Below are 576,716 nucleotides of genomic sequence, written 5' to 3' on the forward strand. Positions count from 1 at the left end.
CCTTCTCATCTTCTAAGGAACCAACATTTACTTTAGTCACTCTTTTCCGTTTTATATATCTGTAAAAGCTTTCACTATCCGTTTTTAAGTTTTGCGCAAATTTACCTTCGTAATCTATCTTTCCTTTCTTTATTGCTTTCTTAGTCATTCTTTGCTGTCGTTTAAAATTTTCCCAATCTTCTATTTTCCCACTAACCTTGGCCACCTTATACGCATTGGTTTTTAATTTGATACTATCCTTTATTTCCTTGGTTATCCACGGCTGCTTATCCCTTCTCTTACCGCCCTTCTTTTTCATTGGAATATATTTTTGTTGAGCACTATGAAAGAGCTCCTTAAAAGTCCTCCACTGTTCCTCAATTGTGCCACCGTTTAGTCTGTGTTTCCAATCTACTTTAGCCAACTCTGCCCTCATCCCACTGTAGTCCCCTTTGTTTAAGCATAGCATGCTCGTTTGAGACACTACTTCCTCACCCTCAATCTGTATTACAAATTCAACCATACTGTGATCACTCATTCCGAGAGGATCTTTTACTAGGAGATCGTTTATTATTCCTGTCTCATTACACAGGACCAGATCTAAGATAGCTTGCTCCCTTGTAGGTTCTGTAACATATTGTTCCAAGAAAGAATCCCGTATGCATTCTATGAATTCCTCCTCCAGGCTACCCCGTGCGATTTGATTTGACCAATCGATATGTAGGTTAAAATCCCCCATGATTACTGCCCTTCCTTTTTCACATGCCTCCATTATTCCCTTGATTATTGCCCTCCCCACCGTGAAGTTATTATTTGAGGGCCTATAAACTACGTCCACCAGTGACTTCTTTTTCCCCTTACTATCTCTAATCTTCACCCACAATGATTCAACATTTTGTTCATTAGAGCCAATATCGTCTCTCACAACTGCCCTGATATCATCCTTTATTAACAGAGCTACCCCACCTCCTTTCCCTTCTTGTCTATCTTTCCGAATCGTCAGATACCCCTGTATGTTTAATTCCCAGTCTTGGCCACCCTGCAACCACGTTTCTGTAATGGCCACCAAATCATACCCATTTGTAATGATTTGTGCCGTCAACTCATTTACTTTATTTCGAATGCTGCGTGCGTTTAGGTAGAGTGTTTTAATACTAGTTTTTAAACCATGATTTTTAGTTTTGACCCCTCCTGCAGCCCCTTTACATTCAGTGGCCCTTTTTGTTTTTTGACTTGGGTTTCTCTGCCCTCCACTTTTACTCATCTCCTTTCTGTCTTTTGCTTTTGTCTCCTTTTTGTTTCCCTCTGTCTCCCTGCATTGGTTCCCATCCCCCTGCCATATTAGTTTAACTCCTCCCCAACAGCACTAGCAAACACTCCCCCTAGGACATTGGTTCCGGTCCTGCCTAGGTGCAGACCGTCCGGTTTGTACTGGTCCCACCTCCCCCAGAACCAGTTCCAATGCCCCAGGAATTTGAATCCCTCCCTGCTGCACCACTGCTCAAGCCACGTATTCATCTGAGCTATCCTGCGATTCTTACTCTGACTAGCACGGGGCACTGGTAGCAATCCTGAGATTACTACTTTTGAGGTCCTACATTTTAATTTAGCTCCTAGCTCCTTAAATACGTCTCGCAGGACCTCATCCCTTTTTTTAACCTATATCGTTGGTACCAATGTGCACCACGACAACTGGCTGTTCACCCTCCCTTTTCAGAATGTCCTGCACCCGCTCCGAGACATCCTTTACCCTTGCACCAGGGAGGCAACATACCATCCTGGAGTCTTGGTTGCGGCCGCAGAAGCACCTATCTATTCCCCTTACAATCGAATCCCCTATCACTATAGCTCGCCCACTCTTTTTCCTGCCCTCCTGTGCAGCAGAGCCAGCCACGGTGCCATGAACTTGGCTGCTGCTGCTCTCCCCTGATGAGTCATCCCCCTCAACAGTACTCAAAACGGTGTATCTGTTTTGCAGGGGGATGACCGCAGGGGACCCCTGCACTACCTTCCCTTGCACTGCTCTTCCTGCTGGTCTTCCATTCCCTAGCTGGCTGTGGTAAGCTTCACCTGTGGTAAGACCAACTCACTAAACGTGCTATTCACGTATGAATAAAGGACTAAGGTCACTACAACACATTGCCTTGTGGAGTCATTACTCGAGCATCTAAGCACCACCCCATACCAAATACTGGCTGCATAGAAACAGGCTCAGTGGTTGCATAACCTGGGAAAGTGGGGCATAGTTTCTGGTTGGTGAGGTTCAGGTATGAATCGTTGATTGGCTCATTCAACAACAATGACAACTTATATTTATATAGCACCTTTAACGTAGTGAAATGTCCAAAGGCGCTTCACAGGTGTATTATGAGATTAAAAAAATTGACACCGAGCCGCATAAGTAGAAATTAGTGCAGGTGATCAAAAGCTTGGTCAAAGAGGTAGGCTTTAAGGAGGAAAGAGAGGTAGAGAGGCGGAGAGGTTTAGGCAGGGAGTTCCAGAGCTTGGGGCCCAGGCAACAGAAGACACGGCCACCAATGGTTGAGTAGTTATAATCAGGGATGCTCAAAAGAGTAGAATAAGGAGAGCGCAGACATCTGGGGGGTGGGGGGAGGGTGTGGGGCTGGAGGAGATTACAGAGCTAGGGAGGGATGAGGCCATAGAGGGATTTGAAAACAAGGATGAGAATTTTGAAATCGAGGCATTGCTTAACTGGAAGCCAATGTAGGTCAGCAAGCCCAGGGGTGATGGGTGAACAGGACTTGGTGCGAGTTAGGACACATGCAACTGAGATTTGGATCACCTGTAGTTTATGTAGAATGTAGGAGGCAAGCCAGGAGTGCGTTGGAATAGTCAAGTCAAGAGATAACAAAGGAATGGATGAGGGCTTCAGCAGCAGATGAGCTGAGGCAAGGGCGGAGGCGGGCGATGTTACGGAGGTGGGAATAGGCGGTCTTAGTTATGCAGCGGATATGTGGTCGAGCTCATTTCAGGGTCAAATATGACACCAAGGTTGCGAACAGTGTGGTTCAGCCTCAGACAGAGGTTGGGGAGAGGGATGGAGTCAGTGGCTAGGGAAAGGAGTTTGTGGCGGGGACTGAAAACAATAGCTTCAACCTTCCCAATATTCAATTGGAGCAAATTTCTGCTCGTCCAGTACTGGATGTTGGACAAGCAGTCTGACAATTTAGAGACCTGTGGAGGGGTGGAGAGAAGTGGTAGTGAGGTAGAGCTGCGTGTCATCAGCATACATGTGGAAACTGAGGCTGTGTGCCAAGACACAGAGCAAATAATTCTCACAGGTGACTGGAGGAGCATTGTGAAACCTAGACAGAATGGGAGTGCACTGCACTCAGAGGGTGACATCATATTACTACCTGGAGTTTGGAATGAGGAAGTTGGAGCTGCGAGTTTCGGGAGCATGAATGCCTCATTGACAATTACTGTGTAATTGTGAGGCTCCCCTCAGCGACCAGAAAACTCCGAGGCGAGAGGTTGGGTTGTTTGGGTCTGGGTAGAGATATCCCAGGAGAGGGGCACCTTCATGTTACTAGTGACGCGGAACTGGCTGGCTCTTAACAGACTTCAAACCTAAATATAAGTTCGGGGGAAACTCGAGAGATCGTTTGGTCACACGAGACTGCAGTCAGAGATTATGGAACAGGTAAGACGGAGATCATTTTACATTGCTTCGCTTATACAGTGCCGTCCTCAGGCACTTGTCCCTGAACCGCGGTCCCATCTTCTTTAACACAGGACTCCCGAGTTTGCAAAGTTTTAAGGAGAATATATTTAGGGTGTGACAGGAACTTTGAATCCTATTGTCCAGGGAGAGAATTGCATCCACTGGTTTCAATTTTTCTTCAAAAAGAAAGTATAACACCGTTTAACAAAATTAAATTGCAATGAAGTGTGATGATTCGTTTGAATGTTGTCATCCCAAACAGGGCCTAGGTGAAGCCCCCCTTTGGAGCAGCGACTGCGGAAGAGTTTGTAGCACTGATTATTTGGGAAGGATTCTGGCACTCAGGCAGCAAGTGCCTGAAATTGAACTGTGGAGGGTAGATTGCATGGTCCTACCAGCCCGATCACACTGGATCACCTGGACACACTGGATATAACATGAATGAGGAGGAGCACATGTTGGTGAAGGAGTTGATCCAATATTCATCATCATTGGTAGTCCCTCGGAATCGAGGAAGACTTGCTTCCACTCCTGAAGTGAGTCCCTAGGTGGCTGAACAGCCCAATACGAGAGCCACAGACTCTGTCACAGGTGGGACAGATAGTCGTTGAGGGAAGGGGTGGGTGGGACAGGTTTACCACACGCTTCTTCCGCTACCTGCACCTGACCTCTTCATGCTCCCGGCATTGAGATTCGAAGAGCTCAGCGCCCTCCCAGATGCACTTTCTCCACTTAGGGCGGTCTTTGGCCAGGGACTTCCAGGTGTCAATGGTGATGTCGCACTTTATCAGGGAGGCTTTGAAGGTGTCCCTGTAACGTTTCCGCTGCCCACCTTTGGCTCGTTTGCCGTGAAGGAGCTCCACAAAGAGTATTTGCTTAGGGAGTCTCGTGTCTGGCATGCGAACCATGTGGCCCGCCCAGCAAAGCTGATTGAGTGTGGTCAGTGCTTCAATACTGGGGATGTTGGCCTGGTCGAGGACACTGATGTTGGTGTGTCTGTCCTCCCAGGGGATTTGCAGGATCTTGCGGAGACATCATTGGTGATATATCTCCAGCGACTTGAGGTGTCTTCTGTACATCGTCCATGCCTCGGATCCATACAGGAGGGCGGGTATTACTGTAGCTCTCTAGAACATGACCTTGGTGGTAGATTTGAGGGCCTGGTCTTCAAACACTCTTTTCCTCAGGCGGCCGAAGGCTGCACTGGCGCTTATTAACAAAAGCAGACATTGATGCCGAGATTCAACCAATATTACACCACAGATGGATGGAAAATCAACTGGTTTTCCTCACCAGCTCCTCCTCACTCGGGTTCCCAGTATTCTCTGTGTCCAGACAATTCAGTAGGCTGGGTACAGGACCAGAAAAAACTACCCCATGGAATATGCTGATCGGAACGCTTAACGTTCAGCTGCAATCCCTTTGTCTGCTGTACTAATAGAGCCATTAACCACAAGACAACTCAAGCCATTTGACCTCATCCTTCCAGAATACCATCTCTCCATCTAGCTTCATAAATAAGTCCAGTGCTCTAGCCTCAACCACCCTCCTGGTAGCCCAGGGCCCAGCTGTCGACCACTTTCTGCATTCATCCATTCTAAATAAACAGATTAACACTATTAAATATTGGATAAAGGGATTTCTTAGGCCTCCATTTGTAGTCTTAATATTTGAGAAACCATACGTTGCAAAAGAACTCAGCTTGTTTTCACTGGGTACATACAGCAGGAACAGGAACAGGCCATTAAATCCTGGATGATGTGGATGTAATCAGGGTGATGCAGATTGTGAGCACAGGACTGGAGGAAATAGGTTTAAAATTAATAAGGGCCAAAATTGCGGTTGAGGGCAGTAACCTTTCCGAGGCCGGATATTCTGCGCCCGGCACAGAAGTCCCGCCCTGGAAGCGAAATTGGGCTTACCGCCCCTGACAAGAAGTGGAGCGCAATGTCACATGCTCCACTTTCTCTCAGGGTGAGCTCGGGGGAGCTACCTGGGCGAACATCGGAGTGCTACACGGCCTCTCCACGTGTACCAACGGGCCCTCTCCTTCCATTAAAGGGGAGGGACTCTGTGAGCGTTGCAAACCTTTTGATGTGCCTCCACTTGGCCACCGGGGATGCAGGTTGCCGTGGCGACAGCCCGGCACTGAAACGGAGTGCTGGGTTGGCTGCACAATCGTGGCATGGACCCCACGAAATCGGAAGAGAAAGGGCCGACTGGTAAGTCGTCGAGAAAGAAAATGGCGGCACGCACCTCCCCTTTAAGTTCCGCCCCGCGATTGGTGTGTGGCCCAGTTCGTGACCCGCGATGCTGGCGTCGACATTGCCCACGTAAGCCTCACTGCGCGCTACCCAATTTTTTGCCGTGGGGCGAAAAGGTGTCGCCTTGCACGGCGATGACGTCATCACCGGAGACGCAGCGGCCCATGGTGTGGCGCTACTGCTTTCGCCCCTCCGCTAACTCCTGCTCAATTAAACATCAAATGGAGCTTGATAAATATTTGGTTGGGAGTGGGAGGAGTGGATGCACTGATATAGCCTAGGATCAATACTCTGAGATACAATGGGCGGAACTTTCAACCGTGGTGTGGGTATAAGATGGGCGACAGTGGATCAGCACCCGTCATACACCCTGCTCGATTTTCCTTCCATTGAAGTAAAAATCAGGTGTGGTGTATAACAGGCAGCTGATCCGCTAGCTGCTGCTCAGAGTTCTGCACAATGGCTCCTGTGCTGCAGGGGAGGGAGTTGGCCTTCACTATGGAAGGTAGCTGGACCGGGTTGATGGTTAAAGATGTGAGAATGGATGAATATTCTGTTGTGTTGTTTGCTTTATTTATTGTGAATTGGGGACTATTTATACAGAAGGTTTCTCGGGGAATGGTAGCATCGTGGTTATGTTACTGGACGAGTAATTCACAGGCCTGGACTAATGTTCAAAGCTCACCACGGTAGCTGGGGAATTTAAATTTGGAATAAAAAGAAAGTTAGTATCATGAAACTACCGGATTGTGATAAAAAACCCATCTGGTTCACGAATGACCTTCAGGGAAGGAAATCTGCCGTCCTTACCCGGTTTGGGCCGATATATGACTCAAGTGTGGTTGACTCTTAACTGCCCTTTGAAGTGGCCTAGCGAGCCACTCAGTTATATTCATGAAGGCGGCTCACTGCCTCCTTCTCGAGGGCAATTAGGGATGGCACGATGTCCACAATCCATGAACGACTATAAAAAAAGGAGATGAAATGAGTGAGATAGAGTCCATGATAGGGTAGATTGTACACTGTATGTGGACGGAGTGAGTGCAATGGCTGACTGTGCTTTGCTCATTTCATAAGAACATAAGAAATAGGAGCAGGAGTAGGCCATACGGCCCCTCGAGCCTGCTCCACCATTCAATACGATCATGGCTGATCTGATCATGGACTCAACTCCACTTCCCCGCCTGCTCCCCATAACCCCTTATCCCCATATCATTTAAGAAACTGTCTATTTCTGTCTTAAATTTATTTAATGTCCCAGGTTCCACAGCTCTCTGAGGCAGCGAATTCCACAGATTCACAACCCTCTGAGAGAAGAAATTTCTCCTCATCTCAGTTTTAAATGGACGGCCCCTTATTCTAAGATCGTGCCCTCAAGTTCTAGTCTCCCCCACCAGTGGAAACATCCTCTCTGCATCCACCTTGTCAAGCCCCCTCACAATCTTATACGTTTCTATAAGATCACACCTCATTCTTCTGAATTCCAATGAGTAGAGGCCCAACCTACTCAACCTTTCCTCATAAGTCAACCCCCTCATCTCCGGAATCAACCTAGTGAACCTTCTCTGAATTGCCTCCACAGCAAGTATATCCTTTCGTAAATATGGAAACCAAACTGCACCTAGTATTCCAGGTGTGGCCTCACCAATACCCTGTACAGCTGTAACAAAACTTCCCTGCTTTTATACTCCATCCCCTTTGCAATAAAGGCCAAGATTCCATTGGCCTTCCTGATCACTTGTTGTACCTGCATACTATCCTTTTGTGTTTCATGCACAAGTACCCCCAGGTCCCGCTGTACTGCAGCACTTTGCAATCTTTCTCCATTTAAATAATAACTTGCTCTTTGATTTTTTTCTGCCAAAGTGCATGACCTCACATTTTTCAACATTATACTCCATCTGCCAAATTCTTGCCCACTCACTTAGCCTGTCTATGTCTTCCTGCAGCCTCTTTATGTCCTCTTCACACATTACTCTTCCTCCTATCTTTGTATCGTCAGCAAACTTGGCTACGTTACACTCAGTCCCCTCTTCCAAGTCATTAATGTAGATTGTAAATAGTTGGGGTCCCAGCACTGATCCCTGCAGCACCCCACTCGTTACTGATTGCCAACCAGAGAATGAACCATTTATCCCGACTCTCTGTTTTCTGTTTGTCAGCCAATCTTCTATCCATGCTAATATATTACCCCCAACCCCGTGAACTTTTATCTTGTGCAGTTCCACATACAACACACAGATGCTCATTCACATATGCACTTTGACATGATCTGTGACATGTGTTGTACAAAGGGACTGTAACCTCTTCCACTTGTGTTCAAATTGACAGAGGATAGAGACATAGCAGCTGAAAGAGCAGTCACCACTGATTCAGCAAAGGGAATGAGGAATAAACAAATGCCAGAGTGAAGAATGTAAGCAGGAACATGGGACTGAATGAGATCGCTGAAATAGGACGGGCCAAAGGTGAGATGGGCAAATCCATTTGGATCCTGCAAATCCATTGGGAGGACAGGTGCACCAATGTCAGTGTTCTCGTTCAGGGCAACATCCCAGCATCGAAGAACTGACCACACTCGACCAGCTCCGCTGGGCAGGCCATATTGTTCGCATGCCCGACATGAGACTCCCAAAGCAAGCGCTGTACTTGGAGCTTCGTCACAGCAAGCGACCCCCAGGTGGGCAGAGGAAATGTTACAGGGACACCCTCAAAGCCTCCCTGATAAAGTGCAACATCCCCACTGACACCTGGGAATCCCTGGCCAAAGACCGCCCTAAGTAGAGGAAGGGCATCTGGGAGGGCGCTGAGCACCTCGAGTCTCGTCGCCGAGAGCATGCAGAAACCAAGCGCAGACAGCGGAAGGAGCGTTTGGCAAACCTGTCCCACCCACCCTTTCCCTCAACGACTGTAATTCCTGCATTGGACTCTTCAGCCACCTGAGAACTCACTTTTAGAGCGGAAGCAAGTCATCCTCGACTCCGAGGGACTGCCTATGATGATGATGGGCATTTGAAGGTGTGAATAAGGTGTTTTGAAATTGATTCAGAGGCACAGGAGAGCTAGTGGAGTCTACGAAGAATGGTGAGAGAAGTGCGGGACTTTGAGTGGGTAAGGATATGGACGGTAGTATTCTAAATGAGTTGCAGTTTGTGGAAGGAATTAAGAGGCTGGCTGGAGAATGTTAGAGAAGTCAGACCTCGAGGTAATAAAGGCATAAATTAGAGTCTTCACGGTAATGTGGAAAGGTAGGAAAGAAGTTAACCAATTTTGCAATGATGGAAAAAGGCAATCTCGATGATAAAGCAGATATGGGGAGGGGAACTCGGGTAAAGATCAAGCAAGGGACATATGAACAATGAAGAGGAAGATACCAAGGACAATATGGGAAGATAAGGAGAAACCACTGAAGGATATGTATTGTCATTGTTGGGATAGGTATGAATGTAAGCAGAAGAAATGAGTGCCACAAAGTGAACTGCCAGGGAGAGATAATGGAGGAGGATAGAATTTATAAACCATTTCAAAAGCAGCAAAGAAGTCAAGAAAAATGATCAGTCACAGTCACAGAATGTTATTCGTGCCTTTGACGAGAGCAGTGTCTGTGCTGTGGGTGCGGCAGAGATCAGGAACGCAGTTTCAATCAGGGCGTGGTAGGAATGGGAGGTGTTAAGTCTTGAATAAAGAGTCAGACTCGATACTGCAAGCTCAAAATAAGGTGTGACCGTAGTCCTTTATTACTGATCTCAGAGTGCCTCTCTAGCCTGTGAGGCCTCCTTATATACAGGTGCCCCCAAGGGATTGTGGGATCCCTTGGGATTCCAGGGGATAAGCCCTCTGGTGGTTAGACATGGTATTTACAGGTTTACATACATAACAGGAGGCTCATCCTTGGGAAACAACATGCCGAGGAGTTTAGAGTGAAAGAGAAGATTTGTGATAAAGTGGTAATTGAAGAGGACAGAGGGTTTTACAGTCTGTTTCTTTTCAGGAAGTGATGACAACTTTGAAGAGGGGAGGGATGATATTTTGAAAGAGGCCAGAGGGTAGACAAAGGTTGATGTCAGCAGGCAAAGGACTGAGGAGAGCAGTGGTCAGGAGCAGGGAGTGAAGGGGGTACAGGAAACAGATTATGGAGTTTGTGGACCAATGATAGTTGAGAGTTGAGGGAAATGTACAGAATAAGGGTGGACGGGGGCGGCTCCAAAGAAGAAATGAGCAAGCAAGGAGTTATGAGGCTGAGAAGGCAGATGCACAATAGTGAATGGTCTGATATTGCACACTATTTAAATCCACAAATTTGGGTCGCTTCCTCTTTTCTTACTCCAGATCAATTTGGCTCTCATAACATAGTGCACTCTTATGGTTAGGTCCCAACTCCCTATTGCTTCAAGAGATCTAGGTAAGCTTTTGGTAACAGACCTGGGATAATGAAATAGAACTCCATGTCTGTTAATTGCCTTTAGCCACTGAACTTATCCAATGACTTCATTGGTTTTCTCATTTTTAATGAATGATTAGACTATTTTGCATTCAGAACCTGTGTTAAGTTTAAAACAATTGAGCAAATCTATTTAACAAAAAGACTTGCAATTATATAGCGCCTTTCATGACCACCGGATGTCCCAAAGCTCTTTACAGCCAATGAAGTACTCTTTGAAGTGTAGTCACTGTTGTAATGTAGGGAATGTGGCAGCCAATTTGCGCACAGCAAACTCCCACAAACAGCAATAACAGCATTGCTAATAACCAGATAATCTGTTTTAGATGTTGATTGTGGGATAAATATTGTCTGGGACACTAGGGATAATTCCCCGAAGGCAAAGTTTCCCCTTTTTATTGCCCCGTTAGCACCTCAGTGGGTGCAAGGCATTTTTCGCCCGGGAGAGGGGGACACTACTGCCTCCTGGGAAATTGTCATGGAGGTTTGGGAGGTGCAGCCTTGGCAGGGCCTCTCCCCATGGGCAGCATCCTGGGCCGCAGTGCAACCGCCAATGACGTCATCGGCGTGTGCGGCGAACCCTCACCGCCCCACACCGACCCGGGTCCAGAAGCTGGCGGACATCCGCTCTCGGGCGCCCCTTAAAGGGGGGGGGGGTGGGGGGGGTGCCAGCGGCCTAGCCATCGTACAGTCCGGCACTCCGTCTCCATCTCAAACTGCCCTGGTGGCCACCAAAGGGCCTGCAGAGTGCATAGCGGCCCTTCCCTTTAATCGAAGGGGTGGAGCGTTGTAGCACGTCATGGAGCATCCTAGTAAGTGCTGGATTCAGCCCCACAGTGGCGCCCCGGGACCCACCCCCAAAGGAAGCGAAGCGCCGGCCGGAGTCGGCGTCCGCTTCCTTTGTGGGGCGATAGGCCCAATTCACCGTCAGGGGTGGGCGTTCAAGGTCCCTGCCCCGGAAGGTTACCGTTCCCAATCGGGGCAAGGGGCAATATCGCATCCCCTACTCTTCTTCAACAAAGTGCTATAGGATCTTTTACATCCACCTGAGAGAGCAGACGGGGCCTCGGTTTAACGCCTCATCTGAAAGACGGCACCTCCGACAATGCGGCGATCCCTCAGCACTGCACTGGAGAGTCAGCCTAGATTTTTGTGCTCAAGTCTCTGGAATGGGACTTGAACCCACAACCTTCTGACTCAGAGGCGAGTGTGCTGCCCACTGAACCATAGCTGACACTGCGAAATGACAAAGAAGAAATGAAGTAACTGTCATAATGAAATATTTACACTAGAAAGTCTATTTAACTCCTCAAGTGGACAAAATATTAAAAAGATGGCTTCTCTTAAGAATTAAGGTGAGTCTTTGGAAAATAATTTGAAAATGTTTCTTTACTGAGATCTTCAAATTGACACCTGTTCCAACAGAATTGTTCTTTTTTATATCCCCGAAAAAAAACCTGTGACTTTGTCGATTTTGAATATCTGAGTATCTAATCAAAGTTAAAAGGCAACTATCAATCTGATACAAATAAGCCCAATCCAACAGCATTGTTTTAAATTTGAAGTGTTTCTCTCAACAGCTTGAGACAGAAAAACTTGCAACATTGGGTCATAGTTCGCTGTCAAATTAACGCTGAGGCTAATGGCACTGGCTGTTATTTTTGAGAAAATGCGACAGCTATTTTAGGTGGTGGCAGATGAGCGACTAAATGTGGAAATTCACAGGTTGCTGTCCGAGATGCGCTGCTCCACAGTTATCTTCACAAAAACGGCATCTCTGTCCAGCTCACCATTGAAATATATTGAATGGTGTGAAGTTGCTGTATTTGCATGGTAGCTACGAATCTACCACAGAAAGTTAAGTTTAATCCATTTCAATCTAAGTACTCTTTTAACAATGTGATGAGTGGGGTTAATTACTACCAAGTAACTCTGGCATTGAAAATGAACTCATCGTCATAGGCAGTCCCTCGGAATCGAGGAAGACTTGCTTCCACTCTAAAAATGAATCCTTAGGTGGCTGAACAGTCCAATACGAGAACCACAGACTCTATCACAGGTGGGACAGATAGTCGTTGAGGGAAGGAGTGGGTGGGACTGGTTTGCCGCACGCTCTTTCCGCGGTCTGCGCTTGATTTCTGTATGCTCTTGGCGTTGAGACTCGAGGTGCTCAGCATCCTCCCGGATGCACTTCCTCCACTATTACAAGTGTGGCGTCTCATTTCTTCATGTTTTAATTGTTGGAGATATAAAATGTGTAACATTTCAACATTTCTGTTTCTTTTTCTCTCTCTCTTAATCCAAACTTTCCCTCTCTTTATTTTTCTTTCTGAGCCTGATTTGGCATTGAATTCACCCATTCTAATTTACATTTTCCTTCTCAGTCCTTGCACTGTTTATTTCATAATTCTTTCAATCTGATTGGTTAAGGAGATATGCAGTTGCTTTCCCTGTTCACTCATGTTGTAGATGCCCAGTTTCCCTCGTAGTGATGTTATCAGCGACTTTCAGCAACTTGCGTCGCACAATATCATTGAAATTAAACGGGCAAGGGCAAGTCGAACTAATGACCGACACTATTTGTTGGCCTACTACAGCAAATTATGGTCCATTTTATTGAGAGAGGTTCAATAGAAGAATCTGAACTTCAGTTATGTTTTTAAAAAAAATAGCCACCAAACTAAAATCAGACAAAAGTACCTAATACTAAAATAAACATCGGGAAGCACTCAGCAGATTGGTCAGCAGCTGTGGAACGAACAGGCCAGTTAGCATTTTAGGTGTGGATCCTTCATCAGAATTCACTTTTGTAGCATAGCTGTTGTTTCAGCAGACAGTCTGCATACTGCTCGACCTGCAATGGGTTGAAAGATTGGATGTTAGGTTTGTGCTCGGGGCGGGAGTGTTGTTTACTGTGGGAATTGGCAAATCATTTGATTTTGCCAATTTGGATGTCTTGCGTGCCATCGTTGCTTTTCAGTGTTAAGACATCCTAATTAAAATTCCTCAGTTGAAACTCTCCTCATCCTCTTCCCAAGTCCTATCCAACAAAATTACCAATTCATTAAGAACTGTGCCACCCACACCTATTCCGTACCGAGTTTCACTCACCTGTCGCCTCTCTCCTTACGGACCTACATTAGATTAGCTCCCATCTCCTAATGTATTGATTTCAAAATTCTCATTTGAAATTCCTCCCCTACCCTTGCACCACTTGTCTCTGCAATCTTCTCCAACACTATTTCCCAGCTTGCATCCTCTACTCTTCCAATGCTGACCTACAGCATGCACACACCCCCACCGCACACACCTCTCACTCCATCAAAGCCTTAAACCATCTAGGCTCTGCTTTCTTGAGCTCTCCCTCAAAACTTCCTCAAAGCTTATCGCTTCAATGACATCCCCACATTGTTCGCATGCCCGAAGCATTACCCTAAGGTGAACAATAAACCCCTTATGCTGCTGACAACCTCACTGGAAATTTTACAAGATGCCTTGTATCCTCGGTCCCTCTGACTGATGGACAAATAACACTGGCAAACCTAAGGCTACAAACTATGAATCAGGTTTATTCAAAAAATAGGCTAACAGAAGCAAAAGTCAAATTAACAGCACATAGATAAATCCCAGTGATTAGTTTAACATATAAACTGTATTCAAAATTAATAAAACATCTTGAAGTTCTCAGAAGTAAACTTATCTTGGACCAGCACCCATGATGCAAAGTTAATACATGAAATCAGATATTCAGGGAGAGTGCCACTGGACCCTGAACTGATTGGAAAGCAGAAATTCGGTAAATAAACCTTGTTACAAGGCAACAATTATACCCACTCTATGCTTTGATATTTCAACTGAGACGAAGGAATATCAAAATACAAAAATATACCTTTCACCATTAAATACAGTTGTCAATCACACCGAGGATCAATGTATCAAGGTGATCTTCTGGAAATGTTTCCAGCTATGCATCTACCTCAGGACAAAATAGAACTGGGTGTTTGGCAAATAGGATGGTGCGCTTTCCCCTCACCCTAGTTTCAATGGATAATCATAAGTCATAAAGTTGGAAATTCGGCCACGCCTCATTTCGGTTGGTAAACGAGGCAGAGCAGTACTTTTAGCCCATGAAAAAGTTTGCAGTTCCCGCCCAGAAATTCATCAGAATCGGCTGAAGAGCTAAGAGATGATAAATCAGCCATTGCACACCAGAGCTGGGGCGGGGGGGGGATCATAACGAAAGTTTGGTCTGTAAATTTGGCGATCCATTGCGCATGCGCAGAACTCCAAATCAGATCCCGGGAAAAACCAAGTCTTAAAAGTGCGGCACGGTAATGCCCCATTAAAGTTTTCAAAATCATTTGTTTTCAAGCTGTACTGAAATGTTTGTGGTGCTGTGTGTAAACGTTGCACTCACTGTGACCTCGGAGACTCACACACCGTGCTGTGTGTAAACGTTGCACTCACTGTGACCTCGGAGACTCACGCACCGTGCTGTGTGTAAACGTTGCACTGTGACCTCGGAGACTCACGCACCGTGCTGTGTGTAAACGTTGCACTGTGACCTCGGAGACTCACACACCGTGCTGTGTGTAAACATTGCACTGTGACCTCGGAGACTCACACACCGTGCTGTGTGTAAACGTTGCACTCACTGTGACTGAGACTCACACACCGTGCTGTGTGTAAACATTGCACTCACTGTAACCTCGGAGACTCACGCACCGTGCTGTGTGTAAACGTTGCACTGACTGTGACTGAGACTCACGCACCGTGCTGTGTGTAAACATTGCACTGACTGTGACCTCGGAGACTCACACACCGTGCTGTGTGTAAACGTTGCACTGTGACCTCGGAGACTCACACACCGTGCTGTGTGTAAACATTGCACTGACTGTAACCTCGGAGACTCACGCACCGTGCTGTGTGTAAACGTTGCACTGACTGTAACCTCGGAGACTCACACACCGTGCTGTGTGTAAACGTTGCACTGACTGTGACAGAGACTCACACACTGTGCTGTGTGTAAACGTTGCACTGACTGTGACTGAGACTCACACACCGTGCTGTGTGTAAATGTTGCACTGACTGTGACTGAGACTCACACACCGTGCTGTGTGTAAACGTTGTACTGACTGTGACTGAGACTCACACACCGTGCTGTGTGTAAACGTTGCATTGACTGTGACTGAGACTCACGCACCGTGCTGTGTGTAAATGTTGCACTGACTGTGACTGAGGCTCACACACCGTGCTGTGTGTAAACGTTGCACTGACTGTGACTGAGACTCACACACCGTGCTGTGTGTAAACGTTGCACTGACTGTGACTGAGACTCAGGCACCGTGCTGTGTGTGTAAATGTTGCACTGACTGTGACTGAGACTCACACACCGTGCTGTGTGTGTAAGCGTTGCACTGACTGTGACTGAGACTCACGCGCCCTGCTCTGTGTGTAAACGTTGCACTGACTGTGACTCAGACTCACACACCGTGCTGTGTGTGTAAGCGTTGCACTGACTGTGACTGAGACTCACGCGCCCTGCTCTGTGTGTAAACGTTGCACTGACTGTGACTGAGACTCACGCACCGTGCTGTGTGTGTAAATGTTGCACTGACTGTGACCTCGGAGCCTCACGCACCGTGCTGTGTGTGTAAACGTTGCACTGTCTGTGACCTCCGAGGGAAGCGCTTCCTCTTCCCTTTAAGTTGCCGCCAGTTAACGACTGCAAGCTTGGACCCACTGTTTTTCCAGACGTTGTTCTTGGCGGCCGCTACATGAGGCAGCCGCACCGAATTTACTGACCGGGTTGCAAGCGTGGGCGTTGCACCAGGACTGACGTCAGGATTGCACTGATCATCAGCAGCCGGGCACTACTGTTTTTTCTCAACCCTGGCATCTGAGTTACCTTCACCCTCATCCTCCGTATCAGAGTCTGACATAGCTACTTGTAAATATGGCAGACTACTAGCTATCAGGACACGCAGCCAATGGTCACATGCTTGCCCATTCAGATCCGCTCGCCTTACTACCCCACTCATGACAACCTTGTAAGTTGGCCACAGTTGGTCAGCAAAAGCAACGGGTGGCTTGTTGGGGCCCTGCTCTACCTCCGCCATGCCTTTAAACTGATTCCCTTTACCCTCTCCCATTACTTGAGCAACTCGTGCCTTCAAACCATCATTCTCGCCCCCTGCCCTTTTACTTTCTGGGGAAGACCCCAAAAATACCAGGACTTAGGGTGTGAAGCAATAAATGTTTCTTTTCTTCATTATCCAGGTTACTCAAAACAGCTATCTCTTCTACCTCTAGGAAATGACCTTGGGGGTCTTCCCCGACTTCTATTCTCTTTATGTTAGTAGCCATCTTTCTCAAATCTTCCATATTATATGGAATTACAAATTGACAATCTAAGGGACCTAGAGCTCCCGCCTCCGCCCCTGTGCTACTGGGGTGTGCCTCCTTTGATGCATTGGGGCTGTTGGTGGTGGTCTGGCTTCCTGTGATGGGCCATTCTGTTCTATTTCTACATCACCTTCATCACTTTCTCTTGTTCCCTCTGACTGAGGGGCCATTGCACATACAATGTCCCCTTGAATCCGTAGCTTATCTTCCAACTCTTTAAACTTCCTATTGCACTCGGTATGATCCTCTTTAATCTTTCGTTGCTGTACAATCTGCTCCTGGGTGAACTGGCATGCAGCTTTTAAATCCATATTAGATCTTTCTGCTCACTCAACGTGATGTCTTTGACATTCCTCTTTCTCTGCCCACACATCACACTGCCTCTGATTCATCATCATCATCATCATAGGCAATCCCTTGGAATCGAGGAAGACTTGCTTCCACTCTAAAAATGAGTTCTTAGGTGACTGAACAGTCCAATATGTGAATTAAAGTCACTGTCACAGGTGGGACAGACAGTGGTTGAAGGAAAGGGTGGGTGGGACTGGTTTGCTGCACGCTCTTTCTGCTGTCTGCGCTTGGTTGCTCTCGGTGATGAGACTCGAGGTGCTCAGCGCCCTCCCGGATGCACTTCCTCCACTTAGGGCAGTCTTGGGTCAGGGACGCCCAGGTTCCGGTGAGGATTTTGCATTTTACCAAGGAGGCTTTGAGAGTGTCCTTGAAACGTTTCCTCTGTCCAACTTGGGTTCGCTTGCCGTGTAGCAGTTCCGAGTAGAGCGCTTGCTTTGGGAGTCTTGTGTCAGGCATCGAACAATGTGGCCCGCCCAGCGGAGCTGGTCGAGTATGATCAGTGCTTCGATGTTGGGGATGTTGGCCTAGCCGAGGATGCTAGCATTGGTGCGTCTGTCCTCCCAGAGGATTTGCAGGATCTTGCAGAGACATCGTTGGTGGTATTTCTCTCGCGATTTGAGGTGTCTACTGTACATGGTCCACATCTCTGAGCCATACAGGAGGGCAGGTATTATGACAGGCCTGTAGACCATGAGCTTGGTGGCAGATTTGAGGGCCTGATCTTCGAATACTCTCTTCCTCAGGCGGCCGAAGGCTGCGCTGGTACACTGGAGGCAGTGTTGAATCTCGTCGTCGATGTCTGCCCTTGTTGATAATAGGCTCCTGAGGTATGGAAAGTGGTCCATGTTGTCCAGGGCCGCGCCATGGATCTTGATGACTGGGGGGGAAGTGCTGTGCGGCGAGGACAGGCTGGTGGAGGAGCATTGTCTTACGGATGTTTAGTGTAAGGCCCATGCTTTCGTACGCCTCGGTGAAGCATTGACTCGAGATATTTTATTAAATCACTTCTCCTTTTTCCTTTTGAATTTTTTCTCGAGCTCCCGCTTACTTTTGTCTTCACTAACCTTTTTCTCTTCACATATCTATAGAAGCTTTTGGAGTCAGTTTTTATGTTCCCAGCAAGCTTTCTCTCGTACTCTATTTTCCCCCTCCTAATTAAACCCTTTGTCCTCCTCTGCTGAATTATAAAATTCTCCCAGTCCTCAGGTTTGCTGCTTTTTCTGCCTAATTTATACACCTGTCTGGAGTAAAAATAAAACGGGGAAGGTGGCTCAACTGTGGCTAACAAGGGAAACTAAGGATAGTGTTAAATCCAAGGAAGAGGCGTATAAATTGGCCAGAAAAAGCAGCAAACCTGATGACTAGGAGAATTTTATAATTCAGCAGAGGAGGATAAAGGGTTTAATTAGGAAGGGGAAAATAGAGTATGAGAGGAAGCTTGCTGGGAACATAAAAACTGACTGCAAAAGCTTCTATAGTTTTGTGAAGAGAAAAAGATAAGTGAAGACAAACATAGGTCCCTTGCAGTCAGATTCAGGTGAATTTATAATGGGGAACAAAATAATGGAGGACCAGTTAAACAAATACTTTGGTTCTGTCTTCACGAAGGAAGACACAAATAACCTTCCGGAAATACTAGGGGATCGAGGGTCTAGTCTGAAGGAGGAACTGAAGGAAATCCTTATTAGGCAGGAAATTGTGATAGGGAAATTGATGGGATTGAAGGCCAATAAATCCCTGGGGCCTGATAGTCTGCATCCCAGAGTACTTAAGGAAGTGGCCCTAGAAATAGTGGATGCATTGGTGATCATTTTCCAACAGTCTATTGACTCTGGATCAGTTCCTATGGACTGGAGGGTATCTAATGTAACACCACTTTTTAAGAAAGGAAGGAGAGAGAAAATGGGTAATTATAGACTGTTTAGCCTGATATCAGTAGTGGGGAAAATGTTGGAATCAATTACTAAAGATGAAATAGCAGCGCATTTGGAAAGCAGTGACAGGATCAGTCCAAGTCAGCATGGATTTATGAAAGGGAAATCATGCTTGACAAATCTTCTAGAATTTTTCGAGGATGTAACTGGTAGCATGGACAAGGGAGAACCAGTGGATGTGGTGTATTTCGACTTTTAAAAGGCTTTTGACAAGGTCCCACACAAGAGATTGGTGTGCAAAATTAAAGCACATGATATTGGGGGTAATGTACTGACGTGGATAGAGAACTGGTTGGCAGACAGGAAGCAGAGAGTCGGGATAAACAGGTCCTTTTCAGAATGGCAGGCAGTGACTACTGCTGCAGGGCTCAGTGCTGGGACCCCAGCTATTTACAATATACATTAATGATTAGATGAAGGAATTGAGTGTAATATCTCCAAGTTTGCAGATGACACTAAGCTGGATGGCTGTGTGAGCTGTGAGGAGGACGCTAAGAGGCTGCAGGGTGACTTGGACAGGTTAGATGAGTGGGCAAATGCATGGCAGATGCAGTATAATGTGGATAAATGTGAGGTTATCCACTTTGGTGGCAAAAACACAAAGGCAGAATATTAGCTGAATGGCGGCAGATTAGGAAAAGGGGAGGTGTAACGAGACCTGGGTGTCATGGTACATCACAGTCATTGAAAGTTGGCATGCAGATACAGCAGGCAGTGAAGAAGGCAAATGGTATGTTGGTCTTCATAGCTAGGGGATTTGAGTACAGGAGCAGGGAGGGAGGTCTTACTGCAGTTGTACAGGGCCTTAGTGAGGCCTCACTGGAGTATTGTGTTCAGTTTTGGTCTCCTAATCTGAGGAAGGACGTTCTTGCTATTGAGGGAGTGCAGCGAAGGTTCACCAAACTGATTCCCGGGATGGCAGGACTAACATATGAGGAGAGACTGGATTGACTGGGCCTGTATTCACTGGAGTTTAGAAGGATGAAAGGGGATCTCATAGAAACATATAAAATTCTGACGGGACTGGACAGGCTAGATGCAGGACGAATGTTCCCGATGTTGGTGAAGTCCAGAACCAGGGGACATAGTCTAAGGATAAGGGGTAAGCCATTTAGGACTGAGATGAGGAGAAACTTCTTTACTCAGAGAGTTGTTAACCTGTGGAATTCCCTGCCACAGAGAGTTGTTGATGCCAGTTCATTGGATATATTCAACAGGCAGTTAGATATGGCCCTTACGGCTAAGGGGATCAAGGGGTATGGAGAGAAAGCAGGAAAGGGGTACTGAAGAAATGATCAGCCATGATTTTATTGAATGGTGGTGCAGGCTCGAAGGGCCGAATGGCCTACTCCTGCACCTATTTTCTATGTTTGTATGTTACTTAACCTTTCTTCCTCCAGTTCTTTCAAAAGTCGATTTACCACTACTTTTTCATTAATTTCTGTTTGTAACTTATCATTTACACCTTCACAGATTTTAATTTTCCTTCAGTAGGCCAACAACCAGACAGCTTTCTTCAACCTTGGCCGACAAGTGGACCCTTGGGTCCATAAATTAGCCTCCATCACTGTCTATAATGTCCCGCATCTACTCCTCCCTGAGTGGCAATTTCTTAATCACAGACCTTGTAACTGCCTTATCCATAGTCCTTGACATTGTTTATTTGTCTTTCACAAGTCACTGTTCGGACGGCAACTGTAAGATTATCTTTTATAAGAACTACCGACCTGGGCACAAGCGTAGACGTTGCACCAGGACCGAAGTCTGGATCGCACTGATCATCAGCGGCCAGGTGCTACTGGCTTTTGCACTGTAAGACTTATCTTTTATAAGAACACGTTTTTATCCTGTAAAATTTTGTCTTGTTCTTTTCACTAAACAGTCAAGACTTATTTACGACTTGACTCTACACTTTCAGAGTTCGAACTTATGGGACAAAACAATGCAGAAACAAGATGTTTCTTCACCACCCCATCCAGAGGTTATCTTTACTTAGAATGATCAAAAGAAATACAAGTAATTTATGATAGTATTAAATGCACAATAATTTCTTAATTATTAGCTCGCATCAACCTATCCCTATTGCCTATCCCCTCAGTGATTAATAGATACTCACACCAGGCCATGGGCAATGATTGGAAACTAACTCCCTCATTCGCTTGCCAACTTGCCAGTTCTCTTGACTGCCGCAGTGGACGAGAGACTTCGCACTGTAATTATACTTAGAAAATTGACTATCAGCCTACTGTGTGCCTGTTCCAAGCTATTCAGACGATCAAAAAGGTTTATGTTCCAGTCCAATGTAACTTCTGTGAGCTCGGTTGGTTCTCTTATCAATCCGTGGGACAGTTACTTTACTTGTCTGCATTTCTTAAAGTTCAACAAAAAGGTCTCTTGGCCTGTGAAGTATACTGGATTATAAGAATTTAGTCAATTTGTAGGTTCGGCCATCTTAAAAGCAAAAAATGTTGTAGTCTTACAGCCCCCTCTGAGCCCCCAATGAATTTTTGGTTGGGGTGCTAAAAGCTGCACTCCCGGTCGGTAACCTCTTACACTCCCATTAATGCCCCCTCTGGCCGCTAACTGAGGCGTCAGGCAACCGAAAATCCAGCCCTTGATCTCTGTCTCCAATTCACAGTCTAATAACTAATATTAAACTTTACTGCACCTCTGTGGCCTTGGCAACTAATACCTGTTAAATAATCTACCGAGATAAACTCATCTATCCTTGAAGTAACTGGCGGCATGTGTGTTTCAGGTACACGCGGACTCACTGGGGCTGAACTTCCGTGTGGGATCTCCCGCTCTTCCGATGTAACTTTGGCGATCCACTAACAGTCAGTGCATAAAAACAAAGGAGACACTGACAGCTGCCAACACAGATTTGTGACTGCAGCAGCTCACACCAGTGAACCACACGCTCAGCCTCTGGCCATCTGGTTGCTGACTGAAGCATCCAAGACTGCAAAGCATAATGAGGGGAATGTGTAGCTAGAGATATGCTTATATAAAGAATTTGATTCTTTTGACACTTAGGGGTAGATTTTCAACTTGCCAGAAGGCGTTAAACTGACAATGTGGATCAAAATGAATGGAAATAAAAATCAGACGATTTCTGCAATCAAGAACCAATCTGCACCGTCACTTTAATGCCCTGGTGGCAAATTGAAAATAAGCGAGTGCCAATTTTTTCCTTACTTAGCACTGCTTTAGTTCTGTTTATTTCTATTATAGTACTAATCTCAATATAATATTACTGTAACTATGTTTTGATAATAGTATAGTATAACCAATGCAGTATCAGTAATACTCACAAGAATAGTATAGTGGGTGCTATATCAATAATACTGATAATATACTATAGTGTGTGCAGTATCAGTAATACTGACCATAATAGTATAGGACAGTGGGTGCTGTATCATTGATACTGATAGTCATAGTATAGTATAGGAGACCCCATCACGTTATGGTCTTTTCCAGCTCTGTCGCTATTGCAAGCTTTCTTATCTCTCTTGTTGCTCCTAAGCTCCAAATATGCCGTTCTACATGCTGTTGCCCCTCCTTGTGTCTTCATAGTGTTGAAATCAAGACCCATTCTACTGTCTCTAACTTTAGCTCATTCTTGCCCAGCATGACAAAACTAGAGAAATTCTTACCTCCCTCAATCTTTTACCACTAATTCCAGCAGTTCTGCTCTGTTTGCAAATTGCAGGAATGGTCCATCAGCATGGTTAGGGTGGATGGCCTGTGTCTGTAACACTACAGCAATGGTGCCTCCTCTGATCTGGTGGTAGAAGGTAAAACAACCCACATCTACTCTGCTAAGTGACCCGGCCCCTTCCTGGGCAGAAGAAAAATATTACCTAATGTTTCTTTAGCACCTAAGGGAGCCATAAGTTTTGAATGTAAAGTTAACTGATTTTCTTTGGGAATGATTACATTAATCCTAACATGTTCTGGGACCATTCCAAGGGCCTCGGTAAAACTCACACCACCTGTAGCACCTGTATTGCCTCCTTGACTGAGATAAGTTAGCTCAATATCAAACTCAGATTGGAACTGGGGTCTCTTTTAGTCTGTATGGATCAGTGAGCTTGGTGGCAGATTTGAGGGCCTAGTCTTCAAACACTCTTTTCCTCAGACTGCATTGGCGCACTGGAGGCGGTGTTGAATCTCGTCGTCGATGCCTGCTCTTGTTGATAAGAGGCTCCCGAGGTATGGGAAGTGGTCCACGGTGTCCAGGGCCGTGCCATGGATCTTGATGACTGGGGGGCAGTGCTGTGCGGCGAGGACAGGCTGGTGGAGGACCTTTGTCTTACGGATGTTTGGTTTAAGGCCCATGCTTTCGTACGCCTCAGTAAATAGGTCAACTATGTCCTGGAATTCAGCCTCTGTATTTGCGCAGACGCAGGCGTCGTCCGCGTATTGTAGCTCGACGACAGAGGTTGGGGTGGTCTTGGACCTGGCATGGAGACGCCAATGATTGAACAGCTTCCCACTGGTTCTGTAGTTTAGTTCCACTCCAGTGGGGAGCTTGTTGAGAGGGCAGACGCACCAATGTCAGCATCCTGACCAGGCCAACATCCCCAGCATTGAAGCACTGATCACACTCGATCAGCTCTGCTGGGCAGGTCACATTGTCCACATGCCAGACACGAGACTCCCAAATCCAGTGCTCTACTCGGAATTCCTTCACAGCAAACGAGCCAAAGGTGGGCAGCGGAAACATTACAAGGCTACTCTCAAAGCCTCCCTGATAAAGTGCAACATCCCCACTGACACCTGGGAGTCTCTGGCCAAAGATCACCCTAAGTCGAGAAAGTACATCCGGGAGGGCGCTGAGCACCTCGAATCTCGGCGCCGTGAGCATGCAGAAATCTAGCGCAGGCAGCGGAAAGAGCGTGCGGCAAATCTGTCCCACCCTCCCTTACCCTCAACGACTATCTGCCCCACCTGTGACAGGGACTGTGGCTCTCGTATTGGACTGTTCAGCCACCTAAGGACTCATTTTAAGAGTGCAATCAAGTCTTCCTCAATTCCAAGGGACTGCCTATGATGATGATGCTTTGCCTTGGTGAGAATTTATGACTGATGTGCTGCACTACCTATTTTAGTGTTTCTTCAATGTACTCTCTAATGGCTGGAGCTTGTGAGGTGATGTGAGCTCTGTGCCCATGAGACGCTCGAGTTTGAAGTGACACTAGACCTTTGTGAGCAGGGATCCAAGATGGCCTAGCTGCAAGCTGCATCACTTCAGCTGAGGATTCATTGTAGCCCTGGACGCTTTCTTGGAAGGAAGTTTTGGTGGAGATGTGCCGTCATCCAGAGGGAGGTATTGTCAATCTATACCTGACCTTACTACAGGGCACCGTCTCCACATTCCTACTGACCTGTGTGACAGCAAATTTAATGACAGTGAAGCCCCTATTGGTGGCTGCCTCCATGTGACAATCACTGCAGGAGTTCCTCGGGGCAGTGTCCTAGGCCCAATCACCTTCAGCTGCTTCATCAATGACCTTCCCTCCATCATAAGGTCAGAAGTGGGGATGTTCGCTGATGATTGCAGTGTTCAGTTCCATTCACAACTCCCCAGATAATGGAGCAGTCCATGCCCGCATGCAGCAAGACCTGGACAACATTCGGGCTTGGGCTGATAAGTGGTAAGTAACAGTGCAGGAGGAGGCCATTTCGGCCCATCGTGTCCACGCCGACCGACAAAGAGCCGCACGGTCCTTGGTCAGCAGCTCTGAAAGTTACATATAAACCTATGAACAATGTCGGAAAGGCAAAGAGCACCCAGCCCAACTAGTCCGCCTCACACAACTGCGATACCCCTTATACTGAAACATTCTACACTCCAGCCCAACTGGAGCCATGTGATCTCCTGGGAGAGGCAAAAAACAGATAAAAACCCAGGCCAATTTAGGGAGAAAAAATCTGGGAAAATTCCTTTCCGACCCATCCATGCGATCGAAACTAGTCCAGGAGATCACCCTGGCAATATTCTATTCCCTGCAGTACTTACCATTATATCTGCTCCGACTAACAAAAGGTCATCTAGTCTAATCCCAATTACCAGCTCTAGGTCCGTAACCCTGCAGGTTACAACACTTTTAAGTGCCCATCCAACCATCTCTTAAAAGTGGTGAGGATTTCTGCATCTACCATTCTTCCAGGCAGCGAGTTCCAGATCCCCACAACCGTCTGCATAAAGAAGCCCCCCCTCAAATCCCCTCGACCTTCCACCAACCACCTTAAAACTATGCCCCCTCATAATAGCTCCCTCCACCAATAGAAATAGACCCTTACTATCCACTATGTCCAGGCCCCTCAATATTTTGTACACCTCAATGAGGTCTCCTCTCAACCTCCTCTGTTCCAATGAGAACAAACCCAGCCTATCCAATCTGTCCTCATAACTAAGATTCTCTATTTCAGGCAGCATCCTAGTAAATCTCCTCTGCACCCTCTCTAATGCAATCACGTCCTTCCTATAATACGGCGACCAGAACTGCACACTATACTCCAGCTGTGGCCTAACCAAAGTATTATACAATTTAAGCATAACCTCCCTGCTCTTATATTCTATGCCTTGCCAATAAAGGCAAGCATTCCGTATGCTTTCTTAACCACCTTATCCACCTGGCCTGCTAATTTCAGGGATCTGTGGACAAGCACTCCAAGGTCCCTTTGTTCATCTACACTATTAAGTGGCCTACCGCTTAATGTGTATACCCTTTCCTTATTAGCCCTCCCAAAGTGCATCAGTTCACACTTCTCTGAATTAAATTCCATTTGCCACTGCTCTGCCCACCTGACCAGTAGATTGATATCCTCCTGCAGCCCATGACTTTCTTCTTCATTATCAACCACACAGCCAATTTTAGTGTTGTCTGCAAACTTCTTAATCATAATCCCTATATTCAAATCTAAATCGTCGATATATACCACAAAAAGCAAGGGACCCAGTACTGAGCCCTGCGGAACCCCACTGAAAACATCCTTCCAGTCACAAAAACATCCATCAACCATTACCCTTTGCTTCTGGAGATGAGGGGGTTGACTTATGAGGAAAGGTTGAGTAGGTTGGGCCTCTACTCATTGGAATTCTGATGAATGAGAGGTGATCTTATCGAAATGTATAAGATTATGAGGGGGCTTGACAAGGTGGATGCAGAGAGGATGTTTCCACTGATAGGGGGACTAGAGCTGGAGGGCACAATCTTAGAATAAGGGGCCGCCCATTTAAAACTGAGATGAGGAGAAATTTCTTCTCTCAAAGGGTTGTGGATCTATGGAATTCGCTGCTCAGAGAGCTGTGGAAGCTGGGACATTGAATAAATTTAAGACCGAAATAGACAGGTTCTTAAACGATAAGGGAATAAGGGGTTACGGAGAGCGGGCAGGGAAGTGGAGCTGAGTCCATGATCAGATCAGCCATGATCGTATTAAATGGCGGAGCAGGCTTGAGGGGCCGAATGGCCGACTCCTGCTCCTATTTCTTTTGTTCTTCCTACCTCCAAGCCAATTTTGGATCCAACTTGCCACTTTGCCCTGGATCCCATGGGCTTTAACATTCTTGACCAGTCTATCATGTGGGACCTTATCAAAAGCTTTGCTAAAGTCCATATATACTACATCGTACACACTACCCTCATCGACCCTCTTGGTTACCTCCTCAAAAAATTCAATCAGGTTAGTCAAACATGATCTTCCCTTAACAAATCCGTGCTGACTGTCCCTAATTAATCCCTGCCTTTCCAAATGTAGATTTATCCTGTCTTTCAGGATTTTTTCCAATAATTTTTCCACCACTGAGATTCGGTTGACTGACCTGTAATTACTCAGCCTATCCCTTACTCCCTTCTTAAAGAAGGGCACTAAATTAGCAGTCCTCCAATCCTCCGGCACCATGCCCAAATCCAAAGAGGACTGAAAAATGAAGGTCAAGGCCTCCGCTATTTCCTCTTTTACTTCAGCGTGGGATGCATTTCATCTGGGCCTGGGGACTTATCTACTTTCAAAGCTGCTAAACCCCTTAATGCTTCCTCTCACTATATTTATTTCGTCCAGAATATCACACTCCTCCTCGATAGCAGTATCTGCATTGCCCCTTTCCTTTTGTGAAAACAGATGCAAAGTATTCGTTGAGAACTTTACCAACATCTTCCACCTCCACACAAAGATTACCCTCATGGTCTCTAATAGGACCTACCCTTTCTTTAGTTACCCTTTTACTCTTAATATATTTATCGAACATCTTAGGGTTTTCCTTAATTTTACTAGCCAAGAATTTCTCGTGCTTTCTCTTAGCATTCCTAATATCCTTTTTAATTTTGCCTCTTAACTTTCTATATTCCTCTCAAGATTCTATAGTATTTCTCGCGTAGGATGAATGCATCATGGGTGCTCCCAGGGTACCTCACATCAACTGACATAATGTGATGCATGTCGTCACATACGAGCTGCACATCAATGGAGTGAAAGCCTGCCATATGCAGACATATGTTGCATGTTGAGAAATGGTGCACACATCTCCACTTGTGGCCTGGAATGATCCAGATGCATAGAATGAAAGTGCAGCTGTAACCTTCACTTCACTGACAAAGCAGTCCTCCTGATGCTTCTAGGTTGCAGGTCTGCTTTTACTCACTCACAGATCTCAATTACAACTTCTTTGCCAAAACACAGCCTTCTCACACAGTCTGCATCACGCAGGTGCAGGTATGAACGCCTGTCTTGATATACCCGAGGTGGGTAAGGCCTCCTGCCCAGCACCCTACGTGCTCTGAGGTTCCACATGCGATGACGTCAAATCAATTGTCTCCTCTGCAGCTCCATCATGCAGAAGGCTTGCACAAGGTATGGCATTGTCAGTATTGCCCCAATGCTTAAAGTTTACCTTTGCAAGAAGCTCAAAACGACAGGCAGTCAGGATAAGATCCTTTGTTCTCTCTCCCCACAGGTCTGTATGGACCACACCCAAATCTGAGCAGGCGCAGTGATCAGGACCCCCCAACCCCCGGGTTACATTTGATGCATAGTGCAGTCTTGTGATGCTTTCCGATCGCCTTCCACATCCCCCGCCCTCCCCCCCGGCTGTACATGTCGTGGAGGCGGTGTTTGGTGTGGGGGCTATGAGAGGTCTAATCAAGAATAGGAAGCTACGAGAGTATTATTTCTTGTAAACAAGCACTTGACTTGAGAGCAGTGATGTGTTGAAATCCCCTCCAGCTGTTACAGCATTTTCAAGCCTCTTCATGTTCATGGTTCCCACAGTATTTTACAAGGTAGACATGGATAAGAAAGACCCATTCCAGCTTACTGATCCAGAATAAATCTATAGTTCCCTGGTCACAGCATTTAACCGCTTCTTAAATGATTCCAGGGTATTTGATTGTACTAATACAAAAGCAAAATACTGAGGATGTTGGAATCAGGAAATAAAACAGAAAATGCTGGAAATCTCAGCGGGTCAGGCAGCATCTGTGGAGAGAGAAACAGAGTTAATGTTTCGGGTCGATGACCTTTCGTCAGAACTGGAGTGTGTTCGGAAAGAACGGACTCCTAACAAGCACTGAAATGGGGAGGGGAAGGAAGATCAAAAGGGAAGGTCTGCGATAGGGTGGAAGACAGGAGAGATTGGCGAGACAAAAGGGATGATGGCCCAAATTCAAATGGTAATGGTAGGAGTTAGACACACATTAGTCAAGATAGGGTGTGAATGGTGGGATAATGACCAGCTGTCATTGGCGACGAGGAGAAAAAAAGAAAGCAACAGGCTGTGGGGCGGGGGGGGGGGGGGGAGGGGGAGGGGCTATGTGTGCGCGGGGGGTGGGGAAGAAGGAGCCAAAGATTGGCAGCGGTTACACTCTGAAATATTTTAACTCGATGTTGAGTCCAGAAGGCTGTAAAGTGCTTAAACAAAAGATGAGGTGCTGTTCCTCGAGCTTGCGTTGAGCTTCATTGGAACAGTGTAGGAGTCCAAGGTCAGAGTGGGAGTGGAGTGGAGAATTAAAGTGGCAGGCGACCAGAGGTTCAGGGTCACACTTACGGACTGAACGGAGGTGCTCCCCAAAGTGGTCACCCAATCTACGCTTGGTCTCCCCAATGTAGAGGAGACCACATCGTGAGCAGCGAATACAGTATATTAAATTGAAAGAAGTACAAGTAAATCGCTGTTTCACCAGGAAGGTGTGTTTGGGGCCCTGGACAGTGGGAAGGGAGGGGGTAAAAAGGCAGGTGTTGCATCTCCTGCGCTTGCATGGGAAGGTGCCGTGGGAAGGGGAGTTGGTGCTGGGGGTGACTGCGGAATGGAGCAGCGTATCGCGGAGGGAGCGGTCCCTTCGGAATGCTGAGAGGGGAGGGGAGGGAAAGATGTGATTGGTGGTGGGATCACGCTGGAGGTGATGGAAATGGCGGAGGATGATCCGTTGAACATGGAGGCTGGTGGGGTGAAAGGTGAGGACAGGGGGAATCCTGTCGTGGTTCTGAGAGGGAGGGGAAGGGGTGAGAGCAAAGGTGCGGGGAATAGAACAGACACGGTATATTTGATTATACTTTCCTACTAGGAAATCCATTTCAGTGTTGAAGAACTTCCTGAAAAATCTATAATTCATCAACTTAAATCTGTTCTCCCTTGTTATACTGTTATGGTTTACAACAACAACAACAACACCTTGTATTTATATAGCACCTTTAACAAAGTGAAACGTCCCAAGGCGCTTCACAGGAATATTATAGACAAAATATTTAACACCGAGCCGCATAAGGAGAAATTGGGGCAGGTGACCAAAAGCTTGGCCAAAGAGGTAAGTTTTAAAGAGCATCTTAAAGGAGGAAAGAGAGGCGGAGAGGTTTTGGCAGGGAGTTCCAGAGCTTGGGGCCTAGGCAACAGAAGGCACGGCCACCAATAGTTTAGCGATTATAATCAGGAATGTTTAAGAGGGCAGAATTAGGGGAGCGCAGGTATCTCAGGCGGTTGTGGGGCTGGAGGAGATTACAGAGATAAAGAGGGGCGAGGCCATGGAGGGATTTGAAAACAAGGATGAGAATTTTAAAATTGAGGCATTGCTTAACTGAATGCCAATGTGGGTCACCAAGCACAAGGGTGATGGGTGAACAGGATTGGTGCGAGTTAGGACACTGGCAGCTGAGTTTTGGATGAACGTATTTTGGTTTACGTAGGGCAGAATGTGGGAGGCCAGCCAGGGGTGCATTGCAATAGTAAAGTGTAGAGGTAACAAAGGCATGGATGAGGGTTTCAGCAGCGGATGAGCTGAGGCAAGGCAGAGATGGGCGATGTTACGGAGGTGGAAATAGGCGCTCTTAATTATGCTGTGGGTATGTGGCCGGAATGTTAATTCAGGGTTAAATATGACACCAAAGTTGCGAACAGTGTGGTTCAGCCTCAGACAAAAGTTGGGGAGAGGGATGGAGTCAGTGGCTAGAGAACGGGGTTTGTGGCAGGGACCAAAAACAATGGCTTCGGTCTTCCCAATATTTATTTGGTGAAAATTTCTGCTCATCCAGAACTGGATGTTGGACAAGCAGTCTGGCAATTTAGAGACTGTGGAGAGGTTGAGAGACGTGGTAGTGTGGTAGACCTGGGTCTCATCAGCATATATGTCGAAACTGACGCTGTGTTTTTGGATAATGTCGTCAAGGGGCAACATGTAGATGAGAAATAGGAGGGGGCCAAGGATAGATCCTTGGGGGACACCAGAGGTAAAGATGCGGGGGTGGGAAGAGAAACTGTTGCAGGTGATTCTCTGGCTACGATTAGAGAGATAAGAATGGAACCAGGCGAGTGCAGTCCCACCCAGCTGTACAACGGTGGAGAGGCGTTGGAGAAGGATAGATTGGTCAGTCGTATCAAAGGCTGCAGACAGGTCAAGAAGCACAAGGAGGGATAGTTTGCTTTTGTCACAGTCACAAAGGACAGGGTCAGAAACCAGATTGGAGGGATTCAAACATGGAGTTGCGGGAAAGATGGGCACGGATTTGGGAGGCAACAAGGACTTTGGAGAGGAAAGGGCAGTTGGAGATGGGGGGTAGTTTGCAAGGACGGAGAAATCATGGGTTGTTTTTTTGCGGCGAGTGGTGATGATGGCAGATTTGAGAGAGAGGGGAACAGTACCTGAGGCGAGAGACCCTTTAACAATGTCAGCTAACATGGGAGCCAGTAAAGGAAGTTGGGTGGTCAGCAGTTTGGTGGGAATAGGGTCAAGGGAGCAGGAAGTGGGTCTCATGGGCAGGATGAGCTCAGAAAGGAAATGCAGGGAGATCGGAGGGAAACTGGAGAAAGATGAGGTCAGGGCTAGGGCAGGGGGGGATCCTTAGAGGACGTTTGGCCGGGTGTGCTAGGGGAAGGAAGGGAAATGACAGAGGCGGTTGAACGGATGGTCTCAATCTCAGAGACAAAGAAGTCCATGAGCTCCTACATTTGCTGTTGGAAGTGAGGATGGAGGAGACAGGGGAGAGGGGTTTAAGAAGACGGTTGGCAGTAGAGAATAGAATCTGGGGTTTATCTTTGCATTCCAGATTTGGCAGACGAGAGCAGGACCCGATAATGCTCTATGTGGTCCAGCCAGATCTGGTGGTGAATGGTTAAACCAGTTGTCCGCCATATCTGCTCAAGTCTGCGCCCCTTGGACTTAAGGGAGCAAAGATGAGGGCTGTACAAAGATGAGGGCTGTACTAGGGGAACAGCCAGGGTGAGAGAGAGTAATTGTTTTAATAGAGACTAGGGCATCAAAGGTGGTGGCGAGGGTGTGATTGAGCAGATCGGTAGCTGCAGAGATGTCCTGGTGAATGGAGGGCCAAAGGCTGGACAGTTGGGAGTTCATCGTGCAGTTGTAAGAGAGTTGGGAGAGAGCTTTTTCTAAGGGCGGACACAGAAGGAAGTAGGGTTGGTGGGGGCGGGGGGGAGGGGAGGGGTGAGAGGGCAGGTGGCAAGTGGAAGGGGAATGTAGTCAGAGATGTCCTTATCAGTGATTGACGTGATGGTCTAGAGATGGCAAGGTCGAGGCCAGAATTGGAAGAGTGTAGTTTGCAAGGACAGAGAATGATGGGTTGTTTTTTTGAGGGGAGGGGTGATGACGGCAGATTTGAGGGAGGTGGGGCCAGTACCCGAAGAGAGAGACCCGAGCAGTCTACACTCTTCCAATTGTGGCCTTTTCTTCATCCCCGATTTCCTTTGCCCCACCGTTGGCAGCCATGACTTCAGCTGTCTAGGTCCCAAGCTCTGGAATTCCCTTCCTGAACCTCTTTGCCTCTCTGTTCTCCTTTAATACACTCCTTAATACCTACCTCAGTCCCCATATCTCCTTATGTGGCTCGGTGTTTAATTTTGTCTGATAACACCCCGATGAAAGGCCTTGGATGGTTTATTACTGAATCTGAACCCAGGTCCCAGAGATGAAAGGGACATTGTAAAAGCTTCCACTGGGGACAGTGAGTGTAGTTTCCTCACAATGTGGGAATTAAAAAATATATTATAGTCAGTAGGATTGTTGGGTTGCACTGGTCTCTTATTGTTTAGATTAATGTGCAAAGATAATAAGGTAGGATTGTAGCTTCCACGTGCCTTTGATACACACAGTAGTCTCAACCCCAATCATGACAGACCAAATTTGATTCTTGACATTAATAAGCTTCTCCAACCTTAACATAAGAACATAAGAACATAAGAATTAGGAACAGGAGTAGGCCATCTAGCCCCCCGAGCCTGCTCCGCCATTCAATAAGATCATGGCTGATCTGGTCGTGAACTCAGCTCCACTTACCCGCCCTCTCCCCATAACCCTTAATTCCCTTATTGGTTAAAAATCTATCTATCTTTGACTTGAAAACATTCAATGAGCTAGAAATTATTGATGCTCTAGCAGACGATGCTTCTGAGTGAGAGTGAGAGCGAGGAACAGTCCCAAGCGAGTGGACCCAGTGTATTATGTGCAATTGTTAAGGAAGTGCAAACAACTAAGCTGGAACTCTTCCTATCGCTAAATGGAACTGAGAATTTGTGGATGAATGGCAGGAAACAGACCATAATCACTTGGTATTTCATGAAATGACTGAACTTTGTGTTGCACAACTTGTACAGTGCTTAAGTTTCAAACATGTTAGTTGCCTAGATATTTTATAACTTGTTTAGTATTGCTATATTTTTTGGTGCTCTGTTTCATCACAATTGCTTAATTCATACTACTGGATAATTTGAACTTTTTGTAAGCAAGAAATGGCTTTGATTTAAGAGGAATCTGTAGTTTACACAGTTCCACAAACAAGCCAGAAACAGGCTCTCCATGTTTCAGTGGGTTTAGCCACTGTTCAGGCCAGGGACCATTGAAAGGGCTGTTTCTGATATTCGATCCATCGCCATGCCAACAGAGGATGGAGGCGTGCAGAGTGTGTGGCTGCTGACAGAGATCGACCATTGGAACAATGAGAAGGAGCGTCTGGTACTGATCACTGAGTGATCCCTGCTCTTCATCAGCCTCATCTGCCGACAGGTTATTCGAATTTCACTCAATGCAGTGGATACCATTTCAATTGGAGAGTTTCTGTTTCCTCTAAAGTCTCTGAATAAGAGAGAGGGACATGGGATTTGCTTTCAATGGGACAAGCGGGATATACCATCCTTTGTTAACCGCTGGAATCCGTGGTCCACCGATATGCCGTATGCCACCTTCACTCAACACCCCATGGCAAATGCAGATGAGAAGATCGCATCCCTCTGCCAGCTGGAGAATTTTAAGACCGAATTAATCCAAGCCGTGAAGAAGGCTCACAAAGAGGCACCACTGCCAGGCCGGGCCAATGGAGTGCTGATCCTGGAGCGGCCCCTTCTCATCCAGACCTATCTCGGTCTAATGTCCTTCATTAACAATGAAGCCAAACTGGGCTATTCAATGTCGAGGGGGACAATCGGATTTTAAACCAAAGGTTTTAAGCTTTGCTGTGCAGTCGGTGGGATCTTCCTCCACCTGTATGGTATTTTACATTGCCTCTTCTGTACCTTTTCAATTCCTATTAATCCAACCTTTGGTCAGGAACTGGACAGTTTTGGGTGCATGTTATCGTGGAGTTAGAATGCAACCTTGCCTGGTATATCTATCTTGAGAGCACATTATATATACTGCAGCATGTGGTACAGTGTTGTTTTAAAGGCAAACTGCTTCAGAATTATTGCACATTATACACAAGAAAATACAGCATTGCAATCTGGAAAAAAAAATGGGCTCAATCCCTGGTCTTAACTGATCTCAGCTGGTGCAAGACTGAGAGTCATACAATTGGCCTCACTGCTGTTGGGTTAAGCAGGGCAAAAAATCAATCTGGATTCCCAGTCCCGAGTACTATCCAGTGACCCCTACTACATCATATGTATATATGAATGATGGCCAAGGACAGGATCAAGCTTGGCTTTGATGCTGAAGTAGCCTCCCAGCAGTTACCATCAAGGCTCACACATGAATAATAGGTATATGAGTAAAGCATCATGCACAATCTCATGCAGATATCAAATGTCTATGTGTTGGTTTGATTATTATTGATATTATTGAACGTCAAGGGTACTGATTATAACAACCTATAAAGTTGATCACAATGCACAATTGTTACAGACACAACACAGAAATAGTTAGTTTCAATAAATATATTTTCCAAGTAGAACTGTGAGTTGCAGTGCTTATCACAAGCCTTACTTTGACCCAATTACTCTATCCTTTATACTAACTCATGCATCACCCATTACCTTATTCATACCACTCACCAGAACCTTGCCATAACCTATACTTTAATACTTGCTACAGGGTACTAACTTAACCTTTACGCTAACCACTACTCCATTATCCTTACTCTTACATTTATCTTCACCCTAATCCTTAATCCAACCTTTAGCCCAGTACTCAATCATTACCCTTTCCTAGCCTTTGCTGTAGGAACGAATGCCAACTGGTCTGTAACCTCAGCTCACGTGAATCTCACCAGCTTAGTTCATAAACTCTGACACCATACTATTTTATATTCCTTTTTTAATGTTTTTCCCATTCTAGTATAAACAGCCGTGAAATCGCCAAAAATGAATCCCACCAATTCCATTCCTGATGTGATACAATGTGTACAAGGAGTAGTTTGTGAGCTCTGGTCACTGGTTTCCAGGAACAAAGCTACAGTCAGACACTTTACTGATCAGTGGCCAACAACATATCGTAAAATGCAACTTTTCTGTATTCTCCACTTTTCTAACAATTACTTACTGAGATTTTTAAAAACTATTATTTAGTTTACAAATACAAAACTGGCGATTCTGACAAAGTTCAAGTATCATTACTGGTAACAAAGTAACATGGGGTCTCAGTGCCACAGAATATAAGAACATAAGAACATAAGAATTAGGAACAGGAGTAGGCCATCTAGCCCCTCGAGCCTGCTCCGCCATTCAACAAGATCATGGCTGATCTGGCCGTGGACTCAGCTCCACTTACCCGCGCTCTCCCCGTAACCCTTAATTCCCTTATTGCTTAAAAATCTATCTATCTTTGACTTGAAAACATTCAATGAGCCAGCCTCAACTGCTTCCTTGGGCAGAGAATTCCACAGATTCACAACCCTCTGGGAGAAGAAATTCTTTCTCAACTCGGTTTTAAATTGGCTCCTCCGTATTTTGAGGCTGTGCCCCCTAGTTCTAGTCTCCCCCACCAATGGAAACAACCTCTCTGCCTCTATCTTGTCTATGCCTTTCATGATTTTAAATGTTTCTATAAGATCACCCCTCAGCCTTCTGATCTCCAAGGAGTAAAGACCCAGTCTACTCAATCTATCATCATAAGGTAACCCCCTCATTTCTCGAATCAGCCTAGTGAATCGTCTCTGTACCCCCTCCAAAGCTAGTATATCCTTCCTTAAGTAAGGTGACCAAAACTGCACGCAGTACTCCAGGTGCGGCCTTACCAATACCTTATACAGTTGCAGCAACACCTCCCTGCTTTTGTACTCCATCCCTTTCGCAATGAAGGCCAACATTCCATTTGCCTTCCTGATTACCTGCTGCACCTGCAAACTAACCTTTTGGGATTCATGCACAAGGACCCCCAGGTCCCTCTGCACCACAGCATGTTGTAATTTCTCCCCATTCAAATAATATTCCCTTTTACTGTTTTTTTTCCCAAGGTGGATGACCTCACACTTTCCGACATTGTATTCCATCTGCCAAACCTTAGCCCATTCGCCTAACCTATCCAAATCTCCTTGCAGCCTCTCTGAGTCCTCTACACAACCCGCTTTCCCACTAATGTTAGTGTCATCTGCAAATGTTGTTGCACTATACTCTGTCCCCTCTTCTAGGTCATCTATGTATATTGTAAACAGTTGTGCTCCCAGTACTGAACCCTGTGTCACACCACTAACCACTGATTTCCAACCGGAAAAGGACCCATTTATCCCGACTCTCTGCTTTCTGTTCGCCAGCCAATTCTCTATCCATGCTAATACATTTCCTCTGACTCCGCGTACCTTTATCTTCTGCAATAACCTTTTGTGTGGCACATTATCGAATGCCTTTTGGAAATCTAAATACACCACATCCATCGGTACACCTCTATCCACCATGCTCGTTATATCCTCAAAGAATTCCAGTAAGTTAATTAAATATGATTTCCCTTTCATGAATCCATGCTGCGTCTGCTTGATTGCACTATTCCTATCCAGATGTCCCGCTATTTCTTCCTTAGTGATAGTTTCAAGCATTTTCCCCACTACAGATGTTAAACTAACCGGCCTATAGTTACCTGCCTTTTGCCTGCTCCCTTTTTTAAACAGAGGCGTTACATTAGCTGCTCTCCAATCCGCTGGTACCTCCCCAGAGTCCAGAGAATTTTGGTAGATTATAACGAATGCATCTGCTATAACCTCTCTCACAATTTCCCCACATAACTAAAATAAATGTGAATAATTCTGCAAATCTCACAGCTTGCTCTGTCTTGCTCTGAAACCTGCATTCTCGACACAGCTCCCACATGAGCATCCCAACAAGCCCACTGGCTGTAATAACATTACAAGAAATTCTCACATCATTGTGTGGAGACTGCATTTACTGACTCCAGTCACATAACTGATTGACTCAGCGTGAATAATGGAATATTAGATTTCATTTCACTTCCCCTTGTGAATTTTATATTTTGCAAGTTCCAACATGAGACGTAGAAACCAAATGTAAGTTTTGAAATCTCAGCACAATTATAAATACATGAAGCCACATTTCATAGCTGCATTTCTGCTTCTTCATGAAGCAATTTAAGAGAAACAGTGGAATCTATCATTGATGAGATTGTGAGATTCCCTGTGCAACATGATGCAGTTTCACTGAATCAAATATCTTGAGTCAAAGCTTTACTTGATAATTCATGGGCAAATTCACCATATAGATTAGGAAGGCCTCAGGTTCCAGTTCTGGTCTGTGCTCAGTTAGGACATCGCAGGTGGTAGTGTTAAGTCCTAGTTTGGGTGGTCAGCTGCATTCGACAATAATCGAGTCAGATACCTTCAATCTTTACGTCTTTATTGAAGCAGCTTCGGACCTGTTACCAAACTGCCAGCACAGAGTCTACAGATTCCGGGGCAGGCAGACAAAAGGTCTGCCTATCCTCACAGACGCATCCCTTTTATTCTTACAAACCGAAGGAGGTATGGCCTGCTTCATCAATCACAGTGTGTTACTAGGGCTTCATGAATTGACAGCCTGTTTATCTTTAGAACACTTTATGCTTTTACGAGCGGAATAGCCCAGCTAATCACACGAAGCAAATGTGCACCTTATCAAGTCATGGCCATCAACCCTTGTTTATCAGTGATGGTCACACAAGCTACTTTGTCCACTACTTTCTCACGGGAAACCAAGTCTGTCTTTTCTTATTTTCTTATTGATTCCTAGAACCATTTTATTAACCCTTTCATGATTCTTCCACCTACATTCACAGTAGGAGCACAACAAAAACCTTTGGTAGCTTCAGTGTTAGGGAGGAGAAAAGTCAGCCAAGTCTGCCGCTTTTGACGACTGTCGGGCGATCCCTGCTAGAAAGTGCATGTACATGTTGGATGACTTGGGCACACTTGTGATGGCCCCCATGATGGATTAGCCTGCCAGCACTCACTGTCTACGCTTCCATATGAAGGATGGTAAAGTAGCAGGGTTTTACCTTCAGATAAGAAGAGAATAGGGAGGGGGAAAAAAATCACCAGTTCTGGGAGGATGATTTAGTGATTCACCGTAATAATTAGCAATAACTTCAGCTATTCCAATGCTTTCCTGGCCAGCCTTCCATCTTATACCCTCCGTAAACTCAAGCTCATCCAAAACTCTGCTACCCATATCCTAATTTGTACCAAGTCCCATTCACCCATCATCCCTGTGTTCTCTGACCTACATTGGCTCCTGGTCCAGCAACATCTCAATTTTCATCCTTGTTTTCAAATCCCTGCATGGCCTCGCCCCTCTCTAGCTCTGTAACTTTGTCCAGCCCTACAACCCTCTGAGATCTCTGCGCACCTCCAATTCTGATGTCTCGCGCATCCCCTATTTTAATCACTCCACCATTGGCGGTTGTCAGCTGCCTAGGTCCTAAATTCCCTCGCTACCTCTCTGTCTCACTTTCCTCATTTAAGATGCTCTGTAAAATCTACCTCTTTGACCAAGCTTTTGGGCATCTGTCCTAATATCTCATGGCTCAGCGGCAAATTTTGTTTAATAACGCTCCTGTGAAGCGCCTTGTGACATTTTACGATGTTAAAGCGCTATATTAATTAACAGCCACCTCGACAAGGAAAATATTACAGTGCTAGAAAGAGAGAATGTCCCTGAGGGATCAAAGTCAGAATCTATTTGATTGGAGTTGAGAAACAATAATACAGCAATATAACTACTTGGTGTATTTTATAGGCCCCCAATTCATGGGAAGGAGACAGAGGAGCAGATTGGCAAAGAAATGACTGAGATGTGCAAGAACTAGAGTAGTGATAATGGGAGACGTAAACTACCCCAATATTGAATGGGGCAGTGACTGTTTTAAGGGTAGAGAAAGGGAGGAATTTCTGAAGTGCGTTCACAAGAATTTTCTTGATCAGTATGTTTCCAGCCCAACGAGAAAGAAGGCATTGCTGGATCTAGTCCTGGGGAATGTAGCGGGTCAAGTGGAGATTGTCACAGTTGGAGAGCATCGCAGGAATAGTGATCATAGTATCGTAAGGTTTAGATTAATTATGGAGAAAGACAAGCAGCAATCTAAACTGAAGGAAGGTTCATTTCAGTGAATTAATGAGGAGCAATCTGGCCGGGGTAAATTAGAGACAAAGAATTGCAGGCAGAAATGCAATGGAGCAATGGCAGCCTTTAAAGAGGAGATGGTTCGAGTACAGAGAGAGCAACCAAAGCCAGAGCTCTCTGAATGATGAAGGCGTTGAAGAGAAGAATGAAGCAGAAAAATAGGGTGTATGACAGATGTCAGCTTGATAATACAAGGGAGAATCAGACTGAATATAAAAAGTACAGAGAAGTGAAAAAGGAATTAAGAGGGACAATCAGACAAAATGAAAATAGATTGGTGGCTAATATAAAAGGCAATCCAAAGGTCCTCTATAGGCATATTAACAGTAAAAGGATTGTCAGAGGAGTGGTGGGCCTGATTAGGGACCAAAATTGAGAACTATTAGTGTAGGCAGAAGACACGGCTGCGGTACTGAATGAGTACTTTACATCAGTGTTTACCAAAGAAAAGGACTTTACCAAAGCTATAGTAAATGAGGCCCCGCCAATGTTCCTGCCCACGCTCCAAACGGCGATCTAGGTTTTGATGACGTCACCCAGTCACCCACCTCAAAATCATCGCACACTTGGAGCAGCTCGTGCTGGAAGTTGTAGTGGTACGCCGCTCCAGCTCTTTTATAGCCCGACCTGCAGAGGTGTTCTCTCGCAGGTTGGGGGGGGGTGGGGGGGGGGGCGGCGCCACGATGTTTTCATCGTGCTAGTGCGCACACTGCGATATCTGTGCGCACTAGGTCCATGCAGCAGAGCAGGTCTCCAGTCATCCTGGTTAACCCTTGCCTCTGGATAAAGGCCTAGCTCTGTCAAGCCCGTGTGGTGGCTGATGTGCAACGGTCACCACAGGTTAAAAAAAATCCATGCACAGGCATCTTCCCCCCCCCCCCCCTCAATTGGAGTTCAGGACTGGAATATCGGGTCCTTCATTGAAACATCTGTGAAGTCATCCTCGTTCGAGGGACCGCCTATGATGATGAGTAAATGAGGAGGTTGCTGGGACACTGGATTAGATAAAGAGGAGGTACGTGAAAGGCTGACAGTAGTTAATATGGATAAATCACCCGGTCCAGAGAGGATGCACCCTAGGTTGCTGAGGGAAGTAAGGGTAGAAATTGCAAATGTGCTGGCCATAATCTTCCAATCCTTCTTAGATTCAGAGATGGTGCCAAAGGACTGGAGGATTGCAAATGGTGCACCCTTGTTCAAAAAAGGGAAGAAGGATAAACCTGGCAATTACAGGCCAGTCAGTTTAATACCGGTGGTGGGGAAGCTTTTAGAAACAACAATCTGTGAGAAAATTAACAGCCACTTGGACAAAGATGGACTAATAAAGAGCCAGCAGATTGGTTAAGGGCAAATCATGCTTGACTAACTTGATTGAGTTTTTTGATGTGGTAACAGAGAGGGCGGATGAGGGCAGTGCAGTTGATGTTGTGTATATGGACTTTCAAAAGGCGTTTGATAAAGTATAACATATTCGGCTTGTTAGCAAAATTGAAGCCCATAGGGTAAAAGGGACAATAGCAGCATGGGTACGGAATTGGCTAAGGGATAGAAAACAGAGAAACCGTTGTGGTGAATGGCTGTATTTTGGACTGGAGGGAGGTATACAGTGGCGTTCCACAAGATTCAGTACTAGGACCACTGCTGTTTTTGATATACATTAATGACTTGGATTGGAGGTACAGGGCACAGTTTTGAAAGTATAGTATACAGTTAGGAAGATAGTAATAGACTTCAAGAAAACATAGACAGGCTGGAGGACACATGGCAGATGAAATTCAACGCAGAGAAGTGTGAGGTGATACATTATGATAGGACAAATGAGGAGAGACCATACATACTAAATGGTACAATTTTAAAGGGGTGCAAGAACAAGAGACCTGGAGGGTGTTTGTGCACAAATCTTTGAAGGTGGCAGGTTAACAAAGCAGTTAATAAAGCGTATGGGATCCTGGCCTTTATAAACAGAGGCATAGAATACAAAAGCCAGGAAGTAATGCTAGACCCATATAAAACACTAGTGCACCCCTAGCTGGAGTATTGTGTCCAATTCTGGGCGCCACACTTTGGGACGAACGTGAAGGTTTTGGAGAGGGTACAGAAGAGATTTACTAGAATAGTTCTAGGGATGAGGGGCTTTAGTTACGTAGACAGATTAGAGAAGTTGGTGTTCTCTTTGGAGCAGAGTAGGCTATGAGGAGATGTGATAGAGGTACTCAAAGTCATGAAGGATTTAGATAGAGTAAATAAAGAAAACCTGTTTCCATTGGCTGAAGGGTCAATAACAAGAGGACTCAGATTTAAGTTGATTGGCAAAAGAACCAGACGCGACATGCGGGAAAACTTTTTTACATAATGAATGGTTAGGATTTGGAATGCACTGCCTGATAGGATGGTGGATACAGATTCAATAGTAGTCTTCATCCACTCACATACCCAGCTCATACCATCAGATACCTGCCTCATCCCCTCAGATACACACCCTCATGTGATGTGATAGTATCTGATGGTATCTGATGATATGAGCTGGATATCTGATGGTATGAGCTGGGTATCTGGGTATGAGCTGGGTATCTGGGTATGAGCTGGGTATCTGATGGTGTGAGCTGGGTATCTGGGTATGAGCTGGGTATCTGATGGTGTGAGCTGGGTATCTGGGTATGAGCTGGGTATCTGATGGTGTGAGCTGGGTATCTGGGTATGAGCTGGGTATCTGGGTATGAGCTGGGTATCTAGGTATGAGCTGGGTATCTGGGTATGAGCTGGGTATCTGATGGTATGAGCTGGGTATATGGGTATGAGATGGGTATCTGGGTATGAGCTGGGTATCTGATGGTATGAGCTGGGTGTCTGATGGTATGAGCTGGGTATCTGATGGTATGAGCTGGGTATATGGGTATGAGATGGGTATCTGGGTATGAGCTGGGTATCTGATGGTATGAGTGGGTATCTGGGCATGAGCTGGGTATCTGATGGTATGAACTGGGTATATGGGTATGAGCTAGGTGTCTGGGTATAAGCTGGGTATCTAGGTATGAGCTGGGTATCTGGGTATGAGCTGGGTATCTGATGGTGTGAGCTGGGTATCTGGGTATGAGCTGGGTATCTGATGGTGTGAGGGTGGGTATCTGGGTGTGAGGGTGGGTATCTGATGGTATGAGCTGGGTATCTGGGTATGAGCTGGGTATCTGATGGTATGAGATGGGCATATGGGTATGAGCTGGGTATCTGATGGTATGAGATGGGTATATGGGTATGAACTGGGTATCTGATGGTATGAGATGTGTATAAGGGTATGAGCTGGGTATCTGGGTATGAGCTGTGTATCTGAGGGGATGAGCTGGGTAAATGATGGTATGAGCTGGGTATATGGGTATGAGCTGGGTATATGGGTATGAACTGGGTATATGGGTATGAACTGGGTATATGAGGGGATGATCTGGGTAAATGATGGTATGAGCTGGGTATCTGGGTATGAGCTGGGTATATGGGTATGAGATGGGTATATGGATATGAGATGGGTATATGGATATGAGCTGGGTATATGGGTATGAGATGGGTATATGGGCATAAGCTGGGTATATGGGTATGAGATGGGTATACGGGTATGAGATGGATGTATGGGCATAAGCTGGGTATCTGGGTGTGAGCTGGGTATCTGATGGTATGAGCTGGGTGTCTGAGGGGATGAGCCTTCAATATACTTGAATACTTGAAGGAGAAAAATTTGCAGGGATATGGGAATTGAGCGGGGGAGTGGCACTAACTGGATTGCTCTTCGAAAGAGCAGACTCGATGGGCCGAATGGCTGCCTTCTGTGCTATATTATTAAGATTCTATGATATAAATACAAGTTATTATAATTTTGACTGGCAGCAAAATTGCTGACGGTAAAATGACATCAGTCAAGATATATAATAGTTTTTGTAGGAACAATGTACAGGATTAGAAGAGACCATTGTGATCTGTTTGACCAGTTCCAATGTTCGAAAACCTTAACATGTTCACCTGCACTAACCCCAGGTTTCCTTTTTTAGTTCTGGTCATTTTTCCTGTAGTCTTCCTTTAAATTCTTCCAGGCTCCCTGTGGCTTGCACCATTTCTGGCCCATTGGAGCCCAGAATGATCCTGGTCCCAGGCCTCTTTTATGGTGCTCTAAATCCGTCACCAGGACGAATGCGTGGGTGGTCTAAAGTGACTCAGCCTCCAATGATTGTTTTTTCCTTCTCTCTGAGGCAACAGCTGAAGTCACCTGACACCACTCCCTGATGCCATGGTTGAAATTGGAGACTCGGCACATGGGAAATCACACAATGAATCCTTTTCTGATCATTCTACCTAAATGCACGCAGCATTAGAAATAAAGTAAATGAGTTGACGGCACAAATCATTCCAAATGGGTATGATTTGGTGGCCATTACAGAAACATGGTTGCAAGGTAACCAAGACTGGGAATTAAATATGCAGGGGTATCTGACGATTCAGAAAGATAGACAAGAAGGGAAAGGAGGTGGGGTAGCTCTGTGAATAAAGGATGATATCAGGGCAGTTGTGAGGGACGATATTGGCTCCAATGAACAAAATGTTGAATCATTGTGGGTGGAGATTAGAGATAGTAAGGGGAAAAAGTCACTGGTCGGCGTAGTTTATAGGCCCCCAAATAATAACTTCATGGTGGGGTGGGCAATAATCAAGGGAATAATGGAGGCATGTGAAAAAGGAACGGCAGTAGTTATGGGGGATTTTAACCTACATATCGATTGGTCAAATCAAATCGCAGGGGGTAGCCTGGAGGAGGAATTCATAGAATGCATACGGGATTGTTTCTTAGAACAGTATGCAACAGAGCCTACAAGGGAGCAAGCCATTTTGGATCTGGTCCTGTGTAACGAGACAGGAAAAATAAACGATCTCCTCGTAAAAGATCCTCTTGGAATGAGTGATCACAATATGGTTGAATTTGTAATACAGATTGAGGATGAGGAAGTTGTGTCAGAAACGAGCGTACTATGCTTAAACAAAGGGGACTACAGTGGGATGAGGGCAGAGTTGGCTAAAGTAGACTGGAAACAAGGACTAAACGGTGGCACAATTGAGGAACAGTGGAGGACTTTTAAGGAGCTCTTTCATAATGCGCAAAAAAAATATATTCCAGTGAAAAAGAAGGGCGGCAAGAGAAGAGATAACCAGCCGTGGATAACCAAGGAAATAAAGGAAAGTATCAAATCAAAGACCAATGCGTATAAGGTGGCCAAGGTTAGTGGGAAACTAGATGATTGGGAAAATTTTAAGCAACAGCAAAGAATGACTAAAAAAGCAATAAAGAAAGGGAAGATAGATTATGAAGGTAAACTTGCGCAAAACATAAAAACAGATAGTAAAAGCTTTTACAGATATATAAAACGGAAAAGATTGACTAAAGTAAATGTTGGTCCCTTAGAAGATGAAAAGGGGGATTTAATAATGGGAAATGTGGAAATGGCTAAGACCTTAAACAATTATCTTGCTTCGGTCTTCACAGTGGAAGACACAAAAACCATGCCAAAAATTGCTGGTCATAACAATGTGGGAAGGGAGGACCTTGAGATGATCACTATCACTAGGGAGGTAGTGCTGGACAGACTAATGGGACTGAAGGTAGACAAGTCCCCTGGTCCTGATGAAATGCATCCCAGGGTATTAAAAGAGATGGCGGAAGTTATAGCAGATGCATTTGTTATAATCTACCAAAATTCTCTGGACTCTGGGGAGGTACCAGCGGATTGGAGAGCAGCTAATGTAACGCCTCTGTTTAAAAAAGGGGGCAGGCAAAAGGCAGGTAACTATAGGCCGGTTAGTTTAACATCTGTAATGGGGAAAATGCTTGAAACTATCACTAAGGAAGAAATAGCGGGACATCTAGATAGGAATAGTGCAATCAAGCAGACGCAGCATGGATTCATGAAAGGGAAATCATGTTTAACTAACTTACTGGAATTCTTTGAGGATATAACGAGCATGGTGGATAGAGGTGTACCGATGAATGTGGTGTATTTAGATTTCCAAAAGGCATTCGATAAGGTGCCACACAAAAGGTTACTGCAGAAGATAAAGGTACGCGGAGTCAGAGGAAATGTATTAGCATGGATAGAGAATTGGCTGGCGAACAGAAAGCAGAGAGTCGGGATAAATGGGTCCTTTTCCGGTTGGAAATCAGTGGTTAGTGGTGTGCCACAGGGATCAGTACTGGGAGCACAACTGTTTACAATATACATAGATGACCTAGAAGAGGGGACAGAGTGTAGTGCAACAACATTTGCAGATGACACTAAGATTAGTGGGAAAGCGGGTTGTGTAGAGGACTCAGAGAGGCTGCAAGGAGATTTGGATAGGTTAAGTGAAAGGGCTAAGGTTTGGCAGATGGAATACAATGTCGGAAAGTGTGAGGTCATCCACCTTGGGGGAAAAAAACAGTAAAAGGGAATATTATTTGAATGGGGAGAAATTACAACATGCTGAGGTGCAGAGGGACCTGGGGGTCCTTGTGCATGAATCCCAAAAGGTTAGTTTGCAGGTGCAGCAGGTAATCAGGAAGGCAAATGGAATGTTGGCCTTCATTGCGAAAGGGATGGAGTACAAAAGCAGGGAGGTGTTGCTGCAACTGTATAAGGTATTGGTAAGGCCGCACCTGGAGTACTGCGTGCAGTTTTGGTCACCTTACTTAAGGAAGGATATACTAGCTTTGGAAGGGGTACAGAGACGATTCACTAGGCTGATTCGAGAAATGAGGGGGTTAACTTATGATGATAGATTGAGTAGACTGGGTCGTTACTCCTTGGAGTTCAGAAGGCTGAGGGGTGATCTTATAGAAACATTTAAAATCATGAAAGGCATAGAAAAGATAGAGGCAGAGAGGTTGTTTCCATTGGTGGGGGAGACTAGAACTAGGGGCACAGCCTCAAAATACGGAGGAGCCAATTTAAAACCGAGTTGAGAAAGAATTTCTTCTCCCAGACGGTTGTGAATCTGTGGAATTCTCTGCCCAAGGAAGCAGTTGAGGCTGGCTCATTGAATGTTTTCAAGTCAAAGATAGATAGATTTTTAAGCAATAAGAGAATTAAGGGTTACGGGGAGAGGGCGGGTAAGTGGAGCTGAGTCCACGGCCAGATCAGCCATGATCTTATTGAATGGCGGAGCAGGCTCGAGGGGCTAGATGGCCTACTCCTGTTCCTAATTCTTATGTTCTTATGTTCTTATATTCTGTGGCACTGAGACCCCATGTTACTTTGTTACCAGTAATGATACTTGAACTTTGTCAGAATCGCCAGTTTTGTATTTGTAAACTAAATAATAGTTTTAAAAAATCTCAGTAAGTAATTGTTAGAAAAGTGGAGAATACAGAAAAGTTGCATTTTACGATATGTTGTTGGCCACTGATCAGTAAAGTGTCTGACTGTAGCTTTGTTCCTGGAAACCAGTGACCAGAGCTCACAAACTACTCCTTGCACATATTGTATCACATCAGGAATGGAATTGGTGGGATTCATTTTTGGCGATTTCACGGCTGTTTATACTAGAATGGGAAAAACATTAAAAAAGGAATATAAAATAGTATGGTGTCAGAGTTTATGAACTAAGCTGGTGAGATTCACGTGAGCTGAGGTTACAGACCAGTTGGCATTCGTTCCTACAGCAAAGGCTAGGAAAGGGTAATGATTGAGTACTGGGCTAAAGGTTGGATTAAGGATTAGGGTGAAGATAAATGTAAGAGTAAGGATAATGGAGTAGTGGTTAGTGTAAAGGTTAAGTTAGTACCCTGTAGCAAGTATTAAAGTATAGGTTATGGCAAGGTTCTGGTGAGTGGTATGAATAAGGTAATGGGTGATGCATGAGTTAGCATAAAGGATAGAGTAATTGGGTCAAAGTAAGGCTTGTGATAAGCACTGCAACTCACAGTTCTACTTGGAAAATATATTTATTGAAACTAACTATTTCTGTGTTGTGTCTGTAACAATTGTGCATTGTGATCAACTTTATAGGTTGTTATAATCAGTACCCTTGACGTTCAATAATATCAATAATAATCAAACCAACACATAGACATTTGATATCTGCATGAGATTGTGCATGATGCTTTACTCATGTACCTATTATTCATGTGTGAGCCTTGATGGTAACTGCTGGGAGGCTACTTCAGCATCAAAGCCAAGCTTGATCCTGTCCTTGGCCATCATTCATATATACATATGATGTAGTAGGGGTCACTGGATAGTACTCGGGACTGGGAATCCAGATTGATTTTTTGTCCTGCTTAACCCAACAGCAGTGAGGCCAATTGTGTGACTCTCAGTCTTGTGCCAGCTGAGATCAGTTAAGACCAGGGATTGAGCCCATTTTTTTTTCCAGATTGCAATGCTGTATTTTCTTGTGTATAATGTGCAATAATTCTGAAGCAGTTTGCCTTTAAAACGACACTGTACCACATGCTACAGTATATATAATGTGCTCTCAAGGTTGCATTCTACCTCCATGACAACATGCACCCAAAACTGTCCAGTTCCTGACCAAAGGTTGGATTAATAGGAATTGAAAAGGTACAGAAGAGGCAATGTAAAATACCATACAGGTGGAGGAAGATCCCACCGACTGCACAGCAAAGCTTAAACCTTTGGTTTAAAATCCGATTGTCCCCCTCGACATTGAATAGCCCAGTTTGGCTTCATTGTTAATGAAGGACATTCGACCGAGATAGGTCTGGATGAGAAGGGGCCGCTCCAGGATCAGCAATCCATTGGCCCGGCCTGGCAGTGGTGCCTCTTTGTGAGCCTTCTTCACGGCTTGGATTAATTCGGTCTTAAAATTCTCCAGCTGGCAGAGGGATGCGATCTTCTCATCTGCATTTGCCATGGGGTGTTGAGTGAAGGTGGCATACGGCATATCGGTGGACCACGGATTCCAGCGGTTAACAAAGGATGGTATATCCCGCTTGTCCCATTGAACGCAAATCCCATGTCCCTCTCTCTTATTCAGAGACTTTAGAGGAAACAGAAACTCTCCAATTGAAATGGTATCCACTGCATTGAGTGAAATTCGAATAACCTGTCGGCAGATGAGGCTGATGAAGAGCAGGGATCACTCAGTGATCAGTACCAGACGCTCCTTCTCATTGTTCCAATGGTCGATCTCTGTCAGCAGCCACACACTCTGCACGCCTCCATCCTCTGTTGGCATGGCGATGGATCGAATATCAGAAACAGCCCTTTCAATGGTCCCTGGCCTGAACAGTGGCTAAACCCACTGAAACATGGAGAGCCTGTTTCTGGCTTGTTTGTGGAACTGTGTAAACTACATACAGATTCCTCTTAAATCATTTCTTGCTTACAAAATGTTCAAATTATCCAGTAGTATGAATTAAGCAATTGTGATGAAACAGAGCACCAAAAAATATAGCAATACTAAACAAGTTATAAAATATCTAGGCAACTAACATGTTTGAAACTTAAGCACTGTACAAGTTATGCAACACAAAGTTCAGTCATTTCATGAAATACCGAACGATTATGGTCTGTTTCCTGCCATTCATCCACAAATTCTCAGTTCCATTTAGCGATAGGAAGAGTTCCAGCTTAGTTGTTTGCACTTTCTTAACAATTGCACATAATACACTGGGTCCACTGTTCCTCGCTCTCACTCTCACTCTCAATAGCAGCAGCATCGTCTGCTAGAGCATCAATCATTTCTCCGTTGGTCAGCAATCTGGATGTCACAGCTTCCTCATCAGCACGATAATGGATACAAAATGCATATCAACTCTTTGCTCAAAGAATAATTGGCAATGGATTCTGCTGTCAGCTACTCCCATGATGATTAGACCATGTGGATTGTCTGGAGAACACCCAACGAAAATGACATGCGTGGCAATCACTTTTTGTACCAAACATTTCTTACAGTACATAAATATCACCAGCATCCATGGTTGGATGATGAACCTCATGTTTGTTTTTTTTAGCTCGGTTACATTTCGATGCAAATACCTCAGGTGAGCTACACAGTTATCAAATTGAAATTAATGGGAATCAGGGGAAAAACTCTCCACTGGCTGGAGTCATACCTAGCACAATGCAAGATAGTTGTGATTGCTGAAGGCCAATCATCTCAGCCCCAAGACATCACTGCAGGAGTTCCTCAGGGCAGTGTCCTAGGCCCAACCATCTTCAGCTGCTTCATCAATGGCCTTCCCGCCATCATAAGTTCAGAAGTGGGGATGTTCGCTGATGAGTGCACAATGTTCAGTTCCATTCGCAACTCTTCAGATAATGAAGCAGTCCATGCTGCATGCAGCAAGACTTGGACAACATTCAGGCTTAGGCTGATAAGTGGCAAGTCACATTCACGCCAAACAAGTACCAGGCAATGACCACATTCAACAAGAGAAAGTTTAACTACCTCCCCTTGACATCCAATTACCATCATCAATCCCCCAATATTAACATCCTGGGGGTCACCAGTGACCAGAAACTTAATTGGACCAGCCACATAAATACTGTGGCTACAAGGTATTCTAAGGCAAGTGTCTCACCTCCTGACTTCCGAAATCCTTTTCACATCTACTAGGCACAAATCAGGAATGTGATGGAACACTCTCCACTTGCCTGGATGAGTGCAGCTCCAACAACACTCAAGAAGCTCAACACCATCCAGGGTGATTGATTGATTGACTGACACCCTATCCACCACCTTAAACATTCATTCCCTCCACCGGCGCACCGTGGCTGCAGTGTGTACCTTCTACAAGATGCACTGCATCAACTCGGCAAGGCATCTTTGACAGCACCTCCCAAACCCGCGACCTCTACCGCCTAGAAGGACAAGGGCAGCAGGTGCATTTGAACACCATCACCTGCAAGTTCCCCTCCAAGTTACGCACCATCCTGACTTTGAAATAAATTGCCATTCCTTCATTATCACAGTGTCAAAATCCTGTAACTCCCTACTGAACAGCATTGTGGGGGTATCTTCATCACACAAACTGCAGCGGTTCAAGAAGGCAGCTCACCACCACCTTCTCAAGGGCAATTAGGAATGGGCAGTGACGCCCACATCCCATTAATGAATCCAAAAAAATATCAAGGCAACTACTGTGCCTTGCGATGCTGCACTTTTGTCAGTAACACAGCCACTCCTCAAAGAGACTGAGATATCCAGGTCTTTTTGTAGATTACAGGAAGAGCAGCAACACAAGGAAAACAATGTTTTTAGAATTCCAATTCACCAGCAGCTTTCTTTTCTCCCAGTCATTCTAGCAGAGGTTTTCAATTGAGCAGTTTTTGTTCATGATTGGGTGCCGCTTGTAAGGAAGGCCATTTCTTCAGCTTTAAAAGATGTATTGGACTAGATTGCTTGGTGACTTTTGAAGTGCTTAACACATATTGCAAAACAAGGTTCATACACCTTTTCAGCAAGCTAAGGTTGGATAGCCCAGTAAGCTGCTCTGCATGCTTGAACCTGCTCAACAAAGCTGATTTGACATGAGTATTAAACTGGGGTGCACATTTTCTTCTTTTGGCTGCAAACATTCTGCTGGTAGTCAGTGGTGATGCGCTGCATGTTTTTCAGGTATTTGTAGAGGGTGAAAGGAGTACAGGTACAGTGTGGAGAATCCGGAACCTTGAGCCCAGATTCGGGTATTTCTGCATTTCGGAATGTCAGAAAGGCAGGGGGGCCCCGCGGAGGTGGTGTTCGGGCGGGCCGTCGAGGAGGCCCCGAGGTAAGGGCAGTGGCATTGAGGCCCCGGGATGAGGTGTGCAGAGCGAGCAGCGGCGAGGCGAGGTCCGAGATTGGGCAGTGGCGGGGCCCCGAGGTCGGTGGGTCCAGATTCCGGAACATTTTACAGATTCCGGATGATCCCGTCACCGAACATCCCGGAGTCCAGATTCTGGAACTCCAGATTCTCGACGCTGCACCTTTATTATATTTCAGTGCCATAACTTTTGCTAGGGAGCTTCTTCACATATTTGATGATCTTCTATTTTTTCTCAATTGTAAAGGTCTGGTACTAATGGCTAGCCATTCTGAAGCTCCTCTGAAGCCGCTGCCTATCTCCAATCAATGATGCATTACGTGCAGGTAGATAAGGGCTGCCACACCCCGGCACTTAATTTTGATTACCAGGTTGAATATGAATTAACCATCGCATTTCACTGGTGAAGCTCTGTTTGAGTTGGGAATTTAATAACATAAAAGGACAAGAAATCTGTCAGAAATAGGAGCAGGATGCTCAGACAATGAGTATATCAGGACTGAGATCGAGCTCCTTGAGCCTGCTCCACCATTCAATAAGATCTACATCAACTCGACTTTTCCGCACTATTCTCATATCCCTCGATTCCCTTACTGCCCAAAATCTATCGATCTCAGTCCTGATATACTTATTGTCTGAGCATCCACAAACCTCTGGGCAGAGAATTCCAAAGATTCCACAACCCTACAAGTGAAGAACTTTCTCTTTATCTCAGTCCTAAATGGCTGGTCCCTTATCCTGAAACTATGCTCCTTAGTTTTAGACTCTCCAGCCAGGGAAAACAGCCTCTCAGCATCTACTCGGTCAAGCACAATAATTTTTTTACGTTTCTGTGAGATCACCTAAGCTCCAGAGAATACAGGCCCATTCTACTCAATCTCTCCTCATAGGACAGCCCTCTCATCCCAGAAATCAATCTAGTGAACTTTTGTTGCACTCCCTCTAAGGCAACTACATTCTTCCTTAGGTAAGGAGAACAGAATTGTACACAATACTTCAGGTGTGGTCTCACCAAAGACCTATATAATTGCCTCAAGACTTCCTTACTCTTGTACTCCAACCCCTTTGCAATAAAGTCCAACATACCATTGGCTTTTCTAATTGCTTGTTGTACCTACATGTTAACTTTGTGATTTGTGTACAAGGATCCCCAAATCCTTCTGAATACCAACATTTGCTAGTCTCTCACCGTTTAAAAATATTCTGCTTTTCCATTATTCACACTTCCCCACATTATACTCCTCTGCCACCTTCTTGCCCAATCACTTAACCTGTCTATAACTCTTTGCAACCTCTTTACGTCCTCAGCACAGCATCATTCCCAACCTACCTTTGTATCATCAGCAAACATGGATATATTACACTCGGTCCCCTCATCTAAGTCATTGATATAAATTGTAAATAGCTAAGGCCCAAGCACTGATACTGGTGCCATTATACTAGTTTTACCCAAAAGGTCATCCCAAAAATGACCTGTTTATTCCTACTCTGTTTTCTGTCATTGACCAATCCTCAATCCATGCTAATATACTACCCCCAATCCCATGAGCCCTAATCTTGTGTAGAAACCTCTTGTGTGACCCCTTATCAAATGCCTTCTGAAAATCCAAATATACTACATCCACTGGTTACCCTTTATTTACCCTGCTAGTTACATTCCCAAAATGCATTAATAGATTTGTCAAACACGATTTCCCTTTCATAAAGCCATGTTGACTCTGCCTAATCATGTCGTGATTTTCCAACTGCCCTGTTACCATGTCCTTAATAATAGATTCTAGCATTTCCCCTATGACTGACGTCAGGCTAACTGGCCTATAGTTCCTGCTTTTGTCTCTCCCTCCTTCATTGAATAGCGGGGTTACATTTGCTACCCTCCAATCCAAGGGAACCATTCTAGAATCTAGGAAATTGTGGAAGATGAAAATCAATGCATCTGCTATTTCTGGTACTACCTCTTTTAAAACCCTAGGATGTAGGCCATCAGGTCCAGGGGATTTGTCAGCATTAATTTATCCAGTACTTCTTTACTAATATTAGTTACTTTAAATTCCTCACTCTCGTTACACCCTTGGTTCTCCACAATTTCTGGTATGTTCTTTGTGTCGTGTACTGTGAAGACAGACACAAACTATTTGTTTAATGTCTCGGCCATTTTTCTCATGTCTCTGCCGCCTATTTCCACCTCTATAACATCGCCCGTCTCCGCCCTTGCTTCAGCTCAACCGCTGCCGAAAACCTCATCCATGCCTTTGTTACCTCTAGACTTGACTATTCCAACACACTCCTGGCGGGCCTCCCACATCCTACCCTATGTAAACCAGAGGTGATCCAAAATGCGGCTGCCCGTGTCCTAACTCACACCAAGTCCTGCTCACCCCTGTGCTCGCTGACCTACATTGGCTTCCGGTTAAGCAATGCCTCGATTTCAAAATTTTCATCCTTATTTTCAAATCCATCCATGGCCTCGCCCCTCTCTATCTCTGTAATCCCCTCCAGCTGTCTGTACTTCTCTAATTCTGCCCTCCTGAGCATCGCCAATTATAATCGCTCAACCATTGCCTTCTGTTGCCTGGGCCCCAAGCTCTAGAACTCCCTTCCTAAACCTCTCTGCCTTTCTACCTCTCTTTCCTCCTTCAAGACGCTCCGTCAAACCTACCTCTATGACCAAGCTTTTGGTCACCTGCACTAATTTCTACTTATGCGGCTCGGTGTCAAATTTTTATCGCATAACACTCCGGTGAAGCGCCTTGGGATGTTTCACTATGTTAAAGGCACTATATAAACACAAGTTGTTGTTGCCTCTAAGGAACCCACATTTATTTTTGCTAATCTCTTCCTTGCAAAAGCCCTTACAATCTGTTTGTATATTTCTTGCTAGTTTACTCTCATTCTATTTTCTCCCTCTTTATCAATTTCTTGGTCATCCTTTGCTGATTTTTTAAAACCCTCCCAATCCTCAGGCTTACTGCTCTTTTTGGCAACATTGTAAGCCTCTTCATAATATAAGGTCAAACATGGCATAGAATATAAGAGCAGGGAGGTTATGCTTAAATTGTACAATACTTTGGTTAGGTCACAGCTGGAGTACTGTGTGCCATTCTGGTCGCCGTATTATAGGAAGGACATGATTGCACTAGAGAGGGTGCAGAGGAGATTTACTAGGATGCTGCCTGGAATGGAGAATCTTAGTTATGTGGACAGATTGGATAGGCTGGGTTTGTTCCCATTGGAACAGGAGGTTGAGAGGAGACCTCATTGAGGTGTACAAAATATTGAGGGGCCTGGACATAGTGGATAGTAAGGGTCTATTTCCATTGGTGGAGGGGGCTATTATGAGGGGGCATAGTTTTAAGGTGGTTGGTGGAAAGTGTAGGGGATTTGAGGGGGGGTGGGGGGGGTTTCTTTACGCAGAGGGTTGTGGGGATCTGGAACTCGCTGCCTGGAAGAATGGTAGATGCAGAAACCCTCAGCACTTTTAAGAGATGGTTGGATGGGCACTTAAAAGTGCTGTAACCTGCAGGGTTACGGACCTAGAGCTGGTAATTGGGATTAGACTAGATGACCTTTTGTTAGTCGGAGCAGATACAATGGTAAGTACTGCAGGGAATAGAATATTGCCAGGGTGACCTCCTGGACTAGTTTCGATCGCCTGGATGGGTCGGAAAGGAATTTTCCCAGATTTGTTTCTCCCTAAATTGGCCTGGGTTTTTATCTGGTTTTTGCCTTTCCCAGGAGATCACGTGGCTCCAGTTGGGGTGGAGTGTAGATGTTTTTAGTATAAAGGGTGTTGCAGTTGTGTGGGGCGGACTAGTTGGGCTGGGTGCTCTTTGCCGTTCCGTTATTGCTCTTGGGTTTATATGTAACCTTCAGGGCTGCTGACCAAGGGCCGTGCGGCTCTTTGTCGGCCGGTGCAGACACAATGGGCCGAAATGGCCTCCTTCTGCGCTGTAAATTTCTCTATTTCTATGCAATGTCAAACTATCCTTAACTTCTCTAGTTATCCATGGCTTGATCACTTTTCCAGTGGAGTTTTATTCCTCAAGGGACTACATATTCTTTAACAATTATGAATTCTTTCTTTAAATTTTTGCTATTGCTTAGCTACCTTCATATTTTTTAATCTAATTTCCTAATCTACCTCAACTCACCCCTCATACCTCCGTAGTTGGCTTTGTTTAAATATGTTTAAATTTAAGACTCTAATTTTGGATTTAACCACATCACTTTGGGGATCACTATCCCAGAGGATCCAAATTGACTAATAACTCAAATAAAGAGGTAAGAATTCAGCAAATTTTAAATGCATTTTCAATGAGATGTATTTTTTTTACATGACTTCGATTCCAATTAACAGTCAGTTTGAATAAAGCATCTTTAAATTAAGAGTAGCCTGTAGTAAGAAGCTTGCTGAATGTGATTCAAGCTACTAGCCTCAGCCTGCTTCCACTCAATAATGCCAGCCCACCCATTCAAATTAAAGACCCCAGGCCCACCTATCAAATGAAATACTGCATCCGCATTTTAAATCAAAACCCCTAGCCCCAGCTGTTCCTTAACTAGGTTCACACAACAGCACTTTCTCTATAGTGGAGATTTTCTGCAGGTGTTCATGCAGCAGATTTCATAGAAATCCATGAAATTTTCAGCACAGAAGGAGGCCATTTCGGCCCATCGTGTTCGTGCTGGTCAACAAAGAGCTATCCAGCCTAATCCCCCTTTCCAGTTCTTGGTCCGTAGCCTTGTCGGTTACGACACTTCAAGTGCATATCCAAGTACTTTTTAAAAGTGGTGAGGGTTTCTGCCTCTACCACCCTTTCAGGCAGTCAGTTCCAGACCCCCACCACCCTCTGGGTGAAAACATTTCCCCTCAAAACCTCTCTAAAACTCCTATCAATTACTTTAAATCTATGCCCCCTGGTTGTTGACCTGTCTGTTAAGGGAAATAGGTCCTTCCTATCCACTCTATCTAGGACCCCCATAATTTTATACATCTCAATAAGGTCTCCCCTCAGCCTCCTCTGTTCCAAAGAAAACAACCCCAGCCTATCAATTATTTCCTCATAGCTATAAATTCTCCAGTGCAGGCAACATCCTCGTAAATCTCCTCTGTACCCTCTCCAGTGCAATCACATCTCTCCTGTAATGTGGTGACCAGAACTGTACACAGTACTCTAGCTGCAGCCTAACTAGTGTTTTGTACAGTTCAAGCATAACCTCCTTGCTCTTGTATTCTATGTCTTGGCTAATAAAGGCAAGTATTCCGTATGCCTTCTTAACCACCTTATCTACCTGGCCTGCTACCTTCAGGGATCTGTGGACCTGCACTCCAAGGTCCCTCTGTTCCTCTACACTTCTCAGTGTCCTACCATTTAATGTGTATTCCCTTCCCTTGCCTTGTTAGCTCTCCCCTCTGTGCCACCCTAAAGTCTACAAAGACAGTTGTCCTCATTAATTACCACAAGGTAGGTTGGTGGTATAATAATAAGTACAGGCAGTTTCGCTGTAGTATCAGCAGATCTTCCTGGCTTACATTTTTCATCTTTTAAAATTTTTTTTCATGGGATGTGGGCGTCGCTGGCAAGGCCGGCATTTATTGCCCGTCCCTAATTGCCCTTGAGAAGGTGGTGGTGAGCAGCCTTCTTGAACCGCTGCAGTCCATGTGCTGAAGGTACTCCCACAGTGCTGTTAGGGAGGGAGTTCCACGATTTTGACTCAGTGACGATGAAGGAACAGTAATATACTTCCAAGTTAGGATGGTGTGTAACTTGGAGGGAACTTGCAGGCGATGGTGTTCCCTTGCACCTGCTGCCCTTGTCCTTCGAGGTGGTAGAGGTCGTGGGTTTGGGAGGTGCTGCCAAAGAAGCCTTGGCGAGTTGATGCAGTGCATCTTGTAGATGGTACACACTGCTGCCACAGTACTCCAGTGGTTTACGGAGTGAATGTTGAAGGTGGTGGGTGGGGTGCCAATCAAGCGGGCTGCTTTGTCCTGAATGCTGTTGAGCTTCTTGAGTGTTGTTGGAGCTCACTCATCCAGGCAAGTGGAGAGACTTTGAATGTCGTCCAGGACATGCTGCATGCTGGCGTGGACAGCTTCATTATATGAGGAGTTGCGAATGACACTAAACACTATACAGTCATCAGCGAGCATCCCCACTTCTGACCTTATGATGGCGGGAAGGTCGTTGATGAAGCAGCTGAAGATGGTTGGGCCTAGGACACTGCCCTGAGGAACTCCTGCAGCGATGTCCTGGGGCTGTGATGATTGACCTCCAACCACCACAACATAGTTATGTGTTGTGCTAGGTATTCTCTAGCCAGTGGAGAGTTTTCCCCCTGATTCCCATTAACTTCAGTTTTACTAGGGCTCCTTGATCCCACTTGGCCAAATGCTGCCTTGATGTCGAGGGCAGTCACTCTCACCTCACCTCTGGAATTCAGCTCTTTTGTTCATGTTTGGACCAAGGCTGTAGTGAGGTCTGGAGCCAAGTGGTTCTGGCGGAACCGAAACCGTCCATCAATTTGCTGATGATTGAGAGTGGACTGATGGGCTGGTAATTGGCTGTATTAGATTTGTCCTGCTTTTTGAGGACAGGACATACCGTGGCAATTTTCCACATTGTCGGATAGATGCCAGTGTTGTAGCTGTACTGGAACAGCTTGGCTAGAGGCATGGCTAGTTCTGGAGCACAAGTCTTCAGCACGACAGCTGGGATGTAATCGAGACCCATAGCCTTTGCTGTATCCAGTGCGCACAGACGTTTCTTGATATCATGTGGAGTGAATCGAATTGGCTGAAGACTGGCTTCTGTGATGGTGGAGACATCAGGAGGAGGCCGATATTGATTATCTAGTTGGCATTTTTGGCTGAAGATGATTGCAAACGCTTCAGCCTTGTCTTTTGCACTCACATGGTGGGCTCTGCCATCATTGAGGATGGGATATTCATGGAGTCTCCTCCACCTGTTAGTTGTTTAACAGTCCACCACTATTTACGACTGGATGTGGCAGGACTGTAGAGCTTTGATCTGATCCGTTGATTGTGGGATCACTTAGCCCTGTCTATAGAATGCTGCTTCCACTGTTTAGCATGCATGTAGTCCCGTGTTGCAGCAACCCAGGTTGGCACCTCATTTTTAGGTACATCTGGTGTTGCTCATGGCATGCTCGTCTACATTCTTGTACCACTAAATATTGTGGTTAGGAAGCTTTAAAAGTAAACCCCAACATTAATTTTAAATTAATTTGCCCCAAAATGTGCCTGTCCCTTTAAGAGCATACAACTTAGCTTTAATGTCCATTGTGAAGAGGCAGAATTAAAGCTAGATGTTACTTCCTTGTTAATGATGACATTGGCATTTTGTGCATGAATATTATTTGCTGCTGCTGGGGACAGGGGTCATTGCATTTTTCATCCAGAACTTTTAATGCAAGAGGGAGTTAATGAAGTGATGACATCATAGAACCATTGCATTACTGTTTACAAAAAATGTCAGGGTTTCTGAAAATTAGTGTTTCAGACAATAAGATTGATGAAGGGACTTTGGTTACAGGTCTGACCACTACCCAACAGCCAGTGTATGACACTCTTACATCTTTATTTACAGAATGAAATGATTTACATTTCACCCCGCAATGAAGAGGAATACCAGCTGCTTGGGGATAATGATATTCTGGTAACTCCTTTCTTTTTTTTCACACTAAAGCTCTAATTAAACAAATCATAAGAAGATAATGAATATTACTGAAGGACAGATGAGCAGGTGTCCCACTGCCACTCACTCACATTGGTGTGCACTATAGAAGAGTAAATGCCCCAGTGATGTTCAGTGATATTGCTATGTACTGTAGAAGAGTAAATGCCCCAGTGATGCTCACTTATATTGCTATATACTATAGAAGAGTAGGTGCCCCCTATTTTTTCCATTACTCTGGTCCATTGAATGCTCCCATTTAAGCACATCATTGGTTAGATGGAGAGCAACACTCCCTCCATACCACTCATAAAGCTCTTCCAAGTAAAGTAGTTATATACAGAATACAACTCACACTATACTGCCCCGTTAAACAGTCCCAAGTTAGTTACAACATAAATAAGATGCAGAGTAAAACTTTGTCTACAGAGTTCCAGCAAGTACTGTCAGGTCAGGAACAGCACGAGCCTTTAACAGTGACCTATCAAACACTATAAAACCAAGTTTAGGATAGTTTTGAGCTCCCTCTACATTGTCCAATCATGTGCTTTTGGGTTTGATGCAGAAAATAGTTCCCTTTACACTGTCCTATCAAACACTTTCAGGTCAGGTAGAAAACAGGTTCAAAGCAGAGTATAGTTTCATGTGCATTTCCTCATCAACTATTCTTTATTAGGTACAGCAGGAGTTTGAGCTCTCTCTACATTGTCACCTTAAGCACGTTTGGATGTAGTGAGTTGCAAATTAGACCTCCCTCTACTCTGCACCAGCAAACATGTCTGAGCTTGGTGCAGTATGTTTGATGGAAGATGGAGCTTGCTGTAGAAAGGGAAATAGAATCCATTTTCTGAACCATGATGTTCTTATATTTCAGGATAAAGTTGACTTTGTCTTAGTAGTGACAAAACCAGAAAATGGCATGGACAAACATGAAGTTAATAGGAAGATTTACCTGAGAAAGCTGAGAAAAAAGGGCTTCCGAATAATGGTGAGTAGGATAATAACAATGTGGATCTGAAGCATGATTATAAGGTAGAGATACCACAAAAGTTAACTGTAGAAATAACCTCTCAATATTGGAATCGCTAGTTTATTGAATAGAATTTCATATTGGTTTAATAAATACTCAGTTGAAATATTTAAGGAGAATTGGATTGATCCCAGTTTGAACAGGGAGTTGTGAGATAGATTTTTTTTTAAATAGGAGCAATTAGGTATTCAAACAGGACATGGGGGCTGTAGTGAGTGGATAGTCTTGGTCTGGAGCACATCGTTGGTTTGTTCAAGTTGGGAATCCACTGTTGGAGCTCCTCAAACATGGTGCCTCTAGCCCAGCAAAGGTTTCCAATATAATCACTGTTCACTGTATGTTGCATCACTTTGCTGCACAAAGATGAATAAGCATGCAGCAGGCTGAAGCTGTTCAAGGTGCAGCAATGGCACTGTTGGAAATAAGCTGCTCTAAAGATAATGGTAATGTTTACATAGCAACTTGCTTCTATTGCCTATCATCTTGCTTACATTAGAGACTCTATCAACTGTGGTTCTTCTAGTGTTTAATCTTCTACTATATCTAAGTGCTCCCTGTGTGGGAGGAGAAAATATGTTAGCAGACTGCTGTTGGCCAGTGAGTGCCTCAAGGAATGGAAATGATGTACCTCTGGATGTAGGGTCAACACTGGAGCCAAGTCTGACAAAACAGTATCTGTAAGTGACTTCCCGCTAAAGAAATGTGTTCAATTCTTTGAGGAGAATGGATGTGTGGCTTTCCTGAGAGGAAGCTGCCTCCTCTGTCCCTTCTTCTGACATTTTCCAGGTAGGGGCCATTGCTCAAGATGACCAGTGATCTGCATCAAGCAGACCGCTGGCTATCAGTAAGGTCTGGGAAACCTGCCATCGGAGCTCTCTCCTCGAGTGTCTCAAATCTAGCCGGTGTAGACTTCTGTTAGCTGGAGCCCAAGGTCTTCATAGCCTTCATGAAAGAAACTGCACGTTGGCTTGATCTCTCTGTCCTCCGGAGCTCCCCTGTATTACCGTTCTGACAATCGTATGTACAATACTATCGAGAGGTCAGAAATGCAAATACAGCACATTCTATGGTATCCCTTGCAGGGTGTTCACTGCTGCCCCAAACATTTGGTATTAATCAACTGCCTTCTGAATGCAGCCCCAGAATGCTCAAAATAGATGCCCAGGTACCTCATTGCCACCTCCACTTGCTCCTCGCCACATGGTCTATGCTTCACGCAATGTTCTCCTCATGCTCACCAGCTGACATTTTCTGATTGGTTTAGGCCAATTTGTGTATGCAAATTGAGTATGCAAATTTGGTGATCCTGAATGGGAATTAGAATGGAGATCTGTTACACTGCATCTATGTCCATTTTCCACCCGCCCCATTTTCTGCCGTTATTTTTGGTGGCCACAGAAAGTGTCCAAACTTTTTGGGGGGGAATACCATTGGGTGAACAGAGGGCTGAGGATGTGTCAGGTAAAAAGGTATTATGAAGGTGCCACCTGAGTATCAGAAAAGGGAGTCAATGCTGAAGAGCCAGGAATATTACTAGGCATGAAACTTCTGTTCTCAAACAACATCTGACTCACCATGAGTAATTCCTCAAAGAATGTGTGTATGTATATATATCTGCTCCAGAACACGAAAAATCAGTGGGAGGGGCCAGAAAATCTGCATACATTAAGTGTGTTTGGGCATCACACCTGTCTAAATGCAAATAAAAACCTGCCATCTTCTGGAGGGTTCCCCTGGCACCCAGAAAGAAGATTTCAAGTTTGTAAGGGGGCCAATAAAATCAATGTTAAAACAGTTTTTTTTAACCTGTCTTTTGGGATTGAGGCTGTATCCCAGGCCTGGACACTGAAGGTGGACCCCACCTGACAAGGCAGCAATATATTCTCCTCTTCTAAAGGAGTGTACCAGCCTTCAAAGGTACCCTAATATTTTCAGGAATTCCAACTGAGAGCGCTCTGACCGTAAAGGGTGAGCAGGGGGGTGTGGGGCTGATTTTCCTCGAATACTTTAGGCGCTAAAAGGCCTCCGAGGTGGCCAAGATGGGGTCTTTAGCTGCAATGCCAGTTTACCCACATTGATCACAAGATGCCATCTCGGTAAAGGAGTTGGAGCGCGTGCGTGGAACAGCCGCCTGGAGGATCATTAAGGGGCTGATTGAAAATTAAATTGCCTGCTAGCGCTCATTAACGAGACTGCATGGCATTCTGATGGGCAACTTTTCAATTCACAACCTCTCCTAACAGCGATCAGCTGAACGGCAGAAAGCAGGATTTTGAGCGCTATTTAAAGCCAAGCTCAGCTTTCAGTGTTCATTTGCTGACTGAGAGCGACTGACTACACTGAGACACATCGGCCGAAATTTCCCCCTAAAAATAATGGGCAGGTTTGCAGCATGGGGGCAGTTAACTTTCTAAAAATGGGATTCCCGAACTGATGCCGCCCACTTCTGGTTTTGACGGAGGCGGGATGGGTAGGGGTGGCCAACCAACCTGCTCTCGGGGGTGGTACCTTAATTTAAATATTGTAATGAGGCCGGCAGCCTCTTTTTGCACCTCCCATTTTGAATTTAACCCTGTGCGACTGGTTTCACACAATTCATGAAACCTCAGCGTTAAACCGATGCAGGGACTGCTGCATCCTCTTGGATCCAGGGTCCATACCTAACCTAGCCCCTGCGGTGGGAGACCACACCATGAGACCCTGCCGATCGCCTTCCCAGGTCTCCGATCTTCACCATCAGGCCTCCCCCCTCACCCCACCGATGATGCTGAGGCCAACCACAATCCTCCGGTGGCCGGCCCTGATCCTCTCTCTCAACCCCCCGCGCCCCCCTCCCTGGCTGAACCCCCCCCCACACCGTCGACCCCGTACGATCCCCGATCCCCCCTCCTGATCCTCGGCTGACCCCCCCCCCCCCCCCCCATCCCGATCCCCTGCCAATCCTCCAATCCCTGACCCCCTGCTGATCATCCGACCCACCTCCCCTCCCCCTCCAGCGACCCACGATCCCCTCCCGATTGACAACCTTGCTGATTCCCGACCTCCCCTGATCGCCGATCATGCCAGAGAATACCAGGGGCAGAGAGCTCTAAGATTCAACAAGATTGTGAGATCCCTATGGTCCAGGGAGCCACTGACTATACACATGTGGCCATTCGAGTCCCTCATTTAAAGTGGGAGGTGTTCAGGAACAGGAAGGGATTCCATTCCCTCAATGTGCAGCTTGTCTGTGACCACCACCAGCAGCTCATGGTGCAGTGAATGCCTGGAATCCAGACAGTTGCCACGATGCGTTTATAATGAGACAGTAGTCCATGTTTGAGCCCTAACGCAATGTGCATGGCTGGCTACTGGGTGACCAGGGTCACCCTCTGATGTCATGGCTTATGACTCCCCTGGGAAAACCCCAGACACCAGCTGAGCACTCATACAATGGGAGCCACTTAGCCACCGGGAATATCATTGAGCTGACCATTGGGGTCCTCCAGCAGAGGTTCCGATGCCTTGACCAGTGAGGAGGCGCCCTGCAGCACTCGGCCGAAAAGGTCTCCAGATTCGTGGTATTTGCTGCATGACCCATAATCTGGCGATCATGAGAGACCAGCCGTTACCACCTGTAATTGTGCCAGAGTGTCAAGCTCTCAGGAGCGAGGGAGGGGGGGCAGGAGGGGGAGGAGGAGAAGGAAGAGGAGGAGGAGAAGGACGAGGAAGAGGAGGAGGAAGAGGGGAGTACCAGTGGGTTCCAGAAAGACGGTCCGCATGGTAGACAGTTGAGGGACGCTCGTTGCCATCTAATTGAAGAGCGCTTTTACGAGACATGCCACACTGTCAGCCTTCGGAGCGCTGTGCCACAAGATAAATCTTCCACGACTTAGGATCCTTCAAGCAGTCCATCATCTGTATTCAATCCTTCCCCATCAAGACCACAATAAAAAAGACCACCAATTCCACCACTACCCAATTACCATTATCACTCTTTATCTAAATATTAGCAAAAACAATAGAAACACAACCAACAACACTTACAAATATTCGCCCTTGTGATTACCCTTAGTGGCTGTCTATAATTGCTCTTGCCTAATCTGGTGCTGCTGTGAAGTGCAATCGAAGTGGCAGCAGCAGGCGAGATGGGTGGCTACGGAGATTTTGAAGAGGGCAGTTCAGATGTCCTCCTGCGATGCCTTCGAGAGGCTGTGGGCCGAGATGGCCCCGCCTAAGACTACACCATCTCAGCATGGGCTTCAGCAGTCTGGGCTGCACCTGCATGAATTGCTTGTCAGTGGCAGTCTGGGCTGACAGGCAACTGCAAGGACAATGGTGGCGTGGCAGGAGAGGAAGCAGCAATGCTGGCATCCAGAGAGAGGCAAGTAGGTTCCTGCCCCATGATTCCCACGCCTCTACCTCAGGCCCTTGTTCTGGTGGGCATCGGAGACACTGTGCAAGCCCCTTACAACCGAGTTCCCCAGAGCCACCATGGCAACTGCCCGAGCTTCCATTGCAGCACAGTGCCATTCCAAGGGAGACGCAAGTACTGCAACGGAAGCTGATTGTGGGGTCCCATTGCAGCACTTTGTCGTTCCATGCAAGTTGCAATGATTACATTGGAAGCTGCAATCTCAGTCATCAGACGCTGCACGATGTCTGGCTCCACAGGTTGCTGACTGACGTTGACCAGCGTCTCTTCACTGGAGAGGACGGGTTCCAGGCTCTGTGTCAAGCCATGGACCAAGGTGGATGTGGGCTCCTCCGTCCTCCTAGCCATGACCTATTGACCTATAAGCTTTCAGGCAGGCTCTTCATTGCACCAAGCATTTAGTTTGTCACACCCATAAGCCTTCTTCAGGAGCTTGGCCCTGACAGGTTCTTATCTGACTCCCCTACAGCAGAATTAGTATGTGACCTTGTCCCTTCCATCCTGAGCCCCCAAGTGCCCAGTGCGTCCCACTGTGGCGATACCTCTTCTAAGCTAACCTCTACGTTACACAAGGTGCCTGTCTCTGAGCTGGTGCCTGCGACAGTGGTAGTTACTGACACAGTGCATTCTTCCTCGCTCTCGTCCTCCTCCTCTGTGGCGGGGGGGGGGGGGGGTTGCGTGGCTGTTGCTCATCTTGTACTCCCTCTATGGTGGGGGTGGGGGGAGCACGGGCGGGGGGGGGGAGGGGACCTGGTTCCTGCTCCTGGGAGCCTGCAATGATCGTGCTGGAGGGGTTAGGATGCAGCGCATGTGGCCACTATAGGAAGGTGTGTGTGATGAGACCATATGGAGCTTGGGAATGAGGGTAGCTTTGGAGGATTAGGGATCAGGAGTAGTTGTGCATCTGTAAGGAAGCTGGAGAGGCCACATACCTACAGGCAATATGTCCCCTGCTCTGCCTCTGGCCATAGCATCTCCCACTCCACTCCTGATCACGGCCAGCAATGCCTCCTCAAGAGGAATGATGTTATACAGGGGTGGTTGACCTCCCCCGGTCAGGTACTGCTGCTGCCTGTTGTGTGCTGTCTTGTCCTGGAAGAGAAAGACTGGTGATTGTGAATGAGAGCATTGGCAGGTATGTGTCTGTGATGCCTCACATGGTTGAAGAGCTGTGAGCAATGTCTGAGCGCCTGTGAAGGGATCAATAGTGTGGCATGTGTGAATGTAGTGTATAGTTAGATGGCAGATGCAGTATGTTGAAGCTGTGATGGTGGTGCAGTTATTGAGAAGTATGTTTGTGAGATGGGATCTTACCTTGATTACTCGTGTCAAATCATTGCATTTCTGGGGCCAGGGCTCCTGGCTGTCACCTCTCTGGCGATTTCATTCCGCGTGCGCTGCATTAGCTGCCTCTCTGGCCTCCTTCCGTCCTGTGGGTAGAGGATATCCCTCCTCCTCTGTACCCCCTGCACTAGGACCTCGAGTGTCATGTCCGAGAGCCTGGGTTCCCTCTGTCTAGATCCTTGAGCCATCCTGCCACATTGGCTTCTCTCCCAGCCTGCGCACTCCACACCTTCAGTGGCAGTGGGTGAGTGCAGGCTACATATACAGCAGCAGGAAAATTGTGCCTGATCAGTGCTTCGGGGCTAAACTTGCAGGTGTTGGTTTCAGCACCCATAGGCATGTTTAAATCATAATTATCATCAGTTAGCCTGAAAATTGCATGCTCAATCGACATATTCAAACAGACATTTCTTATTAGCACAGCATCCATTTAGTGCCTGTTGTCACCCTGTGGCCAAAATAACCCTCTATGTCTCTGACAAAGCTGAGTGGAAACTCTGAGCCTTGGATGTTGTTCTGCCTTTTTGCTGTGCACCCACCCTGAGTACGTGCCAGCTTGCCTGACCGGAGTCATTGCCAGACTCCTCACCTGCTTTCAGTGCTTTCCAACCGTCATGTTTACCAGATCCCTCAAAGTGCTTCTTAACTCACCAGCTTGCATTGGAAGCAAATAACATTATTTAATGCAAAAAAAATCAAATAATCAGAACAATACAAAACACGAACTTTGGAATTTCACCCACATCCCCCTTCCACCCCCACTACCCTACCTCCTCTGTGCCCGCCCCTGGAAAAAACTCTTTCCTGACTCTCTTACAACTGCATTTACAAACTGCCAACTGTCCAGCCTTTGGCCCTCCATTCACCAGGACATCTCTGCAGCTACCGATCTGCTCAATCACACCCTCGCCCCAGCTTTGATGCCCTAGTCCCTGTTAAAACAATTACTCTCTCACACCCTGGCCATTACCTCTGGTACAGCTCTCATCTTCGCTCCCTTGGGTCCAAGGGACGCAGACTTGAACGGACTTGCCGGACAACTGGTTTAGCCATTCACCACCAGAATGGTCCACATAAAGCATTATTGGGTCCTGCCCTCATCTGCCAAAATTGCTCACCATTGAAGAATCATTCTGGAATGTAAAGATAATCCCCGGCTTCTATTCTCCACTGCTAACTGTCTTTTTAAACCCCTCTCCCCAGTCTCCTCCCTCACTCTGACAATAAGTGTGAGGAGCTCATGGACGACTTTGTCTCTAAGATTGAGACCATCCGTTCGGCCGCCTCCGCTTCTTCCCTTCCTTCCCCTAGCCCACTGGCCAAACTTCCTCTAAGGATCCCCGTGCCCTAGCCCTGACCCCACATCTTTCTCCAGTTTCTCTCCGATCTCCCTCATGACCTTTCCGAGCTCATCCTGTCCATGGGACCCATTTCTTGCTCCCTCGACCCTATTCCCACCAACGTGCTGACCATCCAACTTCTTTTTCTGGTTCCCATGTTAGCTGACATTATTAACGATTCTCTCTCCTCAGGTACTATCCCTCCTCTCCCTCAAATCTGCCGTCATCACCCCTCTCCTCAAAAAACAATCCTTGCTCCCTACGTCCTTGCACACCACTGCACATCTCCAACCTTCCTTTCCTCTTCAAAGTCCTTGAATGTGTTGTTGTCTCCCAAATCCGTGCCCACCTTTCCACAACTCAACGTTTGTATCCCTCCAATCCAGTTTCCGTGCCTGCCACAGTACAGAAACGGCTCTCATCCAAGTCTCAAATGACATTCTTTGTGACCGTGACATAGAAACATAGAAACATAGAAAATAGGTGCAGGAGTAGGCCATTCGGCCCTTCTAGCCTGCACCGCCATTCAATGAGTTCATGGCTGAACATTCAACTTCAGTACCCCATTCCTGCTTTCTCGCCATACCCCTTGATCCCCCTAGCAGTAAGGACCTCATCTAACTCCTTTTTGAATATATTTAGTGAATTGGCCTCAACAACTTTCTGTGGTAGAGAATTCCACAGGTTCACCACTCTCTGGGTGAAGAAGTTCCTCCGCATCTCGGTCCTAAATGGCTTACCCCTTATCCTTAGACTGTGACCCCTGGTTCTGGACTTCCCCAACATTGGGAACATTCTTCCTGCATCTAACCTGTCTAACCCCGTCAGAATTTTATATGTTTCTATGAGGTCCCCTCTCATTCTTCTGAACTCCAGTGAATACAAGCCCAGTTGATCCAGTCTTTCTTGATAGGTCAGTCCCGCCATCCCGGGAATCAGTCTGGTGAACCTTCGCTGCACTCCCTCAATAGCAAGAATGTCCTTCCTCAGGTTAGGAGACCAAAACTGTACACAATACTCCAGGTGTGGCCTCACCAATGCCCTGTACAACTGTAGCAACACCTCCCTGCCCCTGTACTCAAATCCCCTTGCTATGAAGGCCAACATGCCATTTGCTTTCTTAACCGCCTGCTGCACCTGCATGCCAACCTTCAATGACTGATGTACCATGACACCCAGGTCTCTTTGCACCTCCCCTTTTCCTAATCTGTCACCATTCAGATAATAGTCTGTCTCTCTGTTTTTACCACCAAAGTGGATAACCTCACATTTATCCACATTATACTTCATCTGCCATGCATTTGCCCACTCACCTAACCTATCCAAGTCGCTCTGCAGCCTCACAGCATCCTCCTCGCAGCTCACACTGCCACCCAACTTAGTGTCATCCGCAAACTTGGAGATACTACACTCAATCCCCTCATCTAAATCATTAATGTACAGTGTAAACAGCTGGGGCCCCAGCACAGAACCCTGCGGTACCCCACTAGTCACTGCCTGCCATTCTGAAAAGTACCCATTTACTCCTACTCTTTGCTTCCTGTCTGACAACCAGTTCTCAATCCATGTCAGTACACTACCCCCAATCCCATGTGCTCTAACTTTGCACATCAATCTCTTGTGTGGGACCTTGTCGAACGCCTTCTGAAAGTCCAAATATACCACATCAACTGGTTCTCCCTTATCCACTCTACTGGAAACATCCTCAAAAAATTCCAGAAGATTTGTCAAGCATGATTTCCCTTTCACAAATCCATGCTGACTTGGACCTATCATGTCACCTCTTTCCAAATGCACTGCTATGACATCCTTAATAATTGATTCCATCATTTTACCCACTACCGATGTCAGGCTGACCGGTCTATAATTCCCTGTTTTCTCTCTCCCTCCTTTTTTAAAAAGTGGGGTTACATTGGCTACCCTCCACTCCATAGGAACTGATCCAGAGTCAATGGAATGTTGGAAAATGACTGTCAACGCATCCACTATTTCCAAGGCCACCTCCTTAAGTACTCTGGGATGCAGTCCATCAGGCCCTGGGGATTTATCGGCCTTCAATCCCATCAATTTCCCCAACACAATTTCCCGGCTAATAAGGATTTCCCTCAGTTCCTCCTCCTTACTAGACCCCCCGACCCCTTTTATAACCGGAAGGTTGTTCGTGTCCTCCTTCGTGAATACCGAACCAAAGTACTTGTTCAATTGGTCCGCCATTTCTTTGTTCCCCGTTATGACTTCCCCTGATTCTGACTGCAGGGGACCTACGTTTGTCTTTACTAACCTTTTTCTCTTTACATATCTATAGAAACTTTTGCAATCCGTCTTAATGTTCCCTGCAAGCTTCTTCTCATACTCCATTTTCCCTGCCCTAATCAAACCCTTTGTCCTCCTCTGCTGAGTTCTAAATTTCTCCCAGTCCCCAGGTTCGCTGCTATTTCTGGCCAATTTGTATGCCACTTCCTTGGCTTTAATACTATCCCTGATTTCCCTTGATAGCCACGGTTGAGCCACCTTCCCTTTTTTATTTCTATGCCAGACAGGAATGTACAATTGTTGTAGTTCATCCATGCGGTCTCTAAATGTCTGCCATTGCCCATCCACAGTCAACCCCTTAAGTATCATTCGCCAATCCATCTCAGCCAATTCACGCCTCATACCTTCAAAGTTAGCCTTCTTTAAGTTCTGGACCATGGTCTCTGAATTAACTGTTTCATTCTCCATCCTAATGCAGAATTCCACCATATTATGGTCACTCTTCCCCAAGGGGCCTCGCACAACGAGATTGCTAATTAATCCTTTCTCATTACATAACACCCAGTCTAAGATGGCCTCCCCCCTAGTTGGTTCCTCGACATATTGGTCTAAAAAACCATCCCTTATGCACTCCAGAAAATCCTCCTCCACCGTATTGCTTCCAGTTTGGTTAGCCCAATCTATGTGCATATTAAAGTCACCCATTATAACTGCTGCACCTTTATTGCACGCACCCCTAATTTCCTGTTTGATGCCCTCCCCAACATCACTACTACTGTTTGGAGGTCTGTACACAACTCCCACTAACGTTTTTTGCCCTTTGGTGTTCTGCAGCTCTACCCATATAGATTCCACATCATCCAAGCTAATGTCCTTCCTAACTATTGCCTTAATCTCCTCCTTAACCAGCAATGCTACCCCACCTCCTTTTCCTTTTATTCTATCCTTCCTGAATGTTGAATACCCCTGGATGTTGAGTTCCCAGCCCTGCTCATCCTGGAGCCACGTCTCCGTAATCCCAATCACATCATATTTGTTAACATCTATTTGCACAGTTAATTCATCCACCTTATTGCGGATACTCCTTGCATTAAGACACAAAGCCTTTAGGCTTGTTTTTTTAACACCCTCTGTCCTTTTAGAATTTTGCTGTACAATGGCCCTTTTTGTTCTTTGCCTTGGGTTTCTCTGCCCTCCACTTTTCCTCATCTCCTTTCTGTCTTTTGTTTTTGCCTCCTTTTTGTTTCCCTCTATCTCCCTGCATTGGTTCCCATCCCCCTGCCATATTAGTTTAACTCCTCCCCAACAGCACTAGCAAACACTCCCCCGAGGACATTGGTTCCGATTCTGCCCAGGTGCAGACCGTCCGGATTGTACTGGTCCCACCTCCCCCAGAACCGGTTCCAATGCCCCAGGAATTTGAATCCCTCCCTGCTGCACCATTGCTCAAGCCACGTATTCATCTGAGCTATCCTGCGATTCCTACTCTGACTAGCACGTGGCACTGGTAGCAATCCCGAGATTACTACTTTTGAGGTCCTACTTTTTAATTTAGCTCCTAGCTCCTTAAATTCATTTCGTAGGAACTCATCCCTTTTTTTACCTATGTCATTGGTACCAACGTGCACCACGACAACTGGCTGTTCTCCCTCCCTTTTTAGAATGTCCTCCACCCGCTCCGAGACATCCTTGACCCTTGCACCAGGGAGGCAACATACCATCCTGGAGTCTCGGTTGCGGCCGCAGAAACGCCTATCTATTCCCCTTACAATTGAATCCCCTATCACTATCGCTCTTCCACTCTTTTTCCTGCCCTCCTGTGCAACAGAGCCAGCCACGGTGCCATGAACTTGGCTGCTGCTGCCCTCCCCTGATGAGTCATCCCCCTCAACAGTACTCAAAGCGGTGTATCTGTTTTGCAGGGGGATGACCACAGGGGACCCCTGCACTACCTTCCTTGCACTACTCTTCCTGCTGGTCTTCCATTCCCTCGCTGGCTGTGGACCCTTCTCCTGCAGTAAGACCAACTCGCTACACGTGATACTCACGTCATTCTCAGCATCGTGGATGCTCCAGAGTGAATCCACCTTCAGCTCCAACTCCGCAACGCGGACCGTCAGTAGCCGGAGGTGGACACACTTCCCGCACATGTAGTCGTCAGGGACACTGGTGTTGTCCCCGTGTTCCCACATGGTACAGGAGGAGCATATCACGTGACCGAGCTGTCCTGCCATGACTTAACCCTTAGATACACTTAAATTGCCGACAACAATGTTAAAAGTTACTGACTAATAAAGAAAAAGAAAAACTACTCACCAATCAGCAGCCAATCACTTACCACGTTGGCTGTGACGTCACCTTTTGATTTCCTTCTACTTCTTTTTTGCCTTTTCTCCCAGCTGGAGCTGCACCGCTACGCCTCTCTGGACTCCCGCCTCTCTCGACGCTCCCCGGACTGCTGAGCCTTTTACAGGCCGCTGCCTCTCTGGACTCCCGCCTCTCTCGACGCTCCCCGGACTGCTGAGCCTTTTATAGGCCGCTGCCTCTCTGGACTCCCGCCTCTCTCGACGCTCCCCGGACTGCTGAGCCTTTTACAGGCCGCTGCCTCTCTGGACTCCCGCCTCTCTCGACGCTCCCCGGACTGCTGAGCCTTTTATAGGCCGCTGCCTCTCTGGACTCCCGCCTCTATCCCTCCTCGTCCTTCTTGACCTGCCTGCAGCCTTTGACATAGTTGACCACTCCATCCTCCTCCAACACCTCTCCACCATCGTCCAGCTGGGTGGGACTGCACTCACCTGGTTCCATTCTTATCTATCTAATCGTAGCCAGAGAATCACCTGCAACAGCTTCTCTTCCCACCCCCGCATCTTTACCTCTGGTGTCTCCCAAGGATCTTTCCTTGGCCCCCTCCTATTTCTCATTTACATGTTGCCCCTTGGCGATATCATCCAAAAACACAGCGTCAGTTTCCGCATACATGCTGATGACACCCAGCTCACCCATCACCTCTGAGCTCACTGACCTACATTGGCTCTCAGTTAAGCAACACCTCGATTTCAAAATTCTCATCCTTGTTTTCAAATCCCGCCATGGCCTCGCCCCTCCCTATTTCTGTAATCTCCTCCAGCCCCACAATGCCCAAGATGTCTGCGCTCCTTTAATTCTGCCCTCTTGAATATCCCTGATTATAATCTCTCGACCATTGGTGGCCGTGCCTTCTGTTGTCTCGGCCCCAAGCTCTGGAACTCCCTGCCTCAACCTCTCCGCCTCTCCTCCTTCAAGGGTCACCTGCGCTAATTTCTCCTTAAATGGCTCAGTGGGGTTTTTTTGTCTTACAATACTCCTGTGAAGCGCCTTGGGATGTTTCACGCTTCACTATGTTATAAATACAAGTTGTTGTTGTTTATCTGAGGTAATTTTCACAGGAACTTGATGTACGTTGCTATATGCGAGGTGCTGTTTATTTAGCAGGTTTAGTAGGTGCTATATGTGTGCTAAGCAAAATGTTGTACTTTTAAGTTTTGCAATTGTTTAATATTTATGTATTTTGTAATTAATTTCCAGTGGTTCGAACAACTGATTTTAAAATATTTGTTTCTGACAAAGAAATAAAAAAAACAGCAGAATGGCAACTTCTAGAAAGACTGTTTAGTCAAGTTGGAAGAAGGTTCTGATTAAAAGTCTTGAATGTAAATGTTGATTTAAAGCAGAACCCTTTAGTAATACTGTGACAGAGATTTTAGCAGAAATGAAAAGGTACACATTATTTTAATCCTTGCTTCATTTTTATATTTCTTGGTCTTCACTATAAAAACAAATATCCAAGCATGAAAAAAGAAAAAGACGTGCCTTAATATAGCGCCTTTCATGACTGCCGGACGTCCCAAAGCGTTTTACAGCCAATTAAGTACTTTTTGAAGTGTAGTCACTGTTGTAATGTAGGAAACGAGGCAGCCAATTTTGCACACAGCAAGTTCCTACAAACAGCAATGTGATGATGACCAGATAATCTTTTTTTTAAAGTGATTGGATAATTATTGTCCAGGTCACCAGGGATAACTCCCCTGTTCTTCTTCGAAACAGTGCCATGAGATCTTTTACATCCACCTGATAGAGCATCTCATCTGAAAGACAACAACTCCGCCAGTGTTGAACTCCCGCAGTACTGCACTGTAGTGTAGATTTTTGTGCTCAAGTGTCTGGAGTGGAACTATAAACCCACAACCTTCTGACTCAGAGGCACGAGTGCTATCCACTGAGCCAAAGCAAGATAGCCTGTCTTTCTGATATTGTAGATAAGGACTGTGTTTTAAATGAATTATGATTTGTGTTATACATTTTTACTAAACATTGAATGTTATAACCTCAAACCATAATGGAAGCACAGAGGGGACTGTAAAGCAAAACATTAATGTTTAAAGCTACATTTAGAAAAACTATTGGTTAAAGCAGGGAGCAGTAAAGTTGGTGTCCTTTAGTTTATGTAATACAGGTCAGATAATTGGAGATTATATTATCTGTGAGTTTTTGCAATTTGATATTGTAGCTGGCCATGATGTGTTGGTTTTGATCAAAGAATTTTAATCACTTTTGGCTGACTCGTTTAACTAATTGTACAAGAGAAATATAGTGAGACATGCTCCTAACACTAATTTATGACTCACCATGAGTATTGTCATGAAGATTTGCTAGTATATATATTTTTTAATCAACTTGGAGAGTTGGGTGTTCTACACATCTTTTGCCTTCAAACTCAATTGTCGTTATCCACGTGCTAAATCTTCAGTTCAACAAGGTCCCAAAATCTATCAGCAGTGGAACTGAATTGCACTCTAACCTAGTAGCTGAGGGATACAGTCTTCCAAAACCCTTAATCACAGTCATGTTTTTCCAAAGTTCATCTGATCCTTCAGAGGCATCCACAACCGCAACAGTTCACCCGATCGCTCAGAAGTTCACATTATAGTTCACCAAATCGTTCATAGACTCTACCAAGGTACATGATAATGTTCAAGCTACCTATAGGGGTCAGTGGATGATAACATCAGGGTGCAGGTGGAGAGTATGGACTCAGGCAGCAGAATTCACTGCTTAAGTAATTTATATCGTTTTTTTTTAGAACATTGATATCGGAAGTGTAAAAAATGATCCAATTTAAAAAAATCACAAAAATCAGTTTTCTTCCATCCCAGAAAAAAGAAGATGACCACAATTTGTATTTTGGAATTCAAGCCCGTGAAGAGATCTTTGCCAAATACATTCAGCACCTAAATATTTCCAAGAGAGGATATAATGATACTGGATCAGGCACGATTTCAAAAGCAACCAGGTATTGATGGTAAACGAGTATGGTATGTACTTGATAATTAACCAAGTATGCCTGATCCTCTACATGAGATTGAGTAAGTTCTGGGATTCTTCTGCTGTATGGAATTGAGAAGTGCTCTCTAGAACCACAACATGGAGCTAAGCTAACAATGATTACCCCCCCATCCATAAATATGTATTTCATTACTGATCAGATTATTTAGGGTTCATGATTGGATCAGCCATGATCGTATTAAATGGCGGAGCAGGCTCGAGGGACCGCATGGCCTCCTCCTGCTCCTATTTCTTATGTTCTTAAGAGTACCCATCCCTTCCACACATGTATGTAATATTGAATATAGATTGTGCCATCAGTAAACTTCACTGCCTTTTAGAGTCCCGATCACCTAATCTATACTGCATTTGAAATTAGATAGGAGATCTCAAAAGGTTTGCTCGCTCTATAGTGAAGAATTTTAAACTTAATTAAGTAATTGGGATCTTTGTATGACCATTTCCACCCTACATATGCAATCATCATTATGAAGTCCCATCACCCCATCTATATATGCAGTTATGTTGATCACTGGGAATCCCTTCCTATTTCTCATTCATGTATTAAGTGTAGAATGAAGGAGGCTATTGGGAACCCACCCATCATATACACACACACAAACCACGCAGCTGAGCATGAATATTGATTAAGTCATGAGGAGTCTCATACACTGCAATGGGCTGATTTTTTTAGCATTCTAAACAGATAAAATCTTGAGGTCATCATCAAGGTTTAAATAACTAAGCAGTGATTGTGTTGACAAGAAGTTAAGAAAAGACTTATGATAATTTAATGATTAGAAATGGAATAATTAATAAAATAATGAAAATGAAAGAACCCAGTAGAGACTGAGAGATAGTTAATCCATTGTGATCTTATAAACAGAAATGTCATGTATTAGCCAATTTTGCAAAAAACATGACACAAAGATTAGTGGGAAAGCGGGTTGTGTAGAGGACACAGAGAGGCTGCAAAGAGATTTAGATAGGTTAAGCGAATGGGCTAAGGTTTGGCAGATGGAATACAATGTCGGAAAATGTGAGGTCATCCATCTTGGGAAAAAAAACAGTAAAAGGGAGTATTATTTGAATGGGGAGAAATTACAACATGCTGCGGTGCAGAGGGACCTGGGGGTCCTTGTGCATGAATCCCAAAAAGTTAGTTTGCAGGTGCAGCAGGTAATCAGGAAGGCGAATGGAATGTTGGCCTTCATTGCGAGAGGGATGGAGTACAAAAGCAGGGAGGTCCTGCTGCAACTGTACAGGGTATTGGTGAGGCCACACCTGGAGTACTGCGTGCAGTTTTGGTCACCTTACTTAAGGAAGGATATACTAGCTTTGGAGGGGGTACAGAGATGATTCACTAGGCTGATTCCGGAGATGAGGGGGTTACCTTATGATGATAGATTGAGTAGACTGGGTCTTTACCCGTTGGAGTTCAGAAGGATGAGGGGTGATCTTATAGAAACATTTAAAATAATGAAAGGGATAGACAAGATAGAGGCAGAGAGGTTGTTTCCACTGGTCGGGGAGACTAGAACTAGGGGGCACAGCCTCAAAATATGGGGGAGACAATTTAAAACCAAGTTGAGAAGGAATTTCTTCTCCCAGAGGGTTGTGAATCTGTGGAATTCTCTGCCCAAGGAAGCAGTTGAGGCTAGCTCATTGAATGTATTCAAATCACAGATAGATAGATTTTTAACCAATAAGGGAATTAAAGGTTATGGGGAGCGGGCGGGTAAGTGGAGCTGAGTCCACGGCCAGATTAGCCATGATGTTTTTGAATGGCGGAGCAGGCTCGAGGGGCTAGATGGCCTACTCCTGTTCCTAATTCTTATGTTCATATGTTCTTATACTGACCCAGCCTACTGCCCAAAGCTAATATGTTAACTTTATGTTTGTTACAGAATTCGAATTATAAATTTTATTCTTTGGAAGTCAAGGTATGCAGCAGCCGATGTAAATGAAGATGGTCCATATGGTAAACAAGATACCTTTAACAATAAGCAATCTGTATGTTAAACAAATTGTCCAACTGAAAGCACAGACGTAGACAGAATAGATATATTTGTCCTTTCTAAAGTTATGGAGGCTGTTGTTAACTCTAAAATTATCCATAACATTGAAAATCATATCCTAATCCATGATTTTTAGCATGACCATTTCATTGGTGCCCTTCTGGTCTATCTTACATACTTCTGGAATTCTGTTCCTGGAAAATGTTGGTATTTCTGAAAACTTGCAAACAAATTTCATGTTGAACATCACTTGGAAGAAGCACTGAGGGTAGCAAGGCACAGAATGTACTCTGGGTGGGGGACTTCAATGTCCATCGCCAAGAGTGGCTCGGTAGCACCACTACTGACCGAGCTGGCCGAGTCCTGAAGGACAAAGCTGCCAGACTGGGCCTGCGGCCGGTGGTGAGAGAACCAACACCAGCTCGTCCTCGCCAATCTGTCCATTGCAGATGCATCTGTCCATGACAGCATTGATAGCAGTGACTTCCGCACAATCCATGTGGAAACAAAATCCCATCTTCACACTAAGGACACCCTCCATCGCGCTGTGTGGCACTACCACCGTGCTAAATGGGATAGATTCTGAACAGATCTAACAGCTCAAAACTGGGCATCCATGAGGCACTGTGGGCCATCATCAACAGCAGAATTGTATTCCACCACAATCTGTAACCTCATGGTCTGGCTTATCCCTCACTCTAACATTCATCATCATCATAGGCAGTCCCTTGGAATCGAGGAAGACTTGCTTCCACTCCTGAAGTGAGTTCTTTGGTGGCTGAACAGTCCAATACGACAGTCACAGACTCTGTCACAGGTGAGGCAGATAGTCGTTGAGGGAAGGGGTGGGTGGGACAGGTTTGCCACACGCTCTTTCCGCTGCCTGTGCTTGGTTTCTGCACGCTCTCGGCGTTGTGACTCGAGGTGCTCAGCGCCCTCCCGGATGCACTTTCTCCACTTAGGGCAGTCTTTGGCCAGGGACTCCCAGGTGTCAGTGGGCATGTCGCACTTTATCAGGGAGGCTTTGAGAGTGTCCTTGTAACATTTCCGCTGCCCACCTTTGGCTCGTTTGCCGTGAAGGTGCTCCGCGTAGAGCACTTGCTTTGGGAGTTTCGTGTCTGGTATGCGAACTATGTGGCCTGGCCAGCAGAGCTGATCGAGTGTGGTCAGTGCTTCAACGCTGGGGATGTTAGCCTGGATGAGGACACTGATGTTGGTGCGCCTGTCCTCCCATCTGATTTGTAGGATCTTGCAGAGACATTGTTGGTGATATTTCTCCAGCGATTTGAGGTGTCTACTGTACATGGTCTACTTTTTAAAAAAGGGGGGAGAGAGAAAACAGGGAATTATAGACTGGTTAGCCTGACATCGGTAGTGGGAAAAATGCTAGAATCAATTATTAAAGATGTAATAGCAGCGCATTTGGAAAGCAGTGACAGGATCGGTCCAAGTCAGCATGGATTTATGAAAGGGAAATCAGGCTTGATAAATCTTCTAGAATTTTTTGAGGATGTAACTAGTAGAGTGGACAAGGGAAAACCAGTGGATGTGATGTATTTGGACTTTCAACAGGCTTTTGACAAGGTCCCACACAAGAGATTGGTGTGCAAAATTAAAGCACATAGTATTGGGGTAATGTATTGACGTGGATAGAGAACTGGTTGGCAGACAGGAAGCAGAGAGTCGGGATAAATGGGTCCTTTTCAGAATGGCAGGCAGTGACTAGTGGGGTGCCGTAGGGCTCAGTGCTGGGACCTCAGCTATTTACAATATACATCAATGATTTAGATGAAGGAATTGAGTGTAATATCTCCAAGTTTGCAGATGACACTAAGCTGGGTGGCGGTGTGAGCTGTGAGGAGGATGCTAAGAGGCTGCAGGGTGACTTGGACAGGTTAGGTGAGTAGGCAAATGCATAGCAAATGCAGTATAATGTGGATAAATATGAGGTTATCCACTTTGGTGGCAAAAACATGAAGGCAGAATATTATCTGAATGGCGGCAGATTAGGAAAAGGGGAGGTGCAACGAGACCTGGGTGTCATGGTTCATCAGTCATTGAAAGTTGGCATACAGGTACAGCAGGCGGTGAAGGCAAGTGGCATGTTGGCCTTCATAGCTCGGGGATTTGAGTATAGGAGCAGGGAGGACTTACTGCAGTTGTACAGGGCCTTGGTGAGGTCTCACCTGGAATATTGTGTTCAGTTTTGGTCTCCTAATCTGAGGAAGGACATTCTTGCTATTGAGGGAGTGCAGCGAAGGTTCACCAGACTGATTCCCGGGATGGCAGGACTGACATATGAGGAGAGACTGGATCGACTGGGCCTGTATTCACTGGAGTTTAGAAGAATGAGAGAGGATCTCATAGAAACATATAAAATTCTGACGGGACTGGACAGGTTAGATGCAGGAAGAATGTTCCCGGATTAGGGGAAGTCCACGGGTCACAGTCTAAGAAGGATAAGGGATAAGCCATCTAGGACCGAGATGAGGAGAAACATTTTCACCCAGAGAATTGTGAACCGATGGAATTCTCTACCACAGAGAGTTGTTGAGGCCAGTTCATTGGATATATTCAGAAGGGAGTTAGATGTGCCCCTTATGGCTAAAGGGATCAGGGGTATGGAGAGAAGGCAGGAGTAGGATATTGATGTTGCATGATCAGCCATGATCATATTGAATGGTGGTGCAGGCTCGAAGGGCCGAATTGCCTGCTCCTGCACCTATTTTCTACGTTTCTATGTCTCTGAGGGCAGTTTTACTACAGCCCTGTAGACCATGAGCTTGGTGGCAGTTTTGAGGGCCTGGTCTTCAAACACTCTTTTCCTCAGGCGGCCGAAGGCTGCACTGGCGCACTGGCGCACTGGAAGCGGTGTTGGATCTCGTCGTCGATGCCTGCTCTTGTTGATAGGAGGCTCCCGAGATATGGGAAGTGGTCCACGGTGTCCAGGGCCGCGCCGTGGATCTTGATGACTACGGGGCAATGCTGTGCGGCGACACCAAGCTGGTGGAGGACCTATGTCTTACGAATGTTTAGCGTAAGTCCCATGCTGTCGTTCGCCTCAGTAAATACATTGACTATGTCCTGGAGTTCAGCCTCTGAATGTGCGCAGATGCAGGCGTCGTTCTAACATTACCATCAAGCCAGGGAACCAACCCTGGTTCAATGATGAATGTAGAAGAGCATGCCAGAAGCAGCACCAGGCGTACCTAAAAATGAGGTGCCAACCCGGGGAAGCTGCAACTCAGGACTACATGCATGCTAAGCAGCAGAAGCAGCATGCTACAGACAAACCTAAGCGATCCCACAATCAACAGATCAGATCAAAGCTCTGCAGTCCTGAATGGTGTGAATGGTGGTGGAGAATTAAACAACTAACGGGAGGAGGGGGCTCCATGAACATCCCCCAGTAAACGAGCGCAAAAGACAAGGCTGAAGCGTTTGCAACCATTTTCAGCCAGAAGTGCCGAGTGGATGATCCATATCGGCCTCCTCCTGAGGTCCCCACCATCACAGAAGCCAGTCTTCAGCCAATTCGATTCATCAAAAGCTATAGGACCAGACAAAAACCCGGCTGTCGGGCTGAAGACTTGTGCTCCAGAGCTAGCTACGCCTCTAGCTAAGCTGTTCCAGTACAGCTATTTGAAATGTGTCCAGACAGATTATAAGTACTGAACATAAGAACATAAGAACGTAAGAATTAGGAACAGGAGTAGGCCATCTAGCCCCTCGAGCCTGCTCCGCCATTCAACAAGATCATGGCTTATCTGGCCGTGGACTCAGCTCCACTTACCCTCCCGCTCACCATAACCCTTAATTCCCTTATTGGTTAAAAATCTATCTATCTGTGATTTGAATACATTCAATGAGCTAGCCTCAACTGCTTCCTTGGGCAGAGAATTCCACAGATTCACAACCCTCTGGGAGAAGAAATTCCTTCTCAACTTGGTTTTAAATTGGCTCCCCCGTATTTTGAGGCTGTGCCCCCTAGTTCTAGTCTCCCCGACCAGTGGAAACAACCTCTCTGCCTCTATCTTGTCTATCCCTTTCATTATTTTAAATGTTTCTATAAGATCACCCTCATCCTTCTGAACTCCAACGAGTAAAGACCCAGTCTACTCAATCTATCATCATAAGGTAACCCCCTCATCTCCGGAATCAGCCTAGTGAATCGTCTCTGTACCCCCTCCAAAGCTAGTATATCCTTCCTTAAGAAAGGTGACCAAAACTGCACGCAGTACTCCAGGTGCGGCCTCACCAATACCCTATACAGTTGCAGCAGGACCTCCCTACTTTTGTACTCCATCCCTCTCGCAATGAAGGCCAACATTCCATTCGCCTTCCTGTTTACCTGCTGCACCTGCAAACTAACTTTTTGGGATTCATGCACAAGGAAGTCGCTAAAAACAGCTTTGGGCCCTGACTCTGTTAGGTGCATCGAGGAGGCTCAAGCACGTGGGGAGATCCCGTCCGAACTGACCCCCGTCCGGACGGAATTCCTCATTGGCGCCAAATCCCGGAACCTCCCTCGGGGGCCGGCGCCTCACAACTTGAGCCGCCTCAGGGAAATCCCCTCCGTGCCCTTCAGTTCCGCGCGGAGGGGTTTCCTGTACGGGCTGCTCCTGCACACTCTCAACTTTGCCATCCTCGCCTGCCGTCCGGACACGCCATGGCGTACCATCCTGCCGTCCGGAGGAGGCGGGGGTCCCCGATGGAGGGCACTCTACGCAGGGGTCCTCCCACTATTCATCGGGGACTTGGCCTGGAGGGTGGTGCACGGAGCAGTGCCGTGCAATAAATTTTTAAGCCGGTTCACGGACTCCCAGGCCGCCTGCAATTTCTGCGGTCTGGAGGAGTCCGTGTTCCATGTTTTTATTGAGTGCACAAGGTTGCAGCCCCTGTTCCATTATTTGAAGGGGCTGCTCCTGAAATTCTGGCTGCACTTCAGTCCCACTCTCCTGATCTTTGGGCACCCTGTGCGGAGGGGAGCGGGTAGGTCCGAAGGCCTCCTCGTAGGACTGCTCCTGGGCACGGCCAAGGGAGCCATCAGCCGGTCCAGGCAGCGGGCGGTCGAGGGGGTCGTTCAACCTGACTGCCTGCCTCTCTTCCACTCTTATATCCGGTCCAGGGTGTCCTTGGAGATGGAGCAAGCGGTGTCCACCGGTACACTCGCGGCCTTCCGCGAGAGGTGGGCACCGGAGGGACTGGAGTGCATCATCACGCCCGGCAACCAAATTTTAATTTGATTTTACGTTTTAAAGTTTAATTTGTTTTAATTGCCGGTGCTTTTAGTGTCCCCCTCCCCTTTTATAGGGGGCACTGGAAAAAGGAAAATTTGATTTTAGTGCCCAAAAAAAAACCCAAAAAAAGGAAAAAAAGAGGGCCTTGTAAATGTCTGGTGTGTCATCCAGGGCGGGTGGCACCGATTAATGTTTTTGTCTTGCAGGTAAACTCCAAAAAGAGTTTCATGCACAAGGACCCCCAGGTCCCTCTGCACCACAGCATGTTGTAATTTCTCCCCATTCAAATAATATTCCCTTTTACTGCTTTTTTTTCCAAGGTGGATGACCTCACATTTTCCGACATTGTATTCCATCTGCCAAACCTTAGCCCATTCGCTTAACCTATCTAAATCTCTTTGCAGTCTCTCTGTGTCCTCTGCACAACCCGCTTTCCCACTAATCTTTGCGTCATCTGCAAATTTTGTTACACTACACTCCGTCCAGGTCATCTATGTATATTGTAAACAGTTGTGGTCCCAGCACCGATCCCTGTGGCACACCACTAACCACCGATTTCCAACCCGAAAAGGACCCATTTATCCCGACTCTCTGCTTTCTGTTAGCTAGCCAATTCTCTATCCATGCTAATACATTTCCTCTGACTCCGCGTACATTTATCTTCTGCAGTAACCTTTTGAGTGGCACCTTATCGAATGCCTTTTGGAAATCTAAATACACCATATCCATCGGTACACCTCTATCCACCATGCTCGTTATATCCTCAAAGAATTCCAGTAAACATGATTTCCCCTTCATGAATCCATGTTGCGTCTGCTTGATTGCACTATTCCTATCTAGATGTCCCGCTATTTCTTCCTTAATGATAGCTTCAAGCATTTTCCCCACTACAGATGTTAAACTAACCGGCCTATAGTTACCTGCCTTTTGTCCGCCCCCTTTTTAAAACAGAGGCGTTACATTAGCTGCTTTCCAATCTGCTGGTACCTCCCCAGAATCCAGAGAATTTTGGTAGATTATAACGAATGCATCTGCTATAACTTCCGCCATCTCTTTTAATACCCTGGGATGCATTTCATCAGGACCAGGGGACTTGTCTACCTTGAGTCCCATTAGCCTGTCCAGCACTACCCCACTAGTGATAGTGATTATCTCAAGGTCCTCCCTTCCCACATTCCTGTGACCAGCAATTTTTGGCATGGTTTTTGTGTCTTCCACTGTGAAGACCGAAGCAAAATAATTGTTTCAGGTCTCAGCCATTTTCACATTTCCCATTATTAAATCCCCCTTCTCATCTTCTAAGGGACCAACATTTACTTTAGTCACTCTTTTCCGTTCTATATATCTGTAAAAAGCTTTTACTATCTGTTTTTATGTTTTGCGCAAGTTTACTTTCGTAATCTATCTTTCCTTTCTTTATTGCTTTCTTAGTCATTCTTTGCTGTCATTTAAAATGTTCCCAATCTGCTAGTTTCCCACTAACCTTCGCCACCTTATACGCATTGATTTTTAATTTGATACTCTCCTTTATTTCCTTGGTTATCCACGACTGGTTATCCCTTCTCTTACCGCCCTTTTTCACTGGAATATATTTTTGTTGAGCACTATGAAAGAGCTCCTTAAAAGTCCTCCTCTGTTCCTCAATTGTGCCACTGTTTAGTCTGTGTTTCCAGTCTACTTTAGCCAACTCTGCCCTCATCCCACTGTAGTCCCCTTTGTTTAAGCATAGTACGCTCGTTTGAGACACTACTTCCTCACCCTCAATCTGTATTACAAATTCAACCATACTGTGATCACTCATTCCGAGAGGATCTTTTACTAGGAGATCATTTATTATTCCTGTCTCATTACACAGGACCAGATCTAAGATAGCTTGCTCCCTTGTAGGTTCTGTAACATACTGTTCTAAGAAACAACCCCATATGCATTCTATGAATTCCTCCTCCAGGCTACCCCGTGCGATTTGATTTGACCAATCGATATGTAGGTTAAAATCCCCCATGATTACTGCCGTTCCTTTTTCACATGCCTCTATTATTCCCTTGATTATTGTCCGCCCCACCGTGAAGTTATTATTTAGGGGCCTATAAACTACGTCCACCAGTGACTTTTTCCCCTTACTATCTCTAATCTCCACCCACAATGATTCAACATTTTGTTCATTAGAGCCAATATCGTCTCTTTCAACTGCCCTGATATCATCCTTTATTAACAGAGCTACCCCACCTCCTTTCCCTATCTTTCCGAATTGTCAGATACCCCTGTATGTTTAATTCCCAGTCTTGGCCACCCTGCAACCACGTTTCTGTAATGGCCACCAAATCATACCCATTTGTAATGATTTGTGCCGTCAACTCATTTACTTTATTTCGAATGCTGCGTGCGTTTAGGTAGAGTGTTTTAATACTAGTTTTTAAACCATGATTTTTAGTTTTGACCCCTCCTGCAGCCCCTTTATATTCATACATATTGTCCCTTCCTATCACCTTGTGGTTTACACTTACCCCAGTGCTACTCTGCTCTGTTGCCTCCTTCCTTTTGCATTCTTTCTTGGGGTCCTGTTCATTTGAGCTCTCACCCACTCTAACTAGCTCAGATGCTAACTAGCTGCTATTACAATAAATGAATGTAATAATTTGTATTCACAAAAGGAAAATCAGTGATTTTACTTTGTGTTGTACATATTTCAGTTAGGAGACTGAGCACAGGAATGATCTGATTTGTGTGGTTACAATATTATTGGCTCTTTACTGACTATTTCCGGCAATGCTGGTGAGGAATTGTGAGAAGGGCAGAGATTGATGTCACAAAATTTGCAAATCTGATTCCACACTGCTGCAAAGCAAACCTTTTCAGACCAGTCTTTTCATTTGTAAATGAGTCACTTCATGGCTTCATGGCTATCCATGGCGGGGCCCTGGCACAGCAGAGGAGCAGGAAGGTCATGGCGGACTTGCGACGAGTGATCGAGGCGGAGGAGTGATGAGGGATCGTGGCTGAGATTTGGTGGGTGATCGTGACGGAGGTTCAGCGAATGTTTGGTGCGGAGGTGCAGCGAATGTTTGTGACGGAGGAGCGGCGAGTGGTTGTGGCGGAGGTGCGGTGAATGAGGGTACGGGGCCCAGAAGAGCCGAGGGCTCAGGGGCAGCACGGGCCAGCCCACACTGCGATATGTGTACGCACTAGGTCCGTGCAGCAGGGCAGGTCTCCAGTCGTCCTGGTTAACCCTTGCCACTGGATAAAGGCCTAGCTTTGTCAAGCCCGTGTGGTGGCTGGTGTGCAATGGTCATCACACGTTAAAAAAATCTAGGCACAGGCATCTTCCACCCCCTCAATTGGAGTTCAGGACTGGAACATCGGGTCCTTCATTGAAACATCTGTGAACTCATGTGGAAGCAAGTCATCCTCGTTCGAGGGACCACCTATGATGATGACAACACTGGCATCTACCCAACAATGTGGAAAACTGCCCAGGTATGTCCTATCCACAGAAAGCAAGACAAATCCAATCCAGCCAAATACCACCCCATCAGCCCACTCTCAATCATTAGCCAAGTGATAGAAGGTGTCGTCGGCAGTGTGATCAAGCAGCACTTACTCACCAATAACCTGCTCACATGCTCAGTTTAGGTTCTGCCAGGACCACTCAGCTCCAGACCTCATTACAACCTTGGTCCAAACATGGACAAAAGAGCTGAATTCCAGAGGTGAGGTGAGAGTGACTGCCCTTGATATCAAGGTAGTATTTGACTGAGTGAGGCACCATGGAGCCCTAGTAAAATTGAAGTCAATGCGAATCAGGGGGAAAACTCTCCACTGGCTGAAGTCATACCTAGCACAAAGGAAGATGGTTGTGGTTGGAGATCAATCATCACAGCCCCAGGACATCGCTGCAGGAGTTCCTCAGGGCAGTGTCCTAGGCCCAACCATCTTCAGCTGCTTCATTAATCACCTTCCCTCCATCGTGAGGTCAGAAGTGGGGATGTTCGCTGATGATTGCACAGTGTTCAGTGCCATTTACAATTTCTCAGATAATGAAGCAGTCCATGCATGCATGCAGCAAGAGTTGGACAACATTCAGACTTGGGCTGATAAGTGGCGGGTAACATTCGCACCACACAAGTGCCAGGCAATGACTATTTCCAACAAGCGAGAGTTTAACCACCACCCCTTGACATTCAACGGCATTATCATCGCCAAATCCCCCATCATCAACATCCTGGGGGTCACCATTGACCAGAAACTTAACTGGACCAGCCACATAAATACTGTGGCTATAAGAGCAAGTCAGAGGCTGGGTATTCTGCAGCAATTGTCTCAGCTCTTGTGTCAAAGCCTTTCCACCATCTACAAGGCACAAGTCAGGAGTGTGATGGAACACTCTCCATTTGCCTGGATGAGTGCAGCTCCAACAGCACTCAAGAAGCTCAACACCATCCAGGACAAAGCAACCCACTTGATTGGCACTCCATCCACCACCTTCAACATTCACTCCCTCCACCACCGGCGCACCGTGTCTGCAGTGTGTACCATCTACAAGATGCACTGCAGCAACTTGCCAAGGCTTCTTCGACAGCAGCTTCCAAACCCACGACCTCTATCACCTAGAAGGACAAGGGCAGCAGGCGCATGGGAAGACCATCACCTGCAAGTTCTCCTCCAAGTCACACACCATTGTGACTTGGAAATATGTCGGCCGTTCCTTCATCGTCACTTGGTCAAAATCCTGGAACTCCCTCCCTAACAGCACTGTGGGAGCACCTTCACCACACGGACTGCAGCGGTTCAAGAAGGCGGCTCACCACCATCTTCTCAAGGGCAACTAGGGAGGGCAATAAATGTTGGCCTTGCCAGCAATGCCCACATCCTGTGAACGATTTAAAAAAAAAAGGTTACCACATTTTTGTTCCTAATGATCTAGTTTCTCTCAAATTGTTGTACCTGAGCTGCTGCTGGTAACTCATTCCCTGACGTATTCCTTTAACTCAGGAGTTTCTTGGGGCTCAGTTGTCTTGCTCACTCTGTTCCCTCTCCATATCAATGACTCTTCCACACTTGATCAAGGACTATTACTCTTTTGCTGGTAAATAAGATCCTCAACTTCCTTTCGGTCACATGCCCTTAGCGCAGAACCTTTGGGGCTAATTTTAACTCTCAAAAACATGTGGGTTTGGGTTGGGTGGGAAGTAAAAATGTTAAGAATTTCAAACACAACCCTAATAAGCTTTGAACCTGCCCAACGGAGGCAGTATGAGGAGTGGGTGACCATTCCGCTCTCAGAAGGCAGGTCAGTCATTGAAATCTGCACTGTGTGCCGCCACTTGAACAAGGTTTGTATCTTTAACTTCTGTCGGTTGGGTTTCTTTGGCCCCAGGAAACCTGGCAGGTAAAGGGAGGCGAGAAGGGCTGGATCCATAAGATAAGTGTCTTTACAGCACAGCTTGTGGGCCGGTAGAAGCAGGAATTCCTCCAGGCCCAATAAGCTAACCCTGTAAACTACCCCCCACCCCCACCCCCAGCCTCGCCCCCCCCCCCCCCCGCATCCACCGCGATCACTTACCCCTTCAACCACGCTCGACCCAGCCCCCACCCCCTGCCACCACTAAACCTACCTGCTCCTGGACATCTGACAGACAGCCAAGTCTGTCAATCAGGTTGGCTATCGGGCAGGGAACCTGGGGAAAAACATTCACAGACGCCCTGGAGTTAAAACTCCATGGTGTTCAGAGAAACCTGCACTTCCGGGTTTCCCACCCATAACTCCTCCGCTTCACCTGGACATCTCAATAAAATAATAATCAGTACAGAAGGCAACCAGTGAGGTAAATGTGATTTTCAACTGTCGGCAGTTATATAGGATGGGGTGGTTTGTCACTGCATTGCTATAGGTAGTGACTGTGCTGCTTCTTGACTAATAGTTTCTTTCCCCTCTTAGACAGAATTTCTCTACGCAAATTACTGCAAGATGGTACATTTAAAGCGGTCTTCCCACTTCATGAGGTAAATACTAATCTTCGTTCTTGTAGTAAAAGAAAGAACTTACATTTATAAATTGCTGTATTAAGCACAGTCATACTTTTGAAATGCAGTCATTTTTGTTTTGTAGGCAACCGCATTAGCCAATTTCCGTATAGCAAGGCCCCACAGCCAGAAATTGAGACAAATGACTAGTCAATCTGTTTTTGGTTGATGGAGGAATATTAGAGAATTCCCACTCTTCTTCAATAGCAGCATGGATAATTTACATCCACCTGAACAAAGAGATGGGGCCTTGGTTAAACAGCTCATCAAAAGACTGCACTCCCAACAATGCAGCACTCCACTCCCTCAGTACTGCACTGACGTGTCAGCCTAGAACATGTGCTGGAGTGGGATTTGAACACATGACCTCCTGATCTTGAAGCAAAAGTGCTACCAATGCCAAACTAACAATAGATGGATTACAGAGTTTCAATTAAACTGTTTAAGGAGCTCGACCAACTAACAATTAAAAAGAGTGTGACCTTAGTAACTGGATTCACAAAACATTTTACCAGGGTTTAAAGGTGGAGTCAGGCATAATGATACTATAATATTATACTGAGATTTAATCACATCCACTACTACAAATTCATTACTTTGAGTTTCATTTAATAAAGCCACACATAATCTGAATACCACATTGGAAGAGTTTGTGCTGCTGCTGATCCACTGCAGTGGGGTTCTTACGAATACCCCTTACCACTAATGAAGTTGGAATAGCCTTGTTGGAGCCAAGGAAGACATTGTCAAAATACGATGTGTCTGTCATTTTATGATGCTGGAGGGGTGAATCAATTGTACACTCGGTCTTCCAGGAAGGATCCCAGAAAGATGAAGGGTTTGACCAAGACATAGTGATAGTTGGATGATGTTAGCAGATGAACTATGATGGCAAAGCAACAGTGAATCCAAATGGCAAGCAATTGAGATCAGCAACACCCCATATGTAGCCACTATTGCTAAAGAATAAGAAAAAAGATGAAACTGGTGCAGTACAAGACATGATTGGGTCTAATGCTATTGTTGGTGCAAAGTCAAAGGATTATTACTATGCATTTAACCCATGCTATACCTGACTTGGAAGTGCTTGATGGGACAGTGTCGAGCGAACTTTACTCTGCATTTAACCTGTGCTTTACCTGATGTGGACGTGCAGAATCTTCGCACTGGGAGAACATGTGGAAACTTGTTCTATTACTAGTTCTGACATGCCTATCTTAAGCACAAAATTCATCGAACAAAACAATGTAATTGAGCCAGGCTGAAAATATGCCAGTGCATTGAAACTGGAAATAAAGATACTTAGAGGATTAGCTGAGGAAGATTGCTGGAGTAAAGGTCTTCAGCTGGCGAAGGGATTGCTGGAGTAAGGGTCTTCAGCTGGCAGAGGGATTGCTGGGGTAAGGGTCTTCAGCTGGCAGAGGGATTGCTGGTGTAAGGGTCTTCAGCTGGCGAAGGGATTGCTGGAGTAAGGGTCTTCAGCTGGCAGAGAGATTGCTGGTGTAAGGGTCTTCAGCTGGCGAAGGGATTGCTGGAGTAAGGGTCTTCAGCTGGCAGAGAGATTGCTGGGGTAAGGGTCTTCAGCTGGCGGAGGGATGCACTTACACTGGGGTAATGGACTTCGGCTGTGGGAGGCAGCACAGGTCCAGAGGAACTTCAGGGTGTGGCTTATCCCCCAAGGGGACCAATCAGCAATTGGTCTGGAGAACCAATCAGAGAAACGGCTGCATTTCAGTTAGTACAAATAGATACATCCAAAAATTTGCAGTGCTATGGGGAAAGAGCAGGAAAGTGGAACTAACTGTATAGCTCCAAAAGGCCAAATGGCCTCTTTCTGTGCTGTATGATTCTATGAAAGTTATTAGCAGTGGAAGAAACCCAAAGTAGAATTCTGCTGAGCAAGACCAACTAAGGCATGGAGCAAATGCAGTCTAAGGTACCTGAAAACATAAAAGAAGCTTACCATCTCACTTCAAAACGACTAAGCAAATTTGCACCAAATTTGTATGGACGAGGTCACCACTGTGGCCCAAGCCATGCAGTATGTTGGAAAAACCAGTTTCAGGATCAAATTTACATACACTTATCAGGTCTACACATTCCTGCAGGTCCACAAAAAGGCTCCAAATTGTGCCTTGCAAAAAAGGATGTGCTTGGACTTGGGCGCACAATATCATGGGACTGATTTTGTGGCTCCGCTGGCTGATGTGGGGTCTTGCAAACTCAAGTCCGAGATCTCTATATCTGTGATTCTCTGGTAAATTAAACCTTTATATTTGTTGTTTATTTTAATGCAGAAATGCTACTGTAGAGATCGCAAAGCCCAGAGATCAGAACACCAATGCTCGATTTGTAAGGTAACATGTTTTAGCCTGTACTGAACACATATATAAGAGTACAACTTCTAGCAGATCAATCACACCACCAGCCCCTAAATGGAGTATTAATACAAGAGCAGTATTGTTCATCTATTACAGTAAAATACATAACATTAATATTTTCCCTTTTGGTGCACTGTTCTATAACTCTAATTTTGATGTCTTGTACTAATCCTCGCCTTACGGCTTCTCTTCACTCTTTCTTACTTTCAGTACACCTTTCCTTTTTGAAAATTTGCTCCTAATCATTGAATCCCTAACAAAGAAGATGCCTTACTCTTTAGAAAGTGCAATGTAAGGACAACAGTAGTTATAGTTATGGAATCTGCTATCAATTCTCAAATTATCCATCATCTTGAAAATTCTGCTATCTGATAATCTCTAATGCTGCAAACAGTCATGCAGCTTCTTTACCAACACCCAAATTCTCCTCCCTTGGACCTACACTCTTGACTTGCTTAGCAGCCCCTTTGCTTCCATCTTTAAAGCCCTCATCCACCCACCCCACTATCTCTGATCCCTGCTATCCCCCTGCTGCCATTCTTATCTCTGCATCCTTAGCTGAGGATATACATTTGGCTTGACTGTCCCTTGTCAGAGTTAGCGAGACCAATTTAAGAAGTACTGTATCTCCCTTTCCTCAGCCAAATCTGAATATTGTAGGACCATCATGCATGATAAGGACAACCCTAAATACTTCTTCCCAGTAGCAAACCATATCTCCTATCTTTTTCTGCTCCCTTTGTCCTCACTCTAAAATCACATTTGACCTGCTCATGAACTTCTTCACCTTAAAGACTCAGATTATCTACTCAACTGCCTCAGCTTCCTTCCCCATCAACGCAGCCAACGCAGCCCCTATGTTTTCGTCTCCTATTACTCCTAAACTTGTCAACCTCAAAAGGCCCGTATCCACCAATGCATTGAATTCAAACTCCTGTTCATAAATTCTTCACTCCGCCCTATCTCTCTAAACTTCTCTCTAACCTCCTCTAGTCCTACGTGTCTGCACACAATTTCCACTCTTTCGATCTAGCAGCCTTTTCATTCCCCCTCCCTCTGCTATATGTCCAGTTCTGAACTTTTGAACTCTTGAGCCTACATTCTGAAATTCTCCCATGAACATAATTCTAAAAGGACAAAGAGTGTTAAAAAAACAAGCCTGAAGGCTTGTGTCTCAATGTGAGGAGCATTCGTAATAAGATGGATGAATTAACTGCGCAGATAGCTGTTAACGGATATGATGTAATTGAGATTACGGAGACATGGCTCCAGGGTGACCAAGGCTGGGAACTCAACATCCAAGGGTATTCAATATTCAGGAAAGATAGACTGAAAGTGTTGTGTATGGAGAAAGAGTCAGACTGAACACTATGAGCTCAAAGTAAAGTGTGACCTTAGTCTTTTATTGCAGGTCTCCAGAGTGCCTCTCCAACCTGTGAAGCCTTCTTAAATACCTGTGCTCCCAAGGGATTATGGGATCCCTTGGGACTCTGGGTAATGAGCACTCTGGTGGCTATACAGAGTAAATATAAGTCCACTTAAATATCAGAAAGGAAAAGGAGGTGGGGTAGCGTTGTTGGTTAAAGAGATTAACGCAATAGTAAGGAAGGACATTAGCGTGGATGAGGTGGAATCTGTAAGGGTAGAGCTGCGGAACACCAAAGGGCAGAAAACGTTAGTGGGAGTTGTGTACAGACCACCAAACAGTCATAGTGAGGTTGGAGATGGCATCAAACAGGAAATTAAGCATGTGTGCAATAAAGGTACAGCAGTTATCATGGGTAACTTTAATCTGCATATAGATTAGACTAAGCAAACTGGTAGCAATATGGTGGAGGAGGAATTCCTGGAGTGTATAAGGGATGGTTTTCCAGATAAATATGTTGAGGAACCAACTAGAGAGCTGGCCATCCTAGACTGGGTGTTGTGTAATGAGAGAGGATTAATTAGCAATCTTGTTGTGTGAGGTCCCTTGGGGAAGAGTGATCATAATATGGTAGAATTCTTTATTAAGATGGAGAGTGACACAGTTAATACAGAGACTAGAGTCCTGAACTTAAAGAAAGGTAACTTCGACAGTACGAGACGTGAATTGGCTAGGATAGACTGGCGAATGATACTTAAAGGGTTGACGGTGGATAGGCAATGGCAGACATGTAAAGATCACATGGATGAACTTCAACAATTGTACATCCCTGTCTGGCGTAAAAATAAAACGGGGAAGGAGGCTCAACCATGGCTTACAAGGGAAATTAGGGATAGTGTTAAATCCAAGGAAGAGGCATAAAAATTGGCCAAAAAAGCAGCAAGTCCGAGGACTGGGAGAAATTTAGAATTCAGCAGAGGCGGTCAAAGGGTTTAATTAGGAGGGGGAAAATAGAAAATGAGAGTAAGCTTGCAGGGAACATAAAAACTGACTGCAAAAGCTTCTACAGATACGTGAAGAGAAAAAGATAAGTGAAGACAAATGTAGGTCACTTAGTCAGAATCAGGTGAATTTATAATGGGGAACAAAGAAATGGCAGACCAATTGAACAAATACTTTGGTTCTGTCTTCACTAAGGAAGACACAAATAACCTTCCGGAAATACTAGGGGACCGAGGGTCTAGCGAGAAGGAGGAACTGAAGGAAATCCTTATTAGTCAGGAAATGGTGTTAGGAAAATTGATGGGATTGAATGCCGATAAATCCCCAGGGCCTGATAGTCTGCATCCCAGAGTACTTAAGGAAGTGGCCCTAGAAATAGTGGATGCATTGGTGGTCATTTTCCAACATTTTATAGACTCTGGATCAGTTCCTATGGACTGGAGGGTAGCTAATGTAACCCCACTTTTTAAAAAAGGAGGGAGAGAGAAAACAGGGAATTATAGATCGGTCAGCCTGACATCGGTGGTAGGGAAAATGTTGGAATAAATTATTAAAGATGTAATAGCAGCACATTTGGAAAGCAGTGACAGGATTGGTCCAAGTCAGCATGGATTTATGAAAGGGAAATCATGCTTGACAAATCTAGAATTTTTTGAGAATGTAATTAGTAGAGTGGACAAGGGGGAGTCAGTGGATGTGGTGTATTTAGACTTTCAAAAGGCTTTTGGCAAGGTCCCACACAAGAGATTAGTGTGCAAAATTAAAGCACATGGTATTGGTGGTAATATACTGTCATGGATAGAGAAGCGATTGGCAGGCAGGAAGCAAAGAGTAGGAATAAATGGGCCCTTTTCAGAATGGCAGGCAGTGACTAATGGGGTACCGCAAGGTTCGGTGCTGGGACCCCAGGTATTTACATTATACATTAATGATTTAGATGAAGGACTTGAGTGTAATATCTCCAAGTTTGCAGATGACACTAAGCTGGTTGACAGTGTGAGCTGTGAGGAGGATGCTAAGAGGCTGCAGGGTGACTTGGACAGGTTAGGTGAGTGGGCAAATACATGGCAGATGCAGTATAATGTAGATAAGTGTGAGGTTTTCCACTTTGGTGGCAAAAATAGGAAGGCAGAATATTATCTGAATGATGACAGATTAGTAAAAATGGAGGTGCAACGAGACCTGGGTGTCATGGTATATCAGTCATTGAAAGTTGGCATACAGGTACAGCAGGCGGTGAAGAAGGCAAATGGCATGTTGGCCTTCATAGCGGGAGGATTTGAGAAGAGGAGCAGGGAGATCTTACTACAGTTGTACAGGGCCTTGGTGAGGCCATACCTTGAATATTGTGTACAGTTTTGGTCTCCTAATCTGAGGAAGGACATTCTTGCTATTGAGAGAGTGCAGCGAAGGTTCACCAGACTGATTCCCGGGATGACAGGACTGACATATGAAGAAAGACTGGATTGACTAGGCTTATATTCAATGGAATTTAGAAGAATGTGAGGGGATCTCATAGAAACATATAAAATTCTGATGGGATTGGACAGGTTAGATGCAGGAAGAATGTTCCCAATGTTGGGGAAGTCCAGAACCAGGGGTCACAGTCTAAGGATAAGGGGTAAACCATTTAGGACCGAGATGAGGAGAAACTTCTTCACTCAGAGAGTTGTGAGCATGTGGAATTCTCTACCACAGAAAGTTGTTGAGGCCAGTTCGTTAGATATATTCAAAGGGGATATAGATGTGGCCCTTATGGCTAAAGAAATCAAGGGGTATGGAGAGAAAGCAGGAATGGGGTAGTGAAGTGCATGATCGGCCATGATCTTATTGAATGGTGGTGCAGGCTCGAAGGGCCGAATGGCCTACTCCTGCACCTATTTTCTATGTTTCTATGAACCGTCCACCTGGCTATAATTTGCCCTACTTTTAAGAGCTTCCTCAAAACTACTAGTAAGACCATGGGCTAGAACCTCCACTTTTGTGGTTATCGCCCCAAAATGGGCAAGATTTCCGGTGTGGGCATTAAAAAAGGGTTTTCAGAGCGCCGGCTTCTTTTCCATTCTCAAAGCACCTAGTTTCCACTTTTGAAAATAGGCGTTACCGCGAGCGATATAAAATGGGCGGTAGCGTTAAATTTATTTGACCTTCCTCCGTAAAGTGTGGCTGTTCTTAGCAACGGCACGGCAACACTCGATTCCCGCAATTCTGGAGGTCAAGGGTCATCATGACGTGCAGAAGAGGAGACAGGGAGCTCAAAGGGACTGAAGGCGTGTCTGGGTGTGGTGTGGCTGCTTTGGGAGGAAGGAAGGAGATTTTAGAGCTTCACAGCAAGTAGGCAAACAAAAAGTAGCTGTTACCAGCCACAAATTTGACCGAATTTGGCCTATAATGGAGAGAGAGGAGGGGGCATCACAGCACACTGTGGAGACTGACGCTGGAGAGAGCAGTGAGGTGGGAGAGGGGCACAAAAGAGCCAGGAGCTTCTCGGATGAGGCAAATGCCTCCCACCTGCAGGAGGTCGAGTTACGCTGGGATGATTTGACACAGAGAGGGCATGGGAAGCCCACCCCAAAGACATATCAGAAGATATAGATCGAGATAGCTAAGGGTGGTCTTGTCGGCGACCAACGAAGTGCGTGAGGGCAACCAATGCTGCAAACCATGGAACGACCTTGTGGGATCCGCAAGAGTAAGTATTACATTGATTTACATGTACTTATATATTTATATAATTTGATTTGTCACAGTCATGAGTGACTATCATCAGATGTGAGGTCTTTCACTTTTATTGGGAATGTTTTACTCAAAGCCTGCAGTCACGGTGTACATCTTTAGGTAAACAATGATAATTATCAGAATAATCATGATTACATCTGTTGGTTATGTGTTGTATCAGTGTCTGTGACTGTACCTAGCAATGATATCACGCATGGTCTCATGCCATGTCGTCCTGTCACCTTTTACAGAAGAAGCTATCGACGATGAGGTCCGTGCAGAGGCGAACGGGTGGGGGGCCACCAGTCCCCAGCGACATCACAGAGGTGGAGGAGCGTGTGCTCACACTCGTGGGGAAGCATCCCCGGACAGCCACGGATGCATCTGCAGACCCTGAAGTGATGCCACGTGAGTAAAGCTTACACCATTGCGTGATGTAAAGTCAATAGATGCCACACCCACTCATATCCGAACAATCATATATGATAGATGATTTCTAAATTTGTCATAGAAATAATGATGCCCTAATGACAATCATTGGAATGCAAATGTATTGATGGTCAGCAAATGTGATGTCTGTGATGATCTTGAGAGTGGTGGTGCTTTTGTCGTGCATATGCTGTGTGTGGCGCTGGACTCACCTTGTCACCCTGGCACTCCCTTCTCCTCTAATAATCTCATTTGTGTTTTGCAGCTCAGCCAGCAACGCGTCCCAAGGCAAGGCCACAGAGGCCAGAAGATGGGAGCGGGGCAGGAGTCGGCTGACGGTCCTACATCTGGTGCTGAGGAGCTCCGATTCACGCCCGTCATTCCGCTGGGTCTGTTCTCCACGGATGAGAGCGCGGACTTCGAGGAATCTGCATCGCCACGCTCCAGAAGCCATTCCACCCCAAGGCCATCTAGTGGTTCTCCGTTAATTCCCACCTCCACTCTGGAGGTACCGGCCCCAAGCACCTCGGCACGGGGTACCCCATTTGTTCCCAGGACGGCGCTGACTGCACGGAGGTCCCGTGGACATGGCAGATCTGTTCCACGAGCGCCACATGACAATGGAGAGATGGTACAGTTGTCCAGGAGGACTGTAGACATTGGTGACCAGCTCATCGAAACATTGGGGGGCATATCCCGACAGCTGGCCACCATCTCCGGCATCATGACTGAGTACATTCCGCGGATGGTGGAGTCCCTGGATGCGATAGCCAGGAACACTGCTGGCACAGGCCTTCCAGTGGTCCCCGAGTGTGGCACTCCACCCTTAGGTTCCACACCACCATTGCAAACAACAGATGAGAGCAAGGACCAAGATCCTGCTTCTGCATCAGAGAATGTTGCCCCCTCGGCAGCCCCCACTCCCATACCTATCCAACGACCGCATCTGCCTTCATCCCCCCCAATGAGGCACCGCCTGAGGAGCTCCTCAGCCAAGCGCCGTGGAGCGAGGAGGGGCAGGGGTAGAGGCAGGGAGAAGAAGGGGAGGGTGGGGGGAAGGAAAGTGAGGTACATGTCCGCAGGTGATGGCTGTGTTATATCTCTATCTGGGTGTATGCAACTTGTTGCAATGTATGGGGGCTGGGAACCACGCTCCTGCTGTCCCTTTGTATTCTGTGTTGCTGGACATGTTGACCATGTGATTTATGTCAATGGTGGAAAAAGTGGGGTGTGGGCGGGGGTTGGGTGTTATTGCCTGTGATGCTTATGATTTCAGACCAATGTTGGTATAAAATTTTTGTTATTGAACATAACCTTGTTGCGCATTGTCTCAGATAGCTGGACCATTACACAATGGTGATTCTTTAACATGAAAGGATTAAATACAACTTAACATCAATGTAAATTTTAACTGGCACCAAGGTGATGGGCACCATTGATGTCTGAGCTGCACACACACAGCAGTGTCTCAGCGTTGTCACTCACATCAACGCTTTTTCAGGCAAATCGTTCAGATATCAACTCCTCACGTAAGAGTGGGATTTAAAAAATGCCAGCCACACCGTTGGCATTCGTTCAGAACAGTTCCACCTTTTGTGGGCGAGCAATATTGTGGGCGATATGTGTGCGAGGTGGTGAAATTGGCGCTGGGCGATCTGCTGGGCGTTAGTTTCGGTAAATATGATCTTCACGACAAAAAAAAGTGGACGGGCGGTGTTATTGAATCTCGGCGTTAAATCAATGCGGAAAGTAACGTTGGACGATATTATGGGCGTTGATTTCGCCCATTCTGCTGATTCCGCCCCAAAAAAGTGGGCAGGGGAAAGTAACGCTCAGCGATAAGTTTCCTAAAAATGTGCATCAGTTTCCATTTTGTGGCTAAATGGGCGATATCTGGGCGTTATATGTCATTTCAGCGGTAAAATGGGCGTGAAGTGGGCATTAAGCATGCAAAAAAAGTGCAGGTTCTAGCCCCATATCTTCTGTCACTTCTAATTTTTCTCCTATAATTGCTCAGCACCTGTTTTCACCTTTCTGAAAATCCTTGAAATGTTTACTACATTAAAAGCGCTATATAAATGCAATTTGCTAGAAAAGCTTCTCACTTCGAGTCCCACACATTTTCTGCACAGGAAGCTAGGAGCCTGTGGAAGTTATTACCAGTCCTGCAGTGAATTTGAATCACTGATAAGCTGGTGAAACTTTTCAGGTTATATAATATTTTATCTTATTTGTTTTGACTTAATTTTCTCTTTGTATTCTCTTGTCCAACATAGAATAGGCTCTGGTAGACGTGGGTGGACAAATGCAAAACGTTCTGTGGCATTTGTCAGGGACATTGTATGACACCCTGCTGATATTTGCTGCCTCCTGCTGGCTGGCACTTCACCTCCATTTGTTGCTGACCTTCATAATATAGTCACAATTATCAGCTTACTGATATGATTGTCAATTGGAGAAGCAGGCTTTCATCTCTGATATCTCAGAGTAATGCATCCTCAGTCCCACCATTCTCTCCAACAAATGACCCAACTTTAACCTTTTCTTTTCAATGTCCTGGACTACGTTGTTGCCTCACAACTGTGCCCCCATCACTCAGTTTGAGAACCTCACAGCACTGAGACTGCATTAGCTAAAGTCACAAATAATATCCTGTGGAGGTGACTGAATTGTTATCTCTCCTCATTTTTCTCACTCTCTCCACTGCCTTTCACAATGTTGACTACTTCACTGGTACTGTTTTCTCCTGTTGCAACAAAGATTACATTGCTTCCAAGGATATCTCCATTACAAGCCAGCATGGTGACCATCAGTGTACCCTAGGCCTCCGTCCCATATTCATAATTTATATACTGTCCCTCAGCGATATAGGGTGAGCTTCCATATAAATGTCATCAATGTCCAACTTTACCTCTCTGCTTCTTCCATCCTTTCCACAATTGCTACACTCTGCAATTGTCTGTCTGACATTAGGATCTGGATAAGCCAAAGTATTTGATGTCAGCAGACCAGAACTGTTCTCTTTGACTCTCACCAACACATGCCCTGGTCTGGATTACTTGATCCTTCCATGTCAGGCTAAATTCGGAGGTGTGGAAACTTCGACTAGGCTCCCTTCTCCCTGACTTTTTACTTTTTTCTCCCTCTTGCTTGGCATCCACCGTTTTTCCCTTCACCCTGGAAAACATTTTGAAATATCTTTCCATATGAAAGAAGCACTTCAGAAATGTAAGTTGTTGGTGTAATTTACAAGATTTCAATCTATTTTGAAAGGACATTGTGGTAGTCAATGCAGCCTGGACATGCACATGGGGGTAACACCAACAAAAGGAACTGTTCAGGCTGAAGATGTCACTGATAAACCTTCCACTGACCATGCAAGGGAAACCACAAATTCTTTCAATTTTGAGACTCTGATGCTGAATGCATTGAGAACTAAATCTTTTAGGAAAGGCCCCAGTTGAGATTCTGATTTATTTTTGTTTCATTTAGGAAGGCATTTGCGACAAAGAACGAAAGTTGCGGCTTGAATGGGCTGAGTGGAGATGCTTATTGAAGAAACAACCAATCAATGATATAAGGTGATACACTAATCTGGCCTATTAGACCAGGGCTATAAAATAGTGATATACTCATTTGGTACTTGAGATTGTGGCTGTAAGGATGGTTCTTCGAGGATGAAATTGCACAACATCAGGAGGGTCTAAGCGGTTGGGTAGGTTAGGACATTGACTTTCACCTGTAAAACGTGCTGATGGGATGCAAGTCTCTGATTGTTATATTAAATAAATCTGGATAGTCTCAACTTCGTTGGCATGAGCTCACTCACAACTGCCAATAATTTGGCACTGAATTGTCTCACTGAGATAGGCCACAGGATGGCTAATGTGAGAAATGGAAAATTGTCATACTGTGGCAATAGGAGTTTGCTTAAGAGGTTGAGACTGTGGCATACAACTGGCACAGAGTACCATTTCAGACCTCAGTATGGAGAATACTTCCTTAATCTCCTGACCCATGTCATTAATGTTGCTCGAGAATTGGGGGACAGACCCAGAGCATCCAAATCGTGTCACACTGTGGTCCCCAAGTAGCCAGAAGATACACCACACATTTTTTTTGTACAATTTTTTAAAAATGTGAGCATTACGGACAAGGCCGGAATTTATTGTCTACCCCTAGCTGCCCTTGAGAAGTTGGTGGGGGGCTTTCTTCTTGAATAGCTACAATGTATATGGTGAAGGTACTCCCACGGGCTTAACAAATAACATTTGCACCATATAAGTGCAGGCATCTCCAATACGAGAGAACCTCATCATCTCCTCTTGACATTCAATGGCATTATCATCACTGGGTCCCCCACCATCACAATCCTGAGGGGTCGCCATTGACCAAACTCAAGTGGAACAGCCACATAATTGCTGTGGCTGGGTATTCTGTGCTGAGTGGCTCACCTCCTAACACCCCAAAGGCTCACCACCACCTGCAAGGAACAAGTCAGGAGCAAGATGAACTACCCTCTACTTGCCTGGATGGGTGCAGCTGTAGCAACACTCACAAAACTCAACACCATCCTAGACAAAGCAGTCTGCTTCATCAGCACCCCATCCACCAGATTAAACATTCACTCCCTCTACCACCAGCGTACTGTGGTTGCAGTTTGCACTATCTACAGGTTGCACTGCAGCAACTACCCATCATCATCATAGGCAGTCCCTCGGAATCAAGGAAGACTTGCTTCCACTCTGAAAGTAAGTTCTCAGGTGACTGTACAGTCCAATATAGGAATTATAGTCCCTGTCACAAGTGGGACAGACAGTCGTTGAAGGAAAGGGTGGGTGGGACTGGTTTGCCGCATGCTACTTCCGCTGCCTGCGCTTGTTTTCTGCATGCTCTCGGCGACGAGACTCGAGGTGCGCAGCGCCCTCCCGGATGCTCTTCTTCCACTTAGGTTGGTCTTTGACCAGGGATTCCCAGGTGTCGGTGGGGAGGTTATACTTTATCAGGGAGGCTTTGAGGGTGTCCTTGAAACATTTCCTCTGCCCATCTGGGGATCACTTGCCGTGTAGGAGTTTAGAGTAGAGCGCTTGCTTTGGGAGTCTTGTGTCAGACATGTGGACGATGTGGCCCACCTAACAGAGCTGGTCGAGTGTGGTCAGTGCTTCAATGCTGGGGATGTTGGCCTGGTCAAGAACACTGGCGTTGATGCGTTTATCCTCCCAGGGGATTTGCAGGTTCTTGCGGAGACAGTGTTGGTGGTATTTTTCCAGCGATTTGAGGTGTCTACTGCATAGAGTCCACGTCTCTGAAGCATATAGGAGGGTGGATATCACTACAGCCCTGTAGGCCATAAGCTTGGTGCCAGATTTGAAGTCCTGGTCTTCGAACACTCTCTTCCTCAGGGGACCGAAGGCTGCGCTGGCGCACTGGAGGCGGTGTTGGACCTCGTCATCGATGTCTGCCCATGTGGATAGTAGGCTCCTGAGGTATGAAAAGTGGTCCACATTGTCCAAGGCCGCACTGTGGATTTTGATGACCGGGGGACAGTGCTGTGTGATGGGGTCAGGTTGGTGGAGGTCCTTTGTCTTATGGATGTTTAGTGTAAGGCCCATGCTCTCATACACCTTGAAGAAAATGTTGATGATGGTTTGGAGTTTGAATTTGCGCAGGCGCAAGCGTCGTCCGGGTACTGTAGTTCAATGACAGAGGATGGGACGGATTTGGATCTAGCCTGAAGGTGACGAAGGTTGAACAGATTCCCAATGGTTCTATAGTTTAGTTCCACTCCAGCGGGGAGCTTGTTGAACGTGAGATGGAGCATTGCGAGGAAGATTGAGAAGGGGGTTGGCGCGATGACGCAGCCCTGCTTGACACCAGTCTGGATGTGGATTGGGTCTGTGGTGGATCCGTTGGTCAGGATCACGGCTTGCATGTCGTCGTGGAGCAGGCGGAGGATAGCGACAAACATTTGGGGGCAGCCGAAATGGAGGAGGACGCTCCATAGTACCATCGCAGTTAACAGTGTCAAAGGCCTTTGTGAGGTCAAAGAATGCCATGTACAGGGGTTGGTGCTGTTCCCTGCATTTCTCTTGCAGTTGTAGCGCGGTGAAGATCATGTCCATTGTACCCCTTAGTGGACGGAATCCGCATTGTGACTCTGGGAGGAGCTCTTCTGCCACAGGGAGAAGTCGGTTGAGGAGGATTCTAGCGATGCCTTTCCCAGTGGCCGACAATAGGGAGATTCCTCTATAGTTGCCGCAGTCGGACTTGTCACCTTTTTAAAAGGTGGTCACGATTACGGCATCTCTGAGATCTCCAGGCATGCACACCTTCTTCCAGATGAGAGATGAAGTCATGCATTCACGCCAATTGTGCCACTCCGCCATACTTTAGTGCCTCAGCAGGGATTCCATCTGTTGTTCTTGAGCTGATGGATGGCCTTTTCTACCTCATGCAGGGCTGGGGTTTTGCTGAGATGGTGGTGGGTCGCATGCTGCGGGATGGAGTCGAGGACACTCGTGTCAAAGGCAGAGTCTCGATTAAGGAGATCTTCGAAGTGCTCCTTCCAGCAGTGTCCTTGATGAGTACCTCTCCGTTCTTGGCCAGCAGTGGGGTGGGATCTTGGGTGCTTGGGCCGTAGATGGACTTAACTGTGGTGAAGAATCCTTGCACGTTATGGCTGTCGGCCAACTGCTTTATCCCTGGTGCTTTCTCCACCCACGATCTATTCTTTAGGTCGCGGGTTTTTTGTTGGACCTTGGCCTTCAGCCATCTGTAGAGCTGCTTTGCTGCTCCCGAGTTGGGTTGTTGCTTTAGGTTCAGAAATGCCCTGCGCTTGTGGTTTATTAGCTCTTGGATCTCCTGGTCATTCTCATCAAACCAGTCCTGGTGTTTCCTGGTTGAGTGACCAAGCATCTCTTCGCAGGCACTGGTTATGGAGGCCTTGAGGACAGACCAAGTGCTGTGGGCATTCTGTGTCTCGAGGTCATCGAGGGTCGCCAGGTTGGCAGTGAGGCGCTGGCTGTATAGGGCTCTCTTAGCTGGGTCTTTGAGTGCCGCGGCGTTGATTTTTTTTGCGGCATTGCTTCTGTTGCCGTCATCACTTTGGGGCTATATTAATGTTGATGACGGAATGGATTAGGCGGTGGTCCATCCAGCAGTCTTTGGCTCCCCGTCATGGTGCGGGTGATGCACTCGTCCTTGCGATCCCTCGCTCGAACGATGATGTAGTCGAACAAGTGCCAGTGCTTGGAGCAAGGGTGTTGCCACGATGTCTTGTACTTGTCCCTCTGGCGGAACAAGGTGGTGGTGATGACAAGGTCGTGTTCTTGTCATTTTGTCTACCCAAGGCTTTTTCAGCAGCACCTCCCAAACCTGTGACCTCCACCTCCTAGAAGGACAAAGGCATCAGTTGTATGGGATCACCATAACCTCCAAGTCACACACCATCCTGACTTGGAACATATATTGCCATACTTTTATTGTTGTTTGGTCAAAATCCTGGAACTCACTACCAAACAGCATTGTGTGACTACTTTAACCACATGGTCTACAGCGGTTCAAGAAGAAGGCCCATGACCACCTTCTCAAGGGCATCTAGAGGTGAATAATAAATACCAGCCTTGCTAACGTTCCCACATCCAAAGAGTGATTAAAAAAAAAATATGGGGATTGTCTCCATTTGTAGCCAATTTTCATGTTAATTTGAACAGTGGCATATTTGCTTCATGTAATGGCAATAGATTGCATCTGTAACAAGAAGCTTTCCATATATGTTCCCATACGCCATACCTGCCTGTTTCCATTTCTTTACATGAACTACCTTCGTACTTCTTCACAGGTCATTAAATTTCTTCTTGACCTCATCTGAGGTCTGTTAGATTGTGGAGGCGAGATTGACCTTGTTGCCAATTTTATTCCAGATGTGGATACCTGACCTTTGGGCACTGACACCTGTTCCCTGGAAAAATAAGTTTCCCTCCATTACAGCACCGCCTCTATAGGTTCAGGAGGAGATGTGTCCTTGAAACATGTTTTTGTTGTGCTATGTTTAAATGTAATACTCCTGGAACTGCGCGCTCTCTAGCTGGTTAATCCCAAACCAGTGAAAGATTTCTGCCATAGAAAACACAGGTAATAGTAGTGTTAATATATCTGAGAAATTTGCTAGAAACAAAATATGGAAACATATCGCTCTCCCTGTTCTTAACCAAATATTTATCCAGCTCTTTTAGTAAAAATAAAAGTTAACCCACACAGCATTAATTGCTTTTGATGGAAGCCTTTTCACAAATCTATTAATGTGTGGGCAGAAAAATAACTTTTAGGATGATGTTCATCTTGAGTGATTTGCTCTATATCTCTGTTTGCAGGGAGTATTTTGGAGAGCGGATTGCCCTGTATTTTGCCTGGCTTGGCTGGTACACCACCATGCTAATTCCTGCTGCTGGATGTGGAGTCTTGGTCTTTCTGTATGGATTATTTTACTTTGAAAGCAATCAAGTGAGGTACAGTACCGACCATGTGTTTCAATCATTGTGCAAAAGGAGTATGAATATCTCAGCTCATAACATGAGATTTTGTAAGGACGGTTTAACATCACCAACTAAACTACATCTGCTGAAATATTAGGATAATTGGCTCAAAGATTTGTAAAAGTTCAGACATTAATAGATATAATATTTGCTGTGGCATGGATGTGCTATAGCCGTGAGTGTGACATTGGGGTCGTATGAATGGTTGTTCTCAGAGGCTGAGGCAGCTAAAGCCAGAAATCATAGACAGTAAAAATGGCTGAAATCTCAAGCTACGTGCTTGACTGTACAAGCAGTTGTTGGAGAACCAGATGGACCAATGTTCTTCACTCTTGGGCAGATTGAGAAAGGCAGAACATCAATATTCAAAACATACCGCTGATTAAAATTAAACTGTCTGTGAGTAGAGAAATTGCCGGAGAACGTTGTGCTCTACGGTCAACATTACAAGATTTGTTGCAGGATATTGTACTGCATCAAATTTCTTGGCAGAAGTAAAATGATACATTTTGCATATTATTATCTAACACTTCTGTAAAACAGTATTCCCTCTGATTCAACATGAGCAACATAAGAACATAAGAAATAGGAGTAGGGGTAGGCCATACTGCCCTTCGAGCCTGCTCCGCCATTCAATAAGATCATGGCTGATCTGAAAGAAACATAGAAAATAGGTGCAGGAGTAGGCCATTCGGCCCTTCGAGCCTGCACCACCATTCAATAAGATCATGGCTGATCATTCACCTCAGTACCCCTTTCCTGCTTTCTCTCCATATTCCTTGATCCCTTTAGCCGTAAGGGCCATATCTAACTCCCTCTTGAATATATCCAATGAACTGGCATCAACAACTCTCTGCGGTAGGGAATTCCACAGGTTAACCACTCGCTGAGTGAAGAAGTTTCTCCTCATCTCAGTCCTAAATGGCTTACCCCTTATCCTTAGACTGTGTCTCCTGGTTCTGGACTTCCCCAACATCGGGAACGTTCTTCCTGCATCTAACCTGTCCAGTCCTGTCAGAATTTTATATGTTTCTATGAGATCCCCTCGCATCCTTCTAAACTCGAGTGAATACAGGCCCATTCGATCCAGTCTCTCCTCATATGTCAGTCCTGCCATCCCGGGAATCAGTCTGGTGAACCTTCGCTGCACTCCCTCAATAGCAAGGACGTCCTTCCTCAGATTAGGAGACCAAAACTGAACACAATATTCCAGGTGAGGCCTCACCAAGGCCCTGTACAACTGCGGGTAAGACCTTCCTGCTCCTATACTCAAATCCCCTAGCCATGAAGGCCAACACACCATTTGCCTTCTTCACCGCCTGCTGTACCTGCATGCCAACTTTCAATGACTGATGTACCACGACACCCAGGTATCGTTGCATCTCCTTTTTTCCTAATCTGCCGCCATTCAGATAATATTCTGCCTTCGTGTTTTTGCCACCAAAGTGGATAACTTCACATTTATCCACATTATACTGAACTCCAGTGAATACAAGCCCAGTTGATCCAGTCTTTCTTGATAGGTCAGTCCGCCATCCTGGGAATCAGTCTGGTGAACCTTTGCTGCACTCCCTCAATAGCAAGAATGTCCTTCAAGTTAGGAGACCAAAACTGTACACAATACTCCAGGTGTGGCCTCACCAAGGCCCTGTACAACTGCAGCAACACCTCCCTGCCCCTGTACTCAAATCCCCTCGCTATGAAGGCCAACATGCCATTTGCTTTCTTAACCGCCTGTTGTACCTGCATGCCAACCTTCAATGACTGATGTACCATGACACCCAGGTCTCGTTGCACCTCCCCTTTTCCTAATCTGTCACCATTCAGATAATAGTCTGTCTCTCTGTTTTTACCACCAAAGTGGATAACCTCACATTTATCCACATTATACTTCATCTGCCATGCATTTGCCCACTCACCTAACCTATCCAAGTCACTCTGCAGCCTCTAGCATCCTCCTCGCAGCTCACACTGCCACCCAACTTAGTGTCATCTGCAAATTTGGAGATACTACATTTAATCCCCTCATCTAAATCATTAATGTACAGTGTAAACAGCTGGGGCCCCAGCACAGAACCTTGCGTACCCCACTAATCACTGCCTGCCATTCTGAAAAGTACCCATTTACTCCTAATCTTTGCTTCCTGTCTGACAACCAGTTCTCAATCCATGTCAGCACACTACCCCCAATCCCATGTGCTTTAACTTTGCACATTAATCCCTTGTGTGGGACCTTGTCGAAAGTCTTCTGAAAGTCCAAATATACCACATCAACTGGTTCTCCCTTGTCCACTCTACTGGAAACATCCTCAAAAAATTCCAGAAGATTTGTCAAGCATGATTTCCCTTTCACAAATCCATGCTGACTTGGACCTATCATGTCACCTCTTTCCAAATGCGCTGCTATTACATCCTTAATAATTGATTCCATCAGTTTATCCACTACTGAGGTCAGGCTGACCGGTCTATAATTCCCTGTTTTCTCTCTCCCTCCTTTTTTAAAAAGTGGGGTTACATTGGCTACCCTCCACTCGATAGGAACTGATCCAGAATCAATGGAATGTTGGAAAATGACTGTTAATGCATCCGCTATTTCCAAGGCCACCTCCTTAAGTACTCTGGGATGCAGTCGATCAGGCCCTGGGGATTTATCAGCCTTCAATCCCATCAATTTCCCCAACACAATTTCCCGACTAATAAAGATTACCCTCAGTTCCTCCTCTTTACTAGACCCTCTGACCCCTTTTATATCCGGAAGGTTGTTTGTGTCCTCCTTAGTGAATACCGAACCAAAGTACTTGTTCAATTGGTCTGCCATTTCTTTGTTCCCCGTTATGACTTCCCCTGATTCTGACTGCAGGGGACCTACGTTTGTCTTTACTAACCTTTTTCTCTTTACATATCTATAGAAACTTTTGCAATCCGTCTTAATGTTCTCTGCAAGCTTCTTCTCATACTCCATGTTCCCTGCCCTAATCAAACCCTTTGTCCTCGTCTGCTGAGTTCTAAATTTCTCCCAGTCCCCGGGTTCGCTGCTATTTCTGGCCAATTTGTATGCCACTTCCTTGGCTTTAATACTATCCCTGATTTCCCTTGATAGCCACGGTTGAGCCACCTTCCCTTTTTTATTTTTACGCCAGACAGGAATGTACAATTGTTGTAGTTCATCCATGCGGTCTCTAAATGTCTGCCATTGCCCATCCACAGTCAACCCCTTAAGTATCATTCGCCAATCTATCCTAGCCAATTCACGCCTCATACCTTCAAAGTTACCCTTCTTTAAGTTATGGACCATGGTCTCTGAATTAACTGTTTCATTCTCCATCCTAATGCAGAATTCCACCATATTATGGTCACTCTTCCCCAAGTGGCAAAAGGTGGCAAAAACAGGAAGACAGAATATTATATGAATGGTGACAGATTAGGAAAAGGGGAGGTGCAACGAGACCTGGGTGTCATGGTACATCAGTCATTGAAGTTTCGCATGGAGGTACAGCAGGCGGTGAAGGCGGCAAATGGCATGTTGGCCTTCATAGCGAGAGGATTTGAGTATAGGAGCAGGGAGGTCTTACTGCAGTTGTACAGGGCCTTGGTGAGGCCACACCTGGAATATTGTGTTCAGTTTTGGTCTCCTATACTGAGGAAGGACATTCTTGCTATTGAGGGAGTACAGCGAAGGTTCACCAGATTGACTCCCGGGATGGCAGGACTGACATATGAGGAGAGACTGGATCAACTGGGCTTGTATCCACTGGAGTTTAAAAGAATGAGAGGGGATCTCATAGAAACATATAAAATTCTGATGGGACTGGACAGGTTCGAGGCAGGAAGAATGTTCCCAATGTTGGGGAGTTCCAGAACCAGGGGTCACAGTCTAAGAATAAGGGGTAAGCCATTTAGGACCGAGATGAGGAGAAACTTCTTCACTCAGAGAGTGGTTAAGCTGTGGAATTCTCTACTGCAGAAAGTTGTTGAGGCCAGTTCGTTAGGTATATTTAAAAGGGAGTTAGATATGGCCCTTACGGCCAAAGGGATCAAGGGGTATGAAGAGAAAGCAGGAAAGGGGTACTGAGGTTGAATGATCAGCCATGATCTTATTGAATGGCGGTGCAGGCTCGAAGGGCCGAATGACCTGCTCCTGCACATAATTCCTATGTTTCTATGTAAATACTACGTGCATTTAGACAAAGTGCCTTTAAGTTTGTTTTTTTACCTTTTTTTCCTGCTTGTTTCTCTCTCCTTCAAACTCACTTTCTTTATTTTGCTTTCTAATTCCAGCTTTACTCCCCTCCGTACTGAATCTATTTTCAGGTTCCCATCCCCCTGCCAAGCTAGTTTAAACCCTTCCCAACAGGACTAGCAAACGCCACCCCCCACCGCGAGGATATTGGTCCCTGCTCTGTTGAGGTGCAACCCGTCTGGCTTGTACAGATCCCACCTCCCCCAGAACCGGTCCCCATGCCTCAGGAAACTAAAGCCCTCCCGCCTGCACCATCTCTCCAGCCATGTATTCATCTGCTCTATCCTCCTATTTCTGTACTCACTTGCTTGTGGTACTGGGAGTAAACCGGAGATTACTACCTTTGAGGTCCTGCTTTTTAATCTCTCTCCTAGCTCCCTAAGCTCTGTATGCAGGACCTCATCCCTCTTCCTACCTATGTCATTGGCACCGATGTGGACCATGACCTCTGGCTGTTTACCCTCTCCCCCCAGAATGCCCTGCAGCCGCTTAGTGACCCTGGCACCAGAGAGGCAACATACCATTCTGCAGTCACGTCTGCGGCCGCAGAAACGTCTGCCTGCTCCCCTGACTATTGAATCCCCTACCACTATAGCTCTTCCATTCTTCTTGCTCCCCCCCCCCCCTGTGCAGCTGAGCCACCCGTGGTGCTATGGACTTGGCTCTGGCTGCACTCCCCACAGCCACCATCGCCCCCACCGATACTCAGAACAGAGTACCGGTTGGAGAGCGAGATGGACTCGGGGGACTCCTGCCCTACTTGCCTCGTCTTCCTCTTCTGTCTGGCGGTCACCCACTCCCCCTCTGCCTGCACACTCTTAAGCTGCGGGGTGACCGCCGCTTGAAACATGCTATCCATATTGCTTTCAGTCTCATGGATGCACCGCTGTGACCTCAGCTGTCGCCCAAGCTCCAAAACATGAAGCTCGAGTTGGTGCAGCTGGAGACACCTGCACACATGGTCGGCCCGGCTGCGCGAAGCATCTGAGACTTCCCACATGCCGCAGGATGTGCAATCCATGGGACTGAGCTGCCCTGCCATCCCTCTAGTCACACTTGCAACTATCGAGTAGAACTCAACTCTAAACCTTAGCAGAACACACCCAGCTGCTACTTAGCAAACAGCCGATTTAATTATCTAGGTCTCCTTAGATAATAAAGATCACATATATTTACTTGCAGTTCCTACTTACAACAATGCCAAAGGTTTCCTCCTGAAAAGAAAAAGAAAAATACTCACCAATCCACCAGCCAATCACCCGCTTGGCTGTGATGTCACACTTCGATTTTCGATTTTTAAAAAACTTTTTGTCCCTGCACCAGCTGGCTGCTCCGACTCTCGGGCCCTTTATCTGGGCCTGAAATTCCCACTCCCGCAGCTCCTCCCGACTCTCGGGCCCTTTATCTGGCCCTGGAACTCCCTAGATTCACTAGCTTTTTAATTTTATAAATGTAGTGCTAATTGCCCACTTCATTCACCTTATCTCACTCTCAATGTGTTCAGGATGTTTGTTCAATAAAATTGATTTGTTCTTAGCCAGTATAGTAATCGGGAAGCCACAATTGGCCTCAACTTCCTGGCCAAAGGAGAGAAAAATCAGCCAGAGTTCCTGTTCCTCATCAACATAGCAACCCCTAAAAGTGTGTGGACTTTGTTTGTTCCGTTTTCAAATATTGCTGCTCAGGGATGAATTAGACTGCTCTCTTCAAAATCTTTGGGTGGTCATGCTATTTATGGGATGAGCCATGAATGATGGTCCAGAAACACATGGAGCAGCAGCTTTTCTCAGAGCCTCGGGTGCAAGGAAAGAAGCTCGAGGTGGCTCGCAGCCTGGATTATGAGTACCACTGATCTAGGCTTTTAGGTGTTGCAGGAATGGAATGGGATTTTCTTGAGTCAGCAATGAGCCAGCTGCATGATCTAAGATCTGTCTGTTCTGAGCATATTTCTTGTTGAGTAATGCACGGCTTTAATTGGCTCTCTTTTCTTTCCACGAACCTCAGTAAGGAGATCTGCAATGCTTCGAGAATTATCATGTGCCCACTGTGTGATAAGCGTTGTCCATACTGGAGGCTCAATGAGACATGCACCTATGCTAAGGTACAATACATCACACAAGCAAGACAGTGGGGGACACTGTTAGGGAGACAGAAATACTCATTGGCGTTTCCAGATGGGATAATTTTCAACTTGTCGGCTGGGCAGGTCAGCCGCATATTATAGCAACCACTCGATTTTCATTTCCATTAATTTCCCATTGCCGAGCAGTAAGTTGGAAATATACCCCTGTTTTTGCTGAGGAATCCAGTACCTCATCTCTAAATGTTAGCTCGTTTCTGTGTTGTATGCCACTGGTTCATTACAGTCACATGCAAAGAGAAAATTTATGGCTAAGGATTTAAGGGGTAAGATGTTTTATGCATTCTGTGACATGTGAACAGTTCTGGTGAGCAAACCTTTTTCGTTGTATTCCTGCAGGTCACGCACCTATTTGACCATGAAGTAACAGTTCTTTTTGCTATGTTCATGGCAATCTGGGGTATGTATTCCCCTCACTTCAATGTTGGCTTTCACTTTATTTTAAAAACAAGTTTAATCCATGTTATATGTAGAAGAACTCCACAAGGCTGTGAGCTAAACTTAGTGTGACCTTAGTCTTTATTACAACTCCAGAGTGCCTGAGCAACATGGCAGCCAACCTTTTATACTGGCCCTGCACGTGGGTGTAGGTGACCATTAGGACTCCAACAGTCGCGCCTTCTGGTGGCAAGTATTACATAGTTACATACATAACAATCCAGGTATTAAATTCAAAAGGCAATCCATGACCGATAAGCGTATTATGGATGACAACACCAAAGTATGACCAAGTATAGCACCATAAGTGAATTTAATGCACATTACAGTGGTAACTGCATTGGAAATATCTGAATTATAATATAACACGATTTTCTTCCCACTTCTGAAGGCAGTGACTTCTATTGATGGTATGGTTTTACAGGCTGTGGCAGTTTAACAAAACTTACCCAAATAGCCAGCCTCTCATGTGTAAGCCTGAACAGTGAATATTAGCAGGTCATTCAGTTTTGGGGGGCATCACAGCTAAGCCTGATCCTGCCCTCATCCGACAAGAACACATGCATAGTGTCCAATAGGGATCAATGGCCAGCAATCTGGAGTGGGAACTCATGCTGATCTTTCCCTCGCTAGCCGAGGACACATTGTAGCATTCCAATTGCTGGAGAAGTATCACCAACGATGTCTCCGCAAGATCCTGCAAATCCCCTGGGAGGACAGGCGCGCCAACATCAGCGTCCTCATCCAGGCTAACATCCCCAGCACTGAAGCACTGACCACACTCGATCGGCTCCGCTGAGCAGGCCACATAGTTCGTATGCCAGACACGAGACTCCCAAAGCAAGTGCTCTACTCGGAGCTCCTTCACTGCAAACGAGCCAAAGGTGGGCAGCGGAAACGCTACAAGGACATCCTCAAAGCCTCCCTGATAAAGTGCAACATCTCCACTGACACCTGGGAGTCTCTGGCCCAAGACCGCCCTAAGTGGAGGAAGTGCTTCCGAGAGGGCGCTGAGCATCTCGAGTCAACACCGAGAGCATGCAGAAATCAAGCGCAGGCAGCAGAAAGAGCGTGTGGCAAACTAGTCCCACCCACCCCTTCCCTCAACGACTATCTGTCCCACCTGTGACAGAGTCTTGACTCTTGATTCCGAGGGACTGCCTATGAAGATGAATTGCAGTTAGCTCACTCTGTACAGACCAGGGATCACAGCTGGGGTTTTCCTGGTCTGTTTGGCTCACTGCTCCACTACTTTAGTATTGGGAAAGCTCATAATCTAGTATTCAGCCCACTTGCATATAGTTTATACTGATTTTTCTGTTTACACATAATAATGTGCCATGGTTATTAACCAATTAAACATTAATTACTTTAGTGAATATTTCTCTTTCAAAATGTAGCCACTGTATTTTTGGAGCTGTGGAAACGAGCCCGAGCGAAAGCTGTCTGCTCCTGGGATTTGTGCCACTGGGACGAGGACGAGGTAAAAACCTTAAATGATTTAATCACTAACTTTAGATTGTTGTTTTGAGAGCTGTTGAGATTACAATATTGGGCCTGATCTTGCTAGAAAAATAACGGCGTGTTAATGACATAGGCTGGTATTAATATGCAAATCGACCAGCAAATTCAGGGGATGATGAGATTTGGCATGAGTTGTGAATCTCTAGTGTTACTGATCGATTTATGCCGCTCTGGCATTTGGCTCGGACAAACAGCATCTCGACCCTAAGCATCCCCATTATTTTAAGAACTTGCTGGATTTGCACATTAATTGCCCATTAAACTCGCTATAGAAAGTTAAGTCTAGGAACAGGAGAAGGCCATTTAGCCCATCGAGCCTGTTACGCCATTCAATGAGATCGTGGCTGATCTGCAACCTAACTCCATTTACCTGCCTTTTCCTTAAATACCTTTGGTTAACAAAAGCTATTAATCTCAGATTGAGATTAACAATTGATTTAGCATCAATTGCCGTTTGCAGAAGAGAGTTCCAAATGCTTTATGTTCTCCTCACACCTTTGTGTTGTCCCACCTAGCTTTGTATCGTCAGAAAACTTAGATATATTACACTCGGTCCCTTCATCTAGGTCATTAATATAGATTGTAAATAGCTGAGGCCCCAGCATTGATTCTTGTGGCACCCCACTAGTTACAGCCTGCCAACCTGAAAAAAACCTGTTTAGCCCTACTCTCAGTTTTCTGTCCGTTAATCAATCCTCTATCCATGCTAATACATTGCCTCCAATCCCACGAGCCCTTATGTTGTGTAATAATCTTTTATGTGGCATCTTATCAAATGCCTTTTGGAAAGCCAAATATACTACGTCCACTGGTTCCCCTTTATCTACCCTGCTAGTTACATCCTCAAAAAACTCACATAAATTAGTCAAACATAATTTCCCTTTCATAAAATCATGTTGACTTTGTCTAACCATGTTATGATTTTCTAAGTGCCCTGATACCATAGAAAATAGGTGCAGGAGTAGGCCATTCGGCTATTCGAGCCTGCACCACCATTCAGTTAGATCATGGCCGATCATTCACCTCAGTATCCCTTTCCTGCTTTCTCTCCATACCCCTTGATCCCTTTCGCTGTAAGGGCCATATCTAACTCCCTCTTGAATATATCCAATGAACTGGCATCAACAACTCTCTGCGGTAGAGAATTCCACAGATTAACAATTCTCTGAATGAAGAAGTTTCTCCTCATCTCGGTCCTAAATGGCTTACCCCTTATCCTTAGATTGTGTCCCCTGGTTCTGGACTTCCCCAACATCGGGAACATTCTTCCTGCATTTAACCTGTCCAGTCCCGTCAGAATTTTATATGTTTCTATGAGATCCCCTCTCATCCTTCTAAACTCCAGTGAATACAGGCCCAGTCGATCCAGTCTCTCCTCATATGTCAGTCCTTCCATTCCGGGAATCAGTCTGGTGAACCTTTGCTGCACTTCCTCAATAGCAAGAACATCCTTCCTCAGATTAGGAGATCAAAACTGAACACAATATTCCAGGTGAGGCCTCACCAAGGCCCTGTACAACTGCAGTAAGACCTCCCTGCTCCTATACTCAAATCCCCAAGCTATGAAGGCCAACATACCATTTGCCTTCTTCACCGCCTGCTGTACCTGCATGCCAACTTTCAATGACTGATGAACCATGACACCCAGGTCTCGCTGCACCTCCACTTTTCCTAATCTGCCGCCATTCCGATAATATTCTGCCTTTGTGTTTTTGCCTCCAAAATGGATAACTTCACATTTATCCACATTATACTGCATCTGCCATACATTTGCCCACTCACCTAACCTGTCCAAGCCACCCTGCAGCCTCTTAGCGTCCTCCTCACAGCTCACACCGCCACCCAGCTTAGTGTCATCTGCAAACTTGGAGATATTACACTCAATTCCTTCATCTAAATCGTTAATGTATATTGTAAATAGCTGGGGTCCCAGAACTGAGCCCTGCGGCACTCCACTAGTCACTGCCTGCCATTCTGAAAAGGACTCGTTTATCCCGACTCTCTGCTTCCTGTCTGCCAACAAGTTCTCTATCCACGTCAGTACATTACCCCCAATACCATGTGCTTTGATTTTGCACATCAATCTCTTGTGCGGGACCTTGTCAAAAGCCTTTTGAAAGTCCAAATACACCACATCCACTGGTTCTCCCTTGTCCACACTGTTAGTTACATCCTCAAAAAATTCCAGAAGATTCGTCAAGCATGATTTCCCTTTCATAAATCCATGCTGACTTGGACCGATCCTGTCACTGCTTTCCAAATGCGCTGCTATTTCATTCTTATTGATTGATTCCAACATTTTCCCTACTACTGATGTCAGGCTAACCGATCTATAATTACCCGTTTTCTCTCTCCCTCCTTTTTTCAAAAGTGGTGTTACATTAGCTACCCTCCAGAGCTGATCCAGAGTCGATAAACTGTTGGAAAATGATCACCAATGCTTCCACTATTTCGAGGGCCACTTCCTTAAATACTCTGGGATGCAGACAATCAGGCCCCGGGGATTTATTGGCCTTCAATCCCATCAATTTCCCTAACACAATTTCCCGCCTAATAAGGATATCCTTCAGTTCCTCCTTCTCACTAGACCCACTGTCCCCTAATACATCCGGAAGGTTATTTGTGTCTTCCTTCGTGAAGACAGAACCAAAGTATTTGTTCAATTGGTCTGCCATTTCTTTGTTCCCCATTATAAATTCACCTGAATCCAACTGCAAGGGACCTATGTTTGTCTTCACTAATCTTTTTCTCTTCGCATATTTATAGAAGCTTTTGCAGTCAGTTTTTCTGTACCCTGCAAGCTTCCTCTTGTAATCTATTTTCCCCCTCTTAATTAAACCCTTAGTCCTCCTCTGTTGAATTCTAAATTTCTCCCAGTCCTCAGGTTTGTTGCTTTTTCTAGCCAATTTATATGCCTCTTCCTTGGTTTTAACACTATCCTTAATTTCCCTTGTTTGCCACGTTGAGCCACCTTCCCCGTTTTATTTTTACTCCAGACAGGGATGTACAATTGCTGAAGTTCATCCATGTGATCTTTAAATGTTTGCCATTGCTTATCCACCGTCAACCCTTTAAGTATCCTTTGCCAGTCTATTCTAGCCAATTCACGCCTCATACCGTCGAAGTTACCTTTCCTTAAGTTCAGGACCCTAGTTTCCGAATTAACTGTCACTCTCCATCTTAATAACGAATTCTACCATAATATGGTCACTCTTCCCAAAAGGGCCTCGCACAACAAGATTGCTAATTAGTCCCTTCTCATTACACATCACCCAGTCTAGGGTGGCCAGCTCTCTAGTTGGTTCCTCGACATATTGGTCTAGAAAACCATCCCTAATACACTCCAGGAAATCCTCCTCCACCGCATTGCTACCAGTTTGGTTAGCCCAATCAATATGTAGATTAAAGTCGCCCATGTTAACTGCTGTACCTTTATTGCACACATCCCTTATTTCTTGTTTGATGCTGTCCCCACTACTACCGTTTGGTGGTCTGTACACAACTCCCACTAGCGTTTTCTGCCATTTGGTATTCCGCAGCTCCACTCATACCGATTCCACATCAGGCTAATGATGAGAGGGGATCTCATAGAAACGTATAAGATTCTGATGGGACTGGACTGGTTAGATGCAGGAAGAATGTTCCCGATGTTGGGAAAGTCCAGAACCAGGGGACATAGTCTTAGGATAAGGGGTAGGCCATTTAGGACTGAGATGGGGAGAAACTTCTTCATTCAGAGAGTTGTTAACCTGTGGAATTCCCTGCCGCAGAGAGTTGTTGATGCCAGTTCATTGGATATATTCAAGCGGGAGTTAGATATGGCCCTTACGGCTAAAGAGATCAAGGGGTTTGGAGAGAAAGCAGGAAAGGGGTACTGAGGGAATGATCAGCCATGATCTTATTGAATGGCGGTGCAGGCTCTAGGGGCCGAATGGCCTACTCCTGCACCTATTTTCTATGTTTCTATTTGGTACTGTGTAATGAGACAGGATTAATAAATGATCCCATAGTAAAGGATCTTCTCGGAAAGAGTGACCACAGCATGATTGAATTTCAAATTCAGCTGGAGTGTGAAAAAGTTGGATCTCAAACCAGTGTCCCGATCTTAAATGAAGGTGATTACACAAGTATGAAGGCAGAATTGGCTACAGTGTACTGGAAAATAGATTAAAGTGTAAAACGGTTGATACAGTGGTCGCCGTTTAAGGAGATATTTCATAACTCTCAACAAAAATATATTCCAGTGAGACGGAAAGACTTTAAGAGAAGGCAAAACCATCCATGGTTACCTAAGGAAGTAAGGGATGGTATCAAATTGAAAAAAATGGCACACAAAGTTGCCAAGATTAGGCCAGAGGATTGGGAAATTTTTTTAAATCAGCAAAGGACAAGTAAAAGAATTATAGAGAGGGAAGATAGAGCATGAGAGTAAACTTGCAAGAAATATAAAAACAGATAGTAAGATCTTCTACAGGTATATAAAAAGGAAGAGATTAGCTAAAGTAAATGTTGGTCCCTTAAGAGGATGAGACTGGGGAATTAATAATGGGGAACAGGGAAATGGCGGACATTTTGAACAAATATTTTGTATCGGTCTTCACGGTAGAAGACACTAAAAACATCCCAATAATAGATATTCAAAGGGCTATAGGGAGGGAGGAAATTAAAACAATCACTATTGCAAGAAGGATGGAGTATAAAAGCAGGGAAGTCCTGCTACAGCTGTACAACATTTCCAACATTTTATAGACTCTGGATCAGTTCCTATGGATTGAAGGGTAGCTAACGTAACCCCACTTTTAAAAAAAGGTGGGAGAGAGAAAACAGGAATTATAAACTGGTTAGCCTGACATCGGTGGTGGGGAAAATGTTGGAATCAATTATTAAAGATGTAATAGCGGTGCATTTGGAAAGCAGTGACAGGATCGGTCCAAGTCAGCATGGATTTATGAAGGGAAATCATGCTTGACAAATCTCCAAGAATTTTTTGAGTAGAATGGACAAAAGAGAACCAGTGGATGTGGTGTATTTGGACTTTCAAAAGGCTTTTGACAAGGTCCCACACAAGAGATTAGTGTGCAAAATTAAAGCACATGGTATTGGGGGTAATGTATTGACGTGGATAGAGAACTGGTTGGCAGACAGGAAGCAAAGAGTAGGAATAAATGGATCCTTTTAAGAATGGCAGGCAGTGACTAGTGGGGTACCGCAAGATTCAGTGCTGGAACACCAGCTATTTACAATATACATTAATGATTTCGACGAAGGAATTGAATGTAATATCTCCAAGTTTGCAGATGGCGCTAAGCTGGGTGGCGGTGTGAGCTGTGAGGAGGATGCTCAGAGGCTGCAGGGTGAATTGGACAGGTTAGGTGAGTGGGCAAATGCATGGCAGATGCGGTATAATGTAGATAAATGTGAGGTTATCCACTTTGATGGCAAAAACAGGAAGGCAGAATATTATTTGAATGGTGACAGATTAGGAAAAGGGGAAGTGCAACGAGACCTAGGTGTCATGGTACATCAGTCATTGAAAGTTGGCATGCAGGTACAGCAGGCGGTGAAGAAGGCAAATGGCATGTTGGCCTTCATAGCGAGAGGATTTGAATATAAGAGCAGGGAGGTCTTACTGTAGTTGAACAAGGCCTTGATGAGGCAACACATTGAATATTGTGTACAGTTTTGGTCACCTAATCTGAGGAAGGACATTCTTGCTATTGAGGGAGTGCAGCGAAGGTTCATCAGACTGATTCCCGGGATGGCAGAACTGACATATGAAGAAAGATTGGATCGACTAGGCTTATATTCACTGGAATTTAGAAGAATGAGAGGAGATCTCATAGAAACATATAAAATTCTGACTGGGTTGGACAGGTTAGATACAGGAAGAATGTTCCCGATGTTGGGGAAGTCCAGAACCAGGGGATAAGGGGTAAGCCATTTAGGACCGAGATGAGGAGAAAATTCTTCTCTCAGAGAATTGTGAACCTGTGGAATTCACTACCACGGAAAGTTGTTGAGGCCAGTTCATTAGCTATATTCAAAAGGGAGCTACCGTATATACTCGCGTATCCTGCGATCTCGCGTATCCTGCGATCTCGCGTATCATGCGACCCCTACATTTTCGTCCCCAAAACATGATTTTACCAGATATCTCATGTATCATGCGAGTCACTTTTTTGAGATCGAATTCAGACCTTAACATGAAACATCGAGTGGATTCTGCTGTGAATCTTCGGTCCGGTCTCTTTCCTCCCCCCCCTCCGACCTCCGTGACTCTCTCTCTCCCCCCCCCGACCTCCGCGACTCTCTCTCCCCCCCCGACCTCCGCGACTCTCTCCCCCCCGACCTCCGCGACTCTCTCCCCCCCCGACCTCCGCGACTCTCTCTCCCCCCCCCGACCTCCGTGACTCTCTCTCTCCCCCCCCGACCTCCGCGACTCTCTCTCCCCCCCCGACCTCCGCGACTCTCTCTCCCCCCCGACCTCCGCGACTCTCTCTCCCCCCCCCGACCTCCGCGACTCTCTCTCCCCCCCCGACCTCCGCGACTCTCTCCCCCCCGACCTCCGCGACTCTCTCCCCCCCCCGACCTCCGCGACTCTCTCTCCCCCCCGACCTCCGCGACTCTCTCCCCCCCCGACCTCCGCGACTCTCTCCCCCCCCGACCTCCGCGACTCTCTCTCCCCCCCCGACCTCCGCGACTCTCTCTCCCCCCCCGACCTCCGCGACTCTCTCTCCCCCCCCCCGACCTCCGCGACTCTCTCCCCCCGACCTCCGCGACTCTCTCCCCCCCCCGACCTCCGCGACTCTCTCCCCCCGACCTCCGCGACTCTCTCTCCCCCCCGACCTCCGCGACTCTCTCTCCCCCCCCGACCTCCGTGACTCTCTCTCCCCCCCCCGACCTCCGCGACTCTCTCTCCCCCCCGACCTCCGCGACTCTCTCCCCCCGACCTCCGCGACTCTCTCCCCCGACCTCCGCGACTCTCTCCCCCCCCCCGACCTCCGCGACTCTCCCCCCCGACCTCCGCGACTCTCTCCCCCCCCCCGACCTCCGCGACTCTCTCTCCCCCCCCGACCTCTGCGACACTCTCCCCCCCCCGACCTCTGCGACACTCTCTCCCCCCGACCTCCGCGACACTCTCCCCCCCCCGACCTCCGTGACTCTCTCTCTCCCCCCCGACCTCCGCGACACTCTCTCCCCCCCGACCTCCGCGACTCTCTCTCCCCCCCCGACCTCCGCGACTCTCTCCCCCCCGACCTCCGCGACTCTCTCTCCCCCCCCGACCTCTGCGACACTCTCTCCCCCCCGACCTCCGCGACTCTCTCTCCCCCCGACCTCCGCGACACTCTCCCCCCCCCGACCTCCGCGACTCTCTCCCCCCCGACCTCCGCGACTCTCTCCCCCCCCGACCTCCGCGACTCTCTCCCCCCCCCGACCTCCGCGACTCTCTCTCCCCCCCCGACCTCCGCGACTCTCTCCCCCCCCCGACCTCCGCGACTCTCTCTCCCCCCCCCGACCTCCGCGACTCTCTCCCCCGACCTCCGCGACTCTCTCCCCCGACCTCCGCGACTCTCTCCCCCCCGACCTCCGCGACTCTCTCCCCCCCCGACCTCCGCGACTCTCTCTCCCCCCCCGACCTCCGCGACTCTCTCCCCCCGACCTCCGCGACTCTCTCTCCCCCCCGACCTCCGCGACTCTCTCTCCCCCCCCCGACCTCCGCGACTCTCTCCCCCCCCCGACCTCCGCGACTCTCTCTCCCCCCCGACCTCCGCGACTCTCTCTCCCCCCCCCGACCTCCGCGACTCTCTCCCCCCCCCGACCTCCGCGACTCTCTCCCCCGACCTCCGCGACTCTCTCCCCCCCCGACCTCCGCGACTCTCTCCCCCCCGACCTCCGCGACTCTCTCTCCCCCCCCCGACCTCCGCGACTCTCTCTCCCCCCCCCGACCTCCGCGACTCTCTCTCCCCCCGACCTCCGCGACTCTCTCTCCCCCGACCTCCGCGACTCTCTCCCCCCCGACCTCCGCGACTCTCTCCCCCCCCCGACCTCCGCGACTCTCTCCCCCGACCTCCGCGACTCTCTCTCCCCCCGACCTCCGCGACTCTCTCCCCCCCCGACCTCCGCGACTCTCTCCCCCGACCTCCGCGACTCTCTCCCCCCCGACCTCCGCGACTCTCTCCCCCCCCCGACCTCCGCGACTCTCTCCCCCGACCTCCGCGACTCTCTCTCCCCCCGACCTCCGCGACTCTCTCTCCCCCGACCTCCGCGACTCTCTCCCCCCCCCGACCTCCGCGACTCTCTCCCCCGACCTCCGCGACTCTCTCTCCCCCCCGACCTCCGCGACTCTCTCTCCCCCCCCGACCTCCGCGACTCTCTCCCCCGACCTCCGCGACTCTCTCCCCCCCGACCTCCGCGACTCTCTCCCCCGACCTCCGCGACTCTCTCCCCCCCGACCTCCGCGACACTCTCTCCCCCCGACCTCCGCGACTCTCTCCCCCCCGACCTCCGCGACACTCTCTCCCCCCCGACCTCCGCGACACTCTCTCCCCCCCGACCTCCGCGACTCTCTCTCCCCCCCCGACCTCCGCGACTCTCTCCCCCCGACCTCCGCGACTCTCTCTCCCCCCCCGACCTCCGCGACTCTCTCTCCCCCCCCCGACCTCCGCGACTCTCTCCCCCCCCGACCTCCGCGACTCTCTCTCCCCCCCCGACCTCTGCGACACTCTCTCCCCCCCCGACCTCCGCGACTCTCTCTCCCCCCCGACCTCCGCGACTCTCTCCCCCCCCGACCTCCGCGACTCTCTCTCCCCCCCGACCTCCGCGACTCTCTCTCCCCCCCGACCTCCGCGACTCTCTCTCCCCCCCCGACCTCCGCGACTCTCTCTCCCCCCCCCGACCTCCGCAACTCTCTCTCCCCCCCCCGACCTCCGCGACTCTCTCTCCCCCCCGACCTCCGCGACTCTCTCTCCCCCCCGACCTCCGCGACTCTCTCTCCCCCCCCGACCTCCGCGACTCTCTCTCCCCCCCCCGACCTCCGCGACTCTCTCTCCCCCCCGACCTCCGCGACTCTCTCTCCCCCCCCGACCTCCGCGACTCTCTCTCCCCCCGACCTCCGCGACTCTCTCCCCCCCCGACCTCCGCGACTCTCTCTCCCCCCCGACCTCCGCGACTCTCTCTCCCCCCCCGACCTCCGCGACTCTCTCTCCCCCCCCGACCTCCGCGACTCTCTCTCCCCCCGACCTCCGCGACTCTCTCTCCCCCCCCGACCTCCGCGACTCTCTCCCCCCCCGACCTCCGCGACTCTCTCTCCCCCCCCGACCTCCGCGACTCTCTCTCCCCCCCGACCTCCGCGACTCTCTGTCCCCCCCCGACCTCCGCGACTCTCTCTCCCCCCCGACCTCCGCGACTCTCTCTCCCCCCCCGACCTCCGCGACTCTCTCTCCCCCACCGACCTCCGCGACTCTCCCCCCCGACCTCCGCGACTCTCTCTCCCCCCCCGACCTCCGCGACTCTCTCTCCCCCCCCCGACCTCCGCGACTCTCTCTCTCCCCCCCGACCTCCGCGACTCTCTCTCCCCCCCCGACCTCCGCGACTCTCTCCCCCCCCGACCTCCGCGACTCTCTCCCCCCCGACCTCCGCGACTCTCTCTCCCCCCCCGACCTCCGCGACACTCTCTCCCCCTGAAGAGAAGAATTTCAGCAGGAGTCAAATGGATTTTTTTTTGCATTGGGAGGATGTAGTTAGTGGTGTGCTGCAGGAACTTGGCTTGTTTTCCACATAAACTAATGATTTGGTCATGAGTATCGAGGAACTAATATCAACCAGGGATATTCGATTTACAACCATCATGGAGAGTGAGAGGAGAAACCAAGAGAAATGTCTTTACATAGAGGATTGTTGGAGCATGCCGAGATTCAGCGTGGATACGGTCTGCTTAACAGCCTAACAGCCTAATCTTGGCCAGCACTTCACACCCGCAAATTTTGTATCTCGTGTATCATGCGACCCCCCAAATTTAGGTTACAATTTAGGTCTTCAAAAGTCGCATGATACGCGAGTATATACGGTAGATGTGGCCCTTACAGCTAAAGAAATCAAGGGGTATGGAGAAAAAGCAGGAACGGGGTACTGAAGTTGCATGATCAGCCATGATTATATTGAATGGTGGTGCCGGCTCGAAGGGCTGAATGGCCTACTCCTGCACCTATTTTCTATGTTTCTATGTTACAAGGTATTGGTGAGGCCACACCTTGAGTACTGCGTACAGTTTTGGTCTCCTTATTTAAAGAAGGATATACTTGCGTTGGAGTCAGTTCAGAGAAGGTTCACTCGGCTGATTCCAGAGATGAGGGGGTGAATTATGAAGAAAGGATGAGCAGGTTGGGCCTCTACTTATTGGAGTTTAGAAGAATGAGAGGTGATCTTATTGAAACATACAACATACTGCGGGGGCTTGACAAGGTAGATGCAGAGAGGATGTTTTCACTCGTGGGGGAATCCGGAACAAGGGGACATATTTTAAGAATAAATGAGATGAGGAAGAATTTCTTCTCTCAGAGTTGTAAATCTGTGAAATTCTCTGCCCCAGAGAGCTGCGAGGGCTCAGTCATTGAACATATTTAAGGCGGAGATAGACAGATATTTGAGCGATAAGGGAGTGAAGGGTTAAGTGGAGCGGGCAGGGAAGTGGAGTTGAGCTCAAGATAAGATCAGCCATAGAAACATAGAAAATAGGTGCAGGAGTAGGCCATTCGATCCTTTGAGCATGCACCACCATTCAATATGATCATGGCTGTTCATGCACTTCAGTACCCCATTCCTGCTTTTTCTCCATACCCCTTGATCCCTTCAGCCCTAAGGGTCACGTCTAACTTCCTTTTGAATATATCTAACAAACTGGCCTCAACAACTTTCTGTGGTAGAGAATTCCACAGGTTCACAACTCTCTGAGTGAAGAAATTTCTCCTCATCTCAGTCCTAAATGGCTTACCCTTATCCTTAGACTGTGACCCCTGGTTCTGGACATCCCCAACATCGGGAACACTCTTCCTGTATCTAACCTGTCCAATCCCGTCAGAATTTTACATGTTTCTATGAGATCCCGTCTCATTCTTCTAAATTCCAGTGAATATAAGCCTAGTCGATCCAGCCTTTCTTCATATGTCAGTCCTGCCATCCCGGGAATCAGTCTGGTGAACCTTTGCTGCATTCCCTCAATAGCAAGAATGTCCTTCCTCAGATTAGGAGACAAAAACTGTACAAAATACTCAAGGTGAGGCCTCACCAAGGCCCTGTACAACTGCAGTGAGACCTCCCTGCTCCTATACTCAAATCCTCTCGCTATGAAGGCCAACATTCCAATTTGCCTTCTTCACCGCCTGCTGTACCTGCATGCCAACTTCAATGACTAATGCACCATGACACCCAGGTCTCATTGCACCTCCCCTTTTACTAATCTGTCACCATTCAGATAATAATCTGCCTTGCTGTTTTTACCACCATAGTGGATAACCTCACATTTATCTACATTATACTGCATTTGCCATGCATTTGCCCACTCACCTAACCTGTCCAATTCACCCTGCAGCCTCTTAGCATCCTCCTCACAGTGCACACTGCCACCCAGCTTAGTGTCATCTGCAAACTTGGAGATATTAAATTCAGTTCCTTTGTCTAAATCATAAATGTATACTGTAAATAGCTGAGGTCCCAGCACTGGACCTTGCGGTACCCCACTAGTCACTGCCTACCATTGTGAAAAGGACCCGTTTATCCCTACTCTTTGCTTCCTGTCTGCCAACCAGTTCTCTATCCACGTCAGTACATTACCCCCAATACCATGTGCTTTAATTTTTCACACTAATCGCTTATGTGGGACCTTGTCAAAAGTCTTTTGAAAGTCCAAATACACCACATCCACTGGCTCCCCTTTGTCCACTCTACTAGTTACATCCTCAAAAAATTCTAGAAGATTTGCCAAGCATAATTTCCCGTTCATAAATCCATGCTGACTTGGACCGATCCTGTCACTGCTTTCCAAATGCGCTGCTATTACATCTTTACTAATTGATTCCAACATTTTCTCCACCACCGATGTCAGGCTAACCAGTCTATAATTCCCTATTTTCTCTCTCCCTCTTTTTTTAAAAAGTGGGGTTACATTAGCTATCCTCCAGTCCAAAGGAACTGATCCAGAGTCTATAGAATGTTGGAAAATGACCACCAATGCATCCACTATTTCTAGGGCCGCTGCCATAAGTACTCTGGGATGCAGACTATCTGGCCCTGGGGATTTATCGGCCTTCAATCCCACCAATTTCCCTAACACAATTTGCTGACTAATAAGGATTTCCTTTAGTTCCTCCTTCTCGCTAGACCCTCGGTCCCCCATCATTTCCAGAAGATTATTTGTGTCTTCCTTAGTGAAGACAGAAGCAAAGTATTTATTCAACTGGTCTGCCATTCCTTTGTTCCCCATTATAAATTCGCCTGATTCTGACTGTAAGGGACCCACATTTGTCATCACTAATCTTTTTCTCTTCACGTATCTGTAGAAGCTTTTGCAGTCAGTTTTTATGTTCCTTGCAAGCTTACTCTCATATTCTATTTTCCCCTTCCTAATTAAACACTTTGTCCTCCTCTGCTGAATTCTAAATTTCTCCCAGTCCTGAGTTTTGCTGTTTTTTTTGGCAACTTTATTTGCCTCTTCTTTGGATTTAACACAAACCCTAATTTCACTTGTAAGCCACGGTTGAGCCACCTTCCTTGTTTTATTTTTATGCCAGACAGGGATGTACAATTGTTGAAGTTCATCCATGTGATCTTTAAAGTCTGCCATTGCCTAGCCACCATCAACCCTTTAAGTATCATTCGCCAGTCTATCCTAGCCAATTCACGTCTCATAACGTCGAAGTTACCTTTCTTTAAGTTCAGGACACTTGTCTCTGAATTAACTGTGTCACTCTCCATCTTAATGAAGAATTCTACAATATTATGGTCACTCTTCCCCAAGGGGCCTCGCACAACAAAATTGCTAATTAATCCTCTCTCATTACCCAACACCCAGTCTAGGATGGCCAGCTCTCTAGTTGGTTCCTCGACATATTGGTCTAGAAAACTAACCCTTAAACATTCCAGGAAATCGTCCTCCACCGTATTGCTACCAGTTTGGTTAGCCCAATCTATATGTAGATTAAAGTCACCCATGATAACTGCTGTACCTTTATTGCACGCATCCCTAATTTCCTGTTTGATGCCATCCCCAACCTCCTATGACTGATCTTATTAAATGGCGGAGCAAGCTCGACGGACCAAATGGCCTACTCCTGCTCCAATTCTTATGTACTGGGTTATGAGAAAAAAACATTCTAAAATAATTTATTTTATACATCAGGAAGAACTGGCTCTCGGGCTAATATACAACCCTGACGTTCCACCTAAAGAATATCACCATTCGTATAGACGCACGACAATAATCCTGTTGCTGGCATGTGTTCTGGTAAGTAGATATGTAGAATTTGTTCCCTGTTGCACCATGTCAACCAAATGTTAACAACCCAAAACCACCCTAAGAAAAAAATGAGCAAAGAGACAGTGTACTTGAGAATGGCTGATAATGTGATCCAAGCTGTGCACCAGTGGCTCGCTATGCAGATGCTATGTAAACTGGGCACAGGTGCCAGGGACTGGGGTGGGTGCAAAGAGTAGAGGTACCTGAAGTTTCAAAAAAATGATTGGCTGCCTCTACCTCAGTTCCTGTTTTAAACAATCCCTGTGCAATTCGAGTGCTCCTCATGAGCTCCAACTGCATTATGCGACAACTCCCGAATTAAAGTATAGGGTCTCATGAACTCAGTGCACAGTTGCTTGGCCCCTTTTGGTTGTGGTGGGTGCCGTGGGTGTGTTACAGGCCTCAGGCTTCCACCCTGAGTTTTTGGGGAGCCATCATCCTATTATATGTACTGGACTGTGTGGAAAAATATAATGTGAATCTGTCAGGTGCTTCTCTCTTTGACTAATCAGGTAATCATGTGTGGATAGATATTCGTCCATCTGGAATGAAATTAAAGTGGATTCCTTAAAGAGTAGGTAATCTGCTCTGCCTAACTATTGCCGAGTGGTGAAGATGAAATTCTACCCTGTGATGCCAGTCTGTGATGCACTTTTTCATCCACTGCAATTTATAACCTTTATTCAACATGCAATGATCAAATTCACTACTGCAACATCAAAGTTACACCCAACTTTCACTGTGTAAGCAGCCCACAAACTAACCTCACACCACACCAGCTCACCTTCCTGCATTACTCCGGCTCGGACTGTCATGGCGGCCTGTGTCCTCTGTCGCTCGGGTCAAACGGCAGAGCGGCGGCCCGCTGCGCCTCCAGGGTGGCTACAGCGCTGTATGGGCTTGTGGGCCGCCCTGACGACCTGTGTGAGAACACCACCGCAGGTCGGGGCTGTAGAGCTGGAGCGCCGGCTCCTGGAACATCGTGGGCGAAGGTGCGGCGAATGCAGGTATGAGGCTCAGAAGAGCCGAGGGCCCAGGGGCAGCACGGACCTGCCCACACTACGATATGTGCGCGCACTAGGTCCGTGCAGCAGGGCAGGTCTCCAGTCGTCCTGGTTAACCCTTGCCACTGGATAAAGGCCTAGCTCTGCTGAGCCCATGTGGCGGCTGATGTGCAACGGTCACCATACGTTAAAAAAAATCCACGCACAAGCATCTTCCATCCCCTCAACTGGAGTTCAGGACTGGAACATCAGGTCCTTCATTGAAACATCTGTGAACTCATGTGGGAGCAAGTCATCCCCATTCGAGGGACCGCCTATGATGATTTGACTCCATGAACAAGATCTACTTCATACCCAGCTCAGATATTACACCATGCACAAGAGTACTTCCAGACTCAACTCTCACCCTCTCTTCCACAGCACCATGTACATGACAGTCTTGCACCCAGCTCACACTCACTCCTACACTATTATATACAATGCAAATTTCACACTCGGCTCATACTCACCTGAAAGCTGATCTGATCATGGACTCAGCTCCACTTCCTTGCCCGCTCCCCATAACCCTTTATTCCCTTATCGCTCAAAAATCTGTCTATCTCTGCCTTAAATATATTCAATGACCCAGCCTCTACCGCTCTCTGGGGCAGAGAATTCCATAGATTTACAACCTTCAGAGAGAAGAAATTTCTCCTCATCTCAGTTTTAAATGGGCGGCCCCTTATTCTGAGACTATGTCCCCTAGTTTTAGTTTCCCCATGAATGGAAATATCCTCCCTGCATCCACCTTGTCGAGCCCCCTCATTATCTTATGTTTCGATAAGATCATCTCTCATTCTTCTGAACTCGAATGAGTATAGGCCCAACCTACTCAAGCTATCTTCATAAGTCAACCCTCTCATCTCCAGAACCAACCGAGTGAACCTTCTCTGAACAGCCTCCAATGCAACTATATCCTTTCTTAAATACGGAGACCAAAACTGTACATAGTACTCCAGGTGTGGCCTCACCAATACCCTTTACAGTTGTAGCAGGACTTCTCTGCTTTTATACTTTATACCCCTTGCAATAAAGGCCAACATTCAATTTGCCTCCCTGATTACTTACTGTACCTGCATATTAACTTTCATGCACAAGGACCCCCAGGTTCCTCTGTACTGCAGCACTTGGCAATTTTTCTCCATTTAAATGATAATTTACTTTTTTTATTTTTTCTGCCAAAGTGGATAACCTCACATTTTCACAGGTTATATTCCATCTGCCAAATGTTTGCCCACTCACTTAGCCTCATTGCCTCATCTCATCGCCGAGAGCATGCAGAAATGAAGCGCAGGCAGCGGAAAGAGCGTGCGGCAACCCTGTCCTACCCACCCTTTCCCTCAACGACTGTCAAAGATAGTAATCTCCGGATTACTCCCAGTGCCACGAGCTAGTGAGTACAGAAATAAGAGGACAGAGCAGATGAATACGCGGCTGGAGAGATGGTGCAGACAGGAGGGCTTTAGTTTCCTGAGGCATTGGGACCAGTTCTGGGGGAGGTGGGACCTGTGCAAGCCAGATGGGTTGCACCTCAACAGAGCCGGGACCAATATCCTCGCAGGGGGTTTGCTAGTGCTGTTGGGCAGGATTTAAACTAGCTTGGCAGGGGGATGGGAACCGGAGAATAGATTCAGTAGGGAGGGGAGTAAAGCTGGAATTGGAAAGCAAAAATGTAGAAAGTGAATTTGAAGGAGAGAGGAAACAAGCAGGAAAAAAGGGTAAAAAAACAACATTTAAAAGCACTTTGTCTAAATGCACGTAGCATTTGTAACAAAATAGATGAGTTGACGACACAAATTGAGACAAATGGGTATTGATTTGATAGCCATTACAGAGACGCAGTTGCAAGGTGACCAGGGCTGGTAATTAAATATTCTGGGGTATTTGACAATCCAGAAGGACAGACAATAAGGAAAAGGAGGTGGGGTAGCTTTATTGATAAAGGATGGAATCACTGCAATAGTGAGAAACGAACTTGGCTCAAATGATCAGGATGTTGAAACAGTTTGGGTGGAGATAAGGAACAATAAGGGGAAAAAGGTCACTGGTGGGTGTAGTCTATAGGCTGCCGAACAGTAGCAATTCTGTTGGTCAGAGCATAAACCAGGAAATAGTGGGGGCTTGTAAAAAGGGAACAGCAATAACCATGGGTGATTTTAACCTCCATATTGATTGGACAAATCAAATTGGTCAGGGTAGCCTTGAGGAAGAGTTCATCGAGTGCATAAGGGGCAGGTTCCTTGAGCAGTATGTAACGGAACCAACCTGGGGGCAGGCCAACTTAGATCTGGTCCTGTGTAATGAGACAGGATTAATAGACAATCTCCTAGTAAAGGATCCCCTCGGAATGAGTGATCATAGCATGATTGAATATCAAATTCAGATGGAGGATGAGAAAGTTGAATCTCTAACCAGCATACTAAGCTTAAATAAAGGAGACTATGAAGGTATGAGGGCAGAGTTGGGTAAAGTGGACGTGGAAAATAGATTAAAACGTTGGCCGGTTGATGAACAGTGGTGTACATTTAAAGAGATATTTCACAACTCTCAAGAAAAATATATTCCAGTGAGGAGGAAAGGGTGTAAGAGAAAAGATAGCCATCCGTGGCTAACTAAAGAAATAAAGGACAGTATCCAATTAAAAACAAGGGCATACAATATGGCCAAAACTAGTGGGAGGACAGAAGATACGGAGGCGTTTAAAAGCCAGCAAAGAATGATTAAAAAAATGATAAGGAAAGGGAAGATAGACCATGAAAGTAAACTAGCAGGAAATATAAAAACAGATAGCAAGAGTTTCTATAGGTATATAAAAAGGAAAAGAGTGGCTAAAGTAAATGGTAGTCCCTTAGAGGATGAGACCGGGTAATTAGTAATGTTCAATTGGTCTGCCATTTCTTTGTTCCCCATTATAAATTCCCCTGATTCTGACTGCAAGGGACCTACATTAGTTTTCACATATCTATAGAAGCATTTGCAGTCAGCTTTTATTTTCCCAGCAAGCTCCCTCTCATTCTCTATTTTCCCCTTCCTAATTAAACCCTTTGTCCTCCTCTGCTGTATTACAAATTTCTCCCAGTCCTCAGGTTTGTTGCTTTTTCTGGCCAATTTATATGCCTCTTCCTTGGATTTAACACTATTCTTAATTTCCCTTGTTAGCCACGGTTGAGCCACCTTCCCCATTTTGTTTGTACTCCAGACCGGGATGTACAATTGTTAAAGTTCATCCATGTGATCTTTAAATGTTTGCCATTGCCTAGCCACCGTCAACCCTTTAAGTATCATTCGCCAGTCTATTCTAGCCAGTTCACGTCTCATATCATCGAAGTTACCTTTCCCTAAGTTCAGGACCCTAGTCTCTGAATTAACTGTTCACTCTCCATCTTAATAAAGAATTCTACCATATTTTGGTCACTCTTTCCCAAGGGGCCTCGCACAAGATTGCTAATTAGTCCTTTCTCATTACACATCATCCAGTCTGGGATGGCCAGCCCTCTAGTTGGTTCCTCGACATATTGGTCTAGAAAACTATTCCTCATACACTCCAGGAAATCCTCCTCCACCGTATTGCTACCAGTTTGGTTAGCCCAATTTATATGTAGATTAAAGTCGCCCACGATAACTGCTGTACCCTTATTGCACGCATCCCTAATTTCTTGTTTGATGCTGTCCCGAACCTCACTACTACCATTTGGTGGTCTGTACACAACTCCCACTAGCGTTTTCTTCCCTTTGGTATCTCACAGCTCTACTCATACAGATTCCACATCATCCAAGCTAATGTCCTTCCTTACTATTGCGTTAATTTCCTCTTTAACCAGCAACGCTATCCCACCTCCTTTTCCTTTCTGTCTATCCTTCCTGAATGTTGAATACCCCTGGATGTTGAGTTCTCAGCCTTGGTCACCCTGGAACCATGTCTCCGTAATGCCAATTATATCATATTTGTTAATAGCTGCCTGCGCAGTTATTCGTCTAGCTTATTACGAATACTCCTCGCATTGGGGCACAGAGCCTTCAGGCTTGTCTTTTTAACACACTTTACCCCTTTAGAATTCTGCTGTTGTGTGGCCCTTCTGATTTTTGCCTTGGGTTTCTCTGCCCTCCACTTTTACTTTTCTTCTTTCTATCTTTTGCTTTTGCCCCCATTCTACTTCCCTCTGTCTCCCTGCATAGGTTCCCATCCCCCTGCCATATTAGTTTAACCCCTCCCCAACAGCACTAGTAAACACTCCCCCAAGGACATTGGCTCCGGTCCTGTCCAGGTGCAGTCTGTCCGGTTTGTACTGGTCCCACCTCCCCCAGTACCGGTTCCAATGTCCCAGGAATTTGAATCTCTCCCTCTTGCACCATTCCTCAAGCCACGTATTCATCTTAGCTATCCTGCAATTCCTACTCTGACGAGCACGTGGCACTGGTAGCAATCCTGAGATTACTACCTTTGAGGTCCTACTTTTTAATTTAACTCTTAGCTCCCTAAATTCAGCTTGTACGACCTCATCCCGTTTTTTTTTTACCTATATCATTGGTACCTATTTGCACCACAACAACTGGCTGTTCACCCTCTCCCTTCAAAATGTCCTACAGCCGCTCCGAGACATCCTTGACCCTTGCACCAGGGAGGCAACATACCATCCTGGAGTCCCGATTGCAGCCACAGATACCTCTAGCTATTCCCCGTGCAATTGAATCTCCTACCACTATAGCTCTCCCACTTTTTCCTGCCCTCCTGTGCAGCAGAGCCACCCATGGTGCCATGAACTTGGCTGCTGCTGCCCTTCCCTGGTGAGTCATTCCCCCCCACAACAGCACCCAAGGCGGTGTATCTGTTTTGGAGGGGGATGACTGCAGGGGACCCCTGCACTACCTTCCTTCCACTACTCTTCCTGATGGTCACCCATTCCCTATTTACCTGAATAACCTTTAGCTGCAGTATGATCAACTCACTAAACGTGCTATTCATGATATCTTCTGGATCGCGGATGCTCCAGAGTGAATCCATGCGCACCTCCAGTGCTGCAATGCAGTCTGTCAGGTGCTGCAGCAGGATACACTTCCTGCACATGTAGTCTATATTAACGACTTGGAAGAAGGGACCGAGTGTAATGTAGCCAAGTTTGCTGATGATACAAAGATGGGAGGAAAAGCAATATGTGAGGACACAAAAAATCTGCAAAAGGACATAGACAGGCTAAGTGAGTGGGCAAAAATTTTGCAGATGGAGTATAATGTTGTAAAGTGTGAGATCATGCACTTTGGCAGAATAAGTCAAAGAGCAGGTTATTATTTAAATGGAGAAAGATTGCAAAGTGCTGCAGTACAGCGGGACCTGGGGTACTTGTGCATGAAACACAAAAGGTTAGTATGTAGGTACAACAAATGATCAGGAAGGCTAATGGAATCTTGGCCTTTATTGCAAAGGGGATGGAGTATAAAAGCAGGGAAGTCTTAACATAGAAACATAGAAAATAGGTGCAGGAGTAGGCCATTCGGCTTTTCTAGCCTGCACCGCCATTCAATGAGTTCATGGCTGAACATGCAACTTCAGTACCCCATTCCTGCTTTCTCACCATACCCCTTGATTCCCCTAGTAGTAAGGACTTCATCTAACTCCTTTTTGAATATATTTAGTGAATTGGCCTCAACAACTTTCTGTGGTAGAGAATTCCACAGGTTCACCAATCTCTGGGTGAAGAAATTCCTCCTCATCTCAGTCCTAAATGGCTTCCCCCTTATCCTTAGACTGTGTCCCCTGGTTCTGGACTTCCCCAACATTGGGAACATTCTTCCTGCATCTAACCTGTCTAACCCCGTCAGAATTTTAAACGTTTCTATGAGGTCCCCTCTCATTCTTCTGAACTCCAGTGAATACAAGCCCAGTTGATCCAGTCTTTCTTGATAGGTCAGTCCCGCCATCCCGGGAATCAGTCTGGTGAACCTTCGCTGCACTCCCTCAATAGCAAGAATGTCCTTACTCAGGTTAGGAGACCAAAACTGTACACAATACTCCAGGTGTGGCCTCACCAAGGCCCTGTACAATTGTAGCAACACCTCCCTGCCCGTGTACTCAAATCCCCTCGCTATGAAGGCCAACATGCCATTTGCTTTCTTAACCGCCTGCTGTACCTGCATGCCAACCTTCAATGACTGATGTACCATGACACCCAGGTCTCTTTGCACCTCCCCTTTTCCTAATCTGTCACCATTCAGATAATAGTCTGTCTCTCTGTTTTTACCACCAAAGTGGATAACCTCACATTTATCCACATTATACTTCATCAGCCATGCATTTGCCCACTCACCTAACCTATCCAAGTCGCTCTGCAGCCTCATAGCATCCCCCTCGCAGCTCACACTGCCACCCAACTTAGTGTCATCCGCAAATTTGGAGATACTACATTTAATCCCCTCGTCTAAATCATTAATGTACAGTGTAAACAGCTGGGGCCCCAGCACAGAACCTTGCGGTACCCCACTAGTCACTGCCTGCCATTCTGAAAAGTCCCCATTTACTCCTACTCTTTGCTTCCTGTCTGACAACCAGTTCTCAATCCATGTCAGCACACTACCCCCAATCCCATGTGCTTTAACTTTGCACATTAATCTCTTGTGTGGGACCTTGTCGAAAGCCTTCTGAAAGTCCAAATATACCACATCAACTGGTTCTCCCTTGTCCACTCTACTGGAAACATCCTCAAAAAATTCCAGAAGATTTGTCAAGCATGATTTCCCTTTCACAAATCCATGCTGACTTGGACCTATCATATTACCTCTTTCCAAATGCACTGCTATGACATCCTTAATAATTGATTCCATCATTTTACCCACTACCGATGTCAGGCTGACCGGTCTATAATTCCCTGTTTTCTCTCCCTCCTTTTTTAAAAAGTGGGGTTACATTGGCTACTCTCCACTCCATAGGAACTGATCCAGAGCCAATGGAATGTTGGAAAATGACTGTCAATGCATCCGCTATTTCCAAGGCCACCTCCTTAAGTAATCTGGGATGCAGTCCATCAGGCCCTGGAGATTTATTGGCCTTCAATCCCATCAATTTCCCCAACACAATTTCCCGACTAATAAGGATTTCCCTCAGTTCCTCCTCCTTACTAGACCCTCCGACCCCTTTTATATCCGGAAGGTTGTTTGTGTCCTCCTCAGTGAATACCGAACCAAAGTACTTGTTCAATTGGTCCGCCATTTCTTTGTTCCCCGTTATGACTTCCCCTGATTCTGACTGTAGGGGACCTACGTTTGTCTTTACTAACCTTTTTCTCTACATATCTATAGAAACTTTTGCAATCCGTCTTAATGTTCCCTGCAAGCTTCTTCTCGTACTCCATTTTCCCTGCCTAATCAAACCCTTTGTTCTCCTCTGCTGAGTTCTAAATTTCTCCCAGTCCCCGGGTTCGCTGCTATTTCTGGCCAATTTGTATGCCACTTCCTTGGCTTTAATGCTATCCCTGATTTCCCTTGATAGCCACGGTTGAGCCACCTTCCCTTTTTTATTTTTACGCCAGACAGGAATGTACAATTGTTGTAGTTCATCCATGCGGTCTCTAAATGTCTGCCACTGCCCATCCACAGTCAACCCCTTCAGTATCATTCGCCAATCTATCCTAGACAATTCACGCCTCATACCTTCAAAGTTACCCTTCTATAAGCTCTGGACCATGGTCTCTGAATTAACTGTTTCATTCTCCATCCTAATGCAGAATTCCACCATATTATGGTCACTCTTCCCCAAGGGGCCTCACACAACGAGATTGCTAATTAATCCTCTCTCATTACACAACACCCAGTCTAAGATGGCCTCCCCCCTAGTTGTTTCCTCGACATATTGGTCTAAAAAACCATCCCTTATGCACTCCAGGAAATCCTCCTCCACCGTATTGCTTCCAGTTTGGTTAACCCAATCTATGTGCATATTAAAGTCACCCATTATAACTGCTGCACCTTTATTGCACGCACCCCTAATTTCATGTTTGATGCCCTCCCCAACATCACTGCTACTGTTTGGAGGTCTGTACACTACTCCCACTAACGTTTTTTGCCCTTTGGTATTCTGCAGCTCTACCCATATAGATTCCACATCATCCAAGCTAATGTCCTTCCGAACTATTGCCTTAATTTGCTCCTTAACCAGCAATGCTACCCCACCTCCTTTTCCTTTTATTCTATCTTTCCTGAATGTTGAATACCCCTGGATGTTGAGTTCCCAGCCCTGATCATCCTGGAGCCACGTCTCCGTAATCCCAATCACATCATATTTGTTAACATCTATTTGCACAGTTAATTCATCCACCTTATTGCGGATACTCCTTGCATTAAGACACAAAGCCTTCAGACTTGTTTTTTTAACACCCTTTGTCCTTTTAGAATTTTGCTGTACAGTGGCCCTTTTTGTTCTTTGCCTTGGGTTTCTCTGCCCTCCACTTTTCCTCATCTCCTTTCTGTCTTTTGTTTTTGCCTCCTTTTTGTTTCCCTCTGTCTCCCTGCATTGGTTCCCATCCCCCTGCCATATTAGTTTAAATCCTCCCCAACAGCACTAGCAAACACTCCCCCTAGGACATTGGTTCCGGTACTGCCCAGGTGCAGACCGTCCGGTTTGTACTGGTCCCACCTCCCCCAGAACCGGTTCCAGTGCCCCAGGAATTTGAATCCCTCCCTGCTGCACCACTGCTCAAGCCACGTATTCATCTGCGCTATCCTGCAATTCCTACTCTGACTATCACGTGGCACTGGTAGCAATCCCGAGATTACTACTTTTGAGGTCCTACTTTTTAATTTAGCTCCTAGCTCCTTAAATTAGTTTCGTAGGACCTCATCCCTTTTTTTTACCTATGTCGTTGGTACCAATGTGCACCACGACAACTGGCTGTTCTCCCTCCCTTTTTCGAATGTCCTGCACCCGCTCCGAGACATTCTTGACCATTGCACCAGGGAGGCAACATACCATCCTGGAGTCTCGGTTGCGGCCGCAGAAACGCCTATCTATTCCCCTCACCATTGAATCCCCAATCACTATTGCTCTCCCACTCTTTTTCCTGCCCTCCTGTGCAGCAGAGCCAGCCATGGTGCCATGAACTTGGCTGCTGCTGCCCTCCCCTGATGAGTCATCCCCCTCAACAGTACCCAAAGCAGTGTATCTGTTTTGCAGGGGGATGACCACATGGGACTCCTGCACTACCTTCCTTGCACTGCTCTTCCTGTTGGTCTTCCATTCCCTATCCGGCTGTGGATCCTTTCCCTGCGGTACGACCAACTCGCTACACGTGATACTCACGTCATTCTCAGCATCGTGGATGCTCCAGAGTGAATCCACCCTCAACTCCAACTCCACAACGCGGACCATCAGGAGCTTGAGGTGGATACACTTCCTGCAGATATAGTCGTCAGGGACACTGGTGTCGTCCCTGATTTCCCACAGTTGTACAGGGTATTGGTGAGGCCACACCTGGAACACTGTATGCAGTTTTGGTTTCCATATTTACGAAAGGATATGCTTGCTTTGGAGTCAGTTCAGGGAAGATTCACAAGGTTGATTCCAGACATGAGGGGGTTGTCTTATGAGGAAAGATTGAGTAGGTTGGGCCTCTACTCATTGGAATTCAGAATAATGAGAGGTAATCTTATCAAAACGTATAAGATTATGAGGGGGCTTGACAAGGTGGATGCAGAGAGGATGTTTCCACTGATAGGGGAGACTAGAACTAGAGAGCAAAATCTTAGAATAAGGGGCCCGCCCATTTAAAACTGAGATGAGGAGAAATTTCTTCTCTCAGAGGGTTGTAAATCTGTGGAATTCGCTGCTTCAGAGAACTGTGGATGCTGGGACATTGAATTAATTTAAGACAGAATTAGACAGTTCCTTAAACGATAAGGGAATAAGGGGTTATGGGGAGCGGGCAGGAAGATGGACCTGAGTCCGTGATCGGATCAGCCATGATCGTATTGAATAGCGGAGCGGGCTCGAGGGGCCGTATAGTCTACTCCTGCTCCTATTTCCACCTGCAACAGGGACTGTGGTTCTCATATTTGACTGTTCAGCCACCTAAAGACTCATTTTAAGAGTGGAAGCAAGTCTTCCTCGAGTCTGAGGGGCTGCCTGTGATGATGATGATCTATATCCCTTTGCAGATTTTTTGTGTCCTCACAATTTGCTTTTCCACCAATCTTTGTATCATCAGCAAACTTGCCTACATTACACTCGGTCTCTTCGGACCATATGCAGTAGACACCTCAAATCACTGGAGAAATACCACCAACGATGTCTCCACAAGATCCTGCAAATCCCCTGGGAGGACAGATGCACCAACGTTAGCGTCCTCATCCCCAGCATCGAAACACTGATCACACTCGGTCAGCTCCGCTGGGCGGGCCACATTGTTCGCATGCCTGACACGAGACTCCCAAAGCAAGCGCTCTACTCGGAACTCCTACACGGCAGGCGATCCCCAGGAGGGCAGAGGAAACGGGGAAACCCTCAAAGCCTCCTTGATGAAATGCAACATTCCACCGACACTTGGGAGTCCCTGGCCAAAGACCGCCCTAAGTGGAGGAAGAGCATCCGGGAGGGTGCTGAGCACCTCGAGTCTCGTCGCAGAGAGCAAGCAGACAGCAAGCGCAAGCAGCGCAAGGAGCGTGTCAGTTCCACCCACCTTTTCCCTCAACGATTGTCTTTCTCACCTGTGACAGAGACTGTAATTCCCGAATTGGACTGTTCAGTAAGAACTCACTTTTATAGTGGAAGCAAGTCTTCCTCGATTTTGAGGGACTGTTTATGATGATGATAATATAGATTGTAAATAGTTGACATTATAGTTTTAGAGACTTGGGGATTTTGGGATGTTTTGTATCATGGGGTAAAGAGCAGAATTTGTTGTTTTGAAAGGTGTGTATAGAGCTGAATGTGATGGGAAATTGCTTTAGCATGCAGGGGTGTATCGGTTGAGGACCAAGATGGAGATAAGCCTGAACACACACATTTTCAACTCTACCTAGGATTGGTCTCTATGCATTGAGCTGCGGTGAAGATGGAGCCTCACATTTTAGCCAAGATTATTGACGAAAAAGAACTGAATTTTAATGTTACATTTTTTACTTTTTCACAGCCTTTAACAAATAATGAGTGACATCTGCACCTGAATGAACATTATGTCACCCCCCAAAAAATTGAAATAACGAAAGAGCTGTTTCAGTCACAGGAAGGTAGCAATCAGGCACTGAAACTGCAAAACCCTGTCTTGCACAGCTGATTCGGGATGGTGCCTTTAAATATTACTGCTGCAGCCTGCTTTCTGCTTGGAGGCACTAGGTCACCCTGTCCTAGTTCTGCGCTGCTCTAAAGGTAAGTGGCTAAATCCAGTGTTGTAGATCGGGCGTCCAGTGAGCGTTGCACACTCACTGACGTCACGATCTCCATCATGGTGAGCTTTCTGGCGATTGAGGTTACCGATATGGCATGCGGTGCTGGAACAGGCATCACCAGCCGTTACAGTTGTCAGCAGCATTTTAGTGCCATCTACTAGCGATAACGTAGGGCATAATGAATTTCTCCCCATTAGCTTTTTAAAAAATGTGATTTAACTGGCAGGAGTGTCTGTTGTGAGCACTGTGAAGAATTGTTAGAGGATTACCTCTCCTGGATTGGAGCAATGAAGAGTTCAAAGAAAGAAGGAGGCCGAAATTGGCCTCTTGTGCGCCTGCCATTAGTGCCTCCAGTGCAAAATGTTTTTCATCAGGGCGCAACGATAACAGCACCCCCCGCGGAATTAGCCAGGGGTTTTGCGGGGGCGATATGAGGTAGTGCCTCGCTCCTGCCGGAAACACCACGGTCAGCTGCATGCGGCGATAATTATGTTATCGCTGTGCGCAGCACCCCATTACTGCCCTAAAAAGTTAAATTTGGCCGTGCTCCCTCACTTACCATCTGCCAGTAACAAAGACAGCGTCAGCTGTCAGCTGTCGAGTTGGAATTGGGAGTCGGCTGGAATTTAAAGCGCTATTTAAAGGTGCCATCTTGAAAATTAAATTCTGTCGGCCATTAATCTTTGCAGCTTGCTAACACGTAGGCTGGTGGAAAGATTGCAGCAATTTTGACTTCAAGGACTGTTCTGCCTCCTAACTATTTCCCTGTGTCATTCAGAGCAGATTTGAAATCACAACATTTCGCTCATTCCATGGGGGCTGTGTTGGCATTCGACCTCCTGCTCTGATGTCACCATCAGAGGATACTTATGCAAAATCAAAGGCAGAGACAAAAGGCAGAGAGAAGGATATGGGGCAAGACAGGGAGCGGCACAGGGAAAAAGACAGGGCGAAACAACAACAACTTGTATTTATATAGTGCCTTTAACATAGTGAAACACCCCAAGGCACTTCAGAGGAGTATTATGAGACAAAAAATTTGACGCCGAGCCACATATGGAGAATTTAGGGCAGGTGACCAAAGATTGTTAAAAGAGGTAGGTTTTAAGGAGCGTCTTGAAGGAGGAAAGAGGTGTTGGAGAAGGATAGAGTGGTCAATGTGCCAAAGACTGCAGACAAGTCAGGAAGGATGAGGAGGGATAGTTTGCCTTTGTCACAGTCACAAAGGATGTCATTTGTGACTTTGATGAGAGCCGTTTCGGTACTGTGGCAGGTGTGGAAACTGGATTGGAGGGATTCAAACATGGAATTGTGGGAAAGATGGGCATGGATTTGGGAGGCGACGTTCAAGGACTTTAGAGAGGAAAGGAAGGTTGGAGATGGGGCAGTCATTTGCAAGGACAGATAGGTCAAGGGTTTTTTTTTTGAGGAGAGGGGTGATGACGGCAGATTTGAGGGAGAGGGGGACAGTACCTGAGGAGAGAGAACCGTTAACAATGTCAGCTAACATGGGAGCCAGAAAAGGAAGTTGGATGGTCAGCAGTTTGGTGGGAATAGGGTCAAGGGAGCAGAAAGTGGGTCTCGTGGACAGGATGAGCTCAAAGAGGCTTAAAATGATGGTTAGCGGTTAGCAGTAGAAGCTGGGGTTTATCTTTACATTCCAGAATGATTCTGGAATAGTGAGCAATTTTGGCTGAAAAATGTGGCCAGAGGGAGAAGGCCCAACATGGCTGGCAATAGAAGACCTTACCCTCCCAGGCTATTCCGGCAGCAGTTGTCCGATATCAATTTCACTATAAACAGTGAGTTCGAAGGCTGCGCTTCAGCAAGGACGTGGTCAGAGCGCTGCCATCTGCTGCAACCAGACCTCGAGCCTCAGACCAGAGTGAGGATGGCTCTCTCAGTAGCAGTCAACGTGCTCAATTTCTACACCAATGGATTCTTCCAGGGAGCGACAGGAGACAGCTCCAACATTTCCCAGTTTGGCGTCCATTGCTGCATCTGCGAGGTCACAGATGCTCTGTACAGGAGGAGGGACTACATTTCCTTCTGCATGACCAGAGAGAAGCAGCACAAGCGTGCATGAGGCTTTGGCAGGATAGCGGGTTTTCCTATAGCTCATGACTCCCCTCCTCAACCTCACCACTCCTGCCCAGCACTCATACAATGAGAGTTATGCCACCACCAGGAACATCATTGAGCAGACCAATGGCGTGCTGAAGCAACGGTTCCGTTGCCTTGATGCTCGGGAGGAGTCTTCCAGTACTCGCCTGAGCGGGTGTCCCTATTCATCATCATCTGCTACATGCTGCACAACCTCGGCATCATGAGGGCAGAGCCATTGACACCAGGCATAGCCACACCACCTAAGAAGGACAAGGAGGTGGAGCAAGAGGAAGAGGAGCAGGAGCAGCAACAACAATGACGGAGGAGGCAGCGAGCCACGAGCTCCAGTGAATTCCATCCCACTTCCTGGTTCCTCTGGTCATCCCCATTACCACATCCATTTCCCCTTCCATTCCAAAGCCACAAAACTGAAATGAGAGACAACAGCAAAGATTAAACAATCGAATCCAAATTTATATCAGAATAGCAAATGCTTACATAATGTATTTACTAATCACCCTTGTGCAGCTCCTTATATCCCCTCTTTGCTTTAATGAATCTAGTACTGCTCTGCAGTGTGTCCCCTGTGACTGCAGCATGGCTGGTGGAAGGCTGCTGTGTGTCAGGGCCAAAGACTACAGATGGCCTTGTAGGACGCCCTCGACCAGCTCTGGGCCTGGAAGGCCCGGCTGTAGGCTGCACCATCTCAGGCTGGACAGCGCAGTCTGGGCTGGCTGAGTGACCGGCAGCGATGTGCAATGGCGGAGTGGTAGTGGTGGGCTCAGGAATGCTGTCATCCTGAGAGAGGACAGCAGGTTCCTGCTCCACTGACCCACTGCCACTCCCCCGGGGCAGCACCTCGGCATCCCCCCCAATCTGTTGGAGCACAGTTTGGTGGGCTGCTGCAACACCGTGAGATCCCCGGTAGACTGTGATGGACCCAGCGGCGATGGCAGCAGTCAGAGCATGCGTGGCATCCAGCTGAGAGTGCATGAGAGCAGTCTGGGACTCGATGCCAGCACTCACTGAATGCATGACAGCACCAAGACATTGCATGGCATTAACCTGAGACTGAGGGAGAGCTTCCAGGTTGCACTTCAGTCCCACACTCCTGATCTTTGGGCACCCTGTGCGGAGGGGAGCGGGCAAGTCAGAAGGCTTCCTCGTAGGACTGCTCCTGGGCATGGCCAAGGTGGCCATCAGGCGATCCAGGCAGCGGGCGGTCGAGGGGGTCATTCAGCCCGACTACCTGCCTCTCTTCCGCGGTTACATTCGAGCCAGGATGTCCCTGGAGATGGAGCATGCGGTGTTCACCGGTACGCTCGCGGCCTTCCGCGAGAGGTGGGCGCTGGAGGGACTGGAGTCCATCATCACCCCCGGCAACCAAATTTTAATTTGATCATTTAAGCTTAAAGTTTAATTTGTTTAATTTGCCGGTTTTAGTGCCCCCCTCCTTTTAGCCAGGGGGCACTTGTATAATTTGTGTGTTGGTGCCCTCAAAAAAAAACCAAGAAAGGGGCACTGGAAAAAATTTTATTTCGGAATGTGACCCCCTTGCAGGGGGCATTTGTTTAAAGTGCACAACTAAAATAGTTGAGAGCTGATTGCTGAATGGAACTCAGTTGACATTGGGTAAGTGGCTGTGGGCAGTGCCCCTGCAGCGCCAAGCTGAGGCCATCAGCCCCTCATTTACCACCCCCTTCACTCCTGGGGCGAAAACACCCAATTTACCACAATTTGGCAAGGCATGTCGCCGGCGCTAAATTTTCTCAAATTAAAAAATTACTGCCCCAAATGGGGCGGTACCAAATTTCACCCCAAAGATCTTTTGGGATTGGATCATGTGCATGAAAATTCATAGTCATAATTGCAGTTTGATGAGGAGGGAATTTACAATTGTCACTGCCTGAAAAGTCATAGGGTTTAGATTCTGTTTGTCCAGTGGAAGATGTGCTTTAAATTGCTGCTGTCCAATAAGGGAGTGGGCCTGGATTTTTGATATCCAGTAGTGAGTGAAGTAGGGATTTACTGTTTGATAGGATATGAACTTGAACTGAAGATTATGAATAGGAAGTAAGTTTCAAAATGCTGCATTCTAGTAGAGGGTGAGCTTGGCATTTGTTGCTATCCAATCGATAACTACCTCAGAATTGATGATGTCCAATAGATGATGAGCTCAAGAATGTTAATGTCCATTAAGGACTCAGTCTGGGATTGCAGTTATCCAACGGGTTTGATTTGGGAACTGTGGCTGTTGCAATAGTGAATAAATTTAGAATTGCTTCTGTTCAACAGTGGTTGAGCTCAGGATTGCTGATGTCCGCTAAAAAACCAGTTTGTGAATTTGACTGTCCTATTGTGGATGAATTGGGACTGAAACTGTCCCATAGTGAGTGAGCTTAGCAGTATGACTGTTTAATGATGGTACCCGAAGAGATCACAAGCATGAGTGGAGAGACTGCTTCTGTGTAAAATCTCGTGTCGCTCCTTGAGTGTCCGAGTCTGTGTTGGTAGTGTCAGTGTTGTGTTTCTCCTCTTGTGTCACCCTTATTGTACCAGTCTTCCTCAGCTATGTTAGTATTGTGCATTGGGCTAACTTTCATTTTCTGCCATTAACAGCCATTTTCCTGTTATCTTACAGATCACTGTTATTATTGGTATTGCACTTGGAATTGTGATATGTCGGGTTATTGTTGCTGTCAACTTCACAAAGTCTTCATCAGAGTTTCTGAGAGATCATGCCAGTACAGTTGCTGTAATGGTTGGTGCCGTGTTGCATTTCCTTACGATTCTCATCATGACTAAGGTAAGAATGAGACAAACTATGTTGTAATTATTATTAGAACTGGATTTTTGGTATTGTAATTTCAAGAGTTTATATTCATGTACATATTTTATGAAACCTTTGTGTATTTTGATTATACAATATATGTAGGAGGGTGGACTGATGCATTCAGGCTTCTTGCTTATTCTGAGAAAGCAATTGGTTTAAGGGATGAAGCAATGTGCTATTGGTCCTTAGGATCACTTGGATCAGGCAATGTGGGTCATGCCTATTAAAGGTTTTGTTTGGAGTTTCTGCTCTGGCTTGACCAAGAAGTAGTGGTGTTGCTTTCTCCTTCTTTGAGCTGATTTGAAAAGGCCAAGTTTGTCCAGTGAGCCTCCAACAACAAACCATAGACTATTTGCTATTTCTCCTTTTGCAGGAGGCAGTTAGGTTTGGCATATTTTTAGGGAAGTAAGGAGGCAGTGCTGTAGTTAAACGTAACCAAAATAATAATAAGAAAATTATTCAGATGTAGTCTCGCCCTTAATTTCCAGAGTTTGGTCAAGGTTCTCCCTCTGCAGCATGTATATGAAATGGGCACATTAAAGCTATTGTTGCTGAATTACAAGTTGTAGCTCACAAAGTTGAGAGGATGGAAATTCCTTTGGATGGAGGCTGACCTTGTCTCTGCAGGTGATGTCATCAAGGAGAAACAGATGAGAAAGAGGATAGATCTTTGGGAGACTTCAGAGGTGACTGAGGGGCAGGGAGAGAAGCCTTTGATGGAGATGCAGGACTGCATTCAGACAAGGATGGAGCTGTGTCAAGGTAGTTTCACGCACTGACAATGGAGAAAAGGCGATGGAGAGGGAGATTAAGAGGAATAATGCACCATGCTCACAATCACAAAGGATCTTGTTAATGACTTCAGCCAGGTCAGCCTTGGTATTGTGAGCAAGTGGCAAGCCAGACTGAAGGGATTCAAACAAGGAGTTTTGAGAAAGATGGGCACAGTTCGGAGGTGATGATACGTTCCAGGACATTAGAAAGGAAAGGGAGGTCGGGGGTGCAATGGTAATTGGAGGCATACTACTCCAAGGAGCAGCGCGAGCTGGTGCAGGAGGGCGACAGCAGCGAAGAGTGAGGTCATCAAGGTCCAGGTCGGTGATTGGAGCGTGGGCAGATACAGCAGGAGCGGCGAGGTCAGGGCGAAGGAGTGGCGAGAGACTGTAAAGGGACGTGATCAGAGCCCAGGGTAGGCGTGAGTTCAGGGCCAGGGGCCCGGGGCAGCCCACACTGCGATATGTGTGTGCGCACTAGGTCCGTGGAGCAGAGCTGGTCTCCAGTTGTCTTGGGTAATTCTTGCGACTGGACCAAGACCTAGCTCTGTCAATCTCGTGTGGTGGCTGGTGTGCAACGGCCACCACATGTTAAAAAAAATCTCCGCACAAACATCTTCCACCCTTGAGGATGTAGTTCAGGTCCTTCATTGAAACAGCTGTGAACTCATCCTTTTTTGGCGTGGAAGCAAGTCATCCTCGTTTCGAGAGACCGCCTATGATGATGGTAATTGGAGAAGGTGGATGTGTTGAGGGTCCTTTTGTGGAAAGGGTTTATGGTGGCCGATGGTGGTTTCAAAAGGGAGATGGACAGTGCCTGAGTAAAAAGAGCTATTTAAAATGTAAGCAAGCAGGGGATGACCATGGATAGTTGAGTTTATGAATTGAGTGGGAAGGGGATCAAGGGAGCAGGAATTGGGTTTCAAGGAAAAGGTTAGTTTGGAGAGGGTAGAAGAAAAACTACAGAGCACAGTGGATTAGAGTTAGAGTGGGTGAGAGAGGGTAAATGAAAGGGTCGTAGTGGCATGGATAGTCTCAGACTTGGAGTCAAAGACATCGATGGGGTCTTCCCATTTGGTGTTGAGAGGTCAGTGTGAAAGTTTGAGGTGGAGAAATGGATCAATGGGACCAATGGAAACATGGAGGTTAGTCCAGGGAACGATTGGAGGAGGGGTTTGATACAGAAGACCAATGGAGGGGCAGAATGACGCCCAAGAAACCAAGAACAGGATCCAGTCCAGCAGCAATGGAAGAATGACGTATAGCCTCGGAGACCAGCGGGCCAAAGAAGGATCAGTGGGCTTTAGCCCACCAGTCAACACATCAGCAGAATAAAGCTCAGAAGTGGTTGAACTGGCTATCACCACATGTGATAGCATCTCTCCTCTTTAAGTCTTGGTGATTTCAACCTTTGTCTAATTCCCCTTGCTCTCTTCCTCTGATCTCTTCATTTAACCTCACTCTTCACATCAACTACCCTCACACACACCCACAGCTACCCCCTTGATCATGCTATGTTATCTAATAGCCTAAATATCTATCCCGTCCACTACTGGCTTACCATGGCTGCAGTCTATCTACAGGATGCACTGCAACATCATTCACTGCCACCACTTTCTCATCTACCTTACTGCTGTCACGATCTTAAGGGATATTAGGAGGGGTTTAAATAAATAGGTTAGGAGAATTTTTTTATGCATGGAATGTTTGCACATGGAATACCCTATCAGGAACTGTATTGAAAGAAAATTTCATAATAGACTTTAAAAAGGAAATGGATAAATATTTATGAAAAAAATTTAAAAGTGTATGGATAAAAGGCTGGGCAATGGGAGTAAGTGGATACCTCTTTCAGAGACCTGTCACAGGTGAAATGGGTTGAATGGCCTCTTTCTGTTCTATAAAATTCTATGGCCCAGATTTTGATGGCAAGACTGTCAGCGTTTGCTGTCTTTACCCCTCTGAAATTGACCGTAACCTCAGGACACAGCGCATGCGCAGATAAACGTGGAAATCCTGAAGTTACGGTCAGGCAATTCCCTGCTTCGCCACAGGGTGCGCTGTGGAACTCCCCAGAGCTGGCAATCAGTGAAATCATATATAAGGACTCAAACCACCCCTTTTATAATGAAATATCGCTATTAAAAAAAACCCTAAACCTTTACACCTTGTATGAAGAATGTATAAGAGGGTTTTAATGGTGTACTAACGGCTGAACAACTGTTCTGGCCCTGAAAAACGAATTTTATATTGGTGGAATGTCAAATCTTTTCATTAATATGATTAAGAATTACAAGTTTTTAATATAATTCGTTTTTTTAAAAGTTTGTTTATCATATGTGTATGCCCAATCTTTATTTTGCTCTCATAAATTTTAAAAAGGTAAATTAGAATCAGTGCATTTTGCTTCCTGTGAGAATCCTTCAATGTGATTGGCTACTTAGCCAGCTTGATGACATCACTGTTGTTAGACACTTAGGATTCGCTTGATTTGACGCCAGATTCAAACAATGGTCGGCACAGCTGAAATTGACACCACAAAGATCACTAGATCTTTATGGAGAGCTTTCTTCGAGATCAGCAACGGTGCCATCGCTTCGCCGTTGACCACAAATTCCGGGCCTATGATTCTAAAGGCCTCCTCAAAACCCATCTCTTCAATCATGGTGTCACCTCTTCTAACTCCCACAAAGGCTAAATGTCTCTTCCTCTGTGAAACACCTTGAGATGTTTTTCTTGAATAAGTTATTGTTGAGATTATGACTGAGGCACATACATGCTGTGCCTAACCTGGAATCACTCAGTGCTAACACTTGAGGCTAGAAATTCATTATAACCCACAAACGTGTGGTGGCAATGCAAAAGTTGGAGAAATAGCGGCATGTGCTAATGCTTTAGACTGCACGCAAAATTCGTGCTCACTGCTCAAAGAAATGATTGGAGTCCCAATTCAAGACTTGAAGCCCAAGCTCATTGGCGTTACACTCAAAGGGTGGACCAATATATGGTACAGTATAATCAGGTTTACCACAGGTTTTTTTCAATATTTAAAGGGGAGGTTCATTGATACTGTAGAACCTCATTCTCAGTATTACTGGCTGTGCAGCTGCCTCAGCGAGCAGGAGCAGCAGGACATGGAGGAGGAGCTGGAGGACTGAAGCAGCTGTACTCATGGCCGATCCATGCCCCAGGGAAAGAGCCCGCAGATTCTGCGATCAAGCATTGGAGGCGTTGGTGTTCGCTGTGGAGAGATGGAGGGTGGTGCTCTACCCGGCAAGTGGCAGGAGGCCCTCGCCGCAAGTCTTCCGCACTACGTGGAGGGAGGTAGTGCAACACGTCTCGGCAGCACTGTGGTCCCCAGGACCCACACACAGCGCAGGTAGAAACTTAACGACCTCACTCGGGTGGTCAGGGTGAGTGAATACTTCAACAAATGCTATATACCACCATCTGAACCACTGTCTTCACACACTACCTGAAGCAGCACACCCCCAACACTCATCCACCAACAATCTCTACCTACAAACACTCACACCCACAAACCTTGCACACAATGACAGCCATTCAACTATGGCAGATACATCATCCAACGGATGTGAGTGTTTGTAGGTAGAGATTGTTGGTGGATGAGTGTTGGGGGTGTGCTGCTTTAGGTAGTGTGTGAAGACAATGGTTCAGATGGTGGTATATAGCATTTGTTGAAGTATTCACGTGCTGCGCTACCTCCCTCCACGTAGTGAAGAGATGGGTTTTGAGGAGGCCTTTAGAATCATAGGCCCGGAATTTGCGGTCAACGGCGAAGCGATGGCACCGTTGGTCCACACTCACTCACACACTTTCCTTTCACTTGTGAGCCACCTTGCCATACAACAGGAGGGAGCAGGACTGCACAGGCGGGGGACAAGCCGACATCCAACTACTGTCTGCACTGGAGAATAGAGTGCTGTAGATTATTGGGCACCATGGCTACTGGCGACGGTGACCCCTTTGGGGACATCCCTATTTCTTCTTCTCACACTTCTCCCTCACTCCACAAGCGTTTCGCACTTTCCAACTAATCATGCTGTACACATACATTTCTCCCTTCCTGCCCCCCTTCCCTCACCTTAACCTGACCCTTGTGCCTTTATGCTTCCAGATAATGATCAAGCACCTGAGCAGCCTGTCCCCGAGGGCACGGAGCGAGCGAGGTGGGAGAAGAGGAGGATGAAGAACACACCGCGTCACTGCACCACTCATCCGCAGGCACCAGCTCAGATACGGGCACTACGCATTCTTTAGAGGCTAGTATAGTAGTGGGATTTGCACAGCGTGAGGCACCGGGGATGAGTGGGCTGCAGCAAAGCCAGGGGGAAAAAGGTAGCTCAGAGGCCAGCTCCCTGGAGGGCAAGTTCGCTCGTGAGTTCTGCTGCGCAGGACTCAGATGAGGACCTCGATGGGGAGGCGTTTAGAAGAAGGTTCATGGGCATGCACACTGAAATGATTGGTACAATGGCAAGGGTGCCCGAGAGCCTCTCGGCAATGGTAAGGTGTGTGAAGGAGTCCGCCTCCAACAGAGCACAAGGCGCTGCTCACACCATGGAGCCCATCATTTCCAGTCTGCAAAGGATGGTAGACGCCCAGAGACCGTGGTGACTCAGACCTGATGCCATGTGTGATGGGCGATCTGGCAGCTTCCATTGCAGCACAAGCGGAAGCGATGCAACATACTAGTTCTTTAATGCAGTCTATGCTTGGTGGCATCCAATCTCAGACTGTTCTCATGCAGTCTCAGCTTGATGCCACGCAAGCTGCTGTCATCATGATTGGGACTTCCACTGTTCGACCAAGGCTTTCACGGTGTCGCAGCAGGCCAGCAATCTGTGCTCAAAAAAATTGCAAGGGATGCTGAGATGCTGCCCCGGGGGAGTGGCAGTGGGACAGTGGAGATGAAGATGAAGGTGAAGAACGAAGACATGCAGAGCCAGGGTCGCAGGATGCCCAACTGTAAAGTGAGGATGGAATGTCTGGAGGAGATGAAAGGAATTATGGCATTCCTGCTCCCACCACTGCCACTCCGCCATTGCCATTGTCGCTGCCCGTCACCCAGACAGCCGCTGCCCATGCTGAGGTGGTGCCGTCTACAGCCGGGCCTTCCAGGCCCAGAGCTGGCTGAGGGCGTCCTAAGGTCATCTGAAGTCTCCCGCACGGACACTCAGAAGCCTTCAAGCAGTCCTGCTGCAACCACTGGGCCAACAGTTTGTAGGAGCACTAGAGTAGGCAAAGGCACAGTAATGAGAGGCACTAAGAGATTGCACAAGGGTGAATAGTTCATATTTTTGTGGTATATGTGTTCACTGACTTTTGATAAATTTATTAATTCAGTTTGAATTCTTTTGTGGTATGTCACATTTCAGCTTTGTGCTGTGATATGGCCTGCAACAGGAATGGAATGATGGGGATGTGATGAGCAACAGGGATCTGGGATTTAATTCATTCGAATCGCAGTCGGATGAGGCAATTATGGACGGCCTTCTGGAAGGCCAATAGAGTGGCTGCCTCCTCTCTCGTCCCTGTTCCTCTTCCTCATCTTCTGCTTCTTCCTTGTCCCCCTACTCTATATTTTTCTCCTCCTGAGGTGATCCCACAATCCCTGGTGGCAAGCGCTGGGCCCTCATTTTGGCCAAGTTGAGGAGCATACAGCAGACCACCACGAAATAGGCCACCTGCTCAGCCGAGTACTGGAGGGCTGCTCCCAAGCGGTCAAGACAGCGGAACCATTGCTTCAGCAGGCCGAAGGTCTGTTTGATGATGTTCCTGGTGATGGCATGGCTCTCATTATATGAGTGCTGAGTGAGAGTGTTGGGGTTGCGGAGGGGAGTCATGAGCCAGGTGGAAAGCGGATTGCTCTTGTCTTCGACCAGCCAGCTTTGAGCTTGACGTGGTGGCTGGAAGAGCGTTGGCACACTGGTCTGACGCAGGATCAAGGCATTGTGGCTGCTGCCAGGATAGCGAGCCTTGACATTGAGGATTCGCTGTCTGTGGTCACACACCAACTGCACATAAAGTGATTGGTAGCCTTTGTGGTTACAGAAGATCTCAGGATTGTTATGCGGTGCCCACAAAGCCACGTGGGTGCAGTCAATGGCGCCCTGCACCTTGGGGAATCCCGCTATCCTAGCAAAGCCACATGCACACTCGCCCTGCTTCTCTCTGGCGATGATGAAGGAAATGTAGTCCCTTCTCCTACAGTAGAGAGCCTCTGGGTCCTCCCGGATGCAACGATGGACGGCGAACTGTGAGATATTAGCTACGTCTCCTGCTGCAGTCTGGAAGGATCCACCGGCAAAGAACTTGAGGGCAACAGTGATCTGGACTGCCACAGAGAGAGCCGTGGTCGCCCTGATCTGAGGTTGCGGGTCTGGTTGCAGGAGGTGGCAGAGGTCTGTGACCACCACCTTGGTGAAGCAGAGCCTTCTAATACACTGCTCCTCACTTAATTGGAGGTAGGAGAAGTGCTCTTGGAATACTCCCAGTGGGAAAGGCCTCCTGTTGGGAGCCCTGATGGCCCTCCTCCCCCCTTTGGCCACATGTTCTAGTCTTTCTCGCTGCCTCTGCTCCCTTTGCCGTAAATCATGGAGGGCGAAGTCAGCTACCAGTACAGTTCCCATTAATGTAACCAAGTATAACAGTTTGATTTTTTAAAAGAATAAATGTAGCTACTTTTTAATTCCCACAACACCCCTGATACAAAATAACCTTGCAATTACTGAATGAAACTGTTGCACTGTGTGAAACTGACAAGAAAGCACTGAGACTCCATTAACCTGACAGCTGTGACTCAATACTGATGATCCCTTTAAATTAAATGCCTGGAGCTGGCTTCCTGGTACTTCACACCGCTCTTCTTGTCGCTGTTTGCTCCAGGCGCCAAGGTGGGTGGCGACAATCAATTTCGCAGACCAGATGGTCAGTGAGCGTTGCACACTCACTGACATCACGATATCACCTGGCGTTGAGGCCCCCGACGATAAATGTTACCGGCGCCGCTGCGGGGATGGGCGGGAATTGCCGTGTGGTGCTGGGTTTGCCTCGCCCTGCCGATAGTGCTCTAGCACCTCATCAAGGCCATCTGCTGGTGCTAACAGGAAGTGCTAAGGTACCGAATTTTTCCCTTTGGTCGCTGAGATAGGAAGTGTTCCATTTACACAAAAAGTAATTTAAAAAAATCACACTGGCAAATTGAGTGGGTAAACTCACACACTATCACCATCACCAACAGAATGCTGCACCACTTAATCAAACCAACTGCTACTCTGGCTGCAAATGTATAATTTTAGATCTTATAGTGGGACCAGCAGAGACACTTGCATTTACCCAGGAATATGAATAAAAATAATTGTTTACATTTTTGTGTTCCAGATTAATCGCTCTGTTGCAAAGATGTTATGTGATTTAGGTATGTAATTTTGTAACTCTGTAATGAAATTGTTTGAACTCTGTACAAGTTCATACTTGCTAATCTACACCTAGCATGAGCTAACACTGAAATAAATCTGGCAGTCCCCAAACATAATAACAGCTTGAATACAGCCTCAATATATGCCTATGATACGTGAAGAGGAATTGCACTGAAAATACAATGGGATCTGACCTTATTATAATCATTCTTTGTCACCTCCAGACTCTATGAAGACTCTTCACTGTCCTCCCGCCCTCCATAAACTGTAACTTGTCCAAAACTGTACCGCACTTATTCTGCTCAGTAGTAAGTTTGCTCATTCATCATCAATGTCTTCGCTGACTTACATGGGCATCCTGTCACCCAATTTAATAATTAAATATCCATGTTCTCTTTTGTTGATGAAGGATCACATCCAAAAGTTCTTCTTTTAGACATCATGCCATGTATTTCACACAGTTTCTATTTTTAACATCTGAATGTAATCTAGAAATTACTATTGGTAGTTATGATGGACAAATGCTTAATGCATTCATATGACATTCCTCTATTATTTTAATGAAAAATGTACCCATTTGAAATTAACAAGTTGATGTGTCCATTAATAAAGTATAGTACAAAAGCTTTTGAAATATAACTCTTCTGCATGTGCAAACAGGCCAGAATCATACATCATAATATTAGTAAAATCCTAACTGTAGGAATCTTGCTGTAATATATTTTAATTAAGGTAACATCATTACCACTCCAACTCCATTCTTTATTTTATTTCCAAATCCTGACAATCCTATAAGTGCAGTGACAGAAGTGCTTAAATAAAGTCAGTTAGTGTTTTCACACCACAGAACAATTTCCTTAGCACAACTGGTTGCAAATAATCTTGAAGAAAATGAGCCATAAGACAACAGCCTGAGATGCCCCAGAAAGTTCCTTTGAGGAAAATGAAAAGTTTCAATAATGACACTTTAGCAGTTTATTCGTTATTCTTCAGGGACAAACACTAAATAGGGAAGTTTGTAACTGTGATTCTTAGAAATCATCATCTTAAAACGTTTGTGCAACTAACGATGAAAGAAAGCAACATCTGACTGACTGGTTCTGACAGCTGATAATCTTCTCTTCCACCTGAGGGGAAAAAGCTGATTTTGTTCTGGTGAAACACAAGCAAGCTGACATTTGGTTTAAAACACTGACTCATGTTCCCGATGATGGGGAAGTCCAGAACTAGGGGACACAGTCTTAGGATAAGGGGTAGGCCATTTAGGACTGAGATGAGGAGAAACTTCTTCATTCAGAGAGTTGTTAACCTGTGGAATTCCCGACCGCAGAAAGTTGTTGATGCCACTTCATTCGATATACTCAAGAGGGAATTAGATACGGCCTTTGCGGCTAAAGGGATCAAGGAGTATGGAGAGAAAGCAGGAAAGGGGTACTGAGGGAATGATCAGCCATGACCTTATTGAATGGTGGTACAGGCTCAAAGGGCCGAATGGCCTGCTCCTGCACTTATTTTCTATGTTTCTATGAAAGCTTCAAATGCAAATAATACATATTGGACCAATATGTGATAATATGTGATCTCGGGGATTGACTGAATCATGGGCAGTACTGTATGTTGTGACTTAATCACCTTCTGGTGTTTTACAGAAAGGCCACGCACCTTATTGGCTCGTGAAAACAACTTCACTGTAAAAATGTTCACGTTCCAGTTCTTCACAATGTTCTCATCCATCATTTATATCGCATTTTTTCTCGGAAGGTGAGTATAGTATTTTTGTGGGTAGATATACACCCTGGTAAAGTGTGTAATTTTAAAAGTCCATGTAAACTATTACTCCAATTGCACTGTCAGAGGTATTCTCCCTGGAATCTGCCAAGTTTTGCATTGTGCAATGATAATCACAGAATCATAGAAATTTACTGCACAGAAGGAGGCCATTCAGCCCATCGTGTCTGTGCCAGCCGACAAAGAGCTATCCGCCTAATCACGATCACCCATCCCCCCTGTGCTTTCTGATCTACATTGGCTCCCAGTTAAACAACGCCTCAATTTCAAAATTCTCATCCTTGTTTACAAATCACTGCATGGCCTTGCCCCTCCCTATCTCTGTAATCTTTTTCAGCCTCACAACCCCACAAGATGTCTCCCCTCCTCAAATTCTGCCCTCTTGAACATCCCTCATTATAACTGCTCAACCATCGGTGGCCGTGTCTTCAGCTGTTTGGGCCCAAAGTTCTGGAACTCCCTCCCTGAAACTCTCCGCCTCCCTATCCTCCTTAGGACGCTCCTTAAAACCTACCTCTTTAAACAAGCTTTTGGTCATCTGTCTTAATTTCTTCTTTTGTGGTTCCTTGTCAAATGTATCTGTTTTATCTTGTAACACTATAGTGAAGCGCCTCGGGACATTTTACTATGTTAAATGCGCTATATAAATAAAATTATATTATTATCCCACTTTCCAGCTCTTGGTCCATTTCCAAGTACTTTTTAAATGCTATGACGGTTTCTGCCTCTACCATCCTTTAAGGCAATTAATTCGAGACCCTCCATCACCCTCTGGGTGAAAAATTGTCTACTCAAATCCCCTCTAAACCTCCTACTATTGTGTTCCTAACACAGATGAGGCTGCACACAGGGAGGTTAAAGTGACAGTGACTTCAGTCTTTAATAAGACACTCCAGAGTGAGGAACAGGCCTTAGGGGCCGACTTATATACAGTGCTCCCAAGGGATGCTGGGATCCCTTGGGACTTCAGGGGATGAGCTCCCTTGTGGCGGAACATGGGAGTGCATGCTTTACAGATACACATCACTCCGCGCCCCCCCCCCCCCCCCACCCCCCAAAAGTCAAAGTGAAAACTATTTACAAGGTGAGGCGGTCTGGAGCCTTTCTTTCCCTGGTGGACCGCCTCGATACAAATGTCTGTTCTGGTGTGTTGGCTGTGCCCTCGCTGGGCTGGCGTATTGTTGGCCCTGCAGGGCTGCTAGGTGAGCCTGGCCTTGCTGGGCTGTTGAGCGTGATGGGTTCGATTTCATGGTCCGGCGTGACGTCGTTGATCCTTTGGGTGTGTGTTGTGGGCTTGAAAAAGGTGGTGTCTGCTGTGGGTTGTTCAGGGCAGTCTGTGAACCGCAGCCTCGTTTGGTCTAGGTGCTTTCTGCAAATTTGTCCATTGTCTATTTTGACTACAAACACCCTATTCCCTTCTTTAGCTATCACCGTACCCGCGATCCACTTGGGACCATGTCCATAGTTTAGCACAAACACAGGGTCATTCAGATCAATTTCCCGTGACACAGTGGCACGACCATCGTTTACATTTTGTTGCTGCCGCCTGCTCTCTACCTGATCATGCAGGTTGGAGTCAACCAGCGAGAGTCTGGTTTTAAGTGTCCTTTTCATGAGTAGCTCAGCTGGGGGCACCCCTGTGAGCGAGTGGGGTCTCGTGCGGTGGCTGAGCAGTACTCGGGACAGGTGGGTTTGGAGTGAGCCTTCTGTGACTCGTTTAAGGCTCTGCTTGATGGTTTGTACTGCCCGCTCTGCCTGCCCATTGGAAGCTGGTTTAAACGGGGTCGAGGTGACATGTTTGATCCCATTGCAGGTCCTGAATTCTTTAAATTCGGCACTGGTGAAACATGGCCCATTGTCACTGACAAGTATGTCAGGCAGGCCGTGGGTGGCAAACATGGCCCTCAGGCTTTCAATGGTGGCGGTGGCAGTGCTTCCTGACATTATTTCACATTCAATCCATTTTGAAATAGAATCCACCACCACCAGGAACATTTTAACATTTTACCGAGAAACGGGCCCACATAGTCCACATGGATCCTTGACCATGGTCTGGAGGGCCAGGACCACAAACTTAGTGGTGCCTCTCTGGGCGCGTTGCTCAACTGAGCACATACGCTGTATTGCCGTACACAAGACTCTTAAGTCAGAGTCGATACCCAGCCGCCACACGTGGGATCTGGCTATCGCTTTCATCAATATTATACTGGAGTGTGTGCTGTGGAGATCCGAGATGAACGTCTCCCTGCCCTTTTTGGGTAGCACTACGCGGTTACCCCACAACAGGCAGTCTGCCTGAATGGACAGCTCGTCCTTTCGCCGCTGGAACAGCTTGATTACCTCTTGCATTTCAACTGGGATGCTGGCCCAGCTCCCATGCAGTGCACAGTTTTTTTACTAGGGACAGCAGAGGATCTTGGCTGGTCCAAGTCCTAATCTGGCAGGCCGTGACGGGTGATTCAAACGCTTCCATGACCATCAACAAGTCTGCGGGCTGCGCCACCATCAACAAGTTTGCAGGCTGCACCATTTCCATCCCCGTGGGCAATGGTAGCCGACTGAGAGCATCCGCACGGTTCTCGGTGCCTGGCCTGTGGCGGATGGTATAGTTATACGCTGATAGCGCGAGTGCCCACCTTTGTATGCGGGCTGAGGCATTAGTATTTATCCCCTTGTTTTCAGCGAACAGGGATGTGAGGGGCTTGTGATCAGTTTCCAGCTCAAAATTTGAGGCCAAACGGGTACTGATGCATTTTCTTTACTCCGAACACACACGCTAATGCCTCTTTCTCAATCATGCTGTAGGCCCTCTCGGCCTTAGACAAGCTTCTGGAAGAATAGGCGACAGGTTGCAATTTCCCCGCAATGTTAGCTTGTTGTAATACACACCCGACCCCGTACGACGACACTTCACATGCTAGCACAAGTCTTTTACACGGGTTATACAATACAAGCAGCTTGTAGGAGCATAAAATGTTTCTGGCTTTCTCAAAAGCAATTACTTGTTTTTTTCCCCATACCCTGTTCTCACCTTTGCACAATAACACATGTACAGACTAAGAGGGTGCTTAACCCCGGGAGGAAGTTACCAAAATAGTTGAGTCCCAGGAACGACCGCAGCTCCGTGACGTTCTGTGGCTTGGACCCGTTCCTGTTAGCCTCTGTCTTGATGTCTATGGGCCGAATGCCGTCCGCCGTGATCTTTCTCCCCCAAAACTCCTCTTCTGTTGCCATGAAGATACATTTCGACCTCTTCAGCTGCAGCCCTATGCGATCCAGTCGCTGGAGGACCTCCTCCAGGTTTTGTAGGTGCTCGGCGGTGTCCCGACCCGTGACCAATATGTCATCCTGAAAGACCACCATGTGTGGTACCGACTTGAGTAGGCTCTCCATGTTTCTCGGGAAGATCGCTGCAGCCAACCGAATTCCAAATGGGCATCTGTTGTAGATGAACAGTCCCTTGTGCTTGTTGATGCAGGTGAGGCCCTTCGAAGACTTCTCCAGCTCCTGCGTCATGTAGGTCGAAGTCAGGTCGAGCTTGGTGAATGTCTTGCCTCCTGCCAGCATCGCAAATAGGTCGTCTGCCTTAGGTAGCGGGTATTGGTCCTGTCGCGAGAAACGATTAATAGTTACTTTATAATCGCCGCAAATCCTGACCATGCCATCACTTTTGAGTACTGAAACAATCGGGCTGGCCCACTCGCTGAATTCCACTGGGGAAATGATACCCTCGCGTTGCAGCCTGTCCAGCTCGATTTCCACTCTCTCCCTCATCATGTGAGGTATCGCTCGTGCCTTGTGGTGAATGGGTCGTGCCTCTGGGAGCAAGTGGATCTTCACCTTCACCCTGGAAAAGTTTCCAATGCCTGGTTCAAAAAGGGAAGGAAATTTGTTAAGAACCTGGGTACATGAGGCCTCATCGGCATGTGATAGTGCTCGGATGTCATCCCAGTTCCAGCGGAATTTGCCCAGCCAGCTCCTTCCGAGCAGTGTGGGGCCATCGCCCGGGACAATCCAGAGTGGCAGTTCATGCACCGTGCCCTCGTAGGTGACCTTGACCATGGCGCTGCCCAGGACAGTAATGAGCTCTTTGGTGTACGTTCTCAGTTTTGTGTGGATGGGGCTCAGGGCTGGTCTGAATGCCTTGTTGCACCACAGTCTCTCAAACATCTTTTTACTTATGATGGATTGGCTAGCGCCAGTGTCCAATTCCATGGCTATGGGTAAGCCATTCAATTTTACGTTTAGCATTATAGGTGGACATTTCGTCGAAAATGTGCACCCAGTGTACTTCAGCATCTGCCTCCTCTCTCTGAGGCTCGAAATTGCTTTGATCCACCATGGACCGATCTTCCTCTGCCACGTGGTGGTTAGCAGGTTTTGCAGAGCTTGCAGCTTGTTGGAGGTGCCCCATTGTTCCACAGCTCTTGCAAACATACCCTTTGAAGCGGCGTGAATAGGCTGAATGGAAGCCTCCACAACGCCAACAAGGTGTGAATTGCCTTGCATTCATCCTTTGTTGCTGACTCTGAGTCATCTGGGTTACCTGAGGCCTGCTGGCAGTTGCAGACTCGTGATTTCTGCCCTGTACATTTCTGCTTGCAAACACAGTTCCAGTTAATTTATGAACATTGCTAGCACTTGTGTGCTGAGAGATTTGTTTGGTATTATCACTGGTGGACATAAACGCCTGTGCTATTACAATGGCCTTACTGAGGGTCGGTGTCTTTACAGTCAAAGGTTTTCGTAGGATGGTCTCGTGGCCAATGCCCAGTACAAAAAAGTCTCTGAGCATTTGCTCCAGGTAGCCATCAAACTCACATTGTCCTGTAAGTCGCCATAGCTCTGCGATGTAGCTCACCACTTCCTGACCTTCAGATCGCTGGCACGTGTAGAACCGATACCTCACCATGAGCATGCTCTCCCTCGGGTTAAGATGCTCCCGAACCAGTGTACACAGCTCCTCATACGACCTATCTGTGGGTTTCACCGGGGCCAGAAGATTCTTCATGAGGCTGTAGGTCAGTGCCCCACAGACTGTGAGGAGGACCGCTCTCCTTTTTGCAGCGCTTCCTTCTCCATCCAGCTCGTTGGCTACAAAGTACTGGTCTTGCCGTTCGACATAGGCTTCCCAGTCCTCACCCTCCGAGAACTTCTCCAGGATGCCCACAGTTTGCTGCATCTTTGCGCTGGATTCGTATTCTCGTCGCCAGTTATTGTGTTCCTAACACAGATGAGACTGCACACAGGGAGTTTAAAGTAACAGTGACCTCAGTCTTTAATAAGACACTCGAGTGAGGAACAGGCCTTAGGGGCCGGCTTATATACATTGCTCCCAAGGGATGCTGGGATCCCTTGGGACTTCAGAGGATGAGCTCCCTGGTGGCGGAACATGGGAGTGCATGCTTTACAGATACACAACACCTACAACTTACTTTTAATCTATGCCCCCCTGTTTATTGACCATTCTGCTAAGGGGAATAGGTCCTTCCTATCCAATCTATCTAAGCCCCACATAATTTTATCTATCTCAATTGGGTCTCCCCTCAGCCAAAGAAAACAACAACGAGCTTATATAATCTTTCCTCATAACTAAAATTCACCAGTCCTGCCAACATCCTCGTAAATCCCCTTTGTACCCTCTCTAGTGCAATCATATCCTGCCTGTTATGTGACCAGAACTGCATACAGTACTTTAGCTGTGGCCTAACCAGTGATTAATACAGTTCAAGCATAACCTCCCTGCTCTTACATTCTATGCCTCGGCTAATAAAAGCCAGTATCCCATATACCTTCTTTACCAACTTATCTACCTGTGCTACTACCTTCAGGGATCTGTGGACAAGCATTCCAAGGTCTACACTTCTCAGTGTCGTACCATTTACTGCATGTTGCCTTGTCTTGTTGGCCCTTCCAAATGCATTGTTCCATACTTCTCCAGATTGAATTTCATTTGGCACTGTTCTGCCCACCTGACCAGTCCATTGATATCTTCCTGCAGTTTACTGCTTTCTTCTTCATTATCAACCACACTGCCAATTTTTGTATCATCTGCAAACTTCTTAATCATACCCCCTACGTTTAAGTCCAAATCATTGATTATATACCACAAAAAACAAGGAACCTAGTACTGGGCCCTGCAGGACCCCACTGAAAACAACTTTCCAGTCACACAAACACCATTACCATTACCCTTTGCTTCCTGCCTCTGAGACATTATACTGTTTACATTATACATTAATGATTTAGACGAAGGGATTAAATGTAGTATCTCCAAATTTGCGGATGACACTAAGTTGGGTGGCAGTGTGAGCTGCGAGGAGGATGCTATGAGGCTACAGAGTGACTTGGATAGGTTAGGTGAGTGGGCAAATGCGTGGCAGATGAAGTATAATGTGGATAAATGTGAGGTTATCCACTTTGGTGGTAAAAACAGAGAGACAGACTATTATCTGAATGGTGACAGATTAGGAAAAGGGAAGGTGCAACGAGACCTGGGTGTCATGGTACATCAGTCATTGAAGGTTGGCATGCAGGTACAGCAGGCGGTTAAGAAAGCAAATGGCATGTTGGCCTTCATAACGAGGGGATTTGAGTACAGGGGCAGGGAGGTGTTGCTACAGTTGTACAGGGCTTTGGTGAGGCCACACCTGGAGTATTGTGTACAGTTTTGGTCTCCTAACTTGAGGAAGGACATACTTGCTGTTGAGGGAGTGCAGCGAAGATTCACCAGACTGATTCCCGGGATGGTGGGACTGACCTATCAAGAAAGACTGAATCAACTGGGCTTGTATTCACTGGAGTTCAGAAGAGTGAGAGGGGACCTCATAGAAACGTTTAAAATTCTGACGGGTTTGGACAGGTTGGATGCAGGAAGAATGTTCCCAATGTTGGGGAAGTCCAGAAGCAGGGGTCACAGTCTAAGGATAAGGGGTAAGCCATTTAGGACCGAGATAAGGAGAAACTTCTTCACCCAGAGAGTGGTGAACCTGTGGAATTCTCTACCACAGGAAGTAGTTGAGGCCAATTCACTAAATATATTCAAAAGGGAGTTAGATGAAGTCCTTAGTACTCGGGGGATCAAGGGGTATGGCGTGAAAGCAGGAAGTGGGTACTGAAGTTTCATGTTCAGCCATGAACTCGTTGAATGGCGGTGCAGGCTAGAAGGGCTGAATGGCCTGCTCCTGCACCTATTTTCTATGTTTCTATGTTTCTATGAGACAATTTTGGATCCAACTTCCCAGTTTCCCTTGAATCCTATTGGCTTTTACTTTTATGACCAGTTTGGGAGCTTATCAAAAGCCTTGCTAAAATCCATGCCGACTACATCAAATGCACTACCCTCATCGACCCTCCTTGTTACCTCCTCAGAAAATTCAATCAAGTTAGTTAGGCACGATCTTCCCTTAACAACTCCATGCTGAGGGTTGTGGGGATCTGGATCTCGCTGCCTGGAAGAGTGGTGGATGCAGAAACCCTCACCGCTTTTAAGAGATGGTTGGATGGGCACTTAAAGTGCAGTAACCTGCAGGGTTATTATCTGAATGGCGGCAGATTAGGAAAAGGAGAGGTGCAACGAGACCTGGGTGTCATGGTACATCAGTCATTGAAAGTTGGCATGCTGGTACAGCAGGCGGTGAAGAAGGCAAATGGCATGTTGGCCTTCATAGCTAGGGGATTTGAGTATAGGAGCAGGGAAGTCTTACTGCAGTTGTACAGGGCCTTAGTGAGGCCTCACGTGGAATATTGTGTTCAGTTTTGGTCTCCTAATCTGAGGAAGGACGTTCTTGCTATTGAGGGAGTGCAGCGAAGGTTCACCAGACTGATTCCCGGAATGGCAGGACTGACATATGAGGAGAGACTGGATCGACTGGGCCTGTATTCACTGGAGTTTAGAAGGATGAGAGGGGATCTCATAGAAACATATAAAATTCTGACGGGACTGGACAGGTTAGATGCAGGAAGAATGTTCCCGATGCTGGGGAAGTCCAGAACCAGGGGACATAGTCTAAGGATAAGGGGTAAGCCTTTTATGACTGAGATGAAACTTCTTCACTCAGAGAGTTGTTAACCTGTGGAATTCCCTACTGCAGAGAGTTGTTGATGCCAGTTCATTGGATATATTCAAGAAGGAGTTAGATATGGCCCTTACGGCTAAAGGGATCAAGGGGTATGGAGAGAAAGCAGGAAAGGGGTACTGAGGTGAATGATCAGCCATGATCTTATTGAATGGTGGTGCAGGCTCGAAGGGGCGAATGGCCTACTCCTGCACCTATTTTCTATGTTTCTGTGTTACGGACCTAGAGCTGGTAATTGGGATTAGACTGGATGACCTTTTGTTGGACGGCACAGATATAATGGTAAGTACTGCAGGGAATAGAATACGGTCAGGGTGATCTCCTGGACTAGTTTTGATTTTCTGGATGGGTCGGAGAGGAATTTTCCCAGATTTTTTTCTCCCTAAATTGGCCTGGGTTTTTATCTGGTTTTTGCCTCTCCCAGGAGATCACATGGCTCCAGTTGAGGTGGAGTGTAGAATGTTTCAGTGTAAGGCGCGTCGCAGTTGTGTGAGGCGGACTGGTTGGGCTGGGTGCTCTTTGCTTTTCCGTCATTGTCCATAGGTTTATATGTAATCTTTAGGGCTGCTGACCAAGGGTTGTGTGGCTCTTTGTCGGGTGGCGCGGACACGATGGGCCGAAATAGCTTCCTTCTGCGCTGTAAATTTCTATGTTGCTATGTTTCTGACTGTTCTTGATTAATCCGTGTCTTTCTAAATGAAGATTTATCATGTCCCTCAGAATTTTTTCCAATAATTTTCCCAACATCGAGGCTAGGCTGACTGGCCTTTAATTACTTGGTCTATCCCTTTCTCCCTTTTTAAACAATAGTATAACATTAGCAATCCTACAGTCCTCCGGTACCACACCTGTAGCCAGGGAGGATTGGAAAATGTTGGTCAGAGCCTCTGCTATTTGCTCTGTTGCTTCCCTGGGGATTTATTCACTTTCAAAGATGCTAAACCCCTTAATATTTCCTCTCTCAATGTGTATTTCATCTAATATTTCACACTCCTCCTCCCTGATTGCAATGTCTGCATCGTCCCTCTCTTTTGTGAAAACAAACGTAAAGTATTCATTAAGAACATTACCCTCTTCCTCCGCCTCCAGTTTACCTTTATGGTCACTAATAGGCCCTACTCTTTCTTTAGTTATCCTCTTGCTCTTAATAACATAGTAAGATGTTATAAAACATCTTTGGGTTTTCCTTGATTTTACTTGACAATATTTTTTCATGCCCTCTCTTTGCTTTCCTAATTTCATTTCTAATGTTACCCCTGCACTTTGTATACTCCTCTAGGCTTTCTGCAGTATTGAGCCCTCGGTATCTGTCACAAGAATCCCTTTTTTCTTTAACCTAGCCAGTATGTCTCTTGACATCCAGGGGGCTCTAGATTCGTTAGCCCCACCCTTTTTCTTTAAGGGAGCATACTTGCTCTGAACCCTCACTATCTCCTCCTTGAATGCCTCCCACTGCTCTGATGCTGATTTACCTTCAAGTAGCTGGATCCAGTCACTTTGGTAAATCACATCTCAGCTGAGTAAAATTGGCTTTACCCCAATTGAGAACTTTTATTCCTGGCCTATCTTTGTCCTTTTCCATAACTACCCTAAATCTAACTGAATTATGATCACTAGCACCAAAATGCTCTCCCACTGATACCCCTTCCACCTGCCCAGCTTCATTCTCTAAAACTAAGTCCAGAACCGCCCCCTTCCTTGTTGGGCTTGCTATGTACTGGCTAAAAAAGTTCTCCTGAATGCATTTTAAGAAATCTGCTCTCTCTATACAGGTACACATCCGAAATCCAGAATCTTCGGAATCGAGTTTGTTTCGTTTTTTGTTTTTTTTCCAGATTTCAGACAAGAAAAGCAATAGTCTGAAATCCGGAATCCTCAACTGAATCCGTGCCAGATTTTGGGTTTTTCCAGATTTCGGACCTCGCTGCCCACACTGGTGCTCAGGGCTATCCAGAGCTGAAGGGAAGGATTCCCAACCCCAGTGATGGCTCAAGCCCTCCAGGTAGGGTCAGTGAGCCCGGTGGCTGGTCATCGATGAGCGGGTCCCTGGGTGAATGCAGACTGTTGGCGGGGTGCCACACGTAGGGTGGCTGAGGTGCTGAATTTCCATCACTCGCTCATCTCCTCTATACCCTACATTCATGCCACTCCTCGCTGATTCTCACCACCCGCAGTGCTGAGTTTTTTTGTTTCCTCGTCCCTCGCTGCCTGACGTCGCCATCTTGGCTGCCTCAAAATGTCCAGTTTTCGGAAAATAATTCTGCATTCTGGACTACTCCACCTTGGCCGCCTTAAAATGTCCAGTTTTCAGAGAATAATTCCGGATTCTGGACTACTCCATTCACGATGCTTAAAATGTCCAGTTTTCAGAGAATAATTCCGGATTCTGGACTACTCCATTCACGATGCTTAAAATGTCCAGTTTTCAGAGAATAATTCCGGAGTCTGGACTACTCCATTCACGATGCTTAAAATGTCCGGTTTTCGGAGTTCTGGATTCGGGACGTTGTACCTGTATAATATACAGTATGGTGAGTGTGTCAGCTGTAAGTCATTGGGTAGCACTCTCGCCTCTGAGTCAGAAGATTGTGGGTTCAAGTCCCACTCCAAAGACTTGACCACAAAAATCCAGGCTGACACTCCAGTGCAGTACTGAGGGATTGCTGCATTGTCAGAGGTGCCGTCTTTCAGATGAGCCGTTAAACCGAGACTCCATCTGCTCTCCCAGTTGGATGTAAAAGATCCTATGGCACTATTTAGAAGAAAAGCAGTGAGTTCTCCCTGGTGTCCTGGCCAATATTTATCCCTCATACAACATTACAAAAAAAAGATTATCGGATCGTTATTGCATTGCTGTTTGTGGAGCTTGCTGTGCACAAAGTGGCTGCCGCGTTTCCTACATTACAACAGTGACTTCAAAAGTAGTTCATTGGCTGGGATTGTGAAAGGCGCTATATAAATGTAAGTCTTTGGGCTGGATTTTCGTCTCGCTTACGCCTCCAGAGGGGGCAGTAAAGGGTGTTTCTAGGTGTTATGGTGGGCGCTTAGCTGTTACTGCCCGGCCGGCAAATTTGGCTCATAGTATGCGGCGGTGCAAAACCTTACTGCCCCATCCTCTAGTTTCACTGAGATCATGACATCAATTGTCGTGCAATGCTGCGCTAGCGCCTCGAATACAAAATTAGGCCCCAACACCTCACTAAACATCCACCCCAGGAAACGTCTGAAAAACCAGGCATTGCCAGGGTGCAGCAGCAGGATTAGTGGCGTTATTAAATGGAGGGTTGAGGATCCTACATCAAAGGTCACATTGACTGCAACGGTTGCGCACAACACACTGCGTGAAGCTCTGACTTGAAAGTATCAGTTTTATCTGCCATTACAGTGTTCTTACAGCATCAGTGAGAGAACTTAATGGGGGCATTACTAGTTCTCCAGCGTATCATGCTGCATGCAGGTGGCGTCAAGCTAGAAGAAGCTCTCTTGGCCGAAGACGTCTGGGGAGAAGGGCTTACCCCCCCCCCCCCCCACGGGTTTTCAGGCACCGACGCTCATACTGTGAGCTCTCTGAGCAGCAGTGTGGTGAGAAGGCTGCGCATGCGAAAGGAAGTGCTGGCAGAGATATGCCATCTCTTACAAGAAGACCGATGTCTCGGACCGCTCTGGAGGCAGTCTTCAATACTCCCATCAACAGGTATCCGAATTAATTGTGGTGTGCTGCATGTTGCACAGTTTGGCCATCATGAGGGGCCAGGCATTGCCCGTGGGGATTGCCTGGCGAGGCCCCATTGGATAGTCACACTATCCACAGGGGAGGCAGCATGGATATACTGCCGGACCAAGAGTCACACGTCGCCAGCTCAAAATGGACGGGTTCTCCTAAATGGAGGAAACTGAGAGATGGAGCTGATACTGGACACGCTATGTGCCCCCATAAAGGCACATCTCTGGTGAATGTGGGAATGACACACAAGACACCAATGGCAAAGGATCAAACAGACATTTTACTGCAACAAAGTAGCAAAAATTCCCCCCACCAAAAGACAACCATACAATAGACAATGTTATGTTGCAGGGCACTGAACAACAATTAAATCAAAGAAACTAGTTACAAGAGTAATCAACAAAAATCGGGGCACCTGCACAACCTTGTCCTGCACATTATTCTGACTTATTTAACGCCGTGATTTTTGGCTGGGGTGCAAAAACTTCCTTGTGTAATGCCTGATTTTGCGCTCCCGATCATGGAACCTCATATTTTGCCGAATTTTGCATATGAGGGCGCAAACTTTTTCCAGGCCCACCGCCATTACCGCCTCGAAATCTCAAAAAACAAAAATGCAGCCCATTTATTTTTTCTAAACTTCTTTTGAATCGGATTGCTTCCCTTTTCCTCTCGTGGAGGTACTGTCTCTTGCTGGGCCACTGTAGCAGTAGATGCCCTCAGGTAGACAATAAGTGCCAGCAGTTAGTTTCACTATGGAGGGCAACGCAGCTGAGCTTGGTCTTGCCCTCACCCAACGCTGACACATGATTCCAGCAAGGTTCACTGGATCACAAGCAACAATCCTAGTTGGTTTTCTCTTTCCTGACGCAGAATAATCCAAATATAGCGCCATAACCGCTCTACCTATGAGATCAGACACATTGGAGGGCATTTATTGACTAATCCATTTATAAGCTAGTGAACATACACTGATTATGTCGTTGCTTGATTAGTCATAGTTCACAGGATCACAAAATAATTATAGATGTCGAAGGCCATTTGGCCCCCATTAATTTATCCACCCAGACAGATCCTAATATTCCTCTAGTGTAGCAATTGTTTCTTAAATGATTTCAGGACTTTTGCCTCTACTACTCTATCTGTAAGTTAATTTCACACGTTGAACTAAGTCTGCAGTAATAAAATACAATAGGTATTTTTAGCATAGTTGTGCACTGTCGACTATAAGATAGTATATTGAATCGCAAGTGAATGTATCGAACTGTGATTACTGTAAGTATACAAAGATAATGTGGTGTGTCTGGTATGTATAATAATGGTTTACTGTATATTAATTATACAAATACTGTGACTTTAAGTGAGTATGTAGCACAAGTTCACTGTTTACAATAGTAGAGGTACATGTGTTTAATACAAAGAAACCCTGGTGAGATATTTATACCCACACATTATTCGAGAACATCTGTTGGGATAAATGAGCATACCTACTGCAACTGTATAGAGTGTGCAGTGGTCATGCACAGTATGGTGAAGGTGTGGGAGTGCATTATACAGTGAGTGAGCAGTGGAAATGTACTAAGGAGTGTGCATGAGTACCATACATGACGACTCTCCACAACAACAACTTGTACTTATACAGCGCCTTTAACGTAGTAAAACATTCTAAGGTGCTTCACAGGAGTGTTATAAGACAAACGAGAGGGAGAGAGGTTTAGGGAGGGAGTTCCAGAGCTTAGGGCCTAGGCAGCAGAAGGCATGGCCATCGATGGTTGAGCAGTTATAATCAGGGATTCTCAAAAGGGCAGAATTTGAGGAGTGCAGAAATTTCGGGCGGGAGGGTGGGTAGCATTGTGAGGCTGAAAGAGATTACAGAGATAGGGAGGGGCGAGGCCATGGAGGGATTTGTAAACAAGAATGAGAGTTTTAAAATCGAGGCACAGCTTAGCCAGGAGCCAATGTAGGTCAGTGAGCACAGGGGTGATGGGTGAGCGGGAATTGGTGCGAGTTAGGACACGGGCAGCCGCGTTTTGGATGAGCTCAAGTTTACATAGGGTAAAATGTGGGAGGCCAGCCAGGAGTGCATTGGAGTAGTCAAGTCTAGAGGTGACAAAGGAATGGATGAGGGTTTCAGCAGCAAATGAGCTGAGGCAGGGGTGGAGATGGGCACTGTTACTGAGGTGGAAATAGGCGGTTTTAGTTATGCCGCGAATATGTGGCTGGAAGCTCATTTCAGGGTCAAATATGACACCTAGGTTGTGAACAGTCTGGTTCAGCCTCAGACAGATGCAAGAAAGAGGAATGGAATCAGTGGCTAGGGACCAAAGACAATGGTCTCGGTCTTCCCAATATTTAATTGGATAACATTTCAGCTCATCCAGTAATGGATGTCGGACAAGCAGTCTTACAATTTAGAGACCATGGAGGGGTTGAGAGAAGTGGTGGTGAGGTAGAGCTGGGTGTTATCAGCGTACATGTGGAAACTGAGGCTGTGTTTTCCGATGATGTCACTGCAGTAACTGATTTGTTTCTCTGCTAGGATTAATGGGCACCCAAATAATTACGTGAGATTAGCGAGTCAGTGGCGACTGGAGGAGGTGAGTAGCAATTCGCTGCTTTTCAATTTTTTCACACAAAGTTAAGACACCATGTGACATATAGTAACAATGACTTCTTCTGGGACAGAACACACCGTATCAATAAATCCCCCCACCCCCCCCCGACACACAAATCAATAAATCCCCCGACACACATATCAATAAATCCTCCGACACACAAATCAATAAATCCCCACCCCCCCCGACACACAAATCAATAAATCCTCCAACACACAAATCAATAAATCCCCCCCCGACACACAAATCAATAAATCCCCCCCCCCGACACACAAATCAATAAATCCCACCCCCGACACACAAATCGATAAATCCCCCGACACACAAATCAATAAAACCTCCAACACAAATCAATAAATCCTCCCCGACACACAAATCAATAAATCCTCCCCCCGACACACAAATCAATAAATCCCCCGACACACAAATCAATAAATCCCCCCCCCGACACACAAATCAATAAATCCCCCCGACACACAAATCAATAAATCCCCCGACACACAAATCAATAAATCCCCCCCCCCGACACACAAATCAATAAATCCCCCCGACACACAAATCAATAAATCCCCCCGACACGCAAATCAATAAATCCCCCCGACACACAAATCAATAAATCCCCCCCGACACACAAATCAATAAATCCCCGACACACAAATCAATAAATCCCCCCCCCGACACACAAATCAATAAATCCCCCCCCCACCCGACACACAAATCAATAAATCCCCCCCCCGACACACAAATCAATAAATCCCCCGACACACAAATCAATAAATCCCCCCAACACACAAATCAATAAATCCCCCCGACACACAAATCAATAAATCCCCCCCGACACACAAATCAATAAATCCCCCCAACACACAAATCAATAAATCCCCCCGACACACAAATCAATAAATCAATAAATCCCCTCGACACACAAATCAATAAATCCCCCCGACACACAAATCAATAAATCACCCCCCCGACACACAAATCAATAAATCACCCCCCCGACACACAAATCAATAAATCCACCCCCCCGACACACAAATCAATAAATCCCCCTCCGACACACAAATCAATAAATCCCCCCCCCCCCGACACACAACTCCCTGCTGGGACAGACTGGACTTTTTCTTATCACCTGATTTTTCAACTGTATTGCAGCAGGCAGGAATGGGAAATAGAGCAGGGATCTGTTATGTTGGATTCTCACCCAGTTTTTCACTTGCTTAATTTTCCACCGTTATTTCCAGGTGTTTCCCTGGAATGGAGAGGTATATTTCATTGAGATGGTTGTGTCATCCATCCCATTTATCTTTGTTACCAACTTTGAAAGGACAGTTCTCTTCAAAATACAATTGTGTGAGCTACCCTGTCAGAAGCTAAGACTGCCTTTGGACTCTGCTCCAGATCAGAGGTCACATGCTCAAGGGTGCATTGCAGAGCTGCAAAGCCATCCACCGTGGTGCTGTTAGAGGCAGGTAGTGAATTCTTCCAACCTTCCTCTGCTGCACATTGTTGGAAACCATTCCTAGTGCCTATGGATGTGTTAGCTGCTCTGTAAATACCCTTCTTTTAAAAGCATAACAACGGAGTTCTGGTTCCCTAGGTTGTTCAGCATAGGGGGCAACCTCTCCTCACTCTCCAGAGAGAAATGTCTTCCTCCTTATGTTGCATCACCAGCTTCTCCTGCACACTTTGGCTCCGTGTCATCCTCTGCCCTCCCTTCTGGCTTACTATCTAATTTTGTAAAATATATTTGTTGTCAGGATGTGAGTGACGCTGGCAGGGCTGTATTTATTGCCCATCCCTAGTTGCCCTGAGAAGATGATAGTGGGCCTCATCCTTGAACTGCTGCAGTCCTTGTGGTAATGGTGCTAATGGTCCTTCTCAGTGGCTGGAAGGTTCTGTAGGTGCTAAACCTGATGAGCTCCTGCAGTGCATACAGTAGATAGTACATACTGTAGCTACAGTGTGCAGCTGGTGGAAAGGATGAACATTGAGTCCAGTGGCAGAGCACCAATGAAGTGGATTGCTTTATCAATGATGAATCCTTGAGTACTGTTGCAACTGTGCCCACGCTGGAAAGTAGTAAATATTCCCGACGAGCCTGTTGATGGAGAGAGATTTAGGTGTCAGGAGGTAAACCACCTGCAGAGCACTCAGTCTCTGTTCTGCTCTTGGAGCCACATGTTATTCAATTCCTGCTGTAGACTAGAATAGACTGCTTTATTATTGGAGGAGTTGTAATAGCAGCTGCTAATTAGCAAACAGCCCACTCCTGACCTTATGATAGATGGAAAGTCATTTATAGAACAGCTGAAAATGTTTGGGCCAACAAAATCCTGGGGCTGTGATGACTGGCCCCCAACACACAACCATCTTCCTATGTCAGGTATGACTCCAGCCATTGTAGAGTTTTCCGACTGATCCCCAATTCAAAGACTTAGCACTTTAAGCTGTTGCAGGCATTGAAATATTGCAACAGCATACCATTTGCTGTTCTCAAGCAAGCAAACTTCCAATTAGAGGTGTTGGCAACAACCAGAATAGTAAAATTAAGCTGATCACAGAAGCTTTGGCAGATTGAAGCCCCATTTTTGATGGTAATAATGCTGAAGAGGAAAATGGAATGCTGTTGGTACACACAGTATCCATAAACCCCTGCTTAGAGAAAAATGTGCACATAATAGTTCCTCATTGCCTTTGCAAACAACCTCATGAAGTTATTTTTCTTTCTAGTGCCATCCAAATGGCTGCATGACAGACCTCTTCATCCAAATGACTGTCATTATGATACTGAAACAAATACTGAGCAGCTGTGTGCAGTACGCTGTCCCGTAAGTTAGCTTTCACTAGAAGTAAATCTATTTGTAATGTATGGACCACAGTATGTTATATACAGGATAGCAATTGCACTGGAACCAGATCGTTTATGTCCTGACAGGATATGATACTGGGCACCCAATTGTACAGTATCCTAAAATTCTGTGCCATTGGGCATCCTGCCCTACAGTATATTATATTGTGACATTCTACATCATTAGGTGCCAGTTATGTAATACTTGTATTTATATAGTACTTTATCATGTTGTTTCAGTAGGTTAGTTACTTTTAAGTGCAAGATTATATAGGCACAAAGCTTATATTCTGATACCATGTGCCATTGATCGTCTAGTCATATAATAATTACACTGGGTTCCATTGAGACTTAGTTATATAATAGGTTAGATTCTGACACTCTGTTCCAGTGGCGGCTTAGCTGTACAAACATTTGCCCTTTCCTCCAGTTCCCCACACATCGAGGTTGATTTCGATTCATGCTGTTGGCAGAAGTGATGAAAAAGTTGACGTGTTCTCCCATCCACACAACTCTTGTACAACTAACAGCAGCCAATTATAATTTTTTGTTAGTGAAAGCCTGACACCACACTGGTTGTCTGCTCTTGGAGGCAATGGCAACCTATTATAATAGGATGAAAATGAGAAAATTATAGATTGAAGTTGTAAATCATCGAAAGAACTGCGGACTTTTGATACGTCATACTACAAGAAATGTTAAATGTTGCTATCATTCCTGAATGAAAACAATGAGAATGATGTTTGAATGTGGAATAATGGAGACTTTGACTTTTCTTTATTTGTAATTAGATTTTAACAACTTTATGCAAAACCCATCACATCCAAAAATCAGTGGGTAGCAAATGTTAATCTTCTTTACAATTTACAAAATTGTGATACAAATGTTATGCTCATCAAGGCGAGGACTATGGGGAAATAAAGACATTCCCATTTCGGGCACTGAGTGTCAAGGTTAAGCACTCCCAGGTTAGCACAACAGGGGTTAGATGCAGAGCAAAGACATCTCTAGACTTCCAATCCATATATCTAAACTCTAAGCAGCACACCTGCCACTTATGGTCTCTCTGAATGAGATTGTCAATTCAGTGAAATTGTTTTGAATCATGGGCGGTTATTTGCTCTGGACCCATCTTCACTAAGAATAAAGTAGATTCTGACACCGATTCATTTCACATAGGACCGTGTCAAAAATACCAATTGCACTTGCTCAGAAATCAAACCTTGATGTTAAATGTGACTGACTAATTTTAATTATTAATGCTTTATAGATCCCTGAAATATAAATGGAAAAATTATCGCAAAAAGTTCCCAAAGGATGATGTGGAGGATGCGATGAAAAATCATTGGATCAAAAACTACAACCTGAACAGTGTTGACTCCTTTAGGTTATTCAATGAGTTTTTAGAAATGGGTACGTTTCCTGATATACATACACACATTCCCTTATAATCTCCCACTCACCCCATGTGCTTTAATGAGATCTCTCCCCAAATTGTAATCAGGAACTCAGGCATTCACTCACTCAGAGGATTTACCCCAAATAGATTTATTTTTTACCTATTTCTTAATACTACGGGCCGAAATGGCCCCTTTGCGCAGTGCCAGTTAGTGCGCCAGCCGGTGATAACGGTGTGCTAATGAGTTAAGTGTGCTGGCGCGCCGGCCACATCAACCTACACGGACTTGCCCACCTCTTCGCAGATGGTGCTGTGGCTTTGCGATTCGCTCCGGCGTCGCTTGCGACACTCCTCTGCGCACAGCGATGATGAGGTCATCACCGTGCGCATCGCCTCGTGACCACCCTGGAAGCTTAAATTGCCCCGCGCCCCTCCAAATAACGCTTGCCGATGCCAACGGCAGCTTTTGCTGTCGGTTTGAAGTCGTCAGGCTACAGCGCCAACGAGATTTTAAGGTGCGCTGGTCAAGGCAATTTTTTGTCGGCCAAATTTTCAGACACTTTGAAAGTATTTTGTTGTTTGGTTTTGCAAAGGCCAGCATTGATTGCTGACGCTCAGTTTCCTTTGGCTTCCATTGCTTCCCCTGCTTCAGTCAACTCCATTTGCATAGCACAACATTCTGTGCAAATCATAGGCTCAGTGTTGGCAGTGAACCGCCTCCTGCATCTTCACCATTGGAGGATGATTCGGAGAAGACAATGGTGCCGTGATTTAGCCAGGCTGCAGCATCGGAAGAGGGAAAGAGAAAGGTTGCAACTAGGATAGGCACCTACACGGTGAGAGGCCCATGCAGAGGACCATGGAGAGGCCCAAGCTTTGAGGATCAGAGAGAGGGACAGGAAGAGAGACAGACAGAGACTGATAGAAAGGTGCAGGGAGAGGCTAAGGGAGCAAGAGCAGCAGGCAGAGGCACAGCAGCAGGCGGTCCCTCGGAGTCCAGGATGACTTGCTTCCGGACTAAAAATGAGTTCTCGGGTGACTGAGGAGTCCAATGCGGAACCCTACAGTCTCGGTCACAGGTGGGGCAGATGGTGGTTGAAGGAACGAGTGGGTTGCCGTGCGCTCCTTCCGCTGTCTACGCTTGGCTTCAGCTTGCTCCCGGCGAAGAGACACGAGGAGTTCGCTGCCTTCCCGGATGCTTTCCCTCTACTTTGGGCGGTCTTTGGCCAGGGATTCCCAAGTGTCAGTGGGGATGTTGCACTTTTTCAAGGAGGCTTTGAGGGTGTCATTTGAAGGGTTTCCTCTGCCCACCCGGGGCGCGTCGAAGCTCCGCGTACAGCACTTGCTTTGGGAGTCTCGTATCGGGCATGCGGACGATGTAGCCCCTCCAACGGAGCTGATCGAGTGTGGTCATTGCTTCGACGCTGGGGATGTTGGCCTGAGCGAGAACACTGACCTTCGTGCGCCTATCCTGCCAATGGATTTACAGGATCTTGCAGAGGCAGAGTTGGTGGTACTTCTCCAGTGCTTTGAGGTGTACATAGTCCATGTCTCTGAAGCATATAGGAGGGCGGGTATCACTACTGCTCTGTAGACCATGAGTCTGGTGCTGGGTTTGAGGTCCTGGTCTTCGAACACTCACTTCCTCAGGCGACGAAGGCTGCACTGGCACACTGAAGACAGAGTTGGACTTCATTATCGACATCTGCCCTTGTTGACAGTAGGCTCCCGAGGTATTTAAAATGGTCCACATTGTCCAAGGCCTCGTCATGGATTTTGATAATCGGGAGGCAGTGCTGTGAGGCAGAGGCAGGTTGGTAGAGGACCTTTGTCTTACGGATGTTTAGTGTAAGGCCCATACTCTCGTATGCTTCAGTGAAGGTGTTGACGATGGCTTGGAGTTCGGCCTCCGAGTGTGCGCAGACGCAGGCGTCATCTGCGTGCTGTAATCTAATGACAGAGGATGGGACAACCCTGGATCCGGCCTGGAGGCGACGGAGGTTGAACAGTTTCCCGTTTATTCTGTAGATTAACTCCACTCCAGCAGGGAGCTTACTGAGGGTGAGATACAGCATTGCAGCAACGAAGATCGAGAAGAGCGTTGGTGCGACGACACAGCTTTGCTTGACCCTGGTCCGAACGTGAATTGGGTCTATGGTGGATCCATTGGTCAGGATTACGGCATGTATGTCATCGTGGAGCAGGCGAAGGATGGTGATAAACTTTTGAGGGCAGCCATAATCTCTCACGGGTGATGGTGTCGAAGGCCTTTGTGAGGTCAAAGAAGGCCATGTACAGGGGTTGATGATGTTCCCTGCATTTCTCTTGGATTTGCCACGCGGTGAAGATCTTGTCCATTGTGCCCCTTAGTGGGCGGAATCTGCATTGCGACTCTGGAAGACTCTGCGACTCTTCAGCCACAGGGAGAAGGCGAGTGAGGAGGATTGTTGCGATGACTTTCCCTGTGGCAGATAGCAGGAAAACTCCTCTGTAATTACTGCAATCGGACTTGTCGCCTTTCTTGAAGGTAGTCACGATTATGGCATCTCTGAGATCTCCTGGCATGCTCTCCTCCTTCCAGATAAGAGAAATGAGATCATGTATTAGTGGCAATAATGCTTCTCCGCCATGTTTTAGTGCTTTGGTGGGGATTCCATCTGCTCCTGAGGCCTTGTTGTTCATCAGTTGTCGGATGGCCTTTTCTACCTCATGCTGGGCTGGGGTTGTGCTGAGATGGTGACGGGTAGCATGCTGCGGGATGGAGCTGAGGACACTCACGTCGAAGACAGAGTCTCGGTTAAGGATATTATGTCCGAACACAGATGAGACTGCACACAGGGAGGTTAAAGTAACAGTGACCTCAGTCTTTAATAAGATACTCCAGAGTGAGGAACACGCCTTAGGAACCGGCTTATATAAAGTGCTCCTAAGGATGCTGGGATCCCTTAGGACTCTGGGGATGCGCTCCCTGGTGGCGGAACATGGGAGTGCATGCTTTACAGATACACAACATCACTCCCCCTAAAAATCAAAGTGAAAACTATTTACAAGGTGAGGCGGTCGGGAGCCTTTCTTTCCCTGGTGGACCGCCTCGGTACAAATGTCTGTTCTGGTGTGTTGGCTGTGCCCTCGCTGGGCTGGCGTATTGTTGGCCCTGCAGGGCTGCTGGGTGAGCCTGGCCTTGCTGGGTTGTTGGGCGTGATGGGTTCGATTTCCTGGTCTGGGGTGGTGTCGTTGATCCTTTGGGTGTGTGTTGTGGGCTTGAAAAAGGTGGTGTTTGCTGTGGGTTGTTCAGGGCAGTCTGTGAACCGCAGCCTCGTTTGGTCCAGGTGCTTTCTGCAAATTTGTCCATTGTCTAGTTTGACTACAAACACCCTACTCCCTTCTTTAGCTATCACTGTGGCCGCGATCCACTTGGGACCATGTCCATAGTTTAGCGCATACACAGGGTCATTCAGATCAATTTCCCGTGACACAGTGGCGCGACCATCGTTTACATTTTGTTGCCGCTGCCTGCTCTCTACCTGATCATGCAGGTTGGGTGAACCAGCGAGAGTCTGGTTTTAAGTGTCCTTTTTCATGAGTAGCTCAGCCGGGGGCAACCCTGTGAGCGAGTGGGGTCTCATGCGGTAGCTGAGCAGTGCTCGGGACGGGCGGGTTTGGAGTGAGCTTTCTGTGACTCGTTTGAGGATCTGTTTGATTGTTTGTACTGCCCGCTCTGCCTGCCCATTGGAGGCTGGTTTAAACGGGGCCGAGGTGACATGTTTGATCCCATTGCGGGTCATGAATTCTTTAAATTCGGCACTGGTGAAACATGGCCCGTTGTCGCTGACCAGTATGTCAGGCAGGCCGTGGGTGGCAAACATGGCCCTCAGGCTTTCAATGGTGGCGGTGGCGGTGCTTCCCGACATTATTTCACATTCAATCCATTTTGAAAAAGCATCCACTACCACCAGGACCATTTTACCGAGAAACGGGCCTGCATAGTCGACATGGATCCTCGACCATGGTCTGGAGGGCCAGGACCATAAACTTAGTGGTGCCTCTCTGGGCGCGTTGCTCAACTGAGCACATATGCTGCATTGTCGTACCCAGGACTCTAAGTCAGAGTCAATACGGGGCCACCACACGTGAGATCTGGCTATCGCTTTCATCATTACTGTACCTGGGTGTGTGCTGTGGAGATCCGAGATGAACGTCTCCCTGCCCTTTTTTGGTAGCACTACGCGGTTACCCCACAACAGGCAATCTGCCTGAATGGACAGCTCGTACTTTCGCCGCCAGAAGGGCTTGATTGGCTCTTGCATTTCAACGGGGATGCTGGCCCAGGTCCCATGCAGTACACAGTTTTTTTTAACTAGGGACAGCAGATGATCTTGGCTGGTCCAAGTCCTAATCTGGCGGGCCGTGACAGGTGATTTATCATTTTCAAACGCTTCCATGACCATCAACAAGTCTGCGGGCTGCGCCACCATCAACAAGTTTGCAGGCTGCGCCATTTCCACCCCTGTGGTGGGCAATGGTAGCCGACTGAGAGCATCCGCACAGTTCTCGGTGCCTGGCCTGTGGCGGATAGTTATATGCTGATAGCGCGAAAGCCCACCTTTGTATGCGGGCTGAGGCATTAGCATTTATCCCCTTACTTTCAATGAACAGGGATGTGAGGGGCTTGTGATCGGTTTCCAACTCAAATTTGAGGCCAAACAGGTACTGATGCATTTTCTTTACCCCAAACACACACGCTAATGTCTCTTTCTCAATCATGCTCTAGGTGCTCTCGGCCTTAGACAAGCTCCTGGAATAATAGGCGACAGGTTGCAACTTCCCCGCAACGTTAGCTTGTTATAATACACATACGATGATGCGTCACATGCTAGCACAAGTGTTTTACACGGGCTATACAATACAAGCCGTTTGTTGGAGCATAAAATGTTTTGGCTTTCTCAAAAGCAATTACTTGTTTTTTTCCCCATACCCAGTTCTCACCTCTGCGCAATAACACATGAAGGGGCTCTAAAAGGGTGCTTAACCCCGGTAGGAAGTTACCAAAATCGTTGAGTCCCAGGAACGACCGCAGCTCCGTGACGTTCTGTTGCCTGGGCGCATTCCTGATACCCTCTGTCTGTGGGCTGAATGCCGTCCGCCGCGATCTTTCTCCCCAAAAACTCCACTTCTGTTGCCATGAAGATGCATTTCGACCTCTTCAGCCGCAGCCCTACGCGATCCAGTCGCTAGAGGACCTCCTCCAGATTTTGTAGGTGCTCGGCGGTGTCCCGACCTGTGACCAATATGTCGTCCTGAAGGACCACCGTGTGTGGTACCGACTTGAGTAGGCTCTCCATGTTTCTCTGGAAGATCGCTGCAGCCGACCGAATTCCAAACGGGCATCTCTTGTAGATGAACAGTCCCTTGTGCATGTTGATGCAGGTGAGGCTCTTCGAAGACTCCTCCAGCTCCTGCGTCATGTAGGCCGAAGTCAGGTCGAGCTTGGTGAACGTCTTGCCTCCTGCCAGCGTCGCAAATAGGTCGTCTGCCTTAGGTAGCGGGTATTGGTCCTGTAGCGAGAAACGGTTAATAGTTACTTTATAATTGCTGCAAATCCTGACTGTGCCATCACTTTTGAGTACTGGAACAATCGGGCTGGCCCACTCGCTGAATTCCACTGGAAAGATGATGCCCTCGTGTTGCAGCCTGTCCAGCTTGATTTCCACTCTCTCCCTCATCATGTGAGGTACCGCTCGCGCCTTGTGGTGAATGGGTCGTGCCTCTGGGTCCAAGTGGATCCACACCTTTGCCCCGGAAAAATTTCCAATGCCTGGCTCAAAAAGGGAAGGAAATTTGTTAAGAACCTGGGTACATGAGGCCTCATTGACATGTGATAGCGCTCGGATGTCATCCCAGTTCCAGCGGATTTTGCCCAGCCAGCTTCTTCCAAGCAGTGTGGGGCCATCGCCCGGGACAATCCAGAGCAGCAGTTTATGCACCGTGCCCACGTAGGTGACCTTGACCATGGCGCTGCCCAGGACAGTGATAAGCTCTTTGGTGTACATTCTCAGTTTCGTGTGGATGGGGCTCAGGGCTGGTCTGAATGCCTTGTTGCATCACATTCTCTCAAACATCTTTTTACTCATGATGGATTGGCTAGCACCAGTGTCCAGTTCCATGGCTACGGGTAAGCCATTCAATTTTACGTTTAGCATTATAGGTGGACATTTCGTCGGACCTCAGCATCTGCCTCCTCTCTCTGAGGCTCGAAATTGCTTTGATCCACCATGGACCGACCTTCCTCTGCCACATGGTGGTTAGCAGGTTTTGCAGAGCTTGCAGCTTGTTGGAGGTGCCCCATTGTTCCACAGCTCTTGCAAACATACCCTTTGAAGCGGCATGAATAGGCTGAATGGAAGCCTCCACACGCTAACAAAGTGTGAATTGCCTTGCATTCATCCTTTGTTGAGGTCTCTGAGTCATCTGGGTCACCTGAGGCCTACTGGCAGTTGCAAACTCCTGGGTTCTGCCCTGTACATTTCTGCTCGCAAACACAGTTCCAGTTAATTTATGAACATTGTGAGCACTTGTGTGCTGAGAGATTTGTTTGGTGTCATCATTGGTGGAAATAAACGCCTGTGCTATCGCAATGGCCTTACTGAGGGTCGGTGTCTCTGCAGTAAAAAGTTTTCGTAGGATGGTCTCGTGGCCAATGCCCAGTTAAAAAAAAGTCTCTGAGCATTTGCTCCAGGTAGCCATCAAACTCACATTGTCCTGCAAGTCGCCTTAGCTCGGCGACGTAGCTCGCCACTTACTGACGTTCAGATCGCTGGCACGTGTAGAACCGATACCTCGCCATCAGCACGCTCTCCTCGGGTTAAGGTGCTCCCGAACCAGTGTACACAGCTCCTCATACGACTTATCTGTGGATTTCACCGGAGCCAGAAGATTCTTCATGAGGCTGTAAGTCGGTGTCCCGCAGACTGTGAGGAGGACCGCTCTCCTTTTTGCAGCGCTTCCTTCTCCGTCCAGCTCGTTGGCTGCAAAGTACTGGTCTAGCCATTCAACATAGGCTTCCCAGTCCTCACCCTCCGAGAACTTCTCCAGGATGCCCACAGTTTGCTGCATCTTTGCGTTGGATTCGTATTCTCGTTGCCAGTTATTGTGTTCCTAACACAGATGAGGCTGCACACAGGGAGGTTAAAGTAACAGTGACCTCAGTCTTTAATAAGACACTCCAGCATGAGGAACAGGCCTTAGGGGCTGGCTTATATACAGTGCTCCCAAGGGATGCTGGGATCCCTTGGGACTTCAGGGGATGAGCTCCCTTGTGGCAGAACATGGGAGTGCATGCTTTACAGATACACAGCAGTTCCGATGCTGCTCCTGGTGTTTCCCATCAGGCCGGGTTGGGAGGATACACAGGGAGAGCAACAGCAGGACCAACACCAGGAGGTCCATGAGGATGTGGGCAGAGAACAATGATTACACAGATGTGCGAACAGAAGACCATTCGCACCCAGGGTTTTACGAAATGAGTTTTCCTACGTCCACTTCTCTTAGGAGCAGTGTGTCTGAAGGCTGCGATCTATAAAAGACGTGGTGACAGAGCTGTGCTATCTTCTGCAGCAAGACCTTGAGCCTCAAACAATGATGAGAATGGCTCTCTCAGTGGCAGTGAAAGTTACCATCGCCCTCAAATTTTATGCGAATGGATCTTTCCAGGGAGCCACAACAGACATCTCCAACATCTCTCAGTATATCACCCAGTGCTCCATTCGTGACGTCACAGATGCTCTGTACAGAAGGAGGATGGCGTATATCTCATTCCTCTTGAAGAGACAGAAGCAGCTGGAGCAGTCAACTGGCATTGTCACGAAGGTGCGCTTCCCCATGGCGCAGGGTGCCACAGACTGCACACACGTCGCTTTGAGGGCTCCACACCGCAATCCTGAGACCTTTCGAAACCGAAAAGGATACCACTCACTCTAATTCCAGTTGATTTGCGACCACAGATGCGCAATATTGGCCGTTAATGCCTGCTATCCTGGCAGCAGCCATGATGCCTTCATCTTGCGCCAGACCAGTGTGCCAGCTCTGTTCCAGTCAACCAACTCGTGGTTGGTTCCTCGGGTACAAGGGCTACCCGCTATGCACCTGGCTCATGACTCCCCTCCGCAACCCCACCTCTCCTGCCCAGCACTCTTACAATGACAGTCATGCTGCCATCAGGTACATCATTAAGTAGACCATTGGAGTGTTGAAGCAACGGTGCCACTGCCTTGACTGCTCCGGAGGAGTCCTGCAGTATTTGCCTGACTGGGTGTCCCTCTTCGTCATCTGCTGCATGCTGCACAACCTGGCAATCATGAGGGCACAGCCATTGCCCATTGCACCACAGGAGGAGGAGGAGCAGCAGGACGAGGAGGAGGTGCAGGAGAAGGCACAGCCGCAGGGAGAATGCGCCGACAACATTCTGAGACTGCAAGGGAGGTCCGAGACCGTCTTATAAGATCTCGGTTCCAAGAAGGTCCTCGCCACTTACCGCTTCCATTGTGCCGCCCCATAAACACAACGAGCCCATCCTGCCATACCACATGCCCAGCAATGAAATGAGATACAAGACTAAATAGTAAAGATGATAATCAACATTTATGTTTTAAAAAGTGCAACATCATCATAACATATATCATTCACTCATGCACCTCCTTATATCCCCTTTTACGTAAATCTACTCGACTACCATGCCACAGTGTCTCCCCTGTGGCTACAGCATGGCTGGTGGAAGGCTGCTGTGTTTCTGGGCCAGAGACTACAGATAGCCTTCGAGAACACCCTCAACCAGCTTTGGACCTGGAAGGCCCGGCTGCAAACTGTAACACCTCAGGCTGCCGGCGGCAGTCTGGGCTGGCTGGGTGAGAGCTATGGATAGTTGCAATGACGGAGTGGCAGTGGTGGGATCAGAAATGCTATTGTCCTGAGAGAAGACAGCAGGTTCCTGCTCCACTGACCCATTGCCACTCCCCGGGGACAGCACCTCAGCCACCGCACCAATCTGATGGAGCACATATTGCTGGACTGCTACGGCACCATGAGATCCCCGGTGGATTGTGATGGACCCAGCGGCGATGGCAGCAGTCAGGGCTTGCATGGCATCATGCTGAGAGAGCATGAGAGCAGTCTGAGCATCCATGCGAGCAACCAGTGACTCTATTACAGCAGAAAGACATTGGGTTACTTCCGCTTGTCCCCCAATAGAAGCTGACACATTGCCCGTGAGACACCTCATGAGGCCTGGATCTGCACAGTCCATCTGGGAGTCCACTGGCAATGATGGGCTCCATGGTGTGCGCAGAACTGTCTACAATGTGGGATTCCTCCAACCTCCTTACTACTTGCGACAAGCTCTCGGGCACCCTTGCCATTGCCCTACCATGTCGGAGTGCAAGGCCATCAACCTTTGTTCAAACGCTTCCCCAACAAGGTCCTCATCCGAGTCCTGTACAGCAGAACTCGTGTGCTCGCCCTCTGGGTGATGGCTTCAGAGCTTGCCTTACCCCTTGACTCTGCTGTAGCCCGCTAGGTCCCAGTGCATCACCCAGTGCAGATCCCTCTCTTAAGCTCGACTGCATACTCGCAGTATCTGAGATCTGAGCTGGTGCATGCGAGTGTGAGAAGCAGTGACACGATGCTTGCTCCTCCTCCTCCACCCTCCCCCATTTCTTCTTCCTGCAGACTGGGTTGGTGGGGGGGGGGCGGGGGGCGGTCAATAACAGGCTGGGCTACATCCGGGGCATTGTCTGAAAGCACAAATGGCATAAGAGTGGCGTTCAGATGTTGCGGAACTGGAGCTGAAAGCGGATTCACTCTGGAGCATCCACGATGCTGAGAATGACGTGAATAGTACGTTTAGTGAGTTGGTCTTACCGCAGGTAAAGGGTCCACAGCCAGATAAGGAATGGAAGACCAACAGGAAGAGCAGTGCAAGGAAGGTAGTGCAGGGATCCCCTGCGGTCATCCCCCTGCAAAACAGATACACCGCTTTGGGTACTGTTGAGGGGGATGACTCATCAAGGGAGAGCAGCAGCAGCCAGGTTCATGGCACCGTGGAGGGCTCTGCTGCACAGGAGGGCAGGAAAAAGAGTGGGAGAGCAATAGTGATAGGGGATTCGATTGCAAGGGGAATAGATAGGCGTTTCTGCGGCTGCAACCGAGACTCCAGGATGGTATTTTGCCTCCCTGGTGCAAGGGTCAAGGATGTCTCGGAGTGGGTGCAGGACATTCTGAAAAGGGAGGGTGAACAGCCAGTTGTCGTGGTGCATATAGGTAAAAAACGGGATGAGGTCCTACGAGACAAATTTAAGGAGCTAGGAATTAAATTAAAAAGTAGGACCTCAAAAGTAGTAATCTCGGGTTTGCTGCCAGTGCCACGTGCTAGTCAGAGTAGGAATCGCAGAATAGCTCAGATGAATACGTGGCTTGAGCAGTGGTGCAGAGAGGAGGGATTCAAATTCCTGGGACATTGGAACCGGTTCTGGGGTAGGTGGGACCAGTACAAACCGGACGGTCTGCACCTGGGCAGGACCAGAACCAATGTCCGAGGGGAATTGTTTGCCAGTGCTATTTGGGAGGAGTTAAACTAATATGGCAGGGAGATGGGAACCTATGCAGGGAGACAGAGGAGAATAAAATAGAGACAGAAGCAAAAGATAGAAAGGAGAATAGTAAAAGTGGAGGGCAGAGAAACCCAAGGCAAAAAAACAAAAAGAGCCACTTTACAGCAGAATTCTAAAGGGTCAAAGTGTGTTAAAAAGACAAGCCTGAAGGCTCTGTGCCTCAATGCAAGGAATATTCGGAATAGGGTGGACGAATTAACGGCACAGATAGCAGTTAACGGGTATGATGTGGTTGGCATCACGGAGACATGACTCCAGAATGACCAAGGCTGGGAACTCAACATCCAAGAGTATTCAGCATTTAGGAAGGATAGACAGAAAGGAAAAGGAGGCGGGGTGGCGTTGTTGGTTAAAGAGGAAATTAATGCAATTGTAAGGAAGGACATTAGCTTGGATGATGTGGAATCGGTATGGCTGGAGCTACGGAATACCAAAGGGCAGAAAACGTTAGTGGGAGTTGTGTACAGGCCACCAAATAGTAATAGTGAGGTTCGGGACAGCATCAAACAAGAAATAAGGGATGTGTGCAATAAAGGTACAGCATTAATCATGGGTGACTTTAATCTACATATTGATTGGGCTAACCTAACTGGTAGCAATGCGGTGGAGGAGGATTTCCTGGAGTGTATTAGGGATGGAGTTCTAGACCAATATGTCGAGGAACCAACCAGAGAGCTGGCCATCCTAGACTAGGTGATGTGTATGAGAAGGGGCTAATTAGCAATCTTGTTGTGTGAGGCCCCTTGGGGAAGAGTGACCATAATATGGTAGAATTCCTTATTAAGATGGAGAGTGACAAAGTTAATTCAGAAACTATGGTCCTGAACTTAAGGAAAGGTAATTTTGATGGTATGAGGCGCAAATTGGCGAGATTAGACTGGCAAATGATACTTAAAGGGTTGACGGTGGATAGGCAATGGCAAACCTTTAAAAATCATATGGACGAACTTCAATAATTGTACATCCCTGTCTGGAGTAAAAATAAAACAGGGAAGGTGGCTCAACCATGGCTAACAAGGGAAATTAAGGATAGTGTTAAATCCAAGGAAGAGGCATACAAATTAGCCAGAAAAAGTAGCAAGCCGGAGGACTGGGAGAAATTTAGAATCCAGCAGAGGAGGACAAAGGGTTTAATGAAGAGGGGGAAAATAGAGTATGAGAGGAAGCTTGCTGGAAACATAAAAAATGACTGCAAAAGCTTCTATAGATATGTCAAGAGAAAAAGATTAGTGAAGACAAACGTTGGTCCCTTGCAGTCGGATTCGGGTGAATTTATAATGGGGAACAAAGAAATGGCAGACCAATTGAACAAGTACTTTGGTTCTGTCTTCAGAAAGGAAGACACAAATAACCTTCCCGATATACTAGGGGTCCGAAGGTCTAGTGAGAAAGAAAAACTGAAGGAAATCCTTGTTAGGCGGGAAATTGTGTTCGGGAAATTGACGGGATTGAAGGCCGATAAATCCCCAGGGCCTGATAGTCTACATTCCAGAGTACTTAAGGAAGTGGCCCTAGAAATAGTGGATGCATTGGTGATAATTTTCCAACAGTCTATCGACTCTGGATCAGTTCCTATGGACTGGAGAGTTACTAATGTAACACCACTTTTTTTTTTAAAAAGGAGGGACAGAGAAAACGCGTAATTATAGACCAGTTAGCCTGACATCAGTAGTGGAGAAAATGTTGGAATCAATCATTAAGGATGAAATAGCAGCACATTTGGAAAGCAGTGATAGAATTGGTCCAAGTCAGCATGGATTTATGAAGGGGAAATCATGCTTGACAAATCTGGAATTTTTTGAGGATGTAACTAGTAGAGTGGATAGGGGAGAACCAGTGGATATGGTGTATTTGGACTTTCAAAAGGCGTTTGACAAGGTCTCACACAAGAGATTGTTGTGCAAAATCAAAGCACATGGTATTGGGGGTAATGTGGATAGAGAACTGGTTGGCAGACAGGAAGCAGAGAGTCGGGATTAACGGGTCCTTTTCAGAATGGCAGGCAGTGACTAGTGGAGTGCCGCAGGGCTCAGTGCTGGGACCCCAGCTCTTTACAATATATATTAATGATTTGGATGATGGAATTGAGTGTAATATCTCCAAGTTTGCAGATGACACTAAACTGGGTGGCGGTGTGAGTTGTGAGGAGGATGCTAAGAGGCTGCAGGGTGATTTGGACAGGTTAGGCGAGTGGGCAAATACATGGCAGATGCAGTATAATGTGGATAAATGTGAGGTTATCCACTTTGGGGCAAAAACAAGAAGGCAGAATATTATCAGAATGGCAGCAGATTAGGAAAAGGGGAGGTGCAGCGAGACCTGGGTGTCATGGTACATCAGTCATTGAAGGTTGGCATGCAGGTACAGCAGGCGGTGAAGAAGGCAAATGGTATGTTGGCCTTCATAGCAAGGGGATTTGAGTATAGGAGCAGGGAAGTCTTACTGCAGTTGTACAGGGCCTTGGTGAGGCCCCACCTGGAATATTGTGTTCAGTTTTGGTCTCCTAATCTGAGGAAGGACATTCTTGCTATTGAGGGAGTGCAGCGAAGGTTCACCAGACTGATTCCCGGGATGGCAGGACTGACTTACGAGGAGAGACTGGATCGACTGGGCCTGTATTCACTGGAGTTTAGAAGGATGAGAGGGGATCTCATAGAAACATATAAAATTCTGACGGGACTAGACAGGTTAGATGCAAGAAGAATGTTCCCGATGTTGGGGAAGTTCAGGACCAGGGGACATAGTCTTAGGATAAGGGGTAAGCCATTTAGGACTGAGATGAGGAGAAACTTTTTCACTCAGAGAGTTGTTAACCTATGGAATTCCCTACCGCAGAGAGTTGTTGATGCCAGTTCATTGGATATATTCAAAAGGGACTTAGATATGGCCCTTGCGGCTAAAGGGATCAAGGGGTATGGAGAGAAAGCAGGAACGGGGTACTGAAGGAATGATCAGCCATGATCTTACTGAATGGTGGTGCAGGCTCGAAAGGCCGGATGGCCTACTCCTGCACCTATTTTCTATGTTTCTATGTAAGGAAGGGGGGCAGGCATACAGGAAGAAAGGTGGTCAGAATGTGGAACAGCTAAATGATAAGGCCTTCTGCTTAAAGTGGAAGATGATATGAGAGGAAGGGTTTCACTTACCAATGTTGGGCCCAGGGGGCTTGGCGGTCTTCACTGCCACAGGGTTGGCCACCTGCGGACCCATAGGTGAAGTGCTCACCCCTCCAGTTCTGTGAACTGGCACAGTTCAGGCTCCCCACTCCTGTTTGCAGTTGCTGCAACCTGTTATGTGTCATCTTGGTCTGCAAAAGAAAGGAAGCTTGGTGAGTCACAGTGTATTATGTATGTGGAAAAAATGCATGGGCAGCTGAAGCATCTGTGATTCTAAGCAAAGCATTAAATGAGGCAATATATGTGAGTAGGCACACATCCGGAGTTAAATGCTGGTTTGCTAAGTCTGCACAGAGGCTGCCTTCTAAGAGTTGTGGGACAGACAGAGGATCACAGGTTCATAGGTAAGGGTTGGGGGAACATGTACTCACTTTCATCACACGAGGTCGAAGAACTTTTTGCGACACTGTGTGGGTGTGCAGTCAAGGACGGAGGTGCCCGACACCTCAGTAGCCATCTCTGCCCAAATAGCTCTCACAAGCTGTGGAGCGGACCTCCCAGCTGCAGGGAAAAGGATGCGCCTCCTGTCTTCGACTGTGTCATAGAAACATAGAAAATAGGTGTAGGAGTAGGCCATTCGGCCCTTCGAGCCTGCACCACCGTTCAATGAGTTCATGGCTGAGCATGCAACTTCAGTACCCCATTCCTGCTTTCTCGCCATACCCCTTGATCCCCCTAGTAGTAAGGACTACATCTAACTCCTTTTTGAATATATTTAGTGAATTGGCCTCAACAACTTGCTGTGGTAGAGAACTCTGGGTGAAGAAGTTTCTCTTATCTCGGTCCTAAATGGCTTATCCCTTATCCTTAGACTGTGACCCCTGGTTCTGGACTTCCCCAACATTGGGAACATTCTTCCTGTATCTAACCTGTCTAAACCCGTCAGAATTTTAAACGTTTTTATGAGATCCCCTCTCATTCTTCTGAACTCCAGTGAATACAAGCCCAGTTGATCCAGTCTTTCTTGATATGTCAGTCCCGCCATCCCGGGAATCAGTCTGGTGAACCTTCGCTGCACTCCCTCAATAGCAAGAATGTCCTTCCTCAAGTTAGGAGACCAAAACTGTACACAATACTCCAGGTGTGGCCTCACCAAGGCCCTGTACAACTGTAGTAACACCTCCCTGCCCCTGTACTCAAATCCCCTCGCTATGAAGGCCAACATGCCATTTGCTTTCTTAACCGCCTGCTGTACCTGCATGCCAACCTTCAATGACTGATGTACCATGACACCCACGTCTCGTTGCACCTTCCCTTTTCCTAATGTGTCACCATTCAGATAATAGTCTGTCTCTCTGTTTTTACCACCAAAGTGGATAAGTGGATAACCTCACATTTATCCACATTATACTTCATCTGCCATTCATTTGCCCACTCACCTAACCTGTCCAAGTCACTCTGCAGCCTCATAGCATCCTCCTCGCAGCTCACACTGCCACCCAACTTAGTGTCATCCGCAAATTTGGAGATACTACATTTAATCCCCTCGTCTAAATCATTAATGTACAGTGTAAACAGCTGGGGCCCCAGCACAGAACCTTGCGGTATCTGCAATTCAGCTTCTGAGAACTGCGTCGCCCTTGTACTGTCTCTCCCAGATGCCAGGATGGCCCTCAGCAAGCAGCTACTGAACTGTGAGGAACAAGAGAATCAGCAGAACAAACCAGCACGGCATTCCCTTTGACCAGGTGACTCGTTATGAGTGAATCAAACTCACCTGAAGTTGGCTGTTCATTTCCACCACCACCCCTGCATCGCCCTCCAGCATCACATGGAGGCCATTTAGTGCTCTGACAGCGTAGCTCTCAGATTTCATGAACAAAGTGCCGAAATTACAAACTTCATCCCGCCCATCTCGGCCGGCGTTAACTTTTCAGGTTATTCGAATTATGCGCTCTATACCCCACACGAGGCAATTTCAGCCCCTATGTATGAATTGGTTTTACCAATATTCACAAGAAACATGGGTGTGAAAATTGTGAACATACACAAACACATTTTACCGTTCCTGTTTTTTCTGTAAGTAGAATATATGGATATAGTTTTACTTAAATGGCAGATGTTATGGAGAGGAAGGAACAGAGCAAGTTACAATTGAGAATAGGTTTTGGATTAGATCCTGAAAAGACTGGCTTTTGCTGAGTATAGTTCCACAGGAGTTGGCTGACTTTGGTATCTCTTCCAAATGGCCATGTAAAATAAAGGCAGCAGTGAAAAAGACAAAATCAAATGTTGGGGTGTACGAGGAGATCCACAGAATAATATTGAAAGGAGTGACGCTGATGCTCCATAGAGCATGAGAGAGCACCATTGTGTACAACATTGGCCACCATATACTTAACAAAAGATGTAGAAGCAGTGGAATGGATTGAGAGAAGCCAAGAAGATAATTCCAGGTTTTAGATTACTGAGCTTTGAAGGGAAGTGGAGGAATCTGAATCTATTCACATTCAAGAAAAGACAGTAAAAGCATGATGCAAGTTTTTAAAGAAACAGGAAACTGCTATATGTGCAAAACCAGAATAGAAGAATCAGAGGACATGATTCTGAATTAGAAAGGCCACAAGTTAAACACAGCACACTGACACTTGGTGCACCAGAGGCTGACTGTTGAAGGATTCAAGAGGGGATTGATTCAATTCCTGTGTAGCAGAGAGCTATGGGTTTACATCGAAACATAGAAAATAGGTGCAGGAGTAGGCCATTCAGCCCTTCGAGCCTGCACCACCATTCAATAAGATCATGGCTGATCAATAAGATCAATTAGAGCCAGTGAAGGAAGCTGGGGCTTCAGTTCACTATCTAATAATTCCTTGGTAAAGAGAGGATGTTAACTAGCACCAGGATTAAGCTCGACTGTGATGACTTTCTTGCAGATTAGTCTATTAAGTTCAATGTTTGAGTTGATGAATGGAGAATGGATCCTTGAGTGAGATATTGAAGGGTTTCTAGTGCCCATGAACACTATTTCTGGCCTGTGGAACCCTATCCCGGTCAGTGGAACCCCTCGGTGTGGAGAACTCTATCCCCGTCAGTGGAACCCTATCCCGGTGTGGAGAACTCTATCCCAGTGTGGAGAACTCTATCCCGGTCAGTGGAACCCTATTCCGGTGTGGAGACTCTATCCAGGTTGGTGGAACTCTATCCCGGTCAGTGGAGCTCTATCCCGGTCGGTGGAACCCTACCCGAGTGTGGAGAACCCTATCCCAGTGTGGAGAACTCTATCCCAGTCGGTGGAACCCTATCCCAGTGTGTGGAACTCTCTACTGCTCTGTAAACTGCAATATAAAGTATCAACTGAAAGTCCAAGCCACTGGGGTCAATGTTCCTTCATCCAGTGCAGGCATTTATTTGAGTAGTTGTTATGGCTATGTTATCAGTATCTTTTCCTTTTCAGCAATTCAGTATGGTTTCACCACAATATTCGTTGCAGCCTTCCCGCTGGCTCCACTACTGGCACTTGTGAATAATCTATTTGAAATTCGACTCGATGCCAGAAAGATGCTTGTGCTTCAGAGACGGCCAATACCACGAAAAGCAAAAGATATTGGTAAGGCTTCAACCAACAATTTTTATTTTGCTGTGTGGGATTGAGGGAAGTATATTCATGTGTATGCGGGATAAGGTGCAGCATATACAATCCAAAGAGAAGAGTTTGAGATGAAAAGCATTAGTACGCAATGTGCTTTATAATGATGCATTTTACCTGTCTTGGGGGTCAGGTGCCCTATTTAATTTTTTCCCCCCTCAATAGCCCCAAACCTCTATCAGTTTAGTGGCGGATCTAAGGTGGGCATGATGGAAAATTGAAGAAGGAGCAGTTCCTCTGACTCCTAGCACATAATTTACATAGGTACTTCTGGGATGTTCTGTCAGAAGTCAAAGCGGACGTGGAATATGCCTGCTCAAATATAGTCCAGCCTGTTCAATATTAGCATCCATAATAGTGATATCATATGTCGCACATTACTGCCAAGGCAACACTGGGTGCAAGTAAAAACAGAAAACGCTGGAAATACTCAGCAGGTCAGGCAGCCTCTGTGGAGAGAGAAACAGCTAACGTTTCAGGTCGATTACCTTCTGTTTCTCTCTCCACAGATGCTGCCTGACCTGAGTATTTCCAGCATTTTCTGTTTTTATTTCAGATTTCAAGCATCTGCAGTATTTTGCTTTTGTACTGGATGCACGTATGTTTGTAAGGGCAGTTGCAAATCTCTTTAAAGTTTAAATCCCTCCCTCCAGAAGTGGAATTGATTGCAGATTCTGCAAATTTGAAATTTTGGCCATAGATTTAATTTATTGCTGTCATTGAGAGTTCCTTGACCTCATAGCTTGGCTGCTCAATGTTAAGTAGGTCTTACTGGCACATTTGTAGTCAGAGACCGAGTGTGGCATGCAACGTGATTCAATTTGGTACAGTGTTGGATGCTGTTCTAAAAAGTATGGTGAGATTGAAGTTAGGGCTTAGAGAGTGAGATGGAATATAAAGTTTTGTAAAAATATCAATAAAGATTTCATCTTTCATGGAGCTTTTTTAAAAAAAATGTTTGGTCTGTTCCTCAACACAGACTATATAAAGCAAGGCATTCAAACTATTATTTTCAGATATGTTATCTCTATTTTATTCACCATTGATTAGTTGAGGGAGGTTCTTGATGTTATGATCTGCCATACATCTTTTGCCCCATGGTCCAGATACAAGTTCCCTAACCTCGTGTTCTGGGGTGGAGTTCCCTGGCAGAATGGTCAGGATCCAGTTGTCTAGCCTGTGGTCCAGGTTCAATTATTTCATTACATGATCACCTCACCTAACCTGACAACAACGTCTGACCTCACTATGTGTGTGTGATACAATTAAACCCATCATAAACAATCAGAATGGGATGCGGTTGCTCAACAGAAGCGTGGAACTTGGAAGCATAGGCCAGTCACAAAGAAACCTTCAAGAAGAGGGAAGAGGAGAAATTGTACATAAAACCTCAGGGCACTGAGTTTGTGAAAGCAAGACAATGACTGCGTGTCTGCGTTCCAGGTATATGGGTACGGCTGCTGGAGGCACTTGGCGTTCTGGCTGTCATTGGTAATGGGTTGGTGATCTCGATCACCTCAGATTTTATCCCTCGACTGGTTTACAAGTATGGATATGGGCCATGTGCAGGAGGACGCAGTTCAAACGATGAGTGAGTACGAAACATGAATTATAGAAACTTTGTGCTGTACTTTATGATCTATTTGCCAATCATTTGTCAAGGCATAGAAATAGAGAGCATATTTATATAGCTGTGTTGTATAGGGCTGAAAGTATAGTGTCATAAAATCATCCAAAACATGGGCCAGCACTAGGATTCAAATCCAATTTCTGATTGCCCAGACATGGGGAATTAGATACTTGTTGATACTAAAAGTGCATTCTCCCCTCCCCGAGACCTTATTGAAAACCAATTCCTCTGACATGTAGTCACTCTTCCCACTGAAATGAATACAGACAGTGGGAATTGACAGAGTAGATGCTGAGAAGTAGTTGTCCCTGGCTGGAGTGTCTAGAACACGGGGCACAGTCCCAGGATAATGGGTAGAACATTTAAGACCAAGATGAGGAGGAATTTCTTCTCTCAGAGAATTGTGAATCCTTGAAATTCTCTGCCCCAGAGGGCTATGGATGCTGAGTCTTTGAGTATATTCAAGACTGAGATCGATAGATTTTGGACTCTAGGGGAATCAAGGGATATGGAGATCAGGTGGGAAAGTGGAGTTGAGATCGATGATCAGCCATGATCGTATTAAATGGCGGAGCAGGCTTGAGGGCCGTCTGGCCTACTCCTGCTCCTATTTCTTATGTTCTTATGAAATCCGAGATGCACAGTGGTTTCGACTGCAAGGATTGAGTTGCCTGAGCAGTACATCCTTAGCTCTCCATGAAACATGGATGCATCATTTTGGATACATACATCAAATAAATTGATGTGGGATTGCGGTTCAGATTTTTGGAGGGAAATGATCTAGGTGAATATATATTGTACTGATGCACAACTTTCCTTCAAATCCTAGCTGTACTGTTGACTTATAATTATTTATCTTTCAGCTGTTTGACTGGGTACGTTAATAGCAGCCTCTCTGTGTTCTACGTGACAGACTATGGGAGTAGAATGCTTCTGAAGGACAATGGGTCAGAGTCACTGGGATTCCAAGTAACCTATTGCAGGTATAATATTGTCAGGCCTTTTTATCCCTATGTATACTAATATCCATTAGGTTTCGTGTCCTCTTTTTACTAATCTCTTTCCTTATCTTCTGAAACTCGACTCATGCTGAGGTATCGTTTCATGACCCCAGACACCCTCCAGGTACCTTGTTCATGTGGGCATCTTGCATGCGTAAGCATAAGCAAAGTGTTGCAATCTATTAGACTGCAGAGTGCACACAGCTATGTCTCATCCTGTCCTCACTCAATATTCACACATTTGCTCTTTGCAGCATGAGTAAATGCATAAATGATCAAGAACAAGAACCTTTGCTGAGCTCAATTAATTCAGCAGGGATCGAACCGGATACCTTCCTGGTCTGTGTGGCTTGGTTTCACAGTAGACAGTGCCTTTTAAAGCTGAACCATCAGATTTAGTTTACTCTTCAATCTGTGAGTATCCTGTAGGATGAGAGAATGTAGGTTGGGTAAATTCATAGATGATACGAAAGTAGGGATGGGGAAGCCAAGAAATTTACAAAGACGTAGACAAAATTTCTAAATGGGCTGAAAAGGCAGAAAAAAATAATTATGGATAAATGAAAGTGTAATTACACATGAGAACAAACACTTCAGGGCTGAACTTGCCGCCCGCTGCCGCCAAGTTTTCTGGGCGGTCTCCCCTCTGAGCGAGTTTGGGGGAGGGAAGACCGCTGGGGACCACCCGTTGACGTGCAACTCACAGAAGTGTCCTCCCGCCCGCCGAGCTGACAGCTTGGTGCAGGCGGGAGTCCAGTGCAGCAGGGGGAAGGACCACAGTGTGGAGGCAGGTCTAACCTCAACGGTAAGTAAGAAGACCTGCAGAAAAAGGTTAGTAAACTTCTTTTCTTTTATTTTTGCAGTGCTTCAGGTGGATGGGGGTCCCCTGAAAGCTTTGCAGTATTCTTTTTGAAAATTAAAAATTTTACATGTTCCCCTTCCCCCGGCTCGACTCAATCCTCGGCGGTACTTTGCCGAGGATGGCATTTGGCGCCGAGATTGGGAGCTCCCGCCCAGATTGATGGCGTAAGTCGTTTTTTTGCCACCGGGCAATCTTTCCTGGACTTTTCCACAAAACTCCCGCCCAAAGTACCATCAGGTATCTCAGCAACCCTTTGGGCGGAACTTAGTTTCCACCAAGTTCGGGGCCGTAAGTTTTAATACATAAGTACTAAATTGTGTTGAATTTGCTACAAACAGGCAAAAAAGAGGTTTGAGAATGACAGTAAAGTTTATTCATTGTGGAGCAGCAATCAACTCAGCTAGCAACTCCTGAGCTATATTATTAAATCAATAGAGTACAAGTCTGAAGCCATCATACTGAAACTGTATAGTGCTTTGGTAAACATTGCATCTTGAGTACTGCATTCAAGTTTGGTCACTGAGACAAAAGAGAAACATCTCAGGGGGGAAATTGCCCTTCAGAAAAAGGCCCGTTGCCACCTCTAGGACTTTTGTTCTTTGAATGCAAATGATGTTGGTCCTCCCTAGTTGACCTGAGAAGATAGTGGTGAGCTGCCTTCTTGCATGGCTGCAGTCTTTGTGGTGATGGTGCAGCCACAGTAGTTTAGGCAGGAAATTCTTGGAAACTGACCCAGTGACGATGAAGGAATGGGACACATGTCTAAGCTAGGATGGTATGTGACTTGGTGAATAATTTGAAGGTAATGTTGTTCACACATTATTGCAGCTCGACCTTCTTGGTGGCAGATATCACGTGGCAGGGAGATGCCATCAAAGTAAGCCTGATGATTTGCTGCACTGGAAATGTGAATATTATATATTGTAGACAGGTCCTTTAGGTGTACTCCAGCCATAACTTTGGAGAAAGTATGCTGGATACGCCAGGTCCCTACCTAGCGTCTTGCTATCTACAATGGTCTGTTGGGGGTTAGAATTTTCCCCCAGCTTTGACATGGCCATCAATGTAGGAGAGGTCGGGGCTGGGGACTCTCTACAATATCAGCCGTCAAAGAACCCAGAATTGGGTTGGCACAGGTATCCCAACTGAGGGCCCAGCCACAGGATGCAGCTTTAACCCCTGAAGATCTCTCAGATTTCAGTGAGCTTTTCATTCCATTTACAGAGCGGGTCGACAGGTAGCAGAGGTCAATGGCAGGTGCGATCTCAAGTGTAATTGCCAGGATTCCTGGCCTGTTGGGTCATAATGTTTCTCAGGAATTTATTTGATACTTCTGACTGCTTCGGCTCACAGGTTTTGAGTTTGCTTATACTGTGTCTCCTCCTCAGGTATCGCGATTACAGAAGTGCTGGTGACTATGAATATTCAATCCAGTTCTGGCACATTTTTGCTGCTCGTTTGGCCTTTCTTGTTGTATTTGAGGTAAATATGCTAGCGCTTCTCTGTACAGTTACACGGTGATAAATTCTGGCTCTCCCCTGGTCATATTGCAGAGGTACTGGTCATAATCTTCCAATCCTTCATAGATACAGGGGTGGTGACAGAGGACTGGAGAACTGCAAATGTTGCACCCTTGTTCAAAAAAGGGTGTAAGGATAAACCTAGCAACTACAGGCCAGTCAGTTTAACCTCGTAGTGGGGAAGCTTTTCGAAACAATAATCTGGGACAAAAGTAATAGTCACTTGGACAAGAGTGGATTAATTAAGGAAAGCCAGCACAGATTTGCTAAAGACAATTCGTGCTTAATTAACTTGACTGATGTTTTTGATGAGGTAACAGAGAGGGTTGATGAGGGCAATGCGATTGATGTGGTGCACATGGACTTCCAAAAGGCATTTGATGAAGTTGTAGAATATGGAATAGAAGGGACAGTGGCAGCATGGATACTAAATTGGCTTAAGTGACAGGGAACAGAGAATAGTGGTGAACGGTTGTTTTTCGGACTGAAGGAAGGTATACAGTGGTGTTCCCCAGGGTTCGGTACAGGGACCACTGCTTTTCTTGATATATATTAATGACTTGGATGTGGGTGTACAGGGAACAATTTCAAAATTTGCAGATGGCACAAAACTTGGAAGTATAGTGAACAGCGAGGAGAATGGTGATAGCCTTCAAAAGGACATAGACAGGCTAGTGGAATGGGCGGACACGTGGCAGATGAAATTTAACGCAGAAAAATGCGAAATATTACATTTTGGTAGGAAGAACAAAGAGAGACAATATAAACTAAAGGGTACAATTCTAAAGATGGTGGATGAAGAGAGAGACCCTGGGGATGTTACGCACATAATAAAGGATACAATTGAATACTGTATGCAATGAGTAAGTGTAACCTTAGCTCCTTTAATGAGAGCTAAAGTGCAAGTACCACGTGGGTGGCCTGCTTATATACAGTGCTCCCAAGGGATGCTGGGATTCCTTGGGACTCCAACAGGTAGGCCCTCTGGTGGTGGTGTGATACAGGTTGCTAAGGGTTACATACATCACTCCCTCCCAAAATCAATAGTACACTTATTTACAGGGTGAGACGATCTGGGGCTTTTCGCTCCCTTGTCGATCGTCTCGGTACCGAGCCGCAACCGAGACTCCAGGATGGTATGTTGCCTCCCTGGTGCAAGGGTCAAGGATGTCTCGGAGCGGGTGCAGGACATTCTGAAAAGGGAGAGTGGACAGCCAGTTGTCGTGGTGCATATAGGTACCAACGATATAGGTAAAAAAAAAGGGATGAGGTCCTACGAGACGAATTTAAGGAGCTAGGAGCTAAATTAAAAAGTAGGACCTCAAAAGTAGTAATCTCGGGATTGCTACCAGTGCCACGTGCTAGTCAGAGTAGGAATCGCAGGATAGCTCAGATGAATACGTGGCTTGAGCAGTGGTGAGGCAGGGAGGGATTCAAATTCCTGGGGCATTGGAACCGGTTCTGGGGGAGGTGGGACCAGTACAAACTGGACGGTCTGCACCTAGGGGGAGTGTTTGCTAGTGCTGTTGGGGAGGAGTTAAACTAATATGGCAGGGGGATGGGAACCAATGCAGGGAGACAGAGGGAAACAAAATGGAGACAGAAGCAAATGACAGAAAGGAGATGAGTAAAAGTGGAGGGCAGAGAAACCCAAGGCAAAAAACAGCAAAATTCTAAAGGGTCAAAGTGTAATAAAAAGGCAAGCCTGAAAGCTCGGTGCCTCAATGCAAGGAGTATTCGGAACCCTGGAGAGGGCTCTGAGCTAGTTAGAGTGGGTGAGAGCTCAAATGAACAGGACCCCAAGAAAGAATGCAAAAGGCAGGAGGCAACAGAGCAGGGTAGCACTGGAGTCAGTGTAAACCGCAAGGTGATAGGAAGGGACAATATGTATGAATATAAAGGGGCTGCAGGAGGGGTCAAAACTAAAAATCATGGTTTAAAAACTAGTATTAAAACACTCTACCTAAACGAACGCAGCATTCGAAATAAAGTAAATGAGTTGACGGCACAAATCATTACAAATGGGTATGATTTGGTGGCCATTACAGAAACGTGGTTGCAGGGTGGCCAAGACTGGGAATTAAACATACAGGGGTATCTGACAATTCGGAAGGATAGACAAGAAGGGAAAGGAGGTGGGGTAGCTTTGTTAATAAAGGATGATATCAGGGCAGTTGTGAGAGATGATATTGGCTCTAATGAACAAAATGTTGAATCATTGTGGGTGGAGATTAGAGATAGTAAGGGGAAAAAAGTCACTGGTGGGCGTAGTTTATAGGCCCCCAAATAATAACTTCACGGTGGGGCGGACAATAATCAAGGGAATAATGGAGGCATGTGAAAAAGGAACGGCAGTAATCATGGGGGATTTTAACCTACATATCGATTGGCCAAATCAAATCGCACGGGGTAGCCTGGAGCAGGAATTCATAGAATGCATACGGGATTGTTTCTTAGAACAGTATGTTACAGAACCTACAAGGGAGCAAGCTATCTTAGATCTGGTCCTGTGTAATGAGTCAGGAATAATAAACGATCTCCAAGTAAAAGATCCTCTCGGAATGAGTGATCACAGTATGATTGAATTTGTAATACAGATTGAGGGTGAGGAAGTAGTGTCTCAAACGAGCGTACTATGCTCGTTTAAAGGGGACTACAGTGGGATGAGGGCAGAGTTGGCTAAAGTAGACTGGGAACACAGACTAAACGGTGGCACAATTGAGGAACAGTGGAGGACTTTTAAGGAGCTCTTTCATAGTGCTCAACAAAAATATATTCCAGTGAAAAAGGAGGGTGGCAAAAGAAGGGATAACCAGCCATGGATAACCAAGGAAATAAAGGAGAGTATCAAATTAAAAACCAATGCGTATAAGGTGGCCAAAGTTAGTGGGAAACTAGAAGATTGGGAAAATTTTAAATGACAGCAAAGAATGACTAAGAAAGCAATAAAGAAAGGAAAGATAGATTAAGAAAGTAAACTTGCGCAAAACTTAAAAACAGATAGTAAAAGCTTTTACCGATATATAAAACGGAAGAGAGTGACTAAAGTAAATGTTGGTCCCTTAGAAGATGAGAAGGGGGATTTAATAATGGGAAATGTGGAAATGGCTGAGACCTTAAACAATTATTTTGCTTCGGTCTTCACAGTGGAAGACACAAAAACCATGCCAAAAATTGCTGGTCATGGGAATGTGGGAAGGGAGGACCTTGAGATAATCACTATCACTAGGGGGGTAGTGCTGGACAGGCTAATGGGACTCAAGGTAGACAAGTCCCCTGATCCTGATGAAATGCATCCCAGGTTATTAAAAGAGGTGGCGGAAGTTATAGCAGATGCATTCGTTATAATCTACCAAAATTCTCTGGACTCTGGGGAGGTACCAGCGGGTTGGAAAGCAGCTAATGTAACACCTCTGTTTAAAAAAGGGGGCAGACAAAAGGCAGGTAACTATAGACCGGTTAGTTTAACATCTGTAGTGGGGAAACTGCTTGAAGCTATCATTAAGGAAGAAATAGCAGGACATCTAGATAGGAATAATGCAATCAAGCAGAAGTAACATGGATTCATGAAGGGGAAATCATGTTTAACTAATTTACTGGAATTCTTTGAAGATATAACGAGCATGGTGGATAGAGATGTACCGATGGATGTGGTGTATTTAGATTTCCAAAAGGGGGGCTAGATAGCCTACTCCTGTTCTTAATTCTTATGTTCTTATGTTCTTATGGTACAAATGCGGGTGTGGATGAGTTGGTTGGTTCTTCGCTGGGCAGCTGGCCTTGCCGGGCTGCTGGGGATGGTGAGTTCGGCTTTATGGTCAACTGTGATGTCGGTTGCCACTTTGTGTGTGTGTGTGTGTGTGTGTGTGTGTTGGAGGGTCAAAATTGGTGGTGTCCTCTTCGGGTTGCTCGTGGCTGTCTGTGAACCGCAATTTGGCTTGCTCCAAATGCTTTCTACACATTAGTCCATTGGCCAATTTGACTTGAAACACCCTACTCCCTTCTTTGGCTATGACCATGCCAGCAAGCCATTTGGGACCATGTCCATAGTTGAGTACAAACACAGGGTCATTGACTTCAATATCGCGTGACAAGTAAGTGCGATCATGGTACATGCTTTGTTGATGCCGCCTGCCCTCAACGCGATCATGGAGATCGGAGTGGACAATACAGAGCCTTGTTTAGAGCGCCCTTTTCGGCTGGGGGAACCCTGGTGAGTGAGTGGGGTCTGGTGCGGTAGCTGAGCAGGATTCGGGACAGACGGGTCTGCAGGGAGCCTTCCGACACGCATTTCAAGCTTTGCTTGATGGTTTGAACTGCCCGTTCTGCCTGGCCGTTGGATGCAGGCTTGAACAGGGCAGATGTGACGTGCTTGATCCCATTGCGGGTCACAAATTCACCACTGGTGAAACACGGCCCATTGTGGCTGACCAGGACATCCGGCAGGCCATGTGTGGCAAACATGGCTCGTAGGCTTTTGATGGTGGCGGTGGACGTGCTTACAGACATTATCACACATTCAATCAATTTTGAAGAAGCATTCACAACAACCAAGAACATTTTGCCTAGAAATGGGCCCGCAAAGTCAATGTCGATCCTAGACCACGGTTTGGAGGGCCACGACCACAAACTTAGCAGTGCCTCTCTGGGTGCATTGCTCAATTGAGAGCAAGTGTTGCACTGGCGCACACATGACTCTAAATCTGAGTTGATGCTGGGCCACCACACATGGGATATGGCTATGGCTTTCATCATTACTATGCCTGGATGGGTACTGTGCAGGTCGCGTATGAACGTTTCTCTGCCTTTCTTGGGCAAGACCACGTGATTACCCCACAAAAAACAGTCCGCCTGTAAGGATATTTCGTCTTTGCACCTCTGGAACGGCCTGATCTCTTCTTGCATCTCTGCTGGGACGCTGAACCAGCTCCCATGGAGGACAGTTTTTTTTAACCAGGGATAGTAAAGGATCCTGGTTGGTCCAGGTCCTGATCTGGTGGACCGTAACGGGTGACTTTTCATTTTCGAATGCATCCATCACCAAGAGCAAGTCTGCAGGCTGTGCCATTTCCACCCCGGTGGTGGGCAATGGTAGCCGACTGAGAGAATCAGCGCAGTTCTCTATACCTGGTCTGTGGCGAATTACATAGTCATATGCTGACAGTGTGAGCATCATCTTTGGATGCGGGCAGAGGCATTGGTGTTAATCCCTTTGCTCTCTGAGAATAGCTTTGAGCGGCTTATGGTCAGTTTCTAGCTCAAACTTGAGACCAACCAGATACTGGTACATATTTTTCATCCCGTAAACGCACGCCAGAGCTTCTTTTTCAATCGTGCTGTAAGCCCTTTCGGCGTTGGACAGACTCCTGGATGCTTAGGCGACCGATTGCAATGTTCCTGATTCGTTAGCCTGTTGTAATACATACCCAACCCCATATGACGACGCATCGCAAGCTAGCACTAATCGTTTACACGGGTTATACAGAACAAGCAGTTTGTTTGACAAAAGCAGCCTCTTGTGAATTCCCTCATACCCAGCCATCTCCCTTGTGCAGTAGCACATGTAGGGGTTCTAGCAAGGTGCTTAACCTGGGTAGGAAATTACCGAACTAGTTGAGGAGTCCCAGGAACGACCGCAGCTCTATCACGTTCTGTGGTCTCGGTGTGTTCTTGATGGCCTCCGTCTTGACGTCGGTGGGTCTGATGCCGTCTGCCGCAATTCTTCTTCCTAAGAACTCGACCTCTGGCGCCAGGAAATCACACTTCGAGCGTTTCAACCTGAGTCCTACGTGATCTAGCCGACTTAGAACCTCTTCCAGATTTTTCAAGTGTTCAATGGTGTCCTGACCTGTGACCAGTATGTCATCCTGGAAAACCACGGTGCGTGGAACCGATTTTAGCTGGCTCTCCATGTTCCGTTGGAAAATTGCCACGGCCAAACGAATCCCAAACGGGCAGCTGTTATAGATGAACAGACCTTTGTGCGTGTTGATGCAGGTGAGGCCTTTCGAAGATTCCTCCAGCTCCTGCGTCATGTAGGCCGAGGTCAGGTCCAACTTGGTGAATGTTTTTCCTCCAGCCAAGGTCACAAATAGATCGTCTGCCTTGGGTAGCGGGTACTGGCTCTGTAGCGAAAAACGGTTAATCGTTACTTTATAGTCCTCACAAATTCTGACCGTGCCGTCACCTTTGAGATCCGGGACAATCAGACTGGCCCACTTGTTGAACTCCACCGGCACGATGATGCCTTCTCGCTGCAACCTGTCCAGCTCAATTTCCACTTTCTCTCGCATCATATACCGTGCCTTGTGGTGGATGGGTCGTGTACCGGGAACCAAGTGGATCTGCACCTTTGCCCCCGAGAAACTTCCACTGCCTGGCTCAAACAATGATGGGAACCTGCTCAGAACCTGGGCATGAGGCGTCGCCAACGGACGAAAGCGGTCGGATATCATCCCAGTTCCAGCGGATTTTTCCCAGCCAGCTTCTGCCGAACAGTGTGGGGCCATCCCCTGGCATGATCCAAAGTGGGAGTTCGTGCACTGCTCCATCAAAGGAGACTTTTACTTCTGCGCTGCCAATTACAGGGATCAGCTCTTGGGTGTAAGTTCTTAGCTTGGTGTGAATGGGTACAGTACTAGCTGAAACCTCTTTATGCTGACAAATTTGTTTAGTGTTATCGCTGGTGGTCATAAATGCCTGGGCTATCGTTATGGCTTTGCTCAGATTCGGTGTTTCAACAGTCAATAGTTTGCGAAGGATAACCTCATGGCCAATGCTAAGCACAAAAAAGTCTCTTAGCATTGGTCAAGGAATCCATCGAATTCGCAATGTCTTGCAAGGCGCCTTGGTTTGGCGACATAGCTCGCCACTTCCTGGCCTTCCGACCGTTGACACGTGTAGAACCGATACCTCGCCATCAAAACACTTTCCTTCAGATTTAGGTGCTCCCGAACCAGCGTACACAATTCTTCGTAGAATTTGGTTGTTGGTTTTACCGGAGCTAGAAGATTCTTCATGAGGCCATAGGTTGTTGCTCCACAGACGGTAAGGAAGATCGCCCTTCGTTTGGCAGCGTTCTCGTCCCCTTCCAGCTCGTTGGCCACGAAGTGTTGGTCGAATCACTCCACGAAGGCCTCCCAATCGTCCCCTTTTGAGAATTTCTCCAGGATACCAACATTCTTTGCATTTTCGTGTGGTTGTTCGTTTCCTAGTTGCCAATTGTTACGCTCATAATAAAGGATACAACTGAGTACTGTATGCAATGAGTAAGTGTGACCTTAGCTACTTTAGTTAAACTCCAGAGTGCTGGTACAGTGTGGGAGGCCTGCTGATATACAGTGCTTCCAAGGGATGCTGGGTTCCCTTGGGACTCCAACAGGTAGGCCCTCTGGTGGTGGAGTGATACAGGTTGCCAAGGGTTACATACATTATTGTGTATGGAGAAAGAGTCAGACTGAACACTGTGAGCTCAAAGTAAAGTATGACCTTAGTCTTTTATTGCAGGTCTCCAGAGTGCCTCTCCAACCTGTGAAGCCTTCTTAAATACCTGTGCTCCCAAGGGATTATGGGATCCCTTAGTACTCCAGGGAATGAGCCCTCTGGTGGCTGTACAGAGTAAATATAAGTCCACATACATAACAGAGGGTATATTTATACAAATCGTTGAAGGTGACAGGGCAGGTTGAGAAAGCGGTTAAAAAAGCATACAGGATCTTGGGCTTCAGAAATAGAGGCATAGGAGCTGAAATTGCTCCTTCCCTTAAGTCCTGTTACCGCCGGAAATTGGCGGCCACACTGCAGAGTGGAATGGCTGCTCATTTTGTGTGTAATAACCGCCATTTTGAAAATTCCGCTCCTGCGGTATCCCGACGGAGACCCGCTCCCTCCCTCCCTCTCCACCGCCCCCCCCACCCCCCCCCCTCTCTGCTGCTGCCGATCCATCCCAAGTGCGTTATCAGCGCGTGCACTGCTAATGTTCCCCCCACAATGACGAAATTCTGCCGAAAAAATCTTGCCCTCGCCGAGCGGTGCCAAAGCTGCACTTTTTCTGCCGGTGCAGTGAGGCTGCAGTCCTTGTAAAATGGTGGAGCAGCTCCCATTAAAGGGGAGGACCTACTGCCGGTGCCGCCACGTTTTATTTTTTGTCGGCCGACTGCCATGTCGGGCCGATAATTATGCCCCCGGGTTCAGCCGTGCCGCTAACAGGCAGCCTGGCACCCCCTCTTGGGTGGCAGGCCCTGCCCCAGTGGACCAAACTTAAACCATTGCACAGGCTCTCCCCTTTAAGGAGTGACATGGTGTCGTGGCGCCGGGATGATGACTGACAGCGGCAGCCACTCTGCCCCTCAAGATTCAGAACTTCTGTTTACCGCCCCACTATGACCGACTTCTGGTCCGCCGGGAAAAAAGCCAAAGAGTGGAATTTTATTCAAGAGGACACCGCATCCATCGCCGGTACAATCAACAGAAACAGAGTAGGTGCGCCCCGTTTCCAGCTGGTGGGCAATTGCGACCCCATAGAATACAAAAGCAAGGAAGTTCTGATGAACCATTATAAAACACTGGTTCGACCTCAACTGGAGTATTGTGACAATTCTGGGCACGTACTTTAGGAAGGATGTGAAGATCTTAGAGAGTGTGCAGAAAAGATTTACAAGAATGGTTCCAGGGATGAGAAATTTCATTTACGTGGATGGACTGGGGAAGCTGGGGTTGTTCTCCTTGGAGCAGAGAAGGTTGAGAGGAGATATGATAGAGGTGTTCAAAATGATGAGGGTCTAGACAGAGTAGCGAGAAACTGTTCCCATTAGTGGAAGGTGATTGGCACAAGAACCAAAGGAGACACGAGGAAAAACTTTTTTTTTTAACCAGCGAGTGGTTAGGATCTGGAATGCACTGCCCGAGAGGGTTGTGGAGGTAGACACAATCATGGCTTTCAAAAGGGAATTGGATAAGTAAGTATCTGAAGGAAAAAAATTTCAGGGCTACGAGGAAAGGGCGGGGGAATGCGACTAAACTGAAATACTCTTGCAGAGAGTCGGCACGGGCTTGATGGGCCGAATTGTCTCCTCCTGTGCTGTAACCATTATGATTCTATATGGTGCTTATTACACAGTAATACTATTGATTTCCATGAACTAAATATAATTTGAGGGATTAAATATTATCGGATATTATAGAATTAATCTTATTGAAGTGAGGTAGTTTGCTGGAGAAGCATAATAAGAATGTTGAATCAAACAACTGTTTTCATTTCTATTTCAGAACGTTGTTGTTTGCATCAAATACCTTACAGCTTGGTTTGTCCCTGATGTGCCAGTGTCAGTGGAAAATGAAAATCTACGGAATACATATGAACGCCTACGGAAGGAATTGGGGTAAGTTTGTGCTACACTGATACTAAATGGAGCCCAAATCCATAGATATCCCACAAGAGTCATCTGTTTAACTTCCAGGGAGCATGTAATTAAAACTGTGTGAACATGTCTCCATGTGATACTGCACCAGTGCTGGTGCAGTGTAAACACGACCATATCATCATCATAGGCAGTCCCTCGGAATTGAGGAAGACTTGCTTCCACTCTTAGCATGAGTTCTTAGGTGGCTGTACAGTCCAATACGATAACCACAGTCTCTGTCACAGGTGGGACAGATAGTGGTTGAAGGAAAGGGTGTGGGGGGGAGGGAGTGGGAGAGTCCGATTTGCCGCATGCTCCTTCCGCTGCCTGCGCTTGATTTCTGCATGCTCTCGGCGACGAATCTCGAGGTGCTCAGCGCCCTCCCGGATGCACTTCCTCCACTTAGGGCAGTCTTTGGCCAGGGACTCCCAGGTGTTAGTGGGGATGTCGCACTTTATCATGACCTAAACACAACCTAAGTTGACACTGATGCTGGTGCATTGTAAACATGGCAGAGGGTAATGGCAGTGTTTGTGCAGTGCAAGTATGGCTGAGGGCTAATACCAGAGTACAATGCGCTAGCGCTAATAAAATTAGATGTACTGTAACACTGTTCAAAAGTAATGGCCTCTAAAAGCCCTAAACAGACAAGATTGTTGATGCTGCTTCCTCGTAGTAATGTATCTACAAGCCACATTACTTATGCCAGCACCGACTACACAGTCTTAATTCCACTCAGCAGTAACCACTTTACATAATGTAATAAAAATAAAATATCCCTGCACTGGTCAATTTCAAAGTTCCTGAACCACTGCAGCCGCATTTGCGCATTTATACTTAATTAGCACTTAATAAGGGGATGATTCAAATAACTGCACATTAAAACAGTACTGCAGGGCAAGCAACAGTGGATGGTAAATGATGGTGACCGAAAAGTTGCTTGAACTGCCAGAAATTACGAGATTGCTTAATACCTTTAAGTTACGCCTTTGTAATTGACGCCTCCGGTACTGGTAAAAGGTGGAGGAAGTGCATCCAGGAGGGTGCTGAGCTCGAGTCTCATCATTGAGAGCATGCAGAAATCAAGCGCAGGCTGCGGAAAGAGCGTGCGGCAAACTAGTCCCACTCACCCCTTTCCTCAACGACTATCTGTCCCACCTGTGACAGAGACTGAGGTTCTCGTATTGGACTGTTCAGCCACCTAAGGACTCATATTAAGAGTGGAAGCAAGTCTTCCTCGATTCTGAGGGACTGCCTATGATGATGATGACTGGTAAATGGTTAGTGCTATTTGCTCGATATAGGCAGCTGTCCGGGGACAGGATAAGTGGTGGGGACTGTACTGGTGTAACAATGACCCGAAGTGATGCTGGTCAGTGTAACCACATTCCTGGTATGATGCTCGTATGCTGTGTAACTATGGACCTGTTGGAACGCTAGTGTACAATTGGTTTAAAATTCATATTGCAGGAAAAGGTTTAAGATTCATCTGAAAAAACACTTAGACTGTCTAAAGCTTTTGAAGTTATTGAGAATAATTCTCTTTCAGGCTGCCATCAAGAGAAATCCAAGATTATTCAATCAATGATGCGTGGAGAAATCGATCGACAGTTGTGTGAAAGTTTTGAAAATAAGTCTGCCAGTGAGAATTTAATGTGTTTTGGCTGACTGAGAACCGTGTTGATAATACGTTGATTTTTATATTGTTTGAAGAAAAGAAAATCATAGTTTATACTGAATCTTGCCACTGAAGGATGTCCTATTTAGTCATGAATCTAAACTGCAGCTAAAAGAACAACAGGTTTTCTGTTCAGTTTCACGTAAATCAAACTGATCATTGTTCATATTTCTTCATGGTCAGGTTTACTGACTAATTACTGAGTCCCCAAACTCTGACTTGTAACAACATCTCAGAAGACTGATATGCTTCAACTTCTAATTAAACTCAGCAGATCAAGAGTACCCAACAGCTACAATCCTGGACGGTCTGTCAGTCTCAACCTGGAAAATCTTAGATTTGGCACATCTGAGTCTCCAATTTGAAACCTAAGTTTGTAATTAAAAATACAAGATTATCTAATCTCACCTACCAACTATAGAAAAACTGAAGAAATGATCCAATGAAAATGTGCCATTGGGGAGAATCCTGTAACTACAAGCCCCACTGCTTGGACTAATCTATTGAGATATAAATCCCTGGAATTAATGGGGACTGATGTCAAGTAAAAAAACAAATTGTTCCTTTTTTTTCATTTAACATCCTCTCACAACATAGAAGTGAATCCCACTTTGGTTCTAGGAAAGTGCGTACAAAAATGACATCATGACGTCCGAGATGGGCAGTGTGTACATGACCTTCCCCATCCATGTCCTAAAAATCCCAGTATCTGTACAATAATTACCAGTTGTTTATTCTTAAGCAAAAGGTTGGGTTCCCTTCTCCCCAATGGCACATTTTCAGTTGGATCATTTCTTCAGTTTTTCTATAGTTGGTAGGTGAGATTAGATAATCTTGTATTTTTAATTACAATATTTAAACTTAGGTTTCAAATGAGAAAGGTCCAGTAAGGCTCTTCCTACTTGTATTCCAACTGTGTTTTAATTGCCATTATTTTATTTTTCTACCTTGCTTGGCAGATTATTCGAAATGTTTAATACTTTTGGAGTAAATAGTTTTTTTGCAATAGCATAGGAAATCTTTTAGTATGACGATAATGAAAAGAATATTCATTTTTACTTTGGTCAAGTTTTCATCTGATGTCCAAAAATGCTCTAAAGAGCTAGCAAGATTTTATTTTATAAAACCAGGTAAAGATGGTTAAAGACTTATTAAAAACCAATAAACTGATTAAGTGGGTCTTTACTATGAAATGAAATGTTTAGAAACATAAGTTATTATTCCAGATGACAGCCATTGCACAAGGTGATATTTCACATACCTTGATCATAGACTTATCTGAGCATTGCTCAGCTTGGAATACTGCAGCATATCTGATAATCCCATAATATGAACTTTGATGTCACAGGTGAATTATAGCCTTTTGAGAAACTTAGAGGAGGGGATGAATGCATGTGAGTACTGAGGCTGTGAAAGTTCTTCCAGGCCTAGAAGGAGGTACTTCTCTCATCTTATGCAATGGCTGAACTTCAGATACCTTGAGGAGTGATCCGCTGCTGGGATGTATGGTCAAGCAGGAAAACATAATGGTAATAATGGGATTCTAGTAATAGAAGATTATAGTTTTATTTCTACATAATATGTGCGGAACATTGTTTTCAAATCTTGTGTTGCACTAAATTAATTTGTGTTGATAAACAAAGTATAAAATTCCATGTAATTGAATAAATGATTACAATTTGTTTCCTTATTTCCTCAACTGGTGTAAGTGTATTGTATTTTCACGGCTCTGCTTTTTTTGTCATACTTTGGTGACATATGAACTTCTATGGAGAAGTGCCTCTTTCTAGTTGCAGCTGTGCGCTCCTTGAATGAAATGAGGATGGATGCTCGGCTTTGCAAAAATGATCATAGGTGCCACCGCAGAGGAGACATGAGGCACAGCAATTGTGTAGATAACAGGACCTGATGTACCAGCTTCAGTGACAGGATTGTTCATGGATGCAATCACTCCATATTTTCTGATGTGTTGCCTTCTGTAATGATTTGGGTCTTCCCTGCAGTGCCTGAACTGGATTTTTTTTAAACTTACAATATTTTTGTAATATTAAAATCAGCATTTTGTCTCAACAAAAAACCAACAGGGATGAATCCAAAATGGTTACCATAGTAATTTGTGATGTTGACTGTATATGATGATGATTCTTCTGTTTACCAATCTTGAGCATGTCATGTTATTGTGGTGAAATTGGTTCCTTTGTGATACCTAGGTGGCTAGGAGATGAGGGAGAAATTTCTTCACTCAAAGGGTTGTGAATCTTTGAAATGCTCTACCCCAGAGAGCTATGATGCTCAGTTGTTGAGTATATTCAAGACAGAGGTCGATCATTTTTGGGGAATTAAGGGATATGGGGATAGTATGGGATAGTGTGGGAAGGTGGAGTTGAGGTAGAAGATCAGCCATGATCTTATTGAATGGCGGAGCAGGCTTGAAGGGCCAAAAGGCCCACTCCAGCTCCTATTTCTTATGTTCTTATACATTGCATTATTCCATTCAACCAGCAGGGGGCTCCCATATCATTTTAATCAGGGTGGAAAATTTGACTTGACAGCTCAATGAGCTGAACTCCAATATCACAAAAGCTTGAAAATCTTTACACTTTCTGTCACTTGAGTAGCACGGTGTGGAGTGGTCTTGGACCTGTGGCTGACGCGAGAGATAACCACAACATTTTCCTCTCGGCACCTGTGCCACTCGTAGAGGCCTGGGAAATAGCTGTTCAGAACTGAACTGAGCTTTGATTAGCTATGAGGTCCCTGAAAGTGTGCATTATGGTTGCTTCAAATCTTTTGTCAAACAAGGTTAAGCCTACCTCAATTGCTGCTTGGATCTGGTATCCCTAAGCAGCCAATACATCAGTGGGAGCTTAAAAAATGATCCCAATGCATCAATAGTCTGCATCAAAGAGATTATCATTGTCCCTGCCACTTGCTCAGTGGAAATCTACTGCTCAGACAGCTTTTGTTCTGTGACCTCTCTCAAGCTTACGTTGCCCGAGTAAGCTTTTCGAATGAATTGTACAACAGATTCAGGGCATCTTTCAATGAGTTGGTGAAAGATTCAGCAACTGCCTTTCATCATTTACTGCATCAACCTCCATTCAGCTTAACTGCAGAGAAGCAGTAGGGCAACCTGGCGCTTTTAGTGAAACTCTGCGCTTCTTATCACACCTCATTATTTGCGTTGTTTCCTCAGTACTTGGTAGTCACTCGCCTGCAATTCCTGTACTACTTCAGCTCACCAGGAGGCCTGTGCTTGCCCTGCGTACTTGGGATGATGTTAAATAAAAAGTCCAGTTGCAACTTCTGCAGCTTGAGGGGCTTGCCTCCCCTGACTCTATGGAGAAAGCACATGTGATTTCATTCAGTACTTCAGCATTGACATGTATCTTACTACAATTACTAGATAGGCTTGCACTCTTAAGTCCTGCACATATTTTAAAAATTAATATTTTTGGGCTCTCATTTTTGTTGTGAAATTTTAGCTTTTAGGCTCTTAAACCGTATTCTCCATCTCCAATGAGTTGCTGTGAGTTGTTCTCCAGCTCACAGCATGTCTACAGTCCCGTATGTTTAAAATGTGTATTTTTAAATTTTAACTTTTTGGTCCTAGCCCATTCAGCTCTGCTTCTGATGATGCCTGCTCCAATGCCACACTTTGGCCCAATATCTCCGGCTGTGTTACTATGTCTGACCTGTGTTGCATCCGTCTTGGCCAAAGTTCTTGGTTTCAAGCATTCAAATTTTTCTGAAATGTATTGGGGGTGAAATTGCCCCTTTTTATAGCCCCGTTATTTGTCTGGGGGGGGGGGTCGCTAATGGAGCGCAAGACAGTTTTCACTCGGGGGAGGGGGTCGCTATCGCCTCCTGGGAAATTGCCCGGGAGTTTGCGGAGGCGCCGCCGCGTCCCGGGCTGCCGCGCAACGGGCAATGATGTCATCACCTTGCGCGACGACCCCTCTTCGCACCGACCCCTTAACTCCACGCGGGGGAAATTGCCGTGCGACTCGCGAGGCTGTGGCGTGAATGGATGTCAACGCCAGCTGCCGACATCTGCTCTGAGGGTGGCACTTAAAGGGGAGGGCGCCAGCGCCCCAGGTCGCCATCTTTTTCTGTTGGCCAACTCTCAGGCCAGCTTGACAATGGCAGCCCTAGTGTGGTCCGGGCCGCCATTGTGGTGTCCGCCACTCCATCCACTTCCTTTGGGGGGGACAGTAAACCCAATTCAGCAGCAAGGCGGGTCTTCCGCGCCGGGCGCTAAAAGTCCTGGCCCCGGAAAGTTATTGCCCCCAATCGGGTGCGGGGCAATTTCGTCCTCATTATATTTTAACTTTTGCTAATCATTTAGATTTGTTTTGTCTGACTATTTTTTTTCTTCATCCATCAGTTCAGCTGCCCTCCTGTAGTCTGATACTGAATTCAGATGGTTCTGGTTCATACCGCTGCTGTTTCTTCCCCCCTCTCTCCGTCTCCTAAAGTTGTGGACAGGGAAATGTCCATGGATGTTATTTATATGGACTTTCAGAAGGTATTCGACAAAATCCCTCAAATGAGACTATTAGCTAAAGTTGAAGCTCATGGAATTGAAGGCAAATTATTTATCTTGTTAGAATATTGGCTGAGCGGCAGGAGGCAGAGAGTAGGGATAATGTGTAGGTACTCTTAATTGGCAGGTTGTGATTAATGGTCAAGGATCTGTGTTGGGGCCTTAACTAATCACTGTATTAACAACTTAGATAGATAGATATATATTCAAGTTTGCTGATGACACAAAGATGGGCGGCATTGTAAGCAGTGTAAATGGAAGCATAACTTTTAAAAAAAAATTAATAAGTTAAGGTAAAACTGCCAAATGGATTTCAATGGAGGCAAATGTGAGGTCATCTACTTAGGAGCTAAAAAGGATAGATCAGAGTACTTTCTAAATGGTGAAAAGCTAAAAACAGTGGAGGTCCAAATGCCAGAATTTTCTTTACCTGGGCGGGCAGGGCGTGAGTGGTCTGCGCGTCGGGTCGTGACCCCGTTATTCCTCCAATCCCGCTGCTGAGTTCGACTTTGCTCTAATAGGGCCTATTAAACCGGCCCCGTGTATTACCCAGCCCTATTAAATGGTACGGGTCTGATGACATCATTGATGACGCATTTTCAGCCGGGATATTTAAAGGAGCCATCACTCTGCCTTCCCAACCCTGCTCCTGCACATCCTTACACCAACATACCATGCATGTCCACCCATCCCTCTCTATCTACATTATCATATCCCCATCTTACTAGCCACCCCTCACACTCATTCTAATGCAATCATACCAACAACACACAAGGAGACCGCTTGGCATTGCTACCCTAATTCATCGTAGTCTCCCTCTAAAGATGTAACCCATCCATTCCTTACACTCATTCTATCATTCTCACTCAACCTTCTCTTCTTTCCCTCCTTGCAGAAGAGAATGCACAATAAGAGGGATAGACCTGGAGGTTGCCTTCCATATTTGCCACCCTCACATGCTCAGTAGAGGCTGTGCTGGAAGTATCGGGAGTGGCTGAGCAGCTGGAGGTGGAAGACAGAGAGAGGGGGACATCTCAGCAACCTGGTGACAGAATTACATATCATACATCTACATGGCATACATCAGTCACTCATATAGGGACTGATGTCAGCAGCCTTTGAATAGTCATCATGTGCATAATGGTATCTGTACTCATTCTTCATATGGCAAATCTAACTCATCTCTTTCCTCTCCCACAGATCCATCAAGAGCAACCCCACACTCCACAAGGAATACGACTCCTCAGAGGAGCATGCAGTCTCTAAGGACGCAGAATCACCAGATATAAGTGCACCCAGCACCAGCGCAGAGACTCACTGGGACCCAGGCGAGCTAAGAGTAGTGTTGTCACCAGGTCCGTCACAAGTGAGCAAGTGCAGATGATGGAGACAGGGACAGCAGTGGAGACTCCTCGCCAGAGGGCGCATGATGTTCCCAGCTCTGCTCAGCTGCATGCAGACGCTGAGCCTCGGGCCGAGGCCATCCAGAAAGAGGACGATCCTGGAGGTGCAGGAAGAAGTGCAGGGGGATCTGACAGGTTTTGCGACTGCGATGTCTGCAAATGTTCAGAGAATGGAGGAGTCCTTTCCCAATATGAGCACCACCATGTCGCAGGCGATGACAACTGTATGCTCTTCCATGGATAGGATGGCACCTGCATGGAGCAGCTAATGCGCCACTCACAGGAGCACATGGTCCCTGTGGAGCATAGATGGCAGAGGCTTGTTGACCTCCTGTCTAGGGGAGGGATATCAGCCTAGATGTGGGTCCTCATGGCCCCACTGCTGTGCAGCAAGATGCTCTCCAGCAACTTGCTGGCAGGGAAGTGCGGGTGGCCCATGAGAGGGATGATGGTGAGAGGGGACATGGAAGTGTGGGTTGCTCGCAAAACATTTACACTTCTTCCCTTGCCATCCCCTCAGAGCACAAGATGGCTCCTCAGATCGCGATGGCTGAATCTGTAACTGCACAATCGCTGGTGGAGCAGACTTTGGCAGGGCCCTCACAGGCTCCAAAACCCAGAGGACGTTCGCCAGGAGTGTCTAAGCAGTCGAACCAAGGAAGTGGATAGGCTGCCTCTACCTCTGCTGAAGCCACAGGGGTAGCATCTCGTAGAACTACGCAGAAGTGAAAGGTGACACACAAGTAGATTCACAAGGGTAGCCGCTTGGGCGTTTTATTCAATGTTAATGTCAAGTTTCTGTGAATGTATTGTCAACCATAAAAAATCTTTATTTTCAACATTTTCCCATCGTGGACAAATTTGTGTGCATCTTTGGAAGTACCTTAGTGAGTTGGAGTAAATGGTGAGATCTGACGGCACCTGCAGCAATAGTAGTCGGTGTGAAAGGAATGGCTTGCTCAATGTAGGCATTTTTTATGGTGTTGCTGTGGGGTGGTGCCAAACTGGCGCAGCATGTGGCAGCCATATGTGTGTACTGCGTGAAGTTAAGTAAATCTGACCATGATGAGGCCATCTCTGGCCTGCTGGGCAGCAAAGTGCTCAGGTGCTGGTGGGATCTGGACATAGCTTCCTTCAGCTCCTGCTCCTCTTCCTCCTCTGAAGAGGCTGTGCACTCGGTGCCTTGCTCCTCATGCAGTGGTAATCCTCGCTGCTCCGCTATGTTGTGCAGGGCGCAGCAGACCATAACGATTCTGGAGACCCTGGCTGGTGATTACTGAAGGGCTCCTCCAGATCTGTCCAGGTATCTGAAGCACATTTTGAGCATGCCTATTATCTGCCCTATGACAATAGAGCAGACAATAGGCATGCTGGTGGAAATGTGGCTTTCACTGTATCTCTCCTGGGCTTCAGTATTTGGGTCCCTTCAAGGGTGTCATGAGCCACGCCTTCAGTGGATAGCCCTTGTCTCTAAGCAGCTAGCTGGAAAGTCTGTTTGGAGAAGCGAGGAGCTGAGGGAGGATGGACTGGCAAAGGAGGAATGAGTCATAAAAAAATTACGACACATAAGGAAGCCATTCAGCCCATTGTGTCTGCGACGGTCGAAAAAGAGCTATCCAGCATGATCCTGCCTTCCAGCAAAGTTCCATAGCCCTGTAGGTTACGGCTCTTTAAGTGCACATCCAAGTACTTTTTAAATGTGATGAGGGTTCCTGCCTCTACCACCCTTTCAGGCAGTGAGTTCCAGACTCCCACCACCCTCTGGATGAAGAAATGTTTCCTTATCTCCCCTCTAATCCTTCTACCAACTACTTTAAATCTATGCCCCTTGGTTATTGACCCCTCTGCTAAGGGAAATAGGTATTTCTTATCCACTCTATCTCGGCCCTTCTTTATTTTATACACCTCAATTAAATCTCCCCTCAGCCTCCTCTGTTCCAAGCAAAACAACCCCAGCCTATCCAATCTTTCCTCATAGCTAAAGTTTTTCAGACCTGGCAACATCCTCATAAATCTCTTCTGAACCCGTTCTAATGCAATCACATCCTTCCTGTAATGTGGTGACCAGAATTCCACACAGTACTCAAGCTATGGCCTAACTAATGTTGTATACAGTTCTAGCATAACTTCTCTGCTCTGGTATTCTATGCCTCGGCTAATAAAGGAAAGCATTCCGTATGCCTTTTTAGCTACCTTATCAACCTGTCCTGCTAACTAAGGATCTGTGGGCATATACTCCAAGTTCCCTCGGTATCCCCCCATTTATTGTGTATTCCCTTGCCTTCTTGCTCCTCCCCAAATGCATTACCTCACACTTTTCCGGATTGAATTCCATTTGCCATTTTTCTGCCCAACTGACCAGTTCATCAATATCTTCCTGCAGTCTGGAGCTTTCCTCCTCAGTCAACCACACGGTCAATTTTTGTATCATCCACAAATTTCTTTATCATGCCCCCTACATTTAAGTTGAAATCATTAATATATTCTACAAAAAAGTAAGGGACCAAGTACTGAGCCCTGTGGAACCCCACTGAAAACAGCCTTCCAGTCACAAAAACTCCCCCCAACCATTACCTTTTGCTTCCTGCCACTGAGCCTATTGTGGATCCAATTTGCCACTCTCCCTTGGATCCTATGGGCTTTTACATTTTTGATCAGCCTACCATGTGGGACCGTGTCAAAAGCTTTGCTAAAATCCATGTAAACTACATCAAACACACTGCCCTCATCGACCCTCCTTGTTACCTCCTCAAAGAACTCAATCAAATGAGTCAGACAAGACCTTCCCTTAACAAATCCATGCTGACTGGCCTCGATTAATCTGTGCCTTTCTAAATGAAGGTTGATACTGTGCTGATGCCCTCTGTCCTGTGCCGCATCAGGTGGTTGAGGCAAAGTTTGGTGTTGTTGTTGTTAGTGATGATGGTGTGCCTGGTGCTCATCGTGGTCCAATTCTGCAGATCAAGGTGAGACAGTATAAACGGCACCCATGCTTATGGAATAGAAGGCAGGTCAAGTAGAGATTAGAGGAGCAAGCTGTCAATGGTGTGATTGATACAACCTATGAGGTGAGACTGGATGGCGACTTTGCTGCAAACACATGCAGCCTGTAGAAGGCTAAATGTGTGCTGGAAATGCCATCAGCAACAGCTTCTGCCTAAGGAAAGTGATCAGCTGTGAAGTGGGAGCTTTTATAGTACATTTCATACTGTCATCTAATTAGCTGGATGAATGGCCACTCAACTCCCCCCTCAGGCTGACAGACGTGGTTCCTGAGCTGCATGAATCCTGTGGGCAGCCAGGGAAATTTGAGAGGTGGCTGAAAAAGGCGCTAAACTACCTGTTAATGATTTGAATTAGTTCACCCGCCTCTGCCGCACCAGCAAACACACCTGAGGGTCAAGCTCATGGGGGCTGGATGATGGCGGGTTCCCAACCCGCTGCAAGATATTTCAAATTTCCTACACGACGTGCCTCCAATCGCGCCCGCACGAATCCCAGAAATTAGACTTGCTACTGCCCATGGACTTTCTTGGGCTCTGGCACTGGCCCTGTCAGCAAACCATCCAAAAAATCTGGCGCCCTCAACAGAGCATCTAGGACCAGTGGGAACAGGGCAAGCAACAGAATCGCGAGTGAGCAACACGGAACCTGAACCAGGAAGTGTCAGTTAGAATATTGAATTCAATGACAAATAAGATACAAAAAGCAAAATAACAAGAGGGAAAGATAGAATTGAGAGAGATAAAAGAGAGACAGAAAAAGTTTTAAAAAAATAATTAATTTTTTCTTCAAATCCGCAACATTAAAATCTGAAGGAATGAGACTCCACACTTGTCAATGTTAATTTTCGATATCCAAGAAGTTATTTTTAGAGTTTAGTTCATATCCATGAGGCAAGTACAGCAACTTCATGCTAATCAATGCATTTGAATGGAGAGCCAGATGGCAAGATGCCATTTTGGGAAGCTTTTGGTGAAGCTGGACATCTCTGACAGCAGCTTCTGGATTTCAATGTTTAACTACGCACATGCGATCGCCGGAAATTGCTGTCCAATTTCCAGGTAAATAACGGTGAGTTTTTTCTACAGCAAAATCCAGGCCTTAAAATCTAGGCCTTAAAATCTGTGACAAAACTGAAGCTTATTCTTTTGGTTTCTTTATTGCCAACCACAATAAGATTTGCTCATTTTTTTTCCCTACAAGCTAGATAGAATTTCTGTTTCAGTCTGGCTAACATTCGCACTTTAGACAAGTCAGAAACATATGAAGTTCCAAAAGTTCTTGGTATGCATAGATCTATTGTTCACATTATACCCGATGGGGACACATCTAGAAGGCTATTGCGAAGGAGATGGAGTATAAAAGCAGGGAAGTCTTGCTACAGTTATACAGGGTATTGGTGAAGCCAAACCTGGAATACTGCATGCAGTTTTGGTTTCCATATTTACGAAAGGATATACTTGTTTTGGAGGCAGTTCAGAGAAGGTTCACTCGGCTGATTCCGGGGATGAGGGGGTTGACTTATGAGGAAAGGTTGAGGAGGTTGGGCCTCTATTCATTGGATTAAGAAGACTGAGAGGTGATCTTATCGAAACGTATAAGATTATGAGGGGGCTCGACAAGGTGGATGCAGGGAGGTGGGGGAGACTAGAACTAGAGGGCACGATCTTAGAATAAGGGTCCACCCATTTAAAATAGAGATGAGGAGAAATTTCTTCTCAGTGTCGAGGAAATTTTAGCTTAAATTAACTCAGGCGGAGGCTTTCAGAATCGTGCTTCGAGAGAATTTTATTTTACAAGCGAGATATCTCGGAGAGCTTGCTCAGTCCGCACCGAGGCAAAACTCCGAGTTTTACAAGCAAACCCGCTCTATCTTTATACAGTCAGAACAGGAACTTTATCTAAAACACACCACACATGAACATTAATCATACATTCTGTGAGTTCAAAGGACATTCCGGGAGGCACACTTTATCTGTCCTTGCATCGTTTCTCCCTGTCCGTATCCTGATAAGCAGGGTATCTGGAAACTCATACACATACCAGATCGTCATGTATTTACAACATTCTTTGTTTCAAGGCAGAGAAGTGTGGGTGTTTTTTCTAGCTCCACTAATTCTACAAAATCAGCAAAAAGTGAACTTAACCCTTTCCTTTAAAATAGGACATAGATCGTTTTCTTCCACAATTCCCTCCTTGTTGATCTTCTACTGGATCAACACAGTGTTTTATATTTTCCTTCTATGCGACTTAACCTTCCTTTCACGAACACACTTTTCCTTTCTACTTGGGATACCAGGCCCATTACTTGACTAATTAATTTTTTCAACTTTATCCACATTCCACAAATGATTATTAACAATATAAGCATAACCACACCTAAGATTACTATGGGGTGTATGACAAGCTTCAGTACTGCTGAAGCTTTTGGGGACCATCCGAAAAACACATCCCACCAGTAGTGTACTGTCAAAGAGGTGACTTCATCTGCGATTCTTACTAGTTGCCCCTTCTTGTAACTCATTTCGACTCTAAATTGGTGGATGTCTCTGCCTCGTTTTGACAGAGCTTCCTCAATTTGCTTGTCATTACGTATCAAATTGTGCAGTCTGGTCAAATTAATTACAGGGGGTAAGGGTTCAATCTTGTGCACAGACAGATATTTTTCTTCATTTTGCCATTGCCCAAAGGTATATGTTCTTTTTTCTTCTGGGTCATACAGGGTGTAGACTCCTCTCACGCATTTATTAATGGGGGGCCTATACAAAATTCCATCTAGATAGACAGGTTTATTTCCGGTCACACAGACCTCATTCTGTCCTATTTCCGTAATATCAGTGTAATTTGTTGGCTTTAGTTCCCATTTACATACTCCAATGGAGCGCTGTAATGAGCATGGTTCGTATATGGCAGTCTGATAAGGACATACCATTCCGAATGGCCACCTAGCACATCCCTTATGGTGATGTGTCAAATTCTTTTCATCGACCCAATCTCCTTTAAATTCTGGGTACCAAAAGTTCTGTCCAAACAACTGGGGCATTACTTGGAACTGACACCAAATTTCTTTTCTCGTCTTATTTACTATTTCCATAGTTATGTTACATCCTTTTGAATCACACAACTGGTATATCTTTCTTGGGGTTTAATGGTTACATTAAGAAGCTTATCCTTCTGATTGATTTTCAGCAACCTTTCCCATGTGTCAGCATGGAAGGATAATATTTTCCTTTCTAGCTCGGCTCTCAACAACTGTCTGATCATTTCTTTAAACATACAATGGGTGTACCTGTTTCTTCAAGTAATTCTTCTTCCTGTCTGACTTTCTTTACTGCTAAAATGATCAGAATGCCCAATGTCCACTTATAGTTTTTCCAAGAGTCCCGCCTCATCTTCCTTTTTCTGTTTACTTCTATAACACTCTTGAACTAATTCGTTACAATAACAACACGCAAGCACGATAGTAACAGTAACCCAAATAATAAAGGCCCAAACTGGCATACAAATGAGTTCTGACATTCGTCCCTGGACTTTTGGGTAACTATAGATACTTTTAAGTCCAAAATACACAATGAGTGAACACAAAATAAGAGCAGGTACAGTTCTTCAGTGAGAAGATGGCTGTTTTCTTAGTCGGGCAACCGTAGCTCGTCCTGGTTCAATGCCTTTTCTTTCGGCTGTAATTCGTCGGAGAAATAATATTTACAGCGGGTTGCATGCACCCAGTTCGGGTGCTTTTCCAACTTCAAAGCGGTTCGTGTTGTGAGAATTATCTGATACGGTCCTTTCCACCTAGGAGAAAAGGATTCTTTATTTAATATTTTTACTAACACTTGATCTCCAGGCCTGAAAGGGTGCATATTTCCTTCCGACGGGGGCACCTGTGTCTGCTTTATTTGTTCGTGCAGACTCCTCGCTATTTCACACATGGCTTGAGCATACTTTAGTGATTTTTCATCATTCCAAATTAATGCTATTTTTTCAGCCACCAGTGGTGGTTTTACGTCGGTAGGCATTGGTCGTCCCAACAAGGCTTCATGTGGTGTCAAACCAGTGTTTCGTTTTTTTTTTCTAATTGTATACAGTACCAATGGTAAGGCATCTGGCCACTTTAGTCCTGTCTCCTGACATACCTTGGTGAGGGTAGATTTTATTATCCCATTTACTCTCTCTACCATTCCCGAGGACTGTGGTTGATATGGTATATGTAACTTCCACTGGAAACCTAATGCTTCTGCAAGATTTTGCACTATTTTTCCTGTGAAGTGTGTTCCCCTGTCACTGTTGATTCCCATAGGTATCCCATATCTTGGTTCTATTTCTTTAATAGAATTTTTACTACTGTTCGGGCATCGTCTCTCCTAGTGGCGTATGCTTCTACCCACCTTGTGAACATATCTACTATGACTAATAGGTACTTAAGACCTGATACTGGAGGCATGTGGACAAAATCAATTTGCAAATTTTCAAAGGGCATACTTGGCTGGGGTAGATGATCATATTCAGCAGGTGTTTTACCTCTGTTATTTTGTTGACAAATTTGGCATGTTCTAGCAACTTTTTCAATTACTATTGTTATTCCTAATGCATACCACTGTGCATTAATAGCATGTATCATCCCTCCTTTGCCCATGTGAGCCTGACCGTGTGCTAGGCGAGACAGGGGCAAAAATAGAGACCTAGGGCAAACAGTTTGCCCATCAGGGTGACACCAAATGTTGTTTTTGAGAAAACAACCTTGGTGTTCCCAAGTCCTTCTTTCTTGTATAGTAACTTGTTGTTGGGCTGTTTTAAGTTGTTGGATGTCTAGTATCTGTGGAGGGGAGACTGCGACTGCTTGAAGGCAATCTACTTGCGCCGAAGCGGTCTGTTTGGCTGCTTCGTCAGCCCTCCTATTTCCTACTGATACCTCATCCTCACCGGTTGTGTGAGCTGCACATTTGATATTGGCTACCTTACTTGGCAACTGAATGGCGTCTAATAGATTAAGCACCAGTTGAGAGTGCTTAATATGCTTTCCACCAGAGGTGATAAAGCCTCTGTTTTTCCACAGTTGTCCAAAATCATGGACCACACCGAATGCATATCTAGAATCAGTATAGATATTAGCAGTTTGATCTTTAGCTATTATACAAGCTCTAATGAGGGCAAACAATTCAGCAGCCTGAGCCGAGGTTCCGGGAGGCAGGGCAAATGCTTCAACAGTTTCGTGGGGATTTACAATAGCATAGCCTGCCAAAAGCAAATCATCCTACGGCCTATGTGATGATCCATCCGTATAGAGAATAAGATCTGGATTGTCCATGGGCTCTGTGAGCAAATCTGGTCTTGGTAAGGTGGCTATTTCCACCATTAACAGACAATCATGCTGGTCTGGATCCTCTACTTCTTTAGTAGGAAGAAAAGTGGCTGGGTTTACTACCGGTGCGCGTCGAAAGGTGTAATTAGGGTGTGACAGCAGTAACACTTCATAACCTGTTCTTCTAGATGCTGTAAAGTGTGTGGCAGCTGAATTCAAAAGTAACAACACAGCATGGGCTGTAATGACAGTACATGGATAGTCCAAAACAATAGGTACCGACTTCTCCACCATGACCGCAGTAGCAGCTACAGCACGTAGACATGCTGGCATTCCCCTTACTACTGGAGGCAGCAAAACCGAATAATAAGCCACTGGTCTATTTCCCCCACCATGTTCTTGGGTTAGCACTGCTGTTGCAAATCCTCCTTTCTCATTCACATCTGAAAAGGTTTTCCATAATTCGGAAGTCCCAACGCCGGAGCATTAGTGATGGCTTTCTTTAACTGTTTAAATGCCTCCTCTCTCTCTGGGGTCCACTCCACCCTGGGTGGGGCATCATTCAGGGCAGCTGATCTTAGGACTGCACCCCATTCTCGATAATCAGGGATCCATTGTCTACAGTACCCAACCATCCCCAAAAATGACAAGATATCCTTCTTTGTCTTTGGTATGGTGGCACTTTGAATTGTCTGAATTATTTCTGGTCCTAGCTGCCTCTGCCCTTGAGATATGTGAAAACCCAGGTACTGGACTTGAGTCTGACAAAATTGTAACTTTTGTAACGACACTCGGTGCCTTCTTTCACATAGGTGCTGTAACAGTTTCAGGGAATCTTGCATGCACCTGTATCCGTGGCTAGAAGCCACAAGTAAATCGTCCGCATACTGCAACAGCACAGACTGGTCCGATAATGAACTGTCTTCGAGGTCTCTTTTTACTGCTGCTGCATATACTGCGGGGCTTTCGGTGTATCCTTGGGGCAACCTGGTCCATGTGTACTGCTGTTTCTTGTAGGTGAAAGCAAACAGATACTGACTCTCTTGATTTAATGGGATGGAGAAAAAGGCTGAACACAGATCTACCACAGTAAAGACAGTTGCTGTTGGTGGGATAGCAGATAGTATAATGTTGGTGTCCGGTACCACAGGGGTGATAGGGACTACTATCTTATTAATAGCTCTCAGATCTTGCACAAATCTCCACTCATTCGGCCTATTAACCTTTGGTATGGGCAATATCGGAGTGTTACACGGGCTCTGTGTCTTTTCTAGAACTCCTTGTTCCAACAATGCAGAAATGACTGGCTCTATCCCATCTTCTGCCTCTGAGGCAGTCTGTACTGCCTAATGCTTGGTAACACGGCGTTCTTTATCAATTGTACCCGATGGGGTACTGCAGAATGTACTTGCCCAACATGATTCTTATGTTTTGCCCAAAGTTCAGAAGATACTTGATTCAATGCCATTGGCAGCTTAAGGCTTGGCTGTCCAGGGGGCTGCTGTTTTTCAAAAGTGGAGGCATGACTTTTATCTTTCCACTGGAGAATCCCCCTGGTGCGGGTAATAAATTCTATCTGAACATTCTGCAATTCTATTACTGCCCAAGGTTGATAGCCTTGTTGCTGTTTTTCCTTTTTTATTTCTATAATCATCGGACCCATATCTTTGGGTTTCGCTGGCGGTTTTACAGCCAATGTCAGATGGGGTGTCGAGTTCTCTTCTCGAAACCGCTGCTGCTGTAAGGGTGTCAAATCCATGGCTACCCCCAATCCTTCTGGTACAAAATAAATGCGGGGCGTAGCTTCTACTATTTCTTCTCTATTTAAAAAGGATTGTACCAAACACTGGTAAGTTTCAGCTTTTTGTCGAGTGTACCAGGCTGTACAGTGAAGCTGAACTGCCTCAAAGCTTGTCAAAATTATATACATCAATTTTTCAGTATTAGAGTCAAATTTAGCTTTTAAGTTTTGTATAACTTCATGTATCAAGGGGGAATAGAAGTTGCCCTTCAATTGCCAACAATAGAGGGTAGCCTTTTCTTTGTTATCTTCCCTTTTCTCCCCTTCAATCCCATTAAAGAACTGATGGATTTTATTTGGAGGGAGCTCCATGAACATCCCTTCCTTTGTGCAATAAATTGTGGCTCCTAGTTTGCACAAAGTCTGTCTTCCTAATAAAGGGAGAGGTGTTGTTTTAGAGACTATCAAAGTCTCATTATTAACTTGTTGTCTTTATAGGTGAATAGTCCCTCCCTATCCATATTGGCCAGTACTGTAATTGTCTCTTTCCAACCTTTTCCTTGCCAGTCCAAAACCTTTATCTTGTATGTTCTGGCTTGTTGTGGCAACATACAATTTAACAAGGTTTGCACTGCCAAAGGCTCATTTTGATCCATAGGTATTCCTGCATGTTTGTCCCAACTATTTTTCCATCTGCCTGCAAAATCTATCATTGATTCTTCTGCTTTCTGCAAGCAGCGGGTGACTTCCCCTATATCCCCATGCTTTTTAGCCCCTTGCAGAATTGCGTTCTTTCCTCGGTTTTACAGCCAATGGGTTAATGACTCATTGCCGTCATTCAGCAAGTCATCATTAACTCTCCAGTCTCCATTTTCCCCTGGTGGGATGTGGAACATATCTTTTACTCCCTGCCAGGAAGATCCATAGGCCGCTTGCAATAATAGTTTAACATCTCCTGGGAGCGGATTGTAAATTGTACACGTTTGCTCAAGCCAGTTGTGAAATGCTACCGGTTTCTTTACCGGATTTGGGGTGGCTGAGATCATATCTCTGGCTTCTCCAGGGGACCAGGGTTTCAGAACTGCCGTAGTTCCTATCATTACCCTAGAATTTTGGTGGACGGTAGAGTCGGCTGCTTCTTTTGCCGTTTGTTGCCTTGTTTGGTGAGGACCTCTTTTCCCTGTGTCCTGGTTTGCTACCCCTCCCTCTACTGCTTCGGCTTCCCCTGATCCTGATGCTCCCGGATCTCCTCCACCGGCTTCTCCATTAGATGGCTGATCCGGAGGGGCTGCTAGTTCCCTCGGAACTTGATTTCTATGGGCAGCGATTATTTCTATAATTTCCTGCCAACTATCTTGTTTTGGGGGTTCTATGCGGGGATAGAGTCCTACTGCTGGTGCTGAGGGGATAGGAAAGTCCAGAGGACTATAAGAGGGAGGTTTTTCATTTTCCCTTTTTTCCTTTTCATCTGATTTAATCTTAGGGGGTTGGTGTCTCTTAGCAACCTCTGTCCATTTTTTAAAACAGTTTTCCGTATAGTCCCTATCCCAAGTGGGGTCTCCCCCTCCTTCCCTGGTTGTTTTTCTTCATTCCTCAATCAAAGATAACTTAAAACTTCCTCCATATGGCCAATCCCCATCAGACCAACCGTACAAATCGCTGCTAAACGTTACCGCATATCTGTCATCTCCTGTTTCCTTAATTACAGTGTCCGCTGGTGAGCCGGGCGGCACAATGAGATCTCTTACCTTTTCTCGTTGCTTTACTACCTTACGGATTCTTTTCTCGGTCTTAGGATGTACTTTCATTCTTTCACTCAAGAGGTCATCTTTCTTTCCTTTTCTAGGAGTTGGGCGCGAGCGCCCTGCTCGACTAGAGCCGTTTCCCATTCTTCCGGGTGCAACGTCTCGCGATCTTTTCTGAAATGAGTTAGGACAATCCTACAAAATATACAGTAATTTACAAAGCGCTCACCGGTGTTCTCTTTTCCGCTCAGCTCGGGGTCTCCTTTTGCCTTTTTGTTATTTTAGCTTCTTTGCGGTAGCTACCTTAAATGCTTCACCCCCCAGGGGATCTCGGCGGCTCGTCCCCCTTTTAGCTAGGACGGCCTAGGCACCTTCCCCCTTTCAGCTAGGAAGGTCCTTAAAATTCCTCTTTTCTCTTTAAAAGTTAAATTTAGTTCTTTTGGATCTCGTTTTTTAGAGATCCTGCCGACTACGTCAGAATCTGTCGAGGAAATTTTAGCTTAAATTAACTCAGGCGGAGGCTTTCAGAGTCGTGCTTCGAGAGAATTTTATTTTACAAGCGAGATATCTCGGAGAGCTTGCTCAGTCCACACCGAGGCAAAACTCCCGAGTTTTACAAGCAAACCCACTCTATCTTTATACAGTCAGAACAGGAACTTTATCTAAAACACACCACACATGAACATTAATCATACATTCTGTGAGTTCAAAGGACATTCCGGGAGGCACACTTTATCTGTCCTTGCATAGTTTCTCCCTGTCTGTATCCTGATAAGCAGGGTATCTGGAAACTCATACACATACCAGATAGTCATGTATTTACAACATTCTTTGTTTCAAGGCAGAGAAGTGTGGGTGTTTTTTCTAGCTCCACTAATTCTACAAAATCAGCAAAAAGTGAACTTAGCTTTAAAATAGGACATAGATCGTTTTCTTCCACAATCAGAGGGTTGTAAATCTGTGGAATTCGCTGCCTCAAGAGCTGTGGAAGCCGGGACATTGAATAGATTTAAGACAGAAATAGTGTTTCTTAAACGATAAGGGAATAAAGGGTTATGGGGAGCGGGCAGGGAAGTGGAGCTAAGTCCATGATTGATCAGCCATGATCGTAGTAAATGGCAGAGCAGGCTAGAGGGGCCATATGGCCTACTCCTATTCTTATTTCACATGTTTTTATGTTCTGTATAATATATTCAGTACAGACCAATGAATTAAAACATTTCATTCAATTGCAAACGTCCCCAGATGATTGACAGCTGGGTAGCTGTTTTTTTTAAACTGGAATGAGTTTTATTTACACATTTCCATCATAACTGTTTACTGCAGAGGGATGAACCTGGAGGAGTGAGTGGCACCGATACCAGGTCTGCCGCGCTTGATGGGTTTGTAGGTGATGGAAAGCTCGCCAAGATAATGGCCAATCATTTCAGGCATGATTTCAACCTGGTTTAAAGGTTTTGCCATTGTACACCCCAGCCATGCTGCCAACCACCTCGGGGAGGATGACCATGTCACGAAGGTGAGTGTTGACAACCTCTGGTTTCTCCAGCCTTTTCAGGAGGGCCTGCTGTCTGTGAGCCCTGATCACAGGCCTCCTCTGACTGGCACAATACAACTGCTCATGGGGCATATCCAGGAGCTGATCCAGAACAACACCTCTGGCTAAAGTTCCTCAAGCTTCTTTTCTTTTTCTGTTCCACTTGGTCAGCCATGTCGCCAGATGACTCTGACTGGCGATGAAGGCACGGGTTGGGCCTAGGCGGTGAGCAGAGGCAGGCTCGAGCACAAACTGACTTACCTGCAGCGGTACACGGTGGGCGAGGCCTTCATCCCCCACCGGTACTGTGGGCTTTCACAGGCGGCAACTGCACTACTTACCCTGTGGAGAAGTCACCGGAACCGAGCGCTGACCCACTCGCCTGTCCCCGCGCGCGCCGGCCCCTCCCGCGCGCGCATGCTCGAGGGGCTGCAGCAGGCCGCGCGTGCGCGCAGAAATCCCGCCATTTGTCGGAAGAGCGAACGCAGCCCGGGGACAGGACGCGAGCGGATCTGTGAGGAAAGCAAGGCCTGGCCCCGAGGGTCACACAGTGAGGGGGGGGCTCAGGGTCACACAGTGAGGGGGGAGATCAGGGTCACACAGTGAGGGGGGGAGATCAGGATCACAGTGAGGGGGGAGATCAGGGTCACACAGTGAGGGGGGAGATCAGGATCACACAGTGAGGGGGGAGATCAGGGTCACACAGTGAGGGGGGAGATCAGGGTCACACAGTGAGGGGGAGATCAGGAACACACAGTGAGGGGGGAGATCAGGGTCACACAGTGAGGGGGGGAGATCAGGGTCACACAGTGAGGGGGGGAGATCAGGGTCACACAGTGAGTGGGAGATCAATGTCACAGTGAGGGGGAGATCAGGGTCACACAGTGAGTGGGAGATCAGGGTCACAGTGAGGGGGAGATCAGGGTCACACAGTGAGGGGGGAGATCAGGGTCACACAGTGAGGGGAGGAATCAGGATCACAGTGACGGGGGGATCAGGGTCACACAGTGAGGGAGGGCTCAGGGTCACACAGTGAGGGGGGAATCAGGTGAGGGGGGAGATCAGGATCACAGTGAGGGGGGGATCAGGGTCACACAGTGAGGGGGGGGCTCAGGGTCACACAGTGAGGGGGGAATCAGGATCACAGTGAGGGGGGAGATCAGGGTCACACAGTGAGGGGGGGATCAGGGTCACACAGTGAGGGGGGAGATCAGGGTCACACAGTGAGGGGGGAATCAGGGTCACACAGTGAGGGGGGAGATCAGGGTCACACAGTGAGGGGGGAATCAGGGTCACACAGTGAGGGGGGAGATCAGGGTCACACAGTGAGGGGAGATCAGGGTCACACAGTGAGGGGGGAATCAGGGTCACACAGTAAGGGAGGCTCAGGGTCACACAGTGAGGGGGGAGATCAGGGTCACACAGTGAGGGAGGCTCAGGGTCACACAGTGAGGGGGGAGATCAGGGTCACACAGTGAGGGGAGATCAGGGTCACACAGTGAGGGGGGAATCAGGGTCACACAGTGAGGGAGGCTCAGGGTCACACAGTGAGGGGGGAGATCAGGGTCACACAGTGAGGGGAGATCAGGGTCACACAGTGAGGGGGGAATCAGGGTCACACAGTGAGGGAGGCTCAGGGTCACACAGTGAGGGGGGAGATCAGGGTCACACAGTGAGGGGAGATCAGGGTCACACAGTGAGGGGGGAATCAGGGTCACACAGTGAGAGAGGCTCAGGGTCACACAGTGAGTGAGAGATCAGGGTCACACAGTGAGGGGGGAATCAGGGTCACACAGTGAGGGAGGCTCAGGGTCACACAGTGAGTGAGAGATCAGGGTCACACAGTGAGGGGGGAGATCAGGGTCACACAGTGAGGGGGGAGATCAGGGTCACACAGTGAGTGGGAGATCAATGTCACAGTGAGGGGGAGATCAGGGTCACAGTGAGGGGGAAATCAGGGTCACACAGTGAGGGGGGAGATCAGGGTCACAGTGAGTGGGGGCTCAGGGTCACACAGTGAGGGGGGAGATCAGGGTCACACAGTGAGGGGAGATCAGGGTCACACAGTGAGGGTGGAATCAGGGTCACACAGTGAGGGAGGCTCAGGGTCACACAGTGAGGGGGGAGATCAGGGTCACACAGTGAGGGGAGATCAGGGTCACACAGTGAGGGGGGAATCAGGGTCACACAGTGAGAGAGGCTCAGGGTCACACAGTGAGTGAGAGATCAGGGTCACACAGTGAGGGGGGAATCAGGGTCACACAGTGAGGGAGGCTCAGGGTCACACAGTGAGTGAGAGATCAGGGTCACACAGTGAGGGGGGAGATCAGGGTCACACAGTGAGGGGGGAGATCAGGGTCACACAGTGAGTGGGAGATCAATGTCACAGTGAGGGGGAGATCAGGGTCACAGTGAGGGGGAAATCAGGGTCACACAGTGAGGGGGGAGATCAGGGTCACAGTGAGGGGGGGCTCAGGGTCACACAGTGAGGGGGAGATCAGGGTCACACAGTGAGGGGGAGATCAGGGTCACACAGTGAGGGGAAACAGAGCCAAGCATTGTGAGGATATTCGAGGTAGTCAGCTGAGGGGAAGCTGAAATGGCACTTGAGGGTGAGCAGACCCTAGCATCGAGGGAAGATCAGATGCTAGAAACTGAGGAAAGAGCAGGGCCCATGACTGAGGGGCCAGTAGAGCCCAGCACTAAGGAGGGACCTGAACACGGTACTGAGGAGGCACCAGATACCAGCACCCTGTCAAGCATTCAAGCAAAATTCAACTCCAGAATCAAGAAGGGAACAGTTATCATAAAAATGCATAGGTTAAACAGGATAGGAAACCTAAAGATGCAGCCAATTATGAAATGGGATAGAGAACATTACACTATGGTATATGAACTAGTTTTGTCAATTCATCACAATTTTAAAATATATTTATGTGGGTCTTTCAGTTATATTTGAAATTCAAATTGGAGCGAAAGCACTCTCAGTTGCTGAGCAGGAAAACAATGTCAACCTGTTTACCAAATCCACAGATCAAAAGATCCAGGTGTGATCGCTGTAAGGAGAAAGGCAGTGGGAAGGACAGAATGTCCAAGGGGAGGAGGTGCAAAGTGGAAAGGTTGTAGTTAGAGGTGATTTTATAATTAGGTGGATAGACAATATTGTTTGCAGTCAGGATTGAGAATCCCAAAGGTTGTGTTGCCAGGGTAAGGGACATCACAAAATGTCTGTAAAAGGAGGGGGAAGATCCAGTTGCTGTGCTCCATGTCACATACAAAGACATAGGGAAGAGGTCCTGCTATGGGAGTGTCAGGTGCTGGGAGCAAAATTGAAAAGTTGGATCTCGGGATTATTACCCGAGACACGTGCAAATTGGCAAAGGGACAAACAGATTAGGAAAGTCAATACGTGGTTAAAGGAGTGATGTGAGAAGGAGAGCTTCCATTTCATGGGATTGTGGCAGCAGTACTCGGACAGGAAGGAGGTGTACCATTGGGATGGGCTGCACCTGGGCTGGGACCAAGGTCCTTGCGGAAAGGATAACTAGGGCTCCAAATAAGACTTCAAACTAATAACATGGGGGGAGGGTACTGCTAGAAATTACAGAAACCTAACAATAAAAGAATCAAGAAAAGAGAGTAGAGGTCAAAATAAAGGAAGGAATAAGGATAACATGAATGGCCAGAGATCGGATGAAGTCATAGAGCATAAAGGGAAAAAAGCTACTAAACACAAAGAGAGAGGAATACTAAATTAAAACAATTTAAATTGTTGGTACAGCAAAACAAAATGCATGAACTGGTGGCAATAATTTGTAGAGATGATCTAGATAAAGTAAGGATAACTGAAACATGGCTACATAGAGAACAGAATTGGCAACTAAATATTGCAGATATAACACATTTCAGAAGGAAAGGAAGGAGGAGAGGTGGAGTAGTTGAACTTGTTAAAGATAATATAATGACAATAAAAAGGATGTAACTAGCAGAAAGATAGATACAGAATCCATATGGATTAAGTTAAAAGATAAGGGATCTATGACCCTAATAGGGGTATACTAGAGACCATCAAATAGTGGAAGGGAATTGGAGGAAGAAATATGTAGGCAAATTTATGATGTGAGTAGCAGGCATAGAATAGTAATCATGGGAGATTGTCCCAAGCAAACTGGCAGTAGCGAAAGGAGGAAAGGGAACTGAGTTTTTACAGTGTATACAGGACTCCTTTTTCACTCGATGTAAGAAGTCCAACAAGAATAAAAAAATCTTGCAATGGGTAATGAATCAGAACAGACAGCAGAGTAAGAGCAGGAGAGCATCTTAGTAATAGTGATCACAACATAGTAAGGTTCAAGATTAGGATCAAGAATGAAATAACTAGGACAAAGACTAAGGTAATAGATTGGAAAGGGGCAAATTATGAGAAAATGAGGGCAGAACTAAATATGATAAACTGGGAGAAAATCTTGATATACAGTAAAACAGTGGAAAATCTTTAAAAAGATAATCAGTAGAGTTCAAGAGAAATGTGTTCTACTAAAAGCCAAAAACAAGCAAACCAATTATGGGGTACCGTGGATGAATAAAGAACTAAAGGGAAAATTGAATCTACAGAAAAAGACATATAAGAAGTACTTAGATACTAAAGAAGAGGAGGACAAAAGAAAATACAAAGAGCTTAGCAGAGAAGTTTGAAAAAAGCCATCGGGAAGATAAAGAGAAATTACAAAATCAAATTATTAAGGAATATAAAAAGAAATTATAAAGTGTTCTATATACACATAAATAAAAGGAAAATTAAAGTAGGGATAAGGCCACTAAAGGATGAGTAAGATAAATGTACAGGAAATGACAAGAGAAAAGGCAGAAGCATTGACTAACTATTTTGCCCCAGTTTTTATGAAAGAAAATAACAAAATAGACACTTCACTTGAGGATGAGATTAAAATGAATGGGCTAGAATTTCCCCAAAGCCTTCCAGCTCCTGATTGCCGCCCAAAAAACCACTAAGGCTGGGAAGGTTATCACTGGCGAAAACTTCCCGAAATTGAAAAAAAATATGCCCAATGATAAACATGGGCCTTGCACCCCCAATCTGGGCAAAAAAGTGCAATTTAGGCTAGATTGGGCGGCACCTAAAGAAAATGGGCGAAAAATTAAAAATCTATAAAAATTTACCCCGAGGCTGCGGGGTGGGCCTAACACCAAACAAAGAATAAAAATAATTTTTCAAAAAATCTAACTAAAAAATCCCCAAAACATTCCCAAGACACTTTAAAATTAAATCACACAACAGATTTTGAAAATAATTAGTAAAAATCCAATCACCTACCTTTTTCTTGCAGACCTACTTACCTACCGCCCAGCTCTGCTGATCCTCGAGGGCACTTTTTTAAATACTTACTTACGGCTCACCACTCAGCCAAAAATCGCGCCAGGGCGATCTGTGGACGGTGTACGTCGGCGGTCCGCTCCCCAGTGGGACTTCGAAACCGCCGGTGTACCTCAGGTCAGGAACTTTCCGCTCACCTGATTACCGCCCACAATGGCCAATACTGTCCAGAACCAGGGGGACACAGTCTTAGGATAAGGGGTAGGTTATTTAGGACTGAGATGAGGAGAAACTTTACTCAGAGATTTATTAACCTGTGGAATTCCCTGCCGCAGAGAGTTGTTGATGCCAGTTCACTGGATATATTCAAGAGGGAGTTAGATATGGCCCTTACGGCTAAAGGGATCAAGGGGTATGAAGAGAAAGCAGGAAAGGGGTACTGAAGGAATGATCAGCCATGATCTTATTGAATGGCGGTGCAGGCTTGAAGGGCTGAATGGCCTACTCCTGCACCTATTTTCTATGTGTCTATGACCTCGGGGTGGTCACCATTGTACAGTAATCTTCTGTAAGTTGGTTCCAGCATTTCTTCATTTCTTTTGGTGAAACTTTTATTTGACCTCTGCTGGTGTCCAGCTCGTGCCATCTGGCCTCAATTACAGTAACCTCCACTTCATCCTCAGAGAAGTTCTTGGTCCTTGAGCCGCATTGAATATTGCAGCTCCGATTTTTCTACTGAGAATTAAAGTTCTCTCACACAACTGGCTCTTCAAGAATGGCCGAATGCAGTCCGGGAGCTGGAGTGGGCATGCGCGCCCATAGCAGTCACGTAAAAAACATCTTTTTTTTCTGCACATGCGCAGAAGAGGGGCATCGTTTTTCGGCGCAGACATTAGGCTCCACCCCCCAAAGCTAAACGACAGACTGCGCAATGCCAATTGAAAAAATTAGAATGGGGAAACTTGCAAGTTATTTTTTGAAGTAGTTGGGGCCAAAAGAAAATGGGTGTATCTCTTGTAATATGCCAAAAAACGGCATTGGGGAAAATTGAGCCCCATATCCCTAGAAATAAACCTAAGTGCTTTGTTAACATTTTAAATTGTTTTGCTGACCTGCAACGTTGCTTTAAATGATTTGTTGACATATATCCATAGATCCAACAGGTCTTTAATTGGTCGTAGAGTGCTTTACCACCCTTTCTCTTCTACCCCTCCCATGCCTACTGCTCCTCCTCAATGAGGTCTCAGGGCCTGCAGGAAGGCTGGTATTCGGTTGCTGACTTGATGCCGCAGCCACACATAATGGCCTAGCAGGAAGTCCCCGACCAGCTCGGGCCCTGGAAGGACCAGCTGTGGAACATATAACCTCAGCATGGGCGGCAGCACTCTGTTGTGGATGGGTTGCAGAGAGCGCAGGTGCAAGGGCAGAATGATGTTGTCCTGACATCATGTACCAACTGGCCCGAAACGAGCTACTCCTCCAGGGCAGAGCCTCATCATCTGCCGCAATCTGGGAGAGCACAGATTGCTGTCCTAGTTCAGCAAGGTTAGGTCCCTGTTGAACTGATGGGGCACTAGACAGGATGGCATCGGACAGTGCGTCCGTGAAATCAGGTTGCCTCTGCATTAAGACTGACTACGACTGCAGCACAGTACAGAGCTGATTAGTGCCACCACGCACTGACAACATTACAATCTGTAGGCCTACAATACAATCGGCCTGGTGCTCAATGGCCACTGCAAAGTCAGCTATGTGCCACCATTTCTGGGAACGCATGGTCACTGGTTGCATCCAACATCCGTTCTTGTCGACCGAGGAGGGGCTCGGTGGGCTACTGAGAGACATGAGCAATAGTTGAGGCGGACTCCTCCATCCTCACAGCCAGTGCATCGAGACTCTGTGGCACCCTTGCTAGTGCACCCAGCAGATCACTGGGTTTGTCTTGCGACAACGTCTAATTCCAGCTCATCAGGGTGCTGCTGAGCATCACTCAGGCACGCGCTCACCCTCGAGGGAACTGGCCCACGGGCTTCCCCTCCCCCGTGGCATTGCTAGAGGCCAGTGGGTCCCGGAGCATCATCCATCTCCACCTCCCCAACCATTCCTTCGTCAGCCTTCTCACACAGTGTGCATCACTCAGGTGCAGGTGTGAACGCCTGTCTCATAGAAACATAGAAATTAGGTGGAGGAGCAGGACATTCGGCCCTTCGAGCTTGCACCGCCATTCAATAAGATCATGGCTGATCATTCAACCTCAGTACCCCTTTCCTGCTTTCTCTCCATACCCCTTGATTCCTTTGGCCGTAAGGGTCATATCTAACTCCCTTTTGAATATATCTAACGAACTGGCCTCAACAACTTTCTGCGGTAGAGAATTCCACAGGTTAACCACTCTCTGAGTGAAGAAGTTTCTCCTCATCTCGGTCCTAAATGGCTTACCCCTTATTCTTAGACTGTGACCCCTGGTTCTGGAACTCCCCAGCAACGGGAACATTCTTCCTGCCTCTAAACTGTCCAATCCCGTCAGAATTTTACATGTTTCTATGAAATCCCCTCTCATTCTTCTAAACTCCAGTGGATACAAGCCCAGTTTATCCAGTCTCTCCTCATATGTCAGTCCTGCCATCCCGGGAATCAGTCTGGTGAACCTTCGCTGTACTCCCTCAATAGCAAGAACATCCTTCCTCAGATTAGGAGACCAAAACTGAACACAATATTCTAGGTGAGGCCTTACCAAGGCCCTGTACAACTGCAGTAAGACCTCCCTGCTCCTATACTCAAATCCTCTAGCCATGAAGGCCAACATGCCATTTGCCTTCTTCACTGCCTGCTGTATCTGAATGCCAACCTTCAATGACTGATATACCATGACACCCAGGTCTCGTTGCACCTCCCCTTTTCCTAATCTGTCGCCATTCAGATAATATTCTGCCTTCATGTTTTTGCCACCAAAGTGGATAACTTCACATTTATCCACATTATACTGCATCTGCCATGCATTTTCCCACTCACCTAACCTGTCCAAGTCACCCTGCAGCCTCTTAGTATCCTCCTCACAGCTCACACCACCACCCAGCTTAGTGTCATCTGCAAACTTGGAGATATTGCATTCAATACTTTCATGTAAATTTTAAAAAAGGAGGGAGAGAGAAAACAGGGAATTATAGACCGGTTAGCCTGACACCAGTAGTGGGGAAAATGTTGGAATCTATTATTAAGGATGAAATAGCAGCGCATTTGGAAAGCGGTGACAGGATCGGTCCAAGTCAGCATGGATTTATGAAAAGGAAATCATGCTTGACCAATCTTCTGGAATTTTTTGAGGATGTAGCTGGTAGAGTGGACAAGGGAGAACCAGTTGATGTGGTGTATTTGGACTTTCAGAAGGCTTTCGACAAGGTCCCACACAAGAGATTGGTGAACAAGGTCAAGGCACATGGTATTGGGGGTAATGTACTGGTGTGGATAGAGAATTGGTTGGCAGGCAGGAAGCAGAGAGTCGGGATAAACGGGTCCTTTTCGGAATGGGAGGCTGTAACTAGTGGAGTACCGCAGGGCCCAGCTCTTCACAATATACATTGATGATTTGGATGAAGGAATTGAGGCTAATATCTCCAAGTTTGCAGATGACACTAAACTGGGTGGCGGTGTGTGTTGTGAGGAGGATGCTAAGAGGCTGCAGAGTGATTTGGCAGGTTAGGAGAGTGGCCAAATGCATGGCAGATGCAGTATAATGTGGATAAATGTGAGGTTATCCACTTTGGTGGCAAAAAACACAAAGGCAGAATATTATCTGAATGGCGGAAGATTAGGAAAAGGGGAGGTGCAACGAGACCTGGGTGTCATGGTTCATCAGTCATTGAAAGTTGGCATGCAGGTACAGCAGGCGGTGAAGAAGGCAAATGGCATGTTGGCCTTCATAGCTAGGTGATTTGAGTATAGGAGCAGGGAGGTCTTACTGCAGTTGTACAGGGCCTTGGTGAGACCTCACCTGGAATATTATGTTCAGTTTTGGTCTCCTAATCTGAGGAAGGACGTTCTTGCTATTGAGGGAGTGCAGCGAAGGTTCACCAGACTGATTCCAGGGATGGCCGGACTGATATATGAGGAGAGACTGGCTCAACTGGGCCTTTATACACTGGAGTTTAGAAGGATGAGAGGGGATCTCATAGAAACGTATAAGATTCTGATGGGACTGGACAGGTTAGATGCGGGAAGAATGTTCCCGATGTTGGGGAAGTCCAGAACCAGTGGTCATAGTCTAAGGATAAGGGGTAAGCCATTTAGGACTGAGATGAGGAGAAACTTCTTCACTCAGAGAGTTGTCAACCTGTGGAATTCCCTGCCTCGGAGAGTCGTTAATGCCAGTTCATTGGATATATTCAAAAGAGAGTTAGATGTGGCCCTTACGGCTAAAGGGATCAAGGGGTATCGAGAGAAAGCGGGAAAGGGGTACTGAGGTGAATGATCAGCCATGATCATATTGAATGGTGGTGCAGGCTCGAAGGGCCGAATGGCCTATTCCTGCACCTATTTTCTATATTTCTAAATCATTGATGTATATTGTAAATAGCTGGGGTCCCAGCACCGAACCCTGCGGCACCCCACTGGTCACTGCCTGCCACTCTGAAAAGGACCTGAAATTCCGACTCTCTGCTTCCTGTCTGCCAACCAGTTTTCTATCCATGTCAATACATTACCTCCAATACCATGTGCTTTAATTTTGCACACTAATCTCTTGTGTGGGACCTTGTCAAAAGCCTTATGAAAGTCCAAATACACCACATCCACTGATTCTCCCTTATCCACTCTACTAGTTACATCCTCAAAAAATTCTGTACGATTTGTCAAAATGATTTCCCTTTCATAAATCCATGCTGACTTGGACCGATCCTGTCACTGCTTTCCAAATGCGCTGCTATTTCATCTTTAATAATTGTTTCCAACATTTTTCCCACCACCGATGTCAGGCTAACCGGTCTATAATTCCCTGTTTTCTCTCTCCCTCCTTTTTAAAAAAGTGGTGTTATATTAGCTACCCTCCAGCCATTGGAACTGATCCAGAGTCAATGGAATGTTGGAAAATGATGACTAATGCATCCACTATTTCTTAAGTTCTCTGGAATGCAACCTATCAGGCCCTGGGGATTTATCGGCCTTCAATCCCATCAATTTCCCTAACACAATTTCCTGACTAATAAGGATTTCCTTCAGTTCCTCCTTTTCGCTAGACCCTCGAACCCCTAGTATTTCCAGAAGGTTATTTGTGTCTTCCTTCGTGAAGACAGAGTCAAAGTATTTGTTCAATTGGTCTGTCATTTCTTTGTTCCCCATTATATGTTCACCTGATTCTGACTGCAAAGGACCTATGTTGGTCTTCACTAATCTTTTTCTCTTCGCATATCTATAGAAGCTTTTGCAGTCAGTTTTTATGTTCCCTGCAAGCTTCCTCTCATACTGTATTTTCTCCCTCCTAATTAGACCCTTTGTCCTCCTCTGCTGAATTCTAAATTTCTTCCAGTCCTCAGGTTTGCTGCTTTTTCTGGCCAATTTATATGCCTCTTCCTTGGATTTAACACTATCCCTAATTTCCCTTGTTAGCCACGGTTGAGCTACCTTCCCCATTTTATTTTTACTCCAGACAGGGATGTACAATTGTTGAAGTTCATCCATGTGATCTATAAATGTCTGCCATTGCCTATCCACGGCCAATCCTTTAAGTATCATTTGCCTAAGTATCAGTCTATCCTAGCCAATTCACGTCTCATACCATCGAAGTTACCTTTCCTTAAGTTCAGGACCCAAGTCTTTGAATTAACACTGTCACTCTCCATCTTAATAAAGAATTCTACCATATTATGGTCACTCTTCCCCAGGGGGCCTCGCACAACAAGATTGCTAATTAGTCAACATAGAAACACAGAAAATAGGTGCAGGAGTAAGCCATTCGGCCCTTCGAGCCTGCACCACCATTCAATAAGATCATGGCTGATCATTCACCCCTTTCCTGCTTTCTCTCCATACCCCTTGATCCCTTTAGCCGTAAGGGCCATATCTAACTCGCTCTTGAATATATCCAATGAACTGGCATCAACAACTCTCTGCGGTAGGGATTTCCACAGGTTAACAACTCTCTGAGTGAAGAAGTTTCTCCTCATCTCAGTGCTAAATGGCTTACCCCTTATCTTTAGACTATGTCCCCTGGTTCTAGACTTCCCCAACATCGGAAACATTCTTCCTGCATCTAACCTGTCCAGTCCCGTCAGAATTTTATATGTTTCTATGAGATCCCCTCTCATCCTTCTAAACTCCAGTGAATACAGGCCCAGTCGATCCAGTCTCTCCTCATATGTCAGTCTGCCATCCCGGGAATCAGTCTGGTGAACCTTCGCTGCACTCCCTCAATAGCAAGAACGTCCTTCCTCAGATTAGGAGACCAAAACTGAACACAATATTCCAGGTGAGGCCTCACTAAGGCCCTGTACAACTGCAGTAAGACCTCCCTGCTCCTATACTCAAATCCCCTAGCTATGAAGACCAACATACCATTTGCCTTCTTCACCGCCTGTTGTACCTGCATGCCAACTTTCAATGACTGATGTAGCATGACATCCAGGTCTCGTTGCACCTCCCCTTTTCCTAATCTGCCATTCAGATAATATTCTGCCTTCATGTTTTTGCCACCAAAGTGGATAACCTCACATTTATCCACATTATACTGCATCTACCACGCCTTTATGGAGACATGGCTCCAGGGTGACCAATGTTGGGAACTCAACATCCAGGGTTATTCAACATTCAGGAAGGATAGACAGAAAGGAAAAAGAGTTCTCTCTCATTACACAACACCCAGTCTAGGATGACCAGCTCTCTAGTTGGTTCCTTGACATATTGGTCTCGAAAGCCATCCCTAATACACTCCAGGAAATCCTCCTCCACCGCATTGCTACCAGCTTGGTTAGCCCAATCTATATGTAGATTAAAGTCGCCCATGACAACTGCTGTACCTTTATTGCACGCATCCCTAATTTCTTGTTTGATGCCATCCCCAATCTCACTACTACTGTTTGGTGGTCTGTACACAACTCCCACTAGCGTTTTCTGCCCTTTGGTATTCCGCAGCTCTATCCATACCGATTCCACATCATCCAAGCTAATGTCCTTTCTTACTATTGCGTTAATTTCCTCTTTAACCAGAAACGTTACCCCACCTCCTTTTCCTTTCTGTCTATCCTTCCTGAATGTTGAATAATCCTGGATGTTGAGTTCCCAGCATTAGTCACCCTGGAACTATGTCTCCGTAATCCCAATTATATCATAATCGTTAATAGCTCCCTGCACAGTTAATTCATCCACCTTATTACGAATATTTCTCGCATTGAGGCACAGAGCCTTCAGGCTTGTCTTTTTAACACTCTTTGTCCCTTTAGAATTTTGCTGTAATGTGGCCCTTTTTAATTTTTGCCTTGGGTTTCTCTGCCCTCCATTTTTACTATTCTCCTTTCTATTTTTTGCTTCTGCCCCCATTTTATTTCCCTCTGTCTCCCTGCATAGGTTCCCATCCCCCTACCACCTCGTTATACCCGATATGGGTAAGGCCTCCTGCGTGCTCTGAGGTTCGTCATGCGATGATCAATTGTCCCCTCTGCAGCACCATCATGCAGAAGGCTTGCACGAGGTATGGCATTGTCAATATTGCCCCCATAATTAAATTGTAGCTTTGCAAGAAGCTCAAAACAGCAGGACAAAGCACTCACACCTTCTTTCCTCTTTCCCCAAGGTCGACGCCCTAGTGTGGACCATACACTGATCTGCGCATGCGCAATAGGCTTGTTTAAAATGGGAATCTAGGCATTCATTAAAGAAGTCTAATGCAATTCTTTAATTTTTGATTTTTTTTCAAAGTACCACCCCACCACTGACCGAACGTTTCCTCACCGGGCTCGAGGATTGGCTGCCAGATTCGCTCCCTCGCCCGGACACACGGGCTCGGCGTCCACCACCCACTCTCTATCCCCCACCTCAGGCTTCTTTTGTACGTCCCCTCGTTAATGCCCGTTTGCGGCGGCCATTCTTAAAAATCGAATGGATGCCACTTTAGGGTCAACAGGCTGACCTTATCAAAATTCAGGTCGGGGATTTTTCGGCCTGGACCCTATCCCGCTTAAGTAGACGCACCGCCAAATTAAATGAATTAAAAAATACTTATCAGCCTTTTTCACCTCTATCCGTCGACCCCCGCCGTGCGGTGCCCCCCTGGCAGATTTTTCTGCCGGTGCACCCTCTGAAGACTGTGTGCGGCTGGCAGCTTGGAAGCTCTTAAAAGGGAGGGCCCACTGCTGTGGCGGGCTGCAATGCAAAAATGTTTGCTGGCCAACTTGCTGATCGGCCGGCAAAATACTGCCCCCAGGTTCAGCCGGGCCACCAACGGGCAGCCTGGGACCCCCTCTTGGTGCCAGGCCGTTGGCCCGGCCAAAACCCTCCTAGGTGGCCCAGTGGACAAAATTTAAAAATGCTCGAATCTCCCCTTTAACATGGTGACGCACGCACGCTGTGACATCCCCAAGTTGATTGACAGTGGTGGACGGCCCCACTGACCCATTTTCAGCCAGTCAGCCTGGCTTTGAGCCCCCATTATGACCCATTTCCTGTAGGACTTTGAAGAAAATTCAAAGTCCTGAAAATGGATCTACACACCGCACCAAGAGTTCCAGTGGTGAGTAATAGTCAAAATATCTTAGGTGCGCCAGCTTTCTGGTGCACCTGAATTTTGGCCCCCCGGTCTCCATACTATACCATACAAGGACATAGAAGCACTAGAAAGTGCAAAATAGTTTGACAAAGATGGTACCAGACCTGAGAGATTATAGTTATCAGGAAAGATTGAACAGGTTGAAGTTTTTTCTTTCGAAAAGAAATTACTTAGAGGTGACCTGATAGAGGTCTTTACATTTCTGAATAGATTGGACAAGGTAGATGTGGAGAGAATGTTACAATAAATAGAAGATAGTTACCAATAAATCCAATTTGAAAATAAGGAGAAGTTTCTTTACTCAGAGTGGTTAGAATGTAACTTGCTACCAATGGAAGTTTAAAAAAATTCATTCATGGAATGTGGGCGTCGCTGGCAAGCATTTATTGCACCTCCCTAATTTCACTTGAGAAGGTGGTGGTGAGCCGCCTTCTTGAACCGCTGCAGTCCGTGTGGTGAAGGTGCTCCCACAGTGCTGTTAGGGAGGGAGTTCCAGGATTTTGACCCAGCGACGATGAAGGAACGGCGATACCTGCTACCCTTGTCCTAGGAGTTAGAAGTCGCGGGTTTGGGAAGCGCTGTTGAAGAAGCCTTGCTGATTGATGGTACACACTGCGGCCATGATGCACTGATGGAGGGATTGAATGTTTAAAGTGGTGGATGGGGTAGCCAATCAAGTGAGCTACCTTATCAGCCATGATCATATTGAATGGTGGTGCAGGTTTGAAGGGCCGAATGGCCTGCTCCTGCACCTATTTTCTATGTTTTTATGTCATGTGGTGTATAAACATCAGCACAGATTAGTTGGGCCAAATGGCTAGTTTCTGTGCTGTATGTACTATGTAATTCAATGTGCTGTGCTGATTTAGCTGAGCTCAACTAGCGTGGCAGCAGGAGCATTACAATTGACCGCAACGTTCCTAGATTAGAAAGAAGAAAAACATCAGCCAGAATTCCTGGTCCTAGTTGCTGTCCAGTGATCCCTTTTGTAAACTATGTGCGTATTGAAATTGGATGTGAACATAGCTGTGTTCTACTGTAGTGTTAGTCATATAGTCTGCCATAACCCGGTGGAATTTTCTGTGTATTTGCTTCCAGAGACATGAATAATTGGGTCATAAAGCAAATAGCGTGCATAAAAGATCAAGGAAATTCATAACTGCGCACGTAATTATGATTCGCTCAAATTTCCTCCCTCTTTTACACCTGTCTCAATTTGTGTGCCCACATACATCTTGACTCATAATGGCTTCTCCCCCAGGCTAAAGAGTCGTACAGGCGAATTCCCTGCAATATCACACGTTCAAAACAGGTGCAAAATTAAACCCAGAATTTTCGGTGCAGCAGAAAGCAATGTCAATTTTCAGATGTTTTATTGTGATTTTTTTTGAGCCATTCTTTTTTTATTGATCCTCACTGAGACTGCAATTTATTTTTTGTTCCTTTGAATGTATTTTATAGTATCACTATAAGTCACATTAAAAATGGAAAAGCTTCCACGATTGCAGATGCATTCATGTGCTTGAATGATAGATGGCTTCAAACTAATTTTCATATTTAAAGAAGGAATCCATTGTGTGAGCTCAGCATTTCCTCTGGCCTCATTTGTTTACACTGATTTCTGCTTGTTTACTCCCATTTTTATCTTCTAATGTATGTCAGTGAGATTGGCAGAACATTTGAGCGTAAGGAGACGTGGGAAAAATGAGCGTAATTTCGAGCGTAACTTCCTGATTACACCCTCACGGGAAATTCTACGTCTCACTGTCTAGTTTCATATATGAATAGAAAATCTATGCTTTGCAAGCCATATAATGGAAGTTATAATGCAGCTTGCTTCTTTTAACCGTCTTTATTTCCAGCGCGAGGTCATGTGTCGGGTATATGAATCGGAACCGAAATTCTGCACCTAAGGTTTGCCCATTGCTGATAGCCCTGAATTTTACCTGCGGGTACAGTAACTTGAACGACTTCTCAATGACTTTTCCTTATTTAGTCCAGTACAAGGTTCCTTGAATTGAGTTTAAAGTTTTGTTTGTTTCATTAGGCTGTTACAGTAATAATATTGTCCAGGAAGGGTAGTATTGTCTGATTATTTAAACATTGATGCAGTAGGGTTTTTTCCTTCAGTAAATATTTATTTCAACATTTGTAAAAACACCCAACTTTTCAAAGAAAGTAACAATTCTTTGACATCAGATGCAGTATATAATATGGTTTAGCAATATTATGTGTGTGAGACGCCATCATCCTGGTGCCCTGTTACAAAAATGCTGACTGACTCATAGAAACGTAGAAACATAGAAATTTACAGCGCTGAAGGAGGCCATTCCGGCCCATCGTGTCCGCGCCGGCCAACAAAGAGCCAGACGGCCCTCGGTCAGCAGCCCTAAAGGTTACATATAAACCTATGAACAATGATGGAAAGGCAAAGAGCACCCAGCCCAACCAGTTCGCCCCACACAACTGCGACACCCCTTAAACTGAAACATTCTACACGCCACCCAACCAGAGCCATGTGATCTCCTGGACTATATTATGGGCATTACTATTGGCCCCAGTGTACCCAGGTCTGGAAAGGGGATTAATCAGCCACAGTTCCCACTCTTAATTGCTAACCAATGACCTCAGCTGGAAAGTATGTACCATTCGGTGAGAACAAGATCCCCATGGCCCATTAACCCTGCTTGAAATGAATACTTCTTTTCATCTTATCTCCCCATATACAACCTCAGAGGCGGTCGACTTTCATATATTAAAAACAGCGAGAGATCGTAACAATCAAATGCTATTGCGTTTGTGGGTGTTGTGGGGGTCATGTTGTGTAATACATTAAGAAGAATAAAGCGCACACCAACTGACCCATGATTTTATGTTTCCTTCACAATGTTCTCTTTCAGGAACTCCCCTTCGGTTTTTGGAGCTCTCTCCATAAACACTCCTATAGTGTCTCACTCATGTCCATTCAGTGTAGATGCTGCTAGAATCCTGAGACTACATCCATTGCCATCTAGTTTAAACTGGTCTGGCTCCACTAACAGTCTTTTGGCAGTCCCTCTCCTTTCCTGCAGCAGCCACGCCCCCCCCCCCCCCCCCCCACCCCGGGCAGATATTCTGACCCTCATCTACTCCCCTGTCCATCTCTCCACTCCTCGCTTTTCATCTCCGTCCCTCTTCCATACTCTTCATTCACCTCGTCCTCCCTTGATTCCTTTTCTCCCAATATCCTCCACTTCTCTCCATCGCCCATTCCACTCCTTCCCCATCTAACCCTTCCCCTCCTATTTGGTTCCCCTTCTTCCCCCTCCCATCTCTCCCTCATTGGTTCCACTATTTCCAACCCTCTAAATCTGCTGAACCAGAAATAATCTTTATTACCTGTGTGAGATCAACTTTAAAGAAGCAGTCAGACTAAGTAAATGGATTAGACTGTGGAGTAACACGTATTTAGCACACTCTACAAGCAGCATAGTCACAGTCACCTGCCAAATTTCTCTGGCGGGTTTGTTGAAGTGCAGCCCTCCAGATTCTTTTTACTTAAAATAGCATTGCAGTGAAAATAGCATCATCACACCGTGACTTTTGAATGTTAAGTAGGCCCCCACTTTCCTGGGGTGCACAGCACTCCTGAGCAAGTCTTTTGCTGAGTTAATATGGTGGCAGATGGGAATGCATTGAGATTGTGACGCAACTTTACCCTCCCCCGACTGCTATTTTAACTACCTGCCTGCCCTGTTCTCGTTGGGCAGGTAGGTTACAATCGGGCATTGTGAAGAAACTTTGATTTTTTTTGTGACTGCTTTGTTACAGCAAGTGAATGAACATGATTTAATTAACACCATTTCTTTATTTACAGAATGATGAAACAACATGCATAGTAATCGACAATGAGGAAGCACACCTGCTGCCTGAGGATAAAGGCTATCTGGTAACACCATTCTATTAATTAATACTATCTGATTAAATAAATTAGATGGTGGGATAATCACCACTGTTGAAGAGGAGGTGCAGCCTGCATTTGCATTAGTTTGCTCCATCAAACACTTTCAAGTCTGTTAAAATATTGGTTAGAAGAAGAATAAAAATTCCTTCATATTACTAATAAAACTATTTCAGGTCTGGTTTGGCTTGGATTAAATGGAGGATAAAACTATCTCACACTGCTCTATTGAGCAGTTACAGGTAAAAAGGAAGCTTAAGTCAAATACAGTATAAAGCTCCAATTACACTGTTCCATCAATTACTCAAAGTCAGGTACAGCATGGATTAGAGCTCTCTCTACATCATAGGTTTTCAAACTTGTCTGTATGGTGATAACCTAAAAATACTGACAAACCCCTGTCATAACTTAGAAAAGATAAAGGAGGTGAAATTGCCCCACGCCCCGTTTGGGTCGCACAATTTGAATTAAATTATATTTAGCGCCCCGCGAGATGGGACGCTAAATGTCGCTGAATTGGGGTCTCTGTCTGAAAAAAATGTGTGGGGCGGTATTGGAGGTGAATGATAGCGCAGCGTTAGCGGGGTGCGACGTGGACGTGACGCTTCGCACTGACGTGTCACAACGTCCCTCCCCTTTTAAAGGGGAGGGCCGCTATGAATTCTGCTGCTGCTTTCCTGGTGCCCACTGAGTCATCAGGGAAAGTTTTGGCTGGGCCAATTGGTGGTCCGGCTGAACCAGTGGCCGCCATTGTCAGGCCGAATGCAAAGTCGGCCGACAAAAAGAAGATGCTGGCCGCGGCGCAATGCCTTCCCCTTTAAGGGTGGCTGGGGTGCCCCAGCCATGACAGCTCTTGTTGGCATCGCCCCACACCAATTTCGCGCCCTATAGGGCAATATCCCCCGCAGGGCGCAAAGGGGTTGGTGCAGGGCGATAAGGGTCCGGTGCACACGATGATGAAATCATCTCCGCGTGCGCCCCCGCCTGAGGTGAAAAGTAAGGGGTGCAGGGCAAACCCGTTTTCACCCACGGCATTCCGGGGGCAATTCCGGGTGGGTCGCTTCTGTCTCCCGCCCCCGGGCGATAAATCATTACTGCCCCACTAATGGAGCTATAAAATGGGGCAACTTCAGCTCCAAAAAGCAATATCATTGTAGAAAATGTGTTGGTATACACCAGCAGAAATAGTGGAGATGAATTTCCTTGACATTTACACCACATTAGCAGTGCTAGAATGGCACAAACCCTTTAATGAGGAAATTCAGATGGAAGTCATTTTCATCACTTGTGTACTTTTAAAATGCTTCGCCTGAGTTTCCTTGAGCTTATTGAGTCTTCCTGCGATCTCCCTGTCGAGTCCCGGTGACCTCTTTTGTTTATGGCCATCTGTCAGCCAATGGTTCTGTCTGTAGAAGAACGGCCGATATATTTCTGTTGTGTATGTAATAACTCAATAGACTGAATACTGTAAACTAACACAGGTATAAACCTGGCTCTGCTTTTGTCAAGTATGTATGCTTGGGTTTACCAGCCACCAGGTGGTGTCACTGTCGGAGGTCATTGGGCTGTGCGCACGTGTGTGCGGCCCAGGTATAAAAGGCCAGCCAGCTTATAATGTGATCACTTCGGGCCCCAGTAAAGTAGAACCAGCTTTGTACCTGTCAGGAGTATTCAGTCTTTTGAGTTATTGCATACACCACATTTGGCAACAAGATAACAAGAACCTTTGCATGCAAAAATGAGCACATTTGGAATTCTGGAGCGATTCGTGGAGGGGGAAGATTGGGCAGACTTTGTAGCCCGCTTGAACCAGTACTTCGTGGCCAACAAAATGGAGAAAGAGGAACACGCAATTCGGCGCTGTTCGAGAGTGGGGCATCTCCAGCGCATGTGTCCGCAACTGAGCAAGCGTGCTGCGACACACCACGTGGTGGATGATGACCAGTATAGCGCGGTTCCAGACATGCAATCCGAGATACCAGAGGAGGAAGTGTATGGACTGTATTCATTATTAACAAAGAGCTAACCGATAATGATTAATGTAAAACTAAATGGTGTGCTGGTATTGATGGAATTGGACACGGGTGCGAGTCAATCAATAATGAGCTAGAGGACATTTGACAGGCTGTGGGATATTAATGCTGTGAGGCATAAGCTGAGTCCAGTCAATGCCAAGTTGCGTACATACACAAAAGAACTCATAACGGTGATTGGCAGTGCAGTAATCAAGGTGTCGTATAATGGTGCGGTTCACGACTTACCGTTATGAATTGTTCCAAGCAATGGTCCAACGCTGTTTGGTAGGAACTGGTTCGAAAAAATCAAATGGAACTGGAACGAGATCAAAGCATTGTCGTCGGAGGAGGATACTCCATGTTCCTCTCACTGTTTGAACCAGGCATCGGCAATTTCACGGGAGCCAAATTGCAGATCCACGTGGACTCGGATGCAAGACCTATCCATCATAAAGCTCGGGCAGTTCCGTACATGATGAGGGAGAAGCTCGAAATCGAACTGGACAGACTCCAGCGTGAAGGGATCATATCACCGGTCGAATTTAACGAATGGGCCAGCTCCATTGTTCCCATGTTGAAAGGTGATGGCACTGTCAGGATTTGTGGAGACTACAAGGTTACGATCAACCGAGTTTCGAAACAGGATCAATACCCGTTACTGAAGGCTGATGACCTGTTTGCAACACTAGCCAGGGGGAAGTCGTTCACAAATCAGGATCTGACATAGAAACATAGAAACAGAGAAAATAGGTGCAGGAGCAGGCCATTCAGCCCTTCTAGCCTGCACCGCCATTCAATGAGTTCATAGCTGAACATGAAACTTCAGTACCCCCTTCCTGCTTTCTCGCCATACCCCTTGATCCCCCGAGTAGTAAGGACTTCATCTAACTCCCTTTTGAATATATTTAGTGAATTGGCCTCAACTACTTTCTGTGGTAGAGAATTCCACAGGTTCACCACTCTCTGGGTGAAGAAGTTTCTCCTCATCTCGGTCCTAAATGGCTCACCCCTTATCCTTAGACTGTGACCCCTGGTTCTGGATTTCCCCAACATGGGGAACATTCTTCCTGCATCCAACCTGTCCAAACCCGTCAGAATTTTAAACGTTTCTATGAGGTCCCCTCTCGCTCTTCTGAACTCCAGTGAATACAAGCCCAGTTGATCCAGTCTTTCTTGATAGGTCAGTCCCACCATCCCGGGAATCAGTCTGGTGAATCTTCGCCGCACTTCCTCAATAGCAAGAATGTCCTTCCTCAAGTTAGGAGACCAAAACTGTACACAATACTCCAGGTGTGGCCTCACCAAGGCCCTGTACAACTGCAGCAACACCTCCCTGCCCCTGTACTCAAATCCCCTCGCTATGAAGGCCAACATGCCATTTGCTTTCTTAACCGCCTGCTGTACCTGCATGCCAACCTTCAATGACTGATGTACCATGACACCCAGGTCTTGTTGCACCTTCCCTTTTCCTAATCTGTCATCATTCAGATAATAGTCTGTCTCTCTGTTTTTACCACCAAAGTGGATAACCTCACATTTATCCACATTATACTTCATCTGCCATGCATTTGCCCACTCACCTAACCTATCCAAGTCACTCTGCAGCCTCATAGCATCCTCCTCGCAGCTCACACTGCCACCCAACTTAGTGTCATCCGCAAATTTGGAGATACTACATTTAATCCCCTCGTCTAAATCATTAATGTACAATGTAAACAGCTGGGGCCCCAGCACAGAACCTTGCGGTACCCCACTAGTCACTGCCTGCCATTCTGAAAAGTACCCATTTACTCCTACTCTTTGCTTCCTGTCTGCCAACCAGTTCTCAATCCATGTCAGCACACTACCCCCAAATCCCATGTGCTTTAACTTTGCACATTAATCTCCTGTGTGGGACCTTGTCGAAAGCCTTCTGAAAGTCCAAATATACCACATCAACTGGTTCTCCTTTGTCCACTTTACTGGAAACATCCTCAAAAAATTCCAGAAGATTTGTCAAGCATGATTTCCCTTTCACAAATCCATGCTGACTTGGACCTATCATGTCACCATTTTCCAAATGCGATGCTATGACATCCTTAATAATTGATTCCATCATTTTATCCATTACTGAGGTCAGGCTGACCGGTCTATAATTCCCTGCTTTCTCTCTCCCTCCTTTTTTAAAAAGTGGGGTTACATTGGCTACCCTCCACTCGATAGGAACTGATCCAGAGTCAATGGAATGTTGGAAAATGACTGTCAATGCATCCGCTATTTCCAAGGCCACCTCCTTAAGTACTCTGGGATGCAGTCCATCAGGCCCTGGGGATTTATCGGCCTTCAATCCCATCAATTTCCCCAACACAATTTCCCGACTAATAAAGATTTCCCTCAGTTCCTCCTCCTTACTAGACCCTCTGACCCCTTTTATATCCGGAAGGTTGTTTGTGTCCTCCTTAGTGAATACTGAACCAAAGTACTTGTTCAATTGGTCTGCCATTTCTTTGTTCCCCGTTATGACTTCCCCTGATTCTGACTGCAGGGGACCTACGTTTGTCTTTACTAACCTTTTTCTCGTTACATACCTATAGAAACTTTTGCAATCCGCCTTAATGTTCCCTGCAAGCTTCTTCTCGTACTCCATTTTCCCTGCTCTAATCAAACCCTTTGTCCTCCTCTGCTGAGTTCTAAATTTCTCCCAGTCCCCAGGTTCGCTGCTATTTCTGGCCAATTTGTATGCCACTTCCTTGGCTTTAATACTATCCCTGATTTCCCTAGATAGCCACGGTTGAGCCACCTTTCCTTTTTTATTTTTACGCCAGACAGGAATGTACAATTGTTGTAATTCATCCATGCGGTCTCGAAATGTCTGCCATTGCCCATCCACAGTCAACCCCTTAAGTATCATTCGCCAATCTATCTTAGCCAATTCACGCCTCATACCTTCAAAGTTACCCTTCTTTAAGTTCTGGACCATGGTCTCTGAATTAACTGTTTCATTCTCCATCCTAATGCAGAATTCCACCATATTATGGTCACTTTTCCCCAAGGGGCCTCGCACAATGAGATTGCTAATTAATCTTCTCTCATTACACAACACCCAGTCTAAGATGGCCTCCCCCCTAGTTGGTTCCTCGACATATTGGTCTAGAAAACCATCCCTTATGCACTCCAGGAAATCCTCCTCCACCGTATTGCTTCCAGTTTGGCTAGCCCAATCTATGTGCATATTAAAGTCACCCATTATAACTGCTGCACCTTTATTGCATGCACTCGTAATTTCCTGTTTGATGCCCTCCCCAACATCACTACTGCTGTTTGGAGGTCTGTACACAACTCGCACTAACGTTTTTTGCCCTTTGGTGTTCTGCAGCTCTACCCATATAGATTCCACATCATCCAAGCTAATGTCTTTCCTAACTATTGCATTAATCTCCTCTTTAACCAGCAATGCTACCCCAGCTCCTTTTCCTTTTATTCTATCCTTCCTGAATGTTGAATACCCCTGGATGTTGAGTTCCCAGCATTGATCATCCTGGAGCCACGTCTCCGTAATCCCAATCACATCATATTTGTTAACATCTATTTGCACAGTTAATTCATCCACCTTATTGCAGATACTCCTTGCATTAAGACACAAAGCCTTCAGGCTTGTTTTTTTAACACCCTTTGTCCTTTTAGAATTTTGCTGTACAGTGGCCCTTTTTGTTCTTTGCCTTGGGTTTCTCTGCCCTCCACTTTTCCTCATCTCCTTTCTGTCTTTTGCTTTTGCCTCCTTTTTGTTTCTCTCTGTCTCCCTGCATTGGTTCCCATCCCCCTGCAATATTAGTTTAAATCCTCCCCAACAGCACTAGCAAACACTCCCCCTCGGACATTGGTTCCGGTCCTGCCCAGGTGCAGACCGTCCGGTTTGTACTGGTCCCACCTCCCCCAGAACCGGTTCCAATGCCCCAGGAATTTGAATCCCTCCCTGCTGCACCACTGCTCAAGCCACGTATTCATCTGCGCTATCCTGCGATTCCTACTCTGACTAGCACGTGGCACTGGTAGCAATCCCGAGATTACTACTTTTGAGGTCCTACTTTTTAATTTAGCTCCTAGCTCCTTAAATTAGTTTCGTAGGACCTCATCCCTTTTTTAACCTATGTCGTTGGCACCAATGTGCACCACGACAACTGGCTGTTCTCCCTCCCATTTCAGAATGTCCTGCACCCGCTCCGGGACATCCTTGACTCTTGCACCAGGGAGGCAACATACCATCCTGGAGTCTCGGTTGCGGCCGCAGAAACGCCTATCTATTCCCCTCACCATCGAATCCCCTATCACTATCGCGCTCCCACTCTTTTTCCTGCCCTCCTTTGCAGCAGAGCCAGCCACGGTGCCATGAACTTGGCTACTGCTGCCCTCCCCTGATGAGTCATCCCCCCCAACAGTACTCAAAGCAGTGTATCTGTTTTGCAGGGGGATGACCACAGGGGACCCCTGCACTATCTTTCTTGCACTGCTCTTCCTGCTAGTCTTCCATTCCCTATCTGGCTGTGGACCCTTCTCCTGCGGTAGGACCAACTCACTACATGTGATACTCACGTCATTCTCAGCATCGTGGATGCTCGAGAGTGAATCCACCCTCAGCTCCAATTCCGCAACGCGGACCGTCAGTGGCTCGAGGCGGATACACTTCCCACACACGTAGCCCCCAGGGACACCGGAAGTGTCCCCGAGTTCCCACATGGTGCAGGAGGAGCATATCACATGACCGAGCTCTCTTGCCATGCCTTAACCCTTAGATACTCTTAAATTGGTAATCACAATGTTACAGTTCACTTACTGATATAAAAATAAAAAGAAAAGCTACTCACCAATCACCAGCCAATCACTTACCCCATTGGCTGTGACGTCACTTTTTGATTCCTTTCTACTTCTATTTTGCTTTCTCTACCGCTGGTACTCGAGCTCCCGCTGGGCCTTTTAAAGGCCGCTCCGACGCTGCTCCCACTTCTCGCCAACTGCCGCTGGTACTCGAGCTCCCGCTGGGCCTTTTAAAGGCCGCTCCGACGCTGCTCCCACCTCTCGCCAACTGCCGCTGGTACTCGAGCTCCCGCTGGGCCTTTTAAAGGCCGCTCCGACGCTGCTCCCACCTCTCGCCAACTGCCGCTGGTACTCGAGCTCCCGCTGGGCCTTTTAAAGGCCGCTCCGACGCTGCTCCCACCTCTCGCCAACTGCCGCTGGTACTCGAGCTCCCGCTGGGCCTTTTAAAGGCCGCTCCGACGCTGCTCCCACCTCTCGCCAACTGCCGCTGGTACTCGAGCTCCCGCTGGGCCTTTTAAAGGCCGCTCCGACGCTGCTCCCACCTCTCGCCAACTGCCGCTGGTACTCGAGCTCCCGCTGGGCCTTTTAAAGGCCGCTCCGACGCTGCTCCCACCTCTCGCCAACTGCCGCTGGTACTCGAGCTCCCGCTGGGCCTTTTAAAGGCCGCTCCGACGCTGCTCCCACCTCTCGCCAACATCGGCCTACATGACACAGGAGCTGGTCGAGACGTCGAAGAAACTTACGTGTATCAACACTCATAAAGGACTGTTTATCTACAACAGGTGTCCTTTCGGAATTCGCTTGGCTGCAGCCATATTTCAGAGGAACATGGAGAGTCTACTGAAGTCCGTCCCTAGAACCGTCGTGTTCCAAGATGACATACTGGTCACAGCTCGTGACTCCGCCGAACATCTGAATAACCTGGAAGAGGTTCTACATCGTCTGGACAAAGTGGGACTCAGACTGAAACGCTCAAAGTGTGTCTTCATGGCACCGGAAGTCGAATTCCTGGGGAGGAAATTGCTGCTGATGGTATCAGGCCTACGGACTTGAAAACCAAGGCCATCAAAAATGCACCCAAGCCTCAGAATGTGACGGAGCTGCGTTTGTTCCTGGGTCTACTCAACTACTTCCGTATTTTCTTACCGAGATTGAGCACCTTATTGGAACCACTGCACATGCTGCTAAGAAAAGGCGACAACTGGGTTTGGGGTGCAAGATTGAGTTTTTGAGAAAGCTACTAATCTGTTTTGCTCTAACAAGCTGCTGGTACATTATGATCCGTGTAAGCATCTAGTATTGGTCTGTGATGCTTCGTCATATGGAGTTGGTTGAGTGCTCCAATAAGCTAATGAGTCGGGCAAATTACAACCAGTTGCATATGCTTCAAAAAGTTTGTGAAAGGCAGAAAGAGCCTACAGCATGGTAGGGAAAGAAGCACTAGCCTATGTGTATGGGGTTATGATGCATCAGTACCTGTTTGGTCTTCGGTTTGAACTGGAAACAGATCACAAGACACTCATTTCATTGTTTTCGGAAAACAAAGGTGTCAATACCAATGCATCGTCCCGCATCCAGAGGTGGGCGCTGACATTATCTGCCTATGATTAATAATTCGCCATAGACCTGGCACTGAGAATTGTGCTGATGCATTGAGCCATCTGCGTTGCGCACACCGGAGATGGAAATGCCACAACCGGCAGACCTACTGTTAGTCATGGATGCTTTTGAAAGTGAAGGAACCCCTGTCACGACCCAACAAGTTAAGACCTGGGTCAGCCAGGACCCGATATTACGCAGTATCCTTAGTGGTGATTGGTCTGCCATACCCAAGCAAATGTGTGAGGAGACCAAACCTTACATCCGTTGCCAAGACGAACTACCCATTTAATCAGATTGTATACTGTGGGGTAATCGTGTTGTTGTGTCCAAGAAAGGCAGAGAGAAATTTGTGCATGATCTACATAGTACATTGTACGCATCCTGGTATTGTCATGATGAAAGCCATTGCCAGGTCTCATGTATGGTGGCCTGGAATTGACTCGGATCTGCAATCACGTGTGCATCAGTACAACACTTGCATGCAGCTTAGTAAAGCACCAGCGGAATCGCTGCTGAATCTGTGGTCGCGGCCATCTAAACCATGGTCCAGGATCCACCTCGACTTTGCAGGTCCCTTCCTGGGAAAGATGTTCTTAAGTGTGGTGGATGCTTATTCCAAGTGGATAGAATGTACAATCAAGTCATCCAACACATCCACAGCTACCATTGAGAGCCTTTGTGTCATGTTTGCTACGCGTGGTCTGCCTGACATCGTTGTAAGTGACAACGGATCTTACTTCACCAGTATGGAGTTTTAAGAGTTCATGAAACTCAATGGTATCAAACATGTGAGGTCAGCACCATTCAAATCTGCATCCAATGGACAAGCAGAGCGTGCAGTCCAAACATCAAGCAGAGTATGAAACGTGTAACTCAAGGTTCACTGCAAACTCGCTTGTAACGCATATTGCTTAGTTACAGGACAAGACCCCATACGCTTACTGGGATCTCCCCTGCTGAACTATTGATGAAGAGAGGTCTCAAGACTAGGCTCTCTCTTGTCCACCCCAACTTGAATAATCGTGTCGAATACAGACGTCAAAGTCAGCAAGGGTATCATGATCGCGCTACCGTACCACACGACATTTCTATCAATGATCCTGTGTATGTACTGAATTATGGTCAAGGTCCCAAATGGATTGCCGGTACTGTTACGGCCAAGGAGGGTAACAGAGTGTTTGTCGTTCAGTTCAAGAATAGGCAGACATGCAGGAAACATAGCGGTCAGATAAAGCTGCGGCACACGGATGAACTGGAACAGTCTGAGGAAGACACAATCAGTGACCAACCAATCTGCCCTCAGTCATCAGAGGACTCCGCTGTCATCAATGAATCTGGACTTTCAATCACTGACATGGTCAATGAATCTGGACTTTCGATCCCTGACATGGTCATTGCCACTCCCATCAGACCGGCTATCCAGCCCCCAGTCATAACAGACTCAAAACGCTTGCCCAAGGCTGGAGTTGAACTGAGACGTTCAACTCAGGAGCGGAAAGCCCCGGACCATCTCAATTTGTAAAAAGACCGTTACTAATATCTTAAAGGGGGATATTGTCATGTATGTATGCTTAGGTTTACTAGCCACCAGTTGGCACCACTGTTAGAGGTCATTGGGCTGTGTGTGAAGTAGATGCCTAGATCATCTGATCAAGGTGGAAATTAGGATTTTGTGAAATTTGAAGAGTCTGGAAAATGTAATTCCTGATTTTTGCAGTTTGAGACCTGCTCTTGATTGTGATTGCCAACTACTGGGTCAGACCACAATAAGGTTTCTGAACCACCTCCCTCCCCCCAATCCACCCCCACCCGCCCCCCCGCCCCCCCCACCACCAACCCAAACCCCCACAGTCAGAGAAACTCAGAAGCAGGTATTTCTCCTGGTACTGTCTGCCATTATTATTATGGAGGAGGAAGAGCAGCATAGATTGGAGCGAAGAAGAGTCAGGCAACATTCTGGTAGAATGCAGCCCACCAGATAATGCCCTCACAATTTTTTTTTACTGACAGCACAAGTCCTACAAGGCCTTGCTGAGAAGTTCTGCATCAGAAGAGTTCACTTCTCAGAAGCTGCAGGAGGACATCTCTGTGACTTGCTGCATGAAGATTTGAAGACTGTCCTGTTCTCTCAGTGGCTATGAAGATGACCACCGGCCTCAACTTTTATTGCTCAGGCTTCTTTAAGGCAGCCCTGGGGGATCTTTGCAACTTAAGCCGGGCAGCAGTATGGGCATCCATGCACCAGGTCACTGACACCTATTGCAACAGCAACACATTTCGTAGGCTTTGGCATCACCATGAGGCTGAAGAGGAAAAGGGCCAAACAGTTCTCTGGCGTTACTGGCTTCCCCAGCAAAGGCACCCACGTCACATTGAAGACACTCACAGAGCACCCCCTCACCTATGTGACTTGGAAGGGATTCTCCATGAATGTGCAGGCGGTTTATGACACCATTCAAAGGATTCTTTTTTTCAACGCCTGATATGTCTTCATCCTCCTTGGTGTATGGGGGCCCCAGTTTCAAAACCAATTCTGTATATTGTCTTATAAAGCTCTGCTAAATCAGGTGTAGCACAGTTTAGAGCTTCATTGAACATAAGAACATAAGAATTAGGAACAGGAGTAGGCCATCTAGCCCCCCGGGCCTGCTCCGCCATTCAACAAGATCATGGCTGATCTGGCCGTGGACTCAGCTCTACTTACCCGCCCGCTCCCCATAACCTTTAATTCCCTTATTGGTTAAAAATCTATATATCTGTGATTTGAATACATTCAATGAGTTAGCCTCAACTGCTTCCTTGGGCAGAGAATTCCACAGATTCACAACCTTCTGGGAGAAGAAATTCCTTCTCAACTCGGTTTTAAATTGGCTCCCCCGTATTTTGAGGCTGTGCCCCCTAGTTCTAGTCTCCCCGACCAGTGGAAACAACCTCTCTGCCTCTATCTTGTCTATCCCTTTCATTATTTTAAATGTTTCTATAAGATCACCCCTCATCCTGCTGAACTCCCAACGAGTAAAGACCCAGTCTACTCAATCTATCATCATAAGGTAACCCCCTCATCTCCGGTATCAGCCTAGTGAATCGTCTCTGTACCCCCTCCAAAGCTAGTATATCCTTCCTTAAGTAAGGTGACCAAAACTGCTCACAATACTCCAGGTGCGGCCTTCATGCTTTTGTACTCCATCCCTCTCGCAATGAAGGCTAACATTCCATTCACCTTCCTGATTACCTGCTGCACCTGCAAACTAACTTTTTGGGATTCATGCACAAGGACCCCCAGATCCCTCTGCACCGCAGCATGTTGTAATTTCTCCCCATTCAAATAATATTCCCTTTTACTGTTTTTTTTTCCAAGGTGGATGACCTCACATTTTCCGACATTGTATTCCATCTGGCAACCCTTAGCCCATTCGCTTAACCTATCTAAATCTCTTTGCAGCCTCTCTGTATCCTCCACACAACCTGCTTTCCCACTAATCTTTGTGTCATCTGCAAATTTTGTTACACTACACTCTGTCCCCTCTTCCAGGTCATCTATGTATATTGTAAACAGTTGTGGTCCCAGCACCGATTCCTGTGACACACCACTAACCACCGATTTCCAACCCGAAAAGGACCCATTTATCCCGACTCTCTGCTTTCTATTCGCCAGCCAATTCTCTATCCATGCTAATACATTTCCTCTGACTCCGCGAACCTTTATCTTCTGCAGTAACCTTTTGTGTGGCACCTTATCGAATGCCTTTTGGAAATCTAAATACACCACATCCATCGGTACACCTCTATCCACCATGCTCGTTATATCCTCAAAGAATTCCAGTAACTTAGTTAAACATGATTTCCTCTTCATGAATCCATGTTGCGTCTGCTTGATTGCACTATTCCTATCGAGATATCCCGCTATTTCTTCCTTAATGATAGCTTCAAGCATTTTCCCCACTACAGATGTTAAACTAACCGGCCTAAAGTTACCTGCCTTTTGTCTGCCCCCTTTTTTAAACAGAGGCGTTACATTAGCTGCTTTCCAATCCGCTGGTATCTCCCCACAGTCCAGAGAATTTTGGTAGATTATAACGAATGCATCTGCTATAACTTCCGCCATCTCTTTTAATACCCTGGGATGTATTGCATCAGGACCAGGAGACTTGTCTACCTTAAGTCCCATTAGCCTGTTAAGCACTACCCCCCTAGTGATAGTGATTATCTCAAGGTCCTCCCTTCCCACATTCCCGTGACCAGCAATTTTTGGCATGGTTTTTGTGTCTTCCACTGTGAAGACGGAAGCAAAATCCCCCTTCTCATCTTCTAAGGGACTAACATTTACTTTAGTCACTCTTTTCCATTTTATATATCGATAAAAGCTTTTACTATCTGCTTTTATGTTTTGCGCAAGTTTACTTTCGTAATCTATCTTTCCTTTCTTTATTGCTTTCTTAGACATTCTTTGCTGTCGTTTAAAATTTTCCCAATCTTCTAGTTTCCCACTAACCTTGGCCACCTTATACGCATTGGTTTTTAATTTGATACTCTCTTTTATTTCCTTGGTTATCCATGGCTGGTTATCCCTTCTCTTACCGCCCTTTTTCACTGGAATATATTTTTATTGAGCACTATGAAAGAGCTCCTTAAAAGTCCTCCACTGTTCGTCAATTGTGCCATCGTTTAGTCTATGTTCCCAGTCTACTTTAGCCAACTCTGCCCTCATCCCACTGTAGTCCCCTTTGTTTAAGCATAGGACGTTCGTTTGAGACACTACTTCCTCACCCTCAATCTGTATTACAAATTCAACCATACTGTGATCACTCATTCCGAGAGGATCTTTTACTAGGAGATCGTTTATTATTCCTGACTCATTACACAGGACCAGATCTAAGATAGCTTGCTCCCTTGTAGGTTCTGTAACATACTGTTCTCAGAAACAATCCCGTATGCATTCTATGAATTCCTCCTCCAGGCTACCCCGTGCGATTTGATTTGACCAATCGATATGTAGGTTAAAATCCCCCATGATTACTGTCGTTCCTTTTTCACATGCCTCCATTATTCTCTTGATTATTGTCCGCCCCACCATAGAAACATAGAAAATAGGTGCAGGAGCAGGCCATTCAGCCCTTCTAGCCTGCACCGCCATTCAATGAGTTCATGGCTGAACATGAAACTTCAGTACCCCCTTCCTGCTTTCTCGCCATAACCCTTGATCCCCCGAGTAGTAAGGACTTCATCTAACTCCCTTTTGAATATATTTAGTGAATTGGCCTCAACTACTTTCTGTGGTAGAGAATTCCACAGGTTCACCACTCTCTGGGTGAAGAAGTTTCTCCTCATCTCGGTCCTAAATGGCTTACCCCTTATCCTCAGACTGTGACCCCTGGTTCTGGACTTCCCCAACATTGGGAACATTCTTTCTGCATCTAACCTGTCTAAACCCGTCAGAATTTTAAACGTTTCTATGAGGTCCCCTCTCATTCTTCTGAACTCCAGTGAATACAAGCCCAGTTGATCCAATCTTTCTTGATAGGTCAGTCCCGCCATCCCGGGAATCAGTCTGGTGAACCTTCGCTGCACTCCCTCAATAGCAAGAATGTCCTTCCTCAAGTTAGGAGACTAAAACTGTACACAATACTCCAGGTGTGGCCTCACCAAGGCCCTGTACAACTGTAGCAACACCTCCCTGCCCCTGTATTCAAATCCCCTCGCTATGAAGGCCAACATGCCACTTGCTTTCTTAACCGCCTGCTGTACCTGCATGCTAACCTTCAATGACTGATGTACCATGACACCCAGGTCTCGTTGCACCTTCCCTTTTCCTAATCTGTCACCATTCAGATAATAGTCTGTCTCTGTTTTTACCACCAAAGTGGATAACCTCACATTTATCCACATTATACTTCATCTGCCATGCATTTGCCCATTCACCTAACCTATCCAAGTCACTCTGCAGCCTCATAGCATCCTCCTCGCAGCTCACACTGCCACCCAACTTAGTATCATCCGCAAATTTGGAGATACTGCATTTAATCCCCTCGTCTAAATCATTAATGTACAATGTAAACAGCTGGGGCCCCAGCACAGAACCTTGCGGCACTCCACTAGTCACTGCCTGCCATTCTGAAAAGTACCCGTTTACTCCTACTCTTTGCTTCCTGTCTGACAACCAGTTCTCAATCCACGTCAGCACACTACCCCCAATCCCATGTGCTTTAACTTTGCACATTAATCTCTTGTGTGGGACCTTGTCGAAAGCCTTCTGAAAGTCCAAATATACCACATCAACTGGTTCTCCTTTGTCCACTTTACTGGAAACATCCTCAAAAAATTCCAGAAGATTTGTCAAGCATGATTTCCCTTTCACAAATCCATGCTGACTTGGACCTATCATGTCACCATTTTCCAGATGCACTGCTATGACATCCTTAATAATTGATTCCATCATTTTACCCACTACTGAGGTCAGGCTGACCGGTCTATAATTCCCTGTTTTCTCTCTCCCTCCTTTTTTAAAAAGTGGGGTTACATTGGCTACCCTCCACTCCATAGGAACTGATCCAGAGTCAATGGAATGTTGGAAAATGACTGTCAATGCATCCGCTATTTCCAAGGCCACCTCCTTAAGTACTCTGGGATGCAGTCCATCAGGCCCTGGGGATTTATCGGCCTTCAATCCCATCAATTTCCCCAACACAATTTCCCGACTAATAAAGATTTCCCTCAGTTCCCCCTCCTTACTAGACCCTCTGACCCCTTTTATATCCGGAAGGTTGTTTGTATCCTCCTTAGTGAATACCGAACCAAAGTACTTGTTCAATTGGTCTGCCATTTCTTTGTTCGCCGTTATGACTTCCCCTGATTCTGACTGCAGGGGACCTACGTTTGTCTTCACCAACCTTTTTCTCTTTACATACCTATAGAAACTTTTGCAATCTGCCTTAATGTTCCCTGCAAGCTTCTTCTCGTACTCCATTTTCCCTGCCCTAATCAAACCCTTTGTCCTCCTCTGCTGAGTTCTAAATTTCTCCCAGTCCCCAGGTTCGCTGCTATTTCTGGCCAATTTGTATGCCACTTCCTTGGCTTTAATACTATCCCTGATTTCCCTAGATAGCCACGGTTGAGCCACCTTCCCTTTTTTATTTTTACGCCAGACAGGAATGTACAATTGTTGTAATTCATCCATGCGGTCTCTAAATGTCTGCCATTGCCCATCCACAGTCAACCCCCTAAGTATCATTCGCCAATCTATGCTAGCCAATTCACGCCTCATACCTTCAAAGTTACCCTTCTTTATGTTCTGGACCATGGTCTCTGAAATTACTGTTTCATTCTCCATCCTAATGCAGAATTCCACCATATTATGGTCACTCTTCCCCAAGGGGCCTCGCACAATGAGATTGCTAATTAATCCTCTCTCATTACACAACACCCAGTCTAAGATGGCCTCCCCCCTAGTTGGTTCCTCAACATATTGGTCTAGAAAACCATCCCTTATGCACTCCAGGAAATCCTCCTCCACCGTATTGCTTCCAGTTTGGCTAGCCCAATCTATGTGCATATTAAAGTCACCCATTATAACTGCTACACCTTTATTGCATGCACCCCTAATTTCCTGTTTGATGCCCTCCCCAACATCCCTATTACTGTTTGGAGGTCTGTACACAACTCCTACTAACGTTTTTTGCCCTTTGGTGTTCTGCAGCTCTACCCATATAGATTCCACATCATCCAAGCTAATGTCTTTCCTAACTATTGCATTAATCTCCTCTTTAACCAGCAATGCTACCCCACCTCCTTTTCCTTTTATTCTATCCTTCCTGAATGTTGAATACCCCTGAATGTTGAGTTCCCAGCCCTGATCATCCTGGAGCCATGTCTCCGTAATCCCAATCACATCATATTTGTTAACATCTATTTGCACAATTAATTCATCCACCTTATTGCGGATACTCCTTGCATTAAGACACAAAGCCTTCAGGCTTGTTTTATTAACACCCTTTGTCCTTTTAGAATTTTGCTGTACAGTGGCCCTTTTTGTTCTTTGCCTTGGGTTTCTCTGCCCTCCACTTTTCCTCATCTCCTTCCTGTCTTTTGCTTTTGTCTCCTTTTTGTTTCCCTCTGTCTCCCTGCATTGGTTCCCATCCCCCTGCCATATTAGTTTAAATCCTCCCCAACAGCACTAGCAAACACTCCCCCTAGGACATTGGTTCCGGTCCCGCCCAGGTGCAGAAGTTATTATTTGGGGGCCTATAAACTACGCCCACCAGTGACTTTTTCCCCTTACTATCTCTAATCTCCACCCACAATGATTCAGCATTTTGTTCATTAGAGCCAATATCGTCTCTCACAACTGCCCTGATATCATCCTTTATTAACAAAGCTACCCCACCTCCTTTCCCTTCTTGTCTATCTTTCCAAATTGTCAGATACCCCTGTATGTTTAATTCCCAGTCTTGGCCACTCTGCAACCACGTTTCTGTAATGGCCACCAAATCATACCCATTTGTAATGATTTGTGCCGTCAACTCATTTACTTTATTTCGAATGCTGCGTGCGTTTAGGTAAAGTGTTTTAATACTAGTTTTTAAACCATGATTTTTAGTTTTGACCCCTCCTGCAGCCCCTTTATATTCATACATATTGTCCCTTCCTATCACCTTGTGGTTTACACTGACTCCAGTGCTACTCTGCTCTGTTGCCTCCTGCCTTTTGCATTCTTTCTTGGGGTCCTGTTCATCTGAGCTGTCACCCACTCTAACTAACTCAGAGCCCTCTCCTGGGTTCCGAATACGCCTTGCATTGAGGCACCGAGCTTTCAGGCTTGTCTTTTTATTACACTTTGACCCTTTAGAATTTTGGTGTACAGTGGCCCTTTTTGTTTTTTGCTATATCAGGTACTGGAAGAGGATAGAAGCAGTCCTTCTACATTGTCCCATGAAGCAACCTTGCATCAAACACAGAAGTTAGCTGCAGAGTAAAGCTGTCACTTAACCAGGTGGTCTAAGGTCAGGTATGAATAGATTTGATTCTAAATGAATCTCTATCTGTCATATCAAACCCTTCCAGGTCATGTGGATGGAGCGTAAAGTCCCTTTTCATTGCCGCATTAAACACTCCCAGGTCAGCTATAGCATGCATTAGGCGGAAGTTAAGTCTTCCTGTAGAAAGATAAGTTTTACTGTGTTCTGCTGCTTTGTCCATTTTCTGAACCATAATGTTTGTATGTTTCAGGATAAAGTTGACTTTGTCTTAGTGACAAGAAAATTAGACATTGGCATTGGCAGAAATGATGCGAATAGGAGATTATATCTGAGAAACTTGAGAGAAAAAGGCTTCAATATAGTGGTGAGTAGAATAAAATCAAATCAGAATCTAAGCAATAATAAAAGGATACAAACCTACAAACTGAGGTTTAACCTGTTTAACACATGGAGTCACTGATTATTGAATAGATTTCCACCATAGATTATGTTATGTATTAATGCTTGGGGACACCAGACACCAGAAGATGTCGCGGTCTGAGGTCATCGGGCTGTACGCATGTGGCATGTGTGCTTGGTCACCTGTATATAAACTGTATGTCTTTGTCAGACTGGCACTCTTGGGCTGGAATAAAGATGGATCAGGTTGCACCTGAGTGAGTTTGCAATAAACAGACTCTTGAATCATTACAATTGACGACGAGGTAATTTAAGAACCTTCGCATGCACAATGAGTACTGTTGGAATCCTGGAGAGATTCATGGAGGGCGAGGATTGGGCAGATTTTGTCGACCGCCTGGATCAGTATTTTGTGGCTAACAGCATGGAGGCAGAGACCTACGCAGTTAAGTGCAGGGCAGTTCTCCTCACCGTTTGTGGTCCGAAAATTTACGGCCTCATAAAGAATCTTCTCTCGTCTGTACGTCCAGCGGAAAAAGGGTATGAGGAATTGTGTCCGTTGGTGGGTAACCATCTGAAGCCAAAGGAGGGGATCGTCATATCACACTACCGTTTCTACACGCATGTTCGTGCTGAGGACCAGGACATGTCGGGATATGTCGCGACCTGCGACATCTTGCTGAGCCGTGTAAATTCGGGAACATGCTGGAAGACATGCTGCGTGATGTCTTCGTGATAGGCATCAACCATGATGCGATCCTCAGGAAGCTGTTGGCTGCAGAGACGCTGGATTTGAGAAAGGCCATCGCGACTGCCCAGGCATGCATGACGACGGATGATAATTTGAGGCAGATATCATCGACGAGTCAGAGTTCCACGGCAAGTACTGTAAACAAGATGGCGCCATCTTCGGGCAGAGCTGTTTACGCGAAACCTGCCGCTGCTTCAGAGCCCGCCAACTGGCTCGAATCAGATTTCACCCTGTTGGCGTTGTGGGGGCAATCACCGGCCTCATCAGTGTCGGTTTAGACAATACTCATGCAATGGATGTTTGAAAGTGGGGCATCTTCACAGGATGTGTCCACAACGGAGCAAGCGTGGTGCGGCTCACCACGTGGTTGATGAGAACCAGTTCAGTGATGGCCCAGATACGCAACCCAAGGAGGAAGTGAATGGACTGTATTCGTTCCTTAGCACGAGCCAGCCAATAGTCGTTAATGTGAAGCTGAATGGCGTGCCTGTATCAATGGAGCTGGACACGGGTGCGAGCCAGTTGATCATGAACCAAAGGACATTCGACAAGATGTGGGACACTAAGGCAGCGAAACTGAAGCTGAGTCCAGTCAATGCCAGGTTGCGTACTTACACTTAGGAACTCATACTGGTGCTTGCCAGTACTGCAATCGAGGTGTCATATGACGGTGTGGTTCACGAGCTCCCATTATGGATCATCCCAGGTAATGGTCCAATGCTGTTCAGCAGGAATTGGCTCGAGAAAATCAAGCTGAACTGGAATGATGTCAAGATGTGTCCTCGGTGGATGATACTTCGTGTGCTCAAGTATTGAAAAAGTTTCCTTCTTTGTTTGAAACGGGCATTGGTAATTTTACGGGAGCCAAGTTGCAGATTCACCTGGACTCTAATGCAAGGACTGTCTATCACAAAGTTCGGTCTGTTCTGTACATTTTGAGGGAGAAAGTTGAAATTGAGCTTGACAGACTCCAGCATGAAGGGATCATATCACTGGTTGAGTTTAATGAGTGGGTTAGTCCCAGTGTTCCTGTGTTGAAGAGTGATGGTACTGTCAGGATTTGTGGAGACTACAAGGTTACGATTAACCGATTTTCGAAACAGGATCAGTATCCATTACCGAGGGATTATGACCTGTTCGCCATGCTAGCTGGTGGAAAGTCGCTCACGAAACTGGATCTGACGTTGGCCTATAAGACACAGGAACCCCTGTCACTGTTCAACAAGTTAGGATCTGGACCAGCCATGACCTTATTTTATCGGTTGTGAAACGGTGTGTACTCAGTGGTGATTGGTCTGCCATACCTATGGAGATGCGTGAGGAGACCAAACCTTACAACCGTCGCAAGGATGAGCTGTCCGTTCAGTCAGACTGTTTACTGTTGGGCAATCGTGTAATCATGCCTAAGAAAGGTAGAGAAAAATTTGTACGTGAACTTCATTGCACTCATCCTGGTATTGCCATGATGAAGCCCATTGCTAAGTCTCATGTATGGTGGCCTGAAATTGACTCTGATCTGGAATCATGCGTGCATCAGTGCAATACTTGCATGCAGCTAAGTAAAGTACCAGTGGAATCTCTGCTGAGTCTTTGGTCGTGGCCATCCAAACCATGATCAAGGATCCACATTGATTTTGCAGGCCCGTTCCGAGGAAAGATGTTTTTTGTCTTGGTGAATGCATATTCTAAATGGATAGAGTGTGTTATTATGTCATCCAGTATGTAAATATATTCAAAAGGGAGTTAGCTGAAGTCCTTACGACTAGGGGGATCAAGGGGTATGGCGAGAAAGCAGGAAGGGGGTACTGAAGTTGCATGTTCAGCCATGAACTCATTGAATGGCAGTGCAGGCTAGAAGGGCTGAATGGCCTACTCCTGCACCTATTTTCTATGTTTCTATGTCTACAGCTACCATTGAGAGCCTTTGTATCATGTTTGCTACTCATGGTTTGCCTGACATTGTTGTGAGTGACAAACTCAATGGCATCAGACATGTGAGATCAGCTCCATTCAAGCCTGCTTCTAATGGTCAAGCAGAGCATGGCGTTCAAACGATCAAGCAAAGTATGAAACATGTAACTCAGGGTTCACTGCAGAGACGGTTGTCATGTATATTGCTCAGTTACAGGTCAAGACCTCATATTCTTACTGGGGTTCCTCCTGCTGAACTACAACAGACGTCAAAGTCAGCAATGATGTCATGATCGTGTTGCCGTGTCCCGTGACATCTAAGTAACGATCCGGTTTACGTACTGAACTATGGTCAAGGTCCAAAGTAGATCGCCGGCACTGTTACTGCCAAGGAGGGTAACAGAGTGTTTATTGTCGTGCTCAAGAATAGGCAAACATGCAGGAAACGCCTTGACCAGGTTAAACTGCGGCACACAGATGAACTGAAACCGAGTGAGGAAGATGCAGTCAATGACCAACCAACCATTGTTCACTCACCAGAGGGTCTGCTGACATTACTGACTCTGAACCTTCAGTCTCTGATGTGGTCATGACCACTCCCATCAGATCGGCTACTCAGCCCTCAGTCTCAACGGACTCAGAACGCTCGCCCACAGCCAAAGTTGAACTGAGACGATCAACTCGTGAGAGGAAAGTCCCAGACCGTCTTAATTTGTAAAAAGACTCTTGTTAAGATTTTAAAAGGGGGATGTTGTTATGTATTAATGCTTGGGGGTCACCAGACACCAGAGGGCGCCGCGGTTGGAGGTCATCGTGCTGTACGCATGTGGCATGTGTGCTTGGTCACCTGTATTTAAGCTGTGTGTCTTTGTCAAGCTGGCACTCTTGGGCTGGAATAAAGATGGATCAGGTTGCACCTGAGTGAGTTTGCAGTAACTAGACTCTTGAGTCATTATAGATTACTAAAAACGGATTCACTTGAAGCACTCAGAATTCCTGACTGGTGATGACTATCTTGAACAAGAAAAAGCCCGAACCTTCAATTGTACCACCATTCCCGAATCCCCTACCATCAACATATTGGGCGTCACTGCTGACCAGAGCTTAGCCCAACCAGCAATATAAACATCACGGCTCAGAGCAGTGTAGTCTGCAATGAGTGGATCACCTTTGATCCCTGAAAGTCTTTCCACCATCTACACGGAACATGTCAGGGTGAGTGAAGCCGCAACAAAAGTCAAGATCACGATCCGACAAAGCAATCCGTTTGATCAGTGATCCTTCCACTGGACTCAAAATTCTCCTCTCCACCTCCATACACTGTAGTTGCAGCATATATTATCTACAGGATGTGTTATGTATGAAGAAAGAGCTGACTGAATACTGTGAGCTCAAAGTAAAGTGTGACCTTAGTCTTTTATTGCAGGTCTCCAGAGTGCCACTCCAACCTGTGACGCCTCCTTAAGTACCTGTGCTCCCAAGGGATTATGGGACTCCAGGGGATGAGCCCTCTGGTGGCTGTACAGAGCATATACAAGTTTACATATATAACAACTCTCCCCCCCAAAGTCAACAGTGTAACTATTTACAAGGTGAGTCGATCTGGGGCCCTTCTTGCCCTGATTGATCGTCTCGGTGTGAAAGCTGGTGTTGTTGAATCATTTGTTGGGCCCTCGCTGGGCTGCTGTGCAGCTGACCATGCTGGACTGCCTGGTGTGGTGAGTCCTGCTGGGCTGCTGTGGATGATGGGTTCTGCTTCGTGGCCAACCATGGTGTCGGTTCCCACTGGTGTGTATGTTGGGGGGTCAAAGAAGGTAGGGTCCAAAGTGGGTTGCTCAGGATAGTCCGTGAATCTGAGTTTGATTTGGTCCAAGTGTTTTCGGTGAATGAGTCCATTTGAAAGTTTGACCCGAAACACCCTGCTCCCCTCTTTGGCTACAACAGTGCTGGGAAGCCACTTTGGACCTTGTCCATGATTCAATACAAATACAGGATCATTGATTTCAATCTCACGTGACACATTTGCGCTACCATGATATTGACTTTGTCGAAGCCGCCTGCTCGCTACCTGTTCATGTAGATCAGGGTGAACTAACGAAAGCCTTGTCTTAAGTGCTCTTTTCATGAGCAGTTCAGCAGGTGGGATCCCAGTGAGCGAATGGGGTTTCGTGTGGTAGCTAAGCAAGACTCGGGATAGGCGAGTCTGCAGTGAGCCTTCCGTTACCGTCTTCAAGCCCTGCTTGATGGTTTGCACTGCTCTCTCTGCCTGACTATTGGATGCTGGTTTAAATGAGGCAGATATAACATGTTTGATCCCGTTGCGGGTCATGAATTATTTGAACTCAGCACTGGTAAAACATGGCCCGTTGTCACTCACAAGGACATCAGGTAGTCCATGCGTGGCAAACATGGCCCACAGACTTTCAGTGATGGCAGCGGACGTGCTCGTCGACTATCTCACATTCAATCCATTTGGAGAATGCATTTACAACCACAAGGAACATTTTACCCAAGAACAGTCCTGCATAGTCGACGTGTACCCTAGACCACGGTTTGGAGGGCCAAGACCATAAACTTAGTGGCGCCTCCCTGGGTGCATTGCTTAGCTGTGAGCACGTGTTGCATCTGTGAATGCAGGACTCTAAATTAGCATCAATACTGGGCTACCACATGTGGGATCTGGCTATCACTTTCATCATTATGATGTCTGGGTGGGTACTGTGGAGGTCACTGATGAAGGTGTATCTGCCCTTCTTGGGAACCACTACTCGATTGCCCCACAGAAGGCAGTCTGCCTGTATAGACATTTCACCTTTGCGCCGCTGGAACGGCTTTATCTCTTCCTGCATTTCCACTGGGGCACTGGACCAGCTGCCGTGAAGCACAGAGTTTTTGACTAGGGACAATAAGTGGTCCTGGCTCGTCCAGGTTTTAATCTGTCGGGTTGTGACGGATGATTGCTCACTTTCAAATGCTTCCATAACCATGACTAAATCTGCGGGCTGCGCCATTTCCACCCCCGTGGTGGGCAATGGCAGTCTACTGAGAGCATCTGCACAGTTTTCTGTGCCTGGCCTGTGGCGGATGGCGTAGTTGTATGCGGACAACATGAACGCCCATCTCTGGATGCGGGCCGATGCATTAGTATTTATCCCCTTACTCTCGGAAAACAGGGATATCAGTGGCTTATGGTCAGTTTCCAATTCAAATTGAAGCTCAAACAGATATTGATGCATTTTCTTTACCTTATAGACACACGCAAATGCTTCTTTTTCAATCAGGCTCTCTCAGCCTTAGACAGACTTCTGGATGCATAAGCAACTGGTTGCAATTTCCCAAAATCATTAGCTTGTTGCAATACACACCCGATGCCATATGATGACGCATCACATGCTAGTACCAAACGCTTACATGGATCATACAACACAAGCAATTTGTTTGAGTATAACAATTTTCTAGCTTTTACAAAGGCACTTTCTTGGCTTTTGCCCCATACCCATTCATCCCCTTTACGTAGTAAGACGTGCAGTGGTACTAACAGAGTGCTGAGACCCAGTAAGAAGTTACCAAAGTAGTTCAGGAGTCCTAGAAACAACCGCAGCTCCATCACGTTCTGTGGCCTCGGCGTGTTCTCGATCGCCTCCGTCTTCGAATCGGTGGGCCTGATGCCGTCTGCTGTGATCCTCCTCCCCAGGAACTCCGCTTCAGGTGCCAAGAAAACTCACTTTGAGCGTTTTAACCTGAGTCTCACGCGATTGAGTCAACTAAGAACCTCCTCCAGACTCTGCAGATGCTCCCACTGTGCGCGGGACCGACTTCAGTAAGCTTTCCATGTTTCTCTGGAATATCGCCACCGCTGATCGAATTCAAAACGGACATCTGTTATAAATGAAGAGACCTTTGTGTGTGTTGATGCAGGTTAGGCCCTTTGATGATTAGAAACATAGAAACATAGAAATTAGGTGCAGGAGCAGGCCATTCAGCCCATTGAGTCTGCACCGCCATTCAGTAAGATCATGGCTGATCATTCAACCTCAGTACGCCTTTCCTGCTTTCTCTCCATACCCTTTGAGCCCTTTGGCCGTAAGGACCATATCTAACTCCCTTTTGAATATATCTAACGAACTGGCCTCAACAACTTTCTGCGGTAGAGAATTCCACAGGTTAACCACTCTCTGAGTGAAGAAGTTCTCCTCATCTCGGTTTTAAATGGCTTACCCCTTATTCTTAGACTGTGACCCCTGGTTCTGGAACTCCCCAGCAACAGCAACATTCTTCTTGCCTCTAACCTGTCCAATCCTGTCAGAATTTTATATGTTTCTATGAGATCCCCTCTCATTCTTCTAAACTCCAGTGGATACAAGCCCAGTTGATCCAGTCTCTTCTCATATGTCAGTCTTGCCATCCCGGGAATCAGTCTGGTGAACCTTCGCTGTACTCCCTCAATAGCAAGAACATCCTTCCTCAGATTAGGAGACCAAAACTGAACACAATATTCTAAGTGTGCCCTCACCAAGGCTCTGTACAACTGCAGTAAGACCTCCCTGCTCCTATGCTCAAATCCTCTAGCTATGAAGGTCAACATGCCATTTGCCGCCTTCATCGCCTGCTGTACCTGCATGCCAACCTTCAATGACTGATGTACCATGACACCCAGGTCTCGTTGCACCTCCCCTTTTCCTAATCTGTCACCATTCAGATAATATTCTGTCTTCCTGTTTTTGCCACCAAAGTGGATAACCTCACATTTATCCACATTATACTGCATCTGCCATGCATTTGCCCATTCACCTAACCTGTCTAAGTCACCCTACAGCCTCTTAGCATCCTCCTCACAGCTCACACCGCCACCCAGCTTAGTGTCATCTGCAAACTTGGAGATATTACATTAAATTCCTTCATCTAAATCATTGATGTATACTGTAAATAGCTGGGGTCCCAGCACTGAACCCTGCGGCACCCCACTGGTCACTGCCTGCCATTCTGAAAAGGACCCGTTTATTCCTGCTTCCTGTCTGCCAACCAGTTTTTTATCCACGACAATACATTACCCCCAATACCACGTGCTTTAATTTTGCACACTAATCTCTTGTGTGGGACCTTGTTGAAAGCCTTTTGAAAGTCCAAATACACCACATCCACTGGTTCTCCCTTGTGCACTCTACTAGTTACATCCTCAAAAAATTCTAGAAGATTTGTCAAGCATGATTTCCCTTTCATAAATCCATGCTGACTTGGACCGATCCTGCCTGTCACTGCTTTCCAAATGCGCTGTCATTTCATCTTTAATAATTGATTCCAACTTTCCCCACCACCAATGTCAGGCTAACCGGTCTATAATTCCCTGTTTTCTCGCTCCCTCCTTTTTAAAAACGTGGTGTTACATTAGCTACCCTCCAGTCCATAGGAACTGATCCAGAGTCAATAGAATGTTGGAAAATGATGACCAATGCATCCACTATTTCTAGGGCCACTTCCTTAAGTATTCTGAGATTCAGCCTATCAGGCCCTGGGGATTTATCGGCCTTCAATCCCATCAATTTGCCTAACATAATTTCCTGACTAATAAGGATTTCCTTCAGTTTCTCCCTTTCGCTAGACCCTCGAACCCCTAGTATTTCCGGAAGGTTATTTGTGTCTTCCTTAGTGAAGACAGATCCAAAGTATTTGTTCAATTGGTCTGCCATTTCTTTGTTCCCCATTATAAATTCACCTGATTCTGACCTACGTTGATCTTCACTAATCTTTTTCTCTTCGCATATCTATAGAAGCTTTTGCAGTTTTTATGTTCCCTACAAGCTTCCTCTCATACTCTATTTCCCCCCTCCTAATTAAACCCTCAGTCCTCCTCTGCTGAATTCTAAATTTCTCCCAGTCCTCAGGTTTGCTGCTTTTTCTGGCCAATTTATATGCCTCTTCCTTGGATTTCACACCATCCTTAATTTCCCTTGTTAGCCATGGTTGAGCCATCTTCCCCGTTTTATTTTTACTCCAGACAGGGATGTACAGTTGCTGAAGTTCATCCATGTGATCTTTAAATGTTTGCCATTGCTTATCCACCATCAACCATTTAAGTATTGCAAAGAGGTCGTCGGCCTTTGGTAATGGGTATTGGTCCTGCAGGGAGAAACGATTGATAGTTACTTTGTAATTGCCACAGATTCTAACGGTGCCGTCTCCCTTGAGGACTGGGATGGTCGGGCTGGCCCACTCGTTGAATTCGATCGGTGAAATTATATCCTCTCTTTGCAGTCGATCTAGCTCGATTTCTAGCCTTTCTCATCATGTACGGTACTACTCTCGCCTTGTGATGAATGGGTCGTGCCCCCGGAATTAGGTGGATCTGCACTTTTTCTCCTTGGAATTTACCGATGCCTAGTTCGAATAGCGAAGGGAACTTGTTTAGGACCTGGGCACAAGAGGTGTCGTCGATGGACGAAAGCGTCGGACGTCGGCCCAGTTCCAGCGTATCTTTCCCAGCCAGCTCCTGCCGAGCAGCGTGGGACCATCACCCGGTACCACCCAGAGTGGTAGCTTGTGCACCGCTCCATCGCAGGAGACCTTCACGGTAGCGCTGCCGATTACGGGAATCAGTTCCTTTGTGTAAGTTCTTAGTTTCATGTGAATTGGAGTTAAGACTAGCCTTGAGGCTTTGCTGCACCACAATTTTTCAAAAGTCTTTCCTCATGATGGACTGGCTCGCGCCATGTCCAGCTCCATTGACGCCAGGAATCCATTTAGTTCAACATTCAGCATTATCGGTGGACACTTTGTGGTAAATGTGTGCACCCCATATACCTCTACCTCCTCGGTCTAAGGCTCTGGTTTGTCTTGATCCGCCGTGGATCTGTCCTCCTCTGCAACATGATGGTTTGCAGGATTAACAGGATTTGTAGCTTGCCTGAACACACATGGGAGGTGTCCCATTGTTCCACAGCCCTTGCAAACGTATCCTTTGAAGCGGCATGAATGGAAACCATGATCATTCCTGCAGCGCCAACAAGGTGTTAATGGCCTTGCATTCATCACCCTTGATGGTAAACTCTTGAGACATCTGCGGACGTGCAGCTGCAGGCATGTGGGGCCTGTCCTATACGTTGCGATTTGAAAACAACATCATTTTGTTTACAGTACTTGTAGGAGCACTCGTGTGCTGAGAGATTTTCTTTATATTGTCACTGGTGGCAATGAACGCCTGGGCTATCGCTATGGCCTTACTCAAGGTTGGGGTCTCGACAATCAAAAGTTTGCGAAGTATTGTTCCGTGGCCAATGCCAACTATGAAAATGTCTCTGAGCATGTGCTCTAAATATCCTTTAAATTCGCAATGTCCTGCAAGGCGTCTTAGCTCGGCGACATAACTTGCCACTTCCTGGCCTTCAGACTTTTTGTAGGTGTCGAACCAGTACCTCGCCATCAGAACGCTTTCCTTCAGGTTCAAATGCTCCCCGACCAGTGTACACAAATCATCGTACGATCTCTCTGTGGGTTTCGCTGGAGTGAGCAGGTTTTTCATGAGGCCATACGTTGGTGCCCCGCAGACGGTGAGTAGAATCGCCCTTCATTTGGCAGTGTTCGCTTCTCCTTCCAGCTCGTTGGCTACGAAGTATTGGTCGAGTTGCTCCACAAAGGTTTCCCAATCATCTCCCTCCGAGAATTTCTCCAGGATGCCCACTGTTCTCTGCATCGTTGGGTTCGTTATCTGTATCTTGTCGCCAGTTGTTATGTATGAAGAAAGAGTCTGACTGAATACTGTGAGCTCAAAGTAAAGTGTGACCTTAGTCTTTTATTGCAGGTCTCCAGAGTGCCACTCCAACCTGTGAGGCCTCCTTAAGTACCTGTGCTCCCGAGGGATTATGGGATCCCTTGGGACTCCAGGGGATGAGCCCTCTAATGGCTGTACAGAGTAAATACAAGTTTACATATATAACAGGATGCGCTGAAGCAATTCATCAATATTACTTTAACATTACCTTCTAGCCCTGTGATATCTACTATCGAAGAGGACAAGAGTAGGAATATTATGGAAACACCAAACTTCCAAGTTCTCCAAGTCACAAACCATCCAGACTGGACATATGTTGTCATTCCTTCACCAGTGGGTCAAAATCTTGGAATTTCCAACCTTACCCCATTATATGAGCACCAATGTAGTTGCAGGAACTGCTACATCATGCCTGTAGGACGTTACAGACACTTTCCTACTGCATTACAGTGCACTATGCAGTACTGGTTCATTGCAGGCAAAAAACCTTAGCTCCCAATAATATGCTCACCAGCCGGCTGAATGCATATCAGCACAATGGACAATTAGCATTATATTATTGAATCTCTAGGTTGAAAGAGGCGGTAGAGAATTGAAGTTGGATATTATGACATTAATGTGGAAGCTGACTTTGTACTGACTTTGTGCTGACGTGGATAGAGAACTGGTTGGCAGACAGGAAGCAGAGAGTCGGGATAAACGGGTCCTTTTCAGAATGGCAGGCAGTGACTGGTGGGGTGCCGCAGGGCTCAGTGCTGGGACCCCAGCTGTTTACAATATACATTAATCATTTGGATGAGGGAATTGAGTGTAATATCTCCAAGTTTGCAGATGACACTAAGCTGGGTGGCAGTGTGAGCTGTGAGGAGGACGCTAAAAGGCTGCAGAGTGACCTAGACAGGTTAGGTGAGTGGGCAAACGAGTGGCAGATGCAGTATAATGTGGATAAATGTGAGGTTATCCACTTTGGTGGCAAAAACACGAAGGCGGACTATTATTTGAATGGTGACAGATTAGGAAAAGGGGAGGTGCAACGAGACCTGGGTGTCATGGTACATCAGCCATTGAAAGTTGGCATGCAGGTACAGCAGTCGGTGAAGAAGGCAAATGGTATGTTGGCCTTCATAGCTAGGGGATTTGAGTATCGGAGCAGGGAGGTCTTACTGCAGTTGTACAGGGCCTTAGTGAGGCCTCACCTGGAATATTGTGTTCAGTTTTGGTCTCCTAATCTGAGGAAGGACGTTCTTGCTATTGAGGGAGTGCAGCGAAGGTTCACCAGACTGATTCCCGGGATGGCAGGACTGATATATGAGGAGAGACTGGATCAACTGGGCCTGTATTCACTGGAGTTTAGAAGGATGAGAGGGGATCTCATACAAACATATAAAATTCTGACGGGACTGGACAGGTTAGATGCAGGAAGAATGTTCCCGATGTTGGGGAAGTCCAGAACCAGGGGACATAGTCTAAGGATAAGGGGTAAGCCTTTTAGGACTGAGATGAGGAGAAACTTCTTCACTCAGAGAGTTGTTAACCTGTGGAATTCCCTACCGCAGAGAGTTGTTGATGCCAGTTCATTGGATATATTCAAGAGGGAGTTAGATATGGCCCTTACGGCTAAAGGGATCCAGGGGTATAGAGAGAAAGCAGGAAAGGGGTACTGAGGTGAATGATCAGCCATGATCATATTGAATGGTGGTGCAGGCTCGAAGGGAAGAATGGCCTACTCCTGCACCTATATTCTATGTTTCTAGGTACCGGCAGATGATATCATTTGAGGGGTCCCAAGGGTTGCTCTTTGAGCATGCTGGAGGTAACCATGCGGCTTAGGACGAGAAACTCTTGTAGGAGATGCTGGGTTCAATTTTCCCCAAATGCCGTTTTTTGGCGCATTACAAGAGTTATGCCTGTTTAATTGACCCCAACTACTCCAAAAAAATAGCTTGCAAGTTTCCCCGTTCTAATTTTTGAAATTGGAGCACGCAGCCTGTCCTTTAGCTTTGGGGGGTGGAGTCTAATATCTGTGCTGAAAAAACGATGGCCCTTCCCCTTCTGCGCATGCGCGAAAAAGAAAAAGACGTTTTTTACGTGACTGCTATGGGCGCATGCCCAGTACAGCTCCCGGTCTGCATTCGGCCATTTTTAAAGAATCAGTTGTGTGTGAGAACTTTAATTTTCAGTGGAAAAATCGGAGCTGCAATACAATATGCAACGCGGCTCAAGGACCAAGAATTTCTCATGTGATGAAGTGGAGGCACTGGTTACTGTAATTGAGGCCAAATGGCACGAGCTGGACACCCGCAGACGTCAAAAGTTTCACCAAAAGAAATGAAGAAACGCTGGAACCAACTTGCAGAAGATTACTGTGCAATGGTGACCACCCCGAGGTCTGGAGGCCAGTGCAAAAAGAAGTGGCAGGACCTTAGTCAAGTAGTTAGTTGTAAGTAATATTTTCATTTATTCACTGGAATTGCAATTGTAAATGTGACCATCTATATGTCTCACCAGCAGAAAGACTCCCTCTCTAAAAAGTTATATTTTCATCTTTGCAGAGGAAGGTGGCACACAACAAAAGGGAAAGAACTCAAACAGGAGGAGGCCCAGCAAATCTGCACCCACTAACACATTTGGAAGACAGGGTCGCTGCTTTGATGGGTCCTGTCTGGAGAAAAGCAACCACCACTGCGCAAGCTGGGCCCACACTCGAGGGAGAGGGTAAGTCCTGCAAATTCCACATTCTGGCTTTGCTAAAAGTCAAACACTGCACAGGCTAGCCATGTTTCGGCTCATGGAGGTGTCTCCGTCATCTACGCTTCGGTTGATGCAATGTGCTATCATTCATCGTCGTCCTTCAAATGAGCCTGCTGCCTGTGCTGTGTGAGCCTACTCATGCCACCCTGCCCCCTCCTCTGCTACTAATCATTTGTCTGTTCTGATATATTTTGCAGAACTTGAGGCCAACCCTGACAAGGCTGAAGCCAATGCAGAAGAAGATTCAGATGTGAATGAGTCTGAAGAGGAAAACATTTTCCAATCCCACCTTCCAGACCAAGAGCATGGGGGTGAGGGGGAGGGGCAGAGGGAGGATGAAACCCCCACTCTTGTACTCACTCTGGAGCAGGTGCAGGTGTCACCCATTGAGGTGCCAGCCCATTTCCTGAGTGGTACGAGTGATGGGACCTTTCATGGTTTCTCACAGTCCGAGGCTGCGAGTCCCAGTGGGGTGCAGCGAGGCACACCCAGGGCCCCCACTGTCTGAGGCTGTGGGTCCCAGTGGAGTGCAGCGAGGCACACCCAGGGCCCCACTGTCCGAGGCTGTGGGTCCCAGTGGGATTCAGCGAGGCACACCCAGGGCCCCACCGTCCGAGGCTGTGGGTCCCAGTGGGATGCAGCGAGGCACACCCAGGGCCCCACCATCCGAGGCTGTGGGTCCCAGTGGGATTCAGCGAGGCATATCCAGGGTCAGGAGGGGAAGGAGAGCTTGACAGCGTTCTTCTGAGGTGCAGGATCTAACAGATGTGGTTCAGATGATGGCAATGAGTGCGGAGAGCATTGACCTTACGCGTCCACTCCTGGACACCATCAGTGGGGTGGGTGATGAGGTATCGGGACTGTTGGGAGAAGTAACAACACTCTTACGAGAGTCCAGGCACATGAGGGAGGGAATGTTGCAGGTAGTTGGATACACTGTCAGTGAACATGAGGGAGGCAATGTTGCAGGTAGCTAATACACTGTCGGTGAACGTGAGGGAGGGAATGCAGCAGGAAGTTGAGACACTGTCAGAGCACATGAGGGAGGGAATGTGGGAGTTAGCTGCTGCAATAAGGGAACACGCCCAGACCCCGCGCCCATTGACAGAATCAACTGCCACTCCCACTTCAATCCCCAGACCAGCCTCTGAAGAGGTACAGGCACGGCATTCCACATTACTGCCTGTTCACACGCCCCAACAAGAAATGCGCATTACCCGAGATGCTCGAAAGAATAAGCTTGGGATCAACCCGAGAAACGCTGCGCCACTGCCTGCGGGCAGGGGTGAAGTCACCAAGACCAAACGCAGCAGGCGGTCTTAGAATAAGGTGGAGGAGAGATGGGTGCAGCCTTTCTTTGCTTCTGTTGTTGTTACTGTTGTTACTATTGTAACTGTTCCCACTGTAAAAGTTTTTTGTAAGTGATGTAAATTTACAAGTTTAAAAGTTTGTAAGTGGTCTTAAAGTTTGTTAGTGATCTTAACTGTAAACTTTAAAGTTTGATGCAAGAATATTTTGATTAAAGTTAAGTTAAGTACAAACAAGTGTTAAACTTTTGAATAAAATATATTTTAAATTATAACTGAATCATTTCCATTATTTCTTCCATTATTAACACAACTTTTTGAACTAAAGAAGAATAATTTCCATTATTTGTTCCATTAACACAACACAACATTACGGAACAGGTCCAAACAGTAAACGTGGTCCATTTGGAATAGTTGACGCTGAGCCTTCAGGCAGCAAAGCGTTCACGGATGAGCTGTTGGCGCAAGGCTCGAGCAATCGTTAAAGTGGCATGACGGCCCGCCCTCCTCCGCCGTCGTGCTCCGGGTTCAGGTAGTTGCATGGCTTCCTCCTCGTCATCTGCATGTTCCTCCTCATCATCAGCCTCTCTTCATCACAGGTGGATCTTCTACTACCAGCTGCTGCTGCCTCATGATGGCTAAGTTATGCAGTATGCAGCACACAACAGTGAGCTGACCGACAATCTCTGGGGAGTATTGCAAGTAGCCTCCGGAATGGTCCAGGCATCGGAAACACTGCTTCAAGATGCCAATGGTCCTCTATTATGCTGCGTGTCGCAATGTGCGACATGTTGTATTGCCGGTCGACATCCGCCCGGGTTACGCATAGGGGCGTCATGAGCCTGGTGGTGAAGCCGTACCCTTTATCCCCCAGCAGCCAGCTCTGCCCTTCTGGCTGCTGCTGAAACATAGCAGATATAGCGCTCTAGAGTAGGATGAATGCATCATGGGTGCTCCCAGGGTATCTCGCATCAACTGACATGATGCGATGCATGTCGTCACAGACGAGCTGCACATTCATGGAGTGGAAGCCTTTTCTGTTCCTGTACATCTTGGAATCCTCCAAAGGTGCTTGCAAGGCGATGTGGGCACAATCAATGCAGCCCTGTACCTTTGGGAAGCCAGCAATCCTGGAGAAGCCCACAACCCTGTCACGCATTGCCTGGGCGGTCATGGGGAACTTTAAGTAGTCATTCCTCTAGACATCTGGTGCAATCACTTGCCGAATGCAGATATGTGTTGCATGTTGAGAAATGGCGCGCACATCCCCAGTTGTGGCCTGGAATGATCCAGATTCATAAAATGAAAGTGTAGCTGTAACCTTTACTTCAACTGACAAAGCAATCCTCCTGACGCTTCTAGGTTGCAGGTCTGCTTTTATTAACTCACAACTCGGTTACAACTTCTTTGCGGAAATGCAGCTTTCTCACACAGTCTGCATCACTCAGGTGCAGGTTTGGACGCCTGCTTCGATATAGCCGATGTGGGTAAGGTCTCCTGCTCATCATCCTACGTGCTCTAAGATTCCTCATGCGATGATTTCTAATCAATCATCTCTTCCACAGCACCATCATGCAGAAGGCTTGCATGAGGTATGGCATTGTCAATATTGCCCCCATAATTAAACTGTAGCTTTGCAAGAAGCTCAGACCAGCAGGACAAAGCACTCAAACCTTCTTTCCTCTCCCAAGGTGGACGCCATAATATGGACTGTAAAGTCCTGATCCTGCAGTACAGACTTACACGAGGCACATGCTGAAGTCAAGGTCACTCTGGACCTGCACCTTTATTTCACAGCTCTCGAATGCCACACTTGCCTGAGACCTGCCTTTATATACCTGTGTAGAACAGGTATGTAGTGTCTCCTGCAAGTGCACCCCTGGTGGTAAAACTTGTGGTTACAGGTCATATCTAGTTACAGTCATGTATAGCATGGTAAGGTACAGTTATATACAGTAGTGTGAGATACATGACATGGACCACACCCTGGTCTACGCATGTGCAATAGGTTTGCTTAGAACGGGAAGCTAGGCATTCAAGGAAGACATTTGGAGCATCGAAGTCTAATGCAATTCTTTAATTTTTAATTTTTTTCAAAGTACCACCCCACCACTGACCGAAAGTTTCCTTGCCGGGCTCAAGGATTGGTCAGCAGAATCGCTCCCTCGCCTGGACATGGCGGTTCGGTGTCCACCGCTCCCCCCCCCACCCCCCCAGACTTCTTTTGAAGCCGTTCCCCTATGTCTGGGCGAGGGAGCGATTCTGCCGGCCGACGCTCCGACCCTCGAGCCCAGTGAGGAGATGTTCGGTAGTGGCGTGGTACTTTGAAAAAAATCAAAAATTAAAGAATTGTATTAGAATTTCATTTTCTCCCTTTTGACTTTGAAAAATATAAGCTTCATGATGCATATTCTTTGTCTTCTTGACTCCCTCCAAAATTTCGCTTAAAAACAATGGCGTCTTTCTCTGCCGATTTTTTAATGTGTGCTGGTTTTTCTTAAGTGCCCAGAAGGTATTTTGGGAGTGAGTGGTCAGATACGCCGTCCTAGGAAAAATGGAAATTGACCAAACTTGTTTAAATCTGAAAAATGGCGCAGACATCAGGTTACGCCCCCATGATGCAAAAAAATACTAACCTAAAAAAATCGTTACTAACTGAGTTATGCTGCTGCAGAAACTTTGGGGAAACTTGGATATTTTAATTTATGCCAAAAAAAGCGGCGCTGCCAAAAAAACAGCGCAAATAACTGGGGAAAATTGAGCCCATAGTGAGTACATTTGGCCAGATAGAAATAGTACCATTACAGATCCAAAGAGCAATTTCACCTTCCTATCCGTCCCCCACAGAAAGGATGAGCAGGGAGCTGGATTAGAGGGGCTTGAATAAGGACTGGTGAGAGAAGTGTGTATGCAGTTGGGTAGCAACTATGGGCTGGATTTTACCAACCTCGGTGGGTCAGTGGCGTGCCACGTCACTGGTAGGTCCCGGCCTCGCTGCTCCTATTTCTTATGTTCTTATGTAAAAAGAAGGCTAAAGAAGAAGACCCACCACCACCTTCTCAGGGCAACTATGAATGGGCAGTAGATTAGCTTTGCCCACATTCCACGAATAAATTTTAAACAAACACGGTGGGGGGTGGAGGGGAAGGTGAAATTGCTCTTTGGTGTTGGACCAAAGCAGGCTTTAGTGAATTGGCAGCCTATTTTACAGTCTGCCCAATTTTCTTTTCCATTGTAGCTTAAAACAGGCTGTCAATTTTCTATCACTTGTTTTGCACTATCACTGAAGACCATTTTCAGCCCCAGGAAGTGCAAGCAGGGGGGCCAGTTTCTGTCTGCAGGTGTGCATCCATTCTAATTTGGTTAGCACTTTTAGACCCATCAGAATTTTAAATGCAAATTGCATTCGATGATCTGGTCTATGCACATTTGCATAATTATTCCTAACTCCAGATGCAAACTCATATGGGTTTAGGAAAGCAAAATGTTGTGGTTAGGCTAGTTATCTGCAATTTCTCTGAGTTTCTTTAATGCCAGATAAGGGACAAATCTTCTGACTGCCTGATATCAGACAAATGATGGGCTGGGGCAGGATATGGGATGAGGATTTCCTAAGTTAGGAGTTACCACTCCTAGCCCTAGAAGGGAACCTGACAATTCAGTGTTGGCCTAATGAGGTGAGGCGTACTGGCCTCTACAAGGGTGCATGTGGGCTTCACCTGTAACATCCAGGCCAGGCAAGAATCTTTACTTCACCTTGCTCCATCCATGCTTTGAGATGCAAAGATGTCCATGGTGGCCTCCAAGGCAATCAAGGGCTTATGATTCTTGAGCTGTTCTTCAGTTTCGGGTCGGATTGGTTCCCATATATTATTGTGCCAGCTTGTGTAAGCAGATGTAGTAAGTTGCAGGAACACATTCACTGTGACACACACAGAGGAAGTTTGGGTTAATTCACTACTCAATGTTAGACAGGCAGTCAGATAGCACAGTAGAAGTCGTAGTCACTGGTTAATGTGGTCCCAGCTCAGTGACAGCATGATTGCTCTTCTTCAAGCACCATCCATAGTCTTGAGAGGTCAGCTGATTTACATGATATAGTGCCACTCCTGATGGAGAGTGCAATACACACAAGGAGCATAATGGATTAAAGATTGGGTTATCAGATGCCAGCGGCCCTTAAAACTATCCTCCTTCTGAGGGATAGAAATGCATGGCCATGAAGCAACTGGCTCCTTTCCAGTATGCAATCTTGAATATCCTGCTGCAAAGAAAGCTAGTCCCTTTTATGGATCTGAGGGATATCCTTCAATTAACAGTAGGCTGGTGGAGGCAGCATAAAGATTCAATATTGCTTCACCTGTGCACCAATCTTAGGATCAGGTGAGGGAAAGGTATGCTGGTCTCTGAAAATCTCCACAGCAAGTGTGTTCACATTGTGCTGAAATTTACAATTTCACATAACACTCTGCACTTTTGGTGAAGCATCACAGGTTAGAATGTAGAGCACGCTACCAGCTATTCATCTGAAAACACAGCGTTAGTTTCCACATGTACGCTGATGACATCCAACTCTACCTCACCACCACTTCTCTCAATCTCTCCTTGGTCGCTAAATTGTCAGATTGCTTGTCCGACATCTAGTTCTGAATGAGCAGAAATTTTCCCCAATTGAATATTGGGAAGACTGAAGCCATTGTTTTTGGTCCCCGCCACAAACTCCGTTCCCCAGCCACTAACTCCATCCCTCTTCCTAACTTCTGTCTGAGGCTGAACCACACTGTTCGTAACCAGACTGGTGGTGTCATATTTGACCCTGAAATTAGCTCTCGACCACATATCCGCAGCATAACTAAAACCGCCTATTTCCACCTCCGTAACATCGCCCGTCTCCACCCTAGCCCCAGCTCATCCACTGCTGAAACCCTCATCCATGCCTTTGATACCTCTAGAAACATAAAATAGGTGCAGGAGTAGGCCATTCGGCCCTTCAAGCCTGCACCGCCATTCAATAAGATCATGGCTGATCATTCCCTCAGTACCTCTTTCCTGCTTTCTCTCCATACCCCTTGATCCCTTTAGCCGTAAGGGCCATATCTAACTCCCTCTTGAATATATCCAATGAACTGGCATCAACAACTTTGTGGTAGGGAATTCCACAGGTTAACAACTCTGAGTGAAGAAGTTTCTCCTCATTTCAATCCTAAATGGCTCACCCCTTATCGTAAGACTGTGTCCCCTGGTTCTGGACTTCCCCAACATCGGGAACATTCTTCCTACATCTAACCTGTCCAGTTCCGTCAGAATTTTATATGTTTGTATGAGATCCCCTCTCATCCTTCTAAACTCCAATGTATAAAGGCCCAGTTGATCCAGTCTCTCCTCATATGTCAGTCCTGCCATCCCGGGAATCAATCTGGTGAACCTTCGCTGCACTCCCTCAATAGCAAGAACGTCCTTCCTCAGATTAGGAGACCAAAACTGAACACAATATTTCAGGTGAGGCCTCACCAAGGCCCTGTACAACTGCAGTAAGACCTCCCTGCTCCTATACTCAAATCCCCTAGCTATGAAGGCCAACATACCATTTGCCGCCTTCACTGCCTGCTGTACCTGTATGCCAACTTTCAATGGCTGATGAACCGTGACACCCAGGTCTCATTGCACCTCCCCTTTTCCTAATCTGCCACCATTCAGATAATATTCTGTCTTCGCGTTTTTGCCCCCAAAGTGGATAACCTCACATTTATCCACATTATACTGCATCTGCCATGCATTCACCTAACCTATCCAAGTCACCCTGCAGCCTCCTATCATCCCCCTCTCAGCTCAGTTTAGTGTCATCTGCAAACTTGGAGATATTACACTTAATTCCTTCATCCAATTCATTGATGTATATTGTAAAGAGCTGGGGTGCCAGCACTGAGTCCTGCGGCACTCCACTAGGCACTGCCTGCCATTCTGAAAAGGACCCGTTTATCCCGACGCTCTGCTTCTTGTCTGCCAACCAGTTCTCTATCCACGTGAGTATATTCCCCCCATACCATGTGCTTTGATTTTTCACACCAATCTCTTGTGTGGGACCTTGTCAAAAGCCTTTTGAAAGTCCAAATACACCACATCCACTGGTTCTCCCTTGTCCACTCTACTAGTTACAACCTCAAAAAATTCCAGAAGATTTGTCAAGCATGATTTCCCCTTCATAAATCCATGCTGACTTGGATCGATCCTGTCACTGCTTTCTAAATGTGCTGCTATTTCATCCTTAATAATTGATTCCAGCATTTTCCCCACTACTGATGTCAGGCTAACCTGTCTATAATTACCCGCTTTCTCTCTCCTTCCCTTTTTAAAAAGTGGTGTTACATTAGCTATCCTCCAGTCCATAGGAACTGACCCAGAGTCGATAGACTGTTGGAAAATGATCACCAATGCATCCACTATTTCTAGGGCTACTTTCTTAAGTACTCTGGGATGCAGACAATCAGGCCCCGAGGATTTATCGGTCTTCAATCCCATCAATTTCCCTAACACAATTTCCCGCCTAATAAGGATATCCTTCAGTTCCTCCTTCTCACTAGACCCCCGGTCCCCTAGTACTTCCGGAAGGTTATTTGTGTCTTCCTTCGTGAAGACAGAACCAAAGTATTTGTTCAATTGGTCTGCCATTTCTTTGTTCCTCATTATAAATTCACCTGAATCCGACTGCAAGGGACCTACGTTTGTCTTCACTAATCTTTTTCTCTTCTCATATCTATAGAAGCTTTTGCAGTCAGTTTTTATGTTCCCGGCATGCTTCTTCTCGTACTCTATTTCCCCCCTCTTAATTAAACCTTTTGTCCTCCTTTGCTGAATTCTAAATTTCTCCCAATCCTCAGGTTTGCTGCTTTTTCTGGCCAATTTATATGCCTCTTCGTTGGATTTAACATTATCCTTAATTTCCCTTATTAGCCACGGTTGAGCCACCTTCCCCGTTTTATTTTTACTTTTCCAACTTGACTATTCCAATGCATTCCTGGCTGGCCTCCCACATTCTACCCTAGATAAACTAGAGGTGATCCAAAACTCGGCCGCCAGTGTCCTAACTCGCACCACGTTGTAAGGGGTGGTTTTCAGGGGGTCAGCCTTCCCTTCTGACCTTATATGAGCGGTTCTGAATCGCTCCCACACCCTTGGTTCTAGACACTGGAATTATAAAGGGACTGTGACAACTTGGACAGACAATCGGTTTCAAGGTAGGAAGCAGGTATGGTTTTATTGTGTCTAAAAAGAAGTAAAAGTCACACCTTTAATAACACACACAGAATAGTAATACCAATACACACTGAGGGGTACAACACATTGAATAAAATGTCAAATTACAGCCTGTGGGGAAAAGAATACAGCTTAACCTCTAAATGGGGTAAAGAGGAGAATGCAGATACATTGACACAAGTTACCCCAGCCTCCCCCCTCCCAATTCCCCTAACTAACTAAGGTATAGCTCTGGGGGTTCAGGGGCTATGCTCACCAATCCCTTTTTGACAGTTGCCAGTGAATCGCGGTTTCGTGTTCGCTGCACTTGGCCTTCTAGGCGAGCCGTACCCCGGATGGAGGAGAGGACTTCGGACTGCGTAGTCTTCGGTTGGGGTGCGTCCATTGATGCGATAAGTTGCGTTTTGGATGTATGGGGTAAGTACCCACTTTCTTTGGTTAGGAATAGTTTTAGTTAGTCCTTTTTGGTAATTTCTCACCCGTTGGATCATTCAGAAGTAGATTGTAGAGTGGTTGTCAATTTGGTTGCTGACAACCTTCCGTTTCGTGGGCCTCGTGCTCAGTCAGTTCTTGATGAGTTCTAGTAGTTTCCTTCACTACTCCATTTCTTCACTCCCCAGCTCCGGCTGCTTGTGTCTGTGTCTGTGTTCGAGTCTGTGTCATTTCCTGGTAAAACTGGGAATAGATATACCGCAAAAAGGCTTCCTTATCTCCCACCAAATCTGGCCCAGCTGTTTGTTTCGATTTTGCAGCCCAGCTAACTGAAACTTGATTAAGTGGTTTTAATCTGGCGTTAATAGGTTTTTCGAAGTTAATGAGCTCTCGTCCATTGTGCTAGTCTGCCCTGAGCCAGATATTTCTATGCCTATTGAAAAGGTGTTGGAATATGTATGTGACATTTGGGTCCTCTGGGTGGGGTGATAATGTTTCTTCCATGGTCGATTGTTTAAATGCTAATGTTTTCTAGGGGCAAGTTTCGAGGGTAAACAGTTCCCAGACAATTTGATTAGCTCCAATGTCCAAACTGGCCCTTTAGAGATTGACCCCACCCCTTTTCTTGCAGACCCAACATTCACCTTTTAAAAATCTCAAATTCGATTAAAGTTCGTAGTTTCTTCCATGTGCACTTTAGGATTTCAAACTTTCTGGTAGATAGTTCCAAATTAAATTCCTTTTCCTGTGAGTCCAAACACTGCGGGGGGGGGTCTCCATGAATGCATTCCTTTTTATCCCCTGCAGGCCTCGTCTCCCCCTTTAAAACTCATTTGTGTCCCGAAGTTTTTCCTTCCATTTTAAAAGTCCAGAAAGGGATTCTTCTCCTCTGCAGGGGAAACGTACCAGGAATCTTTGCGAAATATTGGTAAATTCTACACTCCCCCTGTGATACCATACCACTTATGGTATCATCTTCCAGGTGAGCAAAGTTCCTGACTCCCAAGAGGTAACCTTCCCCGTAAATTAACTAAACTAATACCCAAAATATGCATTACACTTGTGCAACATCACCATAGATACACACTTTTCCCTTTACAGGTACAAACTTTTTACATTTACATCCTCCCAGCTTGGAGGGGGGGGTTCAATCACTACAATTGCATTTCAGCACAGTTACATTCCATTTCAGTTACATTATATTCACCAGCATGTCGGCAACGTAGAACCACATTACAGAAGGAAGAACATAGATTAAAATAAAACAGCATCAATTGGTTTCGTGAGGTTTGTCCATCACCCAGTAATGTCTGGATCCTGCCCTTGAGAACTGCTCTTAGGCTGGCTGACACACAAGACAAACTCAAAACAAATCACCTAAACATTACTGCAACATTAACCTTAATTCTAAACTAAACCTTAAAATGTAAAATGGTGCAGTCAGCTGCCTTAAACTAAAAATTAGAGCTATGTACAACCGCCACCAGTCTCCGGGTCGACAGGTTAATCCCTGTCAGGCCCATGCCTTGTGGGGCCTGATAGCCACCTGGATGCTAGGATTTCCCCGCAGCCGGTGAGCTGGAGACCCTTGTCTCTGGGACAGCTCGTTGCTACTGCTCCTGTGAGACCCTCACCACTGGAAGCGGCTGGCTGGGGGTCCCTACTCTGAGCGGCCTCCTGAACTTTGGCCTTCCCTGTCGGGCTGCCCTTCTCTTAGGGTAGAATCGCTGAGGCTCAGATGCCGGTGACCACGGTATCTTTGGCCGTGGTGTACGGAGGGACCATCTCAGGGCTTGGGTTACTGGGGGTGCGTCCGAATCCGAAATGATGGGTGGGACAGCCCCCCCAGTAGTGCAATTCACTGCCCCTATGGGCATGGTTTCTGAGCCTGTCCCATTCCCTGTGGGCCCTCCACCATCGGGGGCGACCAACGGAGGGTCCCTGTCCTGAGGACGGTTCACCCCTCCCGGCTGCCCTCTGTGCTTAGCTGACTCTGGGTTGTACAGCTTGCACTGGTTGATGTGGAACCACTTAGTATGGCGGGGCAGCTTTATGGCAGAGACCATCGGGCTTGCCTTGTCGACAATGCTGTATGGCCCCATATATAATGCTTCAAAAACCCCTACCCGAGCATAGTTCCTCACCATGACCTGGTTCCCATTCTCCCATTCGTGGTGTCTGCCCATGTTACTAGCAGCCTGCCAGTGAATCTGTTTGAGGTGTTCAAACAGGTGCCTGACAAACCGGTCCCGGTTCACCTCTCTGAGCTGACCTTCTGTGAGCACCGGGGCTAGGACATGGGTGGGGGGCCGCATGATCCGGCCAGTCAAGAGCTCATATGGGGAATACCCCGTGCTCTTTGACTGGCTGGCTCGGATCCCCATTAGGACCAACGGTAAAACCTCCACCCACTTTTGGGGTGAGTCCCCCGTCTCCTTCCGCAGCCTTTCTTTAATGGTGCGGTTTAAACGCTCCACAATACCCGATGACTGTGGGTTGTGGGTAACGTGCCATTTCCCCTCAATGCTGAGCACCTTAAGGGTTGCCTGCATTACCTGCCCGGTGAAATGGCTCCCCTGGTCCGACTCCACATACTGTGGGAGTCCCCACCGGGAGAACACTTCCCTCACTAGAATCTTAGCTGTCCCTAGTGCGGTGGCTGTTCGGCAGGGGAAGGCTTCAACCCATTTTGAGAACACGTCCACCAGGACTAGGCAGTATTTGTAGCCTCCCTGGGCGGTGGGTAGGGGCCCGATGTAGTCAATTTGGATTGACTGCCATGGTCCCTCTACCCTCCTGACGTAGGGACACCTTCCTTTTCTGGGGGTCAGGGTTGTTCGCAGCACACACCAGGCAGTTCGCACAGAACTCGCGGACGTCCTCCCTGAGTCCAGGCCACCACCCTGCCTGTTCCACCCGTTGCCAGGTGGTCTCAGGCCCGGGGTGTCCCGCTCCTGGACCCTCACGGGCCAGTTTTAGGAATTCCCTCTGGTGCTGCTGCGGCACGATCCATTGTCCCTCTTTAACCAGCATGCCTTCCTTAACGGTAATGGCTGCTGTACCGTACGGACCTTCTACTCTCTCTCCTCTAGCTAGCGCATTCAGGACAGCTTTCAGGACCGGGTCCTGTGCCTGAACTGTTTTTAAGTCCGGGGCCAAAGCTATCCCTCTACTCTCTGCTGCCCTGTTCTTATTCTTGACCGCTGCTATGTGGCCGCTGTCATAGGGGTCCCAGAACTTTCCCGTGCGGGCACCTTCTTTGGCCAGTTTGTCAGCCTGTTGGTTTCCCTCTGCACAGAGTTCAGTTTTTGAATGGGCCTTCACCTTATGTGTGTAGACCTTTCCCTCTTCCCCCACCATTGTCATGATTTTCTCCAGCTGGGGCTTGATTGCCAGGGGTCTCCCGTCAGCGGACGTTTAGCCGCGACGGGACCAGATAGCCAGGTACTCCGTTCGTGAATTGCAGGTGAACATACTGTCCGAGCAAATCGTGTACGGGGTAGGGAATTCCTCGGGATGGGTCACCATGTACATTACGACGGACAGTTCAGCATGCTGGGCGCTCATGGTGCTAGGGAGTTTGATTGCCAGGGCAATACCTGCCCTTGGGTCATAGACTCCGCACCCGGTGAGTCGCTCGCCAGTAGATACCGTGCTGGACCCGTCCACGTAGATGTCCCGGCCTGTAGGGTGTAACCCAGCCCGAAGGCCAATGTTCACCTCCCATACCCCTTCTATGGAGCACCTGTGGGCTTTCCCTGGGTAGACTAGGTTGGCTGCGAGCCTTGGCTCGCGGGGACCTTTTACTCTGAGGTCTATCTAGGAGAGGAGCAGGGTCCAGCGAGCAATGTGGGCACTGCTCACCATCCCGTCCTTAAACCTCCCATCTGGGAGCATCTGAGTAGGTGTGTGGTGGGTTAGGAGTGTTAGAGGAGACCCTCCCATGAATATCAAGGATCATTTCACTGCCCAATGTGTTGCTAGGAGTTGTCTCTCACAGTTGGAGTACCCCTTCTTCACATCTGTGAGGATCCTGGAGGAGTAAACCACTGGTCTCAGCTGGCCGTGCCGCTCTTGAAGCAGCACTGATCTCAAACTGTCCCCGCTGGCTGCCACCTCGAGGAAAAACTCCTTTCCTACATCTATCGCTCCTAAGGCTGGCGCGGTCTGCAAGTCCTTCTTGAGCTGATTAAACCTCGCAACCCTCATCCCAGTCCCACTCTACACCCTTGTGTAGGAGCCTGAGCAGAGGGGCTGCGGGGGCTGCATGATCCTCAATAAAATCTCTGCAGTACCCGGTGAGTCCTAGAAAGGATCTTACCCCTGTCACTGTGTTGGGGACTGGTAACTCCTGTACTGCCTCCCTTCTAGCCTTGTCTATGGCCCTTTCCCCAGCGCGCACAGTCAGCCCCAAGAATTTGACTTCCTTCTGGCCGATCTGTACCTTCTTGGGGTTTACTTTACACCCTTCTTCTTTTAGCAGCTCCAGAAGCTCGGCCAGCAGTGGGCCATGTTCCTCCCCCTGATCGGTAAACAGGAGCAGGTCATCCACATATTGCACCAATTGCTGGGGTCTGCTAAAGCCCTTTAAACAGTTCGCCTTGCATTGGTGAAAAATGCTGGGGCAGTTGTGGAAGCCCTGGGGAAGAAAATTCCATGTGTATTGTTGGCCCTTGAAGGTAAAGGCGAACTTGTACTGGTCCTCCCGTTTTAAAGGAATGGACCAGAACCCATTTGAAATATCCAGCACCGTGAAAGTGGTCGCGGATGCTGGAATACTCCCTATGAGGTCCGCTACGGCTGCTACAGTGGGTGCACAGGCAGGGATATTCTTATTTAGTACTCGATAGTCCACGGGTGGCCCTCCATGAGTTGTCCGGTTTCTTAACCGGCCACAGTGGAGAGTTCACATAGGTAGCTATCGGTCTTAACACCCCTTGCTCTACCAGTGATCCCAGTGCCGTTGTCAGGTCTGCCTCTGCCTCCCTGGGGAAGTTATATTGCTTCTGTGATCGGGTCGGGGGTCCCCTTTTATATTAATTTCCATCCCCGTTACCCTGCCACAGTCATGTTTATGGGTGGCGAATGCTGCAAGGTGTGCCCGTACATATGCCTGGTACTCCACCGGGGTGTTACTGACCAGTAATTTCAAGTCGTAACCCTCCTTTGGCTTCATGGTACACAATGTTCCCTTGGCCCCTTTTTCTGGGATCACTGCCACCTCACCTTCCTTGTCAGGCCCTATGGCTCCCCATAGACAGTGGTTCCTGAGATCCACTAGGATCTGGTGGCTAATGATAAAACCAGCTCCCAGGATCCCTTTTCTCTTCTGCTCCCATTTCATCAGGACGCACTTCCATTTGGTTTTGAGTGTCCCTAACTGAATGGTGAGCGAGATGGAAAATGAACCAGTTTGCTCATTGCCTGTGAACCCCACTAGTCTGTACGGGACCCCATTCGATAGAGGTGAGATAGCTGGGTTATCTGCATATACAAGGGTGCTGGAAGCACCGGTATCTAGCAGGTAGGTCCCTTTAACTTTCTCCACCTCCATCGTAACGCACTGTCTCTTCCAGACATCGTACTCTAGGGAACACTGGTACACAAGCTGCGCTGGCTCTAGTCATGCATCTGGGTGGGTTAGAGCAGAGGGTTTTACTGTACCGGCTACTGTACCGGTTGCGGTAGCTACTGCTCCCTGTCCGTTTATAAGTGTCTGGAGGGCGGCTACGAGTGTCTCATATGAGTCGGGTGTTCCTGCCCCGGCCTTACGAGCTGGGGCTGGAGTGGCCTTTCCCTTAGTCTCTTTCCAGGGGTTCCTACAGTCCTTCCTCCAGTGCCCACTTTTCCCACACCCAAAACACTCGCCCCCTTTGAGGGGAGGGTTCCCACCTTCATGATGCCACTTTCTCTTATCTTGGCTGGGTTTAATCTCATGGACCCTCCCTTTAGAGGAGGGCTCTTCTGTCCCTCTACCGTTCCGGTAAGCCAGGGTCAACTGTCTGACCACTGTCTCCTCGGTGGTTCTGGGATCTCTTGGATCGAACCAGACCTCGGCTTTTGCCTTTACTCCAGGTAAGCTGTTTGCCACCAGGCTGCGGAGCCTGTGAGCCAGCTCGTTAGGGTTCAGATGGGCCTGGTCAAGAACCCCACTACAGGCCCTTTCGTAGACCGGCCACAACCTGTCGGCGAAAGCCTGTGGAGTCTCCCCATAGAGCTGCACTGTTTCCTCCACTCGGGAGAAAGGACTCCCGTTGTTCATACCCATGGCCTCTAGAACCTCCTCCTTAACCGTAGCGTACGTGTTTCGTCCCTTTCTGCTGTCTGCAGAGAGGGAATGGCACAGCTTGGTGTCTAGCGAGAAGAGCAACAGCTTAGCCTGCTCCGAATCATCGCACCCGTTAATATCCCCTGTATGTTCCACTTCCAGGAAGTGTACCGAGGGATCCCCCTGTTGGGTGAGCTTACTTAGGTGGCCTATCATAGCCCTCAGTTTTTGGGTGTCGTGGGGGACTACAAAGTTGCTTTCTAGGGGTCCTGCTGCCCAATTGGCGTCAGGCGGGCCAAACTTCTGCTGACGGACCGGGTGCATTGGCCCTGGTCCTGGCCCTTCTTGTATTGGCTCGCCCGCTTCCCCTTGCTGCCAAGCCGAGTTAAAACTCGGTGCTGCCGGTGTTGGTAGTTCGCAATCCTTGCCTGCCCCGCACTCTGGCTGACACCCCTGCTGCTCCGGGCCGTTCCCGGGAGCTGCAGGCAGTGACTGAGGGGTTTCTCCTTGCTCTACCAGGTGTTCCTGGGCTATACCCAGGTTTATCAGACACACCATGCCTTTAGCCCGGGATAGAGCAAGGTTCAAGCTTTGGATCTGCTGCTGGCAGGGGCCGTGGTCTCCTGCCTCAAATTCCCTGATACTGGCTACCTTATAGGCTACCTGAATGTCTCTCACCCTCTCCCCATACTCTTTAACTTGCTTGGCGAGGCAGGAATTCTCTTCCCGCAACGCCAGTTCGCTATTCTTGGCTTCAATAATCTGACACTGTAAAAGGTCCAGTTGGGTTTTGTGCTTTTCTTTAGTGAGCTCTCTACTTTCCTTTCACTGTCCCACCTCTGTCCACAGCCTTTCCCCGACTGTGGCCCTTGCACTGGACCTCTCTTCTGCCTGCCTCAATACTTCCTTTAATTTCTCATTCTCCTCATCTAGAAGTCGGATCTGTCGCTGAAGGCAAATTAGCCAAATGGCCTTCTCTATCGACTTTTTATGGTCCTTGCTCTCGGTCCATTGAGCTGCAGCATCTTCTGGACGCTAAGCATACACTAGATCGCGTACCCACTCCTTAGCCACATTTACCCTCTTAAACACATATGAGGAAATTCCCTCTTCCATTTTGCTTCTCTTCCTGAAACCAGCCTCTCTCTTATCACGTCCCTTGCACCAGTGTTCCATCTGGGTCGCCATTATGTAAGGGGAGGTTTTCAAGGGGTTCAGCTTTCCCTTCTGACCTTATATGAGCGGTTCCGAATCGCTCCCACACTCTTGGTTCTAGACACTGGAATTATGAAGGGACTGTGACAGACTTGGACAGACAATCGGTTTCAAGGTAGGAAGCAGGTATGGCTTTATTGTGTCTAAAACGAAGTAAAAGACACACCTTTAATAATGCACACAGAATAGTAATGCCAATACACATTGAGGGGTACAACACATTGAATAAAATGTCAAATTACAGCCTGTGGGGAAAAGAATACAGCTTAAACTCTAAATGGGGTAAAGAGGAGAATGCAGATACATTTACACAAGTTACCCCAGCCTCTCCCCTCCCAATTCCCCTAACTAACTAAGTTATAGCTCTGGGGGTTCAGGGGCTATGCTCACCCATCCCTTTTTGACAGTTGCCAGTGAATTGCGGTTTCGGGGTTCACTGTTCTTGGCCTTCTAGGCGTGCCGTACTCCGGACGGAGGAGAGGACTTCGGACTGCGTAGTCTTCGGTTAGGGTGCGTCCGTTGATGCGATAAGTTGCGTTTGGATGTATGGGGTAAGTACCCACTTTCTTTGGTTAGGAATAGTTTTAGTTAGTCCTTTTTGGTAATTTCTCACCCGTTGGGTCATTCAGAAGTAGATTGTAGAGTGGTTGTCAATTTGGTTGCTGACAACCTTCCATTTCGTGGGCCTCGTGCTCAGTCAGTTCTTGATGAGTTCTAGTAGTTTCCTTCACTACTCCATTTCTTCACTTCCCAGCTCCGGCTGCTTGTGTCTGTGTCTGTGTTCGAGTCTGTGTCATTTCCTGGTAAAACTGGGAATAGATATACCCCAAAAAGGCTTCCTTATCTCCCACCAAATCTGGCCCAGCTGTTTGTTTCGATTTTGCAGCCCAGCTAACTGAAACTTGATTAAGTGGTTTTAATCTGGCGTTAATAGGCTTTTCGAAGTTGATGAGCTCTCGTCCATTGTGCTAGTCTGGCCTGAGCCAGATATTTCTATGCTTGTTGAAAAGGTGTTGGAATATGTATGTGACATTTGGGTCCTCTGGGTGGGGTGATAATGTTTCTTCCATGGTCGATTGTTTAAATGCTAATATTTTCTAGGGGCAAGTTTCGAGGGTAAACAGTTCCCAGACAATTTGATTAGCTCCAATGTCCAAACTGGCCCTTTAGAGATTGACCCCACCCCTTTTCTTGCTGACCCAACATTCACCTTTTAAAAATCCCAAATTCGATTAAAGTTCGTAGTTTCTTCCATGTGCACTTTAAGATTTCAAACTTTCTGGTAGATAGTTCCAAATTGAATTCCCTTTCCTGTGAGTCCAAACACTGGGGGGGTCTCCATGAATGCATCCCTTTTTATCCCCTGCAGGCCTCGTCTCCCCCTTTAAAACTCATTTGTGTCCCGAAGTTTTTCCTTCCATTTTAAAAGTCCAGAAAGGAATTCTTCTCCTCTGCAGGGGAAACGTACCAGGAATCTTTGCGAAATATTGGTAAATTCTACAACGTCCTGTTCACCCAGCACCCCTGTGCTCACTGACCTACATTGGCTCCCGGTTAAGCAACGCCTCGAATTCAAAATTCTCATCCTTGTTTTCAAACCCCTCCATGGCCTCGCCCCTCCCTATCTCTGTAATCTCTTCCAGCCCCAAAACCCCCCGATATATCTACGCTCCTCTAATTCTGCCCTTTTCAGCATCCCTGATTATAATCCCTCAATCATTGGTGGCTGTGCCTTCTGTTGCCAAGGCCCCAAGCTCTAAAATTCCCGACTTAAACCTCTGCGCCTCTCTACCCCTCTTTCCTCCTTCAAGATGCTCCTTAAAACCTGCCTCTTTGTCCAAGCTTTTGGTCACCAGCCCTAATTTCTCCTTAGGCGACTCGGTGTCAAATTTTTTATCTCCTAACATTCCTGTGAAGCGCCTTGGAACGTTTCACTACATTACAGGTGCTATATAATTATTGTTGTTGTTGACAAATGCACAGGCATGCTATGTTTTAGAAGGCCAGTCTGTATTGTTGCCATTACCTGCAGCCCATTGAATGTGGCAATCAGTAAATGCCGAGCACAATGTCAATGCTAGGTTCTTGCATGTTGCTGGGTCATAGACAAGCTGGCTGCAGAGCTGTGAACTTGGGTGATGCACAGCTTCTCTCATCTCATTCGAACACATATCCCATTTCTATCCTCTAGGATACACATTAAAAAGCAGCAGCCATGCAGGATTCACCTCATTATATACCTTTGACTTCTTACGAGTAGAAACCATTGGAAATTCTGACCTGGTGGCAATGGGGTGAGTGGGAAAGGATGAGATTGGAAGCTGGCCCTCAGGGCACATGTTTTTTGTTTTTAATTCTGTTCTCCATACACACTTATTCATTTACTCCCTCACACAAAGGCATATTGTGCTGTGCCGGAGCTAAACACATTAGAATAGCTGTAAGTCCTGTTCCAGCGCCTGTCTGACGGCCAGCATTTTAAAATATGTTCTTTTTTGCTTCTCTTTCTTTATTCTGCTTCTTTGTTTGTTTCCAAGAGGGGAATCATAGAATGATACAGCACAGAAGGAGGCCATTCTGCCCATCGTGCCTGTGCCAGCTCTTTGAAAGAGCGATCCAATTTCTCCCACTCCCCTGCCTTTTCCTCATAGCCCTCCAAAATTTCCCCTTTAAGCATTTATCCAATTCCATTTTGAAAATTACTATTGAATCTGTTTCCACTACTCTTTCAGGCAGCACATTTCATATCATAACAACTTAGTTGTTTTCCCTCGTGTCGTCTCTGGTTCTTTAGCCATTCATCTTAAATCTATGTACTCTGGTTACCGATCATTCGGCCACTGGAATAATTTTCTCCTTATTTACTATATCAAAACCCTTCATGATTTTGAACACCTCTATCAAGTCTTCCCTTAACCTTCTCTGCTCTAAGGAGAACAACCCCAGCTTCTCCAGTCTCTTCAAATAACTGAAGTCCCGCATCCCTGGTACCATTCTAGTATATCTCTTTACATTTTCCAAGACCTTGACATCCTTCCTAAAGTGTGGTGCCTAGAATTAGCCACCATGCTCCAGCTGGGGCCTGACCAGTGTTTTACAATGGTTTAGCCCCAATATTAACTCAGAGGCACACGGGCGGGGGGGCGGGGTGGGATATCATGTGGGAAACCCGATACCACATGGGAAACCCGGAAGAAAGTTCAATACATCTGACAGTGCCTGTTTAGCTCAGCCAGCTCATTAGTATTTTACTTACAGCTTTGTCGTCCAGTGCTCGGCAGCAGGCGTGTTGAAGACCTGTTTGATGCAATCTTAACTCCAGTACTTACAAGACCAATATGAAGATGGAATTTGGAGGAGCTTGGAGTTGGAAACAAGAGAAGACAACACGTGTAAATGGTCAAAGGCTGTGCCATGTTTAATGACGCCTCTTTGATATAATGCCGAGGTCAGTGAGGAGCTGGAGAGAGATACTCTTCTCAGCAACAGGAGGAAGAATCCTCTGCTGACACCAAGAAGGTGTGGCAGGAGGTCAGCAGCAAGAGCATGGTGCCATGTTCCTGGATTCAGTGCAGGATGTGCTTTAAAGCCTTCTCAACTTATCCTGCCACCTTCAGAAATTTGTGCATGTACACGCCCAGGTGTCTCTGTTCCTGCATCCCCTTTAAAATTGAATCATTTAGTTTATATTGCCTCTCCTCATTCTTCCTATCAAAATCAATCACTTCACACCTCTGCGTTAAGTTTCATGTGCCATGTGTCTGCCCATTTCACCAGTCTATGTACTCCTGAAGTCTGTTACTATCCTCCTCACTGTTTATTACTTTTCTGAGTTTTGCCTCATCTGCAGACTTTGAAATTATGCCCTGTATACCCAAGTCCAGGTATTAATAAATATCAAATTGCCTTAATAAATCACTGCCCAGCATTCAGTGTCATCCGCTCATGCAGTGGAAAACACCAGCACAGATACGTCCAGTCAGTTAATGCGTGTAGCAGGGAGCACTTGGTAAAGCACAAAGCATGAGTGAAGAGGAGCAAGTGGAGGCTGGAATTGGTTGAGCTACAACTGACTGGACAGAAGACCAGTCCAGTAACTCCTTCAGTTGCTGAGCCCAGAGAATCAGCCTCACAGGGCCTGCTTATAAACTCAGTGTTGTAGCTCAGCATCAGCCATTAATGTAATCATTTGAGAATGTGCCAAGCAGCTTACATGATGCATGCATGCAGTGGGTGACCACTTTGGGTCCTCTACACTAAAGTCCCCCTTATCCAAGGTCCTAAGATGAACTAGCTTCCATAGCGAATGCTCTGCTAGGCTCTAGAGATCTTGGGTCTTGTCTGGATTCCATGTTAGAGAATCAGATTCAGAGCATCCATAACGTTAAGCTTCAACAACCTTACTATTTCATTGGTTTGCTTCCATAGATATTTCTATTCAGGCTGAAGGAATGGCTAAAAGTAAGGAAATGTCAAGAGCTATATAGCTAATGGGGATAGTTATCCATATTCCATATCACCCATCTGCCCTACTCAAATGACTAGGCATGGCAAACTGCAAGCTGAGGCAGCAATCACAGCAATTTATTCAGTGTCTAATTGCAGGAACTGCTCCATCATACCTGTAGATCGTTAATGAAGTGAGCTGATGCATGGTGCACAGGCCATCAATGCTACAGGCACTTTCCTACAGCATTATGGTGCACTATGCAGTACTGGTTCATTGCAGGCAGAAGACCTTAGCTCCCAATAATATGCTCACAGTGCTCAGCACAATGGTCAATTAGCATTATATTATTGAATCCCTAGGTTGAAAGTGGTGACAGAGAAGTGAAGTTGGATATTGTGACATTAATGTGGAAGTTGACTGTGTACCGGCAGATAATATAATTTGAGGGGTACCAAGGGTTGCCCTTCGAAGTATAGTGAATACATTTGGCCAGGTAGGAATAGTACCATTACAGATGAGTGTACTGAGGAGAATGGAGCGGTTAACAGTTTCCAAAACAGCAGAAAGGATGAGCAGGAAGCTGGATTGGAGGGACTTGAATAAAAACTGGTGAGAGAAGTGGGTATGCAGTTGAGTAGCAACTACAGGCTAAATGGGGACTTTTCAGAATGGCAGGCAGTGACTAGTGGGGTACCGCAAGGTTCTGTGCTGGGGCCCCAGCTGTTTACACTGTACATTAATGATTTAGACGAGGGGATTAAATGTAGTATCTCCAAATTTGCGGATGACACTAAGTTGGGTGGCAGTGTGAGCTGCGAGGAGGATGCTATGAGGCTGCAGAGCGACTTGGATAGGTAAGGTGAGTGGGCAAATGCATGGCAGATGAAGTATAATGTGGATAAATGTGAGGTTATCCACTTTGGTGGTAAAAACAGAGAGACAGACTATTATCTGAATGGTGACAGATTAGGAAAAGGGGAGGTGCAAAGAGACCTGGGTGTCATGGTACATCTGTCATTGAAGGTTGGCATGCAGGTACAGCAGGCGGTTAAGAAAGCAAATGGCATGTTGGCCTTCATAGAGAGGGGATTTGAGTACAGGGGCAGGGAGGTGTTGCTACAATTGTACAGGGCCTTGGTGAGGCCACACCTGGAGTATTGTGTACAGTTTTGGTCTCCTAACCTGAGGAAGGACATTCTTGCTATTGAGGGAGTGCAGCGAAGGTTCACCAGACTGATTCCCGGGATGGCGGGACTGACCTATCAAGAAAGACTGGATCAACTGGGCTTGTATTCACTGGAGTTCAGAAGAATGAGAGGGGACCTCATAGAAACGTTTAAAATTCTGACGGGGTTAGACAGGTTAGATGCAGGAAGAATGTTCCCAATGTTGGGGAAGTCCAGAACCAGGGGACACAGTCTAAGGATAAGGGGGAAGCCATTTAGGACCGAGATGAGGAGGAATTTCTTCACCCAGAGAGTGGTGAACCTGTGGAATTCTCTACCACAGAAAGTTGTTGAGGCCAATTCACTAAATATATTCAAAAAGGAGTTAGATGAAGTCCTTACTACTAGGGGAATCAAGGGGTATGGTGAGAAAGCAGAAATGAGGTACTGAAGTTGCATGTTCAGCCATGAACTCATTGAATGGCGGTGCAGGCTAGAAGGGCCGAATGGCCTACTCCTGCACCTATTTTCTATGTTTCTATGTTTCTATGATTTTACCAACCTCGGCGGGTCTGTAGTCGGTGGTCGGTCCCGGCCTTGTTGCTGGCTGCAGCCAGCTGTCCAAAATGAGTTTCCCCATATTGGGTTTGTTAAGCCCACCCAGTGCGTTTGCCAGCCAATTGAAGGAAGTGGGTCTGATGAAGTCATTTGATGACCCGTCTTCAGCCAGTTTCCTTAAAGGGACCATGCGCAAATTTATTTAGACATTTGTGCTGTCAGTGTTATACAGCATTGAGGTGCTGCAAACACTGACAAGCCCTGCACAAAGGTGCAGGAGACCAACGCAGCCTGGTTGCACATTGCATTGAAAGGCACAAGCAGGGATGTCGCCAGGAGGACCAGGCTGCAGTGGCGCACACCTTTCAATGATCTCAGTAGATCACGAAACATTACTGCAAAGCCACACTCAACCGCATTCTGCTGTGCCACTCATTACAACCCCATCACTCTGCCTTCACTACCCTGCTCCCGCACATCCTCACACCAACTTACCTTGCACCTCCACCCATCCCTCTCTATCTACATTATCACTTCCCCATCTCACTAACCAACCCTCACACTCACCCTCATCCTAGTGCAATCATACCAACTAACAACACACACTTTGATGTTTTATGCAATGTTCATGTAAAGTTTCTGTTAATGTGGTGTCAAACATTGAAACCTTTATTTTGAACACTCTGCGTTCTTGGACAGATTTGTGTGCACCTTTGTTAGTTAGTTGCAGTGAATGATGAGACATAATGTTACACTCCGCAATGGTGATGACTGAAAGGAATGGCTTGGGCATTGCAGGGAGGCTTTAAGGTGTTAGTGTGGTGTGATGCCAACCTGGCGCATCATGTGGCAGCCATATGGGTGTACAGCGTCAAGTGAAGTAAATGTGGCCATGGTGAGGCCATCCCTGGCCTCCCGGGCAGTAATGTGGTCGGGTGCCGATGCCCTGTGGCCTGTGCAGCGTCAGTTGATTGCGGAGAAGGTTGGTGTTGTTGTTGGTGCTGCTGGTGTTGGGGCTGATTGCGGTGAGATTCTGAGGTCCAAGGTGAGATAGTTTCAAGGGCAGCGATGCTGATGGAATAGATGGCAGGTGCAGTAGAAATGACAGAAACAATCTGTCAATGTTGGGAGAGCTAATGAGGTCAGACAGGATGGTGTAAAGATTTGCAGAATTCAGAATCTGTAATGGAAATGCAGTTTAGAGAAACTTGTGACTAAGGGAAGGTATCTGATTCAGTTGGGAGCTTTGACTTGATATTTGAAGCTGTCAACTCATCAGTTGAAACAATGAAAAGTCACCTCCTGCTTCAGCTTCACAAACGAGGTCTAGGCACAGCAGGAAACTTGTGGGCGACCTGTCAACATCAAAAAGCTGAGAACAAAAGCATGAAATGGCTGTAAACAAGCCACTAATGATTTCAGTTGACTTCCCCGCCGCTGCATGTCAGGTCTGCTCAGTGCCGGCAGACCCGGCATTAGGAAACGGCGTGTGGCGGCGGGTTGACAACGGGGTCCCGACCCGCTGTCAAAAACATTTTTTCCCACCCGACCCGCCGCTGATCGAGCCTGCTGACCCCCATCCCCCCCCCCCCCCCCCCCCGGAAAATTCTTCCCTACATATTTGAGGTGCTTGTATAAGAAGCAGAAGTTAACCTTAAGCGGTGGCTTATAAACAGAAGAGTCGACGCTGAGCTTTTTAGGAGAGTGGTGATGATGGAGGTTTTCAGTGGATTGGTACAGTGCTTGAGAATAAGGAGGTTGATAATGCTGAGATATGTTAATGAGCTAATTTGAAACTAAAATCATAAAAATCAAGATTGTTTTCTCCCCCAGAAAAAAGAAGATGACTTCAGTTTGTTCTTTGGAATTCAAGCCCCTGACATGATGTTTGAAACATACATACAACTTTTAGATATTGCTGAGAGAACTTCTAGTCATACTGGACTGGACACAATCTCAAATTCAACCAGGTATCATTTTATCTAAGTGCAGTAGATTGAATTTGATTATATATTTGATAAGTTGCCAAAGCTATCTGTCCACCGCCCCTTGACATGGAATTGAGTATGTTTGCTCTGCCATGTTGCGTTCAATAGGCCACTGTAGATTCAAAAATGGAGTTGTCCTCACTGGAGTCCCGTCCTCCAAATGTGAATTTGAATATCGTTGCTCTCCATATGCACCACATATAAATGGTATTGAATGTAGATGATGCCATTGGGAACCTTCACTTTTTTAGGGTCTCAGTTGCTTGATGCATAAATCAACTCCAGATTTGGCAGAGAGTTTCAAATGGTTTACTCAGTCCATAATGGAAGAATTCCTGAAGAACTACTCAAATCACTGGTACTGTTGTATGAGCAATCCCAACCAACACATGTAGTTGTGTCATTTGAACATTTCTCTTCCCCATCCTTATATACAATTGAGAGATAGTCACTGGAAAATCCCTCCATTCCCTTAAGTATGAATTAAAGAACTCAGTGCACACATGCAAATTAACTAGTTGGGGATACCACCCACCACTACACTGTGAATGGGTTACATTTATACACAATTCTGATCAGTGGTGCAGAGCTGGTCGATAAGGTGATCTCTAATGCCAGAGGACCAAGTTATGGGAAAAGGCTAGAAAATCTGGACTCCTAAGCCTTGAAAGAAGGGAACGTTGTTTTGTTGTATAAGCTATTTAATGGAATAGGAACAATTAATTCTTGGTAATATTGCAAGTAAAACTATAACTGCTGGAAAAGCAGATATAGGTAAGTTTAGGAAAGACATCAGGAAGCACTTCTTCACACAAAGTGATGATCTGAGTAGTGTAGTGGGGGCAAAACCACTGGAATTGTTTAAGAGGTAATTGTATGATGTGCTGATGGTGGAGAGATTGTAGATCTCTACGCAAAGATGAGGTGGAAAAGCTGAAAGGCTTCCTTCATTTGTACTTAGTTTAATAATTGCTAACAGTGGGCCCAAGTTTTGGGCCGTGCCTAGAACTGCGCAGCCCCGACCTGGACGCCCGTTTTACGCGCCACAAAGTGCGCCTAAAAAAAACTTCCAGATTCTCCGGCTCCCTGCAGGTCGTTTGCAGCTCGGCGCGGCGCAGCACGAGCTGTAGGGGGCGGAGCCAGGTCCCTGCGCTGAAAACAGTGCCGGGACCTCTGCACATGCGCGCTACAATGGGCACGCATGTGCAGTAGCTCCAGGCGCCCAAAACTGTGTGGGAGGGGCCGAAGCCCTGGCCGAATGGCCTCACTGGGGCTGCGTGCATAAGGCTGCCTTCCACGCCCAGCTCCTGCTTCCTCCGGACCGGACCCGACCCGACTTGACTCCCGCTCCCACCCACCCCCCACCGGACCGCCCCCCCCCCCCCCCCGACCTGACCTCCGCTTCTCCCGCTCCCGACCTTCCCCCCCCTTCCCCGACCTACCTCCGCTCCCGACCGATCTCCACCCCCCCGACCGATCTCCGCCCCCCCCCCCGACCGACCGACCCCCTCCCCTCTGCCCCGACCCGCGCTCCCCCCCGATCCGCGCTCCCGACCCCCCCGGACCCCGGACCCGATGCCACCTACCTGTCAATCCGGTAAGTCTAAGCTCGAAGTCTTGGGCCTGGCCGGGCCGGGCTCGTTCAGTCTCCCTCTCCTTTCTTTCTCTCTCTCTCTCTCTCTCCCTTCTCTCTCTCTTCCCCCCTTCTCTACCCCCTTCCCCTCCCTCTCTTCTCTTCCCCCCTCCCCTCCCTCCCTCCCTTCTCTCACCCCCCCTCCCCTCCCTCCCTTCTCTCAACCCCCCTCCCCTCCCTCCCTTCCCTCACACCCCCCTTCTCACCCCCCTCCCTCCCTTCTCTCCCACCCCTCCCTTCCCCTCCCTCCCTTCTCTCCCCCCCTCCCCTCCCTCCTCCTACCTCTCCTCCCCCCCTCCCCTCCCTCCCTTGTCACCCACCTCCCCTCCCTCCCTTGTCACCCCCCTCCCCTCCCTCCCTTGTCACCCCCCTCCCCTCCCTCCCTTGTCACCCCCCTCCCCCACTCCACCACCCCTCCTCCCCACTCCTCCTCCCCCTCCCCTCCACTCCTCCAGCCCCCCTCCCCATCCTCCCCCTCCCCTCCACCCCTCGCTGTCAGAAACACAGACACTGACAGACAGAGAGTGAGAGAGACACACACAGGCAGACAGAGAGATAAAGACACTGACAGAGACATGCGGGGGGGGGGGGGGGGGGGCGTACCCAGCACGCTGTAGGAGGACTCCCGGTGCTGCAGTCAGTAAGTAGAAAATGTTTTATTTATTGATTTTTAAATTTTTTTATTTTTTATTAATTTTTTTTGATTGATTTATTGGTTGATTTATTGATGTATTTATCATTTATTATTGATGATAACTCTTTTTGTAAAATTGAAGTGTTTAATGTTTGTAAACTTCCCTTTAAACCCCGCCCCCATTCCCTATGCCTGATTTGTAACCTACACCTGATTTTCTAAAGTGTAGACAAGGTTTTTTTGAGCGTACAAAAATCTTCACTTACTCCATTCTAAGTTAGTTTGGAGTAAGCTTTCACTGCCGAAACTTTGAAAACAGGCGTAAGTGGCCGGACACGCCCCCTTTTGAAAAAAAAATTCTGTTCCAAAGTGAAACTGTTCTAACTGACTAGAACTGGAGCAAACTAAATGCCGAGAATTTGAATTTCTAAGATACTCCGTTCTACACCAGTTGCTCCAAAAAATCAGGAGCAACTGAGGCCGAAACTTGGGCCCATTAATTCTAGGATCCTGTCTCTGTTGGTAATACAGGTAGAGCTTCCGAAATTTGGAATGTTCCAAAATCCGGACAACGTGCTGATCCATGGAGGGGTCGTCTGGAATCTGGAAAATATTCCGAAATCCGGACATTTTTTTAAACAGCGATAGCGGTATTTTTTCGCCAAAAATACTGCTAATCACTCTGCTATTTTTTAAAGGCCCAGCAGTAACAATTAACGAAAAGCGCAGTCCTCGCCAACTTTAGTGTGAAGCTGATTACCGCTGCGAGTTTGGCCTAGGGAGGGGGGAAAACACCCCAAAATATTCCAAAAAAATAAAAAATCACAAAACAGTCTCAAGACCATTTTCTAGCGAATCATTGCAAAAGAATTAAAAAAAACGTTAACTTACCTTTTTTGCAGGTCTTCATACCTATCCCGCTGTCCCAATGGCAGCAACGGAGGTTTTTCCTGGCCACTACCGAACCCGGAACCCGCAGCACCCGAATCCGCTGCACCTCCCCCTCGCCGCCCCGGACCCATAGCGACTGGACCCGCCACTGATCCCCACCCACAGCACTCGGACCCGCCGCCCACCCCTTCGCTGCCCCAGACCAGGACCCGCAGCACCCGGATCCGCTGCCCCCTCCCCCTCCTCTGCTGCCCCAGACCCTCCGCTGCCCCGGTCCCACCACCAGCCCCTTTGCTGCCCCGGTCCCACCACCGTCCGGGACCCGGACCCGCAGTACCCGCAGCACCCAGGCGTTTCCGGACACGGAACGTCGGAAAGACGTTCGGAAATCCGGAAATACCCGAACCTCAGCCCAGGCGATTCTAGATTCGGGACGTCGGAAAGACGTTCCAAACTCCAGAAATACCCGAAATCCAGAATGGCCTCAGTCCCGAGGTTTCCGGATTTTGGAGGCTCTACCTGTACATAAACAGTTTTCTTGTGGAATTCAGTAAATCTCTGATGTAGATCAGCAACATGAACACAATGTTGAGCTGTGAATAGTTGCTAACACAAAGCTAGCCAAAAGCACAGTGAGCTGACTGCTCACCATTTTCTGGGGCCAGTTGGCAGAGGGATCAACAACAAGGGGACATCGATTTCAAGTAATTGGTAAGAGGTTTAGAGGAGATATGAGGGGAAATTTCTTTACCCAGAGGGTGGTGGGGTCTGGAATTCACTGCCTGAAAGGGTGGTAGAGGCAGAAAGCCCCACCACATTTAAGGGGTACTTGGATGTGCACTTGAAGTGCTGTAACCTACAGGGCTACGGACCAAGAGCTGGAAAATGGGATTAGACTGGCTAGCTGTTGTCAGCCGGCACGGACACGATGGGCCAAAATGGCTTCCTTTGCCGTAACTTTCTATGATTCTATGTGTTCATTTGCTTAATTATCCTAAGCTTTGGTGTTGCACAGAGAGCTCGTATAATGAGGGAATAGAAAATTACACTGCAGCTGATATTTAAAGGGATGCGGCCAGTTAAATGCAGCTAAAGATGCACAAAAGAGTCTGTAGGCTTGCTGGAGTAGCACAGCACCCGACCTGTTCTATGGTTGGCGCAGTGGGCATTATGCAATTGTTTAAAATCATTGGCAAAAGATCTAGAGAGGAGATGAGGTGAATTTTTTTCACTCAGAACCCGTTACCTGAAAAGGTGGTGGAAGCTGATTTCATGAATAATTTCAGAAGTTGGACAGGTACTTGAAGATGAGGAACTTACAAGGTTAGGGGCAAAACGTGGGAATGTGGGACTAAGCACGACTGCTGTTTCAAAGAGCCAGCATATGAATGATGGTCTGAATGGCCTCCGTTTGTGCTGTAAGTTTCTATGATTCTATGTATTTGGACCATAGTGGAAATATTTATAAAATAATAGACTGTTATAGCACAGCCAGCCATTCAGCCCATCGTCGTCATCATCATCATCATCATAAGCTGTCTCTCAGAATCGAGGAAGACTTGCTTCCACTCTTAAAGTGAGTCCTTATGTGACTGAACAGTCCAATACGGGAACCACAGTCCCTGTCACAGGTGGGACAGATAGTCGTTGAGGGAAGGGGTGGGTGGGACAGGTTTGCCGTACGCTCTTTCCGCTGCTTGCGCTTGATTTCTGCATGCTCTCGGCGATGAGACTCGAGGTGCTCAGCACCCTCTCGGATGCACTTCCTCCACTGGTTCCCTGAAAGATCTTCCACTTTGTCTAATTTCCCTGGTGTTTGCCCATACCTATTTCAAATATTCATCCACTTTCCTTCAAAAAGAATTATGGATTTTGCTTCCACTACTGTTTCTGGTAGGGCTTTCCATACACCGAAAACATTCTGTATTAAAAAAAATCACCTAATATTTTCTTTAATCTCCCGATCTCTGTGACCACTGGCCCAACAACCCACTAGGATCTCTGCACTCCTCCAAATCTGGCCTCTTCCGCACCTGCCTGCCACCAGTGCTTATTGGAAAGCCACAGACAGCGCAACCACAATTTTCTGATGCACATTGATGATATGTGGGGTACCTCGCCAGTGATGCAGTTTCAAAACATTTATCCCCAGATCTCCTCAATCTTCTCTGTTCCAATGAAAAGACCTTCAATTCCTTTAGTCTCATCTCATAAAGCCTGTTACCTGTATCATCTTAATACAGCTCTGCTGTACTGTTTCCATGGCCTTGGTATCCTTCCTCCCAAAACTGGACAGAGTAGGGCTGATGCCATGTTCAGGTGCATCTAGTGTGGAACTACACTCTCACAGGGAGCACGTCATTAAATTAAGGGTCCACAGCTAGTGATTTTCCATCCAACAACTTCAGTGGACTGAAAAATCATGGGATATGGGGCTGTATGAATGACACCCTTTGCTGGAAGCACCTTATTACAGAATCAGTTTTAATATTCTAACTGCTGCCTAACAAATGATTTGTATAGCTTTATCTATTTCCATTTGTCGTGTACAACCCTGGGATCCAATATGGTTTGTTTTTACAGCTCTTTCAACTTGTCCTTGCACGTTCCAAGATTTGTATATCTGAACCCCTAAGTCTCTCTGCTCTTTTGTTTCCTTAAAAGTTTTACTATTTTTGTATATTTCCTCTCCATATTCTTCCTAAATGTATCACCACATATTTCTCCACATTACTTTTCACCCCAAATGTATCTACCCAATCTACTAGCCTGCCTGACTGCTCGGTTGCTGGTACAATATAAACTCTTCACAATATACAACATTGTTCTCTATTTTTGTGTCATATGATCTTGCATCTCCTATACCCAAGTTCAAATCATTTCTATAGGTTAGACTTTCGGCACATCATCACCCATTTAGCGCCCATTTAGCACCTATATAAGCGCTGAGATCAGGCTATCGCCCATATTTGATGAAAAATGGAAACTAGCACCTGATTATCGTCCATTTATCGCTGGTGCAACTTTTGGCATACAGGAATGAGCTGCATCGCCCGGTCTGTATTTTTAAAAAATGACGTCATCCTCGTGCTAGGCCCAGAATACTGTTTATAATGGAAACTAGCTCCCAATTACCGCCCAGATTATTGCCGAGCACTACTTTTGTCATTTCGCCTGTAATTCGCCCAAATGATCGCTCGCCCAAAAAGATGCTAAGGGAAACTGCATTCACCTGACCTTAACTCGGCAGTATGGATGCCATTTTGTAACTCGGAGGATCTTTAATAAAAGGCTGCTTGAAGTGGTTGGGAGGAGAAGTAATTTGTGAGTGATTTTAAGGGCGTTTTTGAATCTTGCCAATCATCTAATCACATAGAAACATAGAAAATTGGTGCAGGAGTAGACCATTCGGCCCTTCGTGCCTGCACCGCCATTCAATGAGTTCATGGCTGAACATGCAACTTCAGTATCCCATTCCTGCTTTCTCGCCATACCCCTTGATCCCCCGAGTAGTAAGGACGACATCTAACTCCTTTTTGAATATATTTAATGAATTGGCCTCAACAACTTTCTGTGGTAGAGAATTCCACAGGTTCACCACTCTCTGGGTGAAGAAGTTTCTCCTCATCTCAGTCCTAAATGGCTTACCCCTTATCCTTAGACTGTGACCCCTGGTTCTGGACTTCCCCAACATTGGGAACATTCTTCCTGCATCTAACCTGTCTAAACCCGTCAGAATTTTAAACGTTTCTATGAGATCCCCTCTCATTCTTCTGAACTGCAGTGAATACAAGCCCAGTTGATCCAGTCTTTCTTGATATGTCAGTCCCGCCATCCCTGGAATCAGTCTGGTGAACCTTTGCTGCACTCCCTCAATAGCAAGAATGTCCTTCCTCAAGTTAGGAGACCAAAACTGTACACAATACTCCAGGTGTGGCCTCACCAAGGCCCTGTACAACTGTAGTAACACCTCCCTGCCCCTGTACTCAAATCCTCTCGCTATGAAGGCCAACATGCCATTTGCTTTCTTAACTAACTGCTGTACCTGCATGCCAACCTTGAATGACTGATGTACCATGACACCCAGGTCTCGTTGCACCTCTCCTTTTCCTAATCTGTCACCATTCAGATAATAGTCTGTCTCTGTTTTTACCAACAAAGTGGATACCCTCACATTTATCCACATTATACTTCATCTGCCATGCATTTGCCCACTCACCTAACCTATCCAAGTCACTCTGCAGCCTCATAGCATCCTCCTCGCAGCTCACACTGCCACCCAACTTAGTGTCATCCGCAAATTTGGAGATACTACATTTAATCCCCTCGTCTAAATCATTAATGTACAATGTAAACAGCTGAGGCCCCAGCACAGAACCTTGCAGTACCCCACTAGTCACTGCCTGCCATTCTGAAAAGTATCCATTTACTCCTACTCTTTGCTTCCTGTCTGCCAACCAGTTCTCAATCCATGTCAGCACACTACCCCCAATCCCATGTGCTATAACTTTGCACATTAATCTCTTGTGTGGGACCTTGTCGAAAGCCTTCTGAAAGTCCAAAATCACCACATCAACTGGTTCTCCCTTGTCCACGCTACTGGAAACATCCTCAAAAAATTCCAGAAGATTTGTCAAGCATGATTTCCCTTTCACAAATCCATGCTGACTTGGACCTATCATGTCACCTCTTTCCAAATGCGCTGCCATGACATCCTTAATAATTGATTCCATCATTTTACCCACTACCGATGTCAGGCTGACCGGTCTATAATTCCCTGTTTTCTCTCTCCCTCCTTTTTTTAAAAGTGGGGTTACATTGGCTACCCTCCACTCCATAGGACTGATCCAGAGTCGATGGAATGTTGGAAAATGACTGTCAATGCATCCGCTATTTCCAAGGTCACCTCCTTAAGTACTCTGGGATGCCCTGGGGATTTATCGGCCTTCAATCCCATCAATTTCCCCAACACAATTTCCTGACTAATAAGGATTTCCCTCAGTTCCTCCTTCTTACTAAACCCTCTGACCCCTTTTATATCCGGAAGGTTGTTTGTGTCCTCCTTAGTGAATACTGAACCAAAGTACTTGTTCAATTGGTCTGCCATTTCTTTGTTCCCCGTTATGACTTCCCCTGCTTCTGACTGCAGGGGACCTACGTTTGTCTTTACTAACCTTTTTCTCTTTACATATCTATAGAAGCTTTTGCAGTCTGTCTTAATGTTTCCTGCAAGCTTCCTCTCATAATCTATTTTCCATGCCCTAATCAAACCCTTTGTCCTCCTCTGCTGAGTTCTAAATTTCTCCCAGTCCCCGGGTTCGCTGCTATTTCTGGCCATTGTGGTTAATTTCCAGTTTATATTGTATTTGTTGAGGACAATTTAAGAAGACAGATTAGGGCATTTACTGTGATTTATAGTGATGGGACCTCTAACTTCTCAACCAGTATTTTTGACTACTCACACGCTGCAGACTAGAGATGGGAGAAGGTTCATTGAAGAGCATTATGTGCCCAATCAAAGAGGTGGCAGACTGCTGAGGAGGAGGAGACGTTACACCCAATGCATTTACAGGTATAAGCAATCATACCTGGGCTTGACTGATAACACGTGCGTTAGAAGGCTGCGATTCCGAAAGGAGGTCATCAGTGAGATATGCCAGCTAATTAAGGGAGATCTGCAGCCTACCATCGGGACCGCACTGCTCGTTGAGGTTAAGGTTACTGCGGCACTTTCCTTCTACGCATCGGGCTCCTTTCAGGCCTCAGCTGGCGACATTTACATAAGAACATAAGAAATAGGAACAGGAGTAGGCCATACAGCTCCTCGAGCCTGCTCCGCCATTCAATAAGATCATGGCTGATCTGATGATGGACTCAGCTCCCCTTTCCCGCCCGTTCCCCATAATCCCTTATCCCCTGATTGTCTGCATCCCAGAGTATTTAAGGAAGTGGCCCTAGAAATAGTAGATGCATTGGTAATCATTTTCCAACAGTCTATCGACTCTGGATCAGTTCCTATTGACTGGAGGGTAGCAAATGTAACACCACTTTTTAAAAAAGGAGGGAGAGAGAAAACGGGTAATTATAGACCGGTTAGCCTGACATCAGTAGTGGGGAAAATGTTGGAGTCAATTATTAAGGATGAAATAGCAGCGTATTTGGAGAGCAGTGACAGGATCCCAAGTCAGCATGGATTTATGAAAGGGAAATCATGCTTGTCAAATCTGGAATTTTTTGAGGATGTAACTAGTAGAGTGGACAAGGTCGAACCAGTGGATGTGGTGTATTTGTACTTTCAAAAGGCATTTGACAAGATCCCACATAAGAGATTGGTGTGCAAAATCAAAGAACATGGTATTGGGGGTAATGTACTGGCGTGGATAGAGAATTGGTTGGCAAACAGGAAGCAGAGAGTCGGGATAAACGGGTCCTTTTTGGAATGCGAGGCAGTGACTAGTGCAGTGCCACAGGGCTCAGTGCTGGGACCCCAGCTCTTTACATTATACAGTAATGATTTGGATGAAGGAATTGAGTGTAATATCTCCAAGTTTGCAGATGACACTAAACTGAGCTGTGAGGAGGATGCTAAGAGGCTGCAGGGTGATTTGGACAGGTTGGGTGAGTGGGCAAATGCATTGCAGATGCAGTATAATGTGGATAAATGTGAGGTTATCCACTTTGGTGGCAGAAACATGAGGGCAGAGTATTATCTGAATGGTGGCAGATTAGGAAAAGGGGAAGTGCAACGAGACCTGGGTGTCATGGTTCATCAGTCATTGAAAGTTGGCATGCAGGTGCAGCAGGCAGTGAAGAAGGCAAATGACATGTTGGCCTTCATAGCTAGGGGATTTGAGTATAGGAGCAGGAAGGTCTTATTGCAATTGTACAGGGTCTTGGTGAGGCCTCACCTAGAATATTGTGTTCAGTTTTGGTCTCCTAATCTGAGAAAGGATGTTCTTGCTATTGAGGGAGTGCAGCGAAGGTTCACCAGACTGATTCCAGGGATGGCTGGACTGTCATATGAGGAGAGACTGAATGAACTGGGCCTTTATACACTGGAGTTTAGAAGGATGAGAAGGGATCTCATAGAAACGTATAAGATTCTGACGGGACGGGACAGGTTAGATGCGGGAAGAATTTTCCCGATGTTGGGAGAAGTCCAGAACCAGGGGACACAGTCTTAGAATAAGGAGTAGGCCATTTAGGACTGAGATGAGGAGGAATTTCTTCACTCAGAGAGTTGTTAACCTTTGGAATTCCCTACTGCAGAGAGTCGTTGATGCCAGTCCATTGGATATATTCAAGACTGAGTTAGATATAGCCCTTACGGCTAAAGGGATCAAGGGGTATGGAGAGAAAGCGGGAAAGGGGTACTGAGGTGAATGATCAGCCATGATCATATTGAATGGTGGTGCAGGCTCGAAGGGCCGAATGGCCTACTCCTGCACCTATTTTCTATGTTTCTATGTTATCGTTTAAGAAACTGTCTATTTCTGTCTTAAATTTATTCAATGTCCTAGCTTCCACAGATTTCTGAGGCAGTGAATTCCACAAATTTACAACCCCCTGAGAGAAGAAATTTCTCCTCATCTCTGTTTTAAATGGGCGATCTCAGTATCTCAGATTTGCGGTATCTCAGCATGCAATACATTGCTGCATTCGACAGGTGACTGAAGCCCTTTACGCACGCAGGATGGATTTTTTCAACTTTCCTATTACCAGGGAGGCACAGAGTGAGAGAGCTTTGGAGTTCTCGAGAATAGCAAATTTCCCCAAGGTACAGTCTGTACGCACATCACCCTGCGAGCACCTTTACAGGTTGCAGAGGTGTTTTGGAACCAAAAGGGATTCCACTCCCTGACTGTGCAACTCGTTGTCGACCACAAGCAAATAATCATGGCAGTAAATGCACATTTTCCAGTGAGCATCCATAATGCGCACATCTTGCGTGAGAGCACTGTCTCTGACCTGTTTAAGAGTCAGCCGTAAGGTCACGGTTGGATGCTGGGGGATATAAGATATGGCCTTGCCAGCTGGCTCATGGCCCCTCTGCATAAGCCCTGAACAGGAGCTGAGATACACAACAATGAAAACCATATAGCCATACGCAATATCGTCGAAAAGACACTTGGAGTTCTGAAGCAGCGCTTCAGATGTCTGGACCACTCAGGAGGCAACCTACAATACCACCCTGAGCAGGTCGCTAAGTTCATTGTGGTGTGCTGCATGTGGTGTCCTGATAACCTAGCTATCAGTAGAGGACAACAATTGCCAGATGGGACCGCCGGTCCACCTCAGGAGAGAGGGGAGGCGGAAAAGGAGGACGAGGAGGAGAATGAAGATCTTGGGGAGGACAATCAGCCTGGCGATGAACCCATGCCCCAACGCCACTCCACACCACTGGAAAAGCCCCGTGGTAGTTACACAGCTACAAAACTGTTGCGTCAGCATCTCATAAATGAATGCTTTGCATGAAGTTACGTTGGTGACAGTTACAGTTGCGTTACTTTTCATCCTGGCCTGGCCTGGCCTGGGAATTGTTTGCAACCCTTGTATTGATGTTTTACCTTATGTTATTAAAAGACACTTCACAACAATTGCAAACTTGAATAAAATTTTTTAATAATTTAACAAGAAATTAAAAATATTTTTTAACAAATTATAACAACCCTACCCCCCCAATAGTCAACAACATTTTTTCAAGAACAATATAACGAGAACACCCTCCCACCATCCCCAACAGTCAACAATCAACAATTAAAAAAAATAATATAATAATATACCGCCCCCCCCACCCGCCACCAGCTGCCATGCTTCCCTCCTCTAACTTTACCCCCCCACCCCCGTCGTAACCCGCAGTTTCACATTTATTCCCCATGTAACGGGACCAAGACATCTTGCAGCAGAGCACCTTGAGGACTGCTAATGTGGGCGGGGAGGGGGTAAGTTGGCAGAATGACTTCAGTGGATCAAGGAGAAGACGTTTGCGAAGAAACGTCTTCCGAGTCAGAAGGAAGTTCTTCCTCCTGTCTTGCATCTGTCGTGCTGGATGGTGGTACCTCACCTTGGGTGCAGTGCCATATCCCGAAACTATTGTGTGCTGCAGCGTCGATCATTCGCCGCATTGCCGCAACCATCTGCCCCGTGCCCTCCGAGATTCTGACAGATAGTGTGGCAATGTTGCTGGTCAACCCACCAATTGCCTAGAGGAGCTCTCGACCTATGTCGACATTCACCCTCGACAGTGACACCATGTCCTCGTTGACATCTGGCCGCCGCAACGCGTGTCTACCTCGCCGACCAAACCTCCACGGGGTCTCGGCATGGGCACTGGACGACCCGGAGTGCCCTGCTGCAAGCCGCTTGACTCCCCATTTCATCCGTTGAGGATGATGTGGCTGCAGGTACCACAGATGACCCTTCAGGCTCATCATCCACCTCCTCGGTTGTATCTTGTTCTTGTTCTTCCCCCATGGTCAGCACGACCTGCAGCGGTAGGGATGATGCTCCAGGGGTCTCCCGTAGTGCCTGGGGAGCTGGAAAACATAATTGAGGTTAGTAGAAGAGAAGGGGAGACATGAGAATGCTTGCGCTGCACAGGCATATGTACGAGGAGCAACACTACTGCAATAAATGTGAATGAGAGACCTTACATATGATTAACGTGAGAGTACAACAAAGTACAGAAGTCGCATGCATAACATAACATCATTCATATATTATAATCAAATGGCATTAAATTACTTTAAATTACCACTGGTTTACCACTGGTTTACATATTACTCCCGTGGCGCAACAATGGGATCTGCACCACCACGGCTGGCACGATTATGTGTGCCTACTAAGGCTGCGGCATGCTCCTCCAGATCCGTCATAGAGTGAAAGTCAGCAGACCCTCCTCCGGTCTGCCTCCGCTCCGCCTGATTCTTAGATATCTTCCTCTGCAAATGTGACAAGAGCATGGCATAAGCTAATTGCCGAGGTACTATTATGGAAACATAACAAATATTGTAATCTGCAATTAATCACCCCACATGCTATTCATCATTAACATTAATATTATATGCTGATACGGTTTTTATCCAATGGATGCATGGTTATAACATCTACGTTCAGAGAAAATATTTAGAAAGATGATGTTTAGGAAGTAATGCTTGACACCAACCCTCTCATGTACAATCTTCAGGAAAGGCCCCATCCACGGGCCATGCCGTTCGGCGCCTGAAGGGAGGGCGGTGGTTTATTGGAATCGATGGAGGTCCCCGAGAGGGGGAGAATCAGGACCGCTGTTGAGCTGGTGAGCTCGGCAACGACAGGACCATAATGGGAGGGGACACCGTGTCCCTGGGCTGTGCTTAGAGAAAATGACCCAAAGTGTCCCAGGGTAGACAATGAGTCAGGGCAGCTCTCTCCCAGTCCAGGCTGGGTCACTGTAACTGACAGCAGCCGGAGAGACTCACACAGTCTGGTGACAAGGTGACCGGACCTCTCAATGCTCAGTCGTGCCCCATCCACCAACCTAACCAAAAAGGAGATGGTGCCCAAGTTAAAGAGTTGCTCACAGCACACAAGCAGCGATATAATTTAATAATTCTCCTTCTAAACTAAAGTGGTAGAAATGGTGAGTGTTTGTGGTCTGTCTGTTTCCAGTCATTCCTTTGGTCCCAATTTTCAATCAAAGCGTTTAAATAATAATTAACACTGTCGATTAAGTTTAAGGCATCAGCAACATTAGAGTAAAAGGGCACAGGTTCCGACTCCAATCCAAATCTAAACAGGGAAGCCACCCAAGATTACCCAATTAATTACATTCCGGCAGATTTACATTCTAATTAATGAGTCAGTGCATGATTACAATTATAAATTTAATAATTTAATACTTTTGTGGATGAAACAAGACTGTTCCAATGCTTGGAGCACTGGTCTGCCTCTAGTCTATTGTAGGCTACAGCGGCGATATCCGCCCATATTCGCTGGTATATGCGGGGGGAGGTTTCCCATGCCCACCTCGAGTTAATTGGCCCCACCGAGTCTCCACCTCATGGACTAAGGCCTTTTGCCCTGCTTCTCCCTGCAACCACCTCAACACTGTCTCGCGACTCCTCGTGCTCCATCTCCATCTTATCTGATTATCAATTCCTTCAAAAAATGACTCCACACAAACCTTCCTTCTCTCTCTCCCTCCCTTTGCCTTCTGAGCATTCGCAGATGACCCCTGACCTCCCAAAATGCGGGCAAAGTTCTTTGCCTGAAAAAAAACGCGCATGCGCAGAACGGCCATTGCTATGGACGCCAGCCTTGTATGACTGAATACATCGCTAAGACTGTCAGCCAAATTAAAAAGGCGAAACTAGCAGATTTTAAAATGGGCGATATTCCAGTGATCCTGAAAAATAAAAATAACACTAACGCCAGAAATATCGCCCATTTTGGGGTGATAGCGATCATAGTGGAAAGTTTAGTCCATATCTTTTGAGAAGAGAATCATGGGGGACACCACTGTTTATCACTCCAGTCTGGCACCCATTAATCATTGCTATAAAACACCTTTTAAAAAAGTATTTGGACAACATTCACTGCGTTTCCTTAATCAATATACTGTTATTTCCTTAAGAACGCTATCATTTTTTTTAGCCATACCTTGCCTTTAACAAATCCATGCCAACTGCCCGTAATTCGTCCATGTTTTTCTAAGTGAGTATTGATTTTTGTCCTGTATTATGGCCTTTGGAAGCTTACCTACTGCTATTAGGCAGACTGGTTTATAGTTTTCCTATTTGTCTCTTTCTCCCTTTTACTTTCAGCCCTCTAGTCCTCTGGTACAACTTCAATATCCGAGGATGTTTGAAAGATTGTGGGCAAAGCCTTTGTTATATCCTCCCTTCCTCTGTTTCCCTCAGCTTTCTAGGATGCATGCGTTCAGGGCCCAGTCCTTTTCTGTTTCTGCGTTCCACCGAGTTTTTCAGTCCTTATTGATACCTGTTCTATTGTATTGCTGTACCATCCATCTCCTTTTGTACCCTTTCATTTCCACTGTCACTCTTCTGTGAAAACCATGGCAAAGTACAGGGCTCATTTAGGGGGAGAATTTCCAATGGGATTCTCCCAACTGTTCTTCATAGCTTCTGTGGAAGAGCTGCAGAAACCCTGGAAAAGTTCACCCCCCCCTCTTAATATCTCCACTGTTCTATCATACTCTATGAGAAGATTTCCGTTTTTTCTTTATTCGACCTACTCTTTCTTTAATTATTCTTTAACTTCTATATGTCTATAAAATCCTTTAATATTCTTCTTGATGTTCCCTGACAGCCTTTCTTCATTCCCTCTTAACCGTTCAAATTCTTTTGCTTCTCCTCTATTTTCTTGTTATATTTCATTTGTATTTTGGAGGGATTTGTCATGCACCTCTTTCTCTTCAAATTCCATTTTAATTTTAATTTCTCTACTCATCCAAGGAATTCCTGCACCACTTTACTTCTTGTGCTGATATGTCGAATCGATACCATAATCATCTCCTGTTTTAACTTTTTTCCCGCTGTTTGTCACTATCTTATCTGCCAGTTGTTCTTCTTTATCTGTGCTGCTTTCCTTTTTATATTGAAGAAATTTGCTTTCTTTTTAACTGTTTCCCCGCTTCAATTTTTACATCTAACCTAATTATGTTGTCATCGGTTCCTCAGCAATCCTCTAAAATATTGCTGAATATTACATCTTTAAAATATATTTCCGTAGATCCACTCCCCAGCGCCTGTTTAATTTGGGCACTGAGTTACTGCAGCACTGTTGAGGTGGTGATACTACATTATCTGTGCCACAGGCACTTCCCCACTGCATTATGTCATGCAATACACAATGGAGATACACAGGGTTTAGTGTCTGATAATGTGGGTTGCCTACACCCAATGTGCATTAGCACTTTGGGCACAGAGCATCGTCTTATTGGGCCACAATTGAAAGAGAGAAAGGGGGTTATTTCCTCTTTAATTCACACAATCTGGTTGTGATTTTCTATACAAAAATGAATCAGTATTACAAAGTCTGAAAAACAATTAAAGACCAACTTGAGCATCTAAAGATAATATTTTAATTTTGCATTCATTCCAGAATTCGAATTATACATTTTATTCTTTGGAGGACGACTACACCAAACTGTGGTAAGGATATAGTTCATATGGTAAATGGAGAGAATTCCTATGACAAGCATGGTAATGTACACAGTAAGCAGAAATAGTTGTTTGTATGATTTACAAGACACTGCACAGAAAGCAACATGTTTATATGGTAAACTGAAGCTGCCCATATACAAAGTACCAACAGTTCACAAGGTAGACACAGAGAAATCATACTTTCTAAAGTTTAAAGTTTGTTCTAATCCCTCATGGCCAATACAGTTTTCAGCTTGACTATTCCACTGATGACCTTGCCCACAGTATGCTTATCTGGAACTTTGCATTTGAACACTTTAATGATTCATTTTTCATTGCCTTAGACATCTCCAAACCAGCTCTGACTATGGTTATATGGTTTTTCACTCAAGTTATGTTCATGGCTATCTAACTTTCTCTCAAATCAGTCTATCTGTGCTATAGTTAATAAACCATCCTTTTTCTATCAACTTGTGGATTGCCCAGAGCTCAGTTCTTTTATCTCTTCTATATTCCTTCTCCATGTCAATGATTTCCATCAGTAATCATACAACCGTATCTGTTATTTTTTGGTTGATTCTACTCTGTAATGCAAAATTTAATTCAGATCATAAGCCCATAATGTGAGCAACCTTGTGATGAATTGCATCCCAGGGTATTAAAAGAGATGGCGGAAGTTATAGCAGATGCATTCGTTATAATCTACCAAAATTCTCTGGACTCTAGGGAGGTACCATCAGATTGGAAAGCAGCTAATGTAACGCCTCTGTTTAAAAAACGGGGCAGACAAAAGGCAGGTAACTATAGGCCGGTTAGTTTAACATCTGTAGTGGGGAAAATGCTTGAAACTATCATTAAGGAAGAAATAGCAGGACATCTAGATAGGAATAGTGCAATCAAGCAGACGCAACATGGATTCATGAAGGGGAAATCAGGTTTAACTAATTTACTGGAATTCTTTGAGGATATAACGAGCATGGTGGATAGAGGTGTACCGATGGATGTGGTGTATTTAGATTTCCAAAAGGCATTCGATAAGGTGCCACACAAAAGGTTATTGCAGAAGATAAAGGTACGCGGAGTCAGGAAATGTATTAGCATGGATCGAAAATTGGCTGGCTAACAGAAAGCAGAGAGTCGGGATAAATGGGTCCTTTTCGGGTTGGAAATCTGTGGTTAGTGGTGTGCCACAGGGATCGGTGCTGGGACCACAACTGTTTACATTATACATAGATGACCTGGAAGAGGGGACAGAGTGTAGTGTAACAAAATTTGCAGATGACACAAAGATTAGTGGGAAAGCGGGTTGTGTAGAGGACACAGAGAGGCTGCAAAGAGATTTAGATAGGTTAAGCGAATGGGCTAAGGTTTGGCAGATGGAATACAATGTCAGAAAATGTGAGGTCATCCACCTTGGAAAAAAAAACAGTAAAAGGGAATATTATTTGAATGGGGAGAAATTACAACATGCTGCGGTGCAGAGGGACCTGGGGGTCCTTGTACATGAATCCCAAAAAGTTAGTTTGCAGGTGCAGCAGGTAATCAGGAAGGCGAATGGAATGTTGGCCTTCATTGTGAGAGAGATGGAGTACAAAAGCATGAAGGTCCTGCTGCAACTGTACAGGGTATTGGTGAGGCCGCACCTGGAGTATTGTGAGCAGTTTTGGTCACCTTACTTAAGGAAGGATATACCAGCTTTGGAGGGGGTACTGAGACGATTCACTAGGCTGATATCGGAGATGAGGGGGTTACCTTATGATGATAGATTGAGTAGACTGGGTCTTTACTCGTTGGAGTTCAGAAGGATGAGGGGTGATCTTAAAGAAACATTTAAAATAATGAAAGGGATAGACAAGATAGAGGCAGAGAGGTTGTTTCCACTGGTCGGGGAGGCTAGAACTAAGGGGCACAGCCTCAAAATACGGGGGAGCCAATTTAAAACCGAGTTGAGAAGGAATTTCTTCTCTCAGAGGGCTGTGAATCTGTGGAATTCTCTGCCCAAGGAAGCAGTTGAGGCTAGCTCATTGAATATATTCAAATCACAGATAGATAGATTTTTAACCAATAAGGGAATTAAGGGTTATGGGGAGCGGGTGGGTAAGTGGAGCTGAGTCCATGGCCAGATCAGCCATGATCTTGTTGAATGGCGGAGCAAGCTCGAGGGGCTAGATGGCCTACTCCTGTTCCTAATTCTTATGTTCTTATGTTCTTATGTTCAATGAAGCTCTAAACTGTGCTACACCTGATCTAGCAGAGCTTTATAAGACAATATACAGAATTGGTTTTGAAACTGGGGCCCCCATACACCAAGGAGGATGAAGACATATCAGGCGTTGAAATAAAGAATCCTTTGAATGGTGTCATAAACCGCCTGCACATTCATGGAGAATCCCTTCCTAGTCACATAGGTGAGGGGGTGCTCTGTGAGTGTCTTCAATGTGACGTGGGTGCCTTTACTGGGGAAGCCAGTAACGCCAGAGAACTGTTTGACCCTTTTCCTCTTCAGCCTCGTGGTGATGCCAAAGCCTATGAAATGTGTTGCTGTTGCAATAGGCGTTAGTGACCTGGTGCATGGATGCCCATACTGCTGCCCGGCTTAAGTTGCAAAGATCCCCCAGGGCTGCCTTAAATAAGCCTGAGCAATAAAAGTTGAGGCCGGTGGTCATCTTCATAGCCACTGAGAGAACAGGACAGTCTTCAGATCTTCATGCAGCAGGTCACAGAGATGTCCTCCTGCAGCTTCTGAGAAGTGAACTCTTCTGATGCAGAACTTCTCAGCAAGGCCTTGTAGGACCTGTGCTGTCAGTAAAAAAAAATTGTGAGGGCATTATCTGGTGGGCTGCATTCTACTAGAATGTTGCCTGACTCTTCTTCGCTCTTCCTCCTCCATAATAATAATGGCATACAGTACCAGGAGAAATACCTGCTTCTGAGTTTCTCTGACTGTGGGGGTTTGGGTTGGGGGTGGGGGGGGGGCGGGGGTTAGGGGGAGGGAGGTGGTTCAGAAACCTTATTGTGGTCTGACCCATTGGAATACAATGTCGGAAAATGTGAGGTCATCCATCTTGGAAAAAAAACAGTAAAAGGGAATATTATTTGAATGGGGAGAAATTACAACATGCTGTGGTGCAGAGGGACCTGGGGGTCCTTGTGCATGAAACTCTTTTGAGTTTACCTGCAAAACATAAAGACATTAAACGGTGCCACCCGACCTGGGTGACACTCCAGACATTTACAAGGCCCTTTTTTTCCCCCCTTTTTTGTTTTTTTTTGTGTTTTTTCTTTTTTTTTTTTGTTTTTTTTTGGGCACTAAAATCACAATTTTTCCCCAGTGCCCCCTATAAAAGGGAAGGGGACACTAAAAGCACCGGCAATTAAAACAAATTAACTTAAAACGTAAAATCAAATTAAAATTTGGTTGCCGGGCGTGATGATGCACTCCAGTCCCTCCGGTGCCCACCTCTCGCGGAAGGCCGCGAGCGTACCGGTGGACACCGCGTGCTCCATCTCCAAGGACACCCTGGACCGGATGTAAGAGCGGAAGAGAGGCAGGCAGTCAGGTTGAACGACCCCCTCGACCGCCCGCTGCCTGGACCGGCTGATGGCACCCTTGGCCGTGCCCAGGAGCAGTCCTACGAGGAGGCCTTCGGACCTACCCGCTCCCCTCCGCACAGGGTGCCCAAAGATCAGGAGAGTGGGACTGAAGTGCAGCCAGAATTTCAGGAGCAGCCCCTTCAAATAGTGGAACAGGGGCTGCAACCTCGTGCATTCAATAAAAACATGGAACACGGACTCCTCCAGACCGCAGAAATTGCAGGCGGCCTGGGAGTCCGTGAACCGGCTTAAAAATTTGTTGCACGGCACTGCTCCGTGCACCACCCTCCAGGCCAAGTCCCCGATGAATAGTGGGAGGACCCCTGCGTAGAGTGCCCTCCATCGGGGACCCCCGCCTCCTCCGGACGGCAAGATGGTACGCCATGGCGTGTCCGGACGGCCGGCGAGGATGGCAAAGTTGAGGGTCCTTGTGCATGAATCCCAAAAAGTTAGTTTGCAGGTGCAGCAGGTGATCAGGAAGGCGAATGGAATGTTGGCCTTCATTGCAAGAGGGTTGGAGTACAAAAGCAGGGAGGTCCTGTACAGGGTATTGGTGAGGCCGCACCTGGAGTACTGCGTGCAGTTTTGGTCACCTTACTTAAGGAAGGCTATACTAGTTTTGGAGGGGATACAGAGACGATTCACTAGGCTGATTACGGAGATGAGGGGGTTACCTTATGATAGATTGAGTAGACTGGGTCTTTACTCGTTGGAGTTCAGAAGGATGAGGGGTGATCTTATAGAAACATTTAAAATAATGAAAGGGATAGACAAGATAAAGGCGGAGAGGTTGTTTCCACTGGTCGGGGAGACTAGAACTAGGGGGCACAGCCTCAAAATATGGGGGAGCCAATTTAAAACCGAGTTGAGAAGGAATTTCTTCTCCCAGAAGGTTGTGAATCTGTGGAATTCTCTGCCCAAGGAAGCAGTTGAGGCTAGCTCATTGAATGTATTCAAATCACAGATAGATAGATTTTTAACCAATAAGGGAATTAAGGGTTATGGGGAGCGGGCGGGTAAGTGGAGCTGAGTCCACGGCCAGATCAGCCATGATCTTGCTGAATGGCGGAGCAGGCTCGAGGGGCTAGATGGCCTACTCCTGTTCCTAATTCTTATGTTCCTTCCTCTCATAGTGCAATCTTTCAATTATTTGAAGACGCAGTTTATTCACGTTCTTTCACACATCCAGTTAGCAGCTACCATGTTTTACCCTTGATAGTCCCAACCGGAACCTTTTCTAATTAATATTCTTTTCCCTACTATCACCACTGATCTCAAATGTTACTCCTGCATCTCTTTCATTGTTAAATGTGCCTTCAAAACCCTTTCCCTTTCATGAACATGAATTGAGTGCAAACCATTTTGCTTAATGTAGGCCATGAAGTTGGTATGAGGAACTGTGATGCCCAGATGGGTGCTGTCTGTGGTGGCTTGTCCCCAAATGAACCACGCCACCCAATGCTGCATTCTGTCCAGCTGATGCACCTTTGGAGGACAGTCATAGGCTAGCAATTCAGTTGTTTAGCAACACCATTAGCACCAGAGAGGGGTACTAAGGCTACAAAAGCAGGGAAGTTATGCTAAACCTTTATAAAGCTCTGGTTAGGACACAACTGGAGTATTGTGTCCAGTTCTGGTCACCACACTTTAGGAAGGATGTGAAGGTCTACACCTACCGCCCAAGCGCTAGCTGTCAACTCCTGCCGCGAACTTCAGTAAAGGTTTAGTGGAGGCATTGACAGTTTGCGCTGCGCTCGCAAGCGCCGCCACTCGGTGACATCACCGAGTGTGCAACACCCCCGTAGTCATGCGTTTGGAATATTTACTTTCGCCTGCGCTAACGCCTGGCACTGACACCAGCAGGAGAAAGCAGTCAGTACCGTGTCGATCCTGGGGCAGGCGATATCGTCCAGAGTGCAAGGTAAGTGATGAAATTTCAGTTTTCCAACTTCTATTTATTTGTTGCAGTAGTGGGGAGGTTTGGGTGAAGTTTATTGAAATTTTCACAAGGATTTTTTTTTCCATCTTCTGGCACCAGGATGCCAGCATCCTAACGCCAGAAAATTGAGTCGGCCTCCTGCGCTATCACTTCTCTGAGCACTCCACTCTCCTCTTGGGGCGATACAACTGAATATCGCACTTTGAGGCGATAGCCATTGCCCGGAGCTAAAGGTACCACCTTAGCGCGTCAGCGCCTTAAAGCGGGCGATACCAAATTTCCAGCCCATAGAGTCATTACGGCACAGAAGGAGGCCATTCGGCCCATCGGGTCCATATCGGCTCTCTGAGAGCAATCCAGTCAGTCCCATTCCCCCGCTCTATCCCCGGAGCCCTGAAAGTTTATTTTCCTCCAGTGCCGATCCAATTTCCTTTTGAAATCATTGATTACCTCCGCTTCCACCACCCTTGTAGGCAGCGAGTTCCAGATCATTACCACTCGCTGCGTAAAAAAGTTCTTCCTCACATCCCCCCTGTATCTCTTGCCCAAAACCTTAAATCTGTGTCCTCCTCATCCTTGTACCATCAGCTAATGGGAACAGCCATTCACTGTCTACCTTATCTAAACCTGTCATAATCTTGTACACCTCTATCAAATTTCCCCTCAACCTCCTTTGCTCCAAGGAGAACAAACCCAGCTTCTCCAACCTAACCTTGTAGCTAAAATTCCTCATCCCTGGAACCATTCTGGCATATCTCCTCTGCAACCTCCCGAGGACCTTCACATCCTTCCTAAAGTGTAGTGAACTGGACGCAATACTCCAGTTTTATAAGAGCTTTATACCAGAGCTTTATAAAGGTTCAGCATAATTTCCCTGCTTTTGTACTCAATACCTCTAAGGGAAGTATTGTCCTTTGCAAGCATAGTGGCCCAAATCTTGCTGGAGCAGGGCAACTTGTGCCATGTGCTGTTAGACTTTGCCCTGCATCCTTCAACGCGAAAATATTTTTCCCTGTAAGTTGCTGGAAGTGTGGGCTGATAAAGATATGGCAAAGGCAACTTGGATCTTGAATCTTGATGAATGACAGGACCAACAGTGTGTCTCCTTAACCAATGAGATTTAAGGATTGAGAAAGAAACAAGAACGACGGAGAAGGAGGGTGACTTGGAGTCAAATCAGATACAAAAAGAAAAATTAAGAGAGGGAAAGAAAGATTGCTGAAAGAAAAAAGTGACAAAGGAAAAGTAAGAACAAATTTAAAAATTAAAAGTTTCTTAAATCTCTAAGAAGAATTTGCAACATGCAGCAATGAGACTCAACATTTTAAGTGGTTCCCTTTCTGAGTTGCTGTAGTTGATTGACATTGCATTAACAATGATCACATTGTTAAAAGAGTAGTTATGCTGTTAAGTATGATCCCTAACTTTCTGCAGTCAGTTTAATTCGAGAGTAATGTGCAAATCTAGCAAGTTATTAAAAATATCAGGGTTGTTGAGGGCAAGCTGCCATTTGAGGAAGGCAAACGTTGGAGTGACGGAAATTGACCAGCAACTCACGGCATATTTCTTCTTCACCTGAACTTGCTGCCGATTTGTGTCTTAATAATGACATGCATCATGAACTCGCTGTTATTTTTCCCGGAAGATTTGGGCCATTGCCCAGTGCGTGATACATTGTAGGCTCCTTGATCTGTGATGGTTTGGAAGCATCTGTTAGCATGGTTTGGAAACCTACACTTCTGTAAGAAAAGCTGACACTGTTCCTGATGTCTGTAGGTCATTGTGATGAAAAATATATTTTTTATCTACATTGAATTTGTTATTGTTAAAAGCAACATGTAAGTGGTTAAAACTCAAGGTCACACATAGTACTTCTGAAAGAAAAACAATCAACTCAAAGCAGACAGGCTGCAGTGGGATTTCACAAGGTGTGCATTGCTAAGGCAACCAAAGTGGGATGCCTAAGATGTGAATTGTTAGAGTAGCTGGGGGAGGTCAAAAATGCTCCTTTTTATAGCCCCGTTAGTGCCTCCAGGGGGCGCTGGATTCAGCGCCACGCTACTGCCCCAGGAGTGCCCCTCAAAGGAAGCTGAGCGCCGGGGACAGAGCTTCGCTTCCTTTGAGGGGCGTAAGGCCCAATTCCACGTCGGGGGTGGGACGTCCGGGCCAGGCGCTAAAAGTCCCAGCCCTGGAAGATTACTGCCCGTAATCGGAGCGAGGGGCAATTTCTCCCTCTTTACTTCCAATCACATTGCTATTGTCAAATATTGGCTATGCATTCAATATAGATAAGAGAGATGTAGTCTTCTGTAGATGGCCATATTGAAGTTAAAATAAGTAAACTCTTTTAGAAAAAGAAAATGGTCAACTATCCCCACCATCTCACTGATGTTGGGTGGATATTGGCAGAAGGTCCTGAGAGAACTGGCTGTGATTTGTAGCCGGAACCTTGAGGGATTGAAGTGGTAATTGCTTGACTTTGGTTGTGGGCCAGTTTCCTTTAAGAAGTAATGAAGGAATTTTATGTGCTATCATATGATATGCAACTCAGGTTTTAGAAAGCATCCCTTAATAAGGGAGGGAACAGCAGCTGGCAATCAAATACTCACCACTTAAGCCTTCCACTGCTTCACGACATGCCTAGCTGTGAGTAAAGAAACACTTGAAAGAGAAGGAAGAGGGTGTCGTCAAAGTTATTGTATCTTTTCATGTGGGTGATAAGTTGCAGATGGTGCTTGATGCAGTGAAGACGAAGTATCTGTAACAGGGAGACATGCTTACTACAGTGCATTTTCACGTTGGTTGCTCTCGAGAGGTCAGTGAACTTTTCCTAGATCTGAGTTTTCATGCAGGGTTTGTTGTCGGTGGCAGTCACTGCCAAGTCCATCTCCTAATCACGGCTGACCAGGTCAGGAAAGGTGAGTACAGTTGTACATTCACCTACGTCCTGTTGTGCACATCGCCACCCCCCCCCACACCTCACCTCACCTCACCCCCACACCTCACCTACCTTGTCAAACCGGCCCCATCACATCACTCCTCACACCCATTTAACTTGCACGCGGACATGTCTTCCTTACCTCCTACAACCTACAGACTATTAAAACCCACTACTTGTGCTCTGTACTACAGGCATTGACCTTTCACCTGGTTTTCTCAATAATAAATGTGAGCACAGATGCCTTTCAAGGTAAGTATGATTTGTGGACTGAAGGCAGTTATATGGTCTGAGGTGTTCATCATTGCACCATTATGAAGCTGTTGCCTTTTTGCTTGTACATAACTATGTATTCTCTTGAATACAGATGGCCTTCCCGAATTACTGAGAAACAAGACATTTCAATCAGTCTTCCCACTTCACGAGGTAAATACTGATGCTTATTTTGATAAAGGGTTGCAGAGTTTTTGTGAACATCTTAAATACAGGCAACTCTCAATTATCCGTACACAGATCTAACGGAGAACCCGTTGCAACGGCACTTTTTAAAAACTGTGATAGTGTCCCGTGTACAGCTGCACCGAGATGGACATTTCGCTATTTTTCTAATCTCAGCACCGGAAAACAAGCTGATCCCAACTGCAACAGAAAGCAATGCAAAGCTCCTGTCCAAACTACTCATTTTTGCTCTTTAACGTGCTCTTACACACGACCATTAAACCCACCCCACACACAGTCCTGCGCTGACCACTTTCTGCACCGTCCGCTGTTTGCACGAAAGCGCTGACATCAGTGCGTAATTGCAGCTCTGGGTGCAATGAATGATTTATTGAATGTTCCCATTCCAGAGAGTTTAAAAATACCTGCTTCCAACACAATAGGGTGCACCGTGTCCTTGCCCGCGTTTTTACCTTTCTCTCCACATCAAATTTGGGACCCAAACATTCTCGCCAAGTACGTGCACTCGCCCTAGCGGCAAAATCGTTTTACCCGGAATAGCTCGATCCCCGAGGGACCCAGATAATCGAGAGTTGCCTGTAATTAAATTATCTAACAGCTAAAGAAATGTCCACTTTATTTTCATTGAATTTGGAAGACATTTCACCAGACTTAGAACTGGAGGCAGAAATAATAATGTGATGTCATACCGCTACTAGAAACTTTTTATTTGTAATTTCATCTTAATAAAGGCAAATGCAATCTGAATACCATATTGAAATAATGTGTATTGCTGCAGTTACATAGCTGTCCACTATACCTGTCCTATAATGGAGTTCTTACCAGTACTCCATACTGCATGCATTACTAATGAAAGATTAAGAAGACCTGTTAAAGCCAAGAAAGTTATTGTCATGAATAAGGTGCATGTGTGGAAGTTCAAGTGCCATAGATACATGTCACTCGCACTTTTAGTATTGTCATCCAATAATGATTCTCGAAAGGGGGAAGTGCTCGTTCAAGGTGGTGATTGATCAATAGGTGATATCAGTAAATCAACTGGATTGATGAAACAGCAGTGTCACTGAATATCAAGCAATTGAGATTGGCTGCAATAGCTATCGGGAAAGAATCCGAGATGGAGTCACAACGGCTAAGCAATTAAGAGGTACTGTTTTGAGCTGGGGCTAAGACACATTGATGCTCAGAGTAGAAGACGTCTTAATCTGCATCTAAGCTGTGTTGTACCTGATCTAGGAGTGTCTGATAGGTCAAATGTAGAAGAAGTTTCATCCTACAAATAATCCATGCTGTGCTTGACCTGCAAAGTGATTTATGGGAGAATATAGAGGAGCTTTACTGTGCGACTAACCTATCCTACACCTGACCTAGGATTATTGGATAGTACAGTATAGGGGAGGCTTTATTCTGCATCTGACCATGAGAATGTATGATGCTGGTACTCTGGAAACAAGTGATATATGTTAATGTCCTATACCTAGCACTCTTATCCTGAATGCAGAATTGGTGTACTAAATAGTGAGATTGTACGATAGTAATGAATATCAAGTACCACCCAGTATTAAAGCAGTATGTTAGCTGAATTTTCCAAATTCAGAATTTATATATGTATGTATATATAATAGATAGAGTATCAGACCAATCTTTGCTCCATTTCCTTATATTTATACATAGGAACGGGACTGGAAATTAGCATTGATATCAAAGGTTTATAATGTGCCCAACTGAGAAGCACCGAGGGTAACAAGGGCACAGAATGCACTCTGGGTGGACTTCAATGTCCATCACCAAGAGTGACTCGGTAGCACCATTACTGACCGAGCTGACCGAGTCTTGAAGGACATAGCTGCCAGACTGGGCCTGCGGGAGGTGGTGAGAGAACCAACACGAGGGAAAAACCTACCTGATCTCATCCTCACCACCTTACCTGTCGCAGATGCATCTGTCCATGACAGAATTGGTAGCAATGACCACCATGCAGTCCTTATGGAGATGAAATTCTGTCTTCACACTGAGGACACCCTCCATCGTGTTGTGTGGCACTACCACCGTGCTAAATGGGATAGATTCAGAACAGATGTAGCAGCTCAAAACTGGGCATCCATGAGGCGCTGTGGGCCAGCAGCAGAATTGTATTCCACCACAATCTGTAACCTCATGGCCTGGCTTATCCCTCACTCTACCATTACCATCAAGCCAGGGGACCAACTCTGGTTCAATGAGTGCAGAAGAGCATGCTAGGAACAGCACGAGGTGTACCTAAAAATGAGGTACCAACCCGGGGAAGCTACAACACAGGACTACATGCATGCTAAGCAGCAGAAGCAGCAGGCTATAAACAGAGCTAAGCGAGCCCACAATCAACGGGTCAGATCACAGCTCTGCAGTCCTGCCGCATCCAGTCGTGAATGGTGGTGGACCATTAAACAACTAATGGGAGAAGGAGCCTCCCTAAATAGCCCCATCTTCAATGATGATGGAGTCCAGCACACGAGTGAAAAAGACAAGGTTTTCAACCATTTTCAGCCAGAAGTGCCATATCGGCCTCCTCCTGAGGACCCTACCATCACAGAAGCCAGTCTTCAGCCAATTTGATTCACTCCATGTGATATCAAGAAACGGCTGAGCGCACTGGATACAGCAAAGGCTATGGGGCCTGACAACACCCCAGCTGTCATGCTGAAGACTTGTGCTCTGGAACTAGCCGCACCTCTAGCCAAGCTGTTCCAGTACAGCTACAACACTGGCATCTACCCGACAATGTGGAAAACTGCCCAGGTATCTCCTGTCCACAAAAAACAGGACAAATCCAATCCAGCCAATTACCGCCCCATCAGTCTACTCTCAATCATCAGTAAAGTGATGGGAAGTGTCGCTGACAGTGCTATCAAGCGGCACTTACTCACCAATAACCTGCTCACCGATGCTCAGTTTGGGTTCCGCTCTGCTCCAGACCTTATTACAGCCTTGGTCCAAACATGGACAAAAGAGCTGAATTCCAGAGGTGAGGCGAGACTGACATTGCTGCAGGAGTTCTTCAGGGCAGTGTCCCAGGCCCAACCAGCTTCATCAATGACCTTCCCTCTATCATAATGTCAGAAGTGGGGATGTTTGCTGATGACTTCACAGTGTTCAGTTCCATTCGCAACTCCTCAGATAATGAAGCAGTCCATGCCCGCATGCAGCAAGGCTGGACAACATTCAGGCTTGGGCTGATAAGTGGCAAGTAACATTCGCGCCACACAAGTGCCAGGCACTGACTATCTACAACAAGCAAGAGTCTAACCACTGCCCCTTGACTTTCCATTGCCGATTCTCCCACTATCAACATCCTGGGGGTCACCATTGAGCTGAAATTTAACTGGACCAGTCACATAAATACTGTCAGAGGCTGGGTATTTTGCAGCAAGTGTCTTATTTCCTGACTTTCCAAAGCCTTTACACCATCTACAAGACACAAGTCAGGAGTGTGATGGAATACTCTCCACTTGCCTGGATGAGCGCAGCTCCAACAAGACTCGAAGCTTGATGCCATCCAGGACAAAGTAGCCCACTTGATTGGCACCCCATCCACCACCTTCAACATTCACTCCCTACAACACCGGCGCACCGTGGCTGAATGTGTACCATCTACAAGATGCACTGCAGCAACTCGCCAACTTTGGCAGCAACTTCGGCAGCACCTCTGAAACCCGCAACCTCTGCCACCTAGAAGGACAAGGGCTGCAGGCGCATGGGAACACCACCACCTCCAAGTTACACACCATCCTTACTTGGAAATATATTGCTGTTCCTTCATTGTTGCTGGTTCAAAATTCTGGAACACCCTCCCTAACAGCACCTTCACCACATGGACTGCAGCAGTTCAAGAAGGCAGCTCACCACCACCTTCTCAAGCGCAATTAGGAATGTGCAATAAATGCTGGTATTGCCAGCGGCGCCCACATCCCAGAAACAATTTTTTTAAAACTTAGTTTTCTTCCAAATCATCTTACATAATGGTTCAAGTTATATTAACAGTTATGCATTGAACAAATCACAGATCGAACAACTCACAGTACAACCTTAAGTGGAATGAATTAACTTCTTGTCCGAGTCCTAAACAATGAAGTTAAACCCAGAAATGCATTAATTAATACTCATTAAAATAAGTACACTTGGGTAGATATAATTTTTAGGAACCACACAATGAGATGCATTCAAATGAATCTTTTTACTTTTTACAATTTCTCTACCAAGCACTCTTCACCTGACCTGTTTCACCCTGATTCCCCCATCTTTCCTGAGCTGTCACTATTACTATGCCTCCCTCTCTCTCTCTCTCCTTTCTTTCTCTCCACCTTGCCAATGTCTCCTTCTCTCTCTCTCTGCTTATGTGTCATTGCTACCTGATTATTTCCCTCTCCTAGAACCCGTGGCTGGTTGAAGAAAAAATTGAAATGGCCAGAGTAGTTGAAGAGGCCTATGATTGGCCAGGGAGCCCAATGGAATTGGCAGGATGGCCTGTGGAGCCCTTAAGTGCTACAAATTAGTGGGAATGATTGGGATACAAACAAGATGGCAGAAAGAGGAGTAGTCACAGTATTTATGTGGCTGGTCCAGTTAAATTTCTGGTCAATGGTGACCCCCAGGATGTTGATGGAGGGGGATTCAACAATGGTAATGCCATTGGTGGGGGTTAAAATATCTGGGTACAGAGGGGCCTTCAGGCTGATGTGCTGTGGGTTCCTGTATGTGTTAAGCTATGATTTTTGAAATAAAGGTATTACTTGTCAGGTTGTCAAAAATCTCTATTTAAATTTATTGCAATCATTACAATTTAAATCATATGTACATTCATTTTAATATATAATGGGTAGAGTGTATTATTTTTTTATTTGAACTCAATTTTCTATTCTTTGTGTATTCATGTGCAACACAAGGTACCCTGATTGAGAGATTGGTGGCTAAGCAGAAAAATCTCTAACATTTGCATGGTGAGGTTTGCTGTCTCCTGTCGGCTGAGTGTTTCGCCTACATTTCCTGCTGTTTTTTGGCTGTCCATCCAAAACTGTCAACCTGTCATAAAGAGAGACAGTTGAGTGTAATTGAATACCAAGGCTGGAGTTGGAGGCCTCAATCTCTAATACTTCATACTGACTTACCAACTGTCAGCTATTGTCAAAGGACATTAATATTTCTAACATAATTTAGCTGCACAATGGTTGTGTGCCCTAGGCATGCACATAACAGAGGAGATGACACCAGCAAAGGAAGTGTTACACTGGAAAACCTTTCAGAAATTCATGGCAAGAGATCAAAACCACTTTAAAAATAGTGCTCAATTCATTAAGGACTGAGCATTTAAGAAAGAGCAGCAGCTGAAATTCTATCTGATTTTGTTTTATTTAGGAAGGAATTTGGAAGAAAGAACACAATTTTCAAAGTAACTGGGCTAATTGGAAATCCCTTTGTGATACTCAACCAATCAATCAAATAAGGTGATGTACTGTTCAGACATTATCAGATGATGGCTGTAAAATCAAGTAATATATTCATTCTTGCTGGAATACTGAAGATGAGGCAGAGTTAAATAGCCAGGAAACAAATTCAGTGAGGTAGTGGGAGAAGTTACATGGTTCCTTGCATTCCAGCCTCAGACAGTGGCCAGGACGAGGGATGGAGTTAGTGGCTCGGGAACGGAGTATGGGGTGGAGGGAACTGAAGACAATGGCTTTGGTCTTCCCCATATTAGCACATTTTAACTGTGTGTCCCCCTGTCCCCCCGCCCCATCCAGTTTCCACCAGGTGGAAGCAGTTAAAATCTATTTCAATTCAAACCAGGAATCGGGAAGGAGGGGATTGAGGCGAGCTGCAAATCGCCTTGATCTCAGCAGTATGAGACTCTGACGATTGTAACTCCTCGGTATCATCTGCATGCCCCTGGTCTGTTGGCCGTCCAGAATTGGCAGCTGGTCAGCGAACAGAAACCGAATGTCAGGTGGCCAGGACCGGAGGCTCACATACAGAATGGCCATTTGGATCAGGTACAGGAGGGTGACTAATCTGTACAACTGTACCCCATGAAGGAGTCAATGCCTTCAGGCTGAGAGAAAATTGAAAGATTTCTTTTAAATGCTCTTAACCAGATATTCATCCAATTCTGTGGAGTCATTAAAACCATTACGCTCTCTCACCCTAGTTGTTCCCCCTGGTATGGCCCTCATTTCCGCTCCCTTAAGCCCAAGGGACACAGACTTGAACGTATATGGCGGACAACTGGTTTAACCATTCATCACCTGATCTGGCTGGACCACATAAAGCACCATCGGGTTCTGCTCTCTTCTGCCAAAACTGCTCACTATTCCAGGATCATTTTAGAATGCAAAGATAACCCCCAGCTTCTCTTCTCCACTACAAACTGTCTTCTTAAACCCCTTTCCTCTGCCTCATCCACCTTCATCTCGAACAACAAGTGCGAGGAGTTCATGGACATCTTTGTCACAAAGATTGAGACCATTTGTTCAGCTGCCTCTGCCATTTCCCTCCCTTCCATTGGGCCGGGCCAAACTTCCACTAAGATTCCCCCCTGCCCTAGCCTTTCTCTATCTCCCCTCATGCCCTCTCCAAGCTCATTATGTCCATGAGACCCACCTCCTGCTCCCTTGACCCTATTCCCATCAAACTGCTGACCACACAACTTTCCCTCCTGGCCCACTTGTTAACTGATATTATCAACGGTTCCCCCTCCCCTTCAAATCTGCCATTATCATCACTCTCCTCAAAAATCCCACCCTTGACCCCTTGGTTCTTCAAAACTTCTGCCCCATCTCCAATCTCCTGTTCCTCTCCAAAGTCCTTGAGCATATTGTCACCTCCCAAATCCGTGCCCACTTTTCCCTGAAATCGGGTTTCCACCCTGCTGCTGTACTGAAACGGCCCTAATCAAAGTCACTAATGACATCCTATGTGACTGACCACGATAAACTGTCATTCCTCGTCCTTCTTGACGGATCTGTAGCCTTTGACATGGTTGACCACACCATCCTCCTCCAAAGCGCCTCTGTCGTCCAGCTGGGTGGGACTACACTCGCCTGGTTCCATTCTTATCTATCCAGTTGTAGCCAGAGAATCAATTGCAACGGCTTCTCTTCCCGCTCCTGCACCGTTGCCTCTGGAGTTCCACCGAGGATCTATCCTTGCCCCCGTAATATTTCTCATCTACATGCTGCTCCTCGGCAACATTCTTCATAAACACAGTGTCAAGTTCCACACCTATGCTGACAATACCCATCTCTACCTCACCACCATCTCTCTCGACCCCTCCACTATCTCGGATTTGTCACACTGCTTGTCTGACATTCAAGCAGAACATGGATGAGCAGAAATTTCCTCCAAATAAATATTGGGAAGGCCGAAGCCATTGTCTTCGGTCCCTGTCATAAACTCCATTCCCTAGCCACCAACTCCATCCCTCTCCCTAGCAGCTGTCTGATGCTGAACCACACCATTCACAACCTTGATGTTATCTTTGACACCGAGATGAGCTTCCATCATTAAGGCTGCCAACTTCTACCTCCGTAACATCGCGCCACTCCACCCTTGCCTCCGCTTATCTGCTGGTTAAACCCTCATGCATGCCTTTGTTACATCTAGACTTGACTATTCTAACTCCTGGCTGAACTCCCATCTTCCATCCTCTGAGTTTAAGCTCATCCAAAACTCTGCTGCCCATATCCAAATTTGCACCGTCCCGTTCACCCATCACTCCTGTGCTCGCTGACCTACAGTGGCCATCGGTTGACCAATGCCTTGATTTTAAAACTCTCAATCTTATTTTCAAATCGCTCCATGGCCTCTCCCCTCCCTATCTCCTCCCTAGTCTCCTTCAGACCTAAAACCCTCTGAGATATCTGCACTCCTCCAATTCTGGCCTCTTGTGCATCCCCGATTTTAATCGCTCCACCATTGGTGGCCGTGCCATCAGCTGCCTAGGTCCTAAACTCTGGAAATCCACTCCGTAAACCTCCCCACCTCTCTACCTCTCCTTTAGGTTGCTCCTTGTTCAAGCTTTTGGTCATCTTTCCTTATGCGGCTCAGTATCAAATATTGTTTGATAACGCTCCTGTGCAGTGCCCTTGGAATGTTTTACTATGTTAAAGGCACTATATAAATGCAAGTTGTTGAGTCTGTTCCACATATCTGGTAATATGCAAATTAGAAAATCATGTTTAAAATGTTGTGCATCTTGAGTGACTTATATTGTTTCTCTATTTGCAGACTATATTTTGGAGAACGGCTTGCCTTGTATTATGCCTGGCTTGATTGGTACACCACAATGCTGATTCCTGCTGCCATTTGTGGATTCTTTGTCTTTCTATATGGAATAGCCACCTTTGATAGCAGCCAAGTGAGGTACTGTATTGGCTGTGTGTTTCTATCACTGTTTGAGTGGAGTATTTATGGGCTCAAATTTCCCCAGTCCCTTTTTCTGGAGCCCTCACCCAAGGTGCACCGCTTTTGTCCGACTGCAAGCGCGCCGAAAATCTTCCTCCCAATTCAGGCCGCTCCCCAGCCTCTCCTCGGTGGTGGCATAGTGTGGCCCAGTGGATTGGGGGCGGAGCCAGGTCCCGGCGCTGAAAACAGTGCCGGGACCTCTGCACATGCGCGCTAGAGTCTGTGTGCATGTGCAGTAGCTCCTGGCAGGCCGAATCTGTGAGTGCGTGCTGCAGGCTGTGTGGGAGGGGCCCAAAGCATGCCGTCCCTAGCCCTGGCCGAATGGGCTCCCTCATCGGTGGCCCGCTGTGTTCCCTAAGGTAGGACTTCTATTTTTTATTTGTTATTTGCTGATTGATTGATTGCTTATTACTTTGGTCTTGGTGCTTTAGGTGAAGGGTTCTTTCTATTTTTTATTTGTTAATTAATTGCTTATTACTTTTAGTTCTTGGAGCAAATGTACTGCTTTGTTTAGTGCTTGGTGCTTTAAATGTATTTATGCTTCTTTAATGTTGTTGTGAAGGTGTTTATTGCTTTGCAAGGTCCCCTTCCCCCCACCCCCACCCCCGCCACCCCACCCCCCTATCTCTGGCTGCCCGTGCTGATTTCTTAAGTCACCGCAAGGTTTTTCTGAACGTACAAGAGTGCCCACTTACGCTGGACTAAGTTAGTTTGGAGTAACTTTTAGCTGGCTAAACTTGCTTAAATGGCCAAAGCAGGCTTAAGTGGCTGGGAACGCCCCCTTTTGAAAAATAAACTTGAAAAAAACACCTAACTAACTCACTTACACTGACACAAATTAAATGGTCAGAATTGCAACTAAAGATACTCCAGAAAAATCAAGTTGCTCCAAAAAAAACGGAGCAACTCCTGGGGAAATTTGGGCCCAATATCACAGCCCATAACAAATAATACAAGAAATATATTTTTTTCTCAGAGAAAAGCTTTCTTTGTAAAAGCATACCCTTGCTTTATGACACTGGACAACAAGAGAAGATGGAATATTGGTGAGTCCTAGTTCTGGAAACATCCCACAACCAAATGGGCTGTGTGTGGGACTCAATACATAGAGCAGCAGTTCTGCTAAGTGTCACAGATGGACAGGGAGGCTGCAAGTGGACTGCAGGCTGTATAATGAGACCGTGGAACATGCTACCACAGGAAGTAGTTGGGGCAAATAGCATATATACATTTAAGGGTAAGCTAGATAAGTACATGAGGGAGAAAGGAACAGAAGGATATGTTGATAGGGTGAGATTAAGTAAATAGAGTGGAAGGAGGTTTGTGTGGAGCATAAACACTGGCATAGACCAGTTGTGCCGAATGGCCTGATTCTGTGCTGTAAATTCTATGTAACAAGCACCAGTGCTGTTCAATGCTGTAGGACTGACTTGAGATTTGGTCTGAGTTGGCCCTAATATCTGAGGACTCTCCGTTCTTACAGAACATTCCCTCATAAGTTCAATGCAATGCTTTAACCAGCTGTTTTTTCCTCCATGAACTTCAGTAAGGAGATCTGCAATGCTCACACAACAATCATGTGTCCGCGATGTGATCAGAGGTGCCCATTCTGGAAGCTCTCCGATATGTGCGCCTATGCAAAGGTACAGTAGAATATCTGATTGAGGCAACAGAGGATGCTTTTAGGAAAATGGCAACATTTATAATGACGTCAATGGGAGAGATAACCAGCTGTTTTTATATCCAGTCTATTTCCTGTTGCATTGAGTCAGGGTATTATAATGGTGGGTATTTGAAAACTGATTGAGGTGAGGTGCCAGAATATTGGGGCCTGATACTGCAATGCTATGTGTTTGTCGTATTGGGCACTGAGGCTTGAGGATTTTTTAACACCATAGCACAAGCCTGTTAAACACAAATGGTTATTTACTGATTGTTTTTATGGAAAAACAGCCTTTGAGAAAATTTGGGCACAGTAATCTGCTGTGGCGCTGAGGTCTTGCGCACTAAACATTTGCTGAGCTTGTTGGGACTCTAAAAATGATATAAAGATGGCCCCATAAAGCATTCACAGTTTCTGAACAGTGCTGCAGACATCCAGCACATATTTAATAAAGGTGTTCCACGGTTAGCCCAGTCAGCTTTGTTGGGCCTTCTTTGTTAAAGGGAGTCGACTTGGTAGTTGTGGCAAGTGGATTTATCTTGACCCAGCAACTTGAATGCTTATTTGCTGAATGTTTTTGCCTCTGTATTGAAACTATTCAGATCTTCTTAACCCTTTCCCATCTGGGGATGTTTGCTAATGGAATTGTAATTATGTGCAGCATAAAAATGACCTTGGAATATCCCACTGGGCAGCCATCTCAATTTGCAGGTTCTGGAGAATTATAGACTCATAGAAATTTACAGCACAGAAGGAAGCCATTCAACCCATCGTGTCTGTGCCGACCGAAAAAGAGCGATCCTGTCTAATCCCACTTTCCAGCTCTTGGTCCGTAGCCTTGCAAGTTATGGCACTTCAAGTGCATATCTAAGTACTTTTTAAATGTGATGCGGGTTTCTGCCTCAGCCACCCTTTTCAGGTAGTGCGTTCCAGACCTCTACCGCCCTCTAGAGGAAAAGAATTCTCCTCAACTCCCCTCTAATCTTTCTACCAATTTTTTAAATCTACGCCCTTTAGTTATTGACCTCTCTGCCAAGGGAAATAGCACTCCACTCTATCTAGGACCCTCATAATTTTATTCACCTACAATTAAGTCTCCCCTCAGTCTCTTCTGTTCCAAAGAAAACAACACCAGTGTTTCCTCATAACTAAAATTCTCCAGTCCAGGCAACATCCTCGTAAATCTCCTCTGTACCCTCTCTACTGTACCCACTCTAGTGCAATCACATCTTTCCTATAATGTGATGAACAGAACTGTATGCAGTACTCTAGCATAACTAATGTTTTATACAGTTCCAGCATAACCAGTCTGCTCATGTACTCTATGCCTTAGCTAATAAAGGAAAGTATCATGTCTTCCTTCTTAACCACCTTATCTACCTGTCCTGCTACCTTCAGGGATCTGTGGACATGTAGTCCAAGGTCCCTCTGTTCGTCTACATTTCTTAGTATCCCACCATTTATTGTGTGATGGGTCGAATGGCTTCCTTCTGTGCCACAAACCTGAGGACTGGGAGAAATTTAGAATTAAACAGAGGAGGACTAAGGTTTTAATTAAGAGGGGGAAAATAGAGTACGAGAGGAAGCTTGCAGGGAACATAAAAACTAACTGCAAAAGCTTCTATAAATATGTGAAGAGAAAAAGATTAGTGAAGACAAATCTTGCAGTCAGACTCAGGTGAATTTATAATGGGGAACAAAGAAATGGCAGACCAATTGAACAAATACTTTGGTTCTGCCTTCACGAAGGAAGACACAAATAACCTTCCGAATGTACTAGGGGACAGTGGGTCTAGTGAGAAGAAGGAACTGAAGGATATCCTTATTAGGCGGGAAATTGTGTTAGGGAAATTGATAGGATTGAAGGCCGATAAATCCCTGGGGCCTGATAGTCTGCATCCCAGAGTACTTAAGGAAGTGGCCCTAGAAATAGTGGATGCGTTGGTGATCATTTTCCAACAATCTATCGAATCTGGATCAGTTCCTATTGACTGGAGGGTAGCTAATGTAACACCACTTTTTAAAAAGGGAGGGAGAGTGAAAATGGGTAATTATAGACCGGTTAGCCTGACATCAGTGGTGGGGAAAATGTTGGAATCAATCATTAAGGATGAAATAGCAGCGCATTTGGAAAGTGACAGGATGGGTCCAAGTCAGCATGGATTTATGAAAGGGAAATCATGCTTGGCGAATCTTCTGGAATTTTTTGAGGATGTAACTAGCAGAGTGGACAAGGGAGAATCAATGGATGTGTTGTATTTAGCTTTCAAAAGGCTTTTGACAAGGTCCCACACAAGAGATTGGTGTTCAAAATCAAAGCGCATGGTATTGGGGGTAATGTACTGACATGGATAGAGAATTGGTTGGCAGACAGGAAGCAGAGAGTCGGGATAAACGGGTCCTTTTCAGAATGGCAGGCAGTGACTAGTTGAGTGCTGCAGAGTTCAGTGCTGGGACCCCAGCTCTTTACAATATACATTAACGATTTAGATGAAGGAACTGAGTGTAATATCTCCAAGTTTGCAGATGACACTAAACTGGGTGGCGGTGTGAGCTGTGAGGAGGACGCTAAGAGGCTGCAGGGAAACTTGGACAGGTTAGGTAAGTGGACAAATGCATGGCAGATGCAGTAGAATGTGGATAAATGTGAGGTTATCCATTTTGGGGGCAAAAACACAAAGGCAGAATATTATCGGAATGGCGGCAGATTAGGAAAAGAGGAGGTGCAACGAGACCTGGGTGTCTTGGTTCATCAGTCATTGAAAGTTGGCATGCAGGTACAGCAGGTGGTGAAGAAGGCAAATGGTATGTTGGCCTTCATAGCTAGGGGATTTGAGTATAGGAGCAGGGAGGTCTTACTGCAGTTGTACAGGGCCTTGGTGAGGCCTCAGCTGGAATATTGTGTTCAGTTTTGGTCTCCTAATCTGAGGAAGGACGTTCTTGCTATTGAGGGAGTGCAGCGAAGGTTCACCAGACTGATTACAGGGATGGCTGGGCTGTCATATGAGGAGAGACTGGATCAACTGGGCCTTTATTCACTGGAGTTTAGAAGGATGAGAGGGGATCTCATAGAAACATATAAAATTCTGACGGGATGGGACAGGTTAGATGCAGGAAGAATGCTCCCGATGTTGGGGAAATCCAGAACCAGCGGACACAGTCGAAGGATAAGGGGTAAGTCATTTAGGACTGAGATGAGGAGAAACTTCTTCACTCAGAGAGTTGTTAAGCTATGGAATTCCCTACCGCAGAGAGTTGTTGATGCCAGTTCGTTGGATATATTCAAGAGGGAGCTAGATATGGTCCTTACGGCTAAAGGGATCAAGGGATATGGAGAGAAAGCAGGAAAGGGGTACTGAGGTGAATGATCAGCCATAATCTTATTGAATGGTGGTGCAGGCTCGAAAGGCCAAATGGCCTACTCCTGCACCTATTTTCTATGTTTCTATGTTGCCTTGCGAACATTCCCCAAATGCATTACCTCACACTTCTCCGGATTGAATTCCATTTGCCACTTTATTACCCACCTGACCAGTCCATTAATATCTTCCTGCAGTCTGCAGCTTTCTTCCTCACTATCAACCACATGGTAAATTTTTGTATAGAAACATAGAATATAGGTGCAGGAGTAGGCCATTCGGCCCTTCGAGCCTGCACCACCATTCAATGAGTTCATGGCTGAACATGCAACTTCAGTACCCCATTCCTGCTTTCTCGCCATACGCCTTGATCCCCCTAGTAGTGAGGACTACATCTAACTCCTTTTTGAATATATTTAGTGAATTGGCCTCAACAACTTTCTGTGGTAGAGAATTCCACAGGTTCACCCCTCTCTGGGTGAAGAAGCTTCTCCTCATCTCGGTCTTAAATGGCTTACCCCTTATCCTTAGACTGTGACCCCTGGTTCTGGACTTCCCCAACATTGGGAACATTCTTCCTGCATCTAACCTGTCTAAACCCGTCAGAATTTTAAACGTTTCTATGAGATCCCCTCTCATTCTTCTGAACTCCAGTGAATACAAGCCCAGTTGATCCAGTCTTTCTTGATATGTCAGTCCCGCCATCCCAGGAATCAGTCTGGTGAACCTTCGCTGCACTCCCTCAATAGCAAGAATGTCCTTCCTCAAGTTAGGAGACCAAAACTGTACACAATACTCCAGGTGTGGCCTCACTAAGGCCCTGTACAACTGTAGAAACACCTCCCTGCCCCTGTACTCAAATCCCCTCGCTATGAAGGCCAACATGCCATTTGCTTTCTTAACCGCCTGCTGTACCTGCATGCCAACCTTCAATGATTGATGTACCATGACACCCAGGTCTCGTTGCACCTCCCCTTTTCCTAATCTGTCACCATTCAAATAATAGTCTGTCTCTCTGTTTTTACCACCAAGGTGGATAACCTCACATTTATCCACATTATACTTCATCTGCCATGCATTTGCCCACTCACCATCCTATCCAAGTCACTGTGCAGCCTCATAGCATCCGCCTCGCAGCTCACACTGCCACCCAACTTAGTGTCATCCGCAAATTTGGAGATACTACATTTAATCCCCTCATCTAAATCATTAATGTACAATGTAAACAGCTGGGGCCCCAGCAGAGAACCTTGCGGTACCCCACTAGTCACTGCCTGCCATTCTGAAAAGTACCCATTTACTCCTACTCTTTGCTTCCTGTCTGACAACCAGTTCTCAATCCACGTCAGCACACTACCCCCAATCCCATGTGCTTTAACTTTGCACATTAATCTCTTGTGTGGGGCCTTGTCGAAAGCCTTTTGAAAGTCCAAATACACCACATCAACTGGTTCTCCCTTGTCCACTCTACTGGAAACATCCTCAAAAAAATTCCAGAAGATTTGTCAAGCATGATTTCCCTTTCACAAATTCATGACTTGGACCTATCATGTCATCTCTTTCCAAATGCGCTGCTATGACATCCTTAATAATTGATTCCATCATTTTACCCACTACCGATGTCAGGCTGACCGGTCTATAATTCCCTGTTTTCTCTCTCCCTCCTTTTTTAAAAAGTGGGGTTACATTGGCTACTCTCCACTCCATAGGAACTGATCCAGAGTCTATGGAATGTTGGAAAATGACTGTCAATGCATCCGCTATTTCCAAGGCCACCTCCTTAAGTACTCTGGGATGCAGTCCATCAGGCCCTGGGGATTTATCAGCCTTCAATCCCATCAATTTCCCCAACACAATTTCCTGACTAATAAGGATTTCCTTCAGTTCCTCCTTCTTACTAGACCCTCTGACCCCTTTTATATCCGGAAGGTTGTTTGTGTCCTCCTTAGTGAATACCGAACCAAAGTACTTGTTCAATTGGTCTGCCATTTCTTTGTTCCCCGTTATGACTTCCCCTGATTGCAGGGGACCTACGTTTGTCTTAACTAACCTTTTTCTCTTTACATATCTATAGAACTTTTGCAGTAGGTCTTAATGTTCCCTGCAAGCTTCCTCTCGTACTCTATTTTCCCTGCCCGAATCAAACCCTTTGTCCTCCTCTGCTGAGTTCTAAATTTCTCCCAGTCCCCGGGTTCGCTGCTATTTCTGGCCAATTTGTATGCCACTTCCTTGGCTTTAATACTATCCTTGATTTCCCTTGATAGCCACGGTTGAGCCACCTTCCCTTTTTTATTTTTACGCCAGACAGGGATGTACAATTGTTGTAGTTCATCCATGCAGTCTCAATGGGCCCAAGTTTCCACACGATAAAAAACAGGCGCCCCTTCAAGCTGGGCGCCCGTTTTTCGCGCCAAAAACGGCGCCGGAAAAAAAACGCGCGATTCTGGAGCGCCCTGCAGCTCCATGTCTGCTTGGCGCGGCGCCCAGGGGGGCGGAGCCGACACTCGCGCCGATTTTGTAAGTGGGAGGGGCGGGTACCATTTAAATGAGTTTTTTTTCCTGCCGGCAACGCTGCGCGTGCGCGTTGGAGCGTTCGCGCACGCGCAGTGTGAAGGAAACATTGGCACTCGCACATTTTTGTAGTTCTTTGTAGCTGTTTAATTTTTGAACATTTTTTAATAAAAGCACATTGCCATCAGCACATCAGCACTGAGGCTTCTTGCAGCAGTGAGAAGGCTGCAGGAAGCCTCAGAAAGTTGAGGCAGCCGTTTCCCTCCTCCACACCACCCCCCCCCCCCCCCCCCGCGAGAACGAACGACTTCCTCCTCCCCCCACCGCGGAAAAGAACGGCTTCCTCCTCCCCCCCCCCCCCCCCGCGGGAACGAATGGCTGCTTCCCCCCCCCCGCGGGAACGAATGGCTGCTTCCCCCCCCCCCCCCGCGGGAACGAATGGCTGCTTCCCCCCCCCCCCTTCGCGGGAACGAATGGCTTCCTCCTCCCCCCCCCCCCGCGGGAACGAATGGCTGCTTTCCCCCCCCCCCCCCCTCCCCCCGCAGCATTCTCCCTGGCTGAAGCACTTTCACACAGGTAGGAAGATGGTTTATTTAATCTTTTCTTTGCTAATAAATTTTTATTCAGATTGGATTTATTTGTATAATATTTGTATAAATATAAATAAAGATTTATTATAGAATTTAATGACTTCCCTTCCCCCCCCCTCCCCCCCCACCTTATTCTGGACGCCTAATTTGTAACCTGCGCCTGATTTTTTAATGTGTAGACAAGGTTTTTTCAGTTCTACAAAAATCTTCACTTGCTCCATTCTAAATTAGTTTGGAGTACGTTTTCACTGTGGAAACTTTGAAATCGGGCGTCAGTGGCCGGACACGCCGCCTTTTGAAGAAAAAATTCTATTCCAAAGTGGAACTGTTCTACCTGACTAGAACTGCAGAAATAAAAATGTGGAGAATTGCGATTTCTAAGATAGTCCGTTCTCCACCAGTTGCTCCTAAAAATCAGGCGCAAATCATGTGGAAACTTGGGCCCTAAATGTCTGCCATTGCCCATCCACAGTCAACCCCTTAAGTATCATTCGCCAATCTATCCTAGCCAATTCATGCCTCATATCTTCAAAGTTACCTTTCTTTAAGTTCTGGACCATGGTCTCTGAATTAACTGTTTTATTCTCCATCCAAATGTATAATTCCACCATATTATGGTCACTCTTCCCCAAGGGGCCTCGCACAACGAGATTGCTAATTAATCCTCTTTCGTTACACAACACCCAGTCTAAGATGGCCTCCCCCAGTTGGTTCCTCGACATATTGGTCTAGAAAACCATCCCTTATGCACTCCAGGAAATCCTCCTCCACCGTATTGCTTCCAGTTTGGTTAGCCCAATCTATATGCATATTAAAGTCACCCATTATAACTGCTGCACCTTTATTTTGCATGCACCCCTAATTTCCTGTTTGATGCCCTCCCCAACATTACTACTACTGTTTGGAGGTCTGTACACAACTCCCACTAACGTTTTTTGCCCTTTGGTGTTCTGCAGCTCTACTCATATAGATTCCACATCATCCAAGCTAATGTCCTTCCTAACTATTACATTAATCTCCTCTTTAGCCAACAATGCTACCCCACCTCCTTTTCCTTTTATTCTATCCTTCCTGAATGTTGAATACCCTTGGATGTTGAGTTCCCAGCCCTGATCATCCTGGAGCCACGTCTGTAATCCCAATCACATCATATCTGTTAACATCTATTTGCACAGTTAATTCATCCACTTTATTACGGATACTCCTTGCATTAAGACACAAAGCCTTCAGGCTTTTTTTTTTAACATCCTTTGTCCTTTTAGAATTATGATGTAGTGTGGCCCTTTTTGTTTTTTGCCTTTGTTTACTCGGCCTTCCACTAATGCTTTTCATCTGCAAACTTCTTAATCTTGCCCCCTACATTGAAGTATAAATCATTGGTATACACTACAAGGGACCTAGTACTGAGCCTGATGGAACCCCACTGGAAATAGGCTTCCAGTCACAAAACTACCCATTAACTATAGAATCAGAGATTTACAGCACAGAAAGAGGCCATTTCGGCCCATCGTGTCCGTTCGGGCCAACAAGAAGCTATCCAGCCTAGTCCCACTTTCCAGCTCTAGGTCATAAGAACATAAGAATTAGGAACAGAAGTAGGCCATCTAGCCCCTCGAGCCTGCTCCGCCATTCAACAAGATCATGGCTGATCTGGTCGTTGACTCAGCTCCACTTACCCGCCCTCTCCCAGTAACCCTTAATTCCCTTATTGGTTAAAAATCTATCTATCTTTGACTTGAAAACATTCAATGAGATAGCCTCAATTGCTTCCTTGGGCAGAGAATTCCACAGATTCACAACCCTCTGGGAGAAGAAATTCTTTCTCAACTCGGTTTTAAATTGGCTCCCCCATATTTTGAGGCTGTGCCCCCTAGTTCTAGTCTCCCCTAGCAATGGAAACAACTTTTCTGCCTCTATCTTGTCTATCCCTTTCATGATTTTAAATGTTTCTATAAGATCACCCCTCATCCTTCTGAACTCCAAGGAGTAAAGACCCAGTCTACTCAATCTATCATCATAAGGCAACCCCCTCATTTCTGGAATCAGCCTAGTGAATCGTCTCTGTACCCCTTCCAAAGCTAGTATATCCTTCCTTAAGTAAGGTGACCAAAACTGCACGCAGTACTCCAGGTGCGGCCTTACCAATACCTTATACAGTTGCAGCAAGACCTCCCTGCTTTTGTACTCCATCCATTTCGCAATGAAGGCCAACATCCCATTTGCCTTCCTGATTACCTGCTGCACCTGCAAACTAACCTTTTGGGATTCATGCACAAGGACCCCCAGGTCCCTCTGCACCACAGCATGTTGTAATTTCTCCCCATTCAAATAATATTCCCTTTTACTGTTTTTTTCCCAAGGTGGATGACCTCACACTTTCCGACATTGTATTCCATCTGCCAAACCTTAGCCCATTCGCTTAACCTATCCAAATCTCCTTGCAGCCTCTCTGTATCCTCTACACAACCCGCTTTCCCACTAATTTTAGTGTCATCTGCAAATTTTGTTGCACTACACTCTGTCCCCTCTTCTAGGTCATCTATGTATATTGTAAACAGTTGTGGTCCCAGCACTGATCCCTGTGGCACACCACTAACCACTGATTTCCAACCGGAAAAGGACCCATTTATCCCGACTCTCTGCTTTCTGTTCGCCAGCCAATTCTCTATCCATGCTAATACATTTCCTCTGACTCCGCGTACCTTTATCTTTTGCAGTAACCTTTTGTGTGGCACCTTATCGAATGCCTTTTGGAAATCTAAATACACCACATCCATCGGTACACCTCTATCCACCATGCTCGTTATATCCTCAAAGAATTCCAGTAAGTTAGTTAAACATGATTTCCCTTTCATGAATTCATGCTGCATCTGCTTGATTGCACTATTCCTATCTAGATGTCCCGCTATTTCTTCCTTAATGATAGTTTCAAGCATTTTCCCCACTACAGATGTTAAACCAACCGGCCTATAGTTACCTGCCTTTTGCCTGCCCCCTTTTTTAAACAGAGGCGTTACATTAGCTGCTTTCCAATCCGCTGGTACCTCCCCAGAGTCCAGAGAATTTTGGTAGATTATAACGAATGCATCTGCTATAACTTCCGCCATCTCTTTTAATACCCTGGGATGCATTTCATCAGGACCAGGGGACTTGTCTACCTTCAGTCCCTTTAGCCTGTCCAGCACTACCCCCCTAGTGATAGTGATTGTCTCCAGGTCCTCCCTTCCCACATTCCTGTGGCCTGTAAATTGTGGCATGGTTTTTGTGTCTTCCACTGTGAAGACGGAAGCAAAATAATTGTTCAAGGTCTCAGCCATTTCCACATTTCCCATTATTAAATCCCCCTTTTCATCGTCTAAGGGACCAACATTTACTTTAGTCACTCTTTTCCGTTTTATATATCTGTAAAAGCTTTTACTATCTGTTTTTATGTTTTGCGCAAGTTTACCTTCGTAATCTATCTTCCCTTTCTTTATTGCTTTTTTAGTCATTCTTTGCTGTTGCTTAAAATTTCCCCAATCCTCTAGTTTCCCACTAACCTTGGCCACCTTATACGCATTGGTCTTTGATTTGTTACTTTCCTTTATTTCCTTGGTTATCCATGGCTGGTTATCCCTTCTCTTGCCGCCCTTCTATTTCACTGGAATATATTTTTGTTGCGCACTATGGAAGAGCTCCTTAAAAGTCCTCACTGTTCCTCAATTGTGCCACCATTTAGTCCTTGTTTCCAGTCTACTTTAGCCAACTCTGCCCTCATCCCACTGTAGTCTCCTTTGTTTAAGCATAGTACGCTCGTTTCTGACACAACTTCCTCATCCTCAATCTGTATTACAAATTCAACCATATTGTGATCACTCATTCCGAGAGGATCTTTTACGAGGAGATCGTTTATTTTTCCTGTCTCATTACACAGGACCAGATCTAAGATAGCTTGCTCCCTTGTAGGTTCTGTTACATACGGTTCTAAGAAACAATCCCGTATGCATTCTATGAATTCCTCCTCCAGGCTACCCCATGCGATTTGATTTGACCAATCGATATGTAGGTTAAAATCCCCCATGACTACTGCCGTTCCTTTTTCACATGCCTCCATTATTCCCTTGATTATTGCCCGCCCCACTGTGAAGTTATTATTCGGGGGCCTATAAACTACGCCGACCAGTGACTTTTTCCCCTTACTATCTCTAATCTCCACCCACAATGATTCAACATTTTGTTCATTGGAGCCAATATCATCCCTCACAACTGCCCTGATATCATCTTTTATTAACAGAGCTACCCCACCTCCTTTCCCTTCTTGCCTATCTTTCTGAATCGTCAGATACCCCTGTATGTTTAATTCCCAGTCTTGGCCACCTTGCAACCATGTTTCTGTAATGGCCACCAAATCATACCCATTTGGAATGATTTGTGCCGTCAACTCATTTACTTTATTTCGAATGCTGCGTGCATTTAGGTAGAGTGTTTTCATCCTAGGTTTTAAACCATGATTTTTAGTTTTGACCCCTCCTGCAGCACTTTTATATTTAGTGGCACTTTTTGTTTCTTGCTTCTGGTTTCTCTGCCCTCCACCTTTACCCATCCCCCCTCTGTCCTTTGTTCCCGTCTCCCCTTTGTTTCCCCCTGTCTCCCCGCATTGGCTCCCATCCCCCTGCCACACTAGTTTAACTCCTCACCAACAGCACTAGCATAGGTCCATAGCCCTGCCGGTTACAGCACTTCAAGTGCACATCCAAGTACTTTTTAAATATGGTGAGGGTTTCTGCCTCTACCACCCTTTCAGGCAGTGAGTTCCAGACCCCTACAACCCTCTGGGTGAAGAAATTTCCCCTCCAGTCCCCTCTCATCATATCATCATAGGCAGTCCCTTGAAGCGAGGATGACTTGCTTCCGCGGCAAAAAGGGATGAGTTCACAGGTGTTTCAATGAAGGACCTAATATTCAAGATCTAGAACTACATCATGAAGGGTGGAAGATGCCTGTGCTTGGATTTTTTTAACTTGTGGTAGTCTTTGCACACCAGTCACCACACGGGCTTGACTGAATTAGGTCTTGGTCCAGTGGCAAGGATGACCTAAGATTAACTGGAGACCAGCTCTGCTGCACAGACCGAGCGCGCACACATATCGGAGTGTGGGCTGGTCCGTGCTGCCCCTGGGCTCTCGCCTCTTTTGGGCCCCAGATTCACGCCTCTCTTGGGCCCCGGTCACTTTCCTCTACGGACTCTTGCCGCTCCTTCACCCCTCCTGCTGTGCCTGCCCGCACTGCAATCAGCGACCTGGCTTCGTAGCCATCGTCCTCCTGCAACAGCACGCGCTGCTCCCTGCAGTGATATGCCGCCGCATGCTACTTCCGCTAATGGCCCCGGCCTACTGATGGTCTTGCAGGCTGGGATTACGCCGATGTCCGGGCCGGGCCGCTGCCAGCTGCTCCCTCCAAGTCTCCTCTAAACCATCTACCAATTACTTTAAATGTATGCCCACTGGTTGTTGACCCCTCTGCTAAGGGAAATAGGCCCTTTCTATCCACTACATCTAGGCCCCCCATAATTTTATACACCTCAATGAGGTCTCATGTCAGCCTCCTCTGTTCCAAGGAAAACAAACCCAGCCTTTCCAATCTGTCATCATAGCTAAAATTCTCCCGGCAACATCCTCATATATCTCTTCTGTACCCTCTCCAGTGCAGTAACATCTTTCCTGTAATGCGGTGACCAGAATTGCACGCAGTGTTCTAGCTGTGGCCGAACTAGTGTTTTGTACAGTTCAAGCATAACCCTACAGCTCTTGTGTTCTATGCCTTGGCCAATAAAGGCAAGCATTCCGTATGCCGCCTTAACCACCTTATCTACCTGGCCTGCTACCTTCAGGGATCTGTGGACCTGCACTCCAAGGTCCCTTTGTTCCTCTACACTTTTCAGTGTCGTACCATTTAAGGTGTATTCCCTTTCCTTGTTAGCCCTCCCCAAATGCATTACCACACACTTCTCTGGATTGAATTCTATTTGCCACTGTTCTGCCCACCTGACTAGTTGATTGATATCTTCAGTCAGTCTACAGCTTTCTTCTTCATTATCAATCACACAGCCGATTTTAGTATCATCTGCAAACTTCTTAATCATACCCCCTATATTCAAATCTAGATAATTGATGTATACCACAGAAAGCAACCATTACCCTTTGCTTTTGGCCAATGAGCCAATTTTGGATCCAACTTCCCACTTTCCCTTGGATTCCATGAGCTTTTACTTTTCTCACCAGTCCCATGTGGGACCTTATCAAAAGCTTTGCTAAAATCCATGTAGATTACATTAAATGCACTACCCTCATCGACCCTTCTCGTTACCTGTTCAAAAAATTCAATTAATTTAGTCAGACATGACCTTCTCTTAACAAATCCATGCTGGCTGTTCTTGATTAATCCGTGACTTTCTAAATGATGATTAATACTGTTGCTCAGAATTTTTTCCAATAACTCTCCCACCACCGAGATTAGGTCAACAGGCCTGTAATTACTGCATCTATCCCTTTCTACCTTTTTTGAACAGCGTTACAATGTTGACAGTCCTCTGGCACCACATCTGCAGCAAGAGAAAATTGGAAAATGATGGTCAGAGCCTTGCTATTTCCTCCCTTGCTTCTCATAACCGTCTGGGATACATTTCATCAGAGGCTTGACAATTTATCTACTTTGAAGGATACTCATCATCATAGGCAGTCCCTCGAAACGAGGATGACTTGCTTCCACGCCAAAAAGAGGATGAGTTCACAGGTGTTTCAATGAAGGACCCGAACTACATCCTGAATGGTGGAAGATGCCTGTGTGTGGATTTTTTTAACGTGTGATGGCTGTTGCACACCAGCCACCACACGGGCTTGACAGAGCTAGGTCTTGCTCTTGTGGCAAGGATTACCCAAGACGACTGGAGATCAGCTCTGCTGCACAGACCTAGTGCACACATATCACAGTATGGGCTGGCCCATGCTGCTCCTGGGCCTCTGGTCCAGAACTCGTGTCTTCCCTGGGCCCCGATCACGGGACAGCGTGGCGGCGTACATTTCAAGGTACAAGGTGAGCTGGTGCAGGAGGGCAATGGCAGCGAAGAGTGATGTCATCAAGATCCAGGTCGGTGATTGGAGCGTGAGCAGATACAGCAGGAGCGGCGAGGTCGAGGCGAAGGAGTGGCAAGAGACTATAGAAGGATACTAAACCCCTTGATACTTCCACGCTCTCTGTTATCCCATCTATATTTTGCACTCCTACTCCTTATCTACAGTGTCTGCTTCATCCCCCTCTTTTGTGAAGATGAAGTGTTCATTAAGAACCATAATCATGTCTTCTGCCTCAAATTACCAATTTGGTCTCTTAAGAGTTATCCTCTTGCTCTTTAGGTATTTATAAAACATTTTTGGGTCTTCCTTGATTTTACTTGCCCTTGATTTTTTTCATATCCTCTCCTTGCTTTCCTAATTTTCTTTTTAATTTCATCCCTGCACTTTCTTTACTCCTCGAGGCGTTGTGTAGTATTGAGGTCTCAGTATCTGACAAAAACTTTCCTTGTTTTACTTATCCTACCCTTTATGCTCCTTATGCCCCTATCTAGGGGCCGCAATTGCCCCCTGACTATGAGTAGGCACACTTTAAGATTTTTCTCTGCCCCAATCCATGGGACGGATTTTGAGTGATATTCACCTCTTTGTTTTGTATTTCCTTTCAGAGCGGAGTTGAGGGGCGGAAGCGCCCTTGGATTGGGTCGTCCGCCCCAACAAGTCATCAGCGCCATCATCATCATAGGCAGTCCCTCGGAATCGAGGAAGACCTGCATCCACTCTTAAAATGAGTCCTTAGGTGGCTGAACAGTTCAATACGAGAACCACAGTCCCTGTCACAGGTGGGACAGATTGTCATTGAGGGAAAGGGTGGGTGGGACTGGTTTGCCGCATGCTTTTTCCGCTGTCTGCGCTTGATTTCTGCATGCTCTCGGCAATGAGACTCGAGGTGCTCAGCGCCCTCCTGGATGCACTTCCTCCACTTAAGGCGGTCTTTGGCCAGGAACTGTCAGTGGTGATGTTGCACTTTATCAGGGAGGCTTTGAGGGTGTCCTTGTAACATTTCCTCTGCCCACCTTTGGCTCGTTTTCCGTGAAGGAGTTCCGAGTAGAGCGCTTGCTTTGGGAGTCTCGTGTCTGGCATACAAACAATGTGGCCTGCCCAACGGAGCTGACCAAGTGTGGTCAGTGCTTCAGTGCTGGGGATGTTGGCCTGGTCGAGGATACTAATGTTGGTGTGTCTGTCCTCCCAGGGGATTTGTAGGATCTTACGGAGACATCATTGGTGGTATTTCTCCAGCGACTTGAAGTGTCCTGTACATCGTCCATGTCTCTGAGTCATACAGAAGGGCGGGTATCACTACAGCCCGGTAGACCATGAGCTTGTCAGCGCAACGTGGACGTCCGTCCCCTTTAGTTAAAGGGGAGGGCCGCTGCAAACTCTGCAAATAGTTTAGTTAGGCCCACTGGGACACAAGTTTGGGTTTTGGCCGGGCCAACAGCCCGGTACTCAGGAGGAGGTACCGGGCTGCCTGTTGGCGGCTCGGCCGAAACCATGGCCACCATTGTCGGGCCAACCTCAGAGTTGGTCGGACAATTAAAATAAAATGGAGGCGCGACAGTGCGCCCTCCCCTTTAAGGGTGGACACGCAGGAGAAACCTGTCAGTGGCACCGACCGGCGGCCACTCCACTCCCGTGGAGCAATTTCCCACGAAGCAATTTCCCACGGGGATCGGAAAGGGGGTCGTCGCTGGGCGGAAGGGGGTCAGCATGTGCCCGACGGGCGGCAGCATGGGCGGCGCGGAAACCCATTCCGCCTCTCCCGGCCCGGGGACAATTTCTGGTGGGTCGGCCCATCCGTCGATAAGGCCTATCCGCTCCAGTACCGCCTCTTAGAGCTTAAGGAGGGGGGAAATTTCGGCCCCCTAGATTTGGGAGTTCCACCCTTTTTCTTTGTGGGAACGCATTTGTTCTGAACCCTCACTATCTCCTCTTTGATTGCCTCCCACTGCTCTGACACTGATTCACTTTCAAGTAGCTGCTTTCAGTCTACTTTCCCTAATTCACATCTCAGCTTAGTAAAATTACCTTTCCCCAATTGAGAACTTGTACTCCTGGTCTATCTTTGTCCTTTTCCACAACTACGCTAAATCTAACTGAATTATGATCACTACCACCAAAATGCTCTCCCACTGATATCCCTTTCACTTGCCCAGCTTCAGTTCCTAAAACTAAGCCTTATTAACCTGCATCACTACTTTTAGTGATTTGTGTATTTGCACCCCTGGATCCCTTTGTCTTGGCTACCCCAATCACACTCTTATTATCCAAGCAGTATGTGGCCGCCTTATTCTTCCTACCCTAATGCACCACCTCACTCTTATCTATATTGAAATTCATTGGCAAATTACACGCCCATTCAGAAAACGTATTAATGTCTTTCTGTATTCTGTCACATTCTTCCTTTTTGTATTAACTACACTTCCCCCAACTTGGTATCGTCTGCAAATTTTGAAATTGTACTTCTAAATCGCTAATGAAAATTGTGAGTAACAGTGATCCCAGCACCGATCCCTGTGGAACACCACTTCCCACCTTTTGCCAGACGTGAGTAGCTACCCTTAACCCTACTCTTATGTTTTCTGTTTTGTAGCCAAGTTGCTATCCATTCTGCAACCTGCCCTCAGACTCCACAGGCTCTGACCTTAGTCATGAGTCTACAATGCGGTATCTTATCGCACACCTTTTGAAAATCTAAATATATTACATCCACTGCATTACCCTTGTCACTTCTTTCTGTTACTTCAAAGGATTCAATAAAGTTGGTCAAGCATGACCAAGGGGACCCGTGGCGTCTGTGAGCAGGCAAAGCATCAGGGAGGTGGTTCAACCAATTAAATTGAAGAATCCTCACCGAGACATGCCGACAGCAAAGCAGGAAGTAAAAAACAGGATATATAAATTACATCTAAATCATTGTACAGGAAGAAAAATAAAGTTTGGGACAAGCACATGAGATTAAGGGAGAAACAATAAACAGAAAAACAGATGAAATGAAATAAATTATTCATTTTTATTTAAAAAAAAAATCTGCACCGTAAATTTTGTTTTCTGAGAAAATGGGATTCCACACATTAAATTTTCAGGGCCGGAGAGGTTGTTCAGCTGTATTATGCTGTCAGAAACTCAGTTACTCCTGATTCTATAAGCTCGAACTTTTCGATCTGTTTTTTGGAGAGAGACGAGTGGACTATTAGCCCAAGTTCACATCATCATCATCATAGGCAGTCCCTTGGAATCGAGGAAGACTTGCTTCCACTCTTACCATGAGTTCTTAGGTGGTTGAACAGTCCAATACGAGAACCACAGTCTCTGTCACAGGTGGGACATATAGTCGTTGAGGGAAGGGGTGGGTGGGACAGGTTTGCCGCACGCTCTTTCCGCTGCCTGCGCTTGATTTCTGCATGTCTCGGCGATGAGACTCGTGCTCAGCGTCCTCCCAGATGCACTTCCTCCATTTAGGGCGATCTTTGGCCATGGACTCCCAGGTGTCAGTGGGGATGTTACACTTTATCAGGGAGGCTTTGAGGGTGTCCTTGTAACGTTTCACCATAACATTAATTTCTGTGCAGAATCCATCGCCGAAGACTGCAGCAGTGCAGCATGTGGAGGAGCAGGATATCACTGACAGCAACCTCCGTATTTCCGTGTTTAACTGCGGATGGCAGAAGGTGCTGTCAGTTTTACCCAGCAATAATAATGATGCCGACAATCACATCGTTATTAGTACAGCAAAATCTGGGCCTATATCTTTTTGATCTTTTCTTCTAATGTCATGCCCACCTTTTTCATTTCCCTGTTAAATACTGAGGCAATATAACTATTCAATACTTCTGCAATTTCAATGTTATTGTCTGCTCCTTTTAAAAAGGGAGAAAGGGATAGACTGAGTAATTACAGGCCAGTCAGCCTAACTTCAGTGGTGGGAAAATTATTGGCAAAAATCCTGAGGGACAGGATAAATCTTCATTTGGAAAGACATGGATTAGTCAAGGACAGTCAACATGGATTTGTCAAGGGAAGGTCGGGTCTGACTAACTTGATTGAATTTTTCTAGGAGGTAACCAGGAGGGTCGATGAGAGCAGTGTGTATGATGTAGTGTATATGGATTTTAGCAAAGCATTTGATAAGGTCCCACATGGCAGACTGGTCACGAAAATAATAGCCCATGGGATCCAGGGCAAAGTGGCAAGTTGGATCCAAAATTGGCTCAGGGGCAGAAAACAAAGGGTAATGGTTGATGGGTGTTTTTATGTCTGGAAGGCTGTATCCAGTGGGGTTCCGCAGGGCTCAGTGCTGGGTCCCTTGCTTTTTATGGTATATATCAATGACTTGGACTTAACTGCTGGGGGTATGATTAAGAAGTTTGCAGATAACACTAAAATAGGCTGTGTGGTTGATAATGAAGAAGAAAGCTGTGGACTGCAGGAAGATATCAATGTACTAGTCAGGCGGGTAGAACAGTGGCAAATGAAATTCAATCCAGATAAGTGTGAGGTAATACATTTGGGGAGGTCTGACAAGGCAAGGGAATACACATTAAATAGTATGGCACTGAAAAGTGAAGTAGAATAAAGGGACCTTGGAGCGTAAGTCCGCAGATCCCTGAAGGTAGCAGGCTAGGTAGTTACGGTGGTTACTAAGGCATATGGAATACTTGCCTTTATTAGTTGAGGCATGAAATAAAAGAGCAAAGCGTTTATGCTCAAACTGTATAAAACACTGGTTAGGCTGCAGCTGGAGTACTGTGCAGTTCTGGTCACCACATGACAGGAAAGATGTGATTGAACTGGAATGGGTGCAGAGGAGATTTGCAAGAATGTCGCCTGGACTGGCGAATTTGGCTTTGCGGAAAGATTGGAGCTGCTGGATCTGTTTTCTTTGAAACAGGAGGCTAAGGGGAAACCTGATTGAGGTGTTTAACATTGAGGGACCTGGATAGAGTGGATAGGAAGGATCTTTTTCTTGGCAGAGGGATCAACAATCAGGGGGCATAGATTTAAAGTAATTGGGGGCAGGTTTAGAAGAGATATGAGGGAAATGTCTTCATCCGGAGGGTGGTGGGGGTCTGGAACCCACTGCCTGAAAGGGTGGTAGAGGCAGAAACCCTCACTGCATTTAAAGATACTTGGATGTGCACTTGAAGTGCTGTAACCTACAAGGCTACGGACCAAGGACTGGAAAGTGGGATTAGGCTGGATAGCTCTTGGTCGGCCAGCACGAACACGATGGGCCAAAATGCCCTCCTTCCGTGCTGTAAATTTCTGTGAAATTTTTGGTGCTGGGGGTTCCTGCTCTTTTTATCCTTTAGAATTCTTCACACGAGTGAAGATTCCTGGCAAGGTCCTGCTGGACCAAATAGATCTGATTTGATATCATTTGATGTGTAGAAGATAAGGCTGAAGTGCTGCCACTGCAGTTGCTCAGTCGATGAAGACGTCCTGCACAATCTGTCTTCTGAGGCTCACTGCAGCGGCATATGAGGACTTGGCCTAGTTTGCATCTAAGATAACCTGGACCTTTGCTGAGTAACACCCCTATCGGTTCACATTTGGCAACGGCTGCTTGGTTAGCTCCTTCAAAGCCATGTACATGCTGTCATGGTGCCCTGCACCCTGGGAAATCTAGCTGTCCTGTAGAAGCCCCAACCTCTTTGCCTCTGTGGGGGGTGATGCCCAAGGGGAGGAATTTGGCCAGTCTTTGAAAAAAGCCATTTGTCACCTGCAGGATACATGCAGTGAACCCCCCCCCTCACCCCCCGGCTAAAGGCCTGGAATGATGTGGAGCTGTAAAAGTAAGAGCTGCTGTCTCTTTAATTGCCATGGACAGAGCAGTTGTGGCAGTGGAGTGAATCTGCAAATCTTCATCATGAAGTTGGCAGAAATGCCCAATGGCATCCATGGAGAGGCACAGCTGTCGGATGCGAGGTCCTCGTAGGACCGGTGTGGCTTGTACACACATTGGGGAGGGTCGCACCTGGTAGGCTGCTTTCTTCAGCCATGCTTCCTGATTCTCCTGACCTGGACACATTGCTGCTTCAACTTTTCCTCCATTATGATGGCATTGACTGATAACTCCACGGGGAAAGCCATTCCTTGTCCAAAGTTAATCCAGTTGTGGTTTATGGGAGTGGGGGAAGTTGGAGGTTTCAACATTTGTTTCTGGGAAGAGAGGAAAACATGTCAATAAAATTAAGTGCATTTGTCAGTATTGAAAAATGTGATGGAAGGGGTTAAAAATGTTCCTTGGAAACCTGTAATCGGTAAGTGATGTCGGTGCCCTCTTCATCTCACCAAATCCTCACACTTGTCTGAAGTGCTGGGGTAGCTGTTAGACCATTTTATTTTATGTGTAAAGTTACACCAATTGCAGGAGCGGTGTAAACCCAAGAAAGTTCCGCGAGCTTGTACAGTACGGTTATGCATATGTTCCCTGATGGGTTTTGACGGGTGTAAGATTTGAACTGTTACAAAGATCAAGAAAATTTGCACTTAGCACAACAATGGCGCCTAAGGCAATGTACTAAAACACACATTTTCTTGATCTTTGCAGTGCAATAACAGAATAAGTGCTGAAGATAATGAAGACATTTAGGACCAAAATATACTCACATTCTTGATACCATCATCTTATGACTCAGACAAGAGTGTTACCCACTGAGCCAATTGACACTATACTTACATCAGTGTACCAATTCTCGCAGTAGAGGGTTGGATGGGAGAGCAGGTTGAGGAATTCTCTAGTGTCTATGATGTTACAACGGATATGTGGTTGGCCAGCAGGAGATAATGTTGCTTTAAATTTATTGGTTCATTAAATTCAGGTACAAACAGAAAATTTACAGTTAAGGATTCAGTGAGTAAGACACATGTTGTGATGAGTGGCCTGCACTGATGACCAAAATCTTTTCATTCTTTTCCTGCAGATTACACAACTATTTGACCACGAAGTAACAATTTTCTTTGCTATGTTCATGGGAATCTGGGGTATGTACTCTTCTCAGCTCCACACTAGCTATTCATTTTATTTTTTCTGAAAAGGTAAAGCCAGGTGTTGAGTTTAAATGAGATCTATGACCAATAATCTTGTCGTCGAAGAAGACCACTCAGCTGTAATATTTAGCAGCAGGATTACATTTTATGTGGGTTACAGTCGCATTGAAAATGATGAAACATCTTGACAACAACATTCTGCAAATTCTATTTTCCCTCGCCTTAAAGGAAACCCCTGGTCAGTGTCCATTCTTCATGAATTAATGTGGATGGTAAGCGTCAGCAGGTTATTTTAACTCTCTCGTGATGTGGGCATCACTGGCACGGCTGGCATTTATTGCCCATCCCTAGTTGCCTTTCTTGAATAGCTGCAGTCCATGTGGTTAAAAGTACTCCCACCATGCTGTTCGGTAGGGACTTCCAGGATTTTTACCCAGCAACGATGAAAGAACGGTGATATATGTCCAAGTCAGGATGGTGTGTGATTTTATGGCGAATTTGGAGGTGATGATGTTGCCATGCACCTGCTGCACTTGTTCTTCTAGGTGGTGGAGGTCGTGGGTTTGGTAGGTGCTGTTGAAGAAGCTTGGTATCACTATGAGCCTGATCCAGTTCTTAACCAGCATTCACATATTCACACTTTAGTAGTGGGCAGGAGATAGAGATCGTGAGCAAAACTGCAGTTGATTTCCCTCCCCCCCCCCGCCTTTCAAGCCAAGTAGCGTTTAGGTCAACTGTAGCCACAGCTAAGACCAACTAACTCAGCACAGACTGGCATTTTTCTGGTCTGTATGGCTCGTTATCATATCACATGCCAAATCTGCCCACTTTGGGGATGGGAGTCATAACACAAATTTCAAACCACTCGTAAAAAAATTATATTTATTTGTTTGATTACACAATAATATTCTTTATTATTAAAGAATGAAACATTGGTAACTTCGGTGAATATTTCTCTCAAACTGTAGCCACTGTGTTTCTGGAGCTGTGGAAACGAACCCGAATAAAAGTCATTAACGATTGGGATTTGTTCCACTGGGATGAGGATGAGGTAATCACCTTGGCTGCTTTACCTGCTGATGGCTAAGTACAGTGACATTAAATCAGTATTTGAAAACATGCATAATATCTTGATCGTTAGCAAACCATGTGGCCCCAATACTAACTTGGAGGCATGTTGGGAGTGGAGTCTGGGGGTGGGTGAGGGGGTCAGATATCCCATGGGAAACCCCGAAGTAAACTCATCGGTCGGTGACAATCAACGTAGCCAGCTCATTATAATTTTACTTCCGGGTTTGTCGGTAATTGCGTGGCAGTGATGCGGAACCACATGACACAATCTCAACTTCAGTATTTAAAGGACCAATTAAAATTTGCGATTTGAAAGAGTTTGGAGTTAGAAGCAAGAGAAAACAAGGTGTGACAATGGATTCAGGACACTCAAAGGCTGCGCTTCACTTCAATAACACCTTCTTAATGTACTGCTGGGAGCTGAGAGAAGCTGGAGAGAGATTCGCTTCCCATCAATGGGAGGGAGAAACCTCATGCTGCAGCAGGCATATTGTGCAAGGCTCCTGGATTCAGTGCAGGAAGTGATACGTCCTTACTATACAGTATAAATGCACACGAGGCCCATGCTTGAGAGAAGGTCAGTCTGTGACCTGTCCTTTATTCCTTAGCACTCAAGTGATGAAAGTGGGTGGAGCTTCCCCTTTTATACCTGAAGGTCCAGGTTAGGAGTGTCTCCCACAAGTTCACCACCTAGTGGTCATTGTTCTCACAGTGTACAACTTAGGTCAGATTATACATGGGTTACAAGGCTGGTTGAATACATGACATCACCTCCCCCCCAAAGTCTTATTGAGTCTCTCTGGTGGTTTACACTCTCTTGTAGAGCGCCTGAGTTGGGCTCCAGTTGTTGGGCGCTGGCCTGAGTGTCTGCTGTTTGCAGTGTCTCAGGCCTATCCGGATTGCCCACAGTGACTGGGCTCTCCTCCCTTTGGTTCCGCTGTTCGGTCACCTGTGGTGGAGTGAACTCTACATCGTGTTTTTCCTCTGCTTCTTCTATGGGGTTGCTGAACCTTTTTGTTTGATCCACGTGTTTCGGCAGATTTGTCCATTGGTAAGTTTAACTACCAGAATCCTATTTCCCTCTTTGGCAATAATAGTGCCTGCGAGCCATTTGAGCCCTGCAGCGTAGTTGAGGACAAAAACAGGGTCATTTACATCAATACATCGCGCTGTCGCATTCCTGCCATGGTAGTCATATTGTGACTGGCGCCTGCTCTCGACAATTTCTTTCATGGTGGGGTGTATAAGGGATAACCGGGTTCTGAGCGTCCTTTTCTTTAGCAGCTCTGCGGGTGGAACCCCTGTGAGCGAGTGTAGTCGGGATCTATAGCCCAAAGGAAGCGTGATAAGCAGCTTTGTAGGGAACCCCCTTGGATTCTGAGCATCCCCTGTTTGATTATCTGCACTGCTCGTTCTGCCTGGCTGTTTGAGGCCGGCTTGAACGGTGCCGTTCTGACATGGTTAATTCCATTGCCTGCCATGAAGTCCTGGAATTCAGTGCTTGTGAAGCACGGGCCATTGTCGTTGACCAAGATGTCGGGTAGACCGTGGACTTTCTACTGTGGCAGAGGATGTGCTTGAATTTAAAATGTCACACTCGATCCATTTGGACTAGGCATCTACTACACCCAAAAACATTTTTCCCATGAAAGGACCTGCGTAGTCCACATGGATGTGTGACCAAGGCTTGGCGGATCATGGCCAGGGGCTAAGGGGGGTTCCCTGGGTGCATTGCCCAGCTGGGCACACGTGTTGCACCTGCGAACACAAAGTTCCAGATCTGCGTCTATCCCTGGCCACCAAACGTGTGACCTGGCAATTGCCTTCATGACAATGCCCGGGCGCTCATTGTGGAGTTCTCTGATGAACACCTCTCTGCCCTTTTAGGGCATGACTACGCGGTTTCCCCACAACAGGCAATCGGCCTGAATCGAGAGTTCATCCCTGCGCCTGTGAAATGGTTTAAATTCCTCAGGGCATGCCCCATACGTGGCTGCCCAGTCCCCATTCAGGACACATTTCTTGACTAAAGACAGTAGCGGGTCTCTATTTGTCCAGACTTTGATCTGACGGGCTGTCACGGGTGAGCCTTCGCTTTCGAAAGCTTCAACAGCCATGACCATCTGAGCAGCATGCTCGATTGCCCTCTCGGTGGTGGCTAGTGGGAGCCTGCTGAGTGCATCGGCGCAGTTTTCGGTGCCCGGTCTGTGCCGAATTGTATAGTCATATGCGGCTAACGTGAGTGCCCACCTCTGTATGCGGGCCGATGCGATTGCATTTATGGCCTTGTTGTTAGCCAAAAGGGACGTTAGGGGTTTGTGATCTGTCTCCAGCTCAAACTTCCTGCCAAACAGGTACTGGTGCATTTTCTTTACCGCATATACACAAGCGAGCGCCTCCTTTTCTACCATCCCGTAGCACCTTTCTGCCTGGGACAGACTTCTGGAGGCATAAGCTACCAGCTGTAATTGACATGCTGCAACACACACCCGACACCATAGGACGACGGATCGCACTTTAACACAAGTTTCTTACATGGTTCATATAGCATTTTAACAGATTGTTGGAACATAACAAATTGTGTGCTCTATTAAAAGCCCTTTCCTGGCTGTCCCCACAGCCCCATTCGTGACCTTTGCGTAGGAGCACGTGTAGCGGCTCTAGCAGCGTGCTCAATTTGGGAAGAAAATTCCCAAAATAGTTCAGGAGCCCCAGGAACGAACGCAGCTCCGTCGTGTTACGGGGTCTAGGTGCTCTCTGGATCGCTTCCGTCTTGGACGCAGTAGGGCTGATCCAGTCTGCTGCTACCCTCATCCACAGGAATTCTACCTCTGGAGCTAGGAAGACGCACTTTGCCTTTTTCAGTCGCAGCCCTACCCGATCCAGTCTGCGTAGCACCTCCTCCAGGTTGTGGAGGTGTTCTTCAGTATCGTAACCCGTGATGAGGATGTCGTCCTGAAAAACCACCGTCCCTGGAATCGACTTGAGGAGGCTTTCCATATTTCGTTGAAAGATCGCAGCGGCCGAGCGAATCCCAAACAGACATTTGTTGTACTCAAACAACCCCTTGTGTGTCGTGATGGTGGTCAGCTTCTTCGACTCACTTGCCAGCTCCTGGGTCATGTAGGCTGAGGTCAGGTCCAATTTTGAAAAAAGTTTTCCACCGGATAGCGTTGCAAAGAGGTCCTCCGCTCTCGGTAGCGGGTACTGGTCTTGGAGTGACACCCGATTGATGGTGGCCTTGTAATCACCACATATCCTGACCGACCCATCCGCCTTGAGCACCGGCACAATCGGGCTCGCCCAGTCACTGAATTCGACTGGCGAGATGATACCTTCCATCAGCAGACGGTCCAATTCATCTTCTATCTTTTCCCGCATCACATATAGCACCACTCTGGCCTTGTGGTGTACTGGCCCGGCGTCCGGGTTTATGTGAATCACTACCTTGGTCCCCATGAAAGTGCCAATGGGTTGAAATAGTGAGTCAAATTTTTCCAGGACCAATGAGCATGATATTCACTCCACAGAAGAAATTGCATTGACATCGCCCCATTTCCAGTTCATGACATAAGCCAACTCCTCCCCAGCAGTGCGGGACCGTCCCCCGGGACAATCCAGAGTGGCAACCTGTTCTCCGAATCTTTGTGGGTCATGACTACCGTGGCACTGCCTAGCACCGGAATGATCTCCTTTGTATATGTCCGTAGCTGTGCGTCAATCGGCAATAATTTTGGCCTCCTGGCCTTGGACACCCACAACTTGTCGAACTGTTTGATACTCATCAGGGACTGGCTGGCCCCCATGTCTAGCTACATTGATACTGGAATGCCGTGGAGGAGCACTTTCATCATTAGCGGTAGCGTCCTGGTGTATGAACTGTATATGTGCTCCACATGAACTCGCTGAACTTCAGTTTCCAGCGATTTCCCCCAGTGTCCATTTGGCCTCGTAGAGCTTACATCGGGCCCGTCCACCTCATACATCAACCTGGCTGCAGGCTTCCTGCACATACACACCAAGTGACCGCTGACGTTGCAGTTTCTGCAGATATATTGCTGATACCTGCAAGCTCTGGCTGGGTGTTTGCCTCCACACCTCCAGCATGAGCTGGAGGCCCCATTGTTGGAAACAAAAGGTCCATTACCAGTCGATCATCTCTGACTGTCTCGGTGACTGTCCTTAAGCGCACCATTGACAGGTGTTGATGGCCCCATTACTGGCCGCATTGTCCCTTGCGATGGCATGAAACGCCATTCAGCTAGTCATTGTCTCTGTTGAATTCCCCCTTTGGGTTCGACTATATGCTCGGGCATGTCTGATTGCCCCTGTCTGCCTGGAGAACTGTGTGTCGCGTTAACAATGTTGACTCCCTGTCCATTTGCTGTATTTAAACCAAGATTTTTGTCAAACATCATTCTGGTCTCTTCCACCCCTGAGATAAATGTCTGGGCCATCAAAGCCGCCGTTTCCAGGGTCAAGTCTTTGGTCTCGATCAGTTTCCTGAAAACCCCAGCGGCCTGATGCCCTCAATAAAAAAGTCTCGCAGCATCTCCGCTCTGCATGCATCTGGGAACTTACATAGGCTCGCCTGTCGCCGGAGGTCTGCCACGAAGTCTGGAATGCTTTGCCCTTCTCGCCGCCGGTGTGTGTAAAACCGGTGACTCGCCATGTGCATGCTGCTCGCCGATTTAAAGTGTTCCCCGATCAACTTACTGAGCTCTTCAAAAGTCTTGTCCACAGGCTTCTCTGGCGCTAGAAGATCCTTCATCAGGGACTACGTCCTGGATCCATAAACCGTCAGGAGATGAGTCCTGCGTTTGTCGGCCAAATCCTGTCCCAGCCATTCCTTAGCGACGAAACTTTGCTGTAGTCTATCAATAAAATCGTCCCAATCATCACCAACACAGTACCTCTCGTCTGTGCTGCTAGTGGCCATGCTCGTGTGGTTTAAATCCCAGTTTCTCGTCGCCAATAATATGTCCTTACTATACATTACAAATGCACACGAGGCCCATACTTGAGAGAAGGTCACCCTGTGACCAGCAACCTTTATTAGCCAGCACTGAAGTGCAGAAGGTGGGTGGAGCTTCCCCTTTTACATAAGAACATAAGAATTAGGAACAGGAGTAGGCCATCTAGCCCCTCGAGCCTGCTCCGCCATTCAATAAGATCATGGCTGATCTGGCCGTGGACTCAGCTCCACTTACCCGCCCTCTCCCCGTAACCCTTAATTTCCTTATTGGTTAAAAATCTATCTATCTGTGACTTGAATACATTCAATGAGCTAGCCTCAACTGCTTCCTTGGGCAGAGAATTCCACAGATTCTCAATCCTCTGGGAGAAGAAATTCCTTCTCAACTCGGTTTTAAATTGGCTCCCCCGTATTTTGAGGCTGTGTCCCCTAGTTCTAGTCTCCCCTACCAGTGGAAACAACCTCTCTGCCTCTATCCTGTCTATCCCTTTCATGATTTTAAATGTTTCTATAAGATCACCCCTCATCCTTCTGAACTCCAACGAGTAAAGACCCGGTCTACTCAATCTATCATCATAAGGTAACCCCCTCATCTCCGGAATCAGCCGAGTGAATCGTCTCTGTACTCGCTGAGAGTCCAGGTTAGGAATGTCTCCCACAAGTTCACCACCTAGTAGTCAGTGTTTTCACGGTGTACAACTTAGGTCAGTTTATACATGGGTTACAATGATAGTTGAATACATGACAGACTCGAATCCTAGAAAGTCGGATTTTGACACCGATGTTGGCCGAACAGGTGGCACACATGTCAAGAGGCTGGAGTCCTCCTCTGCAGCTCCTCGAACTCACGTGGTTCGAAGACTGGCACTTCTCCCTCCTCTCCCTCCTGGTCTTCGTGTCTCTGGATGGCGGAGGTGGATGTGGTGGTATGGGTGATTTTGCGGGGGAGGGGGTGGGTGGGGGTGGTGGAGGAAGGAGCTGGTGTGTTGGGCTGCTGACAACGTCTGGGTGGGAGGTGTTGGTGTCACATACTGCCTTTGTGTGCCAGAGATGGATGGGACGCATTGCTCGGTGCTGTCTGCAAGTGGAGGACAACATTTCAGTATATCGCTGGGGAGGTTGCTCAAGCTGACATATGATCCGTAACATTTTACATTCTTACTTCAAGGACTTCCATTGCTACATGAGCACACCATTAATGGCCGACACACAGTGTGTTAAAAAGCATTTGACTTAACATTGCATGACCTTGCATGACATGAGCGCAACGCAGACCGGAGATTAGTATAAGCTTACTATGCTCTCGCACGGGATCTGCAGCACCCTTTCTGGTGGCACGGGAGTGGTCACCCACCAATGCCAAGGTACTTTCCTCTAGGCTGATCAACTCGATGACATCCGCTGGGTCCCCTCCCGTGCCACTCGGGCTTGATGCGTTGGCTGATCTGCAGAAAATAAAGTTGTAGCCTTTACCCGTTTTGCTCCTGCAACACACACACACATACACAACTGGCACAGAACCTTTAGGAGTAGTATGGGAGTGCAACAATAAATGTTTACTCACTCTTGCTGACGCCACCACATCATTCCATCGTTTCCGACACTGGTCTCCATCCTGCACAATGTTGCCCACTGACGACACGGCCTCGCCAATCTCCCTCCAAATGCGTCTATATTGGGTGATGGAGGCTTGCCACGACCATCTTGGGTGAGGTCTTTATAATGGCGCTTCACCTCAGATACAAGTTCCTCCAGCTCCTCCTCAATAAACCAGGGAGCTCTGGGCTTCCCTCCATCAAACTTCTTGGAAACTATTGCACTCATTATAACTTTCCTCGATGAATGGCTGGTGATGATTTTGTTTTTCTCTCTCCAAATATGGCTCTGCAACTGGCTGGTGCAAGTGAGGATACAGCTTTTATCAGCAGCGCAGCTGTGTCATCAGCCCCAAGTGATGTCATCGCCCACAAGAAACTACAAAAAAACATGCAAATCTCGCGCATGCGCGGCGCACGGCCTCCGATGTTTGCCGAGTCGAGAGGCCTGCACCTACCGCCCACTGCTGCTGGCGCCCGCTGCCTGCCACTGCCACCGACAGAACCGCGGCGAAACTCCCGCCCAACTGGCCCCAGCGGCAGCGGGCGGCAAAAATTGAAGTTCCGCCCGGGGACCACCGAGAAATGGGTGAGCCTTAGCTCTGACCGAGTTCAGGTCCTGTGTTTTTGATTCCAAAGTCCCAATTTGTTTATACAAATTGTGAGCACTGATCCTTGTAGGACCCTATTTTCCACCTTCTGCCACTCTGAATAGCCACCCTTACCCATACTTTCTGTTTTCTGTCTTGAAGCCAATTGGTTATCCATTCTGCTACTTGCCCCCCCGACTCCACATGCTTTATTCATTAGTCTGTTACGTGGCACCTTATCGAATGCCTTTTGAAGATCTAGATAAATTACATCTATTGCGTTATCCCTGTCTACTCTCTCTGTTACATCTTCAAAGAATTCAGGAAGGTTGGGCAAGCAAGACTTTCCCCTTTGAAATCCATGCTGACTATTCATTATTATATTTTTGCTCTCTAGATGTTCTTCTATTTCTCCTGTAGTAGGAATTCCATTATTTTTCTGACCACCGATGTTAAGCTGACTGGTCTATAGTTCAATCTCCCTTCTTAAATATGGGTATTACATTAGTTTTCCCCAGTCCTCTGGCACTCCACCTTTTTCGAACAAATAATTAAATATGTGTAATAGTGCCTCTGCTATATCTTACCTTGATTCTTTTAAAATGCAGGGATATGTCTCTAGTAAAGCCCTGGAAGGATCCAGAGGCAAAAAAGCTGAGGGCGGGTGTCATCTTGACAGCCAGTGGTTACGCGTGGTCAGCAGGTCCGCAGGGAGCAGGTCTTCTAATAGGAGGCTGCAGATGTCTGCCACCATCTGACGCAACAACCTGAGCCTCCTGAAGCACTACTGATCCGACATATCAAGGAAACTCAGCCTCTGCCTATACACCATATGTTGCACCCCTCTGCTGCTCCCCTCTTTTCTGTCCAACTGCTGGTCTCTCAACAGCAGGCTGCTGCTGGTGCAACTCATATTGCTCCTCATCTAATGTGATTTCAAAAAGCTCCAAAGTGTTTAAAGTAAACTCTCAGTAACAGTACTGTGAACAAACCCTTTCCAACTCGTAGGTAAAAAATGCAGTTGTGAGTCCTGAGTATTTATTGCAGTATTTCCATGAATTTTATCAGCCCCCTCAGGTGTCGTTGTGTTCTCGCCTTGCTTTCAATGGCGAGTTTCAGGAAGCCCAGGCAACCCTTAGATGCGATGTTAAACTTAATACTGTGTTGAAATATCGCTCCAATTGAGTGATTATTGTTAATAGGCAACCCGCCTCTCCAGCCAAATGCGCTCGAATTATATGCGGGAGTCAGCTGGTTAGAGCCGACTTCCTGACGTGTTCGCATTTTTACCAGATTTAACCGCCCACCCAAACCCAATCCTACACGCTCCACCAGGATAAAAATTTCCCCCTTCAATTCTGAAATCTACTAATGCATGATGGCAAATGCTAAAAACTGCATATGCTCAGAATGCGTGTTATTGGAGCTGTACTCATCCATGCAAGTGAAGAGTATTCCATCACAGTCCTGACTAGTGCCTTGTAGATGGTGGCAAGGCTTTGGGGAATCAGGAGGTTAGTCACTCGCCAGAGAATACACAGCCTCTGACCTGCCCTTCTGGCCACAGTATTTATGTGGCTGGTCCATTTAAATTTCTGATCAATGGTGAGCCCCAGGATGTTGATGGTGGGAGATTCGATGATGGTAATTCCATTGAATATCAAGAGGAGGTGGTTAGATTCTCTATTGTTGGAGATGGTCATTGCCTGGCACTTGTGTGGCGTGAATGTTACTGCTTATCAGCCAAGCCTGGATGTAGTCCCGGTCTTGCTGCATGCAGGCATGGATTGCTTCATTATCTGACCATATGAAGGTCATTGATGAAGCAGCTGAAGATGGTTGGGCCTAGGACACTACCCTGAGGAACTCCTGCAGCGATGTCCTGGGGCTGTGATGATTGACCTCCAACAACCACTTTGTGCTAGGTATGAAACCAGCCAGTAGAAAATGTTTCCCTGATTCCCATTGACTTCAGTTTTTCCTTGATGCCACACTCAATCAAATGCTGCGTTGATGTCAAGGGCAGTCACTCTCACCTCACCTCTGGAATTGAGCTCTTTTGTTCATGTTTGGACCAAGGCTGTAATGAGGTCTGGAACCCAAACTGGGTATTGGTCAGCAGGTTATTGGTGAATAAGTGCCACTTGATAGCACTGTCAACGAGACATTCCATCATTTTGCTGATAATTGAGAGTAGACTGATGGAGCGGTAATTGGTCGGATTGCAATTGTCCTGCTTTTTGTGGACAAGACAGACCTAGGCAGTTTTCCATGTTGTCGGGATAGATGCCAGTGTTACAGCTGTACTGGAACAGTTTGGCTAGTGGCGTGACTAATTCTGGCACACAAGTCTTCAGCACGACAATTGGGATGTTGTAGGGCCCCGTAGCCTTTGCTGTATCCAGTGCACTCAGCCCCTTCTTGATATCACGTGGAGTGAATCAAATTGGCTGATGACTGGCTTCTGTGATGGTGGGGACCTCAGGAGGAGGCTGAGATGGATCGTCCACTTGGCACTTCTGGTTGAAGATGGTTGCAATGCTTCGTCTTGTCTTTTGCACTCACGTGCTGGGCTCCGTCATCATTGAGGATGGGGATATTCATGGAGCCTCCTCCTCCCATTAGTTGTTTAATTGTCCACCACCATTCACGACTGAATGTGGCACTTTATCTCCACAGGGACTGTACGGTGGTCACTTCTACTAATACTATCACGGCCGGATGCATATGTGACCCGTAGATTGGTGAGGATGCGGTCAAATAGGTTTTTCCCTCATGTTGGTTCTTTCACCACCTGCCGCAAGCCCAGTCTGGCAGCTATATCCTTCAGGACTTGGCCAGCTTGGTCAGTGGTGGTACTACCGAGCTACTCTTGGTGATGGAGACTGTAGTGCCCACTCAGAGTACACTCAGTACTTCTTCCAAGTGGTGCTCAATATGGGAGATTATTGTTTCATCAGCTGAAGGAGGGCGATAGGTGGTAATCAGCAGGAGGTTTCCTTGCCCATGTTTGACCTGATGCCATGAGACTCACAGGGTCTGGAGTCAATGTTGAGGACTCCCAGGGCCACTCCCTCATGGCTGTATACAACTGTGCCACCACCTCTGATGGATCTTTCCTGCAGTTCTCCCAACTTTGTCACAAGTCCCCAGATGAAAGTGAGGAGGACTTTGCAGCATCAACTGAGCTGGCCTTTCTTGTACCTGAATCTGATACAAAAGTCAAAGCCGAGTACTCCGTCCTGTTTTATTCTTATTATACTTCTTTGTAGCAGTTTGATACATCTTAGTGGCTTGCTAGGCCATTTCAGAAAGCAGTCATTTCAGAAGGCAATTAAGAGTCAACCACATTGCTGTGGGTCTGGAGTCGCATATAGGCGAGACCAGCTAAAGATGGTAGGTTTCCTAAAGGACAGAAGCGAACTAGCTGGAATTTGACGACAATCTGATCGTTTCATGGTCGCCATTACCGATACTAGCTTTTAATTCTAGATTTATTTCATTGTTTTGTTTAAACTGAATTCAAATTGACAAACTGCCATGGTGGTCTTTGAACTCAAGTCTCTGGATTACTAGTTCAGTAACATAACAACTGCATTACTGCAATCATTTAAAGACACAAAATACAATTCTTTAATTATATCATTATGAAATATATGTTGATTTTTAAATTTTGTTTTAAAGTTTATTTTGGAGATTAGAAGTTTCACTGACTGAGAAATAAATGGCAACAAAAATGTGTTTTTTTTAAAACAGTAATCTTAATGATTTGATCGGTTGATTTAACAAAGTGTGACAGTAAAATATTACCCGAGCGACTTCCCATTGTATGTGTGACTCAGATATTGTGACACAGAAGTCAGGTAAATCTGTACAGGAAGTGTGTGCCATATGCTAGACTTTCAATATATAAATAAATATGTCACAAAGTCACACCGTACCCTCAGTTATTTTGTCTCTGAAGTATCAATCAAATTGCAAGTATTCATAATGGACAATAAATCATTTTGATCACATCACAGGAATCGGTGGGGAAATTGTGTAGCGAACCATTTGGGGATGGTAACAGCTGCGAGGCAGGATTTCCTGTTACAATCCTGGAAGTCCCGCCCCATAACCTAAATTTGGGTTACCACCCCCGAGAGCAAGTGGAGCGCAAAATGTCGCACTTCACTTGCTCTGTGGGGCGTGAGCAGAGCGGAAGGGATAAGTGAAGGGCGCAGCGCTACGCGGTGGGACATGTAGGGCCCTCCCCTTCATTAAAAGGAAAGGCTAAGCTTCCGCCCTGAAATCTACTCTTTCCGAGGGGACGTTTGTATGTGTATTTATTGGATAAGTGTGTGTTCCATACCACTGTGGATTGCCGATGGGTACCTGCCTGGACCACCAGAGTGCCAGGCTGGAAGATCGCGGCACGGACCACGCGATTCAACATCCAGCAGGCCATGACCATTTTTCAAATTGCTACCTCCCCTTTATATTGCACCCTGCGAGTGGTCTGGTACACGCCCCCTGAAACTGTCGCTGGCGTCGCCTGGCGCAGCTTCAGAGGTTGCTACCGAATTTTTGCTCCAGGCTGAAAATTGGTTACTATGCACAGTGACTACTTCGTCATCGCCAGCGGAGCGAGGCCCTTCTGGTTACTGCCACCGCTAAATTCCTGCGGAATTTCGTGGGACTCGTTAGTGGCACTGCGCTCAGGTGAAGTCATTTGCGCCCCATTAGCGAGGGTGCTAACGGAAGGTGCAAGTGCCCCAAATTTCTCCCCCTTCATATCAGTTAACAATGCAGAGTTGAAGTTAATTAATTTTCAGTATTACTGGGCTAAATCCACTCTAAAATTATTTATTTTATGTATCAGGAAGAACTTGCTCTCGGGCTAATATACAACCCTGGCGTGTTACCAGTAAAATATTGCCATTCGTTCCTGCGAACAGGAATAGTCCTCTTGCTGGGATGTATTCAGGTAAGTGAACCTATAGTACGAGGGGCGAGGAATGCTAGCATATATTATATCAATCAAATGTTAACTCAATTCCTCCATCCAAAAATAGCAATCAGTTAAGTCTGTAGCTGAGGTTTCTATAAAAGATTAACATAGCCAGCCCCTTCAGTTGCATAATGTCACTTTGTGGTGCACTTCTTTCATCTGTCATCATATAACCTTTCAGAAGTGACCCTTGAGGTGTAGCATTTCTAACCCTTCTGCAATCTGAGCAATACGCATTAACTTTGTTTCCTGTCCATCAACCAACTTCCCTTCCATATTGCTATATTTCCTCTTATACCATAAGCCTATTTTTTTTAACTTACCTTTTCTGAAACAACTTATATACCTTCTAAAAAATCCATATACACCACATCCACAATATTCCCTTTATCTACCCAATTAATCACTTCAAATAAAAATTGTCAGCACAATTTGCCTTTAACAAATCTCTGCTAGCTATTCCATGCATTTCTAAATTCTCACTAATTTGATCTCAAATTATGGATTCTAAGAATGTTCTCACACATAACATTACAGATTGATCGAAAGCACCCAGTTTAATCTTATTTCTCTTCTTGAACAGAACAATGTGGCAAAACAATTAAAATTCTGTAATATAAAAACAGAAGAATGTAGGGCTGGATTTTCCGCTCTTTTGCGCCTCATTTCGCGACTGGGTGGAGCAGTAAATGCTGTTTCTGGGCGTGAAACAAGGCGTCCAGGATTTTGCGCCCGGCCGGAAGTTTCGCAAATAGTTTTCGATGCGCAAAAACTTACCACTCCGCCCTCCGTTTTGACTGTCAGTATGACGTAAATTGTCGTGCATGGCTGCACTAGCGCCCTGAATGAAACTTTCGGTCCTAATGCCTCATTTACCGATCGCCTCAGAAAAGGACAGAAAAAAACAGGCAGTCCCAGGGTGCAGCAGGTGCTATTGGCGCCATATTTAAAGGGAGGCTGGAGGATCTTGTATTGCTGTTGTCAGTGACTGCGACGATTGCGTGCAGAACGCTGCATGAGGCTCCGAGTTGCAAACGGCACTTTTATGTGCCATGATACTTTGCTTACAAGGTCAGTGAGAGATTTCAGTGGGGCACTGCTCGTTTGGCAGCAAATCATGCTGGTTGTTATTGGCAAGCGGCTTCAAGCTGGAAGAAGGGTTCTTGGCCATGTTGTGCCATGGAATCGAAGAGGTCGCATATGTTTGGGGAGGAGCCCTTACCCCCCACGGCTTTACAGGGAACATCACTCATACCTCCACATCTCTGATGCGCATTGCGTTAGAAGGCTGCACTTCCGAAAAGAAGTGCTGACAGAGATATGCCAGCTCATACAGGCAGACCTACAGCCTACCAGTGCCAACAGGACTACGCTGCCCGTCGAGGTGAAGGTGACTGTCACAATGACCTTCTATGTCTACGGCTCCTTCCAGGCAGCAGCAGGGGCCAGCAGCAGCACGCTGCACATTGCTGCATTCACCAGTTTACAAGGGCACTGTATGCACATAGAATGGACTTCATAAAGATCCCAATAAACAGGGACAGCCAGAATGAGAGGGCTCTAGGGTTTGGACAATTTGCAGGCTTCTCCAAGGTTTAAGGTGCCATTGACTGTACACACATCACCTTGCGAGCACAATCACACAATGCAGAGGTCTTCAGAAACCGAAAGGGATACCAGTCCCTAAACGTACAGCTGGTCTGCGACCACACTCAGCACATCCTCACAGTGAATGTCCGCTATCCAGGGAGCGCACATGATGTTTTTATCTTGCGTGAGAGCAGTGTCTCGCAAATGTTTCAGCAACAAAGACAAGGGCAGTGCTGGCTGATCGGGGATAAAGGATATGGCCTGGCCACCTGGCTCACAAACCCCTCCGGAACCCCGCCACAGAGGCCGAGCAGTGCTATAATGACAGCCATGAATCCACCCTCAACATCATTGAACATACAATTGGCGTGCTGAAGCAGCGCTTCCTATGCCTGGACCGCTCTGGAGGCAGCCTTCAATACTCCCCATAACAGGTCTCAGAGTCATTGTCATCTGCTGCATGCTACACAACTTAGCCATTATGAGGAGACAGGCATTGCCAGTGGGGATTGCAGGACCACCTCAGGAGGAGGAGGACAAGGAAGAGGAGCATGGCAAGGAACCCATTGCACATCAACCACAACCCCAGGGGAGGCCGCAGCAAGAGCCTTACGTCAACAGCTCATCATTTTGTTGAAGGGAGAAGGTGGGGTTACAGCATTGACTCGCTACTCTATGCCACCATGCTGGCTATTCTACACTTGATTCTGCGAATGAGACACAAGACACCAATAACAAAGGTCAAACAAACATTTTTATCAAGATGCAACATTAACAATTTCTTCCCCTTCCCCCCCAAAAAAAACAAAAACGATACAATCCTTAAATTCTATGTAAATTAACACAACACTGGTCCATACAATGAACAAAAAGTGATTTCACACAAAGCTACAGACAGTACTGGCATTGAAGTGATGCCTGCCCTTAATGGGTTTTTGATGGACATTCCCCCCCCTCCTTCCCTTCAATCCCCTCCCATGCCTGCTGCTGCTCCTGAATGAGTCCTCAGGGCGTACAGCAAGGCTACAAGAGGGCTGCTGTGTTGGAGGGGCAGACAATGAAGACAGCATCTCAGAATGGCCTGCACCAGCTCTTGGCCTGGAATGCCCGGCTTTGAACTGGGGCACCTCATCATCGGCGTCACCAGTTGCAGGTGGCTGGGGTGTCAACTGTGTATGGAGCATGTTTGGCGATTGAGTGAGGAATGACAGCTCCTCCCATTTCCGTGCAGCCACTGACACTCCGATGGGGCTGGGCCTGAGCATCCGGAGCACGATGTCTCTCCACACCTTGCTGGCCTGCTTTGGCATCGTCACTTCCCCGTTGGACAGAGGGGAATGCAGAGAGTATGTGTCATGTATTCAACTGTTATTGTAACCCATGTATAAGCTGACCTAAGTTGTACACCTTGAGAACATTGACCACAAGGGGCGAACTTGTGGGAGACACTCCGAACCTGGACTTTCAGGTATAAAAGGGGAAGCTCCACCCACCCTCATCACTTGAGATCTTGGTAATAAAGGTAACTGGTCACAGAGTGACCTTCTCTCAAGTATGAGCCTTGTCTGTATAGTAAGGACATATCATTGGCGATGAGAAACTGGGATTTAAACCACGCGAGCATGGCCACTAGCAGCACTAGAGAGGTACCGTGTTGGTGATGATTGGGATGACTTTATTCAGAGACTACAGAAATGTTTTGTCACTAAGGAATGGTTGGGACAGGATTCGGCTGACAAACACAGGGCTCATCTCCTGACGGTTTGTGGATCCAGAATGTATTCCCTGATGAAGGACCTTCTAGCGCCAGAGAAGCCAGCGGACAAGACGTTCGAAGAGCTCAGTAAGTTGATCGGGGAAAACCTAAACCGGCGAGCAGCATGCACATGGTGAGATACCGGTTTTACACGCACCAGCGGTGAGAAGGGCAAAGCGTTCCAGACTTCGTGGCAGATCTCCGGCGACTGGCAAGCCTATGTAAGTTCCCAGATGCATGCAGAGCGGAGATGTTGCGAGACATTTTTATTGAGGGCATCGGGCACGCTGGGGTTTTCAGGAAACTGATTGAGACCAAAGACTTGACCTTGGAAGCGGCGGCTCTGATAGCCCAGACATTTATCTCAGGGGAGGAAGAGACCAGAATGAAGTATGACAAAAATCTTGGCTCAAATGCGGCAAACGACCAGGGAGTCAACATTGTTAACGCGGCACACAGTTCTCTAGGCAGACAAGGGCAATCGGACATGCCCCAGCATGTAGTCGAACCCAAAGGGGAAATTCAACAGAGGCAATGGCTAGCTGAACGGCAATTCATGCCATCGCAGTGGAAAATATGGCCAGTAATGGGGCCATCAACACCTGTCAATGGTGCGCTTAAGGACAGTCACAGAGACAGTCAGAGACAATCGACTGGTAGTGGACCTTTTGTTTCCAACAACGGGGCCTCCAGCTCATGCTGGAGGCGTGGAGTCAAACACCCAGCCAGAGCTTGCAGGTATCAGCAATATACCTGCAGAAACTGCAACGTCAGCGGTCACTTGGTGCGTATGTGCAGGAAGCCTGCAGCCAGGTTGATGTACGAGGAGGACGGGCCCGATGTAAGCCCTACGAGGCCAAATGAATACTGGGGGAAATCGCTGCAAGCTGAAGTTCAGCGAGTTCATGTGGAGCACATATACAGTTCATATACCAGGACGCCACCGATAATGATGAAAGTGCTTTTCAGTGGCATCCCAGTATTAAAGGAGCTAGACACGGGGGCCAGCCAGTCCCTGATGAGTATCAAACAGTTCGAAAGGTTGTGGGTGTCCAAGGCCAGGAGGCCAAAATTATTGCCGATGGATGCATAACTACAGACATATACAAAGGAGATAATTCCAGTGCTAGGCAGCGCCACGGTAGTCGTGACCCACAAAGATTCGGAGAACAGGTTGCCACTCTGGATTGTCCCGCACTGCTGGGGAGGACTTTGGCATGAACTGGAAATGGGGCGATGTCAATGCAATTTCTTCTGTGGAGCGAGTATCATGCTCACAGATTCTGGACAAATTTGACTCATTATTTCAACCCGGCATCGGCACTTTCATGGGGGCCAAAGTAGTGATTCACATAAACCCGGATGCCAGGCCAGTATACCACAAGGCCAGAGTGGTGCCCTACGTGATGCGGGAAAAGATAGAATGCGAATTGGACTGCCTGATGAGGGAAGGCATCATCTTGCCAGTCGAATTCAGTGACTGGGCGAGCCCGATCGTGCCGGTCGGTGCTCAAGGCGGATGGGTCGGTCAGGATATGTGGCGATTACAAGGCCACCATCAATCGGGTGTCACTCCAAGACCAATACCCGCTACCGAGAGCAGAGGACCTCTTTGCGATGCTATCCGGTTGCAAACTTTTTTCAAAATTGGACCTGACCTCAGCTTACATGACCCAGGAGCTGGCGAGTGAGTCGAAGAAGCTGACCACCATCACGACACACAAGGGGTTATTTGAGTATAACAGAGGTCCGTTCGGGATTCATTCGGCCGCCGCAATCTTTCAGCGAAATATGGAAAGCCTCCAAATCGATTCCAAGGACGATGGTTTTTCAAGACGACATCCTCATCACGGGTCGCGATACTGAAGAACACCTCCACAACCTGGAGGAGGTGCTACGCAGACTGGACCGGGTAGGGCTGCGACTGAAAAAGGCGAAGTGCGTCTTCTTAGCTCCAGAGGTAGAATTCCTGGGGATGAGGGTAGCAGCAGACGGGATCAGACCTACTGCGTCCAAAACGGATGCGATCCAGAGAGCACCCAGACCCCGTAACACAATGGAGCTGCGTTCATTCCTGGTGCTCCTGAACTATTTTGGTATCTTTCTTCCCAAATTGAGCACGCTGTTAGAGCCGCTACACATGCTCCTACGCAAAGGTCGCGATTGGGCCTGGGGGGACAGCCAGGAAAGGGCTTTTGATAGAGCACGCAATTTGTTATGCTCCAACAAACTGTTAACGTTATATGAACCATGTAAGAAACGTGCGATGCGTCGTCCTGTGGGGTCGGGTGTGTGTTGCAGCATGTGAATGCCAATGGTTAGTTACAGCCAGTAGCTTATGCCTCCAGAAGTCTGTCCCAGGCAGAAAGGAGCTAGGGGATGGTAGATAAGGAAGCGCTGGCATGTATATATGCAGTAAAAAAAATGCATCAGTACCTGTTTGGCAGGAAATTTGAGCTGGAGACAGATCACAAACCCCTAACGTCTCTTTTAGCCGACAACAAGGCCATAAAAGCGAATGCATCGGCCCACATACAGAGGGGGGCACTACACAATTCGACACAGACTGGGCACTGAAAACTGCGCCGATGTACTCAGCAGGCTCCTACTAGCCACCACTGAGGGGGCAACTGAGCATGATGCTGAGATGGTCATGGCTGTTGAAGCTTTCGAAAGCAAAGACTCACCTGTGACAGCCCGTCAGATTAAAGTCTGGACAAATAAAGACTCGCTACTGTCTTTAGTCAAGAAATGTGTCCTGAATGGGGACTGGGCAGCCACGTACGGGGCATGCCCTGAGGAATTTAAGCCGTTTCATAGGCGCAAGGATGAACTCTCGATTCAGGCCGAAGCCTTCTGTGGGGAAACCGAGTAGTCATGCCCCAGATGGGCAGAGAGGTGTTTATCAGAGAACTTCACAATGAGCACCCGGGCATTGTCATGATGAAGGCAATTGCCAGGTCACATGTCTGGTGGCCGGGGATAGATGCAGACCTGGAACTTTATGTTCGCAGGTGCAACACGTGTGCTCAGCTGGGCAACGCATCCAGGGAAGCCCCCCTTAACCATTGGTCCTGGCCCGCCAAGCCATGGTCACGCATCCATGTGGACTACGCAGGTCCTTTCATGGGAAAAATGTTTTTGGTTGTAGTAGATGCCTACTCCAAATGGATTGAGTGTGCCATTTTAAATTCAAGCACATCCTCTGCCACGGTAGAAAGTCTTCGGGCAATGTTCACCGCCCATGGTCTACCGGATGTCTTGGTCAGCGACAATGGCCCATGCTTCACAAGCACTGAATTCCAGGACTTCATGGCAGGCAATGGAATCAACCATGTCAGAACGGCACCGTTTAAGCCGGCCTCAAACGGCCAGGCAGAACGAGCAGTGCAGATAATCAAACAGGGGATGCTCAGAATCCAAGGGGGTTCCCTACAAAGCCGCTTATCACGCCTTCTGTTGGCCAATAGATCCCGACCACACTCGCTCACAGGGGTCTTGGTAATAAAGGTAACTGGTCACAGAGTGACGTTCTCAAGTATGGGCCTCGTGTGCATTTATACTGTATAGTAAGGACATATCAGTATGGAAGCAGGCATGGACGGCATCACTTGGCCAAGCTGAAGCAAAGCTTGTGCCTGTGATGCGCCCGAGTTTGCGGCGTGATCAATGGCATGCGCCACACACTCTGTAACGCTACTGTCACTGTTCAAGACCACCAGCCTCTGTGTGTGGGCAATGTTGGCTGGACTCACAACTCGCAATGACAATCTGCGTCGCTGCCTCTCCAAGTCGCAGTAAGCTTACCGATGCTCGCTGGGATCCCTCCCAACGCATCCATAAGCTCACGGTGCATTATTGTGCTTTCACTGGACATCTCCACCAGGTCCAGTTGCACGTCTGCCTGTCTTTGAGCAGACCGACTTTGCCGTCACACCCTCTGGAGAGTCGGCCTGCGAGATTTCACCCCGGCACTGCGTTGCTGTACGCCACTAGGACCAGGAGCCTCCGACTCCTCAAACCTTGGAAAGTCAGCGTCATCACCAGATAAACTTGGTCCCGATGGGGCAACTGGTGGCTGCGCTGCTCCGCAGGAGCAATCTCCTCCCCTCCCTCACTGTTTCCACCATGTCCTGACAAGGAGGCCTCCCTCGAGGGATGCTGCGCCTCTGGTTGGTCATCTGGAGGTAGAAAACAAAAGAGTGGTTAGCAGCAGATGAAGGGTCAGGGCAACATGATCAAGGTGGTATTGCCATGTTCATTTGAAGGGCTGCTGCAACTCAATAATATCTCTCAATGCAGTATCTTGAGTCACGCCATCCATTTACATACCCTCACTACCTGAACGAGGCTCAGCATCGCCCTCGGCAACTGCCCGAGCAGGGACTCCAATTAGGGCTGAGCCTCTCTCCGCCACATTCGTCAATGGGATTGGTTGAGGAGGATTCCCACCTGTCCGCAGCTGCTCTCATCTATTATGGGAGTGTTGGGACTGCAGAGAGAAAAATAGGAAGGGTTCAGACAGGATTTCGCTGCTTTTGTGGCACATATGCTTACTATAGTACAGTAGGTGATAAAATGTGAATGTTATTGTTACTTCCGTTCAATCTGTTTAGATGTTGCATGTGCTTCGTCAGCATTTGGTCGCAGGTTTGAGGCATCTAACATGAGGGCTGTAAGTGATTTTTAATAAAGGCATAGCAGCAGTTGGAGTGTCGTGCGAGGGGCGATGAGAATGATTGAGTTAATGTACATGGATCATTAAAAGCGAATGGATGCTGAAGTAAGCCTTCATCTTTCTTATACATTGTGATAGCCACCCCACAGACTGTTGAGAGGGACCAATGCATGACAACTTCACATAGTGTGTGAGATTAATGTTAGACGTCATGGAGGCATACATAGATGCAAATGGTACTCACCCTGGTAAGGTCGTTGAACTTTTTGCAGCACTATGTGCCAGTCCTGGGCACAGTGTCTGCAGCAGACCCCTCCTGTGCTATCTCCCTCCACATTCTCTTAAACACAAGAGGGAGTGGTCTGTCTGCCCCAGCAAGATGGAGTGAGGCCCATCTCCTCGCCACTGTGTGGACTTGCCTCATCGCTGAAGCGCCTGGCATGCTGCCTTCCCTCCTGATCCTCCATCTCAGCAACAGTGCCTGAAGTGGGTTGGTTTTTATGCATATGTATGCAGGAAGCTGCCCTGCATTAGCATTTGCAACCGGAAAATAAAAAAAATTCAATCCGCATGTGCAAAATGTCCGTCACCTTTAACATCGAACGTTTCGGCTCAGGTGCACAAACTCAGTCGTGCAACATCTGACTTAGCGCCAACATTAAGATGACTTTTTTGTCGAAACTTCAGGACAAAGGCGCAAATTATTTTCAGATGCAAACATTTACGCCCTGCCACGATTAATGCCCCGAAATCCGAAAATCCAGCCCGTAGAGTATTGGCTATATTGTCCAGACATTGAAAGTGATAAGTCTATCAACACTTCCAGGCACTGTTTTTAAATTTTCCTTCTGCCAATTCAGTTCCATTCATTGTATACATGGAGGCTCACACTAAGTTTACAGTCATCCCTGCACTACATCATGAACATGGGTAATCTCACTCCAGTCACATTAATTCTTAAACAAACAAGGGCAGCCCACAATCACCCCTGCACTTCACCACAAACAATGGCAGCTGTCACCCAGCTCATGCACGTTCTTACATTACACCATGTACAGGGGCAATTTCACACCGATCTCATACTCACACTGCACTACACCATTTGCCAAATACTTCTGCACCTGTTTATACTCCTGCCGAAAGAAGTTCATTGATTTCACCAGAGTTGTCAAGGTAATAATATTGCTCTCTTACTCTCTGCTCGCACCTCCACCACCTCTAGGGTCACTACTCATAATATTCCCCTCCCTTGCTTCTCATTCTCCTATAATTATTGTACCACACTTCAATACACCTACTTCTCCTCAGACTCATACACTCACCATTGTTGCAAACGTCACTTCCCCACAACTCACATCTGACACACTGCATACCAGCTATTAAACCATGATGTGTACATTCTCTAACCATCTCACACTGTCACTGACTCCTTTCTTGCAGGAGAAGTTCGACTACAACTCCAGACAGCAGACTGCCAGTGAAAGAGGCAGAGCCTGCCTGCATAACCTCTCATCACTTTCATTTTAGATGCTGAAAACGTGGACAAAGCTCTGGTATTTGAAAAAAGCGGAGGCCAGCCTTCCTGATAATGCAGAGTCACTCAAGCTGACTCTCGCAAGCACCAGTTCAGATACTGGCACCATGCGTACTTGAGAGGCTTGGCTAATGTGGGGTATTCACGTGGTGAATCACTGGGCACAAGTGTGCAGGAACTGGGGCAGGGGTCAGGATGCCACAGATGCCAGCTTGCTGGTGAGCAAGATCTCATTCTTGCTCTGCTGCAGAAGACCCAGATGCAGACCTAGATCACAGGCTACTGAAGAAGGCTGAAGGGCATACATTGAGAAATGATAGGCATAATGGGCAGGTAAGAGCTGATCCTTCATGATGCCAGGACCACATATCTGGATACCCACTCAGGGCTATACTGCAAAGCTACTCTGGAACGGTTCAGCCAGCGGAAACATTGCTTGAGCATGCCACTTGTTTGTGATTAGTGCCACAAGTTGATGGGCGAGTTTAGCATGTGGCGAGTTAGGCACTGGGGCATACCAAAATCCAATAAGTGCAGGACCTTTATTTACATCTTCATCGCTTTAAATAGTTGTGGTGTGCGCTTTGGGCACTTACGGAGAAGCCCGATCCAATATTGCAGGCGGTGCACTTCTGGCACGAAATGAATGTGCTTCCTGCCCATCCTATTGCATGCGATTCATGCCCATCAGTATGCACCTGAAAATGGGCGCGGTGTGATCGCATTTCTAGATCTACCTATCACCCTGATGTTTCTGTGCTGACTGTGTTAATGATGTGTATCCCCCCCCCTCCGTATTTGTCCCTTATAAGAACATAAACATAAGAACATAAGAATTAGGAACAGGAGTAGGCCATCTAGCCCCTCGAGCCTGCTCCGCCATTCAACAAGATCATGGCTGATCTGGCCGTGGACTCAGCTCCACTTATCCGCCCGCTCCCCGTAACCCTTAATTCCCTTATTGGTTAAAAATCTATCTATCTGTGACTTGAATACATTCAATGAGCTAGCCTCAACTGCTTCCTTGGGCAGAGAATTCCACAGATTCACAACCCTCTGGGAGAAGAAATTCCTTCTCAACTCGGTTTTAAATTGGCTCTCCCGTATTTTGAGGCTGTGCCCCCTAGTTCTAGTCTCCCCGACCAGTGAAAACAACCTCTCCGCCTCTATCTTGTCTATCCCCTTCATTATTTTAAATGTTTCTATAAGATCACCCCTCATCCTTCTGAACTCCAATGAGTAAAGACCCAGTCTACTCAATCTATCATCATAAGGTAACCCCCTCATCTCCGGAATCAGCCTAGTGAATCGTCTCTGTACCCCCTCCAAAGCCAGTATATCCTTCCTTAAGTAAGGTGACCAAAACTGCATGCAGTACTCCAGGTGCGGCCTTACCAATACCCTATACAGTTGCAGCAGGACCTCCCTGCTTTTGTACTCCATCCCTCTCGCAATGAAGGCCAACATTCTATTCGCCTTCCTGATTACCTGTCTTTCATTTTGTGTATATCTACTGTACTTTAATATCCCAGCAAGTACAGGCCGTGTCAGTGGTATGTATCTCCCTGTTACTATTTTTTGCTATTTGTTGTTGTGTTAACTTTGTTAGTATTATACTTATTTACAGCATCTTTCTGTTACTATCTCTGCCTGTGCTAGCTCTGAGTGTTGTGGAGCTCCCGCTGTATCTATCCAAGTGCCCTCATCTGTGCTGGCCATGTCAGTGTTATGTATCTTTTGCTGCATCTCTCTCTTAGCATTGCTGTATCTCTGCTGTGTCCATCTCTAACTGCCTCTGTCTGTGCAAGCTGTGTCAGTATTGTGTGTCTCCCCTGTATCACTTTCTTTTACTGTCCTTGTGCTGTCTGTGTTATCTTTGTGTATCTTCCATAATAACTCTTCCACGCGATCCGTGGCCAATCTGTGACAGCTTTGAATGTAATTTTTTCTTGTTATTTTACAGATCACCATTATAATCAGTATTGCACTTGGCATTGTGGTTTTTCGAATTGTGATCACTGTCATGTTGGCAAAAGCACCAGTGGCTATTGTGCGTGAAAATGACACTTCATTCGCTTTAATAATTAGTGCTGTGTTGCACTTCTTCACAATTATAATCATGACTAAGGTAGGACTGAGGCAAGTTACTTTGCGCTACTTACTAGAACTCCATTTCTAACATCCGACATATAGATGAGAACTTGTTCAGTGCACTCAGATCACATAGATTGATTGTATTTCTCAGTTAGCACCTGAAGACTTTTGTCAGCACGGACCTATTTCTAAATTTGGATGAAATCCAAGATGAGGCACTCTCGGCACAAATTATATGAGCAACTAAAATGGAAAATGTCAATGTCTGTGCGTAATGGGGATTTTAACTTCCCAGGATTCAGTGGACCAGTAGTGATCCATTTGGTATTGATGGCAGAATGACTGAAGAATTTGTAGATTCATAAACGATTGTTACCTTACACAATATGTTATGGAAGTAACTAGAGAAAATTGTGTACTTAACCTAGTTTCTTTTTGAAGAGTTTTCGACCTCTGGAATAAGTTGCTGACATGTGCAGTGATTGCAGGTTCACAGCAAGCATTCAAAAGGTTTGACGGATTTTTGGACACTGAGGGAAACAGGAGAAATGGGGATGGGGGGGCAAGTGGAGTTGAGGTAGAAGATCAGCCATGATCTTATTGAATGGTGGAGCAGGCTCGAGGGGCCATATGGCCTACTTCTCCTATTATATTCTTAAAAGGAAGCTGGCATGGCAAATATATCTACCTAGTCATTGGGGGATGGGCTACTCGGTCTCCTGGTGCTCCATGCTTGCAGTAAAACTGTTGTGAAGGCAGATAAGATTGATCCAGCACCAGCAAAATCTTCTTAGCAGAAGTCAGAAATTGGATGTTGAAGGCAAAAAATAGTCCAAAAAACCACCCAGAAGTTAACCAGTAGCCTAAAAGGACAAACCAGGAACTTACCTTCATGGAATCGATGAGCCTTTCAAAACTTCAAATTTTAACTAATTGAATACATTAGAGTTGGCAGGGCAGGTGGTGTGTTTCTGCTGTTGCATGTGGGAGCTGGTGGACACCATTGAGGTCCACAGCGACCACATCTGCGGCAAGTGTCTGCTGCTCGAGGAACTTCGGCTCCGTGTTAATGAGCTGGAGTCCGAGCTGCAGACACTGCGACACATCAAGGAGGGGGAGAGTTACCTGGATGCTGCATTCCAGGAGGCACTCGCACCAATTAGATTCATTAACTCAAATTTGGTTCGTGGTCAGGGACAGCACGGTGTGACTACGGGCGATGCAAGTATGGAGACCCAGGAGATAGTCATGCAGCCTCAGCCCTTGCTCTTGTCCAACAGGTATGAGATTCTTGCTCCCTATGTGAACAAGAGCAAGGACTGCAGGGAGGATGAGCAAACTGACCACAGCACCGTGGCACAGGGGGCCATTCAAGTGGGGGGAGTAAAAAGAAATGTTGTCGTGGTAGGGCACAGTATCATTAGGGGGATAGATAAGGTTCTCTGCAGCTGAGAGCGTGAGTCCCGAAGGCTATGTTGCCTGCCCGGTGCCAGGGTTAAGGATATCTCCTCTAGGCTGGAGAGGAACTTGGAGTGGGAGAGGGAAAATCCAGTTGTCGTGGTCCACGTGGGTACTAACGACATAGGTAGAACAAAGAAAGAGGTTCTGCTGAGGGAGTATGAGTAGCTAGGGATTAAATTAAAAAGCAAAACCACAAGAGTAATAATCTCTGGATTACTACCTGAGCCACGAGCAAATTTGCATAGTGTAAATAGGAACAGTGAGATGAACGCATGGCTCAAAGATTGGTGTGGGAGGAATGGGTTTCCTCCCACCAGTACTGGGATAGGAGGGAGCTGTTCTGTCGGGTCAGACTTCACTTGAACCAGGCTGGGACCAGTGACCTGGTGATTCGAATAACTAAAGCTGTAGATAGGGCTTTAAGCTAAATAGTGGGGTGGGGGTGGGGGAGTGGGGGGGGGGGGGGGATCTGGTGAGCAGAAATTTAAAAAGTCAAAGAGAAAGGTGAAGGCAAAAGTGCAGGGCAGCAGTGGAGGTAATGATAACCAGAGTGGGACAAGTAGGGACAGAGGGTATACACATAAGACAAAATTAAAAGCTCTATATCTGAACACACGAAGCATTCGTAACAAGATAAATGAGCTGACGGCACAAATAGAAATAAATGAGTATGATCTGATTGCCATTACAGAGACGTGGTTGCAAGGTGACCAAGGCTGGGAACATATATTCAGGGGTATTTGCCATTTTGTAATGATAGGCAGAAAGGAAAAGGAGGTGGAGTAGCTCTGTTAATAAAGGGTGAGATCAGTGCAGTAGTGAGAAATGATATTGGCTCAGAAGATCAAGATGTAGAATCAGTTTGGGTGGAGATAAGAAATAATAAGGGAAAGAAGTCATTGGTGGGAGTGGTCTACAGGCCCTCAAATAGTAGCCACTCTGTAGCCCAGAACATAAATCAGGAAATAATGGAGGCTTGTAAGAAAGGTACAGTAATAATCATGGGCAATTTTAATCTTCATATTGATTGGACAAATCAAATTGGCAATGATAACCTTGAGGAAGAGTTCATAGAGTGTATGCGGTATGGTTTCTTGGAACAATACGTTGTGGAACCAACCAGAGAGCAAACTATTTTAGATCTGGTAATGCGTAACGAGTCTGGATCAATTAATGATCTTGTAGTGAAGGATCCTCTTGGAAAGAGTGATCATAACATGGTAAAATTTCAAATTCAGTTTGAGGGTGAGAAAGCTAGGTCTCAAACTAGTGTCCTGAACTTAAATAAAGGTAATTACAAAGGAATGAAGGCAGAGTTGGTTAAAGTGGACTGGGAAAATATATTACAGAGTAAGACTGTAGAGACACAGTGGCAAACATTTAAGGAGATATTTCATAACCCTCAGCAAAGATTTATTCCAGCTAAGAAAATGATGAACCATCCCTGGCTAACTAAGGAAGTAAAGGATGTTATCAAATTGAAAACAAAGGCATACAATGTTGTGAAGGACAATGGAAGGCCAGAGGATTGGGAAACATTTAGAAACCAACAAAAGATGACTAAAAAAATGATAAAGACAGAGAAGATAGATTATGAGCGTAAACTAGCAAGAAATATAAAAACAGACAGTAAGAGCTTCTACAGATAGATAAAAAGGAAAAGAATGGCTAAAGTAAACGTGGGTCCGTTAGAGGATGGGACGGGAGAATTAATAATGGGTAACAGGGAAATGGCAGAGACTTTGCACAAATATTTTGCATTGGATTCACGGTAGAGGACACCAAAAACATCCCAGTAATTGATAATCAAAGAACTATTGCGGGGTTGAGTGGGGGGGACTTAAAACAATCACTATCACTAGAAATAAATTACTCGGCAAACTAATGGGACTAAAAGTGGACAAGTCCCCTGGACCTAATGGCATGCATCCTAGGGTCTTAAGAGAAGCGGCTGCAGTGATAGTGGATGCATTGGAAGTAATCTACCAAAATTCCCTGAATTCTGGAGAGGTCCTAGCGGACCGGAAAACCACAAAGGTAACACCTCCTATTTAAGAAAGGAGGGAGACAGGAAGCAGGAAACTATAGACCAGTTAGCCTAACAGCTGCCATTGGGAAAATTATTGAAAAGGGGATGGTGTATAAAAGTAGGGAAATCCTGCTCCAACTGTACAGGGTATTGATGAGGCCACACCTGGAGTACTGCGTACAGTTTTGGTCTCCTTATTTAAGGAAGGATATACTTGCATTGGAGGCAGTTCAGAGAAGCTTCACGAGGTTGATTCCTGAGATGAAAGGGTTGTCATTATGAAGAAAGATTGAGCAGGTTGGGCCTATACGCCTTGGATCTTATTGAAAAATACAAGATTCTGAGTGGGTTTAACAGGGTAGATGCAGAAAGGATGTTTCCCCTCATGGAGGAATCTAGAACTGGGGGCATAATTTCAGAATAAGGGGTCGTCAATTTAAAACAGAAATGAGGAAGAATTTCTTCTCTCAGTGGGTCGTGAATCTTTGGAATTCTTTGCCCCAGAGAGCTGTGGAGGCTGGGTCATTGAATATATTTAAGGTGGAGATAGACAGATTTTTGAATGATAAGGGAGTCCAGGGTTATGGGGAGCGGGCGGAGAAGTGGAGCTGAGGCCAGGATCAGATCAACCATGATCTTATTGAATGGCGGAGCAGGCTCGAGGTGCCAAATGGCCTACCCCTGCTCTTATTTCTTATGTTCTTATAGCGCTGCTGAAGGACTTTTGCTACGAGTTGCTGAGAGAATTTATCGTGTGGCGACTCAGGTGCTTTTAAATGATTCCGCCGCCCTGGATGTTTTTGGAGGAGCCCAATACGAGCAGCGCACTTCCAGCGCGGAATGAATGCGCACAATCCACCCGCCATATTGGAAACTTAAGTGCCTGCTTTACGTTAAAATGGGCATGGCTCATTCAAATTCCTAAGCCCTGATCTCTTTCACTGACCCAGTGCCGTCAGGCCCATACCCTGCTCCTCAATTCACTGCTAACAGATACCAAGAATCCACCAATAAATCGAACTTTACATTTCATCTGCAGTTGTACCAAACTTCAGCTTCATTTCCACAGTTTTACCAAACCCCATTCTATGGGCCCAAGTTTTGGCTGTCCCGCAGAATGATGCACCTCCGAGAGGCCCGCCTATTTTGTAGAATTAACAGCGTGCCTGAAACTTATCTCGCAATTCTCAGTGTTCTGATTAGCAGTTGGCGTGGCTCAGCACAAGCAGCTGGGGGCGGAGCTACAGCCCTGTGCCGGCAACTGCGCGCATGCGCAGTAGCTCCTTGCCCTCCCAGCACACCCTGTCTCCGGGCGCCCCTATCCCTGGCCGAAGGGACGTCGCGATGTTCGCTGCCCCTTTTCCGGGCCGAGTGGCCTGCCTGCCTCACCGTACTCGCCTCGTTGCCACTGCCCTTACCTCCTCAGCGGGGGGGCCCGCCCGATCAGCAACTCTTCGGTGGTGGGGCCCACCCGAACTCCTCCCTGGTGGCAGGCTCCGCCCGACCAGCAGCTCTTTGGTAGTGGGGCCCACCCGAACTCCTCCCCGGTGGTAGGCCCCACTCCTCGGCGGCGGGGCCCGCACGACCAGCTCTTTGGCAGACTGTTGGAGGGCTCCCGGTGCTCCCGAACAGATAGGTGCTGCAGCAGGTGAGTAGAACTTTTACATTTTTTATCTATTGATTGATTTTTTAATTTTTAATTTTTTTAATTTTTTAATTTTTGTTTTTTTGATTGATTGATTTATTGGTTGATTTATTGATTTATTTATCATTTATTATTGATTATGGCTCTTTATTGGTAAAAGTGAATGCTTTGGAAAATCCCTTAACTTCCCTCTAACTTCCCTTCCCCCCCCCATCTCTGGTTACCTGTGCCTAATTCTAAAGTGTACGCAAGGTTTTTCTGAGCGTACAAAAGTCGACACTTACTCCATTCTAGTTAGTTTGGAGTAACTTTTCGCTGCCTAAACTTGCAAGACAGGTATAAGTGGCTGGTAACACCCCCTTTTGAAAAATACGGAACTAAAACGAAACTAAACTAATTCACTAGAACTGGAGGAAACTAAATGCCGAGAATTGCGATTTCTAAGATACTCCAAACTAAACTAGTTGCTCCAAAAAAATAGGAGCAACTCCAGCCGAAACTTGGGTCCATAGTGTTGGTGGATCAGAGGAATGCCTCTATGCTGTCAAAAGCCAGCCGCCCTATCCAATTTTTGCAAAATCACACAAACCTTTCCCAGTGTTGGACCATCCTCCAGTGCTACCAAACTGGCCCCAAGTGCAGATAGACAACAGTAGCATAGTGGTTATGTTACTGGAATAGTAATCCAGAGACCTGAACTATTGATCCAGAGATGGTGTTCACATCTCACCATGGCAGCTGGGGAATTTAAATTGAGTTAATTAAATAAATCTGGAATAAAAAGCTAGTATCGGATTGTTGTAAAAATCTGGTTCACTAATGAAATCTGCCGTCCTTACCTGGTCTGGCTTATATGTGACTCCAGACCCACAACAATGTGGTTGACTGCCCTCTGAAATGTCCTAGCTCAGTTGTAACAAACTCCTACGAAAAACAATAATAAGAATAAAACCAGAAGGACCACCTGGCATCGACCTCGGCAAGGGCTTCGGACATGACAATGGTTCACCCAGCTTAGTTGACCCTGCAAAGTCCTCCTCACTAACATCCGGGGACTTGTGACAACTAACAGCCTGACATAATCATACTCACAGTATCATACCTTGCAACCAATGTCCCAGATTGCTCAATCATCATCCCTGGTTATGTCCTGTCCCATCTGCAGGACAGACCTATTAGAGGGAGTGACCTGGGAGTCCTCAACATTGACTCCGGACCCCAAGAGGTCTCATGACTTCAGGTCAAGCATGGGCAAGGAAACTCCTGCTGATTAACACCTACTGCCCTCCCTCAGTTAATGCAATCAGTACTCCTCCATGTTGACCATCACTTGGAAGAAGCACTGAGAGTAGCAAAGGAACAGAATGTACTCTGGGTGGGTGACTTCAATGTCCATCACCAAGAGTGCCTCAGTCGCACCGCTACTGACTGAGCTGGCTGAGTCCTGAAGGACATTGGCCTGTGGCAAGTGATGAGAGAACCAACACAAGGGTTGTGGTTGTTGGTCGTCAGTCATTTCAGCCCCAGGACATCGTTGCACCAGTTCCTCAGGACCTAGGCCCAACCATCTTCAGCTGCTTCATCAATGACCTTCCCGCCATTATAAGGTCAGAAGTGGGGATGTTCACTGACGATTGCACAGCATTCAGGTCCATTCACCACTCATCAGATGAAGCAGTTTATGCCCGAATACAGCATTAAGGATTAAGCTGATAAGTGGCAAGTAGCATTCGTGCCACACAAATGCCGGCAATGACCATCTACAACAGGCGAGAGTCTAACCATCACCCCTTGACATTCAAAGGCATTACCATCACCGAATTCCCTACCATCAACATCCTGGGGGTCACCATTGACCAGAAACTTAACTGGGCCAGCCACATAAATACTGAGGCCACAAGAGCAGGTCAGAGGCGGGGTATTCTGCGACGAATGTCTCACCTCCTGACTCCCCAAAGCCTTTTCACCATCTACAAGGCACAAGTCAGGAGTGTGATGGAATACTCGCCACTTGCCTGGATGAGTTCAGCTCCAACAATACTCAAGAAGCTCGACACCATCCAGGTAAAAGCAGCCCGCTTGATTGGCACCCTATCCACCACCTTAAACATTCATTCCCTCCACCACTGGCGCTCCGAAGCTGCAGTGTGTAACCATCTACGAGATGCACTGCCGCACTTCCCAAACTCGCGACCTCTACCACCTAGAAGGACAAGGGCAGCATTGGAACACCACTAGCTCCAAGTTCCCCTCAAAGTCACACACCATCCTGACTTGGATGTATATCACTGTTCCTTCATTGTCGCTGGGTCAAAATCCTGGAACTCCCTCCCTAACAGCACTGTGAGAGTACCTTCACCACACGGACTGCAGCGGTTCAAGAAGGCGGCTCACCACCACCTTCTCAAGGGCAATTAGGGATGGGCAATAAATGCTGGCCTTGCCAGCGACGCCCACATCGCAGGAATGAATAAAAAAAGAAAATAATTGTGCATACAATCAGCCGCCCCATCGAAGTTCCATCTGAGTCCAATGCAGCAGAACATGTGTGTGGCCTCACCATCCGGGGAGCTGGCACCTGCGCTACCCTTTCCCCTTGCCCTGGCTGCAGGCCACTTTTGCCCGGTGTCTCGCCACGTGCGGAACCCGCTTCTAACCTATCCTCTAAAGTAGGCGGAGTGTTTGTATCTGAGCTGGTGGCTGCGAGTATGAAATTGAGTGAGGGTGCATCTTCTGCATCACTTCCTTCTTCCTCCTTCCTCTTGCACTTCCTGCTCCTCCACCACTGCCTAGCCAGGTTGCAGTTCTTGGCTCTCTGAAAATAGAAAGGCGCATAGGTAGGGTTGCGATGAGGGCAGGACAGGTGGTGGGGGGGAAACATTATCAGCAGCTTGTGAACCAGAAGAGATTATGGGATGAAAGGGAAGTGGGATGTGAGAAAGAAGATTAGGTGCGAGGATACCGTCATCTTATATTGTTTTAGTCCTGATGCTGGCCACGGGCTTAGCGATGGGCGCTCCAATTATCTCCAGCACTCTCCTCCATGGGGGTTAGGTCATGCAGTCGCGCCTGTCCCCCACTGATTAGGTCCTGCTGCCACCGGTTGTGAGCCAGCTTATCCTGCAAGAGAAAGGGAAGTGTGTCAGTGAGTTTGCTACAACATGTTTGGGTGATACACCTGTCATGGTTGAATAGCTGGCAGTGTGTACAAGTTGTGAGATGTGGGTGTGAGACTGGCAGCAGGGGTAAATGTTTCAGGGTAAGGTGAAGATATGAATGCAAGGTATGAGTCTTGTTTGATAGAGATTGTTGGTAGGTGAGTGATGGGGGTGTAGTGCATTGAGCAGTGTGTGATGCTAGTGGTGCAGATGTTGGGATATGGCTTTTGAAGATGAATTCACTGACCTTGACCCCTCATGTGAGGTCATTAAACTTCATCTTGCACTGCATCCAGGTCCTCGGGGCCACACTGCTTGCATTGACAGCGACAGCTATCTACTCCTCTTCCCTTTTCAATGTGTGTCCAGAAGGCCTCTGGCTGCCTGTGGATAGAGGGCACCTCTCCTACTGTCCACCTCCTCCACCACCAGGGACTCGAGTGCTGTAGCCAAAAATCTGGGAGCCCTCTCTCTGCCATGTTACATAGAAACATAGAAAATAGGTGCAGGAGCAGGCCATTCAGCCCTTCTAGCCTGCACCACCATTCAATGAGTTCATGGCTGAACATGAAACTTCAGTACCCCCTTCCTGCTTTCTCGCCATAACCCTTGATCCCCCGAGTAGTAAGGACTTCATCTAACTCCCTTTTGAATATATTTAGTGAATTGGCCTCAACTACTTTCTGTGGTAGAGAATTCCACAGGTTCACCACTCTCTGGGTGAAGAAGTTTCTCCTCATCTCGGTCCTAAATGGCTTACCCCTTATCCTCAGACTGTGACCCCTGGTTCTGGACTTCCCCAACATTGGGAACATTCTTCCTGCATCTAACCTATCTAAACCCGTCAGAATTTTAAACATTTCCCCTCTCATTCTTCTGAACTCCAGTGAATACAAGCCCAGTTGATCCAGTCTTTCTTGATAGGTCAGTCCCGCCATCCCGGTAATCAGTCTGGTGAATCTTCGCTGCACTCCCTCAATAGCAAGAATGTCCTTCCTCAAGTTAGGAGACCAAAACTGTACACAATACTCCAGGTGTGGCCTCACCAAGGCCCTGTACAACTGTAGCAACACCTCCCTGCCCTGTACTCAAATCCCCTCTCTATGAAGGCCAACATGCCATTTGCTTTCTTAACCGCCTGCTGTACCTGCTAGCTAACCTTCAATGACTGATGTACCATGACACCCAGGTCTCGTTGCACCTTCTCTTTTCCTAATCTGTCACCATTCAGATAATAGTCTGTCTCTCTGTTTTTACCACCAAAGTGGATAACCTCACATTTATCCACATTATACTTCATCTGCCATGCATTTGCCCACTCACCTAACCTATCCAAGTCACTCTGCAGCCTAATAGCATCCTCCTCGCAGCTCACACTGCCACCCAACTTAGTGTCATCCGCAAATTTGGAGATACTGCATTTAATCCCCTCGTCTAAATCATTAATGTACAATGTAAACAGCTGGGGCCCCAGCACAGAACCTTGCGGCACCCCACTAGTCTCTGCCTGCCATTCTGAAAAGTACCCGTTTACTCCTACTCTTTGCTTCCTGTCTGACAACCAGTTCTCAATCCACGTCAGCACACTACCCCCAATCCCATGTGCTTTAACTTTGCATATTAATCTCTTGTGTGGGACCTTGTCGAAAGCCTTCTGAAAGTCCAAATATACCACATCAACTGGTTCTCCCTTGTCCACTTTACTGGAAACATCCTCAAAAAATTCCAGAAGATTTGTCAAGCATGATTTCCCTTTCACAAATCCATGCTGACTTGACCTATCATGTCACCATTTTCCAGATGCACTGCTATGACATCCTTAATAATTGATTCCATCATTTTACCCACTACTGAGGTCAGGCTGACCGGTCTATAATTCCCTGTTTTCTTTCTCCCTCCTTTTTTAAAAAGTGGGGTTACATTGGCTACCCTCCACTCGATAGGAACTGATCCAGAGTCAATGGAATGTTGGAAAATGACTGTCAATGCATCCGCTATTTCCAAGGCCACCTCCTTAAGTACTCTGGGATGCAGTCCATCAGGCCCTGGGGATTTATCGGCCTTCAATCCCATCAATTTCCCCAACACAATTTCCCGACTAATAAAGATTTCCCTCAGTTCCCCCTTCTTACTAGACCCTCTGACCCCTTTTATCATCTTCAGTCTTCCTGTAGGCCACACATTCCTCTACAACTACTTCTAATACCTGCTACAGCCAAAATGCACCTTCCATTTAAGAGGTGCAGACTGGCTTTAAGAAGTGCAGGCTAGCTTTAATTGGTACTAGCCTCGCACAAACGTGGGCTTCTGCTGAGGTGTGCAGCCACTCAACAGCGCGTTTAGTGCTGGGCTGCACACTGCTGTCATTTAAATTAACATGCAGCATGGAGTTTGCATGCTGCCTGCATCAAAAGGAACAGGTGCAGGGTAGTTGCGCACCTTAATACATGTGCCCGTTTTCGAGCCTTATCCAATTTCTAGGCCTGTCTATTGGTTAGTATTAAGGAACAATAGATGAGCTATCATGTTACTGGGTGTATACTGTAGACCACCAAATAGTGGGAAAGCAATAGAAAAGCAAATTTGCAGGCAAATTACAGAAAAATGCAAGAACTACAGATTAGTGATAACTGGGGACTCCAATTATCCGAATATAGACGGGGATAGTAACAGTATAAAGGGCAAAGAGCGGAAGGAATTCCTGAAATGTGTACAAGAGAACTTTTTTGATCAAGTGTGTTTCTAGCGCAACAAGGAAGGAATCATTGCTGGATCTAGTTCTGGGCAATGAAGTGGGGCAAGTAGAGCATGTTTCAGTGGAGAATGGGAGAGGTACAATCAAGCATTATAATACTTAACTGAAGGAAGGCTAACTTCAGTGAGTTGAAAAAGGATCTGGCCCAGGTGGATTGGAAGCAAAAATTGGTAGATAAAAAGCAATGGGAGATCTTTCAGAGAAGAGATGGCTCGGGTGCAGAGTAGACCAGCAGTTGCGCACCTATTGTGAGGTCCTGTGCAGGTCGCTCAGCTGCTCCGCAGCTAAAAGAGATACCGCACATCAAATTTAAAGGGACTGCACACATTGGCAAGAAGAAAGTGTTAAATTAGTAAATTTGAAACGGGCCAACTCAATTTGCCTGGAGTCCTTGCATAGAAACATAGAAAATAGGTGCAGGAGTAGGCTATTCGGCCTTTCGAGCCTGCACCACCATTCAATAAGATCATGGCTGATCATTCCCTCGGTACCCCTTTCCTGCTTTCTCTCCATACCCCTTGATCCCTTTAGCCATAAGGGCCATATCTAACTTCCTCTTGAATATATCCAATGAACTGACATCAACATCTCTCTGCGGCAGGGAATTTCACAGGTTAACAACTCTGATCCACATCTCAGTCCTAAATGACCTACCCCTTATCCTAAGACTGAGTCCCCTGGTTCTGGACTTTCCCAACATCGGGAACATTCTTCTCGCATCTAACCTGTCCCGTCCCGTCAGAATCTTATATGTTTCTATGAGATCCCCTCTCATCCTTTTAAACTCCAGTGTATAAAGGCCCAGTTGATCCAGTCTCTCCTCATATGTCAGTCCAGCTATCCCTGGAATCAGTCTGGTGAACCTTCGCTGCACTCCCTCAATAGCAAGAACGTCCTACCTCAGATTAGGAGAGCAAAACTGAACACAATATTCCAGATGAGGTCTCACCAAGGCCCTGTACAACTGCAGTAAGACTTCCCTGCTCCTATACTCAAATCCCCTAGCTATGAAGGCGAACATACCATTTGCCTTCCTCACCGCCTGCTGTACCTGCATGCCAACTTTCAATGACTGATGAACCATGATATCCAGGTCTCGTTGCACCTCCCCTTTTCCTAATCTGCCGCCTTTCAGATAATATTCAGCCTTTGTGTTTTTGCCCCCAAAGTGGATAACCTCATATTTATCCACATTACACTGCATCTGCCATGCATTTGCCCACTCACCGAACCTGTCCAAGTCACCATGCAGCCTCTTAGTGTCCTCCTCACAGCTCACACCGCCACCCAGTTTAGTGTCATCTGCAAACTTGGAGATATTACACTCAATTCCTTCATCTAAATCATTAATGTATATTGTAAAGAGCTGGGGTCCAGCCCTGTGGCATTCCCCTAGTCACTGCCTGCCATTCTGAAAAGGACCCATTTATCCTGACTCTCTGCTTCCTGTCTGCCAACCAGTTTTCTATCCACGTCAGTACATTACCCCCAATACCATGTGCTTTGATTTTGCACACCAACCTCTTGTATGGGACCTTGTCAAAAGCCTTTTGAAAGTCCAAATACACCACATCCACTGGTTCTCCCTTGTCCACTCTACTATTTACATGCTCAAAAAATTCCAGAAGATTCATCAAGCATGATTTCCCTTTCCTAAATCTATGCTGACTTGGACCGATCCTGTCACTGCTTTCCAAATGCGCTGCTATTTCATCCTTAATAATTGATTCCAATATTTTCCCCACTACTGATGTCAGGCTAACCGGTCTATAATTACCTGTTTTCTCTCTCCCTTTTTTAAGAAGTGGTGTTACATTAGCTACCCTCCAGTCCATGGGAACTGATCCAGAGTCGCTAGACTGTTGGAAAATGATCACCAATGCATCCACTATTTCTAGGGCCACTTCCTTAAGTACTCTGGGATGCAGATTATCAGGCCCCGGGGATTTATCGGCCTTCAATCCCATCAATTTCCCTAACACAATTTCCCATCTAATAAGGCATCCTTCAGTTCCTCCTTCTCACTCGATCCTCGGTCCCCTAGTGCTTCCGGAAGGTTATTTGTGTCTTCCTTAGTGAAAACAGAACCAAAGTATTTGTTCAATTGGTCTGCCATTTCTTTGTTCCCCATTATAAATTCACCTGAATCCGACTGCAAGGGACCTACATTTGTCTTCACTAATCTTTTTCTCTTCACATATCTATAGAAGCTTTTGCAGTCACCGGGATCCACTCCCGTATTTAACACGCCAATGAGAACCCTAATACAAAAGCAAAATACTGCACATGCGGGAAATCTGAAATAAAAATACAAAATGCTGGAAATGCTCAGCAGGTCAGGCAACATCTGTGGAGAGAGAAACAGAGTTAACGATTCAGGTTGTTGACCCTTCGTCAGAACTGGAAAAAGTTAGAGATGTAACAGATTTTTAAGCAAGTGTTGGGGCATGGAAATGGGGGAGGGGAGGAAAGAACAAAAGGGAAGGTCTATGATAGGATGGAAGGCAAAAGAGATTAAGAGACAAAAGGAATGTTGTTGCAAGGCAAAAGGAGATGGTAATGGAACAAGAAAAGAAACAAAAGATGAATCCAGATGAGGTGTAAATGGAAATGGCAGATTCCATGGGATGGAAAAAAATAGGGGCATAGGTTATGGTCTGAAATTATTGAACTCGATGTTGAGTCCAGAAGGCTGTAAAGTGCCTAAACGAAAGGTGAGGTGCTGTTCCTCGAGCTTACGTTGAGCTTCATTGGAACAGTGTAGGAGACCGAGGACAGAGATCAGAGGTCAGAGATGGAGCGGGGAATTAAAGTGACAGGTGACCAGAAGTTCGGGGTTACGCTTACGGACTGAACAGAGGTGTTCCGCAAAGGGGTAACCCAATCTGCGTTTGATCTCCCCAATGTAGAGGAGACCACATCGTGAACAAAGAAGACAGTACACTAAATTGAAAGAAGTACAAGTAAATCGCTGTTTCACCTGGAAGGAGTATTTGGGGCCCTGGATAGTGGGCAGGGAGGAGGTGAAAGGGTAGGTGTTGCGATGAGAACCCCCCTGCCGTCGTACGCTGGAGTGGAAAGACGCAGAGGCAGGCCAGTTACGGCCTATGGGCCGTATTTTGTCTGCCACTGGAGTAGACACATTTCCATGAGGGCAAAATGAATCAACGAGATGCACAACCATTGAGTCGACTTCGACTAATGTTCAGCTCGAGCTCTGGCTCGCATACTATTTCTGTCCCGTCCAGCAGGCCCATGCGGCGTATTTTGCACAACACCACTCTTTACTGAGGAAACTCCCAGAAACAGCAAGGACCCGAAGTAACTGGATCTGCGCCAGAGTCATACCAGGAGACTGGCAGTACCCCGTGGAATTCAGACAACACCTTTCACCCAATTGCACCAATAAACAAAAATAACATTTTTGTAACTCTCAAGAATGAAATCAAACCCTGGACTAATTTTGAATTAGTCGCTAAAATTCCTTTAGAGACAAGTTAAGACTACAAGTTTAAAAACAAATTCAAGTAAGCAATCTTCCAATCGATCGGTTGTGTCAATTCCGAGTCATGCTACCAATGGCGTTATTTTATATATTTAAAGTGTTTATGTGACAGTTGGAACTGGTGCTCTCCACTCTCCCGTCCTGTGACAGTTGGAACTGGTGCTCTCCACTCTCCCGTCCTGTGACAGTTGGAACTGGTGCTCTCCACTCTCCCGTTGGTGTAGGAGGGAGGGCTTTAGTTTCCTGAACAATTCAGACCGCTTCTGGGGTAGGTGGGACCTGTACAAGTCGGACATGTTACACCTCAACAGAGACGGGACCAATGTTCTCGCGGGTGGTTTTGATAGTACGGTTGGGAGGGCTTTAAACTAGTTTGGCAGGGGGATGGGAACCCAGGAGAGGGCTCTGAGCTAGTTAGGGTGGGTGAGAGCTCAGATGAACAGAACCCCAAGAAAGAATGCAAAAGGCAGGAGGCAACAGAGCAGAGTAGCACTGGGGTAAGTATAAACCACAAGGTGATAGGAAGGGACAATATGTATGAATATAAAGGGGCTGCAAGAGGGGTCAAAACTAAAAATCATGGTTTAAAAACGAGTATTAAAACACTACCTAAACACACGCAGCATTCGAAACAAAGTAAATGAGTTGACGGCACAAATGGGTATGATTTGGTGGCCATTACAGAAACGTGGTTGCAGGGTGGCCAAGACTGGGAATTAAATATACAGGGGTATCTGACAATTCGGAAAGATAGACAAGAGGGGAAGGGAGGTGGGGTAGCTCTGTTAATGAAGGATGATATCAGGGCAGTTGTGAGAGATGATATTGGCTCTAATGAACAAAATGTTGAATCATTGTGGGTGGAGATTAGAGATAGTAAGGGGAAAAAGTCACCGGTGGGCGTAGTTTATAGGCCCCCAAATAATAACTTCACGGTGGGGCGGACAATAATCAGGGGAATAATGGAGGCATGTGAAAAAGGAACGACAGTAATCATGGCGGATTTTAACCTACATATCGATTGGTCAAATCAAATCGCACGGGGTAGCCTTGAGAAGGAATTCATAGAAAGCATACTGGATTGTTTCTTAGAACAGTATGTTACAGAACCTACAAGGGAGCAAGCTATCTTAGATCTGGTCCTGTGTAATGAGACAGGAATAATAAACGATCTCCGAGTAAAAGATCCTCTCAGAATGAGTGATCACAGTATGGTTGAATTTGTAATACAGATTGAGGGTGAGGAAGTAGTGTCTCAAACGAGCGTACTATGCTTAAACAAAGGGGACTACAGTGGGATGAGGGCAGAATTGGCTAAAGTAGACTGGGAACACAGACTAAATGGTGGCACAATTGAGGAACAGTGGAGGACTTTTAAGGAGCTCTTTCATAGTGCTCAACAAAAATATATTCCAGTGAAACAGAAGGGCGGTAAGAGAAGGGATAACCAGCCATGGATAACCAAGGAAATAAAGGAGAGTATCAAATTAAAAACCAATGCGTATAAGGTGGCCAAGGTTAGTGGGAAACTAGAAGATTGGGAAAATTTTAAATGACAGCAAAGAATGACTAAGAAAGCAATAAAGAAAGGAAAGATAGATTATGAAAGTAAACTTGCGCAAAACATAAAAACAGATAGTAAATGCTTTTATCGATATATAAAACGGAAAAGAGTGACTAAAGTAAATGTTGGTCCCTTAGAAGATGAGAAGGGGGATTTAATAATGCAAAATGTGGAAATGGCTGAGACCTTAAACAATTATTTTGCTTCGGTCTTCACAGTGGAAGACACAAAAACCATGCCAAAAATTGCTGGTCATGGGAATATGGGAAGGGAGGACCTAGAGACAATCATTATCACTAGGGGGGTAGTGCTGGACAGGCTAATGGGACTCAAGGTAGACAAGTCCCTTGGTCCTGATGAAATGCATCCCAGGGTATTAAAAGAGATGGCGGAAGTTACAGCAGATGCATTTGTTCTAATCTACCAAAATTCTCTGGACTCTGGGGAGGTACCATCGGATTGGAAAGCAGCTAATGTAATGCCTCTGTTTTAAAAAAGGGGGCAGACAAAAGGCAGGTAACTATAGGCCGGTTAGTTTAACATCTGTAGTGGGGAAAATGCTTGAAGCTATCATTAAGGAAGAAATAGCGGGACATCTAGATCGGAATAGTGCAATCAAGCAGACGCAACATGGATTCATGAAAGGGAAATCATGTGTAACTAATTTACTGGAATTCTTTGAGGATATAACAAGCATGGTGGATAGAGGTGTACCGATGGATGTGGTGTATTTAGATTTCCAAAAGGCATTCGATAAGGTGCCACACAAAAGGTTACTGCAGAAGATAAACGTTCGCGGAGTCAGAGGAAATGTATTAGCATGGATAGAAAATTGGCTGGCTAACAGAAAGCAGAGAGTCGGGATAAATGGAACCTTTTCGGGTTGGAAATCGGTGGTTATTGGTTTGCCACAGGGATCGGTGCTGGGACCACAACTGTTTACAATATACATAGATGATCTGGAAGAGGGGACAGAGTGTAGTGTAACAAAATTTGCAGATGACACAAAGATTAGTGGGAAAGCGGGTTGTGTAGAGGGCACAGAGGGGCTGCAAAGAGATTTAGATAGGTTAAGTGAATGAGCTAAGGTTTGGCAGATGGAATACAATGTCGTAAAATGTGAGGTCATCCACCTTGGAAAAAAAACAGTAAAAGGGAATATTATTTGAATGGGGAGAAATTACAACATGCTGCGGTGCAGAGGGATCTGGGGTCCTTGTGCATGAAACTCTTTTTGGAGTTCATCTGCAAAACAAAAAACATTAAACCGTGCCACCCGACCTGGGTGACACACCAGACATTTACAAGGCCCTTTTTTTTTTTTCCCCATTTTTTTTTTGGTTTTTTTTTGTGTTTTTCTTTTTTTGGGCACTAAAATCACAATTTTCCCCAGTGCCCCCTATAAAAGGGAAGGGGAACACTAAAAGCACCAGCAATTAAAACAAATTAAACTTAAAAACGTAAAATCAAATTAAAATTTGGTTGCCGGGCGTGATGATGCTCTCCAGTCCCTCCGGTGCCCACCTCTCGCGGAAGGCCGCGAGCATACCGGTGGACACCGCGTGCTCCATCTCCAAGGACACCCTGGACCGGATGTAAGAGCGGAAGAGAGGCAGATAGTCAGGTTGAACGACCACCTCGACCGCCCGCTGCCTGGACCGGCTGATGGCACCCTTGGCCGTGCCCAGGAGCAGTCCTACGAGGAGGCCTTCGGACCTACCCGCTCCCCTCCGCACAGGGTCCCCAAAGATCAGGAGAGTGGGACTGAAGTGCAGCCAGAATTTCAAGAGCAGCCCCTTCAAATAATGGAACAGGGGCTGCAACCTTGTGCACTCAATAAAAACATGGAACACGGACTCCTCCAGACCGCAGAAATTGCAGGCGCCCTGGGAGTCCGTGAACCGGCTTAAAAATTTATTGCACGGCACTGCTCCGTGCACCACCCTCCAGGCCAAGTCCCCGATGAATAGTGGGAGGACCCCTGCGTAGAGTGCCCTCCATCGGGGACCCCCGCCTCCTCCGGACGGCAAGATGGTACGCCATGGCGTGTCCGGACGGCCGGCGAGGATGGCAAAGTTGAGAGTGTGCAGGAGCAGCCCGTACAGGAAACCCCTCCGCGCGGAACTGAAAGGCACGGAGGGGATTTCCCCGAGGCGGCTCAAGTTGTGAGGTGCCGGCCCCCGAGGGAGGTTCCGGGGTTTGGCGCCGATGAGGAATTCCGTCCGGACGGGGGTCAGTTCGGACGGGATCTCCCCACGTGCTTGAGCCTCCTCGATGCACCTAACGGAGTCAGGGCCCAGAGCTGTTTTTAGCGAATCGATGGCATCGGCCGCGTGGCGGACGTTGGCAGAATTTAGGCGCCGCGCCAGCGTGTCTGGCGCCATCCAGCCCGCTCCTCCACCATCGAGCAGGTCCCTGACCCTGGTCACCTCACCAGCCACAGCCCTCTCTTCCGACCGCCACATGAAACCTCGGTCGTGGAGGTACGGATTCCCGAGCAGCGGCTCCTGCAGGACGGCCGCCACTCCAGCCGGCGGAGAGCTGCGCTTGGTGGAGACTTTGTTCCAGACCCTGATGAGTTCCTTGTAAAAGACAGGCAGCTCCCGGAGGGCGGTCCTGACAACCCCCAAGTTCACAAACAGGAGCTGCGTGTCATAATTGAGGTCGCGCTGCTGGCGGAAGAAATACGTCGCCAGAGCACACCACCTAGGAGGGGGCTCGACGTAAAGGTATCTCTGCAGGGTCTGAAGACGGAAAGTCGCGAGCTGGGCGCTTTCGCACACCAACGACTGACCGCCCTCCTCAAGCGGGAGACTCAAGACCGCAGCAGAGACCCAGTGCTTCCTGTTGTTCCAGAAGAAGTCCACCAGCTTCTTCTGTATCTTGGCGACAAACGCAGGGGGAGGGGTCAAAGTGACCAGCCGGTACCACAACATTGCGGCCACCAGCTGGTTTATGACTAGCGCTCGACCCCTGTAGGACAGCACTCGGAGCAGTCCTGTCCAGCGCCCTAGGCGAGCGGCGACCTTGGCCTCCAGCTCCTGCCAGTTCGCCGGCCAGGCTTCCTCGTCGGGGCTAAGGTAGACTCCCAGATAGAGGAGATGGGTCGTGCTCCAGGCAAAAGGCCTGAGCTCCTCCGGCAGGGAGTCCACCCGCCACTGACCCACCAGGAGTCCGGAACATTTCTCCCAGTTGATCCTGGCGGAGGACGCGGCCGAGTAAATCTCCTGGCACTCACGCATCCTCCGCAGGTCAGCGGGATCCTCTACCGCGAGGAGCACATCATCGGCGTAAGCCGAGAGGACGACCCCCACGCCCGGCCCTTGCAGAGCCAGTCCCGTCAACCTCGTCCGCAAGAGGCGCAGGAAAGGCTCCACGCAAACGGCGTATAACTGGCCGGACATGGGGCATCCCTGGCGCACCCCTCTCCTAAAGCGAAGGGGTGCCGTCAAGGACCCGTTAACCTTAATCAGACACTCCGCGGCGGCGTACAAAAGTCGGATCCGGGCGACGAAATGCGTCCCGAACCCGAAAGCGCGCAGAGTTCCGAGCAGATAGTCGTGATCCACCCTGTCGAACGCCTTCTCTTGGTCGAGGGATAGGAAGGCGACCGACAGACCAGCCTCCTGGGAACAATGGATGAGGTCCCGGACCAGATGGATGTTATCGTGGATTGTCCGGCCCGGGACCGTGTAGGACTGGTCGGGGTGGATCATGTGGTCCAGCACGGCACCAAGGCGAGCAGACATCGCCCTGGCGAAGATTTTGTAGTCCGTGCTGAGGAGGGAGACCGGGCGCCAGTTCTTAAGGAGGCGGAGATCGCCCTTCTTAGGCAGCAGGACGATGACTGCCCTGCGCCAAGAGAGGGGCATCTCCCCGGTCGCCAGACTTTCCCCCAGGACCCGCGCGTAGTCGCTCCCCAGGACGTCCCAGAACGCCCTGTGGAACTCCATGGTCAGCCCGTCCAGCCCCGGGGATTTTCCCCTCGAGAGCCGGTCGAGGGCACCGGTCAGCTCCGCCAGGCTTAGCGGAGCTTCCAGATTTTCGGCGCCCTCCGGGCTGACCTTCGGCAGGTCCTCCCACAAAACTCTACGCGCTTCCTCGCTGGACGGATCCGGAGAGAACAGAGCCCCGTAATATTCACGGGCCCTGTTGTTGACGCCCTCCGGATCCGAGACGAGAGAGCCGTCGTCGGCAGCAGCGTCAAGAGCTGCTTACGGACACTCTGCCTTTTTTCCAGCGAGTAGAAGAAGGGGGAGCCGCGGTCCAGATCCCGCAGGAACCGGATCCGCGACCTCACGAACGCGCGTCGGGACCCGACGAGCTGCAGGTCCTTCAGCGCGGCCTTCTTCGCTTCGTACACCGTCCGCAGGGCCGGGTCCTGGACGACTTGACCGAGACGGGCTTCCAGGTCGAGCACCTCTTTTTCTAGGCGCCCGACTCTGGCCGCCCGCCTCTTGGTCGACCCCCTCGCGTACTCTTGACAGAAGACGCGGACGTGTGCCTTGCCCACGTCCCACCATAGCCTCAAGGAGGGGAAGCCCCCCTGCTTCCTTCTCCAGTCGGACCAGAATCGACGGAACGAGTCCTGGAACCGCACGTCCTCCAGCAGCCGGTTGTTAAAGTGCCAGTACGCGGACCCCGTCCTCGCGCGGAGCGAAGCGAGCTCCGTCCACACCAGGTGGTGGTCCGAACACGGCACCGGCCGCATGGAGGCCGCCGGGACACAGGAAACGTACGCCCGAGACACGTAAAGGCGGTCGACTCTGGACCATCCTACTCCAGGCCTCACCCAAGTAAAGGCGCTGGAGTCGGGGTGGAGATTTCGCCAGACGTCCACCAAGTCGAAGGACCCGACCAGGTCCCTCAACTTCTCCATCGCCATCATGCACTGCGGGGCACCGGAGCGGTCCCTCGCCTCGAGGGTGCAGTTAAAATCCCCCCCGAGGACAATGCAGTCGCCGACGTCGACGGAGCCAAGAAGAGCGGACACCTCTTCAAAGAAGCGCGTTTGCGGCGGGCCGGGCTGAGGGGCGTACACGTTCATGAGATGGAGCGGCACGTCCCCCAGGCGAACCGTTACGTGCAGCAAGCGGCTTGGCACGGGCTCCTCGACTCCCAAGATCTCCGGCTGAAAATGCGGGCCCAGCAAGATGGCCACCCCACTAGAAATGACGGTGAGGTGGCTCATGCGGACCTCTCCTTGCCATTCCAGGAGCCACGTGGCTTCGTCTCCCGGAACGGTGTGGGTTTCTTGCAGGAAGCACACCGCATATTTCCCCTCCCGCAGGAGCGAAAAATTGTCAAATCTACGGCGTGCCCCTCTGCTGCCGTTGATGTTGAGGCTGGCTATGGTTATCTTCATGGCAAAAGCATAGTGCAACCTCTACCTTAACCTATTGTGGGGGAGGGAGCGGAGTCTTTTGTTGAACTCAGCTCCCTCCGCAGCCCAGCGAGGAGTCCCTCGAGCTCGCGCAGCTCAAGGTGTTGCTCCTTTGTCAAGGGCCCGCCCGCGGCCAAGGTTTTAGCGGCGGCGCGGACGGACCCCTTGATCAGCTCTGGCTCGGACCATTTTTCCAGGGCCAGTCGGGCTTGGTCGCAGCGACCCCGGCTCTGGGCCAAAAAGTCCCGGAGTTCCTTTGCAGGAATGAGGAGGGCCTCAGCGGCGGCCGCGAGCAGATCCACCGCCTCCCTGGCGGTGGTCTCTAGTTCTTCTCCCGCGTCCCCCACCGAGTCCCCGTCCTCCTCCGGGAGGTGGCCGCCAGCAGCCGGCCCATCGACCGCACAAGGTACGGCAAATGACCCGGCCGCTCCAACCGGCCCTGGCTCTGCCCCGATCCCACCCCCAGGATCGTCAGCAGAGGAGTCCCCACTGGGCTCTTTTAAAAACGGTGCTGGGTCGGGAAACGACAGCGGAAGGGGTTCCCCCTCCACCCCAGGAACCGGGGAACAAGGAGAGACCCGGCCATAGGCAATCCCCAGGCTCCCCAAGTGCTCCAGCTCCAAAGTAAGGGGCGAGGGTGGGTGTTCCTCCCCCTCCCCGCTGCCACCCCCCGGCCCAGCATTTACAGTGTCATTAAAATCCTGAATTTCATTTTCTGCTGGGTCGAGCGACTCCCGGGGGAAGTTGATTAATAGCTGGGCGGGCTCAGGTTCGGCCTTTGCGGCCCCGCCCGCCTCAGTCCCCGGGACGCCCGGCCCGGCGGCAATGCATTCCTCCGCTGGCCCCACGCCCCCCACGACAGGCAGATCTTCCACGCCATCCCCGGGAGGCAGAGGCTGGGCAGCCTCGACTGTCTCACCCTCCCCGGGGACAGATTCCTCTCGCCTACAGCGCAGCTTGGGGGCGCTGGTTGGGGATGCGGGACACGCGGCGGGCACCGACTCCTCCGCGGAGGGATGTTGTTCCCCCTCCGCCTCATCGGAGCCGCGCCTCCTTTTGTTCCTGGGGGCGCGCGGAGGCAGGGAGACCTCCATGTCTGCCGTGGCCTCCCGCTCCACCCCCCGCTTTTCCTTTTCTTGCCCGCGCCCGAGCGCCTCTGTGGTATTGGTCAAGGGCTCAGGCACGGGCTCAGGGCACCCCGCGCTCGCCGGTGACTGGGTTGGGCTGAGCGCGGTGTTCAAGCTGTCTGGCGCACCGAGGGGACCCGCCTCGGGATGTTTCGCCTTCCCCCTCGCCTTCTTTCCGATCGGACTCTCTCCCTCCCCCCCGCCAGAGGCCGTGAAAGCAAAGGCCCCCGGCGATGCCCGCGCACCCACAGCTCCCGGCACGCGGACGCTACTAGGGGGAGGGGTGGCGGCGGCGCCAGCCTTGGCCGCCCTCGGTGGTTTGGCGGCCTTGGAGGCGGGGCAGTTCTTGCGAACGTGCCCCACCTCCCTGCAGGCATGGCACCGCACGCCGTCCGACGTCCAGAAGACGCGGTAGGCAGTCCCCTCATGCACCACATTGAAGTGCCCTTCCGTCGTGTCCTCCCGCGCCAGCCGGACAAAGAGCTGGCGGCGGAAGGAGAACACGTGGCGCAGGCTGTTCTCCCTGAGGCCGAGCGGTATGGGGTTGATCCCTGACCTTACCTCCCCCAGTTGGTGTAGGTGAGGGAGGAGGAGCTCAGCGGGAACAAAGGGCGGGACGTTTGACACGATGACCCTCTGCGCGGTGGCCTCGAGAGGGTCCACCGGCAGGAACGTCCCGCCCACCGTGAGCCCCTTTTCGAGGGCCAGGGACACCGCCCGCTCCGACCCCAGGAAGAACACTGCCTTCCCAGACATCTTGGAGGCTGCGACAATGGCCGAGGGGCCGACTACCCCAGCCATCGCCCGCACGCACTCCTCGATGGTCATTGTGGGGTGAGTGTAGCTCTTGACCCGGTGTTTTTTCGTGATTAGTTGAAAAGGTGGCAGGGCAGCGGGTGGCGCAGGAGGTGCCGTGGATGTGGACACCGCCTGCGCATATGTCCTTGCTGGCCCCGCCACCGGCGTGGATGGGGTCGCCATCACGGGGTCCCTTTAAGGGCTATACCCACCCCAAAGTCACAGGCCTTAATGGTCTTAATTGGCCTCGTATATAGACTGAGCAGAGGAGCTCTTAACGAGGCACACCTCTCCCCTAGTTGGCAATTGGGGAGGGGCCTTGCTCCCTCTGCTCAGTTGTCTCAATTGTTTTTTTTTTGTAATTTGGAAGGAAGGGCTCTCAGAGAGAGAGAGGAGAAACAGAGAGTAACAGAGAAAGAGAGAGGGGGGGTGGGAAGGGGGGGGAACTGCGAGGGCAGGTCTCCCCTCGCAGCTGTGGGTGGGTGCAATCCCCAGATGGCAAAACACAAATAGTCTTTGGGGTGGTCTTCAGGTGAGGGGAGAAGATGTCTTCACCTAGGGCAGCTAGAGCCAACCAGGCACACACTCCCAACGATGTTTAATTAGGTGTTTAAAGAATCTTCAGCCTGGTAGCTCCAGCTATCCCAGGCTAGGCAATTGGGGGGGGGGGGGGTTCAATTGTGGGGGGGGCCGAGTTGTAAGCAAGGCCCCCACACACACTTCCACACACACACACCCCCGGCGATGTTCCGGCCCTCAGTGGTCATCTTTCCTCCCCCCACCGATACAACAAAGTCTTTTTGGGAAATGCACCCACACCCACCTGTCGAAATGGTAGAGTCTCCCTCCTTCCACACTGGATGTTGTTTTGGTCTTTCCCCCTCTCTCCAACTCTTTGTAGAAATGGTAAAAGTGTTCAAAGTTTTCTGCTTTTTCCTCCTCTCCCTCTGGGTGAAAGTTGGTGGTGAAGCCCCTTCCTTCCTTCTCTTCCTGGGCTGTTCTCAGGGCTCTCCAGGCAGGAGCAAAAGTTGGTAGCTGCTCTCCTCACTGCAGCTCAGCTCCAACTGTGCAGGACACGCCTCCACTCCTCCACAATTGGTCCTTGTGCATGAAACTCTTTTTGGAGTTCATCTGCAAAACAAAAAACATTAAACCGTGCCACCCGACCTGGGTGACACACCAGACATTTACAAGGCCCTTTTTTTTCCCCCCCTTTTTTTTCTTTTTTTTTTGTTTTTTTTTGGGGGCGCTAAAATCCAATTTTTTCCGGTGCCCCCTATAAAAGGGAAAGGGACACTAAAAGCACCAGCAATTAAAACAAATTAAACTTTAAAACGTAAAATCAAATAAAAATTTGGTTGCCGGGCGTGATGATGCACTCCAGTCCCTCCGGTGCCCACCTCTCGCGGAAGGCCGCGAGCGTACCGGTGGACACCGCGTGCTCCATCTCCAAGGACACCCTGGACCGGATGTAAGAGCGGAAGAGAGGCAGGCAGTCAGGTTGAACGACCCCCTCGACCGCCCGCTGCCTGGACCGGCTGATGGCACCCTTGGCCGTGCCCAGGAGCAGTCCTACGAGGAGGCCTTCGGACCTACCCGCTCCCCTCCGCACAGGGTGCCCAAAGATCAGGAGAGTGGGACTGAAGTGCAGCCAGAATTTCAGGAGCAGCCCTTTCAAATAATGGAACAGGGGCTGCAACCTTGTGCACTCAATAAAAACATGGAACACGGACTCCTCCAGACCGCAGAAATTGCAGGCGCCCTGGGAGTCCGTGAACCGGCTTAAAAACTTATTGCACGGCACTGCTCCGTGCACCACCCTCCAGGCCAAGTCCCCGATGAATAGTGGGAGGACCCCTGCGTAGAGTGCCCTCCATCGAGGACCCCCGCCTCCTCCGGACGGCAAGATGGTACGCCATGGCGTGTCCGGACGGCCGGCGAGGATGGCAAAGTTGAGAGTGTGCAGGAGCAGCCCGTACAGGAAACCCCTCCGCGCGGAACTGAAAGGCACGGAGGGGATTTCCCCGAGGCGGCTCAAGTTGTGAGGCGCCGGCCCCCGAGGGAGGTTCCAGGGTTTGGCGCCGATGAGGAATTCCGTCCGGACGGGGGTCAGTTCGGATGGGATCTCCCCACGTGCTTGAGCCTCCTCGATGCACCTAACGGAGTCAGGGCCCAGAGCTGTTTTTAGCGACTCGATGGCATCGGCCGCGTGGCGGACGTTGGCAGAATTTAGGCGCCGCGCCAGCGTGTCTGGCGCCATCCAGCCCGCTCCTCCGCCATCGAGCAGGTCCCTGACCCTGGTCACCTCACCAGCCATAGCCCTCTCTTCCGACCGCCACATAAAACCTCGGTCGTGGAGGTACGGATTCCCGAGCAGCGGCTCCTGCAGGACGGCCGCCACTCCAGCCGGCGGAGAGCTGCGCTTGGTGGAGACTTTGTTCCAGACCCTGATGAGTTCCCTGTAAAAGACAGGCAGCTCCCGGAGGGCGGTCCTGACACCCCCCAAGTTCACAAACAGGAGCTGCGTGTCATAATTGAGGTCGCGCTGCTGGCGGAAGAAATACGTCGCCAGAGCACACCACCTAGGAGGGGGCTCGACGTAAAGGTATCTCTGCAGGGTCTGAAGACGGAAAGTCGCGAGCTGGGCGCTTTCGCACACCAACGACTGACCGCCCTCCTCAAGCGGGAGACTCAAGACCGCAGCAGAGACCCAGTGCTTCCTGTTGTTCCAGAAGAAGTCCACCAGCTTCTTCTGTATCTTGGCGACAAACGCAGGGGGAGGGGTCAAAGTGACCAGCCGGTACCACAACATTGCGGCCACCAGCTGGTTTATGACTAGCGCTCGACCCCTGTAGGACAGCACTCGGAGCAGTCCTGTCCAGCGCCCTAGGCGAGCGGCGACCTTGGCCTCCAGCTCCTGCCAGTTCGCCGGCCAGGCTCCCTCGTAGGTGCTAAGGTAGACTCCCAGATAGAGGAGATGGGTCGTGCTCCAGGCAAAAGGCCTGAGCTCCTCCGGCAGGGAGTCCACCCGCCACTGACCCACCAGGAGTCCGGAACATTTCTCCCAGTTGATCCTGGCGGAGGACGCGGCCGAGTAAATCTCCTGGCACTCACGCATCCTCCGCAGGTCAGCGGGATCCTCTACCGCGAGGAGCACGTCATCGGCGTAAGCCGAGAGGACGACCTCCACGCCCGGCCCTTGCAGAGCCAGTCCCGTCAACATCGTCCGCAAGAGGCGCAGGAAAGGCTCCACGCAAACGGCGTATAACTGGCCGGACATGGGGCATCCCTGGCGCACCCCTCTTCTAAAGCGAAGGGGCGCCGTCAAGGACCCGTTAACCTTAATCAGACACTCCGCGGCGGCGTACAAAAGTCGGATCCGGGCGACGAAATGCGTCCCGAACCCGAAAGCGCGCAGAGTTCCGAGCAGATAGTCGTGATCCACCCTGTCGAACGCCTTCTCTTGGTCGAGGGATAGGAAGGCGACCGACAGACCAGCCTCCTGGGAACAATGGATGAGGTCCCGGACCAGATGGATGTTATCGTGGATTGTCCGGCCCGGGACCGTGTAGGACTGGTCGGGGTGGATCATGTGGTCCAGCACGGCACCAAGGCGAGCAGACATCGCCCTGGCGAAGATTTTGTAGTCCGTGCTGAGGAGGGAGACCGGGCGCCAGTTCTTAAGGAGGCGGAGATCGCCCTTCTTAGGCAGCAGGACGATGACTGCCCTGCGCCAAGAGAGGGGCATCTCCCCGGTCGCCAGACTTTCCCCCAGGACCCGCGCGTAGTCGCTCCCCAGGACGTCCCAGAACGCCCTGTGGAACTCCACGGTCAGCCCGTCCAGCCCCGGGGATTTTCCCCTCAAGAGCCGGTCGAGGGCACCGGTCAGCTCCGCCAGGCTTAGCGGAGCTTCCAGATTTTCGGCGCCCTCCGGGCTGACCTTCGGCAGGTCCTCCCACAAAACTCTACGCGCTTCCTCGCTGGACGGATCCGGAGAGAACAGAGCCCCGTAATATTCACAGGCCCTGTTGTTGACGCCCTCCGGATCCGAGACGAGAGAGCCGTCGTCGGCCAGCAGCGTCAAGAGCTGCTTACGGACACTCTGCCTTTTTTCCAGCGAGTAGAAGAAGGGGGAGCCGCGGTCCAGATCCCGCAGGAACCGGATCCGCGACCTCACGAACGCGCCTCGGGACCCGACGAGCTGCAGGTCCTTCAGCGCGGCCTTCTTCGCTTCATACACCGTCCGCAGGGCCGGGTCCTGGACGACTTGACCGAGACGGGCTTCCAGGTCGAGCACCTCTTTTTCTAGGCGCTCGACTCTGGCCGCCCGCCTCTTGGTCGACCCCCTCGCGTACTCTTGACAGAAGACGCGGACGTGAGCCTTGCCCACGTCCCACCATAGCCTCAAGGAGGGGAAGCCCCCCTGCTTCCTTCTCCAGTCGGACCAGAATCGACGGAACGAGTCCTTGAACCGCACGTCCTCCAGCAGCCGGTTGTTAAAGTGCCAGTACGCGGACCCCGTCCTCGCGCGGATCGAAGCGAGCTCCGCCCACACCAGGTGCTGGTCCGAACACGGCACCGGCCGCATGGAGGCCGCCGGGACGCAGGAAACGTACGCCCGAGACACGTAAAGGCGGTCGTCTCTGGACCATCCTACTCCAGGCCTCACCCAAGTAAAGGCGCTGGAGTCGGGGTGGAGATTTCGCCAGACGTCCACCAAGTCGAAGGACCCGACCAGGTCCCTCAACTTCTCCATCGCCGTCATGCACTGCGGGGCACCAGAGCGGTCCCTCGCCTCGAGGGTGCAGTTAAAATCCCCCCCGAGGACAATGCAGTCGCCGACGTCGACGGAGCCAAGAAGAGCGGACACCTCTTCAAAGAAGCGCGTCTGCTGCGGGCCGGGCTGAGGGGCGTACACGTTCACGAGATGGAGCGGCACGTCCCCCAGGCGAACCGTTACGTGCAGCAAGCGGCCTGGCACGGGCTCCTCGACCCCCAAGATCTCCGGCTGAAAATGCGGGCCCAGCAAGATGGCCACCCCACTAGAAGTGGCGGTGAGGTGGCTCATGCGGACCTCTCCTTGCCATTCCAGGAGCCACGTGGCTTCGTCTCCCGGAACGGTGTGGGTTTCTTGCAGGAAGCACACCGCATATTTCCCCTCCCGCAGGAGCGAAAAATTGTCAAATCTACGGCGTGCTCCTCTGCCGCCGTTGATGTTGAGGCTGGCTATGGTTATCTTCATGGCAAAAGCATAGTGCAACCTCTACCTAACCTATTGTGGGGGAGGAGTGGAGTCGTTTGTTGACCTCCACTCCTTCAGCAGCCCAGCGAGGAACTTTTTGAGCCGGCGCAGCTCAAGGCCTTGAGCCTTTGATAAGGGCCCGCCCGCGGCCATGGTTTTAGCGGCGGCGCGGATGGACGCGACGAGCAGCCCCGGCTCGGACCATCTTTCCAGGGCCAGACGGGCTTGGTCGCGGCGACCCCGGCACTGGACCAAAAAGTCCCGGAGTTCCTCTACGGGAATGAGGAGGGTCTCAGTGCCGGCCGCGAGCAGATCCACCGCCTCACTGGCGATGGACTCGAGATCTTCACCCGCGTCCTCCACCGAGTCCCCGTCCCCCTCCGGGAGGTCGCCGCTAGCAGCCGGCCCGTCGACCGCACAAGGTACGGCAAACGGCCCGGCCGCTCCATCTGGCCCCGGCTCTGCCCCGATCCCACCCCCAGGATCGTCGGCAGAGGAGTCCCCACTGGGCTCTTTTAAAATTGGTGCTGGGTCGGGAAGCGACAGCGGAAGGGGTTCCCCCTCCGCCCCAGGAACCGGGGAACAGGGAGAGACCCGATCAAAGTAATGTTCCAGGTCCTCCAAATCCCCCAGCTCCACAGTAGGGGGCGAGGGTTATTGTTCTTCTCCCTCCCCGCCGCCACCCCCCAGCCCAGCGTGTACAGATTCATTAAAATTGTTCATATTTTCAGTTTCCTACGAGTCGAGCAAATCCCGGGGGAAGTTGGGTATTGGCTGGGCGGGCTCAGGTTCGGCCTTTTCGGCCCCGCCCGCCTCAGTCCCCGGGATGCTCGACCCGGCGGCTACGCATTCTTCCGCCGGCCCCACGCCCCCCACGACAGGCAGATCTTCCACGCCCTCCCCAGGAGGCAGCGGCTGGGCAGCCTCGACTGCCTCACCCTCCCCGGGGACAGACTCCTCGCGCTTGCAGCGCAATTTGGGGGCGCTGGTGGGGGACGCGGGACACGCGGCGGGCACCGCCTCCTCCGCGGAGGGATGTTATTCCGCCTCATTGGGGCGGTGCCTCTTTTTGTTCCTGGGGGTGCGCGAAGGCAGGGAGACCTCCATGTCTGCCGAGGCCTCCCGCTCCGCCCCCCACTTTTCCTTTTCTTGCCCGCGCCCGGGCCCCTCTGCGGTATTGGTCAAGGGCTCAGGCAAGGGCTCAGGGCACCCCGCGCTCGCCGGTGACGGGGTTGGGCTGAGCGCGGTGGTCAAATTTTCTGGCGCACTGAGGGGATCTGCCTCTGCATGTTTTGCCTTCTTCCGCGCCTTCTTTCCGGTCGGACGCTCTCCCTCCCCCCCACCGGAGGCCGTGAAAACAAAGGCCCCCGGCGATGCCCGCGCACCTACGGCTCCCGGCACGCGGACGCAACTAGGGGGAGGGGTGGCGGCGGCGCCAGCCTTGGCCGCCTTCGGTGGTTTGGCGGCCTTGGAGGCGGGGCAGTTCTTGCGAACGTGCCCCACCTCCCTGCAGGCATGGCACTTGCACGCCGTCCGACGTCCAAAAGACGCGGTAGGCAGTCCCCTCGTGCACCACATTAAAATAACCCTCCGTCGTCTCCTCCCGCGCCAGCCGGACAAAGAGCTGGCGGCGGAAGGAGAACACGTGGCGCAGGCTGTTCTCCCGGAGGCCAAGCGGTATGGGGTTGATCCCCGACCTTACCTCCCCCAGTTGGTGTAGGTGAGGGAGGAGGAGCTCAGCGGGAACAAAGGGCGGGACGTTCGATATGATGACCCTCTGCGCGGTGGCCTCAAGAGGATCCACCGGCAGGAACGTCCCGCCCACCGTGAGCCCCTTTTCGAGGGCCATGGACACCGCCCGCTCCGACCCCAGGAAGAACACGGCCTTCCCAGACATCTTGGAGGCTGCGACAATGGCCGAGGGGCCGACTACCCCAGCCATCGCCCACACGCACTCCTCGATGCTCATTGTGGGGTGAGTGTAGCTCTTGACCCCGTGTTTCTTAGTTATTAGTTTGAATGGTGGCAGGGCAGCAGGTGGCGCAGGAGGCACCGTGGATGTGGATGCCGCCTGCGCATAAGTCCTAGCTGGCCCTGCCACCGGCGTGGATGGGGTCGCCATCACGGGGTCCCTTTAAGGGCTACACCCACCCCAAAGTCACAGGCCTTAATGGTCTTAATTGGCCTCATATCGAAAGACTGAGCAGAGGAGATCTTAACGAGGCACACCTCTCCCCTAGTTGGCAATTGGGGAGGGGCCTTGCTCCCTCTGCTCAGTTGTTTTTTTTTGTTTGTTTTTTTTAAATTAGGAGGAAGGGCTCTCAGAGAGAGAGGGGAGAGACAGAGAGAGAGAGATAGAGAAAAGGGGGTGCAGGAAAAGAGGGAGGCTGCGAGGGCAGGTCTCCCCTCACAGCGATGGGTGGGTGTTTTTCTTGGGGTGCACTCCCCAGATGGCAAAACAAAACAAAAACAGTCTTTGGGTTGGTCTTCAGGTGGGGGGAGAAGATGTCTTCACCTGGGGCAGCTAGAGCCAACCAGGCACACACTCCCAACGATGTTCTTAGGGTAATTTAAGAAATCTTCAGCCTGGTAGCTCCAGCTATCCCAGGCTAGGCAAATGTGTGGGGGGGGGCGGGGTTTCAATTGTGGGGGGGGCCTAGTTGTAAGCAAGGCCCCCACACACACTTCCACACACACACACACCCCCCGCGATGTTCCGGCCCTCAGTGGTCTTCTTTCCTCCCCCCACCGATACAACAAAGTCTTTTTGGGAAATGCACCCACACCCACCTGTCGAAATGGTAGAGTCTCCCTCCTTCCACACTGGATGTTGTTTTGGTCTTTCCCCCTCTCTCCAACTCTTTGTAGAAATGGTAAAAATGTTCAAAGTTTTCTGCTTTTTCCTCCTCTCCCTCTGGGTGAAAGTTGGTGGTGAAGCCCCTTCCTTCCTTCTCTTCCTGGGCTGTTCTCAGGGCTCTCCAGGCAGGAGCAAAAGTTGGTAGCTGCTCTCCTCACTGCAGCTCAGCTCCAACTGTGCAGGACACGCCTCCACTCCTCCACAATTGGTCCTTGTGCATGAATCCCAAAAAGTTAGTTTGCAGGTGCAGCAGGTAATCAGGAAGGCGAATGGAATGTTGGCCTTCATTGCGAGAGGGATGGAGTACAAAAGGAGGGAGGTCCTGCTGCAACTGTACAGGGTATTGGTGAGGCTGCACCTGGAGTACTGCGTGCAGTTTTGATCACCTGAAGGAAGGATATACTAGCTTTGGAGGGGGTACAGAGACGATTCACTCGGCTGATTCCGGAGATGAGGGGGTTACCTTATGATGATAGATTGAGTAGACTGGGTCTTTACTCGTTGGAGTTCAGAAGGATGAGGGGTGATCTTATAGAAACATTTAAAATAATGAAAGGGATAGACAGGATAGAGGCAGAGAGGTTGTTTCCACTGGTCGGGGAGACTAGAACTAGGGGACACAGCCTCAAAATACGGGGGAGCCAATTTAAAACCGAGTTGAGAAGGAATTTCTTCTCCCAGAGGGTTGTGAATCTGTGGAATTCTCTGCCCAGGAGCAGTTGAGGCTAGCTCATTGAATATATTCAAATCACAGACATATAGATTTTTAACCAATAAGGGAATTAAAGGTTATGGGGAGCGGGCGGATAAGTGGAGCTGAGTCCACGGCCAGATCAGCCATGATCTTGTTGAATGGCAGAGCAGGCTCGAGGGGCTAGATGGCCTACTCCTGTTCCTAATTCTTATGTTCTTATGTTATCGTGCATTTATCTGGAAAGTTTGCACAGATTTATGGAAACTAGACCCACAAACCATGAGTAACACCTTTCATGTTGCAATGATGGAGCAGAAACTTAGGTTTGAATAAGTTTGTTGATTTACAAGCTGCAGATAATGCAGTAAGTTTCTATTTCCCCATAATTGGTTCAGACATTTCCGAGTCTGGTGCTGCAGATATCCCTGTAAACCGCAGAAGGTGGTTAATATTGTTGATTTATTTTTTCAAAATTGAAAGGGGAGGTTATAGCAACGACACAATGATGCAGCAAATGATAGATTCGATTTGCCCTCCTCTGTTTTTGGTTATGACTTTCTTGCTGCCTCAGAGTCAATGACCCACTTCCTGAGGTTAGGTGGGGCGGGATAGGGGTTCGGTGTGGCGGACTTTCGGCCTTGAAGCCAGGCCTTGGTGGGCCGGATTGAATCCATTGGCAGGCCAATTACGGCCTATGGGCCGTATTTTGTCCACCACTGGCGTAGACACATTCCCATGAGGGAAAGGAAGGGCACCCAAAGATAGCATTCCCTGAATGACTAAAGAAAGAGGTTAAAATGAGATAGAAAAAGGAGGCTTATAGCAATTATAAGGTGAACCAAAATGAATGTTCAGAGGAGATCTAAAAAAGGGAATAAGAGGGGCAAAGAGGGATATAATAATAGATTAGCAGCTAACATAGAAGGGAGCCCAAAAGTCTTTTATAAATATATAAGTAGTAAAAGGGTGGTCAGGAAAGGTGGGGCCGATTAAGAATCAAAAGGAGATTTTCTTGTGGAGGCTAGGGTACTAAATGAGTACTTTGCATCTGTCTTCACCAGAGAAGAAGATTCTGCCAATGTAGCAGTATCGGAGGAAACAGTAGTGATATTGGATCAGATAAAAATAGTCAAAGAGGAGGTCCTCAAACTAGAAAAGTCACCCAGTCTGGATAGGATGCATCTGAGATTACTAAGATTAGTAAGGTTGAAATTGTGGATGCTCTAGCCTCAATCTTCCAATCCTCCTTGGACATGGGATGATGTCAGAGGACTGGAGGATTGCAAATGTTACACCACTGTTTAAAAAAGAGGGAGAGGGCTAAACCCGGCAACTACAGACCAGTCAGTTTAACGCGGTGGTGGGTAAACTTTTCGAGACAATAATCCGGGACAAAGTTAATTGGCATTTGGAAAGTGTGGGCTAATAAATGAAAGTCAGAACAGATTTCTTAAAGGCAGATCGCATTTAACTAACTTGATCGTGTTCTTTGATGAAGTAATGAAGAGGATTGATGAGAGTAGTGCGGTGTATATGGATTTTCAAAAGGCGTTTGACAAAGTACCACACAATAGACTTGTTAGCAAAATTAAAGCCCTTGGGATTAAAGGGACAGAAGACAGAGAGTAGTGGTGAACAGTTGTTTCAGAGTAGTCCACTTCTCTTTTTGATATATATTAATGACATGGAATTAAGTACAAGGCATAATTTCAAAGTTTGCAGAGGATATGAAACTCAGAAATGTAAACAATGAGGAGAATAGTAACAGACTTCATGAGGACATAGATAGATTGGTAAAATGGGCAGACACATGGTAGATGGAATTTAATGCAGAGAAGTGTGAAGTAATACATTCTGGTAGGAAGAATGAGGAGGCAATATGAACTAAATGGTACAATTTTAAAGCAGGCGTATGAACAGAGAGACCTTGGGGTGTATGTATACAAATCTTTGAAGGTGGCAAGACAAGTTGAGAAGACTGTTAAAAAAGCATATGAGATTCTTTTCATTATTAATACAGGAATAGAGTACAAAAGGAAGGAAGTTATCCTAAACCTGTATAAAGCTGGAGTATTGTGTTCAATTCTAGGCGCCACACTTCAGGAACGATGTCAAGGCCTTGGAGAGGCTGCATAAGAGATTTCTAAAATGGTACTAAGGATGAGGGAATTCAGTTATGTGGAGAAGCTGGGATTGTTCTCCTTGGAGCAGAGAAGGTTAATAGGAGATTTGATAGAGGTGTTCAAAATCATAAATGGTTTTTGATAGAGTAGAGAAGAAGAAACTGTTTCTAATGGCAGAATGGTCGGTAACCAGAAGATGCAGATTTAAGGTGATTGGCAAAGAGTTAGAGGCCACACTTTTTCCATAGTGAGTTGTAATCTGGAATGCAGTGCCTGGAGGGGTGGTGGAAGCAGATTCAATAGTAACTTTCAAAAACAATTTGGATAATTACTTGAAGGGAAAATAGAAAAAGAGCAGGGCAGTGGGATTAATTGGATAACTCTTCAAAGAGCAGGACAGGCATGATGGGCTGAATAGCCTCCTTCTGTGCTGTATCATTTTATCCGATTCTATAAGTATTGTACTATAAAAAAGTGAATTAGAAACTAATTGTTGACATTTTATGTTCTAGATCAATTATTTGGTTGCGTGGAAGCTGTGTGGGTTTGGTATGTAATTTTATAACTCTGCAAAATACTTTAAACACCATATAAATTATGGTTCCGAGAATCCCCTGCCTGGACCTCCTTGTGGCGCCCGCGAAAATATGGGGTTCCACTAGACTCCCCTGTCTTCCAGTGGCAGTCCAGGGAAACTTGCCAGAAAAAAGCAGAGACCTCGAGGTGCTGGATCACTACATATCGAAGCCTTGTAAGGGGCAAAACTGTGCCCATCTGGAGACTGGGAGGCCTCAGCTCCTGGCGTAGGATGTCCCTCCTAAACCCCAGTGCACCTCGGGGCAGCTCCCTTTGCATCATTTGCCTTATAAGGGGAAGGCAAAGGTTTTGCCCCTTACAAGGCTTTGAAATGTAGTGATCCAGCACCTCGCGGTCTCTGCTCTTTTCTGGCAAGTTTCCCTGGACTGCCACTGGAAGACAGGGGAGTCTAGTGGAACCCCACGTATTTTCGCGGCTATCGTGCATCAGCGTTTAGTTTTATAGAGGACGTAACAGTGGGAACATTTCAAAAGGCAGGACTGTTTAGTATATTATGGATGTCAGTGGCACTGGGTGGTTCAATGGGTTAGACACTGCCCTTCCTATTCTGGGTACCTGAGTTCAAGTGCTGCCAAGACTGATGGCATGGATGTCCCCTCTGTCTACTGGCTGCAAAGGTGCTATGTAGTGAACTTGGGCAGTCTTAATTCAGTTCCTAGTGGGCCTGAGCCCAAAGCACAACATTCAACACTATTAAGCAATATCACAAGAAGACTGTTGGGGGAAGGGAAAAATGTCATACTAGTGCAGTTGAGGAGGTTAGGGCTGAGCCACATTGTAAGAGGTTTGTAGTTATTATACAGAGAATGTCATAATAGGGATAGATCAGAAAATATAAATGCATTGTTGATTCCTTGCGTGTTTTTGTCTCACTTATAATCATATTTTGATGTTTTGCAGAAAGGCTGCGCACTTCGTTGGCTCGAGAAAACAGCTTTACTGTAAAAATGTTTACATTCCAGTTCTTCACCATGTTCACATCCATCACTTACATTGCGTTTTTTCTGGGAAGGTGAGCACTCCTATAAATACCCCTATTTTTACAAAATAACAAATCCTCTGATTCTTCATGAGCAATGTTGTGGGAAATCTGGTGTTATAAAAAAGATTGTTTCAGCAATTAATTGGGTGACATAATCAAAGCAGTAGGTAAGTGGGCTGTGTTTTATGATTGACGTTGTCTCCTTTCGCATTTACATGTCATCATCATAGGCAGTCCCTCGAAATCGAGGAAGACTTGCTTCCACTCTAAAAGTGAGTTCTCAGGTGACTGTACAGTCCAATACGGGAATTACAGTCTCTGTCACAGGTGGGACAGACAGTCGTTGAAAGAAAGAGTGGGTGGGGCTGGTTTGCCGCACACTCATTCCGCTGCCTGCGCTTGATTTCTGCATGCTCTCGGCGACGAGACTCGAGGTGCTCAGCGCCCTCCCGGATGTACTTCCTCCACTTAGGACGGTTTTTGGCCAGGGATTCCCAGGTGTCAGTGGGGATGTTGCATTTTATCAGGGAGGCTTTGAGGGTGTCTTTGAAACGTTTCCTCTGCCCACCTTTGGCTCGCTTGCTGTGCAGGAGTTCCAAGTAGAGCACTTGCTTTGGGAGTCTTGTATCAGGCATGCGAACAGTGTGGCCCACCCAACGGAGCTGGTCGATTGTGGTCAGTGCTTCGATGCTGGGGATGTTGGCCTGATCGAGGACGCTAACATTGGTGCGTCTGTCCTCCCAGGAGATTTGCAGGATCTTGCAGAGCCATCGTTAGTGGTATTTCTCCAGCGATTTGAGGTGTCTACTATATATGGTCACGTCTCTGAACCATACAAGAGGGCGGGTATCACTACAGCCCTGTAGACCATGAGCTTGGTGGCAGATTTGAAGGCCTGATCTTCAAACACTCTTTTCCTCAGGCGGCCGAAGGCTGCGCTGGCTCATTGGAGGTGGTGTTGAACCTCGTCCTCGATATCTGCCCTTGCTGATAATAGGCTCCCGAAGTATGGAAAATGGTCCACGTTCTCCAGTGATACATGTGTACATGTGAGTTGTACATGTGAGTGTACAGTGATAGTGCACTATGCAGTGAGTGTGCAGTGTTAGTATACTGTATAGTTACCACGCAATATAGTAATGGATTTATTTCTCTGATAGGATCAATGGGTTTCCAGGTAATTATGTGAGAATAGCAAACAAGTGGCGACTGGAAGAGGTGAGCAAACAATTCCTGATTTTTTTCATTCCCTTCACAGAAACATAAAGACACACAGCGCCGTACATTACCATTAACAATTATAAACACAGGCTAATGAATTGCTTATTGTTTACAGAATTTGTGGAAAATAACTTCCACTAGTATATTAACGGTTTTTCACCTCGTTTTTTTTTTCTATAGAAACATAGAAACATAGAAAATAGGTGCAGGAATAAGCTATTCGGTCCTTCGAGCCTGCACCACCATTCAATAAGATCATGGCTGATCATTCACCTCAGTACCCCTTTCCTGCTTTCTCTCCATACCCATTGATCCCTTTAGCCGTAAGGGCCACATCTAACTCCCTTGTGTGAATGTACTAGCCTTTTATAAAACTAACATTTAAAAGTAACTCTTTTTCCAAATCTTTTCTGTGGAAAAATGGTTAAAACATACCAAAATATGAAAAGGCATTTCATGGTTTTTGTGTTTTTTTTCCTTAAAGCTTTGGTGTGCTGGTACAGTATTTCCCACATATTTTCACTTTTTACTTTTTAGGTCCTTTTTGCATTTTGTTCGATGCATTTGTTTTTTATTTTAATTTTTAATGATACTATTGCATTTTTTGATCTTTTGGCTTTTTTTGTTTTTTTATGAAACAATTCGGAGAGCTTTAAAGTAATTAAGTGCCCTCAAGTGCTATATGGGCATTGCGTTGCGATTTCTTCTTGGCCTCCGGGAGTTGAGGATGAGAAGAAGGTGCAGTGGGATATCTATTTGCACCTGAGGCAGATGGCACCACTTACGTATGTGAGTTCCCAGACCCTGCCAGAGATTCTTGGACATATCAGAGGAGATGTGCCTTTGCCACCCATATTTCACCTATATTACTGAGAGGCCTTTCTCTTGGTTGGGATTGTGATCTGGAAGTACCATCGTGTTGTATAAGCATAAAAGTACTCGAGTTGTTGGAATTAATGGATTTGCAGAGGATATATGCCCAAACTGCAGGGCAACCTAGATGTCAGGAAGCGACTATGCATTGTGCAGCTAGATTGTGTTAAATTGACTAGAGGTGATATTTTTTAAGCTTTGAGTGTGTCAAGGCTTTAGGTTGTACATTACTTCTTGAGATATGGGTGCACAGGAACATGCAATGAAAAAACTATAAGTTTCAGTGAGAGCTTGATATGGTCGAACAGTAAATGTCGAACAGATTGACAGGCAACACTGTATACAATCTTGGACCATCTACCTGGTACATAATATTGTTGGTAGTCTTACTTGCCAGATTCCTTACAGTATGTCATCATCTTCTGCTTCTGATCTCGGGTCTTGCGGGTATTGACCTTGGTCATCACCTCCTACTAGAATGGTACACTGCTGTTCTCTGGAGTAGGTGCCATAAGTGCCAAACAGGGTTGGAGTGTACAGGGTTAAAACCGTCCCTTATGTCTCTGTAAACAATTTCATGAATGGACCAATGGCTAACATCTGTGCTCTCTTTCTTTCCAGTGTCATCCAAGTGGCTGCCTGACAGATCTCTTAATGCAGATGTCTATTGTTATGGTGTTGAAACAACTGCTAAGCACCATCATGGAGTATGGTGTTCCGTAAGTTTGCCTTCGCCAGCAGTAAATCTGTTTGTAACGTACAATCCAGAATGTGTTACATACAGGATAACACACTACACTGCAGCTGATTCAGTTATATCCTGACATGATGTACCATTAAGGACTCCGTAGATTATCTTGTGACATTCTGTTGCACCTTGGGACCAGTGAAACACAAGGTTATATTGTGATATCCTCTGCCACCAATGGTTCAGTCATTTGTAAGGTTATATTATGGTGTACCGTGCCATTGAGGGACAAGTCATACAGTAGGTTATATTTGATATGTCATACCACTGAATGTCTAGTTGTGTAGTAGATTATATTCTAGCATTCTGTCCAATTGGGGGCTCATAAGATTATATTCTGATATCCAATGCCACTGTATAACAGTCCTTGTTATATCCTTCACCACTCCATCAATCCTGCATTAAAGAACATTGAAATCATTCATTCAACTTCTATATCAATGACATAGTGGCAATGCAGACTCAGAAGCTACTATGAAACCATGCTGGAGACCAAAGTGACAAATGTGATAAAGATTAATTTCATGGCAAACATAATTATCATTAATTTATTTCTCACCCAAGTGTCAACCCATGGTGCCTTTTTGGAAAGAAGGTTCACTAAGTCTACTACTCCTGTGAGGTGCTCCCCTAGTGACGTCAACAGAGCTAGTGGAAGGTTTTGTAGCTCATGTTGGGACCCTTGATATGCACTTGGCTGTCGACTTATGAGTCCTCAAGCAGCTACTACCAGGTCATTCTGGATCGGCTGACTTACTGGCATAATGGAGAGTGTTGGTTGAGGAGGTGGTGAGGTAGCAGATTTATTGCCACCCTGAGGGAGGCCAACACGTGTATTGTTAAGGTAGGCGGCAGAGTCCATGCCAGTGGGTGGGGAGTGAGAAGAATGTATAGCATGGGGCAGGGAGAGGCAGAATGCATGGCAAGAAGAAAATAAATTGGGAGGGGAGAGAAGAAACCAAGAGTAGGTTAAATGACAGTGAAAGAGGAAGTGAATGGCAATGAAGACGAGAAGGAAGAAAATGAATGGGTGATGGAACGGGAAAGAAGCTGGGAGCATGCTTTGGGGAAGAAAGGAGAAGGTGGGTGTGGTGCTTTGGCGTGCGGGAGGATGAAGAGTTCCAATTTTAATGGAGAGGGAGTAAGGAGAGGAAACTCCAGTATGAAATTGAGGTGCCAGACATGAATTTTTAGGAGAAGGAAGCGCAGAGGACCAGTTTGAGCAGGGATGAGTGAAAGTTTAGTAGTTTAACCAGATTAGAGGAAAAGAATCCCAGTTTGAATTGACAGAGAGAGGGAGAAGATTGGCAACAGGAACTGTGAGGGTTGGAAAAGAGTGTGACTATGGAAGGGTGGAAAGTTGGATGTGGTGCTGGTCTGAACTGGAGGGAGAAGAATGCTTTTGTAAAATGGGAGAGTGACTGTTAAGATAGGTTTTGCCTAAGCATTGGACTGGTTGGTCTGTTGAAAACTAAATATCAGTTTTTCCTTTTTAAAATTAAAAATCAGTAAATTTTGAAGTATAAAAGACTTTGGGCTGATATTGAGCCCCACCCCAAACAGGGCGCATCTATCATTTTTTTAAGTGTTTCTCCGCCCTAATCCGTGGGGCGGAGTATCCGGAGAAATTCAGGACTTGGAATATTTTTTCTGGACGGAGCGGTGTTGCGGGGCGGAACTGCGGGCAGGTCGGAGCAGCCGTCGTCAGTGGGGCGGAAGTGCGGGCGGGCCAGAAAGGCCGTCGCTCCAAGTCATCAGCGCCGCACTGCACTCTGCGCCGCACTCCAGCTGCGACCTAACCAGTGTTTTATACAGTTCAAGCATAATGTCCTTGCTCTTGTATTCCATGCCTTGATTAATAAAGGCAAGTATTCCATATGTCTTCTGATCTACCTGACCTGCTACCTTCAGGGATCTATGTACCTGCACTCCAAGGTCTTTTTGTTCCTCTACACTTCACAGTATTGTACCATTTAATGTGTATTCCCTTGCCTTGTTAGACCTCCCCAAATGCATTACCTCACACTTAGTCGGATTGAATTCCATTTGCCACTGTTCTGCCCACCTGATGAGTACATTGATATCTTCCTGCAGTCTGCAGCTTTCTTCTTCATTCAGAATAACTCCACAAGACTGTATATTGTAAGCTCAAACTGTTGTGACCTTGGTCTCTTTAATGTAACTTCAGAGTGAAGAAGCAGCATGGTAGACTGCTTTTTATACCTGCTTGCCCAAGGTGTGCAGGTGACCCTTGGGTCTCCTATAGGTGCGCCCGCTGGTGGCAAGTCTTACACATTGGTAAGGTTTACATTCATAACATCATTTCCTCCAAAGTCTTGGATACAAATTATTTTCAAGTTGAGGCGATCCGGGGCTCTGCGTCCCCGGGTTGATCGCCTGAGTTGAAGTCCTAACATAGGTGAGTCGGTCGGATCATTGCTGCACTGCGGTGTGGCTGATCTGATTGGACTGTCGAGCATGGTGGGTTCATCCTCGTGGTTGACTGTGAGGTCGATTGCTGGTTGGGTGTGTGTGGGTGGATCATTGATGGTAATATCCTTTTCAAACTGTTCTTGGTTGTCAGTGAACTGCAGTTTGGTTTAATCCAAGTGCCTTCTGCACGTTTGTCCATTCAAAAGTTTGACAACAAACACTCTATTCCCCTCCTTGGCTAACACAGTGCCAGCAACCCATTTGGGACCATGACCATAATTAAGAACAAACACAGAGTCATTAACCTCAATGTCACGCATACAGCCGTGCGATAGTGGTACACGTTATGCTGGTGACGCACGGTTTATACGTGATCATTGAGATCCAGGTGGACTAAGGAGAGCCTGGTTTTGAGTGCTCTCTTCATTAGCAGTTCTGCAGGGGGAACCCCGGTAAGTGAGTGGGGTCGCGTGCGGTAGCTGAGCAGAATCCGAGATAACCGGGTCTGCAGGGAACCGTCCGTCACGCGTTTCAAACTCTGCTCGATGGTTTGGACTGCCCGTTCCGCTTGGCCATTTGATGCGGGCTTAAACGGCGCAGACCTGACATGCTTGATGCCATTGTGGATCATGAACTCGTTGAATTCTGAGCTGGTGAAACATGGTCCATTGTCACTAACAAGGACACCGAGCAAACTAGGGGTGGCAGTGGACGTACATGATGACATTATTATACATTCAATCCATTTGGAGTAAGCGTCCACTGCTACCAGGAAAGGAGCCTGTGAAATCTACGTGAACCCTGGACCACGGTTTGGAGGGCCATGACCACAGACTCAGTGGGGCCTCCTTGGTGCATTGCTCAACTGTGAGCAAGTGTTACATTGATGTACGCATGACTCCAATTCGGAGTCGATGCCAGGCCACCAAACGTGCGACCTGGCGATAGCCTTCATCATGACTATGCCTGGGTGGGTACTGTGTAGGTCGCGTATAAACATTTACCTGCCTTTTTTTGGCAAAACCACGCGATTGCCCCATAAGAGACAATCTGATTGGATGGACAATTCGCCCTTGCGTCGGTGAAACGGCATAATTTTGTTTTGCATTTCCCTGGGAACCGCCGACCAGCTCCCATTAAGGATGCAGCTTTTTACTAGTGATAGCACAGGATCCTGGCTAGTCCAGGCCCTGATCTGGCGAGCCATGACAGGTGACCTCTCGCTCTCAAAAGCATCCATTACAAGAAGCAAGTCTGCGGGTTGCGCCATTTCCACTCCGGTGGTGGGCAGTGGTAGCCGACTGAGGGCATCAGCACAGTTCTTATTGCCTGGTATGTGGCGGATTACATAGTCATATGCAGATAACATTAGTGCCCATCTTTGGATGCGGGACAAAGCATTGATGTTAATACCTTTGCTTTCTGAGAACAGCGAAATGAGCGGCTTGTGGTCGGTTTCGAGCTCGAACCGGAGTCCAAATAGGTATTGGTGCATTTTCTTAATCCCGTATATGCATGCTAATGCTTCTTTCTCAACCATACTGTCGGCTCTTTCAGTCTTAGATAAGCTTCTGGACGCATATGCAACCAGTTGCAGTTTACCTGACACATTGGCTAGCTGTAACACACAACCGACCCCGTACAAAGATGCATCACAAGCTAGTACTAAACGTTTACACGGGTCATATAATACAAGTAACTTGTTAGAACATAGCAGGTTTCTGGCCTTGTTAAAGGCTGTCTCTTGAGATTTACCCCAAACCCAGTTGTCACTCTTGTGTAGCAATAAATGCAAAGTTCCAGCAAATTGCTCAACCCGGGTAGAAAGTTACCAAAATAGTTGAGGAGTCCCAGGAACGAACGCAGCTCCGTCACATTCTGTGGTCTGATTGCATTCTTGATGGCCTCCGTCTTGGAGTCCGTGGGTCTGATGCCATCCGCCACAATCTTTCTCCCCAGAAATTCAACCTCTGGCGCCAGGAAAACACACTTGGAGCGTTTCAGCCTGAGTCCCATTCTGTCCAGTCGCTTTAGAACCTCTTCCAGATTGTGCAAGTGTTCGGTGGTGTTGCGGCCAGTGATCAAGATGTTGTCTTGAAACACCACGGTGCGCGGAACTGATTTCAGCAGACTCTCCATGTTCCTCTGGAAGATGGCCGCAGCCGAGCGAATCCCAAAGGGGCATCTGTGGTATATGAACAGTCCTCTGTGCATGTTGATGCACGCCAATTTTTTCGAAGATTCAGCCAGCTCCTGTGTCACGTAAGCAGAGGTTAGATCCAGCTCGGTGAACGACTTCCCCCCTGCTAGCGTTGCGAACAGGTCATCCGCTTTGGGTAGTGGGTACTGGTCCTATAACGAGACTCGGCTGATCGTTACCTTGTAGTTCCTGCAGATTCTGACCGTGCCATCGCTTTTCAACACCGGAACAATTGGACTCGCCCACTTGTTGAACTCGACTGGTGATATGATCCCCTCTCGTTGAAGTCTGTCCAGCTCGATCTCGACTTTCTCTCACATCATGTATGGAACTGCTCGGGCCTTGTGATGAGCGGGTCATCGGGAACTAGATGGATCTGCACTTTGGCACCTGTGAAGTTGCTGATGCCTGGCTCAAATAACGACGGGAATTTGTTTAGCACTTGGACACACGAGGCATCATCCACCGAAGACAGTGCTTTGATGTCGTCCCAGTTCCAGCGGATCTTTCCTAGCCAGCTTCTGCCGAACAGCATTGGGCCATCACCTGGTACAATCCATAATGGTAAATCATGCACAGTTCCCTCGTACGATACCTTCACTGCCGCACTGCCAATGACTGGTATGAGCTCTTTGGTGTAAGTCCACAGTTTGGTGTGGATCGGGCTTAGTTTTGGCCTTTGTGCCTTGTTGCCCCACAGTTTCTCAAAAGCCTTCTGGCTCATAATGGACTGACTCGCCCCTGTGTCCAATTCCATGGAAATTGGAATGCCGTTTAATTTGACTTTTAACATTATCGGAGGGCTTTGATGGTGAAGGTGTGCACCCCATACACTTTCTCTTCAGCCTCAGGTTGAGTTGCCTCTCTTACTCGTTCAGCGTGATCCACGCCGGATCGGTCATCTTCTGCCGACTCTGTCATGTGTTGAGTCGCAGCACGTCTGCACATTCGCTGGAAGTGCCCCATTGTTCCACAACCCTTGCACATGTAGTGCTTGAATCGACATTGATGGGCTCTATGATTGCCCCCGCAGCGCCAACATGGTGCTAATGATATTCGCATTCACGCTCCACGGCGGACTCTGAATCATCCTAGATCTGGCCTCTGCAGGCGTGTAGGCCCTGCCATGTACAGTTCTGCCTGCTGAAGGCGTTATTTTATGCACAGTACTTGCCGATGAGCTTCGATGCTGCAATGATATCTGTTTAGTGTTATCGTTCGTGGACATGAAAGCCTGGGCTATCGTGATGGCCTTGCTCAGATCTAGGGATTCGGCAGACAGTGGTTTGCGAAGCATGACCTCGTGGCCGATTCCAAGCACGAAAAAGTCCCGCAACACTTCCCCCAAAAATCCAGCAAATACGCACGGTCCCACAAGGTGTATTAGGTTGGTGACATAGCTCGCCATGTCCTGGCCCTCGGAGCGATGGTACGTATAAAAGCGATAACTGGCCATCAAGATGCTCTCTTTCGGCTTGAGGTGTTCCCGAACCAGCATGCACAACTCTGCATATGTCTTCTCGGTTGGTTTCGTCGGTGCTAGCAGATTTTTGATGAGGCTATATATTGTGGACCCACACATGGTGTGGAGAATTGCCCTGCGCTTGATCGCGCTTTCTTCCCCATCCAGCTCGTTGGCCACGACACTCAACGAATGCTTCCCAATCATCACCCTCTACAAATCTCTCAAGAATACCAACGGCAGCCATAACCACGTGAAAGTTCGTGATCTGTTACTCGTCGCCAATTGTTATGTTCAGAATAACTCCACAAAACTATATATTGTAAGCTCAAACTGTTGTGGCCTTGGCCTCATTAAAGTAACTCCAGAGTGAGGAAGCAGCATGGTAGATTGCCTTTTATACCTGCTCGCCCAGGGTGTTCAGGTGATCCTTGGGTCTCCCACAGGTGCGCCCCCTGGTGGCAAGTCTTACACATTGGTAATGTTTACATACATAACAGAAACATAGAATTTTACAGCGCAGAAGGAGGCCATTTCGGCCCATCGTGTCCATGCTGGCCGCCAAAGAGCCGCACGGCCCTTGGTCAGCAGCCCTGAAGGTTACACATAAACCTATGAACAATGACGGAAAGGCAAAGAGCACCCAGCCCAACCAGTCCACCTCGCACAACTGCGACACCCCTTATACTGAAGCATTCTACACATCACCCCAACCGGAGCCATGTGATCTCTTGGGAGAGGCGAAAACCAAATTAAAACCCAGGCCAATTTAGGGAGAAAAAATCTGGGAAAATTCCTCTTTGACCCATCCAGGCAATCGAAACTAGTCCAGGAGATCACCCTGGCCATATTCGATTCCCTGCAGTACTTACCATTATATCTGCGCCGTCCAACAAAAGGTCATCCAGTCTAATCCCAATTACCAGCTCTAGGTCCGTAACCCTGCAGGTTACTGCACTTTAAGTGCCCATCTAATCATCTCTTAAAAGTGGTGAGGGTTTCTGCATACACCACTCTTCCAGGCAGCGAGTTCCAGATCCCCACAACCCTCTGCGTAAAGAAGTCCCCCTGCAAATCCCCTCTAAACCTTCCACCAACCACCTTAAAACTATGACCCCTCATAATAGACCTCTCCACCAATCATCTACAAACTTCTTAATCATACCCCCAACATTCAAGTCCAAGTCATTGATATATACCACAAAAAGTAAGTACTGAGCCCTACGGAACCCCACTGGATACAGCCTTCTAGTCACAAAAACACCCATTAACCATTACCCTTTGCTTCCTACCTCCGAGCCAATTTTGGATCCAACCTGCCACTTTGCCCTGGATCCCATGAGCTTTTACTTTCGTGACCAGTCTGCCATGTTTAGCTTTGCGAAAATCCATACACACTACATCATAAGCATTGCCCTCATCGACCCTCCTGGTTACCTCCTCAAAAAATGCAATCAAGTTAGTCAGACATGACCTTCCATGCTAACTGTCCTTGACTAATCCATGTCTTTCCAAATTAAGATTTATCCTGTCCCTCATGATTTTTTCCAATAATTTTCCCACCACCGAAGTTAGGCTGACTGGCCTGTAATTACTCGGTCAATGCCTTTCTCCCTTTTTAAACAAAGGTACTTTTGTAATAAAGGCTAACATACCATTTGCTTTCCTAATTGCTTGCTGTTACTGCATGTCAACTTTCTGTGATTTGTATACAAGGACACCTAGGTCCCTCTGAATAACAACATATCCCAAGCCCTCACCATTTAAAAAGTATTCTGCCATACTATTTTTCCTACCAAAGTTGATAATTTCACATTTCTCCACATTATATTCCATCTGCCATGTTCTTGCCCACTCACTTAACCAGTCTATAATTCTTTGCAGCTTTTTTGCATCCTCCTCACAATTTACTTTCCCACCTAGCTTTGTATTGTCTGTAGGACTCATAGACCTATACATTCAGTTGCGCAGCTCTTGTTTTTCGGGATCTAACCAGTCTACTAAGTCCCCAGTATGGCAAGCAGGAAGCACACACACATTTCTGGATGGAAGTGCACTGCCTGGCCTATGAATAGAGGAAATTGTGCTTGCGGCAGCAGATTACACCAGCAGCATTCAAAGTAACAAATCATGCATGTAAATTAGGGTTCTGTACTTCTTGCAGGGCCTGTATTCAATTTAGGTCGTCCCAGCACTTCACTCACCACGTGTTGACCTCACACAGCACAGATTTGTCGTCCTATACTGCATGCTCCACAACTTCGTCATCATGACCAGCCCTTACCACCATTTGGGCAGCAACAAGTCCACAACGAGAAGCAAGAAGAGGAGGAGGAGAGGCAGCGACCACCAGAGCCCCTATCTGCTCAAGCTCTCGGAGAGACAAATTGATCAAGGAGCACTTCAACTAAGTCACCCTAATATTCCCCATTTACCGTAGAAAGTTGAAGGCTGCTTAGCTTCCATTTGAGAATGCCAGATGGTCTTGGAGGATGACGTTGAGCAGCTCTGAGCCTAGTGGGTCCTGCTGCAGACTGCAGTATCTTGGTGTGGGATGTAGCAGTCTGGGTTGGCTGGCTGTGGCACCAGCAAGGGCATTGGTGGAGTATCTTGCGGGAGAGCAGACATGCTGTCATCCTGAGAGAGGACAGCAGGTGCCTATCATGGAGTCAAGGTCATTTTCCTGGGGCAGCGCCTCAGCACTCCTGGGACTACTGGAAAAATAATGCTGAAATAATGTCACACCCTGGAAGGCCCTTTCAACAGTGATCTCCAAAGCCAAAATGGCAACTGTCTGGGCTTCCATGCCAGCAGTGTGAGCTGTCAATATTAGCTGGCAGAGCTGTCCTAAGATGCTCCAGCATGATAGGTTCCACTGCGGTGTTGATGGAATTAACCACTCGGTCTATGTCTCCATGCTCTTGAGTAAAGCCTTCATACAGGTTGGAGCTGGTCTCCTCCATGCTCTACGACATTTGCGCAAGTTCCCTGGCATATCCCAGTATTTGCCCATGAGCCATCTTCGGTTGCCTGTATCTGAGTCCTCTAGCAGAACTAGTAGGCGTCCTTGCCCAAAGGCGAGCTAGCACCTTTGATGTCATATCCCCATGCCCTAGCACCTGCGCAGTTGTGGTGAGTCACTACGTGCAGATATCTCATCTTACCGAGCCTCTAAAGTCAGTGTCAGTTTCTAAGCTGGTGCTTGCGAGAGTCACATCAAGTGATGGTGCATCTTCAGTAATGCTGAGCTCCTCTTCCTATACTAGATAAGTGGCGTCGACATTCTCAACAGCTAAAATTAAAGAAAGGGGCAAAGCTTAGCTTTTAGTGTGAGGGAGATCAGAGAGAAAGAAGTGGGTAATGAAAGCATCTGCATGCAGAATGTGTAGGGTGAGGGAGAGGTCAGAAGAGGCAAATAAGATTAGGTAAAAAAAACATGCAATGTCTCCTCCAGTGTCACCAGTGGCCATGGACTACAATCTGACCCTTCCCATTATGGCCAGCACACTTTATTCAAGGTGAGGTGGGAGAAGGTGTGCAGGCAGGCTCTTCCTCTCCTAGTGGCAGCCTGTTGCCTGGGGTTGTATGCAACATTCTCCTGCAAGTAAGAGGGGAATGTGTTAGTGAGAGTCTTGTGAGGCGTTTGTAGAATGTGGCTATCATGGTGGAAGAGCTGATAGTCTGCATGTGAGTTGTGGGTAAGTGTGGGTTGTAATAGTGGCGAGTGTGTGAGCATGAGGCGATGGAGGTTTAGTGAAGTGTGCTGTAATGATTGTAGGAGAGTGAATGGCAGTGTTGTGAGGACAGTCAGCGTTATCATTAATGAGGCTGTGAGTTGTGCAGCGGTGATCAGAATATATTTTAACAGTCTTCTTACTATAACAACTCTAGTTAGAGCATTGAATTTTTTTTGGCATTGCAGCCACGTTCTTGGTGCAGTGCTCTTGGCATTGACATATCCAACAATCTCTTCCTACTGTCTCCTGAGTAGTTGCCTGGACGGCTTCCTGCCTCCAGGCTAAAAAGGATGTCCCTTCTCCTCTCCACTGTCTGCACTAAAGCCTCCAGTACAGCATCGGAGAACCTTGGTAGCCACTCACTCCTTCCTTCAGCCAGTTGTTCTTGGGTATCTGCAGCCAGAATGCACCTCCTCTTTAAGGGCTGCAGGCTGCGGGCTCACATACGCCCAATATCGCTGCCACCCGCGATAAGCATGCCGCCAATGAATAGCATGGGTAGAGCAGGTGGCATGCCTGGATGATTAAAATTTTGTAGGCAGATCGAATATTGCATGTTGGCTGCCTTGACCTTAACTGGAGCAAGCAGTGTGTGCCCCACCTATTGCACGCCCATTTTTGAGTGAAATCTGTAAAGTCCTGTCCCCTCAGTACAGATTCACACGAGGCATGTAGTGAAGTCAAGGTCACTCTGGACCTGCACTTTGATTTCACAGCTCTGGAATGCTGCACTTGCTTGAGACCTGCCCTTATATATCTGTCTCTTGCAAGTGCACCCCTGGTGGTAAGGTATGCTGTGGTTACAGGTCATATATAGCATGTTAGGATACAGTTATATATAATAATGTAAGATACATGACATCACCCTCCCCCAAGGTCTTATTGTCTTTATAGGTTCAGTCTCTCAGGTGGTTTATGCTCTCGCGTGGAGCATCTGAGTTGTGGTTCAGTTGTTTGCCTTGGTGTCTGTTTTTCTTTGGGTGTGGTTGCTGGTATCTCGCCTGGGCTGTCTGTTTCGATTGGTGTGATTGTTGTTGGTAAATCTGCTTTTGACTTGGTCTACATGCCTCCGGCAGGTTTTGCCATTGTCCATTTGTACTACCAGTAGCCTATTTCCTTCCTTGCCCGTTACTGTCCCTGCAAGCCATTTGGGACCTCTGCCATAGTTTAGTACAAACACTTTGTCCCCTATCTCATTCCATCTCCCCCTCGAATTTCTGTCATGGTATTCAGTCAGCTTACGGCGCTTTGCCTCAACGATTTCGTGCATGTCTGGGAGGATTAATGAGAGCCTTGTTTTTAAAGTCCTTTTCATCAACAGTTGCGCGGGGGGCATCCCAGTCAATGAGTGCGGACGAGATCTGTATGCCAGCAGCAGTCGCGACAGGCGACCCTGCAGCGTGGGACCTTGGATTTTAAGCATGCCTTGTTTAATGATTTGCACTGCTCTCTCCGCCTGGCCGTTGGAGGCCGGCTTGAACGGTGCCGTCTTGACGTGATTTATGCCGTGGTCAATTATAAAGTCTTGGAATTCTGCGCTGGTGAAGCACGGACCATTGTCACTGACCAATATGTCAGGGATTCTATGTGTTGCAAACATGGTTGCGAGGCTCTCCACAGTGGTGGAGGTTGTGCTCGAGTTTAAAATGGTGCATTTGATCCACTTTGAAAATGCATCTACAACTACGAGGAACATTTTGCCCATGAATGCACCCGCATAGTCTACGTGCACCCGCGACCACGGTTTGGTAGGCCAGGGGCTCAGTGGAGCCTCCTTGGGGGCATTGCTGAGTTGGGCACAAATGGTGTACCTTCGGACGCAGAGCTCCAAGTCTGCGTCAATACCAGGCCACCAGACGTGGGATCTGGCTATGGCCTTCATGAGAACGATCCCCGGGTGCTTGCGGTGGAGCTCCCGGACAAATGCCTCTCTGCCTAGCTCATGCATGCACCTGTGAAAGGGTTTTAATTCCTCTGGCAGGCATCGCGAGCCTCTGCCCAGTCACCAGTTAGGACACATCTTTTTACTAAGGATAACATGGGGCCGCTGGCTGTCCAGGCTCTGATTTGGCGAGCCATCATGGGCGAACCTGTGGACTCAAAGGCATTGATTGCCATGACTATCTCACAGTCCTGTTCGTCAGACCCTTCCGTGGTCGCCAGGGGTAGCCTGCTGAGCGTGTCGGCACAGTTGTCTGTGCCTGGTCTGTGCCTTATGGTATAGTCGTAGGACGCCAGCATGAGTGCCCACCGTTGAATTCGCGCCGAGGCGTTGACGTTTATTGCCTTGCTCTCAGATAGGAGGGACGTGAGGGGCTTGTGGTCGGTTTCTAACGCGAACTTGGCCCCGAAAAGGTATTGGTGCATCTTTTTAACACCATACACGCACGCGAGCGCCTCCTTCTCTACCATTCCGTACCCGCGCTCCGCCCGCGAAAGTGACCTGGAGGCATAAGCTATGGGTTGTAATTTTCCCGCACTATTGACATGTTGCAAAACGTACCCGACCCCATACGCTGACACATCGCATGTGAGAACTAGCTTTTTACCTGGATCAAAGAAAGTCCTTGGGGAAGAGTGACCATAATATGGTGGAATTCTGCATTAGGATGGAGAATGAAACAGTTAATTCAGAGACCATGGTCCAGAACTTAAAGAAGGCTAACTTTGAAGGTATGAGGCGTGAATTGGCTGAGATGGATTGGCGAATGATACTTAAGGGGTTGACTGTGGATGGGCAATGGCAGACATTTAGAGACCGCATGGATGAACTACAACAATTGTACATTCCTGTCTGGCATAGAAATAAAAAAGGGAAGGTGGCTCAACCGTGGCTATCAAGGGAAATCAGGGATAGTATTAAAGCCAAGGAAGTGGCATACAAATTGGCCAGAAATAGCAGCGAACCTGGGGACTGGGAGAAATTTAGAACTCAGCAGAGGAGGACAAAGGGTTTGATTAGGGCAGGGAAAATGGAGTATGAGAAGAAGCTTGCAGGGAACATTAAGACGGATTGCAAAAGTTTCTATAGATATGTAAAGAGAAAAAGGTTAGTAAAGACAAATGTAGGTCCCCTGCAGTCAGAATCAGGGGAAGTCATAACGGGGAACAAAGAAATGGCGGACCAATTGAACAAGTACTTTGGTTCGGTATTCACGAAGGAGGACACGAACAACCTTCCGGTTATAAAAGGGGTCGGGGGGTCTAGTAAGGAGGAGGAACTGAGGGAAATCCTTATTAGCCGGGAAATTGTGTTGGGGAAATTGATGGGATTGAAGGCCGATAAATCCCCAGGGCCTGATGGACTGCATCCCAGAGTACTTAAGGAGGTGGCCTTGGAAATAGTGGATGCGTTGACAGTCATTTTCCAACATTCCATTGACTCTGGATCAATTCCTATGGAGTGGAGGGTAGCCAATGTAACCCCACTTTTTAAAAAAGGAGGGAGAGAGAAAACAGGGAATTATAGACCGGTCAGCCTGACATCGGTAGTGGGTAAAATGATGGAATCAATTATTAAGGATGTCATAGCAGTGCATTTGGAAAGAGGTGACATGATAGGTCCAAGTCAGCATGGATTTGTGAAAGGGAAATCATGCTTGACAAATCTTCTGGAATTTTTTGAGGATGTTTCCAGTAGAGTGGATAAGGGAGAACCAGTTGATGTGGTATATTTGGACTTTCAGAAGGCGTTCGACAAGGTCCCACACAAGAGATTGATGTGCAAAGTTAGAGCACATGGGATTGGGGGTAGTGTACTGACATGGATTGAGAACTGGTTGTCAGACAGGAAGCAAAGAGTAGGAGTAAATGGGTACTTTTCAGAATGGCAGGCAGTGACTAGTGGGGTACCGCAAGGTTCTGTGCTGGGGCCCCAGCTGTTTACACTGTACATTAATGATTTAGATGAGGGGATTAAATGTAGTATCTCCAAATTTGCGGATGACACTAAATTGGGTGGCAGTGTGAGCTGCGAGGAGGATGCTGTGAGGCTGCAGAGCGACTTGGATAGGTTAGGTGAGTGGGCAAATGCATGGCAGATGAAGTATAATGTGGATAAATGTGAGGTTATCCACTTTGGTTGTAAAAACAGAGAGACAGACTATTATCTGAATGGTGACAGATTAGGAAAAGGGGAGGTGCAAAGAGACCTGGGTGTCATGGTACATCAGTCATTGAAGGTTGGCATGCAGGTGCAGCAGGCGGTTAAGAAAGCAAATGGCATGTTGGCCTTCATAGCAAGGGGATTTGAGTACAGGGGCAGGGAGGTGTTGCTACAGTTGTACAGGGCATTGGTGAGGCCACACCTGGAGTATTGTGTACAGTTTTGGTCTCCTAACCTGAGGAAGGACATTCTTGCTATTGAGGGAGTGCAGCGAAGGTTCACCAGACTGATTCCCGGGATGGCGGGACTGACCTATCAAGAAAGACTGGATCAACTGGGCTTGTATTCACTGGAGTTCAGAAGAATGAGAGGGGACCTCATAGAAACATATAAAATTCTGACGGGGTTAGACAGGTTAGATGCAGGAAGAATGTTCCCAATGTTGGGGAAGTCCAGAACCAGGGGTCACAGTCTAAGGATAAGGGGGAAGCCATTTAGGACCGAGATGCGGAGGAACTTCTTCACCCAGAGAGTGGTGAACCTGTGGAATTCTCTACCACAGAAAGTTGTTGAGGCCAATTCACTAAATATATTCAAAAAGGAGTTAGATGAGGTCCTTACTGCTAGGGGGATCAAGGGGTATGGCGAGAAAGCAGGAATGGGGTACTGAAGTTGAATGTTCAGCCATGAACTCATTGAATGGCGGTGCAGGCTAGAAGGGCCGAATGGCCTACTCCTGCACCTATTTTCTATGTTTCTATGTTTCTATGGAACACAGAAGCGTGCTTAAGTTCTGCATAAAGTTCCCAAAGTAATTGAGTAGCCCGAGAAAGGCGCGCAGTTCTGAGACATTCCGAGGCCTGTGTGCCAGGCGAATTGCTTCTGTTTTGGACTCTGTTGGGCGGATTCCATCAGCGGCAATCCTTCTGCCCAAAAATTCAACCTCGCGTGCGAGAAACAGGCACTTGGATTTCTTGACTCGTAGGCCTAACCGATCCAACTGCTTTAGTACTTCCTCCAAATTACGGAGATGGGAGTCGGTGTTCCTGACCGTGATAAGTATGTCGTCTTGAAATACAACCGTCCCCGGGATGGACTTGAGCAGACTCTCCATGTTGTGCTGGAATATGGCAGCTGCCGACCTGATGCCGAATGGACATCGATTGTACATGAAAAGGCCTCGATGTGTGTTGATGGTGGTGAGTAGCTTGGATTCCTCAGTCAATTCTTGCATCATATACGCAGATGTGAAGTCTAATTTTGAGAAAAGTTTACCTCCAGCCAATGTGGCAAATAAGCACTCCGCTCTGGGCAGCGGGTACTGGTCCTGTAGGGAGACTTTGTTTATGGTAGATTTGTAGTCCCCACAGATTCGTACGGATCCATCAGGCTTCATGACTGGGACGATGGGACTTGCCCAGTCGCTAAATTCCACAGGTGATATAATGCCTTCCCGCAGAAGCCTGTCTAGTTCGTGTTCAATCTTTTCCCTCATCACATAGGGTACAGCTCTGGCCTTGTGATGGACCGGTCTAGCATCCTGTGTGATGTAGATTTTGACTTTGGCCCCTTTGAAAGTGCCCACACCTGGCTGAAAGAGATGTTCAAATCGCTTTATAACTGTTGAGCAGGAGGTCCGTTCCTCTAATGACATGGCATGGACATCATCCCATTTCCAGTTTAGTTTTGCCAGCCAGCTTCTCCCCAGCAGTGCTGGGGGGTCTCCGGGGACAATCCACAGGGGAAGTCGGTTCACTGTCCCTTTGTGTGTGACAGAGAGCATGGCACTGCCGAGGACTGGTACGATTTCTTTGGTATAGGTCCTTAGTCTGGTGTCGACCCTTGTGTGTTTTGGTCTGTCTCTTTTATGCGGCCACAGTTGTTCAAATTGTTGAGCGCCCATGAGAGATTGACTCACTCCCGTATCCAGCTCCATGTTGACAGATATCCCGTTGAGTAGGACCCTCATCATTATAGGAGGCGTCCTGTTGTAGGAGCAGCGGTCATTGATCGTGTTGACCCGCTGTACATCGGTGTCCCGGGTACTGTCCCCACCATCTTCTGGTCCGCTTTCCGACCCATGCGATTCGTATACCAGCCGAGCTGCCGTTTTTTTGCACATGCGGACCAAATGCCCTGTATATTCACAATTTCTGCAAACAGCCTGCTGAAATCGACATTCCCTTGCTGAGTGCCCACCCCCACACCTCCAGCACAGACCTATTCCATTGTTCAAAGTGTTCCCAAAGAATGAGCTGCGTCTGGATGATCTCTCTTGAGCTTCTCTCAGTTTGTAGTCTGCCTCTGGTTCCGCAGTGCTGAGACCTGTCCTTATATACCAGTCTCTTGTAAGTGCACCCCTGGTGGTAAGGTATGCTGGTGGTTACAGGTCATATCTTATTACAGTCATGTATAGCATGTTAGGATACAGTTATATATAATAACGTAAGATACATGACAAAATCTGATTTCTAGGCCATAGGTTTGATTTAGATGTACAACTTGTAGTTTACTTAGAATTCATACTTTGATGTTAAATATTACTAAGTCTGTGTACTTATATACTTTTAATTATTCATATTTTACAGAATCTTGAAAATTAAATGGAAGAAGCGTCAACAAAGATTCTCAAAAGACAATATAGAGGATACAACACAACACTGGATCAACAACTACAACCTAAACGATTTCGACTCCTACTCTTTGTTCAATGAGTTTTTAGAAATAGGTAAGCCTGTTACATTTAAACACATTCCCTCGTTCACTGTAACTATACATGCAACCCAGTGCTTTCCCTATTGTAGTGTAGAGCTCACTCACTTTTACAGTTATCTCCTAAAGTGTTTAAAGTAGAATTTTAATCTTTGCTTTTTTGAAAGAAAGAGGATGGTTTTATATAACACCCCTTATATCCTCTGGATGTCTCAAAGTGCTTTGCAGTCAATTAATTAATTTTTGTTATGTAAGATAATGTGGCAGCCAATTTGCGCTCAGCAAGATCGCACAAACCACAAACAGTAATGAGATAAAAGGAGAGTTAATTTGTCCTGGTAGTATTGTTTGAAGGATAAATGTTCACCAGGAGAACTCCATTGCTCTTATTCAAATAGCCCCTTGTGATCTTTTACATCGACCTGCACAAGCAGCTGGAGCCTCATTTTATTTCTCATCTAAAAGATGGCATCTCTAACAGTGCAGCACTCCCTTAATACTGCATTTAAGTATCAGTCTCGAAAATGTGCTCAAATCCTTGGTGTGGGGCTTATTACTTGATCTTCTGACTAGATGGCTACCACAGATAAGTGTTGAAACTTTGTATTTTATTGCATACTATATACTAGTTTATTAGAAAAATTGCCTTATTATTATCAGAAACATCTCCAAAATGTTTTACTTGCAATGAATTACTTTGAAGTGTAGTAGCTGTAGATATGTATGCAAATGCAGCAGCCATTTTACATGTAGCAAGATGCTGCAAACAGCAATGGGATAAAAAAAGTCAGGCAGCATTTGTGGAGAGAGAAACAGCTAATGTTTCGGGTCGATGACCTTTCATCGGCTGCTGCCTGAGCTGCTGAGTGTTTCAAGCATTTTCTGTTTTTATTTCAGATTTCCAGTATCCACAGTATTTTGCTTTTGTTTGTGCAGTTAAGCTATCTTTGGTAGCGCTAGTTGAGGGAGTAATGTTGCTCAGGCCATTGGGAGAATTCTCTGCTCTTTGAATTATGCCATGGGATCTTAACTATTATATATTAAATTCAATATGTGAGGGATGCATTTTATTATAATTCATTCTAAATATCTACAAACCTGTTACTTCTGTAACTGGCGTTTTGAAATATATTTTCAATGTTTAAGATGTTATGCTTGCCTGCCACACATAATAGCTGCTGTTTTACAGTGATTGTGTTTCATCATATGATTGTGCAATCTGGCCACTGGGCTACCACAAATTGCTCAAAATGATTTCTGAATTTTTTTTCATCTTCCATTTTTCTCAGTAACTGAAATTTCTATTATCCAAAATAAGGATTTAAACAAATGATTAAAATCAAGAAAGTACATATTTCACGAACATGATTAACTTTATCCATTTCGTATGTTCCATTGGGCTAGAAATTTATTTGATATCACTAGCGCCGGATCCTGAGCGGTATTCCGGCGGTTGTGTCTTTTGAACCGCTGGAATACCGCTGGGGTGCACGCTCCCGTGGTTTTGGGTTCTTCAATGTCGGCGATAGCGAAGCGTTGCAATAGCGGATGGGAGCAGCGGTGGCGGAGGCCTAAAACTCGGCAATCTGCTTGCAGAACCACTGCAAAAACGGGCAGTTTGGCCTCTCTGCGCATGCGCAGTCATTCTCCCACAATTGCGGAGTCAAGAGTGGCCCTGCGCATGCGCAGAGAAGACTGAGACAGCAGTGGACATTTTCATACTGCAGAGATGGGTGGATCTCAGAGAGGAGCTGTTAAACGATTGTTAGGAGTATACTAATATAACTGATATAATATAATTAATAATATAATATAACTAGTAATAATTATTATAATACATCTTAAAAAATAATACTAATAATAATAAATAATAAATAATTATTTCAATTCAAATACATAAATAAATATTAAGATCATGGAAAATCAAGCCATGGAAGTGGAGAGGGAGGTAGGTGGGAGCAGGAGGACCGTTCGTTTCTCAGAAGAAGCCCAGGAGTCATTGGTCAACGAAGTGGAGGCCCGCTGGGATCAACTAACACAGGGTGGGCGAGGGAAACCGTCACCATATCAGCATGGAATGATCAGCCATGATCTTATTGAATGGTGGTGCAGGCTCGAAGGGCCGAATGGCCTACACCTGCACCTATTTTCTATGTTTCATATGTTTATCAGTGGTTATGACGAGAGATCGCTGAGGCGTTGTCCTCCGTCGCACCTGTGATGTGGGGGCTGAACCAGTGCCGCAAATGGTGGAATTGACAGCGTTGGGTCTGCGAGAGTAAGTAATAACTTTTATCATGCACTGACTAATTATTCTTAAGTAGTGCCATGTTTTATTATGTTGTAAAGCTTGGTGACATTTTTATTACCCATCATCGATGTCATGGTGTTAGTCCTCTGTATTTTCATGTATTCATCATGCAATACTTGCGTGCTAACAGAACTTAAATGGTGCACTCATTGACAAAAAGACTGGGGACGGTTAATTGGGGATGTGTACCTATAATATGTGTATGCATGTATGTGTGTTTTCCATATTAGTAGCTGTGAAATTAGTTGACACATTTTTTGTCACCTTTGCAGAAAAAATTAGCTGGCAATAGGGCAGATCACCACAAAACGACGGTGGTCCATCGAAGACTATTCCTCTGTCGGACCTGGAGGAACATGCTGCAGCCCTGACGGGAGCGTATGATCAGCTATGTGTGTTGGTGCCGAACCAGTTGTCCCAGAGGGTAAGTCTGCATAATTCCTGGTCTGTACTGCGATCATGTGATTCAATCTTATGGCAATATAATGTAGAATGTAATGTAATGCTTGGTGCACTAAATGTTGTTAGTTGTGACATGATTTTTTGGTTGATCACACTCTATGTCACTTGGAAAGCAAACTGTTTGGGACTCAAGTTTTGTTATGCCATGTAGTTTCTGTCTACTTTGCTTATGATAGTTTCATGTTATGATTCTCGATAATATATGTTTGTTCTTGACATAAGTCTGCGCAAAGTGAATAGCTCTGATGTTACCTCTGACCCCTCCCCTCTCCTCCCCTGGCTCCAACCATTAATGCTGTGTTTTTACAGTTGCACAGGTGGAGCCGCCTGCCCCTCCCCGAGAGGAGTCATTGCAGGGAAGAGCAAATGAAGAGACGATGATGGAAGAGACGGAGGAGATGGTGCTGCAGGAGCAGGAGAAGACTCCTCAAAGCAATGTAACGGTGGTGGTGCAGGAGGAGGGAGGGGTGGCGGGACTTCAAGGGGCTTTTCTACCTGTGGCCACCGGTTCCTCGGCGGAATCCAACTTCCCTGGATTCCGGCCCGTGGAAGCAGGACAAAGCGGCCGAACTCCATGGTGAATCCGCGGCGGCTGATCCGCCGAAGTGGGAATGCTACGCGACAGGTAGATGCGAGCCTGAACATGGTGGGACTGTCCAGGATGACCAGTGACTTGAGTCGAGAGCTCCTCCAGGCCATTGCTGGGTTGTCCAGAAACATCGTGGCTTTAGCAGCCCGTCGATCGGAGGACATGACGGAGCTGATTGCCACGGTGAGGGAGAACACCCAGACTGCCAATGCCAATGCTATGAGGCAGTCGACGGTCGTGGGATATGGCACTGCACCCCAAGGTGCCATACCACCAATGGTGACAGCACCTGATCGTCGGGAGGAACTAGTTTCTTCTGACTTTGAAGATGGGTCCTCAGCACCCCCACCTTCTCCAGAACCCCCACAGATAGCGCTGCCATTGTCGCCCCCACCCCCTCCCCCCGATCTCAGCAGTCATGTTCGAGTTGTTCTGCTGCTGCACGTGTACTGGTCCCGGCATGGTCAGGGCCAGGGGTATTGACAGTGGGAGGAGGGGGTCAGGGCCAAAGGTCAGTGGGGGGATTGGGAGGAAAGGCGTTGGGAAAGGTGGCCGCAGGTAGAATTGTGGGAGGGTGCAGGGGTGGTTTGAGTGTTGTTCATGTTGTTGTTATTGTTGCTGTTTGTTGTTCATAATGGTTTTTTTTGTCAAAATTTTCATGCAGAACAATTATGTTATTTTATAACTTTGTTAAAGTTTAATTTTAATACAAATTACAAGTTTTATATGAAATTGTAAACCATTTTTGTACTGTGCCTCACTCACTTCTGGGAAGGGGAAAATACGTCCCACATGACAACTTTTAGGAAACACAACTTTAAATGTGTGATTGCCGGTGTCCTTTGTAAATGCATACCTCATCGTGGATGACCTAGACCAAACTGACTGGGGTATTATTGAGTCTTGTGAACATCACGTAACTGGCTAAGCCACTCACAATGCAACAGCTCTACAACTATTTTAGTTGTGCATTTTAATCAAGTGTCCCCTGGTTAAAGGGGGCTCATACTCCAAACACTTTCAAACAAGTGCCCCCTTGTTTTTTTTGTGTGTTTTTTTGAGGGCACTAAAAACACAAATTATACAAGTGCCCCCTGGCTAATAGGGCGAGGGGGCACAAAAACCAACAAACAAAGACAAATTAAGCTTTAAACATTAATGATCAAATTAAAATTTGGTTGCCGGGGATGATGATGCACTCCAGTTCCTCCGGCGCCCACCTCTCGCGGAAGGCCACGAGCGTACCAGTGGACACCGCGCGCTCCATCTCCAGGGACACCCTGGCTCGGACGTAACCACGGAAGAGAGGCAGGCAGTCGGGCTGAATGACCCCCTCGACCACCCACTGCCTGGACCGGCTGATGGCCCCCTTGGCCATGCCCAGGAGCAGTCCTACGAGGATGATCTTATTGAATGGTGGTGCAGGCTCGAAGGGCCGAATGGCCTACTCCTGCACCTATTTTCTATGTTTTTCTATGTTTCCATGTTTCTATCTTTTCAGCTGATCCATGCAAGCCTTACTTTTTATTCTTTTGTGAATTGAACTGAAAAACTGAAGGCTTTCCATCCCCGTATGGTACAGCTTCTTTAACTACTCCACTGCTCTTTTGCAAATCCCTCTCCTAGGATTGACTCCGAATAATTGCTTGGAAACTGTGGGACTCCTGTGGGATTATCAGCTTCTCCAGTGTTTTGGGCTCAAAATTGGCCCACCTGTTTTTTCGGCGCACTCACCAGGGATGCGCCGACTTTGTGGGCTGAAAACGGCGCTGAAAAGATGTCTCTGGATTCTGGCCACTCTGTGGCCTCTCCCATAGCTTGGCACAGCGTGGTCTGTCGATGAGGGTGCGGAGCTAGGGCCCCGCTCGAAAAACAGTGTCGGCAGCTCTCCGCATGCACACTGGAGGTTTCGCGCATGCGGTCTAGCTCCTGCCCCAGTCTCTGTGTGCTTGCTGCAGCGTGGGGCCCAATGCGTTCTGCCCCTATCCCAGGCTGAGTGGCCTCACGACGCGCGCCGGGCTAGAACTACATTCGCTGAAATAGTCAGAGAGAGTCAGTCAGAGAGAGAGTCAGTCAGAGAGAGAGTCAGTCAGAGAGAGAGCCAGTCAGAGAGAGTAGGTCAGAGAGTCAGTCAGAGAGAGAGAGAGTCAGTCAGAGAGAGAGAGAGTCAGTCAGTCAGAGAGAGAGTCAGTCAGAGAGAGGGTCAGTCGGAGAGAGAGAGAGAGTCAGTCAGAGTCAGTCAGTCAGAGAGAGTCAGTCAGAGAGAGAGTCAGAGAGAGTTTCAGTCAGAGAGTCAGAGAGAGAGAGGGAGTGTCAGTCAGAGAGAGAGTAGGTCAGAGAGTCAGTCAGAGAGAGAGTCAGTCAGAGAGAGAGTCAGTCAGAGAGTCAGAGAGAGAGTTCGAGAGAGAATCAGTCAGAGAGAGAGTCAGTCAAATACCCAGTGGAAGTAGAAGTTCCATGTCTCCTTTGGCAGGTTGGCAGTTTAGCTTAGAAGTAGTTTTCTGCTTGGATGTCGGTGGCCTGTGCTCTCCCCGTCGTCCCGCCCCTATCCCCGGCCGAGTGGCCTCCCGCACCGGCTGGCCCGCTGACTTCTCGGGCCGAGTTTTGATAGGAAGATAGGACTTAGTTTTATTTTTTATTTCTTCTTGAATGTTTTTATGCTTCTTGAATGTTGTTGTGCTTTGTTTAGTGCTTTGCAAGGTCCTCTCCGCTTCCCTTCCCACCCTATCTCTGGCCGAATGGTCACAGATGTACCTATCTGCGCTGATTTCTTAACTCTCTGTAAGGGTTTTCTGTGCGGCCACAAGTGGCCACATACACTGGTCTGTTAGTTTGGAGCAACTATTAGCTGTCCAAAAGTGGTCTAAATGGCCAAAACGGGCGTAGGTGGCTGGTAACGCTCCCTTTTAAGAAAAAAACGACACAAAAAAAAATCCTATCTAACTCACTTACACTGGCGCAAATTAAATGTGCAAAACGTGGATTTTTAAGATACTCCAGAAAAATCAAATTGCTCCAAAAAAAAAATGGAGCAACTCTTGGCCAATTTTGAGCCCTTTATTTGGCTGTTTTGGAGGCTGTTTCTTTGGCAAGCCAGAATGAGACAGTCCTCTAAGCATTTTATGGACACTTCCAATATCTGCTCCCATTCTTTCTCCATGTTTTATCCGGAGAATATTTGAATTTGAGTTCTATGTGAAATGAGCCAGCGCAGCTCAGAAGCAAAAGGTGGCTCCGGCAGATGAGAGCGAGTAAAGACTTCACGGAACGTTGGTCTGTAATGTTATGGTTTAAAGGAGCCGGTAATGGTTGACATGTGTACGAGGGGACTGGGGGCAAGGATGAGGGAGGGGAGGGGGTGGGTCTACTTTGGAGCCAGATTGTTTAAAAAAAGAATGAAGCCCAGAGCTAAGGGAATGAGGGAAGAGAGTGTAGAGCAAAGTAAAGGTTCCGAGGGATTAGAAGGGCAGGCATATGAGATTACAACATGCTTCAGCTATGCGCCTGTCCCAGACAGTTTGTATATTTTGGGGGGAAATTTTCCACAGACACTTCTCTTCACAATTGGCTGATTACATTGTGGCTTGAGTTCTGACATGTTTGGGTCAATATGATGCTTGTTATTGTAAAATTTTATTTTATTTTTATTTTATTTTATCACCAACAAGTAAATATGGCATTACGGCCTACTAATCGGCAGTTAGCTTCTACTTTTACTGATGTCTAACAGATATGGAGGTTTTATTGATTAGCAACGGTCTTCCTGGGCCACTGTAAATACCTTCAATGCTAAAACAAAATGGAGGGAGCATAATGCTGGGCCCAAGTCAGATAAGTACATAAAAAATGGGCGCTTTTGATCGAAGTGATAACAGGCAGTAGCGGGCGTTAAAAAATACTTTTTTGTGAACACTTGCGCTATGGGGTGAGGGGGAGGGGGAGGAGAATTTTGCGCGATTTCTGGGCGGCAAATGTGGGCGGGCGATTTGCAACAACGCTGGCGGTAATCGTAGGCCCAAATTACCACTGGCGACAATCGGGAGATGAAACGGGCAGTACAGGGCAGTAATTTACATTTTTGTCCAAAATGGGCGTTAAATGGGCGATCCCAGGTGAAATTCTAACCCAATATTGTGTTGTTAAGAATTTTACTTGAAGGCATCAGTCTCTTCCAAAAGCCTGGGGTGTACTTGCTGGGGTATATTTTACAACTTGCCAGCTAGTCACGATACTAGTATTGCAGAAAGCTGTCCATTTTTCATTTCCATTGATTTCAATAGAAATGAAAATGAGGTGGTTTCTATAGCAGGTAGCCAATCCGCAATGCCTGTGTTACACCGGGCGGTAAGTCGAAAATCTAACCTTTAATTTTTGTGACTCTGTGGGCTGAATTTGGATTGTGTAATCTGAACATGTGGAGTGTGCCTAATTTCCTAGGATGCTTCAGGTGCAATCAGCTGATGAAATATTTGTTTTAATTATTTATATTCTTATTCTTTCTGAGTTGTTTGCCAGATTTATTTGAAATAAAGCTACAGAGCAATTTTCAAAAACTTAATTCAGTTTTTTTTGTTAAACAGAGAGACTGTTGTGTGATGGAGTGAAAAACAGTATCTCACCTGTATTTTATTAACACTAAGGTCATTGCTAAAGGCTTACATCTGTGAGACAATGGTTCTCAATTCTAACACCTATGAGACTGAGAGCGACAGACAGACTGATATAGAGGCATATAGTGTAATTCATCAATCTAATTTGTTTTTATTGAAGTTGCATTTTAAAGCACATAAAGCTTCTTTGAGGAAAATAGATAGGAAGGGAGGCGGGAGAGGCTGACAGCTGTTGGCCCTTGTGAGATGTGATTCAGGACGTCACTAGTGGTGTGCCCCAAAGTTCAGTCCTAGGCATGTTATTGGTCACTGCCTTTGGGGCTGGAGGATGAGGGGCAGCAGCAGGGAACATAGTAGTGTTTGGAGTATGGTCAGTAAGTTTGCAAATGACACAAAAATTGTCACAAGGTCTAAGACAGTAAAGGAGTACAATCAAATGCAAAACGATTTTGACGTGCTAGGGGAGTGGGCCACACAATGGCAAATGGCATTTAACTGAGATAAATGTACTTTGGTATTTTGATCATGTATTTTGGTAGGGTCAGCACTGAATACATGTATCATTTGCAGGGGAACAATACTGCAAGAGGTAGAGAGAGAAAAAGATCACGGTGGTATTGTGCAGGGAACACTGAAGATTCATGACCAATGTAGCGAAGCTTTAGCTAAAGTTAAAAAGGTGTTGGGATGTATTAATAGAACACAATCTAGATACATTTACAGCGAAGCTAGATAAGCATATGGGAGAGAAGGGATAGAATTAGATGAGAAAGGATGAGAGGGGGCTCAAGTGGAGCATAAACACCAGCATGGATTGGTTGGACTGAATGGCCTGTTTCTGTGTTGTATATTCTATGTAATTCTATGTAACCATTCAGTATAAATCAGTCTGTCTCTATAGGTCTCTGGTCAGATTGCCCAGTTTTGGTCCTCGCACATGGCCTTGAAAAGGTCCAGAGGAGAGCAATGAGAATGATTCCTACCTCAGATAGGCTTAAGGGCCTATTTACTTAGAGCAGCTTAAACTTCGAGGTGACCTGATAGAGGTCTATAAAATAATTAAAAGGGCTGGATAATGTGTTTATTGATAGATTATTCTGGTTTAACCGATTGGGGAGGACCTGAGGACATGATTTTAAACTATATAATAGTAGGAATAGACTGGATGTTAGGCAGTTCCTCTGGAATACATTTGCTAGAATATATTGGGGCCGGAATTACCCCACTCTTTAAGTTCCATTATTAATGGGGCAGTAAGGCCTTTCTGACCGGGGGAAGGCCGATGGGCCGACCCATCAGAAATTGCCCCCGGGGCGGGGGTGGCGGAAATGGGGTTCGGGCACGCACCGATCCCTTACTATCCGGCGGTGACCCCTTTCCATCCCGCGAGGGAAATTGCCCTGTGGGAGTGGAGCCGCCACCACTCGGTGCTCCCGGCAGCTTTTTCCTTTGGGAAGCTGCCAGTCGCTGGGTGGTGCGTCCGCCTTTAAAGGGGAGGGTGCTCTGCTGCGACCCCCTCTTGGGTGCCAGACCGCTGGCTCGGCCAAAGCCCTCCCTGGTAGCCCAATGGGCGCCACTAAAGTGGCTGCAGAGCTCGCAGCGGCCCTCCCCTTTAGCTGAAGGGGAGGTACATTTCTATGCATCAGCATGACACAGCTCAACGCAGCGCTGATGACATCGCCCGCCTTCCACCCTGCTCCTGATGCATTTCCGCCCCACAGCCACCCGGACAATTTGAAAAAGTTTAAGAGACCAAAATCAGTGGGCGGAGAATACTCATTTTATTTGAATTACCCACTCTGTTTGGGGCGGAAGGCAATTTCGCCGCCATTGACTGTTGACATACTTGCCCAATAGTATCTGGGAGGGAAACGCTGCCTTCTGAGGCACAGATGTTCAGCGAAGTCCAGGCAAAACCTTAATTTCTCAACCCTGGTGATTGAGTGCTCGTGTGTAGGGAAGAGATGCCTTCTTTTAATGCCTCATTCTAAGAGCCTCTAATCTAGCCTCTTGCATGCGATCCTCCTCCTCCTCTTCATAATGTAGCAATATGAAGTACTTATCCCAAAGCTGAGTAAAAGCAGCAGCAAAAGTTGTGATGATCCTCAGTGTTTTAATGTTATGCAGACAAAAACACACAAATCTGAGAGACACACCAAACAAGCTATATTTTCCTCAGGGATACGTGATGCCGTTAGATTTATAGTGGTGTTATTTATTTGCGGCGCAAAAGGAAGGGAATGGATTGGCCACTTCCCATTGACCCATTCAAATGAGACAGCAGACACTTTTAGCATGTCTTAAAGGGCTCTAGTAGTGTTTTGGAAGGAGAATGCTGGTGCAGTTTTGGGGTAGATTTGAGGCAGTAGTCTTAAAGATCCATTTAGCTCTTTTTTTTACTGTCCCAAATTGGGTGATAATTCCCGCATCCCATCCCCCCCACCCATCCCACCTGAAAAATAGCGTATCTGACAATGTAGTACCACATTGAGATGTCAGCCGAGATTATGTATTCAAGCCACTGGAGTGAGACATGAACCCACAGTCTTCTATTTCAGAAACAAGACAAGACCACTAAGCTATGCTAACACATGCAGGAAAAGGAAGGGATGTGAAGAGTATTGTGGTAAATCCTACATGTTGATAGCAAATTGTGTATGTTCAAGACAGTGAGGGCAAGATGGCTGTAACTGGTAAATATGATAGTGCAGTGTTAAAAGGTATGGCTGCCTCCTGTTACCTTGGTTTCCCTGGAGAGATTATTAACTTCTGATATTGAGTAGCTATACAGGAGTTGCTAGAGGTGACAGTCACTGCCAAGGCCACTTCCTTTCACTGGCCCTGGATTATGCCTTTCATATGCTTCCTTCTCTATGAGACCAAGAAGGTGGGTCCTTCTTTGCCGGATTACAAACAATTGCAACTCAACACAAGGATCTTTAGGTTCATGTGTTTTGTGCCCTGAATTAGCAGCAATCTCACAGATTATGAAGTTTTCATAGTTGCTTTCTATCCTGTACTCCATGTTGCTCAGCCAGTTGCACGCAGAGTTGCTTGGATGTTTTATTCATTCAGCTTTCTTCCTGAATCTCCTCTCCTGAAGGCAGGGGTATGGCTACATGGGTGGTGGGTAGCCTCTAGTACTTGGCCAGTGGACCATTATCAGTTTGAGCCTTGGCAGTGAGTGTGGGCTTTCATTTGTAGGTGGTTGTGATGGATTTGTCAACCATCTCTTTTCCTTTTCAGCAATTCAGTACGGCTTCACCACAATATTTGTTGCAGCCTTCCCGTTGGCTCCATTACTTGCATTGGTGATTAACCTATTTGAAATTCGATTGGATGCCAAAAAGATGGTTTGGCTTCTCAAACGACCGATACCACGGAAAGCAAAAGATATTGGTAAGACTTTGACCAACGCTGTTTATTTTGTTGTGTGGTACTGAGGGAAATTTAGTTATGTGTACTCATGACAAAGTATAGTTTGATCTATATTAGTCCAAACTATAGAAGATTTTTTACTGCCTGACAAATTATTTGTGCACAATGTGATCAATAGTAGGTGTTAGCTGTGCCATGGTCCAGCTGGCACAAAGTTCTTGACACATCAGGGCAGATTTATCTCTTTAGCTTTAGGTATTTAGATATTAGCTTTAGGCACCTATTTTTTATGTTTCGATGTATTAAGCATTGCCTGGTTGGAACACATAGAAGAAAAATGGATGTGGAGGATTACGCATTCGTAATGCAGCCAGCCTTATTTTCCGTTTATTTAAATTAATAAATGGAAACTCAGACAGGGTGTATGACAGGCAATGCAGTCCTCCCTGACTGATTTTCTTCTATGCACTCCTTCCAGGCAATGTTTTACACCCAAGCACTAAAGTGGAAATGTGCCCCATATTCTTGAGTCAGGTGTGACTTCTCTAGCCTTGTGCTCTGGCAGCAGGTTCACAGGAATCATAGTCCAGGAGTGAGTGCTTTGTTGCTGTAATCTACGCAGGAATTCTCTGATCAAAGGCCAGTCTCTGGTTCAAGCGTATATTTCTGGCTTGGTCCAACTGTAAGTTCTTAGTCTAAGTGAAAACTTCCCAGTCTTCTGGTTTAGGTCTTAGGACTAGACTTTCATTAGTGTCCAGATCGCTTAAAAGTGGGCGGTATTTCTGGCGTTAGCGATTATATTTGTTTTTGTGATTGCTGGACTATCGCCCATTTTAAAACCCACTAGTTTCCACTTTTTAATTTTGGGCGTTAGCCGTAGCGATGTGAAATGGGTGTTACCAATTTATTCCATCGTGCAAGGCCGGCATCCATAGCAACGGGCTTTTCCTGCATTTTGGGAGGTTAGGGGTCACCTGCACATGTGTAGAAGAGAGAAGGAGACAGAGAGAGAGAGGTGGAAGCTGGTATTGATTGGAGAGAGGTAGAATTATTGATTTATTGAATTATTACTCCGTTTTCAATATGAATATTAAATTAGTTGAGGAAGCTCAAGTTGAAGAAGTTATGAGTGGAGAGGAAGATGTGGCCCAATTGGAAGAGGAGATTGGAGGACGGCTTGTGAAAAGCGCTTCTCTGATGGGGCCAATGCTGCCCTGGTTCAGGAGGTGGAAAGTCGTTGGGCCCAATTGACCCAGGGTGGTCGTGGGAAACCCCCCCCGCCCCCACCCCCGCCCCCGCAGATGTACCAGCGAATATGGGCTGAAATCGCGGAGGTCGTGTCTGCATCCACGCTCAACGTAACAGAGCCAAACCAGTGCCGCAAGCGCTGGAACGACCTCGTTGGTTCCGGCAGAGTAAGTATTACATTTATTTATTTAATAAGTTGTGATGATGCAATGCTTATTGTAAATGTAGATCTGCAGGATTGTAGTTAGGCTGGTAATCTTGGTGTCATGTGTTTAATCCTAACCTCAATCTTATTCAAGTTATTCTATGACGGTAGATATAACCATGCATTTAATATGAAGTGTATTAGCATATAACATTAACATTGACAATGATTAGCATGGGATGACTAATTGGGGATTGTCTGTGTGCTGTGTGTGTTGTGTTGTGTCATGTAATAGTAATAATAATAATGTGATATCTGTCAGTAATCTGATATATGTCTATCTGTAATAGTTTCTAGGCAATGATCTTATGCCATGCCATGCCCTTGACACCTTTACAGAAAAAACTGTCCAAGAATCGGGTCGAGCAGAGGCGCATTGGAGGGGGACCAGGAGATCATTCCCCTTTAACAGACTTTGAGGACAGGACGTTGGCCTTGGTGGGGCTGCACAACAAGTCGGCCAACCGTAGTGGTGCTGAACCAGTGATAGTGCTACGTGAGTAATGTATAAACCATTGGGATTTCATTTAATGCCATTTCAGTATAACATATGATTGATGTGGTGTTATTTAATGTTACGTAATTAATGATGGGATCATGAAATATCATTGTAATGCAATGCAGATTCTGTACTGTCATGATGTTAATTATATATGAGGTCTGTCAGTATTTATAGCAGTAGTGTTGCTCTTCGTGTATATGCCTGCGTAGCATAAGCATTCTCATGTGACCCTGGAATCCCCTTCTCTTCTACTGTCTCATTTATGTCTTCTAGGTCAACAAGCCTTCCAGGTTCCCCAGTCACCCCAGATTCGCCCTGCTCGGCATTATCCTTCACAGGATCCCCAGGTCCAAGTTCAAGTTGCACCTGTTGTCTCCGGAGGCAAGGAGGCAAGAGCCTCTCCTGTACTCCTGCAGGTCCTCCTTTCCATGGAGCAGAGTGAGGACATGGAGGAGGAGCCTGCAGCCCAATTATCTTGTGTCCCTGCGGCCACGTCCTCTTCGACCGAGGAGGTAACGGGGCCAAGCGCTTTACAGCAAGGCACCCCGAGTGGTTCCATGCCTGCGCCGATCCCACGGAGGTTGGTTCGGCGAGGTTGGACTGCTCTGAGACCAGTGGATCTTAGTGTGGACATGGTCAATTTGTTCAGGACGAGCGTCGATATAGGTCGAGAATTCCTCCAGGCAATGGGCGGATTATCTGACCAGGTTGCCGCTCTGTCTGCGATCATCTCCTTGAAGATGACGCGGATAGTAGTGGTGCTGGAAAGAATAGCCGAGACCATGGATGCCAGAGGACAGCTAGTGGTCCCGGAATACGGCACTGCACCCCAAGGTGCTGTACTCCATTGTTAAGAATACATGCGAGTCAGGAGGAAGCTCTTGCTTCTAACTCGGAAACATCCTCTCCATCAACAGCCCAATCAATGGACCTGCTGTCACCGCCCCCCCACACCGAAGCAGCGCTTGAGGTGCCCTGTTGCAAAGCGGCTTGGAGTTGGTAGGGGGAGGGGAAGAGGTGGGGTACAGACATGGGGTGGAAAGAAAAGGAGAGGCGTGGCTGCAGGTAAGGAGTGTGTGGATTGTTATAATTGTTCTTGTGTTTGTTAAAAAAAATTGTTGAATGTTGTGTGGTTGGATGGGTGTCTGTTATATCTTTAATTGTTTTTTAAATTATGTTGTTGCTGTTGTTATTGTAGTTGTTAATTTAAAACATTTTCACTGTTGGAGTGCGGTGGCGGAGGGGGGTTACATGGGTGTTAATAAAATTTGTTATTTATAAAATTTGTTATTTATAAATGTTTCACTGGGGTGGGGGAGGAGGGTACATGGTTTTAACTTGATGATATGTTTGTTAAAAAAAAAATTGTAGTAATAACATTAAAAAAATTATTTAACTTATCATTGTTGTGCAGTGTCTTCAAATAACAGAAAAGTTAAGCATATACAAAGTTTGCAAACACTGGCGAGGCTAGGCCAGGTAAGGCAAATATTAAACATAACATAAATCAACTGTAACTGTAACTGTCACCAATGTAACGCAAAGCGTTCATTTATGAGCTGCAGACACAACAGTCTTGCAGCTGCGTAACTACCACCAACGTGAGCTCAAGCAAAGCATTCATTTATGAGCTGTGGACACAACAGTCTTGCTGCTGCATAACTACCATGGGCCCTTTCCTGTGGTCCGGGTTGGGGTGGGGGCATGGTTTCAATGCCAGCCTGATTGTCGTCCCCGAGGTCCTTGTCCACCTCCTCTTCCGCCTCCCCTCCTGAGGTGGACCGGCAGTCACATCTGGCAATTCTTGTCCCTTCCTGATAGCTAAGTTATGCAACATGCAGCACACCACAATGAATTGAGCGACTTGCTCAGGGTGATATTGTAATTTGCCTCCTGAGTGGTCCAACATCTGAAGCGCTGCTTAAGCACTCCAATTGTCTTTTCGACAATATTGAGTATGGCAATGTGGCTTTCATTGTATCGCTTCTTGGCTTCTGTCTGCGGCTTACGCAGGGGGGTCATCAGCCAGCTGGCAAGGCCATATCCTTTATCCCCCAGCATCCAACCGTGACCTTGTGGCTGATTGTTAAACAGGTCAGAGACAATGCACATCATGGATGCTCCCTGGAAATTTTGCATTTACTGCCATGATTATTTGCATGTGGTCGACAACGAGCTGCACATTCAGGGAGTGGAATCCCTTTCGATTACAAAACATCACTGCATCCTGAAAATGTGCTCACATGGCGATGTGCGTACAGTCTATTGCTCCCTGCACCTTGGGGAAGTTTGCTATTCTTGAGAAACCCAAAGCCCTCTCAGCCTGTGCCTCCCTGGTCATAGGGAAGTTTATAAAGTCCATCCTGCTTACATGAAGGGCTTCAGTCACCTGTCGAATGCAGCAAAGTGTGCCGTGCTGAGAGATACCACAAATGTCGCCAGCTGAGGCCTGAAAGGAGTCCGATGCATCGATGGAAAGTGCCGTAGTAACCTTGACAACGGGCAGTGCCGTCCTGATAGTGCTATTAGGCTGCAGACCTCCCTTAATGAGCTGGCATATTTCGCTGATGACCTCCTTTCGGAAGCGCAGCCTCCTAAGGCACGTGTTCTCGGACAAGTCCAGGTATTGACCGCTTATTCCTGTAAGTGCGTCGGGTGTAAGGTCTCCTCCTCCTCAGCCGTCTGCCATCTCTTTGATTGGACACATAATGCCCTTCAATATACTTTATCCCATCTCTAGTCTGCAGTGTGTGAGTAGTCAACAATACTGACTGAGAAATTACAGGTCCCATTACATATTATATGTATTCAGAATTAATAAATTGTCCTTCAAAAACTCAATAAAAAATTCAGATTGACCACAATATGATTTAATGGTTGTTAAGATGTTAAACCACCTTAAAAGCACTCACAAATTAATTCAAAACTCCCATGAAGAAGCAGCCTTTTATGAAAAGTCCTCCGAATTACAAAATGGCGTCCATACCACCGGGTTACGGTCAGGTGAGTGCAGCTTTTCTCCAGCGAATTTTTGGGCGAGCGATCTTTTGGCCGATATATGGGTGAGATGCCGAAAGTAATGCTCAGCGATATTCTGGGCAGTTTATGGCCGTTAGTTTCCATTCTAAACAGTCTTCTGGGCGGTGCACGATTGATGAAGTCTGGATGCGAGTTCCAGTGATTCAGGTACATGGTCTCTAGGTTTATGATTTGATTAGTTCCATTACTGGATCACCTCATCCAACCTGTCAATACTACTTGTCTGTAATTCAGCTGAACCAATCTTATGCAGTCGGGAATTGGACATGCTTGTCCGATAGAAGACTAGACCTCATAGTTTCACATGCAGATTCAATTCAAGTCTGTGCTAAATTAGCTTATTTCAGTTGGAGTAGCATAGTTAGTGTCAGAGCCTCTTGGAGTACAAAATCAACCAGGGGCCCAACTGTTGGGAAGTGCCTTTGTGTCGATATTGGGTGTTCAGGATCAACTATGATCACCTCCATGGTCAAGTAATTTGTCAACAGTCGTAGAGTAAGTTTATGAAACCATGCCTCAAGCATAGACCCTCACCAGCCAAGCGTGCATATCTGGAATTCAGGTGTGCATTGATCTGGATGGAAAATCATTGCGGTGGATGCCTGCATTCCCAATATGCACTCACAGTGGGCATGACTGCATACTAGGAGTGTAATTCACAATATTGTTCCTTCAGTGTCTCAGCTCAAACATGAATTGCCACTTGGGCAAGGTACTGGAGGCCACGTGATATCAATGGAACTATCAGTAACTTAAAGAAAGGAGTGGAGAAGAAATAACAAAGCAAACCTGCAAAAAAGAAATACTCAAGCTCTCTGAGTTGGTACATTGTGGCAATAAGTAAATGTTAGGTGACAGATGTCTCTGTGTCTGTGCCCCAGGAATATGGCTGCAGATTCTGGAAGTAATCGGTGTTCTTGCTATTATGGGAAATGGGTTGGTGATCTCCTTCACATCAGATTTCATCCCTCAACAGGTGTACCTTTACCGATATAGTCACTGTCTGAATCAAAGCAAACCCCAAACAAAGTAAGTACATCATGTGAATTCTAAATGTACAGTACAATCTGTAGGAGTACATTCATATACTTATGCTGTAAGTGTGTATGTAAGGGAGGAGCATTGGGATAATAGAGTTGAAGAAGCATTTTGACTGCTAAAACTGTATTACCCCTCTATCTCCAACCCTTCCTTCCTTGTTAACATAAAAATTAGGAGCAGGAGTAGGCCATTTGGCCCCTCGAGCCTGCTCTGCCATTCATTGAGATCATGGCTGATCTTCGACCTCAACTCCACTTTCCTGCACTGTCCCCATAACCCTTGATTCACTTCCAAAAATCTAGCGATCCCTGACATACTCAAAGACTGAGCCTCCACAGCCCTCTGGGATAGAAAATTCCAAAGATTCACCACCCTTTGAGTGAAGAAGTTTCTCCTCATCTCAGTCCTAAATGGAAGACCCCTTATTCTGAGATTGTTTAAGCCTCAAGGAGAAGAGAATTCTTTAACCTGTAAACTGCTTGTGTATTTTGAGTTGTTTTCGCAGCCCAAGCTCCCTCTTAGACTGCATGTAGACCAGATTTCTCGTAACACAGCCGGACCAGCCCTGGCTGCATTGAGGGCAAACCAATTTGGTAAAGAAGGCACCAAACAGGTGTTAGTCCCCTTTTTTGCACATGCAACATGTCCAAATCCTTCCAATACTCCAGGATTATCTTGGAGAGTAAGGACAATTTCAGGCTCCTTTTCTCAACAGACAGCCTCCTATAACACTATTCCTCTGCTCTCCCACCTTCACTTCCAACACTGAATATGAGGAGTTCCTGGATTTTTTTGTCTCAAGATCAAGATCATCATTCAACTGCTTCAGTCATCTCCTCTCCTTCTCCTCCCCACCATGGACTCTTCTCAGCCCCACCCTACCCAATCCCGTATTTGCAATTTCTCCCCCATTTCCCTCACAGCCACCAAGTTCATTTCCTCCATGACACAATTCTCATCACACAATTACCTCTCCTTGGCCCAATGATGCTGACAATGTCTATTACAAAAGCAAAATACTGCAGATGCTGGAATCTGGAATAAAACCAGAAAATGCTGGAAATCTCAGCGGGTCAGGCAGCATCTGTGGAGAGAAAGCAGAGTTAATGTTTCGGGTCGATGACCGTTCATCAGAACCCGAAACGTTAACTCTGCTTCCTCTCCACAGATGCTGCCTCACCTGCTGAGATTTCTAGCATTTTCTGTTTTTATTACTGACTTCATCATCATCATAGGCAGTCCCTCAAAATCGAGGAAGACTTGCTTCCACTCTTAACATGAGTTCTTAGGTGGCTGTACAGTCCAATATGAGAACCACAGTCTGTCATAGGTGGGACAAACATATAAAACATAGAAAATAGGTGCAGGAGTAGGCCATTCAGCCATTCGAGCCTGCACCGCCATTCAATAAGATCATGGCTGATCATTCCCTCAGTACCCCTTTCCTGCTTTCTCTCCATACCCCTTGATCTCTTTAGCCGTAAGGGCCATATCTAACTCCCTCTTGAATATATCCAATGAACTGGCATCAACAACTCTCTGCGGCAGGGAATTCCACAGGTTAACAACTCTCTGAGTGAAGAAGTTTCTCCTCATCTCAGTCCTAAATGGTCTACCCCTTATCCTAAGACTATGTCCCCTGGTTCTGGACTTCCCCAATATCGGGAACATTCTTCCCGCAGCTAACCTGTCCAGTCCCGTCAGAATCTTATACGTTTCTATGAGATGGCCTCTCATCCTTCTAAACTCAAGTGAATAAAGGCCCAGTTGATCCAGTCTCTCCTCATATGTCAGTCCAGCCATCCCTGGAATCAGTCTGGTGAACTTTCGCTGCATTCCCTCAATAGCAAAAACGTCCTTCCTCAGATTAGGAGACCAAAACTGAACACAATATTCCAGCTAAGGCCTCACCAAGGCCCTGTGCAACTGCAGTAAAACCTCCCTGCTCCTATACTCAAATCCCCTAGCTATGAAGGCCAACATACCATTTGCCTTCTTCACCGTCTGCTGTACCTGCATGCCAACTTTCAATGACTGATGAACCATGACATCCAGGTCTCGTTGCACCTCCCCTTTTCCAAATCTGCCGACATTCAGATAATATTCTGCCTTTGTGTTTTTGCCCCCAAAATGGATAACCTCACATTTATCCACATTATACTGCATCTGCCATGCATTTGCCCACTCACTTAACCTGTTCTAGTCAGCCTGCAGCCTCTTAGCGTCCTCCTCACAGCTCACACCGCCACCCAGTTTAGTGTCATCTGCAAACTTGGAGATAATACATTCAATTCCTTCATCTAAATCGTTAATGTATATTGTAAATAGCTGGGGTCCCAGCACGGAGCCCTGCGGCACTCCATTAGTCACTGCCTGCCATTCTGAAAAGGACCTGTTTATCCCGACTCTCTGCTTCCTGTCTGCCAACCAGTTCTCTATCCACGTCAGTACATTACCCCCAATACCATGTGCTTTGATTTTGCACGCCAATCTGTTGTGCGGGATCTTATCAAAAGCCTTTTGAAAGTCCAAATACACCACATCCACTGGTTCTCCCTTGTGCACTCTGCTAGTTACATCCTCAAAAAATTCCAGAAGATTCATCAAGCATGATTTCCCTTTCATAAATCCATGCTGACTTGGACCGATCCTGTCACTGCTTTCCAAATGTGCTGCTATTTCATCCTTAATGATTGATTCCAACATTTTCCCAATACTGATGTCGTTGAGGGAAGGGGTGGGTGGGACTGGTTTGCCGCATGCTCTTTCTGCTGCCTGCGCTTGATTTCTGATCAAAGCATCTTAAGTTTCCGGGCAACTATGGCAGTGCGGCGTTCCGGCCTGTCGCTGCTGGTGTTGTCCATGAGGGTCCTGACGTTCCAGGTCCCGAACTTCATGTTAACGGAGTGAAAGATGCCTGTGCATGAGTTCTTTTAATGTGGGGTTGCACACCGGCTACCACATGGGCTTAGCTGAGCAAGGTCTTGGTCCAGTGGTAAGGGGGTCCAAGACGACTGGAGACCAGGCACTGCTGTATGAGCCTAATTGCCTACGGCGAGATGTTGGCCGCAAGCTCAGCGCTGAGTAGCGCCCTTGATGGTAGGTGATTCGGGGCTTGGTTGGGGTCAGGCATTGGGAGGGTCAGTGGCCCACTGGAGTTCTGGGTGGAAGGTCACAGCCATGATGCTCACCATTCGGAAGAGGCCAGGTCACCAGTGGGGAAGTCGAGGCCCAGTTGTCTCTGAAGGAGGGGGAAAGGTCAGCCGCCATCATGGAAGAGGAGGAGGCCCAGACGCCATCATTACTGACAATGTCCATGCTCCCTCTCCTAAGTGTGTGCCTTCACCCTCAATCTCTTTAAAATACTGAAACATGGGGGTTGATTTTAAATTTTTCATCTGCCCCCTGCTATGATGGGCGGGTGAAGGTCGGAGGGGGTTAAAAATTCTAAATCACGAAACGCTGCCTCAACCCGGCGTGTACATGCCCGCTGCCATTTTTACGGCGGCGGGTTGCATGACCTGATCGTGGAGAGGAGACACATTTCATTATAATATTTAAATCAGGCTCCCACAGTGCAGTTGGAACCTTGATTTAAATTTAGTGCTGGCCAGATGGGTTTCCCAGGGCTTCGGAAACCTGGCAGAAAAATTGAGGTGGGAGCTGCCAGATCAAGCAGGTTAGTGCTTTTTATAGAATTGCTTCTGAACAAATCTTCTGCGATCGTGGTCTCTCTGCCAACCCCCAAGCTTTGCCTCCTTCTCTCCCGATTACCAGTTTCTGGCGTCCCACCACAAATCTCTGATCTTTCCCTTCCTCCTATTGCTGTGCTCAAACCCCACTCCCTTCCTCACCATGCTCTGAACTTTCCTGATGCCGGCTGAGGCCTTGTATATCTAGCTTTCTCACCCAGCAGCTGGCCAGCATGTTAACTTGGCCAACTACTCGGCAGGAAATGAAGTAAAGAAATGATAATGAGGTGCTGCAAATAAATTCGGAAGGACCTCCATGTTCCTGTGATTTCTGGGTTCTCTCTCCAACAGCCTCCCCTCCCCCCAAAAATGCGCTCCCCGGATCCGTCCCTGCCTCACTAAATATCGAGGCCATATTGTCATCACCCAGCTCTATGTCAACTTCTATCAACACTTCCTCTTTGAAACCTTTCACTTCAGCTTCTGCCTTGCCCACAACAGAGAGACCGTCTTGGTCAAAGATACCAAGGTGAAGCTTGCGGCTGCAGTGTGCTCTCCTTCTGTATTCCTAACCTTATCTCCCAACATTCGATACGGTCAGCCTCTCCATTACCATCCACTTTGTCGTACATCTCCATAGCATTCCCCTAGCTTGTTTCCACTCCTGTCCCAACAAAACTAGAGAATACCAGTCTTGGCTTCTCCCATCCACACATGGTCACTGGGTATGTTCCAAGTCTCCATCCCTGGTGGGGGATTTGGGGTTGCGTTTTGCAATTTTACATTTTTACCCCTCCCCCCAATCCAACCTTGTTTTCTTCATCTACATGTTGCCTCTTGGCATGGGCTCAACTCTACTTCTTTAATACTATTCTTGACTTCTCATTCGCCACTGCTGACAAACTGCTTAGCTGACCCTGAATGAGCATGAATTTCATCAAGTTCAACATCAGCAACACCAGAGTTATTCTCTTTGACTCCCCTGAGTCTTGGTTTCCTATTAGATCCTGAGCTGCTCTTCAAACCTTCTTCCAAAGCCACCACCAAAATAATCTATTTCCACCTTCATAATATCACTAGCCTCTGGCCCACCACACTCCCTTTGTCGCTGAAACTCTTACCCATACTCAAGTCACCATCAAACTCAATTACTCAAGTACTGTCTTGTCAGCCTTCCAACTTTGCTCTTCACAAACACCAACTCATCCAAAACACCACTGCCCACATTCTATCCTGCACTAAGTTCCATTTCCTATTAGTCTTGTCCTTGCCAACAATCATTAGCTCCTCATCCCATAGATTTCAAAGATTTGTCCTCATCTATAGGTTTTTCCCATGACTTTGTCTTTTCTTACCTCCTTCAGCACTATATTCCATCATGTGTCCTCTGCTTTTAAGACTTTGATCCCCGCATTCCCTTCTTTCTATTCCATGTGCAGCCACAGGGCCTCTTAGCTTCACACTCTGATACTCTCCCCAACACCTCTGCCTTGCTATTGGGCAAATTTGAACTTGCTCCACCCAACATAAATTGGACAGTATCAGCCTGAAAATGGCATCAGGTCACTTACCGCCCTATTTATGCTGGTATTCCAGCTGCCACCATCTTAGACAGCGTCCTGAGAAAGGCGGACGGAGCTCCTGCCTGCTTCAGGCTGGAGGCCATTTGTAATCGGAATCCTTTTACATACATTTGAGATACAAATGGGCGGAGCATGTACCACACACACTGAACCCACTTGTACCAGGGATCGAGCGGCCGAACCAGCGGCCCTTAAGGGGATGGATTTTTCTTTTGGCGGGGACAGCAGGAGCAGCAGTGCATGCCCATCTGAGTCCCCCAAACAGGGGGGCATTTTGCTCCTTGTCTCTCCTTTAAAAGCTTTCTTAAAATCTATCTCTCTGGCTATGCCTTAAGTGATCTAACCCTTTTCCCTATACATTTTTCGCCTCTGTAAAGTGCATTGTAATATTTTCTCACATTAAAGGTACTATCAAAGTGCAAGTTGTTGTCACACAATTGAACTCCATGTGTTTCCTTTGCAGTTGTCTGACTGGGTATGTTAATAACAGCCTCTCTGTGTTCTACGTGAAGAATTTTGAGAGTGGAACTGTTCCTCTGGATGATGGGTCAAAGTTGGTGGGATTTCCAATAACCTACTGCAGGTAAGATATTAGATCCACTCTTGGCATCCACACATGGAGATTTTCCAGCAGAAGTCTCTGGATAATAATTAGAATTTCATATCCTAACAGATTTCCCCTCTTGCTATCCCAGGTCACGGAGTCCAATTGAAGCATCCTATTGTCATCCTTAGTGAATTCAACACAGAGTACAGATTGAATCTGGACCCTTGCAAGTCCATATGGTCCAGTTACACAGTAGGCAGGGCCTTTACAAACTGAGCCCATTGCGGGAAGGCTCTTTTCTTACCTATAAATTCATGAGTATCCTAACATTTAATCCTTTACTTAATTTCCCTTATCTGACACCATGGTCGCGAAATTCTGCACCTAAGCGTCGGCAGTTAAGGTCAGTTTGGAGAAAAAAATGGCGGCTGCCTCGCTTTAACCCACCTCTGGCATGGCCCATGCTGGTCGCCATCTTGGTGAGGGCGATAGCGCGAGTGGGACATGCATGTGCCAGCAGTATGCAAAATAGGCAGATCGTGACACCCGTCAGCGTGTAACACTGATTTAACACATGACTTGCCATTTTAGACGTCGCCGTTCCAATCAACAGCCTCTCCTAACCGTACATATTGAGCTGCATGAGGGACCCCTCACCAGCGCTATTTAAAGGGATACATCCAACTAGTAGGTAAGTCGATTATTTCTCTTGCACTGGCTCTTGCAGAGTTTATATCAATACTGGCTTGATGGAAGACATTTATAACGTTGTTAAAGTGTGCAGGGAGTGCTGCTGGACATTGGAAAAGCATTGGCTGCAACTGGAAGATCTCTGACTGCACCACTTGCTCCCAGTCATGGGGATTCTACTTGCAGTCCCCCTTGTGCTGCAGCAAAGACAATCTGCTCGCAAAAGGAGGAGGAGGAAGGGGAGGAGGGTTCTCAACATGAAGCCTTACCCACCTAGGGTCTTCAGGGAGCTCTTCTCCTACCTGCACCTATGCCAGGAGCAGTGTATTCTCCACTTTACCAAAGAAATGGTCACAGAACTCTGCAAGCTCTTGGAACCAGACCTGCAGCCTCAGAGCAGGGTGACGACGGCTCTGCCAGTGGCCCTCAAGGTGAACGTGGCCTTGAGATTTGTCGCCAGCAGATCCTTCCAGGCTGGAACAGGAGACATAGCAAACATCTCGCAGTTTGCCATCCATCGCTGCATCCGGGAGGTCACAGAAGCTCTGTACTCTAGGTGAAGGGACTTCATTGTTTTCTCTGTAAACAAAGAGAAGCAGGAGAAGTGCGCACATGGCTTTGCCAGGATACCGGCTTCCCCTTGGAGCAGAGTGCCATCGACAGCACAAACGTGGCTTTGCAGGCGTCACATATCAATACTGAGATGTACCGTAACCGCCAAAGGCTACCACTCTCTCAATGTGCAGATGGTTGCGACCACAACCAGCACATAATGATGGTGAATGCCCAGTATCCTGGCAGCAGTCATGATGCCTTCATCCTGTGCCAGTACAGTGTGCCAGCAATCCTCCAACCACCACGGCGAACCCGAGGGTGGCTGCTCTGGGACAAAGGCTATTCACTCTACACCCGGCTGATGACTCCCCTTAGCAACCCACCACTCATGGCCAGCAATTATATAATGACCGCCATGCTGCCACGATGAACCTCATCGAGCAGACCATCGGGCTGCTGAAGCAACAGTTCTGTTGCCTTGACTGCTCGGGAGAAGCTCTCTAGTATTCATCGAATTGGATGTCCCAATTTGTGATGGTCTTCTGCAACCTCCACAGCTTGGCCATCATGAGGGTACAGCCCTTGCCACCACGAGTTCCACGACCACCTCAGGAGGAGGAGCAAGAAGATTAGGGTGAGGAGGAGGAAGGGAGGAGACAGCTACAAATCCCCGTTCCAGACGGACTGTCCATGAGCGGATCATCAGACTCCGGTTCCCCTGAATGAAACCCCAGATCTCCGTTGCTCAACACTTCCCCACCTTACCATCCCTCTGTCACCGAACATCACAGTGTCCTCTTGGGCACAATGCAGAAATGAAAGCCACCACAAAACAAACCTTCCAGACATAATTTATAAATGATTAATTCCAGTATTACATTAACAAAGTCAACTAATCGCCCTTGTGCATTCCCTTAGTGTCTGTTTTTTGTGTTCCTTTGCCTATTCTAGTGCTCCTACGCAGTGTTACCCCAGTGGCTGCAGCTTGGCTGATGGAAGGCTGCTGACTTTCCATGGGGGAACACTGCAGATGGTGTTGCAGGATGACCTCGAGCAGCTCTGGGCTTAGAAGGCTCAGCTGTAGACTACACCACCTTGGCATAGGTGGCAGCCCTGGGCTATCTGGCTGACAGGCAGCTGCAATGGCACTGGCGAGAGGCAGTGGTGGGAGTACAAATGCTGTCATCCTGAGAGAGAACAGCAGGTTCTTTCTCCAGGGAGCAACTGTCACTTTCCCGGTGCTATATAAATGCAATCAGGTACAGAATGAAAAATATACAGAGAGAAATGAATTAAGATTAAGAGAGCGTGAGAGAAGAGATAGAAAGGAAAATTTATTACAAAAATTAAATTTAATATTTTACATTTTTTAAATCTCCAACAACAATTACAACCTGAAGGATGAGGCCCCACGCTTGCAATAGTTAATTTTCAGTTGCAGAGAGGTTGATTGGCAGTAATTAACACTTCTCACGTTAGTAAACAGGTACTTAGACTTGAAATGACAAGACCTGACATTCTGTAGTGAGTTTAGTTCATATCTACCACTCAAATACAGCAACTTCACTCCAGTCAATGCAATTCAGTGATGAGGCAGGCAGCGAAATGCCATTTTTGCGAATCTAACGGTGGAGTGGCACATCTCGCATAGCAACTTTTAGATTTCCACGTTTAATCTCGCATCTGCCCTCAACTAATGTTGCTGTACCGTTTGCGCATAAATAATAGTGAGTGCCATTAACCTCGCGTTATTTTGACAGCAAATTCTGGCTCGTTATAGCCAGCTATCTAGGGCCTGTTGCAGGGATTTTCCTCCCTCACCAAGGTAGGCTCCACAACCGAGGTCGGAATTCCACCAGGAGCCCACCAAAATTATTTATGTGATTATTTAATCAGCCGGGGAAGGCCTTTGGGGTGGGCAGAACTCCCACCCGGCTGAAGATGCACTGGAATTCTGTCATAGTGGAAAATTCTAGCCACATACTCTTGATTGGTGCAGATCCAGCAAAGGTGAGGTTCAAGAAAAATTGGGAGTGTTAATAGACTAACTTAGAATGTCAGATCAGTGTGGGACAGCAATCACCAAGTGAAGGTGTAGGTGCCTCTGCTGTGTTCCTATAGTTGTAGCCTGCCTGCCCCAAATATGAAAATGACCCCATCCATGTTATTTGAGATGGGGGGGGGGGGGTCAATGGCCTGTCAATGCCATTGTGGGAGCACCTTCACGACACGAACTGCAGCAGATCAAGAAGGCAGCTCACCACCACCTTCTCAAGGGCAATTATGGATGGTCAATAAAGGCTGGCCTTGTCAGCAGCACCCACGTCCCACGAACAAATAATAAAAATGTTGGCGGATAGAAATTCCTTCTGCCACAATTCCGGTGTTTGGGTGGGAACCCAGACATTTCAGGACCTATCTTATGTAAATTGATGCAGGCATTTGTGTTTAAAAAAAAAAGCTATCAATATAAGACCCCCAAAATTCAGACAAGAGTAACTGAATCTTTAAAGGAGGTTGTAAAGAGTGCTGCCTGTTACTACTAATCACTCTTTTGTATTTGCAACATTAATTGTCACTAGTGCTGGACCAGCGATGCTCTCCAATGTTTACTTGTTATTTCTGATTGAATCAGGCTCACAAGTGTTGAATTTATTCATGTCATCTGTCTCATCCCCAGGTATAGTGACTACAGAAACGAACATACCTCTGAGTATACTATGCAGTTCTGGCAAATTTCCGCTGCTCGTTTGGCCTTTCTTCTTTTATTTGTGGTAAATAATAGCTCTTCTCTGTACAGTACACTTAATGAGTACTAGGGTCCTGAGACCCCTCACCACTTTTAGCATTTCTGGGACCTAAAGGCAAGGCAACTCTGTTTACTCACCTGCAAATTGCAGCAGAGGCCATTACAGGTTGAACCTCTCCAGTCTGGCACCCTCGGGACCTGACCGGTGCCAGACCAGAGAATTTTCCAGACCATGGGAAGTCACACCGACCCCAGACTTAAAAATCCCACTGTCAGCAAAGTTTCCAGACAGGTTCCTGCTACATTTACTGCAATCCACAGCAGAGTCCAGTTGACACGAGATGCCGTGGAGCTATTGCACAGAGTTCTCGGTTAAAAAAAGCAAAACCAAACAACACAGAAGCATTACAGTTATAAAGGAATAAAGTGTACTGCTGATCTGAGGCTGGCTGCTCTCCCCCAGGTCGGGCTGGCCGCTGCGTCCTTGGACCGGCTGTTCCCACCCCCCGCGCCTCCCCAGTGCCCCCTCACCGGTCAGGTCGGCCCGAAATGCTGCACAACGACCCGGCTGCGTTCTGCCCAGCTTCGGCACCTCAGTCGGCCGCTGCACACCCCGCTCCCTCTCTGCGCCGACCCAGCCTCTGAGGGAGCACCGGAGGTGGCTGGGAGAGGAGGAGGAAGAGCCAGCCCCAGGACACAGTGACCTCCTGCCAGGAATGATGTCAGACCAGGGAGGTTGCCGAACCAAAGAGTCCCGGACTAGAGAGGTTCAACTTGTACTACCAATGTGCACAGTATTGTGTAAACAGTATTCCCTCCCTCCAAGCAATGGTACCGCTATCAGGAGAGGTATTGCTGCTCCATACCTGCCCTGCATAGCAAATAAAGGCCCTGGGAAGCAATTTCCACAGATTAGTAATGGAATCGTGTGGATGGATGTCATGCCCGCTCTACTGCTAACCCACCATTGGAGGAGAACTGAGCCCTAGATCTCTATATAGTTCACTTAATCCTCTATGGGACGATGTCCATTAAACAGCAACAAATATCTCTCTACAGCCCAATTCGTTTGTATCTTATTGGATTTTAATGAAGTAATTCTGATATGGTAAGGTGCTTGTTGTGCAAATATAGTAAGAGTATCAAATGAAACAACTATTTGCATTTCTGTTTCAGAATATTGTTGTTTACATCAAGTACCTTGCAGCTTGGTTTATCCCTGATGTCCCAGTTTCAGTGCGAAATGAAAATCTAAAGAAAACATACAACCAATTACAGCAGGAGCTGAAGTAAGTTTTTGCTACACTGAGCTGCTAGGGCTCTAAAAAATAGTTGTTTTTTAGGGAGCACATAACCATAACAGTGTGAACACAGCCCCTGTCTGGCTATTTGGACGGTTCAGGCAGACTTTGAGTGACACTGGTGTAAATGTTTAGTAACCTTGGCCCTTGATGTGACAGAGGCATTAATATGGTGTAACTACAACCCTGGTGTGATGCCTGTGTTGATGTAAACACAGCCTGGTATGGCACTGTGTTGGTGCAGTGGAAACACAGCCCTGGTATGGCACTGTGTTGGTGCAGTGGAAACACAGCCCTGGTATGGCACTGTGTTGGTGCAGTGGAAACACAGCCCTGGTATGGCACTGTGTTGGTGCAGTGGAAACACAGCCCTGGTATGGCACTGTGTTGGTGCAGTGGAAACACAGCCCTGGTATGGCACTGTGTTGGTGCAGTGGAAACACAGCCCTGGTATGGCACTGTGTTGGTGCAGTGGAAACACAGCCCTGGTATGGTGCCTATGTGGCTGTGGTGATACAAGATGTTACAGCCTTATGACATCTGAACTCTGATATTGTTAAACCAAAGAAAGATTTCATATAATTTCTCAAAATGCCTTGAAGCACCTCACATACTGAATCCCTTTGAAGTGCAGTGACTGTTATGTACACAAATAAAGCAGCTATTTTGCATGCGGCAAGGTCTTACAAACTGCAATGAGATGAATGATCATTTAATCTGGTTTTGGGTGGTATTAGTTGAAGGAAAATTATTGCCCAAGATACTCAGAGAACTTCATGCTGCTCTGATATGAAATAAAAATTGTGAGAGATGTATAACAGGCGGCTGATCCAATGTCGCCCGCTCTACACTATCTCCCAAAGTAAAAATTACCCCCATAGTCTTGTAGATAGGATTATTACACTAGGAAAGGAAAGTGAGGGGAAAAGCAGGAATTATCAAAGAAAAAATACTTCTATTGCTTGAACCTTTTGAAGTTACTCGAAATATTTTTTTTCCTTTAGGGATATAGCAGCGAAAACCCCAATGCCTTCAATGAGTGATGTGATGACACATCATTTAACTGTGTGAACGATATGAAAATAAAGATAATGCACCAAAGATGTCCGCTAGAGAAGGCTAACTGACAACTTGCCTGATAACACTTTTATATTACTGTACTGGATTACACACACTATGTGAAGCGAAGATGAGTTTGGAAAAAAAAAATCACAGCAGAATCTTGTCAGTGAAGGATGTACCACTCAGTCATGAAAGTGGGCTGCAGCTAAAAGAGGCAAGATCTCTTCATTCAGTTTGACACAACTCAAGCTGATCACTGTTCAAGTTTCTTCATGGTCGGGTTTAATGTATTCTTTAAATGCTAATACTAATGCAGATCTGACGTAACAGGAACCCTTCACTAGAGCACTCTGACACACATCAATGTTTAACTTAATTTAACAAATCCAAGAGTTTATGAATGCATGGTGGGTATCATCCTACGGAGCCTGTCAGACCCCAGCCTGAAAAAGTTGTGAGCATTGTCAGCTCCCAATCTGGAAAATCCCAAAGTTATTTACACTCAACTTGGAAAATCCTAGTGAGCTCAGGAGGCCCAGGTTTGGAGAAGCCTATGGAACTGTCAATCCCTGGAATTAATTGGTCCTGTAGTAAAATAAGACTAAATTCTAAGGTTCTTAAAACAAAATTAATTTTACGTGGCTTGACGCAAGTGCTCTCTCTCCCCTTGCCCCTGATTACAACAAAAATCGGAAAGGGAAAAAGGGAAGTTGAAACAACAATCTGTGGATAGCATGCGCTGCTGTTCCAATTGAGGCTGCATTTGGTTTTATCACTGTTTATTGATGCACAAATTGTGTATGTGATCTGTAATAGCACAAACATCACCCTTACACCCAAAGGAGATACCTATACCATGCGTGATATCCTTTCTTTCACATACTTCTGATTGCTTGGCTTTTGGTCATGCTACATTTCAAAAGAACTATGGAAATACTGAGTAGCCAAGTAGAATTTTATTTTAATTTATTTGTTCTTGGCATGTGGGCATCACTGGCAAGGCAGTACTTACTACAATCCAACAGCTTTTATGGTCATATTTTCCTTGTACATAATTGAGAAAATTTGTGTGACTGGAATTGTTATCAAAACTCACCCAGTCGTCGATTGCATACAGGTGGGATCAAAGTCCTTGTTAGCCTATGAAAGGTACCCAGGCTCCAAAGACAGACTGTTTCCATGCAATTCAGTATTTCTGCTGTGTTTTTTATACATTTTTTAAGTTAATTCTTCCCTGAAAGCACTGTGTCTTGTTGGTAAGTAGTTTCAGGGGTAGAAACAGCCCCTTTGGCCAAGTGATCATTCTTCGTCCGCTAGCATAGAAAGGGGATGTCTACAGAGAATTCAGTCATGGAAGGCAACACATCCCAGCCTGATCCTGCCTCACCTGTCCACATACACGTTCCAGTCACACTCACTGGGTTGCAGTCAGTAACAAGACCAGTTGTATCTCCCAACTGGATACCAAACCTGGGACCTTCTGGTTTGTCTGGCTTGGTGCTGCAATAGAGTTACCCTTGCTCATTGGGCCATGGGAGTGGGTGGGGTTTGAAGTTTTGCTGCTGAAGTGCCTGGCACAGCATTGGCATTGTACATTGAAGAAACATTGTTCATTAGTTCTGGTTCAGGAGGCAGAGAATTCGCAGGCTCCTCTGACTCTTCAATGTGCACTCTGACACATTGGTGTTTTCAATCAGGTTTATGTCATGTTGATGTCATCCAAAAGACTTGGTCTTTTTCATTTATCAGTGCCAGCAGTGTTTTTCTGCATACCTCAACAGTAAAGGCTGAGTTACCTGATCTCAGCTAGAACAGTAATTGGCTTCAGCACCCTGGTCTAGGTAGGGAACAAAAATAGCAGCCATGGCTCCTGCACCTGACAGCTATGTAGAGACCTCTTGCTGGAAAATACAAGTATATGGAATGTAGGGGAAGACAAATTGGGCTCATTTGGGAAGCCTCTTATAGTCAAATCGCTGTCAACACTTAGAGTTGGATTTTCAAGGAAATCAGGTGTGGAGGCACACTGCTTCATTCTCACCTGACCTGATCTGCCTCAGCATTTAAAGCCACCTTCTGCGTGTAAATGATGATAGGGAGACAGGGTCTAGAAACCCACCCAAATGCTTTCTACTGGTGCTGCTTCTCAGAGATTACCAGGAGAGGAGTGGGGTTAGACCCGGGGGCGGTGGCACAAAGCTGGTCAGTTTGTTGATAGTAGCCATCTCTCATCCATAAAGACCCCAAGCACACAAATCTTGATGGCATCGATCCAGTTTGGGACCTTCATTGAAATAATATCACAAGACTTTCCCAAGGGGCGCTTCTGCCTCTTTCAATGGGCTCTCCCCTCTACAGTTATCCTCACCAGCACCTCTACTTCTTCTTTGATGGTGGCGGGTTCCCTGTTTGTAACAGGCATCCCACTAGAAGCTCACCCTACATAAGTAATGACCCTCAACCTAGGAAAATGGTACAAGTAAAAGTGGTGGACAGAGCTTCCCTAACCATCTGACAGAAAGAGGAAAATCCAACCTATATTCTCTATGTTTACACAGGTAGTACGGCGAACTGGGCTAAGCCCTGGGTGGAGCGTACTGCCATTGAAGAAAATTGCATAATAAAAATATACTGGTTGAGTGTAAATAACTGTTCTTTGTCAAAACTGGACTCTATTTAAATTGAGATTTCATCCTTGATTGGACATGTTGGTAAGATTAAGTTTTTAAATATTGCTGCAGTTAGGATGTTAATTTCCTGTGCATTTCTGCTGTTCTGTGTATAATTGGCAATTGTTGTGATTCTGTCCATTTACTTGGCTTGTGATTTTAAAGCTTTGTGTGGAAACTGCAATCTCACTTCTCAACATTAAAAATTAGACTTGCATTCCAGGGTTTTACTACAATTGTTATTGTAGAATATACAAAATATGATAAGGCAGCAAGTACAACTAATGTGCGAACAATATAAATGCACGACTGCTCCATTTTTTGGTCTCGTCTATTTTGATTCTTGTATCTTAGATCACTCTCATGGCTGAATCCCAACTCCCCATACCTTCAAGTGTTAAGTATGGAAGAACTCCACAAGATTGAGTACTGTGAGCTGAAACTGATGTGACCTTAATCTCTTTAACACAACTCCAGAGTGCCTAAGCAGCATGGCAGGCAACCTTTTATACTCCCTTGCACGAGGTGTGCAGGTGACCCTTGGGCCTCCAACAGTTGTGCCCTCTGGTGGAAAGTCTTACACAGTTATAATGTTTACATACATAACATCACTGCCCCCCCCCCCAAAGTCTTTGATACAAATTATTTACAAGTTGAGACGATCCGGGGCCCTATGCTCCCTGGTTGATCGTCTGAGTTCAAACTCTGGCATGGGTGAGTTGGTCAGACCATTGCTGCATTGCGGCGCGGCTGGTCTGACAGAACTGTTGGGAATGGTGGGTTCATCCTCTTGATTGACAGCGAGATCGATTGCTGGTTGGGTGTGTGTTGGTGGATCGATGATGGTGATGTCTTCTTCAGGTTGTTCCTGGTTGTTGGTGAACCGCAGTTTGGTCTGATCCAAATGCTTTCTGCACGTTTGTCCATTCAATGGTTTGACTATAAACACTCTATTCCCCCCCTTGGCCAAGACAGTGCCAGCGACCCATTTAGGACCATGACCATAATTAAGGTCAAACACAGGGTGGTTAACAACAATTTCACACGATACAGCCGTGCGATCATGGTACATGTTTTGCCGGTGACGCTGGGTTTCCACATGATCAGGGAGAGCCTGGTTTTGAGTGCTCTCTTCATTAACAATTCTGCAGGGGGAACCCCCATGAGTGAGTGGGGGCGCGTCTGGTAGCTGAGCAGAACCAAAGATAAGCGGGTCTGCAAGGAGCCTTCCGTCACGCGTTTCAAGCTCTGCTTGATAGTTTGGACTGCCCGTTCAGCTTGACCGTTGGATGCGGGCTTAAACGGGGCAGACCTTACATGCTTGATGCCATTGCAGGTAATAAACTTGTTGAATTCTGAGCTGGTGACGTCGGCAAGCCATGGGTGGCGAACATAGCCCGGAGGCTTTCAATAGTGGCAGTGGATGTATTGGATGACATGATTACACATTCAATCCATTTAGAGTAAGCGTCCACTACAACTAAAAACATCTTTCCGAGAAAGGGGCCAGCAAAATCTACATGGATCCTGGACCACGGTTTGGAGGGCCATGACCACAGACTCAATGGAGCCTCCCTTGGTGCATTGCTCAATTGTGAGCACGTGTTGCACTGGTGTACGCATGATTCTAAGTCCGAGTCAATGCCGGGCCACCAAACATGCGACCTGGCTATAGCCTTCATCATGACTATGCCTGAGTGGGTCATGGATCAATGTTTCCCTGCCTTTTTTTGGCAAAACCACGCGATTACCCTATAAGAGACAATCCGACTGGATGGACATTTCATCTTTGCGTCGGTGAAACAGCTTAATTTCATCTTGATTTCCCTGGGAACGGCCGACCAGCTCCCATTGAGGACGCAACTTTTTACAAGTGATAGCACAGGATCCTGGCTGGTCCAGGTCCTGATCTGGCGAGCAGTGATGGGTGACCCCTCGCTCTCAAAAGCATCCATGACCAGAAGCAAGTCTGTGCCATTTCCACCCCGGGAGTGGGCAACGGTAGCCGACTGAGGGCATCAGCACAATTCTCCGTGACTGGTCTGTGGCGGATAACATAGTCATAGGCGGACAATGTTAGTGCCCATCTTTGAATGCGGGATGAAGCATTGGTGTTTATACCTATGCTTTCTGAAAACAGCAAAATGAACGGTTTGTGGTCGGTTTCAAGCTCAAAGCTAAGTCCAAATAAGTATTTGTGCATTTTCTTAATCCCATATACATATGCTAATGCCTCTTTCCCGACCATACTGTAGGCTCTTTCAGCCTTAGACAGACCTCTAGACGCATATGCAACCGGTTGAAGTTTGCCCGATACATTGGTTTGCTGTAACACACAGCCAACCCCGTACGAAGATGCATCACAAACTAGCACTAATCGTTTACATGGGTCATACAGTACAAGTAACTTATTAGAACAAAGTAGGTTTCTGGCCTTAAAGGCTGTTTCTTGAGATTTACCCCAAACCCAGTCGTCACCCTTACGTAGCAACATGTGCAACGGTTCCAGCAAAGTGCTCAACCCGGGTAGAAAGTTACCAAAATAGCTGAGGAGTCCCAGGAACAAATGCAGCTCCGTCACATTCTGTGGTCTGGGTGCATTCTTGATGGCCTCTGTCTTTGAGTCCTTGGGTCTGATGCCGTCTGCCGCAATCTTTCTCCCCAAAAATTCGACCTCTGGCACCAGGAAAACACACTTGGAGTGTTTCAGCCTGAGTCCCACTCTGTCCAGTCAACTTAGAACCTCTTTCAGGTTGTGCAGGTGTTCGGTGGTGTCACGACCGGTGATCAGGATGTTGTCTTCAAACACAACGGTGCGCGAAACTGATTTCAGCAGACTGTCCATGTTCCTCTGGAAGATGGCAGCAGCCGAGCGAATCTCAAAAGGGCACCTGTGGTATATAAACAGTCCTTTGTGCGTGTTGATGCACGTCAATCTTTTCGAAGATTCAGCCAGCTCCTGTGTCATGTAGGCGGAGGTTAGGTCCAACTTGGTGAACGACTTCCCCCCCGCTAACGTTACAAACAGGTCATCTGCCTTGGGTAGCGGGTACTGGTCTTGTAACTAGACTCGGTTGATCGTTACCTTGTAGTCTCCGCAGATTCTGACCGTGCCTTCGCTTTTCAACACCGGAACAATCGGACTGGCCCACTCGTTGAACTCAACTGGCGATATGATTCCCTCTCGTTGAAGTCTGTCCAATTCGATCTCGACTTTCTCCCTCGTCATATATGGAACTGCTCGAGCCTTGTGATGAATGGGCCTTGCATCGGGGACTAGATGGATTTGCACCTTGGCGCCTGTGAAGTTGCCGATGCCTGGTTCAAATAGTGACGGAAACTTGCTCAGCACTTGGGCGCACGAGGCATCATCCACTGAAGATAGTGCTTTGATGTCGTCCCAGTTCCATCGAATCTTTCCCAGCCAGCTTCTGCTGAATAGTGTTGGGCCATTGCCTGGTACATTCCACAGTGGTAAATCGTGCACAGCTCCATCGTATGATACCTTAACTGCCGCACTGCCAATGTCTGGTATGAGCTCTTTGGTATAGGTGCGCAGCTTTGTCTGAATTGGGCTCAGTTTGGGCCATTGTGCCTTGTTGCCCCACAGTTTCTCAAAAGTCTTCTGGCTCATAATTGACTGACTCGCCCCTGTGTCCAACTCCATTGATACCAGAATATTTGACTTTCAACATGATAGGAGGGCTCTTGGTGGTGAAGGTGTGTACCCCATACATTTCTTCCTCAGGTTGAGTTGCCTCTCTTGTTTGTTCTGCATGATCCGCGCCGGATCGATCATCCTCTGCCAACTCTGCCACGTGGTGAGTCGTAGCACACTTGCACATTCGCTGGAGGTGCCCCATTGTTTCGCAGTCTTTGCACACGTAGTGCTTGAATCAACATTGATGGGCTCGATGATTATCCCTGCAGCGCCAACATGGTGCTAATGGATTTGCATTCACGCCCAATGACGGACTCTGAGTCATCCTAGGTCTTGCAGCTGCAGATGTGTAGGCCCTGCCATATGCAGTTCTGCCTTCTAGCGACGTTATTTTATGCATAGTACTTGCCGGTGAGCTTCGATGCTGGGAAGATATCTGTCTGGTATTATCGCTCATGGATATGAATGCCTGGCCTATCGTGATGGCCTTGCTTAGGTCTAGGGATTCGGCGGACAGCAACTTGCGAAGAATGATCTCGTGTCCGATGCCAAGCACAAAAAAGTCCCGCAGCATTTCCACCCAAAATCCAGCAAATTCACAAGTTCCCGCAAGGCGTCTCAGGTCAGCGACATAACTCGCCATGTCCTGGCCCTCGGAGCGGTGGTGCGTGTAGAAGCGATACCTGGCCATTAAGATGCTCTCCTTCGGCTTGAGGTGGTTCCGAACCAGCGTACACAACTCTGTATATGTCTTCTCCACTGGTTTCTCCGGTGCTAACAGATTCTTGATGAGGCCGTATATTGTGTACCCATACAGGTGAGGAGAATCGCCTTGCGCTTGATCACTTTATTGTTCCCATCCAGCTCGTTGGCCACAAAGTACTGGTCGAGACACTCAACGAAGGCTTCCCAATCATCACCCTCTACATATCTCTCTAAAATACCAATGGCAACCATGACTGCGTGCAAGTTTGTAATCTGTTACTCGTCGCAATTGTTAAGTATGGAAGAATTTCACAAGACTGAGTACTGTGAGCTAAAACTAATGTGACCTTAGTCTCTTTAATACAACTCCAGAGTGCCTAAGCAGCATGGCAGACAACCTTTTATACTTCCTTGCACGAGGTGTGCAGGTGACCCTTGGGCCTCCAACACTTGCCTCTGGTGGCAAGTCTTATACAGTTACAATATTTACATACATATCAAGAGTGTATATCCTTGTCTTGAGGTCTAGATAAGCTTTCAATAGTGTGCTTGGGAAACCAGCAACAAATCGCTTCTCGGCCTTTTGGCTAAGATCATGCGTAACTGACCTGACAGGGGAGTAACCATGACCCCAAAGTGGTTCTCCCTGGATCAGGAAGGTGGTTCTCCTATGCTTTTTGGAAATAGGAGGTGGGTGGGGTGGATTGACCCATCCACCTCCACGGAGGTGTGTGGGGGGCCTGACCCATCCACCTCCATGGCACGAACCTGGTAGCAGTACTTCCAGGAACGGTGCAGTGGCTCTAGGCCTTTTGGCTAAGAGCATTGGCGCAGAGTGATCCTTGATGTGTGCAAGGTGACCTCTGGCGTTTGTGATTTGACAAAGAATTGGAAAGATTGGCAACGAAAAAAAAAAACCCTTTAGCTACTCAACTTATGCTTTCATAATATCATTCCTGTTTTGAAAACTGCAGAAGATTATATCAAACCTCACTTTAATTTTGAAGTATGAAGCAAATTTATTTTACTAATGTTGATCTCCCATTGCATTGCACATGGAGAATCAAGACTAAGTGCAATTATTTTTTATTCGTTCCTGGTATGTTGGCGTTGCTGGCAAGGCCAACATTTATTGCCCATGCCTAATTACTCTTGAGAAAGTAGTGGTGAGCCACCACCTTAAACCGCTGCAGTCCTTGTGGTAAAGATATTCCCACAGTGCTGTTAGGGAGGGACGACTATGAAGGAATGGCAATATATTTCCAAATCAGGATGGTGTATAACTTGGAAGGAAATTTGCAGGTGATGGTGTTCCCATGCATCTGCTGCCCTTGTCCTTCTAGGTGGTAGAGGTCGAGGGTTTGGGAAGTGCTGGCGAATAAGCTGCAGTGCATCTTGTCAATGGTACACACTGCAGCCACGGTGCACCGGTGGTGCAGGGGGTGAATGTTTAAGGTGGTGGCTGAGGTGCCAATCAAGTGGGCTGCTTTGTCCCGGATGGTGTCGAGCTTCTTGAGTGTTGGAGCTGCACTCATCCAGGCAAGTGGAGCATATTCCATTGCACTCCTGACTTGTGCCTTGTAGATGGTGGAAAGACTTTGGGGAGTCAGGAGGTGAGACACTCGCTGCAGAATAACCAGCCTCTGACCTGCTCTTGTTACCACAATATTTTTGTGGCTGGTCCAGTTAAGTTTCTGGTCAATGGTGACCCAGGATGTTGATGGTGGAGGATTTGGCAATGATAATGCTGTTAAATGTCAAGGGGCGGTGGTTAAACTCTTGTTTGCTGGAGATAGCCATTGCCTTGACACTTGTGTGGCGTAAATGTTACTTGCCGCTCATCAGTCAAGCCTGAAATGTAGTCCAGGTCTTGCTGTATGCGGGCATGAACTGCTTCATTATCTGAGGAGTTGCGAATGGAATTGAACACTGTACAATAATCAATGAACATCCCCACTTCTGACCTTATGATGGAAGGAAGGTCATTGATGAAGCAGCTGAAGATAGTTGGGCCTAGGACATTGCCCTGAGGAACTCCTGTTGCGATGTCCTAGGGCTGAGAAGATTGTTCTCCAACAACTACAACCATCTTCATTTGTGCTAGGTATGACTGCAGCCAGTGGAGAGTTTTCCCCATTGACTTCAATTTTTTTAAGGCTTCTTGATGCCACATTGTGTCAAATGCTGCCTTGATGACAAGGGCAGTTACTCTAACCTCACCTCTGGAATTTGTCCATGTTTGGGCCAAGACTGTAATGAGGTCTGGAGCCGAGTGGTCCTGGCCAAACCCAAACTGAGCATCAGTGAGCAGGTTATTGGTGAGTAAGTGCCACTTGATAGCACTGTCGACGACACCTTCCATCACTTTGCTGATGATTGAGATTAGACTGATCAGGTGATAATTGGATGGATTCGATTTGTCCTGCTTTTTGTGAACAGGACATACCTGAGCAGTTTTCCATAATGTCGGGTAGATACCAGTGTTATAGCTGTACTGGAACAGCTTGGTTAGAGGTGCGGCTAGTTCTGGAGTACAAGTCTTCAGCACAACAGCTGGGATAGCCTTTCTGTATCCAGTATGCTCAGCTGTTTCTTGATATCACATGGAGTGAATCAAATTGGCTTCTGTGATGGTGGGGACCACAGGAAGAGGCTGATATGGATCATCCACTGAGCACTTCTGGCTGAAGATGGTTGAAAATGCTTCAGCCTTGTCTTTTGCACTCGTGCTGGGTTCTACCATCATTGAGGATGGGGATATTCATGGAGCAGCCTCCTCCCATCAGTTGTATAATGGTCCACCACCATTCACGACTGGATGCTGCAGGACTACAAAGCTTTTATCTGATCCGTTGATTGTGGGATCGCTTAGCCCTGTCTATAGCATTCTACCTCTGCTGTTTAGCATGATGTAGTCCTGTGTTGCAGCTTCCCCGGGTTGGCACCTCATTTTTAATTCCTGGCATGCTATTCTGCACTCTTCATTGGACCAGGGTTGATCCCCTGGCTAATTTAGTAATGGTAGAGTGAGGGATATGCCGGGCTGTGAGATTACAAATTATGGTGGAGTATAGTTCTGCTGCTGCTGATGGTCCACAGCATCTCATAGATACCCAGTTTTGAGCTGCATGATCTGTTCTGAATCTATCCCATTTAGCACGGTGGTAGTGCCTCACATCATGATGGGGGTGTCCTCAGTTTCCAATCTAACAGGGTTAAAAGGCGCAACATAATTGGACCATGGCTGAGGTAGGATTGCGAAGATCCAGAATCGGGTAGGAGGGGGAAGGTAGAGTGGGCTAAGGCAGGATAGAGGCTGGAAGCATGGGGAGAGAGGGAGATAGAACAGGGTTAGAGGACATAGTGTATCATCATCATCATAGGCAGTCCCTCAAAATCGAGGAACACTTGCTTCCACTCTAAAAGTGAGTTCTCAGGTGGCTGTACAGTCCAATGCAGGAATTACAGTCTCTGTAACAGGTGGGGCAGACAGTGGTTGAAGGAAAGGGTGGGTGGGGAGTCTGTTTGGCCGCATGCTCCTTCCGCTGTCTGCGCTTGGTTTCTGCATGCTCTCGACGACGAGACACGAGGTGCTCAGCGCCCTCCCGGATGCTCTTCCTCCACTTTGGGCGGTCTTGGGCCAGAGATTCCCAGGTGCCGGTGAGGATGTTGCACTTTATCAAGGAGGCTTTGAAGGTCTCCTTGAAGTGTTTCCTCTTCCCACCTAGGCCTCGCTTGCCTTGTAGGAGTTCCGAGTAGAGCGCTTGCTTAGGGAGTCTCGTGTCGGGCATGCGGACGATGTGGCCTGCCCAACGAAGCTGGTTGAGTGTGGTCAGTGCTTTTTGCTGGGGATGTCGGCCTGAGCGAGAACAATGGCGTTGGTGCGTCTAACCTCTCAGTGGATTTGAAGGATCTTGTGGAGGCAGTGCTAGTGGTACTTCTCCAGCGATTTGAGATGTCTGCTGTATATGGTCCATGTCTCTGAGCCATATAGGAGGGCGGGTATCACTACTGCCCTAATGACCATAAGCTTGGTGCCAGATTTGAGGTTCTGGTCTTCAAACACTCTTTCTCAGGCGCCCGAAGGCTGCGCTGGCACACTGGAGGCAGTGTTGGACCTCGTTATCGATGTCTGCCCTTGCTGATAGTAGACTCCCAAGGTATGGAAAATGGTCCACGTTGTCTAAGATCAATCCGTGGATTTTGACAATCGGGGGACAGGGGTCAGGTTGGTGGAGGATGTTTGTCTTATGGATGTTTAGCGTAAGGCCCATGCTTTCATACGCCTCGATGAAGGTGTTGACGATGGCTTGGCTTTCGGCCTCTGAGTGTGCGCAAACTGTAGTTTGATGACAAAGGATGGTACAACCTTGGATCTAGCCTGGAGGCGATGTAGGTTGAACAAGTTCCCATTGGTTCTATAGTTTAGTTCCACTCCAGTGGGGAGCTTGTTGATAGTGAGATGGAGCATTGCAGCAAGGAAGATCGAGAGGAGCGTTGGTGCGATGACGCAGTCCTGCTTGACCCCGGTCCAGACATGGATTGGGTCTGTGGTGGATCCATTGGCCAGGATCATGGCTTGCATGTCATCGTGGAGCAGGCGGAGGATGGTGACAAACCTTTGGGGGCAGCCAAAACGTAGGAGGACGCTCCATAGTCCCTCATGGTTGACAGTGTCAACCTAAAGAATAGATGGTAGGTGGAGAAAGCACAGGAGATCTAGCAGCTGGCCGACAACCATGATGCGTGAGGATTCTTCAGCGCAGTCAAGGCCACCATGGCCCAAGCACCCAAGGCCATACCCCACTGTTGGCCAAGAACGGAGAGGCACTCATTAAGGACACCAAGGCAGTCAGGGCCCGCTGGAAGGAGCACTTCGAAGATCTCCTTAACTGAGACTCTGCCTTCAACAGGAGAGTCCTCGACACCATCCCGCAGCATGCTACCAACCACCATCTCAGCAAAACCCCAGCCCTGCGCGAGATAGAAAAGGCCATCCACCAGCTCAAGAACAACAAGGCATCAGAAGCAGATAGAATCCCCGATGAGGCACTAAAGTATGGCGGAGAAGCACTATTGGCACGAATCCATGACCTCATCTCTCTTATCTGGAAGGAGGAGAGCATGCCAGGGGATCTCAGAGATGCCGTAATCGTCACCATCTTCAAAAAAGGGGACAAGTCCGACTGCGGCAACTACAGAGGAATCTCCCTGCTGTTGGCCACTGAGAAAGTCATCGCAAGAATCCTCCTCAACCGTCTTCTCCCTGTAGCTGAAGAGCCTCAATGCGGATTCCGTCAACTAAGGGGTAGAACGGACATGATCTTCACCGTGCGACAACTACAAGAGAAATGCAAGGAACAGTACATAGCCTTCTTTGACCTCACAAAGGTGGAGTATAGCGAGAGGGCAGAGGAGGAGCGAGATGGAGACAATATAAAGTTGTCGGAGGATGTTAAGAGTGGAATTGGAAGCTACAGGAAGCAGCTGTACAATTGGAACCAATGGCATAGATACTCAAAGGCAAGGGAAGCAGAGAAATGGGGAGGGGTCAGGGAGTGAATGTGGGAGTACAATATGGGGAAGAGGAGAGCTTGGGGAGTGGCCACTAGTTGGGGAAGTAGGAAAGAGGATGGGAAATCAGGGTGAGGTTAGGGAAGGGAGAAAGGTTTGGAGATGGGGTAAATAATCAGTGGAGCAAAGGGGAAGAGGACAGGCAGAAAGCTTTGGGAGACGACAGTGAAGAATGGGGATAAATGAATTAACTCAAGTAAAATGTGAAGTTAATAAATTTAAAGAGTCCTTACATGTCAGCAACATTAATTAGCAATCTGAATTAAAGTTAATGAAAGATTGGGGCTTCACTGGGGAAAATCAATTAACCACAAGACTGTTGAGAGGCCAATTAGCAGAAATGGAGAAGATCACTCTGGTTAACCCCGGGTGGTTGCAGAATTACAGTACTGCAACACCAGTGAGCCAGACGCGTCAGTAAGTAATCAAGTGAGGGCAGCCAGCAGTGGCAGACAGAATGGACTCGTAGCCATTTAACAAACGCAAAAGAGGCACAGCAGCAGCGATACTCCCACTAAATAGAAGGGGCCAACAAGTGGAGAAGTCCTAGCAGCAAAACCCATACTAAGTTTCAATACTGGAATGGGGGGGACACAAGTTACTGATGGGAGAGACATGCAGAGGATGAGAAAGGGGTCGGGGCAGGGTGAGGGACAGGAGAGAAGGTAGATGGGAACTGAGGATGGAGTGGGGGAGAAGGGAGAGGAAAAAGGCTGGGAAATGAGGAGGAGAGGCTGGGTGAGGGGAAGAGGACAAATCTTTCCCGTTGCCTAGCGGCGGGTTTGGGGGCGGATCGGCAGTAAAAATCCTGGAAATGGCGAGTGCGCCGGGAACCTGCTGTCATCCTGCCCCCTCGGGCATTTAACTCGGGCGGCTTTGTGGGCGCGACAGGGACCCGATCGGCAGAGGCGGGCGACCTCATCGAAATCATTAACTGCTTGTTGAGAGACCCTTATGAGTGAACTTAATGCCAGCTTTTGAGTTTTACTGCAGGAGCACGGGATTCACGGAGGTCGGGTACCGCGGATGTGATGGGGACATGGACAAGTTCATTTATCGACAGCTGGGAAAAGCACATAAATACTGCAACATTACACCTCATTACTTGCCTCATGGAAAGGCTCTTGCTCACTCCATTTGTCCACGGGTTTCAATGTCAGCAGTTTGCAGGTCATTTTTGAAACTTCCGAAGCCACTCTCGCCATATTGCTACTCACTTTCATAACATTGAGGGATTGGCCCTCTGATCTACACTTTACCTGCCATCTACCTCATCAACATAGGTGGCGCTTATACTGTCTCACCTTGGCCCTCAGAATCGGACCAAGATGAACCTCATCACCAGCAGCAACTGCAACAGCAGCTTTCTCCTCAATGACCTGATGCTCAACAGGAGAGAGGGGATCACCATAGGGCTGCAGTGCGCCGGAGGCGATACCCCCAATATGGTATACAGGCAGAGGATGAGCTTCCTCAATATGACTGAGCAGCAGTGCTTCAGGAGGCTCAGGCTATTACACCAGGTCATCACAGACATTTGTAGCTTGCTGGAACAAGACCTGCTGCCTAGAGGTCCTGGTGTACAATCCTTACCAGTGGCTGTCAAAGTCACCACCGCCCTCAACTTCTTAGCCATAGGCTCTTTCCAGGTATCTGCAGCAGACATTTGCAGGATCTTGTAGTCGGCCGCCCACAGATGCATCGCCCAGGTGACTGATGCCATGTTTCACAAGTCAGCCAATTATATCAACTTTGCCACTGATGAGGCCAGTGTTACTGAATGAGCGTTTGGCTTTTCGGCTCTAGCTGACTTCCCAAAGGTGCAGGGTGTTATTGGCTACACACATGTGCCCATGAAGGCACCTCATCATTACCCAGGAGTGTTTGTGAACCACAAAGGCTTCCATTCCCTCAATGTGCAGCTCGTCTGCAACCATAAAAAAATGATTATGCATGTGTGCGCTAGATTCCCTGGCTGCTGTCATGACTCTTTTGTGCTGCGCCAGTCCACCCCTCCCTCAGCTCTTCGCATCTCCAAACAGACTTACCGGCTGGCAGCTTGGAGACGAGGGCTATTCACTGAAATTGTAGCTCATGACGCTCCTGAGGAGGCCAAGAACTGAGGCCAAGGATCATTATAATGATGGCCACATCTCCACCAGATGTGTCATAGAGCAAACAATAGGTATGCTGCAGATGCGCTTCAGATGCCTTGACAGATCTGGAGGAGCCCTTCAATACGCACCAGCCAGGGTCTCCAGAATCATTATCATTGTGGTCTGCTGCACGCTGCACAACACAGTACAGCAGCGAGGAAGTTGCTGCAATTCAGCCACATCGATGCCACATGCTGTACTAAGTCCCAAGACCATCACACCCTAACCACACCATAAAGCATCCCTACAATGACCAAACCATTCCTCTCAACCAAAGTCCCAGTGCTCGAGGGTAAGTAATGTCTCACCATTTACTCCAAGTGATAAAGCCACTTCCAAGGTTTGAGGCAAAAATGGACAAAACCCGAAAGTGATGCAAAGAAATACATTTACGTGACTCATCATAATAATTGAAACTTAGCACGAACAGTTTTTGATGCACCCATGTGCATACCCTTGTGCATCTACTTTTGTGTCATTTTTCTTTACCAAGTGCATCTACAAGGTGCAATCCCTATGGCTTCAGCAGAGGCTGCTCACTTCCTTGTTGCGACTCGTCAGACACTTTTGGTGGACGTCCTCTGAGTTACATAAGAACAAAAGAAATAGGAGCAGGAGTAGGCCATACAGTCCCTCGAGCCTGCTCTGCCATTCACTAAGATCTGATCATGGACTCAGCTCCACTTCCCTGTCCGCCCCCCATAATCCCTTATTCCCTTAACAGTTAAGAAACTGTCTATCTCTGTCGTAAATTTATTCAATGTCCCAGCTTCCACAGCTCTCTGAGGCAGCGAATTCCACAGATTTACAACCCTCTGAGAGAAGAAATCCCCCCTCATCTCAGTTTTAAATGGACGGCCCCTTATTCTAAGATTATGCCCCCTAGTTCTAGTCTCTCCGATCAGTGGAAACATCCTCTCTGCATCCACCTTGCCAAGCCCCCTCATAATCTTATGTTTTGATAAGATCACCTCTCATTCTTCTGAATTCCAGTAGGTCCAACCTACTCAACTTTTCCTCATAAGTTAACCCCCTTATCTCCGGAATCAACATAGTGAACCTTCTCTGAACTGCCTCCAAAGCAAGTATATCCTTTCGTAAATATGGAAAGCAAAACTGCACGCAGTATTCCAGGTGTGGCCTCACCAATACCCTGTATAACTGTAGCAAGACTTCCCTGCTTTTATACACCATCCCCTTTGCAATAAAGACCAAGATTCCATTGGCCTTCTTGATCACTTGCTGTACCTGCATACTAACCTTTTGTGTTTCATGCACAAGTACCTCCAGGTCCCGCTGTACTGCAGCACTTTGCAATCTTTCTCCATTTAAATAATAACCTGCTCTTTGATTTTTTTTCTGCCAAAGTGCATGACCTCACATTTTCCAACATTATACTCCATCTGCCAAATTTTTACCCGTCTGTCCTTTTGCAGATTTTGTGTGTCCTCCTCACACATTGCTTTTTCTCCCATCTTTGTATCATCAGCAAACTTGGCCACGTTATACTCAGTCCCTTCTTCCAAGTCGTTAATATAGATTGTAAATAGTTGGGGTCCCAGCACTGATCCCTGCGGCACCCCACTAGTTACTGATTGCCAACCAGAGAATGAACCATTTATCCCGACTCTCTGTTTTCTGGTAGTTAGCCAATCCTCTATCCATGCTAATATATTACCCTCAATCCCATGAACTTTTATCTTGTGCAGTAACCTTTTATGTGACACCTTGTCAAATGCCTTCTGGAAGTCCAAATACACCACATCTACGGGTTCCCCTTTATCCATCCTGTTCATTACATCCTCAAAGAATTCCAGTAAATTTGTCGAGCATGACTTCCCCTTCATAAATCCATGCTGACTCTGCCTGACCAAATTATGCTTTTCCAAATGTCCTGCTACTGCTTCTTTAATAATGGACTCCAACATTTTCCCAAGGATAGATGTTAGGCTAACTGGTCTATAATTTCCTGCTTTTTGTTTGCCTTCTTTTTTAAATAGGGGTGTTATATTTGCAGTTTTCCAATCTGCTGGGACCTCCTCAGAATCCAGGGAATTTTGGTAAATTACAACCAATGCATGCACAATCCCTGCCGCTACTTCTCTTAAGAACCTAGGATGCAAGCCATCAGGTCCAGGGGATTTATCTGCCTTTAGTCCCATTATCTTACTGAGTACCACCTCCTTAGTGATTGTGATTGTGTTAAGTTCCTCCCCCTCTATAGCCCCTTGACTATCCACTGTTGGGATATTGTTAATGTCCTCTTCCGTAAAGACTGATACAAAATATTTGTTCAGAGCCTGTGATGGCCTGTGGGGTAGAAGTGGGAGTGCTTTGAGAAGAGCCCCACTTCCATGTTCCCTTTCACCATCATCCCGATCATGGGCCACCCGCACTACATGCTAGCAAGGAGCTGGCGGGCACCTTGCTGCACAGCAGTAGGGCGATGAAAGCCCAAGTCTACATAGATCTCCTCTCAAGGTGGGATGTAAATGAGTGCCTGTCATTTGTTCACAGCTAGCATGTGCTCATGTGAGTGGTACATTTTTCTCCTCCATGCAGGTGGTCATCCTTTCCATGGATGAGCACATTGTCACCATCGCCTGCAACATGGTGGTGCTCATGTTGGAGTTGGCATCCTCCATTGTCGGAACATTTGTAGACATCGTGGCTGCAAAAGATGCCAGAGCCTCGTGCATTTGTTGCTGCCCCTCCACAATCATCCTCTTTCTCGATAGCTCTCGAGGCTCAGCCTCTGCATGCAGCTCAGCAGAGCTTGGAGCGTCCTATGTCCTCCGGCGAGGAGTCTCCAGATATGTCCCTGTCAACACCACCTGCTCTTGCTCACTAGTGAATTGTGAGACACCAGGTGACAACCCTACTCTATGGTGCAAAGGACCCACCAAGGTGTACGTATCTGCGCTGGTGCTGGCTGCGATTGAGGCTGCTGACGCTGCACCCTCAGAGGCTGGAGGTTCTTCCTCTTCCTCCTCTGGCTGGACAGTGGGAGGGACAGTTGATGGACTTGTGGGTGAGCAAAGAGATGAATTAGGAGTGTTATAAGAAATTACCATCATGCACATGATGATATTTCACTGGCTGCTGACATTGGTGAAGGTGGCAGGGTAGGTTGAGAAAGTGGTTAAAAAAACATACAGGATCCTGGGCTTCATAAATAAATAGAGGCATAGAGTACAAAAACAAGGAAGTTATGATGAACCTGTATAAAACACTGGTTCGGCCTCAACTGGAGTATTGTGTTCAATTCTGGGCACTGCATTTTAGGAAGGATGTGAAAGCCATAAAGAGGGTGCAGAAACAATTTACAAGAATGGTTCCAGGGATGAGGGACTTCAGTTACGGGGATAGACTGGAGAAGCTGGGGTTGTTCTCCTTGTAGCAGAGAAGGTTGGGAGAAGATTTGATAGTGGTGTTCAAAATCATGAGGGGTCTGGACAGAGTAGATAGAGAGAGACTGTTCTTATTGGCGGAAAGGTCAAGAACCAGAGGACATGGATTTAAGATGTTTGGCAAAAGAACCAAGGGCGACATGAGGCAAAACATTTTTAGTGGTTAGTATCTGGAATGCACTGCCTGAGAGGGTGGTGGAGGCAGACTCAATCGTGGCTTTCAAAAGGGAATTGGATAAGTACCTGAAGGAAAAAATTGCAGGTACACAAGGAAAGGGCGGGGAGTGGGACTGGCTGAAGTGCTCTTGCAGAGAGCTGGCACAGGCTCGATGGGCCGAATGGCCTCCTACTGTGCTGTAACCATTCTCTGATTCTATGATCAATCACCATATGAGTGATTGTTGTATGCCATTTGGCATTAGAAGATGTGATTCTGTCGTTGGGTTGCTGGGATGTCCCCCTCCTTCTCTCGCACGCCAGTGTCTCTCGAGCTCCCGAGATCTCTAGAGCACCGTCCTCTGCTGCTGTTAGCTGAGCGAAGACTGGAGAGCCACCTCTGGTTCTCGCCCTCTGTTGTGGGCTCTTTTCTCCTCCAAGGAGGGAAAGAAGAGAAGTTTGGGTGAGAGTGATGGAATGAGTGCGTTACATCTGTAGAGGGTGACTATGAGGGAGTGGGGTTCTAATGCCAAATGGCCTCCTTCTGTGGTGTTATTTTCTATTATTGAATTAGGATGAGGGTGAGTGTGAGGGGTGGTTAGTCAGATGGGGATGTGAATATGTACATAGAGAGAGAGAGATGGGTGTACCTTGAAGGTATGTTGGTGTGAGTAATGATGTGCAGGAGTAGGTTTGGAAATGCAGAATGATGGGAATGTGGTGACAAGCAGATCAGGATGAGGGTGTGTATGGCTTTGCAATCACCTTTCCTGTCCTCATCACATCATTGAATCTCTTCGTGCACTGGATCGAAGTCCGCCTCATGACTTCCCTGCTGCTGACCTCCTCTACTATTTAGAGCCAGGCCTTTTTGTTCTCTTGGGGAGTTCTCTTGCGTGCATCTGCTGGGAAGAGGACATCCCTGTGTGCTCTTACTGCAGCAAGGCATCTTAAAGTGGGGTGCAGCCCTCTGCCCTGTGGGTATTCTTATTTTTCATTTTGCACAATAACTCCAACACTTCCCATTTTCCTTCCACACTCCTTTACCAACCTTCAAATGAGTTGGGTGCAAGGCTGCTATAAATATAGACCCTGGCAATGAGTCATCGATGACATCATCAGATCCTCACCCTTTAATAGGGCTGGGAAATGCTAATGCCTGGTTTCTTAGGGGCCATTATGCTCAAGTCACTCTGCAGAGCGGGCTGATCAAGGCACGCGTTCCCAACCCACTACAAGGCCCACACACCCGATCTGACTTCCAAGTATAAATGGTAGTATCTAGAATTGTTGTGTATCTATAAAGCATGCACTCCCATGTTCCGCCACCAGGGAGCGCATCCCTTGAAGTCCCAAGGGATCCCAGCCGGTCCCAAAGGCCTGTTCCTCACTCTGGAATCTCTTAATAAAGACTAAGGTCACTGTTACTTTATAATCGTAGCAAATCCTGACCGTGCCATCACTTTTGAGTACTGGAACAACCGGGCTGGCCCACTCGCTGAATTCCATTGGGGAGATGATGCCCTCACATTGCAGCCTGTCCAGCTCAATTTTCACTCTCTCCCTCATCATGTGAGGTACCGCTCACGCCTTGTGGTGAATGGGTCGTGCCCCTGGGACCAAGTGGATCTGCATCTTCGCCCCGGAAAAGTTTTCAGTGCCTGGCTCAAAAAGGGAAGGAAATTTGTTAAGAACCTGAGTACATGAGGTCTCATCGACATGTGATAGCGCTCGGATGTAATCCCAGTTACAGCAGATTTTGCCCAGCCAGCTCCTTCCAAGCAGTGTGGAGCCATCGCCCGGGACAATCCAGAGTGGCAGTTCCTGCACCGTGCCCTCGTAGGTGACCTTGACCATGGCGCTGCCCAGGACAGTGATAAGCTCTTTGGTGTACATTCTCAGTTTTGTGTGGATGGTGCTCAGGGCTGGTCTGAGTGCCTTGTTGCACCACAGTCTCTCAAACATCTTTTTACTCATGATGGATTGGCTAGCGACAGTGTCCAGTTCCATGGCTACGGGTAAGCCATTCAATTTTATGTTTAGCATTATATGTGGGCATTTCGTCGAAAATGTGTGCACCCCGTGTACTTCAACATCTGCCTCCTCTCTCTGAGGCTCGAAATTGTTTTGGTCCACCATGGACCGATCTTCCTCTGCCACGTGGTGGTTAGCAGGTTTTGCAGAGCTTGCAGCTCATCTGCAAGCTCGTTGGAGGTGCCCCATTGTTCCACAGCTCTGGCAAACATACCCTTTGAAGCGGCATGAATAGGCTGAATGGAAGCCTCCACAACACCAACAAGGTGTGAGTCATCTGGGTCACCTGAGGCCTGCTGGCAGTTGCAGACTCGTGGATTCTGCTCTGTACATTTCTGCTCGCAAACACAGTTCCAGTTAATTTATGAACATTGCTAGCACTTGTGTGCTGAGAGATTTGTTTGGTGTTATCACTGGTGGACATAAATGCCTGTGCTATTGCAATGGCCTTACTGAGGATCACTGTCTCTACAGTCAAAAGTTTTCGTAGGATGGTCTACTGGACAATGCCCAGTACAAAAAAGTCTCTGAGCATCTGCTCCAGGTAGTCATCGAACTCACATTGTCCTGCATGTCGCCTTAGCTCGGCGACGTAGCTCGCCACTTCCTGACCTTCAGATCACTGGTACGTATAGAACCGATACCTCGCCATCAGCACGCTCTCCCTTGGGTTAAGATGCTCCTGAACCAGTGTACACAGCTCCTCATACGACTTATCTGTGGGTTTCACCGGAGCCAGAAGATTCTTCATGAGGCTGTAGGTTGGTGCCCCGCAGACCGTGAGGAGGACCGCTCTCCTTTTTGCAGCGCTTCCTTCTCCGTCCAGCTCATTGGCTACAAAGTACTGGTCTAACCGTTCGACATAGGCTTCCCAGTCCTCACCCTCTGAGAACTTCTACAGGATGCCCACAGTTTGCTGCATCTTTGCGTTGGATTTGTGTACTCGTTGCCAGTTATTGTGTTCCTAACACAGATGAGGCTGCAAACAGGGAGGTTAAAGTAACAGTGACCTCAGTCTTCATTAAGTTTGCCATCTACGGCCTGCCTGACATACTGGTCAGTGACAACGGGCCATGTTTCACCAGTGCCGAATTTAAAGAATTCATGACCCACAATGGGATCAAACATGTCACCTCGGCCCTGTTTAAACCAGCCTCCAATGGGCAGGCAGAGCGGGCAGTACAAACAATCAAACAGAGCCTCAAACGATCACAGAAGGCTCACTCCAAACCCGAGTACTGCTCAGCTACCGCACGAGACCCCACTCGCTCACAGGGGTGCCCCCGGCTGAGCTACTCATGAAAAGGACACTTAAAACCAGACTCTCGCTGGTTCACCCCAATCTGCATGATCAGATAGAGAGCAGGCAGCAGCAACAAAATGTAAACGATGGTCGCGCCACTGTGTCACGGGAAATTGATCTGAATGACCCTGTGTATGTGCTAAACTATGGACATGGTCCCAAGTGGATCGCGGGCACGGTGATAGCTAAAGAAGGGAGTAAGGTGTTTGTAGTCAAACTAGACAATGGACAAATTTGCAGAAAGCACCTGGACCAAATGAGGCTGTGGTTCACAGCCTGCCCTGAACAACCCACAGCAGACACCACCTTTTTAGAGCCCACAACACACACCCAAAGGATCAACGACACCACGCCGGACCAGTAAATCGAACCCATCACACCCAACAGCCCAGCAACGCCAGGCTCACCCAGCAGCCCTGCAGGGCCAACAACACGCCAGCCCAGCGAGGGCACAGCCAACACACCAGAACAGACATTTGTACCGAGGCGGTCCACCAGGGAAAGAAAGGCTCCCGACCGCCTCACCTTGTAAATAGTTTTCACTTTGACTTTGCGGGGGGAGTGATGTTGTGTATCTGTAAAGCATGCACTCCCATGTTGTGAGAGGGAAATCATGCTTGACAAATCTTCTGGAATTTTTTGAGGATGTTTCCAGTAGAGTGGACAAGGGAGAACCAGTTGATGTGGTATATTTGGACTTTCAGAAGGCTTTCGAGAAGGTCCCACACAAGAGACTAATGTGCAAAGTTAAAGCACATGGGATTGGGGGTAGTGTGCTGATGTGGATAGAGAACTGGTTGGCAGACAGGAAGCAAAGAGTAGGAGTAAATGGGTACTTTTCAGAATGACAGGCAGTGACTAGTGGGGTACCGCAAGGTTCTGTGCTGGGGCCCCAGCTGTTTACATTGTACATTAATGATTTAGACGAGGGGATTAAATGTAGTATCTCCAAATTTGCAGATGACACTAAGTTGGGTGGCAGTGTGAGCTGCAAGGAGTGACTTGGATAGGTTAGGTGAGTGGGCAAATGCATGGCAGATGAAGTATAATGTGGATAAATGTGAGGTTATCCAGTTTGGTGGTGAAAACAGAGAGACATACTGTTATCTGAATGGTGACAGATGAGGAAAAGAGGAGATGCAACGAGACCTCGGTGTCATGGTACATCAGTCATTGAAGGTTGGCATGCAGGTACAGCAGGCGGTTAAGAAAGCAAATGGCATGTTGGCCTTCATAGCGAGGGGATTTGAGTACAGGGGCAGGGAGGTGTTACTACAGTTGTACAGGGCCTCGATGAGGCTGCACCTGGAGTATTGTGTACAGTTTTGGTCTCCTAACTTGAGGAAGGACATTCTTGCTATTGAGGGAGTGCAGCGAAGGTTCACCAGACTGCATCCCGGGATGGCGGGACTGACATATCAAGAAAGACTGGATCAACTGGGCTTATATTACATAGAAACATCGAAACATAGAAAATAGGTGCAGGAGCAGGCCATTCAGTCCTTCTAGCCTGCACCGCCATTCAATGAGTTCATGGCTGAACATGAAACTTCAGTACCCCCTTCCTGCTTTCTCGTCATACCCTTTGATCCCCCGAGTAGTAAGGACTTCATCTAACTCCCTTTTGAATATATTTAGTGAATTGGCCTCGACTACTTTTTGTGGTAGAGAATTCCACAGATTCACCACTCTCTGGGTGAAGAAGTTTCTCCTCATCTCGGTCCTAAATGGCTTACCCCTTATCCTTAGACTATGACCCCTAGTTCTGGACTTCCCCAACATTGGGAATATTCTTCCTGCATCCAACCTGTCCAAACCCGTCAGAATTTTAAACGTTTCTATGAGGTCCCCTCTCACTCTTCTGAACTCCAGTGAACACAAGCCCAGTTGATCCAGTCTTTCTTGATAGGTCAGTCCCACCATCCCGGGAATCAGTCTGGTGAATCTTCGCTGCACTCCCTCAATAGCAAGAACGTCCTTCCTCAAGTTAGGAGACCAAAACTGTACACAATACTCCAGGTGTGGCCTTACCAAGGCCCTATACAACTGTAGCAACACCTCCCTGCCCCTGTACTCAAATCCCCTCGCTATGAAGGCCAACATGCCATTTGCTTTCTTAACCGCCTGCTGTACCTGCATGCCAACCTTCAATGACTGATGTACCATGACACCGAGGTCTCGTTGCATCTCCTCTTTTCCTCATCTGTCACCATTCAAATAATAGTCTGTCTCTCTGTTTTTACCACCAAAGTGGATAACCTCACATTTATCCACATTATACTTTATCTACCACGCATTTGCCCACTCACCTAACCTATCCAAGTCACTCTGCAGCCTCATAGCATCCTCCTCACAGCTCACACCGCCACCCAACTTAGTGTCATCCACAAATTTGGAGATACTACATTTAATCCCCTCGTCTAAATCATTAATGTACAATGTAAACAGCTGGGGCCCCAGCACAGAACCTTGCGGTACCCCACTAGTCACTGCCTGCCATTCTGAAAAGTACCCATTTACTCCTACTCTTTGCTTCCTGTCTGACAACCAGTTCTCAATCCACGTCAGCACACTACCCCCAATCCACTGGAGTTCAGAAGAATGAGAGGGGATCTCATAGAAACGTTTAAAATTCTGACGGGTTTAGACAAGTTAGATGCAAGAAGAATGTTCCCAATGTTGGGGAAGTCCAGAACCAGGAGTCACAGTCTAAGGATAAGGGGTAAGCCATTTAGGACCGAGATGAGGAGAAACTTCTTCACCCAGAGAGTGGTGAACCTGTGGAATTCTCTACCACAGAAAGTTGTTGAGGCCAATTCACTAAATATATTCAAAAAGGAGTTAGATGTAGTCCTTACTACTAGGGGGATCAAGGGGTATGGCGAGAAAGCAGGAATGGGGTACTGAAGTTGCATGTTCAGCCATGAATTTATTGAATGGTGATGCAGGCACGAAGGGCCGAATGGCCTACTCCTGCACCTATTTTCTATGTTTCTATGTTTCTATGTTAGCATTTGTATAAGTAGAGAAGAGTTCCGACAGGGGTTGGTCATTGGGCAGGGGAGTAAGGGGTTTCAATCTTTGCAAGTGACTTGTTTTTTTGTTGGTAGTTCCGCATTCAGTTTAAAGGTGGCTTCTTTGCAGGAGAGAGCAATTTTTCACTTACCAGTCAGGGACTCATGATTCAGCTGATCTCCGGGTGATGCGGGAAAATCTACATCCTGGGATATACCACCCATTGGCGGTTTTGTGGAAGGTTGGGTTATGCCACGAGCGACATTTACACGTGTTTGTTAACTTACCTTTTCATTCATTTTTTTATATCATACAGCTGGCTGATTTGTTTTCGGATGCGTTATGTTTCTTTGTATTTACAACTGATTTGGGTATGTTTTGATTTGAGTTTATAAATATGGGTTCATTATTTTTGCCTTAGGTGCTCCAGTTCCTTACATGCCACATAACATAATGGACACTGAACCACCTACAGGTGCACAATCTTTGGGATGTTGTGACCACGCATCATTTTAAACATACTATATATTAAACAGTAGGCAAACTTCAACCTAACAAAGCAGACAAAATGTTATAGATTGTCACTTTAGGACCCATATTCATCCTTTGTAAATAACTTTTATTAAATACACATTACAGATATGAATTTAGTTCTGGTGAAGAATGGACTGACACTTTACATTCCAGGCACCCACTGCCAGCATCAAGTACTCTCAGGTCAGGTCCAGCACAGCTAGAAGCAGAGTCAAGCTCCTACTCTTCCCAAACAATATACCTCATACACCAACTTCACAAGAGCACATCCTACTGTGTCGTATTACATTTTGTTTCATTTCCCACACCAGTCATCATGTAATCTTTCAGAGTGAGATTTCCAAGTAGTGACAAATTTATTTTACAATTTTGTGTCATAAGCTCATGCCCATTAGGAATTGAGTTAAGACTGCGTAAACTCATGTCATAGGGCCCTTTACAACCAACAGTCAAAGGAGACTTTCATCCCATCAGTCTGATGTGAATTGGTATCTAGGTCCAAGGTGAGGTGCTGGAGGCTCACCGCTATGTCTCCTATTTTCCCTCCACTACTGTTTATGTGCCAACCCCCTGCCCTCTTCCCGCCCCCCAACAGACTTGCTGTGACCTAGTTATACTGGCCCAGGTTTCCCTTTCTCATTGACCCCATGCTCCTCCCCCAGTGTTACCTGTGCTGTTTCACGGTTCATGTTCCCCCTTCAGTAGTAATATGCCATTGCTCCAAAGTTTCTATTCCATTGCTCCCCTGGCCGCCGGTCTCCCAGCATGAACCCTTTGCAAACTTGGAACTCATTTAAAATTCTGTTGCCTGTATCCTAACTCACACCATTCACACCTGTGCTCGCTGAGCTATGTTGACTCCCGGCTAGGCAATGCCTCGATTTAAAAATTCTCATCCTTGTTTTCAAATCCCTCCAGGTCCTCGTCCCACTCTATCGCTGTAACCTCTGCCAGTCCTACAACCTTCCAAAATCTCTGCGCTCCTCCAATTCTGGCCTCTTGCGTGTCCTCGATTTTCTTCATTTCACCATTGGTGGCTGTGCCTTCAACTGGCTATGCACAAATCTGTGGAATTTCCTCCCTCAATCTCTCCATGTCTCCACATCCCTCCTCCTTTAAGATGTTCCTGAAAATCTACCTCTTTGATCAAGCCTTTGGTCATTTGTCCTATTATCTCCTTATGTGGCTTGGTGTTAAATGTTCTCTGATAGTTGCTCCTGTGAAGAGCTGAGGGATGTTTTTTAATGCTAAAGGTTCTATATAAATACAAATTATTGTTGTTGATACTTCCTGTATCTCTCATTCTGTGATTGTGCGCCCTTTCCCAAATGTTACCAATATCCCTTCCTTTATACCTCATCAAGTGTTTCGATGGCTCTCCCCAACCTTACCTTGCATCTCTGCAGGCTTCCTGTGGCTCCGTCAGTGGTCTGTGCCCCTCGTTTTCCAGTTGCTTTTCCCCTGGCATTACCTGGTCCTTTCCCTAATGCTCCAATGCTCCTCACCCAGTCTTTGTGTGCCCGTCCCATTGTTCCACTGCCCGTCCCCATTGTGTACCTCTCCCCACTGTTCCTGTGCCCGTCCCCATTGTTCCTGTGAACCTCCCCCAGTGCCCGTCCCCGGCTGTGTGTCCCTCCCCACCGTGTGCCCCTCCCCACTGTGTGCCCCTCCCCACTGTGTGCCCCTCCCCATTGTTTGTGCCCCTTCCCAGTGCCCCTTCCATTCGTGTCATAGAATCTACCTGCCTTATTTGGCTGGTGTGCAATGGCCACCACACGTTAAAAACATCCACGCGTAGGCATCTTCCACGCTTGAGGATGTAGTTCGGGTCCTTCATTCGAAACACCTGTGAACTCATCCTTTTTTGGCGTGGAAGCAAGTCATTCTCATTTTGAGGGACCGCCTATGATGATGAGAATCTTACAGCACAGAAGGGGGCCATTTGGCCCAATGTGCCCTTGCCAGCTCTTTGAAAGAGCTTTCCAATTTAGTCTGACAACCCAGCTTTTCCCAATAACCTTGCAAATTAGCTCTCTTCAAGTTCATGTTCAATTGTGCTTTGAAAGTTCCTATGGAATCTCATTCCTCCACTCTGTCACGTAGTGCGTTCCAGACTGTTATGTATGTAACTATGTCATACTTGCCACCAGAGGGCTCTTGGTGGTGAAGGTATGTACTCCATACACTTCTTCCTTTTATATGGCACCTTGTCAAATGCCTTCTGGAAGTCCAAATACACCACATCCACTGGTTCCCCTTTATCCACCCTGTTCGTTACATCTTCAAAGAATTCCAGCAAATTTGTCAAACATGACTTCCCCTTCATAAATCCATGCTGACTCTGCCTGACCGAATTAGCTTTTCCAAATGTCCTGCTACTGCTTCTTTAATAATGGACTCCAACGTTTTCCCAACCACAGAGGTTAGGCTAACTGGTCTATAGTTTCCTGCTTTTTGTCTGCCTCCTTTTTTAAATAGGGGTGTTACATTTGCAGTTTTCCAATCTGATGGGACCTCCCCAGAATCCAGGGAATTTTGGTAAATTACAACCAGTGCATCCACAATCCCTGCCGCTACTTCTCTTAAGACCCTTGGATGCAAGCCATCAGGTCCAGGGGATTTATCCTCTTCTTTTGTGAAGAAAGAGACAAAGTACCTTAGTCATGCCCTCTGCCTCTACAAGAAGGCTTCCTTTTTGTCCCTAATCGGCCGCACCATTCCTTTAACTATCCTTTTAGTTTTTATGAGCTGGATTTTAGGCTGTTATGTATTTGGGGCGATAATGGTGGTGGGGCGGGAAAGTTAGCAGCCGGGAATAGTTTGCGCCTTAGGTAAGGGAAGTTGGGGCATCTGGGCCCTGCGTCAGGGGGTGCAGTGCTAAGGCAGGTGTTGTACATCTCTTGTGGCGCTAGGATGGGAATCTCCCAAGCAAGAGAGCCGGACCGGGAATGCTCCGAGAGACGTCTGGGAAGTGGGGGAGGGGGAGAAACTAATCTTCCCAAAACATTGCCCACACCAACACAACACAAATTGCTAAAAAAAATCAAAAGGAAAAACAATCACACTTACCTTCAGAGTCCATTACTCTCTCTCTCTTAGGCAATCCCTCGGAGTCGAGGATGACTTGCTTCCACGCAAGAAATGAGTTCTCAGGTAACTGATGAATCCAATGTGGGACCTACAGTCTCTGTCACAGGTGGGGCAGATGGTGGTTGGAGGGACGGGTGGGTGGGGTGCCTGGGTTGCCGTGTGCTCCTTCCGCTGTCTACGCTTGGCTTCAGCTTGCTCCTGGCGAATAGACTCGAGGTGTTCAGCACCTTCCCGGTTGCTTTTCTTCCACTTTGAGCGATCTTTGGCCAGGGATTCCCAGATGTCGGTGGGGATGTTGCACTTTATCAAGAAGGCTTTGAGGGTGTCCTTGAAGCGATCCCTCTGCCCACCTGGGGCTCACTTGCCGTGTCGGAGTTCCGAGTAGAGCGTTTGTTTTGGGAGTCTCGTGTCGGGCATGCAGACAATGTGGCTCACCCAACGGAGCTGATCAAGCATCGTCAATGCTGGGGATGTTGGCCTGATCGAGAACGCTGACGTTGGTGCATCTATCCTGCCAATGGATTTGCAGGATCTTGCAGAGACAGCGTTGGTGGTACTTCAGTACTTTGAGGTGCCTGCTGTACATAGTCCATGTCTCTGAAGCATATAGGCGGGCAAGTAGACCATGAGCTTGGTGCTGGGTTTGAGGTCCTAGTCTTCAAACACTCTCTTCCGAAGGCATCCGAAGGCTGCATTGGCACACTGTTGAACTTTGTCATCGACGTCTGCCCTTGTTGATAGTAGGCTCCCGAGGTATGGAAAATGGTCCACGTTGTCCAAGGCGTCATCGTGGATTTTGATAATCGGGGAGCAATGCTGTGTGGTGGGGACAGGTTGGTAGAGGACCTTCATCTTACAGATATTTAGTGTAAGGCCCATGCTCTCGTACGCCTCAGTGAAGGTGTTGACGATGGCTTGGAGTTCTGCCTCCAAGTGTGCGCAGACGCAGGTGTCGCCTGCATACTGTAGTTCAATGACAGAGGATGGAATGACCTTGGAGGGAGCGGAGGTTGAACAGATTCCCATTTGTCCTGTAATTTAGTTCCACTCCAGCGAGGAGCTTGCTGAGGGTGAGATGGAGCATTGCAGCAAAGAAGATTGAGAAGTGCGTTGATGCAATGACACAGCCTTGCTAACTCCGGTCCGAATATGAATTGGGTCTGTGGTGGGTCCGTTGGTCAGGATCACGGCTTGCATATCATTGTGAAGCAGGCGAAGGATGGTGACAAACTTTTGAGGGTAGACGAATTTGAGGAGGACGCTCCATAATCCCTCACGGTTGACAGTGTCGAAGGCCTTTGTGAGGTCAAAGAAGGCCATGTACAAGGGTTGGTGCTGTTCCCTGCATTTCTCTTGGATTTCTCATGCGGTGAAGATCATGTCCATTGTGCCCCTTAGTGGGCGGAATGTGCATTGCGATTCTGGGAGGAGTTCTTCAGCCACTGGGAGAAGGCGATTGAGGAGGATTCTTGCGATGACTTTCCCTGTGGCTGACAGCAGGGACACACCTCTGTAGTTATCGCAATCGGACTTGTTACCTTTCTTGAAGATGGTCACGATTACCATGTTTGAGATCCCCTGGCATGCTCTCCTTCTACCAGATGAGATCATGTATTTGCACCAATAATGCTTCTCCGCCATGTTTTAGTGCTTCGGCGGGGATTCCATCTGCTCCTGAGGCCTTGTTGTTCTTCAGTTGTCGGATGGCCTTTTCTACGTCGTGCCGGGCTGGGGTTGTGCTGAGATGGTGGCGGGTAGCATGCTGCGGGATAGAGTCGAGGACACTCACGTCGAAGACAGAGTCTCGGTTAAGGTGATCTTCGAAATGTTCCTTCCAGCGGGCACTGACTGCCTCTCTGTCCTTGATGAGTACGTCACCATCCTTGGCCAGCAGTGGGGTAGGGCTTTGGATGCTTGGGCCAAAGGTGGTCTTGACTGTGCTGAAGAATCCACACATGTCGTGGTTGTCGGCTAGTTGCTAGATCTCCTGCACTTTTTCCACGCACCATCTGTTTTTTTAGGTCGCGAGTTTTTTATTGGACCTCGGCCTTCAGACATCTGTAGAGCTGCTTTCTTGCTCTTGAGTTGTGTTGCCGTTTCCAGTTCAAGAATGCCTTGTGCTTGCAGCTTATTAGCTCCTGGATCTTCTGGTCATTCTCGTCGAACCAGTCCTGGTGTTTCCTGGTTGAGTGTCTCTTCGCAGTTGCTAATTATGGAGGCCTTGAGGGCAGACCAGGCTCTATGGGCACTCTGCTTCTCTGGGTCGCTGGGAGTCGCTAGTTTGGCAGTGAGGCGCTGGCTGAATAGAGCTTTTTGGCAAGGTCTTGGAGTGATTCAGCGTTGATTTTGCTGCAGCATTGTTTCTGCTGCTATCGCTGTTTTGGGGCTACGTTGATGGTGATGACAGAACGGATTAGGCATTTGTCCGTCCAGCAGTCATCTGCTCCTGTCATGGCGCGGGTGATGCGCACGTCCTTGTCATCCCTTGCTCAGACGATGACGTAGTATAGAAGATGCCAGTGCTTGGAGCGAGGGTGTTGCCATGAAGCCTTATAATTGTCTTTCTGACGGAACAGAGTATTGGTTATGACAAAGCCATGTTTTGAGCATTTTGTCAGGTTAAGGAGATCTTTGAAGTGCTCCTTCTGTTATGTATGCTAACCTCACCAATGTGTAAGACTTGCCACCAGGGGGCACACCTGTGGGATACCTAAGGGTCACCTGTGCATCCTGGGCAAGCAGGTATAAAAGGTAATCCACCATGCTGCCTCTTCACTTTGGAGTTACATTAAAGAGACCAAGGCCACAATGGTTTGAGCTTACAACAGTCTTGTGGAGCTATTCTGAACTTAACACCTGACTGCTTCTCTGTCCTTGATGAGTACCTCCCTGTTCTTGGCCAGCAGTGGGGTAGGGCTTTAGGGGCTTGGGCCGTAGGTGGTTATTCACCGCTTCTCTGACGGGACGGTTGGATCGCCCTGATGCCCCAGGCGGTCATTGCGGGCGAACGGGTCAGGCAGGAGCTCAAATTCGCGGCGGTGTGGCAACCAGGAGCATTACACACCAGCACAACTCTTCTGGGCTGCTCCGTGCCGCCACAAACCCCGACCCGAGGATCACTGCGGGGCGCTGGAGGCTGACCGCCGCCATTGCCGCCGCTCCAGGGCGAAAAACGGAGCGCAGAAGACCAGAAAATCCAGCGTTATATGTTTATAAAGATTTTGGTTCACTTTTATGTTATCTGCTAATCTTTTCTCATACTCTCTCTTTGCCCTTCTTGTATCCTTTTTCAATTTCCTCCTGCACTCTGTATTCTGTCTGGTTTTCTGCAGGATTCTGTACCTGACATTTTTCATAAACCTCCTTTTGCCATTTTATTTCAACCTCTACGTGAATACACCATATTGCCTCCTTGTAGGAATATGTTTGGTTTGTATCCAAAGTATCTCTGCCTTGAGAGCCTGTCATTGCTCATTCACTGTCTTACTGGCCAACCTTTGCTCCAGTCCACCTGGGCTAAATCCCTTCTCAGGTCACTGGAATTGGTTCTCTTCCTGTTGGGTATTTTCACCGTGAATTTCTATTTGTTCCTTCCCATAAGTACTTCAAACCTAATTATACTATGATCACTATTACCCAGAGTCCGAATCACTCCATTTGCCCTGCTTCATTCCGCAGAACTAAATCCAGCGCTACTTCATTCATCTTTGGGCTAGAAACATACTGGTTAGGGAAGTTCTGTACAGACTTTAGGAATTCTTCACCCTCCTTGCCCTTTACTCTGCTTCTTTCCCCAGTCTATATTAGGGTCCCAGTGCCCTCCCCATTGTTCCTGTAGCTCCACCCCATTGCCCCTCACCGCAGTGCCCCTTCCCCTCTCCCATTGCCCCTCCCTGCAGTGCCCCTCCCCCCAGTGCCACTTTCCCTTGCCCCACTGCCCCTCCCACTCCTCCCAGTGCCCCTCCCTCCAGTGTCCCCTTGCCCTTTCCCTCCCCCCAGTGCCCCTCCTCCCATACCCCTCCCCCAGCCCGGGTTGGGTGGGGCGGCGGTGGGTGCTGGGGGTTGGAGTGTTGGCTGTGGCTGCCTGCCTCGGTGAGGGTGGAGGCAGCCACAGCCAGGACTACAATCCCAGGGTGCGGAGCGTGGGCCGCAGGCACCTGCCGCAGTCGGGTACAGGAGGCTGCGGGAATGACTTGCTGACAGAGGGCTTGAGATAATGTGACCGGCATTAAACCAGCTGGCATTGGGAACATTGTAATAAATGCAGAAAGGATTAGCCACAAGTTAACCCTGGGATGTGCGGCAGGCATTCACACACTTGGATTATTAATACCTGGATACGGTGCTGTTGGGTTTGAACTGTGTGCCGTGATGTGTCTGGACGATGTATCCACCTGAGTTTAAAGCGGAGACTGAGCTGGATTGAAGGAGCACTTTGAACTGTACCCCACTCTCTGACACCTGCACAGCAGCCTGTAATACCTGGCGTGGACCAGGACCCCGGATATCGCAGTCAATGTAGCTCCATTTCCTGGTACACCTGCACCGAAACCTGTCGTCCGCCCTGTGCCACATATTGTGAGGAATGTGGGCGAGCAGGCACTTTGCCTGGGCCGGAGGGTCAGTTCTGACACTCTGTGTGCTGGTTAGCAGAGCCGCAAATGCTGAAGGAAACGGCCTGAAGACAAGGAGCACCTTAAAGCCAGGTGAGCTCGGGTCGATCGGTTATAACGCGGCCCTCCATGTCGTATCCGTGTCTGACTGTCATGTTAGTGTCGTGTGCCTCATGTATATATCTCCAGGTGAATGCAAACACAGGAAACCATGTGTAAGAAAATAAAAGCAAATGTTGGAAATATTAAACTGAAGTAGAAAGTGTGCACAGCAGGTCCATTTGAATCTCAAAAATAACTTGCATTAATCCGTCTTTCGGATGCGACGTTAAACCGAGTCCCGTCTGCTCTCAGGTGGATGTAAAAGATCCCATGGCTACTATTGCGAAGCAAAGCAGGGGGAGTTATCCCCGGTGTCTTGGCCAATATTTATCCCTCAATCAACATAACAGAAACAGATTCTCTAGTCATTGTCACAGTGCTGTCAGTGCGAGCTTGCTGTGTGTACACTACAACACTCCTGGCTGTAAAGCGCTTTGGGTCTTGAAAGGTGCTATATAAATGCAAGTCTGTCTTTTTTTTCGTAGAAAATCATCCCACGGCACTTCGCAGAGGTGTAATCAGGAAACTATGAATGACAAGCCAAAGAAATGTTAGCAGGGATGATCAAAAGCTTGGTCAAAGAGTTAGGTTTTAAGACTGGTCTAAAAGGAGGCGAGAGACACAAGTTAATAAATACCTGAATTGGCTCAATTACCTACTCTTCCGGCTCACGTCCGAATGTTTCCCCGTCCAGTTAAAGGGAGAATCTCAGTTCTTAGCCTGTGAGCACAGCTCAGAGTACGATAAAGATAAGTCTTGATGGGAGGGGGCTGGTGCAGTTTAGCAGGCACTTTTGATTTGTGAACGTATATTCTAAATGCGGATTACTGTAGGCCATTTCAAAAAGCGTTTAGGAGCTGTCAAATAATGTTTAGACTTTCGCCAAATTGGCCACCTTCTTTGTGGAGGGCTTATGCAACTAGCCGTTTCTGGTGCCTAGAGCAAACCTTCCTGTGCAGCTGGGCAGAGACAATGTTTGATGTACTGTGCCCTCAATTTCCTCCTCGCACTGAAATCCAGCATCTGAAAGCACTGTTTGTGTGTCACTGATTACACATATCACAATGATGCTAGATTTTACCTTATTACCCGATCAACATGCAGGCCTGCTGCAAGTGGCTATGGCAACAGGTTAGGGCTGGAAGCAAGGTTCTTGATTGCTCTCTCTCACTAAGTGCTGCTGGAAGTGTGTGCTCAGATGATGGGATTGGACGTGGTGGTTGTGCCCTCAATGGGTGAATATCCTGACAATACTCATTGCCTAGGCTCACACACGATGAATGGCTACACAGATGAAGTACTGGAGGGCTGCTGGTGTCTGAGGAACCACACTCCAGCAAGACTCTGCTCCTTCAAAAGTGCAGAGCAGAGAAGAAAATTGGAAAACTGAAAGCAAAGGTTTAAGACCTGGGATAGAAGATACATAGGTCTGTCCTCTCGAAGCAGTACCTGCAATGACCATGTTGGAATCATCTGTTTTTGATTGATCCTATTAAACTTAACATGAAACAAGCTTATCACAGAATCAAAAGCGAAATATTGCAGATACTGGAAAACTGAAATATAAACAGAAAGTGCTCAGCAGATCATGCAGCATTTGTGGAGAGGGAGACAGAATTAACATTTCAGGTTGGTGACCCTTCATCAGAATTTCAACATTAACTGTTTCTGTCTCCACAGCTGCTGCCTGGCCTGCTAAGTGTTTCCAGCATTTTCTGTTTTTATTACAGAATCAGTCTGATTGCAAATGTTAATGTGGTTGTTGTTCTCTTATCCAGTTATAAGCACACCTAGTCTGAGTGAATTATATCTGAAAGTATGATAAAGTAATATGCTAGTCGAGGGGCGGGCAGTGCTGATGCTGGGCAGCTTATATTTTTGTTGTGAGTGTAACCCCATTTAGGGCATTCTGTAGTTTCTGTAATTTTATTTTATTTAGATGTTCAGAATCGCTCGCAATAATATATCATAGGGTTGTCCTCAAATTGTTTATGGCCCGGTTTGGGGTTCTGTGCAAGTAGTCTGTTCTGCTGGCCCAGGGGAGATTTCCTGATGGGAAGCCCATCCTGCTGGGCAAGGATGCAGCTGTTCAGGAGCTTGCAGATAGTGGCTGGTTCTTGGAACTGTGGGAGCAGTGTCACATGCTCTCAATTCTCAGCCTACCCTCAGGCAATTCCATATTGGCCAATGCCGCATCTACCCCCATCTGTCATCTCTGGGAATCTATCTATTTTAGATTCAGAGTCTGCGTGGCATGTCATATGAGCAGTGAGCGAGGAGCTGTGTCATGTGAGGGTGACTCAGATACTGGCAGATGGAGCAGTATTTACACAACACCTGCTACTCGGTTATATTTATGCTTTCTGGCTCCAGGTAATGGAAAGGTACAAAGTGGCTGTGTACAGAACGGCAGGTCTGACCGGCTCCGATGTTAACCCTTTCACCAATAAGCTGGATGTGTGTTTTGATTTTTCTCCCTTCTCCCCAGAAGTCACTGACGGCGATATGATGGACATTTGCTTTCAGCATGGTAGAAGGACCTACGCGGAACAGTTTGCACCTGTAGACCACCACAATGTTCCGGAGTTCCACGGCCTGTGATGTGTAGTAGCCTGCTCGTCACTAACAACTTAATCCAGGGCCTCGTGTCAGGCTTAGACTAAAGAATATGCCAGCCGTGAGGCTGTTTCATCTTCCAGAGTGCTTTTTGAGAGATCCAGTGTAGGTTTGAAATACGAAGATACAAACTTCATCCCCTTAAGCATCCTAACTCTCCCATAAGTTCTGTTTTATATCTGTACATGCTTGGGAATTGGGAGCCATTCCAAATTGTGGTCATGGCAAATCATGTGGAAGATTGTGAAGGACAGAGCTATGCTAGCAGGATGGGTGGCAAATACTGTTTCACGTACATCTTGGAAGTAAGAATAAAGAAAGCAACTTATGTTAGACGGTCAGTTTTAAATGGAGTGGAGTAGCAAAGAACCTTGGTGTGCAAATATACAGGTCAGTAAAAGTGTCAGCACAAGTAGATGGAATCCTTAGCTTTGTATCTAGAGGCATAAAAAAACAAGGCAGACCGTAGTTAGACTCTGGTTGGAGTATTGTGTACAGTTTTAAGCACCGTTATAGGAAGGATATAGAAGCAATGGAAAAGTGCAGCAGCGATTCATTCTGATTTGACAAGGAATAAGGGTTATAGCTATTGAGAGATTGGAGAAGTTGGGACTTTTCCAACTAAAGCTTAAGCCGTTATAGGATCGAGATCTTCATGATTATGAAGGTTACTGGTGAGGTAAATAATGCTAGAATGTTTCCCCTGGTCTGATCAGTGGATTGTAAAGCCTTAGCATAACCTCTACAGATTTATAGTCTCCCATTCTGGCTATATAACCCAGCAATATATCAACTTTTAAAATTATTTCCCCATAATGTTGCAAGTGACGTGTCCACTATTACTCCCATGTCCTTTTCTAAATCTCCGTGTTAATTCAGTTCAATTCATTGTATCCTTATGCCACCATTTTTTTGACCCAAGTGCTGTATTTTAAACATGTAAAACTTAAGTTATCATTGAACATCCTTGTGTTCTGCTCAGGAGTACAGCAGCCAATCAGCAATCAGATATGTGTCCCTTCACTCTGACACTGTGCAGTGCCACATTTTAGCACGTTTTCTATATATTTTCACTAAAGTGCCCCTTCCTAAACTGGCAGAGCAGTACCAGAGACATCTGATCTATAATACATGCAACATTTAAGTTAGGTGTCGATTATGTGACCAGGTTACTCATTAACTATTTTAAACAGTTAAGTTACCCATTATGTTTATACAGAAGGTGAAAGATTCAACCAACTCTTTAAATTTATCACCAAATTGTGTTTAAAGTCAGACACCAAAGGCAGTCACGCTTATTTATATTACAAAGCTATGATATCGGGGCATTTATTTCAACATTAGGAAGGATTTTTGCGTACAAAAGGGGCAAGCCCGTCAGGACTTGGTGCTCACCCAAACCCCTGGGGTAGGCAATGCATCCTCATGCCCTCCCTAACTCCTGGTAACACTAACTCCCGGGGGAGGAAAAAAAACTGTGGCCAACTGCAGGAAAACTTCTGGGAAAATTTTCTCTTGACTCCAGCAAAAAGGAAAGACTTGCATTTATATAGCACCTTTCACAACCTCAAGACATTGTAAAGCACTTTAGAGCCAATGAAGTACTTTTAAAATGTAGTTGCTGTTGTAATGTAGGATCATAGTTACTCATGATGACGCATCACAAGATGGGTGATCCCGTAAAGGGTTCCAACGTGCTGTATTATCGGCATAAGAATCCTGCACACCTTTAGGGGTGCCTGTCCCCGTCCTCTTTTTCCTCCCCCCCTCTTTCCCCCCCCCCCCCCCAGCCGAGTACACCAGTGTTCTCCCCGAGGAACTTTTTTAAAGCTTTTCATGTTTTAATACATTAACAAAAACATTTTGTGGATTTTCCAGCAGACTGAGTACAGTCCAAAGCAGAAGTGTCTCTGGTATAAGTAAAATTATAACATTATCTCAACGCGTTTATAGATTGGGGCTTCATTTAAATTACTTATCAAAAAATATATATTCTTATGGTGGCGATGTTGGAGAGTGAAGGCTCTCAGTTTTCCTGCAGGTTCAGGTAGAGATGTTGGAGTTCTTGCATGGTGGCAAAGGAAGGAATTGTTTTGCCAAATACATTGAGAGTAGGAATGACTTGGGCTGGCTATGTGTCGAGCCGGGTGTCGGGCAGATGACTGGCATGTGTAGTTAGCTGCACTTAGCTATTTGGCTGTGATGTGGTTCAAGTCATTGAACTACAGTACGCAGACAACGCTTGCGTCTGCGCATACTCGGAGGCCGAACTCTAAACCATCGTCAACACCTTCACCGAGGTGTATGAGAGCATGGGCCTTACGCTAAACATCTGTAAGACAAAGGTCCTCTACCAACCTGCCCCCACTCCACACAGCACTGCCCCCCCCCCCCACCCGATTATCAAAATCCACGACGAGGCCTTGGACAACGTGGGCCATTTTCCGTATCATGGGAGTCTACTGTCAGCAAGAGCAGACATTGACAATGGGATCCAACACCGCCTTCGGTCACCTGAGGAAGAGAGTGTTTGAAGACCAGGACCTCAAATCCGACGCCAACCTTATGACAGGATAGATGCACCAACATCAGCGTTCTCGCTCAGGCCAACATCCCCAGCATTGAAGCATTGATCACTCGATCAGCTCCGTTGGGCGGACCACGTCGTCCGCATGCCCAACACGAGACTCCCAAAGCAAGTGCTCTACGTGGAGCTTCGACATGGCAAGCGAGCCCCAAGTGGGCAGAGGAAATGCTTCAAGGACACCCTCAAAGCCTCTTTGATAAAGTGCAATATCCCCACCGAAACCTGGGAGTCCCTGGCCCACGACTGCCCAAAATGGAGGAAGAGCATCCGGGAGGGCGCTGTGCACCTCGAGTCCTATCGCCGAGAGCATGCAGAAAATAAGCGCAGGCAGCGGAAGGAGCGTGCGGCAAACCAGTCCCACCCACCCTTTCCTTCAACCACTGTCTGCCCCACCTGTGACAGAGACTGTAATTCCCATATTGGACTCCTCAGTTACCTGAGAACTCACTTTTTTTTTTAAAGAGTGGAAGCAAGTCTTCCTCGACTCCGAGAGACTGCCTATGATGATGGGTTCGAGTGGTTTGTGGTAAGTGGATGGTGTGGAGCTCTGGCACTGGATGGTTGTTGTATAGATCTTGCGTGAGTAGAGCTGAACAGCTGGCATGCCTGGTGTTGCCTGGCTATCCAGTGGCTTTGGCAGGGCATGGAGCAATGTAGCTAGGGCACAGGTGTAGCTGGCTGAATTGTCTGAAGCTGTAGCAGAAGAAAAGCTGAGCTGCTGATAACAGTTTAATCAGGCAGAGCTGGTCTGGCGTTTTATGACTTTGTTCAAATTTGGTTATGGTTGAGTCATGTGTCAGGTAAATGTGATACTATTTGTAAAACCTGAGCCGCTGACATTGCTTTCCTTTTTAAAAATATATTGACAGATCTCTCGTGTGTTGATGCTGACCGCTTCTATGACTATTACCTGTGGACAGAGCAACAACTGAGTCATCACTTGTTCTGTCCTCTAGATGAGGAGTTGCTGCAGCAGATACGTTCTGCCGCAGTGTTCGCTGTCGAGTGGACCAAGGACTGTCTTCCTTTGAGTATTAACCAAAGTTCTCACATTATTAGCACCACCTACCCAAATGGGACTGCATTTCTCACATTCCATGCCCTGCACCCAATTGATGCTGGCAATTACACCTGCACGGTTAGCTTGAATGACCAGAGGCATCAATCCTTCACCATGAGGCTGCGATTGGAAGGTGAGGATATAGCATCTCAAAATGTTTAAATGGTTTATAAAACTCCTGTGTTCCATGAAGGATCAATTAACTTTTGAGTTTGGCAAAGCCTGATATGGGAGAGCATCAGTTTGAAGGGGTGGTTTGAAGTGGTGGTGCAGGAGAGCATGGGCTAGATTTTCAACAGGTTTGCACCCGGGTTTTCACCTGGGAGAATTGCATAAACTACTTTTTTTTTGCTGCTAAAAGAGTCGCACAACATTTTGGCAGTGGTTTTAGCGCCTCCCGATGTTTTCACTGTTTGGATGACACCAATCGGCGTGGAGGGTGTTATCTGAGTGCATCAGCCTGCAGGGCAGTATAGGGGAGCATCAGTTTGCAGGGGCGGTGTAGGGAGCATCAGTTTGCAGGGGCGGTATAGGGGAGCATCAGTTTGCAGGGACGGTGTAGGGGGGCATCAGTCTGCAGGGGCAGTATAGGGGGCATCAGTCTGCAGGGGCAGTATATGGAGCATCAGTCTGCAGGGGCAGTATATGGAGCATCAGTCTGCAGGGGCAGTATAGGGGAGCATCAGTTTGAAGGGGCAGTATAGGGGAGCATCAGTCTGCAGGGGCAGTATAGGGGAGCATCAGTCTGCAGGGGGCAGTATAGGGGAGCATCAGTTTGAAGGGGCAGTATAGGGGAGCATCAGTCTCCTGGGGCAGTATAGGGGAGCATCAGTTTGAAGGGGCAGTATAGGGGAGCATCAGTTTGAAGGGGCAGTATAGGGAAACATCAGTCTGCAGGGGGCAGTATAGGGGAGCATCAGTTTGAAGGGGCAGTATAGGGGGCATCAGTTTGAAGGGGCAGTATAGGGGAGCATCAGTTTGAAGGGGCAGTATAGGGGAGCATCAGTTTGAAGGGGCAGTATAGGGGAGCATCAGTTTGAAGGGGCAGTATAGGGGAGCATCAGTCTGCAGGGGCAGTATAGGGGAGCATCAGTCTGCAGGGGCAGTATAGGGGAGCATCAGTTTGAAGGGGCAGTATAGGGGAGCATCAGTTTGAAGGGGCAGTATAGGGGAGCATCAGTCTGCAGGGGGCAGTATAGGGGAGCATCAGTCTGCAGGGGGCAGTATAGGGGAGCATCAGTCTGCAGGGGGCAGTATAGGGGAGCATCAGTTTGAAGGGGCAGTATAGGGGAGCATCAGTCTGCAGGGGGCAGTATAGGGGAGCATCAGTCTGCAGGGGGCAGTATAGGGGAGCATCAGTCTGCAGGGGGCAGTATAGGGGAGCATCAGTCTGCAGGGGGCAGTATAGGGGAGCATCAGTTTGAAGGGGCAGTATAGGGGAGCATCAGTCTCCTGGGGCAGTATAGGGGAGCATCAGTTTGAAGGGGCAGTATAGGGGAGCATCAGTTTGAAGGGGCAGTATAGGGAAACATCAGTCTGCAGGGGGCGGTATAGGGGAGCATCAGTTTGAAGGGGCAGTATAGGGGGCATCAGTTTGAAGGGGCAGTATAGGGGAGCATCAGTTTGAAGGGGCAGTATAGGGGAGCATCAGTCTGCAGGGGGTAGTATAGGGGAGCATCAGTCTGCAGAGGGCAGTATAGGGGGGCATCAGTCTGCAGGGGGCAGTATAGGGGGGCATCAGTTTGAAGGGGCAGTATAGGGGAGCATCAGTTTGAAGGGGCAGTATAGGGGAGCATCAGTTTGAAGGGGGCAGTATAGGGGAGCATCAGTTTGAAGGGGGCAGTATAGGGGAGCATCAGATTGAAGGGGCAGTATAGGATTGCATCAGTTTGAAGGGGCAGTATAGGGGAGCATCAGTTTGAAGGGGCAGTATAGGGGAGCATCAGTTTGAAGGGGCAGTATAGGGGAGCATCAGTCTGCAGGGGTCAGTATAGGGGGGCATCAGTTTGAAGGGTCAGTATAGGGGAGCATCAGTCTGCAGGGGTCAGTATAGGGGAGCATCAGTCTGCAGGGGTCAGTATAGGGGGGCATCAGTTTGAAGGGGCAGTATAGGGGAGCATCAGTCTGCAGGGGTCAGTATAGGGGAGCATCAGTCTCCTGGGGCAGTATAGGGGAGCATCAGTTTGAAGGGGCAGTATAGGGGAGCATCAGTTTGAAGGGGCAGTATAGGGGAGCATCAGTCTGCAGGGGGCAGTATAGGGGAGCATCAGTTTGCAGGGGCAGTATAGGGGAGCATCAGTCTCCTGGGGCAGTATAGGGGGGCATCAGTTTGCAGGGGCAGTATAGGGGAGCATCAGTCTGCAGGGGCAGTATAGGGGGGCATCAGTTTGCAGGGGCAGTATAAGGGGGCAATATAGGGGGCAGTATAGGGGGGCATCAGTTTGCAGGGGCAGTATAGGGGAGCATCAGTCTCCTGGGGCAGTATAGGGGGGCATCAGTTTGCAGGGGCAGTATAGGGGAGCATCAGTCTGCAGGGGCAGTATAGGGGGGCATCAGTTTGCAGGGGCAGTATAAGGGGGCAATATAGGGGGGCAGTATAGGGGGGCATCAGTTTGCAGGGGCAGTATAGGGGGGCAGTATAGGGGAGCATCAGTCTGCAGGGGCAGTATCGGGGAGCATCAGTTTGCAGGGCTGAAGAGTACTCTGTATTTTCCTTAATTGAGGTGTTTTGAGAAATCGTTCTGTACAGAAACAGAAGTTGTTGCAATTTGTGTTATTTTTCTCTAAGAAAATTTTTTTAAAGTCGGATTCTTCTTCAATTGCACTAGATACTGAAATCTCTGCCCATGCTTTGCTTATATCTGAGATGGTATATTGCATGTATGTGTGTGAATAGGACAGTTGATGAAATGGCAGTCAGCATCAGGAAAATGGTGTGTGACGAGAGTGTCACTGAAACAAGGGCCAGACACACCAAAAGGGACACGGACATTTAGTAAATATGTACAGTGATACAAGGCTTGAATAGGGCTGCATTTAGATTCCCATGTAGAGAGTCTGAGTACGTACATTAGATTCAGGTTCTATTGTGGATAGTACAGAGTGTATCGTGATTTCTTTGCTCCAGCCGGAGAATTGTTTCGCTTCATGGAATTATTCAGTTAAGAGAATCAAAGGAACCTGAGGCAAAGTGATTCCCTTATGCACAAGTTTCAGTTGGTTAACTGGTCACAGCACCTCTGGCAAGGTTTGTTGGTAACAAACACTGTACTGCCAATGGATTGTTAGATTGAGGTCGAGCCATGCTGATGGGGTGCAATGTAAAGATGTTCCTTTCCTGGGATGTGGATGCTCAGCAACTAACTGCATGGGCTGTGTGGGTGTCGCAGACACATTCCAGCTCACCTGTGGTCACGTCTCCTTTCCAAGTAGCACACACATCCCGCTGATGTGTTAAAAACCACGTGAATAGTACGGCTAAAAGTCTAGATACAAGAGCAGTTGCACTAAAAATGGTGTCTCTATGTGTGAGGAAATATTAGCCAGAGTTCCTGCTCCTGATCGAATCCAGTGATTGCAACTGGAACGTGCAGATGTCCTACAAGGACAGGATTGAACTTGGCAGTGCTGTCCTCCCCATGGTGAATGACACTGGCTCCAATGTGAAGTATATCCAGTTGGATGAGGTATTGGAGGGTGTCCAGTACCTGCAAAATGACCCCTCTGCAAAGGTCAATGATTTGGGGGAAGAAAAAAGGCCCCATGAGGAGTTGAACTCTGCCCTTGCCACAGTGGGCATGTGGCCAGTACTATGGGGAGTGAGTCCATGCCAAGCCTTGTTGGCCTTACACAAGGCTAATCACTTACCTGTTCATGTGACCTTGAGCCTTGGGCCGATGGGATAGCCAACGTAGGCACTTTACAGCCTTCTGGACTCAACATCGAGTTCAACAATTTCAGAGTGAAACCTCTGGCCATCTTTGGCTCTCCCACTCTTTCCCCACCACCCCCCCCCCCCCAAGAGCCTGTTTTTTCTCCTTGTCTCCAATGGCAGATGATCAGTACTCCACTATTCACACCCTATTCAGACTAACCTTTTTCTAACTTCTGTCATTACCATTTCAATTCGGCCCATCATCCCTTTTGTCTCTCTAATCTCTCCTTCCACCCTATTACAGACCTTCCCTTTTGTTCTTTCTTCCCCTCCCCCTTTCAGTGCTTGTTAAAATCTGTTCTTTCCGAACACTCTCCAGTTCTGACGAAGGGTCATTGATCTGAAACGTTAACTCTGCTTCCTCTCCACAGATGCAGCCTGACCCGCTGAGATTTCCAGCATTTTCTGTTTTTATTCCAGATTCCAGCATCCGCAGTATTTTGCTTTTGTGTTAGCCTATTTATTGGTCCCTTTAGGGAGGGTGATGCTGCTGTGTTTACATGCACATGGTGTCTATATTACTGCACCTTTATCAGAGACACTGCAATCCACCTCACAGTTCCTGATCGGGTTCTGTGCACTGTTAAACATTAACTCTAATGTAACATCCACACTGGTTCTGGACATGTTATGTTAAACAGTCACTGATTACATCTGTGAGATTACTCGTGCTTTCACCCTTCCTTTCCTGTTGTCCACGCCCTGACTGTTTAACCATTAGACCATTAGAATACTGCATTCACCTTGAATTATCAGGTTACCGTTTCTTGCCGCTTCTCACACTTGCCTAAAGAGCTTGTTTATCTGCTTACCTTGTGCTGGTGGTCCACAGCAGTTCCGGTGATATTAAAAGCATAATAATGGATAGTGTGGAGATGTGGCCTTGTGATATTTTTATCAATGAGCAGGGAAATTAGTTGAAAATTTCTATCATTCTGCAGAATCAGTAACCTTTAATATTTTACCTCTTTCTCCCCACCGCCTGATTCTTGTGATTCACATTTCCACACTTCATTTTTCAACAAGCTATTTGACATTGGAAGGCATCGTACCCAAGCCTGATCCTGCCCTCCCCCAACCTCCACACAAGCACTCTCCAGCAGGATCACTGGTCAGCACCTGCTGGATATGAGCACGGGCAAATGGGGGGAAAGTTAAATAAATCAGAACCTATTCAGTGTGGAGAAATGTCTATTTTTGATTCTTTCTGCAGCAATGCCAGCAGCACAGTTTTTTTTGTTTGTAAAATCTGTCTGATTGTTCCTCACTTTAGGTCTCATCAGACTGCATCTCGTGACTGATGTGACAGACCATTGGGCATCTCCTGGCTGGGCTGCATCCTGGCAGCCGGAAGGGCCTTGTTCTTTCCCTACAGAAGGGATCTCCTAGATCCCCACTCTCTTGTGGAAGGGCCTTCTGAATCCCTACAATGTAGTAGTTTGTTGGTTAAATGATCTGTGTCTGTTTGTTTGTTTAGACAGGAGCTGTGACCTTCCCCCTAAGTTCCTGTCTCCTCCTGGAAATCAGACTTACCATCTTCCCATTGGGTCCTGGCTTGTGTTGAACTGCACAGTGAAGTTACTCTACGATCAGAAATTCAACTGGTGTGACCCAAGCATCCAGTGGAGTAAGGATGGACATGTGATCACCAACAGCAGTAAATTCACCCGCACCGAGGAGACCAGGTAATGTGCATCAATTTATAATCCCCATATTCTACTGGAGGGGATGGGGACAGGTAGCATGTCACTGTTGCTTGGTCTTCTATCCATCCATACTAACTGACCACCTCAAAAATACTTGGTGAGGTTCAGACTCTGCTGTTACTTTATCTTCCTAACAACCCCCACATCACTACCTCCGCGCCACCCCCACCCCATCAAATAGGTTGCCAACAAATAGTCAAGATTCGCATTTGAAAAATGTGTTACATGAGTGAGGTACAAGAGGCGACCAGCACCGGTGAGCTGTACTCTGGGATCAGCACCTGGGAGGGGGGAGGGGGGCGGGGGGGGGGAATTGATTGGGGATCACGGAATCATAGAAAAACAACTGTTCACCACTGCTTTCCGTCTCTTAGCCGTTGCCCCTTTAATTCCATGGGCTTCAATTTTCCAAACATGTCTTATTATGTGGTACTTTATCAAACACGTTTTGAAAGTCCATCTACATAACATCAACCACGTTACCTTCATCAACCCTCTCTGTTACTTCATCAAAGAATTCGATCAAGTCAGTCAAACACTATTTTCCTTTAACAAATCAGTGCTGGTTGTCATTTATTAACCCATATATTTCTAATTGATGAGACATGTCACATGTCTATATGTTTTGGTGGCTATGCAGGTGTAGTTCTAAGTGGGCTATTTGCATTGAAGTTCGGAAGTTTAGTCTGGTCACTGACGTAGGTTGTTGAGTAATTTAGAATTTGTTGGTCAGTTTCAAGCGCTCATCCTCGCGGGCAGTTGCCTGGTTTCCCCGCACCTTTCCCGTGTCAAACCTTGCACGCACTTAAGGCTGGGACGTCTAGAAGTTCTGTATTAATGCCATTGTGGGTCAGTGAACTGATATACCAGAGACATCAGTGAGATGTAGACCGAGCTGCAGGCTAAGTTAGCGGCCCTCGGGGCTGATCTTTGTGAGGGGTTACCACGAGGTAGGTTATGAAGTAAGATTGAGAGGGACCGTTCTACCTCCAAGCATGGAAGGGAAGTGTGGGTGTGAGGTGGCTGCAGTCCAGTCTGTAAATGCCCTACCTACAGGTAAGCACTGGCTGATTAAACAGATAATAACACAGAGTGTTAAATAATCATAGTTTTCTTCCACCCTCTGATTTCTCTCCTGAAGATACTGCCATCTTGCTAGGATATAGTTAGGATCTGGCAATTTTCTGGTATCTTACCCAGGATGTCATCCATCCTACAAGAGCCCAGACCCTACTAATACATTGACTTAGATGGTATTCCTCCTTGCTCCATCCTCATTGTGTTGAAATCAAGACTGATCACATCACCCCCTACTCTAATTCAATCTCTCCCAGACCTCAAAACTGAAATTCCTTACCCCTCACTCTGCCTTTCTTCTTACAATCCATGTTCTTTTAAAGACCAAGCTTGGCTTTATCTAATTGTAACTTTTTCTGTTTTCCTTATCTTCTACTCTTTTCAACCTTGATGAGGCTTGCTCTATGAGCCAAGCCCTGCATCCAGGATTCTCAATTAAAAAAAATATACAGTGAGTGTTGGCAGGTTATTCAACCATGGAGGGCACCAGTTATCCACACTTTCCAGTCAGAGTTGGTGGAGAGACTCATGAACTTCTGGCCTCCCTAGTCTAAGAGCTTCGAGGCCAATTTAGCTTCCCAACTGCTCCCCTATCCGTCATCAGCGAAATCAGTCACCGAGCGGGAATTGAGCCTGGAACCTTCTGGTCTGTATGCCTTGGGTGTTGTTGACTAGTTTACTCTTTAGCATTGCTGGAGTCCTTTTTTTGTCCTCTGATGGTCTGCGACTACAGATGCTATGGTTGCATGTGACCTTTTTTGGTGTGTTTCTGCATTTAATCAAAGACCATTTATTTTTGGAACCTTTTAGTGGGTTAATTACAGTGTGAGTGCAGACTCAGTGCTGCTTGGCTCAATATGTGCAAACTATCTAATATTACTTGTACATGCCGTAAAGCAATGTTGCTCAATACAAATCTCTGACTAGCCACAGGCATGGCTACAGTAACATCATTTTAGCTACATGCACTCATTTCAGTAGAATTCACCATGCATGCAATACAGGTACATCACGTGTATATTCACTTAACAAATATCTACCACTATTCGGTGCGAAATATTACAGTCTTGCTCTTTCACCAAAGTTTGGAATTCTGAAATGAATTTATCAGACACTGTTCATCTTTGTGCAGCTTCTAGGATTGTGTCCAGCAGTTGCGAGTGGTACAAGTATAACATCCCAAAACCGGAAACCTCTGGACCGAGGCCATTCCGGAGTTCGGAGAAGAAAGCTGATGTCCCGAATCCGGAAACCCTTGGGCTGAGTTTCGGGTATTTCTGGATTTCGGAGACAATCCGACGTCCCGAATCTGGAAACCCTTGGACCAACTTTCGGGTATTTCCGGATTTCGGAGCAATACATCCAACAGCCCGAATATGGCAACCTTGAGGCCGGACTGTGCCGGGCTGTGTATTTTTTTGGATTCCTGTTTGGAAAAAGGTATGTGCAGCTTAAAAGTCTGGTTTTCGGGAAATATTTCCGAATTCCGAACAACGACTCTTGCAATTTGCACAATGTCGGCTTTTCGGACAATTACGGTTTTTAGAACTCAGGATTTCGGACATTCTACTTGTACTTTGACTTCAAAGTGATTGCTGACTTGCCCAACAGGCGGTGCCATACCCGCCCCTGCTCACCAGGACACGGTTGGATGCTGGCCGTCCTTTGCACCTGCTCGTTATTGGTTGGTTTGCTTTCTTCTGCTGGCCTGGAGTGGATAGTCCGATTGGTCGAGCTGATCATGATGATAGCTCCCCTCTCCAACTTGTGTTTCCATGGTGCTGAACTCCAGCTTTTACACTCATGTTACACACCGTTTTAGCAGACAATTAATAATCAGTGACTAAGAAATGAATAAAAAAAACACTTGCACACTGTGCCTTTCAGCTTACCATTTTACCAACAAATGCACAAATGGGTTAAAGGACACATGCATACATCATGTGACTGAGTATTGAGATCACATGCTCAACGACGGTGCCTATTACTCATTTTTTATTTAGTAATCAAAAATGCAATTAGCCACAACTGGCTAATGTTGCTGTAAAGGGAAAGGAATGTCTAGTGGGGTCTGTTGCATTTTATATCCACAAAAATACCTGTTCAGCATCCTTGGGTTTGGCCAGTTTGTCTTGGGATCAAAGTTGCATTTGTCATTCCATTCTTTGGAGTTGTTCCAGAATGCTCCCCATCAACTACACCATAATGTGACCCGTTGGTGAGGAGGGGGCCTGACCTGATGGCAAGCTATTGACATTTGAAGAAAAAAGTCAACAAATATTTATATTCCTCTTTTTTAATATGAACTTGTAGAGTACTTTTAGTAATCAATTACATTTACACACTCTCTTCCCCCAATGAATTACATTCCTCTTTAAGAAGTAAACTAATTTGTGCTAACTCAGGCATCAGCTGTGGCTTCCTCAAGTTTACAGCCCCACCCGAGTTCAGGGAAAGTTCCCTGGCTGTGGTCTTTCTCTGGTAGTATCCAGACTTACAAGTGTTACACAGATTTGTTTGAACCCAGCAACTCCTAAACATTCAAGTTTTTAAAAGGAAATGAATTGAGTTGTGCGATAACTGAGTAGATAAATGGGTACCTAGTGTGGCATTGAGGCAAACAGATTATACACAATCTCTGGCCTGTACTGAGTTAACTGATCTCAGCCAGAGCAGCAACTAGGGTGCTACCGCTGGCCTTAATTTGCTGGGCTAGAGTAAGGAAGAATCGAACCCATTTCCTGCTCTTACTTGTTATACATTGACACCCTGCTATAAAAGTCACATCTGAATATAGGGTGAGAACAGGATTGGGCTGAGCTATGATGTCCCCTCAATTGTCCAACAGACTACTGACACTATCTAGATTCACACATGAAGAGGATGAGGTAATGATGCTGCCACTCCTGCCAATGTGTATTGAAATGTAACCTGACAAAACTCGTTGTCTTCCAGAGGAGAGAAAATTGGGAAAGAAAATTGCAGACTCCTAGTGCCACCCTGTATAGAATGAATATTTCTACTACATATGTCCCTGGAGTTGTGTACAGACCTCCAAACAGTAGTAGTGATGTTGGGGAGGGCATCAAACAGGAAATTAGGGGTGCATGCAATAAAGGTGCAGCAGTTATCATGGGTGACTTTAAGATGCATATAGATTGGGCTTACCAAACTGGAAGCAATACAGTGGAGGAGGATTTCCTGGAGTGCATAAGGGATGATTTTCTAGACCAATATGTCGAGGAACCAACTAGGGGGGAGGCCATCTTAGACTGGGTGTTGTGTAATGAGAGAGGATTAATTAGCAATGTGCAAGGTTCCTTGGGGAAGAGTGACCATAATATGGTGGAATTCTACATTAGGATGGAGAATGAAACAGTTAATTCAGAGACCATGGTCCAGAACTTAAAGAAGGGTAAATTTGAAGCTATGAGGCGTGAATTGGCTAGGATAGATTGGCGAATGATACTTAAGGGATTGACAGTGGATGGGCAATGGCAGACATTTAGAGACCGCATGGATGAAATACAGCAATTGTACATCCCTGTCTGGCATAAAAATAAAAAAGGGAAGGTGGCTCAACCGTGGCTATCAAGGGAAATCAGGGATAGTATTAAAGCCAAGGAAGTGGCATACAAATTGGCCAGAAATAGCAGCGAACCCGGGGACTGAGCGAAATTTAGAACTCAGCAGAGGAGGACAGAGGGTTTGATTAGGGCAGGGAAAATGGAGTACAAGAGGAAGCTTGCAGGGAACATTAAGACGGACTGCAAAAGTTTCTATAGATATGTAAAGAGAAAAAGGTTAGCAAAGACAAACGTAGGTCCCCTGCAGTCAGAATCAGGGGAAGTCATAACGGGGAACAAAGAAATGACAGACCAATTGAACAAGTACTTTGGTTCGGTATTCACTAAGGAGGACACAAACAACCTTCCGGATATAAAAGGGGTCAGAGGGTCTAGTAAGAAGGAGGAACTGAGGGAAATCCTTATTAGTCGGGAAATTGTGTTGGGGAAATTGATGGGATTGAAGGCAGATAAATTCCCAGGGCCTGATGGACTGCATCCCAGAGTACTTAAGGAGGTGGCCTTGGAAATAGCGGATGCATTGACAGTCATTTTCCAACATTCCATAGACTCTGGATCAGTTCCTATGGAGTGGAGGGTAGCCAATGTAACCCCACTTTTTAAAAAAGGAGGGCGAGAGAAAACAGGGAATTATAGATTGGTCAGCCTGACATCGGTAGTGGGTAAAATGATGGAATCAATTATTAAGGATGTCATAGCAGCGCATTTGGAAAGAGGTGACATGATAGGTCCAAGTCAGCATGGATTTGTGAAAGGGAAATCATGCTTGACAAATCTTCTGAAATTTTTTGAGGATGTTTCCAGTCGAGTGGACAAGGGAGAACCAGTTGATGTGGTGTATTTGAACTTTCAGAAGGCTTTCGACAAGGTCCCACGCAAGAGATTAATGTGCAAAGTTAAAGCACATGGGATTGGGGGTAGTGTGCTGAAGTGGATTGAGAACTGGTTGGCAGACAGGAAGCAAAGAGTAGAAGTAAATGGGTACTTTTTAGAATGGCAGGCAGTGACTAGTGGGGTACCGCAATGTTCTGTGCTGGGGCCCCAGCTGTTTACATTGTACATTAATGATTTAGACGAGGGGATTAAATGTAGTATCTCCAAATTTGCGGATGACACTAAGTTGGGTGGCAGTGTGAGCTGCGAGGAGGATGCTATAAGGCTGCAGAGTGACTTGGATAGGTTAGGTGAGTGGGCAAATGCATGGCAGATGAAGTATAATGTGGATAAATGTGAGGTTATCCACTTTGGTGGTGAAAACAGAGAGACAGCCTATTATCTGAATGGTGACACATTAGGAAAAGGGGAGGTGCAACGAGACCTGGGTGTCATGGTACATCAGTCATTGAAGGTTGGCATGCAGGTACAGCAGGCGGCTAAGAAAGCAAATAGCATGTTGGCATTCATAGCGAAGGGATTTGAGTACAGGGGCAGAAAGATGTTACTATAGTTGTAAAGGGCCTCGATGAGGCTACACCTGGAGTATTGTGTACAGTTTTGTTCTCCTAACTTGAGGAAGGACATTCTTGCTATTGAGGGAGTGCAGCGAAGGTTCAACCGACTGATTCCCGGGATGGCGGGACTGACATATCAAGAAAGACTGGATCAACTGGGCTTGTATTCACTGGAGTTCAGAAGAATGAGAGGGGATCTCATAGAAACGTTTAAAATTCTGACGGGTTTAGACAGGTTAGATGCAGGAAGGATGTTCCCAATGTTGGGGAAGTCCAGAACCAGGGGTCACAGTCTAAGGATAAGGGGTAAGCCATTTAGGACCGAGATGAGGAGAAACTTCTTCACCCAGAGAGTGGTGAACCTATGGAATTCTCTACCACAGAAAGTTGTTGAGGCCAATTCACTAAATATATTCAAAAAGGAGTTGGATGTCGTCCTTACTACTAGGGGGATCAAGGGGTATGGCGAGAAAGCAGGAATGGGGTACTGAAGTTGCATGTTCAGCCATGAACTCATTGAATGGCAGTGCAGGCTAGAAGGGCCGAATGGCCTACACCTGCACCTATTTTCTATGTTTCTATGTTTCTATGATGCCACTGCTGTTGTCACCAGCCTACATTAGCAGACAGAATCCATCCAGTTTACAGACAGCAGTCAGTGACAGAAGGTCTGTCTGCTGTTTCACCTCTGTAGCCAGGTGTGCTGAAGCCAAATGTGGCGATTTCTTCCTCTCGAACAACTGCCCAGGTGAGATTGGCTAACTCAGTGCCCATGAGGGATTGAACCTGAGGCTGGATGATGCAGTTGCCTACTGAGTCTCCAGGGAGCACTATAAACTGCAGATTTTGTTATTATTATTCGTTCCGGGATGTGGGCGTTGCTGGCAAGGCCGGCATTTATTGCCCATCCCTAATTGCCCCTTGAGAAGCTGGTGCTGAGCTGCCTTGAACCGCTGCAGTCAGTGTGATGAAGGTGCTCCCACAGTGCTGTTGGGGAGGGAGTTCTGGGACTTTGACCCAGCGACGATAAAGAAACGGCGATATATTTCCAAGTCAGGATGGTGTGTGACTTGGAGGGGAATGTGGAGGTGATGGTGTTCCCATGCGCCTGCTGCCCTTGTCCTTCTAGGTGGTAGAGGTCGCGGGTTTGGGAGGTGCTGCCGAAGAAGCCTTGGCGAGTTGCTGCAGTGCATCTTGTAGATGGTACACACTGCAGCCATGGTACGTCGGTGGTGGAGGGAGTGAATGTTTAAGGTGGTGGATGGGGAGACAATCAAGTGGGCTGCTTTGTCCTGGAAGGTGTCGAGCTTAGAACATAAGAACATAAGAAATAGGAGCAGGAGTAGGACATACGACCCCTCGAGTCTGCCCCGCCATTTAATAAGATCATGGCTGATCTGATCATGTACTCTGATCCACTTCCCTGCCCGCTCCCCATAACCCCTTATCATTTAAGAAACTGTCTATTTCTGTCTTAAATTTATTCAATGTCCCAGTTTTCATAGCTCTCTGAGGCAGCGAATTTCATAGATTTACAACCCTCTGAGAGAAGAAATTTCTCCTCATCTCTGTTTTAAATGGGTGGGCCCTTAATCTAAGATTATGCCCTCTAGTTCTAATCTACCCTATCAGTGGAAACATCCTCTCTGCATCCACCTTGTTAAGCCCCCTCATAATCTAGTACGTTTCAATAAGATCACCTTTCATTCTTCTGAATTCCAATGAGCAGAGGTCCAACCTACTCAACCTTTCCTCATAAGTCAACCCCCTCATCTCTTCTCTGAACTGCCTCCAAAGCAAGTATATCCTTTCGTAAATATGGAAACCAAAACTGCATGCAGTATCCCAGGTGTGACCTCACCAATACCCTGTATAGCTGTAGTAAGACTTCCCTGCTTTTATACTCCATCCCCTTTGCAATAAAGGCCAAGATACCATTGGCCTTCCTGATCACTTGCTGTACCTGCATACAATCCTTTTGTGTTTCATGCACAAGTACCCCCAGGTCCCGCTGTACTGAGGCACTTTGCAATCTTTCTCCATTTAAGTAATAACTTGCTCTTTGATTTTTTTCTGCCAAGGTGCATGACCTCACACTTTCCAACATTATACTCCATCTGCCAAATTTTTGCCCATTCACTAAGCCTGCCTATGTCAGTTTGCAGATTTTTTGTGTCCTCCTCACGCATTGCTTTTCCTTCCATCCTTGTATCATCAGCAAGCTTGGCTACGTTACACTTAGTCCCTTCTTCCAAGTCGTTAATATACATTGTAAATAGTTGGGGTCCCAGCACTGATCCCTGCGGCACCCCACTAGTTACTGTTTGCCAACCAGAGAATGAACCATTGATCCTGACTCTCTGTTTTCTGTTAGTTATCCAATCCTCTATCCTTGCTAATATATTACCCCCGTGAACTTTTATCTTGTGCAGTAACCTTTTATGTGGCACCTTGTCAAATGCCTTCTGGAAATCCAAATACACCATATCCACTGGTTCCCCTTTATCCACCCTGTTTGTTACATCTTCAAAGAACTCCAGCAAATTTGTCAATCATGACTTCCCCTTCATAAATCCATGCTGACTCTGCCTGACCGAATTTTGCTTTTCCAAATGTCCTGCTACTGCTTCTTTAATAATGGACTCCAACATTTTCCCAACCACAGATGTTAGGCTAACTGGTCTATAGTTTCCTGCTTTTTGTCTGCCTCCTTTTTAAAATAGGGGCGTTACATTTGCAGTTTTCCAATCTGCTGGGACCTCGCAAGAATCCAGGGAATTTTGGTAAATTACAACCAATGCATCCACAATCCCTGCCACTACTTCTCTTAAGACCCTAGGATGCAAGCCATCGGGTCCAGGGGATTTATCTTCCTTTAGTCCCATTATCTTACTCCCTTCCCACACCCACCACTTATCCAAACTCTAACTCTCCTCCCACCAGTATCACAGCCTCGAAGCCCATCTCCAACTGCTTTCATACCTGGAGGCTCCCCTTGAATTGCTCCCACATCCGAAAGACCTCCTCCTTCAATGCTGGTACCCACTCTCCTATTCCCAAACGCTGGCCCTGCCATCCCAGACCTCAGAACCCCCTTCTTGCCAAAACAACACCCCTAAGATAATCAGTCCCAGACCACAGGACCCCTTCCCAGTACTCTGCCAATGTAAACATAGAAACATAGAAAATAGGTGCAGGAGTAAGCGATTCGGCCCTTCGAGCCTGCACCGCCATTCAATGAGTTCATGGCTGAACATGCAACTTCAGTACCACATTCCTGCTTTCTCGCCATATCCCTTGCTTCCCCTAGTAGTAAGGACTACATCTAACTCCTTTTTGAATATATTTAATGAATTGGCCTCAACAACTTTCTGTGGTAGAGAATTGCACAGGTTCACCACTCTCTGGGTGAAGAAATTTCTCCTCATCTCAGTCCTAAATGGATTACCCCTTATCCTGAGACTGTGACCCCTGGTTCTGGACTTCCCCAACATTGGGAACATTCTTCCTGCATCGAACCTGTCTAAACCCGTCAGAGTTTTAAACGTTTCGATGAGATCCCCTCTCATTCTTCTGAACTCCAGTGAATACAAGCCCAGTTGATCCAGTCTTTCTTGATATGTCAGTCCCGCCATCTGGTGAACCTTCGCTGCACTCCCTCAATAGCAAGAATGTCCTTCCTCAAGTTAGGAGACCAAAACTGTACACAATACTCCAGGTGTGGCCTCACCAAGGCCCTGTACAACTGTAGTAACACCTCCCTACCCCTGTACTCAAATCCCCTCGCTATGAAGGCCAACATGCCATTTGCTTTCTTAACCGCCTGCAGTACCTGTATGCCAATCTTCAATGACTGATGTACCATGACACCCAGGTCTCGTTGCACCTCCCCTTTTCCTAATCTGTCACCATTCAGATAATAGTCTGTCTCTCTGTTTTCACCACCAAAGTGGATAACCTCACATTTATCCACATTATACTTCATCAGCCATGCATTTGCCCACTCACCTAACCTATCCAAGTCACTGTGCAGCCTCATAGCAACCTCCTCGCAGCTCACACCTGCCACCCAACTTAGTGTCATCCCCAAATTTGGAGATACTACATTTAATCCCCTCGTCTAAATCATTAATGTACAATGATCAACTCTTTCCAAATGCGCTGCTATGACATCCTTAATAATTGATTCCATCATTTTACCCACTACCGATGTCGGGCTGACCGGTATGTAATTCCCTGTTTTCTCTCTCCCTCCTTTTTTAAAAAATGGGGTTACATTGGCTAACCTTCACTCCATAGGAACTGATCCAGAGTCTATGGAATGTTGGAAAATGACTATCAATACATCTGCTATTTCCAAGGCCATCTCCTTAAGTACTCTGGGATGCAGTCCATCAGGCCCTGGGGATTTATCGGCCTTCAATCCCATCAATTTCCCCAACACAGTTTCCTGACTAATAAGGATTTCCCTCAGTTCCTCCTTGTCACTTGACCCTCTGACCCCTTTTATATCCGGAAGGTTGTTTGGTTCGGTATTCACTAAGGAGGACACAAAGTACTTGTTTAATTGGTCTGCCGTTTCTTTGTTCCCCATTATGACTTCCCCTGATTCTGACTGCAGGGGACCTACATTTGTCTTACTAACCTTTTTCTCTTTACATATCTATAGAAACTTTTACAATCTGTCTTACTGTTCCCTGCAAGCTTCCTCTCGTACTCTATTTTCCCTGCCCTAATCAAACCCTTTGTCCCCCTCTGCTGAGTTCTAAATTTATCCCAGTCCCCGGGTTCGCTGCTATTTCTGGCCAATTTGTATGCCACTTCCTTGGCTTTAATACTATCCCTGATTTCCCTTGATAGCCACGGTTGAGCCACCTTCCCTTTTTTATTTTTATGCCAGACTGGGATGTACAATTGCTGTATTTCATCCATGCGGTCTCGAAATGTCTGCCATTCCCCATCCACTGTCAACCCCTTAAGTATCATTCGCCAATCTATCCTAGCCAATTCACGCCTCATACCTTCAAAGTTACCCTTCTTTAAGTTCTGGACCATGGTCTTTGAATTAACTGTTTCATTCTCCATCCTAATGTATAATTCCACCATATTATGGTCACTCTTCCCCAAGGGGCCTTGCACAACGAGATTGCTAATTAATCCTCTCTCATTACACAACACCCAGTCTAAAATGGCCTCCCCCTTAGTTGGTTCCTCGACATATTGGTCCAGAAAACCATCCCTTATGCACTCCAGGAAATCCTCCTCCACCGTATTGTTTCCAGTTTGGTTAGCCCAATCTATATGCATATTAAAGTCACCCATGATAACTGCTGCACCTTTATTGCATGCACCCCTAATTTCCTGTTTGATGCCCTCCCCAACATCACTACTACTGTTTGGAGGTCTGAACACAACTCCCACTAATGTTTTTTGCCCTTTGGTGTTCTGCAGCTCTACCCATATAGATTCCACATCATCCAAGCTAAATGTCCTTCCTAACTATTGCATTAATCTCCTCTTTAACCAGCAATGCTACCCCACCTCCTTTTCCTTTTATTCTATCCTGAATGTTGAATACCCTTGGATGTTGAGTTCCCAGCCCTGATCATCCTGGAGCCACGTCTCTGTAATCCCAATCACATCATATCTTTAACATCTATTTGCACAGTTCATTCATCCACCTTATTACGGATACTCCTTGCATTAAGACACACAGCCTCCAGGCTTGTTTTTTTTAACATCCTTTGTCCTTTTAGAATTATGATGTAGTGTGGCCCTTTTTGTTTCTTGCCTTTGTTTACTCGGCCTTCCACTATTGCCTTTTACCTTTCTACCATCTGTTTCTGACTCCATATTACTTCACCCTGTCTCGCTGCATAGGTTCCCATCCCCCTGCCATATTAATTTAAACACTCCCGAACTGCATTAGCAAATGTTACCCCCAGGACATCCCAAGTGCAGACCATCCTTTTGTACAGGTCCCACTTTCTCCAGAACTGGTTCCAATGTCCCAGGAATTTGAATCCCTCCCTCTTCCACCACTGCTCAAGCCACACATTTATTCTAACTATCCTGCTCCCTCTACTCTGATTAGCATATGGCACTGGTAGCAATCCAGAGCTTACTACCTTTGAGGTCCTACTTTTTAATTTAACTCCTAGCTCCCTAAATTCAGCTTGTAGGACCTCTTCCCGCTTCTTACTTATATCGTTGGTAACTACATATACCACGACAACTGGCTGTTCACCCTCCCTCTCCAGAATGCTCTGCAGCCGCTCCGAGACATCCTTGACCATTGCACCAGGGAGGCAACGTACCATCCTGGAGTCTCAGTTGCGGCCGCAGAAACTCCTATCTATTCCCCTTACAATAGAGTCCCCTATCACTATAGCTCTCCCACTCTTTTTGCCGCCCTTCTGTGCAGCAGAGCCACCCATGGTGCCATGAACCTGGCTGCTGGTGCCTTCCCCTGGTAAGTCATCTTCCCCAACAGTATCTAAAACGGTTTTCTCTTTTGGAGGGAGATGACCGCAGGGGACTCCTGCACTACCTTTCTGCTCTTGCCTTGTCTCTTGGTCACCCATTCACTTTCTGTCCTAACCCTTGCCTGCGGTGTGACCAACTCACTAAATGTGCTATCCACAACATTCTCAGCATCGCGCATGCTCCAGAGTGAGTCCATCCGCAGCTCCAGTGCCGTCATGCGGTCTGTCAGGAGCTGCAGCTGGACACACTTCCCGCACACATAGTAGTCAGGGACACTTCCAGTGTCCCAGATTTCCCACATAGCACAGGAGGAGCATGACATGGGTCCGAGCTCTCCTGCCATGACTTAACCCTTAAATTAATTTACTTACTAAAATTTACTTAAACACCAAACAGCTACTTAGTAGTTCGCTGCCAATTAAACCAATCTAAAAGTCAGTCTAAAAGAGAGTTATACTTGCCAGTCGATCAGCCAACCACTTATCAGCTTGGCTGTGACATCACCTCTCGATTTCGCACCCCTCTATCTTTGTCTGAAGCTGGTTGGGCTGGTCTCTGGGCCTCCGTCTCCTACTCTCGCACTCCTTATCAACTGTTCTAGTGTCAGGACTGGTAGGAAAAGCAAGACAAAACAGCACCTGTCACCCCCACTTGCCCGAACTCACCCACTTACCAAACTCACGAATGCCACTCTATGCTGCTGTACACTTCACAAACATAGATTCCCTCTACAGTAGTGCTGTAGCTCCGAACCACCCACCAATGCTTAAAAACAAGTCAAACCCCCTGTAACTGCTGCTGAATCCCACAATTCGCACCTTTTCATACAATCTTGTCCCACATACCTGCCTTCTGTCTGCTCCAAGTTGCCTACTGTCTTCATGTGTATCTTGGACTTTAAAACAGGTTAGAAATAAAAATTATAGACGTGGTTAAAGTATATATGAAGGAAGGCCACTAATTTATAGAAAAAAATGGAATGTTACAGAATTTGGTTCCAGAATAAACAAACAAAAAACGGATTTGGCTGAAATGAACAATGCCAAAGGCGATCCTCTAATATGATGCATGCGTGTGTTGTGTATAAAGAAAGAATGAACCTAACTTTATATAGCTGCTTTCACGGCCTCAATACATCTCAAAAGCTAGCACTTTACAGCCAATGCAGTGTAGTCACTGTTGGAGGTGGGTGACCGAGGCAGCCAATCGTGCACAGAAAGGTCCCATAAACAGCAATGAGAATGACCAGATAATCTTTGACGATGGTTGAGGGATAGCTATTAGCTGGGACACTAGGGAGTGTGTATCTGTAGTGAGTGTGCAAGTATGTTGTGAGATTTATAGTGAGGGTATAGCAAGCAATTCCAAACATGACAGTAAAATCCCAACCAGAATGTGGGAACCTTGCCAATATTCCAAAAGATGTTTGTGTGAATCATGATTTGAAATAAACCAGTAAAAAATGTAATGGGAATGCCAGCTGTGTAGCCTCCATAGAATGGAAGACAAATTGTACAAAATAAAGTGGGAGATACTGTTTTGGGATTACTGGTTCATCCACACCTTTCTTAACTGCGCTCCTCTAATCCCAGCACAGCAGACTGAATCTTAAAATGTCTTCACTACACAGCCACGTTGCAGGAAGGCTGGAAGGAGATGAGAAATAATGTGGAAATGGCACATTAATAACACATGGGAATGCTGGAAAGAGAGAAGTAATTATAAAATCATAGAATGGTCTCCTTCTATGCTATATCATTCAGCCCATCGAACCCATGTCTGCTCTTCGAAAGAGCTATCCAATTAGTCCCAGTCTCCTGCCCTCTCCCCATAGCACTGCAATTTTTTCCTCTTCATGTATTTATCCAATTCTATTTTAAAGTTACCAATGAACCTGCTTCCACCAGCCTTTCAGGCAGTGCATTCCACATCATCGAAACTCATTGTGGGGGGGAGAAAAAACTCATCTTGCCTCTGGTTCTTTTGCCAAGTGCCTTAAATCTGTGTCGTCTGGTTACTGACCCCAGTGGAAATGATTACTCTCTATTTACTCTGTCAAAAGCCTTCATGATTTGGAACACCACCATTAAATCTCCCCTTAAACTTCTCTGCTCTACAGAGAACAACCCCAGCTTCTATGATCTCTCCACAAAACTGAAGTCTCACATCCCTGGTACCAATCTGGTCAATCTCCTCTGCCCCCTCTCCAAAGTCTGGACATCCTTCTTAAAGTGTGGTGCCACAATTGGGCACACTACTCCAGCTGGAACCTAACCAGTGATTTCTAGGTTTAGCATAACTTCCTTGCTTTTGTGTACTCTATGCCTCTGTTTATAAAGCCAAGAATCCCATGTGTTTTTTTTAATAGCCTGCTCAATTTGTCCAGCCATATTCAAAGATATGTGTAGATACATCCCCAGGTCAATCTGTTCCTGCACCCTGTTTAAATGGTACCATTTAGTTTATCATTCTTCCTACTAAAATGCATCACTTCACGCTTCTCTGCGTTAAATTTCATCTGCCATGTGCAATCAAACAAACTTTGGTACCAAGCCATTTGAGATATTAGGGCAGGTGACCAAAAGCTTGGTTAATGGGGTCGGTTTTCAGCATCCAAAAGGAGGAGAGAGACTGCTACAGGACATACATAGGCAAGCGGGATATGGGCAGATATGTGGTAGATGCAGTTCAAATGTAGAAAAATATGGTAATACATTTTGCAGTAAGACTAGAGAAAGCATGCGCCCCTTACATAGTAGAATTTTAAATGGAGTAGATACATAGAGGGTCATTGGTGTGAGGATATAGAACATTAAAGAAAGGGTATCAGCAGAAGAAACCAAGGCCATAAAAATCCAAATAGAATCTTTGGTTTGTATCGAGAGGTATATTACAAAAGCAGGGAAGTAATGTTGAACTTGGGTTGCAGTTGCAATGTTGCAGGTTTAGGCACCCCAGTATCATTCACTGGGTGTAACACCATAGGAACAATTAAACAAAGGGGAAAATAATTTGCATTATATAGTGCCTTTCAAGTGCTCGGGATATTTCAAATTGCTTTACTGCCAATGAATTATTCGAGGTGTATTTACTGCTGTTTTGTAGGCAAGCATGTCAGCCAATTTGTGCACAGCAAGGTCCCACAGATAGCAGGGAGTTAAATGATCAGATGATCTTTATTTGATGGAAGCCTGTCCTATCTGAAGCTGTATTCACTAGTCTGAGTATCAGCCTGCCCCGGCCATTCATTATGCTGCATGAGAAAGGTTAACAGCTCTGACTGGGAAGCAATTAACCCTCAATCTCTGTTTACCAGGAGATTTCCCCAATTTAAATCTCCCCTCTCTTTCTAATAACATAATAACATTACAAATAGGAGCAGGTGTTGGCCGTACGGCCCCTCGAGCCTGCTCCGCCATTCAATACGATCATGGCTGATCTGATCATGGACTCAGCTCCACTTCCCTGCCCGCTCCCCATAACCCTTTACTCCCTTATCGCTCAAAAATCTGTCTATCTCTGTCTTAAATATATTCAATGACCCAGCCTCAACAATTCTCTGGGGCAGAGAATTCCACAGATTTACAACCCACTGAGAGAAGAAATTCCTCCTCATCTCAGTTTTAAATGGGCGGCCCCTTATTCTGACACTATGTCCCCTAGTTTTAGTTTCCCCTATGAGTAGAAATATCCTCTCTGCATCCACCTTGTCGAGCCCCTTCATTATCTTATATGTTTCGATAAGATCACCTCTCATTCTTCTGAACTGCAATGAGTATAGACCCAAAGTTCTCAACCTATCTTCATAAGTCAACTCCCCTCATCTCCGGAATCAACCTAGTTAACCTTCTCTGAACAACCTCCAATGCAAGTATATCCTTCCTTAAATACGGAGACCAGAACTGTACGCAGTATTCCTGTACAGTTGTAGTAGGACTTCTCTGCTTTTATACTCTATCCCCCTTGAAATAACAGCCAACATTCCATTTGCCTTCCTGATTACTTGCTGTACCTGCACACTAACTTTTTGTGTTTCATGCACACGGACCCCAGGTCCCTCTGTACTGCAGCACTTTGCAATTTTTCTCCATTTAAATTATAATTTTCTTTTCTATTATTTCTGCCAAAGTGGATAACCACAAATTTTCCCACTCACTTAGCCTGTCTGTATATGTTTGCAGATTATTTGTATCCTCCTCTCAATTTGCTTTCCCACCCATCTTTGTATCATCAGTAAACTTGGCTACATTACACTTGGTCCCTTCATCCAAGTCATTAATAGAGATTGTAAATAGTTGAGGACCCAGCACCAATCCTTGTGGCACCCCACTAGTCACTCTTTGCCAACCGGAAAATGACCCATTTATCCCGACTCTCTGTTAGTTAGCCAATCCTCTATCCATACTAATTTATTACCCCCAACCCCGTGAGTTTTTATCTTGTGCGGTAACCTCTTATGTGGCACCTTATAGAATGCCTTCTGGAGATCCAAATACACCACATCCACTGGTTCCCCTTTATCCACCCTGCTTGTTACATCCTCAAAGAACTCCAGCAAATTTGTCAAACATGATTTCCCTTTCATAAAACCATGCTGACTCTGCTTGATTGAATTATGCTTTTCCAAATGTCCCGCTACTGCTTCCTTAATAATGGAATACAGCATTTTACCAATGACAGATGTTAGGCTAACTGGTCTATAGTTTCATGCTTTTTGTCTGCCTCCTTTTTTACATTTGCGGTTTTACAATCCACTGGGACCACCCCAGAATCCAGGGAATTTTGGTAGATTACAACCAATGCATCCACTATCTCTGCAGCCACTTCTTTTAAGACCCTAGGATGTAAGCCATCGGGTCCAGGGGACTTGTCCGCTTTTAGTCCCATTATTTTACCAAGTACTACTTCATTAGTGATGATGATTGTATTAAGTTCCTCCCTCCCTATAGCCCCTTGATTATCCCCTATTGGGATGTTTTTAGTGTCTTCTATCGTGTAGTGAAGACCGATACAAAATATTTGTTCAACGTCTCTGCCATTTCCCCGTTCTCCATTATTAATTCCCCAGTCTCATCCTCTAAGGGACCAACATTTACTTTAGCCACTCTTTGCCTTTTTATGTAGAAACTCTTATTATCTGTTTTTATATTTTATGCTAATTTACTTTCATAATCTATCTTCCCTGGCTTTTAAAAAATGTCCCAATCCTCTGGCCTCCCACTAGCCTTGGCCATATTGTATGCCCTTATTTTCAATTTGATACCATCCCTTACTTCCTTAGTTAGTCATGCATTGTTATCCCTTCTCTTACTGTCTTTCCTTCTCATTGGGATATATTTTTGTTGCGAGTTATGAAATATCTCCTTAAATGTCTGCCACTGCTCATCCACACATTAGTCTATTTTCTCAGTCCACTTTAGCCAACTCTGCCCTCATATGTTTGTAGTCTTCTTTATTTACGATCAGGACACTGGTTTGAGATCCAACTTTCTCACCCTCCAACTGAATTTGAAATTCAACCATGTTACGGTCACTCATTCCTAGAAGATCCTTTACTACGAGATCATTTATTAATCCTCATTACACAGTATCAGATCTAAGATAGCCTGCTCCCTGATTGGTTCCTCAACGTACTGTTCAAGGAAACTATACCGGATACACTCTATGAACTCTTCCTCAAGGCTACCCTGGCCAATTTGTTTTGTCCAATCAATATGAAGGTTAAAATCACCCATGATTATTGCTATTTCTTTATTACAAACTTCCATTATTTCTTGATTTATACTCCGTCCAACAGTGTAGCTACTGTTAGGGGGCCTATAGACTACGTTCACCAGTAACTTTTCCCCTTATTATTCCTTATCTCCACCCAAACTGATTCAGCATCTTGATCCTCTGAGCCAATATTGTTTCTCACTAATGCACTGATCTCATCCTTTAATAACAGAGCTACCCCACCTCCTTTTCCTTTCTGTCTGTCCTTCCAAATTGTTAAATACCCCTGAATATTTAATTCCCAGTTCTGGTCACCTTGCAACCGCATCTCTGTAATGGCAATCAGTTCATACCCATTTGTATCTATTTGTACCGTCAACTCATCAATTTTGTTACAAATGCTCCGTGCATTTAGACAAAGTGCCTTTAAATTTGTTTTTTTACCATTTTTTCCTGCTTGTTTCCTCTGTCTTTCAAATTCACCTTCTACATTTTTGCTTTCCAATTCCAGCTTTACTCCCCTCCCTACTGAATCTATTCTCCGGTTCCCATCCCCCTGCCAAGCTAGCTTAAACTCTCCCCAACAGCACTAGCAACTCCCTCCCCTCCCCCCCGCCCCCCCCGTGAAGATATTGGTCCCGGCTTTGTTGAGGTGCAACTCATCAGGCTTGTACAGGTCCCACCTCCCCCAGGAGTGGTCCCAATGCCTCAGAATCTAAAGCCCTCCCGCCTACACCATCTCTCCAGCCACGTATTCATTTGCTTTATCCTCCTATTTCTGTACTCATTAGCGCGTGGCACTGACAGTAATCCTGAGATTACTACCTTTGAGTTCCTGCTTTTTAATCTCTCTCCTAGCTCCCTAAACTCTGTTTGCAGGACCTCATCCCTCTTCCTACCTAGGTCATTGGTCCCGATATGGATCACAATCTCTGGCTGTTCACCCCCTGCAGCCGCTCAGTGACATCCTTGACCCTGGCACCAGGGAGGCAACATACTATGCTGGAGTCATAACTGCGCCGCAGACAAGCCTGTCTGCTCCCCTGATTATTGAATCCCCTACCACTATAGCTCTTCCATTCTTCTTCCCCCCCCCCCCCCCTGTGCAGCGGACTTGGCTCTGGCTGCACTCCCCAGAGACACCGTCGCCCCCACCGGTATTCAGAAGAGAATACTGGTTGGAGAGTGAGATGGACTCGGGACTCCTGCCCTACCTGCCTAGTCCTCCCTCTTCTGTCTGGCGGTCACCCACTCCCCCTCTGCCTGCACATTCTTTAGCTGCGGGGTGACCGCCTCTAGAAACGTGCTATCCACGAAGTTCTCAGTCTCGTGGATGCACCGCAGTGACTCCAGCCGCTGCTCAAGCTCCAAAACGTGGAGCTCAAGTTGATGCAACCGGAGACACCTCCTGCACACATGGTCGTCCTGGCTACGCGAAGCATCCAGGACATCCCACATGCCCCAGGATGTGCAATCCACGGGACTGGGCTGCCCTGCCATTCCTCTAGTTAATATCATCATCATCATCATAGGCAGTCCCTCGGAATCGAGCAAGACTTGTTTCCACTCCTGAAGTGAGTTCTTTGGTGACTAAACAGTCCAATACAAGAGCCACAGACCCTGTCACAGGTGGGACAGACATTCGTCGAGGGAAGGTGTGGGTGGGACAGGTTTGCCGCACACTCCTTCCGCTGTCTGCGCTTGACCTCTTCACGCTTCGAATCTCAACGCCCTCTCGGATGCACTTTCTCCACTTAGGGCGGTCTTCGACCAGAGACTCCCAGGTGTCAGTGGGGATGTTGCTCTTTATCAGGGAGACTTTGAGGGTGTCCCTGTAACGTTTCCGCTGCCCACCTTTCGCTCGTTTGCTGTGCAGGAGCTCCGCATAGAGCATTTGCTTAGGGAGTCTCGTGTCTGGCATGCGAACTGTGTGGTCTGCCCAGCGATGCTGATCGGGTGTGGTCAGTAGTGCTTCAATACTGGGGATGTTAGCCTGGGCGAGGACACTGATGTTGGTGCGCCTGTCCTCCCAGGGGATTTGCAGGATCTTGCGGAGACATCGTTGGTGATATTTCTCCAGCGACTTGAGGTGTATTCTGTACATCATCCATGCCTCTGATTCATACAGGAGGGCGGGTATTACTGTAGCCCTGTAGATCATGAGCTTGATGTTAGATTTGAGGGCCTGGTCTTCGAACATTCTTTTCCTCAGGTGGCCAAAGGCTGCACTGGTGCACTAGAGGCGATGTTGAATCTCCACATCAATGTCTGCTTTTGCTGATAAGAGGCTCCCGAGGTATGGGAAAAAGTCCACGTTGTCAAGGGCCGCGCCGTGGATCTTGACGACTGGGGGGCAGTGCTGTGCGACGAGGACAGGCTGGTGGAGGACCTTTGTCTTACGGATGTTAAGAGTAACGCCCATGCTTTCGTACGCCTTGGTGAATACATCGACTATATCCTAGTTAACTAAAAATAAACTCTAAACCTTAGCAAAACACACCCAGCCGCTACTCAGCAAATAGCTGATTTAATTAATTAGGTTTTTTAGATAATAAATATCACTTATCTATTTAATTGGAGCTCCTAACTTGCACCAATGCCCAAGGTATTAAAAAAAGAAAGACAAGAAAAATACTCCCCAATCCACCAGCCAATCACTTACCTGCTTGGCTGTGATGTCACAATTTCGATTCTTTTTACTTTTGTCTCTTAATCCTGTCGCTGCTGCAGCTCGCTCCCCCCCCGATCCCTCCTGCTCCCTGCTTCCCCGATTTCACCCCGATTCCCGGCTCGCTCCTCCACCACCCCCTCCCCCCGGCCCACTCTGCCTACCCCACGTGGGGATTTAAGGGCCAGTTCCCTTGTCCGATGCCAGGAGATGAAAAAGGTGTGGATGAGGGTTCCAGTGGTAGTGGGGTGAGGTAAGGACAAAGGTGAGCAGTGTTGCAAAGATAGGTGGTCATCTTGATGATGGGTTTTGAAGCTCGGCTCAGGGTCCCAAAGTGCTTCACCAGCATTGAATTGAAGTGAAGTCATTGTTGTGTCAGTAAACATGACAGCCAATTTGCACACAAGGTCCCATAATCTGATTTGGTGGTGTTGGTTGAGGGATAATATTAGCCAGGACACCAGAAGAATTTTCCTGCTCTTCAAATACCACCACAGAAACTTTTATGTCCACATTTCCGGCACAATGGGCCAAATGGCCTCCTTTTTGCACAGTACTATTCTATGATTCTATTCTATGAGAGGGTAGACAAGTCCTTGGTTTAACATCTCATTCAAAAGACAGCACCTCCAACAGTGCAGCACTCCCCCAGTACTAAACTGAAGTAAATGGCCAAGTCCTGGAGTGGTGTTTGAACCCACAAGCTGCTAACTCCAGAGGAGAGAGTTCAACCAGTGAGCCAAGGCTAGCACAAAATGAAGTCATTCTACATGTGGATGATGTGGGCACATGGAAGGAGAGCAGTTATCATGTGGTAACGCTGGAGGCAGAATATAACTCGTAGTGGGGCAAACGAGACTGTGCTGCTGGGGATGAGGAGACGAGGTGCAAGACTGATATTATCCCCAATGCAGAGTCCAATGTTACTAAATCCCTTCCATCCTTCTTCGTCAGGTTTAATAATAATGCTTCGGAGAAGTTTCTTTCCAGCCTTCTGAACGTGACCTTGACCGACGAGGATGACTATGGAATATTCACCTGTCTCATAAGAAACAAATCCGTGATCTTCACATTACAAAGAGAAAGTGAGTCAAACGCTGCCTGACTTTGGCTCGTGCCAGCAATAAATGCCAAGATCTTTCTCATTGATAGATGTGGATCCTTGTGTTTTGCCCGTCTTAAGGCATCTTGTTGGGGCAGAGTAGAGCAGCTTTAACTACTTTACCAGACTGAGGAGTGCTTAATACTAGCATTGAGTGCTCGGCATGGAAATGATCCCATTCTCCAGCACTTGTATCCCACACCTTGATTAGTACAAATTCCCAACAGCAAAACTGGAAGGTAACTAATGTAACCCCGCTATTTAAGAAAGGAAGGAAGAGAGAAAATGGGGAACTCCAGACCAGTTAGCCTGACATCAGTCGTAGGGAAAATGCTAGAATCTATTATTAAGGATGTGGTAACTGGGCACTTAGAAAATAATAGGATTGGGCAGAGTCAACACAGATTTCTGAAAGGGAAATCATGTTTGACAAATCTGTTAGAGTTTTTTGAGGTTGTAATTAGTAAAGTAGATAAGGGGGAACCAGTGGATGTGGTGTATTTGGATTTTCAAAAGGCGTTTAATACGGTGCCACACAAGAGGTTATTAAACAAAATCAAGGCTCATGGGATTGGGGGTAATATACCAGCATGGATTGAGGATTGATTAACAGACAGAAAACAGAGAGTAGGAATAAACCTGTCATTTTCAGGTTGGCGGGCTGTAACTAGTGGGGTACTGCAAGGATCAGTGCTTGGGCCCCAGCTATTCACAATCTATATCAATGATTTGGATGAAGGGACCAAATATAATAAGTTTGCTGATGATCCAAAGCTAGGTGGCAATGTAAGTTGTGAGGAGGATGCAACAGAGGCTTCAAGGGGATATAGACAGGCTAAGTGAGTGGGCAAGAACATGGCAAATGGAATATAATGTGGAGAAATGTGAAGTTATTCACTTTGGTAGGAAAAATAGAAAAGCAGAGTATTATTTAAACGGTGAGAGATTGGGAAATGTTGGTGTTCAGAGGTACCTGGGTGTCCTTGTACACCAATCACTGAAAGTTAACATGCAGGTACAGCAAGTAATTAAGAAAGCAAATGGTATGTTGGCCTTTATTACAAGACATCTTACTGGAATTATATAGCGTCCTGGTGAGACCACACCTGGAGTAGTGTGCACAGTTTTGGTCTCCTTGTGTAAGGAAGGATATACTCGCCATAGAGGGAGTGCAACGAAGGTTCACTAGACTGATTCCTGGGATGGGGGGATTGTCCTATGAGGAGAGATTGCGTAGAGTAGGCCTGCATTCTCTGGAGTTTAGAAGAATGCGAGGTGATCTCTTAGAAACATACAACATTCTTAGAGCTTGACAAGGTAGGGAGGATGTTCCCCTTGGCTGGGGAGTCTAGAACCAGGGGTCACAGTCTCAGAATAAGGGGTCAGCCATTTAGGACTAGATGAGGAGAAACTTCTTCACTCAGAGGTTGGTGAATCTTTGGAATTCTCTGCCCCAGAGGGCTGTGGAGGCTGTCTTTGATTATATTCAAAACAGAGATCGATAGATTTTTGGAAATTAAGGGAATCAAGGGATATGGGGATAGTGTAAGAAAGTGGAGTTGAGGTCGAAGATCAGCCATGATCTCATTGAATAGTGGAGCAGGCTCAAGGGGCCGAATGGCCGACTCCTGCTCCTAATTCTTGAGTAAACTTAAAAAAAAAATAGAGCTGATGCTGTGAGATGCCTGTGCTTGTGGAGCAGCAAAGTATTTCATTCTGTGTCGGCTGAGAAATGAGGACCCCAGTTAGCCCATGTTATTTACTGTTTCTCCTGGTTAGTCTGTGCCAGGGTGCTGTGACCTGTTCTGTTTCTCCTAGTTGCAGACCATGTCAGCCATGTGCCAGCGGTACTGGGTGCTCTGCTGGTACTCTTCGCACTGCTCCTGGCCGGGTTGCTGTATGTGAAGTGCCGACTGGACCTGCAGCTCTGGTACAGAAACAAATACGGCGAGTTCGAAGTCAACGGTAGGTGATGTTCCCTCCAGGTATTTTTTTTTGGACAGGCAATGTTGATTGAGGGATAAATATTGGCCCCAGGACACTGGGGATAACTCCCCTGATCCTCTTCAAAATAGTGCCATGGGATCTTTTACGTCTACCTGAATATTGAATACCGAAGAGTAACTTACAGGGAGGCATTTAATTGAGGTTCGAATGGTTTATACATGAAGACAAATTCATTAAATCTTATGCGACCAGCAGGGAGCAGTATAGTCCTGATTCTCCAATCCCACACTCCCTTTAAGCACTGCTCTGTGCCGCAAGTGTGCAATCAGTGAGTTTTTCCTCATAGAATAATGGATCTAATCAAGGATTTCGATAATTAGATTTAAATAAAAATGAATACCTGGAATGAGTTACAGGCTGGAATCTAATCAATGGGTTTGATTGTTATACAAAGAATCGTGGATCCCCGAGAGTTAGTTCCATCCACCAGGTCGGGTAGTTGTACCTATGGGCAGAGTGCTATGTAGGTTCAGTGAGTCACTTTTCAAGTCTGGCTGGCACCTTATTTGGTAAGAGACTAGTGTCAGACTGACATTATCTACATATGGTAAGGAAACTGGCAGGGGATGACCTGTGAAGATGATTCAAAAATTACATGTGAATGTGTTTTACCGGGAGTGCTGGGGTGTTAATTTCTCCTTGTGGATTTTCTCTTCCCAGATGGGAAGTTGTATGATGCTTACGTTTCCTACGTGTCTGCTGATGACGACCGGAAATTTGTCAACTTCATCCTGAAGCCACACCTGGAGAACCGATATGGATACAGGCTGCACCTGGATGACCATGACATCCTGCCGGGATCAGGTACCTCTCCCTTTACACTGATCAGGAGACCTAAGCGGTTGGACCCAAAGCGCCATCGCTACCTGTTACATCCCTTCGATCGTGAGGTGCAGGGTCCAGGGGGCAGTCCTGTCGCTGACTCTTTCTGGGATACAATTCCATTCGGTGCTACCAGCACCTCACCGAAGTGGCCATTCTTGATGTGTGGACCTGGACAGTGAGTATCAACGGGTAACTCGACAATGGGGAGCATCACAGCTGAGCCCACCCCTGTCCTCATGACGTTCAGACACGCATGTTCCAACTGGAGTCATTGGATAATAATCAGGAGCAGGAACCTTGGCTGAGTTCCCCTGTCCCTATCGCAGGAGTATTCAGACCACAAGTAGTGTCTTTACCTTGTCCAATGCTGAGGTGAGCTAACCAACACAGACTGAGGCTCGGACCTGGGATTGTTTAGTCTGCATGGCTGTCCTATGCTGCCTTCACCAACTGAGCCATCTGGAGCTCCAAATGTCCCTCGGTCTTTAGTTCCCTCCACAACTTAAAAGCTTTAAAAACCCAAACTCAACTGCTTAATTCTTGGAGGTGTGAGTAAGGAAAAGGATCTGAACTGAATCAGTACTAGTGTTCGTCTGAATCCATATAGTTGATTCATAAATTTATTTGAATAAAATCTTCTTGCTGAAAACTTTGAAGCTCTTAATTACTCACTGACTTAACACTCCTTCGAGCTCCTTCACTAGTTTACCACTGACTACTGTTTCTCTCTTGGTCTAGATCCCTCTGCGGAGCTGATAATGAACATCAGTCGCTGCCGCCGTCTGATTGTGGTGTTGTCCAAGGCATACCTGGAGCAGGACTGGTGCAGGCTAAACTTTAGGTATCTCCCGCACGTCTGAGCTGAGAAATGGCTGGGGGTGAGGGAGGGTGGCACATATGTAGGACACGGCGTATAGAAAAACTGGATACCTTTTACTGTTCACATAGGAACAGGAGGAGGCCATTCAGCCATTCAATGAGATCATGGCTGATCTGCGATCTAACTCCATGTACCCGCCTTTGGCCCATATCCCTTAATACCTTTGGTTAACAAAACGTTACAGAAACATAGAAAAAAAAGGTGCAGGAGTAGACCATTCGGCCCTTCGAGCCTGCACCACCATTCAATGAGTTCATGGCTGAACATGCAACTTCAGTACCCCATTCCTGCTTTCTCGCCATACCCCTTGATCCCCCTAGTAGTAAGGACTACATCTAACTCCTTTTTGAATATATTTAGTGAATTGGCCTCAACAACTTTCTGTGGTAGAGAATTCCACAGGTTCACCACTCTCTGGGTGAAGAAGTTTCTCCTCATCTTGATCCTAAATGGCTTACCCCTTATCCTTAGACTGTGACCCCTGGTTCTGGACTTCCCCAACATTGGGACCATTCTTCCTGCATCTAACCTGTCGAAACCCGTCAGAATTTTAAACGTTTCTATGAGATCCCCTCTCATTCTTCTAAACTCCAGTGAATACAAGCCCAGTTGATCCAGTCTTTCTTGATATGTCAGTCCTGCCATCCCGGTAATCAATAGCAAGAATGTCCTTCCTCAAGTTAGGAGACCAAAACTGTACACAATACTCCAGGTGTGGCCTCACCAAGGCCCTGTACAACTGTAGCAACACCTCCCTGCCCCTGTACTCAAATCCCCTCGCTATGAAGGCCAACATGCCATTTGCCGCCTTAACCGTCTGCTGTACCTGCATGCCAACCTTCAATGACTGATGTACCATGACACCCAGGTCTCGTTGCACCTCCCCTTTTCCTAATGTGTCACCATTCAGATAATAGGCTGTCTCTCTGTTTTTACAACCAAAGTGGATAACCTCACATTTATCCACATTATACTTCATCTGCCATGCATTTGCCCACTCACCTAACCTATCCAAGTCACTCTGCAGCCTCATAGCATCCTCCTCGTAGCTCACACTGCCACCCAACTTAGTGTCATCCGCAAATTTGGAGATACTACATTTAATCCCCTCGTCTAAATCATTAATGTACAATGTAAACAGCTGGGGCCCCAGCACAGAACATTGCGGTACCCCACTAGTCACTGCCTGCCATTCTGAAAAGTACCCATTTACTCCTACTCTTTGCTTCCTGTCTGCCAACCAGTTCTCCATCCACATCAGCACACTACCCCCAATCCCATGTGCTTTAACTTTGCACATTAATCTCTTGTGTGGGACCTTCTCGAAAGCCTTCTGAAAGTCCAAATACACCACATCAACTGGTTCTCCCTTGTCCACTCAACTGGAAACATCCTCAAAAAATTCCAGAAGATTTGTCAAGCATGATTTCCCTTTCACAAATCCATGCTGACTTGGACCTATATGTCACCTCTTTCCAAATGCGCTGCTATGACATCCTTAATAATTGATTCCATCATTTTACCCACTACCGATGTCAGGCTGACCGGTCTATAATTCCCTGTTTTCACTCTCCCTCCTTTTTTAAAAAGTGGGGTTACATTGGCTACCCTCCGCTCCATAGGAACTGATCCAGAGTCTATGGAATGTTGGAAAATGACTGTCAATGCATCTGCTATTTCCAAGACCACCTCCTTAAGTACTCTGGGATGCAATCCATCAGGCCCTGGGGATTTATCTGCCTTCAATCCCATCAATTTCCCCGACACAATTTCCCGACTAATAAGATTTCCCTCAGTTCCTCCTTCTTACTAGACCCTCTGACCCCTTTTATATCTGGAAGGTTGTTTGTGTCCTCCTTAGTGAATACCGAACCAAAGTACTTGTTCAATTGGTCCGCCATTTCTTTGTTCCCAGTTATGACTTTCCATGATTCTGACTGCAGGGGACCTACGTTTGTCTTTACTAACCGTTTTCTCTTTACATACCTATAGAAACTTTTGCAATCCGTCTTAATGTTCCCTGCAAGCTTCCTCTCGTACTCTATTTTCCCTGCCCTAATCAAACGCTTTGTCCTCCTCTGCTGAGTTCTAAATTTCTCCCAGTCCCCTGGTTCGCTGTTATTTCTGGCCAATTTGTATGCCACTTCCTTGGCTTTAATATTATCCCTGATTTCCCTTGATAGCCACGGTTGAGCCACCTTCCCTTTTTTATTTTTACGCCAGACAGGGATGTACAATTGTTGTAGTTCATCCATGCGGTCTCTAAATGTCTGCCATTGCCCATCCACTGTCAACCCCTTAAGTATCATTCGCCAATCTATCCTAGCCAATTCACATATCATACCTTCAGAGTTACCCTTCTTTAAGTTCTGGACCATGGTCTCTGAATTAACTGTTTTCTTCTCCATCCTAATGTAGAATTCCACCATATTATGGTCACTCTTCCCCAAGGGGCCTCGCACAACGAGATTGCTAATTAATCCTCTCTCATTACACAACACCCAGTCTAAAATGGCCTCCCCCTTAGTTGGTTCCTCGACAAATTGGTCTAGAAAACCATCCCTTATGCACTCCAGGAAATCCTCCTCCACCGTATTGTTTCCAGTTTGGTAAGCCCAATCTATATGCATATTAAAGTCACCCATGATAACTGCTGCACCTTTATTGCATGCACCCCTAATTTCCTGTTTGATGCCCTCCCCAACATCACTACTACTGTTTGGAGGTCTGTACACAACTCCCACTAGCGTTTTCTGCCCTTTGGTATTCCGTAGTTCCACCCATACCGATTCTACATCATCCAAGCTAATGTCCTTCCTTACAATTGCATTAATTTCCTCTTTAACCAGCAATGCCACCCCGCCTCCTTATCCTTTCTGTCTATCTTTCCTAAATGTTGAATACCCTTGGATGTTGAGTTCCCAGCCTTAATCACCCTGGAGCCATGTCTCCGTGATGCCAACCACATCGTATCCGTTAACTGCTATCTGCGCAGTTAATTCGTCCACCTTATTCTGAATACTCCTCGCATTGAGGCACAGCGCCTTCAGGCTTGCCTTTTTAATACACTTTGACCCTTTAGAATTTTGCTGTAAAGTGGCCCTTTTTGTTTTTTGCCTTGGGTTTCTCTGCCCTCCACTTTTACTCATCTCGTTTCTGTTTTTTGCTTCTATCTCCATTTTGTTTCCTTCTGTCTCCCTGCATTGGTTCCCATCCCCCTGCCATATTAGTTTAACTCCTTCCCAACAGCACTAGCAAACACTCCCCCTAGGACATTGGTTCCGGTCCTGCCTAGGTGCAGACTGTCCGGTTTGTACTGGTCCCACCTCCCTCAGAACCGTTTCCAATGCCCCAGGAATTTGAATCCCTCCCTGCTGCACCACTGCTCAAGCCACATATTCATCTGAGCTATCCTGCAATTCCTACTCTGACTAGCACGTGGCACTGGTAGCAATCCCGAGATTACTACTTTTGAGGTCCTACTTTTTAATTTAGCTCCTAGCTCCTTAAATTTGTCTCGTAGGACCTCATCCCGTTTTTTACCTATATCGTTGGTTCCAATGTGCACCACGACAACTGGCTGTTCACCCTCCCTTTTCAGAATGTCCTGTACCCGCTCCAAGACATCCTTGACCCCTGCACCAGGAAGGCAACATACCATCCTGGAGTCTCTGTTGCGGCCGCAGAAACGCCTATCTATTCCCCTTACAATTGAATCCCCTATCACTATCGCTCTCCCACTCTTTTTCCTGCCCTCCTGTGCAGCAGAGCCAGCCACGGTGCCTTGAACTTGGCTGCTGCTGCCCTCCCCTGGTGAGTCATCCCCCCAACAGTACTCAAAGCGGTGTATCTGTTTTGCAGGGGGATGACCGCAGGGGATCCCTGCACTACCTTCCTTGCACTGTTCTTCCTGTTGGTCTTCCATTCCCTATCTGGTTGTGGACCCTTCACCTGCGGTAAGACCAACTCTCTACACGTGCTAATCACGTCATTCTCAGCTCCAGAGTGAATCCACCCTCAGCTCCAATTCCGCAACGCGGTCCGTCAGGAGCTGGAGGCGAATACACTTCCCGCACACGTAGTCGTCAGGGACACCGGAAGTGTCCCTGAGTTCCCACATGGTACAGGAGGAGCATATCACGTGTCCGAGCTCTCCTGCCATGACTTATCCTTTAGATACACTTAATTTGGCGACAACAATGTTAACAGGTTACTTACTGATATAAAAAAGAAAAAGAAAAGCTACTCACCAATCACCAGCCAATCACTTACCCCTTTGGCTGTGACGTCACCTTTTGATTTCTTTCTACTTCTTTTTTGCTTTTTCTCCTGGCTGGAGCTGCACAAGCTCCGCCTTTATCGGCCTCACTCACGCTGCTCTCGCCTCTCGCTGACTGCCGCTGCCTCTGGAACACCCGCTGGGCCTTTATAGGCCTCACTCACGCTGCTCCCGCCTCTCGCCGACTGCCGCTGCCTGTGGAACACCCGCTGGGCCTTTATAGGCCTCACTCACGCTGCTCCCGCCTCTCGCCGACTGCCGCTGCCTCTGGAACACCCGCTGGGCCTTTATAGGCCTCACTCACGCTGCTCTCGCCTCTCGCTGACTGCCGCTGCCTCTGGAACACCCGCTGGGCCTTTATAGGCCTCACTCACGCTGCTCTCGCCTCTCGCTGACTGCCGCTGCCTCTGGAACACCCGCTGGGCCTTTATAGGCCTCACTCACGCTGCTCCCGCCTCTCGCCGACTGCCGCTGCCTGTGGAACACCCGCTGGGCCTTTATAGGCCTCACTCACACTGCAACTGCCTCTCGCCGACTGCCGCTGCCTGTGGAACACCCGCTGGGCCTTTATAGGCCTCTCCACGCTGCTCCCGCCTCTCGCCGACTGCCGCTGCCTGTGGAACACCCGCTGGGCCTTTATAGGCCTCACCACGCTGCTCCCGCCTCTCGCCGACTGCCGCTGCCTGTGGAACACCCGCTGGGCCTTTATAGGCCTCACCACGCTGCTCCCGCCTCTCGCCGACTGCCGCTGCCTGTGGAACACCCGCTGGGCCTTTATAGGCCTCACCACGCTGCTCCCGCCTCTCGCCGACTGCCAATTCGTCAATTTGTGATTTACATTAACAATTGATCTAACCTCAATTGTCGTTTCCAGAAGAGAGTTCCAAACTTCTACCACCCGAATTTCCGAATTTCACTCCTGAAAGTTCTGGCCCTAATTTTTCGACTAATCCCCTAGTCCTAGAATCCCCAACCAGCGGAAATAATGTCTCAATGTCTACCCTATCTGTTCCCCTTAATAACCTGAAAACTTCGATCAGATTGCTCCTTAACCACCTAAATTCTAGGGAATACAACCCTAATTTGTGTAATCTCTTCTCGTAACTTAACCCTTGGAGTCCGGGTATCATTCAGGTAAACGTACACTGCACTCCCTCCAAGACAAATATATGCTCCCAGGACTCCAGGTGTGGTCTAACCAGGGCTCTGTACAGCTGCAGCATAACCTCTACCCCTGGAACCTCTGGAAACTGTAGGTCCCCTGCAGTTAGAATCAGGGGAAGTCATAACTGGGAACAAAGAAATGGCAGGCCAATTGAACAAGTACTTTGGTTCGGTATTCACTAAGGAGGACACAAACAACCTTCCGGATATAAAAGAGGTCAGAGGGTCTAGTAAGGAGGAGGAACTGAGGGAAATCTTTATTAGTCGGGAAATTGTGTTGGGGAAATTGATGGGATTGAAGGCCGATAAATCCCCAGGGCCTGATGGACTGCATCCCAGAGTACTTAAGGAGGTGGCCTTGAAAATAGCGGATGCATTGACAGTCATTTTCCAACATTCCATAGACTCTGGATCAGTTCCTATGGAATGGAGGGTAGCCAATGTAACCCCACTTTTTAAAAAAGGAGGGCGAGAGAAAACAGGGAATTATAGATTGGTCAGCCTGACATCAGTAGTGGGTAAAATGATGGAATCAATTATTAAGGATGTCATAGCAGCACATTTGGAAAGAGGTGACATGATAGGTCCAAGTCAACATGGATTTGTGAAAGGGAAATCATGCTTGACAAATCTTCTGGAATTTTTTGAGGATGTTTCCAGTAAAGTGGACAAGGGAGAACCAGTTGATGTGGTATATTTGGACTTTCAGAAGGCTTTCGACAAGGTCCCACACAAGAGATTAATGTGCAAAGTTAAAGCACATGGGATTGGGGGTAGTGTGCTGACGTGGATTGAGAACTGGTTGTCAGACAGGAAGCAAAGAGTAGGAGTAAATGGGTACTTTTCAGAATGGCAGGCAGTGACTAGTGGGGTACCGCAAGGTTCTGTGCTGGGGCCCCAGCTGTTTACATTGTACATTAATGATTTAGACGAGGGGATTAAATGTAGTATCTCCAAATTTGCGGATGACACTAAGTTGGGTGGCAGTGTGAGCTGCGAGGAGGATGCTATGAGGCTGCAGAGTGACTTGGATAGGTTAGGTGAGTGGGCAAATGCATGGCAAATGAAGTATAATGTGGATAAATGTGAGGTTATCCACTTTGGTTGTAAAAACAGAGAGACAGACTATTATCTGAATGGTGACAGATTAGGAAAAGGGGAGGTGCAACGAGACCTGGGTGTCATGGTACATCAGTCATTGAAGGTTGGCATGCAGGTACAGCAGGCGGTTAAGAAAGCAAATGGCATGTTGGCCTTCATAGAGAGGGGATTTGAGTACAGGGGCAGGGAGGTGTTGCTACAGTTGTACAGGGCCTTGGTGAGGCCACACCTGGAGTATTGTGTACAGTTTTGGTCTCCTAACTTGAGGAAGGACATTCTTGCTAATGAGGGAGTGCGGCGAAGGTTCACCAGACTGATTCCCGGGATGGTGGGACTGACCTATCAAGAAAGACTGGATCAACTGGGCTTGTATTCACTGGAGTTCAGAAGAATGAGAGGGGACCTCATAGAAACATTTAAAATTCTGACGGGTTTAGACAGGTTAGATGCAGGAAAAATGTTCCCAATGTTGGGGAAGTCCAGAACCAGGGGTCACAGTCTAAGGATAAGGGGTAAGCCATTTAGGACCGAGATGAGGAGAAACTTCTTCACCCAGAGAGTGGTGAACCTGTGGAATTCTCTACCACAGAAAGTAGTTGAGGCCAATTCACTAAATATATTCAAAAGGGAGTTAGATGAAGTCCTTACTATTAGGGAGATCAAGGGGTATGGCGAGAAAGCAGGAAGGGGGTACTGAAGTTGCATGTTCAGCCATGAATTCATTGAATGGCGGTGCAGCCTAGAAGGGCCGAATGGCCTACTCCTGCACCTATTTTCTATGTTTCTATTTTCTATGTTACCCCCTAGTACTCTAGTCCTCTAGATATAAAAGGCCAGTATCCCATTAGCCTTTTTGATTTAATAACTATACTACGGTAAACCTCCGTGTCACCCATGTTCCCCTAGTTGTAGAATCCCCAACCAGCGGAAATAATTTCTCAATATTTACCCTATCTGCTTATAATAATAGCTGTGGAATTAATGCATCGCTTGTCTGACTTTTCACCAGATATGTTGCCTAAAATGGACTGGGAAAATAGATTGTTAAAGTGTGGGACGGTTGATGAGCAGTGGCATACATTTAAGGAGATATTTCATAAGTCGCAACAAAAATATATCCCAATGAGAAGAGAAACATAGAAACATAGAAAATAGGTGCAGGAGTAGGCCCTTCGAGCCTGCACCGTCATTCAATAAGGTCATGGCTGATCATGCAACTTCAGTACCCCTTTCCTGCTTTCTCTCCATACCCCTTGATCCCTTTAGCCGTAAGGGCCACATCTAACTCCCTTTTGAATATATCCAACGAACTGGCCTCAGCAACTTTCTGTGGTGTAGAATTCCACAGGTTCACAATTCTCTGGGTGAAAAAGTTTCTCCTCATCTCGGTCCTAGATGGCTTACCCCTTATCCTTAGACTGTGACCCCTGGTTCTGGACTTCCCCAACATCGGGAACATTATTCCTGCATCTAACCTGTCCAATTCCGTCAAGAATTTTACATGCTTCTATGAGATCCCCTCTCATTCTTCTAAATTCCAGTGAATATAAGCTTAGTCGATCCAGTTTTTCTTCATATATCAGTCCTGCCATCCCAGGAATCAGTCTGGTGAACCTTCGCTGCACTCCCTCAATAGCAAGAATGTCCTTCCTCAGATTAGGAGACCAAAACTGAACACAATACTCAAGGTGTGGTGTCACCAAGGCCCTGTACAACTGCAGCAAGACCTCCATGCTCCTATACTCAATTCCCCTCGCTATGAAGGCCAACATGCCATTTTCTTTCTTTACTGCCTGCTGTACCTGCATGCCTACTTTCAATGACTGATGTACCATGACACCCAGGTCTCGTTGCACCTCACCTTTTACTAATCTGTCACCATTCAGATAATCTGCCTTCCTGTTTTTGCCACCAAAGTGGATATCCTCACATTTATCCACATTATACTGCATCTGCCATGCATTTGCCCACTCACCGAACCTATCCAAGTCATCCTGCAGCCTCTTAGCATCCTCCTCACAGCTCACACTGCCACCCAGCTTAGTGTCAACTGCAAACTTGGAGATATTACATTCAATTCTTTTGTCTAAATCATTAATATATATTGTAAATAGCTGGGGTCCCAACACTGAACCTTGCGGTACCCTACTAATCACTGCCTGCCATTCTGAAAAGGCCCCGTTTATTCCTACTCTTAGCTTTCTGTCTGCCAACCACTTCTCTATCCACGTCAGTACATTACTCCCAATACCATGTGCTTTGATTTTGCACACTAATCTCTTCCATGGGACCTTGTCAAAAGCCTTTTGAAAGTCCAAATACACCACATCCACTGGTTCTCCCTTATCCACTCTACTAGTTACATCCTCACAAAATTCTAGAAGATTTGTCGAGCATGATTTCCCTTTCCTAAATCCATGCTGACTTGGACCAATCCTGTCACTGCTTTCCAAATGCGCTGCTATTACATCTTTAATAATTGTTTTCAGCATTTTCCCCACTACCGATGTCAGACTAACCGATCTATAATTCCTTGTTTTCTCTCTCCTTTTTTAAAAAGTGGGGTTACATTAGCTACTCTCCAATTCATAGGAACTGATCCAGAGTCCATGGAATGTTGGAAAATGACCATCAATGCATCTACTATTTCTAGGGCCACTTCCTTAAGTACTCTGGGATGCAGACTATCAGGCCCTGGGGATTTATCGGCCTTCAATCCCATCAATTTTCCTAACGCCATTTCCTGACTAATAAGGATTTCCCTCAGTTCCCCCTTCTCGCTAGACCCTCGTTCCCTTGGTATTTTCAGGAGGTTATTTGTGTCTTCCTTAGTGAAGACAGAACCAAAGTATCTGTTCAATTGGTCTGCCATTTCCTTGTTCCCCATTGTGAATTCACCTGATTCTGACTGCAAGGGACCTACATTAGTCTTCACTAATCTTTTTCTCTTCACATTTCTATAGAAGCTTTTGCAGTCAGTTTTTATGTTCCCTGCAAGCTTACTCTCGTACTCTATTTTCCCTCCTAATTAAACTGTTAGTCCTCCTCTGCTGAATTCTACATTTCTCCCAGTCCTCAGGTTTGCTGCTTTTTCTGGCCAATTTATATGCCCCTTCCTTGGATTTAACACTATCCCTAATTTCCCTTGTTAGCCACAGTTGAGCCACCTTCCCCGTTTTATTTTTACGCCGGACAGGGATGTACAATTGTTGTAGTTCATCCATGTGACCTTTAAATGTCTGCCATTGCCTATCCACCATCAACCCTTTAAGTATCATTCACCAGTCTATCCTAGCCAATTCACGTCTTATACCATCGAAAGAAAGACTGTGGGAGAAGGGATAACCATTCGTGGCTAACTAAGGAAATAAGGGCTGGTATCGAATTAAAAATAAGGACATACAATGTGGCCAAGACTAGTGGAAGGCCAGAAGATGAGGAAACATCTAAAAGCCAGCAAAGAACAACTAAAAAAATAATAGAGTGGGAAGATAGATTATGAAAGTAAATTAGCACGAAATATAAAAACAGATAGTAAGAATTTCTACAGGTACATAAAAAATGAGAGAAAGCAGGAAACTATAGACCAGTTAGGCTAACATCTGTCATTGGGAAAATGCTGGAGTCCATTATTAAGGAACTAGCAGTGGGACATTTGGAAAAGCATAATTCAATCAAGCAGAATCAACAGGTCTTTTGAATGTTTGACAAATTTGCTGGAGTTCTTTGAGGATGTAATGAGCAGGGTGGATAAGAGGGAACCAGTGGATGTGGTGTATTTGGATTTCCAGATGGCATTCGATAAGGTGCCACATAAAAGGTTACTGCACAAGATGAAAGTTCATGGGTTTGGGGGTAATATATTAGCATGGATAAGAGTATTGGCTAACCAACAGAAAACAGAGAGTCGGGATAAATGGGTCAATTTCCAGTTGGCAATCACTAACTAGTGGGGTGCCGCAGGGATTGGTGCTGGGTCCTCAACTATTTACAATCTATATTAATGAATTGGATGAAGGGACTGAGTGTAATGTAGCCAAGTTTGCTGATGATACAAAGATGGGGGGGAAAGCAAATTGTGAGGTGGACACACAAAATCTGCAGAGGGATATAGACAGGCTAAGTGAGTGGGCAAAAATTTGGCAGATGGAGTATAATGTGGGAAAATGTGAGGTTATCCACTTTCGCAGAAAAATTAGAAAAGCAAATTATAATTTAAATGGAGAAAAATTGCAAAGTGCTGCAGTACAGAGGGACCTGAGGTCCTGGTGCATGAATCACAAAAGGTTAATATGCAGGTGCAGCAAGTAATCAGGAAGGCAAATAGAATGTTGGCCTTTATTGCAAGGGGGATAGAGTATAAAAGCAGAGAAGTCCTGCTACACCTGTACAGGGTATTGGTGAGGCCACACCGGGAGTACTGCGTTCAGTTTTGGTCTCCGTATTTAAGGAAGGATATATTTGCATTGGAGGCTGTTCAGAGAAGGTTCACTAGGTTGATTCCGGAGCTGAGGGGGTTGACTCATGAAGATAGATTGAGTAGGTTGGGCCTATACGCATTGGAGTTCAGAAGGATGAGAGGTGATCTTATCAAAACATATAAGATAATGAGGGGGCTCGACAAGGTGGATGCAGAGAGGATATTTCCACTCATAGGGGAAACTAAAACTAGGGGACATAGTTTCAGAATAAGGGGCCACCCATTTAAAACTGAGATGAGGAGAAATTTCTTCTCCCTGGGTTGTAAATCTGTGGAATTCTCTGCCCCAGAGAGCTGTGAAGGCTGGGTCATTGAATATATTTAAGGCGGAGACAGACAGACTTTTGAGCGATAAGGGAATAAAGGGTTATGGGGAGCGGGTAGGGAAGTGGAGCTGAGTCCATGATCAGATCAGCCATGATCGTATTAAATGGTGGAGCAGGCTCTAGGGGCCGTATGGCCCACTCCTGCTCCTATTTCTTTGTTCTTATGTTCTTCGGTGTTACATGGCAATTAGCTGAAGTGTTGGCTGTTTTTATTTAAGGATTCATGTAGTTATACCCATATACTGGTGCTGTATAAACTGAGTTTTCCAGTTGCATTTTAGAGATTAAAATGACAGCACTGTGTCTCCCATTGTGTTTAAAGAGCTGGTGAACACAGCACTTGTTCACAAATACCGTAACCAAGGTGGTGTTCTGTTTAGCAATGTGCACATGATTAATGGACATAATAAACCGTGGTAATGTTAAACTGGGTGTTTAATGCTGATGTGGTATTAGTCATAATGGGAGATGCAATTTGTAAACAGCACTTTAAACATTTACAACAGTCTCTCAGCAGAACATTAAAGGTTTAGGTTCAGCAGAGATATCTGATTTTGAAACCCACTTTGCACACCATTTCTGCAAAGCCGCTTAATGAAGGTGCTCAGATCATTGGGCTTCAATAATCCCCATGGGGGGGATATCAATGGGCAGTAGGCAATGGGTGTCGGCCGACACCATTCTGACTCCGAACATCAGGGATTGGTGTAGCAGGGTTGTTTCCAGTACAGTTACAACAAGTTATAACTGAGAAAACAGGAAGGAAGACAAGGGGATAAACAACTGGGGAAGGAATGTTGCAGTTGTTTCTGCAACATCGAGATACACTAAGGTGCCTTGTGTGACATGGAGGCTCTAAGCTGGAAGGGACCTCTGATGACCTGTGTTAGCACTGTGACTGCTCCTGTCCTAGATGAGATAAAATAAAACCAATACAGATTGTGGGTTGAACCTGACAGGTTCTCCATTTGTATGGATCGGTACCACTCCAAGCAATGTGTTTACCCATTCAGCCATTGTATGGATCGGTACCACTCCAAGCAGTGTATTTACCCATTCAGCCATTGTATGGATCGGTACCACTCCAAGCAGTGTATTTACCCATTCAGCCATTGAGGAGGTAACTCACAATCTCCCAGTATAAAGAAGCTCTGCATCTCATCGATCCTTCTGGTGTTGCTCTGTATTTTGTTGCTGGGGAGTTTGTGTATGGCCATAAGTGTTTATTTGCAGATTTATATATGTGCAGGTGGTAAAGATGCATACAGTGAGTCATAGATACAAGGGGTGGCTAGATACTATGGGGGATTTATGTATGACATCGTTGTATGTAACTAGGTGTCTCCAATATATAGGGTGTATAAAATGGTGTTTTATTCATACGCCATCCTAAATAGTGAATAGAGGTTAGATGCCTCTTGGGGGTCAGTAGGGTGTATGCAATTAAGTTTTGCACATGCAGGGGATGGATGAGTAATGGAAAGAAGGTTTAACGAATGCAGGACACCGGAGAGTTTATGCAATAGGGGAAAGTGACTTGGGTTGGGTGTGGTTGGGCTTGTCTGATGTGGCTTGTTTTGGGTGCAGACAAGGCTTGAAGTGGCCAATATTGTGTGTGGCTATTGCCTCGTGCAGCTAGTTTTTGTCCTGGAAAACTAGCTGCACGAGTGGTCAGTATGGATTATGTACAAGGGAAAGCCCTGATATGGTCAGGATGCTGTAAGGCCTAGAATTGGCCATGTTAGATTAAACTAAAGCCTGAATTGGTTGGTGTGGGTCCTGATGTTTTGAGTTGTAGTGGTTCATTATTCTGACAGTATACCTTGCCTTCTGCAGGGAAGCTTTATGGCAGCTGTTAGATCTCTCCAGGCGGCCCATCTTCATCATGTTCGAAAACCAGTACAGGGAGCTGTCTCACCCCGCCATTCAACTTCTCAAAGAACAGAGGAAAAGTATCACTCTTCTACTCTGGACCTCCACATCAATGGTACGGTAGTTGAACATTGAAGCTGATCGTGACTGAAATCTGATCAAATGCAACAACTTTGAAACCTCTACTCTGAGCATCCAGAGGCCTAAATGATAGAACTTAAACACTAGCATACAGAACCTGGTGGTGATCAAACGTTTCTCTGGTCTTGCAGTCAATGGTAGGATGGATCTGGGTAAATTATTCATGGTGAAACAGGAAAAATGGAGGTGGGGGCACAGTGGTATATAGTCAAAGGTTGTGACACTGCAAGTCTTCAATGTTGATGTCATACATGGCATATCCCTCAGTCCCCCATCACCATCAAGCCAGATGACCAAGCCTAGTTCAATGAGGAGTAGCAGCAGGCGTTCTGGAACATGAGGAGACAATCTGGCAAAGTTACAACACTGTACTACGCGCATGCTAATCAGCAAAAGCAGCATGCTATAGACAGAGCTTAGCGATCCCACAACTAACGGATCAGGGCAAAGTCTGCAGCTCTATCACATCCAGTTATAAATGGAGGTGGGCATCAACAACAATACCCCAGGACACTTCACATGAGCTCAGCCATGAACTCATTGAATGGCGGTGCAGGCTAGAATGGCTGAATGGCCTACTCCTGCACCTATTTTCTATGTTTCTATGTTATCAAACAAATTTTGACAACGAACCACATAAGGAGATATTGGGACAGATAACCAAAAACTTGGTCAGTGGTAGATTTTAAGGAGCATCTTAAAGGAGGAGAGCAAGCTAGACAGGTGAAGAGGTTTAGAGAGGTAATTCCAGAGCTTGGGGACTAAGCAGCACTTGGGCACAGCCACCAATGGTGGAGTGATTAAAATTGGGATGTGTTAGAGACCAGAATTGGAGGAGCACAGAGATCTCGGAGGGCTACAGAGAAAGGGAGGGACGAGGCCATGGAGGGATTTATAAACAAGGTTGAGAGTTTTAAAATTGAGGCATTGCCAGATTGGGAGCAAAATGTAGGTCAGCGAGCACAGGGGTGATGGGTAAACGGGACTTGGTGCGATTTAGAACACGGGCAACATAGTTTTGGATGAACTGAAGTTTATGGAGAGTGGAAAATGGGAAGCTAGCCATGAGAACATCAGAATAGTCAACTCTAGAGGTGTAACAGACATGGATGAGGGTTTCAGCAGCAGATGAGCTGAGGCAGGGTGAGAGATGTGCGATGTTACGGAGGTGGAAGTAGGCAGTCGTGGTGATTCTTGAAGATTCTAAACTGGGCAATAGAGCATGTGGCTTAATTACTTCCCACTTTGAATGTTGATTTGGGTGTAGAAGGTTGACATCCCCCACTTGTGAATTGTGGGTGTCAACAGGCTGTACCGACGCAGCAAATGTGGCCTTGGGTTAACCAGCCTGACACCCTGCACACTGAACCCAACCTGCCCAGTGCAGTCAATACAGATCCATTTGAACCATTCACAAAATAAATAGTCCAGGATGAGAAAAGGCCATTTATCGTGTTGAAACTTCTTCTTTTAGGAATGTAATTCTCCATCTGAGCATCCAGCTGCATCTCAAATTATTTTTTATTGAATCAGCAGATTAAGAACTATTGACTTGACACCAGGGCAGGAGGGGGTGAAATGATCTGAGCACATGATGTGTCTGGACCTACCTGATGGGAAAAGGTGAAAAGATTGGTCTTTAGTTCCTATTCTCACCACAGTCATGTAATGCTTGTTTAACAGACCCCCTCCTCTGACTTCTGGAAAGAATTGCGATTGCTTTTGCCTCGGAAGCTACATCACCGATGTGTCATGGCAGATCCCCAGACTCGGCTCCAGGATGACAAGGACCCGATGCTGATCCTGAACCCAGATTACCTGGACTGCAGATCTGACCCTGACCCCGAGGGGGACCTGGGTGAGTGGAGTGATTGATTGGGGAGAATACCTCATGAAAGGCTCACAGAGTAGGACATCAGTAAAGTTGAAAAGAACAAAAGACAAGAATTGATTAAGTGACACCAACCCTGGGTTTTAAAACTCTGTGTATTGTAGGAGTTATTCGGCGGGGTGACCTAAAAGCATGGTCAAAGAGGTGGATTTTAAGGCGGTTTTAAAGGAGAGGATGGTTGAGAGGCAGAGAAAATAAAGAGGAAATTCCAGAGCGTGGGACCGAGATGGTAGGGCAAAGTGCGAGGAGATGCATGAGGCTAAAGTCTGAGGAAAGGAGAGTTTTGGTGGGAGGGATGTAGGGCTCGAGGTGGTTAGAGATGGGGAGGGGCAAGGTCGTGAATGGATTTAAAGAAAAACACGTGACTTTTAAGTTTGAGGTGTTGAGGGACCGGGAGACAGTGTAGATTAACAAGGGCAGAGTGATGAGTGAGTGGGACTTCTTATGGGATATGATTCAGGCGGCAGAATTTTGTATGAGCTGAAATTTAAAGGGTAGAGAATGAGAGGTTGGCCAGGAAAGCATTGGCATAGTCGTGTCTGGAGACGATGGATGGACCTGGGGCGATGTATCGGAGGCACAAATAAGCGTTCACTTTCAAAATAAAGTCACCTTATTCCTGGGCACGGCAAGTCCCTCTGGTCTGAACATTGACTTTAATAACTTCAGTCCTCCCATTTCTTTACAGCAGGGGGTGCTGGTGACTTGGCCTGGTACTGTTAGTCTCGTGGGGTGGGGAGGGGAGGGAGGGAAAGAGACTGGGTGCATGGAGACCCTTTGTGAGAATGTTGTGCTTGTGTGTTCCGGGAGGGGATCTGTTCCTGTGCTAGTGGCCTGGTTTTTTTTTTTCTCATTTTCATTTTAGACCTCCTACATTTGCAGTTTATTTTGCTTTTCTAATTGCCCCCATTTTCTTGCCTTTCCCTTTTGAGTGGTCCTCTTCCGTGTCTTTTCACTAACTATTTACATGGTCTTTTGTTCTTTTAATTTCTTTCCATGGCTGATCATCACTGAGATCATCTTTTGCACCTTCAGTTTTCTATTGGGCAGTTTGAGTGTCGTTCAACCCATGAACTGCCTCTCTGATTGAACAAGTTACTCTGTCTCCTCTTGCCTCTTTTTCCTCTCTTTCTTTCCCAACTTTACTAAAAGACTTTGATTATCTTCAATTTTCAGTCAAGGATACACAGTCGGAACATTAACCCGATCTTTCTTTGTACAGATTTTAACCCCCTGTTGTGTATTTTCAATTTTCTGTTTATAGTTTTGAAATAACTGTAGCCTGATTGTTGATGCTTTGACTGTATGTACATCACATGGCTTCAGTTCTGTTTACCAAGGTCACCAAATTCTAAGGACAAGTCTGCACACAAACAAAAAAGATATTTGATTCTGTGCAGTGCTTAAGTGTAGGCAAGGAGTTTGTCAGTAATTCAGTAAACTCTACACTCTCACTACACTTATCAGTAATTCAGTAACTCTGCACTGTCACTACACTTACCAGTTAATCAGTAAACTCTGCACTAAGTACAGCAGGCCTCCTTAACCGCACTGGTACGCTCATTGTATTCTTGTGTATGAGACTAGAAACTAAAGTCACGGTTTGGAGGTTGAAAATAGCTGGTGGTCACTGTGGTTGCTGGCATTGTAGCTCACTCTGGGGAGTGTACTGTAGCTGCCCTGGCTTGGTTCTGCTCTTTTGTCAATTCTGGACTATCGAGTGCTATTTCCTTCTCTCCAGCTCGCCTCACAATTGCTTCTCTGTGGTCTTCACTTCCTTTTGTCCTACTCTCCTCTCTCCAAGTTTCCCCGGTTGCCTGTCTCTTTGGCTCGTTTTCTCCCGGCTTTTAGGCTTCCGGTCACCCCCAAACCTTTGGCTCGGTCCCCTGCTTGTGTCTCTCTGACGTCCCCAATCTCCTGCTCGCTCCTCTCCATTTGCTCGTCTCCCATTCCCTTGCCTGGCCCCCAGTCTCCTGTTCCCTGTCTGTGCACAGTGGACGGCAGTCTGGAATGGTCAACATCTATTAACATCAAATGTCACCCCCCCCACTCCCTGGAGTGACCGATGGGGATCTACGTGGTGCACATGGTCTTGTATATTTACAGTAAAAAGCACGGGATGAGAAAAGTCCATCAAGCTTATTGCTTCTGACCTGCCTTCTCATTACACCTCTCTGTCTCTTTTCGCTCTAGAATGAATCCTACTTCTCGCCTGAACCCATTTACACTGTTCAATTCAATCTCGCTTCCTAGTAACTCATTCTACAACTCTCTTACCCTTTGGGTGGAAAGGTCTGTCTGATTTCCTTTCAAACTCAACATTTCCCAATTTTTAACATCTTATCTGGCCATGGTGTAATTAGGATTTCATGGAAGGCAAATTTGCCTCAGACGAGGAATACTAGGAACAAGAGCCTGTTCTGCTGGCAATGACTGTTTTTATCTTTTTCCTAGGAGTGAGAGCGCCGATATACAAAGGCCCTCCCCCACCCGTATCTGCCCTTCCTCACACACCAAAGACCAGTCCCAGTGTGGAACTCCCTTGTGAGGACACAGACAGAATTGAAGTGGATATTGCAGATCTGGGATCTCGAAATTATGGAACAAGAACGGATTTCTATTGCCTTGTCACTGAAGAAGATATTTGACTGGGCGATCACAGTGCGTAGCAGTGAACCACCCTTTCCAGCCCCCTCATGGCTGTCGACCTTGTATCTCTAACCTGCCAACCCCACCATTCGAAGGTCTTTTACTTATTTGGTTACATTTTCAGTACACACCCCCTCCTGAATACATTTGTATCTCATGTTTTGTGTGATAGGTTGCCATGACGCCAACAATTCTATAAATTTTTCAATTTTTGTCTCCGACATTCATATGCAAGCTGCATTATCATCTATTCCGACTGGATCCCAGTCTGATCACATGACTGCTAATGGCTGAGATTCTGTCCATTAAAACGCAGAGTTTTTTTTAACCAAAGAACTCTGAATATGTTAAAACAAATGTTTATTTTAACGTGCACTTTCTGACTTTTTCGCGAATATATAATCTATATATGGCTGGGGAAACAGGCCGTGCATTTTAATGATGGGATGGTCTATCTTTGTAATCTGCTCCATCTCTTGAGCAAAAATCAGCTTCCAAGATTAGTGCACACATTTCAAGTTTCCGTTCACTGCTGTGCAAGATATGGGCCTCCCACTGCTCCTAATCTTCTTCCTCAAGTTATATTATTGATGACCAGTGGGGGAGGGGGGTTCTTGTTGTTTCAAAGGGGTGGGGACATTCTGCATATCGTCTTCTCCCTGTCTGTACCTTGCTGTCTTTTTTCTCATTACTGTCTTCATGCACCTGAAAAGGTTGGATTCCTGAGCCCCACCACATGGATGTCAGTGCTGTGACAATCCATGGGTAATTAGGGAAAGTGCATACAATATCAATGTTGATTTTCCACACTGGTGTTCCTTGTGGTTGTTAAAACAGTGTGATTATCGGGATGTTGGAATAAAACACCTGAGATTATCATCTGCATTTTATGTTGCTTCATTTCTCAGGGTTTATTCTCACAGCTGTGCAAATCACAATTTCTGTTCCTTCAGTTTTAAAAAAAACTGCTATTAAATCTCCTTTTATCCTTCTCTGCTCCAGTGGGAATAGTCCCAGTATGTGAAATCTCTTAACTATTTTCCCATCCCTGACATCATCTGTGTGAATCTCTGCTGTATGCTCCCTATAGCTTTAATGTCCTTTCTATAACCATGCTTCCAACTATGGTGTAAACAATTGGTGCCCCGACCTGCGAGGACACACCAGCAGCAGGTCGGGAGTATAAGACGAGGAGCCACTTCAAGATACAGCGCGAGCCGCTCCAGGAGGGCAACTGGGTGACGTCACCAAAATCCAGGCCGCCGATTGGAGTATGGGCAGGAACTTCGGCGGGGCCCAGGTACAGCTGAGGTGCGGTGAATGACCGGGGCAGAGGAACGGAGAGAGATCGGGGCCAGAAGAGCCGAGGGCCCGGGGGCAGCACGGGCCAGCCCACACTGCGATATGCGTGCGCACTAGGTCCGTGCAGCAGAGCTGGTCTCCAGTTAGTCTTGGGTAATCCTTGCCATCGGACCCAGACCTAACTCTGTCAAGCCCGTGTGGTGGCTGGTGTGCAACCGTCACCACACGCTAAAACAATCCACACACAGGCATCTTCCACCCTTCAGGATATAGTTTGGGATCTGGAATATTAGGTCCCTCATTGAAACACCTGTGAACTCGTCCCTTTTTGGTGTGGAAGCAAGTCATCCTCGCTTCGAGGGACTGCCTATGAAGAAGAAGAAAACAATGTTTTGTAGAAAGTCATCGTTATTTCTTTCCTCATGTACTCTATGCCTCTATTTATAGAACCCAAAATGCTGTTTTTTTTTTAAGGCTTTATCTACCTGTACTCTCTGTGAATTCTGTATTTGAACCCCTGGGCGCCTCTCTCAATCCCTACACCCTTCACATCTTTCTACTGAATCCATATTCCCATTCCTTGTTTTTTCTCCCAAAATATATTGCCGCACACGTACCCACATAAAGTGCCATCTGTCTGCTCATTCTGCTAACTTGTCTGACATTCTGAAAACTTTTACATTCCTCTTTACTGTTTGCCAAACTTCCTACTTTTGTGCTGTCAGTAAATTTCCAGATTGAGTTCCCCACTGAAAGTGGATGCAGCACCGATGCTTGAGGTACATCACCTCTAACCCTTCTCTGATCTGAGCAAAATAGTTACCGTAACATTTTGTTCCATGTCTGGCGACCAACTTTCTATCCAACGTTGCTGCAGTGCCTTTTATGCCATATGCCTGAAGTTTTTAAAAGGCCTCTTGTGAAAAATCTTGGCCTCAAATTTACACTCATTTTGAAGTGAGTTTGAGGTAGGGTTCTGGAACAGTACCTATTAGTGCTGGGTTTCCGCCCTGTGACAGCTGCACTTATGCTGCTATTGCGGTCTGTGGCCTTCCCTGTGTATGCTTGCTGATACTGCTGAGAGGTCACTGTAATGAAGAGGGCCGAAAAATCCAAGCTTAATTAAGTTAAAGGAAGCACAAGTTAAATTCACACACCAGTTGCCGGCATCAGCTAAAACTGGTGGAGGTCCTTTTACTTTGAAGCCTGAAACCTAAAGAAAACTTTGAGAGATTACAGGAATTGAAAAAATGCTTCTGGGGCAGAGTCTTTTAATTTTCACCTCAGCTGCACTGATCGTACTTATTGTAGCCCAGCCAGCACCTGAAGTAAGTGGTTCTGAGTTAGTTATGGAGTTCCCAAAGGGCAATTCCTTTTTGTTATTTTAGCGGAGAAGGAGAGCAGTACAGGATGGTGGAGAGTGAGGTAACGTTTGACGGTGCCACCTTTTGCCTTTGCGTCCTCAGCTCTAGAATTCCCTCTGTGCCTTCTGAACTCTCTCTCCTACTCCAAGGTTCTCCTTGGAACCTACCTCTTGCACCTGTCCTAATAACTTCTTATGTGGCTCGGTGTCAAATGTTGTTTGATAATGCTCCTGTGAAGTGCCTTGGGACCAGGATGTGTAGGATGATTGGGGAGGGTTCCTCTGACTGCTTTCCCCTTTTCAGAACCATGATACACTCACGGGTAATAGTGGAGTGGGATTGTGTGGTAGCCCCAGGTTCGCTTGAAGCCTTACGTAACCAGTGGGCACCACATGACTTAGTTTGTATTGTCAGCAAATCGAATAAAATTACTATATAATACTCGCACGCACTTTAAGTTGATTGTTTTGTTTTAGTTGTGACCGCCTCCCGACGGGACACTTGCTAGAGATATTTGACTTGACGTGACCCTTGGTAACCTGTATCATACCGCCACCAGAGAGCGTACCTGTTGGAGTCCCAAGGGATACCAGCATCCCTTGGGAGCACTATATAAGCAGGCCTCCCATGCTGTACCAACACTCTAGAGTTTGAATAAAGGAGCTAAGGTCACACTTACTCACTGTCTGCAGTACTCAGTTACATTACTTTATTATGAGCATAATAACATTGGGATCACTATTGGCCCAAACAAAATACAGCACTTCTCCCATGGTGTTGGTTTCCTAACATCTGTGGTCTGCTCTTTGTAGAGGGTCAGCTCTCTAATGCCCCCCTCTGTCTTTCTGTCTTTTATAGGTGTTGCGTGCAAGTTCCTACTGTGATAAAATTGAATGCATTGGGTGAAAAGTTAGTGATGAAAGTGGCATCAGACAACTGCGATGATAGATTTGTGGTAACACCCTGTTGCATTGTTCCCAATGGAAATAGTGCACCTTCTCTTCTGGCAAGGGGTCTGAAAAGGAAGCTACTGTAAGCACAATACAAAAGGACAGATTTGTCTACTTGTGGTGATATACACCCTATGATCACCTTGCTTTCAGTAGTTTCCTGTGCTTGTTAAATTTTCTCCTTCACTGTCTTACTCTTGTCATTGATGCCAAGATCCAGGTTGAATGTAGGACCGAATTCTATTGCTGATTCTGTTTTCCAGTTGTTGTATTATATTCAGTTTTGCTTCACTAGAATCTATTCAGTGGAAGAAATGCAGAACTGCAACACTTGATGCAAGATGCAACATCCATTTTGTGTGTTTGGGAAGGCACAGCCTGTGTACGATTCACCGTGTGGATAAGTGACTTACAGAAATCGTGGAGGAAAAGATTAAGATTTCAAACGTCTGGTTTTTCTGTTGCTGCACAAATTTATGAAATAATAGAAAACGCTAGCAGTGCATCGCCGGTCAATTGGCAACTACAGACTGGCTGCTGCTTGGATTTGAAATCTTCAATGCATTAACCCGTCCTACTCAGCTGTCAACGGGCCAGCATTAGCTGCCTGTTTTATATGTTTATTCTAATCTCTACTGGATTTATTTGACTCATTGTTGTTTTAATTCTGGGGATGCTGTGATAACGAACAGGGAAAATTCAGTTTTCTGAGCTGCCCACATGCAGCATTATCCAATAAAGAGATGAAATCACTGTAAACACAGCAGCCAAGTTCCACTTCGTCTCATCATTTCTTGAGAGTTTTTCCCTTACAAAAAAAAATCATTTAACTAACAAGATTAGTGCATCTGGGAGTAAGTGGAACATTGAGGTGAGGTACTGGCAGATTGTCACAGAACGAGGTGTTGGAAATACCTGGGTAGACAAAGGAGGCCCCCCAGCCCCCAATGGCTGATCCAAGCAGAATGAGGAAACTGAAGTCAATGACCAGTATCATAAGAACGTAAGAAATAGGAGCAGGAGTAGGCCATAGAGCCCCTCCAGTCCTGCTCCGTCATTTAATAACATGGCTGATCTGATCATGGACTCAGCTCTACTTCCCTGCCCATTCTCCATAACCCTTTATTCCCTTATCGCTCAAAAATCTGTCTATCTTCGCCTTAAATATATTCAATGAGCCAGCCTCCACCACTCTCTGGGACAGAGAATTAAGAGATTTACAACCCTCTGAATTGAGGAATTTCTTCTGAGTTTTAAATGGGCAGACCCTTATTCTGAGACTATACCCCCTAGTTTTAGTTTCCCCTGAGTGGAAACATCCTCTCTGCATCCACCTTGTCGAGCCCGATAAGATCACCCCTCATTCTTCTGAACTCCAATGTGTATAGGCCCAATCTATCTTCATAACTCAACCTCCTCCTCTCCGGAATCAACCTAGTGAACCTTCTCTGAACAGCTTCCAATGCAAGTATATCCTTCCTTAAATACGGAGACCAAAACTGTACACAGTACTCCAGCTGTGACCTCATGGTTTAAAAACTAGGATTAAAACACTCTACCTAACTGCACGCAGCATTCGAAATAAAGTAAATGAGTTGACGGCACAAATCATTACAAATGGGTATGATTTAGTGGCCATTACAGAAAGGTGGTTGCAGGGTGGCCAAGACTGGGAATTAAACATACAGGGGTATCTGACGATTCGGAAAGATAGACAAGAAGAGAAAGGAGGTGGGGTAGCTCTGTTAATAAAGGATGATATCAGGGCAGTTGTGAGAGACGATATTGGCTCTAATGAACAAAATGTTGAATCATTGTGGGTGGAGATTAGAGATAGTAAGGGGAAAAAGTCTCTGGTGGGCGTAGTTTATAGGCCCCCAAATAATAACTTCACGGTGGGGCGGGCAATAATCAAGGGAATAATGGAGGCATGTGAAAAAGGAACGGCAGTAGTCATGGGGGATTTTAACCTACATATTGATTGGTCAACTCAAATCGCACGGGGTAGCCTGGAGGAGGAATTCAAAGAATGCATACGGGATTGTTTCTTAGAACAGTATGTAACAGATCATACAAGGGAGCAAGCTATCTTAGATCTGGTCCTGTGTAATGAGACAGGAAAAATAAACGATCTCCTAGTAAAAGATCCTCTCGGAATGAGTGATCACAGTATGGTTGAATTTGTAATACAGATTGAGGGTGAGGAAGTAGTGTCTCAAACGAGCGTACTATGCTTAAACAAAGGGGACTACAGTGGGATGAGGGCAGAGTTGGCTAAAGTAGACTGGAAACACAGACTAAACAGTGGCACAATTGAACAGTGGAGGACTTTCAAGGAGCTCTTTCATAGTGAGCAACAAAAATATATTCCAGTGAAAAAGAAGGGCGGTAAGAGAAGGGATAACCAGCCGTGGATAACCAAGGAAATAAAGGAGTATCAAATCAAAGACCAATGTGTATAAGGTGGCCAAGGTTAGTGGGAAACTAGAGGATTGGGAAAATTTTAAACAACAGCAAAGAATGACTAAAAAAGCAATAAAGAAAGGAAAGATAGATTACGAAGGTAAACTTGCGCAAAACATAAAAACAGTTGGTAAAAGCTTTTACAGATATATAAAACGGAAAAGAGTGACTAAAGTAAATGTTGGTCCCTTAGATGAGAAGGGGGATTTAATAATGGGAAATGTGGAAATGGCTGAGACCTTAAACAATTATTTTGCTTCGGTCTTCACAGTGGAAGACACAAAAACCATGCCAAAAATTGCTGGTCACAGGAATGTGGGAAGGGAGGACCTTGAGACAATCACTATCACTAGTGGGGGTATTGCTGGACAGGCTAATGGGACTCAAGGTAGACAAGTCCCCTGGGCCTGATGAAATGCATCCCAGGGTATTAAAAGAGATGGTGGAAGTTATAGCAGATGCATTCGTTATAATCTACCAAAATTCTCTGGACTCTGGGGAGGTACCAGCGGATTGGAAAGCAGCTAATGTAACGCCTCTGTTTAAAAAAGGGGGCAGACAAAAGGCAGGTAACTATAGGCCGGTTAGTTTAACATCTGTAGTGGGGAAAATGCTTGAAACTATCATTAAGGAAGAAATAGCGGGACATCTAGATCGGAATAGTGCAATCAAACAGACGCAGCATGGATTCATGAAAGGGAAATCATGTTTAACTAATTTACTGGAATTCTTTGAGGATATAACGAGCATGGTGGATAGAGGTGTACCGATGGATGTGGTGTATTTAGATTTCCAGAAGGCATTCAATAAGGTGCCACACAAAAGTTTACTGCAGAAGATAGAGGTACGCGGAGTCAGAGGAAATGTATTAGCATGGATAGAGAATTGGCTGGCGAACAGAAAGCAGAGTCGGGATAAATGGGTCCTTTTCGGGTTGGAAATCGGTGGTTAGTGGTGTGCCACAGGGATCGGTGCTGGGACCACAACTGTTTACAATATACATAGATGACCTGGAAGAGGGGACAGAGTGTAGTGTAACAAAATTTGCAGATGACACTAAGATTAGTGGGAAAGCGGATTGTGTAGAGGACAGAGAGAGGCTGCAAAGAGATTTAGATAGGTTAAGCGAATGGGCTAAGGTTTGGCAGATGGAATACAATGTCGGAAAGTGTAAGGTCATCCACCTTGGGAAAAAAAAAAACAGTAAAAGGGAATATTATTTGAATGGGGAGAAATTACAACATGCTGAGGTGCAGAGGGACCTGGGGGTCCTTGTGCATGAAACTCTTTTTGAGTTTATCTGTAAAACAAAAAACATTAAACCGTGCCACCCGCCCTAGATGACACAGCAGACATTTACAAGGCCCTCCTTGTGCATGAATCTCAAAAAGTTAGTTTGCAGGTGCAGCAGGTAATCAGGAAGGCAAATGGAATGTTGGCCTTCATTGCGAGAGGCTTGGAGTACAAAAGCAGGGAGGTCCTGCTGCAACTGTACAGGATATTGGTAAGGCCTCACCTGGAGTACTGCTTGCAGTTTTGGTCACCTTACTTAAGGAAGGATATACTGGCTTTGGAGGGGGTACAGAGACGATTCACTAGGCTGATTCCGGAGATGAGGGGGTTACCTTATGATGCTAGATTGAGTAGACTGGGTCTTTACTCGTTGGAGTTCAGAAGGATGAGGGGTGATCTTATAGAAACATTTAAAATCATGAAAGGGATAGACAAGATAGAGGCAGAGAGGTTGTTTCTACTTCATTAGTGATAGTGATTGTATTTAGTTCCTCCCTCCCTATAGCCCCTTGATTATCTATTATTGGGATGCTTTTAATGTCTTCTACCGTGAAGACCGATACAAAATATTTGTTCAATGTCTCTGCCATTTCCCTGTTTATTATTAATTCCCCAATCTCATCCTCTAGGGGACCAACATTTACTTTAGCCACTCTTTTCCTTTTCATGTACCTGTAGGAACTTTTAGTATGTTTTTATATTTTGTGCTAGTTTACTTTCATAATCTATCTTCCCTCATTTTTTGAGTCGTTCTTTGCTGGCTTTTAAAAGTTTCCTCAGCCTCTGGCCTCCCATTACTTGGCCACATTGTATGTTCTTATTTTTCAATTTGATACTATCACTTATTTCCTTAGTTAGCCACAGATGGTTATCCCTTCTCTTATTGGGGTCATAGAGGGCAAACTCACTCACTTCACAGCAGGTCTAAACCTGAAGCTCCTTCATTTGTCAGCAAGTCCTCAGTAAATCCATTAATATTAATAAAATAGAGGCTGAGTGGGCAGGTACATGCAGGAAACAGTTTCAATAAAACTGATTGAATGAATGCATTGCTTATGCTGACGTGCTTTAAATGGCTAAAAAGCTGCTGAGGAAACTGTACAGCCCAAGCACAGATATTCAAGAGCAAAAGCAGCACTGTGACATTCCCTTAGTGAAGGGACCAGTAGAATGCAGGGCCCATTCTCATGCTGAGCCGAGTTAATGGATGTCAACTGGAGGGGAGCGCTGCTAGTGCTGCAATCAGCTTCAGTTCCCCCGGGGTGGGAATGAGGAAAAGTCAATCAGAATGTCTGCTCCTGATCACAATTCCTGTGCTCGGAGCTGGAGAGGATCACGATCAGCTCTGCTGCACCCACCACCCTTCTTAATCACTACTCCCACAGGCTGGGCTCACACACGAAGAATGGGCACTTGGGGCGAAGTACTAGCAGATTGCAATCAGACCAAGAACCCTCCTGTAACAACTTGATTATATGGAGGCAGCTACTGAGGCAGGAGGAAAGACAAATTATTCTTGTTGCAATTTGTCGAATTTATACAACATTCTTTGTTGTCTCCATGTCCCACTATTCCCAGAGACTTGCGCACATAATCTAGACGGACAGTACTGTGCAGTACTGAGGGAGTGACTAGCCATGGTAATCCCTGCTGGAACATATGGATGTCAGCTGTGGGAGGATCAGGCAAAGATATGTTTGCTCTCTCATTAAATAATCTGTTGATACCCTTTTAGCTCACGTGAAGGTTGGCTAATTAAGTGCAGTACCAGAGGCATTAGCCATCTATGGAAACACACACCAGCTGGGGAAGGGGGAAAAAAAAAAATCAGAAAAAAAAACATTGCAGGTTCATCGTTGCAATCTATACATCAATCACTACCAGTATAGGGTCATCGCTGGAACTATGGCAGGTTTGGCCCAGCCGGTACTGCTCACTGATGGATGCAACAACTAACCAGTATTTAGATGGATCGTATGACGTTGAATGCGTGGATGTAAAAAACCAAAGTGGATGCAGCAATTATATATGTGGTGTTCATATAATGGATTACATTTAAACTCACTGCTCCATGTGCATCTCACACATAAACCCATAAAATGCTAGAAACCGTTAGCACTTAAATGAGAACGTGTGCCATCCTTCATCACTTCTGCCCTGTACAGATAGTCCCATGCCCTCCAATGCTCAGCACAAGAGCCAGTTCTAATGAAAGATGACCCCAGTGTTGACCTTTTCGGGTGCTGACCAACCAGTTTCGGTTTCCATTTCAGATTTCCAGCATTCACAGCTTTGCCACCTCCTGCAACAAGCAATGACCCAGTACAGACCAGTGCTCTCCTACCTGTCAGCTTTCATACAGTAGGGTTTTCCTACACCAGCACTCTGCACTATCCAGTAGGAACTTACCCACACACAGCACATTAACCAGGATTCTGCTGCTTGAACCGAACTACTGACCAGCTCCTCTGATGGATGAATGCACTGTTTAGTGTGATGCTCTGCCATGTCGAGCAGAAAACTGCTGGGTTCAATCCCAGGTATAGGTGATGTCAGTAGTTGGGGTTCCATACTTGGCCTCAAAGCCCAGTGATGTACCCTACTGCTGAATTCAACATCAACTGTCTAGGCTCACACAAGAAAAATGTCCAGTTGTTGGAGATATCGGCCAGCTGCCAGTGTTTGTGGAACTGCACCCCCGGAAGAGGATGAGAAACTGGAAAAAGAAAAGCACAAAACTGCTCGTGTGTTAGCCCTCAGCTCAAGTTAAGTAGTCCAGGGAAGGAAGGTGGTATCGGGCCGTTGATCTCTGGGACCAAGACTCAAACCTTACCCAGATTGGTGGGATGAAAGTCTCCTCTCTAGTGGTTGTAAAAATGTTATATAAAATTAGACTGAACAGTTGTAATTCCACTCTTGGTACAAACAGCCACTGAATCAAGTCTCACTCAGCAGTGCCACAGGATGGGAAATGGACAACTGTGACACAGGCACAACAGGTACTGGAGGTTAGGATGGAGATATGTTGTTGAGGCATCATAGCCTTGTTATACATGACCCAACACTGCCCAATACCGATATGGAAATGGGAAAAGGTTCCATTTCCCTGCACCAACGTCTCTCACCTGGAGCACAAAACTGACAGGGAATGAAATATAAAGGACAGTGAGTGAGTCTATCGGGCACAGCATAAACATACTGGAGACCAAGCTGTGTTAAAGGAAGTGATCTTTATTGTTACGTATTCACAGAACAGGCAGGCTGTATACAAACCCACTGGATGCAGACATGCTAAAACGTACGGGACACATTACACGTAGTATAACCCAATGTATACAAAGGTTCAACCCATCTCAGACATCACGATCAATACAGCAAAGCCCTTCTAGAATCACTGCCGTAGAAAGGGAGCCTGACAACAGGAAGCAAACGGGCACTTCATCAGAACTCCTCTGGGTGACAACAGGCCTGAGCGACCAACCATGTCTCTACTGTCAACTAAAATTAAAATCAGAAGGGCCGTCATTGAAAATACTCGTTCCCCTTAAACTATCCCTTTTAATTTACTGAACCACCAGTGACAAATTAGCACACGTTGCGTTACTGGGACGACCTCACTGCTGGTAAGTACACATTGAACCAGACTTAAGACTGAAGGTATAAAATCATTAACATTGGACAAATGTGCCTATGCCTTTCAAACAAATAAACTGTACACGTTTTACGTGAGGTGGGGAAAGGCAGAGGCTGCATGATCCAGACTACCACCACATTTACAGGGAAAGTCTGGGGCTGGGGGCTGGAGCAGGACTCAATGAAAGTTGGTTGCCTGCTAACCAATCAATCACCTTCCTTTTGAAGGTGGGTAGCAGCTGCTAAGTGCATTGCCATGGCGAAGGTTTCCCAGGGGTAGCAAAGGGACTCGGAATGATCTCCGCTCCTGCGTTTGCTCATCCTCCCACCCGTTCGATCAACTGACTGAAACCACAATCCGTTTTGACACGGAGACAAAGGCACTGTTCTGTCAACTTTTAGGAAGCTCATTGGCAGGAAGAAGTGTTTTATGTTTCAGGCACATTATGGAGAAGTGAGAGGGGGGGGGGGGGGCAGTGGGGAGAGGGAGAGGGAGAGGGAGGGGGAGAGGGAGGGGGAGAGGGAGAGGGAGAGGGAGAGGGAGAGGGAGAGGGAGAGGGAGAGGGAGAGGGAGAGGGAGAGGGAGGGTTTCAGATTCTGTTCCGACTCTGGCAGAGACCACAGCTCAGTGTCCACATAGCACTTTACCAATGCTCAAGCGGTCAGAGTGTGGAAATGGATTATAAAAGTACGTGCCCAGATTGGTTTTAGTGATTCCCTTGGGTGTCTTTAGGTTAGTATGCCACACTTGGCAGTATTTTACAGTAAAAACGCAAGACTTATATTAAAAAAAACAGCGGACTCTGACTGTGAAGCTGAAAGCAAGGTATTGCAGCTTATACACAAGCAATTTCTGAAACCACTGGGTAACAGTGAGAAACCTTTAGGCCGAGGGTCTCCCAAAAAACACAGGCTGGACTTCAAGCAGACAGAACCCCAAGGTATCTGAAACCCGGATATAAAACGTGAAAAAGTCGCCCGAAATGATACAGGAAGGAGGATCTACTTTTAGTTTACACCGATACACGAGACATTAAAATGCAGGAGAGCAGGGGGCACGGCCCAGTTTCCTCTCGTTCATTCAGAGCTACTTTATATAAATGGAACCAATGGTGCGCAAGGAAACTAAAAGCAAGCAAAAGGCCAGGTGCTAACTGTGACCAGGCCCCATCATTATGAGTTACTCACTGCACGGGTTATATTATACATATATACTTTTTAAAAAAAGGTACCTGCAGTACAACGGGAAGAAAGATCAAAACTTTGAAATCAGTACAATCACTTTGGAAGGTTTGCACAAGTTGCGTGCACACTGTGGGCAGACAGTTCTCAGCTGGTCAGATAACGTGCAATTTAATTGTGTTTTTTTTTTAAAGATTCCAATTCATTTTATTATATATATATTCATCTATTTGCACAATCCAAGGCTTCAGATCAAAAGGAACATTGGGCCCCCTCCTGCAGCACAATGGGTGTTCATTCTCTTCCCTTAAATAGTCTTCATATCCAAACTCAAACGACTGACTGTGCTGCAGCACTGAAGCTGTTGGATGGAGATATGCTGGTTATAGACCTGATGAGTGGTTAACACACTGTGCTGCTGCATGGCGCCAGGGGAGAACCGTCAGTGCCTGCAAAGATGGTTTTATATAATATATATATATATATTAAAAAAATCATATATATATTTTACAAAACTCGGTGACAAGTGGCAATATCACAGACAACAGGATTAGTTTGGGGTCATCTTATGACAGGATCTATTCCACTACAAAGCTTTTCTTTCAGCTGCGCTCACTGAGGCTCCTGTGAGGGGCAGCGGGAGCCCCTCTAGTACACAGAGTTGTTCCGGATCCCGCAGCACAGCACCATGCTGAAAATCATCTCCAGGATCTGAAATGGAGGAGAAAAATATAAAAAAAAACAAGTTATAAAGAAAGGAAAAATGTTGCGAGGTCAGCTTTCAGTCCAGCTCAGCGATCAGGAGCTCGAAGGCGAGGCCTGTACTGCCCGCGAAACGCCCGGCTCTGGTTTTAACAACGTTCAGCCGCCCCCCCCCCCCGGTCTGCACGGAGCTAAACTGATCTCAGCGAGGTGGAATTTGGGTTCGGCTCCCGGGAGAGGGAGGGAGGGAGAAACTACTGATCCCTAACCTCACCCAATTCAGAGGCAGGAAATTGGTTGAGGGACTGCCACTGCACCTTGAAAGGAAAGGGTCACAGCTTCTGGACTGAAAACCAGCAGCAACTTCAGAACCCACAGCGGCAAGTGCATTAGATTTGGAAGCCTTTAAGGCTCAAAACACACAAGTGGCTGCCGTACACGTGATCGAAACATCCATTCCGCTTTTTCCCGATTGCGGCAGAGAATCCCGTTAATTTATGCGGACAATTGCCACCTCCAGACTCGTACCACCACGTTTGGTGGGTAGGAGGGGTGCAGGACGGCCGGGTCTCAACAGTCTCATTTGACCCCAATCAGCACGATGGGCAAGGTTAATGCCCCTTCCCAGCAGGGTAATACAGCCACCTGGGATTGAAGTTTACCCGACGATTGGGACGGACAGAAATCCTGGTTAAGTCAGTTGCACATGCTATCATGGAGCCACTACCCCTTCCCCCATTATTAAGTGCAAGGGGGGGGGGGGGGAGACTTGTGACCTAAGCTTGTCTATTCACTGCCGAATTAGGAACACATTTATGCTATGAGCCCACACCCATCAAAAATCACATTAAGTGGCTGAAACTACTTTCATGTTGGAGTCCCACAGCTGACAGGCAGGAGACTTTGATCCATCACTTTGTGTTGGATTCAATCCCAGGCCCAGAGGTAAAAGACCAGTGTACAATTAATCAATCCACGCATGCCTTCTAGTCCTGTACAAAGCAAAGGTTCAGCGATGTGCTAACAAATCCCTGTGTTATCTGTGATTGCGCTGGTAGGGAAGCGGAAGGTTCATACCATGATGACTGCAACGATGACGGCAGCAATCCCGATGATGTACAGCTTCTCCGTAAACAGCTCGTTGATCCGTGTGCCACAGTCCACCTAAGACACAGAGCAATTAGCAAAGCACCTTGAGCCAGGCTCACCATCAGTCACTGCATCTCAAACTTACCATTCTTCACAAACCGCCCCCAAAACTCCCACCGCTGGATGTGTCAAGGAGCTCACTAAGTGCATCGTCATCAACACACTGTTGGAAGCCAACAACTGCATTTAATATCTTGTTCTGATCTTAATTCACTACCTCAAATTTTCCCACTTCCAATGACAGACCTGTAACCACCTGCACTTCACCCTAAACCTCAAAATGCTCTTTGCAACCACTCGAGTTCAGAGAAGCAGAATCTATTCGCACTGTTGGCTGATTTTCAGATTCAGTGAACATATTACAGGACTGTCAACTCCATTACACTTTACTCTACCTCAAAATGTGTGACCCAAGGTTTACAAAATTCCCACTTTCAGTACTGGTTCGATGCACAATAAAGTTCCCTTGACTAAACGGCAACCTCAAGAACAAAGTTATATGGTTCCACTTCCGACATCAGGCATTCTATGGTCTTGGAGAGAGATTACCAGTTTAATGACACATATTGATAAATTGGGGCAGCCAGGAAAATTGACCCCATCTGTTCATAGTTGCAAATCAAGGAAAAAAAATGAAAGTGTGGGGTCCCGCTATGGTTATCCTCTGAATTTACAACTTTAGACCACGCTTGGGGTAAAGTGATCAGCCCTGGTCATCAAACAACACCATATACAAACATTACAGGGTGTAGAGAAATCAACAAGTCTGATCCCAAGTGGAAAGGGAATGAGCTCCAGGCAACATTGGAGAAGCTAGTCTTAGGTGTCAGCCTTGACTCAGTGGTAGCACTTTCTCCCACATCAGTGGGTCTAGAGGGGCCCTACCCGAGAGACTTGATCACATAATCTCGGCCGGCACTACAATGCAGTACCGAGGGAGTGCTGTACTATTGGACGAGACATTAAACCGAGGCCCCATCCTGCCCTCGCAGGTGGATGGAAAAGATCCCACGGAACGATTTTGAAGATCAGCATCTCCCCAGTGTCCTGACCAATATATGTCCTTCAACCATTATCACTAATAGACTGTCATTTATTTAATTCCTGTATTTGGGAGCTTGCTGTGTGCAAATTGGCTGTTGCATTTCCTATGTTACACCAGTGACTATACTTCAAAGGTACTTCCTTGGCTGTGAAGCACTTTGGGACATCCTGAGCTCATGAAAAGCACTATAGAAATGCAAGATCTTCTTTTCTAACCTCAAGCTCAAGAGTCTGGCTACAGGGCAATCTCAACAGCAACAACTCCATTTATATTCACCTTTCGCACAAAAACAGTCTGAAGGTTCTTTTCAAATGGCAATAGAAAGGGAAACGGGTGCTGAGCCATCGAGATCAGGATGGGCATCAAAAGCCAGGAAACAGACAGGGAAATCATAGAATCATAGACAATTACAACACAGGAGGAGGCCATTTGGTCCATCGTGTCCGTGTCAGCCTAATCCCACTTTCCAGCTCTTGGTCCGTAGCCCTGTAGATTACGGCACTTCAGGTGCACATCCAAGTACTTTTTAAATGCTGTGAGGGTTTTGCCTCTACCACCCTTTCAGGAAGTGAGTTCCAGACTCCCACCACCCTCTGGGTGAAAAAGTGTTTCCTCATCTCCCTCTAATCCTTCAACCAACGACTTTAAATCTATGCCTCCTGGTTATTTACCCCTCTGCTAAGGGGAACAGGCAAATATAGCAGCCATTTTGCAGAGTAAGGCACCACAAACAAGAAAGATAAATGAGCAGATAATGGCTCAGCATTTCCTGGAGATTTGCACCATTGCAGTGATGCATCTGTCACAGGGCCCAATTTAAAACATCCAAGTCCAGGAAATTATGGCATAAATATCAACAATTCCATAATTTCCTGAGACTTTAGCACTGCTTCACTGCGCTCTCTCTCTCTCTCTCTCTCTCTCTCTCTCGGAAACGTTGAACAGCTAATTATCTTGGCTTATCTGCCTTTAAAATCAATGGCGTGATCAGATATACTGAATGAACGACACTGCGATTGCTGCTGCCAGTAGGCAGATTGCAGAATGGTGCTGGCAGCTTAGTCTGTTTAGTGGAATCAGGGAGTCGTAGTTTACTGTTTAAAATAATTGCATCTCATTAGTTTTTTTTTTTAAGTATTTAGTGGTGAAGTTATGACAATGAATGGTACAAAGCGCCAGCAATTGGATTTATCTGATGGGTTGGGGAGGTGGGAGGGGAGCGGGCTGTCAGTCCCGAAGCCTTAAACTACTATTTGAAAGTGACACTTTTTTTTAAAATAGTAATTGGGATGGTTGATCCTCTGCGTTGTAAATGTGGACGTCAGTGATCAGAAAGTGCCCATTTACATCTTGTTACAATCCAAGCAGCAAGTCAGGAAAACCACTGGGTTTGCATGACTGCTTGAAGAAATGGAGGTTCTGTCTTTGTACCTCAATGGGAGGAGTGCGGGGTCATTGTTCCAGCTAATTAACTAACCAGGCAGATATTAAAAGGTCCTCAAGATGAATCAGCTCTCTTAATTTGAATCTGGACTTGTCTCTGCCGATCAGTTCCACCTGCAAATGTTGATTTTAAACACCGCTGGTCTGGCTAGTATCACATGGTAGTCAGCTTTTACTTTGGCCATTGGCCGTGCTGTGCCATATTCTAATCACTTCCCCAGCAGATTTTGTGCAAGTTCAGCACTGGAGGATCGGAGCACACAATGTCAGCGGTATGGTTGGAGGCAATATCACCATGGCAGTGAATTCCTGGCCCATCTGTGCTCCATGATGTTGTTCGAGGAATAATTTCTGGCCAGAACTCTTCCATGGGAGCTTTAATGTCCACCTGAATCGGCCCAAGGGGCTTCGACTAACACATCATCCAAAATACGGCACTTCTGCCAATGCAGCACTCGGTCAGTACTGTGCTGAAGTCAAATCCTGGAGTGGGCTTTTAGCCCATGACCTTGTGTCTCGGAGGCACACACACTACCCGAGTGTGGCGGACACCCAGTTATTGGGCTCAGTGGTAGCAAACCTAAGCGAGGAGCTGCTGGAGTCATGGAGGAGACAAGAGGCGTGAGCGGATGAGAAAATAGGTAGAGATAGGGAAAGAGTGCCTCGAGCTAGCTGAAAGGGAATAATAGGAGATAAAGTCTCACGGCCTCATGGAGGTACAAAACGTATCAATGGTACAGTTCGGGTGATGCTGGAGCATTGCGTCAAACCAGTGATAGTTTGCTACGGACATGCATCATGAAAAACGATAGGGATTCAAAATGTAGCAGGAAGCCAAGATGGGTGGGTTGGGGGTTTGAGCTCAAATGGAAAAAAAGCTTTTCTTATATTTAACTGTTTTTCTTGTGAAACTTGTTAATTTTCGATGATAAAAATGTGACCAGATAATTTTCACTTCGAAATACACACGCACACTACAGAAAACCCGAGAGTTAAGGAGTTGGAAGCCTCTGGGGGTGTGGGGGGGGAATTGGGGGATTTTGCTGGACGGATGAGCCGTATTACCTCACGTCAGGTGACATTAAAGTCAGCAGCCAGCTGGTGGAGCTATTGAGCTGTTAAAGGGGACATTGAATATGGCCGGCCGGTCAGGTTCCGAGTAAACTCTGGGTTCGTTGCCCTGTGGGCATGGCAGATTAACGCTCAGGCTGCCAGCCTTCCTTTGAGGTTTCAAGTTAGAACCAGAAGTGTAACGAGCAATAGAGATGAAGCAATTTAAGTGCAAAAAATCCTTCTTTCCAGGTCCGTGTGATAGACAAAATTATAAGACAATTTGTATCCTGAAAATGTATTAAGCACCACCCCGCCCCCCACAAAAAAAATTACATTTCATAAAATGAAAACTGGAAAAATTCTGGAAAATAATTTTTATTTTAAAAGTACATTTTTACTTTTCTCCCACTTCTGCCGGGGTACAGTTTGACCGGCACGGGCAGCTCTCTGCGCCCATTGGCTTGTGAACCTGAACGGTGAGTGTCAGCAGGCTATTCACTGTGGAGGGCATCACATCCGGACCTCGCCCAACATCCGGGAAATTCCCGGAAGAATGCCACTAGACAGCCGTCGGGAATAGGACCTCTGGTGGATTTTCCCTCCCTCCCGAGCCTGAGGTCACCCGGCCAATTGGGACACCTCAAACTTTGCCGAGGGCTAAAACTCAGCAGGTGGACTGAGGGAGCTCCTCCTGGCAGGTTCAGTAAAAACAAAATGCGACTTCCAACCAGCTGTATAACCAGGGGTCAGTTAGAGGACAGAACACTAAGAGAATAAACTGGTACTTACTTTTTTAATAAACTTGCCTATCCCCTCCTGTTTGGGGCAGAGCTCAGCCAACAAAACCTTGGACACAAAGTTGGCTCCACAGCAGTCCAGCTGAATGAGAACAGGGAAAGAGGGGAAAAAAAAAGTGAGTTTAAAATAAGCTGGAAGGATTCTAGCCATGATATGGTAACACACAGCAACAGAACAAGACAGAAGTATTAATGAACCTACAGCTGTCTAACTCACAGTCAAAAATGCTGCATGGGAGCTAAACTGCCAACAGCCCACTGGCTCAGGACAGACGGAGCAGCAGTCCCACATCAGACAGCTGAGGGGGCAGACAGGGGTCTCTTGCACATCTGCATCTCAGGTTTCATTGGCTGACAGTATTGGCAGGGACATTCCTTGCCAAACACGCCAACAAACATGTCACCCCAGGTGCCTGGGCTTACAGCAGCACAGAGCTGTGTCCAACAGTACCGCCACCATGGCGAGACACTCGTTTCCGGGAGCTTATAGTAGGCCGCTCCTTGCAGCTTTAACCAGGAAAACCCCCTCCTTCATTCTCCCTGCCCCAGCGAGACCTGGAATATCGGGGCAGGGACCCATGAAGGGGCCTTTCCTCATTCTCTCCATTCAAAATAAATGGCTGGAAATTGGGGCGGGCCCTTCTCTATCTGACTGTCAGGTGATCCAATATTCCCAAGTTCAGCAACAAGAAAAAACACCTCGCCCCTGCTCCTCAGAGCAGTGTAAAACAGACCCCTTCCATTGCCTCCGTGTCTCAGGGCGGAGAGGAGCGGTCTGTGCTCAGCTCCCCGACACACAGTCCGGCAGAGAGTTTAATTCTCCCAGTATTCACAGTCCGCAGCTCCAGCTCCCTCTCTTCCAATGACCCAGTCTATTTCAAACAACACTTCCCCTTCACTCGATTAGAAAGATCAGAAAACTCTGGCCCCAATGCTGGACACGAGTGAGGGAAGCTTCCCCCAAATGGTTCCTGGAGAAAACAGAACCGAAACAGTCACATTGTGAGACCCCTCCCCCGCTCTGCAACATGACTAAGGTTCTGCAAAACTAACCACAGAGACATGTGGCAGGGAGAATGGGAAGATGCCATGTTTAAAATGACCAACTGCAGCCAACAGCCTGTAAACCGCAGAGGATGATGGGACTCTGGCCACCCTGTACAGTAACAGACAGTGTTACAGGGGCACGGAACCGGATGGGGGATGAGCCAGCTACCGTAAGGGGGAAGAGTGTACATTCGGTTCTTCCAGAAATATGGATACAAGGCAACTTTATATTTTAAAAGGACATTTCTCCAGCTTTTCATGTAAAACCCTCACAGAAGAGGCAACATGTCCAGGCAAAATCTCCCCAGTAATACACAAGGCAACACAAAGGGTATCAGTTTGAATAATTAAACAAAGGCCCACAGGTCTGATGCAATCGTTTTGGTCAGCCCAGACAGAGTGGCACCTCTGTCGAGATAGTGAACAATCATCAGTGAGCGACAGGATACAGGAGGTGTGGCTAATCTCCCATTCCAGACAGATCGATACACATCGAACTGCCATTCACACCCCATTTTATTCAAGGAAGACCCAAGTCAATGGCATACAGTTTTGGCGCGAAGATGAACGGACTATAAGAAAAGGCTGCAAAAAACACACACAAGGTTGGGAGTTGAAGGTTTTTTGAGGTTGGAGGTTGGAGTCAGCTTTTGCATTGAGTTGTAGAGTTGAGTTAAGAAGGTGGGAGTCAGTTTTTGTTGTGGTGGAGTTGAGGTAAAGGAGAGTTGGGTCAGCTCTTCACAGGGCCCTCGGTCTGGGGAAGGTGTGCTTAACTCCAGCAGCTTTTTGCTTAGGAGCCACCAGAGAGGCAAATAGAAGAAACCGACGCAACATCGAGGAGGAAAACCGAACCGACCAACAATGTGAAACCCACCCCAGAGGGACCTCGCGCTGAAATAAGTGCCCCCCAGAACCTCGGAGTCGATAGGATTGTGACTATAGCCCAACCCCCCTCACAGACTCAATTTAGGATAGGAATTGGTAAGAAGGGTGGAAGTGGGAGGTGGGGTTGTGTGTGGGTGGAATGTTTCAACCTCTTATCTTCCCCTTCCCTATTGCAAGAATTTTGTGTGTTGTTGAGTGAGATTGTGCCATTACTGCTATTTACGACCTCTATCTTTGTGTTTACTATTCTAAATAAACAACATCAGCCATTGTGCACTCTTACCCACTGTGTCTGGTGCCTCGTTACTCACCCATTCTCATAAATCGCACGTACAGAACTTCAGGGGAGTGTGGATTCGAACCCACACCCCAAGCTCCCCTTACATGACCAAATGCAACAGCCTCCTGTCTGGAGCGCGATTTAAATCGAACATTTCCACGGGGGTTTCCGTAACTTTGGCACAAACCCAAGAGAAATGACTATTTTTAGCCATTCGGCGATTGCTGCGTCTCCCGTGATCTCCCGCTGGAGAAACCACATGGAAATTCCAGGCACAGCAAGATCCAAATGTCACAGCACCAGGCGGCCACAAAATGCTGCTCAGTCACAGCCAGAGCTCCTTCCGATTGTGCAGCATAACTGAGAATAGAACTGTGCCTCACCGCGTTGTGCAATGCCACTAGCACTGCTTTAGCCTGTTCCTTCTTCTCCTGGTTTTGCATCGGCATATTGTATGCATTGGAGGCCTGGTCATAGAATGCTTTCATCTCCTTAGCTACCTGTGGGGGAAAAAAAAAATCTAATGTTTAGCTCCAAGCAGCAGAACGAAAAAAGACAGACAGTGGGGTTGGGCGCACAAGACCGAACGTTCAAGACTCTGCCCGCAATCCTGCCGCTGCTACTCAGGAGACACATCAGATTATTCATTCCCAGAGGATCTGTACACCCACATCATCCATTATTCCCAATGCTTCTCCTTGTCCCTACAGGCACCGAGTCATGCTGGAGTTAATTTCCAGGAGTGCTGGTGGCCCTCTGGTATCACATTCAACTCCTGAGACTGGACAGTGAGTGTCAGATCACAGTACTCCCTCCAGATCCGCACGTTCCTCCTCCCCCCCAGTCCATGTTGCTGCAGCTCCCCCTGCAGGAGTACATTATCCAATAGCCGCCCCCCACCCCCACCCCACAGGCTGATAGCCTTTACGGGAGTGGAGAGGCTCTGTAACTTTATAGTTCCCTCCCATTTAAGATCCGCTTCCCCCATCTCTCACCCAGTCCTGTTCCTCCAGTACAAGGTTGGCAAGTTCTGCCCCTCCCCACTAATGCACAATCTGACAGCCTGCCCCAGTACACATTCCAGTGGCTCTCCCCATCTCCAGTGAAAGGCCAGCTAGCTCCCATTCCTTTCCCCCACTACAAGACCTTGTAACCTTCCTCCTCCCCAAATAGAAGGCCTGATAGATACCTACTCCATCCAGTATAAGGTTCAATAATTCCCACCCACTTCTCCCCCAATCACAGCACGGATTACTTCGGACATTCAGGAGACGGAAGTATTGTGACATTAGTGACCTCATCCTTGTTTACGAATCCCCAGATCCCAGCAGCCACCTCGCAGGCAAATAGGATCACCAGGCAGGCGAAGAACTGAAGGAAAAAAGAACACAACATTAATGCAGCTCTGATTAACACCTGCACAACACCCAGCCCTACCCTTGTTTTAACGTGGCTAGACTGGGCCTTGTAACACCTAGAGGCAGAGTGTTTACAATTACTGCATCAAAAAGGAATACAGTATTTGAAATGTTAACATATCTTGATCGATAGCCCGTGTAAAGACAAATGGACTTGCTCTAGTGGCTGAACCATCAAGGGATAGATTTGGAGGAAGACTGTAATACTTTGACTTTAACCCCCACTTCACAAGATGCTGAACTCCAGCTTTGTTTGTTGATCTCAAAAGAGATGTTCCACCATAGAGGAAAATCACGGTATAATTTGCTGATGTATTTATTTCTGTCTGGAGGCTTGAACTCCAGGAATGTACTGGAAATCCACGGAGAAAGTTGCCTCAGGAAGCTGTGCAAGAAAATACATTGCATCCCCACTGTTGCTATGCATTAGTCAGTCTGAGTAAATCTACTTGCTTTAGTCGACAGACACTGGCCTGAGTAGTATTTTCAAACTTTCAAAAGGAAGGGAATGTGATGGGCATCGCCAGTAAACTACGTAGCATTTATTCAAAGTCATCGCTGACCGTGGGCACACTGCGTCATACACGACACAGCAAGTCGCTGGCTTTCGATCAGAGAAGATCGCATCGGCTTATTGCAACCATCCCAACAAAAACAATCAACTTATACAGTGCTGTTAACATTTAAATACACACCAAGGCATTTCACAACAGAGATAGGGAACAGACACGAAACCAGAGAGGAAGGGCGAATCAATGCTGGATCACAAAAACAGTTTTAATTAGAAGTGGAAGAACACAGGTCGGAGTTCCAGCAAGCAGGACTGAGGTGTTTGAAGCTTCTACCTCCAATAGTAGGAGAGAGAGAGGGTTGTAAAGGTCAGTCAGAGAACACAAGACACAGGAGGCAAATACAACGCTGCAGAATGAGCAAGGACATGGAGCACTCCAAAGGCAAGGATGAGGATTTTAAATTTAATATTTTCAGGGACTGAAGGTAATGGAAGTTAGGAAGAAAGATATTAATTGCAGAGTGGGATCTAGTGTGGGACAGGAAAAGGGTATAGCATACAAAAGTGTGGAAATTATGATGAACTTGTAGAGAAAAAAAAACTGGTTCGGCCTCAACTGGAGTATTGTGTCCAATTCTGGGCACCGTACTTTAGGAAGGATGTGACGGCCTTAGAGAGGGTGCGGAGGGAGATTGACCAGAATGGTTCCAGGGATGAGGGACTTCAGTTACGTGGATAGACTGGAGAAACTGGGGTTGTTCTCCTTGGAGCAGAGAAGGTCGAGAGGACAAAATCATGAGGGGTCTAGACAGAGTAGATAGAGAGAAACTGTTCCCATTGGGGAAGGCTCGAGAACCAGAGGACACAGATTTAAGGTGACTGGCAGAACCAAAAGGCAACACGAGGGAAACCTTTTAACGCAGCGAGTGGTTATGATCTGGAATACACGGCCTGAGAGGGTGGTGGAGGCAGACTCAATCGTGGCTTTCAAAAGGGAGTTGGATAAGTATCTTGCTTTCTCAGAGAACCGGCACAGGCTCGACGGGCCGAATGGCCTTCCATGCTCTAACCATTCTCGGATTATGCTTTGTCTTCTGTGTCTCCCGGGCCTCTCAAAGAAATAATTTCTGCACCTACTTTTGAGTGCCTCCATTTCGAAGTCGAGAGATTCTGAGGGGAGAGCCCACAGCAGATCAGTCGGCCGTAAATATGACTTTGGGATTCTATCTTTGCAATATAACCCCCA

At 46.7% G+C, this 576,716-nt stretch overlaps 5 protein-coding genes, 1 non-coding gene and 2 pseudogenes across 12 annotated transcripts in view; 5 read left to right on the top strand and 3 right to left on the bottom strand.

The window, feature by feature from the left end:
- Positions 1–3,411: 3,411 nt before the first annotated feature.
- ano9b (anoctamin 9b) lies at positions 3,412–205,755 on the top strand. The gene is made up of 25 exons (XM_070898654.1): positions 3,412–3,643; positions 58,766–58,834; positions 59,727–59,840; positions 74,426–74,562; positions 76,502–76,575; positions 87,788–87,852; positions 90,171–90,230; positions 99,262–99,350; positions 104,142–104,276; positions 110,548–110,644; positions 111,023–111,083; positions 112,522–112,604; positions 126,039–126,143; positions 143,316–143,480; positions 151,682–151,718; positions 153,369–153,480; positions 167,849–167,906; positions 170,658–170,755; positions 172,046–172,188; positions 189,409–189,561; positions 191,044–191,191; positions 192,094–192,213; positions 194,482–194,575; positions 203,881–203,993; positions 205,564–205,755. Exons 1-25 carry the CDS (start codon positions 3,635–3,637, stop codon positions 205,631–205,633), a joined length of 2,409 nt encoding a protein of 802 aa, XP_070754755.1. The 5' UTR covers positions 3,412–3,634; the 3' UTR covers positions 205,634–205,755.
- Positions 33,394–34,128, top strand: LOC139279529 (tumor protein p63-regulated gene 1-like protein). Its single transcript, XM_070898653.1, is given in 1 exon segment — positions 33,394–34,128. A coding segment is annotated over 1 exon segment (558 nt). The 5' UTR covers positions 33,394–33,440; the 3' UTR covers positions 33,999–34,128.
- On the bottom strand, positions 47,907–48,636 carry LOC139279530 (tumor protein p63-regulated gene 1-like protein pseudogene; annotated as a pseudogene).
- Positions 205,756–221,283: 15,528 nt separating the features above from the next.
- LOC139280186 (small ribosomal subunit protein uS19-like) lies at positions 221,284–225,365 on the bottom strand (annotated as a pseudogene).
- Positions 224,892–467,213, top strand: LOC139280184 (anoctamin-9-like). Of its 5 annotated transcripts, none has more exons than XM_070899766.1 (24): positions 224,892–224,948; positions 242,907–242,978; positions 260,621–260,734; positions 298,431–298,567; positions 314,848–314,897; positions 323,727–323,785; positions 329,210–329,298; positions 332,078–332,212; positions 333,801–333,897; positions 354,413–354,473; positions 355,448–355,530; positions 367,572–367,676; positions 379,222–379,386; positions 414,206–414,242; positions 415,191–415,302; positions 416,433–416,490; positions 417,988–418,085; positions 434,640–434,779; positions 445,982–446,134; positions 451,989–452,136; positions 457,887–458,006; positions 461,896–461,989; positions 463,141–463,253; positions 464,270–467,213. In XM_070899766.1, exons 4-24 carry the CDS (start codon positions 298,479–298,481, stop codon positions 464,334–464,336), a joined length of 2,073 nt encoding a protein of 690 aa, XP_070755867.1. In that variant the 5' UTR covers positions 224,892–224,948; positions 242,907–242,978; positions 260,621–260,734; positions 298,431–298,478; the 3' UTR covers positions 464,337–467,213. The 5 variants fall into 5 exon arrangements, with proteins under 5 accessions (XP_070755867.1, XP_070755863.1, XP_070755864.1 ...); XM_070899762.1 differs by lacking the exon at positions 224,892–224,948 and adding an exon at positions 227,495–227,853; XM_070899763.1 differs by lacking the exons at positions 224,892–224,948; positions 379,222–379,386 and adding an exon at positions 227,495–227,853.
- A 4,716-nt stretch (positions 467,214–471,929) lies between these two features.
- On the top strand, positions 471,930–472,126 carry LOC139280397 (U2 spliceosomal RNA). Its single transcript, XR_011596665.1, has one exon. It is a non-coding gene; the product is annotated as a U2 spliceosomal RNA (small nuclear RNA).
- A 24,582-nt stretch (positions 472,127–496,708) lies between these two features.
- On the top strand, positions 496,709–557,332 carry sigirr (single immunoglobulin and toll-interleukin 1 receptor (TIR) domain). 3 transcript variants are annotated; one of them, XM_070899768.1, is made up of 10 exons: positions 496,709–497,340; positions 503,422–503,745; positions 509,024–509,231; positions 531,191–531,321; positions 533,157–533,303; positions 534,006–534,149; positions 534,909–535,011; positions 548,237–548,387; positions 550,097–550,271; positions 556,865–557,332. In XM_070899768.1, the coding sequence occupies exons 1-10, from the start codon at positions 497,220–497,222 to the stop codon at positions 556,975–556,977; spliced, it is 1,617 nt and encodes a 538-aa protein (XP_070755869.1). In that variant the 5' UTR covers positions 496,709–497,219; the 3' UTR covers positions 556,978–557,332. The 3 variants fall into 3 exon arrangements, with proteins under 3 accessions (XP_070755869.1, XP_070755868.1, XP_070755870.1); XM_070899767.1 differs by lacking the exon at positions 556,865–557,332 and adding an exon at positions 552,759–553,539; XM_070899769.1 differs by lacking the exons at positions 503,422–503,745; positions 556,865–557,332 and adding an exon at positions 552,759–553,539.
- A 6,204-nt stretch (positions 557,333–563,536) lies between these two features.
- The window catches only part of cd81a (CD81 molecule a), a 71,223-nt gene continuing 58,043 nt past the window's right edge, over positions 563,537–576,716 (bottom strand). The window contains exons 4-8 of the mRNA XM_070899770.1: positions 574,838–574,912; positions 573,925–574,041; positions 571,322–571,411; positions 566,920–567,006; positions 563,537–565,851 (exon numbers count right to left, since the gene is read on the bottom strand). Of these exons, the coding sequence (XP_070755871.1) occupies positions 565,789–565,851; positions 566,920–567,006; positions 571,322–571,411; positions 573,925–574,041; positions 574,838–574,912 (432 nt within the window). The 3' untranslated portion in view covers positions 563,537–565,788. The remainder of the gene's footprint in view (positions 565,852–566,919; positions 567,007–571,321; positions 571,412–573,924; positions 574,042–574,837; positions 574,913–576,716) is intronic.

Source organism: Pristiophorus japonicus, chromosome 14 (assembly GCF_044704955.1).
Source record: "Pristiophorus japonicus isolate sPriJap1 chromosome 14, sPriJap1.hap1, whole genome shotgun sequence".
Lineage (NCBI taxonomy): Eukaryota > Metazoa > Chordata > Chondrichthyes > Pristiophoridae > Pristiophorus > Pristiophorus japonicus.

Excerpts from the sequence above, each read along its gene's own strand:
- LOC139280184 (XM_070899762.1), top strand. The coding sequence starts at position 227,566 with ATGGCACTTGAGGGTGAGCAGACCCTAGCATCGAGGGAAGATCAGATG. Across the intron at positions 415,303-416,432 it reads ATTGCGTTTTTTCTGGGAAG|GATCAATGGGTTTCCAGGTA; the intron begins GTGAGCACTCCT and ends TTTCTCTGATAG. Across the intron at positions 434,780-445,981 it reads CAATGAGTTTTTAGAAATAG|CAATTCAGTACGGCTTCACC; the intron begins GTAAGCCTGTTA and ends TTTCCTTTTCAG.
- ano9b (XM_070898654.1), top strand. Across the intron at positions 189,562-191,043 it reads ACGAAAAGCAAAAGATATTG|GTATATGGGTACGGCTGCTG; the intron begins GTAAGGCTTCAA and ends TCTGCGTTCCAG. Across the intron at positions 203,994-205,563 it reads CGCCTACGGAAGGAATTGGG|GCTGCCATCAAGAGAAATCC; the intron begins GTAAGTTTGTGC and ends ATTCTCTTTCAG.
- sigirr (XM_070899767.1), top strand. The coding sequence starts at position 497,220 with ATGTGGGCGAGCAGGCACTTTGCCTGGGCCGGAGGGTCAGTTCTGACA. Across the intron at positions 531,322-533,156 it reads CTTCACATTACAAAGAGAAA|TTGCAGACCATGTCAGCCAT; the intron begins GTGAGTCAAACG and ends TGTTTCTCCTAG. Across the intron at positions 534,150-534,908 it reads TGACATCCTGCCGGGATCAG|ATCCCTCTGCGGAGCTGATA; the intron begins GTACCTCTCCCT and ends CTCTTGGTCTAG.